Source organism: Lepisma saccharinum, chromosome 6 (assembly GCF_977018435.1).
Source record: "Lepisma saccharinum chromosome 6, izLepSacc3.1, whole genome shotgun sequence".
Lineage (NCBI taxonomy): Eukaryota > Metazoa > Arthropoda > Insecta > Zygentoma > Lepismatidae > Lepisma > Lepisma saccharinum.
Genome location: NC_139234.1, coordinates 8,958,858 through 9,535,573, shown reverse-complemented (window position 1 = coordinate 9,535,573; position 576,716 = coordinate 8,958,858). Strand labels below are relative to the sequence as shown.

The 576,716-nt window shown below is 38.8% G+C and overlaps 6 protein-coding genes across 25 annotated transcripts; 4 read left to right on the top strand and 2 right to left on the bottom strand.

Moving 5' to 3' along the window:
- Window positions 1-8,315: 8,315 nt before the first annotated feature.
- Window positions 8,316-141,755, top strand: LOC145988548 (uncharacterized). 9 transcript variants are annotated; one of them, XM_083123473.1, is made up of 25 exons: window positions 8,316-8,499; window positions 49,937-50,182; window positions 65,991-66,044; window positions 67,581-67,664; window positions 74,246-74,311; window positions 75,885-75,959; window positions 77,977-78,129; window positions 79,845-80,078; window positions 81,421-81,595; window positions 82,902-83,097; window positions 88,589-88,642; window positions 109,300-109,440; window positions 109,895-110,059; window positions 110,867-111,266; window positions 114,452-114,603; window positions 115,902-116,156; window positions 117,744-117,896; window positions 118,970-119,101; window positions 126,335-126,579; window positions 131,336-131,509; window positions 134,506-134,623; window positions 135,599-135,746; window positions 136,722-136,887; window positions 137,454-137,626; window positions 141,528-141,755. In XM_083123473.1, the coding sequence occupies exons 2-25, from the start codon at window positions 50,041-50,043 to the stop codon at window positions 141,572-141,574; spliced, it is 3,702 nt and encodes a 1,233-aa protein (XP_082979599.1). In that variant the 5' UTR covers window positions 8,316-8,499; window positions 49,937-50,040; the 3' UTR covers window positions 141,575-141,755. The 9 variants fall into 9 exon arrangements, with proteins under 9 accessions (XP_082979599.1, XP_082979598.1, XP_082979600.1 ...); XM_083123472.1 differs by having other exon boundaries at window positions 82,902-83,127; XM_083123474.1 differs by lacking the exon at window positions 74,246-74,311 and having other exon boundaries at window positions 82,902-83,127.
- Window positions 141,756-150,554: 8,799 nt separating this feature from the next.
- On the bottom strand, window positions 150,555-344,517 carry LOC145988546 (uncharacterized). Of its 6 annotated transcripts, none has more exons than XM_083123468.1 (8): window positions 344,436-344,517; window positions 282,290-282,332; window positions 233,007-239,401; window positions 223,129-223,345; window positions 211,210-211,517; window positions 171,335-171,421; window positions 157,431-159,667; window positions 150,555-151,246 (listed from the first exon to the last, which is right to left on the bottom strand). In XM_083123468.1, the coding sequence occupies exons 3-8, from the start codon at window positions 239,350-239,352 to the stop codon at window positions 151,184-151,186; spliced, it is 9,258 nt and encodes a 3,085-aa protein (XP_082979594.1). In that variant the 5' UTR covers window positions 239,353-239,401; window positions 282,290-282,332; window positions 344,436-344,517; the 3' UTR covers window positions 150,555-151,183. The 6 variants fall into 6 exon arrangements, with proteins under 6 accessions (XP_082979594.1, XP_082979592.1, XP_082979597.1 ...); XM_083123466.1 differs by lacking the exon at window positions 344,436-344,517 and adding an exon at window positions 321,012-321,368; XM_083123471.1 differs by lacking the exon at window positions 344,436-344,517 and adding an exon at window positions 321,012-321,368 and having other exon boundaries at window positions 223,129-223,339.
- A 17,764-nt stretch (window positions 344,518-362,281) lies between these two features.
- Window positions 362,282-429,143, top strand: LOC145988544 (double-stranded RNA-specific editase Adar-like). Of its 5 annotated transcripts, none has more exons than XM_083123463.1 (7): window positions 362,282-362,444; window positions 406,119-406,246; window positions 410,949-411,162; window positions 416,303-416,472; window positions 417,010-417,363; window positions 424,827-425,004; window positions 428,675-429,143. In XM_083123463.1, exons 1-7 carry the CDS (start codon window positions 362,306-362,308, stop codon window positions 428,749-428,751), a joined length of 1,260 nt encoding a protein of 419 aa, XP_082979589.1. In that variant the 5' UTR covers window positions 362,282-362,305; the 3' UTR covers window positions 428,752-429,143. The 5 variants fall into 5 exon arrangements, with proteins under 5 accessions (XP_082979589.1, XP_082979588.1, XP_082979587.1 ...); XM_083123462.1 differs by having other exon boundaries at window positions 406,068-406,246; window positions 424,830-425,004; XM_083123461.1 differs by having other exon boundaries at window positions 406,068-406,246.
- On the bottom strand, window positions 428,930-482,008 carry LOC145988543 (uncharacterized). The gene is made up of 12 exons (XM_083123460.1): window positions 481,968-482,008; window positions 473,769-473,939; window positions 467,427-467,966; window positions 463,108-463,227; window positions 462,125-462,262; window positions 461,096-461,443; window positions 456,720-456,929; window positions 456,389-456,616; window positions 455,014-455,232; window positions 440,212-440,393; window positions 436,458-436,904; window positions 428,930-429,045 (listed from the first exon to the last, which is right to left on the bottom strand). Exons 1-12 carry the CDS (start codon window positions 481,983-481,985, stop codon window positions 428,946-428,948), a joined length of 2,721 nt encoding a protein of 906 aa, XP_082979586.1. The 5' UTR covers window positions 481,986-482,008; the 3' UTR covers window positions 428,930-428,945.
- On the top strand, window positions 443,827-450,114 carry LOC145989227 (leupaxin-like). Its single transcript, XM_083124534.1, has 5 exons — window positions 443,827-443,888; window positions 446,051-446,200; window positions 448,078-448,251; window positions 448,727-448,957; window positions 449,860-450,114. The coding sequence occupies exons 1-5, from the start codon at window positions 443,886-443,888 to the stop codon at window positions 449,965-449,967; spliced, it is 666 nt and encodes a 221-aa protein (XP_082980660.1). The 5' UTR covers window positions 443,827-443,885; the 3' UTR covers window positions 449,968-450,114.
- Window positions 482,009-482,205: 197 nt separating the features above from the next.
- On the top strand, window positions 482,206-546,823 carry LOC145988542 (uncharacterized). Of its 3 annotated transcripts, none has more exons than XM_083123457.1 (9): window positions 482,206-482,349; window positions 490,015-490,359; window positions 510,444-510,624; window positions 515,508-515,608; window positions 518,975-519,109; window positions 525,548-525,690; window positions 528,625-528,814; window positions 538,030-538,214; window positions 543,838-546,823. In XM_083123457.1, the coding sequence occupies exons 2-9, from the start codon at window positions 490,159-490,161 to the stop codon at window positions 544,079-544,081; spliced, it is 1,380 nt and encodes a 459-aa protein (XP_082979583.1). In that variant the 5' UTR covers window positions 482,206-482,349; window positions 490,015-490,158; the 3' UTR covers window positions 544,082-546,823. The 3 variants fall into 3 exon arrangements, with proteins under 3 accessions (XP_082979583.1, XP_082979584.1, XP_082979585.1); XM_083123459.1 differs by lacking the exons at window positions 482,206-482,349; window positions 490,015-490,359 and adding exons at window positions 505,289-505,418; window positions 507,452-507,827; XM_083123458.1 differs by lacking the exon at window positions 518,975-519,109.
- Window positions 546,824-576,716: the final 29,893 nt, after the last annotated feature.

Below are 576,716 nucleotides of genomic sequence, written 5' to 3'. Positions count from 1 at the left end.
GGGAGGGGATCACGATGGTGTTAGCCCGGGCCAAATCTGGAGTGCTTCCGCACCCCTTAACCTTTTGACGCCCAAGACCTTTTTCACAAGTAAGCCTCTGGGTACTGAGCCGATTTTGAGCAAAATGCAGAGTTTCAATTAAATAACTGTAGATCGGAAGCTAATTGCCCTAGAGAGATGAGTGATATACCGTTGTACGCGGAATGAACCAGCGATTCAGACTATATGAAATTTTTGCAAATTCGGCGTATATGTGGCGAGGGGGAGGGGGCTAACTCTCAAAATTCCAAAATTTCGGGGAAAAAAATTGTTCCCCCACCCTCCCCTCAAGCAAAAAGTACATGACAGTGTCGACATGCATATGGAAATTATCGCTAACATGTAAGGAACACAAAAATTTTTGAATTATTATCATATGGCTAATGTAACTTGAGTTATAAACCCCAAAAGGAATTGTCGGCACGCCACTGATTCAAGCTTCAAAATGCAGCGGTACCTTGAAATAACTTTAGCTCAGAGACTATTTGCCCTGGAGATATGAACGATATACCGTTGTACGCAAAATGAATCACAGATTCAGACGATATATAATTTATTCACATTCGGTGCACATATGGAGGGTGAAAGGGGGAAAATCCCCTGAATTTTTTTTTTAAAAGGGGTTTCTCCCCCCCGCCCCCCGAAAAAAAAGGATATGAAAAGTTCAAAATGCACATAGAAATTATCGCTGGCATGTAAGAAACAGAAAAATATTTGCATCATTGCCGTATGACCAATGTAACAACAGAACAACAAAGCCGGTCTTCCTTTGTCGGCAAAAATTTGACGTTGAAAAGAGCCGCAAAAGAGAAGTACATTTTCCCACCTTTCCCCCTCCATTTTCATGAAGACAAACAAAAATGCAAAAAACAATTTCTGTTAAATAAATGCATGTGTTAGGATCAATTTAAAAAAATAAAATCGATATTTTAGCCAAAAATAGAAAAGTTATAACGTATAAACTACGACCTTGACACAGCGTCTCGATCGAGACGCTTGGTACCCCGAGAGTTACTTTTGGGTATCTCGTTCGAGACGCTTGGGCACCAAAAGGTTAATTCTCTACCGCACCCCCTTCAACATCCATTTTTCAAAACATATTTTCAACTGAAAACGCTAACTCTTAGAGTGTCATATGTCGGCGTGCTATCGAGAGCAGAATGTTGGATATTGAAGTAAGACCACTGTTTTTGTATACCACAGAAAAGCATTGATCCTACTCTGCAAGAGAAGCCGCATTTACTTTAGTGTACTGATGGCAGTCCCTATAAAGATCAGCAGAGATTTTTTTTCATTTCAGTTGCATTAATTTATGTTAATTATTGTAATAGAGTTACAGGAACATGATAACTTCAATCCGAAGGAGTGTTAGAGCAATACTATTAGCGGGAAAATATGCTTGTTTTGACCTTCCTCCCATGGAAAAATACCCTGCTTTCCTCTCCCTGGAAAGAAAATCCTTCGGACGGTCCATGTCATTGACCTCCCTTGAATAAGCTGTTCCTTTCAAATTCCCAAACATGTCGTTTTTGTGCTAATATCAAGCAAAAAATGAAGCAAGTCTATTATCATAGATGCCTACTAAAATTTGATTGGTATTTGATTTATTGGCTAAAACATACAAGCATGTTTCATGTTTTCTTTATTTTCAACATCGGACCCCCTAAACTTTATTCCGCACCCCCTCAACACCCCATGATTATTCCTGGCGTCGCCCCTGGTTACAGGTAAGTATAAACTTGATGTGGCTACAAAGACTGTTTCACCTCGGTGAAACGAGCAAGAAGATTTTTTTAGAACTATTTCTTTGCAAACTGATAATTAGATAGACCCCTGATTTTTATGTAATATCACAGTACAAAATATGTACATACGTAAATATGTAACAATAACTGAAAAATATGTACCTAAATTTGTATTATCAAAAGGATATGTAACTAAATAAGTACTATTAAAAAATATGTAATATTAATAATAATCGAGTATCCAAGCAATTTCAAGAATTCTGTTAGCTGTTTAAGGGCATAAGTTGTTCAAATTAAAATTTGTATCAAATTTATAAACTCAAAGAAGCAGAGCAACGTGTACTTATTTAAGAAACCAATATTGTCAACTATTTTTTGATTTGATTTGCTTTATTTTACTTCGCCTTTTGTACCACTTTTGGCTAATTTACGAAGATGGGGATGAGTGATGATATGGATGAATGGACACTCACAAATATCCATGCCCAGGCCAGGATTCGAACCCGGGACCCCTGGCGTCGTAGCGCGATCTGCTAACCACTCCGCCGGCCAGGGGCCGGCTATTGTCAACTATTAATTGAGGACTAAAAGTGGTAAACGTTGTAAGTGCCAAAAGCGAAAGTGTTGGGAAATCGCATCGTTCCGCACATCAGCCCGTAAGAACGTTCACACTAGTGACCTCTTTACACGCCCTTTGAACTACTTCGAGGGCTACCAACCTCTTTTCACGTTTACCACATTATAAAGCATGGCACATTTCACAGTTTAACATGGAAAACAGTGTCTGAATTATTTTGGCACTCATATCGTTTACCAATTTTAGTCTTCAATTACTTTTCACATCGCAAATTATTGTAGCATATACAGTAAATATGTAAGACAGCTCTTTGTAACTTTCGAAAGAAATTGTAAAATAAAAGCATCTACAGAAAGAACAATGGAATGAAAATACTAAACTATTTTGGTACTTTTTGTACAAGCGAACGTATTGTGTAACTCGGTACGTACAGGAAAGTAGTTTTCTTGTGCACAGATGTCAAGTTTAAGGGAAACGAAAATATGTAACCAGAAAGGAGGGGGAGGGGGAACTCCAGGATCTTTCGATAAATAACAGTTCCCGTATATTTTTTTTTTTGTCTTCAGCCTGTCTTTCGACTTGACAGTCAATTTTAGGTGACCGTAAGCACTATGCATCTCCTCATTGATTAGAAAATATGACATGAAATGAGCTACAAATTTTCTTCATCATGTTTCAGAGATCGAAAACATAGGAAAAAGGATCACTCCTCATTGATTAGAAAATATTACATCACATGAGCTAGAAATTTTCTTCATCATGCTTCAGAGATAGAAAACATAGGAAAAGGGATCAAGATAGGAAAAACAATCCCGAAATTTGTTGATTTATGTAGCCTAAAGTAAATGAGAAAATATGTAAAAATATGTAGTCCGAGCTCTACTGATGATAACATTCATTTCATAACCGACTTCGCTTACTCACAGTAGTCTCTTTTCCACTTTCCTTTGCCTTTGCTAGTTTTGCACATTTTTTGTTTTGCACTCTATAGAGCGATCGTCCCTCTCCTCTCCCCCATTATCTACGGCCAGTGGCGGCGATTGGGTCCAAAACTGGAAGGGGGAGGGGGCAAGGACAGTTTAATTTCCCTTGGTAGATAAGGTTTAGCATAGTTCGGGTGGTTCGGGCACAGAGGTTCGGGGGCAAAAGTGGCGTGGAGGAGGTCAACTGCCCCCTCCCCAGGGGCGGCGCCAGAAATTTTCGACCGGGTGGGCAGAAGGTGTATATTAATAGATTTGGGTGGGCAGTTATAAATGTAAGGCCAGATACGTGTGTGTGTGTGTGTGTGTATATATATATATATATATATATATGCATGTAAGACACATATATGTACTACATACATGCATATGTATACCCTTCTCTCTTACATTCCCGATTTCCCTTCACTTCTTTTCCCTTTGCTTTTCATCTTTTCTGTTTTACTCCCTAATGCCTTTTTATAGCTTTCTTTCTCAGCTTGTAACCTCTTTATCCCTTTCACTTTCTCTCGTTCCATTCTTCAAATGTTTCTTTTAACTGCCATGCACACACACACATGTGCGAGTTTGGTGTCTTCCCTCTTTCTTTACTAATCTATTCTCGCATCTTGTTCCACTACTTTGTCTCCTTCAAGGAAGTGTTTGTGTGTGCGCAGCCATACATTCTAATCACATTCTTTCCTTCACGTCAATGTAGTGAAATAAATTTGAATTGGTTGCATCTCATTTTGTCCTTCAAGTGCAAAACTACAAGGCACATATCTACTACACTTTATATATTAGGACCGCGACAGTGATAGAAATTGTGATGGTAGACAATGGTGAAGGATTAAATTACTTTTTCGTAATTTAAATGCATGTTCCTGATCATATTACTTTCATCATATGAGTTTTTTGACTGAAACTTGGCTTACAAAGTTACTGCAACTGACAAATGTATCTGAATGCAGTAACGGCTATCGGGTGCCAAAACTTGGGGGAAAGGACAGTTTACTTTTTCTGGTAGAAAAGTCTTAGCATTAAGAGGACAGTGCGGTTACAAAAAGTGGCAAAATGTGGTGGGGGAACTCCCCCCACGCTCCTCCTAATCGCTGCCACTGGATATTTGGATTAAAATTAATGTCTTATTGGGAATGTACACACATACATGGAAAAACCAATTCTTTGTTCATTCTGCATAAAGTATCCCCATGCTTATGAAAGGCTATTTTGACAAAATATTGCCCAAAAGTAATAATCAAGTAACATTGAAAAATCTGTTAGCTAAGTTGTTATTCCTTTTTCTGATAAGTCTTCGTTACTCATGCGGGAGAAGTGACACACATATGGTTAGATGAACACATGCACTGAGGTAACAAATAGTTTACATTTGGTAATATGTGATTTTGGACGCAAGGAATTCGTCGAAATTGATCACTATATACCCTGTAATTCATCTCCTTTTCACAGACGACTTGGATTGCTTGGCGTGACCTTTTCGAAAGCGCTCAAATGTCAACCTCTATCCTGCCCAGTATACCCTGGAAACTTTAATCCTGCAGGTGAACGAGTCTCTGGCGCCTGGGACTACAGTTAAAATAATAATTTGGGGGGTTGTATTTTCAATGTCTGTGTGTATTTGTCCCCCCCAAAATTTGGCCATTAGCCAAAATTAGCAGAAAAATGATTTCACACAGAAAAAATCAGTCGAATCAGCAACAACTTACTCTTCCAAAAGTGGAGTTTCATTAGTTCATACCACTTCGAAAGTTGAGGTGGTGCTTTCAATTTCACAGTGTTTCATTGTCGGTTCAAGGCAGTTAACTCCGTGAACAATAACGTTGTTTTCCGAAAGTCTCATAATATTTATCTCTGGCAATACACCCTATTGAACGAACGCATTTTTTATGGTGATAATATAACACGTTCCCTGTCAGTTCTTTCTGTATATTTTTTTTCTCAAATGGCATAACGTTGTCTCCTTATAATGAAGAGGTTCTGGTTTCTACTTCCCCCTCCCCTGGTGGAAGCATCTGCATATTGCACACTGATTCGGACTCCACATTAAACTGTAGGTTTAGTCCCGATTAGCCTATCGGAGCATAAAATTCGACTTAAAAACAAATAAACAAAATTTTCTTATGGATACTTCGTGATATACCTATTCTTCTTTACTTCATCGGCATCTACAGATTCTGTTGACCTTTTCGGCTAAACCTCTGATGCTTCTAAAGTTTAAACCATTCTCAAAACAAAGCCCTTAAAACAAAGCTTTCCTTCCAACCGCTTCTTCTAATTCTACGTAAGTTAATCACAAGAAAAATCGCATGATTACGTAACTGATAGGCAAAATTTATGTCTGGAACCAGGATTTCTAAATAGAATTAGCCACCCATTATCAATTCAATAATTCTGTTGCTTTTTCCAAACCCACATAACTGTTACATCAACATTAATATAACTCTGTATTGTAGTGGTTATTGTGACTGCTTCTTATTAGTATTTATTAGTAGAACGAATACAAAGTTGTTATTTTGTATACCATGAAGATATTTGAAAATTACAGGCTAATGTAAAATTTAAATATAAAAATTGTAATGAAATAAAGAAAGAAACACTTCTGGAATTTCAATGTAGACCCAGTGGCGGCGATCAGGGGGCACTTGCCCTTCACTTTTCGCCACTTTTGCCCCCGCTCTCTGCTAAGCCTTATCTACAAAGGGAAATATACTGTCTTTGCCCTCCTGGTTTTGGAACCCATTCGCCGCCACTGTGTAGACCTAATTAAAAAGTCGAAATAATTTATTGTGTTGCTGGAGGAAGCAACGCTGAGCTTTTTTATTTGTTTATTTAAATATTATTTTAATCATACGCAGGCCGGGATTTATATATGTGAAGTCCCGGAGCTTACATCACCAAGACCCCACCCCAATCCCTTCCACACTTTCAGTTATAACTTTTCGCCAAGCTACATGAGGTGGTTAGTTATACGTATTTCTACTTATTTTTCATCGCATCCGAAGTACCTAATTTTTTCTGTATGTGGTACTTTTCAAAGCAGTTTTACCCTCAATGAAGGTCCGGAGCTGCAGCTCTCAAGCTCACCCTAAACCCCGATCTCATTTTGACCATACCATGCATAATTTTGCCTCCTAAGCCCACTAGCTTCTTCTAATCATAGAAGTATTCAATTGGTCATAGTTGTCTTGTTTCAAGATCTCTAGTAATTCATTTTGCTTTCTAATGACAAAGTTAAATCAACTTTTTATGGGAGGATGATATGTGAACATTTCTAGTACGAGGGTCACTATTTATATTTTTAGCCTTGGCAACACTGATTGAAGTTAGGCGCGATTTGACGTTTGCACGGAATCGTCTGGCATTATTGACCATAACGTACTTCAAATGTTTTGTCAATAGCTTGATTTGTGTTGTTTATGTTGCCTTGGAGATTGCGCGACAACAATAAAATTGAATTAACTCGTGAACATTTTCGTGCGATGATTTTTTACGATTTTCGACGTGGATTATCAAGACGAGAGTGCATCGATCAACTTACTTCCACATTTGGCGATGAAGCCCCATCCTTTGCCACTGTGAAACGCTGGTATAACGAATTTAATCGTGGCCGCCATTCGCTCACCGACGAGATTCGCGAAGGTCGTCCAAAATCAGTTGTTGTTCAAGAAAACATTGATGCTGTGTAAAACCTAATACTGCAAGATCGTCATGTGACATACTGTGAGATTGAGGCAACCATAGGCATTAGTTCCACCAGCATATATAAAATATTACATGATCATTTAGCTGTGAGAAAGGTATGTTCTCGTTGGATCCCACACAATTTGACAAAAACTGAAAAAGACGCTCGCGTCAATTGGTGCAAACAAATGCTCAATAAATACAATCGTGGTGCTTCAAAAGACGTATATAAGATTGTAAGAGGTGACGAATCATGGATATATGCATATGAGCCGGAACGTAAACAGCAGTCGACTGTATGGGGGTTTTAAGATGAACCCAATCCAACAAAAGTTGTTCGCGCTCGAAGCACATCGAAACAAATGGTCGCCTGTTTTTTTCGGGAAAACTGGTCCTGTGGCAACTGTGCCTTTAGAGGAACGTAGAACGGTCAACTCTGAATGGTACACAACAATTTGTTTGCCAGAGGTCTTCGGTCAAATACGGAAAACAAACAAACGCCGTCGGATCATTCTTCATCAAGACAATGCCAGCTGTCACACATCTCGTCTAACAACCGACTTTATGAACAGTCAAAAAATCGAATTGATGGGTCATCCGCCGTACAGTCCTGATTTGGCACCCAATGATTTCTTCTTGTTCTCGAATGTAAAGAATAAATTGCGTGGACAACGATTTTCGTTGGCGGAAGACGCCGTTGATGCGTTCAAAAACCATATTATGGAGGTGTCTCAAGAAGATTGGAAAAACTGCTTTGACAAATAGTTCGAAGGAATGCAAAAGTGTATTGACCATAAAGGAAAATACTTCGAAAAACAATAAAGCAGTTTTCAATGCCAAATTCCTGTTTTTTTCATTGTTAGGAGCAAAATATAAATATTGACCCTCATATAGATAATATTCATTAGTAAAATATACATGTAATGAACACCAGAATACACTTATTTATTGCAACATTCACATATCTCTAAGTATATGTACTTAGTGAATTTGTTTGGGTGGGCAATCGGGTGGGCACAGGAATTTTTGGGTGGGCGCTTACCCACCCGCGCCCACCCCTGTCGCCGTCCCTGCCCCTCCCCCTAATCGTCGCCACTATGTACGGTATGACTATGCGGGAGAGAAAAGAGACTACTGAGAAAATGAGAGAGAGAGAGAGAGAGAGAAACAGAAACGAATGAACGAAAGACAGATAGATATGGGAAAAACTGCTTAGCGGTAATCCCAAGTAAAATGTAAATAAACAAAAAACAAACGAAACACAGATGGTGCATAGTTTCCGGCCAGAAACTTGCGACTGAATTTCTCATAGCTGGGATACAGGTGACTGAAGAGCAGTGAAAATAGCACCGTGCCGTGGTGTCGTAATGAATGGTGTCAAAGTACTCGTAATATCGGTTTGTTAATTATGTACTGTGTATATATAAAATTGCAAGGAATATGTGAGCTTTTGTGATCTCCGTAGAAATTAAAAACGGTAAGTTCTATTAATAACACATGTCATTTGATATTATAGTTATTGTTTTGCCGATTTAAAATGTGCCAAACTTGTCTTCAATGTAATCAATGTTTACGTGTATTTCCCAGCATTAGAGTACATATAATTATACCCACGAGTATATATTACTGATAGATGTGCAGTAAAAACCTCTGCTTTTGGTTTGGTTACTTGAAATGATTCATATGCTACTACAGCTTGCTTGAAAAGCAGCGTTTCCATTCAACCATATAATAATTATCTTCAAGTATTAATTTCTTAGCTATGTGCACAAACTCATTTACTAGCCACATAAGTGATGCATAATATAGATTATGGGTGCCGCACAGATAATGATCCAAAATAGTGGATGTTTAAACTGGTATAAATCAAGTCACTGAACAGAAAGCAATGGAAATATTCGGTAGAAATGCTCCCCGTCCCCAGTTCTTGTTCAACAAACAAAACATTTGAAGAAATGCTCAGCTCACTGTTATACATTTCAGTGAATTTAAGCCTGTAGTATGAGTAAGCTGTCTGAACTACTGTATGTTATATGATGATCTGATGTAGATTAGGCCAGTTAGGTTTGGGTGCCTGTCACGGTTTGACTTTCTTTCCTTCAAATGCAACTGCTTCTAACATAATAAAGACTCCAGACCAAGATCCGATTTTTTAATTCCAATTTCATGGTACAGAGGCATTTTTGGTACTAGTTATATATAGCGGAAAGACATTTAACTCGTTTATTTTGAAATAAAATTCATTTCTACTTACCTCATGTGAATAGCGGAACATTTTTCAACTAGGTATTACTTTTTTTTCATGAGAAAAGCGTTATTTTTAACATTATAAGTATTTATTGGTCGTTGCTAATTGGCGGCCAAATTTTGACTCACGTTGTCTATTGTCAGCTGATATGCAGTGTTTCCAAACTTATGAACCGATAAATGCCGCACAAACTATTCACAAAAGGTTTTAAGCGAAAATTGAGGAGCGATTTTACAATACCGGGGATTTCTCCATTTTGTTTGAAATTCGGCATACTCACTAAATTAGGGCTCCTAATCACGAATCTGAAGTTAAAATTTGGTGCTCACGTGTCAAACTTGCAAAATAAGAGGGTCAGTCATCGCAACCGACAATGCACAATTGCTCATTATTTATCGCAAGATTTTCAGTTTCAAATACTTAAAGAACGAAATATATATATTCCTGATATTACTACGACCCTAAAATTTAACTATGTTTCCTAACCTAGCCTAACCTAACCATGCGCCAATGGTTCATGGGGCTAGCGCCAATGGTTCGTGGGGCTAGCCATAATTCAGGAATTTGTAAACGTGAGTGCCAAATTTTAAGCGCAGATTCGTGATTAGGAGACCCAAGTTAGTAAGTATCCGAAATTTCAAACGAATTGGAGAAATTCCCTGTTTTGTTAAATTATACCAAAATGGATCCACAAACCATTCACGGAAGGTTAGGTTAGGCAAACATAGAAAATTGAATTGAAAAAAAAACCGCTCACACGTCATCTTGTAAAACTACCACGTGGTTGTTACGCTAACACTTATTAACCGAAAAATGATTGTTTTTAATCCACAAACCATTCACGGAAGGTTAGGTTAGGCAAACAGAAAATTAAATTGGAAAAAAAAAATCCCGCTCACACATCATCTTGTAAAACTACCGCGTGCTTGCTACACTGACAGGGGGTTACGTAATTGAACGCACGGAACATTTGATTCACGTAGTCAATGGTAATGGTGGCACGAGATATCGTGCAATGGAGATACATCAATGTTGAAAAATACTTTATTTATAGGCCAAATAACTTGCACATTTCGAAAAAACACTTTTCCCATCTTCAGAAAGTCCACAAGAACTAAATTCCGTAAGTACTTTCTCGTCTTTTCTCCTGTAAATTTCGGGGTGTAAGGGGTGCTTCTTCCACGTAGTGCACCCAATAGTCAACCTCACTTCCACTTAGTACACCCTGGACTGCAGACTAACAAGGCTCTGGCGACTGGCCCCATGGCCAGTATAATTTTGTTTGTTTTGTCCTTATTTGTGCTGAGTGCTCCTTTAGAGCCTCAGCTATTAACGAAAGTCAGAAGATTTTAATATTTTATGATTTTAGTTATGCAACATTAGAGTTATTATTTGTAACGATAAGGGGCTGGACCCCGCATAATGTGACGGGTGCAACATAGCCTTAGTGCTGATGCACCCAAAATTTCAAATTCGAATTCAAATCCTGTAAATTTCAAGAAACGTGTTTCCGCTATATGTAATCGTTACAGCATTTTTTCATGCTTCGATTTCTATTTTTGTCTGTTAACATACACTTTCAACTTTCAGTGATTACTTACTGCGTATTTATTTTAGAAGTTTTCCCCCCTCCATATACCCCTATATGATTCCTCTCTTTCATCCAACCATTTATTTACTGTCATCTTGGTTACAGACTACTGCTGCGATCTAAGTAACGTGTTTGGTGGAAAGGGATTTCGTAGTTAGGCGATTCAGGTTTAGGACTCTTAGTATTCAAATGAAGTCTCGGTAAAATTTAAGTATCCCCGAAACGCATTTCTTCAATTTTACAGAAGAAAGTACTTACCGAACTGACTTTCCGTACACTTTTGAAAGGTCGTGGAAGTGTTTTTTCCCATCGCTTAATTTATATCGCCGGTAAATCATGTATTTTAGAAGATTAATGTCTCTCCGATGCACGAAAGCTGTTGTCTCTATGTCCTTCTACTACGTGAACCAAATGCTGCATGCGCTCGATGATGTAACCCCCGGTCAGTGTTTCCAGCTACGCAGTTTTTTTTTACAAGAACATGACAATTTTAACTATGTTTGCCTAACCTAACCTTGCTGTTCATGGTTCGTGGGGCTATTTATGGATGTTTTTAACAATTTTGAAGACTACAATTTTAACTATGTTTGCCTAACCTAACCTAACCTTGCCGTGGATGGTTCGTGGGGTTTTCGAACCTGGAAAAAAATACAAAATCAGTAACACGAAAGTAGGTATTTTTCGATGAAGAAGGTAGCAACACTGCATAACCACTGATCATCGACAACACTAGTCAAGATTTCTCCGCAATATTGTGTGTAACGCAAGCGAAAACGAACAAACAAGAATTACTCGATATGTCGAAAATTGATATTATTTGCGTGAAAAAAGAACGAAATGGCACCTTCAAGATTCCCTAGGAATGCAGAATACGTAAGTACCAATGTCAAAAAGAAGAAAATAAAGGAATTTCAGACTTTTCGGGGATACTTAACATTTAATGAAGTCTCTAAATGCTTTCATGGTAAGTTAGGTGGACCAGGTTTAGGGCTCTCTGCATTACAATAATTTCCCTAATTGCTTTCAACATCTCATCATGTTGGTGCCAGTATCAAGTATAACGCCCATTCGAACCTCGTGTCGGCATTAGTCTGTGGAATGCCTTGTTAATGGGAAGCGGAGATATTTGCCTGATGTAGCTACCTTTTACATCTTATTTTTGTCTATAAATAGGAACTTTTATAGGAGAATTAGGAAGTCTTGCAGAACTGTGGAAATAATTATGAAAGCAAATTTGAACATTCAAGAAGGTAATGAGGGCAGTCTAGAATTTTGCAAAGATTTGATAATCAGCAAAAATAAGAAATAAAGAAAGTATAAGAAGTAACTTATAATCATCCACTCAGGCGCGTATATTCTAGGCTACCTAGGCTATCGCCGAAGCCCATATTAAAATACAGGAAATAATCGACTAGCAAATTTAACCGATGCTTCACTCTCAAGTAACGACCAAGGGGGAAAGCGCTAGTGTAAGGTCGTCTTTATTTATCGCCAGGCTTCTTCGTCTGAGGATAAAGTCTTTGAACCAGCAGGCGGTCCTTTCAACCTATGACGTATTTGTGCTGGCAGGGACGACCTTGGTGGTCCCTGGTGCTGGCTTCCAAACCCAAGCGCTGGAGAGTGAAGACTTCGCTGCATCCTGGCGATGTGGTAGTGTTGCCAACAATGGAAATACGAAATTCGCTAAATCGCTGGAAAAAAAATATAGACGGGGGTGCCAATGCAAATTATTCAAGCTAGGGGGGATGCCTCATGAAAATTACATCACCTCCCCCCTCTCCATCCCTTCGAGCATTGCCCGTCTCTCTTCCAGTTCCATGAATTTCGTCACATACAAGCACTATAAATCCGCCAAATTTAGTGATTTTCCCCTGAAGGTGGCACTCTGCTTCTCCATGAAATTCGACTGTGGTCGCAGCCGCTCGCAGCTATATGGGACATTCTGATGACGTCAGCCATGTTGCCATCCTGTTTACTTCTGTTTCAAGCAACCCCCCCCTCCCACCTCCTCCTGCTGTCAAAATGTCAAAACCTTTGCCCTCGCGGTGGGGATTTCGGCCCGAGTCATCCTATTGAAATACGTTTGGCAACATAAACAATCCATGTTGTCATAGCAACCATTCAAGCACGTGTTTTCAACCACGCGGGTCGGTGGTAGTTTCCGCAAAAGGAAGGGATATATGGTCAAACTTGTTGTGTCCGAGATCCGAGTTCTTTGTGTCGCCCGCGTATCGTGTTCATGGATGGAAATCCTTTTTAAAAAAAAATTCAGTGACCGAGGCCCTTTTGTTGTGCTGTGTTGTTCTGTGTTTTTGTTCCGTGGGCGTGTGAAAATGGATTTAATCACCGAACTTGTCTCCAAGACGACATTCTTACGGCTTCCTTACGAGGATAGGATGCAAATAATAGAGACAGGTAGGCGTCTTCCACCTCTTCCGGATCTTACAGTCGTGCAGAAAGACAAAAATAAGGTATTATATTTCACGAGACCAGTTACAAAAAGTATCTTTGGTTGACTGGGTCGAGTGCACTTAATAAGTCGTATTGCTGGGCATGTTTGCTTTTTTCTACCGACAAAAGTCCTTGGAATACAACAGGATTTAGTCATTTAAACTATTTGGTAACTGCTTGAGATAAACACCAAAAATCACTTAGTCATATACGTGCGTTCAGTAACTTACAGACATTCGGTTCTCAAAGAATTGATCATTTCTTGAATTTGCAAAAGAAGATTGCTGACAATTTGCATAATGAAAAAGTGAAGGAAAACAGAATTATTATAAGAAGATTAATTGATGCAAAAGCATTTCTGGGGAAGCAAGAATGTGCATTTAGGGGCCACAATGAGCAACACAGGGACAAGCGCGGCTTAGCAATTTAGCTATAATGTCTATTGAGATAGGGGTTCTAATCAACATCAGAAATTCATGTGAGGACACATTCTTCGATAAAGTGACAAAAAAATATTCACGGAAAAGGAGAGAAGAATGGAGTTTACCTTCAAGTAAGGTAAGAAGTTAATTATTATTTCATACTCGCATGTAGGTCCTACATATTGCATGTTATAGACCGCTCCTCTTTATAAATAAGCACGAAATAGTTTATATCCATTGCCTACTATTGTTGTATTTAATGGCAAGATATCGATGTAAACAATAATATCCAAAATGAATGAGGAAGAGCCCCCCCCCCTCTTTTTTGCCGGGCAGTTTTTCATTTAAAATTCAAACACTACTATATTTGGAGATAGCCCTGATCTTGGTCTCAGCATACGCCACTGCATCCACTGCATTGTCATCCTGCCTCATGTTCATGCAAGGCTCGAAGGAGTGATGTGATTGAGACTAGATATGAAAGCATTAAGAGACGTTATATTAATGCTGAGAGTTCTAAACATGACCTGCCTAACAAAAAAATGAAATGATTTCTCATTGTGCAGGAGCAGGTCTGAAGCAAAAAAAAAAAAAACCCTTTGCACCCACCTAACTACCAGCAGCAGTCTGTAACCAAGATGACAGTAAACAAATTGCTAATCACAAACAAAAATCACATAGGAGTATACAGATGAGAAAAATCATTCTCCAGTTGTGTAATGGTTTTTTACATGTTGTACACATGATCATGGAAGTAGTTTTGAAGTTCAGATAAAATAATGTTGTGATTTATAGATGCAGGAAGTGAGGACTTAAGTAATGAACAAGTATGTTGTGCCAGTGACCTTGATTGTATGTTTCTGCTGTCTACATTTTTCCCCCATGGAAAATGCGGTATACACATGCAAGAGATGGAGAAAAATGTGGAAATACTGAAGTCATCAAACTTAACGATTCTAACCAGTGACATTTGGGGTGATGGTTTAAATGATCTCATTTCACACAAATATGATAATAATAATGGGGTGATTCCATGGTGACTTTTGTATTAAAAATCTGATGGTAATTTGTTTCTAATTCATATATTTGCAAATAAAACTACTGGCTTTTTTTTTCCAAAATTATTTTGGAGTAAAGGCCATATATTTATTGACCAGGGAATATTCCAACTTTTGTTTTTAGAATGTGATTGTTTTGTGAAAAATCAGTGTGTAAAGCAGGGCCGGCGCTAGTCATTTTGCCACCCTGGGTGGTGGTAGCAGATGCCGCTCGCTCTCTATCAAACACCCCCCCCCTCCACCTCCCCGTCATTACACAGCAACAGGAAATTGAAAATCAATATATTCCTAAGTAATACATCAAACTATAAAATAAATTATGATATTTGTTGTGCTATTTCAATGCTATTAAGCACAAAAGGATATCTCGCTTGACCATACTTAGAATTTAAAAAATGCAACACTAATTTTATATTATTATATTTTATGAAAACTCTCTCTCTCTTAATCATATCTTAAGTGTAACAAATATTAGGAAAGAAATGAAGGCTTAACTTGATGTGTTTACCGTTGTAGGTCTGTGATATACTAGGGCAAATCAAAAAGTAAGTTACACCCCCCTGTATAAAACAAACAAAACACATTAGAAAGAAAATAATTATGGTACAAAAATGTATGAACATTTAACTTCTTTCGACATAGTCACCAAGGTATTCCAAGCACTTTTTGAATCGTGTGACCAGTTTTTCGATTTGTTGTGTGTAAAAATCCCGAATACGTTCCGGACAGTGTTGCCACCAAGCGTGATTATTTTCTCTTTTAGTACAGGAACGCGGCTCGGGTGTACAACTTACTTTTTGATTCACCCACGTATTATTGGATTTTTAAAAGAATTGCATGTAATATTCTCGGATCTCCCACGCGGGTGATATAAGGTCTGAATTCTTTCCTGCGTTGTCCCCGCATAAAGCGGCTCTGGTGTTCACCCAGCCTCAAATTAATGGGTACCCGGGGGCGACCCTGGGAGGTAAAGTTGGCCGGAGAATGGTGCTGATCGCATCATCTCCAAAATGGCCAAGATTGAGAATGTGTTTTGCCCTACCCCCACATCCCCTAATATGTACCTTCATGACATGGTGCTATATGCACAAGGAACTTTACCTTTGCATGTAATATTCTTTTTCGTATAATGCTATCTTGCATAAAATGGAAACAAGCATGTTTCAGACATGATTGACCGAAGATAGTATTTTTATTAGCCTTAATTTTTTTTAAAAAAACTTTGTTTGCCACTTGCTATGTTATCGACAAAGTTAATAAATTTTAAGTTTTACACTCACATTAGGTGCAAAATCTTGACCCTTTATCAGTTTAACGTCTCCTTTGGTGTAATTGTTTTATTATAGCAGAAAGCAATTTTCACTATGATGTTTAAGTTCCTCAAATCTTTCTCTTAGAGCTAAAATAACCGTTTAGGACCTGGTAATAAAAATCAACTTTGTATCGTTTTTGTAGATCTTCAACAGTTTCATCATACTGAAACTGCTGCTTCTTTCGATTTCGGCCCTGTACAGTGTTGCCTATCTTTGGATCATCTATATCTAAATTCGATGCCAATTTTTTCTCATCAACCGGGACTGACAGATTGCTGCCCCCAGACACCTCCACGGGTGGAGGGAGGAGGCCCCTGCAAGGCTGACAAGTGGTGTCTAAGAAACTTTGAAATTTTTCATTACTCCTGCTTTTTTCAAAGTGCTGATATATTTGCAAGAAATCTAACACATCGTAGATTAATGTTTTGAAGACATTTGCTCATTACATTACGTGGAGTAAAAAGTCATACCGGATAACTAGTGAGCAATGGAATGTAAAGCCACACAACTGGTTTGCAATACACTGAGCCTCATGTGCGACCATTTGGACAGTTTTATTGTCGCCAATTATTTGAAGGAGCGCATCATAGACCTCCCACACTTGATATCTCGACGAGTTAAGGCATCAAATCTGCTTTCCCACCTTTAGGCACTTGGTGGTTTTAAAGTGAGACTACTGATATGTTCCTTCAAAACGGTGGGTTGGCATATATTAACTTCCAAGTTATATAATATAATATTTGGTCTAGGAATTAATTTGTGCGCCTAGACAAGAGATGGCGTAACGAGCGTATCGTCCCACAGTTCCGTGTAGCCACACATGCATTGAAAACTCCTGTCAGCGCGCATCGTTCGTAGTATAGGGCAGTTGATTGACGCGTCAACAACAGCATTTTGTAGTCAACTGAACATGGCGCAGTTTGTGCCAGATAAAGTGTTTTTGCGGGGTGTTCTGCTTCATTACTTTAACATGCAGAAAAGTGCTACCGAAAGTCATCGTATTTTGGTGGAAGTGTATGGTGATGATGCGCTAGCTAAGCGAACGTGTCAGAAGTGGTTTGCACGGTTTAGAAGTGGTGATTTCGGCCTGGAAGACCAACAGCGACCTGGACAGCCAAAATAAATTTGAAGACGAAGAATTGAGAGCATTGCTCGATCAGGATTCGTGTCAAACGCAGGAAGAACTTGCAGAAGCATTAGGCGTTGATCAAACAACAGTTTCCAAACGCCTCAAAGCCATGGGAATGATTCAAAAGATGTCACATTGGGTTCCACATGAATTGAAAGACAGAGACGTTGAAAGACGAAAAACCATTTGCAAATTGCTGCTTCAAAGACAGAAAAGAAAGGGGTTTTTGCATCGCATTGTTACTGGCGATGAGAAGTGGATCCATTACGAGAACCCGAAACGAAAAAAGGCCTGGGTGAAGCCAGTTGAACCAGGTCCATCACAACCGAAAGGAGATATTCACTGTGCAAAGGTTATGCTGTGCATATGGTGGGATATGAAAGGTGTGGTGTACTATGAGCTGCTGCAACCGGGTGAAACTATTAATGGAGAACGTTATCGACGACAATTAATGTGTTTGAAGCAAGCTCTGGCCAGGAAACGACCAGAATGGGAGAACAGACATGATAAACTTATTTTTCAACTTGATAAAGCTCGCCCACATGTCGCAAAACCGGTCAAAACCTATTTAGAAAATGTCGGATGGGAAGTTTTACCCCACCCGCCGTATTCACCAGACGTTGCTCCTTCGAACTACTACTTGTTCGATTGCATGAATAACGATTTGATTGGACAGCGGTTCACTTCTTCAGAAGATATCGAAAAATGGGTCTCTGACTGGATCGCTTCAAAGGATGAGGACTTCTTTCGCCACGGAATCCGTAACTTGCCTGACAGATGGGCGAAAGTGGTGGCTCGCGATGGACAATATTTTTAAGGTAAGGTATATAAGGTATTTATGTATTTTGTGTTTGAACTACAGCTTCAATGTGTGCGTAACAACCGCACGAATTAATTCCTAGACCGAATATTATAACTTATATAAGCTTATTTTTTTCTTCTCTTCAAATTTTGCTGCTCTGGGCAGTGACATGGTCCCCCCTCTCTTTCCGCTGGCCCTGGTGTAATGCATGTGATGCCTTTCTGGTTTGACAAAACACCTTTTAGTCATTGACAAGCAAACTCTTATGAAGTGTCTGTTGGTAGCCTATTTTGCACATATTTTTGTCAAATTTACCAGACAAGTGCAGTTTCAATTTCATGCACGTTTGGTTTTGATACACTTTAGCTTCTTTTCTTGTGACAAAATCATGTTTTTCATGACGTATGTGACATAATTTTTGTGACGTGTGAGACTTTCAAATGTTGCCAACTCGATTAGGCAAAGTAATTAAAATACAGCATGTTCAACACAATGTTTTATTGACAAACTGAAAAACATAAAAGAGATACCTGCCGACCTCCTTGGCAGAGTTAGGATGGCGTGCTACTATGCCAGGGGTTTCAGGTTTGAATCCTGGCCTGGTCATGGGTGTTTTTTGTGGGTGTCCTTTCATCATATCATCCTCATCGTCACAATTAGCTGAAAGTGGAAGGAAAGCAAAATAAAATTAATTAATAAATAAATGAGGTGCCAACTTTTACATCTAACAAAATAATTTTGATGAGACATAGGGGAGACCGGGGTAATTAGAACAGTAAACAGCCTGTAGAAGTTCCACTGTAAATTACTCAGAAAGTTACTGATGGATTTTCTAAAAATTTCTACTATTTAAAAGGACATCTTTTGTATATTTTTGAAAAAAATAATGACCATACCTGCATTGCAAATACTCGTCCAAAAACTAAAAATTGTCATGACACCATAAAATTGTTCCAATTACCCCATTTGGGGTTAATGGAACATACGTTAGAAATTTCAACTGAATAACTTTAGATTGCTGTTGTGCTAATAAGAACATCATATATAAATGTCCCATTTACCCTGCAAATTTGAACATAATAGCTCTACTTCTTCTGGAGTTATCAATGCTTGTTTAAATAAAATCCCAAGTTAACGTATTTTTTCATAAAGTTCAATTTCCCAGCTGTGAAGCAAACATGTATGAATGAAAATCAGTGTTCTATGATTTATTTGAAAGGTTACAGGTCATTCTACAATGTAGTAAAGAAAAAACTTCTAATAGTTACATGTACAATCTAGTATACCCAAGCGAAATCAAGCAAATTACGCAATGTTCTAATAACCCCTTTGCAGAAATTTTTGGGTAATAAGAACTTTGCTTATAAAAACCAGGCAAATTGCCCATAGACAACCAAACTCACATGAAAAGATGTGTGCCCTTATGTTTTATTATAGAGGTGAAGAAAATTATGCAAGGGTTCTTTCATTCACATCCAGTATATGCAGAAGCAGAGAAACACCAAGCATGAGTCACATCATTTTTTGCAGGTGTATAATAAAAGTCATATAAAGCTTACTTTTGTGTAGTTATTCCAATAACAAATTTTCTGCGTGTAGGTTTAGTGTAGGTACATAGGTATGAAATGTTATTACACCAGTCTTTTCGTTTTAAATTATTCTACATTAACAAGTTCCAATAACCCCATGTTCTAATTACCCCGGTCTCCCCTAATACCTAAACTTATAATAAAACATAACACTTTTGCAATGTTTGTTTTTACTTAAATTTTACTTAATTTAAACTGGCCACGTGGATTTGCAACAGTAGGAGGAGACATTTTTTTTTACAATGTTAGAGACTGTGTACACAATTTTGCCCTCAGCAGCTGGCCACTTCCAATAGTTTCCAGATGGAATCATGGTGGATACCAATATCTCTTGCAGATCAGTGTCAATAGCTGTCACTTCACCTGGGTACACACTGTCTTCATAACACACTAATTACCAGTTGCCACCTGAATATTGTCAAGTAGAACATTTTGTGGGGTATCCTTATGATGATGAAACTCAAGAGTTGAATAAGAGAGATGTACAATTCCATCTGATGAGCTTGATACAACATGGACTTTTTTTTTTGTATTTCCGGCTAAAGTGGCACGTTACCTTTCCATCAATGGACATGAAGTAATCTCAGAAACATGCATGATTTTTTTTTTCATGATGATCCTAGTTGCACATGCAAAATCTACAGAAGACTGAACGATGACATCAGTATTTTTGTTCATGACTGCCTTTCTGATGAGAATTTTCTCTTCCAACATTCCTGTCTACTACTCCTTTTTCCATGGGCACCTAACTTTTGTTTCTTTACCAATCCGATTGGGTTCGAGATAAGTGGGCCATACTTGCAGTAGCTTCTTATCTCCTTCTGCCCTCCACAGTCCAACAGGTGAAATTCGGTTTGCGTTCACATGTGGGCAGGAAAGGTTGTATGTGGGTCACTGTGACCCACTGCGACCATTTATGTTTGTGCAAGTATACAATGCTGGACATACTATATTTTTTCCTTATTATATTACTATTCAAAAAGCTCTCATTCTTTGATTTTCCACTAAAGATATACGTATTATTTGAGACACATGCAGAAATGTTGCATTTATTCAACATGTATTTAGAAATACTACTAAGAACACAAAATGTTAGTAAAACTAAATATGTACATTTATTTATTTGCCTATTGATGTAAAATAAATAACAGAAGGACAAAACAAAACAAAATCTTGAAATATTGAAAAGAAGAAAGTTTACATTTGTGGGTCACAGGGACCGCATTAAATTGTGAAATGAGCTCGAACCTCTCCCAGGTTAAACTTATTTAGTAATTTTGCCATGAACTTATTTTTAAATTCTGAAGAAGGATCATCACTCCAGATGTATTTCATTCTGGATTTAATTGTATACATTTGGACTTGCACATAATAAAATCACTTGAAATCAACATGAACAGGAAAGCAAAACCAATTTATGGTGAAGATATTCAACCAGCTCCACCCTTTCACCATACTATAAATCTGTAACTCAAATACATGTGAATGGAAGAAACTGTATGTAAGGTAAAAACTTAATTCATTATGTACACTACCAATGTTAGTAGTCAATTGTATTGTAGTAAACCCTAGCAGTAGGATTTCTACTTCATAGGGTGTACTAATAGTTAATGGAATTCCAAGTTCTGAGGCCGGCCATTGCACATTGCACTACGATGCCAGGGATTCCAGGTTCAAATCCCAGCCTGGGCATGGATGTTTGTGAGAGTCCATTCATTAATTGCATACAAAATTCTCAAGAGTTGATTTTTGCCGACGACCTTAAGCATTTCCATGAAATAACTACCTCCGAAGACTGTTTGAAACTACAGGAAGATGTAGACAGAGTGATTTCTTGGTGTAAAAATAACAAATTAGATGTTAACCCAACAAAATGCAGCGTAGTCACTTGCTCAAAATGCAAAGCACCTCATGGTTTCCATACCATATTAAAAATATACAAATCACATGCAAAAATGGAATTAAAAACCTCAGACTGACCTTCAACTCCAAGCTCAAATTTAATAAGCACATTGAGACTTTTACTAACAATGCTTTCAGAAACTTAGGTTTTATAATCCAGTCAAGCCACGACTTCACGAGAATAGAACCAGTAAAAATACTTTATTATTCCCTCGTATGGTCAAAACTAGAATATGCGTCAGTAATCTGGAATCCCACTCAAATAGACTTAATTCATAGACTAGAATGTATTCAGTCAAAGTTCCTTATAATTTCTTTTAAAAAAATAACATTGAAAAATATATTTTTTAAGTACCTATATGCAAATTAACAAACAAAACAAATTCATATTCAGAAAATTCAGGCCTTTTATTATGAAATTTAAATGTTTGATATCTTGATAGGAAAATTTTACATTTGGTTGTGTGGGTTCATTGACTGTGGAATCCCCAATAATAATAATAATAATAATAATAATTACAACTACCTTTATGATATTACAATATGCATGCATGCTCAAGCCTGCAATAGGGACATTCCAGCATTACGTGTGTGACATTGGATTAAAATAATATTCATAATGAACTGATTTCATCGAATTATGAAGTACTTTGTGGTGTCTGCCAATAAATGAAAAGAAAAAAAACAACTTGAGTATGGAAATATAGTATGAATGCTTGAAAAGCATTAACAGAAATGTGTTATGTGTGTGACACTTTGGAAATGTAGCAAAGTTTGACTTAATTTGTCTGTGAAGCATATAGGCTAGAGATGCTAATAATATTTATTGCCTGGTTCCTGCCAGGAAGCACTTGCAGAGACGATTCCACAGGTAAAACACCACCAAAGAAATTTTGCACCTGTATATGTTGCTTGCAAATTTAACATTCACTTAAGGATGAATTTTATTAATTGACCAAAAACTGCTCCGAAGAAATTATGAGGATAGAATTTTTAGTACATTTTAGAAGCATTATGCTTTTCCACAGGAATTTATTGAGGGTTTTTGGATTGCTTATATTGAGGAAAGTTTTAGAATTATGCAGCGGTTAATTGTAAGGACTGAGGACAGAAGGTGTTATTAAGTTATAATTAAAACATTAATACCAACATACATAATATTTTATTTACAAGTGGGAGTTTCAAATTGTACAGATAATTTCTTTCCCATGGGAACACAGTTAAAATTTCTTATCAGTGAAGAGAGAAAAGGAAACCAAGTGATAAAACTTCCGTAACCATTGCCATTAAATCAACACTATATAATATTCTTATCAAATATTCGTTCTTGTGCCAATATTTACCATATTTATTATCAGCAGCTTATTTTTTTATTTCTACAAGGGAACTTAGGCCTGCGATACAATTGTTCATTGACGTAAAGTATGTGTTTCAGGTTTTTGAACAAAATAGTATTGTAAATAATTTTCTTTCTCTTTTTGTTGTTTACATTGTCCAAGGTAAGAGTCTCCCCATGTAATATTTGAGAAAATATAAAATATGATATTTTATCATTCCTAAAACAATATTGAGAGTTCTTAGAGCACAGTTTGGTGATTTCTTAATTGAAAAGAAATCTGCCAGATTTCATGCATTATCAGTAGACTGAGGATTTCTGAGCAGATTCATGTTTGTATTGGAAAGGCCACGTAATTGCTGTTATGTAAAGTAACAGTTATAAATCACGAAAGTTGGTTTAATTCCGATAATGATTTAAGAATGAAGATTTCCAGTCTTCCTCAGTTGGCAATATTGGGTGTAGTGTAGTACCCTGTCTCTCCTGAGAATAGATGGGGTTACAAGGCACTCGATTGATGACTTTGTACCCAACATAATATGGTAGGGAATGATACAGGACCTTTTTTTTTTTTTTTACCTCTAAACATGACCAGTACATCTCATGGAAATCCATCCCCAGATGTCCAAAGATGATGTGGTACACCGTAGTTTCATGTTCACAGTTTCATCTTGGTGGTATGTGTACTATAGTTGCACCACTGATCCTCAGTAATTATCCATCCTGTGGAGGAATGATAGAAAAAATTGTGACTGGAAAATGGTAAAAACTCATTTCGATCTTTCTTACAAACTTTACCACCATTTTATGTAATGTAATATGGAGCTAAAAGTACAGTGAAACTATTTTAGCTTATAATTTTGTGATATATATATAATTTCTCAGGTCTCTGTCATACAAAATACACAGAGTTTGCCAAGCAGATAACAATTTCCTCATGGATATAAGCAGTGTCACATTATTACTAGTATTAAAGTTATAACAAAAATTAATTAAATTATTAGCTTACCTATTAGAAATCTCTGACACAGAATACAATCCACCTTCTGATTTACATTCAGTTGTCATAAGTAAGGGTGCTGGGATCAGGGGCAGCTCGAGAAAATTTCCACCTCTAAGCAGAGCTGGATTGGCCCACTGGGCAAAATCCCAGTGTGCCCTCTGAATGCCCTTCCGAAAACACACATTTGATGCCCTTTTTTCTCCAACTGCTCACAATTGGGCACCTTGTTGAGGAAAATTGTCACCGTCCTCTTGGCAGTCCCAGTCCTGCCCTGCCTGGAAGAGGTGGATTTTTGGCACCCCCTCAATAATTTCTGCCCTGCCACCCACCTAACTGTCCATGCTGGTCCTCCTACTGGTAAGGCACCCAAAAGTCAACCTCACTTCCACGTAGTACATGCAGTCTTGCAGGCCAACGAGTCTCTGGCGTATACGGCCAGATTAATCTTCCGTTGGGCTGTGTTGTCCTGTGCGTCCCTTTGCAGCTCAGCTTTTAATAGGCAAGCATGTTTTAGCCCTCGAAGACAGTATAGTTTTTGCTCGTATTAAGCATTGAATGATTGAACTATTTTTTAAAAAAATGAATAGAGAAGCTTTAAACATATTTTATTTTCTTGTTAGAGGCTTGTCCTCCATTTGGTTTTAGTTATGTATGACAGTGACAGGGTGTCTACCAGTCAAGATAGTTAAAAAAAGTAAAGAAATGAACAATTAGGTCAAGAAGTGGATAAAAAAGTCAGGAAGTTATTCTTATGCTTAAGAATTTTTGGTATCACAATGATTACTTGATTTAGTTTATTTTACTTCACTTTTCTGCCTCATTGGCAAATCGCGAAGATGAGGATGAATGGTGGCAAGATAAGATAGATGATGGGACAATCACAAATACATAGCGACGTCAACATAAGCCCACACTGGTTGAAAGTTCAGACGCCAGAGGCTCACTGGTCTGGCAAATGTAGTCCAGGATGCATTTAGATAAAGCAAGTCTTGTCACAACCCCCTTAGGGTACGGTACTTAAATGTTTTTTTACCAGGGATATAGATATCTTAATCTCAGGGAATAGGTTCTTTATTCGAGAATCCCAAATAAGAAAGCGGTTTATAGCCAAGAGGATATAGCTAAATTCGGATCTATATTGTGAAAACTGGATACAATACAGAGAAAAATATATAGCAAAGCTTGTATGTACAATGAAATATACAGGGTGACTGGTAATTAGATGTATTCCCTGAAAGGGGTTAAAGTAGAGACAATTTGCAATAAATTTGACCATATGATACCCCGTCCGAAAATTAGTAGGTTTTAAAATAATCGAATTTCTATTGTTTTTTTAAAAAATGACAATTTTCCACATAAAAAGAAGAATTGAGAAAAAAGAGCTCATTGTATGGCACATATTTCAGCGTTTTCTGATAGCTAACAAATAAGTGGTTCGTTGAAGAAAAAAGTTTTTCCCAAATAACAATCACATGTAAGTAACGGGTGGGTCTAAACTTACAAGTGATGATAAAAAATGCACTCTTAGTTTACTTGGCAACGTGTTAATAACAAAACTGGTATGACACGAAGCGTACAAATAACTTAAATTACTTCCTTGTGTCATCTGCTATCCAACAAGGTACAAATGTTGCTGACATTCACATTTGTGTACAAGAAATAATACTTCATTCATCTTCATGTGAATGGACTCAATGAACAATACAATTAAAGAACATTACACGTCTTGCTCAAAGTGGGCACCTCCGTTACGTTGATGACGCCCATCCATACTACTGCCTGGGCGTGCGAGAGTGGCTGGATGAAAATTACCCAAAGAAATGGATTGGCCGAGGCAGCCCGATTCCCTGGCCGGCTCGATCCCCCGATTTGAAGCCTTGCGACTTTTGCATTTGGAGCCACATGACAAGACACCGGTAAACTCGTAAGAAGAGCTCAGGGAGAAGATCTTTACAGCTGGTCAACACATCAAGGACACCATCACATCACGAGTTACGAGACCATATGTCCGTAAAAACCTGCGTGCCTGCATTCGTAACGGAAGTGCCCACTTTGAGCAAGACATATAATGTTCTTTAATTGTATTGTTCATTGATTCCATTCACATGAAGATGAATGAAGTATTATTTCTTGTACACAAATGTGAATGTCAGCAACATTTGTACCTTGTTGGATAGCAGATGACACAAGGAAGTAATTTAAGTTATTTGTACGCTTCGTGTCATACCATTTTTGTTATTAATACATTGCCAAGTAAACTAAGAGTGCATTTTTAATCATCACTTGTAAGTTTAGACCCACCCGTTACTTACATGTGATTGTTATTTGGGAAAAAAACTTTTTTTTTTCAACGAACCACTTATTTGTTAGCTATCAGAAAACGCTGAAATATGTGCCATACAATGAGCTATTTTTCTCAATTCTTCTTTTTATGTGGAAAATTGTCATTTTTTTAAAAAAAAAACAATAGAAATTCGATTATCTCGAAAACTACTAATTTTCGGACGGGGTATCATGTGGTCAAATTTATTGCAAATTGTCCCTACTTTAACCCCTTTCAGGGAATACATCTAATTACCAGTCACCCTGGTAATTCAAAAATTACATCGGTTATATTCTTCTTATATATATATCATTGAAAGGAAATCTTCTTCTTTTCTTCCTTCTATTTTGGGAAAAGGAAAAGGCTTCTTCTTCCTTTCTTCTATTTTTTTAATGGAACGCTTCTTCTTCTAATTGGCTAATGGAAAGTTTCTTTATACCTTTATACGATTGGATTACTGGAAATTTCTTCTTGTAATCAGACTAACGAAAGGCTTCTTCTTCTTTCATCCTTCTACTAATTTATTAATGAAAGCTGCTGCTTCTTCTAATAAGCTAATGGAAATTTTCTTCTACTTTATACAATTGGATTACTGGAAACTACTTCTTCCAATAAGACTATGTACAAATCCCTTAATAACAATGTCAATTTAAGCCTTCTTTCCTACTGCGGAAGGATCTTTCTTATCTTTGCTCCTTGGATCATCATTGTTACTTGGTTTGCAGTTCTCGTAAATGTATCGCGACGATGGTGATTCTTCTATTGGCACCAGCTTAAATTCTTTCTCCTTCATTGATATATCGCGTTTCAGACCTAACGGGTTATGACTTATGGCGGGAGGTTGTACTCTCTCTCCTCCTTCTTGTTTCCTTCTTTCAAATATAAATTCTCGTACTCTTCTTCCCTCCCTCTTTCCCCTTTTCTTGGGCATGTCGGTGTATCGAAGATATACAAAACAAATGTTTAGGGGCGTCTAATTATGGAAAGACAGCGCCACCTCCTAGACCAATCGAGACAATAGAAGAAAAACCACAGATCGCTAACTGGAAGCGCTAGCCGTAGCCTAGTGCCGCTAACATGAAGCGCAACCAAGAATGTGCTTTGGAGCGACTAAATTATCACAGCGCAACCATAGACAGAAACAAACGAAAAAAAACTGACAACCTACTCCTTGTCAGTGGCAAGAAAAAATATTCCGATGGACACATTCTTGTAATTCCTTAAATTCTCACATATGAACATATACTTTACATTAGTAATTTACTATTTACAATATGTCTCTTGTTCTATTTATGCAATTTTATATTGTTAGAAACCACGTTTCTTTTCTAATTTTTCTCATGTATAGATCCATCTTTTTCTTCATCCAAAAATTACAGTTTGTCCTCTCATTCACGCTCGGGCGCACTGACATCTGTTATCGCTCTCGTGAAACTAATTCGTCTCGCGCATAGTTTGTTTTTTTGCCTATCAGGCACGTAGCAGTCTTAAAGTACAGCTTCCGTTTTCACCTTAACTGGCCTTGGTAGAGGTTTTTCATTAAATAAATATTTATTTTCTTAATAGCGAATTTCCAACTCTACGTAATTGGGCGTCGAATAAATGAAGATTAAGAAAAGTGAAGAGTCAAGAATTTTGGATTTGTTTTCGTAGACACCCTGATACAGCCTATGAGCTGAAGTGCCCATAATTTCAAAATAAAATCAGTTACTTTTCAAAAGTAAGTTTCAAAACACTGATTTTTTCTCTCCCCTCACGTTGCCTTTCTCTTTGTCAAACTCCGCATTTCTGCCTCCCCTCAATTTTTTTTACATTTTTCTTCACCCATGTAGCGTGAAATTTCTCCAAAAGGCATGTCCTAGATTATGCCAGCGTTGGCCATCCATGGAGGATGAAGAAGATCCTCTGTTATCCTAGTTTGGGCACACGATGAGCGACGCGAATTAACATTTTTTCCCCTGTGGACTAGGAAGGGACGTGTGGCCACTGCTAATGAGTTGACATTCCATATAGGAAGGGGGAAGGGCGCGGTTCGTCCTTCGCTATAAAAGGCCATGCTACACTTTTAGGTGTGTTCCCTTCCCGGCTGCTGAGTCACGAGTCTTTATTTGAGGTTGGGTGGAGTTCTGGAGGGTGAGGAAGAGTGGCTACTTCGCAATTTCAGGCAGCAAGGTCAGGGCGGGGAACTGCGCGCTTTTATAACACGCGATACGCACCATCGACACGCATTTCTTGCGAGGATAGGAAAATACGAAAACACATCATTTTTAGAGATTCGGTTCATGGGAATCGGTCCACTTGATTCCGTTCCTAAGTATCGATTAATTCGGTTTATATGAGCGATTCAGGTAATACGGTTATGTTGTGTCGATTAGTGATTCGGTTTATATGAATCGATTCAAGTGATTCTACTGTATTTCTACGCAGGTGTTTTCAAACTGCTTCGCAGTACCTGAAAGCGAGCTTCACTGTTGCGAAAAAACAGTGTGTTATTTAAGAAATTTAGTGGGGAGGGAAATTCTACTGACTGTCTAGGGACAGCATGAGGTAATGGCTTTATGCCATATAACATTCCCCCCCCCCATGGATAAAATTTATCAAGCAGAGATGGGGAGACAAGTACCCAGAGGGGGAATCCCCCAATCCCCCCTACAAATACCACCCTGCATAAAAAAAAGGTTACAGGTGCTATTCCTGAGATAACAGACTACTCGATTGTTGCCACGGGCCTAATTGACTTTCGGTTTTACATTTCCAACAAGGCAAATAGATAGGGTATGTTCAGAGCTCTCGTCATGTTTGGGAGCGAATTTGCTTTTAAAGGCTTTAACATTCACCTTGTTTATTAAAAACAAACGTGCTGGAATGAAGACTAATATGTTCTGGCAGTTAATTTTGTTGTAACATATTCCGAATAACATCCCCGCCGGAAGACAAGCAAATTCACTGCTTATCACAGGAAAGGATTCAATAATAATAATAAAAAGTAGTCTGTTCTAAATATTTTTTTTTGTGGAAATTACAATCACAAAACTGATGTATGTTCATTCGATTGTGCCTCAAAACGGACGATGATACTCTTGATTCCTCACACGTATGAACCTAGCAATTCCTGGAACACAGACATAAGCCAGACCTGCTAGATTACTACATTTCTCGTCTCCTTTCGTCAAAGCAGCTTCTCGTTAGTAGAAAACTACCGCCATATATGACAATATATAAATAAAGCATGTAAAAGCATTTAGTTGCTAATTTCATTTAGGGAACTTATATCTTCTGAACGCCCTTTTAATGCTCCCACCGAGTGACCTCACTAAACAAATAGAATTCTACGACTGACCTCCTTATAAAAAGCATTTTTTCTATCTTTCTGGAACCCGAGGTTCATGTTCTGCCCCCCAAAAGTTAGACCCCAAGTTACGCTGCTTCATATCATCATTATATTACACAAAACTAGAACCATTACGTTCAAGTTAAGCCAGTTTCCTTCCAATGAAACACACATTTGCCACTGTAATGTTGATATGTTGTGATCCGAAACCTACCATCGATGACGTGTGGGTAAACAGAGATTCTTCGCGAGCCTTGCTTGCATTGTACCTTGCTCTGTAATAAATATTCCTTAAATCGTACACACCTTTGCTTCTGTTATTGTAATAACTTCTCTAAATGTGAATATCTAAATTAGGAAAGATAAATTTCCGGTGACTTGCCCGCTGCATTTGTTCTGTTCGATGTGAGGCAAGGATCTCCAAGTGGTTGCGTTTCGGAAGATGGAAAACGTAGTTGCGCATCTGTTCTCAGCAAGGCCCAAGCCTCAAGGTAAATTAGCCTTTTCAATCACGGCAGCAGTGCGCTGGTGGCACATTACACGCTCCCAATGCTGCTGCTTCCACTTCTGAAGCCCCCGCGGAAGCTGAACCTGGCCTTGAGGGACGGTTGCGAACAAAAAGTTGGAGCTCAGCTCACGGCACAAAATCCATCTCTTTACGTCTGTAATTCCCAAACGTTTTCCGCTCGACATTTAAGAAAATACCTTTGTCAACATTGTGACTTTAGGATAGTGGACGGGACAATTGCCGATGTGATTATGGGGACGGAATTTTAACGTATTGAAGAAATAAGGCGCTACTTCAGTTGCGTTACTCGTGTACTCAACTCCCGTCTATCCAAAACAACTCTCCTGACAAGAGTAGTAACGCTCTAGCATTGCAATCAAGTGCTCCAGGAAATCAACAAAATTAAAATCAAATTATCAATATGATTATCAGTTTTTGCGAGTATAATAATATAGTCATTGATTTCCAGATTAGTGTTAATTGAAATTTTACGGTCACTTAACACATTAACAGGGCTCGAAAAATCCCGGTTGCCATGGCGACTAAAAATTTCAGCCTGGCGACTGTGATCTTTTGCTATAATACGAGTATGTATGAAATTTTGATGATTCTAAGTTCAAATTGCAGTACAGCGTAAGTTAGTAAATGATTATTTTTTTTATCAACGTTGTAAACATTCCATAGAGTCCCTAACAATTTCTTACCCTTTGTCCCCCAACACTCCATTTCCTGCTTTCTCAAATGATTTAGCGATGTTTTGAATACCGTGATGCTCAGCATCTTATACAGTGTGTTTCAAAAGACGCACAACCCAAACTTTGGAAATGTATATCATGAAAACCGTAAGAGATATTTACACCGGGTTTTTTGCATTATAGAGCCTCATCCATTGAGATACTTTTCAATGCTTAAAATTATCAGTTCACTCCGTACAAAAAATTATATAAATTAATAACTGACGGAAAGCAGCATTCAATTTTTTCCAGAAATAAACTTCTGAGTAAGAAAAATATGTAAGAAATTATGGAAGTTTCATAATTAGACATTTGATGACTGATGGCATGTCAGTCTGCCATTTGCGGCCAATATTGGTCATGTGCAACATTCGATGACTTTTTGATTGGCGATTTTATGAGTTGAGTGTGTGAAAGTCGTCGGCCCCTTATCCCTCGTTTCTATCCGGCCCTCTGGATTTCTTCCTACTTTAATCCCTCAATCTCTCCTTTCACCTCACCCTGGGTGCAAAGCGAGCAGATTATATTTGCGCCGGAATTACAAAAGGGGGGGTTTCACATAACAATTTATATTTGTATGTCCCTGGTTCGTTTACACATATACAGCAAGTGAATAGACAATTGGTTAAATGGACAGTACCGTAGTTCTTGAAATTATTACATTCTCGTAGGATATATTGGTTTATTATACGTAGTTATATATATACATATTTTACAGAGCGTTTCCATGAGTGCCTTGCATAGACCAAATTACCAAATCTCTAAATCAATATATTTTGCGCACCTATGGCATAACCATCGGCACTTCCCTTACCACCGAGTTAGCAAAACTATCTCGGTGGGCCTATCCTCAGCTTAAATGATATTCCGTTACAAATGCGTTTCCTTACGCCTTCACTCCTTCTTTTGGGCATCAATTAATCAAATACGGAAATATCCACATAATCAAAGCTTTTTCTAAAAGGGGACTTGGGACAGCTACAGGGGCTGGCATAACCAGATGCTACATTGTTATATCCAGTCTAGCCACCATAAGTGGACTAAACTTGAGGGGACGTTCCTCTTTCGTCGATCAATGGGGAAACACTGTTTTTCTTGCTAAAGGCCACTGGCTCTTTTTATAGTCGGGGTAAACGTCCGTGGACGTGGACCCCGTAGCGTTGGAAAATTCCACTGCCAACGGTCTTTGTAAGACAGCTAGCTCCCCCAACCGGGGAGATAAAAAACAGGGGAATCCAACATCCAGCAAAGCACAATCCAATAATATACACTTACATGCAATAATAACATAAAAGTACACTCATGGAAACATATTACTTAACCCTACCCTCGTAGCTGGCCAGCAATTAATTATTACAATATACCAAAACCAGTAATGGTCAATCCGACCGTTACATAGTTCCCCCCTTCAAGAGGAACAAGAAAAAACAATACACTCAAAACAAGATTACCATATTTACAAAATCATCCAACACAATTACACAATACCCACTAAAGTATTCAACTGTTCTCAGAGTAGCTGAAAAATGAAATAGTCACTAGTTCATTCACTTTATCACATTGTCCACAATGTTCACAGATTCACCAAGCTTCCTCTTCCTTGTGAAGTCCGCCACTGAAGTATCCTCTTTAGGATGAAGTCTTCCTGCCAGCACCTTCCTTGAAGTTGGTTTTCTCTGGTTCCTGGTTCGACTCTCCACCGAGTCCTTGGCTTCGACTCCTGACCGAGTCCTTGGCTTCGACTCCTGACCGAGTCCTTGGCTTTGACTCCTGACCGAGTCCTTGGTTCGACTCTTCACCGAGTCCTTGGTTTGACTCCCAACTGAGTCTTGGTTCGACTCTCAACCGAGTCCTTGTTCGACTCTCAACCGAGTCCTGGTTCGACTCTCGAACCTAAATCTGCAATGTGTCTTTCTGTTTACAACTAGGAGACACGCAAATAAATAAACAGTGTTGTGAAAATGAAGAAAATGGGGGTAAGTTATATACAAATGAAAACTAAATAAAAAAAAATAACAATAAAAGAAGATCGGCGGTCGGCTATTATGACAACTGGGATTGCTGTCTAGGCGGCCAGACGGTAGTCTTCCTAACCCTCATTAGGAGTTGTCGCGTGGCTCCCCTTGGCTGTTTTCTGTCCCTCCACATCACAGCAAAAGCTGGTGGTTTATGGCTGGACAACTGGCCTGGTTCACCTTCCACAATCGGACAATCCTTCCCATTCTTTGCCCTGAAAGTATCTTCTTTAATCCTTCCAGACATTAAACATGGACCTGAGTGTTCCGTTTCAAGTTCACCATTAACGCCACGCAATCTACCAGATGTAGTGTGCTCTTTCAGCCACACCTCGTCTCCAATGCGAAATTTACATGGCTTACGTTTGATCTCGTTCTCTTCATGCTGGAACACCTGAAGTAAGGCTGGGGTCGTTTTCTTATATTTCGGTCTCACTTCTTTCTTCATTTCGCTGGAAACAGTACAGGGAACGCAACTTCTGACGTAGCGAGCGATATCTCGTGTCATTCCAAGCCACGAATATTTCTCCTTGATTTTCGACAAAGTTTTCTGCTTCCCATTGTGTCCTGCAAATTCAGAATCGTGATGTGACGTCAATATTTGAGATTTCAAACTCAACGGGACCCATATCTTGGCTGTTCCCTTAGATTCTTGCTTGCAGTCTATCCTCCTGCACAAAACTCCCTCCTCATCCAAAAACGACTGATTGGCCAACTTAGCAACTTTCTCCTTATACTTCCTACTTCCAGAGAAATGCTTTCCCTTCAGTTGTTTCATTATATGAGATAACAAACTGTCTCTCATTTGCTCTGAAACAATCGATGAAGTTTTTTGTAGCCTCTCAGAAACCAGTAAGTCATCATTTTCATTGTCCTCTAAAGCAAAAGGCAAAAATGATAATGCATGGTTCTTCTTGTCCGTAGAAATGGAATTTTTTCGAGGAAATTTGCATTCCCTTTTTATTCCCTTCCTCCGTTTTCTCTTTACCTCTTTCGAGATTTTCAGAGAGCATAATGCACCAGCGTTTGCAGTCTTCTGAACTTCGAGTCCTTGGGAATCCACTAATTGGCCCGTATCCTCATTCGTAGACTTCCCGCTATTCTCATGTGCATGTGTGTTGCATCCATCAAGGCTCGAGGGATCTGACGAGTTATTCCTTTCCTGTACCACGTTATTTCTCTGCGTAACTGTAACAGCGAATTCTCGTTTACATGCACGCTTCGAGAATGTGTAAATCACGTCGCTATCCTTGAACGACCATCCGTTCTGCTCAATGTGCAAAATTATCCCACTCTGCTTCAAAAAATCCCTTCCAACGATTATGTCACGGAAACAATTCTCAAGGATGATAAATTTATGCCTAAATTTCATGTTATTAATACAAACAGTAGCATACATCTCGCCAACTGATGTAACGCTGCCCACAGCTAATGAAATGTTCCATTTTCTCGTCTTCATGAATTTATTTCCATCCCTCTCCAACAACTTGGCTGTTTCCAAACTTAGCGTAGAAGCTGAAGCTCCCGTATCTGCAAATAATACAAAGCGTTTCTTGTTAATCTTACATTGAATGAGAGGTTCGAGGTCTTGCTGAAAACAGCCTTCTCCATTCAAAAAACGGCCTTTGTTTCTGCGTTTTCTCCCGGCGGGCGACAGAAGGTTTATTTGGGGACGCTGCTGACTTCCCTTTCCAGGGGGTTGTCTCCTTTTATTGGCCTGTTGACATTCCTGAAGTTTATGGCCCTCACAACGGCAGCCCCAACAAATTAACTTTGCAGAATTTTTATTGGCCCCCGCTTGCCCAAAAGTTGCATCAAAAGAGGGTCTCTTGTGCCCTACGGTCGCATCACCGCCAATGCCCCTTCTTAGAAACGCGGTTGTTTCACAGCCCTTGATCCTTTTTCCTAAACCTGGATTGAGAGAGCATAACGGTAGCTGGTCACTCTCGGTTCCCCCTACGCTTGTCCTCGCGGACAAAGCTAAATGTTTTACCCCTGTTCTTCGCGAGGTGTCCTCTTCAGTGTTGCAAACTTCAGAAAATGATAATTCCGTCTCACCGGCGAGCGGTGAAAAATAAAGCCTTTCTGAATATAATCTTCTCTGAACAATGGCTGCTTCAGATTCCAATTCCTTCAAAGTCTGAAATTGCATTCCATACAAATGCCTCCGGAAACTAGGGTGTGCATGAGATAGAATATGTTCGATTACTTCACATTCGTCTGTCTCTTTTTGCCTCATAGAAAAGAGTTTTCTCATTCGACGAATAAACAAAACCAGAGATTCTTCGCTCATTTGGAAGCGATTCAGAATCAAACGGTCGATCTCATTCATATAATCTACAGAATAATATTCTTCTAAAAAAGCATTTTCAAAGCTCTTGAAATCTTCAAACGGGCGTGAAAATCTAAACCAATCCCCTGCAGCCCTCCTTAGCGAAAACGGAAGAATCTTGTCAAACAATGACTTCTCCGAAATGCCCATAACATCTTTATAATTCCGCAATTCCTGCAAATAATCATGCGGCGAAATCTTGTCATCGCTCCCTGTGAAGACTGGAATCGGTAAATTTGATTTTTCGAGAATTTTCTGAACTTTTTTCTCCTCTTCCTTAGCACTCTGCTGTTCCGTGCACGATAAAGCAAGATTATTTAATTCCCTAATAATTTCCTCCTGAGATTTATCGCTTATATCCTGATTCCCCAATAGCTGTCCAAGCAAATCTCTATCAATTTGTACTGCCATTTTTTCTACTTTACTTTTCCCACTTCGTAATAACATTCACTTCTGTACGATCTTCGTTGTAAAAATTTTAAAAAAATTTCCGTCCGTCAGTCCGTCTTATCTTTCAAACTTATAGACCTGACGACAATTTATACAACAAGATATATCCTGGACAATAGAGCCCCCATATGTGAAAGTCGTCGGCCCCTTATCCCTCGTTTCTATCCGGCCCTCTGGATTTCTTCCTACTTTAATCCCTCAATCTCTCCTTTCACCTCACCCTGGGTGCAAAGCGAGCAGATTATATTTGCGCCGGAATTACAAAAGGGGGGGTTTCACATAACAATTTATATTTGTATGTCCCTGGTTCGTTTACACATATACAGCAAGTGAATAGACAATTGGTTAAATGGACAGTACCGTAGTTCTTGAAATTATTACATTCTCGTAGGATATATTGGTTTATTATACGTAGTTATATATATACATATTTTACAGAGCGTTTCCATGAGTGTCTTGCATAGACCAAATTACCAAATCTCTAAATCAATATATTTTGCGCACCTATGGCATAACCATCGGCACTTCCCTTACCACCGAGTTAGCAAAACTATCTCGGTGGGCCTATCCTCAGCTTAAATGATATTCCGTTACAAATGCGTTTCCTTACGCCTTCACTCCTTCTTTTGGGCATCAATTAATCAAATACGGAAATATCCACATAATCAAAGCTTTTTCTAAAAGGGGACTTGGGACAGCAACAGGGGCTGGCATAACCAGATGCTACATTGTTATATCCAGTCTAGCCACCATAAGTGGACTAAACTTGAGGGGACGTTCCTCTTTCGTCGATCAATGGGGAAACACTGTTTTTCTTGCTAAAGCCCACTGGCTCTTTTTATAGTCGGGGTAAACGTCCGTGGACGTGGACCCCGTAGCGTTGGAAAATTCCACTGCCAACGGTCTTTGTAAGACAGCTAGCTCCCCCAACCGGGGAGATAAAAAACAGGGGAATCCAACATCCAGCAAAGCACAATCCAATAATATACACTTACATGCAATAATAACATAAAAGTACACTCATGGAAACATATTACTTAACCCTACCCTCGTAGCTGGCCAGCAATTAATTATTACAATATACCAAAACCAGTAATGGTCAATCCGACCGTTACATAGTTCCCCCCTTCAAGAGGAACAAGAAAAAACAATACACTCAAAACAAGATTACCATATTTACAAAATCATCCAACACAATTACACAATACCCACTAAAGTATTCAACTGTTCTCAGAGTAGCTGAAAAATGAAATAGTCACTAGTTCATTCACTTTATCACATTGTCCACAATGTTCACAGATTCACCAAGCTTCCTCTTCCTTGTGAAGTCCGCCACTGAAGTATCCTCTTTAGGATGAAGTCTTCCTGCCAGCACCTTCCTTGAAGTTGGTTTTCTCTGGTTCCTGGTTCGACTCTCCACCGAGTCCTTGGCTTCGACTCCTGACCGAGTCCTTGGCTTCGACTCCTGACCGAGTCCTTGGCTTTGACTCCTGACCGAGTCCTTGGTTCGACTCTTCACCGAGTCCTTGGTTTGACTCCCAACTGAGTCTTGGTTCGACTCTCAACCGAGTCCTTGTTCGACTCTCAACCGAGTCCTGGTTCGACTCTCGAACCTAAATCTGCAATGTGTCTTTCTGTTTACAACTAGGAGACACGCAAATAAATAAACAGTGTTGTGAAAATGAAGAAAATGGGGGTAAGTTATATACAAATGAAAACTAAATAAAAAAAAATAACAATAAAAGAAGATCGGCGGTCGGCTATTATGACAACTGGGATTGCTGTCTAGGCGGCCAGACGGTAGTCTTCCTAACCCTCATTAGGAGTTGTCGCGTGGCTCCCCTTGGCTGTTTTCTGTCCCTCCACATCACAGCAAAAGCTGGTGGTTTATGGCTGGACAACTGGCCTGGTTCACCTTCCACAATCGGACAATCCTTCCCATTCTTTGCCCTGAAAGTATCTTCTTTAATCCTTCCAGACATTAAACATGGACCTGAGTGTTCCGTTTCAAGTTCACCATTAACGCCACGCAATCTACCAGATGTAGTGTGCTCTTTCAGCCACACCTCGTCTCCAATGCGAAATTTACATGGCTTACGTTTGATCTCGTTCTCTTCATGCTGGAACACCTGAAGTAAGGCTGGGGTCGTTTTCTTATATTTCGGTCTCACTTCTTTCTTCATTTCGCTGGAAACAGTACAGGGAACGCAACTTCTGACGTAGCGAGCGATATCTCGTGTCATTCCAAGCCACGAATATTTCTCCTTGATTTTCGACAAAGTTTTCTGCTTCCCATTGTGTCCTGCAAATTCAGAATCGTGATGTGACGTCAATATTTGAGATTTCAAACTCAACGGGACCCATATCTTGGCTGTTCCCTTAGATTCTTGCTTGCAGTCTATCCTCCTGCACAAAACTCCCTCCTCATCCAAAAACGACTGATTGGCCAACTTAGCAACTTTCTCCTTATACTTCCTACTTCCAGAGAAATGCTTTCCCTTCAGTTGTTTCATTATATGAGATAACAAACTGTCTCTCATTTGCTCTGAAACAATCGATGAAGTTTTTTGTAGCCTCTCAGAAACCAGTAAGTCATCATTTTCATTGTCCTCTAAAGCAAAAGGCAAAAATGATAATGCATGGTTCTTCTTGTCCGTAGAAATGGAATTTTTTCGAGGAAATTTGCATTCCCTTTTTATTCCCTTCCTCCGTTTTCTCTTTACCTCTTTCGAGATTTTCAGAGAGCATAATGCACCAGCGTTTGCAGTCTTCTGAACTTCGAGTCCTTGGGAATCCACTAATTGGCCCGTATCCTCATTCGTAGACTTCCCGCTATTCTCATGTGCATGTGTGTTGCATCCATCAAGGCTCGAGGGATCTGACGAGTTATTCCTTTCCTGTACCACGTTATTTCTCTGCATAACTGTAACAGCGAATTCTCGTTTACATGCACGCTTCGAGAATGTGTAAATCACGTCGCTATCCTTGAACGACCATCCGTTCTGCTCAATGTGCAAAATTATCCCACTCTGCTTCAAAAAATCCCTTCCAACGATTATGTCACGGAAACAATTCTCAAGGATGATAAATTTATGCCTAAATTTCATGTTATTAATACAAACAGTAGCATACATCTCGCCAACTGATGTAACGCTGCCCACAGCTAATGAAATGTTCCATTTTCTCGTCTTCATGAATTTATTTCCATCCCTCTCCAACAACTTGGCTGTTTCCAAACTTAGCGTAGAAGCTGAAGCTCCCGTATCTGCAAATAATACAAAGCGTTTCTTGTTAATCTTACATTGAATGAGAGGTTCGAGGTCTTGCTGAAAACAGCCTTCTCCATTCAAAAAACGGCCTTTGTTTCTGCGTTTTCTCCCGGCGGGCGACAGAAGGTTTATTTGGGGACGCTGCTGACTTCCCTTTCCAGGGGGTTGTCTCCTTTTATTGGCCTGTTGACATTCCTGAAGTTTATGGCCCTCACAACGGCAGCCCCAACAAATTAACTTTGCAGAATTTTTATTGGCCCCCGCTTGCCCAAAAGTTGCATCAAAAGAGGGTCTCTTGTGCCCTACGGTCGCATCACCGCCAATGCCCCTTCTTAGAAACGCGGTTGTTTCACAGCCCTTGATCCTTTTTCCTAAACCTGGATTGAGAGAGCATAACGGTAGCTGGTCACTCTCGGTTCCCCCTACGCTTGTCCTCGCGGACAAAGCTAAATGTTTTACCCCTGTTCTTCGCGAGGTGTCCTCTTCAGTGTTGCAAACTTCAGAAAATGATAATTCCGTCTCACCGGCGAGCGGTGAAAAATAAAGCCTTTCTGAATATAATCTTCTCTGAACAATGGCTGCTTCAGATTCCAATTCCTTCAAAGTCTGAAATTGCATTCCATACAAATGCCTCCGGAAACTAGGGTGTGCATGAGATAGAATATGTTCGATTACTTCACATTCGTCTGTCTCTTTTTGCCTCATAGAAAAGAGTTTTCTCATTCGACGAATAAACAAAACCAGAGATTCTTCGCTCATTTGGAAGCGATTCAGAATCAAACGGTCGATCTCATTCATATAATCTACAGAATAATATTCTTCTAAAAAAGCATTTTCAAAGCTCTTGAAATCTTCAAACGGGCGTGAAAATCTAAACCAATCCCCTGCAGCCCTCCTTAGCGAAAACGGAAGAATCTTGTCAAACAATGACTTCTCCGAAATGCCCATAACATCTTTATAATTCCGCAATTCCTGCAAATAATCATGCGGCGAAATCTTGTCATCGCTCCCTGTGAAGACTGGAATCGGTAAATTTGATTTTTCGAGAATTTTCTGAACTTTTTTCTCCTCTTCCTTAGCACTCTGCTGTTCCGTGCACGATAAAGCAAGATTATTTAATTCCCTAATAATTTCCTCCTGAGATTTATCGCTTATATCCTGATTCCCCAATAGCTGTCCAAGCAAATCTCTATCAATTTGTACTGCCATTTTTTCTACTTTACTTTTCCCACTTCGTAATAACATTCACTTCTGTACGATCTTCGTTGTAAAAATTTTAAAAAAATTTCCGTCCGTCAGTCCGTCTTATCTTTCAAACTTATAGACCTGACGACAATTTATACAACAAGATATATCCTGGACAATAGAGCCCCCATATGTGAAAGTCGTCGGCCCCTTATCCCTCGTTTCTATCCGGCCCTCTGGATTTCTTCCTACTTTAATCCCTCAATCTCTCCTTTCACCTCACCCTGGGTGCAAAGCGAGCAGATTATATTTGCGCCGGAATTACAAAAGGGGGGGTTTCACATAACAATTTATATTTGTATGTCCCTGGTTCGTTTACACATATACAGCAAGTGAATAGACAATTGGTTAAATGGACAGTACCGTAGTTCTTGAAATTATTACATTCTCGTAGGATATATTGGTTTATTATACGTAGTTATATATATACATATTTTACAGAGCGTTTCCATGAGTGTCTTGCATAGACCAAATTACCAAATCTCTAAATCAATATATTTTGCGCACCTATGGCATAACCATCGGCACTTCCCTTACCACCGAGTTAGCAAAACTATCTCGGTGGGCCTATCCTCAGCTTAAATGATATTCCGTTACAAATGCGTTTCCTTACGCCTTCACTCCTTCTTTTGGGCATCAATTAATCAAATACGGAAATATCCACATAATCAAAGCTTTTTCTAAAAGGGGACTTGGGACAGCAACAGGGGCTGGCATAACCAGATGCTACATTGTTATATCCAGTCTAGCCACCATAAGTGGACTAAACTTGAGGGGACGTTCCTCTTTCGTCGATCAATGGGGAAACACTGTTTTTCTTGCTAAAGCCCACTGGCTCTTTTTATAGTCGGGGTAAACGTCCGTGGACGTGGACCCCGTAGCGTTGGAAAATTCCACTGCCAACGGTCTTTGTAAGACAGCTAGCTCCCCCAACCGGGGAGATAAAAAACAGGGGAATCCAACATCCAGCAAAGCACAATCCAATAATATACACTTACATGCAATAATAACATAAAAGTACACTCATGGAAACATATTACTTAACCCTACCCTCGTAGCTGGCCAGCAATTAATTATTACAATATACCAAAACCAGTAATGGTCAATCCGACCGTTACAAGTGAAAAGTGCCATTTTTGGGACATATCTCCGTATATGGCAACACTAGCAGGTCGAAATATTGCCAACAGTCGCATGCAACATGTGTCTAAGTATTGGCTATACATTTACGTGAAAAATCGTAAATCAAGATTTTGTGCCGAAATTGGACTCTTTTGAGAGAATCCGAGGCTGCCCCTGGTTACATTGAATTCTCTTCGCTCACTGTGCCTTTTTTAATTTATTTTTTTATTCATCATGGCGTATTCATTGGAGCAGTGCGTGTGCATCGCTGAAGACTATTTTACTACTCATTCTTACACTGATGTGCAAGAGGTTTTCCAATAAAAATGCCCTGCTTCTGCTGTACTTCACAAAGCAACTGTTTTACAACCAGTCAACACCAACAGATGATCCCACAAATTTTTTAAGAGTTGGTATTTATTGTTGAAAATCAGTTCTCAGATGTTTTCAGCAAATTAACAATGTTTTTTTAAATAATGTAATTGCTTTTATTTAGATAAATGCTAACATAAATTTATGAACCCAGTGATAGCCTACAGGATTAGCTTAGTGCAGAAACCCAGTGTGAATATCTCTTACGATTTGCATTATATACATTTTTAAAGTTTGGATTGCGCGACTTTTGAAACATACTGTAGTATGCTCAATTGCTAGTATGTGGTTTTCCTGGCGCCTGATATTCAGAGCTGGCGCATAGCTTTGAAGAAAATTTTATTAATATTTAATTTCAAGGATATATATCAATTAATGTATAGAGTTTAAGAAGATACAAAGTAATATTGTTGGATTCGGGGCATCGACTTTTTAAAACATAATCATTTACCAGGCGAAGGTTCTCACGAAGGTTGAGAACCACTGCTCTAGACCCTGTAAAAGCGTGTCGGCGTGTAATCAAAGGGAGGGGAGGGTGGTGTTTCGCATACTTCTTTTAGTAGCCAGCCATCATTTTGCCATCGTTTCCTGCCTTTGATGTTCTTTTTTAAGGGATACTGAACCAAAGGGGGATATGACCCCCCAGAAACCCACATTGGGCACGCCACTGCGTGTAATTTAGGTAAAATGAAAATATAATATACATACTGTTATGTTTTATTTAATTATTGAGATGAACATTGGGAGCGTTGGTGGGGGTGCTGACCCGAGAAACAAGGGGTGCGCAAGTACACTCTCCCCGGCGTCGCCAACGACTTCCTGGGACAATTAAAACTAAAGAGGACTCCAAGGCCCAGGGTCTGCCAAGCAGGTTTTCCACTGAGTGACACATAGTCAGCGCATCAAGTCGCCCCATTCCCACTGTTTTCAGATTTTCGAGACCGGAGACCGGTACTGCTTTTAAAGTAGCTATCCAATCAGTGGAGTAGCGCAATTTTCTGGGGCCCCCTGCAAGTAAAATATTGGGGCCAGAGTGGAACGGACGCACAATTGTTAGCAACCTCTCTCCCCCAAGTTGTTTCCATCAAATTTTTTGTCATCGACTTATGCTATACAGGGTGTTTCGTAAGTTCGTTTACAATGCTTGGGAGGTGATTGTACGAGTGAAAATAAGGTGGAAAGTTCATGTAACGAAATTCCGGAAACTGCTTTGTTGCCGAGTTATTGACGTTTGAAAACGTGGGGAAATGATTTTCCGAAGTGAATAATGGTAAAACGGGTGGAGAGAAGTCGTCGGTGTTGGGCGGTCCACTAAGAAATTGGGTACGCTCTTGTCAAAAAGTCACGCGGCAATGTCGGCGCAAGGGATTTCCCAAAGGACGCGAACGAAGATGTTGACGGGAGTGGGGTGGGTGTGCGTTCTGCGTGAGCTGGTATCGACGAAAATTGGCATGTGTTGAATGGCACCAAAAAACAAATAAAATTTCCTGAGCGAAGGATACCATGACGTAAAAATGAAAAAACATGAAATGTCATAGGTTCCATACCCTGAAGGGCAGATGGGTGTCCGTGTGATCTGACGTTAAGTACCACATTTCCCGCTAGGGGCGCCAACAGTGTAGGTTTCCTCATGAAGGAGCGCACGTGTCTGTGCCATTCGTGCTTCAGGTGCTGTGCCAGCAGCAGGTTGTTAAACATTCACGGTTGAATGGAAAGACGTGAGGTTCTTGGACAGTAGTGTTGGGCAAACATTTGACCTAGCAGTGTTACGTGTTAATTCTTAGCCACAGCCCATCGTGTTCTGTGAAGTTTACTAGTGTTAACGGCCATAAACACTAGTAGCCCGGTGTAAGGGATGGCTGCATACACGTCCCAAGAGCTGGCGGACATGCATCTGATTTATGGGGAGGCTGGAGGTAATAGCAGTGCTGCAAGGCGTCTGTATGGGGCACGTTTTCCAAATAGGGTGTTACCATAGCACACCTTATTTCAAACTAGACACTCGACTTCGGGAAACAGGATCAGTGTTGCCACCACGTCGAGAAGTTGGACGACCGCGAAGTGTGCGAACACGACGGTTTGTGGAAGATGTGCTAACTGCTGTGATGGATCATCCAGGCACCAGTACGCGCGCACTAGCCCACGAACGAAACACCTCCCATGTGAATGTGTGGCGAGTCCTGGCAGAAGAGGGGATGCACCCGTACAAATTGAAGAAAGTGCAAGATCTTTTACCTCGGGACTTTGGCCCACGTGAGGACTTTTGCCAATGGTTTGTTCATCAAATTGAAACTATCCCCAATTTTCAGAATACGGTACTATGGACTGATGAGGCTATCTTGACGAAAACTGGTGTGTTCAATAGTAAAAACAGTCATGTGTGGGGAACATGAAAATCCACATGCACTGCTAGTGGCACATCATCAGCACAGATTTGCAGTGAATGTGTGGTGCGAGATACTGCATGACCATTTGATTGGACCGTACATTCTCCCTGTTCGCCTATGTGGACCCACTTATCAAGCATTTCTCAGTGAGGTTTTGCCTGCACTACTAGAGGACGTGCCCTTGGCACTGAAACAAAGACTGTGGTTTCAACATGACGGTGCACCCCCACATTTCGATCGGAATGTGCGTCATTTCCTCAATACCGTATTCCACAACCAGTGCATTGGCAGGGGAAGGTCTGTGCCATGGCCACCTCGATCGCCTGATATTACGCCCCTGGATTTCTTCCTCTGGGGAGAGATGAAACGCCTCGTTTACGAAACACCTGTCGTGTCAGCCGAGGACCTCGTTGTCCGTATCAATGTAGGTGCAGCATCGATAGCAGAAACGCCGGGGTTGTTGGGTCGCACTAGACAATCGTTGATTCGCCGTTGTCGCCTCTGCTTGGAAGTACATGGTGGACACTTTGAAAACCGTCTGTGATGAGGTTCCCTTCACATCTCCATTAAGCATACTGTGTGCCCTTCAGGGTATGCACCTAAGGCAGTTCATTTTTTTTTCGTTTTTTTCCTCATGGTGACCTTTTCTTTGTTTTTTGGTGCCATTCAACACATGCCAATTTTCGTCGATACCAGCTCACGCAGAACGCACACCCACCCCACTCCCGTCAACATCTTCGTTCGCGTCCTTTGGGGAATCCCTTGCGCCGACATTGCACAACATTGCCGCGTGATTTTTTGACAAGAGTGTACCCAATTTCTTAGTAGACCGCCCAACACCGACGACTTCTCTCCACCCGTTTTGCCATTATTCACTTCGGAATATCATTTTCCCACGTTTTCAAACGTCAATAACTCGGCAACAAAGCCGTTTCCGAATTTCGTTACATGAACTTTCCACCTTATTTTCACTCGTACAATCACCTCCCAATCATTGTAAACGAACTTACGAAACACCCTGTATATCAGTTTAGTAGTTTGTCGAAACTAAATCAGGGTGGTCTGAATCTCTGATAAATAACTGGATAAAGAAATTAGTCATATTTTATCTTACTTAAACGCGGTGAGAACTTTATTTTCGTGAAATGAAAGAACAGCGTTATTATGAACCAGGATTCTTTTTTTTAAGGAGGGTGGAGGCTTCACACAGCCAACCATTGTGTTCGTGATCATTTGTATTTTTTGTTGGAAACGTCTTTTTTGAATGTAGGTTACATATATTACACATATATTTAAAAATACTGTTTGGGGAAATTGTTTAAAGGATAGTAAACATGCCAGGCCAAGATTCAACCTAAGAGCCGCTCACATTACGCTTCTAATACTAATAGTGAGTTATATACTCAAGCAAACTTATCATTTCAGTTACGGGGGTTGAACTGGACCTCTGTCGATCGTGACCTAATATCAAAGGGTCAATTGCAGTCTGCTGCGAAGTCTTGAGAGATAGAAAATTAAACAGCGACGGGACTTTATCCAGTGAAAATTTGTCACTCAATGAAATGCCTGGAAGGATTGGAGCACTTCGAGTACTGTATACGTTGTATACCCTGCGTGGCGGAATTGGCGCTACTGGACCTAAGGGCAAAGGGAAAATTGCCCCTGGGCTCAAAATCCTGAGTTTTTGGGTCCCTTTGAAGTAAAACGTAGTAGATGTGGACAATGTGGGAAATTTATCTCAGATCTTATTTCAATCTCATACTGAGGCTTTTGGGGGGGCTCTTGAAGATATTTGATGGGAAGTTACATTTTAAATATCACGTAATATTACTGGTATAATAAAAAAGGTCCTAAAGTATCAAGTTTGTTTGTTTTAGGTATTGTGTAACAATAAGGCATCGACCGGTTGAGCAACTGAATCTTTCTACTCGATTCACAACTGTACTACACTGCTATTACGAAAACCACGTAGCTATAAAGGTATGAGATGAGAGAAGTTCCCTATTGATTACCATATGTGAGCAAGTAACTTAATTCTGAATTTCGGAGGAAACTCATAATGTCAAGTGGCCCGGGCCCCTCTGGCTGAGACAACACACCACTGCTTATTATGGTAGACATCGTCATATGATATGTTACTGGGAACCAACTTTCTGCGTCGTAAATCCATTTTTTAAATAAGCGACAGTAACTGCTGAATTTCTGGGATAATATACAATTTCAGGATCACAGAGAGAGAACATAGCGGGGCCTCTACAACTCGTGCCCCCTTCCCCCGCATTGAGGGTTTGCTGGGGCGGCTGCTACGCCACTGTCTCCAATTATCCTCAGGGTGCATTTTGGGGGACTTCCTGCAGAACTCGAAACCGATATTACTCGCACCAAAGGCGGTAGCTCTAACTATTTGCCTTACTCGGGAGCCCTTCATGGGACAATTGCCCTACTTCAAGGTGAAACTTCACCTTGATCAGTTTCCAAATACGGCCTTGGAAGCAACTCGTCACTCGGAGAGCGTTGTCATATGCATCGCCTTGTTAAGAGCTTCGAGGAAATGTAGTCATTGGGCTGAGTGTTTCTTCCACGAAAGGCGAAGTCACCCACACGGGACAGGAATAGGAGTGACTCCCCCGAGGTGAGATATGAGGACGAAAGAACGTCCACCCATCGTCAAGTTGTTTGTGAAGAGTTGCCGGCGGAGGTAAAGGATTCGCGCTTCTGAACCTTATTTTGCTTCAGTGTTGCCAGGTCACTCATATTTACGCGTTAAACAAGTTATGGCCGTTGGGTCCTTAAGTCCTTGCGTGAAGATTCTGAAGTTCTTTATGGTGTTCCTTAAGTTGATTTTCGTGCGATGGTGGGGATCTGATGCCCCTGATAGGAAAACTTGCCCAATGAAGATTAAGACCTCCATCTAACTCCCCTTCCCCCTCCGTACCGGGGCACGCCACTGTGCTCAGACTGCAGATCTCATTCATGTGCGCATTGGAGATTTCAATACCTTCTTACCTACTATACGGCGTACGCTTTTAGAAGGAACATGAGTTCGGCCAATACCCAGCCAGTGCTACTGCGCTGTTGCCAAACTAACTGCTAGCGCAAGGATAGGACAGAAAATTCGCGATGTGTCCATTGTTTTTGATAATGCATGCACGGTATATATGACTATGAGTACAGTGAAATAATATAGTGAATATTTCTACACAGGATTATAATTTCATATCACTTTAGCATATACGAGAAACCCATACCTGAAAGAAGATTGAAGGTATTTATTCATCACCGATCTCGTCGTCTTCCTCGGTCTCCGTGTCACTGATTTCACTCATTTCCGAGTCACTCTCCTGGAAGTTAATGATTAGATTTTGCACTATGCTGTATCGGGCCACTTCGTTGTGAAAATGCTCTTCCTGAATCTTTCGACGTGCGAAGATTATCACCAGCCGCTCTCAGGTTGTGCATTGTTCTCAAAAATTTAATTCTCGCGGCAACTATATCACCTCTTTCTAACAGAAATTTAGGTCCATCGTTGTTTTTTTATATTTGAAGCCCAAGCGTTTTTGTATGAACCCCATAGAAGTAGAGGAACCGGTGTAAAGCATTCTTTCCCTCATGGCGAACAAGTTTCTTGATAGAAGGATATTCGCCGTTGTCATACATTTCAAATATTGTACGACGGAGTACATCTTTTTCGAAGTCACCTATCAAGGGATCCCGGGTTCGATTCCCGGTGGAGGCATATAGTGGTTCGGATTCCACTTTAAACTGTAGGTCCAGTCTCGATTAGCCTTACTGTGCATAAAGTCGACTAAAAACAACAAATCAATCCAATCCAATCCAATCGAAGTCATCTAAGCTAGTAACACTTTTGTTTTCTGGCATGTTTCCCAGGATAATTAAATAGGGGTTCACCGATTTCTGTGGTAGATGTTTTACCCTGTTTTACAATACGCGACACAGTATGAACTCTTACACCACACGCTTTAGCCGTAAGTTCTCTACTATGTGAAAACACTGTTTCAGCACGCACTTCTTCCGACGCCAATTCCTTGAAGTACGAATACACTTTAAAAATAATATTTCTCCCTTGTGAATGTATTATTGTACCCTTGGTGACTGTACTCCTGGTGCCAGGTTTCGAGAGTGGCATTATTTAAAATAAAAAAAACACACGGAACACACACTATTGCACGAAAGGGCTGTATTTAATCTTTTTCACAAACTGTTCTTTGTGGCGCACGAGTGAACGATAAGCGAATAAGTTTACACAGGCCTTGTTACGAAAACACTGAACTCAAAGTGACCCAGACTTTCAATGTTCGAGAACGCCCAGAACAATGAACGGTCATTGTTTATATCGAGACGAATTTAACACCCATAGTTTTCCCTAGACACAACAACTCAGCTGCGTCAACACTGTGGCAACGAAAAAACAGGCGGAAGGAAATGAAAGGTGATGTTTCCATTGTTTCTTCAAGGGACGATAACTCCGGCTGTAGGCGACGGAAATTCATGGGATTTGGACAGTCAGGTTCAAAATGTCTTTCGCCATCTTATGATGAACCTTAAAGTGATGAGTTTTATGAAAACTTCTTGCGCGCAAGAAAAATACAGAACACGACTTTCAACTTCCCCGCTGCAGTCTCCTAACCGTACAACGTTGCACTCCTGCCATTGGCTGATCGCCACGCACACCCTCTGCGTGGCCCCGCCCGATATCGCTTCTAAAAGCGTGCGTCGTATAGACACGGAAAGGTGATTAATTACTAACATTCTCGGAAGAGACACTATACATTTCTGAAAATCTTTGGGGGGAATTAGGATTTTCGCCACAAAAGGGGATTCATCCCTCCTCACCCTCCATGGCTAATGGACAAATTCTGCTGTCCTCGCACTTTGTCTGTATGTATTGCTCTACTAATGCCTCGAAAGGTATGACCTAGTTCTCATCTAAATTTTTAAACGACCTCCGTATAATCTACTTAGGGCTCTGACTTCCTTTTCCAGGAACAAAATAGTCCTTTCCTCAAACCTGTGTAAACTTTACGGACAACTGTTTGGTCGCGTTCCAGACGACCGAGAATTATGAAATTTTACGTGAGTACTGAGAATGGATCATATTTGAAATTCCATTTTTTTCCTAAATCGGGCAGTCTTGCTACCTATCCGCAATCTCGTTATCCGTCTTTTAAATATCTAGCTACGTATGTGTGTACACGCACACCTAGAGGTCCAGAAGAGCAAAATAAAACCAGTTCTTCAAGCTTTTCTTACTGTTCTTATAGCTTCGATTTCGGCCAGTTGAGCCACCCCTTCCCACGCTAGACAAGGGGTACTTGGAATGCATAGATAGTAATTTGTAGGGAAAGGATTTTAAGGTGCAAAATTATGAACGGGAAAGGGGAAAAAAGTTTCTGAAAATGTTTTTAAAATGGTGCTGATAAAATGCCTTTATTCAATGCTCTCTTTTTCTGCGCCTTCTGTATATAATACGCGCGGACCTCATAGAGAACTGAGGTTCTGCAGAATACGTTTCGTTGAAGTTTGTGTTTTCTCTCGCGGTTTTGCTACGTTATCTTGGGTACTATATGGGCTGCAATGATTATATTATACCATTTTATAGCTCTCGTTCTGCTCTACCAAATGAGACTACAGGATTTTATGTAGCTGCTCAAGAAGAGTGAAAATCATTTATTTTTCTGTTCAATTTTTTAACAAAACCTGAAAAAAAATGAAGGAAAGTGGTGCTGAAGCATCAAAGAGGAGGTAAAAAGGGGATAAATGTGCTAATCTCACGAAAAGGTGCAAAAAGGTGCAACAAAGTGTGTTCATTTTACTTGATTTCATGTCCTAAGATACATATCTCAAACGATCGGTATGAAAACAGGTATATTTTTGGAAAGATGCTGCACCTTAAAATCCGTTCCCTAGTAATTTGTAGTGCACACAAAGTAATATTAATTCCTTGTATTTGTCTTTTCGCAGGATTACCACAGTCCGAGACGGAGGCGAAACTATGGGAAGTGATTCGGTGAACAGTCGTGACGTAGTGCGAGTGCAATCGTGTCGTTTGTGAACTTTTTTTCGAGATGAGCGCGAACCTTCCGAGGCCGACGTCGCTGAAGCAGCCGTCGAAAATCGCAAAGCCCACTGGGCTCCCTAAGCCCGTGGTGCCCCACGTGGGAACGCCCATCACCCCGAACGCCGCCGCCCTGCCCGGAGCCAATGGAGGTGAGTGAGCATCAACTTCATTCTACTGTCTCTTGCGACGTTATACATTGTCGCTCCACTTTCAGTAACCTTTCCTTACAATAGAGGGCTTTTTGACTCACGATTTAGGATGCTACTGAGACGGCCTTGTAAAAAATCCAGCCGAGAAGGGGACTTCTTAGGTGAGCTTTAGACGAAAGCATTTCCTTTATTTTTGCTAGCATAAATGCTATGTAAATGCATCCAAAAATCTCATAGTAGATAGTACCGTGCGTTCATTTCGATCTTCAGCCGAGAGATCGAGAGAAGCGTGGCGGGCGGCGCTGACGGAGATGCCGACATTTGCTTCCTGTAATGTCCGCTTATTTTTATGGACGTGTGCAGACATTTATATAAATATTGCAAAATGAGCACTAACCTGTGTTATAACACGCAAAAGTTCTTCTGTAATTCATCCAAGTTTTATATACACAAATAAATACGCTTTAGAAACGATGTTAAGAGCCACATATAATAAAACATTTTAATCATAGTTTTGACCAGTAACGTTCTGCTTAAGTTTATATCCTTGAAAGAGTTTTGTGTCGATGGGGATCGTTTGGAGGTTTCGAATGTGCAACACTGTATCAAGGTTACGCTGCAGACGAAACCGTTTTTTTGTTCCTTCGCGACTAGATGAAGACAGAGCTGTGAATATAGTGGGGAGCAGATGTAAACCAAGAGCGTGTTAATTTCGTACTGTGCGCAAGAGTGTTATTCTTGGTTACTTGCCGTTACTTGTTTGTGTTATTGCAGTGTGTATGTGTGTTGTGTCAGTGAGACGATTGGATTGCCAGCCGCAAGGTTCACGTTAGAACAAAGAACTTTTACGTATGACATTTACGTGAGAAGAGACTCGTGTCGAGACGTGTGTAGGCAATTTGTACAGAAATTCCCAGGCCTTTCACCTCCACATAGAGATACGGTTAGACATCTTGTCCTTAAATTACGAGAAACTGGATCGTTAAATTTTAAAACACCTAAGCAAAAACGACGTATTCTAACCGAAGGAAAACTCGATGAAATTGGTGCAGCGTTAGAACGTTCTCCAAACAAACCTCTACGCCGTGTTTCACAGGAGATAGGCGTGTCAAAATCATCAGCACATACAGCCACTAAGCTACTAAAATTAAAACCGTACTCTTATAACAAAGGTTAGTGCTCGTTTTGCAATATTTATATAAATGTCTGCATACGTCCATAAAAATAAGCGGGCATTACAGGCCGCAAATGTCGGCATCTCCGTCAACGCCGCCCGCCAAGCTTCTCCCGATCTCTCGGCTGAAGATCGAAATGAACGCACGGTACTTTACACGGAAGCATTTCATGTAACTTTTCGGTTAGCTTTTGCGATTACAATGTATAACATATACAGCACGAAAGGCACGTTGAGTTACGCCATCTATGCTGAGTGCGCGGTGTTTGCAATTGAAACAACTAAAACATTCTTCCATACGTGTACAGTAAACGTTGTAAAGTATGTATTTAAGCAGCGCCATTGTTTTGTACCTAATAATGTTTTATGCGAAACATTATTCCTCTCGGTTGAATAGTTATTGGCTTTTAAAAATTTGAAGTGATACATTGTTTACATCTCACGCGGCCGCCATTACATTTTCGCTCGTGACTTAGAGATCGCTTCTGATTGGTTATGGTACGAAAAATGCTACTGAGATAGGACGGGTTCTATCCTTGATAGAATGCCATGGCATCTGAAAAACCATAAGCTTTTTCACTTTACACGGTAGCATTTTGGTCATGGCACAAATGTTAAGGACAATGCTTTCGTCTAAAGTGGGCGTTAGGATGGCGTAGTAGTAGCCATTGGCGTACGCAGAGGGGGGCTGATGGAGCTACAGGCCCCCCTCCGAAATTTTGGAAAAAATCTACATTTTTCAAATAAAAGCACATATAAATAAAATACCCCCGGTTGCCATTTTTGAGAGTAGAAAGTTCTAAATGTACGAAAAACCTTGTGTATACCTTCACCCTAGATAGCAGTCATGTTCGATCCACCTTTATAATTCCAGCCTCTCCCGAAAAAAAAAAAAAAAATCTGCGTACACAGTGGTGTTGGTAACGCTGTTGCATTGTAGCTAACGGATCCCGTGTTCGATTCCTGATGGAGCCACATGCTGGTTGGATTCAACTTTAACATATTGTATGTCCAGTCCCGATTAGCCTATGTATAAAGTGAACCTAAAACAAACTTTGACTCTTTTTTGAAAAGACTAGAATCCTGAGCAGAAAAAAACTTGGTGTCCGAGACTTTTGATTGGTATTTGAAAAATGTACAGCAACCGGCAATAGAAATGGCACGTCTGTATCCCGAAATATCTGCTTTCCTGTAATACATTGTGCGTGTTGCCTAACTATGCGACGATATCAGAACTTCCTATTGGGTCATTCCACGTCAAATCATCCAGGCCATGTCACCGACCATAGGTTACGCCTATGCTTACCTTCACACATAGTGAACGGAAATTTTGAATATTATATCTTAAAACAAGGTGCACTTCAGGCTTTGTGCTAAATACATACGAATTTTTAATAAGATTAACTTTTAATGTCATTTGATGCATTTTTTATCACCCTGTCTTTGAACCGCCCATCAGGCCTGAGCACACACTGAGCTACCTACATATAAAATTGGGGGGATATTGAAAGGGGGGCATTGCATGAAAGTCGCTCTTGAAGTTAGTCATTTATTTTTCTAAAAAAATACATAAAAATACATGTTTATTAATACACTCATCTGAAGCGTTATTTAAATAAAAACTTACACTATTGTGAACAAAAGAAAACAAACTTGAAGGTTCTACGGCAAACATGAGAGAAGATACGATCATTTATAACCTAATGCGTGTCATTCAAAGTGGAGCCGCATGTGGCGTACACGGAGATTTTAAAAGCGCGTAACTTCTGAACCCCTTGACCAATCTTACAAAGTTGCCATCTTTGTAATCAGCATCAAAAATTCTATAAGTATACCGAATTTCATCGAAATCGGAGATGGTGGGTGACGTTTTCACAAAATTCTGGATGATTTGACATAGAATATTGGAAAGTCGCTATTGAACTTGGCCCATCGCCGTAGAGTTAGGCAACACACAACGCAGTGCAGGGCACCCAGTATTTCATGATCTACTATCGGATTAAAAAAAAATATGAATGGCCGCGGTGGCTCAGTCGGTAACGCGCCTGACTACCATGCTAAAGGTCCCGGGTTCGATCCCCGGCCGGTTCAAATCCGGGAACTTTTCTAACGATGGAAGCGGCCCCGGCGCCCACCCAGCGTCGAATAACATGGGTACCTGGGGGAAACCCTGGGGGGTAAAGGCGGTCAGGGGCGTGATGCTGATCACATCACCCCCACTCACGACCGGATCAAGAAAGTGTGGGGCGTTACCCCCACACCCCCTATACGCCTTCATGGCGTGGTGCTATGCACAGGGGAGTACTTTACCTTTACTTTTTTTTTACCTTTACACTCAAGTTCGAGTTACATTAGCATTTACTTGACTTATTCAATTCTGCGTTAAATTGGTAACCAGAATTTTTTTCGAGTATCCCTTCGATTTTTTATCGTCGTGAAAATAAAAAAAACGCGGTATTTTGGCGTTTTCGCTCTCTTTGAAATTCTATAAATAAAAAACCTGTGGTCCGACCGTGATGAAATTTAAATACGGTGCAGGCAGAAAGGTTTTAAATACAATCTGATTTTCTTATGATTTTTGTGAAAGAACTTTTTCTTAGTATTGGGTAGTCTTACAAATGCAATCTTGGTCTTGCTTTGAAGCTCTTTGCAGCTGTTTTTAAAACCCATTATTATTGTCGATTCGCACTGCGATACCAATTTTATACAGATTTTTATTCAACGGAGTAAACATGTGTGTTGAACGTGGCAACACCGTACGTGCTGTCACTACTGTGAGACCCTTGAACCGTAGAAACTGCGGGCTGTCTCTGTCTCAAAAATCGGGAACAGTCTTGAAGATCAGCCTATGAAGAAGAAAAAGTCAGGGAAATTAGCCTAAAATGGAAGAATTCAAGTAATTTAACAAGAATATGTTCAAAAGCATGGAATCTGCCTACGACAAAATGAAATCGAAGAATTCAAGAAAATCAGCTCATGACGAAAGAAATCATTAAATTCATTTAAAAAGCAGGAACAATCAGCCTATGACGGAAGGAATCAGGGAGTTTGAAAATAAATATTCAAAATATTGTTTTTATTGTTGCCATGCTTACAGAATGGTAACTAAGTGCATATGTGTGGGAGTGGTCAGCGTATAGAATCCCGATTAAGGCAGGGATGCATCCATTTCATCATTCGTCCTCGTTGTCGCCGTTGATTCGAGGTTGAAAAGCGAGGTAAAATATCCAAAATACAAGCAGTGCATCCGCATTTCAACGTTAACGAGTTTTAGTGGGTGGATGAAGTGACGGCCTCGTATTGAGAAGGTCGCAGGGTCAAATCCTATGGCCGGCCATACCGGATACGCTAGTCGCTCCTTAAGTATCGTGCCTTTTATGATGGTTTTGCGTCAGGGTGACTTCTTCGGAGGAAACTCAGTGGTCTCTTTCATGTAGAACATCCCGCTACCGGTTCGAGTTACGGCCAGGCTTGAGGTTCCATCATCGATTTCGTCCAATCATCGTCGCGATTTGCCAAAAAAGCGACTAAAAAGTTACGCTAAGTAAAAATACGAGACGTGGTAGATCTAAACTGCAGGGTCACCAGGCTCTTTAGGATCGTCTCAGCCTCAGTTTCTTTATCCTAGGTGGGAGGTTTTGGTCCTTGTACATTTTAGTGCTTTTAGCCTTGATAAAGACAAAAAGAATTGGTCCCTGTACGTTTGAATGGATGGATTTTCAAAGGACATGCTTCATATGTAAAGCCGTGTAACTAAACTCTGGCCGCTGCTGTGTTTCCCGGATGCCGTTGAAATGTACCCTTTGCGTCAATAATGTGTTGCCCCACATCACCACGTCTCATACCCTTTTGGGAATGTAGCTCAATAATCATAATTTATCCTTGATGGTAAAGCACACTCTGCTCGTGGTGAGCTTGATGGTAAGGCGCTAGAATGGCATCACATGACACTTGAGTTTCACACCCCTAAAGACTGGATCAGCTTGGCTAATGTAAGGATATACGTCTCCATACTCCAACTGAAGATCTGCTGGGAGATGTTATGCTTGTGACTGTACGTCGAGTCTGACTTGCGACTAGCGTTAACACGCTCTCCCTACAACCTCCTCCTCTTTCTATTCAATCGTAACTTGCTCCTCAATAACTGAATTAGAACTGACCCCGAACTCTCTGCCTCCCAGACATTTATTGCAATTCAATTTACTAAACAAATGCACAGTCAGGACTGTAGCCTCTTCCTAGATTTCGTCCGTTTACATGTTTATACCGCTGATGACCCTGGAAGCGCTTCAGTGCGCTCTGACACTGCATTCCTGTGATGTTTCTGAATATTTCCTGATTGGAAAACGATGGTTGAATGACTTTTAAGTTGGAGTTCGTTGTCCATAATAATTAAAAGATACTACGGATCGTTATGATATGTAATAAGAGCCTGTCACCGTTTACTTTCTTTTTCTCTTCATGCCTTTTTCTTCATTTTCAATTTATTTATCTCTCTCCCCTTTCTCAGTTTATGTTGTGCTGTTTCTCTCCTATTTCCTCTTTCACTCTCTTTTCCCTCATTTTATCTTTTTCTCTCTCTTTCTATTTTCCTTGTTCACTCTTTTTTCTCCTTCACTCTCTCTCTGTATTTCTCTCTTTCCTCTTTCTCTCCAGCTTCTCCTTTCCCTATTTCTTTCTTTTTCTGTTAAGCCCCTATCACACGGAACTGGATTTCTAGTAGGAATGCCCTAGTTGGCGCTGAACTAACTTTCTAGGTAGCAATTATGGCCGCCTGGCTGACTGCTTGACTGGTTTGGAGGAATAGGACATGTTCTAATTGCTACTTGCTTTCCTCGACTGGATTCTGTGGAACAGCCAATCAGAGCAAAGTTTCGCCATGTGAAGATAATCTGTGAGTGTGCAAAGGAGCGTTTTTGTCTGGTTTCCGAGTGTTACTCCAGCAATGTATAACGTATACAGCATGAAAGGCGCGTTGAGTTACACCATCTATGCTGAGTGCACGGTGTTTACATTTGAAACAACTAAAACATTCTTCCATACGTGTACAGTAAACGTTGTAAAGTATGTATTTAAGCAGCGCCATTGTTTTGTACCTAATAACGTTTTATACGAAACGTTATTCATCTCGGTTGAATAGTTATCGGCTTTTAAAAATGTGAAGTGATACATTGTTTACATCTCAGGAGGCCGCCATTACAACTTCCCTCATATGGGAACAAAAGTCTATCGACAAGTACGCTGATAAATATCGTGTGAGGCGAAAACTATCAAATTGGTAGCCAGTCCAGCGCCAACTAGGGCATACCTACTGGAAATCCAGTTCCGTGTGATGCGGGCTTTAGTCGTACGACGCTTATCTACCTCTTGGGCTAATAATAGCGGCGATGAGAATGAACTGAGGAAATGCGCGATGGGACAAACACAGTGTCTTTCAAAGGGTTCGAACCTGGGTCCTGTGCCTGTGCCCACCCATAATTATAAAACGAAACAAGTCCAGTCCCCGTCGCTGCTAACCTAGTGAATGAAATAAGCGACTTCAAGGAAATAAACCAATCAGCATTTCCGTAGGTTTTTACTCTGCAGGGAGTACCGCAGTCCAACGACGAGTGTGTGTTTACAATCCTGTTGTTGACAAATGGACATTTTTTACGGCAACAAATCGAGGTAGGTCTAATTGTTTTCCACGTCACGTACATCTGAAGTGTGTGGCGAATGGAAGTAAAAAAAAATAAAAAGTGTCGTCATAATCTTGATGCCTGCGCAGTAACATCCCAACATAACCTTCCCCACTTGTGAAGACCGACTTTCTCCTCGTAAAGAATAAGAAAAGAAGGACCCCCTCCTCCCACCGGCGCCAGAGAATCTCTCCATCGTTGGATTTTGCAATCGTGAAGCCTTTTTTCGGTTCTTCTCTCGATCGGCTCCAAAAGATACGCCAACGCCGACTCTTGTGTTGAAAACCAGTTTCACCCACGTCCAGCTCTCGAAGACGTTTAGCAGGGCACCGGCCGTCAGCTGTTTCTCGCTGGCACGCGTCTTGGAAGGAGCTGCATACATGCCCGTGGCCAATTTGTCGATATACGTCACCTCAGGTTAGTGGATACGAGTGTTTCTCGGCGGCTACTGCAAGGGTCACCGGAGAAGAGCAGCGGGTAGCCTTTGGTTATTGTGCTTCTGGAGTTGAGTTCTTTGCGAGAAGTTGATGACTGAAGTAGTGTGTGTTTTCTGTGATGTGCAGAAGTGGTTGCTTTAGCATTTTCGTCGAAAGTACACTTCGCGCGTGTGTTCACATATTGTGTGTTTCAGGAAACAAATGAATGCATGGATTTTTGTACGAGGCAAGGGTCGCCTCGAGATCCCAGGTTCGAATCCCTGTGGTTAGACATTTCACAGTGTATTCCAGATTAGCCTGTGTGAGCGTAAAGTGCACTTAAGAAATGAAACTTCTTGTTTGTTTCTCTCTCTCTGGAGGATTCGACTAATTACCTCGCCATCGAAAATTCGTGGTTCGAGTCACGGATATGTTGCTTTGGAAGTGTCCATCCATAAATTTTATATGTAGTGTAAGGGGTGACCCTTTATCAAGACACCCAAATGTCAACCTCCTTTCCACGTAGTACACCCTGGACTGCATTTCGCAGACTAGCGAGGCTCTGGCGCCTGGACTAAGGCCAGTGGGGCTCGTGTTGTCTGCTGTCTTTGTGTGTTTGCAATTCTCCTTCATCCATTACATCTTATCACCATTCATCCCCATCTTCACGATTAGTCAAAGGTGGCAGAAATGCAAAAGTTTGATCTTCATTCATCCGCATCGTCGCGATGAAGCCAAAAAGCGACGGAAATCAAAAGTACAAATCTTCTCTTCTTCTATTGCACTACAGCCCTTGGTGGGCTCTGGCATCCTCCACCTCGTACTGTCTTGAGCTACATTCTCGAATTAAGTACATTCATCCTTTTCAAATCATTCTCAACCACATCGATCCATCTTCCCCTCGGTCTTCCTTTTGGCCTTGTTCCCCATAGTTAGGCCTCCCCGATGGCGCAGTGATAGCGTCGTCGCCTTGTAATCAAGAGGTCCCGGGTTCGATACCCGTTGAAGGCACATAGTGGTTCGGATCCCACTTTAAACTGTAGGTCTAGTCGCGATTAGCCTTACTGTGCATAGAGTGGACTTAAAACTCCAACTCAATCAATCAATGAATGTTCCTCATAGTTTCTGGTTTAATACCAAGCGTGGTAACCTGTCCTCCTCCATTCTCATCAGATGTCCTGCCCATTTGAACGTTGTGATTTGATGTATCTACCCATATGTTCATGTTGGATCAACTCTTCTAGTTCCATGTTATTCCTAATTCTATAGGATCCATCTTCATTCTTAATGGGGCCAAAAATCTTTCGTAAGATTTTTCTTTCAATACACACTACGTTGCTTTCTGCTTTGGATGCAAGTTTCCAGGATTCTGCACCATAAGCTATTACCGGTCTGATGAGTGTCCTATATAGTCTTAATTTTGTGTTCTTGGAGAGGCTTTTGGACTTCAATAATTCTATAGGTATGTGCATAATATTGTCAGTTTCCAGCTTGGATCCTGTACTTAACTACCTCTTCTATATTGTTATGTAGAAGGGCTTCAAGGTAGGTGAAAGTGGGAAAACTTCAAAACAGCATGTGCCTACATTCAGAGCCACGGGATTTCGTCTGGTACAAATCACGTAGTGCAATTTGCGTTTTAGAATTGAAAAAAAGTCGCAGAGAGTAAAGGGACTTCAGAACTCAGTCAATTCAAATTATTTCACTAGGAACAAACGTATAATGTATTTAAATCTAAAATTGTCTGCGTAGCCACATTCATCGTAAAATTAATACTGATATGAACTTTTGTTTCCTCCTGTCTGTTGAAAAAGTTGGATGTGCAGTTTATCGAAACGTTGAGCAAATTAGAGAATTATGACCATCGAAGAATCAGAAGTTCGTATTAATAATTAGAAGCTGTAATGCTTAATGTATCTATAAAAATCACCAGTCTAAATTTCGATCTAAAATAGAAAATATGTTTATTCAGCATAGTTTCCGGCATTGCAGTTGTATAATTATGACCAGTAACGGCGATTAAGAGTAAACCGATTGTCTTTCGTTCCTTAAAGTTCGCCACATGATTGGGAACAAAATTAAAAGTTTAGAACCTAGCAAGGAAATCATAGAATGGGGGAAATTCACTGGATACCCCCCCCCCCACATACACACATGAGCTTGAACAATGACCAGTTTCGTCGAAAGACACGTGACACAAAATCGTGGGGGAGAGATCAGTCGAAATGTTTTCCTGTATTTTCTACGCAGTTATTGATTCATTTCAAAGATGACTTAAAGTTGGATTTTGGTGGACTTTGAATGCCATTTTGATGATGTGTATATTGCAGTTTGATCGACAAATAACACTGATAAACAAGCCGTAGATATCTGACATGATGTTGACATTTTCTAATGCAGTTTTTCATGCTGATTTCAAATCTGAAAACCGTTTTGCACTATCACGTCAGGTTTTGAAGATATCGACAAAACTTTATTTTTCATGGAATACGGTTCCTCAAAAAAAAAAAAAAAAAAAAAAAAAACGTCGTTTTTAGTTATTTTTGGTGCAACACCGATTTTTTTTTCGTCGTTTGTGAACACAGTTATACTTAATGTAATACGTCGAAATATTTTCGAGATCGCATTACTATACTTTCATTTGTTTCTTTTTTATTTTGAGTGACAGTAGATTATGGCGTCCAGAGGTTGCATAAATTCGCCAGATCTGTTTTGCTACGTGTGTGGCTATCTAACAGAAATCCCATCGGAAGACTTTTCCACAGTTTCTGATGAAAGCATATGAACTATACTTTGATTCGAAGGTAGATAGTGGTAAGTCGTGGGCACCACAGTTCATATGTTTGACATGTGCCCGCAACTTGCGCGGTTGGATAAGGAAGGCGAAGAAGTACTGCTGCTTCATCTGCGAGTGGGATAGCAGAGATAGGAAGCGCCACTACATAAAGAATTGAATATGAATTTAAAATTTTGGGTGCGTCAGCACTAAGGCTATTTTGCACCCGTCACATTATTCGGGGTCCAGCCCCTTATCGTTACAAATAATAACTCTAACGTTGCGTAACTAAAAGCATGAAATATAAAATATTAAAATCATCTGACTTTCGTTAAAAGCTGAGGCTGTAAAGGAGCACTCAGCACAAATAAGGACAACACAAACAAAATTATACTGGCCATGCGGCCAATCGCCAGAGCCTCGTTAGTCTCCAGTCCAGGGTGTACTACGTGGAAGTGAGGTTGACTATTGGGTGCACTATGTGGAAGGAGCACCCCTTACACCCCACTACATAAAGAAGAATTGGCTGATCAGAGATAGAATGCAGCCATGAAGTAAAAACGTCCTTCGTGTGCCGTTGGTGGAGAGTGAAAAAGTTATCATGCCACCGCTTCATTTGAAGCTGGGACTCATGAAGAATTTCGTGAAGGCACTAGACAACGACTCGGAGGCTTTTCGGTACCTGTGCAACAAGTTTCCGGAGTTATGCGAAAGTGAAAGAAGGTGTGTTCATAGGTCCACAAATAAGGAAGATCATTGCTGACAGCCACTTCCAAGACTTAGTGGGTGGCATTCAAGTCAGTCATACCAATTTCCTTGGAAATTATAAATCTGCTAACTATGTGAATGTTGTGCAGAAGTGCATTAGTGCGTACAGAAGACAGCTGGGTTGCAACATGTTCCTCAAAATTCATCTCCTTGACTTCTTCCCCGAGAACCTAGGTTCAGTCAGCGACGAACATGGTGAACGTTTTCATCAGAACATCTTGGTGATGGAGTCACGCTATCAGGGTCGATGGAGTGCAGCAATGTAGGCTGACTAGTGTTGGACGCTTCAGCGCGACATGCCAAATGCTCAGCACAAACGCAACTCTACAGCCAAGAAATTCAAACCAAACACCTTAAAATAAGGAAGTATTTTCTATATGTATTTATTTTATATGTGTATTAAACCTTCAACTAGATGTTACTATATAGTATATGTGTCATGTGATGCATTTGCATTATTTTCTTAGCTAAAGCCATGTTCAATAGTACTCTATGTAGCAAAAAGTGCTCTAGTGAAACCTAAGTCTGTGAGTTGTTTGCTTTGATACAATGTTAAACATATATAAATGGTCGATGTCGTATATCTCAAGAATGGTGGGTGTTACAGACAAATGGTTTGCATATTTTAAATCAGCATGTTTCAATTGTCTTAGAATGCGTGTTGGATACCAAGATATCCGCCGAAATTATTTTTTTGTTAAACAGTGTAATTAATGGGGTGTAAGGTATGCTTTTTGGAAGGCAACCAAACATCACCCTCTCTTCCACGAAGTACACCCTACAACCTGCATTCTTGGAGGAAAACGAGGCCCTGGCGCCTTGGGGGCTTACCCGATGGCTCAGCGGTAGCGTCGTTGCCTTGTAATCAAGGAGTCCCGGGTTCGATACCCGTTGGAGGCACAGTGGTTCGGATTCTACTTTAAACTGAAGCTCCAGTCCCGATTAGCCTTACTGTGCATAAAGTGGACATAAAAACAGAAATCGATGGGACATCTCTAATCGTCATTCATCTTCATCGCAACGCTTCTTGATCTGGTAGAATTCAGATAATGTAGAACTTCATCTATGCACTACAAAATACTGACTAAGGATAATTGTGTACTTTCCAAGGAACGTATATTCATATAAGTAGCATGCAATGCCCTCCATTTTCTTTTCAAATTTTCCCCCCTTTATTTGGGGAAACTTACAACCTCTTCAGCAATGTTCGAATTTTAGGAGGAGGGGGTAGGGAGTCTGATCCACTGGATTTTCTTTCCCGGCCGTACTACTTTAAATTTCTTCCCAACCAAGCAAACTATAAATTTCCTCCTTTCTGAGAATTTATGTACTCATAGTTTTTATTATTATTATTGTGAGTACAATGGTAATAATTGTACTGCTGCTAGATCGTCTTTGCGAAAGAATGGAAATCCAATCCTATAACTGTAAGTTATACTAATATATTTTGTTTTTAATAAAACGGACTGCGTCTTTTGATAAATATTTGTTGTGTGGGTTTGTGTATTGCAAAGACACAATTTCAAGAGTCTTATATTACGTACGACATAAAACTTAAAAGCATATCTACATATGCGGGGAAATGTTTTGAAGTCCTATTCTTGGATACGCCGTTGATACAAAGACCACTTCGCTGGAATTTTCAACACTCCAGTATGTAAGAGAAACGCGCAGGCTAGGGACGTTGTTGTTCATAAAGCTCAGTAGGTCTTTGTATGTGCGCAATTAACAAATGGTCTGGTCTAATCCGAGTACTTGAGCACGTCTCTGGAATTCCAGCACCATTCGTTCGATCTCCAGAGATGTCCATAATAGGGCAAGGAATCTTGCATCGGAATTCCACTTTCCAGTAACTTCCCAGCCTGGAGTTACCTACTTTTATTCGTGTCTTTTCCCCCTACTGCGCCTTCAAAAGGTCGACACGGAAGGACGCCGAATATCGAGAATTAAGATGACGTGAGCGGATGCCAAATAAGCAGAAAGGCACGCAGCGAAGATACAAAGAAAGCAAGAATTACGTCAACGCGTGACGGAAAGAGAACAGCTCTCTTCCCCCGCCTCCTCTACACATATTCATCCATGGCGCTTTGATGACCCAGCGCTTTTGAGTGGCTGGCCGACCTAGCAGTCGTACATATCCGATGGATCCAGGTTCGAGTTCAGACCCGAACCCCTTTGTCCAGTTACATGAAGCCTAATCACCATTTCAATATTCGTATATATTTGGACTTTCCTACGTCGCCTTTATGTCCCATTTTGCCGATCGCGACGATAAGAATGAACGATGATTAGATGAAATTCATAGACATTCACAAACACACATGCCAAGTCTCGAACCAGCAATCTTTGGCTGCGAGATCGTGAGTCGCACACTCAACTCCCTCAGCTGCCGATTTGCTTCGTCGCGACTAGCCAGAAATGGTTGAAAAATCGACGCAAAAGAATCGGTAAAAAAATTGCCCACTGAGAATGCAAATGTCCTATCTCCAAATTGGAAGCAATTTGAGATATTTTTGTTTGTAGCACATTTACGATGCAGTTGTTTCATCTGCGCTATCAAGAGTATTTTTGGTTTATTTTCAAAATGTCGAATTGTAACTTGAAATTGTACTTTGAAAACTCACAAAAAGGAAATAGAACATTCTGAAGTTAATGAAATACTGATCTCTAGCCTACCTAGAAAAGCGACGTAAAAAACTAAATTTGAAACAGAACATATAACTAGAGGAAATGAACAGTAATTGTCGACAGATTCGTCGCCTGTGAAAAATTTAACTAATTGTAATAGGGAGTAGGGGGTGGAGGGCTTATTTCTCCTGCTTATCGCCCTTCTGACTCATTTAAGGTTTATTTGTAGTTTTAGACATCTGAAAAGAGTAGGCAATCCTTTACTTTTGACATCAAAGGAAATAGTCGGGAGGGGGGGGGGGGGCAAGAACAATTTACTGTTAAATATTAACCAATGACATATTGCTGGTTTTAGACATCTGGGGAAGCAGAACTCGTAATTTTAAATGTCAATTGGGGACCATCTCTTTTTCAAACCTGTCAGGCGATTGGCTCTTCACTCACGCTTAACATGGATGCACATAAAAAATTCTGCCCCCCCCCCCCAAATGTTATATGTTGGAAGGGGCGGCTTAAGGGTCGGGCGGCAAACCGAGGCCTCACCCTTGATTAGCGCCAAAACATTTTTTTCAGATTACATAAGCACGGATATTTCTTTTTTTTTTTTTAGTTTGAGTCCAATTTATGCACAAAAAGGCTAATTGGGACTGAACCTACAATTTAATGTGGGATCCGAACTAATATGTGCCTCCACTGGGTGCGTGGCTATTTGTTTTAAAAAGAGATGGTTTTATTGCTGACAAGATTTAATTGAAGTTCCTGTTGCATGACATAATAAGTATATTGCAAAACCATGTAGCAATTTAAGGTAAGAGATTACTGTTGTTTTGATACATACAATAAACGTGTTCTTGAAGAGTATCACTTAAAGTACAGTGCGTTCAACTGCTTGCGAGGCCGAGAGATCGGGAGCATGAGGCATGGTATTTTAAAAACAAATATTTATTTAAAAAATATATCGTCATTAAAACCGTAAATATATTACATGGTTATGTTTTTTTATTGGAGGAAGTTGAAAAAAAGGAGGACAAGGATAGAAAGGTGGCCAGGGTAGAAAGTAGGAGGGACGCCAAAAATCCACCTCACCCAGGTGAAAATTTTATCTTGAGCTGCCCCTGTATGTTGGCAACACCTCACAACAGCTAGAGGACAACTTCTAGCAATGTTTCTTATTGAAGATTTTCTGTCCAGGTTTTTTTAAATTTTTTTTTATCAAAACATGATAGGAAGGGGAAAGATGCTGAAGCATCAAAGAGGAGTAACAAGGGGATAAATGTGCTAATCTCATGAAAAGATGCAACAATTCATTTTACTTGATTTCATGTCCTAACATATGTATCTCAAATGATGGGTATGAACCCAGCTATATTTTTGGAAAGGTGCTGCACCTAAAATCCGTTCTCAAATTATATTAATTTTCATATTGTTACTACATTGGATTACATTTCATATTGTTGCTACATTGGAATGCACCTAAGAAAAGAGTTTTTTTTTTTTTTTTTTTTTTTTTGAAAAAGGGAAAAATCTCTTCTGGTGATCATTGGATTAGTTGGTGAAATATGAAAACGTGAAGATATCACCTGGTTCCTACATTTTACACCCAATATTCCTCGGCAAGTCATTTTCCCATTGGTTGTTTTGGTGGATGATATTAATTAATTGAACTTTGTTATCCACTTTCATAATAATACTACAGTGAAATCGCTGTATCTTCTGGTGCAGGACCCATCTTTCTGGCAGCCACCCTCTGTTGCCTTGTTGGAAGGAATTTGCGGTCAAACGGCCAATTAGGCCTACCGCTTGGGCAAGAAGCTACAACATTAAGACCCCTCCTCCCTGAAGCAGCCAGCAGGGAAACGAGATTTTGCCAAAATAACCTTGGAGACCGGTTCTTAGCCTGACTCTGCTATAAGTCTTACTTTTTTGTCATTCGAAATGAACACTGATAATTTCCAGGGAGGGTGGGTCAGTTAGACTGGTTGAACCTCCGTCCAACTGGTTCAACCTCCCTGCCCGGGCCCAACCTCAGATGCCCATTGTATTGTACATGTGCGAGACAAATAAAACTTATGAGAAAACAACCAAACACAAATTGACTGCTCGATATGTCGAATGGTGTTCCTTATTCAACATATGTATATAAAAAAACAATACTCCATCTTATTTATAGGCTTAAATATATATTAAGTGGCAACCAAATAGGTAAACCATACATTTCGATTTTATTGTGTGACTTGAGATTGCTAGTTTTGAACATTGTTAAAAAATTTTAACCTTAAAACATCTAGGAAAAACTGGAGCATTTGTAATGTACTTTTTATTTACATTTAATTCTGTATATTACATCGTTAACCTTTATTTGTTGCAGATGGAGGTGATGGAGTTCAAAGACTCAGTGAAGACTTAGCAAAAAAGAAATTAGGTGAGTTGACAATTTTTATTTATTTTAAAAATATCAAATGACAAGCATTTTGTCGTATGATTTTTTTATGATTTTGTTTCACTTTAAAGTTAATAATGTTTTAAACAAGTAACTAACAATTAATGCTGTACTTTTCTTCTTCATGTTCAGTAAATGTCTAAATTAGGACAATACTGTGAAAAGGATTAATTTTGCCCCAGAATACATACATATTATTTGATCGTAGATACATTTTGTGGCATTATTTTCAATAATTGTGTGTATTTTAGTTTCCAAATTTCCTGTTGCTGGATGCTCATCTATTCATTATACGTGTACATGTTCCAAGTCATATGAATTGGTTTCATGGCTAAAAATGCTTAGTAGATACTTATTGCATCTTTGTTGATTTTTATTCCTTACATGAGTAGGTCAGGGCAATTTAGTTATGTCAGTATTTGTGCAGTTTATATTTCTTTATGTGCATAAAACTTTTTTTTAACCGAAGAAATATCATTCCCCTTCACAAATCCCTGCCTGAGTAGTTTAGATTTTGTGGGTGCAGGGATGGTACATACAAATTACAATGTCTTGTCATAATTTTGCACACTTAAACCAAGGCAAGCCTTTGAAAGTTAAGGGAAAGTTTTAGCCAAATATCATTTTGGAATTTAAATATGTCATCGTGGACAATATATACTTTTGAATAGCAGATAGAATATGCCGACATGAAGTTTTGACCAGGTTTTTACTTTTCATCTGCTGCTTTCTGACCTAACTGTGTTTATTTTAGTTATTCTGCTGAACACTAAGCTACTATAATTTGTTTCTTTTATCGACTTGAATAACTTCTATAATGAAATCGAGGGGTGGGCCAGCCCGACTACACCCTGGAGATGTACATATCTGAACATTTTACTTTTTAATTGATTGAAATTGAACATTATGGATGTATCAGCAATGTGCACCCATCTTGTCACACAGGGCACCCTCACAGTTTCTCTTTTAAAACTGGAATAATGTGCCCCCATTACATTTTATTGCATTAGTATTTCTGCCCTTCCTGTTTCTTTATGTGCATGTAATACTTTTTATGATGTAGTAGTATGAAGAAACAATTCACTCAGTCAAAATTATAAATCACAGTAAATTTCTCATTACTTTTTGGTGCTAAATTTGTGCACAATTACCATTTCTCATGACTTACAAATTACAGATTGACGTTCTACAAATGTCACTAATATGTACCGTCCACCTTTGATAAATATCCAGTATATGGAAGTTGGACTAATTTAAGAATGTTAATTTTCTTTTGTAAAAGCCAATATTTGAAGATGTTTCATCTTGGATGTGTGGTAAGGACACTTATTTGGAAGTGTACAGACATGTATGTAGGTTTTAAAAAGTAGACTTCACAAAGTGAAGGGGTGGGGAGGATACCAAGATGTGCACTGGTGGTTGGTGGTTTAAAAAGTAGATATACACAGATCAAGAAATTGCTGAGGTTAGTGTGTAGAAGTGTTAGTGTAGTTAATTTCTGTCTGCATGTTTCTGTAGATGTAGATGAGGGTTCCCTTCCTGTAGGATCTGCTTCCCAGAATTCTAGACCCACCAGGGAAGACATGTCTCGTCGATCCTCAAGTAAGTTATTTTGGCTATGATTTTTTTTTTTATGTTACCTGGGAATACCTCAAAGCTGTTTCAGAACAAACAGTTCCCACATGTTAGATATTTCAGATATTTAATGTATTGTGGTGAGTGTAAACTCAAGTAACCAAAAGTGGTTAAACCGTACTGAAAATGGTTGGCCAAATGTAAAAACATACCATTGGGCAACGGTAATTTTGGCCGTGGTTCCAACATTGACCCAATGCATGCCAACGTACTGAAAACTTAAGTATAGATAGATTTGTATTAATTTATTGTGAGGCCGAATATAAACTCTTGTACAAATTATTTGTGAAATATAAGAAGAAAATTCAGAGCATTTTCTCATTCATATGGTATCATTGTTTTCAAGATACCTTCAAGTGGTAGCACAAAAAAATCTTTCTAAAGTTTACTTAGTTTTCCATCTTTCATGGAATTTAGTCTGCACATAACATTGTTTAACCATCTGCACAAGGATACTTGTAAGAATATCCTTGTTCTGCTACAGCTAAACAAACAAACAATAAGCCATTCCAAACAAATTTTTCATCCATGGGAGCTGACAAGTTAACTACAAGTTAATAGCTTTTACTTTCATTAACAAAATATTATATTGCCAGTATGTGCTGTGGCTGAAATATTCAAAAAGAAACACTGTTACATGTCACTTATTTTACACTAGAGTTTACAGCATACTCTTGAAAATTGTCTTAACACAAGAAAGTAGTTTTTAAAACTGATTTTGACTCTCCTTTCCATGGTTAAGCAACAACCGTTGGCCCAACGTAAGACCAACTTGAATTTGCCATCCAACGTTTTTCTCACGTAAGAACTGCAGTTGGCCTAATGGTTATGGATAGTGGGAAATTACTTTTATTTACTTTGCATTGTCCATTCATATTGAATATGAACTGGGGCCCACTAGTTATTTTCTATGTGCTTCCAAAATTTTCTCATGATGTTGGGTCAATACTGAAAATTCTTAGTGTCCCACTAGGGATCAAACCCTGGACCACATGTCCCAAAGGTGAGAGTGTTAAGACTTGGATGGACCCTTGGCCATTTTTTAAAATTTCTTCTCCTTTTGTACATCTGTTCTGATATTCCTAAATCCTAGAGCATTCACGGGAATCTTTTTTTGTGGTTTAGTTTCACTGTTTAGATAATCACAATAGTTTAATAGTTCGATACCCGGTGGAGGCACATAGTTGTTCGGATCCCACATTAAACTGTAAGCTCGATGAGCCTTACTGTACATAAAGTGGACTTAAGAAAAAAGATATAAAAAAAAATAGTTTAATAGGTTTACATAGCTACAAAACTATTGCAAATATCTAGATAACAACGAAAGCTAACCACACAATAATTCATGTGAATTGACTAGAAGGAATTCTAAGCACATGTCATTTTTCAGGTGTTGTATCATGGAGGCATGCATGTTTAGTTTTTAACAGAAACCCGAAATGTGAAATAACACACTGTAATGTTCATTTTTTCATGTTCTTGAAAGGTGTGAGATACATTTTCCTACCATGTTTTGTCACTAAATGTTGCAAACTGAACTGTAAATACACTCTTAAACATAAAATTTAATTTATTTACCAATGCGACACTTTTTGAAGTCTGAATTATCCTATGAGTTATGCAAAACACAGAAAATTTGTTAATTTTGCTGCTGTAAATATTTGAGAAGCAAAAATGGGCTTCTTTACACAGGAATGAATTTAATACTCTGACAACTACATAAATGTGCTCCTCGAAGTGAAGAGAAAAGTTTATTTTGTGCAATAAGTATAGTTTGTAAGTCAAATTTAGGAGTTTACTCATCATTTAAACACCAAAATGCTATTTTATGTACCGCTATTGATCCCAAAATGGGCCCAGTTTTTGTACCAAAATCTTTATCTTCTATTCACCATAAATATGGGCCTCTAATCAGAGCGTTTTTTTCTAAAGGAGAGAAAATTTTCCAAGCAACTTCCCCTGCTGCTGGGCAAAGGTCCAGCCAAACCTTAACAATTCAGATACACAGGAACTCACTCCTTTTATTATGTACATTTGCCAAATCCTATCAACACAGTGATGCTGATTGACATTTGGTTAGTTTGTAGGTTTTCTTTGTTCACTGCAGTCATTCTCCATCATTGTGATTTACCTATTGGCACAATAAATGGCATTATTTAAACCGACTGAACAATGTAATGCGTACTTTCAACAACAAAAAGCAAACTATTATATCAATAGCGTTACCAGAGAAAACTTGAAACAGCTTTGTACTTATTCCTCAGAAATGTCATAGTAGAAATATATTTGTATATCTTTACTATGTGCTATATTTTGGCAGGTATACGAAGTGACAAAAGGGTTTTGAGAAAAATATTAAAGAACGAGTTGCTTGAAATAAAATTTAAAAAAAAAAAAAAATGAAATTGATGCCTTGCCTTTAAGTGGGTAAGCCAAGACAGTGTTCAGAGTTTTTGTCAGTGTTGCTAGAAGTTTATTATAAAGAGGAGGTAAGTGTGAAGCAGTATAGAGAATTAGAATGTTCATGTAGAGAGAAAATGTAGTAAGTCTTGCATTAGAAGTAGTAATGTGCATTTCTTAAAATCAAGAAGCAACTCTGGCTTTCGTGTGTGTACATGTTCTTCAGTGAGTTGTATCCTACTTGTGTTGCTGTAATGTATGTGATTTGCACTTGAGTCAGACTGGCTTATCTTCTGTGATCATGGCTCTGTCTTTACCTAAGCATGTGGTTATTCTTTGTTACTATTACAAGGTGGTGATGTTCTTTCTTTGTTGCTGTTGGTGTTTGCATGAAGATGTGCAAACCTCTCTCACGTTTAGGTGGTTGAGGCATGATATTTTTTTTTAGGTGGAAATATTGCTAAAAATTGCACAAATTTTACAACAAGCAAAAGATGGCTATTGATGTATTTCATATAGATGGAGGAAATTAATCTGTTCCTTAACATCTGAGAAAATCATATTCAACTGAATTTATCAGTAAAATGGCCAATTATTGTATCAGTCCAATATTTCTATAAATAACCTATATTTTAGCGTAAAATTGGGTTTTGTTACCATTTGCAAGCCCTGTATAAATACAGGGTGATTCAAAAGTCGCGCGACATAGGACAACTCCGTTATTTGTGCAGATACCGAAAAAACGATAGAGGGCATAAGTGTAGGAAATACATTGTTGGAAATCATGAGCGTAATTGTTGCGACAGCCGATGGACCATTTATTAGTCTGCTTGAAATCACAAACAAAACAAAACAAAATGACTGTCAAAATGGCAAACGGAAAGAAACACAAACAAATGAATGTCATAGCCGTACTCCATTTACGACAGAATAACAAAATTGACAATCGCAATAGAAATAGCAACCGCACGGAGTGGCAAATACGGGACCGATGAGAACATCCCCGTGTATGCCACACCACACATTTAACCTTGGGTCAGTCTGATGATGGAGGATCTACAGCAATGTATGGGTTCTCGGTTGCCCAATACACAGCGTTATGTCTATTTACTGTTCCATTTAGATGGAAACAGGCCTCATCGCTGAAAAGAATATCAGCTTCAAGGTGTGGCTGCTGCGTTCGTCTTTCAGTAAACCACTCACAGAACTGCACCTGTCTATCTGTGTCATCTCCATGTAGATCCTGGACAAAATGCACACGATATGGATGGAAATGATTTCTGGATAGTATCGTGGACAGGGATGCTTGACTGATGACACATTCTTGAGCCACTTTTCGTGTTGACCGTGTTGAACTGACTGTCAGCTTAGCTAGTACGCTTGCTGAGGTTGCATGATCTGTTGCTGTACGTGGCCGCCCAGACCGTCTTTTGTCATGGATACTGCCTGTTGCCTTGAACCGCTCCAGTAAACGACCAATGGTTGCATGATGTGGCTGTGGTTGATCTGGATGCCGTCTGTGATATTCCACCGCAGCTTCCCGTAGACTCATCCCTGCAACATGGATAAGAACAATTTCCACCCTTTCCTGAATTGTGTACTAGGACATTGTTGTTGATTACTGGAAAAAAAGAAAAATTCAACATTACGGTCATGATTTAAAACTTATTTTCCAACAATTTTGTTCTTGTTTCCTGCACACAATGAAAATAATACAAATGCAACATCACGGTCATGATATCAAACATATGTCCAACAATTTTGCCCTCTATCGTTTTTTCGGTATTTGCATAAATAACGGAGTTGTCCTATGTCGCGCGACTTTTGAATCACCCTGTATATACAGTGCAATATGTAGTGTGTGTACCAATTTCAGTCGGCCGATATGAATTTGGGCAGTGGAGGCCATTCTAACAGTTTCCATTCAGGAGATTCATAGGTCATGTAACCTACAAATTGAAATACTAATTAAAACAGAATGAAAATTTTGCTAAAGCGAATTTTGGGGAAACATGTACCTCTGAAAAATTGAGAATCCTAATTTCTAGAACAAGGAAGAAAGAATGCCTCGTGGAGAGTTAATTGTTCTTATTTTCCTGTCTACAAGATTTTTGGGAGGAAGACAAGTGTATGAGTTTTGTTACTAAAATAAGCCACATTCGGGCAGAGTTTAAAAACACACCAAAGGTATAATTTTAGTTATATGTGGCAGAAAAATGTGATAAAGTAGCAATACGAATTTCGGGAGAAATGACTGAAAAGTGAAAAAATAACACCCTATTCATAACCAATTAAAACTGATATAAAAACGTGCAAAATAATCTAACACAGTTATTTTTAGTGGTTTTTATTGATTTTATCTGGGACATTTTGTTTTAGTTTCCCAGAACTTTCTCAAGTTACACTAAGATATACATACAAAAACACAACCTCACATGTCTAGTCACTCTACACTTCTAAGGAAAGAATGTGTGTCCTTATTTCCTCCTAGATAAACTGGTATTTCCTTGCAGGTGTTCCTTACAGCTGGCTGTTTCTCCCCCTCCCCTCCATCCTGTAACCTATTCATTCTTGTCTTCCCTCCCCTCCTCCTGATGGCACTGACCTTCTATTTCTCCTTTAACTCATCTGTTAAGATAAAATCTTCCATATTTGTGCAGAAAATTGAAGGTGGCTCAGGAAACTTAACTAACTTACTTTCCACATGCTTTTTATCAGTTCCATCCATTTCATACAAATTTCCCCTTCGTTCTTGTTTATTTTCTCTCCCCTGTTTATGCATGTGTGCTTTGTCTCTGCCACTTTTCTCTCTATTTCATTTTCCCTCTTCTCCTTCATTTGTACTTTATTGATCTTGTTCCCATTTGTCAACATATGCTCACTCAATGCTGTTTTTGGATCTTCCTCTTTAATGTCTCTCCTATGTTCTTTAATTCTTTCGTTGATGCTTCTCCCTGTCTCTCATATGAACTTGCTTGTACATCCACCACATTCTACTTCATATACCCCTGCCATTGCCAATTCATCACTCTCCTTCTCTCCTTTGTATTCATTAAACCATTTCTCGATGCTCTTTGGTGGCTTGAAGGCTGCTCTTAGTCCATACGTTGCAGTAGATGTTTCTTCTTTTTCTCCATCTTTCTTCTGAATGGCACACTGACATACTTCTTCTCTTCCTGTGCATTCTTATCCTCCTCTTCTTTTTCTTTATTGTTTGTCTCTTTTTTCACTTTCTTCTCTGTTGTTCTTATGATGTGAATTATATCCCCTGCTTTGTATCCAATTGGAAATTGGTATGAAATGGGTGGAACTGATAAAAAAGCATGTGCAAAGTAAATTAAGTTTCCTGAGCCACCTTAAATTTTCTGTGTAGCTTCTTAGTGTAGCTTGAGAAAGTTCTGGGAAACTAGAACAAAACGTCGCAGATAAAAGATATTAAAAACCACTAAAATGAACTGTGTTAGATTATTTTGCATGTACAGAAAGTGTTTATGCGAAACTTCAAGAAAAACACTGATATATAAACACAACACATACCTTTTTGTCCTCTGAATTTGAATTTTTGGACTGACCTCAATCCTTCTTCAGGGATGTGAGAGAAGAATAAACTGTGGAAGGGTTAAAACATGGTTATAATAGTTGAAATGAATTGAAAGTATACAAACTTGATGTCTTGAATTTGGCGCTACAATTTATGGCTGATCGCTGCAGTTACATGTTCAGGACATCAAGTTGTATACTTTTAAATCCACTGTAACTATCTTTTATTTTACTCTCCCACCCCTCAGGAAGAATTGAGGCAGTCTGAATATCTAGATGACAAAACAAGGTAGGCACTTATCTTAGTTTTTAATATGTGGATGACAGTGGCATGAAATATCACCTTTTTTAAATTAATAATCAACTGATTTTCATGTTGTAACTAAATATTTTTTCCCATTTATGTGTCATTTTGCCTCCAGTAAATGTAAACTAAAATATGCGTTAACGCTACAGTAATTACTAAAAACTTACACGTTAAATTGTACTAACTGAGTGGAGCTTCTCTTCATAATAATATTAATCACTACACCCAGCAGTCTGCACTTGAGTTATGTTTTTCTCCATAACTGTTCAGTGGAAGAAATGTTGATTGTGTGTTTGTGCAGGTTGTTCTGTTGGTGATGGCGGAAGCCGCCGTGGAAGCGAGGACCTCCAGCGGAAGAGAGGCTCAGGTATCCTCACTTTACAATATTTACTCCAGAAGAAATTCTAATGCAATTTTGAGTGTAAAATTAAATAAATTGGCTATGTGAAGATAATTAAAAGATTTATATTCTTAGCAACAGTTATGTTGATATAACATATGTTTGAAAAATTGATATTGCATACATTTTTAGAAGCCTTTGAGTGTCATAAAAATGTTCCAAGAATCATCACACATATGTAAATTTTACATGCACTGAGTAGTATTTAAATGGCAAAAAACCTAGTACAGGTGTAATGTAGAGCACATTTTATGAAGCGTGAGCCTGGGGAATGTGTCTGGTGCTACCTCCAGGTGGATATTCACTATAGTCTGCTGCAAGCAGTATTTTATGAGTTGATTTGGGTATAATATAAACAAGACATTAAACATTACATAAAAAAAAGAGAATTACTAGTTTGCCTATCCATTGAATGTTGGGATATTTCACCTGGTAGATCTGTATGCTTTAAAGTAGCCACCCTAAGTGGTGAACTGTTATACCTTTCTTCTTGCCTGTTGTTGTTAGAAGCAGATGCACCTTTTTTTTGCATGGAATTTGCATGTATTATGTGTATTGTATGTGGCATTGTTTATGTTTGTGTGCTATGCTGCTTGTCATGTTGCATCAGTGGTTCCCACTCTCTTGGAACTTGGTATGCCCTCAAAAATTTTTACACTGGTAAAATAGCTTTAAAATCACTACACTCTGTATTGAATGTGACTAGTATAAGCTACTTTATTAGACTTTTGAAAGCAAGAAATTTACTGTTTCCACACCAACCCTCATTTACTAATTTTAGCAAATATTCATGCATTGGCAATCTATTTCGTCCATATATGTATTATACGTACTAGTCTAGTCCCAAAAGTGCAATATAGATGCTTTCTGAATAAGAGCCATAATGGATCAGGTATTTCAAATGCTTGTGCAAGAAACATTCTAGATATAAAGGGAATATACATGCTTGTGCACTAGGGATTGATTAATCTTTTTTATTTATTTATTTTTGAATCCTGGTGGATGTATATAATGAAGCTTCAGATCTAGAATTTGGATAGTGGATCTAGGATTATAGATTTCAATATCAGATCCAGGATTTACATGTCAGACACTACATTTGGTTATCAAACTTTGGATTTCAGTATTGTGCACAGGATGTGTATCAGATCGACATCCAGGATTTGGAGTATCAGATTTGAATCCTTGCTTGATATAAATTGAAATACCCATCCCTGGTTTCTACCATAATTTTGGAAGTATATTATGTAATTTGTTTTAAATTAAACTTGAATTTCACCTCATTGCTAGAGCAGTCACTCTGAATGTACACATGGAATGAAGGGAGAAGCTATGTATGCAAGCTACAGGAGGTGGTAGTGGGTATAGGCTTGGGAACCACTGAGTGTGTGTTGGCATATGTCTAGTGGATTGTTAGAAATAGAAATAGTCGATGTTAGTGTAGCCTGTACTTTCATGTGTGTTTATTTCCTTTCCTCTACGTTTGCTCTTTGTGGCTGTGCACGCCTTTTTGTTCCCTCACTGTGTGCTTTGTGAGTAGATGCTTCCTTCACTCTCGATGCACTCTGGGAGCAAGCGAGGAGGCTTAGTGAAGCTGGTGTGCGTCGGATGTCTGGTAAGTGTTTCATTTGAGTTTTTGATGTTACACTATTTATCAAATCTTTTTCAGTTGCAAGCCATTAGGTAACATCAACTTTGCCAGTGGCCACTAAAGTATGTGGCTCGGTGGACATGCACTGGTGTCAAAACAAATGCAAGCCAAGAATTCCTGTCTGGTTTCCATACACTATGTGGCAATGTTCACCATGGACTCCAAAGGGAAATAGTTTGTCATCATCCCTGATCTTCCAATAAATATTGATGCTATTTTTGTATCACATGTATTACAGATATAGACTCCAAAATGAAAGCACACATTGTTGTAGACCTCTGAACAAGTTCAGTTGTGAGTAACAATGTGACAGTCACAAAAAATATAAGTGGTATTCCATTGTCATGGGTGGGACAACTAGACTACATTTTTGGCATTAAAGTAACTATTCTAAGGATAGTTAAGCAACATTTTTCTTACAGTTTCTAATGCAATGAATTATGAAACTAAATACTGTTCATTAAACATAACTACCCTTAAAAGACTTTCCCAGATTTATATCAATTTTGTGTCACGGGTGGGAGAGATAAATTTTAATTTATGTGAATTTTCAAATTATGAAAAGTAAATTATTTAAGACAAAGAGAGAAGGCAAGTGACCTTTTAGTATTCTGGTGGAGTAAAAAGAGAAATGTAACAGTTGAAGGGGAAATCAATTGTTTTTAGTGTCACGGGTGAGAGACAATATGAAACAAAGGTAAATCAAAAGTTAAAATAAACAAACAATATGTAAAATACCTTCTACCTTCTAGTTAATTATGTATATTACTTGAATTTTTATTCAAATGACAAGTCTAGATTGTTGACTCGCAAGGTAGAATAAAGTTACAGCATTTAATTTAATTTCAAATATCGAGATTCAGGCACACTTTCACATGGAATGCCCCATAATCATAGATATCACAACTGTGAACAGCTATAGCAATCACAGATTTACCTGTGATCGACAAATCACAGTTCTTTCTATCACTAATAATGATCTCACATCCATTAGAAATGCAACAACCTCTGAACAGATTCACTTGTGGCAATGCCAGTTGCCTAATTTTGTGTTTTCAAGTTATCTTTCTGTGTGAGGAGTGATGATATGGGATTTTCTAGAGATGTCTGAAAGGTGACTGCAACTTTTGTGGTCAACATCCCAAGAAAATTATTTCAACACTAGGGCATGCTTTTTCTTTTCACATTTCTTGAGCAAGTTACTCACAGAATTGGCGAAAGACATGTTAGGACAGTTTCATGTGGTACTGCATTATACAAGCTACCTTAAATGTCAAGAAGTACAAAATGTGATATTTGATTCAGATTTCAAATATCTGATGTGCATATTGCTAGCTGAATTCTAGTTTGTCATATGTCCATCTGCGCCAACTTCTCAGGAGAGCCAACCGAAGTTTGACTTATGTAGATTTGGAATACATTTCAAGATTTGCTACTTCACGCCATCTGACAACCAGATATGTCGCTTCAGAATGTGATGCATTATCTTGTACGGAACACGATAACGACATCCACTTTGACGAAAAGTTGAGATATGACAAAACAGCATTCAGCTGCTAATATGAAAGAAATGCGTATGTGCAGTATCAATATGGTTCAAAAGTGGCCTGCAATTTAGGAAATTTGGTATTAAAATAATATTTTGGTATTATTACAGTGAATAAAATCTCAAATTCAATTTAGAAACTTACCTACAAAACAATAGGTCTTCACCTTCTATTACTTATGTTGAAGACATGGAATATTATGAAGTTCATCACTAAGAATTTTTGACAGGAAATATTCAATGTTTTGATATTTTGTATAACAATTACAATGAGATATAGGCCAGTTTTAAAAAAAATGTGAAATTGTGTCAATGTTTCATCTATTGATTGTTTATATGTGACATTTTCAAACAAGTTACCTGGCTATGGGTGGAAAAAAATGACCTTGTGGTTATCATAATTTCATGTGTTAATAGATATTATTTGCTTTTCAGATAACAGCATAATCCTTACGGAGGATACGGACAGCTTCATAATAGGGGAGCGTGTGTGGGTCGGAGGAACAAAGTGTGGACAGATCGCCTACATTGGGGATACACAGTTTGCACCTGGGGAGTGGGCTGGAGTGGTGCTTGACGATTTCATTGGTAAGTTTTTGCATCGGTTTTGTTATATTTTGGAAATAGTGGCTGTTGTTGTTCACTTCATGGCCATAAAGTGTACTTAAAATTAATACTAGGAGTATACATAAATGTATGCAAAAAAGTTGTGATCAGTCTTAAATAAAAGGGATCATACAAATATTAGTAGAGTTATTTATTTGCATAGAACAAACACTGCAATAATTAATTTTCGTGTATAAAATAATTCTGTCGTGAAAAATATTTTTATCACCCGTAGTAGATGGATTTCATTTATTTTACTTTGCTTTTCTGCCACTTTTGACTACTTGCGAAGATGAGGATAAGTGACAATGTGATGAAATTAACGAAGGGACATCCACAAAGAACACCGGTGCCGGGATTCGAACCCAGGACCCCTGGCATCACAGTATGCTGTGCTACCACTCCACCACCCATAGTATGGTTACGTTGCAAAGTTGCTAATCATAATGGTTGAAATTTGTTCATTTTTCAGATAAGCACTGAGCATTTTGAGCAGTCGATTCATTATCCTGTCATGAAAGGTTCCATGTTCGAACCCTGGTGTAGGCGTGGGTGTTCCTTGTGAGTGTCTCTTCATGAGTTTAATCTAATCATCCTTCATCCTACCTTTGCAGTTAGTCAAAGGTGTTGGAAAAGAAATGTGGAATAAGAATGATGCATCTAAATGAGGATAACTATGTAGTTTCATGAAAAGAAGAAGTAGCACAGTATGTGGTATAGTAAGCAGGTAACAGCTTTGGTGAAGCTGGATGCACTGATCACTAAGGAGTGGATTTTTAGGTAAAACATATTTTTTTTCCTTACTTCAGAAGTTAGCCATACTCGGTAGTAGTACAATGCATTCTGCAAAATCTTATTTCACATGAAAATGCTTACTTTTACCTTTAGCACATATATTTCTAGGGGAAAACATAAAGTGTACATATTTTAGACATTCCAAACAAGATAATGTTTCCGAATTCTTTGTGTAAATGCATATTTTGGAGTTAATCCATAAAATAGATGAAGTACTTTTGCAATAATTCAAGATTTATTGAAATATGGATGTTTACAAAACTATTTGGGATTTCTGTCTGCAAATCATAGCTTTTTGAGTAGCATGATAGAAAAACTGGAAACTTTTACGCAACTGCTTTGCAAATTCCGAAATCTGTTAGAAAAAACATGGTGTACTGAAAACTGTGTAAAGTTGATCACACTTTGGAGAGTGAACATGTAGGTGAAATCGATGGTGTAAGTGTGCATGACATCCCGCATTTCAAATATGCACGTCTCACAACTTGTAATGTGGAAAGGTCATTTTCACAATATAAGTCATTGTTCAGAGTTAATCGAAGTACATTTTAAATGGATAATTTGGAAATGTGTTGGGTTGTTCATTGTAATCAACAGAATACAACAAGCAACTAACGTCCTGCTGTCACTAGTGAGTATCTATTTATTTGACAGAATTTTGAATGGAAATATTTTTTACTTCTATCCACAAATTTCCACTGTTTTTAGAACATAAAAAGTAAATATTTTTCAGTTTTTTAGCACCTAAAACATTCACTCCCTACTGATCACTCATGTGGTCTCTTCATAGACCTTGAACCCGAAATGACTGCACCACAGTGTTTGATAATGTCTCAGCATCTGAGCAACTACTGTACCTAATACCTGCATGTGTGTAAATGACCTCACTGTTTGGTTTCCAGGGAAAAACGATGGCTCTGTTGGAGGAGTCCGATACTTCCAATGTGAACCAAAGAGAGGGATCTTCTCCCGCCTTACGAGGCTCACTCGCTTTCCTATGGAGAGGGCACCCAACGAGGATGGAGATGCCCCACAGCCGAGTGCAGCAGCTACCCCTCCACGTAAACCCTCCGCTACACTTCCGGTGCCTTCTTCAGCAACCAAAGATGCTCGGAGATCCTCGATTCCTCCAGTTGGTGAGTATTTCTGTAACCTTTAAATAATGGAACAGATCCATCAAGACTCCGTCTGTATCGACTGATGTGAGAATATTGGTGCATTAGTAAGAAATGTCGATAATTTTACAGATCTGTTATTTCAAAAAGTAGTCTTTAATTTAGTTGCCATTTTGTTATTTTTATGAATATAACTTGGTTTTGCAAGGTAAATTTCAAAATACAGAGTTTGTTTTTCAAAGTCTTCATTGAACATTTTGCTTGTACATGGATCATTGGTTACTGTTATTAGGAAATTCTATGGCAGTATTTGATTTCCTTTGGCAAAAATGTTGTATTTTCTGTACCAACTGTACAATCACATTTACTTTCTGGTTTTTCATCCCTTCAATTTTATCCTTAATGAAAAGGCAACTTTTCTGCTTTGTGAACATGCCCGTTTGAGCATAAAAAACCACATTCCCAGCATTTTTCCCATGCCCACTCCCTCTTGTCAAGTGTGTAGGGAACATGCCATGATTTGATTTGCTTTTGCTATTCTGCCTTTTTGGGCTAATTGCAAAGGAACATTCCATGAGTGATAGCATGGTTGGGAGGCACATGGGAATAATTGAAGTACATTCTGTGAAATAAATACCTGGAATTGTTCAATAAACTCAAAATGTTGGTTTAATCATCCAAATTTATTTTGTCGCCTCCAAAACAGGTCCCATTTGATGTGATACACTTATGCCAACGAAAAATCCAGTCGTCGAAACCCTTCTTATGGGCACTTTCTGGTATGGCCTGCAGTTCCTTTTTGTAAATTTTGTTTTATGGCTTCAATTGACTCAAAATGTCTTCGTGAGACATGTGCAGATCCTGAGCCATCTTCCTTAAGCTTGAATGATGATTTTCCATCACCATTCCCTTCACTTTGTCGATGTTATCGTCAGTCGACTGAAATGAGGCAAGTCTTCAACTACTTCTTGTCCTTCTTTGAATGCTTTGTACCACTCGTGTGCTCATGTTTTCGATAAAGTTTACTCACCGTAAGCCTTCTCCAACATTTTCAATGATTCAGCACAAGAAATTTCGTTGGCAACTCAAAATTTGAAGCAAACTCTTTCTTCGATATTTTTATCCATTACATAATAGCAGAGCACACTTGAGATCGACTAACTTAACCAACAGCTGTAAACAAACTGGTCGACAGTTCGTATAATAATAATAATAATAATAATTATATATATATATATAATCACCTTTTACACGGGCTTTTTACAACAATCATCTATGAAAACCTGTGTCCTAGGCTTACAAACTTCCCAGAACTTATTTTCTAAATACCCCTTCTGTTTAATAATTTATTTTGTTTTCGCAGAAGTGACCTCAGTGGAACTGAAGCTCGGGGACCGAGTGATTGTGATGAGCAGCCAAGGATCGAAGACTGGCGTTCTCAGGTACATTGGAAGCGCAGAGTTTGCAGCAGGCGAGTGGGCAGGTGTCGAGTTGGATGACCCTCTGGGGAAGAATGATGGCTCCGTTGCAGGGAGAAGGTTGGTTCTCTAACAAATAGAACAGATCGAATAGCTTTTTTATCTGTCACTATTCTGATAAACAGATACCTTGTACTGGAAAATTACTTTTTGTTTGCTATTTAATATTATGGAGAAGAAAAACTATTTACCGTAGATAATTTTTTCATAGTTTTATAAAAGGAATCCAGCTCTTTTGGGAAGTGAAATTGTGGAATCCCCCTTCCATGAGGCCTTGCCAGCAAATAAAAATAGAAAATTTCCAAAATGTAGTAATGTGAACCTACAATTGTTCCAAGTTGTCTCATGTTGAAAATTGTTTGAGAGTTCTATTTTAAAATATGTTAAATGAACTACTACAAGAAGGGCTGGTGCTGAGAACTACTTGCAGTTCTACTTATATTTCATGCATAAGTCTTGTTTGATTGTAAGTACAGGTAGATGGACAGGCCGAAAAATGCAATTCTTAATAAAATGGTGTCACAAAAGTAATACATTATCAAAGCATGGTCCTGTGTGGTATTTACATTTCAGTACCTAGCTTACATAACCCTATTGCTAGAACTGATGTTTGGAAATATGTGGCAACACTGGTATTTGGTGTTGCATAATACATTTTTTTTATCCTGAACCATGATGCAATTGAAAACTACAACTTGCACAATTGTAGACACACAATAGCTTTAAATAATAGTATTTTTCTATACACTTTGTAAACTCCTTTTTTCCCCCGGGGGCCTCCCTGATGGTGCAGTGGTAGTGTTGTCATCTTGTAATGAAGGGGTCCCAGGTTTGATACCCGGTGGAGGCACATAGTGGTTCGGATCCCACTTTGAACTGTAGGTCCAGTCCCGATTAGCCTTACTGTGCATAAAGTGGACTTAAAACACCAAATCAATCAAACAATCCTTTTTCCCCCCCTTTCTAACCACCTATTGATGTGTGGGATGTTAAACTCTACTTTCTGGTAAAGCCCCAACACCAGCACCAAACAAAACAAACTTGAGCTCTCTACAACAAATAGCTTTCCTGCTCTGATCCATTTTTTTTTTTTTTTGTACATGAAGATTTGAAAGCCCCAAGCTTTAAAATCCAAAAGATACAATATTTCATGTATATCATACCTTCATATGTAATGTACACTTATCAGAAATGAAATGTCGAAAATTGTTTTGGAGAAAGCAAGAAAGGTTTAAATGTGTCGGGATGTATGTGCCTCATCTGCTGTTTATAGGATAGAGGATGTCAGTTAACATGTCTAATCACATCTCTTGCTCGTAAGCCCCACATATTCTTGTGACTGATGCATTGTTTTTTCCACCTCCAGGTATTTTGAGTGCAGACCAAAGTATGGCCTGTTCGCCCCCATTCACAAGGTGAGCAAGTCCCCTGGCAGCAGGAGGTCGTCCGCATGCGTGGTTCACCGAGGGTCCGTGAGTGCAGCCAGCGGGATGAAGCATCAGGGGTCGAAGGAGTCCCTTGCCTCCGTGTCCAGCACTTCCTCGGCTGCGAGGGGGGCCAGGGTAAGGCTAGGTGTTACGTCGCTAGGACAGGTAGGTTGGCTTTTTGCTCTGCTGGCAAAAATCCAACCAGCCAAAAGGAACGTGAGGGGAGGTTGCACATCTCACCAGTAAGATGGTCTGGTTTGAAAAGAGCAGAAATGTTATTTTAACAGCCGTCTCAGACTACCATTAATTTGTCCTGAAACTTCCAAACAATTTTCCATCCTCTTTACAGGGTATTGTGTTCACCTGATTTTTAAAATCAGTCTTAACTCAAAGACAAATTTAGAATATGTATCCCCCCGGTAACTCTATACTGCACTCTGTACGTTGGGTGTGACATCACTTTGATGCTACTGCTGTTGTATCTGTATCATCTGTGGTAACCTGTTTGTTTTTATTATGATTGTGTCAATATTCTTATACATTCAGCGAATATCTTCCTTGAATGTAACCTGCTACAATATGTAAACAAGCACAATATCAAAGTACGTAATAAAAGAGCATTTGCATTAACTTCTACACATTCTATTTCAGCAAGTAGCTCAAGTCCATAAATAACAAAGTATCACAACTATGATCAATGACTATGGTCGCAAGATGAACTCTTTTTTCCTGGACATGTCCTACATTATGGCAACATATAATTTACATCAAGAACATTTGAGACAGATATTTTCTGTTCCAAATTTTATTTATACATTTTCAGAAAGTTTTCTCCTTTGGTGAAGTATGCTTGAAAACACACGTAATAGTGTTCTTGATTGTAATGTTTTTGTACTCTATGATTAGTTTTTTTTTTTTTAAGTGGAAAAGTGTCATATCATTTTCTAACCTGGAATTACGTATTATTTTATTTACTTTTAATGGTTGTCCCAAATATTTTGATTTAATAGTGCTTCAGTGGGGACAGTGTCTTGTCCTTTTAAGACATGGTGAACTTGTCAGTGGATGGTTCAGTAAGATGTGGCAACTGTGGTGGCTGAGTGTTTCTGTTTCTGCAGACACCTCCCCCGTAAAGAGTCCTGCAGTTTGGTCATGAACAGCTCAGAATTAAGCTGTACAAACTTTGATAAGTTTTGAAGAGAGTTTACCACAAGCAAAAGAGAAAATTATTCCCCACAAATTTTTGTAAATGTGGCATTTAGTTCATACCAGTTTAGGTATGTACAGCATAAATTTCCATTCTATGCACAGAATTACAACAGAGTTAGGGATTTTCTCTTTTTGTAATTAGATGTAACATTAATGTATTTGTTCTTCAGCATAAACTAATTAGTTGAAGTTGTATGTAGATCAGTGAAGTCAAACATCTGTAGATCTCTGTGAAACATTTGCAATACTAAAAAATGCCTTCTCTCAACACATAGATTGGATAAATGTAAGTTAGTAACAGACTTGAAACTGAAACTGAATAAACACTAAGTTTTATTCATTTCTTCTTATTATATTATTAATTCAATTATTATAATACAAAAAATCAAAATCAATACTAAAACACCTATGACCAGTTAAACATAGGATCCATGTCCTTACTTACCTAATAAATAGGTTCTCCCCGATGGCGCAGTGGTAGAGTCATCGCCTTGTAATCAAGGTGTTCCGGGTTCGGTACCCGGCAGAGGCACATAGTGGTTCGGATCCCACTTTAAACTGTAGGTCCAGTCCCGATTAGCCTTACTGTGCATAAAGTGTACATAAAACTCAACTTACCTAATGAATACTATTCAGTTTTTTACACAATGTTTTAAATGTTTCAAAGTTGAAGTACCTTTTGTGTTAAAAATATAGCCAAAAGTACAATAAAAAGCAGAAAATGTTGTTATATTTATTATTTAAAGTAAACTTCACAAAGTTTGTGACGATTGAAGACAAATGCGTTTCATTTATGGACATCTCTGGCCACAGGTTACTTATTCTGTGATTTGCGTTAAAAGCTGTATTATTTGGTTTTGTGATTTGTAGTTTTAAAGAAAAAGCATCATTTTTATGGATATTAGAAATGTATGACCTACACTGCAACTTGACTGATGTCAAAAACATTATAAAAGGCATATATATTCTGTCATGGCACCATATTTATGGAATAGGGGAACTACAGGTCCTTCCTTTGTGACTGGTGGTTTTTCAGAAATTCTAGATGTTTTTGAAAGGAAGTTACTTGAAAGAAGACAACTGTTATGTTAATACACAAGTCAAACACAAGTAAGGAAGGTGAATTCAGGATCCAATTAAATGTCGTCTGAGACTGGCTATAGAATCATCAATGTGCACTAATGGTAGATCTGTGTAAAATACACTTTTACTGCAAAACTGAATACACCATAAAAGCAATGCACTTCAAATTGATAACTTCACTTTTGAGAGAAACCAATCACTGGTGAAGGTTTCCTGTTCTTGAATTTCTATTGGATTTGGAGACTTAATAACATATACTTCTTGTGTATATATATATTTTTTTCTGTTTTGCATGATTGTATATTAACTTTGGTTTCCCTTTACTTTACCTTTTGGTTGGTTATTCTTTTGTTTATAATATTTATTTGCTTCTAAGTGTAATTTCTCTTTATTTGGTTATCATTTTTGTATGCATATACATTTTCTATTTCTGTCACAATTAATTTTAGAATGCTTAAGCTTACAACATGCGAATGGAATATAGAATTATATTAATTTTAATTTACTAGTTATCCCTTTAGGCATTCAATTGACATGTAAAGGATGTTAATAGTAGTAATGTTGGTGGCAGAATGACCTCGGCCCTTTTTCTACTGTCTCTTCAGAGATGCGAGGATTTCCACTTCAATGTCCTTTCGAGACACGACCAGTTGCCATAAACTGATCACACCACTCTTGATAATCCTAAAGGGTGGTTTTTGGATAAACTGTTGGATTTTTGTTGACATGACAATTCTGTCAGATGGAGCTTCTGTGTAGCCAAACGGTTAAAACTCTCACCTGTGGTGCAACTGGTCTCACGTTCCATCTCTGGCGGGAGCTCCGAAATTGTGGTGTTGACCCAGCATCGTGACCACAATTGGGGAGCTACTGGAAAAAGTAGTAGTAGTCGGCTTTGGTCTAAAGAGGCCAGAAAACTCCATGCACAGATCATGCATCATTTTAGAAAATGATTAACTATGGTTCTGATAAGCTGCAACATTTCCACATGAAATTTGTGATTCTCAGCTTCTGTTCCATCGTGAACCATAGATGTATAACCTGAAATATAAAAATAATAGGCTTCCTTTCAGTTTCTTGGTGGACACCCTGTATTATTGGTTAGTATGTGATATGAAAGAGGTTCTCTCATCATCTCTATCTACTAGTATCCTTTACAAAGGAACAGCTAATGAACTTTATCCTTGTTAATCTAAATGCATATAAAAGTACCCACGAAGTTACCAAAATAAAGCAAAATCTTCCACTATTTTTCTCTGTCACTCTATGATAAGCATGTTGCTGATCACACAATTTCATCTGCATGGACTAAAATTCTGATAATTTTCGAAAAGCATTACTATTTGTAGCACTTAAGTTACATCAGTATTAATTTAATACATGGTCTACTATGTGAGTTATTCCCATAAGATTAGCTACAACAAATGCAAGTTAACAGGGTCATTATAAACTCACGATACATTTCTGCATGAACAGGATTTATTGCACAAAATACAATATGTACTGAAACATATCACAGTAGGACACAAAGTCAGTGTAACTCAATGTGACTACCCCTCAAGTCTAGGCACAGATGACAGCGATCCACCACAGCCCGAAACACTTCCTCCAACATACAGCTGATATAATCTTAGCAACCGTGGCCTTAATTTGTTGTTTCAACTGGGCAATGCTGTGGATCTTCACCTCGTACACCTTAGACATGATAAACCCCTAGATGAAAAAGTGTAAGGGGCCAGGCTGTGGGAGGAAGGGGGTACTTCCCTTTGCGAGCCATGGCCAATCCATCTACCAGGGAAAGCTTCGCTTAGGTGATCCTGAAGGATGATGGCAAAATGGGGTGGTGCCTCATCCTGTTGGTACACAGTAGGGAGCTTGGTGTTCCCTAATCAACCGTGCTATGAGCCACAGTTGGTAGTTAATGAGATTATGGATACTGAGTCTCCTGGTCGATGTGGTGGGGTACGTTTGATTGCATCCTGTACACTTTGCACAATGTGTGTTTTTATGGCTAGCCTAGCAGGACATTCTTCATCCACAACACTGCCAGTTCGCTTGAATTTGTTGACTATTTCTTGATAGCCAGCCTGGTGGGGCCTGGTGTTCTGAAATTGCCAGCTGAACTCCACCTGCACCTGTTCATATGCCATTCCATGCAGAAGAGCACAAACAATGGCTGTTCTATCTTCTACTGTTAGCATTTCGTCACATAACCTGCAAAAGAAATGTATTGTGTCACAATATCACTAAAATGTATAGAGACTTTATAATCACCCTGTATAAATGATACAGGTCCACAATCCCCTAGCTCGAATTCCAAATACTGGAAAACTTCAAAACATTTTACTGTTTGCAATATTATTGAACTATTTTCAATATTTTCCACACAAGACAACTGTATCCACAGTAGAATATTTGCTCCACTGTTTGTCTGGTTTCACTGTGTGCTCTGGTGTTAATTATATTTCTAAATTCTCAAAATTACCAAAAATCCAAGTACATGGGATCCAAGATATTTGGGAGTGTGGACATTTAATATACCCCAAATATCACATGGATGTTCACGTTTTGAGGTAAATGTTTACGTTAGGGATGGGACCGATTAATCGGTACTCTATCGGTATCGGCCGATATAGGCATATCGGTGTATCGGTAAAATTACCGATTATTTTACCGATCCGATATATCGATAAATATCTGATAGTTTAGTGCAAAATTCTGCCATTTTGGTGTAATTTTTATGGATAATCTCCATGCCCTACTTTTTAAAATAGTAAATGTCTAAATATGCAATTTCTCTTGCACTGCAGTCACTTTGAAACACACATTTTTTAAGGAGGTCAATGAACCTTTCAGGTACTTCTAGGACCATTTCTAATTTTATATCGGATCGGTAGAATATCGGTTATCGGTATCGGTAAATTTTATATCGGTACTTTATCGGTATCGGCCAAAATTTCATATCGTCCCATCCCTAGTTTACGTATATCACAATTTGTCAATTGGGGGAGAAGAGGTATGTGAAGGAGAGATACATTCATTCTAATTTTAGCATTTCTTATTAGAGTAGTAGTAGCCTCTAAAAGTTTTGGAACCATTCATAAATACAAATAAGAAGAGCTTAAAATAACACAATGGAACCCTTGTTTAGCACCTAATTCTGCAGATTCCAGTTCAGAAAATGTTACAATTTTCTCTCAGATGTTACATGTTTCCGCATTTAAGTAAAGCCTTAGAAAAAATGAACACTGAAAGTTTCTTTGCGGTAGTTTGATTTGCTGGTGTACACATCTTCACTTGAAGTTTTACATTAGTCTTCCTGTTGCTTTTTCAGAGGCCAAGTACCAAACTCACTCCAACCTCTCCATCAGCTCAGACGCTGCTTCAGGTAAGTCTTCATTTGCATGATTGATTTGTTCCTTCTGTCTTGTGTACTGTATGTTTGCCTTCTATTCAGTTGTCTAAGTCTATAGGCAAATTGCACTGACGAACAAGATTTTTATTTTTTTTATTTATTTTTGTTACTGATATTTATATATTTTTGCCCCCTGAGCCCAAGTCCTCTGTTAGATCTTGTTTGGCACCCGTAATGAAAATGGAGTGTAATAATTCCACATATACTGATAATGAACAAAGGGTTACATTTTAAGAAGTGATATTTTGAAATGAAATACCTAATATTTAATGCAACATGTTTGAAATACAGAATATGTTTTGAATGTGGCCCGAATGAAAGGAATTTACAATAAATAATCTTATTCCCTAATATGAAACAGTCTGGAATCCTGGAATTTACTTTTTCTGGAAAAGTCCAGGAAATTTACTCTTTCTGGAAAAATCAACAATTTTGGAGTAGGAGATACAGAATGTTTATGAGCAACATTGAATATATTTGCTACATCATTAGGAACATCTGAAAGGAGTGGCATTTTGTGTATCAGAAGCTTGTGGTTTCTGATCTCTATGTAGTCCACTGTATGGCTATTTTGATATTAATTGTACCTCTAACAATATCACACCCCCTTTTGATGGGAAATTCTGGATAACTTCTCTATCTTTTTTTTTTGCAACTACCTATTATAAAAAAGTTATTACAAGTGATTAGTTTCTTTTCTGTTTTGAACTCAAAATTCCATCAGTATTCTCGGCCATAAATATAGGCATTATACATAAAATAATATATATATATATATATATATATATATATTATACATAAAATAGAATAAGAAGACGTGAGTGAGTTACTAAATTATTTCCGCGAAACTTACTTGTAAATGTTCTATTAATTTTGGAGGCTGGATGGTGGCAGAGGCCACCGAAATTTATAGAACATTTACACGTAAGTTTCGTGGAAATAATTTAGTAACTCACTTATGTCTTCTTAATATCAACCATGTTTTTTATTTCCCCTAACATGAATAAAATAGAAAACAATAAATTGCTACAAAAAATTAGATCTCTGCTGGAGATAATGTTAGATTGGCTGGCAAGAAGGCAGCAACAAAATGAGCTACGAACATGTCATAGTTTTGTCACTTTGAAGGCATTTTGTTCAGTTAATTAGCTATAAACACTTCTTTGCTCTTTTTCTTTCTTTTTTTCTATTATCGAAAATTTTTCTGTTCTGAAACTTACTGTTCTAGGCCTGGGCCTGTATGAATTACTTATATTATTTAAATGTTTTTAAGGATAATTTTTTATAATTTTATCTTCTGTAATCTTTCTTATGGTGGCGTCGTGTAACTTTATTTTCTCATTTGTATTTCTCCGAATTGTTTTTTACATCTATATATTTCGTAATGTGTGTGTGTGGTGCATTGGGCTTTTTTTCAGCATACTTCATAAGCTTGTGCTTCTTTGAGAGAAAATAGCTTCACAAAGACCTTCCATGTATTTCTGTTCTGACCTCACTAGAGGCCTTATGTTCCCTGTCACAGCACTTTCTGAAATTAGTGTTTGGCTTAGTGTGCATTTGGACTCTTTGTTATTTTCATCTCGTCTGCTCTGAAGATATTCTTCCAGTATGTCTCCATCAGTAGTTGTAGCTGTGGTGTTTGGTTAACATGTAACGCATCAGTAACCTTGCACACTTTGTAGGAAGCGCACATGGACACACTGGAGGTGCTGGGGCCGTAACTCGGAATGTTGGATTGGTGTCACACAAAGCTCTGCTCAGGGACAACATGGATGGCTCCATTTGAGGCTGAACCATGCAAGGCAACATTTTCCATTATACATTGGTTGTGGACGAGGATAAACATATTATTTGAGATATGGAAAATGTTTCACACCACATGCTCACAACATAATGCTTACAATGCAATAAACAGTACAATAAAATAGAAATCAAAATTAGTTCCAAGTTTTCAACCCTTAGTCGGAGTTATCACAAGTTATTAGACTAAAGAATTGCTAGGATAGCACTGTTTCTAGGTTTTCAGAAGCCATTACTAGGTCTTCCATGTAAATCCCTCTGACATCGACCAGTATTACTAGACCTTTCACTACCTTAGTTGATTCTTATCATTGAACTGGTTTTCAGCTTTGTGTTATATTGTATTGATATGGTAGAACAGTTGTTCTACCACAAACCTGACCCCAGATGACGTATCCATCACATATTCCATGTTATTGTTTTGTTTCTGTGGTTTTTTTTATTAACTGTTAGAAGTATGGAAAAAAATTAGGGCTGAGACAGTACAACTCTGACCCAATACTGATACTAATGCCGATATTCTTATCGATTTCCATCGATGCCAATCTCGATATTTGGAAATTGAAACGATTTAAAGGGCTTCATAATATTTATATATTTTAAAATACAGTTTCTGATTGTAACTAAACCATGTCAGTCTACTTGAGTTTTGCTTCGAAATATTCATAATTTCACATAAATAATAAAAAAATAAATTTTTTACCCACAATGCTGTTACCAAAATAAAAATTTATGCACTTTGCACAATATACAGGATATTTGAAGTCTGCAATCTTGTCACGAGGCACTTTTGCAGACCCAGTGAAATCCCTGGACTCTGAAAAAGTGTTGGTTGGCATAGGTTATTGAATCCATGTGAGTGGTATTCAGCTTCAAACAACTGCATGAGCAATGCATAAACACATATTTTTTAAACTTTTTAAAAAATAAAAGTATATACCATGGAACCCTGATTTTACGTTTCCTGGTTTTATATTTTTCTGCATTATAGAGGGTGTATCAAAAAGAATCATTCGATTTCAAAAGGCTATATTTAGGAAACCAATGAACATAGAACCTTGCAGTAAGTTGTAAAATAAATGGAATGTAAAGTTTTACTTACACAATTTTTACAAATGCTCAATATGCCCACCTCAGGATGCACAGCATAAATCCATGCATACTTGAGCGAGCATGTCTGGTGCTACTGCAGTCACTGCTATTATTATGTGGTTTCGCAGCTCGTCCACAGTTCTTGGAAGGGGCCACATACATGGAGTCTTTCACAAACCCCTACAAGAAAAGATCACAGACAGTAATATCTGGTGACCTCAGTTGGCAATGGTGTAAAGCCAAATCGGTAGGCCCCCTATGGCCAATCCATCATTGAGGAAGCTAATTGTTAAGAAATGAACGAACATCCAGGTGCCAGTGCAGTGGTGCTCAAAGTAAAACCTATCCTAAGTAAATCTTTATATTCCAACATGTATTTTAAAACTTGCTGAAAGGTTCTATGTTCATTTGTTCCCTAAATATAGTCTTTTGAAATCAGATGATTATTTTTGTTACACGGTGCATATTCTATCTTTATGGTCCTCATAGAGCAAAATGCTATAAAATTTTCCCATTTTTCTGCATTTCACTTTGGTCCCCTGAAAAGATAAAATTAACGTTCCACAGTATTTAGCATGAACATTGAATCTGGTGCTTGTTCCCAAAGCTGCTCTCCATATGTTAAGGAAAACAACAGTTTTTCGGAATAAAAGAGTCTGAAAGTGCCATTCAAAATTGGACTACTATTACAATCGGTTCACATTAAGTTTTTGAATGTGACAAGCAAAGAGTTAACGCAATAATTAAATAAAAGATACCAAGTATAGAGGAAGAAGATTGCGGTTAGATTCAGTAAAATTGGTGATGGAAGCTACTTCTTCTCGCGCCCTTTCCTTCCTGTGTAAATTTAGCTGCTGTACCTGTGTAGTTCTATGTGAAGGGGTGTAGAAATGAGATGTCTACCTTCTATGTAGGATGAAGAAGAGGATAGATTCTATTAGATGCCTACATCCTCCAAGGATTATCCATCAGATGTATACCTGCAGAATGCCTACTGAAGTATTAACTGTAGTTTTAAGCAAACAGTTTTGTTTTAACTTAGGATATGGATGGAGTGCAACAATGGATTTCAACGAATGCCACAAGTTTTGTATTTGATGGTGCATCAGTTTAATAACGAGATTGTAATGCCAGCAAACTGGATTGTTGTATTGAAAGCGATTTTCGTAGGTAGGCACAATGCTTCTGTTATTCATGGCAAAAGATGCCATTTCATCTGTTTATGTGTTTGGTCTTTATTATGGATGGACCAATATGAAAATTTTGCAAATGTGGATATTTGATATTCCAATAATCCAATATAATTTACAAATATTCCTTTGTGAACATGAATGGTTCATTCAGCTCCTTAATGTATGTAAGCAAGTGTTCACATTAGAAAACAAAACTGTATATTTGGACATTTATCCCAAGAAGCAAAGGCATGTGAATTATAACTTTCTATTCATCAAAATAATAAAATGGCAAAATTTTGCACTAAATTACATGCTAATTATAGAAATATCAGATAGAGTTGCAGTTGATCTGCCCTTTCCTAATTTATCCATCATCCAGATATTTCAATTATCTAAACAAATATTTAGAATATTCCCCATATATCATCCAGATATGCATATATGGATATCTAGCGATCCTTTCTACCTATAGCATGCGTATGAGAATTTTTCTTTGTTGATCTGAACTGGTATTGTGCATGTTGTCTGTATTTTAGCATGGAAAGATGTAGTAAAATCACTGTAATGCACTGTAGAGTACTTGGGTGATATCACTATATGCTTAGAACACACTACTTGTAGGTCAAGCACAGGATTGTTGCATGTAAAACATTGTTGTACATTCTTGTGTAAGGTTAAGGGGTTAGTGTCATGTCAAAGTATTAGAATCCCTCAAAACAATGGGGGAATTGTTGTATTAATTTATACATATTAATATTTTTTTATAGATTGAAAAGGAAAATATTTTTGTAGTTTAAATTCTTAGTGAAATACTAAAGTTGTTTTGCATTTGTTTTTGTTATGTCACATATTTTTCTATGTATTTTATTTAAAGCCATAATATAAATAAATATAAACATTCAATAACTGTAAAATACTTATATCAAAATGGGTGATGGAGATAATGTAAATAAATTTGTTTGTGAAAGTAAGTTGTATTTTTTTAAGCAAGCTATGTTCATTTTAAACGCCGTAGTGTTCATTTTTTTAGTGAATGAAAAGAAAGCACCATGAAATTTTCTCTGCTGTTCCATGTCTACAAATGGCTATACGTATATGTGTTTCACTGCATCTGATCTATTCAGAATTTAAACCAAGCATGTTATGGAGTGTTTTGACTGATAAACTTTGCTTTGAAGGATTTGGTTGTTCCTGTATTTTTATTTTGTATCTCATCGCCATGATTAAGTGTTCGAGATACGAAAGTGATGTCAATAAACTAGGAAACAAACTAACTTTAGAACGTAAGGTTAATCCTTGCCACTTTAGTGGCTGGGTTATTTGAATGCTTGACTCGATCTTTCCACCCTTGAGTCCCAACGTGGAAATGGTTGTTCCTGTGTGAATGTCCCTTCATCAATTTCATCAAATAATCATTCCTCATGTGAAGATCATCCACAAGTGGCAGAAGATACAAATGTCTGAACCCCATGCCTACAATCCACGATTTTATAGCTAATACACTGTAAAAAAAAAAAAAAATAGCATCACTTCATTATTTTTGGTCGTCAGCATTTCGCTCTTGAATTATCAGTTGTTTTATTAATTTAATTCGACTTGTCGATTTGTTTTCCTAACAATTATATAAAATGCTATATCTATAAAATATATTTTTATTATTTAAGTCATAGTTACGTACATAATGCACTTTACAGAACTAATAACAAAATTTTTGCAAATATAGCTTGTGGAACGTTTTTGCACAAAGACAATTTTTATAAGTAAAGAGATTGAACAAAGGTTTTTAATGCATCATGATATGTCAATTTGTAATGATAGTAAGTAAATACATTGACTAGTAATTAGTGTGGCCACCCCTGACCTTCCTAAGTGCTTCCAACCTTTGAGGCATGCTATGAATGAGATTTTGACAATATTCGACCTCAATTTCATTCCAAACATGTACAATTGCTGCCATAAGTTCCTCTTTTGACCTGTACGTCTGATTACCAAGTTTCTTGCACATCATAGCCCACAGGTTTTCTATAGGATTCATGTCTGGAGAGTTTGGCAGCCACCAAAGTCTTTCAGTATTCATATCGTGAAACCAGTTATTCGCCACCTGAGCACGGTGACAGGTTGCATTATCGTCTTGAAAAATAAAGTAGTCCAAATTCTGTCCAGAAAAATGATATCCTGCAGTTTGTAGAACTTTCCGATTCAGGATTTCCAGATATTGATCAGCCTTAACGGTCCCTGTGCAAATATGCATCCTGCCAATCCCTTTTGCAGAGAAACGTGCCCAAATCATAACATTGCCACAAAACTTTTGAGTTTCTAAAATACAAGATTTTGTAAGTTCTTCTCCCTTCCGCATCCACTGTTTAACTGAGCTGTCATTCCCCAGCAATTTAAATCGTTTTTCATCAGAAAATATCACGTTCCCAATCTGTATCATTCCATGCGCCATAACGTGTGACAAACTCACGTCTAGATTTTGCATGTGCGTCAGTTAGTCTGGGTTTTTTACGTGGGACGTGTTTAGAAACACCCTGTTTCTTTAGTCGGGATACTTCAGTAGCATGAGTAAGATTAACTCCCACCTCATTTTGAAGTTTATGTGCAATTTGGCGTGAACTCATTCCTCTGTTCTTCAGTGCCATGTCCTTTATCATACGATCCAGTCGAGGTGATGTATTTTTCTTTCTGCCACAGTGACTTCTCAGTGATGATTTTCCATGTTCTTGTTGCTTTTGCAGGCAGCGGCTAACTGTGGATTGATGCATTTGAAGTTGTCGACCAATTTTTCTCTGAGAATGACCATCCATATGCAAAGCAAGAACCATTCCTTGCTTACGTGGTGAAATGTCACACTTTCTGCCCAATTTTTTTTTTTTCGAGAAAAAACGCTCAAATACACTACACACCACCAGAACACTTCACAAATATGATAAAGTATCCAAACTGTCAATAATGAACATGTAGTTTGCAACATAAAACACGTCACAAGTTGCACTACTAACAATCGTTTACAGATTCCTGACAATTCATTACAAAGCCTTGCAGCAATAACTGATTGCAACACCCTCTAGCGGACACTCTAAACACTAAATCAACAAAAGAATAACACCACACTACGCAGTGATACCATACCAATGCTTCAATCAATTGATCTCAAGTTGTGCAGGAAAGATGCATGCATGCGAAACTCAAAATTGTCAACATCCGTAATAAGAATACAGTGATGCTAATTTTTGTTTACAGAGTGTATAATGGCACTGACTTGAAGTATGAAATTATTATACTTAGATGGTGGTTGCATTTAATAGAGGTGATGAACAAAATTTGTAGGGATGTTAAAAAAAAAAAACTGTCTCAAGTGGGATACATAGGCTATTCTGAAAACAATATGTCATCAAATTTGTGGATCATCATAAGATAGAAATGTTATAATAGTCATAGAAAGGGAGAGAAATAGTAACAAAAATTAACAAATGGAAATTTGTGAGAGAGAAACAAAGGAAAATTAACGAAAGTGAAATAAAATTAACTCGATAGTGAGGGACATACAATGGAGAAAACTGATAGAAACTGTAGTAAAATAATAACACAGAGAGAGAGAGAGTAAGCAAGCAGATATCAAATCTGAGATGTAGGAAGGAAAGGGAAAATCTAGAGGGATAAATAAAGAAAAATAATAAAAAGTAAACATTTTATTTTTCATGAGGTGCCTTTTACGAGGGTCGCTATTTATATTTTGAGCCTAACAATGAAAAAACAGGAATTTGGTATTGAAAACTGCTTTATTGTTTTTCGAAGTTTTCTCCTTTATGGTCAATACACTTTTGCATTCGTTCGAACCATTTGTCAAAGCAGTTTTTCCAATCTTCTTGAGACACCTCCATAATATGGTTTTTGAACGCATCAACCGCGTCTTCCGCCGACGAAAATCGTTGTCCACGCAATTTATTCTTGACATTCGGGAACAAGAAGAAGTCATTGGGTGCCAAATCAGGACTGTGCGCCGGATGACCCATCAATTCGATTTTTTGACTGTTCATAAAGTCGGTTGTTAGACGAGATGTGTGACAGCTGGCATTGTCTTGATGAAGAATGATCCGACGGTGTTTGTTTGTTTTCCGTATTTGACCGAAGACCTCTGGCAAACAAAATGTTGTGTACCATTCAGAATTGACCATTCTACGTTCCTCTAAAGGCACAGTTGCCACATGACCAGTTTTCCCGAAAAAAACAGGCGACCATTTGTTTCAATGTGCTTCGAGCGTGAACAACTTTTGTTGGATTGGGTTCATCTTGAAACACCCATACAGTCGACTGCTGTTTACGTTCCGGCTCATATGCATATATCCATGATTCATCACCTGTTACAATCTTATATACGTCTTTTGAAGCACCACGATTGTATTTATTGAGCATTTGTTTGCACGAATTGACGCGAGCGTCTTTTTGAGTTTTTGTCAAATTGTGTGGGATCCAACGAGAACATACCTTTCTCACAGCTAAATGATCATGTAATATTTTATATATGCTGTTGGAACTAATGCCTATGGTTGCCTCTATGTCACATGACAATCTTGCAGTATTAGGTTTTGCACAGCATCAATGTTTTCTTGAACAACAACTGATTTTGGACGACCTTCGCGAATCTCGTCGGTGAGCGAATGGCGGCCACGATTAAATTCGTTACACAAGCATTTCACAGTGGCAAAGGATGGGGCTTCATCGCCAAATGTGGAAGTAAGTTGATCGATGCACTCTTGTCTTGATAATCCACGTCGAAAATGTTCACGAGTTAATTCTATTTTATTGTTGTCGCGCAATCTCCAAGGCAACATAAACAACACAAATCAAGCTATTGACAAAACATTTGAAGTATGTTATGGTCAATAATGCTAGACGATTCCGTGCAAACGTTAAATCGCGCCTAACTTCAATCAGTGTTGCCAAGGCTCAAAATATAAATAGTGGCCCTCGTAGCATGAAGAATGCTTTTTTGTTTGCTAATTTATGTGTGCTGCATATTTTAATTTGGGACTTGGTGGTATTATTTAATATTGGCATGTTATTGGTGTTATGAGAGAACTACAAGGTTCGTTCAATATATAACTGGAAATATGTTGTAACAAATATTTATTACCAAGCACCAAAAGAACTACAGTACTATGTTTCAACATAGTCCCCACCTAGTTCAATGCACCTATGCCAGCACTTGAGAAAGGGCACAATTTCACAGGGAAAGGAAACTTTTGGATGCATGCACCGCTGACTGGACTTCGTCGTCATTCTGGAACCTCGATCCACTTAGTGCATCTTTCAGTGGGCCAAAGGTCTGGAAATGTGAAGGTGCGAGATAGGCAGATGTGGAGAGTGGAGTAAGCACTCAAACTTTTGGTCCTCGATGGTAGACAATGTGACATTGGCAGTGTGTGGTCTCGCATTGTCATAGAGCAAAAGCACAGCAGTGGACACCAGACCGCTTCATCTCTGCAGAATGGCTGGTTTCAATTTTTTTTGCGGAAAAGGTTGGAGTAGGTGGTACTGTTTACATTATGACCTCTGGGCATGTAATGTTCAAGAATTGTCCCCTTGTGATCCCAAAACAAAGTTAACATGACCTTTCCTGCAGTGACGAGAGTGACCGCTATGCAGAGAATCTTCAACACTGGTTATGCCCTGTTTGAAGTTCTCAGCCCACTTGTACACTTGTGATAGACTCATACTGTTGTCACCGTACTGAACTGTCATGCGGCGATGAATTTCTATCGGTTTCATGCCTTCACTCAACAAAAACCTCATGACACTTCGCTGCTCCAGCTTGGAGCACTCCTGTAAGGCTGCCGCCACTCTGTATAACTGTTTCCCAGCATCCCGTGTATGAGGCAGGCGTGCCAGCCCCAGCTATGAATAGCTTACAGATGCCTTCACAAAATAACAAACGTATAACAATCACAGTCGTATTTTAGATATTTTATACTGCTTTTCCGGTTATTTATTCAATGTACCTTGTACTTTAGTTCTGTGTACATTAGTAATATGAGTTGAACCTTTCCTGGTAGTGGTTGGTGTGTCTATGACCTCGTGAGCCCTTAAAAAGAATCCAAGCTGTTAAGGTCACCTCCTCCTCTGGCCATCTTGTATGGGTCATTTATTTATTACCCTCCCCATTTGCAATGACCCACCTGCATGTTCTAACAACAATACACCAGCTCAGTTCGGCAGCTACGCTTGTAAAGTGCACTGTTAAGATGAAGGCAAGCTCTGAAAATAATACGTGTTGTATTATGCTGAATGTACGTATGAAGAAGAAAGGAAAGGTGCCAGAAGGGCAGATAGATAATTCTGGAAGGAAACAGTAAATGCTAACCACACACAATGAAAATTTCTATATGTTGCTGCTGTTCACTGGAGGGACAAAACATTGTACTGCACTGTAACCAAATGATGGGAGAAGATTGCAACAGGCCTTGGAAAAAAAAGGCACTTTCACTTTTCAAGGGGATCGAAGGAGTGGGTATAAGGTATTTGTTTCCGAGTGGGTAGGTTGAGCCTGGATACCATGGTAGCATACATAACTGGTGTTTAGTAGACGTGTTGGTTGATGAAGATACAAGAAAGAAACACCCATTGCACCATGTCATGAAGGCACATATGGAATGCGGATCTAGGGTACCACACATTCTCAATCTCTGACATTTTTGGAGATATTGTGACCGGCACTATGCTCCACCCACTTTTAACCCCGCCTGCCTGCAAAGTTGACCCCAGGTATACATTTATTTGAGGCTGGGTGAACCCCAGAGTCACATTATACAGGGACAAGGCTTGAAAAAATTAACTGCACCACCACAGCCCCATACATGCACGCACGCACCCACACACACAAAATAAATATGCTTATGTATAATATGCGTTACCAGTTAGAAAATGGTTACAACTTTCGAGTATGGTGCAAACAGTTTCAGTACCAGTCATCATCATTATTCTTTGCCATTTCCTATCTCTGGCTGGGTTGGCATAGAAGTCGAGCCTCTCCTTTTTTTTTCTTGTCTTCCACCACTCCTCTCTTTCCACGGTGTTTCACTCTTGTCCTCTTCTCCTAACATTCTCCACTATCTGCTCTTTCCACTGACACTCAGTACCAGTGTCGGTGCATAATTATGAGGGGAGATGAGGAGCTACTTGGAAAATAGTAGCAGCTATAAAACCAAGTAACAGCCGCTAATGGACTTTCTTAGGGCTGAACTGATACCGATAATTATTGTCACCCAATACCAGTGCTTAAAAATTACAAGGATTAAAAATTGATCAAAATGTCGATTAATATGCAAGTATTCTACTGCAATTACAAGCATCAATTTACTATGCTTTTGTCGCACTACGATGCCAGGGGTCCCGGGTTCGAATCCGGCCTGGGCATGGTTATTTGTGAGTGTCCATTCATCAATTTCATCATATCATTACTATACCCATCTTTGCAAATTAGCCAAAGGTGGCACAAAAAGCGATGTAAAATAAAACAAATTAAATTAAATTAAATTTAACCATTCTTTTTCTTTAATATTCAAGAATTACAATGGGACATTAAAATAGCTGCTGTTAATCACAAAATCATCCATTCTACACAATACTGATGTAAAATAAATTTAAACTTCAAATCTTGCATAATTTCCATAATTAGACTCCATGAAAGTGTTGTATGATACTTTTGTGAACCCCATAAAATCCCAAACTCGGGAAAAGTACTGGTCAATATTGGTGAGTAAATTCCAACTTATAGTTTCAAATACCAATATATTGGTTTTGGCCGCTCAGTTAAAAGCTAACTGGTACCACATAGTTGTTTTTTTTTAAATTATAATAATAATACAGTTACAACTGCTGCAGAGGAAATTCTCATAACTTTTAAAGTCTCTTCATGTGGGGGCTAGTGGTTTATCCAGAATTTTCCATCGGGGAGGGGGGGGGGAGTTCATATTTAGGGGTTTGAAAGGGTATATTTAGAGCCAAAATGATTATAAATTGGTCATTATTATATACTTTAGCTGCATGTTGAGGATATTGGGGGGGGGAGGATTTGTTTTGGAGATGTTGGGTATATGTGGATATATCACTGCATAGGGCCACATCATGCCACTATATAAGCATAAAATCGAAATTAGTTCATTTACTTACGTAAAGTGAGTATAGTTGTCGTAGACGACATTTCGGTGGCAACTGCTCCCTTCTTCAGGTCATGATCCTTTCTAAATGACGAAGCTTTACGTATGCATGTAATAGCCGACTTCATGGCCTGAAGAAGGGTGCAGTTGCCACCGAAACGTCGTCTACGACAACTATATACTCACTTTATGTAAGTAAATTAACTAATTTCGATTTTATGCTTATATATGATAGTGAGTAAGTCGCTCGGAACCAAAAAATGAAATCATGCCAGTAGGTGGAGCCAGTGTTCCATGTAAAAATATGTATTTTTTTTTTATAGTATCTAGCGTAAGATTGAAGGTGTGGAGTATGCAGAAGAAATTGTGATACTATTGTTCAAGGGAGGGAGGGAAACGACTGAAAAATAGTTGAGGCAATACCGATGATACAACCAGTACTGGCAGATACTTTACCAGAGTTGAGATGTGCTGGAAATTATGCAAAATAGGCAAATTTCAATAATTTTGTACTACATGTTTGTCTTGCCTATCAGAGAACAGGTGCACAAGAGGAAACCCAACACCCATAAAAATAAAACTTTAAAAAAGTTTTGGGTGTCATCTGTTTCATCTTGTGCTCCTGCTCTGGCAGGCAAGACCAACATGTTCTGCTCAGAATGCAGTGTTAGAAGCTATTTTCGTGGATTCTGTGCTAATAATATGTGGGATTCATAGATTCAGCGATGAATCTAATATTTTTATTATTTCGTGTGTGAATAACCTACTCATATTCTATAACTTATAACTAGGGAATGGAACTTTGTGCTAAAAAACTTGGAAATATTTTTTTTGTGTGTCATAAATGTTGAAAATATGTGATAAAAACAGGAAAATATGTGACAAAAATAAAAACCATTTGGTAACAAAAACAAAATATTACATGCATTTTTAACACCTGAAATTAGTTTCTAAATGCTTACCTCTTAGTGAGCTATTTTTTTAGAAAAGTTGCAGTGGATCACCATAGTTTTTTCCAAATTGTCCATTGTAAATCTGTGACGATTATCTCTAAAAAGCATCTTATATTGTGAGAAAGATCGCTCCACGTCACAAGAAACAATTCTTGCATATTTGAAGCACGAAATGTCACTAACGCTGAAGTTTTCCAAAGCTTCCTCTTCCTCTACTTCACCTTCCAAAACACGTGCAATTTGGTACAAAGTTTGAAAACCTTGGTTTTTCCGAAAAATTTCTGTATTTTTAAACATTAGCACTTGTGCGTTACATCCAGTGGGGGTAATTTTTTCCCCCAATAGGATTGTAGGCGAGGCACCAGAAGTCTGCCAGCGAGCGTGTTCAAAGACATAACAAACCTAGCACTCTCGATATGAAAGAGGTGCGGAGACTAAACATTTTTCCTTTGAGGATTTCGAGGTAGCTGAAGTCAATGGGCGATTTTATGTATTTAAAATGAAAATTTGCAAAATATGTATTTACATTCAGAAAACTGGAAAATGTGTTTTTATGTAAAATAAAATTTGCTGTGTTGACATATATCAGATCAGATCAGAATTTTGGCAAAAACGAGAGGGTCTATCTTATCGCAGAAAAAAAAAATATTTACCTGAAGTTCCGTTCCCTACTTATAACTATCCTGAATTACTAAATTCCTGCAATATTGGTATCATTATTAGCAGGAATTTTCATATGTGGCATTAGCTCATAATGCAAGGTAAAGTTAGTAAATAGGTCACAAAATGATATGGAGGAAACTAATAATGTTAGTTACTAGTTTCAAAAGATTGCAGTAGATGGCAGAGAAATTCAGCTTGATGCTCAGATAGCAGATGCCAAATATCCAGTGCAGTATCAAATGCTGACCATGTTTAAGGAATGTACAACCACATAGCAAAGGATATTCGTAAAGGAATGTTGCTTCCTGTTGATGGTGAGAATGAAGTATTTGTCATGAAAAGCGGTCCTCTAAAACTCACTGCGGAAGTTATTGTTGCAAATGACAAATTTGACTCTGACAACAAACTTCTATGCTGTGGGTATTGGGTCATGGATAAAGCATGAGATAAATGCATTAATAACAGCAGGAATTGAGAAAGAAGGGGATGTGTAAATGTAATAATGAATTGTTTTGAAGTTTGAATTTCACTTTTTTATGTGACCTATTTATTGACTTCCCTTCATAGCATCACGTCAGCAATAATTTAAAATGCCGAAAGGGAAAAAAAAAATTGATCAGCTTTTGTGCACAACATAAGCTGCACCCTCCAATTTGTCAGAGAAACAAACCAAGCCTAACTCACTCTACAACATAAAATTGTCAGGATTGGAACTGAGAACACATTTAACTTTTGCCTACCAACTGTTTTCTTTTGTGTTCATTTTTCATATTAAAAACAAAATATTATTTTCGCACAATTTTTCTCTAGCAATGTAGTATGAAGTATTTTGAATGGACATTCTCAGCCTTTTTACATTATTTTGAAAGTATTAATGTTGATAGTTTAACTGTTTCAATAAGTGTTTCACCATTACATTTATTGTTACTAAAATCTATCGTTACACTAAACAAAAAAACAAGGCATAACAGCCCTTTGAGAGTCTTGATTGGTGAAGCAACTTTTCATTGTGTGACATGTGGTCAGCAACTTATTGTCTTGTTTCCTGGGGCCACTTAATTTCTCTTTGCAAGTAGCCCTATATTGTCCTCATGATGCTATGTCAACACCAACATGCTTGAATCTCCCACCAGTGAAAAAATTTGACCGCTTTGCTCTTTCTAACAGCATTTCAATATTGCAAATGCTCTTAAATAATTCTAACCTAATAATTCTGTGAATGTTAATGACAGTGTTAATTCAACACTGTCCATTGTCTAGTGCTTTTACCCATACTTATTCGAACACTGTTTCTAGCACATCTATGATGCCAGGGGTCCTGGGTACGAATCCCAGCCTGAGCATGGATGTTTGTGAGTGTCCATCAATTTCATCACATGATCACTCATCCCCATCCTCGCAAATTAGCCAAAAGTGAAGTAAAATAAAGCAAATCAATCAATCAATGAATCGAACACTTGTTTCGAGATACTAACCTGTGTGAATGGCATTGTTGAATATTCACTAAAATCCTGACAGACTTTTTAAAGCAATTATCCTAAAATGCATTCAAATACAATACCAATCCAATCTGATTCATCACCTGGTGTGAGCATCTTTGGTGCTTGTGAGATACTGCTTTGCACAGTAACCGAAGGTTACATGAAACTGTCCCACATCCCAATTCCACGACTCAAGTTTTCTACAGGCAGCTTGGGAAAAAAGAGGAATGGGTTCAGTTGTGTGTGCATGTGCATGGTCACATCATTTACCTTCTCGTCTCAAGGAGCAGAACGCTGTTTGGAGGAGAAAGAAATTAACTGCATCATGCTGCCAAGCCTTCTGTAAGTGCATATTTTCTGTCCCAGTGAGGATAAAAAATTAATGAAGGCTGTGCATTCAAAAGCATTTTGTGAACAAACATTAATTGTTTGGTAACAAACGCAGAGCTCACAAGCACCCAAAGGCAGGATTACACTTGACAGTGTTGTCACAGGGAAGTCGATGTTACTCGTCCAGCATTCACTTCATAACTAAGGTTGCAGGTCCACCAGGATCCATGCCCACAAAGATGATTGGCACAAATAAAGAGCACTCAAGGTCATCTGCCAGTTGGAGTGGTGTTCATTATAAACATTACTCCCACAGTCAATTAGAGGCATTCCCTGATGCACACATGTTTTCACAGTCACATGTTCTGTTGATGGACAGTGGGAGTACTAGGAACAAGCATGGGTTTCGGAGCATTAAACCATGCCCATACCAGGAAACGGGTGGGACCAATGTTTTGGAAGTTTATTTTTAAAAGTAACACGATTATAGTTACAAGTAGCATTTTTTACACAAGTAGGTCAGTTTTTATAATTGTGTGGCCATTTTTGAAGTTTTTAATTTTTTTTCTTTTTAAGAATTTTCAAGCTATTAATGTTTAAGCCCTACTTAAGAATGTTGCCAGCTTATTAGCCAAACATGTTAGGTGGCAGACTTTTGATGGTGCTGCATCCCCCTTTGGATGCCCTTGAAGATAATATTCATGTTGTTCTTACTGCACATGTGACAGTTATTCAAAACTCATTAAGAAGCTGCACTAGATTGGTTGATTTATCAAACCAAGCCTCTGGTATTCCTAAACCTTAAGGCTTTTTGCTGCAGAAGCCCAAGCTTTTTGTCCTTATTGTGGACAAGATGAATCCACACTTTCAGGTTCAACTTCGTCGTGGCTTTGTTAGAAGTCTCTTACCATCAGGCTTCCCAACATCATGCATTTGTATTAGGTTAATCATGATGAAGTAAAGAAGGCATCCACAGCCTTCACTGAAGATATCATGTCATTATTCAGTTATATTGACTGAGGAAAATCTGGAGAATCGCACAGGGTATAAATTGTTTGTGTTTCAATTAGCCTGTAGGACATCATCTGCCACTTGGGTGGTCTGGGTTCGATTTTCAGGATGGGAAATCTTAGGTGAGAATTGTTCCAGCATTGTTCCTGCAGAAGCAGCTCCTCAAGCTCAAAGCCTCAAATTGATAGGCACTTGAGGGAAAAGGCAGTCAGACTACCGTGCTCATCACATCACTGGCAAGAATTGATTTGATTTTTGCTATTTAGAGTTGTTTTCGTTCACATTTAGCTAATTGAGATAATGAGGATGAGTGATGATGAAAGTGATGAAGGGACACTAACAAAGAACACCCATGTTCAGGCTGGAATCCCTGGCATCATAGTTTTCTTTGCTAACCACTCTGCCAGGGAGATTGTGCCAAGAATTCAAGACTGGGACCATACCTTCTGTATACCTACGTCGCATGGTGCTATTATAGAGGAAAGCGTTAATTCTTTAGAACAATTCAATATCACTTCCAACCAAGGTTGGCATGTTTATGACTCAACGGAGTATAAAGTGTGGTGCTGATAGCACCATCTTCACTGTGGCCAGGTTCAAGAGGGTTGAACTATGAATACTCGTGGAACTTTTTTTTTTACCTTGAATTGGCTAAACTCTTTTATGTGCTGGCTCTTCCAATGCAATTCACATGCATCATTCTCAACAAATGTGAGCAGAGAAAATTATATATTTCAAAGTAACCATAAAACACTTTTTCAACTGAATAGGTGTGTCCTTACAAAAACATCCCTATTTTGTACATAACTCTTTGATAATTTGTTACCGTTTGCCTTGTAATCTAGGTGTTCCAGATTAGGATCATCTCACTTTAAACTTCAAACTCTAAACTGTAGAGTGGACTTGGGACAATACGAAACAAAAATACCTTTTACTGATTATTGTGTTCACTCGAAGTGTAGTTTTTATTAATGTTCATAGTTGTATAATGAACATGCTTTACTAGAATATCTGCAATAACCCTGTCTCTTAGTTACTCCTTCTTCCAACATGGTTCCATGTAATTAGTAAATTACTCTTTAGTACAAATATGATTAAAACTTGCTTCTTATGTAAATGTTTATTAATTCTGTGGTACTTATGAAAATATAGTCTATTCATCTGTTGATTTTGGAGATTCACTTTCACCATTCCCAAACCCTGCGTCAAGTTGGAGAATATATATTTTCAATCGAGAATTAATAAATATTGCATGTTTAATTAGTGCAGGGATGGAAAATGGTCAGTGAAAGTAAAATTTTCCATCGTGGTCTGTAATTTGTCAGGTTTTTTTCAAGTCAGCAGTCGGAATTATTTATTTTTTATTACATTTTGTGATATGTACAATGAATTCCCAGTTGACAAATTTTATTTTTCTCTTCTATTAAAGGTGGGTATTCTTTTTAATATTTCGAAACTTAGTAATACTAATAACTAGAGCCCAGATTTCCATGCACAAACAAACAGCAAAATATGCACGAAAAATATAAAAAATATGCACTAAGATATGCATGAACAATATACAATTAATTTTTTTTTTCAAACATCTTACCTTAATGACCTCTGTTGCAATGAACTATGAACGTCTTCCTTAGGTTTTCTTCTGTGAACCCTCTGCGTTTATAAGTGAGAGACATTTTGTAGATCGAGAAGTTCCTTTCTACATCAGCAGAAGTCACTGGTGCATGTGAGAAACACCAAACTTCCTCCTGTGTAAGGTCCTCTTCCAAGTCCACATTTTCACCATTCATTACATTTGCAATGTCTCGGATTGTTCTGTGCTTTGTGATTTTTGTCTAATACTTGGCGAAGTTTGTCTGATGCTATTTTGGCAACACCTTGAATTTCACTGGACAAAGTTTGCGATACTTTGCCCAACAAGGACAGTGATTGCTGCAAAGGATTATTACGGGACTCTAACTGTGTAATAATTGCAGGTATACTCGAGAAGTAGTTGTGTATGTACTTAATTTCATACTCAATGCCACTTCTAGAGAAACATTTCTGTAACACACAAATAGTGGCTGTCTTTTCTGGTTTTAGTGAGTCTATGACTGCCTTCACTTCATTGACATTTTCTGCATAATACGACAGCTTCTAGCCACGAGCCCCATTGTGTTAATGCCAGTTGCGGAGGTAACTGAACATTTTTCGCCAGTTCGCGAAAGAGACGTACTCGCGAAGGAGCTATCACAAATACTTTCTTTACATTTGATACAAGTGCGTCTACTTCCGGGTATTGGTATCTGATTATTTCTGCTATGCGATGAAGACTGTGTGAAAGACAAGTCAGATGGACTAATTTAGGATACAACACTTCCAAACCAGATGCTGCTTTGACAATGTACGGGGCGAGGCCACTTCAGTAACAAACAGTAGCACATTGTCATACTGGATGTGATCTGGCCACAACAAAGTTAACGAATTGTTAAGGAATTTGGCAGTCGTGGAATGATTCACTTGCTCAACCACCTTAATATTCAGTAAGTAGGGTTTACCACTCTCCTTCATTGCACCAACAACAGCATTGCAAACACAACGTCCTGCCACGTCAATAGCCTCATCGATAGACACCCCTATTTTCTCGTGCTTCAACGCTTCCCAAATTTCTCCCATGACCTCATTAAAACAAACAGGCACATTGTTTTTACGTAGCGTTGATTCATCTGGCACCTTCTTTCCCCTGTACTTTTTAAGGAAACCTCGTAGATTGGCATTGTTCAGTTTCCACAAAGGAATATTAGCACTCACAAACACAGAACACAGATCTACATAGAATGTATCACTTACTGTGAATTCAGATGTTGAATTAGTGGACGAGGTAGTAAGCAGTTGTTGTTTACTGCGCGATCTTGTCTGAAGGGCTTCCCTGTGTCTTGCTGTATTGACATGTTGAGTAACTTGAAATTTCTTCTCTGCTGAAACTCTTTTTTCGCACACCACACAGAACAAAACTGACCCATCTTCTGTAAATTCACTACTTTCAAATTCTTGTACGTATTTACGCAACAATACCGCCTTACTTGATTTTTCAGGTGGGATGTTTAACAGAACACAAAATAACACTTAAATGTTCTTGAACTCCTTTGATACTGACAGCAGAAACCCTTTCCGCATAGTTGCCAAATTGCGAGAAAGGCTTCGCGCTAGTTGACAGTTGTAAAAGCATCAGAAGGTGCTAGATCTCTGTTGTTTAAAAAGCGCTATGTAAAATGTTAAAACAAAAACTTAAAAAATTATAGTGTATATTGTATATTAAATTGGTATGTTCACCATTCGGTTATCGCCATGCAGTCGAAAGTGAATTTACCAACAATTGTGGGTGACAAACTCAACGCTATTTTCTCTTGATAGACTATGAAATATGCTAGTATGTAGCAATAAAATTCGAAATATGCCTTATCCTGCAAAGTTTAAGAAATATGCATGCAAAACAAAATTCACTCAAAATATGCACTTATATGCGCTATCATATGCATCTCAAAAGACACTTTACAAGTTCGTCGGAAAGAAAAAAATATTTTTCATACGTTTTTGCATGCTACATGTAACATGCATTTTGCATATAAATCTGGGCTCTACTGCTAACTATTATAGTACTGAAAAGTAGCTAAGTTCAAAAAGCATATCTTTATCTTTGGTTTTCTGTATTTGCTGAAATATTTCATTACAGGTTGTGGGCAATGTTTTCTAACAATATTATGTGGACATACCAGCTTTACTTACAGTGTTTTAATCTTGATTATTTGTGGTAAAATTATGAAAACATCATCTTATCATAAGGATTAGTTGTATGTTGCAAAAGTGTACGATGGTACTTTTACTTTAAAAGTACTTATTAATCATCAGGGTATAGTCAGATTTTTTTCAGTTTGACTAGTTTTCATCCCTGTTAGCATATCTGAAAGGAATTTTTCCCCTTTGCAGGAGGCATTGCGAGAGAAGGAGCAGTACATAGACCAGCTTCTGAAGGAGAGGGACTTGGAGCGAGCGGAGGTAACGAGAGCAGCCAATCAGGCAGATGTTGCAGAGCAGAGGCTGGCCACTGAGAAGCAGGAACACGAGCAGGTTGGTCTCCTTATTTTATGCCTGGCTGTAGAAATTCAGAGTTTTGCCACATTATAATCAGGGCTGTGTGAGTACAGATTTGAGTCTATAATCACTGATACTTTTCTGGAGTTCACAAAGGGGCCTTGTGACATTTTCACACATAGGTTGCTGTGTGAAACTGAATATTGCTGAATCTACTAGTGGAAAATTCCTACATGTTTGGATGATTTTAGTATTGATACCATATTGTTTCCTATTTTTTAGACCTATTTATTCAGCAGTGTAATTTGGATGTTAAGTTATTTTGTACCTGAAATAACAAAAGCTTTTTTCAATTAAAAAAATGGTTGTGGTTTTGGATGATTGTGTTGGCCTGAAAGGGAAAATGTAATTTCGTGCAGCCAAAATGATTTGTCTCGAAAGAACCCAACATACTTTTGTTACTTACGTGTTTCTCATGTATACTTGACAGTACCATGAAGAAATGGAGGCCACTTTGCACGACCTTCGGGAGCATGAGATGCAGTTACAGAAGGAGCGAGAGTTCCTCATGTCTCAGCTGGAAGAGGAGAAGAGGAAGTTGGAAGACCTTCAGTTCAGGTTGGAGGAGGAAATGATCATCAAAGGAGAACTGGAGGTGAGTGCATTGAAGTAGAAAATCATTAGGTGATAGATCAGGGAATTCATTCAGTAGTATGTTAATGGTTGTGATGTTGGTTGAATAATGAATCACACTGGCCTACTTCTACATATCACAAGAGACATTATGCATTGTGTGAAGCATGATACACACCTGTATACTAAAAATTAGGGATGGGACCGATTAATCGGTACTCTATCGGTATCGGCCGATATAGGCATATTGGTGTATCGGTAAATTTTATATCTGTACTTTATCGGTATCGGCCCATCCCAACTAAAAATTGAAATTATGTATCATTTAGTTGTTCTGCTACAGAGTTGAAAGTGTAAACACGGATAATTTAATATCCAAATGTTTGTAAAATGAGGAGAAAAGTGAAAGAAACATTAAAAAGTAGTATTTCCCCCCTGAAAATTGAATATACTTTTAATTCATATTCATTTCAATAAGTTATTAAATAGAATGTAATAAGCAGTTCCCAGAGTTAATAAAATAAGCATTGGGTAACCAAATGAGAATCAAGCCCCGATCCTATGGCACATGAAACTGATACAATATACCATTTGACCACCGGGCCACTAAACTTTGAAGTGCCTTTTCCTGTAAATGGCTGGCTAGTGCATGCTAGTACCGTGGCATCCTACCCCTACACTAAGTTCCATCACAAACTCAATTTTCTAAGGCATGCCCTCTCCTTGTCAGATGAAAGGAATGTGTGTTCTACCAAAAGGCAACAACAAGAAGTGTGTATATCTGCCTGTAACAAGTAAAAATAATAATTTTGTGTTCCTCTCCATGCAGAGTACGAACGAGACGAGGGAAGAGAGCCTGAAGCAGCTTGAGCTGCAGCTCAAGGCAGAGCGGTCCAAAGCCGAGAAGCTGGAGGAAGAGTCAGACAAGATGTTCGAGACGGAGGAGCTCTTAGCCAAGTACAAGGACGAGATAGAGGTCCTGAAGAAGAAGCTGGAGGAGAAGGACCACACGCTCACCGAGAAGACGGAGATGCTGAATAAGGAGGTGGAGGAGGTGAAGAGGAGCAGCGCTGTGTTGGAGGAAAAGAGTGGCACCCTGCAACACTTGGAAGCACTAGTCTCGGAGAGGGATGAAGAGTTGTCGAAGCTGCGTAGCGAGGTCTCATCCCTGAGCAAAGACTTGGAGAAGAAGACTTCTGATGTCACACAACAGGAAGAGAATATCAAAGGTCAGTTGATGCAGGTAGTAACCAGTGCTCTGGTCTTGTGATTAAGAGGTCCTGGGTTCATTTCCTGGTAGAAGCACATTTCATGGTGGTTTCAGTTCCACTTAATCTCTAAACACCAGAGCTGTTGTGGTATGTAATTTGAAGTAAAGTGATGCTCTAAATCAAAGGCTCTCAAAGTTCTTTGTACCCAGGACCAGTCACTACTTTAGCATTTGGTGGCAGGCTATATTATTATTAAAATAAAACATGCAAGCAAGCATTAAAAGTACTAGGGTGACCATGTATTAAACCTTGGTGGGCTGTATGTTTTGCAGCCCTGCTCTAAATAAAAGTTGTATGGTGAGAGTAATAAGCAGGAGAGTTTAAATAAAGTCACAAATCGTAGCTTACGTTTTTCATCATAGATATGGTTCCAAGGTCATACCCACATAAAGTAAGCATGCATGTTTTACAAATTAGGAGGAGACAGAATTTTGAGAAAAGTATCCTTTCCATTTGTTTCATTGCATTTTTACATTCATGTGTTTTCTTTATACCATTCATCATCAATGTCATATTAATTGAACAATTAAAATGAAGGCTTCATTTTGAATGTTAGTGAAAATGGTTCTCTATTATTAGAAATTATCCTTTCTGTTTACCCAATATTACTACGTTTCAAGAGATCATTTATTCTCACATCTTTAGGTGAACAAATTTCTGTCTACTGGTGGTGGGGAATGAATCAACCTCTGATAGATATGTGATTTTGCTAGAAATCCGGTGCACGAACCAACTACTCCACAGCACCTCAGGAATTCTGTACTCCTTTTTGCGCTATTTAAGTTACTATTTCCTGAGAAGGTGGAAACCATATTTCATTTGGCAGTGCAGAATATATAGTATGTAAAAAGTAGGGAACAGATTTTAAGGTACAGCACCTTTCCAAAAATATAGCTGTTTTCATACAGATCATTTGAGATGTGTATTTTAGGACATGCACCTTTTTGCACCTTTACGGTAGATTAGCACATTTATCCCATTTTTACCCCCTCTTTGATTCTTCAGCACCTTTTTCCTTTCATTTGTTTCATATTTTGTTAAAAAATTGACAGAAAAATAAATGGTTTTCACTACTTGAGCATCTACATAAAATCCTATAGTTTCATTTTGTGTAGCAGAACGAGAGCTATAAAATGGTATAATACGAGGGTTATTTTTTAAGTAAGGTCCATTTTGCAATAAAAAGGAAGTAAGTAAATGTTTTTCAAAGAAACATTTATTTTCTGAATTTACATACACTTCTCTATTTTTCTACATAATTTCCTTGCCGGTTTAAACATTTATCGTAACGAACAACGAGTTTTTGGATACCCTCCTCATATAACTCTGCCGCCTGTGATGATAGCCAGTTACTCATGGCAGTTGAGTTAATTGTTATTCCTTGCGGCAAAAAGTCCACTAACAAAACACCCTACTTGTCCCAAAACACACTTGCCATGATCTTGTGCTTTGAAAGTGTCTGTTTTGCTTTCACTTTGACCGGCGATGATGTGTATCGCCACTCCATCGATTGTTGTTTTGACTCGGGAGTCACGTAGGACACCCATGTCTCTTCTCCTGTGACGGTATGACTTAAAACTCATCACCTTCCTCGTTGTAGAGGGTCAAAAATGTTAAAGCACTGGCTATCATCTCAGGCGGCAGAGTTCTATGAGGAGAGTATCCAAAAGCTCGTAGTTCATTACGATAAATGTTTAAACCGGCAAGGAATAAGCCGGTTTAAATAAGAATACACATCAACCTGAAGAAGGAGGCAGTCTTGACCTTTGAAACGTTGTTTTGATTGACAAATCGTACTCACACACATAAGTAATTGATCTTAGATCTTTTTAAATTTCTTCATTATTTAGCTGTGAGTAATAAGCACATCACAATATGTTATTTAAGGAAATTATGTAGAAAAATAAAGAAGTGTATGTAAATTCAGAAAATAAATGTTTTTGAAAAATGTTTACTTACTTCGTTTTTATTGCAAAATGGACCTTACTTAAGAAATAACTCTCGTATAATCATTGCAACTCCAATAGTTCCCAAAACAATGTAGCAAAACCCGTGAGAGAAAACCCTAACTTCAACAAAACCTATTTGGCAGAACCACAGTTCCCTATGCGGTCCGTGCAATTTATATACAGATGTATATTTTTATACAGAAGGTGTAGAAAAAGAGAGCATTGAATAAAAACATTTTTTGTCAGCACTTCTTTTTTTTTTTTTGCAACTTTTTGAAAAAAATTTGTGAACCTTGTTTTTCCCCTTTTTCCGACCATAATTTTGCACCTTAAAATCCTTTCCCTAGTAATAAAGTAGACAACAGTTAATGCCTAATTAGGAACTTAAATGCTTGCAGGTTCTCAGTGTGGCAGTTTAATAACTCTTGAAAAAGGACACATGTGAAATTGTGTCATGACATTGAGGAAAAAGTTGTCACACACAAAACAAAGTATAGTTTTAATTTTTATCCTATATGATTGAATGCTAATTAAAGCCTAAACTAGTGATATCAGTGTTGGAATTTCACCACCTCTACTGGTCCATACTTCTCTCGAGTTAAGAATGTCTGCAAAAATGTCACATTGCACTTTTGTGGAGTTTAAATACCATGGAAATCATGCAAAATGCCTAATTTTGATTATTTGTACAACAACATTATGGAAAGAAATGGATTTTGTGATTATATTATTTTCTCATGTGCAATTATGAATATTTTAAAGCAAAACTCTGGTAAATTGCTATAACATTTCCAGCAGAGAATGTATATATTAAGAGTTATAAATGTTTTGAAGCACTTCGAATTGTTGCAATTTTCAAGTATAAGCATCATGTCAGTGTCAGTTGGAATCTGTGAGAGTATCGCCAGTAGTACCAGTTCAAAGTGCTATTGCCTCAACTCTACTAATGAGGGTTAGTTTGTCTCAAATCAAATAATCTAATCCAAATCGTATGTTCAAATTAGGAATATAAAGTGAAGTTTTGATTTATTAGGTAGGTGATGTTAAAATTCATCTACTTGCAGTGACTAGAAAGTTATTATGTTACTGTTTCAATAACTTATAAAATTATAACTTTTGTACGAGTTGCAACTTTTGTGATTGATGCTTGGAGTTTTTCCAAAGCTTGTCTCACGCTTTTTTTGTTTAACGAAGGTCTGAATGAGAAGCTGGCTAGCAAAGAAGAATTGGCAAATGCACAATTAAGCGACATCCAGAAGTTGCAGCTGGAGGTCGGCGATCTCCAGCGGAAGTTGCAGTCGGCTGAGGAGAGGAGCTCGGAACTTATCCAGCAGAAGGAAAATTTGGTAAGAATTGCTGAATAGCTTGTTTGTTATTATGGGGCTTTAATAACCAGGGAATTACAGGAAGGTCATAGAATTCAGCTGGTGAGTAAATGAGTTGAAATTTTGTACAATCATTCAAAAACATGGAAATGCTGAAGCATATTTAGTGCACTTTCATACGCTTGAAATGAGTATGAACTTTTCACTGCAGTGAGTTTCATATGAAATAAGAATACTGAAGATTTCATTTCTTGGTGTTTGAGGGTATAGTATCCTACTTCTTCCTGTCTAAAAAGAGGTTACCTTGAGCCTTCATGGAGTAGCCATAGGAAATTACATACTACAGTAAACAGAAATTCCAAATTAATACTTTTATCACTTTTTTCTTTCTTAGAGAATTTTTAATAAATTAAAAATGGTCATGTTTTACATACATTTTCGAAAATAAATTATTCACTAAATTTTGGAAAATGTTCATGAGTTACTGTAGACTATTATTTGATATGGTAAACATTAAAGTTTGCATATTATTTTTAATTTTCCAAAAGTTCAGAAATATCTTTTTTTAAAAAAAAAATTACAAATGCCTCTTCTAATTTAGGTAGAAAATGTATTTGTAAGAAAAAAGTACTTTCTGTAGTGTAGTAGATATTTTAAGATGAAATGAAAATTTGAACCGAAAAATATTTTGCATTCTCTTTTGTTGTAAGATCTTCATTTGTCTATATCTGTCCTTATAACAAAAAAATTCCTGAGGGAAATTTGGTTATGCTTATGAAGACTGAAAAAGTATGCCTAAATTTAATCTCTTTAGAGCATATAAATGCACATTATTGTTGTTCTTATTAGTAATATGAACGATAAACTAGGGGAAAACATCAGGATGATAAATAACTGCATAACAAATCCTTGTCACACTAGTCTCTTTCTAAAGCACTCACTTACTTACATCACTTACTTACTGCTGGCAGAGTTGAGAACAATGGGATGCAAGTAATGTGTTACTTTATTGGTACTTCCTTGAGTAATGTGTTGCTGAAATCCCAAGAGTAAGGGAGATTTCACACTGAAGCAACAGGCAACAAGCTGCAAGCAACACATGTCACGTGGAAGCGAACCCTTCATAATCAATTGATCCTTTCGAACCAAAGTGACATGACAAGCTGCATGTGTTGCTTGTCGCTTGCTGAGCTGTTTTCTCAATACCATGCATCGTGTCGCCTCAGTTTGTTGTTCGTGCATGTGCAATGATTGCTTCACCCCAACAAGCTATATTTAAAGTCTAGAAGAGCTAAGCCCCTAATTTGTTCATTCCGCAGGAGGAGAAGGTGAAGGAGGCGATGAGCTCATCCAGCGACTCCTCCCTGCAGCTGATTAACCTTAACGAGGAGGTGCAAACGAAGCAGCGCGAGGTGGACCAGTTGAAGCAGCTGCACTCGGAGACCCAGCAGGAGAGCGAGCGGACGAAGCAGATGCTTGAGCAGACGAAAGAACAACATGAAAAGATGCTGGCTGACTTCAAGAGCAAGTATGAAGAGGAAATAGCCAGCACGGAAAAGAAGCTTGAAAAATCTGTAAGTCCACTGTTTGTGGAGCTGCTCTTACAGGGTTCCCACTCAAGTAGAAAAGCCAGGGAAGTTAATCAGTGCCTAAAAAAGTAAGGATAAGGGGGGGGGGGCTGAAAATATGGTGTCATTATTTTCATATTTCCACTTAGAAAATATCCTGTAATGAAGTTTAAACAAGTCAGAACAGTGAAGAAAAGTCTATTAATTTACTTGAAAATGCTTGAAAAAACTAGAAAAATCAGTCAATTAGTTGTGACCAAATGAGTAGCATCGTGCATAAAAGCAAAATTATTATGAATTTTTTGCTGCTACCAGTGAAGTATTGATATACAATTTACTGATGCCAGTAACTGGTATTCTACCAGTCTGATGTAAAATTACAAATGCTGCATGAAGAACACACTCACAGCCATGGTGGTTTAGGCAGTAGGGTGTCTGACTGCTATACAGAAGACCTGGGTTTGAATCCTCAAAGCGGAGTTTTTATGACAAGATCCCTGTATAAAACGCCCATAACAGTATAATTTTTATGAATGTACAAAGAGTAATTACATCCTAAGTCTACAAAATATAACTGTAAAATGAGCAGATAGATATAGGTCCCAAAATCAGAGTTTGGGTACAGTGGTGCTGATTGGGTGCAAAAACTGGGGGACAAGGTGCCAAAACTAGGGGGGGGGGGGCAAAAACAGTATATTTCTCTTTGTAGATAAGGTTTAGCATAGTGAGAGTGCAAAAGTGGCAAAAAGTGGGGGAGGGGAGGGGGGGGGGCTAATCGCCACCACTGTTTGGGAGTAATATGCTGCAGGTATCATGTTGTTTAGTAATGCATTACTTTTTTCAGTACTTGTAGCATTGGTATTTGTGTTAATAACACATTACCAAAATTAAATGAGTAATTGTAGTGGTACTTAGTTACTTTACATTACTTGTATTAGCTTGATAAATTGGTGAATTTATTTGACAGGTTGAAACATGTATTGTGTTGTTTTAAGCTTGTGCATTTAAAGTTACACTGGAAAAGCACAGGGAACAGATGTTATGCTTGTATAAACAGTTCAGTGTCATTACTGTGTAACAAAGTAACAGTAATGCCTTATTTTTGGAGGCAAAGTAATGGTAACTGGAATACGTTACTTTTCTTTAGAATAATATAATTAAGCCTTGTTTCCATATTAAAAACACTAAGTTGCTGATGAAGACAGTTTATTAAGATATAAAAACAATTGACAGGTAACGTTTCAACCTTGTATCAGGGTCTTCCTCAGACGAAGAACTAAACTAAAAATCTTTTAGTTCTTCGTCTGAGGAAGACCCTGATACAGGGTTGAAACGATACCTGTTAAGTGTTTTTATATCTTAATAAACTGCCTTGGTCAGCAACTTAGTGTTTTTCTTTAGAGTAACTTACCCAACTTGTCAAGTTTATGGAATTCAGTACACTGTCATTCAATAAAAAACTGGTTGACACAAATAACCAAGTAATATGTTATACCTGTCTGTGCACAGTTTTGTTTCTTTGTGAAAGGGTGATCTCTGTTACTGTTGTTAAAAGTTAAAATTCTCATCTCCTTTCATTGCGTGCTTTTCCAGCAACAACTCATGGAAGATCTGAATGCCAAGTCCCTCTCCCTGGAGAAGGCCCACCAGGAGGCTATAGAGGAGCTGAAGAGAAGCATCGATGCAGCTGCCAGTGAAAAAACAGCAGTCGTTGCAGCCAAACAGGAGGAGATATCAGTATTACAGGTGCTCTGAATTCTTTCTCAGTGAAATGCATTAACTAAGGCTGAGACAATACCAATTGGTATTAGGTGAAACCTTTGGTATTGGAAAGTATTGGTTTCAATTTAATCACCAATACTGGCGGATACTTTTCCAGAGTCCAGGTGACTTGTGGAGTCCATACAAATGTCACACAACACTTTCGCGAAGTCTGCATATCTTGGAAAAGTATGCACAAAGCATGATTATCAAAATTTTATCAACAAGATTGTGGGGAGATATTGAATTTGTGAGGTGTGACTAGAGAATTACTGGACTGATGCTCAAATATTCTTTATTGATCAAATTACACATTGGAAATGTTATCTCATTCAATATACTCCCCTTCCTGGTCTCTGCACCTCTCTATGCAAATTTTCCTCTGTTGGAAACCGTGCTGTAAGTCATTTTCTAAAAGAGTGTTCACAAGTCCATTGCTTGTGCTTTCACTGCACAAGCAATGGTTCCTTTTAGTGCAGATTAGACCTTTCAGAACAGAAAGAACTTACATGGTGAATACAGTGGATGTTCCATTACTGGAATCTGGTGCTTAGCCAAGAAAAGTGTCCTGACAGACTGTACGTTGTGTGCTGGCATGTTGTACTGGTGCAGAGGTGCCTAATTAATGTATATGATCCCTTGGATATTGAAAAAAAATCATGATTGTTTGAATTTTGAGTTTGTCATGCATGCTTTATTTTTTTGTGGGGAAGTGGAACTCTTCCAATCCATGAATTGTTGCTTAGTTTCAGGGTCATACTGAAAAACCAATGTTTTGTCACAAGTAATGGTATTTTCTAGGAAATTTGGGTTGTTTTCCATGTTTACAAGAATGTCAGTCAAAATGTTCATTTGATGTTCCTTTTGCTCAAGAATGAGTGTGCCACCACTTTTACATACACGCTTTTCTCATCCCAAGGTCCTCATGTATAATCTAACACTTTCTTCTTCCATGTTTGCTAATTCAGCAATTGCTTGAATGTTCGTCTAACTGGGGTGTGGATCATCTCTGACATCTTCACATCTACACATCCTCATTCTTTCACTTCTCATTGTAGGCATCCATGAAGCAGCTAGAGGGACAGGTGAAGGAGATGCAGCAGAACAGCTCGAAGACATCAGAAGAACTGCAGAAGCAGCTGGCAGACCTCCATGCAGAAAAGGAGAAGCTATCGAAAGACTATGAAGAGGTGAGGCTTTGCAGAATTTTTGCTTCAAAAATAAAATGATTGTGCAGTAGCATAGAGTGGGTGTTTGTGTTCATCCAGCAGCACCCTCTTTAGTTTGGAGAAATTGAAAGTGCAATGACATACAGGCAGTGACAATACCAAAGAGGCGTGTGCAGTGATTCAGCCACATACACTAACATCAACTAAGTTTTTATGACCGCCTACCTCAGAAAATTTTCAGTCATGCCTTTACATTTAAAGTATATTTCACACCCTGTGCCAACATCTGCAATCCTGGAACAGGGTGGCGACAGACCTGGAAAACCGGGAAAAGTCGGGGAATTTGAGGTGTCAAAAAAAGTCAGGGAAATGTCAGGGAATTTTGTCTTCATTCACTTTTTTCATTTTTTTTTATTTATTTATTTAAAGATATCGTTATGGAACTCTGCGCGGGAACAGGAAATCTCGTTCGTAAGTTTCGGCCTCAACTTTTAGGCCCCTTTTTTGCGCAACACAACCACGTCGCCAGAAACCAGTAATGCAGGAGGAGAGAGAGAGAGATAAATTTCTCTCGCCCTGGCTTCTCGGCGGGAATTTTAAATTAGAACACTCTTTGGAGGAAAATTGTTATAACACGGGCACTATGGGAGCAATCTATTTCAGATAACTTTTGATTTTCAGCTAAAACATCAGCACATGCAGCCGTGTACAATTCAGAACACCGAACCAAGGTAGGGGTTTGGGGGGCGCGACCCCCGGATTTCAATGGAAAAAAACATAAAAATCTGGAGTTTGCCCCCTCTTCTCCCACTATTTTGGAGAAAAGCCGCGAACTTTAGTATTCTTTTCAAAGAATGTATATTTCTCAAGAGAATGAAACATGTTTCATGTTCTTGACTGCCATACAAGTTGAATAATAAGCCAAAATGTGATTTTTTTTTGTTACGAAAAATAGGTAATTTTGCATTTTTGGAGGAAAATTGTTATAACTAGGGCACTATGGGAGCAATATACTTCGGATAAGTTTTGTTTTGCACCTAAAACATCATAGCATGCAACCGTGTACAATTCAGAATGCCGAACTGAGGAAGGGGGTTTGGGGCACGACACTGAATTTCAATGGAAAAAAAAACATTTTGGGGAGAGGGCGCGAACTTTAGTATTCTTTTCAAAGAATGGAAATTTCTTAAGAGAACTTAACATGTTTCATGTTCTTGGGTGCCATACAAGTTGAATAATAAGCCAAAATATGATTTTTTTAAAAATTTTTTTTTACGAAAAATAGTTTGCATTTTCGGAGGAAAATTGTTGTAACTCTGGCACTATGGGAGCAATCTACTTCGGATAAGTTTTGTTTTGCAGCTAGACCATCAGAGCATGCAACCGTGTACAATTCAGAACGCCGATCCGAGGAAGAGGGGCTTGGGGGCGCCACCCCCGAATTTCAATGAAAAGAATCTGTAGTTTGCTCCCTCTTCTCCTGCTTTTTTGGGGAGAAGGCGCGAACTTTATTATTCTTTTCAAAGAATAGACATTTCTCAAGAGATCGTAACATGTTTCATGTTCTTGGGTGCCATACAAGTTGAATAATAAGCCAAAATGTGATTATTATTATTATTATTTTAACGAAAAATAGGTAATTTGCATTTTTGGAGGAAAATTGTTATAACTCTGGCACTATGGGAGCAATCTACTTCGGATAAGTTTTGTTTTGCAGCTAAGACATCAGAGCATGCAACCGTGTACAATTCAGAACTCCGAACCGAGGAAGGGGGGTTTGGGGTGCGTGACCACCAAATTTCAATGAAGAAACCATAAAAATCTGTAATTTGCCCTCTCTTCTCAAGCTATTTGGGAAGAAGGCGCGAACTTTATTATTCTTTTCAAAGAATAGACATTTCTCAAGAGATCGTAACATGTTTCATGTTCTTGGGTGCCATACAAGTTGAATAATAAGCCAAAATGTGATTATTATTATTATTATTATTATTATTTTTTTACGAAAAATAGGTAATTTGCATTTTTGGAGGAAAATTGTTATAACTCTGGCACTATGGGAGCAATCTACTTCGGATAAATTTTGTTTTGCAGCTAAAACATCATAGCATGCAACCGTGTACAATTCAGAATGCCAAACTGAGGAATGTGGGTTTGGGGGCGCAACCACCGAATTTCAATGAAAAAAAACAAAAATCTGGAGTTTGCCCCCTCTTCTCCCGCTATTTTGGGGAGAATGCGCAAACCTTAGTATTCCTTTCAAAGAATGGACGTTTCCAAAAAGATTGAAACATGTTTCATGTTCCTGGGTGCCATACAAGTTGAATAATGAGCCAAAATGTGAAACTCTGTTCGGAAATGTGGCATGGATATGTTGCGGAGAGGGGGAGATTGGTCATCAATATGAATTTCCCAGGCTTGCTCCAGACCTGTGTCAGAGTTTTCACCCAAATATAAGAGTATGAAGGTCCAAAAAGCACATTCATTTTCTAATCAGCACCATGATACCATATGGTATCATTGGGGAGTAAAGGTAAAGCCTCTATTCTGTATTACGTGGAAAATGCATTGAATTATCATTTTTTTCTTGTCCGTATGGGAGTAGTAAGGGGACTTGTCAACAGATGGAGGGGATAAAAGTGGGTGGTGCCGTCCGATAGTTGTCGGAAGTCGTAGTAAGGCATTTTGTTGGGCAAACTAAAGGAACATGGAAACAAATAGGTTCCATTGATACATACGATTTTTGTCGAATATCGCCACCCGACAAAGTAACTCACTACAACATGCGACAGAAATTGCATGGACTGCAACATCCAACAAAAATCGCATGCATAAACGAGAAGAGCTTTAGACTGCAAATATGCTGCTGGAATTTTATTACTCTTCTGGCTCACTTCACCTTATTTAATGTAGCAGTGCTTACGAAGGTTTTTTTTTTCATCATCGTGACATATTACTGGTTTCGCACAAGTTAACATAAGTTTACAATGACATTGCACTATTCTTAGATATCAAGAAGAATCCAACCAAATGGGATATATATTGAATACTATCACGAAAAAGTGAAACACAAATCTGCATTGGTGAACGTTATAAAAATTGGCAAGTGCATGCTCCCAACCTCAAATTTACTGCAACACTAGTATTGCAATGAAAGTAACGCCACTCTCTGTCCTGTCTGTTTAAACTCATGATAGATGGTCATTAATCTCTCACTGAGTAAGGTTAATGTCCAATATTATGAAATAAAATACTAATAATAAATACGTAAATATGTTAATATCATATTTACTCAAATCATTCAATCATATAAGCAAATCACTTTCTTCAAGAATTGACTTTTTTCTGCCAGCCCTGCTAAATTTTCACTTTCCATCTACTGATTTATACGAGGGGTGGCCAGAAAGTAATTTCCAATTAGTAGGGACATTGATTTTTCACAAACGCCAAAACCGTGAAAAATTTTAATTGCTACGAAGTTATGTTTAGGAATGTGCAATGATGTCTGGATACATTTTTCGCCCGTTCGAAATATTGAAATTTGGCATAAAATGCAAATTGTTGGCGTTTTAGTGATTTTTTTAAAAGAAATGTGGCAGGGTTCTAACAGGAGATCGAGTGCGTATTTACCGTCACATGGGAGCCACATCTTCGTATTTGTCGCACGAGATATGTTTTGAATTACCAAGCTAAGTGCGCACCATCGGCATTTGTCGAGCGAGTAATAATGGATCTATGCGAGAGACCCGGGGTCGATCCCCTGCGGTGGAGAACCGGGATGTTTTCCACCTATTCAAACTGCTCCGCGCCCACCCAGCATCATATGAAGCTGGTACCTTGAGGAAACTTCGAGGAATAAAGGTAGCCAGGAGCATGGTGCTGATCCCATCACCCCTGTACACCTTCATGGAAGCACTTTACTTTTACTTCCTCAAAAATCTGTTCCAACATATCAGTCACGAAAATACATAGACCATGTGACCTACAATTTAAAATAATAGTTTAAAAGCACAATGGAGCATTACATTTCGGTATATTTGGCAGATAAATGTTCTAAAACAAAAACGCGAATTTTGGGAAACGTAACACTAACAAGTCAAAAAAAGATAATGCCAATTTTTGATGCCATAATATATCTGTGTCTGTCACGTGAGATTGATTGATTTTAATTTTTTGTGTGTGTCGCCACTTGTGATCATTATGCACCCTTCAGAATATACGAGGAAAATTCCATTATCTAAAATCCTTACATTAAAATTAAAAAAGGGGTATGGAAAATAACTTTCCCAAAAAAATTTCAAGATATCAAACTCTCACGAAGAGGCGTAAGCCGTGTGACTTACAATTTGAAACAGTAGTTTAAAAACACTACGAAGGTATAATTTCAGATATTTGCCAGAAAATGCGCTAAAATGAAAATGTGAATTTTGGGGAAAATAACACCCTATAGTAAGAAATAAAAAATAAGAAAATACACCAATTTTTTAAAAAAATAACAAAATATCAAGGTCCCTACCGATTAGGCATAAATAAAACAAGAATATCAGTTGTAATTTATTACATTAGTAACAGTGAGTCCTAACCTAATTTTCGGCATAATCACCACCATTGTTCTAGCATTTGTCGTAGCATGGCACATGCCCATGGTATATGTGTCTGACAGCAAAGACTGGAACTATCTCTACCGCAGTGTAGCTGTCAAATTCTTGCCCTGCCAGAAACCTCTTCAGTTAAAGAAAGAGATGAAAGTTGGTACATTCAAGGCCAGGAATTTGCATGGAGTGGTCCAAGATCTTTCACTTGAAGTGATGCAAAGGGCCCGTGTGTACTCAGCTGTATGGGGTTGTGCACATTCAATTGGCCTTCCGTGAATTGTTTGCACCATCGTCTGACCATACTATCACTCACGACGTCCGGTCTGCACACCTCACACGATTGCTGGTGGCTCTGTGCCAAATTCTGAGCATGCGATGTAGGCTACATCGCAGTCGGTGGGAGACTGTATGAGAGCTGCAATCTTTAACCTAGAACTGTCCTAAAATGGCTGCATTGCAACTGTACCAGATTACAGCTACATCCCACTTCTTCTTGCCTGCATGTGTGTGTATCGCTCTCCGACAACTAGTGCTGCGTATAGGCACATTGGAGCTTTTTTCAGGATGCCCCTCGTATGTGAACTTTCAGAAGCTTCTATTATTCGAGTGTTCCTGTTTTAATGTGTGGTTAGCTAAATCAGATACCTATACAATGTAATTCTATAAATGCCTTGCGTTAAATTTCTAATACCTACATATCCTTTTCGTCAGCAATAATGGTATAATGCATGTTGTCAGTTTCACAGTACTTCACTTGGATATACTGTACTGAAGCAGAAATCTCATTGATAATGTAAGGAAATATGACTCTTTATTTTGTTCGATTCAGTTGTTTCACTTATATGCAAGAGTTAAGTTGTTTTCTTTACAGAGAAGAGAGAAGTAGCTTTATGCATTGAAAAATGAGTCCGCACTGATGGTTCTTGCAAGCAGAGGGTTCCAAACCTCAGTGGAAATATCAACATATAATACCGAGAATGTATAAGGAGACTGATAAATTGCAAATTGTATTTCTTTAATCAATCACTCTTATCTCATTTAGTCTTAACGTTACAAATAATCAAGTATTTTATTTTAAACTTACTGCGTATGACAAAATTCCGTAATCCTTCCCTAGCTTGTGAATTGTAATAATTTTCCAAACACTATTTTGCAGTTTGAATTCAAATCATAGAGAATAGAGAAATTAAGTCAATTTCATAGAAGATAATATCGGTACTTAACAAAGCCATACGTGGATTTGTATGAGTTTATTATTTCCATTTGCAAAAACATCGATTTAGTTTAGTTTGTAATTGTCAGGGAAAAATGTAAATTTTGTCCTGGAAAACCTGGAAAAGTCAGGGAATTTTATTTTTGCTTGTTTGTAGCCACCCTGTGGAAATGTCAGACAAACATCAGAGAAATTTACACTTTTTATGGGAAAATCAATGTTTTGGATGAGTGCAGTAAAAGTAGTTTTTTGAACAAACAAATGAAAAATACAAGGAAATTTTTAATTTGTCGTGGACAAACTAGTTTGATATGCAGTGGACCTCAATTTTCTATTTTTCAGGGAACCAAAATCAGAAAACTTATAATGCGAGTAAATGTAAAATTGGGGAAAATTTTGTAACATTTTGAAATGTTGTGACCATAAAGATTGAATGTACTGTATAATGCAGGAAAATGTAAATCAGGGTTCCACTATAGTTATCTGTGGTAATATATTACTAAATTTTACTATAATTATATATTACTTGCACTATGTTATGAATTTTTAGAAAAGAATAATTATTTGATGATCATTAGTCAATACATTTCAAGTTATACATAGGAACTCACCCCTAATTGCTTCCGTCCCCCTACTCAACTGTCAATTACTCTTGAATTTTCTTCATATTATTACCGTTATATGTGAAGTTAAAATTAGGAACTTTGTTAAGTTAGAATCTAAGTGTGAGTGTTTAGCTAAAATATAGTGACTTTCTTCCAGACATGTTCGTGTACACTAATTGACCTGATGATTAGTCTGGAAAACGTGTGAAAGTGAGCCAATTTTGTTTTCACAAAATTGCAGACATCCTGTTGTTTGTATATACTGTAAGATCCTGAATAAGATACCAGATAATCTGGATAACAGATATCTGACTTCAAATTATCCAATATCTGTTTTGGATGCAACAGATACCTGAATGTCCGGAGAATTCAGATACAGTATCTGGCGAATTTGGATATACAGATAATTCAGATATTCAGAGAGAACAAATTTGATTTAAGTATTTGTAGAAAATCCCTACAGTGAAATACAAAAATGGCAAATAAAAGAATATGTGGACAGTCCATAAAATATGATAAAAATGTCCAGATAATGCACACATTTAGATCTCTGGATAATTCAAATATACAGATAATTTGGATAATCCGAATATCAGATATCCAGATAATTCATATACCCTGATAATACACACACTTCGGATATCTGTATAATCCATACATCTGGATATCAGAATATTCAGATAAGAAATTAACCAATATCCAGATAAAATTTTATCCGGAATTGGCCATTCCTAATCCTGAGTTTAATAACACACTCACTTTCATTCCACTGTATTCTTGGAGATAGATGTTACTCATGCCAGAAGAAGTTTCATAATAGTCCATTGTAAAATGTCTGTTTCAGCTTTTGAAATCCAAGTCCAGCCTGCAGTCCGACTTGGTAGGTGTAGAGTCCGAAGCAAGTGAGTTGAAGAAGGAGAAGGAGCGTCTGACGAGCATCCTGCAGGAGAAGGAGGAGCAGGTGGCGAACGTGAGGAAGGACATTGAGCAGCTGAAGTTGTTGGTGGACAATCAGCAGGAAGGCCTGACGAAGGAGCTCGAGAAGGCTCACGACCAGGAGAAGGCCGTGGAGGAAATGCAAAAGAGCCTGTGAGTTGGGTTGTTTTTTAAAGTGAAGTTGGTTACAGTGGTAATATAGCAATAGAAAAAATTTTGATTATTGCAGTAGTGGTTACAAGTTCTCATTGTTTTCCTGTAGTTTACAGATATTACAAGCATAAGAAAACAGTTTTTCTTTGTAACGTTTCAGGAGAACACACGCTACTTTCATCAGACATTTATTTTCATTTTGACTAAAGATACAGTTATAACAATGGTTAGTAATTTTTTTTAAACAAAAAGAATCTGTTATATAATGGATGTTGTCAATGTTACATTGTTGTAATATAGCAACTTAACTGTGAAAAAAGCAGTCTGTTTTATTTTTATTTCAGATTTTTTTAAAATTATGAATCCCAAATATCATCAGGTAATTTAAATTCATCATTGTTTTCACAAAGTCTCTTGATGTTTTCTGTTACATTAAATTTTAAAGATTGTGGCTTACTCCATTTGTGAAAAAAAAACAACTCCATACTGGATCTATGTTACCATTGTCATTATTTAATTTATTCCAGTGTTCTTCTGCAATGAACGAAGCTTCCCAGACATTCAACTCTGTGTTTCCCGTTCATCTTTTTAAAACCCTTCTCTTTTTAATCAAATGCTTCTCTTCGATGATATGAGTTGACAAACCTGTTCTTGGGTTTAGATTTATAATGTCCAAATCGTGTTCCTGCCATCTTATTGCCATTTTCCTTGCTGTTTGTCCCACATAATCTTTTGAACATGAACAACTTATATTATATATTCCTGTGGTTTCCACATCTGGTAGAGAGTTTCTCATTTTGAATTCATTAAATGTACATTCCAAACTTGTTGGTGGTTTAAAAACAATTTTGAAATTAAAACTTCTAAAAATTTTTGCAATTTTATGTGAGAATCCCTTGTGGAATGGAATGCACACAAATTTATTTTCAACAGATTTTTCATCTTTGTCTGTATTTATCTTTTCCTTTAGTTTTCTTGCGACTTGTTTTTGATTTGGTTTATTCTGTTAGTGTGAAACCCAAGAACAGATTTGTCAACTCATATCATCGAAGAGAAGCATTTGATTAAAAAGAGAAGGGTTTTAAAAAGATTAACGGGAAACACAGAGTTGAATGTCTGGAAAGCTTCGTTCATTGCAGAAGAACACTGGAATAAATTAAATAATGAAAATGGTAACATAGATCCAGTATGGAGTTTTCTTTTTCACAAATGGAGTAAGCCACCATCTTTAAAATTTAATGTAACAGAAAACATCAAGAGACTTTGTGAAAACAATGATGAATTTGAATTACCTGATGATATTTGGGATTCATAATTTTAAAAAAATCTGAAATAAAAATAAAACAGACTGCTTTTTTCACAGTTAAGTTGCTATATTACAACAATGTAACATTGACAACATCCATTATATAACAGATTCTTTTTGTTTAAAAAAATTACTAACCATTGTTATAACTGTATCTTTAGTCAAAATGAAAATAAATGTCTGATGAAAGGAGCGTGTGTTCTCCTGAAACGTCACAAAGAAAAACTGTTTTCTTATGCTTGTAATAACCGTAAACTACAGGAAAATAATTCTATAATGCAAGCAATGCGTACATACAAAAAAAAAAGTTCTCATTGACCAAGAATTCCTGTAAAAGTCTGAATTTCACAGAAATATTAAAAAATATGAAGAAATGAGGGAATAATAAATACGAGGGTGATTGGAAATCAATATCTGATGTTCAGTCAACGGCCAAGATAATAGGTAGTTTCATTATTTTTTTATTCTACATCCTGTGTTGTTTTAAGGAATGGAATTCTGTTGATTTTAAGCGGGTGTTGGCCTCTACTTTTTGACATTTTTATTCTAATTTATGATCATCACAGTGTGGAAAACAGACTGAATTAATATGGTGATCGACAATTCTATTATTTATTTTGCCATTGGGTGTACATGCATAGGTTATTTTTCAACAAAACTGTTGTAGGATTGCATTTGTTCTCACAGCTGTACGAGAGCATGCGTTTGTTTTAAGTCTGCTTTATACCCGAATAGGTTAATCAGAAGTGGTCCCACAATTTAATGTGGGATTGAAATCACTGTGCAGTGTAGCTCCACCAATGGTGCTGTGCTATCTTCTCTTATGTTAATGGATAATCTGTATTTTTCGACCATGTATGAAGTGGGGAAAGTGTTTGGTCAGCATTGAGCATAGACGAGGGGATACTCCCACAGGTAACATTGTTAACATTGAGATAAGAAGGGAGATTCTTTGCATAAATATAATTCTTAGCCAGAGGAGATTGCGTCTCTATACTTTGAGCAGTGGTATTAGATGTCTTGGTAGAAAATTATCCTGCTCAATCCTCTCTACATGAGGTATAGTTCCTATACTCAAACACGGAAACAAAACTCACGTTACTTCTTATCGTCCGATTTCCTTACTTCCTGCACTTGCACTACTAGCCGAAAAAATAATTTCCAATCGTATCCTTGCACATGCTACTCCATTCCTCTCTCCCACTCAACACGGTTTTCTTCCTCATGCTTCATGTGACACAAACCTTGCTTGTTTGCTCACCAACGCGGTTAACTGCCTGAGTGCCAAGCAAGACATGGATGTCGGTTACTTAGATTTTTCTAAAGCTTTTGACTCTGTCCCTCATACAAAACTCATCCATAAACTTTCAAACAGATTCAACATTCATGGTCCTCTTCTTAAATTACTCTCATCTTACTTGCACAATAGAGAGCAAAAGGTTATCATATCTAGTTGCTCTTTGTCATTGCTCCCTGTAGTTTCCGGTGTGCCTCAAGGAAGTTCTCTAGGGCCCCTGTGTTTCACTCTTTTCATGGACGATATTCATGAATATATTTCTCCAGAATGCTCAATTTTATTGTATGCTGATGACTGTAAGTTATTTAGTAGAAACGTCGCTTCAATTGAAGACACTTGTTCCATGCAAGACAATCTCACACACATTGAATGCTGGTGCCAAGACTGGAATCTGAAAATAAATCCCGAGAAATCTGTTTTCATGAGGTTTACCCTCAAATCCAATTTTACAGCACCATCCTATAGATTATACAACAAAATCATCCCGTTCATACAACAGCACAAAGATCTTGGAGTCATTTTCGACAGCAAACTCACTTTCAGCCACCACATATATTACATAACTTCGAGAGCCATGAAAACCCTTGGGCTAATTTACAGATTTACAGATATCACACATGTTTCTGCCCTCAAAACCTACTTTACTTCGTGTGTCGTACCTATTCTTGAATATAATTCCTGTATTTGGTCAATGGCCTGTGATAGCAGTATAAAGAGAACAAACAAAGTGGTAAATTTCTTTATCAGAATAGTCAAACATAGATGCCCAGCCCTTGCAAACTTTTCCAAACGTGAAATTCTATCCACTCTTCAAATTCACTATCCGTCCCTTCGCCGTCAAGTTTCAGATCTAACATTTCTTTTCAAAATCATGAATGGACAACTTTTCACTAACGAACTCTTGCCACATCTTCACATCCGGATCCCACGTACCAACAGCAAATGCAACAACTTCTTTTACACAAAAGCCTCAAGGCTATCCCTAGAACAAAGGTCATTTCTCTATAGGCTACAAACAAGGTACAATACACTAATTGATCCTCCAGGCTTCCATCTATCTAAGCAGGCTTTCAGAAATGCGTGCATCAAGCAGCTGAAGAGAAATTAATATTTGTTATACCCTTGTTATTGTTTTATTATTGTTTATTTCTTATTTTATTATTATTATTATTATTATTCTTGTTATATATGTGTGCGTTCTTCTCATTTGTTAATTTCTATTTTTCTCGCTGTTGATATCCTGATATAAAATGGATTCTCTCTATATTCAGGATTTCTCAAATAAATAAATAAATAAATAAATTTGGTAATACCACTACTAAAAGCAAAAATTGATCATTTGATTTTGTGACGAAAATCTCTCATTTAGAGCTATACAAAATAGTTCAGCGATCTTTTCGTCACAAGCTTATTTTACACTACAGACTCTTGCATTGCTCATGTCTTGCATCATCGATTTTGAAAGTGTTTCGCTTTTCTTCTGCTTGATGGCAGCACCCATCTTTTCATTTCGACGGCCTGCCTGAAAGAGAACAGAGTTCAACATTCCTGTAAGACGTGTACGCAAGCTTCCGATTATGTAAGCGCTTCGACTAGTGACGTGTGCACAGCTGGCCTGGCACAGTGACCCAGTTTCCGCATGGACGTGTGTATCGTGGTTAAAGATCAGCAATCCAGACGAATTTACGATTGTGCGAGTATTTGGAATGAACGTAGGTTTCAAACCAAGAACAGTGAAGGCTATTCCAGTTACAGTAATGTTCGTGATATTTGATTTGGTGCTATGTAATTAACTGGATTATCTTGAAGTGCTAGCTAAATAAGATGCAGTCAACTGTAATAAGAAATAATTACTATATGGGTTGACGTCTTCCCTTGCTATATTTGAATTCGATGTCAACTACGAAAGTTCTCCCTCTACCCCCAAAATCATCAAATTATGGTTGACCTCCTTTTTATTTTTGGAAGTGAAGCAAATAAGAAATACGTCTGCGAATAGCCAAGGATTCATCGACGATTCAGTGCTGAACTATTTCCAATTCCATTTCTGCTCAATGCTATAGGGAATGTTGAGCAGAACAAAGAGGTTTTCGTAATGACTGAGTATAATTATCTGCATCTCCAGTATTTAGACTGTCTTCTTTTGATTCCAGAGAGTCCGAGAGAGTGAAAACAGGGGAACTGGAGGGAAAAGTGAAGCAGGTGGAGAGAGAGAACCAGCTGTTGAAGGAGAAGTGCGAGAGGCTGGCGTCGCTGGAGCAGGATAATGCAGCTTTCAAACAACAGGTGGCAGCAGCAGAAAAGGACTTGGCTACAATAAAGCAAAGGTAAGCAACAAAAGTAAGATGGAACAGGTTAATTAATAGACTATTGGTCAATATAGGCATATCAGTGGGTGTGTTCCTTAAGTCATAACAAAATGCATGATTCAAATGAAAATATTTAATATTGCAAGCTTGGCAAAATCATAAGAAAAAGAAGTTGGTATTTGACACCGCGTGTCGTCAACATATTTAAAATTAGATAAAATCACAATCCATAGGTTTGTGACAGCGCAAGGTATGAGTTGTGATTTTAATTTGTTGAAATCAATTATGCAGTATTAACCTTTAGCCATCCGAGCCTCTTTCGCATGTAACCCACTTGCTGCCCGAGCCGATTTTCAGCAAAATGCAGAGTTTTATAAAAATGACTGTAAATCAGATGCTAATTGCCGTAGACAGACAAATGATATATCGTTTTACTCAGAATGAACCATAGATTTGGACTATATAAAAGTTATGCACATTCGGCGTATATATGGAGGGAGGGGGGATGAACCTGAAAATTCAAGATTTTTTTTGAAAAAATTGGGGGTTTCACCTTCCATTCTGACAAAAAGTACAAGACATTAAAACAATACACATGTAAATAATTGCTAGAGTTTTAGGAACACGAAAATAATTGCACTATTATCATATGACCAAAAGAACACGACTTGTACTCCCAAAATGACATGTCAGCGTGCCACTGACTCTTTCAGAATATACGTAGTGCACATTTGGTCCAAAAGTCATTGGAAAAGAAGTACAAATATGATGTCCTTTCTACTTACTTCTGCTGCTGCAGCTCCCATGCTTGGTCTGGAGCCATGACTCTCACTGATGGTACTCCAGACCCAGTGGCACATCACACGCAATGCAGCGACACCTGCTGCGTCGTTTGCTTCGTGGCCCGCACAATGCACATTGTCGCTGTTCTCATACCATTTTGGGAAAATGGCGGAAGCCACGAATCTCATACCACTTATCGTGTGTAGAAGATGGTGTTCTGGCCCCAAATGGTCCAGGCTGTGCTGCTGCTAGGGGAGCTGCAGGCCGGGAGCCTGGCCTGCCACTTGTCTCCAAAAGACTTATAGCCAACTGACGGCGGAACCCCAAGTGCCTCACTTTCGGATGGAAAGTCTTGAAGAGCAAGAAGACATTTCTGGGGCACCCCCTCCCCTTCCTCTTGTAACTACACGGGAAAAATTCCTTGTGACCTTGGGTACCGAGAAGCAAACTTTTCACCCATCTAGTTTCCAGTCGTGGAAGAAAAGAATTGCTAACAAATCTTGCCTTTGTTTGTCGGAATTCTTTTGCCTTTGTGAGGAAGCCGCACAAAAAAAGCTGCCATTTTCCCACCTTTTTTGTTCGACACCAAGACGTGCAAGAGTCATAATTGTTTAATATGTGTGTTAACAATAATGTAAAAGAAGAAAATCGCAAATCCAGCCAAAAATAGCGACATTATAATGTAAAAACTACGAGCATGCTAGAGGATCTCGATCGAGACGCTCGGGATGCAAAAGATCAAAAGCATCAGTTGCAGTGTTTTCTTTATGAGACATTTCCACATGGGCAACCAGAGGGAAACCTGTTCTTCTGGCAGAAATAAATTATTTTGCAGATGTTACAACCCATTTTAATCACATTTCAGTAACAGGTAGAGGCACAATTATCTTCTGCATGTTGCTTCATATTGCTTGCGGTTCAATTTATATTCTATTTTGCAAACTAGGTGGTGTGATGTAAGCATGCATCTGCAATCAGTAGACGATAAGCATGTAACAAATCTGTCTTTAAATCAGTGTGTTTAATGCAAGAATGAAATTCATAAGCATTATCTTAGGACTTAAAGAATCGCCACTTACCTAAACTCGTGCACATTTAGCAAGTCATCTAGTTTATCGTTAAAATTGCCAATAATTTTACTGATCCAATATTGCTACAAATAGCTAGTAACTTGGTACAAAATTCTGTCATTTTATTATTTTTAGGAACAAAATCATAATTCATGTACATACATTGGTTTTGTAAAGTAAAGATCCAGATAAGTATTTCCTATTGCTAAGGCAAAACCTATTTCAGACACTTGATTACGTACATTAATTAAGGAATCATTAATATTTTGAAGAGACATACAATTTTATATTGGTGCTTAGCGATATAGGCAGAAAATTCATAACACTCCATCCATAGACAAAAGTAATAATAATTTTACCATAAGCTCCTTCAAACATTAGTGAGGCATGGTTCATTCCAAACAGCTACCAAATCGATGCCTTGAGAATTCAAAGTGGATGTGATGTAGTGACATTTTGTTCTAGTCCCCTAGCACTTTTCCAGCCTGGTGCTACCAAGATATATATATATATACGGAGTGGTATTTTTAGAGGTTGAGGAAGAATTTATCTCTCAGGATTCTTTCGGTTTTTTGTTTTAAGTTATCTTTGTGCACAGATAGGCTAATTGGGAGGACTGGACCTACAGTTTAAAGTGGGACCTGAATCAGTATGTCTCTCCATCGGGTATGAAATTGTGAATTATCTCGTTGGAAACTTTTAAAAAATCACAGTGGATTGGAGGAGGAGGAAGAGAGAGAGAGAGAGAGGCAGATTGAGAGAGAAATAGATTGATTGTAATTAAGTGGTCCTGGGTTCAATACCCAGTGGAGGCATGTAGAAGTTCAGATCCCACTTTAAACTCTAGGTCCAGTCCCTATTAGCCCATCTGTGCATAAAGTGGACTTAAGACAAAAACTAAAACAAAGAATACTTACACACACTCAATAAGAACTTCCTTGGCTAGTTCCGTACAGAAATAAAACACGATTCGATTTGTATAGTAGTGTCAGATGGAGAAAGTTATTGGGAACTAGAACGAAATGTTCCAAATAAGATTTGTCATATCATTGTGAAGATATAATCTGTTTATTATTTTCCACACAAGTAACCCAACCAAATGGGGTTACCCCTGCACTCTTCCTGTGAAAAGTGATTCCATAAGTGATATTGAAATTCTAGGGAAGAGGAGACGAAGGCATCCCACCAGTCTGCCCTGGAGGCCCTGCAGAGGAAGGTGGAGGAAGGGGAGGCAGTGAGGGCTCAGCAGCAGAAGGAGATGGAGAAACTACAGGCTGAGGTAAGCCCTTTCTTCTTTATTTGCTCACAAGAGAAATGAAACACTTAACTTTTGTTGCTAAGGAAAGTCAAGGAGCAGCAATGCTTTAAGGTTGACTAAATGTTTCAAAATTATGTTTGTGAAATAAAATTAAAATTTTATTTGCGACATCTGAAAACCCTGTGAACTACCGTCAGTCAAAGGTGTGATGTATATATTCTTAACATTGTGGTTACACATAAGAGGTTTTAAGAATGTTGTAGAGCAAAGTGCATGAACATTGGAATAATATGCCTCCTATGAATACTGTTCCAATATTAACAACTATTTGAAATAATCCAAATTTGCTGTACTGTCCAAGTTCAATATTGGCATAAAAAAATATTACTGCATTATTATTATTTGAATATTTAATCAAATTTGAAATTTTAATTCAGAACGTTTAACCTTTTTTTTCTTATTTGTCATAAATATGTGGCTGTAGATATTGTAATGTAAGTAATAAATATTAGGGATGTGGGGTACTCTATTATTGTTGGTCAGCATAGGCACATTGGTGCATCGGCTTATTGCTAAGATTGTACTGATCTGATATTTCTATAAATATAAAAATTCTACCATACGTAAACACATAATTCTTAAACTATCTTATCGTAAAACACATTTACAAACAAGAGTTTGTAAGTATCTCAATGTGCAGTTTCCCTTTGTAGGTGAAACTCATTACAGTCACCCAGTTGCTTATGTTAATTAAGGAGGCTAATGCAGTTTTATTTGTTATGTTTCATGAATAAAATATGTTATCATTTTTTCATGGTTTTCAAGGAACATTTGCAATTTTATATCTGATCGGCGGAGTATTATGTAATTAAGTGGTCCTGGGTTCAATACCCAGTTAAATTTTGCATTGGTATGTATCAATATCGGCAAAAGTTTTTAATTGATTCATCCCTCATATTGATTTGATGTACTGAGTTCTTTTCTGAATACTCTCAGATTGTAAAGCTGAAAGCGGAGAAGGCAGAAGCGAGCCAGTACAAGAGCATCCTGGATGGCCTGGAGAGAGAGAAGAAGCAGCTGGAGACGAAGGTTGTCGAGCTTCAAGTCGCAGTCGCACAGTCTCAGTCAAATGCTAATGTAGAAGGTAGGTTACAGCTGATGCATAGGGCTTGGAAGTGGATCACGTAAAGAGTTACAAAATAAATTGCTTATAAAATTACAGAGGAACCCTAATTGTACTCTCCCACATTATACATTTAGTCTTCATGGTTCCAACAGAGCACAATTCTTTAAACTTTTCCCAAATATTACATATTCTCACATTTTTAAGTTTCTTTTGACGGAGAGAAACGCAAAGTTGAGGTTCCATTGCACTTTAGATATTACGGTGGAACCTCAAGATTACACTTTTCAGGGAACCCAGGAGACGAGAGAGAAAATTGCGGGGAACTATAAAACCCATATTGCCGTATTGGAATTGAAAGTGTAGAATCCAGAAACATGAAATCTGGCTTCTACTTGAACTGAAGTAAAATATTGATTTTCAGTTGTAGAATTTTGGAAGAAACAGGTATAACTACAGTGCACAAAACCACTTCGACAGTACAAACAGCAGTTAGGAAGTAGAGTGTAATTATCCTGGGAGTTTTGCAAAATTAAAGTTTCCATTTATTTTGCACCAAGTTTGTGTGGAAAAACTATTTTGTGATTTTAATTTTAATATTCTGCTGTAATTCTTGAATATTTTGAAGCAATACTGCTGTAAATTGACATACAAATTGGAGTCGAAAAATGACCCGCTAATGTTGATCAGTATTTTGAACAACTTTCAATTGCTACAATTCTCAAGCATTGGTATATGTGGGAATGTGTAAGAGTATCGGCATCAGAAGTGGTATTAATTCAAAGTTGTGTCAATTCAGCCCTAATTCTAAACAGATGTTGTAATTTTTGATATCGTAGACAGTTGTCCAAAAGCAGAGGAAATTTTGAAATAGTCTTTGCTAACTTAGGTCAAAGGTGCTGTGGAACCATAAGTAGGAAATAAAAGTTCCATGTTTTTGAGATGAAATCATAATATCCTACATCAGAGGAGTGAATTGCTCATTTCCTGTTGCAGACTCGACGTACAGCAAGCTTGTGGAGGATAAGGAGATGGCGCAAGGACAGATCGACTTCCTCAACTCCGTAATCGTGGACATGCAGAGGAAAAACGATGACTTGAAAGCTCGCATCGACATCCTCGAGACAGGAATCACAAACGTGGAACTTGAGGATCACAACATGTAAGTAATACCATTAAATCAACCATCGCATTTGCACATTTCATTACTAAATAATGTTATTTTCTTCAATAAGATAAATTTTCTTATGGGCCAAGCATGCTGTGTGATTGACTCATGTTCTCACTACTGACAGTTCCGGTCCGGTCTGGGCACGGGTGTTTTGTCAGTTTTATCTAATCATCATCATGATTAACCCACAGAGGCAGAAAAGGGATGTAAAACGAGAAAGATGCAAAAATGAGGTGCCAAGCCTAACATATTTCTGAATATCCATTGATTGTGATTGATTGCACGATTACATATGTTAAGGATACCTTTTTTGTGCTTAAAATTGAGAAATTTCCTTTACCTTATGAAATGTATCTGCAAATATAATTAATTGCATGTAGCCACTATGTGTACATGTTTGGGAAATATTTTATTACCTGTATTCTCCAGGGCACAAGACCAATGTAAAATAAAATCGTATTACATCAGAAATGCATGCAGGTGAAAGTTTTCTGGCTTATGATGAATGCACCTGTGTGTAGCACACTTTCTCCTAAAATCAAATCTGTTTCTTCCAGGAATGGCATAAAGCCCTGCATGGTGGCCCCTCGCCTTTTCTGTGATATCTGCGATGTGTTTGACCTCCACGACACGGAAGATTGCCCGAGGCAAGCGATGGACGAGTCGGAGAATGAATCGAAGCATCATGGGGAGAGGGGTCAGGAGAGGCCATACTGCGAGATCTGTGAAAGTAAGTGTCCACCTTTAAGAGTGTCTCTTGAACCTTAGTTTAGTTGTTTTGCTACGAGGGTTGCTATTTATGTATCCGGAATAACAAACAAAAAAATATATATATAATTGAAAATGAATTATTTTCCTGTAGTTTACGGTTATTACAAGCATAAGAAAACAGTTTTTCTTTGTGACGTTTCAGGAGAACACACGCTCCTTTCATCAGACATTTATTTTCATTTTGACTAAAGATACAGTTATAACAATGGTTAGTAATTTTTTAAACAAAAAGAATCTGTTATATAATGGATGTTGTCAATGTTACATTGTTGTAATATAGCAACTTAACTGTGAAAAAATAGTCTGTTTTATTTTTATTTCAGATTTTTTAAAATTATGAATCCAAAATATCATCAGGTAATTCAAATTCATCATTGTTTTCACAAAGTCTCTTGATGTTTTCTGTTACATTAAATTTTAAAGATGGTGGCTTACTCCATTTGTGAAAGAGAAAACTCCATACTGGATCTATGTTACCATATTCATTATTTAATTTATTCCAGTGTTCTTCTGCAATGAACGAAGCTTCCCAGACATTCAACTCTGTGTTTCCCGTTAATCTTTTTAAAACCCTTCTCTTTTTAATCAAATGCTTCTCTTCGATGATATGAGTTGACAAACCTGTTCTTGGGTTTAGATTTATAATGTCCAAATCGTGTTCGTGCCATCTTATTGCCATTTTCCTTGCTGTTTGTCCCACATAATCTTTTGAACATGAACAACTTATATTATATATTCCTGTGGTTTCCACATCTGGTAGAGAGTTTCTCATTTTGAATTCATTAAATGTACATTCCAAACTTCTTGGTGATTTAAAAACAATTTTGAAATTAAAACTTCTAAAAATTTTTGCAATTTTATGTGAGAATCCCTTGTGGAATGGGATGCACACAAATTTCTTTTCAACAGATTTTTCATCTTTGTCTGTATTTCTCTTTTCCGTTAGTTTTCTTGCAACTTGTTTTTTGATTTGGTTTATTCTGTTAGTGTGAAAGCCATTTTCTTTTGCTATATTAAAGAGCCTTTCTTCTTCATTTTTGATATCCTCATTATTAGAACATAGTCTTTGTGCTCTCAGGAAAAAATTTAAAAATATGTTATCCATTGTTATACGCGAATGTTCTGATTTGGCATGGATGTATTTTTCCCCCGCTAATTTTTTCCTATGGACTGATGTTTGAATTGTTGAGTCAGTTGTCTTAATTTGCAGATCAAGGAAAGAAATTACATTGTTATTCATGGGTTCGCAAGTGAATTTTATCCGAGGATGTGATTCATTTAACAATTTAAATACGTCCATGATGGTGTTCTCATTTTTAGCAATAATTAGCACATCATCTACATACCTGATGTAGAGTTTGATATCCGCACCTATCACATTAACAATTGGAGATTCTATGTAATGAAGGAAAATGCTGGAGATGATTCCGGATACTGGGTTTCCCATTGATAGACCATTACTTTGCTGATAGATTTTGCCATCAAATAAAAAGTAATTGTAATTTGCACATACAGTAAACCATCGAACCATTTCCCATGATTCTACTGGGTTAACCTTCATCTCAATAAGCCATCTGTGTAATGCATCTGTGGCACCTTCTATTGGGACACTAGGATATAAATTTTCAACATCAAAACTTGCAATACGATACTCATTATTCCAAACAATATTTTTTAGTTTCTGTTTCACTTCATATGCATTTTTAACATTCTTATGCTTGTAATAACCGTAAACTACAGGAAAATAATTCTATAATGCAAGCAATGCGTACATACAAGAAAAACTATAATTGAAAATGGTTTTATTGTTTTTCAAAATATTCTCCATGATGATTGATGCACTTTTGCATACGTTTGAACCAATTCTCATAGCACTTTGTCCATTCAGATTGAGGTATCTCGAAAACATGCATTTTGAACGCATCAATCGCTTCTTTTGGCATCGAAAATCGTTGACCACGTAGCTTATTCTTCACGTACGGGAACAAAAAGAAATCATTGGGTGCTAACTCAGGGCTATACGGCAGATGACCCATCAATTCAATGTTTTCACCGGTCAAATACTGAATTGTTTGCACTGATGTGTGACAACTCGCATTTTCATGGTGAAGAATGATCCTGCGTCGCTGGTTGTTTTTCTGATTTCCCCAAAGACTTCTGGCAAACAAATGGTTGTGTACCGTTCAGAATTGACGGTTCTACGATTCTCTAGTGGCACTGTAGCCTCATGTCCATTATTCCCAAAAGAAACGGGCGACCATTTGCTTCGAAGTGCTTCTAGCACGAACAACTTTAATTGGGTTTGGCTCATCTTGGAACACCCACGACAGCTGTTTGCTTTCGGGCTCATATGCATAGATATAAGATTCGTCACCTGTGTAGATCTTATACACGGCTTTTGAAGCACCATGATTGTATTTTGTGAGTATTTGTTTGCACCAATCGACACGAGCCTTTTTTTGAATGATTGTGAAATTATGCTGGATCCAACACGAACAAATCTTCTTCACGGCTAAATGTTCATGCAATATCTTATGTATGCTAGTCATACTAATGCCCAGGGATGCCTCAATCTCACGATATGTCACATGACGATCTTGCATTATCAGTTCTCGCACAGCATCAATGTTTTCTGGCAAACAACCGATTTTGGACGGCCTTCTTTAGATTCGTCCGTGAGTGAACGACGGCCACGATTGAATTCACTAAACCAGTGATATACAGTGCTCTTAGATGGTGCTTCATCGCCAGAAGTCGAAGTGAGTTGATTAATGCACTGTTGTTGAGATAATCTACGTCGAAAGTCTTAGAAAATCTTTGCTCGAAAATTTTCTCGAGTTAATTCCATTGTTGGCCTCCGATGAAATTTTCAAGTCCCTGTAACAAACAAAAGTAGCATCCGTAAGCACAACGTTCTGGGTACTTATACCATAGAAATGTCCAACTTTACGATGGATATATTAGATGTTACCTATCAACATCAGTGTTGCCAGTTCCGGATACATAAATAGCAACCCTCGTATTTGTATTGGCAACAGCGAGGCTTGCAGAGGGTGTACAAAAATCCATGCTAAAATTGCTTTACAACCTCTACCCAACTGTAGGAAAATATTCATTAAGGACGAACGTCTTTGAGGGGTAAAAGAGAAGGAGCAGAAAACTCAAGTCTCCCCCGAAGCCAAATAGTCTCGAGTTTGTTCCCCAGCATGAGCCCAAAATTTGTCTTGACCTAGCATTGGGGGAGCTACTTGAATTAATTAACCAATCTCTGGTCTAGAACTTTCTAGCTTTAGCTAGAAAACTCGATGTGATGATCATGGCAGAAAAACCTGAAAAAAACAATTCAATTCACAATGTGGAAACACGAAACTACTTATGCAACACAGTGATGATTCTTCTTTTATTATGATGAGAATGACAATATTACTGGAAAGTGAATGATGGTCTAATATTATCAAATGAAACTACTGGTGTCACACTTCACTTACAAGTCTTGTTATATGAGTTTATAATCTTTTGCTGTCTTGGGTTTGCAGCAACAAATGTAGATGGACTGTACTTGGCTTATTGACGATCTGGAAATGTGAATGTTAAGAAGTTTTGTATTATACACAAATACTAATAGTAATAAAATGGTTAACATGAGCATGATGGAACGTTAATGGAGTTTTTATCTTGGTTTATTTAAATATCAAGGGTTTTTTTGTAGAACCTTCGTGACAAGGATAAAAGTTTGTAAAATTTCTTCAAGCATTCACAGGTCTCCTGGGAGGGCACGACAGCCCCCTGGAGTAAGAATCACCTCTCTAAGCTGATTGTAGTATTTATTGACTGACACTTTTGCTTGTGGTATCTTTCAGTGTTTGGCCACACAACAGCAGACTGTGATGACGGGGAAACATTTTGAGTCAGGCTCCAACACTAGAAGTCTAAAGACACGTTGTTAATTTTAAAAGAAAAGGTCAATTATTTATTTTTATATTGTCTGTGTTAGAAAACGTGGCATTTTGCCATAATATTTTTCCTGTACAGATTTTTAAATTGTTAAGGTTACATGGCATAATGTATTATAAATGCTGCAATATGTACAGATGTCTTTTTATATTGTTGTTAGGAGCAATCAAAAGTTTTATAATGTGTTCAATGAACAATTGCTAACATGTTGAACTATAACAGGCACTTAAGCTGGCAGAACAATATTTTGGGCAGCCTTTTAAAGACAGGGCAGAAAAGGTGACGGCTGCAGAATGCACTTGGGTGGGTGGGACAATGAAGTGGTGAGTACAATAATGTAAACTTGGCATATTTTGTAGCATTTTTGCATGGTGAAGGAATTTCAGACTTAGATACAAAAGGTTCCATTAAGTGTGGGCATGTTCTTTGTAAGAGCAGGCTGTTCCAAGAGTCACAATCCATGATTCACACAAAATGCATAGACTTTGTTGTGTAATAGCTTCTTCTACTGATGGACACGCATGTAATGGAAATTTTAAAAAATAAGATGAAATTAAGACAATACGCACAAAGTGATAACTGATTTTATTATGTGGATAGATCAAACAATATTAGTACTTCAGTTTTGCATTCGTAGCCCTCCTGCTGGATGCCTGGAGCATTCCGAAAGTGATATAAAGCTCGTTTCACCAAATTCATGAGGCCTTTCAGTAGAATTGTGGGCTCCCACATAGCCAAATAGTTAGCAAGCATCGTCAGTAGGATCTCCATAATGTCGGTGTTGCAGGCAAAAGCTTATTGAGAAGAACAAGTTTCTCTGAACCAAAGTTGTGGTAAATGAAGCAATTGTATTGTTATATTTACTTCGAAAATAATGTATAAGTTCAGCTGAAACCTGAATCCTATCTTTATCCATCTTTAAGAGCAAACAAACCTCACATAACTTAAGTCAGTGGCCTCCTCGATAGAAAATTGCCTTGTATTCAAAGGATCCTGGGTGGGGTACCGTGCTATGGTTCAGATTAGGCATGTGTAGATTTGGATTTCTGATTTTAGGTTCAAGATTCGAACTTCAGTTCTGAGATTCGGATTTTGCACCTGGGATTGAAATTATACTGAATTCAGATTAAGATAATTATGGCTTCAGATATTTACCATTATGATTCAAATAACCCTTTCTAGTTCAGACCCCATGTAAACAAGACAATTTACGTCCACTTAACTATTTGCTGAACAAGCATACTTGTTCACAAGTTTTGTATGATACCACCATTCCTTCACATCCACAAAATACATGCCTAATCCTGCCTTATTCGCAGAATCAAGATTAGTAGATTACTGTGAAGATTAGCTATAAAGTGCATAAAAAAGTACCCAAGCGTTTGGGTAATATTCTGTGTGTTGTTTAGAAAACGGCAACACTGAACTTGTGTTCAAATATTTCTCTTGCTCTTTTTTACTCCGTGCATTGTAGCAAGGCAGGCAGCTTTTACAGTCTAGCAATTCCTTCACTGATGCAACGTTATAGCTTTAAGTGTTCTTTTATGATCTCAAGTGAGGTGCTCCAGTAAGGTATACTTAGGTAGGTGCATGTGGATCTAATACTTTGCATATTATGAAACAATAATACAAGCATTATGTTCTGTAATTCATGATTGTTAAAATATAGCATGCTATGTCAAGGGGAGAATTACAACACGGACAGCAGTTCTCATGGCTCTTTGATTTCATGCACCGGCAACAGCTTCGAACTAGCTGGGTCCTTCATCAGTACTGAAGAGTAAGCAGTTCCGCAGAATGTTTAGGAATTCTTCTCACACACACCACTCTCGATGTTGAAGACCAAGTTGATGTCACTTGTTGATTTGTTGATGGAATTTTGTACAGCTTCACAAGAGACTGGACCTTCCCCATTAACACTGACTGCAAAAGAACTGGAGTTTTAGTATTGTTGACGTTATAACACCATTAAGCCTTGTTTCCATGATTATGAAAAAATATAAATATGCTGACCAAGGCAGTAATTAATTTTATTAAAAACATAAACTAAACGTAACGTTTCAACCTTCTAGCAAGGTCTTCTTCAGACTCTGTATCAAGTACAAAAATAACAAGATACAAAAACAGGGCATTATATATGCACAAACATTACTCCCTCCAGACTATTAGAAAGTTGTTCTGGAACTTTCTAGCAGGTGGCTTTCCCTTGTCAGCTGTACTTTCACCTAAAAGGCTAAACATATTTACTTCTGTATATAATGTGGTTGCGCTTTATCCTTAATTTTTCTTCCTTCTTCTCTCCTCTTTCTCTCTTGTCCTTTCCACTCTTTCTAATACCTTCTTCCATTCTTTGTTTAACTTCAGTCCCCCATTCCAGTTCATTGTCTTCTTCACCTTTCTTCTCTATTTCCTTGGCTTCCTTCCATTTTCTCACTAGCATTCTCTTCTCCCTTCCTATCTGCTTAGCCTCATCCCACTCTATGTCATGTCCTGTTTCTCTCGTGTGTTTAAATATCGCATTTCTCTGTCTCTTAAGTTGTACATCACCCCTATGTTGTTTCAACCTGTCTTTCAGTCTCTTTTTCGTTTCACTCTGACATTCTTTACATTTCACTTCGTAGATAATCTCTTCCTCTTCCTCTTCTCTGTTTTCCTTTTTCTTGTTTGCATTCTTTGTTATTGCTAAGATGCTTCTCCCTCCCTTCCTGTAAGTTACGTTTAGTTTATGTTTTTAATAAAATAAATTACTGCCTTGGTCAGCATATTTATATTTTTTGTTGACATTGTTACTGTTTGATTGGTACTCATAGAAGTTGAGGCAGGAGCATGACTAGTATTTGGACCTGCAGATAGATCCAGTTCAATTAGAGTTGATGGTCTTATTAAGAGTTCCACTGCTATTGTCTAAGTTTGAAGAACTATTGGTGCGACTGGAATTACTGTCTACATTTATCTTTGCTGTAGATGTGCTATTCACATTTGAAGAGTCAGTCATGGGTTTGGGAAGATTCTTTAACTGTTGGGTTTTTATTATCTTTTGCAAGTCTTCTGGGAGATTAGAAATGCTTTTCCAAAATTATCACGTGCGGCATTGGAATAATTTTCCAAAAACCTGGTTGAGAAACTACACTAGAGAAGGGGAGATATGGTCTTTCGCTATCTGTCTGAAACATGCTGCCTTGTCTCCCGATATATTCATAGACGTGCTTTCACATGCTAGGTAAGAGCGCACAGTGATTTCTACCTTGCATTTGTTTCAACTTGTTTTTCACCAGGAGCAACAAGAGTTTTTGAATGTTTGTCAATTGTTTTTCAATTTCCAAGAAGAACAATTCACTGTTCTTATTGTCTTGAATGGAATTTAAAAGTTCATCACAGCTGAAGATTATCGAGAGTGGTGTGTGTGAGAAGAGAAGATTCCTAGGAACAAACTTGGGGAGGTGCTAGTGTGAGAGAGGAATTCTGAAATGCTCTGTGGGACTACTTACTCTTCAGTGCTGATGGAACTTCCTTAAGGAACCCGCTAGTTCGAAGCAGCTGCAAGTGCATGAAATCAAAGAGCCTTGACAGCATCTGCTGCCCGTGTTATAATTTTTCCCTTGACATACCTCATAGTACATGCAGTGAAAGTTTTTCAGTAAAAATAATAACTGAAAAGTTGTGTTACTTGGCATAATAAGTGGTTTTGCATCGTTTCACTGGCCCCAGTTCACAAGTAAAGAATATAGTTTATGTATTGTGTATTATACAGCATAATATATCTTGGGCATCGTTGGCTTGCTGCTTTTCGTGTGAAGTTTTGCTATGTGAATATCACTACCATGGGCATAGAGTGATAGATGAGGGTAACACCATACTCTGCTCAATCAATTGCAAGAAAAAGCCTGTAAATGTCACCGGTGTATAATAGGTTGAACTAATGCTATGATCAGGCCTGCATTTATACATGTCAATCGCAAATATAATAGTGGGCAAATATCCATCATTTTTTATTCTACTTCCTGTGTTGTTTTGAAACATGGAATTCTGTTGATGTGAAGCAGATGTTGGGCCTCCCCGATGGCATAGTTGGTAATGTTGTCGCCTTATAATCAAGGGGTCCCGGGTTTGATACTTAGTTGAGGCACACTGTTTCTCACTTTAAACTGTAGGTCCAGTCCCAATTAGTCTGTATGTGCATAAAGCAGACTCAAAACAACAACAATAATTTGTGAAGCAGATGTTATCCTCCGCTTATTGACATTTTTATTTCAATTAATGACTATCACATTGCGTAAAACAGACTGACTGAAAATGGTGATGGCCTGCTATTTCTTTTGCTTTTGTGTGTACACATAAGATTTATGTCCTAGTTGCAATTTCCTTAGGTTAGGTTAATAATATGAAAATCACAATTAGTACAAAACTCATTTAAACATCTGCTTTAATACATTGTACAAGTGACTTTTCTAAATAATGTTGTAACATTGGCTCCAGTAACAATTTCTCATAACTATTTTTTGCACTGCTGTGCACTACTTGGCTGTGTTGTAATACAAAGCTGAATTTCAGCATTAAAAAAATAAGAACTTTTATATTACTATTTTAGTAAATATATGTAATACAAATATAATATAATTAAAAATAACCTAACTTAAAACTAAAATTTGCAGTGCTCTTGTGAATTAACACAAATCTGTTGGTCACTAAACTGGAACGAATTTGTTTTGGAAGAGCCAATTTTAAGATAAACTGAAAAATAACTTCGGAAAAGTGATTCCATCCATGTATAAAAGAAACCAGATTCTCTCACTTTACAAAAATGGAATGTTTTTCAAGTTCAGCTTAAAACAAGACAGGGAATATATTCTCCATCCAAACTGCAGAAGCAGGTGTATTACTTTTGTAACGTTTGATAAAAGGTTTCGAAAATAAATGCTGGCTCCTCTTCTAACAAATTCTCATGTACTTATCACCTGGTTGTTTCGGAGCACCTCAAAACTGTTGTGGCAATTGACAACAGACATGGATGGAAATATCCTGAGACTTAAAGTGTCCTGATTCACCAGGTGTAATGGTGAGTAACCTTTAAAGAAGGTTAATTCTTGTGCATTCTGCAATCACTAGATGTTCATGCACTTTTGTGTTTCTTTGTTGTAAGCCAGCATTGATAGAATGAGCAGAATAAGTAAAATGAGACGTCCCTTCAATGGTTTGTTATAATCATTTAAAAGTATTATGCAAGATTTATTAAATGTGTTGAGTTGTTCCAAGAATGTAAACAAGATGGTTCCTTTTTTTTTTGTGGATTTGATGTTGCGGAACAGCTGTGTAGGCATGGTTAAATGTATGTAGAAGTAATAAGTTTACTCTTCCTGTTGAGATAATTATGCTAATTTTGTTATTAGTGAAACACACTAATCTACTAAATTAATTCAGTTTGTTGCTACTGAAACCTGAATTTGTTGCATTAACTACTGAGAAAGCTTAGTGCAAATGTTTGTCTTTCCTAAGACTTGAAGCGTAGGAAAGTTTGTTTGTCAATAGAGACTCTAAATGTAGTGTTTTTGATGTAGAAGTCTAAAGAGGAGTGTATATAAAAAAGGAAGGAATGTTTATGTCTACATGTTTGAATTTTATGGCAATGCCATTTGTTTAATCATGTCCGAGAGCTTTGTATATGGCAATGGTGGTGATATTTTTCTTTTCCATTTTTCACGTGTTGAAAATTCAAATTCAGTGGTCCATGCTACTTAATAAAAGTACTCCGATAATTTATCAAAATGTTCTTGAAATTCAGCCACAAAAGATTACTGTCTCTGCACAGATACACTTGTTCCAACTGCCTGGCATGCCAGAAGCAATCCACTCACTGTGGCATCTTCTATTATTGAGCTCCATCTTGAGAGTAGTGAACAGCCAAAAGTTTGAAGATGCAAGATCTGGCAAGTAAGATGGCTGACTGCAACCTAAGTGGGATGATTTCCTCTATCAGAAACTTGATGCAGCTTATCGGTTTAAATAGACATTCCACCACAAGTGTGGGGCAGGATTTGACAGCCCCCCCCTCTCTCTCTAAAATGAGGCATATTAAACCCACTTGTCACGATGTAAGCATTGTTTACGCCATATCAGCCTACCAGAGTTTTGCTTGAAAATATATTTTTCACTAATGAGATAATTGGAACCTATAAAACATAATTTTATAAGGAACACTTTTCATACTTAAAATTCATCCCACAATTGTTATACTCTTTGTTAACAATTAAAAGACAGGGTTGTAGAAATATTTGTTTAAAAGGCTGTGGATTTAAGCATAAAATATACATCTTTACAGTCAACTAAAAAAAAAACAATTCGAGGAGAAGATTGTTGTGTACCAGACCCATAGTTCTTTCATGAGGGAAGAATCTCAGTTCAACTAGTGTGTGCCATTGAGCTTCTATTTTCACCACGTTTTCCCCTTGACATGGAAAATTCAGTTGGTTTTTGTGCTGTTCTAGTATAGTAAGAGAAGAGGTGGAAACAAATGCTTGTACATAAAAAGGTTACTATTGTCTGTTGTATTTATTTGTAAGCAATGACTGTAATGAAAGGTGGCATGAAGATTCCTGAAATCATAGTAATTTAAGTAATAAATTTCTAGCAATATTGTTGGACTCTTGAATTACTTTTTTCCAGCTTCTAGTAATCAAGTTGCTGTACAAGGTGTGACACAAAAAAAACAAAAAACGGATTGATTGCATAAGTGAAAAACAAAAAGGATTTGGCAACAACAGTTTTGGTGACGTCATGCGACACCCCTAGTCTATCTGTGCTGCAAGTTTCGACTCACCCGATCTTGCCAGTTGGGAGTATTGCATCATTGAGTGAACACCTGCAACCGTGTTCTGCCGAAAAAATGTCTACAATACATACACAGTGCGGCAATTTGAAATCGAGACTGGTGCTGTAAAAATGAACACGTCTTCATAGAAAGTTACTTACCTTGGATCATTCAAAGTAGGACCCTTCTGCATCTACACATCGTAGCGCAATGCCTACCAGTGCATGAAAGGATTGCTGGAATTTGTTTTGTGTAACGCTGTTTAAAATCCATGTCGTAGCCTTCTTGATTGTTGGTACATCATAAAAGTAGGAATCTTTCAGCACATATTTTGGTTTAGGAAATAAAAAAACTATTCACACAGAGCCAGATCCGGTGAGTAGGCAGGGTGTGACAACACGGAGTCGATTTAGGGTCGAAAAGTTCTTCGCAATCACAGTCTTGTGACTTGGGGCACAGTCATGAAGCAGACGCCAGCTGCCATCATCCTGATACTTGGACCTTACACGTGTTATTCCTTGCATCAAATGTTTCGGTACCTCAAGATAAAATGCAGCAGTAACAGTCTGTCTGAAATTTCAGTCTTCAGTAATGATCGTCCTCACTTTCTCAACCAATTTTGGTCTTCTCACCGTCCCGCTACACCTGGATTCTCGTCGTGTTCAATTGGCTCCCGTCCTTCACTGACATGCCTGAGCCATTCAAATACACGCGTACTGGATAAACAATTGTCCCTATAGACTTGCTACAACATGTGAAACGTTTCCGCACAGTTTTACCCAAGAGTGCACAAAACTTGATGTTTGCTCTTTGTTCCATGTTGAAATCACGACTCGCTTTCACTACATGTGCCCACATTCAAACAATGCCACAAGCAGCAATGTCGCTCAAGGTCAAAGAGTTCTGCGTCGATTGTTTGTGAGATACCTGTTACTAGTTCACATCACAGAATGCTTACACAGTGGCACCACCTACCGAGAAATCAGTCTAGATTTCAAATTGCCGCACTGTGTATGTAACATATCCAGTTCCATGTTTCTGCCTTAAAGAAGACCTTCAGATATTCATACTCCATAACACAGGCCTTGCATTGATTGGTTACATAGTCTGTCCATAGTACGTAGATCTACATAAATCTACTAAATATGACTGTAAACTGGTTGCACACCCCTACTAGTAGTACTCCTGGCGCCCATGAAGTGAAATATCCTTCAAGGTGGGTCCCGGACTGAAAACGATTGAGAACCACTGATCTAGATGCAGTGCTGCCTCCTAGAGGAAGAAGAAGCAAGCTACTGTTGCTAGACTAGAGTCTGTGCAAACAGAACCTGGAATGGAGAATGTAGTTTCGTTGTAATGTACAGTGTTATGTTGTTTTATGAGTTTCATAATAATTATACTTGATTTGCTTCGGATCACAATGTATCTCTGAACGTGATGAAGCCCTTGTACGTTTCATGATTATAACTTGTTTCCACGTAGAAGGAATCTTGATATATATATACGCTATTTTTATAAGACGAACAGTTTATGCTTACCGTGTTATGCCAAATTGCGTCAAACAGACACGTTTATGATTGTTCTAACAGTTTGTTGAAGTGAAAAGTTCTATCCTACCGACTGTGCCATAATGTTGTGCGATGGAAAACACATATATTAACAAGAATAACTGAATTTATTATGAAACTCACAAAACAACATAACACTACATTACATCGAAACTACGTTCTCCATTCCAGGTTCTGTTTGCACAGACTCTTGTCTAGCAACAGTAGCTTGCTTCTTTTTCCTCTAGGAGGCAGCACTACACTAGATACATCTGAAAATATGGGAAACTTAAATAAGGTGTATGTTGGGACTTGGGGCAATGTTTTAGAAAGAGGGAAAAATCAACTTTTAAAAAGAGTGAGCAAGCTGTGTTGGACCACTCCATATGAATCGAGCCCAATATAAAAATCTCCTGCATTCGAATATTTTGGGTCCCAGTGCTACAGTTCTGGAACATGTAGTTCTGCACAACCAGCCCATACACCTGAAAAATCAGTAAAGCTAAATTTTCACCTTCTAATCATAAGGTTATGGGGAATGTAAATGATATCCTTCATTAACAAGCAATTGCGAACGTAATTTTAACTTGTTTAGTATCTTTAAAAGTTTAGAACATGTACTATATGTCATAACTTGTATTAATATGTCACTTGCCAATCACATTGTTGTATGGCAGCACCTGCACAGCACATCCAACGTATCAAATTACACAGCAATAAAAGTCATTTAGAAAAAATGCAAATATTTCTTTCAACATAACAGTTGAAACAATGAACGAACACCTTTGCTTGACACTGTGTTATTCTTGTTTCCACAACATAAGCTGCCTTAATACCTGCATCAGTGAGATCCAAACGGTTGCACTTGCTTCGTAAATCAGCATGCACGAACAACAGAAGCAAAATGCACATTAAAAATAATTGAAAATCTCTGTTAACAAGTGCACTCTAGTCTACTCTTTTGCGCATTAAGTAAACAAAAGAAAGAAAAAGAATGTATTGTTGAAAATGCACAAACACACTGAACAACATGAGTTTTCAATATTTTTTTTTTCCACGTTTGCAGTCACTAAAAAATGTTTTCAGTAATATGAGCAAAGTCAGCTTTCGCTCTGCAGTCTGAATACTGATTTCCTGTGTCGCACATTACATTAACATATCAATATCACAGTTGGTGGGGAAAAGTCTTTTATGTACATGACGTGGAACTCTAACTGGTCCCGCTGAGATGCATCCTGCGGCAAAGCTGCGAGTGAGAGTTCCACTGCCTTCCCTGGAAAGAAGCAAAAAAAATTGACATGTAATTATGCAAGAGTCTTCCATTAGATTTGTGACAGTTATATACCATCCCTAACACAATCTATTTCAATGAAAATGTTGTTTTATTCATAAATAAGTAGGGATGTGAAGTTTGTTTTATTTTTCCCTAAATTTGGATGATGTTTAGGGCAAAAATCTGCTTTATTAATTTTAAATCTTATATTTTCACCTGCGTTTTTACTGTTCCTTAAGATTTTCACATCAGGAAAATTGAGACAAAGTTTAGTTTTAATAACAAAACAATAAGGCTTTATCTTTGTGAGAATCAGTGGCGAAGCGTGCTGTCTCTGGAAGGGTAGGCACAGGATGGAGCAGGGTTTGGGGGGAGGGGAAGATGTGATTTTTTTTTAACAGTAGTATGTTAAAATATAGATCCCTAGAAAATAAAAGATAACATATTGCCTGAATCTCGTCTACTTAAGTCGGGATATTGATTGTAAAGGATAATGTAGTGACTAACGCTCTCGCCTTATAATCAAGAAGTAGAAGGTTCGATTCCCACTGGAGGCATTGGTTCAGATTCAACTTTAATCTAGTCTCGATTGGATATCTGAGAAAAAAAAGGCGCTTCTGTCTCAAAGGTCAGAACAGTGACAATGGGACTCGATGTTCTGACCACGCGTCACCCATTGGAAAAGCCGTTCTGTCAGGCCCTAGCCATCTTACATTTGTTAGATTAAAGCTGCTCGTAAAAATTATTTGCTGCTTCAATAACAGTATTGTAAATGTTTCTCACATTACAGAAATGATTGGTTCACTTGATCGTCACTTATCGTTTATTTCTTTTTAATGCTGACCTCCGCGGCGGATTGGTTATAACAGCATGCTACGACAAGGGCCTCAGGTTCGAATCCCCACCTGGGCATAGGTGTTCTTTGTGAGTGTCCCTTCGTCAATGTAATCATATTATCGCTCATTCTCATCTTCCCAATTAGCCAAAAATGGCAGAAAGCCAAGTAAAATAAACTAAATCTATCAATCAGTTATTTCTTTTTAACTCTTTTATGCATATAATTCTTCTTCAACAGGCGACTTTTTTAAAAAAAACTTATATGATTTAGAAAATGATGAAATGCTAAATGAGAACACGGACACCTTTCTGTGTAACACACAAACCAGAAAATTTCAGTAACATGGATTTTCTCTATACGTTTGCATTGTACGTACTGTGCCCCATTTTAAAAGTAGCGCGTTTTCAGTTGTCACTAATCATGAAAGGAAATTTTGCTTCAATATCCCTTTCCTCAAATAAATAAAATACTTTCCCTCTCTGAATCGAGATTGGTGTGGAGCACATCCAGCAGCTAACACTTTGCGAAAAGCGGTTGCTCAAAAGAGCTGAAAGCACCAAACGTAACACTGGTAACCAACTTGCATGCATTATTTGCAGTTAGAATTCTAATAATGCCTACTTTGATAGGTTAGGAGGCCAGGCTTAGAGGTGTTAGCAACACATTTTCGCTACATGTTAGCAGCTGGGTGTGCTCCGCTCCCGGCACAGCTCTGAATCTTCCATGGAAACGCTGCTTCTCAACAAGCTCTGTACGTCCACTGCCTGCTTCGTCACGCGCTCGTACACGATCGGCACTCTTCGGAAGTCAGGGAGAGAGGGTGAGAGAGAGAAAAGAGGCCGGCCTCTCAGGTTACATTACAGGCGTACGCGCCCCTGAAATTATGCTTTCCCGCACGAATCACATAGGCTGTTATGGGACCAGCTGAGGCACTCTCAGGCGGGCCTCGCTGAATGCGCAGATACGGTTCCAGGCAGGGTTGCAAACTTGCGGTAATTATCGGAAGACCTAGAATTTCAGTTTTCTTTTATTAAGCGTCGTTTAATTAAATTTATAAGTAATAAATTAATCCATAATAGGGTAGGCCCGGCCTCATAGGACGCTTCGCCACTGGTGAGAATGACCAAATTTCTTGCATTTGGAAAACTCTTTTATCTCATCAGCCACTAATTATACACTAAACCACCAAACTGCAATAAATGAAGGGTGACAATCTCTTTTGATCGAACTTTCACCCTACAAATAACAGTTCAGGTAACTAACTATCTTTTAACAGAAGAAGTGTTATCCTGAGTTTATATTCCATGTTTTGCAGAGTTTTTTTGTGTTAAAGTACAAAATTCGGTTTATTCTTTAAAAACTGCATTTTGAAATTTTGAAACACCGAAAATTTGCCTCTTTAAGCTACCCAAATACATTTTAAACACTTTATTGTGCTTTCCTCAACTTTTTGGTGTTCTCGTTAAAACAAAAACTTCACATCCCTATGAATAAGTAAACAATACTTTTCCCAAAGATGATGAAGAATGGAAAACCTCAATGACCAACCCCCTTTAGGCTTGTCATGGAGATTCATTACATATAAGGTTTACCAACATAAGGGAATGGCTTAATAGAGTTGCATAATCAGGGCGCAGCAGAGCTTGTCAGTCTACCACTGAATAATGGAGTGTGTTTTGACGGGTGAAGGTCAGAAGCATTGAACAAAGAAGCTTGTGGATGTTGAATGCCACATATCGAAGAGATTGGAAACATTTCAGTTCATCGGTTCATTATCTTGCATTTTCAGACTCTTGAAGTTTTTGTTTTTAGCAAATTTAAAGACACGCTAGTAGCATATTATGGACCATATGGAAGAGGTCAAGCCTCACAATCGGCAATTTCATTATTCCAAGTTAAAATTAGAGTTTGATGTGTAGGATCATAGAAATATCTGCAAATAATTTCTGATCAAATCATTGTATGCAACTTTCAATATATTTATGCATGAAACTAGGAAAATATATTGAATTTCCCTTATAATGGAACAATATTGCAAGTTGTTGTAATTTATATAATTTGCATTGGTTTGTATAGCCTAGAAGCAAAAATCACAGAATTATATATTTTGTGGGCCTCCTCGATAGCACAACAATAAAGTCGTCACCTTGTAATCGAGGGGTCCTGGGTTTGATACCTGGTGGAGGCAGGTTCGGATCCCACTTTAAACTGTAGGTCCAGTCCCAATTAGCCTATCTGTGCATAAAGTGAACTTAAAGCAACAATTGAAACAAAACATATTTTGTGACAAATGAAACAAGGAAATGAAACAGAAAAATAATTTTGACCAAAAATGACCTGAAAGTGAACTATAGTTGTAGGTATTAATATTAATAGTTGTTTCCTGCAGTTTTATGGAAGTAAGAATACATAATTTTGGTGTGGGAAGAGAGACTCTGCCTCTTATTGGTACAAGCACCAAGAATCAACATGTCATAATGACTTGTCGACATGACTCTGGCCCATGCGCAGAGTGCCGAAGAATATAGATAAGCAGCAGACTGACGTGCCCGAGCTCATTTGAGTGCAAACCAGTATGGCAGAAAGACGTGTGCTGGAAACGTGGTCACAAATGGAAGTGTGTGCTATGAATGGGCGCATGGGACTAGTGTTTAAGATATTCATCGATGCCTACAGAGTGTCTATGGAGACGACGTTGAGTGGATTTGTTTTTGGACGACAATGCAAGACCCCACACAGCAAGGGTCACTGCAGAACACATTCGTCGTCTGGGATGGGAGAGATTGAATCACCAGGCCTACAGCCCCGATCTCGCCCCATCAGACTTCCACCTTTTTTCTGCGTTGACGTCAGCACTCTCGGGACGTCACTTCGGAAGCAACGAAGAGGTGCAACAGGCTGTGAAGAACTTCCTTAAATCGCTGGGCACCGATTTTTACCAGGAGGGTTTCTTCAAATTGATTTCACGGTACGACAAATTTATCAATGTCGGTGGCTACTATGTGGAAAAATAGCCAAAAGATTGTATTTTGTTATGACATTGTATTCTTCTGTTTGTAATAAAGCTTCCCTGTGAAAAAAAATGATGAAACTTGCTTTCGGAACGTCCCTCGTAATACCATATGTTTCATTCTCCAAACATGAATAGAATAGTTCTTGGAACTTCTTGTATAAAAATTACAATTTTTAAAATTTAGTTTCAATAAAAAATACAAGGCTCGTTCAAGGTTGACCGGGACTTTCATTTCTGCAGAGGAAATAGGTAGCAGAAGAAACACCAAACTATGTCAGTTTTTCAAAGTATTCTCCGTGCGCGCCGAGGCACCGTTGCCATCGTTCTGGCAGCTCCCGAATTCCTTTGGCGTAGAAAGAACTTGGTTGTTGTCGTAGCCACTGGAGGACATCGCTCCGCAGTGCTTCGTCTGTCGTGAATTTCTTCCCTCCCAGATGGTCTTTAAGGGGTGCAAACAAATGATAATCACTGGGGGCTAAATCCGGACTGTAGGGGGCATGGGGCAGAACTTCCCAGCGCATGTCGGCCAGAGTTGTTGTTGTCACATTGGCCGTGTGAGGGCGGGCATTGTCATGGAGAAGAATGACATTTCCAGACAACATGCCAGGTCTTTTCTTGCGAATGGACTTTCGTACAGCACCACTCAACAATGTGGAGTAATACTGGGCATTAATCGTGCTCCCTTTGTCCAGAAAATCCACATGGATAACGCCCTTCATGTCCCAGAAGACACTTGCCATGATCTTTCCAGCGGACGGCTGCGTTTTGCTTTTCTTGGGGGACGGGGAACCTTTATGCCGCCACTCCATGCTGCGTCTTTTGGTCTCTGGGGTTGAATTGTGCAACCATGTTTCATCACACGTGATGATGGATTGCAACAATTCATCACCTTCTGCTTCTGCTCAAAACCGATTCAGAAGCTGTTCATAGACCGTCTTGCGTGTCCACTTCTGATCGAATGTCAGCTGGCGGGGAACCCACCTTGCACAGATTTTGCGGAAGCGTAAGTGGTCGTGAATGATTGTCTCAACACTCCCGACACTGATATTCACTTCGGCAGCAATATCCCGCACTGTTACTCGCCAGTTCTCAAGAATCATTTGCTCAACACGTGCGTTATTCACTGGTGGGACTGCAGTCGGGCGAATGTGTCCATGCGCTTCATTTGTCACCAGCTCCAGTCCTTCGCGAAACTTCTCACACCATTCGTACACTCTTGTCCGCGACATCGTTTGTTCACCATACTGTGCTTGCAATCGTCTGAAAATCTCAGCTGGTTTCACTTTCTCCTTCACGAGAAATTTGATTACAGCCACAGACACACTGCTTGCCGCCATGTTCGCTGCAACTGCTGCGCATGCGCGAAATACGTCATGCCGGGCGCTAGTTACTCGCGAAGGAATACATTACGTCACCCGCACGTTTCATCATGATCCGGCTATTCATCGATTTTTTACGTACGAAAAATCCCGGTCAACCTTGAACGACCCTTGTAGCTAATGTTTTGCAGTAGATGTATGCTGTTGATGAAATTTCATTTGGAAAATTTGAAATTGAAGGTGAAACGTATACTCTTCTGAAACAGATTTATATCATATTTTCTTATTGACTACTGCATAAGGAATGTGTACCCCCGTTTACTCAAAGTGACATCAGTTTCAGGATTACCTTTCTTAAATAGAATTGTATATTGTTCCATCGTTTTCCACTCATTTGAAACAGTCATCACTTAAAAAGTTCCCAAAGGGACAGATTTAGTGAGCTAACTACTATCACTGTGTAGTGTAATAGGTTTACGTGGTTTGAATTCTTTTGGATAGGAAGATAATTTAGACAAAAATGAAGCCTCGGACTTCCTATAGAACATGGAAGGAGTGGACAATCATGGGAACAAAACAACGGGTCGTGTGAGGTTTGGCATTTCATAATCGCTCGCAACAGGTGCAGAAAGTGGGGAATGTGCCTGCAAGTACCCTCTTGCATCTGTGAAATTATTTCATGGGGTTACAAGAGTTAGAATGTGGATCGAATAATAAAATGGGAGGACTCCATTCCCTACCAACCCCTTCCCTTGTGCCACTGGTGTCTAAGGGAAAGACAAATTTCACCACAGTTTCAAGTATCACATCTTCACAAACTGAACATGCTGAAGTGCCAGCAGCTGCAAGTGACTTTTCCGCTTTCCCCTTCAGCTTGTAAAGCGGGGCATTCACTTTTAATGTCACTCAGATGGTCAAGCAACGTGTTATGTGTCACTTGTTCCTTTCAATGTTAAATCTCACAAGATGTATTTTGGAAATAAAGATTCACAGTTAATGCTTTAAAAAACTCACCTGACATTCTTGGCTGCAGTACCAGGCCCGCTTGCAACCTGAGCACATGAACCTGGCTTCCCGGCTGCAGTTCCCACATAAGTAGCGTGATGGATCCAACGACCTCTGATGACTTTGTTGGCTCGGAACATGCACTGTAGTCTCCGGAGTGATGTACTGTAATGCAGAGGTCTCCGGAAATGGATGGTGCGGCCTCATGCCTGCCAGTGGCTGGTTCGTGTACTTCTGGTGGTGCTGTTGCTGCTGGTGGTGGATCTGGTGCCTGAGCTGGTTCAAATACATGTCGTTAGTCCTGTATGCAGCCATTGCGGCTTGAGCTTTCGTGGGGTACGGGGCGTACGGTTGCTTGTGGTAGGGGTAGTAGTGAGCGACCGAGGATGGATTCACTTGCGACTGGATGTATTCCACCGTGCTTGGCGGCGCCTCTGCATGTCTCGGTGTCGGTCTCACGGGAATCTGAGACGAAGGCGGTGGATCCGCAGAGGCCTTTTGACTGGACGTCGCAGGCTCTGCCACCATGCTGGCTTCCGTGCGGTGGGGTCCGGCAGAATGGTGAGCGACGCAGGGACGGCCGTCCACATATTCGGGTCCAAGTATCACCTTGCACTTCTCGCAGTGGTCGCCGGGGTTCTGTTTCGGAGAAGGCCTCTTCTCGATTGACGGCCGCCGCGCGTGGCTGACGCCCGGCGACGAGTGTTCATGATCCGAAGCCGTGGAGAGATCCATGGGAGATTCGTGACTGTGGGAGCTAGTGATCGTCGCCGATCTCGGAGAAGCGTTGCGAGAGATCTCCGTGTGGCCCACCGGGAGTTTTGGACTCGGTTGCGTGGGAGTGGATCCGGTCGGGGGACTTGCAGGCTTCAGGTTGCTGCCCAGATCTCTGAACCGGAAAGCCTGTGGGACGGTGAGCTTCGGCTTCTTGTACACTGGAGACTCGGGGAAGTGCAGGTTGTCGTTCGGCCTCTTGTCCGGAAACAGCCGGAGTTCTTGCGAAGAGACTGGCACGTTGCTCTGCAGCTCCACAACCTGCACGCCGTTTTGGTTGTGCCTCTGCCTCGTGGCTTCCTCCCTGTACGCCCTTCGCTCCTCCTCCAGTCTCCTCCGCTCCTCCTCGCGCTCCTTTTGCACTTCCAGAAGGGCCTTCTGCGCTTCCTCTTTCTCCTTCAGGAGCAAATGGAGCTGCTGCTCCGCGTCAGACTTCAACTTCTCCAGCTCTTCCAGTTGCTTGGCACTGGAGTTGGCAGCCTGTGGTGGCATCCTACCGAGACCTCCGGGCCACGCCTGGTTTCCCTCCAGGAGCGTCTGGGAGTACGGGAACGATCGAGGCTCCTGCGCCATCCTGTTTGACTGTTGGTTGACACTTTCTTTGAACTGGGTAGAGCTCACGCCCGGCGCCCTGGTCAGCGTGGGCTGGCACACGACGTTCGGCACCATACCGCTGCCAGTGCTGGTGCCAGGGTACGACAGCTTCTGGTGCATGACTGTGCCGCCGGAGCCGTGGCGGTACTGCGTCGGAGCTATCGAGTAGCTGGTGGCCGCCTTCGCGGGCTGGATGGGCTGCGGCCTCACCGGTATCTGGGCGTACGGCGGCTGAGGTTTCGGAGCCAGCGGGTGGTACGAGGTCGGGGTGCGGTGCTGGCCACCGGCGGACGAGTTAACGGGATACACGCTGGTGTCCAAGGGCAGCATGGGGAACGGCGGAGGGTAGTAGTTCCCCGCGGGAGGACGGATGGGGATCACCACCTGCCTCTGAGGGGGAGCACGCTGCACGTGGCATCTGGGGGAAAAGTGCTGCTGTTCCGACACCGCAGGCAACAGCAGCGGCTGTGCATCTCCCGGATGCCCGATCATCCTGCCGTCGCCCTGGTGGAACCCGTCGTCGAAGGCGCGCGAAGCGTTCTGGGCCATGGCGGAGATCTTCTCCGGATAGGTTGGCTCACCGACGGACGTTTTCGGCACGGGGTTGGACACCGTCGTGGTGGTGAGCTCCACATCCAGAGACTTGAGGACCGGGTGCGCCGCGATGGGGTCCCTGCTCGTCTCCTTCCGCGCCTCGTCGTCGTCCTTCAGCTCGATCACCTCCAGCTGGGAGGGCTTCTGGCCGCTCGGAGGAGCCTTCGACTGAAGCTTGCAGATCTGTACCGGCAATATCTGCAGGTCGGACTTGGCGATGATTGTCGGCGGGTTGTCCACGGACTCATCCAAGCGCATCTTCGTCACCTCCAATGAACTCTCCTCTGGAAAAATAAATAAAACCTTACATACTTTCTCCCCTCACAATATTGTTTACTGCAGTGGTGCAGCATATTGCTTCAAACATACCAGAACAATGAACACAGCGTTATTAGGTTAGGTTCCCTTCACGTACACTCACCCCACTTAGTGCTCCGGCAGTTTGTTTCTTTATACAGCATATTTGCAGATTGTAACGCCCTCCCTTGCCCGGGAAAACAAAAACTACCACTACCTAGATAGAGGCGGCAAAATCTCCCTCGGACAAGTGAAAGTGCTTAACGGTCCAGGTTGAGTTCATGTATAGGGACGGTGACCAACAGTGCATAGCGATTAGCCATATCAGAAAAACACATTTACTTTCAATTACCAGACTTTTACCTGTAGCCGGGAAGCGGCTAGCTTCATACCTGAAAATCACGGGTAGCGACATACGTATGAAATGATATTGCCCAAATTAACATAACAAATAAAAAGTATATTCTATTCATAACAAAAAAAAATCAGTTGAGTACAGGTCCCCCTCTTGCATTCACACATTCACTCACAGATCCAGCCTACGGGGTTTTTCAACAAAAATAATACATAAAATGCACAGGTTTTTGACGACGAGCCCTAATTATTGCATTGGCATTTACTTTTACATTGACTTTTGTTTAATCAGGTCATTTGTGAATTTGCTCCAGTGCTAGTTCAAATCCCTAGCCAGCCCTTACTTAAGTTTACCTTTAAAAATAGGTCGGTGCGGTGACAATACATTATTTGTCCAGAATAAACAAAGCGTCTCAACAGCAATTACGCTCACGTGGGCGGACGTTTTTATTTTTTACTTGACCTCACGTGGTCCTAAACATAATAATAACCTCCGTTGAGTGACGCAAACATATACTCTCTAGCGTGCGGGACTTCAACACTTCGCCGCGACGAGCAATTAATATTACCAGGCAAATACTTTAACAATAATCACATACGCGACCTGACGCAGCTAGCAGCGACACAGCGCTGACACATATTAAACTGAACAAACCTCAAATTGATTAAACAACTATGCGGGCGGCGCTTTATTCTAGCAGTACGCACTTCAATCGATACAAAAGGAGCACAAACAACAATGAACTTAAGAACATTAAAATCACAAGAAATGAGTAAAATTGACCTGAGACGATTAAATACAACTGTTAAGCGCAACGGGAGTATGAGTTGTGTGGGCCTTTTCAAAACATCGACGAATTTCTAGGGCATTCTCTAAATATCAATCGAGCCGGTACGTGTTGACATTCATACAGATGAATACGTTACCATCTCTCTGGTTCCACGGCGCATCCTGGTGTTTTCGCGGGCGATTGAAATCACTTAGTATGCACACGAAAGGTTTTCCTATTCTTCCTCGATCGCGACGACGAGAAGGTGAAGAGCGTTCATGCATCTGGTTCCTCGGCGGATCAGTGATCGGCGTCGCTCGGGGAACGTCAAGGGCCTCGGCGTCTCTTCCTCTCGGGGTCGGTGAGCATCTCTGTGGTCAGTCGTGATTCGGACGTCGCATCTGGGCGGTGGGCTGTCGTTCATGAGTCGTCGGCGTCTTCTCCAGCACCGTCGGACGATCTCAAGCGTCTGGACGTCGATATGGCAGCGTTCGACATCTCTCTCCCTCTCTGTGGCGGCTGGTAGGCATCAGGTGGCGTAGCTCGGGGTTTCAGCATGATGTAGGCATTCGTCATGGTGTCTCGTCTGGCATCGGGGCGGACCGAGGGTGGCCCCCCTCCTCTCTTCTACAGTCAACCGGCCATCCTTATGCGCGTTTCACTCCACAAAAAGGACAAAATCTCGCTTACAGCCACTTCTCACAAACTCGCTCGGACGACTACAGTAGGCTGGCGCACTTCCGCTCGTCCTCACACCAAAAAGGTAACAACACACGACGAGTCGGCACAATGGTAGTCTCAACGTTCGGAGCGCGTGGATGTGTTCTCCTTGGAACTCGCGGTAAAAGTGTGTGTCGAAATGGCAGGTCCTTTCGTTTTATGCGGATTTCGAAAAAGAACGCTTGACGGTCGTTGAAGGTATGCTTCCCAAGAGGTCATTCCTCTTCGCTCCATTGTCTCCCAGCCTGGACAGAGCGTGCTTCGGGTACGGTACGTTAGGATTAAGTGGCGGTCAGCCTGGCGCCGACAGCTCAACTGCAATCTGTGTCCATAAACTGATCGATTATAACCAATTCGATCTGGCATCCGTAATTCTTGCTTGATTGCGACGAATCTCCACACATCCGTCCTTGCATACATGTTGCTGCGCTGGTAAAAGTTTCATTTCAGTCCGGCTGCTGGAACCCGAGATATTTGAATGGCTGTCGTTAAGGTCGAATTTCCTAAGTTTCGGACGCAAAACGTGACCTTTCTGGTGCTCGCCCGTCAGACTCGCGACTTCCTCCCTTACTCCCGTTGGCTTGGCAGATCCAATATATATACATACAAATAAAAACACTCAACACCTTGATTAAACACATTTTTCACGGCTAAGGATTAGAATAATAATAATAATGAGGCAGGTCGACGATAAATCTGACTGTGACAAGATATAATTAAACCTAAAAGTGTATCAATATACGCTGCATAAAACACACCTTATTACTCGCTTCGTTGTCCGTACGGCCACTCTGTGGGAGTTTGTGGAGCATTTCGTGAGCATCATGCGGGTTGCTTGCTCCACGGCAAGTAGCGTTTCAGCTGGTGACAGAATGTCAAGTGAACCTAAGTCTACTACAGAGAGTATTATGTGAACATGACGAAAAAATACAGTAAAACCTGAGTTCACTTCTCGCTAGGAGATGTGATAAATATTTCAAGTTGGGACGGCTTACTAACCGGTGTGCAATCACATCGCAGAACGGTTATTTTGACAAAATCCTGTTTTCCTACTGGCTGCTTCGGGGAGGTAGGACGTAGGTAAATGCGGCAACAGAGGGTCACTGTCAGAAAGGCGGGTCCCGCGCCGGGAGTTAACGCGATTTCACTTTAGTGAGCTTTGCAATTATCCTTGATTAACAATTAACATTCAAAAGTAAATTAAACTTGGTCTGACCTAAGCCTGGTCTGCTTTCTCTGCTCGCGTTCTGAAAACGACACTAGAGGTAGATGCGACACTAGAGGTAGATGCGAGTGACCGACTGCAGAAACGCTGGTGAAGGAAATAGAAGACGAAGTGATGTGGGAACATGTAACGTTTTGAGGTCCCGGGTTCGATACCCGGTGGAGACACATAGTGGTTCGGATCCCACTTTAAACTGTAGGTCCAGCCCCGATTAACCTTACTGTGCATAAAGTGGACTTAAAACACCAAATCAACAACAATGTAACGTTTTGAAGTAGATGGCGTTCAATGAATAAGTATAATAACTGTATTACACAGTTATCTAGGTGTTCAAGTACGAATGTGCACCTCCACTGCAAGTTTTCCCGTAAGACACTTTTCTTGGACTCGGCAAGTCACAAAATTTCCTGCACGTGCTGAAACATTTGCCAGTAAGCAACACTGCAGGACGCTGTTTTCCGAGCTTTTACTTCGGGTATACCGAAACATTCGTTCACCTCTAAAGTTGAACCTGAACTCAAACGACTGTGCCAGATTATGTGAACAGAAATGAATCTAGAAAAGCTGTGTTATTCGATATAATAACATCAAACTGAATCGATTTCAGAAATAGCTAAGTGTAAAAGAGGGTTGTTTGGCTTGAACAAGTGAAAATATGCTGAATATGACAAAAATGGTTATAATAAGCTCTATCAAGTAGAAAATGGTAAATTAAGCACCTTTATTTAATTAGCTTTTCCATAACAAAAATTTCTATATATTTCAGGAACATGTCACCCTTGCCACACAAAAATATGTAATGCTTGTATCCCCCCCCCCTCCATTTTACCCCAGTCTGAAATTTTCTTGCCGTAGATACTGGTCAAGATACTAGCTCCCGAGATATTCGCCAGCAGTGGCGACAGGTTACAATAATGTGTAATACCATGGTCGTTTCGTTGCTGCTTCGCTAATTCATTCTCGGCGTCGCGATTAACCTAAACAACGACGTAAAACTACTAAAGAAAAGTCTTTAATTCTTAACCGCTACCCCAGAGATAAAATATTGATACGTCAAGTGCGCCGTTCTGAAACGCATCACTCGGTAAAACGATTGTAATGATACATGTGGAGTTTACTTCAAGATTGGAAACATGTAATACTTTTATGTTCACAGAATATTGTGGAACACAGAATAACAATCGATTTCTCATCTACAGTCACTGAAATTCGTGACATTATCTACTCATTTATTACATACAACGCGTTTGTTTACAATTTCCATGGCAACGCCGCAAACAATGGCCTTATAGATATTATTATAGTGGTTACTGTTATAAATATTTAACGAATCCTACTCTGTGAGCAGGAATGGCGGAGCATTTGACTTGCTCGAATGTCGCTCCGCGCATGCGCCGAAGGAAATGCTGCTGAGATTGTGCAATCGCCCACCAACACGTCACCAAAGTGCACCTCATCATTAATAGTGGTTAGTAACACTAACGAATAATGGACCTTTTTCGGGGCGGCATTCGATGTGCCACTGCAACTTCTGAATTGTTATTTTTCAGCCATTACATTATTGAATTTTGAAAATCTTGGTAGTCTAGAAGTCTCGTTAACAAAAAGTTCCTTGGATCATAGCTCAATGAACTTCCCAACACGATACTTGTACAGTCACGCAATCTTCTGGGTTGTAACAATTCGATTGAGAGTCCTCGTCTGCGTTGACTACTAAATATGTTGGTTGTTCTTTTGAAGGATTTTTGGGCATAAAGCTCCACTCCCACTTTTGTAAAGATTAACTATATTATCTTCTAAAATTTCTGATCCATCTGGCCGTTGTGTTATTGTTACAACCCAGAAGTGGCCGTGACTGTACAAGTGTTTGATGTATGAATAACTTAACGAGAAACCTTTTATTAAATCGATACATTATACTCCTTTTTAGACAATAGCAACAATACATAAAATATTGCTACATTTTCTGGTTATTTTGGTATATTGTCTTGGAGGGAGACATAAAATCATCCCTGGGAGCCATGTCTAGTAAGGGAATCCCTGCCCCCCTTAATTAGCAACCTGGATTTACTGTCGAATTGAAAATTATAGATACTCGAGTTTGGACTCCAGTTAAAAATTAACCAGTAGACCTACATAAAAACGAGTTACATCAAAATTTAGCTTATTCAATTCTGCGTTAATCTATGGCAGCCATTTTTTTCCGAGTGTGCCTTCTATTTTTGATCGTCGTCAGAACAAGAAAAGGGCCGTTTTTTTTTAGTTTTGCAAACGATCGCTATCTTTGAAATTCTATAAATAGAAATCGGGTTGCCCGATCGTGATGAAATTTCAGTACGGTGTAGGCAGAAAGGTTTTAAACACAATTATTAATTTTCAGAACTCTACAATTTGTCAAAAAACAGTTATCAACAATTTTGTGAAACAACTTTTTCTTAGTATTGGGTAGTCCTACAAATACGATATTGGTCTTGTTTTGAAGCCCTTTGCATCTGTTTTTAAAATCCATTGTCATTGTCAATTCACATTAAGAAACCGATTTTATACAGATTTTTATTTAGCGGAATAAAGATGTACGTGGAACGTGGCAACACTGCACAGAGCGATGTCCGTTAAACCGTGGAAACTGCGGACTGTTACTGCGAGTCTGTGCTTCCGGTGTTGCCACGTCCCACGTTCATCTTTACTCCTTGAAGCGATCTATATATATGTACGTTCACTGTAACATTGGAAATGAATGAAATGGTGAGGTTATGTGGAGGAAATTTTTCTCAGAATAGTTTCAAATTATATTCTAAATTAGTATAAAACTTTACATATGTATTTAATATATATCTTAAAATATATTTGATATGCCTACAGAAGGTAAATTCAAATTTATTCATTTAAATAAAGCTATTTAAGCCTTTGGAAGTAACAGTTACTTTCTTCGAGTAACTGTATCTAATTACTTTTACTTAATGTTTTCACATTGTGTGAAATTTATTTCACTTTGTTTCTTATCTTGAACCGAATGTTCGTCTATGACAATGGGAATTAACATTTCTTTATTTTCATTCAATTTCTTGCTTTGTTTCTATAGTTTTACTATAATTTTATACCTAAACACACACACATCTGGAAATTTTGGCCAAAGTAAGTTCAAGCTCACTTTGTGCACAGATAGGCTAATCGAGACTGGGCCTACAGTTTAAAGTGGGATCCGAAGCACTATGTACCTCCAGCGAGTTTCGAACCCGGGACCTATTTATTACAAGACGACGATGTTACCACAAAGCAATCAGGGGCCTCCCCTGAGACGTTTTTAAAGGCTGCTATACAGGTACTAGATACGTCTAATGACTGATTTCGTATTATCTCGTTAAATTGCATTAGTGATAGGAACTGGTGAACCTGTGCAGCGTTGCTGCATACATTCTGGAAAAGTCCTCTTTTTTCAGGGTTCGCACAGTCGAAATAAAGCATCCAAAATAAATATCAAAGAAAGTTGTTTTGCCTTGGCCTGTATACGCTGTGAAAGTTAAGCGTCGAGACACTTTGTACGATTGTACGTTATCTAGGCTATGTAGTTGAGACCAGACCAAGTCAGATCTCCTTACTTGGAAGGCAAATGTTTGGTTGCCGGAAACTATTGTTTGGTTATTCCAAACATTTTCCTCTGTGAGGAGTTAACAGTCGAAAATAGGTTTTGAAAAAGGGGTGCGGAAGAAAATTAAGCGGTGCTGTTGGAAGTAGCATGTATGCGGGTCAATCAGTGGAAGTCAACGAGCATTGATGACGTCAAAGAACATGCGAAATTTTCATGCAGTAGCTATGGCGATGGGAAGATTGAAGGTTTCACGGTCAGAAACAAAGAAATCCGAAATAAACCTAGGTCATGCATGGACGTAAAAAAAGTTAACTACAGGAATATGAAAAAATGTAGCACAAAACTATATATTTTAAGTAAGTTCATGACATAATGTAATTATGCACTTTACATAAATAATTGCATTGATCATTTTTTACTCCTTCGTGTTCAAGGTAAAAAGTAATACTGCCTTATGTAATGCCTTTCCCACAATTGTATCAATTTATTTTAATTACTTGTTTAAAGCAAATATTATACATATAAATAGCTGCACGACTTTTGTTTCTTCACACATGAAAACTGCGTCACAATGAAAGTGTCCGAAATAGCTATGAACTAACCTACGTATTCACCTTTAAACTAACAATGGAGCATGTCTCACGCGAACCAAAAGGACACAAAAAATTGAGATATGTACAGTGGCGGCGATTGGATTCCAAAACCGGAGGGGCAAGGTGCCAAAATTGTGGGGGAGGCAAAGACAGTATATTTCCCTTTGCAGATAAGGTTTAGCATGGTGCGGGGCCGGCAAAAGTAGCGAAAAGTAAGGGGGCAACTGCCCCTCCCTCGCCCGCCACTGAGCCAGTATATAAAAATAAATCTTTCGGAAATTCCGTAAGATAACTGTAAAATGTGACGTATGAGTAAAAGATGTGCCTGCACTAACAGGATGAATGGACTACAAACAACGTATCGTATATGATACTTATCTCCAGGTCAAAGGTGTACCGCAGAGAGGGGCACACACAGCCCACCTCAAAAGTAAAATTTTGAAATAAACATTTGAAGAAGTTGCATGCAATTTGTACGAATTGGAAAAGTATGGAATTAATAACGAAGATACTTTATTAAAAAAAAAAAAAAAAAAGATTATTCATGAAATATCTTGCTACTCCTTTGATGAATTTCGTGGGTGCCGTTTTTGCAGTCACAGTACATACATGAACGTTAATAACGTAGAAGCCACATTACCAGAAGGATGACAAAAGACGGTCGCCCCAATAACAGACAATGAACAATTCGATATTCGTGAAACATTTATCTCCAATGGAAATATATATAACAGTTACTTTGAGTAATAGTTACCGTAATTCAGTTACTAAGTCACTTTGAGATATATTTTCGTACGGAAGGAATTTTCTGTACTTGAATTCTCTTACCTTTATATTTTCATGTTCAAACATATGAGGTTATTTAAAATTTACTGAATATTAGTTTTAATTATACTATTATAATAACGGTAACTGTAACACAGCTACTTTGTAAAACAAGTAACTAACTACAACTGGGTTAATTTTTTAGTGTAGTAATCCAGATACTTTTAAAAACTAACTCTCCGAATACATAATATAGGGACATGGTTAATTTTTATTACAAACAATATTACGGAGCTACTTGAAAACAATGGTACCGGTCTCGCAGTGGCGTACACTGAGTCCAAGATCTGGGCTACCTCACTATGTCACTAGGCTATGAATAGAAACAAATTTACCAACTCCTAAGAAAACAGGTTGCCAACTCATAAGAAATCAGGTTGCCAACTCTCAAGAAATCAGGTTGCCAACTCTCAAGAAATCAGGTTGCCAACTCCAGAATCACCATCATCATCTCACTGATATTCACAATTTCTTATATATTTTTCTCCTGCATTTTATTCTTCTAGACTTCAGGCTTCGCAGATAGCCTAGCTAGCCTAGAATATACGCTCCTGCGGTCTCGAAAGCCAGAAAAAAAGCGGCAATGGGACTCGATGCGCTGACCACGCGTCACCCAATGGAAATCCGCCACGGAGTTTGGTTTCATTTAGTTTTAGATACAAAGATCAGATGCTTGCACAAGACCTGGAGCAGACCCGTTCGCGAGATATCGCTCCTGAAATGCCATGCAACCTGCGCAACACCCTCGCTTGAGCACCTTGACTGACCATCTGTCCAGATCGTTCTTGGCAGGTATCGAAAACCCGCCGGGTACCCGCAGTCGTAAGATACCTAGTAGGTCTCAGTGCGTTCATTCAATCAACTGCACGCCCCTCCCTCTGCATGACGTAGTTGCTTCGAGTAGAAACTGCACCGGGCCCACACCGTTCTGCAGTGTTGCCAACTGCAATAGATTTTCACTACTTAAAAAAAGGGAACTCAAAGCTTCGTAAGCCACATCACCAATGAAATGAGATTTACGAATGTTGCTACCCCCCACACACACATTGAAATAGGTTTTCCGTGACACAGGATCCATAAGTATATGTCGTAAACAACCAATATACGTATATATAGTGATATAGGGCAGGACTGAAACATGTCACGTTCGACGCTGAGGTCGCGAGACAAACAACACACTGTTCTACTGCGAACACCAGGGCCGTAGCCAGCCAGGGGCATTGCCGTTACCCTCGTTTGGGTGGGGGGGGGGGGGCAAGTACTTGGATAAACGTGCCAACAACAACAATCACAATAATAGTAATAAAGTAGCATGAAAGGCATTATTATCCTCATAAATCATGCAAAATTTTGTAGATGTCGGTTCTCACGCATTTGTGTTGAAACAGAGGATTAGAAATATTTCTTTTCAACACGTCAATTTCACAGTAGCTAATAATGGAAAACAAGCACACAAACTGTTTTTGAAAGAAAGAAAGTGCATGATAAATGCATTCCGAATGTACATACATATGGCATGTAAAATTTCCATCTGCAATATTTTCTTTTCACATGGAGCGACGTATTACATAATCAATTCATCCAACTCGTAACAAACCAACATTAATAGCAAATAATATCACGGGCCGCCATAGCATTCTCTGTTTTAAAACTTTTCTCACTTAGATCGTTCGGCGCTCAGGACCGACTCCCGCTACCCCTTTGCTACGGCATTGAACTTGATGAGACTGTATAATATTTTATAATATATTTCTACTTTCATAAAATTTGAAATCAAGGGGTTGCAATTACCCCTCCATTCCCCCTCTGCAGGTGCCCTTGGCCGTCTGGAAGGAAAATGTAAGAAAAATATGAAAATTAATTCCATCTTGAGTACCCTTTAGCCCTGCTACTCTTTAATTCTGCCAGCCTGTTTTTTCTTGTACTTTAATGTCTGACCCCCACCCTGACCTCTCCGCTAGACTTAATTTCCGTCCAAGGTTGTGAGCAATGCACCCTGCCCCCTCTGGTTGCGCCACTGCGTGCCTGGTTAAGGCACCATGCAATGAAAAACAATTCGTTTTCAGTGAGGAGATTTTTGTTTGCTCGATCATTCATTTAGATAAATGAAGCTGTAATATTGCGTGCATTTCCGGGCAATAAGATAAAACCTGCTTACGCTGAACTGAAATCGCTAAGTATATAAATTCTCCTTGGAGGAGAGAGCTCCTCCTAGGACTTCGTAGGATTTAGGAGCTACGTAAGTAGGCAACACTGGCTGCAGCCGTCCACGTGGTGATGAAACACCTGGAGCGACACGCTGCCGGAGGGCTGTTTCCTTCCAGCAGGTTTTGCAGGCGCCCGGGTCTTGTTGAATGCCCAGTTAGTTACCTTGTAAGCGCAGAGCGCCTTGAAGACCAAGAACCCGGGTAAAGACGCAAGTCGACTCGTTGCCGTGGGCAGGCGAGCAGGTATACCTGTCCTCGCGGGCAAGCGGGCAGTGGGTAGGTAAAAGGCAGACTATGCAGGCCTTTGACAAAGATATCAAACATGTAGGACTAATTCACTAATTAAAACTATATTTTATTTGTATTAACTAAACTTATTATTACTCAATGTTTCAACACAATTTCACATACATCTTTTTTTCAAGAGCCGCGGTGGTCTAGTCGGTAGGGCGTCTGACTGCCAAGCGGAAGACCCGGGTTCAATTCCCGGGGTCCTCGCATAAAGCGGCTCTGGGGCTCGCCCAGCCTCAAATCTGAAGGTAAAGGCGGCCGGCTCGTTGTGCTGATCACATCCAAAATAGGCGAGATCGAGAATGTGTGGGGCCCTAACCCCATATCCTTCAATGTGCCTTCATGGCACGGGGAACTTTTACTTTTATCTTATATTTTTCAAAAATTGTATAAAGGATTAAATATTATGTCAGTTACAGCAGATAATCAAAAATGAATGGTAAGATAATGAAATGCTAGTGCTTTGATTGATTTGTTGTTTCCAGTCTACTTTCTGCACCGATAGGCTAATCGGGACAGTACAGTTTAAAGTAAGTTCCGAACCACTGTGCAATGAGCCTCCACCGGATATCGATCTAGGGACCCCTTGATTACAAGGCGACAACGTTACCAATACAACATCCGGTAGGTCCTAAATGCTGGTTGCATTTGGAAGTTACTAATTAACAAAAAATGATCAAGAACTTTTGCATTGTTGCATTTGAATTTACATTTAAATAACTGAAAACTAAAATAACATTCCATAGTCTACCTCTCATTTCTACTTGTGAAGTGTTACTTGAAAGTGGCAATGCAAAAGTGGCTTTAATATTCTTTTTCTGTCGTGTCTTCATTCTATATTTAACTCTTGAAAGCAACATGTGCAATTGCGTCGAAAAGTTGAGTAATAAAGAAGTTCAGTCATTACAAGTAAAAAGAGCTTTTTATATTAATCAATTTCTACAAATTACAGAACTACTTCTCGTAAGACCTTAGGCGTACCTAACACTCACTCACCTTGCTGCCTTCGTGCACATCGCCATGACCTTAGCCTAAGAGATTCGACACTGCAGTCGACCACAAAGTGAAAGTATGACTTACCTATTCTGCAATTACCCCTCCTGGGGGTTTTACTTGACAGTTTTTCCAATATTTCCTGCGCTATTTCTGCTGCCGCACTCTTGGCCGCTGAAAAAAAAGGGGGGAACAATATTAAGCTTCGTCATTAAAGTCGAACCAATGAGAGAGAAGAGGAAAAGGTCATTATGATATCCTGCACGGATAAAGTGGTTTTCAGATACCAATTGCAGTCGATCTGGGAGGTTGCAAGGAGTACTGCGAAATAAAATTCCATCTATGCTGGATTCGGATATACAGTCTGTAACAAAATAACTGCACCACCGCTAAAAAATTAGGAGAATATTGAAATATGTTTAAATTGCCATTGTAATAATGTGCAAAACAATGGCAAATTCCACGTGGGATTGTTCCTTGGTGCATCTTGATTCTTTTTTGTTACTTTGCACGCACTGCTGCCTCTCATTCCAGTTTCTGCCAACAGGTGTCTCTGACGTCTGTGTGCAAATGGCTGACGTGCAGCCGTGTTTACTGGTGGAAATCATGTGAGTAGTGGGTGGAAAATCTGTGTAATGGATTTCACTCTATCGCTAGATTACTAAAGTGGGTTCCAGCCGTGTCTGAGAGGTAGTCTGGACTATTCTCAATTACTAAATTGCAGTAACTGTGACCAGTGTACAGGCATGGGGAAAATCACAAGTGACACTTCACCACGCAAGCAAGGCAAGATTATGGCCATGAAATCAGCTGGTTTTTCATATATAGACATATAAAATAAGGCCCAGGATTAATATAAAGTAAAATGTGAGCGGTATAATTGTCTAAATATCACCTAAAACACAGTTTGCGTTCCATTGTGTTAAGTGGTGCAGTTATTTTGTTACAGATCGTAACTCGATACGAACCCTTATCAAGTATAGTCACATGCACCAGGGGCGATTTCTCCATATAGGAAATGAGGAACTTCCTACACTTCATTTATACTAGCTTCCAGTTCTCTACTTTTTAGGAGTTTAATAATAATACCCGTTATAAAATTATGAGCTCAATGTACGTACAACTGACTAAGTTAGCTACTGTCAAGAGTTGACTGCTGTCGCTCGCTCCACGTGCAGCCCATCGGTGCCAAAGACGATGGACACACAGGCTTTGCTGCCCCGACTGGGGAACATCGCTGGTATCACTACAAACAGATGGGTGAGAAGTGGAAAAGGGGCAGGGGGGAGGTTGCGGTTTTAAAGCATCCAGCGAGGAAGCATCGAGGGTTTCCTCAATCAGTGATGCAAACCACAGCAAAATGGTACTAAACCTAGCACAGTTTGATCTTTGTTGGCACCTAGCACTCTGCTTTTGGCATAATGGTAAAATGAAAATCTAGCATAATTTGCAAACGTGAGTCTCTGGGAAAGGGAAATCTAATTCAAAGGAATGTGTTTTCAGGAAATAAAAGTAAAATTAGGTCCAAATCTTATTTTTACTTCAGCAGCGGAAATGTTTCAAACAAAGGGGAGTATGCTTACACAGCGACAAGCATTTTACAATCATGCCACGATCCACCCTCTATCTTTTCTTTATCCTGCCAGATTTTGTTCGAGAGGAAATTTTATGGCAGGAAATCGGTAGAAGGTTGGGGTTTCAAAAATAATTCTCTAAAACCGTTTCAAGTTTCTTGCTGAACCCATTTCATTTGTTGAGCCATCGTACACAATTTTTCAAACCTTCCTCGGTTTACCATTACGTCTTCGGACACAAAAAAAATAGCCACGAGTCGCCACTGACATGCACACCAAAATAAATCTATAATTATCTATAATCTGTTATTACATTATTCGTTGAATGGCGTCTCCTCAAACATCAAATGCTTCCATTCCACCTTTCACCTGCTCCCACGCTTCACCAACGTTTCTGCCTGCAGGAGATCTCTCGCGTGGACTGGGGCTCGCACTTTTCGAACTCCCTCTTAGAGTTCTCGCCAAGCGAGTCGAGGGCAGATAGGCTTCCATTCATTCTTGGGCCAGGGGGAGCTTCGTTCGCAAGCAAAGTTTGCGTGTGGTTCACACAGGATTGCAAATTGAGGGATTTGTTTTTCTTCCTCAGACAAGGAAGATTCCGCCCTGTTCCGAGCATGACAGACAGACAAATCTTGAATGTCAAGTTGAGTGGGCCTGAGGGTGGGGGGGCGGTTACCCCGAGCGCAGAGTTCAAAGGGCAAAAAGATACAAAAGTTGCCAAAGGGTAAACATGCCGCCATGTGAAAGTATTGGCGCCAGTGGATTAATACAGTGGACTCTCTTTAATTCCAATTACTCGGTAATTCGAACAGAAGTTTATTCCCCTAACAATCTTAATGACATGATTTTTTTTTTGTTAATTTGAATTTAGGATAATTCGAACATTTTTCGCGTCCCCTTGGAGTTCGAATTAAAGAGAGAGCACTGTATTATTATCAGTTTGCAAAGAAATAGTTCCAAAAAAAAAATCTTGTTCGATTAGTTTACATTACAACCATTTCTGTAAGAGGCACATCAAGGTTATGTTTTTTCTTGAAACTCAATTCTCTACACGATTTATTCATTCTGATCTGATATGCAAAGCAAGGGCGCCGACTTTCCAAAATTTCTGTGGGTGCACATCAATGGTGGTTAGATCTGTAATTATCAAGTATTGTATACTTTAAACAACTTACATGCACAATGATTGCAAGAGGCAATGATATTATCAACACGTTACTAAAAGAAAATACCACATTCATACAAATTAAAGTGAGAAAATCTTCATAAATGCAAATAATTCTAATTGTATTGCAGAAAGAACTATGCAAGGATTTTGTTGTGAACAGAAACTACAAAATGACTAAGGTTATGTACCAAATAATAATAATAATCATGACATGTTAATATAAAACACATTCCTTCTTACGTTATTTGCACTTTTGAATTTGTTTGCAATTTTGGTAATGTCAATATTTTTAGTCATTTCTTTATGAACATGCAAAATTGCCAAATAATTCAATCTTTTTTGGGTCATTGTTGACAGCAAAAACGTTTTCAATCGTCTAAGTGCTGAAAATGACCGCTCAGAGGTACAAGAAGTAACAGGTATAGTTAAAATCACCCGTACAAACTTCACAAATTCTGTGAGCATTTCACGCATGTGACCACTGTTTTCTCTACTTAAAATATTTGTAATGTCTGACAAGTTGGCCAATTTTTCTTTGTTCGTTCTGCACACATCTAGAAATATGTTCCTGTGAAATGTTAGCTTGTCTTTATCAAAGTCTGTCCCATCTCAATGTTTTAATTGCTTATTATTTTTTGATAATGGCAAGTGAGAAATATTTATTTTATTTTGTTTTTATCAAACTAAAAATCTTGTGGGTGCGGCGCACCCACAAGATTATTTATGTGGGTGCTTGAGCCCCGGAGCACCCACGTAGTCGGCGCGCATGATGCAAAGTGCCGAGTGGCAACATAGTACGTATTTGCGTATACTATCAGAAACGTAGCAAACGGAAATACGTATTTTGCGTTTAAATTAAGTGTGTACCGTAACTGTAGCGACAAAATATTATCACAGTATTCTTTAATAATTCGTGTTGGTGTTTATTTTGTTTAAAACACTTGCACCATTTTTACAATATTGTTCCCCCTTATTTTGCGAAAATATTTAATCTATTCGACCTTTCTCAGGTTGCTTTTCCTTAGCTCCGAAACATTCCCCAAAGTTTCACGAGAATCAATTTCATGTTAAGATCTGAATAAATGATAAACAGGCTTCAAGTTCTCATGCTGTGAACTTCACACAAACCTATGACGTCAAAATAGTAGGTAAGATTTCAACCGTGACGAATTAACACTGACAAACGACTTGTATTCCATTTCTTGCTCGCAATTTAGGAAAGCTGTCTGCCGCACGTAAGTTGCTCCTGCGCAATCAAGGTCTACAAGCACATCATGTTTGTCCTGAGGGACGTGATAAGAACGAGTTAATTACCCTTTAATCACGTGAATGTATAGTACAGTAAGATGCACAAGTATTACTCAGTAAATTGACCCTTTTTTCGTTAATTTTTCTTTTGCATCCTGCGTATTTTTAAGGACAGGATTTTTACTTAGGCTGGTGTAGAGGTTACCAGCAGATTGCCTGGCGTCTTTTTTCAATTCTTGAAACTCTCATTGCGTTAAACGAAGAGAATAAACATGGCGATGGACAATTTGTTCGGTAATACTTATGTATCCCGCTTTACACAAAAATGATACTCTTATTCTGTCAGATATTTATTTCTCTACAATGCCTATGTAAACTACATCTTGCCCGAGATATTTTGTAATGGGACAATCACTTACGTCTAGAAAAAGAGCTAGCTAGCATCGCTAGCGCCGCCAGGCGGATGATGTGAAAGGTTTGAGTGCAGTTGGCTGAACAAATATTATCAGGTATATTAAGCATCGCTTCTTACACTCACTTTCTCTTACAACTTGGGACGAGACCGACAGATTTATTTAGAACTCGAGATAAGGCCGAGAGAGAGAGTATGCCAAAATGGCATGTTCAAACAAGCATGCTAAATATTTCGTACTTTTTAAGGTTCTGGGTTAATTTTATGAAATTCCCTATCTTTACCATGTTTTTACACCTTCGGTCTAATTCTGTGGTCTTTTCAGGTCAGTTGGCATCCTAGGTTTTCTGTTTTTAATTTGATCATCAAAATTTGTTCCCGAATCTAACATTTCAAGCAATAATTATGGACAATATTAAACAGCATTACAGGACCAATCAAATATGATCAAATCCGGTCAAATGTCAAATATGCGTTTTTGCAGTATATGTATCATACTAATCAGTGATACTGCTTTCCGTTTATAAACGGGATAGGAAGCCTGAAAACGATTTTCATTTGAACGTGAAAAGACGCGGAAACGGATTCTATCCGTTCTTTGGAGACGAGAACCATTACCATTTCCTCTTATATTATGCTCTTATTTAAAGATATAATTTGACTTCCCTAACTAAAGTTATGGATTTCCAGTCTATTAACGTGTGCCCTTATTTTACGGAATCCATAGTCGTGGTCTCCATTACGTAACAGTGTCGTAATCCACACACAGGAAATATATGAGACAAAAACTAACGGGCTGTAAAAGGTCAAATCCAAGGTCATTAGAATTGTATAGTTAAATCAAAACTATATGATTCATCTTCCTCCATGGTGATTACATACAGGGAGGTCCATCAATCACTTCATACGTTGGTTTAGTCCGTTATCGTTTATGACGTAATTTGATAAGTATGTTTGATTGGCAAGAAACTCCTTCTGGAGACGACCGTGTATAAGGGTTAAACGGGTGTAGTCAAATTAGAATAATTGATATAGTAAACATTTGCATTAATTACGTAATAAATAAACTAGAACCAAGAATTGGGACAGTGTTTTCGAATGGTTTGGAAACCATTCTATTTGGAAAATTGTTCAGTTCAAGCAATTCATTCATAATCTTGCATGAACATTTCATTACTTCCTTATAATGTGTACAGTAGCATTTGTTGTCTTATAAATACCTACATTTGTAAAATTCTGGAGGAGTCATTGATATTTTGATCATTGGTTTATTTAGAGAAACAGACACTTATATTTGAATGTAAGGTAAATGTAGTATTTTTATGAACAATAAAATTAACATGTGTGAAACTAACATGTCGCGCTTTCAAACTGGGCGGATCTCTCGTCTCTTTTCTGGATTCGATACCCGGTGGAGGCACACAGTGGTTCGGATTCCACTTTAAACTGTAGGTTCAGTCCCGATTAGCCTTACAGTGCATAAAGTAGACTTGAAACACCAAATCAATCAATCAGAGATTTTCGTGTGCCATACGTTAGAGGCTCACAAATACCCTACAAAACAATTCGGGAGTCCATTTCAAATAAATCTCCATAAGGTTAATTCAACATAAATTAACACATGTGAGCGAAATTAATTACACGAAACTATTAAAATTAGAATCACTAAGTTTGTATTTCTCGTAGACACTGATGATTTTCACTTATTTAAAGATAATCCTTCCCGTTCCTGTCATAGTTTCACACCTGCCACAAACTTCACATGATAAAACGATAGTTTATTAAAGCTTTAGTTAGGCACTCTTGAAGGGTAATAAGAATTCGTTTGATTTGATTGACTGAGTTTATTTTACTTTGCTTTTCTGCCACTTTCGATTAATCGCGAAGATGAAGTTGGGTGATATGATGAAATTGTGAAGGGACGCTCACAAAAGAACACTCATACCCTGGCCGGAATTCGAACCAGGGACCCCTAGCGCTCTGTACGTAATAAGGATGTAAAATTGTATATAAATACAAAAATCTGACTGCCACCAAATCATCACAAGTACACACTTATCTCCTAATTTCACGAATTGACACTCTCTCTTTTTCACACACACACACACACGCGCGCGCTCGAATGCACGCGTGCGCGACCACACACAAACACACCCCCACGAGGAGTAATTTCTCCTACACTTCCATGTATTTCTGCCAGGGAATTCAAAACTGCCAGTTATTTGCAGGTGTCCGATAGGAAAAGTTCACTGCATTACAAAAATGTCCATGCAAGCATAGATCGTGAAGCTACAATAGAAGCTAAGGTTATTCTGAAATTAACGCGAACAGTTCCCGTTTTGCCCTATTTTTTCCTCACGTAAAGTACGAAGAATAACTTACCTTTGTTAATCACGTATAATTCATCGTAGTGTACGTTTCTTGTACAATTTCCGATCACCACCATATCCAAAATGGAACGCAACAATCCACAGTGTCCCAACATGAACAAAATCTTGGCCAACGCCGTGCCATTACAGTACAATTTCGTCACTGCACATCGTGGAAGTGAAGGCGGGGAAAAAATAGACAAAAAAGTTGAGGACGTAAAGAAATCGTTCCCATGTTTCACTAATGCCAAGGTCACACTTATTAAAAACAAGAGAGAAAAAGTTCCTCCTCGCTCGAATGCTAATTTGTAGCTAAAATAACAACACCCGTGCATGTTATCTTGTTAACCACACGCAACTAGTCTCCCATGTGAATACTAACACAGAAACAAACTTAAAATGTGTTCCTCTCTCTTCTGCAACGTTCGTACTTTTCGAGTGATTTATCAGAAGAATAAAAATATTCTGTGTATTCAAGTGACAGAAAGATAAATACTCTCTTTTGGGTTCACCCAGCTTTGTATACCAAAGCCTCCACCCCATGGTTGGCAGTGTGTATAGTTTTACCAGATTTCACGATAAGGTTTTCAGACAATTCAACCAGAGAAGATCGACGTAATGTGTGCATTATAAAGACCTCGTCGACATCTTTGATTGCCAGTTTATTCCATACAAAAATCTTCAAAAGTTAGTGAAACAAGAAAGAGCGAACTCCCCCCCCCCAAACTAATCTCCAATTTCAAAACGGTAAAGGCAATATAAAATTATCGCATGTGACTAATGCCATGTTAATAAGTGGTTTGCGACCAATTGCGTCACTTTATGCCTTTAGGATCGCGATCTGGTGGACGAAAGTGGAAAGGTAATATTTTAGAGGCACACAATCGTGACTGGTAATTGGCAGCCTAGCAATTTTTCCGCAGATGCCAGGAAAATCCTTATTTTTTTTTAAAAAAAAAATATTACTTTCAACTGTAAATATTGGACCTGGTAACACTGCTATAGTATGCATAAGACATGCATCTCACGCTACGTTGCACACTGTCTCTGGGATCTGTGGATTTGCTGTTGGTACACATACAGGCAATTAAAATATAATGTGTGTGATTAATGCAGGTGGTGTACAATTTTTTTTATATTTTCAAGCTGGTGTCATTTCGTCAGCGATACCATATTCATGAAATAAAAAGGATAAATGCATACAGATAATAGATTTTAAAAACAGGCATAAGCAATGTTTGGATTTCTTCATTTAATTGTAGTCCTGTTTCTTCTAACAACATCCTCACTGTAGGAAATCAATCACCAATGTTTTGATCTTTATTCCTTCTTTTACAAAGCAGTAACTTTCTTTTGAAGGCTGGCACCTTGTCTGATAGGTGCAGGATTTCCATGTACCTTGTAGAGATATATCCAGAACATTCAGTTTGTGGAAAATATCAGAAATATATGGCAACTTTTCTACAAAGGCACTATCAATGTAGATTAGATTCGATTCGATTTTATTTCATCCATGAATCACGTTTACATTTACATGCAGTGATATTGGACATGCCAATTTGTGTACACACTACATTTGTGTTCACACTACAATACACAACAAAATTAAATACAATAATATAATATAGGGAGTTGATGCAATGAAAGCTTTTGGCATGGGTACACTTTCCTTCTACAAGATACGATTACAGTTCTTGTCTCAGTTAAAAAACACGGGAGATGACATTGCCGTGGGACAACCAACGTGAGTTGCAATAATACAGACTACAAAGTACAAGTGGTAGAAGAAATTTCGAGTGTAAAAGCAATTTGTTTGCCCTTGAAAGTCTGTGTTCTCACAAGTACGAAAAATGTAACTTGACACCATCTCGTACCTATACTGATGGAATAATTGCAAGGCATGTGCTGAAACAATGTCGGGGGGTGGGGCGTACAACAATCTGTGATGCCATATTATTTTTCTTCATTTGCATTGCTATTCAGGATTTTTCCTGGCATCTGCGTTATATTATGATGTGTTCACTAACATTGTCGTCGCCAAAAAAATTACAGGGAGGTCAGGAAACTGATAGAACTTGAATAGTAGAAGTACTACTACTACTACTACTAATTATTATTATTATCATCATTATTATTATAAAATAATAACTATTATGAACTTATGAAAACGGTATTATTATATCCTTGGGGAGACTTCTCTACTCGATCCACCAATAGTGAATATCCAGCACAACTAACTGTCTTTCCTTTTTTTTTCTTTTTTTTTTACAGTTAGTGTGCCCAAATATATAGATATTATATTTTGTTATTAATTTTTAAACGCTAAGTTTTAAAAAAACTTGAAAAGGTTGGAGGAATTTTAGCCATAGTGGTTATGTTAACTAATTTTTTTGGAATATCTTGAAAACTGTGAAACCATACTGGTCCCTTTATTTTACACTTAATTGTTTCGATTTCAGGAATTTTTTACTTCGTTATTCTGTTCGAATAAATAAGTGAACTGTATTTCTGTTATTAACAATATAAGTAACAACCTTTTTTATTTTTTTTATTTTGGAACTTGAGAACAATGCCAATTTCCAAGGGGGTCGACCCTTCTTCTCAACACTCATGTTCAGTAACCATCTGTTCTAAATTTCCTCCACACTCGAGATCTTTTATCTGGGTCATTCCACCCTATCAGTACAATCAGTGCCAACTGATGGTCAAATGGTAATTTACAAGATCTTCGGCTGGAGTATAAGGTGAGATGAAAGCTAGCCAGGTACAGTTAAGTCCTATTTCCGGACACATTTACGACTTTTCTCATTGAAACGCACTGTAGATTGTCATAAACTTGTGCGCGAGGAGTTTGTTTTTGTGTCTACTTTGCGCTACGACGTGATAAAATAAATTGGGCTTGCAGTTTAAAGACAGAAAAGGGAAGATGGAAAATACCTCCACGTAAGAAGGCGTCATAATTATGAACAGCTACTACCTAAAGCTTTCTTTTTTCATAAACAAAATACACTACTATGAACTACTATCAACGTTGGTCTTAGCAATCGCCAATTAGTAATATAATGCTTTGGTGAAACCCTATGACCTTCAGAAAATCCACTTTTCCCCCCCATATCGACTTGGCAACCCTGCTCTTATCGGTAAGATGGCTCAAGTGGAATAACATAGTACATGTTCTGGGTGATATCTTCCCTTCTCTGTGTGGTGCTCTTATCAGCACAGCAAGGATCTTTTTTAAAAATAAATAAACAACGCCAGTGTACTCGCTGACTTCAAGTCTCATACGTGTCAAGTGAGGGCAACTCGGTGGTTCACGGCCTCTTGAGGTTATGAAGATACTTTCCCCGGTGCATAACTCAGGAAATACAAGCATGTCGGGACAGTAACTGCTATTCCAAGTAGATAGATGCCCCCGTAAATTGGCATCGTTCATCTCAAATTAGAAAAAAAAAAGGCAAAAAAGTTGATTATGGTCAGAATAAGTAAAGTAAAAAGTGCGTTAGATAATAATTTTAGTAAATAAAATGACCCAAACAGAACTTCATATTTTACCACTTAATCCAAGGAATAAATGTGTTTTCAAAATTCCAACAATGAGATTTTTATGTGAGAGATCGCACAATATAAAATTGTTCACGAGCCAACAGATGACGAGCAAGGAAAGAAGCACAAGAATGGCCACCCCCGCTGATTTATTTTGCTTTCACTTAAAGCGTGCCGTATCCATACACCCAATTTTGGATCCTCGTCCACAATAGTGGACTGGTCACAGTTCAACACATTTGACAATTCTCGAGTTGACTGACGTGGATCATAGTGGATTAAAGTATATCTTCGTCTAAGATTGTTTTGTGTTCCTGAACGTTGATATTCGCTCAAGTCAATATTGCCCTCTTTGAAACGACAGAACCATTTTCTTGGCGTGCTTTCCCCGATGGCATTCTCCCTGCACACGCCACAAATGTTTCCAGTCGCTGCTATTGCTCCTCTGTTAAACCATAGCCTGCTAAGATCGTAGCGGACTATGGTTAAACTCAAATAGAATAATGTGTCGGAATATGTGACACTTACTGCCCACAAATAGCACTAACTTCCTTCAAATATGCAAAATCAGAGCGTAATCACAAGCACAACAATGGTACTACAAATGACGAACTTCTAACACCGACGTGTTCCTATACCAAAAACAAAGGCTACGAACTTATGCATTAACCCAGGGACCTCTTCGATGGCGTAGTGGTAACGCTAACGGTTAGTGGTAATTTAACAGTTGGGCTGAAAAGTTCGTAGGCTAACATAGTAAAAAATATTTTTTTGACAAAATTCGATTTTATTATTCAATATAGTTGCCTTCGAGGGCGATACAACGATTATAGCGGTCATACAATTTTTTGATGCCATTTTTATAGTACGATTTCTCTTTAGCCTCAAAATAGGCCTCAGTTTCGGCGATTACCTCTTCATCAGTGCTAAATTTCTTTCCAGCGAGCATTCTTTTAAGGTCTGCAAACAGGAAAAAGTCACTGGGGGCCAGATCTGGAGAATATGGTGGATGGGGAAGCAATTTTATTACGGTTGAATATCGCTAAACATTGCTCCGAATCATCAAAACGTTGTTGCTTTTGATCGATTGTGAGCACGCGCGGCACCCATTTTGCACACAGCTTTCGCATGTTCAAATATTCATGCACAATATGTCCAACACGTTCCTTTGATATTTTTAAAGTCTCAGCTATCTCGATCAACTTCACTTTACGATCATTTAAAATTATTTTGTGGACTTTTTTGATGTTTTCGTCGGTAACAGCCTCTTTGGGGCGTCCACTGCGTGCATCGTCTTCGATGCTCATTTCGCCTCGTTTAAATTTAGCAAACCACTTCTCAACGGTTGATTTTCCTGGTGCAGAGTCCGAATAATGTTTATCAAGCCAAGCCTTGGCTTCAACAGTATTTTTTTTCGCCAAAAAGCAATGCTTTATTAACACACGAAATTGTTTTTTATCCATTTTTTCACAATAACAAAAGCTGCTTCACTCACAATGCTATATCTCACGAACTAATTATCCGGCAGCTGTGAAATTTATACACGTATCTTTTGAAGGTTAATACTAAGTAAAAATCACATGGATTTAATTCTAGTAACGCCATCTATAAGTCAGCCTACGAACTTTTCAGCCCAACTGTTAGCATGTAACATCGTCGCCTTGTAATCAGTGGCGGCCGGCGGCAACTATGATGGGTAGTGCCAACGTGATCAAGAAATCGAAAAAGAAACCTCCGCAATGTCCCCCCTCCCGCCCCCTCCTTGAGGTTGCGCCACTGGCCAAGATGTTTAACCTCGTTTGGTAACGTGGAAAACAACGTGTGTTTAAGTAATAACGTACTAATCCAATTCATCTTCACTCACTAAGCTATCTTTATACACTATAGGACAGTTCCCTAAAAATATAACAATTACAAGAGGAAAGGAAAAACAACTCCTATCACCTTCTCCTCCCCCATGCACACGTATTCTAACTGGATGTCGAAAATATCTTTTTTATGAAAAGAAATTGTCGAAATGCCAAAGGAAACTCGCATCATCATAGGATTTTTTACTTTTATATTTTTAAAAAAGTCTGGGTGGCCCTCTTGGTGCATCTATCTATTATCAAAAATGTTCATTTAACTTTGGAAAAATACTAGGTTCGTTTCTCCAATAGTAGGCAGAATTACTTCCCGTCTTACAAATCAGTCGTATTTTTTCTCTGAAGGTGGCAACTGTGTCGACACTGCGAAAGTTCCGTCGCCGTGCCAGGCGAAGACGGGCACGGTTTCTTATGGGCTAACCCCGCCCCCTGCCACTTTGCTCTCGGCTCATGGTGGAAATGTTCCTCGCGGAGACTTCTTCAACCCTCTGCACGTGTGTCAACTTGGTTAGGCCAACTCTTGGGCGGCACGGATTGTTGTCTCGCGAGGGTACGAACGAAACAGATGGCGATGCAGTGAGGAGGTTGGGGCGGTCGTCACGTCAGCTTGACCGATTGCAAGATTCGAATCTCCTTGCCTGTAAATTATCGATGTATTCATTTAACAATACTTAGCGAGGTATGCGTTTCTTTTGAGGGTAGTGTCATGGCACGGCGGCTCTACCCCTTGAGCCGCTGCTGTTGTAATCAAGGGTCCCGGGTTCGATACCCCCTGCATTCACATGGCACAGTGATTAGGATCCCACTTTAATCTAGTCGCAATTAGCCTTTCTGTGCAGAAGTGGACTCAAAATCAATCAATTCAATTATGCATTAACGCAATATATTAATTGTTTAAAACGTAAAAATCCAGAAAAACAACTAAACTGGATAGACACTCATCTGGTGAATCACACAGAAGAATTTTCCAAACAATATGATAATGCTGTTGACGATGATAAATTACTTGTAGCACTAAAGTGACACTTTATAATAATAATAATTTTTATTCAAATTATTGTATCGAATTTCTGGCGACACCTATGCTTGTTAACCTCAACATTGTCGAATGTAATTTAATGTGTATTATTATTTATTATTAGCAGTAGTGTTAGTTAAGCTTACAATTTACTTTAAAACAGCTTTTGCCCTTTGTACATAAAATTGTTATGTGCACAATTATACTATAAATTTATAAATATATGAAACATAAATATACAAAACATAAAAGTATGCAACGAAGAAAATCACAAATATAAAGAAAAAAGCAAATATATATATATGTATGTATGTATGTATATGTATATAAACTAATGTAATACGGTCATTGCATTGCTGTTAGCAATTTACACGTGCAAAGTGTAAATCGGGGAACATGTAAGAACAACAGTAATCTATGTGAGCAAATGACAGAAAGATCAGCTAAGGTGATAATACTTTACAGCGTGCACCGTCAGATATAGGTACCTTTCCTTATGATTCTTGAAGGAGGGCCTCCCCAACGGTGTAGTGGTAATCTTGTCGCCTTGTAATCAAGGGGTCCCGGGTTCAGTACTTTAAAGTACAGGTCCTGTCCCGATTAGTTCTGTGCATAAAGTGGACTCGAACTCAAGTTACATTGAAAAGGGTCAAGGATTGTGCTGTTCATTGAAGATACTTCGAAATAGCGTTAAATGATTATAGTTTTCCGAATTGCCACGTGGAGCTTGGCAGTGCCTGCGACAGTAGTGTTCCTGGATGTAGGACTATACCGTCACAGTTATACATCCATGGTAGGGTTACCAGACGTCCTATTTTTCCAGAAATCATAAATGTTCTACATTTTGAGCTTCGCGCAATTTGAATTAAGAAATACGCGTTTCAGTAGAATAAAGATACATCACAGGGAAATATCATGCAAGTTACAAGTCTATGGACGCCGGATAATAATAATAATAATAATAAAATCGCCTTTATTGGAGCGGGCGTGTTTCGGCCTCTAGGGCCGTTCTTACAACAGACCCTTGTCTGGAAGATTAGTACAATGGAATAAAGAGTACATTGAGAAAAAAAATACATTCAGAAAAAAAAAAAACATGAAAAGGATTACATATCAATACAAATAAGAATAATTAAATATATAGGTATATACGTTTAGGATATATGTATAGATAATGAAAAAGAAAAACAGATTTACCTATAAATTGTTGAACATAGGTATCTTTTTTTTTTTTTTTGCTTTTGTTTTAGTACACATTCATATATATTCAGTAATCTGGAAAAATAGAAAATATAATAGTAATAATGAAGTGAAATGAAATTATAAGATTTATGTGCACACAGTTGCCAAATGTTACAATGCGTATGTTTATGAATGAATGAAAAGTTGCTCGTGATTAGGTATTTCGCTGCCTTGCCAGTAGATACTGTTTGAGATTCTTTTTAAATAGCTTATGGCTGTTGATGGATGTTAGGGAGGTTGGGAGGGAATTCCATTCTTTAGTGGCAGTTACGGTAAATGATTTTCCATAGGTGGTCGTATTATGTACTGGGACTGACAATAATTTCTTTCGTCGTGTTACATGTTCATGTCTGCTCGAATTTGTCTTCAGTTTTTCAAAGAGATATGCAGGCTGTTTGTTGCCTAGTACTTTATGTGTTAAAGTTAATAATTGGTATTTCGCGAGATTCTTGGTGTTAAGCCAATTCAAATTGAATAAGTATCTTGAAATGTGGTCCCTTTTTTTCAGCTTGTAAATGAATCTTATGCATGCATTTTGTAGCTTTTGCAGCTTATTAGTTATGGAGCTACTTGCATTGTAAGCAACCGTGGCTCCGTAGATTAATCGTGATAAAACTAGACTCTCGCACATTTTTTTTTTAACCTCAATGCCTACAATATTTTTCAAGTGATGTAATGCTCGAAGAGATTTGTTGGCTTTTTTCATCTGCTCTGAAATATGACCTGACCATTCTATGTGGGAATCCATGACAACGCCAAGGTTATTTACAGTATTTTCTAAGTTTAACGGATGGCTATTCAATTTGGGGAGAATCATGTTATCTGTGTTTTGGCTAAGCTTTTTTACAAGAAATTTCGTTCCCATTATGACAAATTTTGACTTGGTTGGGTTTTAATTTTAGGAAGTTAGTTTGTGCCCATTCACTTATGGCGTTCAGGTCTTTCTGCAGTTGTGATGCTGCATTTGAGAACTCTTCTATCCTTGTATGTATGTATATCTGAGTATCATCAGCATATTGGTGATACTGCGCATGCGAGAGGTTCTTATGTAAATCCATTACATAAATGGAGAAAAGGAGAGGTCCAAGAATGCTTCCTTGGGGAACTCCATTTCGAATGTTTAACCACCCAGAGGAACAGTTATTTTTGCCTCTGATTTGTACACGCTGCTTCCTGCCAGAAAGGTACGATGCAAACCAATCATGGCTTATGCCGTTAACCCCAATGCTGTGTAATTTAGCGAGTAGAACTTCATGGTTTACGCAATCGAATGCTTTCGAGAAATCAAGGCATACAAGTAAGGTGATTTTGCTTTCATCGATAGCTTTTTGTACATCATCAGCAACTTTCAGAATGGCTGTTGTGGTGCTGTGATTTGGCCGAAAACCAGATTGATGCTTTGGAAAACTAGATGTAGCTGTTACGTGTGTGAATAGCTGCTCGTGTACAATACGCTCTACAATTTTCGACATTATGGGCAGTATACTTATTGGGCGCAAGTCATTCACATTTTTAACAGGCTTGCATTTTGCGAGCGGTAAAACGATTGCCTTTTTCCACGCTTCTGGGAAGATACCCTGTGCTAGGGAGTTATTTATTATGACGGTTATAGTATTTACGCAAAATGGAAGTAATAATTTTAAAATGGTTAAGTTTATGCCATCGTCTCCACATGCTTTACTACGTATCCTGCTGAATGCCTTCCGTATGTCTTGAGATGTCACTCTAGTAAAGGTAAATGAATTTAGGGGTTTGAGGGTCAAAAATGTTTTGCAAATTTTTTCCAGGCCATCCTGGTTCGCTTCACTTTGTGAAGCTTGTATAAAATAGTCATTAATGCTATTTGGATCTAGTATTTTTTCGGGAATATCTTGACTGACATATTTGCTACCTATTAGGCCATGTTTACGCAGGTTCGCCCACATTTCTTTCGCATTATTTATGTTCGTATCGATTGCAGATTTATAATAGTGAAACTTGCTATTTCGCACTATCTTTTTAGCTCTGTTTTTAAAGTATTTGTAGCTGAGAAGGCTATCGTTATCGCCGGTGTTTACGTATTTCAAATGATAGTAGTCCCTAAGCTTCCAAAATTCACGAACGGTATTGTTTATCCATGGCGCGGGAGGCTTTGTCACTCTGCGCGTTTTAACAGGGATGTGTTTGTTCGCCAGTAATAGTATTTTATCATTTATCATTTCGACCTGGCTGTTTACGTCCTCACATCCCTCTATATTCTCCCAGGCTGAATTTTTTGCATCCTCATTGAATTTGCTGATATCTAGTTGTTTGAAGTCACGGTAACGGACAAATTTCGTTTTCGATTTTTTTACACTATTATAAACTTCAAATACTGCATACACTGTATCATGATCAGATATACCTGGCAATGACTGTTGATTTACGTATAAAACCTTTGTCTTTTTAGAACAGATTATAACGTCTATTAGGGACTCCGACGTGGCAGTTTTCCGCGTTGGCTTTTTTACAATTTGAATGCCGTTTAGTTCTTTAATTATACCCGACAGTAATTTTGTATCTGGTTCTTTAGGTTTTAAAAAATCTGCGTTTACATCGCCGATACAAATATAATGGTCGTAGTTTACGAATGTAAATTGTAATACATCGTGCAAATTATTAAATGTGGTATAAGATATGTTTGGCGGCCTGTACACCAACACAACAGCTACTTTCTCTTTATTGCAACAAATTTCGACTACTAATATTTCGATTTGTTCGTCTAGTTTAAAAAAATTGTCAATTTCTATTATTTTCCATCGAATATTTTCTTTGATATAAAAGCAGATTCCACCCCTGTTGCATCGAGTTCGATCTTTCCTTACTATTTCGTAACCATGAAGTTCCACAACGTTATTACTTATCCCGGGCTTTAGCCACGATTCGGTGATACCTATTACATCGAAATTAGCAGGTGACATGATATGCTTAAATTCATCGAACGAGTTCAGTAACCCTTGAGTATTGAGGTGACATATTTGTAAACCTCTGCTGAAGGCGTGAATGTCGTCTGCGAAGCCATCTGTGCTGGCTGTAGAGGGGGCCAATTCTTGGAATGCGGCCTCAACTCTCCCACCCTCCTCCAGGTCACTCCTTTCCGCGTAACGGTAAGCCATTGTCATCGGGGGGGAGGGGGAGGAGTCTTCTCTGATGTGGATATGCACTGAGGAGTAGCGAACTTTGTACAACAGTTTTGATAAGCGTGACACTTATATATGAAGTATTATACCCTCCTCCCCCGCTGCAAAATACAGGGTGTCCCATTTGAAACATTCTAATTTCATTTGTACGTAACATATGAAAATGAACCTTACGCGCATTGAAAGCATCACTCAGGAAGTTTTGGTAAAAATTCCAGTAAACTTTAACATGCCCATGGCTCACACGGAGGATGCCAAGCCGAAACTATATTTCCCGCCAGTTGCATACTGTAACGTTGCGATGGCAACTACAATGCGCTTGCGCATTTGCTCCACTTTGGTCACAGGCACCGTGTCCTTGACATACCACCACAGGAGGAAATAAAGCGGGTTACGTCAGGTGACCTGGGTGGCCACGGAATTGTTTACCTCCTCTTCCACTGCACCTGAGTGGAAAACTTCTGGTCCTGCCTTCTCCATGACTCCAAGTGCCCATGCGGAGGGACGATCCTAGTGCTCCAACGTGCCAAGTCCATCACTGTGTTCTCCGCGAAGAAAAAAAAATGCCCTAGTAATGTAGTCCGCATGAGGCCATCACACGTCTGAGTAGGCTTCGAACCAAAAAGTCGCACACTGTAGCGACTGGCTCACCGATAAGTGAAAACTTGCCTCATCCTAAACCATCACACTGGAGAAAGAGTCAGAATTGTTGCCAATTCGACTCAGAATGCCTTTCGCGGAAATTTGTTGCTTCGGGTTAGCGGTTGGGCTGCGCAAGCGTCAATTGTGGAAAAAAAACGACAGCTTGCTCTGCGACGACATTAATGAGCATTTCTACATTCTAATTTCTTCATATAGAAGTATTTATTTTACACGAGAGCGCTCAACTAAGAATATATTACATTTCTTGGATCTGAGGTGACGCATGCGTCAATTGTGGGAAAATAATTATTACTTTCTTTCACTTCAGATCCAAGAAATGTAATATAAGCTTAGTTGAGCGCTCTCGTGTATAAATACTTCTCCTATATGAAGAAATTAGAATGTAGAAATGCTCATTAATGTCGTCGCAGAGCAAGCTATCCTTTTTCTCAGAATTGACGCATGCACAGCATGCACCGCATGCGTTCAGGAGACGCCTCTGGCGGTTGGGTTGCAATGCACGTAGTACCTCGGACTCCAACTGGAGGCAATGCTCTGTTGGCCACCAACGTGCTTAGGTCGCAAGCGAGAGCATCCAAAAGCACTTCCTGGAGTCGAGCTGGTCTTTATGGTACACTGTACGTTTCACCGTAATGACAGACAAGTCCCACAACCCACCACACATCTGGTGCCTTCTCCGCGTTGGACACTATTTCCACACTACACGCGGCAACCGTCACAAATTTCGACACTTGTCTAACTATCTGCCACCTGAGATGGCACAAAATACCACGACATTAATTGATCATCACAATTTGAAATTGTGGAATTTCAAATGGGACACCCTGCATTTAATTTAATGTGTTTACCAAAATTATATAGAATTTGCAAATATTAATTTTGGACCATTTTGAGATCACGTGTCTATTTCTATTGGCGCTAATATCCATTATTGTAACATGCCACTAACAAAAATTTGGGCATGTAAAATTTCTTTCTTTCAGCACAGTGCATGAGCCTAACATGATGAAAATAAGTAACAGCGCTCTGATTCTCTTAACCAGTTTACAAACGGATCGTTAAGTAAAGTTCTGTCATCCTACCCTCGTTAGCATAAAACCATCCAACACTTAAATCCTTACCATCTGCTCAGCGTGATCGTCGAACAATTGCACCAATACATTTCAATGTAGCCAGAACTACAATTTTGTGCCCTTACTCTCCAAGTTCCCACGATAAGACGAAACTCTCTAAAGAAATAATCCCTTTATCTGCAATAAACAAGTGTACACAATTGCTATCTGTGAAGATAGCACTCTTATCTATCGAAAAACAAAGATAATCAAGGTGAGTACTAGATTACTCTGTTATCAGCGAATGATAACCGAGTTTAAATCTAAACAAATCATATCTTTGATACAAAATTTCTGACGATTCGGACCCATCCCTAACAGGAAACTTTCATTACTGGAGAAAAAGACAATGGCCGTGTCCAAATCCACAGCCGCTACCGTCCAAAGTAGCGTTCCACCCGCGGAATCCCGTCGCGTCCGAATCCGGTGTGAGGGGAGAGACGTCGAGACGTTGCAGAGAAGAACATGGATGTGCGTAGGATTTCTTCCATGGAGGTGGTATTTTTTCAGGGGGCATATTTTCTCATATAATAGTGTTGCCTCCTCAAAAAAAACAAAAAAAAACACTCCTTTAGTTTGATTTAATCATGTTTCTGCAACATCCTTCCAATAATCACATAAAATACTGTCACTGAAATGAAATTATATGTACCTATATAATATACAATTTTTTGGTGACACTTTTGCAAGGGGGTCCTTGCCCCCCACCCTTTCCGGACGTCCACGAAGACAATATACAAATCAGTGGTGTTCTATTCAGAACAATATGTTAAGAATTTAGAATAAGTGTAAAGTAATAAATCGAATACTACATTTTCAATTAGGTTGTCGTCTGCATTCTGGTTCCGTATTGTGCGCCTGTGCCTTAGAACTGGAAACACAAAATTAGCCGCCATTTTACAACATGGTAGCAACATCTAAATTCTAACAATCAAATGGTCCCGTGATCGACACCCGGTAAAGGCACATTGCACAGTGATTCGGACCCCTTAAACTGTAGGTCGAGTCCCGATTAGCCTGTCTGGGCATAAAGTGGACTTAAAACAACAATTGAAACAAACAATTCTAATTGCTAAGAACGTTTCGTATTTTCTGGTTGCAGCGATACTGCTTAGCTACTGCACTATTGTATACGTTTATCGTTATCTTGCGTCATTGTTGTTGCGTCATTGTTGTTTGCGTATCTTCTGTAAGAAATCGTTCTGATGTAAGGGAATTCTGTTGTATGTTGTAATACTCCATACGGCGTGCCTAGTGTGCACGCGTAGTGGAGCGCTAGTGTGATGTAAAGGTTGCACGATCAAAGATACTACTTAGACTTTTCTTCTCCAGATGTGGGAGTCTCAAAGTGCAAAAAGCAGTGTTGCCACACGCCTGATTTTTGTCCCGTCGTTAATGACATCTTCTGCTGCCAAACACCTTTCGCTCGCAGTTTAGGCAGAGGCAGAGAATAGGCGACCCATTCATTTTCTAAACGGCGGCGACCGTTAGGCTGGGACTCCGAACTGTTGCTCTGAGGCGTGATTTTGACAATGCAGTATAGCACAATAATTTCTCGTCAACTCAACATGGCAACTGGACCCATGTGATTGGTTCAGATGTTCCGACGCAAAGGCAAATATAGAATTTCAAGAAGGTTCTTTGGTCTTTAGTTTCAGTGCAGTTCCGAGTTGATGGTGATTCTCGTGCCCCAACTCTGAAGCAGTTCGTGTAAATTGTCGCTAGAGGCTCTGGAGTTCTGCTGCCACAGTATGTAAAGTGGCAGACTGGCAAAGTGTTTATCTAAAAAAAGAAGCTAAGACATAAGTTCTACCACTTCGCTTTCCTTATTTCTAGTTACCATAGAGAATGCGCCCGGACATCAGCAAATCTTAAATCTTCAGGAACTGGATTTCTTTCGTATCAGCATCGCACGTTTTCAAAACACCCAGCCTCTACAGTATAGACGCTACTCCACCTTGTGTCAGATATGCAGGATCGCAAAGGATAGACTGTCCTAATAAGGACTCTAAGACCCCCCCCCCCCATAGTTGTTACTCGCGCTCTTCGGGAACATAATTCTTCTTGTGCAAGCGTTTAATGTGTGAAGAACGAAACGAGATGTCTTCCATTACATTCATGCCTTTTTTCCCTAATTTTTAACCAACAATAACACACACAAAATATTGTTACGTATTTCTTGATAATAAGCTGTCAGTTTTAATGTGATATCAGCGATTGTACTTACGGCATTTTAAAGCACGAACATTTATTTACTTCAGGAAGAACTTCTGTAACAAAAGTAACTGCCCACGCAAGGAAAAAAATAATCATATTTTTAACTACAAGCTCGATCTGCAAGTAAAAAGCAAGATTCATGACAACGCAAACAAATATCCAGCATAAGAAATTTTCAGAATCGGAGCAGAGCAAGGATTAAACAGAGAAGGGGAAGCGGCGAAAAAGAAGGAGAAATAGAAGAAAAAAGTCAATTAATAATATAAAAAGGAGCGAAGAGCAGAGGAAGAAATGAAGGGATATAGAGCGAGATGGGAAGAAAGGGAGGAACCTGAAGAAATGAAAAGAAAGTTGAATTAAAGAGAAAAGAAGAGAAAAGGAAAAAGAAAGGGGAAAACAGAGGTAGAAAGCGAGAATTCGAGGAAGAAATAAAAGGGAAGAGACTGAAACAAGAAAGAGAGATAGAAAACGATAAATAAATGAAAAGAAAGATAGATAAACAGAAAACAGGGAATGCGAGAGGGAAACAAGAAATAGACGGAAACAGAGGATGGAAATAAGCTAGAAACAAAGAGGGATAGATAAAGAGGAGCAAACAGAGGAAGAAAAGAGAAATGGAGGGATAAGGAAAGAAAGAAAAGATGGGGAAAAGATCACAAATAGAGGAAGAGAGATAAACGGGGAAAGAATTACAGAATAATAAAAAGAGAGAGTAGACAATTGCCAACCAAGGAAAGCCGAGTCCTGCCGAAAATATTCGTCTATCTTCGAGCCCACCTACACCAACAGGTGCGTACCGGGATTTTGTCCGGCCCTGATTTACATTACCTTAACAACACAGCAGTTGCACCTACCAACCGTCCACCTCACTTGGGCGACATAGAACAGCACTTCCTATGCGAGAAGTTTCGCGATGACAAACTTCGAAACGCCACAACCATTTAAGAAAAATGAGGTAAAGTTAACTCCCTTGGGCCTTCTCTTTACGTGTGGCCATTATGAAGGGAGCTTACGATTCGTCCACGTGTAGAGTGCGCTTAATGAAATGTGTTCTTTCACCAAGAATAGGTGTATAATATTTTCAAAACAAAAGGTGAGCGTGGAACAGGTTGGTTATTCCTGATCCCTGCGTGGGCGGGCACGTAGGTATGGAGGGGGGGGTCAAATAAACAACCTCGTGTTGCTCAAGACTGAAGAGTTCGCCTGTAAACATGGAAGGTGGAAGGGGTTGGGGGGAGGGTTGCCCACGTCATGAAAATAAAAAAACTTCATACTTGGTAATATGCTTACAAAAGCAAGCATAAATATGCTTCTCAGAGTATGTAATGGGGTGACCTGGAAGGACAACTCTCTTCCACGTGATCAGTGGCGCAGATTTCCAATATTTTGAGGAGTTGAGCAGGGGTGGCCCCGACACGTCCAAGATCAGACTGGCCCACTCGGTCAAAATGCAGCAGGGCAAATTTCACGATGAAGTAAAACTGTATAGATAATTATGAATACACACTTTTCTTTGAAACCTGCCCAAAACGTTCACGGTCACCCCACACCATAAAACCTGGCACCACCAGTAGTAGGGTGGGGGGAAGATTGGAAAACGTAATGTTTTGATTATGTTACGTCGTTCTTATACCTATTAGGTTAATCGTGACAGAGACAAATAAAATACCTTACACACTAACCAAAATACCTTAACCTAGGTTGTGAGCCTCCACGATGACACAGTGGTAGCGTCGTCACCTTGTAATCAATGGGTCCCGGGTTCGATACCCGGTGGAGGTACACAGTGGTTCGGATCCGACTTTAAAACTGTAGGTCCAGTCCCGATTAGCATTACTGTGCATAAAGTGGACTTAAAACACCAACTCAATCAATCACTGGCTTCGAAGTACAGTGGGATCCATAAGTATTGCTCGGCAAATTGTCCATAACAATTTTCATTAAATTTTCTTCTGCACCCTACGTGTTTTAAAGTCGAATGAATTTTTACGTATGCTAATGCAGAGGTTGTTTGGTGTTTTATTTCAACTCTTGAAGCCCGCATCGTGTAAAACAAGGCAATAAACATGATTATGGACAATTTGCTAGGTAATACTTCCCCTGTACAGGCAGGCGCGGATCCACAGGAGGAGGATAGGGACGATCCCCCTTCCCCGCAATTGCCTGGTCATGATTTTTTTGGGAAGCATAATAATAATTTATTTCACTAACCGTGGTGCGTGTAGTGAATGATGTGGGAATGTTCTTTGCATTGCATTTCCCTCATTAACAAAGTAAACGTGATTCTCTACATTAGGGTGGGGGGGGGGGGTGCGCGGACGGATATTACCGCGGGTCATACAATGCCCTGATCTTATTATCAAGGTGGGACGAGCTTCAAACAGAATCAAAAACCATTTTGTCGGCTATATATAATGTTCAATTTCTAACAACATTGATTATTTTGGATGATGTCTTCGACACAACGCTTCCAATGAGCAGGATTTGTCAAAAGAAAGCCGTGGACATGAACGAATCTTCAAATTTTGTTAGGCACGTACAGCATGTCAGGGACGTCTCAGATAAAATTTTGAACTATTGGTGTCCCTACTTTTTTCCTTCCTCCAATAAAAATGTGACAATATTTATGGTTTTCATGACAAAATAATAAAATAAAATATTACAAATATATTTTTAATACTGTTAAAGAACTTTTTGATTGTAAGTATGTTTTCTTTAAATACGTACAGTCTTGGACACAGCTGGGTTGTAACGACCCTATTGAAGAAGCAGTGAAGCAAGCCATCCATGTCTGACCACCAAGCGCCTTGTGACCGTGACTAGACAACCCAAACAGCATTGCAATTCTGCGGCTTGTATACCAGTCACGGGTATACATCTCTGTAAATTGAATAGTGATGACAAAGAGAAATACAAGATGAAGATTGTCGATCGTAATGTCTCGTGTTCTCGACATGCAATAATACTCGGTCCACGTTACGTTCCATTATTTTATGTTTGGGAAGGAACCTGACGGACTGGGTTTATAGCGTATTTTCACTCCTTGCATTACAGTAAATTCCATATTTTACAATTATATTAATGCTTTGAACGAAAATAATGCCCAGAAAACATCGAAAACACGTTCACATCATTCTTCTCACACACATGCACGTGAAAACAAACACACAAAGCTAAGTTTTAACTTCCAAGTAAATGTCCATGTAACAGTAAATAGAGAAGCAGGATGTGCGAAACATGGTACATGTATATTTCACAGAAAGAATGCGTCTATTTTTGACATACGTGGTTTCTATTAATAGACAATGAAACAATTAAGATGCATTTCCGTCTTCAGGTGGTGAGGAAGGAAACAGACTGACGGGGGAAAAAAACACGGTGTTATTGATAGCGTGTTGGTTAGCGTACAGAGCTTTCATCAGTGAGGTCTAGGTTCGATCCCCACCAAGGACAATTTTTTTATTCTTTTCTATTAGTGAAGAAGTATGTAATATTGTTTTCTAGGCATTTTGACGAAAGGATACACATCAATTTGTTCGTTTAATCTGTATTTTCATTATTCTAATAGGTTCTCTATCACAAGGGGATATAGAAATTCTCTATCTAGGCGATGGATATCTCTTCAATGGTTCCGTAGCTACGATTCTCCAGTCCCTTCCACCCACTTGTCTTATTTATTTACTTTATTCATATCAACTCACGAAATACCACGAATCTAACGTAAACACACAGATTAAAGTTAGAACAAGAAACACGCCTCGCGTTGAAGGTTTGAATACTTTGATACTTGCGTTTGCATGTTCGAATCTAAAGTAATACAAAACTTTTTTCCCCAGCAAATGACATTGAAACCATTAATAACTGTTTGCAATGTGATTTTGATATCATATATAGAAAGAATAAAAATGGAGAATTTCGCTTAAAACAACTTATAAATATTTTAAATTATGTGGATACCTGATGTGAAACGTACGATGCCGATCAGAGAGCCTGTATGTTGCATTGAAAACTGCAGAGAACAATGACTGAGTAATGAACAGTGAAAGGTTTTTCCATGCTCCAATGGGATTTTATTTATAACTATGAATCAACAAGGGAGAAGGACACAGGTTGGTATGATGAACTAAATTGTAAACTAAACGTTTTAATTGAAGAAACAAAACACGTTAAAGGTTAAAATTAGGGCATTCAATTTCAGGCACATTACACTAACTGAAAGACTATTTTCAAAGTAAATAATATTTGGATAACCGACAAATCCAAACTTTATGTTAACCACGTAAGGCACTTGATAATCACAGAAACATAATTTTTCTTGAGCATGCCCTTTATTTTGTGTCTTGATTGTTGAAATAATACGTTAAAACGAACAGTAGTATGTTTTAGAGTATGTTTAGAATCTCTTGTGTACTGCATGGGAATACTGAAATCATTTTTAGTTTTCTAATCAAATAACAATTATTCAGTGTAATCTTTAAAAAAGAAAGCCTTTGTTTCCTTGCAGCTGTTCATGACAGAAATTCAATTGCAAGATAAGTTACCAAATTAGCAATAGTTATCTTACAAATTTGTGGTATGTGCTCGTCTGCCTTATACCGGATGAGGCAGGAAGCAGATATAAAATATAGAAAATTACTGTTCTTGGGTAGCTCATCCTGCTTTTGTCAGAAAACCTGATCAGCATACTGAACCAAGCCATCACATGAGACGACTTCAATAATATAATCCGTGTCTGTGGTCAAATAACTCCAAAAAAAGGCAATAAAATTGTCAGTGTGAGGAGAAATAATTTCCTTTGATCTTATATTATACTCTGCCTGTATGCCTAGTGTGGTTTGTTTGTCCCAAAGCTGAAGACAAACCTCTGTCTGTTGTAACGCGTAGCATGTTTTGTTCCAGCTTACAAATCACGTAAAATACCTTCGTTCACTTCAGTGTGTTGGTTCTGCAGGCACAAGGTCATGTCGACTGATATGCAGATACCACGTGACTCCGGGGCCAACTGTCAGCACCCCAGAGAAGTTTCGGTAACTTTTGCGATGTTCCTCCTAGTCCGTGACAGAGCGCATGCTCCGTAATTATGTGCAGAAAACCCATGTTTCCTGTGTATAAAATTTACGTATGTTTGGATTGTGTGCTCAAATGTTGCAGTAAACATAACTCCGTGACACACAACAACAATTACAAGCGCTTCAAAGATTAGAAACTTAACAAGCGTTACTCACAAGACGATTAAATTGTCCGACTGATAGAAGATTAGGTGGTGGGGTGGTAGCGTGTTAGTTTGACACGTATGTTTGGATTGTGTGCTCAAATGTTGCAGTAAACATAACTCCGTGACACACAACAACAATTACAAGCGCTTCAAAGATTAGAAACTTAACAAGCGTTACTCACAAGACGATTATATTGTTCGACTGATAGAAGATTAGATGGTGGGGTGGTAGCGTGTTAGTTTGACACGTAGGAGACACTGGGTTTGATTCCCGTTTGATTGCATCCAATTTTTTTCTTAACTCGAGCGACTATATATTTCAATTTATTTATTACGAACATTCTTATTTTATTTGCTGTACGAATTGTTGAATATTGAATTGAATTTTGTTTTCCAAACGATTACGATAATTTCTTGTGAATAGTATTATATGTATTTCTGAATCATTTTCTCGAAAGAAATGTATACTTTTCGCCAGGCATAATATTTTATGGAGTATGTTTGTAAAATGATAGAAAATGTGAAAAAACTATCGTAAAAAATAATTTTCACAAATAAAATTTAAAACGGTATGCACTCAAAATATGCAATAATTAGTTGCTCGAGTTATTTTTAAAAAATAGGGCAATAGAACGGGAATCTAAAACAAAGCCTTCTTTACGTGGAACTTATCCGCTACCACGGGGCCACTTGACCACTTGAAAATCGTGTAATAGTTTCGCCTCATCAAGGCACTTGGAACTCATCGAAACCTTCAAGCGCTTTTCCTCGATTTTTTCTTCTTTTAAGTCCACTTTATGCACAGTAAGAAAACTGGATCTATAGTTTAAAGTGGGATTCGAACCACTTGTGCCTAAACCGCGTACCAAACTTTTCCTCGGGAATTGATGGCTAGCGTGCCATATTACCAATACTCGGTTCGGGCATGGATGTGAGTGTTTGTCCCAATGAGAATATAGAGAATATACAGGAAATTGACATGTGTGACAACTGAGAAAAAGGTGAAAACCGGGGATACTTTCAATTTTGAAAATACTCTTTCAGTTAGTGTAATGTGCCTGAAATTGAATGTCCTATTTTTGACCGTGAACGTGTTTTGTTTCTACAATTAAAACTTTTAGATTACAATTTAGTTCATCATACCAACCTGTGTCCTTCTCCCTTGTTGATTTATAGTTCTAAATAACATTCCATTGGAGCATGGAAAAACCTTTCACTGTTCATTAGTCAGTCATTGTTCTCTACAGTTTTCAATGCAACATTCAGGCTCTCTGATCGCGCATCGTACGTTTCACATCAGGTATCCACATAATTTAAAATATTTATAAGTTGTTTTAAGCGAAATTCTCCATTTTTATTCTTTCTATATATGATATCAAAATCATATTGCAAACAGTTATTAATGGTTTCAATGTCATTTGCTGGAGAAAAAAGTTTTGTATTACTTTATATTCGAACATGCAAACGCAAGTATCAAAGTATTGCTTTAGACAGCACTCACGATTTTGAAACATGGAAAGTTCGTGTGTGATGACAGAATGTAGCTACTGTCATATTCGCACTGACAACTAGGAAGCGTTCTCAATGATCACGTGGCTGCATGTTTTTCGCTAATAAATAACTGCGTTTTTTCAACACATACACAAATACATCGCCGCTACGGAACATCAAATTTTCATCTTTGCTGCTTTCAGATTACCAACATACGAAGTGGCATGCAATTGAAAAGGTTTTGCAGAAACTTCAGTTTTATAAATAAGGTTGGATGAAATTAGACAAAGGGAAAAAAACTTTCCTTCTGGTGGGCCTGAACTCGGGTTGCGCGCCTGCTAGACCGACACGATAACCAACACTCCAAACGAGATAACATAAAATACATGTATACTTCTTCACTAATAGAAAAGAATAAAAAAATTGTCCTTGGTGGGGATCGAACCTAGACCTCACTGATGAAAGCTCTGTACGCTAACCAACACGCTATCAATAACACCGTGTTTTTTTCCCCCGTCAGTCTGTTTCCTTCCACACCACCTGAAGACGGAAATGCATCTTAATTGTTTCATTGTCTATTAATAGAAACCACGTATGTCAAAAATAGACGCATTCTTTCTGTGAAATATACATGTACCATGTTTCGCACATCCTGCTTCTCTATTTACTGTTACATGGACATTTACTTGGAAGTTAAAACTTAGCTTTGTGTGTTTGTTTTCACGTGCATGTGTGTGAGAAGAGTGGCGTGCACGTGTTTTCGATGTTTTCTGGGTATTATTTTCGTTCAAAGCATTAATATAATTGTAAAATATGGAATTTACTGTAATGCAAGGAGTGAAAATACGCTATAAACCCAGTCCGTCAGGTTCCTTCCCAAACATAAAATAATGGAACGTAACGTGGACCGAGTATTATTGCATGTCGAGAACACGAGACATTACGATCGACAATCTTCATCTCGTATTTCTCTTTGTCATCACTATTCAATTTACAGAGATGTATACCCGTGACTGGTATACAAGCCGCAGAATTGCAATGCTGTTTGGGTTGTCTAGTCACGGTCACAAGGCGCTTGGTGGTCAGATATGGATGGCTTGCTTCACTGCTTCTTCAATAGGGTCATTACAACCCAGCTGTGTCCACGACTGTACATAATGACATGAAAATAACAGTCATCTCTAAGTTTAACATGGACGTCGGGAAGGGGGGCAAGGGTGGGCCACGGCCCCCCATGGAAAATGAAAGTCAATAAAAAATTATATATTTCTAATTTCATTTCAGACACAATAATATCTGTTAATTATTGCATAAACATGATAACTTCAAATTGAAGCAATGTTTTTTGAGGGGATAATACTATTATGGGGGGAAATGTGCCACGTTTGCCTCCCCCCTGGAAAAAGTCCTGCGGGCGCCCATGAAGTTTAATGATTGTTTCTTTATATACACAGTGTATTGCGGGCACACCAGCACATAGGCTATTTTTGCACGCCACACAATACAGGGATAAGCCCCTTATCTAAAACAATATTGAGGACAGGACCCTAACAATATATGTAACATTTTTTAAAAACTAATTCATTCATGTATTACTTAAGAAGTAAAACTATACTGTTTCCGAGCCTTAGTTATTAAAAGCTGAGGCTGTAAAGAGACTCTCAACATACACAAGGACAAAATATAATCCTGGCGAGGCGCCAGAGCCTCGTTGGCCTGCAAGAAGCAGTTACCGGGATGTACTACGGAGACGTGAGATCGACTTTTGCGTGCTTTACCAGAAGGTTACCTCTTACACTCTTCTTTCATCTTAAACTGCTACAAGATTTTGCATTATGGCTACTTATTATGTTGTACAGCAGTAACTTCACTTAATTCTTTTCTACGCAAATCCAACTCTTCTTAACTTCACGCTTATATGATCAGAAATAAGGTTTTGCCGCTACCCAAGGGGGACACTCCGGTTTGGCACCCCGCCCCTCAATGCGGTGTCCTGGTCTCAAGCTTTTATTTCTTTCGGATATGAACATGAAAGTCATAGTTCATCACTGTAGAGCCCGGATTTGTAAGCGAGATGCATATTCTTTTCCAGACTTCTAATGGTAAGGAGAAAGGTTATACTTCGTATTACATACCTTGATGAGCTATTTAACTAAGGTTGAAAGTGTTTATAAATGCTTATTTCTGCAGGAAAAGGTTATGCTTGCTTATTTTATGATTTTGGTTTAAAATAGCATATTTTACTCAAATCCGTCATATTTCAATCCTATTTCAATCACACGACGGCATCGGGATGACGAGATCAATGCTTCTAAATAGCCGCACGAGAGAATCGGCATCCTAGAAAAGATGCAGTGCATCCATAATCATTTTTTCCAAATTACCTGATATTATAACACAGTTGAAAGCTCGAAATAATACATTGCAACATTCGCTTTCTCTCATTGATGAAATTTCAGTAACGTTGGCTTCAGAAACTCACGGTGTTGCTAAAATTGTGTCCGACAAACTCAGTCAGGTATTACTGAAAAATCCCGGTTACAAAACACTATGTCAAATTTATAAAAATATTTCTGGTGAAGAAACAGACATTGAAGAGGATTTCACCGAAGAAGAACTGTGGTGTTTTTCACATGCGCCTGTGATGTCATGCTACGTGGAAAGAACATTTTCACTGTACAAATCATTCTTCACTGACAGACACAGGAGCTTCACACAAGAAAATCTCAGGATGACCTTCCTTACATACTGTAACAGCTTTGAATAAGGTAAGAGATCTAATAAACAAATGTTTTTTTCAGATTTTCCTGTATTTGTCTATGCTTATTTTGGTGCTTATTTTTCATGTTTTGTGCTTATTAACTTGCTTATTTTACTGTTTGATTGTGCTTATAAATCAGGGCCCTATTAATCAGTATGTCTTCATCTTCGAATTCGCCACTTTTGGCGAAGGTGAGAACGGGATACTCCCAAAAGATCACGCATGCCCAGGTCAGGACTCAAACACGGAATCTTCGATGGCGAGTCTGGAAGTTGACCATCTAAAGCACTAGGCCTGAGAGACGTCAGTAATCATAAGAATTCATAATACATTGGAAACATGCCTTCCCAAATTTATCCTAGTCCTTTTGGCGTCGTCTGTTACCTTGTGACACTGTTCTGTCTTTTTTTTCAACTTTTACAAGAGAAAAATGAATGTTTATTTACTGGTTGCATCAAAACTGAATCGGTGGCATTTACCATATGGGTGTGTATGCTGAAGTAAAGAGCAAAAATACATTTATATTCGACTCAAGGCCCCAGAGGGGCAACTATGTTTTCCATAACTACACATTTTTCATCTACGTGCTACATGGCCCATAATGTCGATTCAATGACAGAATCGTGCGAATATTATGAATACCCTAATTACATACGTACATTCGTATTTTTTTTATGGTACGTCGCTTTTTTTTTACCTATTTAGATAGTTCGTTACAATTGGGATGAATGATGAGTATTTTCTGTAATTTTCGCATTATCCTGCACCTTTTGTCCAATCGCGGGGACAAGGATGAATGTTGAGTAATTTTTGAACGATATCTTCTGATTTTACGTCGCTTTCTGTTTTACGAAGAACCCGATATCTATTAACCTGAAGAGGTAAATGAATGAACTTAAATAATCGAAATAATACTAACAAAAAGTATCTTATCCCGTGGAGAAAAAGGAGTATACCTAGCAGGCACGTATCTAGAAATATATATATTTTTGGAGGGGTCCGAACCAAGTGTCCCAGAAATAATAATAGTAATAATGATGTTTAAATGAAAACAATTAAATTATAATTAAATTAAATATTAATTAAAATATGTAAATTTATTAAAATTTCATTTTTATTATTGTAAGAATACTTTAAAAAATGGTATATTATCTAGTTTGGGTGTACTTAAGATCGCCAAATTTGTATAAAAACAAGGAAATTAATGTCAAGTAGATAAAGAATTGAATATTTATTGAATGATAAAAAATGATGTTCCTGATAATGTTTTATGCATATTTTCACAAGTAGTAGTGTGAATAAATATTCTTTGGTACTGTCCCTCAAAGCAGTATAATAGTCCTTGTCTTCCAAATTCGTAGGAAATAAATAATCATCGATTACAGTACAACTGCTAAAAAGTACATGTTCATTATTTTATTTGCATACTTGGTTAGTCTTTCGTGGGGGTCCGGACCCCCACTTAAATACGTCAATGATACATACCTACGTAATTTCTGTAAAACTGCAGTGGCGTTATATCTTCTGCAAAAATCAGCTATGGTAACATTACACTCCATTCAATTCTTTCCTTCTACCATTTAAACGCCCTTCACAATTCACATCGTCGTTATTATCTCGACAAATGCAGAATATTATCACTTTAGCAAAGTAGTTTACATTTTATTTTTCGTGCAATCGCGTTTAGTTTTTTGCAGTCTGCATTGGGAGATTCCTGATAAAATGTGCAAGGAAATAATGGCAACTTTAATCCATAATCTTGTACAGTGAGGTTGTGTTCCAACAACAAACCGTTACAAATTCCCCGCGTCACTCGACAAGTTCTCCGATTTATCTAATTCGAGTACGGCTGGAACTGTTAACTGACACTAAAGCCAAGCCAAGCACCCAGGCATTACTCTCTACGAAACAAGTGTGTTTTCCTCAAATAAATAAATCCCACCGAAGAGAAGAGCACAGGCGCATGAATATTAGGACTTCTTGTGATGAAAGAAGTGTTGAATTAAAAGTGTGTGCGCCGTAACATTTACATTAATTCACAGTGTCTAGGATGAAAACACTCATGTAACTTTATCGAAACGAAAAATGCATATACGAGACTAAAATTCACCACAAATAATGGAACTAGATTTATGAGAGGAGGTAGCAAGGAAGCGGTGTATGTGCGCCGAGATAAGAGGGTAGGGGTAGTTTTAAAAGTTGTTACAATCCAAGTAAATTTACAGCTGTATTACTCCAGGATTGAAGTGTATTTTTGTTGTGGTTTTGAGCTAAACATTCAGAGAATCTTTCGATCAATTAATACCTAATGTAGCTCGTCAGGCTTCGATTTGTACGTAATTAAAAACATCGAATGAAACTGACATTGTGTTTCGTATTCGTAAGTTAGTTTCATTAAAAGGCCTCGTAAATTGTAATATATCTTGGTGTTTAAAAATGATTAGTGTAAATTACAGTGAATAGCGTGTTTTAGTGTGCGTAAAGCGTGTAGTGATATGTTACAAGTGTTGGTCTTAGCGTATTTAGTGCTACTGTATTGGAAAACACAACGAAGCTTCACGTACTACAGTATGTAACATTCTTATTCGTACACACGGATTTTCAAAGAAAATGCTTTAATATCTGAAATTGTTTCTTTACAATTCAATAACTAATATCATTAGGAACATAAAATCTTACCCAAATTCTGTATAACCAATGACAATAATAAATTAAATGAAACTGAAAGAGAAACATGCCATTTTTTGTACAACTTTTCTATTCGTACACTTAATAATATAACAGAAAAAAGTATATTCAGAGCAAATTGGCTGACAGTTCTAATACTTTGATGCGTATCCTTTGGCTTTAATTACTGCTTGACACCTGTTCTTCATAGAAATAACCAGTTTCCAACATGTTTCAGAGCTTATTTTATTCCACTCGGCTTGCACAACAGTTTTCAACTCTCGTTTGGACTTGACGCCTGCTTTATGGAATCGCCTCTTCAAAATTGCCCATAAATGCTCAATGGGATTTAAGTCTGGACTTCCATATTAGCCAATTCATGTTAACTCGCGCCTTATGCTTACTCTTGTTGGAATCTGTAGATAGGCGGCATGTCCATTTTTTGGGCACTCTGCTTTACATTGTTCTTCAATATGTCCCAATAGACATATGCATCCATGATACCAACACCTTTGGACGACATACAGCCCCAAATCATTAATGACCCACCACCGTGTTTAACTGTTGGAACTGTGTTAATGTCATCATTGTCTTTATTTGATTTTCTCCAGACTCTATTTATCCAATCTGACCCGTATGGACTCGTCTGACCATATAACACTATCCCAAAATTCGTGGTCCTTGTGGATGTGATCTTTCGCGAATGAAAGTCTATTCCTGCGATTCACTTTATTTACATACGGTTTCTTTCGTGGTATTTTGCCATGATATCCATGCTTCCACAAGGCACGTCGGACAGTTTGATCGGACATCATCTTGCCAGCAATATTTTCTACTAACGGTCGTAACTGAGGAACACTTAGTCGGGGGTTTTATCGCATTCTTTTTAAAATAAAGCGTTCATTCAACAGTCTCTCTTTTGGTTTTCTCGTCACATTCTGTTTTGAACCTTCCTCTCTTAATTTGTTTACTAGGTATTGAACTGTGGAGTGTGATTTGTTGACGGTTTGTCCAATTTTTCTTAACGAATAATCTGTAAGGGCCAAATTTATAATAACATCCTTCAGATCGGAACTAAGTTCCTTCACCTTGCCCATTTAGAACACGCTGATAGATAGACGATAGGCCTACAACGATACCTACGCCAGCATTCTGCTTGACGGGGAGCGCGCCTGCATGTTCAAACTTGTTACGAAGTTGCAAACTGCACGAAATCGCCCGAATAGCGGTGGCGCTGTATGCGAGGAAGATTGAAACTCTTGCCTGTACGAATAACAATGTTGCATGAAACAGCGTGTTTTTATCTTTTTACACAAATTATATGCTCTGTTTATACACTTTGAACATACATTTTTATTGACATTTGTTGGTGAAACCTTCATTAACATTAATTTCCAGGTACATATGAAAATGATTAAATTTACTAGTAGATATGACATTTTTCCTTCGGAAATTCTATTTGTACGAATAACAATGTTACATACTGTATAACGGCGCACGCTTTTAGAAGGAACATGAGTTCGGCCAATACCCAGCCAGTGCTACTGCGCTGTTGCCAAACTAACTGCTAGCGCAAGGGAAGGACAGAAAATTCGCGATGTGTCCATTATTTTGATAATGCATGCACAGTATATATGAGTACAGTGAAATAATATAGTGAATATTTCTACACAGGATTATGATATCAAATCACTGTAGCATATACGAGAAACCCATACCTGAAAGAAGCTTGAAGGAATTTATTCATCACCGCTCTCGTCGTCTTCCTCGGTCTCCGTGTCACTCATTTCCGAGTCACTCTCCTGGAGGTTAATGATTAGATTTTGCACCCTTGGTGCCTGTACTCCTGGTGCTAGGTTTCGAGAGTGACGTTATTTAAAATAAAAAGAACACAGGGAACACACACTATCGCACGAAAGGGCTGTATTTAATCTTTTCACAAACTGTTCTTTGTGGCGCACGAGTGAACGATAAGCGAATAACTTTACACCGGCCTTGCTACGAAAACGCTGAACTCAAACTGACCCAGACTTTCAATGTTCGAGAACGCCGTGAACAATGAAGGGTCATTGTTTATATCGAGGCGAATTTAACACCCACAGTTTTCCCTAGACACAACAACTCAGCTGCGTCAACACGGTGGCAACGAATAAAACAGGCGGAAGGAAATGATAGGTGATGTTTCCCTTGTTTCTTCAAGGAACGATAACTCCGGCTGTAGGCGACGGAAATTCATGGGACTTGGACAGTCAGATTCAAAATGTATTTCCCCATCTTATGATGAACCTTAATGTGGCGAATTTTATGAAAAATTCTTGCGCGCAAGAAAAATACAGAACACGGCTTTTAACTTCCGCGCCGCAGTCTCCTAACTGTACGACGTTGCACTCCTGCCATTGGCTGATCGTTTCGCACACCCTCTGCGTGGCCCCGCCCGATATCGCTTCTAAAAGCGTGCGTCGTTATAGATCATAGTAGTTCGTCTGCAGGACGTAGACGGAACAAGGTAAGATTATTTTTAACATTTCTATTGCTCTAAATTTATAAATGAGAATATTCACAATGCTATAATATTTTCACAGATAATGTAAATTGAAGAGTATGATTTTTCGGAAAGAAAACAAGATTTTTCGAAAAAAAAACAAAGTTAAATATAAGGTCATGCAAAGGATCCATTACTTGTAATGCACCATGGGAATTAGTAGACGTGGATCAAACCATGAAGAAGATGATCTTATGTGGTGTTTTATTTCGTCCCTTGTTCTTAAACTTTGTTCCACTCTTGCATTTTTTCTCGTTCTATGTGTTAATATTATATTATATTGTATTGTGGCCAGTCAGTGCGTCATTTCCCCTCGTATACTGCGACTGAAACATGTAATTGATCACTTAGTCAACCATTACATACGTAATAAAACGTGAATCTTACACTAGGAAATGTACACAATAAATTACGTTCAATTTTGGTAAAAAATTGAAACGATATCAGATCAAATGACTGACGCCTTAGAGACAGCAGTGATTTTCTTATATTCTGTGCCTCCCCCATTGGTGTGGTGGTAACGTCGCGTCTTGTAATCAAGGTGTCCCAAGTTCGATAACCGGTGGGAGGCCAATTGCACAGTGGTTCGGATCACATTTTAAAATGAATGTTCAGACCGATTAGCCTATCTGAGCATAAAGTGGACTTAAAACAAACCCCGATGTCTGAGCTTATTCAGACCCGGATGTTTATATGTTGAGCTGTGGCTATCGAACACCGTGAGGCCTCCCTATATAATAATGACTTTTAGGGTTTAGTTTACCACATTTCAGATGTTGCTTGTTTTATTGCACAGCAGACCTGATTATATATATAATCATTGTTATTTTTTATTGTTTTGTTATTTCTTGCCTTTCTATTCTTTAACAACCAGTTATTCATCTTGGCTGTCTTTAAAAGTGTATCAGTGCAATACTTTCTCGTTTGCCATGCCTCTTGTTGTCATGTGTTAAACTGTTTTAGAGGCAGAATGTGTGGTGTGTGTGTAAGTGTGTATGTGTGTGTGTAGCATTCGCTAATCTTGTAACGAATTCTTACTTTTCTTTCTCATACTACTGAGATGCGACAATTCAGTTTCTTTTTTTTTTTTTTTTTTTGTTTTTACCGATAGGCTAATTGGGACTGGACCTACATTTTAACGTGTAATCCGAGCCACAACCCCGGACACCATGATAACAAGGCGAAGACATTACAACTAAGCCATCATCGGGGAGGCCCTGCTAGGCCTTTTTCCCTTTTCAAAGCAATATTTTCCCAAGTGTCCAGTCACGGTCTCCAAGCCGAAAACTTCGGTGACGAGATTGTGAGTGCAGTAAATTATGGTGACGATTCATTTTATATCCCTTCTATATCCACGAGATTCGGATGCGGTCCCGCAGTTCCCCACGTGCAACAGAACTTGCACTCCGATTTATCAAGCATCGGTGACTCAGTTTGTTTCCTACTAAGATATAACCCATCTCTGGCGGGTGCGACATGCAGTTACGCCTCTCGTGGAACACGGGGAGAGGGGGAGGAAGGAGGTTCGCATAATAAATATTTGCCAGTTCCCGTCTGCAGGAGAAGGGAGGAGGGGATGCAGTGTGGTTCTTCGAGAATTTCCAATAACTGCTCTTGTGGTATTCCCCTCAAATATTAAAAATTAGCAACCAGATGTCGTATATCCCTCCTAATCCCCCTTCAGTACCACACTGGAGTGATGTAAATGCAGTTGAAAATTCCTCCCACAAGTGCTAATCCTGGATCCATCATCCTCTATATTATTGGGTACCTAGGGCCCGTACCCAGGGGAGGGGCCATGCCCCCCTAGAACTATGAAATATTTCAGTATGAATTTATAAAAAGCTACGAAAATAACCGACGATTTTTTAATTTTGTCCTTGCATAAGGGAATGTGTTCGTTGTGTAGAGATGCAGGTTCCAGAAGTCTGGAGTTTGCAACATTGGGTACTTTTAGTTTTATAATCACTGATGCAAGGCTTCCAGTAGTGTCGGCGATTAGGACGGGGGGCGTGGAGGGCAGTTGCCCCAACCACTACCCCCCCACCCACTTTTGACTCTGCACTATGGCCTCTTGATGATAAAGGCAAATTTTCGCTACTGGCTACCAGACGAAAATGTCTCGTTCTTTTTTGTTAACTCACATTTAGATTTATTTATTATGATTATAACTGCTAATATGTATCAACACATTTTAATATATATACATTTTCGTATCTCGCCCCTCCCCCCAAAAAAATTCTGGTATGGGCCTGCTGGGGATTAAAGGCTGTGTCGTCCCAATAGTGCTGTGCTTGTTACACAGTCACTACATCTGTATGTTCTGTATTAACTAAGCTATCGTGTTATTTGCTATAACTTCTTTAACTCGGGAATTTATTTTATCAGTTCGATGATTTGAAATTGTAGAGAATGTTGCAATGTAATACGTGGTAAAGCCATTTCCCCAGTTTCTGTAAATAACTCATATCATATAATATCAGACAAATGCATCACAGCTGTCTTTTGGTTGGGTTCATAGTTCGTTGGTTGGGTACTAACTTCCAACAGCTAGCTTCTGCTGTGGAAAGACCTTCCTTGGATTTGCTCAAGCAGTCCCTTTCTCAGAGTCACCAAAGCGGGGGTAAATCTTGGTTGGGTTATGCCATACCAGTAGCGGCTATTAGCTCCTTCCCCTCAGTTTTGGAACCCAATCCCCGCCACTGGCGTTAGTATACCAGCCTAATCATAAAAGTCTAAAATATTTGAATCTTATGAAGATATAATAATATACCTAAATTTTCAATACAAAAGGCTTTTCGGTATCCTTGACCTATGTACCTCGGCTAGAAAATTAAAAACTTTGCTTGGTTTATGTGGCTTATGTAAGTTTTCTATTGAATTTGGCTGGCGTAGAGACTGGAGTTGTAGTGGAGTAACGTGTGGTTTTAACTGGTATTTTTTCCTTACTTGTGGTTTCCGCGTCTTGAAACATATTGCTATGGTACATAAAGAATTTTAAAAATCTATCTAAGATTAAAAATGAACATAATTCTGCAAGTGGTGCAGTCGGTAATGCATCCTGCCTTTTCCTTTCAGAAAGGCCAGTGGTAAGACAATTCAAAATAAACTTAGAATTGAAATAAAGTCACGCAAAACATTTGCTCATAACAAATGGAGGTTCTTATGAAGATTACATTTTTAAAAAAAATTGGTTTCGTAAATCATAATCTTGTCCATTACTGTTGAAACGCACAGAAATGTAACTTAATTTCGTTTGGTTACAGCTACCGGAACTCGAGAAAGTAACTTCTTCCAAACTCTGCTCGTTTTATTTTATTTGTTAGTTTCAGACGTGTCTGAGCTGCCCCCCCGTGGCGGAGTGGTTAGCATATCACGCTACGACGCCAAGGGTGCCGGGTTCGAATCCCGGCATGGGCATGGATGTTTATGAGTGTCCATTCATCAATTTCAATATATCATCACTCATCCCCATCTTCGCAAATTAGCCAAAAGTGGCACAAGAAGCGAAGTAAAATAAAGCAAGTCAATCAATCAATTAGACGTGTCTGAGGTGATGCGTAAATTTTAAAAGTCAAAAGTGGTAATTTCTGTGTTAATTGACGACTTGGTGTTACTTTTCTAAGTCCTGTTGATGAAGGGGAGAGGGGGGAATGCTAAATACCAGAAATGAAACCGAAAATAATAAACCACCTACCTTCCCTGCACCTGTCCTGACGGAAAAACACCGACTGTCCAATTTTCTCCGCTGAACTCTTCGACTGGCCATTCTGGAAGCTCTCCGCTCCCGACCGTGGAGCCTTGTTGACGTCCTGGTTCCTGAAGGCGCTCAGGGGAACGTTCCCCGGGAAAGCCGGAAGTAATCCTGGACCGAAAACTTCCTCGGACCTTGTGACACTGCGGTCGCTCTGCCTAGGTGGCGCTGACAAGATAGAGGGAGCCACCACGATTACAGGCTCCCGGGAGTCCGTCGGAGGGGATTCCTTTCTTCTTTCTGTCGACTCTCTGCAAGAAAACATTTGAAAATGAGTTTCTCAATAACAATTTGCACAAAAAAAATCAATGTTCCTAAAACCTTAGATACACTTCAAAACAATTACAAATATATAAATTGCGTTCAACGATTCCTTAATGCTATTCACAATGTACACACATCGGCAAAAGAAAAAGTCTGTAATAGTATGATGATAATGAATTGAAATAATAACGTCAATAAGCAGAGGGCACTGCCTGCTTCGAACCAACATAGTTTCAATCCAACAAAACAACACAGAATGTAAAATACAAAAGTAATGAAAATAGCTGTGGACAATTTGCCTACTATTATCTTTGCCGTTGACTGTACGAGGGGAAGGTCAGTAAATACTTCACAAACTGATGTGTGATAGCTGAAAATAGTAGTGGGTTGGGTAGTTTCTAAAGGCGTCGCTAGATAGCAGACACACGCATGGGCTGCTCAGTTTAAAAATGTAGACCATACTCGAGGGTACGTGGAGATGGTACCAGCGGAGGAGATGATTCGAGTTGACAGATAGCATAGCAACTGCAATGGGGTGTTCTCCCCATGTTTTAGCCAACAGCATAATGTCTGAGCGTTTGATGCGCACAATGGCGGCAAACGTTTCGCGGATGATGAAGATGTTGAACGTGTGGTGTGGTTCGGACAGCAGCCAAAATACTTTTATGCAGCAGGCTTTTGGGCACTGGTCAAGCGATTGGATCAGTGTATCAATGCTGGTGAATATTATGTTGAAAAATAAAAACGGTTTTCAAGTAACTATCTTACTTAGTATTTTTTTGTTGGCCGCGGTGGCTCAGTTGGTAACGCGTCTGACTACCATGCTAAAGGTCGGGGGTTCGATCCCCGGGCGGTTCAAATCCGGGAACTTTTCTAACGTTGGAAGCGGCCCCGGGCGCCCACCCAGTGTCGAATAACATGGGTACCTGCGGAAAACCCTGGGGGGTAAAGGCGGTCAGGGGCGTGATGCTGATCACATCACACCCACTAACGACCGGATCAAGAAAGTGTGGGGCGTTACCCCCTATACGCCTTCATGGCGTGGTGCTATTTTCATTACTTTTGTATTTTTTTTACCTTAGTATTTTTTTCATAAACATTTCTTTCTTACCTACTTACTGACTTACCTATGTCTTATATTAGGCATTTTTTATTTTCGTTCACTTCAAAATAATGACAATAAACATGAAATTGCGTTTAACTATTTCTATTTATGTTATTTTATCTTGCTTTTCTGCCACTCTATACTAGTCTTAACGATGAAGATTATAGCTGCATCAGGCCAAGGAAACAAATTAGTTTTCCATTTCTTATGTTTCTTTTTATTCTCTTTTTCACTTTCAGTGTCTATTTCTTAGTGCATTTCTCTCACTCTCTCTTTCTTTTTCCCTTTCCTTATCTATTTCTTTTTACTCTGTTTATCAGTTTCTGTAAAATTGTGTCTCATTCTTCCTCTCTTTGCATTTCTCCCTCTATATATATATCCCTCTGTGTATTCCTGTGATAATTCTCTATTATTTTGAAAATTTCGCAGGTGGTCTATTGGGGTGGGCAGGAGTATGAGTTCGAGCTAATACTGTTTCACGTGCTTGTTTGTTAAATTTTGAAGCATATTTGCATGCATATTTTGCTGTTTTCGGACATATTAATCCTCAGTGTAGAAATAGTAGTGAACAAGAAAAGCGTCACAGCCTGTTCGAAAGAATTAACTTTATTAAGATAAACTGATACAAAATCGTAGATCAGCATTATATACAACGTATTATCTAACATTCTTCTGACAAGATTAAGTGATTATCAGTTACAAACTTTCGGGCTGTAGTTGTATCACGGAATTTCGAAGAGCGGAAAAAGTACGTTTACGGCAGCGTTTGTTAATTTAATTTGAAATAAATGAAAAATTGCAAATGTAACTGAACCAACGGACACAGCAAGTATGCACAGAAATAAATGAACCTGGGTAAAACATTTGAATTTTCATGAAATTTTATGCAAGAAAATCTTCCCCACACACACATGAATTCGCAAAACTTCAAAATTCTTATTAGTGGCGCATTGCACTTGCATTCTTAATGTCAATATTTCTAAGATATAACTGTGATGCAACCGTGGACCGTGAGGATGATCAATAAACTTTAATAGGTATTATTCAGAAAACAATCCCCAACGAAATGAAATCATAAATTCGCCACGCACGTTGAGGTATCGAGCGGTGTATCTACTATTTACAAGTACTTGCTTAGTTAAAACAGCCAATTTGAATTCCCTTCCCCCTTCTTTGCGTTTACGAAAAGAGCAAGATCTGTATTTCTTCGATTTTTCAACTGAAATTTTTTATAAAAAATTGAAAATAAATTACACTTGGTTTTGATTCAATATGTGTAGGACTGAGCCGATATCACTTTCAACCGATACTCTTAACTATTCCCACCGATATCTATACCGATCCTTGAAAATTTTAACAATTAAAAGTTGTTCAAAATATTTTATTAATATTAGGGCCTCTTTCCCGGTGTCAAATGCTCCATAAATGCTCGAACGACATTTATTTCAGAAAAACTCAGTCAGTAAACACGTTCGCGGTTGAGCCCAGAGTGGGCATAGTATGAAAGGTTCACTCCAGTGTGAGTGGCGTATCTAGTTTCTTATTGAAAATCTTGGACTGTGGAGCGCAGTGGTTCCCAACCTTTTTTTGCTCACGGCGCACTGTACTATGTAGTGAGATCCCGCGGTACACTAACGTACTAGTTGGCCACAGTGGTGACTGACCTTCGACTTGGCAACAGCACAGCTTGCCTTCACAAGTCAGTTGTTTGTAGGCTGGCAGTCGTAACGTCTTTTTGACCGGGTTCTGGTGTTATTTAGCTTCAGTATGGATAAGTTTTTGATGGAAAGGAGGAAAGTTGAAGATGAGACAGTTACGGAATCATTGAGCAGTGACAAAAGTGCGAACGAACCAATTCTAAGTGCAAGTGACGTGAAAACAGCAAAGGGCGCCGTAGAACCTGCTGGAACAAGAAAGTTATTTAAACTTTGGATTTACGTTCAGCGGACCTGAAAACTGTCCTGTACCAGAATGTACCTAGTCTTACCATAAATACTGTCCCAAAGTTGTAAGTAAATAGACACAAAATGGTGAGTGATATTGTAATATCAGAATAACATGAGGTGCATGGGTGCATTATGAACCAAAATCACAAATAATTATTCGAAATGGCCACCTTTAGCACTGACACACTTCTGAAGTCTTTGTGGCCACGCATCAATTGAATTACGCAACACATCGACTGGAAAATGAGCAACTGCCTTCACAAGATACCGACCGCTTTAAACTTTCAATATTGGGATGTCTCTTCTTCCAAGCCATCTCCTGAAGCTTGGACCACAATTTGTAGTCCAAAGGGTATAGGTCCGGACTTGCAGAAGGCCAATCTGAAGTGGAAATGAAGTCTGGAACATTTGCTATGAGGGCACGCTCCATTTCTGTGAAAAAGGGGTAAAAACATCAGCCAAAGTGTACAAGCAGACAGTGCTTGAGAAACTATGCAAGAATCTTACCGACACCATCTTCCATGGAGAGAACTGGAGCTTCCAGCAGGACTCAGCCCCAGCACATAAAGCACGCACCACCCAGCAGTGGTTGGAGGCAAATGTTCCAGACTTCATTTCCACGTCAGATTGGCCCCCTGCCAGTCCAGACTTAAACCCTTCGGACTACAAATTGTGGTCCAAGCTTCAGGAGATGGCTTGCAAGAAGAGACATCCCAATATTGACAGTTTAAAGAGGTCTCTTCAGAAGGCAGCTGCGGAGTTTCCACTTGATGTGTTGCGTAATTCCATTGATGAGTGGCCACGAAGACTTCAGAAGTGTGTCAGTGCTAAAGGTGGCCATTTCGAATAATTATTTGTGATTTTGGTTCATAATGCATCCATGCATCTCATGTTATTCTGATATTACAATATCTCTCCTCATTTTGTGTCTATTTACTTACAACTTTGGGACAGTATTTATGATAAGACTAGGTATTGTGTGCGGAGTAAAACTAAGCAACGAATCCATGGTTCCTAGTAAAAACAAGATTTTCTCTTCAAAACTGAGTTATAAATTAATTTAAATGTAGTTAACTTTGTCTATGCAGAATGTACAAACTAAAAGCCAATGTAATCTACGCATATAATACGTGTAGAACTGTAGACAATGCATGTGGATCGAGTAAGTTACGACGACAAATCGACTGCGTAAAAAAAAAGATAAGAACTATTTTAGCCGATTGTTGACATCGGAAAAAAAGCAAGCAAAAGTTATGGTAAGTAGAGCAAGTATTGCTGAAAAAGCACTACTGGCCAGTTATAAAGTTGACGAAATAGTAGCGGAAAAAATGCAGCACCACACTATCGCAGAAGACGTAATTTTACCTGCCTGCAAAGAAATTGTGAAATAGATGTTAGGTGACAGCGCCGAGAAGGAAATATCCTTGGTTCCTTTGTCAAACAATACTATATCCCGGCGGATTGATATCATGTCTTCAGATATCCAGTGCCATGTACATGAAAAGCTAAGCGACGGTCGAGTATTTTCACTACAGATCGATGAGTCAACTGATATAAGTAAGAAATGTCAATTACTGAGTTAAATCAGATTTGTTGATGAGGATTCCATTACTGAACAATTTCTTTCATGTACTGAATTGCCATCAACGTCAACCGGAGCAGATGTGTATAATTGTATATCCAGTGTCTTGGAACAAAATGGGCTGTCCTGGAAAAATTGTCTTTCTGTTTGTACAGACGGTGCACCAGCAATGACTGGAAGATTCAAAGGATTTGTTTCAAGACTGAAACAAGATTTTCCGAATGTTGGTTCAACACATTACTTCATACATCTTGAGGCTCTAATGACAAAGACTATTCCAACCGAACTTCAAAGTGTTTTAGACTCAGTCGTTAGCATTGTGAATTTCGTTAAGTCTAGGCCTCTTAAGACAAGACTTCTGAAACAAATGTGCCACGAAGCGGGATCTCAACATGATACTTTGGTTCTCCATACTGAGATCCGCTGGTTGTCAAAAGGTAAAGTTCTGGAGGGATTTTATGAGCTGAGAGAAGAGCTATTAAATTTTGTTTACCGTCGAAAAGCCAGACTTCGCTGCTCTGTTGAATGACGAGGAGTGGTGTGCAAAGGTAGCCTACTTGTCTGATATTTCTCGCTATTTAAATTACCTAAATAAGAGTATGCAAGGAAAGCAAGAAAACGTGCTGACGTCAACTGATAAACTCAACGGGTTCTTCAAAATCTTGGAATATAGAAATAACATGTGGAGAAGAAAAATCTTCGAGGCAGATCCGCAGGGGAATATTACATCGCAACTAATTTAAAATCACCTCGTGTCTGTTCAGAATAACATGGCACAATATTTCCCCTCCATCAATGTCGACAATTATGATTGAGTGCGTAATCCTTATGATATGCCCCCAGAATCAACCACCGAATTACCGAGTACCCAGCAATAGCAGCGGAAGCAGTTAATACCCTGTTAGATTTTTCAACCACCTACTTGTGTGAACTGGGCTTTTCCGCACTAACAAACATCAAAAACAAGAAGCGAGAGAGACTTCTCTCAGTTGAACAGGAAATGCGTGTGTGTTTGTCTTCAAATCCACCACGAATTGAACTTTTTTGTAAGAAGTAACAACCTCAAGTGTCTCATTAATAATTCAAATGTTTTTCTTTGAAGCTTTAGCTTATCTGTTAGCAAATACATCACCTGTAAAATAAGTTAATTTCTTGAATATTATTTAAATGTATATTGAATATTATTCACTTGTTCTTTGCGTAACAATAAATATTGTGTTATTAAGCGAAATTATTTTAATAATTTTTACCAGCAATATCACAAAGTCTACGAAGTTTTGCGGCACACCTGGAGATTCTCGCGGAACAGTAGTGTGCCGCGGCACACACGTTGGGAACCACTGGTGTAGCGGAAAGGTGCTCCTAAACGGCACCGTGTGAAAATAAACATTTGCATCGATCATTTTGAAGTGCTGAGAGAGTATAAAAATGGCTGTTATGTTATCTACAATGTAATTGAACACAGAAGATTTGTTAATACTGACGATTACAGCAACAGAATAGTCCAAGGAGATTCCTTGAGAGGAAGCAATTACAACATTACATAAGATTTTCCTCTTTTTTCCGTTTTATCGTCATTAGAAGGAAGAACAGCACATTATCTCAAGTGGGGAGGGAAAGCTGCAGATGTGTAAACTGTTATAAGATATTCTATAAAAACTTACTTAAAGCATGGCACATCCTTTGTTCTTTCAAGCCCATCAGTGTAGCCATATGCTAAAAATACAACTGTCATTGTGAAACGTACGTCCGACACGATGAAATGCAACTTGCACTTACACACAACGTTGTTAGCTCGGAGGACTCAGACATAACACCTATCGTGATCAACTGACTCATTAACCAGCTTCTCAATCAAGTGTTCTCCACATGGGACTGGACGCTGATGTTGCGCTCTTCATTTCTATGTCACATCTTTATCCAGAATTCGCAGAAACTGCCATCTGCTTTTCAACCTCTCTGATCAACATACTGAAAGCAACCAGTGGAGGTTCTTGAGAACGTATGGATTCGAGGACAAACTAATATCCTGCGGTCTGTTATCGGTAAACAGGTTCAGCAAGTAAAATTCGTGCAGATGGGGGGTTCTTATCGCAAGCAAAGAAAGGCACACCTGGCCTGCTTAACCTGCTAGGAAAATGGCGGCGATAACTCCAACGTCTGCAACTTAAGTGTGACTAAATTGTTGGTAAGATGTAAAGAAATATGGGAACCAAACGGGTTTTTCTTGTACCTTGTATTAGACTTCAATTCAACCGAGTCATCGGTTAGGTCTTTTTTTTTTTTTTTTTTTTTTACGCAGTCGATTTGTCGTCGTAACTTACTCGATCCACATGCATTGTCTACAGTTCTACACGTATTATATGCGTATATTACATTGGCTTTTAGTTTGTATATTCTGCATAGACAAAGTTAACTACATTTAAATTAATTTATAACTCAGTTTTGAAGAGAAAATCTTGTTTTTTAACCATGCTAATTCAAATATCTTTTCAATTTACTAGGAACCATGGATTCGTTGCTTAGTTTTTCTCCGCACACAACACATTCTGGTACAGGACAGTTTTCAGGTCCGCTGAACGTAAATCCAAAGTTTAAATAACTTTCTTGGTACTTACGGATTGTTCAAGCAGGTTCTACGGCGCCCTTTGCTGTTTTCACGTCACTTGCCCTTAGAATTGGTTCGTTCGCACTTTTGTCACTGCTCAATGATTCTTCAACTTTCCTCCTTTCCACCAAAAACTTATCCATACTGAAGCTAAATAACACCAGAACCCGGTCAAAAAGTCGTTACGACTGCCAGCCTACAAACAACTGACTTGTGAAGGCAAGCTGTGCTGTTGCCAAGTCGAAGGTCAGTCACCACTGTGGCCAACTAGTACGTTAGTGTACCGCGGGATCTCACTACATAGTACAGTGCGCCGTGAGCAAAAAAAGGTTGGGAACCACTGACATAGACTACATTGTCTACGAGCTTTGCAGAGTCTACATTGCGTATACGTACATTTAGGAAATTGTCGTTTACTGTATCAAGTATGGCTGCTTCTATTGTACCTCTAAGTGTCTCCGATAACTTTGGCACTATCGATATTCCTTCGTTTAAACGTTCACACCTTTCGATATATCCTACACCTGTGTCGCCCTCGTCGATGCTTTCTAATCAGTCGTTGCATTTAATTGTACAATTTGATGAATCCAATAAACGAATATGATGATTAATAACTTAATCCTTTGATAATCCAGTCATGTGTGTAAACTGTATAACAATGAAAAACACTGAAACTGCGTTTAATGCTGTACATTTCAAAACAATGTTCGTAAAACCATAAGTCGGATTCTTTTTCCTGCGTGTTTCACATAAAAACAAGAGACAAGGGTCACACGAAATGTTTCATTATGTAAAAGCTTCACTGTGATAAGAAAGAAAACAAGCTATCTCGCGGACATGGAACTGCTTTGGTTCTAATTATTGAACATAAAATATACAGAAATATTTGTAAACCCACTAGGTTTTTCCAGAAAACCAGGCCCTGCTCTGATATACACTTTGGGGAATTTGAGTGCGTTGGGAACGAATTGCTGCATGTTGTACCTATTGCTCTATTCTTTTCTCCTGTAACAACCAGAATTCAGTGGCAGTCACGGAGAATGGAACAACTTTTGGAAGTAACGGGTACTTTACTTTTATCTGGAGACTAACTATTTGCTTTTTGAAACGAGTAATTCTCAAGTATTGTTCCTGTGTGTGATGTGGAATGTATTTGTAATCAACCGTATACTGACAGAAAGCATTAAAACCACCAAGCAAAGAATAAATAATCTCCTAAAAGTAGAAAAAGAAAGGACACCAGAATCAGGTCTCTTCCAAGGCATCATGATATTATCATCAGCATTAAGATTTTGCACATGTGACAGACAAACCCATTGTCTTTCTGAAGAAAGTTCTGAAATCCTTGACAACAGTTCAACAAACATAGGATAGCTCTATCACCTTTGCCAATCATTTATAAAGAAAATTACAAAATAATGACAAAATGAAAACTGACTAATTACTGATCAATTTAATTACAGCCTATCGATAAATCAGCATTTTATGAGAAAAACTGGGGTTTCATTGAAAAATATAATCTGGCATCCATATTCCCACAGCAGGCGTCGATCATTATTTTATTGAACACAAAATTTATGTTTTAATGAAGTTACAATAGGTTTTCATTATTGTAGCTAAACGTACCCGATGGAGGCAGATTGCACAGTGGTTTGGATCCCGCTATAGGCGATCCGTGCATAAAGTGAACTTAAAGCAGAAATTGAAACTCAAAAGCATTTACGGTAAGGTAAAATATTCCTTTTAAATAGTAATATATGTGAGAGCAAAATACAGGGTGGCTCAATAAGTCACTTAACACCCTCAGTACAAGGCCACTGCGGCATGGAATGTGAAAATGGCGATGACCAATCATTGCCTGGCCAAGGGGGAACCACATTGACGCCACCCACACGGTCGGTGGCCATCTTGATGTCCGCCATCTTGAATTCAACTTCAGAATTTTAAATGGGAAGGGGGTCGTGCGACATATCAAAATGGGCTAGAATTTTACGCGAAATGCAATGGTGAAGGTTTTTTCGACGTATCTTTAAGCAGTAAAAAGTTATGACTGAATTCTTGTACCAATTTCCTCCTTTTCGAGGTGTTAGAAAAATGCCTTAAAATTTGTTTAGCGCTTCGGTAATGCATCGAGATCAAAGTGACGTCTATGGAGAGAACTCCTTCTGAACATAAACATTAGCCTTGTCACTGTGAAGGACTTTTAATTCAATGGAAGCGTCATATTGTAAATTGTTCGCCACAACCATTCATAATGCGCAGCTCTTCGTGGATGTATCCGATTAAAATCGTGTGCAATGGCATGCGAACTTCTCTCCCTAGACGTCACTTTGATCTCGATGCATTAACGATGCGCTAAACAAATTTTAAGGCATTTTTCTAACACCTCGAAAAGGAGCAAATTGGTACAAGAATTCAGTCATAACTTTTTACTGGTTAAAGATACGTCGAGAAAACCTTCACCATTGCATTTCTAGTGAAATTCTAGCCCACTTTGATATGTCGCACGACCCCCTTCCCATTTAAAATTCTGAAGTTGAATTCAAGATGGCGAACATCAAGATGGCCGCCTACCGTGTGGGTGGCGTCAATGTGGTTCCCCCTTGGCCAGGCAATGATTGGTCATCGCCATTTTCACATTCCATGCCGCAGTGGCCTTGTACTGAGGGTGTTAAGTGACTTATTGAGCCACCCTGTATAGTTACTGTAAGGTAAAACATGATTTTATTTCACTTTCTTCTTTTGTAAGGAAAAAGAAAGTTATTAACAAACTCTTGCGTTTCTCAACAGTGGCGGCTGGTAGCTAGTATGTTGGGTAGTGCCAACGTGATCAAGAAATCGAACAATTTTCGCTAGCATATGCCACAGAAATCTAATCAAAGAGGTAATTTTAATGGAACTTTGTTTACTAAAATTGCAGACAAAAATTCAGAGTTCCTAAGATTGGTTTATTTTACTTCGCATTTGTACTACTTTTGGCTAATCGCGAAGATAAGGATGCGTGAACACTCACAAAGAACACCGATGCCCAGGCCGAGATTCGAACCCGCAATCCCTGGCGTCGTAGCATGAAGTGCGGAGGTCGGCCAGAGTTTCTAGGAAATAAATGCGACTATTAAAATCTCGACGCCTGTCACCTTTTCCATTTTTTGATATTTTTAAATATCTAAATATCTAAATGTTGGACAGCCAAGTTGTTTAACTTTTAATTTAATATCGTATAGTACCTTGGAAAACGGTGTATGTAATAACGTCATTTGCAACACGTGAGTGTCTGTGTGCGTGAGAGCAAGGGATATATCTTTTAAGGAAGAAATCGATAACAAAAAAGTCTGGATGGCTCTTTAGACGCATCTATATAAATGGTTATATAAATTTGGGGACATTACGTTCGTTCTTGCCAAGTATGCAGGAAAGTATCTTTCTCGCGTATTACTTCTTCAACGAGTATTACAAATCGGTCAGGATTAGTCACTTCTCTGTGAAGTTTGCAACTATGTCAACACAATGCGAAAGCTCTCGCGTCGTGCCAGCCGAAAAGGGGCACGGCTGGTTGTCATATGGCTACCACTGGTCTACCACCTCCTCGCTCGTTAACTGCGAATACTTTTTCATGCCTCCGCGCATGCCTCTGCGCACAGGCCAGATTATGATGGCCCAGAGCAAGTGAGAGAACAGCTGGGGATGCGGTGCAGGAATTGAGCCGGCCGTAAGCTCGAACGATTACGAGATTCGAATCTCCTCGTTCGTTAATGTATTAATTTAACTATATTTTGGCAAAGTGTTTTTTTCTTTTTCTGAGGGTAGAGCCATGGCACGACGGCTCTCCCCTTAGAGCCGCCGCTGTTTCTCAATATTTTTTTTTCTGCACGCATATGTCCAAATCTCTCCAATTGCTATCTCCACTTTCTGGCATCGATTGTGCCATGTTGACTTACATAATTTCATACATTATCTGCAATCAGGAAGTACAGTTACAGATGATAACTCCTGGAAGGAGTAGGAAGCTTGGGACCAATTTTAGTTTCTTTGTTTTACCATGATCTTTTTGTGTTGTGTACTGTTTGTCTGCGAACTAAATAATGTTATTTTCATCAGCAGCCTTTGTCAAATCTTTGGTCATCACTTGGATCACGTAACCCGCAAAATACACTCACAAAATCACAAAAATTACATCGGAGTCATAAAAACAAATGTTTACTGGCAAGAATTAAAAAAAACACCCTGATTGATTTTTTAGCCATTTGATTTACTGCAAAGGTATAAAAAAGGAAAAATAGTTTTAAAAAATGGCACCCTAATAGTTATATCTACAATTAGTATATATCTGATTCCCTCAGCGATGAATAGGGTGTACCTGGAATCCAACGTGATGACTTCACAGCTCTTAGACGCAATGATCTGCCGCAAGGCGGATTCTCCGCAGCTGCCGTCAGTGTCGCCATCTTTCCTCCTGGGTGTCCCGTGGCGTATCTTCTCCTCCAGCCAGTTGAAGCCCGGAATGTCCTGAGCTAGTCGCTTGCCTTTCTCCGCATCCTGGCTTTTCATCCGATCCTTGGAGTCGGTATCTGCCCCTTTAAGAGAAGAAACAGTGAACACAACAAGAATTCCCTCACGCTATGCAAGATTTCATTTTTCCACCAGAAAAGATGTTCCCAATTTCTAAAATCCCTCTTGAAAGTTATATTATTCCCCCAAAATCCCTCTTCAATATTTTCTTCACTAAAAAAACCGTCTAAATTTATATTTACTAAATAACCATTATTAAATCATCTTTCCCGTAGAAAATGCCTCTTGAAACGAATTTTTAGATAATTTCCACCGCTTTATCACGCGAGCATTCTTGAAATTTTCCCCTTTTCAAAAAATATTTCTCTTTCCTGTTTTCCAAAAATATATTTCCGAACACTTTTTAAGCCTGAAGATATAAATTTTCCCGTTTCAAAAACTAATGACTTACAATTTGCCTATTTCCAAATATAAAATTGTTTTTTAATTACCCCTTACTTAATCTTGTGAAAAAAATTCGGAACATTTTAGAAACATGATATAAACACAGCAGAACCTTTAGTTCCAGAACCTAACTTGACTGAAGTTAAAGATGCTATTAAAAGGCTAAAGAATAACAAAGCACCTGGCTTTGATTTAATACCGACTGAGTTAATTAAATATGGTTGGAATTCGTTAATATGTTAAATTCATAAATTAATTTGTTTAGTATGGAATAAAGAAGAAATCCCTCAACAGTGGAAAGAATCAATCATTGTTCCTCTGTTTAGGAAAAGTGATGAAATGAACTGCAATAATTACCGTAGAATTTCTCTACTCTCAACATCATATAAAATACTATCTAACATTATTTTAACAAGACTAACCCCATATGCTAATGAAATTATCGGAGATAATCATTGTGGATTTAAACGTAACAGATCAACTGTAGATCAAAGTTTTCACATAAGACACTTGAGAAAAAGTGGGAATATAATCAAAATGTCCATCAGCTATTCATTGATTTTAAAAAAGCATATGATTAGGTTAAAATAGATAAATTATATAATATATTAGTCGATTTGGAATACCTAAGAATCTTGTTAATATGATAAAAGTATGCAACAATGAAACAGAAAGTAAGATTCGTGTGGGTATTATTGTGTCTGACAAATTTACAATTCATGATGGGTTAAAAAAAGGAGGTGCATTATCTCCATTGCTCTTTAATTTTGCCTTAGAATATGATGCTAGGAAGGTACAAGAAACTAACGAAGGACTAAAATTAAACGGTGTGACTCAGATGTTAGCATATGCAGATGATGCAGACTTATATGCTTACAGGCCGAAACCAAGTGGTAGGTAATAATCAAAATCTAATTATCGATAACAACTCGTTTGAACCAGTTTCCAAATTCAATACTAATACTAACAAATGAAAAATAGATTAAAGAGGAAATAAAAGACAGGCTTAATTCAGGAAATGCATGTTACTTTTCTCTTCATAAACTTTCATCTTCTGGAATAATATCTAAAAAACTAAAAGTTGAAATATACAAAACAGTAATTTTGCCTGTAGTATTGTATGGGTGTGAAACTTGGTCCCTTACATTAAAAGAAGAACAGGAAAATATTTGGATCGAAAAAGGACGAGGAGAGTGAGTGGAGAATGTTGCATAATTTAGAACTACATAATTTGTATTTATCTCCAGATTTTATTAGAATAATTAAATCAAGATGACTTATGTGGGCAGGGCATGTGGCACGAATGGGAGAGGAAAGAAGAGTTTACAGGATTTTTGTTGGGAAACCTGATGGTAAGAGACCAGCAGGAAGGCCAAGACGAAGATGGAGAGTTGAGATGGACCTAAAGCAAGTCGGTAGGGATGGAAAAGAGTGGATAGATCTTGGAGGATAGAGACAAATGGAAGGCTTGTACTGCTGCAGCCATAAACCTTCGGCTTTAAGAAGGCTAGAGAGCTAGTTACATTTTAGAAACAGCATATATGAACAAAGATACAGTGGTAGGGTCTTCGCCTTGTAATCAAGGGGTCCCGGGTTCGATATCCGGTGGAGGTACATAGTGCTTCGGATCTAACCTTAAACTGTAGGTCCGGCCCCGATTAGCCTTACTGTGCATAAAGTAGACTTAAGACAAAACACCAAATCAATCAATCAATGAACAAAGATATACAGAACAGTAGAGATTATATCAATCCATGACCAAAGCTTTCATTACTGATGAGCGATGATGCCGGAGGAGGCAGGGCAGAGGAAGAAGAATGAATATAATATATGGGGGTAAAACTATTCAAATGGAAAAAGGAGTGACACAACAAGCTGCATGCGTTAATCGAATCGAACTGGGCCGTTTGTTTCTCCTTGGTCTGTTGGTCGCGCTTGCGCTGTGAATGCTCTTTTTACATACTGGAGAAGTGCCTATTCCTCTGTGTGCAGTTCGGGTTAATTTCAGCTTGTCACTTCGGTGTGAAACAGTGTCGCGTGTCCCTTTGTCATTTCGGTATGAAACCTCCTTATGAATAACTATTATCGCGGTGCAGTTTGAAATCGTAGAGTACGAACACGCTGAAAGGTTGTTCCAACCCTCTCATGGCAAGCGCCTGCAAACAGACGAGAATGTTTTTGAACTTTTATTTCTGGCGCTAGCAGATGACTCGACAAAGAAGTAATCGTTTTTCAGGGAGGCTTGGTCGCTGGTGCCCCAATTTCTTGTTTTTCTATCTTGTTGAAAATGTAATTGAAAGTGTCGATCCCATCCTCATACAGCGAAAAAGTAGTTTGTTGTGCATTTTTAACTGTGAGAAAAGACGATGGTATTAAAAACCTTGTTGAGAGCGATGAATTTAACCCTAAAAAGCTAACCCGTAGTCTGGCAGACTACGCATGTGAAGCCGTTTTCTTGTTTCACCCCCTTCCACTAAAATCTTTTACTCCCCATCCCGTACCTTCATTTGGATCAGAGAGACTGACAGGGAAGTATTGGTGTCCTTTTACAAGCATTCCTTGAGTGTATTTTTAACGGTTTTTAATTTTACATCGTCTGGCAGACGAAACGTTAGTGTCTACGTACACCAAAACTTCCACAAAACTTCCTAAGACCTTGCTATCATCCTGAATGTGGAAATGCAAAAAACTAATGTACGAGTAGATGCTCAACAACAACAAGGAAGGAAAATCTGTGCATTCTGCCCCTCAAGCAAGAGGAGGATGACCAGATTCTTTTGCTGCCATTGCCCCAAAGCTACGTGTGGTGAACACCAGTCAAAGTGTTATTTTGAGTGCCCACAAGACTTATAGAAATGAAATTTTGAATTCCTGCCATGCTATTCATATATTTTGAAAGAAAATACTAACTTTTGTAGTAAATAAAATAGTTTTTGCAAAATATAGGCTGCGTTTTAATACTGAAGAAATCAGTAGTCCAGCAGACGAATGGTTAGCTTTAACGTTTGGCACAGGACACGTTAGCTTTCACTCCTATTTCAAGATATGGATTTTATTACTGTATTTTCGACTAGAAATATTTCATCCTCACTTGCAGACGACATCTTTCCTCACGCGAAGCTATCTGCAAACTGCGCTTGTTTCCAGTTCAGCTTTCTGCGTGGTCACCATTTTGCGTTTCAAGCACTTGTTTCAAATTGCAAACTTTCTGCTAGTCCAGACCCATATACTTCAGGTCCAAAAGCTTCAAATACCGAAATTTCTGAGCTTACCCATCGAGCGCCCAGCTCGACTGGACAAATCCAGGGAAAGTCTGTAGAAACATGGACGCAACTACGTTGCGAGTTTTAGGTCAGTATTCCGCTGGTATGCGTTCGGTTGTTTACCACAGCTCGAGCTTTTATCCTGCTTGTGATTGATGACGTATGTTGCAACACTTCCCTTTTGAAGGGGTACAAAGACAATTTTTCGCGGAAACTGCTTTCCGTTGGCGTTCCACTTTGCCACTGGACTCGTCTTTAGCGTATGCGCGCTTGCATCGGTGGTCGTGGCAAACGTAGACCTACCATACAAGCAAAAACCACAGGATTTTTTAAAAAGAATCTTTCACAATGTGAATTATGAAATCGGGGCTTTTTTATAACGTGATCACAAACGTTGAATCGTACATAACCCCGCGATCGATGCATTTGTCAACCCGCTTCGCTGATCCCTTTCCGTGAAGTTTGTAGCTGCATTTATTTGCACCCTAAGATTCGTCACTATTGCGAGCTGATGCTAAATTTAAGATTTCTCCATATTATTCATCCTACAATACTAATCAGTTGTCCATCTTGCGTTTTCTCACTTGAATTGGCTTTTGACCATTTTTACTTGTTTGTTTTCATTCCAACCTTGTCAACTCATATTTCTCTATCTCTCGGAATAGGCTTCCCATTTGATGTATGTAGAAAGTACGTTGTGTATAGCATTTGCAAGCATATTATTTGTTACTTTTTAGTGTAAGTATTGTTATAATCTTTGACAAATTTGTTCAACCTTTGTACAGTGCCTTAATTCGGTTATTGTGACCTTCGAACGCGTGCCTGTGTGCGGATGGAACTATACCACTTGCCGGCGAAATCGGATGCGCGTATCTCCTCATCTCAAGCGTACCGTACATTTGGTAGCTTTCCTAGCCGAAGTTCAGGCCCATAGCACTCTCTCTATGAAGGCATGTAAATGCACAGAAAGCTATAAATGTAGCCCCATTAGAACTAATAAACAATAACTAATACCGTCCGTGGTCATATCCATATTGCGAATGTCAGTATAATGATCCATGTAAGGAAGGGTAAGAGATTATGACCTGTATTATTATTATTATTATTTTTCCAGACAATTATGGGCGCTATTCACCGGATGTTTACATTTCTGTGCTTCCTTGGCGCGGGCGGGGACTACACTTCCTGTTTTGAAAATAACATTGAATTGAAAGGTGTAAAAGTAGTGTCTTTGGAAAAGGCGACAATATTTGTGCGGCTTTTGGTTTCAACATGAGATAGGGAACAAATAATTGTTCTCAGATATCTATGCATCGTTCTCAGACAGACCCGATACGGTAAAATCAGTGGATTCATGAAGTAATGCGAAAAGATTAGACACAAACATGAGAGAGTAGACTCTGCAGTCGGCACTTCATCAAATAAAATGAAAATATTTTACGTGTTTCGGAAATTATAATTGTCTTACGCACATGTGTTGACTAAATTTTAAATTTGAAACTATTTATAATCATATTACAACGCATTTGCATTTTGGTTCTTGATAAGCGCTTGCTCCATGGGCGTCGGGAGGGGGTGTCGAACGGATCAGTCGACCTCCCCACCTCCGCCCTTGAAATAAGCATCGTTCATTTCAAGTTACAAAAAAGCAGGAAGTTAGTTGTTTTTATTGTTAATAACAGAAATGAAGTTCACTTGGTTAGTATTCGAACAGAGTAATCAATGTAAAATATGCATTACATCGAAAAAAATGAGTGAAAAATACAGGAACCAGGTTATAGTTTCATATTCTACCATTTAATCCAAAGAATAAATGGTTCCACTGTTTTCAGAATTCGAAAAATTATAATTTTAGATGAGGTCACACAATATAAACTTTGTGAGTATTCTTTTCTAACTTCTAAAATCCTTTCTTGAACGACACTTGCAAAACTTAATAACAAAATACAATAACTAAAAGTAAAGTGCTCCCCTGTGCATAGCACCACGTCATGAAGGCGTATAGGGATTGTGGGAGTAACGCCCCACACTTTCTTGATCCGGTCGTGAGTGGGGGTGATGTGATCAGCATCACGACCCTGACCGCCTTTACCACCCAGGGTTTCCCCCAGGTACCCATGTTATTCGACGCTGGGTGGGCGCCGGGGCCGCTTCCAACGTTAGAAATGTTCCCGGATTTGAACCGGCCGGGGATCGAACCCGGGACCTTTAGCATTGTAGTCAGACGCGTTACCGACTGAGCCACCACGGCCATACAATAACTATGAAATGTAAAAAAATAATGGAAAATAGTTGTGCTGGATATTCACTCGGCTTGTGGATCGAATAGCATGATAATAATAAACAATAATAATAAATTTCGAATAAAATTTATTGAATTAATAATAATAATAATTATAATCGTAGTAATTATTAATATTTTTTACTATTGTAATCGAAGTATTTCAATGTTTATAATTAATGTAAGCTTCATTTCAACCTGCAGAAGTCTTTTCAAAAACGAAACTGTTGGTAGAAGATCAACATTGCTGTGGAGAATATTAGCAGTGTGATGTTAGTATTGTCCCTTATAACTGGAACTTCCCAGTTTTTTCGAGGTAATTTTTCTCTCTATATCACTTAAATATTTTAAGTGATCCAATTTGTATCCGATCTTTTATAACAAAATAAACTCAAAGGCAATCTGTATTCCACTTGTTTACATTGGGAACTTGGCAAAACTGGAAGTTCCATCCCCGCCTTCGACAATCGAATTGTCAGATCGATCTTTTTTTTGTTTACTCAGGAACATCCCTCATAAAACAAGTCTTCGAGTTAAGTCCACCCAATGTTTTTCAAAGGTTGGCACCCCTGCACTTACTCACATAAATATGACGGTTTTAATTAGTTCTGTCCTGTAGTTATCCCAATTTAATCTGTGATTTCCAGCAATGGCACTAAAGCCTTTATTTTCTGCAATACATATGGTCAAAATTGTTAGAATTAAATCTCTTCTGTAACTCTCATTTTAACCTGTGATTGAAACATCACAGCGATTGCCATCACTGATTCTAACCGCTCAATTTTCTGCGATGCAATCCACAGTTAAAAAAATAATATGGTTGAAATTAGCTCTGTCCTGTAGCCCAGCAGAGTTAAACCTGTGATTGAAAAATCACAGTGATTGCCATCACACTGACTGTTTTCTGCAATGCAATCTTCGAGAAAGCTGTTAACCTCTGCAGCCATGGCATGACATTCTGAAGCAGAAAACTCACGCTGAGATTTTTCTAAGTCTTTGATGTAAAAAAAAGGGGGGTCGTAAACACGCCTTCCACAGCAGCATTCGATCACGTACTACAGAACAAGGGAGTGAGGGGCGCCGAGCATTTGGCACTTCCAAACCGACTGACTTCTTTTAGAAGAACGTAGAGGGCAGGAACAAAAGTAGACACGACAAACAAGGCGCCTTAACAGTGCAGTAAAGAAGGACGAACGTCATTTAAACGCAAAACCTGACAGCGTAGCTATCGAAAACCAGTCTTGAAATTTGAAGTTCGTAATTTATACGTTCTCCAAGCCCGGTTCATACAGGTGAGTCAAATGAGCGGCAGCAAATGTCCATTGGCGACGTCATCTTGCCATAACGTGCACTTTTGGAATGCATGAGAAAAAATGTACTATATAATGAAGCAGAGGTTCTATTTACAAACTGCTATCCTCTTGTTTATTGTCAAGGATCTAAACGCCAAAATATACAAAGTAGTATTTACATTATATGGCCCTCTGTACTGAAAGAGCAACATAAACTAAGAAATTTTTAGAATAAAATCCTTCGAAAAATCACACCTAAGAGAGGAAGAAACAGATGGGTAGGCAGTTTTGATATATTGGGTTGATGCATAAGTTCGTAGCGTTTGTTTTTTGATATGGCAACACTGCGGTGTTGGGAGTTTGTTTATCGTTTAATGTTCATCAATTGGAGTGGCATTGTTGTGCTTGCGAATACGGATTGAATTTTACAGATTTGAAGAAAGACGGTGTTATTTATGGGCTAAAGAACAATAGGTGCCCATTGGGGGAAAAAACATTTCCGACATATTCTTCTGTCTGAGTTTAACATAAGGACAAAGGCAGCGGAGGCGGCTGGAAACATTTGTCCCTTGTACGGGGAGAATGCCAACGGGGAAAGCAGGGCAAGAAAATGGTTTTGCCATTGCAAAGAGGGCATTTTTGAATTAGCGTTTCTCCACGTCCAGGAAGACCATCGGGCTATAATCAAGACAGTTTAAACGCTTTAATCCACGAGGATCCACATCAGTCGACTCGAGAATTAGCAAATGTGATGAACTGTGACCATTCAACCATCGTGCGACATTTGCATTCCATGGGTAAGGTTCAGGATACCGCATGCTTTAAATGAATTATAGGTTTTGTTACAAATGAAGCAACAAGCAATGTGGATGGGGACGGATATAAAACCGGATGTACGTACGTGCTGCGTGGATCGTTTTGACAGTCGTCTACGGAAGGTGACGAAAAGTAGTTTAAGGTGAACAGTTCACTTACGAATTCACACTTATATGAGTCTATGTGCTAACAACGATAGATACGTGTACTCTTTGTAATCAACACGGTGACAACGCAACAACTGGCGTTGTAGAAGTTTATTATCCTGTGTTTAAAATGTTTTAGTAGTGTGAGAAGTGCCTCGCCTCTTCTCTACTTTCTGCCCGAATACCAAACACAATGCACGAAGTATATTCGTGGATGGAAATACATCAGTTCTCTCTCGTGGTTGCTACATTTTACATTTTTTCAACACTTGTTGCTTGTAAAAGACTGCAACATTTTTTTTTGTTGGAAATAGGATTGCTTTCAGCTGAATAGGACTAACATTTTTGGAAAAAACTGCACTCTTCCTTCATAACAGAGTTGAAAATTAATTGTCAGAGTAAATTACGTTGTCTATGAAGATTATGTAAGCAATAAGCCAATGTAATATACATGTAGATAACACATATAGATGGAAGTCTACGGCACATTACTGGGAGCGACCAATAACATCGTTTAAATGTCTCTTTTTACAGCACGTTTGAATGTTTCCTCAAACACATCTATTTCTGTAATTTTCTTAACACAAGTTCTTTCACAACAATTTAAATTATGATAATTGCATATGTCATACAATTCAACAATAAGTGCTTTGAACTGAAAATACCACGAATTAACATAAATTGTCTATTTTGCGTTTATGACGTCACTTTCAATTTGATGATGAAACCAAGATTTTCAAGTTGGTGACTTAAAATAATAATAGTGTACATGCATGTATAAGCTCTTGTACTGAAGACATTAATGCATTACAAGCCAAAACAACATTTGAAGATGCTAAGACTTCATTTTAAGCCAAGATCTACTTAGCTACAAAACTGATTTTGCTATTGGAATAGCCTCCTATCACACAAAAAATTATTAAGTTACTGAAAAAAGTTAGTGAAAATTTTAGGCTCAACAGATATCGAATCTGGGTCTTATCCATGTCAATATTCTCTCACCGGCCCGTAAGCTATTCTAAGAGGTCAACTACTTTGATATAGTTACCCCAATTGCAGGGAGATGACACTAGTTATTCCATGTCTGAAGGTGGTTTTCTGAATTGCTGGTAGATAGCACTAGTTGTCCCAGTCCCAAGATGGCAGATAGTTGCCTCAAGTGCAAGAAAATGGCACTAGTTGTCCCATGTTCAAAGGTTGTCACAGGTAACTTAATATTGGAAAATACTTGGCATGGAAATAGCATAGACAGAGGGCAAAATAGTATAATTTAGGTGAAGCCAGAGGTTGGCTTCATAACTTAATTGCAGAGTACTGGTATGTCAAGGACACCCGTTCTATCCCTGGTTGAACCTAAAATTTTCGGTAAGTTGACATTTTTAACTTTTTTACTTATGGTCTCTTGTATCTCTACAAGACTGTTACTTCACACACTGAAATTAGTGTCTTATTGTTAGGGAAAAAAACGAATCATCTAGAAGTACCTGATTTTCGGCGCCTCCTTTTCTCGACTCCGTCATTGCTGGCATCGTTTTCGTCTTCTTCGTTAATACTTCTCCTCCACTTCCGTCTTGGCTTGTCGACCTCCAGGCGTTTCCTCCTTATTCTTCTCGAGAGTGGTGTGTTGGAATCTTGGGGTGATTGGGATTGATGCCTGAATCTGGGCTCGAACGGCACCGTGTCCTCGTCCTCTAAACAAGCCTCCAGGTCTATCTGCAACTCGTCAGAGTCTCGGGTGTCTGGTGTGTCGAATTCGTTTGTCTCTCCGTCGTAGTTGTCGTCATCTGAATTCTGATTCGTGAAACAGCCATTCGAGGTTTCCGACGCTTGAAGTTCCTCTTGAGCCTTCGCGTCACCCGGCTCTGGACCTTGATGTGCCTGAGAATCTTCACCTTTTATTGTACTGTCGCCATCACCCGTTCTGCTCGACAAATCTCGACACTCGCCCACACTTGCGTGCTCCACTTTGTATGTCTTCGTACTATCATTCGCGACTTCAACTGATTTCTCCGAGGTACTACAATCCATGACTTCATGACTTGCCTCACCTTCCTGTGTCTGCGATTTGCTCTTCTCCAGAATTGTTCCGCCTTTCCTTCCATTCATGTCTACACTCTCCTGCACTTTTGCCACTTTCTCTTCCCTTGTGGAACCCTCCACAATTGCTCTCAATTCTTCCTCAACTCTCATTAGTTCCCTATCTTTCTTCAACTTTTCATTCTGGATCCCTTCCGCTTCAAAGAACCTACTGCCTGCGTCTCGAAAACTGTCACTTTCGTTTTCATCGATGGTTCTCTTGTAATATTGTTGATAACTGTCCACACCTGTGACAGGTGCATTTGATTCTGACTGTTCTTTTGATTCGTCGCGTTCTTTCGAGTCATCGCCGAGATTTTCTACAACTTGTTTATCCACGTCCAATGTGTTATGATTCTCATTTACTTCTTTCTTATCCATCTCTTGCAAATGGTGTTCCTCCCAACATTTCTTCACTTTCTCACACTTCTCATTAACCTCTCTTGAAGAATAATTATATTTCGTTTCTGCTACTGATTTATCTGTGGTATGTTTTTTATGTTTCTTTCTTTTATTTTTATCCAAGTTTTTCGGATGGTGTTCTTTAGAAGATTTCGTCACTCCTTCGTGTTTCTCATGATCCGTTCCATTTCTGTAATCTTCTAATTTATCATCGCTGGATTTCTTACGTTTATTACGTACTTCTTGCTTGTCTGTGAATTTGAGATGAAGTTCTTCAGAATTTTTCTTCCTCTTGTTACTTTTCTCAGAATTTCCCCTTGATGCATAACTATCTTTCGTATCATTTTCACCTAGTGGCTTATAATGAATATATTTCTTATCTTTATTCTTTACTTCTTCTTTATCTGTTTCTTTAAGATTGCTATCTTCAGAAGACCATCTCCTCTCGGGTTTCTCGTCATGTTCATTTTTCAAATGATAAATCTTCATGTCCTTTTTACCTCTTTCTTCTCCTGCCGTGTCTTCTAGCAGTTTTCTTATTTCTTTTTTATTCGTGCTTTTCGCATGATGTTCATCTTTAGATTTCTTCTGTCTCTCGTCTCCCGAATTCTCGTGAAATTTTATATGAGTCCTGTTTACGTCTAGTATATCTGTGCTTTTCGTGTCGTGTTCCTTGGAATATTTGTTTATTCTTTCGTATTTTTCTTCAGTTTGGCGTGTATTGTCTCTACTGTAATTCTCTGTGGAAGATTTATTCTTCGGATATTCCATATGATCTTTTTTTCCGTCTTGTTTATTAATATCTTTCATATTGTGTTCGTCAGACGATTTTCTCTTTTCTTGTTTTTCACTATCTCTTCTTGACAATTGACAATCAGTCTTCCTCTTTCTATGCTTTTCCTCTTTTGGCTTATCTTGGAGTGATTTCTTTTCAGTTTCTGGTACTTGTTTATCAGTCTCTTTGGGATTGTGTTCACGCGTTTTTTTCTTATAGAATTTTTTATCAATATCTCTAGGTGCTTGAGAAACTTCTGAGTTCCTTATGTGTTTTTCACGTCCTGACTTATCTTCTAAATATTTCTTCTTTATTTCTTTCGTGTTTGTATGTCTCGCGTGGTGTTCATCGGCAGATTTCTTATATCTCTCTTTATTCTTACCAATTTCCTTGGGTGTATAGCTATCTCTTGTATCATTTCCGTGTTTATCGGCTACTAATTTATCATCCAAAGAATATCTATGTTTCCTATTCACGTCTTTCGGATGATATTCATCAGAATAGTTCTTTTCACATTTTTCATCGTGTGACTTTTGCTTACGACTCTCTCTTGTTACTTCCCTGTCTCCTACAGCTAACTTATCATCACGAGATTTTTTATGGGTCTCGTCTGAACCTTGTTTACTCGCGCCTTTCTTTTTCCTTTCGTATTTTTCTTCACCGAAGACTTTTGTCTCACTACTGCAATTCTCTGACGCTGATTTATCTTCGTATGATGTCTTACATTTCTTAACTTCGTCTTTTTCTATGCTCTTCAGATGTTTGTCCAAAGGCTTGTTTCTCTCGTGCTTCTGATTAGCTTCTGGCATTACAGGACTGTCCTCTGAGTCACGCTTGCGATTTTCTGAATCTCTTTTATGATCTCTTCTCAATTCATGCTCCTCCACCTCGTTATGTTTAGTATCATTCATTTTCCATTCATTTTTGGATTTCTTTCTATTGTCAAAAGTCTCTTCATTATGAGTAATTGTTAGTCCTTTTTCATGGTTTTCAGATTTTATCCCCACCTGATTATCATGTCTAGTGGATTCTGATAATTTAGAAGGAATTTGTGTTTGATTTGTGCAGTTTTCTCTAACAGGTGATTTTTCTCCAATATTTTGTGGCTCGTTATCCGTGTGAAATTTAGAATCCTTCACATGGAGTTTAATTTGAGTGCTATCACTTTTGCTATTCTCGTGTGTATATACCTCATCGTCACTTAGGTTTCTATCACTATTATCTTTTTCATCTTCCTTTACTTCAGATCTATTGCACTCCACAACATTATTCCTGCGTCCTTCATTGACTACTTCTATCTCTGATGACTGTGATTCATTTCTACGTTCTAACCTTTCTATCATTTTCTCCTTGTCCAGTTTCACCTCAAGAGGGAGAACAGTCTTATGAGAAAATGCTGCGAAGTTTTCTGTGCTCAGATGTCTCGCTGATTTCACCCTTCTTGGTTTAATATTTTCATTTCTTATTACTCGCCTAGATTTCGTTACAAGATGGAATTTTCTCAAGATACTTTGTCGGAAACTTTCGTTCTTGAGTTTTCGATAGATCATTTTGCCCCGCACGCTCGAGTTACTCTTCTTTGTGTACATTCGCCGAGGTGGTCGATTTTCAGTGGATTCGTAATGAACATTTTCTTGATCAAGAATATTTTCCCCAAATGTATATCCTTGAACGTTGTTCCCGTAGGTTGGTACTTCCAGCTGATCCTCTGTGTAGTTTGGTGAGACCTCGATTTCATTTTCATCCGGAACTTGGAGTGTGGCCTTCAACTGGGGACCTCTTCTTTTTCGTCGGTTTCCAACTGCAGATATGACTGGTGCATTTTCTTCTCCCGTCTTCGTCGCCAGTACAAGCTCGTTTGTGCCTTCGTCGCCAAGATTATCGACAACAGGGACCGTGGGTTGCTGCTTCTCCTCATTAGAGATAATGTTCTCATCTGGTGTTGGTGGTGGCTTGAGCGCTTCTATGGCTTGTAGCGCTAAACGCTGCTTCCAATGCAGTTTCTTCCTTCTTCCTCTACGAGCTGGTGGAGCTCTTTGCTTTGTTTCTTCTACGGTTGAAATATTCTTCGACACGTCTTCGTCGATCGTTTCTTCGTGATCGACTCCGCGGTCGAGTCCTGTCTCTTCGATATGAGCTTCCTCACTAGGCATACTTATTCTTGGTGAAGGCGATTCATGGGCTCCAACTGACTCGCGTTCTTCATTTCCGCTCTGTACCAGTACTATAACACCGACGTCACCTTCACTGCCTACCATTTTCTCATCGCTCTCTAGCAAGTGCGAGCTGTTATCTTTCTGCGTTTTCGTGCCTTCCGCTTTACCGTTTTTTCCTGAAGCGTCCAGTTCATAATTGGCAGCTCTGCTTTTCTCAACGGCAGTTTCAAATTGCACCACAAGGCTTACGGCTGGGGCATCCTCAATCACACTTACACCAACCTGCGTCTCTACCTTGTCCACCACTGTTGTCTTTTCAGAACTGTTTTCACCAGTGTCAACAGAGATTATCACACTCTCTGTGCTAGTCCTAAATGCACTTTGCGAGTCTGTGACTTCCAAAATAAAGTTGTTTTCATTTTCAAGACCTACGTGCAAAACGTTTTCACAAACTTCCTTTATAACATTTGTAGAGGAACTATCACATTGCTTGCTTAAATTATCATCTTCGGACACTACATGTGCGGAGTTATCGTTTCCATCGTAGTTCTGAACATTCGTGCAATCTACTGGAATTTCTGTTTTCACCAATTCTGGAAATATGACTTCATTGTTTTGGTGTAGGTCACATTTCACTTCAACTTCACTCCTTGTAGGTATAGTACTTACTAAATGTTTGTCGCTAATATGTGAATCAAGTGTCACCGAGTCTTCGTTAACTGACTGAACAGTCAAAGAAGGTTCATCTAGTGCTCTGTCTTGTCTTGCATTTTCTTCTACCAGTTGTTCTGCAACACAACTTTGCACTCCAGGTAATGATTTTGAGTTATCTTGGTTTTCCAGAAAGGTCTCAGAAACTTTCACCTCTTCCTCATTCCCTGGCATTTTCTCGACTATTTTCCACATTTTATTTTCGTTCCTCAGCATGAATTTACTTTGATAATGCTCACTTTTCTGTGCAGGTGGAGCCGCACTGTCAGACTTGCGAGAACGTACAGTATCTGCTGACCCCCTCCTCTTACTAACCTTCTTCAACTTGGCTGACGCTGTGCTAGGTATCGTTGGTTCGGACTTCCTTCTGTTGTCGGGACACACCGCTTTCTCTTTCACGGCTATCCTTCTCAAGCAGGAAAGCTTCTTCGGGTTACATTCTAGTTTGGGTGGGTCTTCTATCGTGGGAACGAACAGCTGAGACTCCGACTTTCTTCTCTTTCTTCTTTGTCCTGCGTTGTGTGTCGACTTCCTCGCCGCCTCCTCTTCTTCTTCTGACTGTTGACTGTAAAACGCCGGCGTTGTGATTGACGGTTCGGACAATCTACGAGTCACTTTGTATCCTTGCACGTACGGCGAACCGTCAAGGCTCCTCGCCTTTCGTCCTGCAGCACACGTTCCGCGGGCACTCTGAACCTCCGAGAGGTTGCAAGAGGAGAGGGGCGTTCCGCACATGTAAGCCATGCTCTTCTCCTTGTAGTTCCGTATGATGCGGAACTGCTCGCAAACGTTCGGCTCCTGACCGGTGTCCTTCCCGCACTGGCACACCGTCTCTATCAACTCCTCCTCGCATATATCCATTAGGTCTTCGAGGTTCACGTGCACAGACTGTCCCTCCTCGCTGTGATCGGACACTTCCTGCTCCTGTTTTATGCTCTGGTTCGGGTACAAGTAGTTCTCCTGGACCCCGTCTTCCGGATCGTCCTCGGATTCGCAAACGTCCACGTAGAGGCTCGATCGCCCCACGAGTTGGTCTTCGTTCACTTCACCGCGAATTTCTTTCCCTTCTAACACGTTGGGGATCCGGGATTTGAGGTACTCGTGTCCGTATAGAGATTCTGGCAGTGTCGCGTCCACCTGCATCCGATCGGGGAAGTAGAAGTAGTTTCCGAAGTACGGGTACCTCTCCGTCTGTTTGTCCAGGCCTAGGTGGTTGTCGCTCAAGGGGTAGTCGTCGAACGGTATGAGCTGCGGAGGGTCGTCCCTCCTGATCTGGTAGCTGCCGTCGCTGCACGGAACCACGGCGCCGGACTTCTTCACCATATCCTCCAGCCGCTCGAGGATGACCCGCGGTTGCTCCAGCGTCTCCCTTCGCTCCTTCTTCTTCCGATGCCTCCTGCAGAACTTCCAGGGCTCCGCCGGTAGAAACTGGCTGCGGATGTGCGACTCGCGGCTGGCCGCGCGCCGGCACGCCAGATCGCGCAGCAAATGGCGCTTCGCCTCTGTACATTTGGCACTCGTCTCCCTGAGACTCTGGTCGTCGCAGGATGACGTCACTCGTACGTCACCCTCGGCGGGGAGCGTCTGGACATCTGCTATGAGCGGCTCCCCGCTCCCCTCGCACGCTTTCCCGAGTTCGCCGGCGTCGGGGGAAAACTGCTTGCACTGCATCGCCTGCTCGTGAGGCGGGATGCTGGGTCCATGCATCATATCTCACGGGGTCGACTCGCTCTCAACATCCCGGCGCTGGCCAGCATCTCTGAAAGCAAGACAAATCGAGTATTAAATCAATGTAGTCACATCTTTATGTTGACATAGTCACAAACGCACGAGGGTGACCCGGGAATGTTTCCGGAGTGCGACCTTGCAATCGAAGGGCAATCTGGAGACAGACGCTGTTGTGTAGAGACGTGTTCATTGCAGTTGTCAAAGTGGGGGTATCATGTTTTCGAAAAAACATCTTTTCTTGCGTTTTGTGATGGCTTATCCTATCTTCCTATGCTATAAACAAAACCATTGTATCTTCTGTGTTCATATCTCCAGACGCCCTCAACACGTCTTCCCTCAAAAGCATCCAGCTCCGGACTGATCAGTTCGATCGTCAACTGCCATAAAAGACATCAGTGTTGCCAGATCGAAGCAAGGTTGCCACAACAGTGCGAATCCGCGAACTTTTTTTTTTAAATCACCACTTCACCGATAGACAGTTCATCTTCCTAGCATATGTTGTAAAAACAATTAGCCTTGAACTTCAGATGGCATTGTTATCTGTCAAGCAGCAACAAAAATACCATCTCTAACAAAAGGTTAGGTTAAGTTTGATCAGTTATTTTTCTACTCACTACTCCAAGAAGGCGTGGGCGTCAGCAGTGAAGTGTCTGTTGATTAAGCACCATGAAACCAAGCACAATAAATGCACAAGACAGTAAAGAGAAGCTTGTAAAGCATGAGTGATCCGTCACCCACCACTTCTGTAGTATCAAATACTAGATGAAGAACTACCGCTCGCCTCCTTCAGCTGTTTTGAAGATGAAAGACGAGCGCGAGGAAAAGAGAAACGCCGACTTTAAAATAAGAAAAATGACACGAAGTCAACCAAGAAGGAACATGAAATCGATCATGCTTATAAAATATGAATATCTTTCGTGACATGCCTGAACATTGCAGATTCCGTTTTGTCTCGCATAGTTTTTCGCACGTGAAGCAATTGATGGATTTAAATTATATCGCGAGAGATGAAAACAAAACTTCGAAACATTAAAACAAAAATCAGGTTGTGAGAGTAAAGCGGGCATGCACTGCAGCAGGGTACAGATTTTTCTTACTGAAAGATGTTAGAAATATTAAAATTCTTGCATGAAAAACTGAACCTGAAGCCCATACTTTTTTAAAAAAATGTAATGTGGATCATACCTACAATTTTCTGGTACTTACTTTGCGTCACTTTTTAGGTACGTGCGTTAGTAACGCGTTACCAAAATTACATAAATAATTGTAACAGGGTTACATTACTTTGAGTCAGAACTTAAGGATCTATCTATTTGGCAGTGACGAAACATGCTTTGCTGTCATTTTAAACTTGAGCGTCTAAAGTGACATTGGAAAAACATTCACTACAGGGAACTAAGTGACAATTGTGTAAACAACAGTTTCGACTTTCGATTTCGCCACCCATGTCCCAAGTTCGAGTCCCGCCCTGAGTCTGGGTGTTCCTTATGAGTATCCTTTCATCAATTTAAACATCACTCGTTCTCATCGTCGTGGTGGTAACGATCATGGAAACGTCGTCGCCTTGTAATCAAAATGTTTCGGGTTCGATACTCGGTGGAGGCAGATTCCACTCTAAACTGTACCTCCACTCCTGATTAGCCTATATGTGCATAATGTTGGCTTATAACTTACACTTTGGCCAAAAGTGCTAAAAAAAAAAACGGGTATGGGCGTCGCCAGAAAATTTTGCAGGGAGTTCGGGTCGTTGACTGTCATGTGTGATTATCCAATATTTTTTTTTCAATTCACACACTTGAAACACTGAAATGCATAGGTCCTCTGTTTTGTTATTAACCAATAATTACCTCAGGGGAACTTTTATTCATAAAGTTTACATTGCGCGAACTGTTATAAAAATCTCAATTTTTTATCCAACGTAATTTCTTACTTTCGTTATTGTGTCGGAATAGTTAGCTGAATTTGTTTTTTTATCGACAAAAAAAGTTGCTGTTATTTTTTCCCTAATTAAAAATTAACGAAGCAAATTTCCAAGGAATTCGCCTGACCTGTTCGATCCTTACTCCTCGCGGGAGAAGGATCGGGGGGCAGCGGAGGTGTTGGCCGTTTACTCCAGTTAAAAAAAATAATTAAAATAATGCTCTGAATTCTACGTTCATTACGACAAAAATCCCCATACTGCAATGTGCGAAACTCCATAATTACAGCGCGATAGTGTTGGCCACTACACTTGCATACAATGGTACAATTTGAGTTTACTTAAAAATATCTAAATGAAAAAGAAAAAAATCAGTAAGTTTCTCGCTTCCCTCTCTATTCTGTTCATTACGGACACTGGTGGCAATTTAGAAAAAATGAGCCGATTTGACCAGAATTACTAGAAATGGGGCACCTGCACTTAAGATCGTGCTTAAAGTTTGTCTTAAGAGCAGCAAAAGCCTTATCAATAGCTGCTTTGATCCTCTTTCGAAACTCGTGCTTCCTTTTGAGAATTGGTAAGTCGATTTCGCATTTCGGATCCTCTTTTAGGTTTCTTAGAAACCCACATACCTCCACTTGACGTTATATCCGATCCCATTCGTTCCTTTCGAGTGATTGACCCACAGTAATGTATTCTACTTTGAAGATCAAGTATATTATCTTGTTTACAGGAAGTGCGGAAATTTCGGCAAGAATTAAACAAACAAAATGCAAGTAATAATAAGAAGGGTACTATGTACGCGATATTTCAAAATATTTAACTTAAACACAGTCTCCAACGGTTACTAAAAGAGACGGTTTTGTAACAGCTACGTATTAAGCTGCAAATAACCTTGGATGCTTGTGAAAGGTAGTAAAAGAATAATAATCTTTACGCACTAAATATGCACGCAACTAAAGATTTTCACACGCATCGAAGTTCGTCTGCGTTATTTAGCATGTCACAAGGTTAATTACGTCTTTCTTTTTTGAACAAAAATTAAGGAATAATAACCTTATGTAATGCTTTTATTATAGCCTAACACTTCCATTATTCTTAACAAAATTTGGGAAAATTTCAAGGACGTAATCTATATAATTAGGTTGAATATTTCTCTTTTTTGAACCGAAATTCACAAAACTAGCACCCAGCCATTTTTTCACAGTAAATTCCCTGATTTTTCATTTTCTTGTATTAATGTACTAAGAACTAGACATTCCCCGCCCCCCCTTAAAGACTATGCTTTACTATTGGACAAGTTCATTTTGACGCTACACAAGAGAAGTACCTACTAATAGTGCCCTATATCTAACATTACAATTCACGCAAGATATGGAACTACATGCAAAAAAGAGATAATGATAATAAAAATAATACAATATAAAAAAAAAGTGACAAGAATTATTCACTTCATCTTACATTTCACCACCCATATAATGTGACCAAATATTGGTCTCATGTATGTGTGCTGCGTTGGCCTCAGCAAGATTGTATTTGTTAAGTTTATCTTCACCGTTATCTTATCCAATTGTTGTTTGCCTTTCTCTGGCACGCATCTTGTTCTTGGTACAAGGTGTATGCTCCATAAAGTTATCCTATCTTGAATACGTACTTCTCTTGTGTACTGCTATGGGTGCTGGTCTGATGTAGTTAAGCAGAACACTGAGTAGATGGCAACTCTCGTGCTCCAACTCCGACGTAGTAGGCGTCGAGTGGCACTTGAGGCGCTGAAGTGCTACAGTCAAGAGCATAAAAGCGCGGGAGACGGCCGGGATATCCAGGCCGGAGTCACTCCAGGCTCCACGCTAGCTCCGATAATGTACGCTCTGTACACGGCGGACTCACCATCCATCACGACGCCCTTCCCGGCACTGTTTGCAGACGATGCAGCATTCTTTGCATCAAGAAGATAGCCGGATGAATGCTGTACATTTGTGAACAAACAGCTACAACCAAACATGCGCCACCAGATTCCGCATCAGAACTAACGCCACCAAGAGCACAGCAGCGATATTAGCTCGCCGCAGAAGACGGGAGCAACAGCCCCTCGAGCTCTTCGGGCAACGAATTCCACATGCAGACACAGCGAAATACCTGGGACTCGCCTTGGACACAAGACTCGCGTTCAACAGCCGCGTCGCAGAACTTCAACACAGAGACTGGGCGATCTTTACGACATGTTCAAAAACGTCTAACTGTCAATGAATACGAGGATTAGTCTCTACAAGACAATGATCCGACCTTCACTGCTCTACGCCATCCCAGACGCCGCCAAGACGACACTGCAAAAACTTCAAGTAATCCACAACAAATCGGCAAAGAAAATCAGTGGCTACGGCCGTTATACAACAAATCTCCAGATTCATAATGATTTGGAACTCGACGGTCTAGAAGAAGTCATGCGAAAAGAGACTGCTAAGTTCTGGGCCATCCTCAGACAGCATACCAACACTGCAGTCAACTCCATTCGTACACCAGCCATACTAAAGCTCACACATCGGACCGCAGTGAGCACCACTGGGAACCAACACTTTCCAGCACACACCAGAAGAAGACAACCACCTCAAGCGACAGGAGCAGAGGTTGAGAATAACCAGATAACACCACAACGTCAAGGAAAGCGGCAAATCAAATAGGAGCCAAGAAAACGATGTCCACAACACCAAAAGTCAAGAAAACTGACTCCCGTCTCCAAGGTAAGGCTTCACGTTAATTGTACGCAATGACGTGTTAGCTGCCAAGTGGATGTATCACTTGAAGAATGTATCGACCAATCCTTTTTCCAGGTAATAAAGGAACAAAACAAAGTTTGGCATAAATACATTAATCGGGATTGTATTTATTAGAAACTTATATAAGTACACACCGAAAATCGAATCCAGGGCTTGTTGGTTGCAAGGCAATGAGTTAACTGATCGACACAAAGAGAAAGCATTCTAAGTCGTACATTTCCAACGTTAGTGATAGTTTCGCATGAGGAAACGAATTCTCAAGCTTACCCCTTTCTATATTCATTGTTGATATAAATAACTTAGAATTAATTATATTTCACAAAATCTACTAATAGTCATGTACCCTTATCTGTGCTATCACCTTATATTCAAAGGATCCTAGTTTTGTTCCCTAGTGAAAATATATTACAGTGCAGTGTTTCATCTCCCACTATGAAGGTCCAATCCCGATTACTTTATCTGACAACAAATTGGACCAGAGGGAACCCTTGTAATTGTCTTGCGAAAAATTTTCACTTAACATTTCCATATGCTTACAGCATCTTCTGTGCCTCTCCCAGAAAATAATTCTAGATCCGCGCATGGATCTGGATTTGCTTGTTTCACGTACACCAAAAGCAAGAGGATTCTCTGCCAGTCGATTACATCTTTATTGTATGTGCACCATAATTGCACCAGTACTTCTTGAGAATTATCTGCCCGCGGTGACACGAAACAGGGAAAACAATAATAATCAGGAAAATAGCTTTCATTACAAATACAACCACCATACCATATAATGCAATATACAGATACAGATATTTCTACCGCAGTAAAATTTTGTAACGTATAATTTCGTGATGATTATAATTAATTACTTGTTCAAATCTCGATCGTGAACAATTCGCAAAGCGGAGAACAAGTTTGATGTACATATAAATCATGTTTTATTTCTAGTATTACAATAGAGAATATAATCCCTCTCCAGAAATTGAAACTGGAATTTTGGTGAATTACATTCAGTCATGTTTGTTGATATCCATTTAGTCGTGAATTATTGTGTCCAACTACTCTTCAAGTCCCTATACTACTCACTACTACTAATCATAATAATACTAATACTACTATTACTAATAATAGAAATAACAAGGTTTGACTGCCATTGACAGGTAACACTTCCACGTCCGTAGTCAGACCGTTTATATTCATTTAAATAGTATAAATAATCACATGAAAATTATTAACGTAAACCAATACTAATAAACTTTTTTTGTCAATTTGTGGTTATTATTATATCCTTGGGGAGAATCTTTTACTCTCCATACCAGATGGGTGAATATCCCGCACAACTGTTTTTCTTTACTTTTCACATCTCATATAGCTAATATCGTAACGAACTCTGTGGTTCGAGGGATCGAACCAAGAACCTTTAACCATTCAGGTGGGTGATGTAACTCGCTAATCATTCATCCTCTCCATTTGAGCACTCGCCTAATGGTAATGAGCAAAAGGTACAAATATCTACACACTTGAATGGCAAACATAACACTTCAGTTTAAATCCCTACAGGCTGGATCAGCATGGCTAAGAAGAATGGTATACCTGTCTCTACACTGCAGTAGAAGTTCTGTGATGTTTGATTCTGATGGCCACTGTACAAGAGTCTGACTTGCGACTCGCTACTTAATACGTTCTTCCTTGAACCGTACTTCTCCCCTGCTCCATTTCAGGCTCGTTACTCACTGCCTGACGCTCCGTACTCAAATCGACTGCTCGACTGCCTGACCGTTTAGAATTGCTCGTTTGGAACTGACCACTGACCTCTCCTCTCCCAGACATTTATTCCAACTCAATTTACTCAATATCGCCGACTCAGCTATCTGACGACTCTTCCTTGATCGCGGTTGTTTGCACCTCTTTGCAACAATCGCGATCCAGGAAGCCCAAGGAAGCTCGGCAATGTCTGACAAGACATTCCTTAAATGTTTCGAGCTATTTCCTGACTGGAAAGGTGACGGCTAAATGTATGAGGTTCGGAGGTCTTTGTGCTTTACATTTCAACAATTCTACAGATTGTTACGATATTTGTATTTCTTTAATTTTTTTGTTGTTATTTTACGTCTTTTTTCTTCTACCTTCGGGATAAGTGATGATTAGATGAAACTGTTGAAGAGACACTCACAATTAACCCTTTGCTCAAGCCGGGATCGAACCCGAGAACTGCTTGGACAAAGTTGTAACCTGATTTCTGCATTTATACTCGTATGTTTCGAGCTTATTTGTATCCTTTGATTATTCTGACGGATTTCTAATTGAACTAAATTTATCCCTTCTATCGAACTATCAAAACAATAAACGTTTTCCTCTATCTCCTTTCACCTAAATTGATATGGACGATGCCAATTTCCAGGACGCCCATAAGTAGCAGAAAAAAGAGACGTGAAATAAGAAGAACGCAATTTCGAAGTGAGCACAGCTCTTTGTTTCCGTCCAGGACACACAACGGACTTTCGCAAGAAGATCTATTGATTGCCACAGTCAATAACACCTCATACATAATTTCTCATCATCGCTCGAATATGGCCATCGGGAGTAGCGACTTGGTCGGTCCTAAGTAGGGTACTGAACGGACAACCAACCTCCGTGGCGGAGTGCTTAGCACAGCAGGGAGGGGGGGCTGTACCTATAGCCCTGAATTTCTCTTAGCACACCCAACTGTAAGCTACGACGAGAAGATTTCCAAATCATCAACAGCACAGAAAGAATTCCAGATAGAGAGAGAGAGAGTGAGAGATAGCAGATATGCAAGAAAGAGAAGGAAAAAACAGACAGAAGAAAAAAGAACAGAGAAATGCAGGAAGAAAAAGAGAATATGCGAAAAAGAAATCAGAAGAACGAAAGGCAGAAACGGTGAGAAAAAGTGATAGGAAGAAATAGAGGCTACTTTGGCAAATATCAAATGAGCTTTATGCTTAAGACTGGCTAATCGGGACTGGGCCTCCGGTTTCAGAAATTAGATCGGAACAACTGTTCAATATGCACCCCCCGGGAATCGAAACAGAGGTCCCTTGATTACAAGGCAATCGAGTAACCACTATGCTATCGAGGAGGCCCTACAAGGAAATAGAGAATCACAGTAAGAATGAGGAAGGAAGAAAAAAAGAAGTGCAGACGCGGATGCAGGAAGAAAGAAAGAAATGTACAATATAGAGAACCAGAGGAAGAAATAGACATACAGGAACAGGGGAAGAAAGAAAGAGAAAATAAAGAGAGTTAGAAATATATACAGAAACAGAGATAAAAGAAAAATTTGAGAGATAAAAACAGAGAAAAGAGGAGAAAAACAAATTAAAAGAGGAAGAAAGACATGAAAAGGAAGAAAGAACCAGAAGAAAAAAAGAACAAAGAAAGAGCTAGAAGTCGAGAGGAAAAAAGAAGGAGAGGAGAAAGGCTAAATCTTAGCGTCCATGACAACCGAAGGAAAAAAACACCAGAATACAATTCATCTACCCTTGAGTCCTTCAATCAGCTAGGAAGCTACGCAGGACCAGCATCTTGTGCCATTACTACTATTGCTACTATATGTTGATAAGAAGCATACTCACATAGCCTATTACGCTACTTCTTTTACTCTGATGGGAATGGTATGGAGATGAGACGAGATGGACTTGTCATTGTTTTACAGAGGTCTGTCTCGATTTTCACTACCCTGTCTCGATCACAAGCAAATTTCATCCCTACCCCCTGAGGGTGAGGGCCTAAGCATTCAACTTCTTATCATGTATCAAATTTGTTTTACCTAAAAACTTCACAAACATGCATGCATTTATGATCTAAAATTACCAAAATATGACGTAAAAACTTAAAATATTGCTAGAAATTACAAGATATGCCTTTTAAAGCATTTCACAATATGATTACTTTCTTTTCGGATAGAGTATCCTTCAGAACATACTATTCAGCCTAGAGACGTAAAATATAAACAGAATTAAAACATTCAGAATAAAATTCCGTTTTTCGAGTGTTCGTAGCGTCAAAACAAAGTGTCAAACAGAAACACATTACTATTACTTTGTGAAAGTGTACGAATTCTATACGAAACACACCCAGAAACAACGTGCGGTAGCCGTTTCATGAAAGACCATTATTTTTTCCTTCGTTGTACATAAAACACTACAATAGTAATAGGAGCACAAACTTGGAGAGCCAAGGGCAAAATCAATTCATCATACCGGGGTGCTCACCGGGAATTCTGCCTGAATTATTGGCTCCGAAAATTATGCGTGCATCCTGCTTGAATTTTTCTTCGTAGACGTGAAAAATTGCAAATTTTTATTAATCCAAATCCAACTGAATTTATGCATATTTGTAAATGCTCTATGGCAAGCTTTTCACAGTGGAAAATAAAACAGGATTCAATCCGTTTACGTTATAACAGAACAATCTATTAGATAGACGGAAGATCATTGCAAGATATCTTGAAGTTCTTAGGTAAATTTGAGTTTGAAATTCTTATACAAGTAAGCATTTTTCGTAGATTAGCATATCTCATAACATTTGTGACTTGTGTTTGTTATATACGTATTGCCAGCCTGTATATGTGAAATGGCAAATGTATACTCCTCACCTTAAATTAAACACTTTAAATACATATATACCTAATTGAATTGAGTTACAGTTTTTTTAGTAGCTGTATTTGTCGGGGGAGGGAGGGGAAATAGAAATAAGGTTGAAGTAGAGACAACATCTGCGTTTGAATTTTTGGAAAGTTAGTCTTGAAAACCGGGGATTATACTTGAATTTTATCATGGTCCAAGGGTGCTCGCTCAGCCCACCCTGCATACACACTGTAGTTGTAGTTTGTAAATCACTTTATGACACCTTTTAATTCCCCAAGAGTTGCCACACATGTACTGGGGATTATTGCACAAGCGTGCTGAGTGTCGGAATCTGTTACATGGCCAGCAATCCATCGTCAGCGCTACGTAAAAAAGAAAAAAAATGAACATCAACTCTCACTTCCTGGTCATATTGTGTGACATCCGGCAATGACTGAAACGCGCTTCCCGCGTGGACATTCAACTCTCTTAGGCATCGCCACAGGCACGTGATTTCTCTGCAGAAATCCCAACGGCTAAACTCCAGGCAATCGAGGCCCGTCAGCATTTGGTGCGGGATTGGTTTGTGTCAACTTCTGGGGGAAGAAAAAATATTTTTTTCGCGCATCAACTTGGGGTATTCTCCGTGACAGGGTTTTTAGGTCTGTGCCCAAAACCTTTTCCCAGGAGAAAAACACTGCTTGATACGGTTGACGTCTGAACACGTTGCCACATCTCTATCTTCCCCTCTGCGTCTGCCTATAAGAGATCCACCAACATTCCTATGGTCTGAAGGTAGTAGCGTTATATACTAAAGGCCAGATCCACTGGTGTCTGACCTGGTCACCTGGAGACCTATGGTATTTCCATCAGCCAATCTCACTTGCGACGTGAACGTTCTTGGAACAATATCGTCTCCCCCGAGACAACGATTCCAGCTTTGCTTGTTGCTGTGTTTGTCCGTTAAAAACAAGTATAACGAGCCATGTCCCTGTACGGGCTTGTAATCGAGAGTTTGGTACGATAATGAAAAATTTACCTAAACTAAATTTACTTCACCGTGTATGATGCATAGTTGAGACTGTAGTTCGAGAAATGTTCCCAAGGATCAAAGACCTCACTACGTCACTAACCAATGCACACGAACTCTGTCCACGAAGATGATGCATTAAAGGGGTGGGGGGGGGAATCTACTTTATACATATATTTCAATAATACACACTGTAGCATGTACACACACACTACTACAATTATTTGATACTGATTTTAAAGGGGGCGGTGATTGAAGGATTTGGATAAACATCGAAATATTATACATAATTGTGAACTGCAAATGATAATTTTTAGGTGAGTTGCAATTGCTGTTGAGGACAAGCGAATAGCGATTCGCAACACTACCATGCCCTTCTTCGGTAGTAAAAATCGCCTCCCTACATACATTGCTGGGCAGGAGAAGCACTGGAAACAATGCCCACCGACCCCTTAGGTCCAAAGGGAAACCAAAAATATACATAAAGGACGGGCAGAGGCTAGCGCAGGAAGGGGGTCGATGTTGTAGTAAAACTCCGTGCGTAAGAATTCCCCCCATGAAATTGAACATGTAGGGGCTTCGACGACACCCGTCGCCGAGAATGCAAGAGTGAGAATCTACTCAGAAAAGTATAAGGCCGAAGTAAGAAATATATATATATATATATATATATATATATATATATATATATATATATATATATATAAAATATCATACATTATACGTGCGCCATCTTCGGACATAAGAAGCGGATATCTACCCCATTATTTATAGATAAGTCGTATATTTTATTTATAGTAACTGCAAAGTAAACCCATTAGTGGAAATTGTGAATCTGTCATGCATGGTTGCATGCATTCAGGATCAAATCACGTTTTTCGAGGGCTCGTAGCGTCGAAACGATACAATCCATTTTTGAACTCAAAAGCTCTAAATTTTCCGGCACTTATTGCGGTGGATGAGGACAATAAGATTATGTTAAAGCGAATAAACATCATGACAAACAATTAGCTTTGACAGTGATTGTGCAATATCAGAGAACCTTCCTTATCTTACTATTGCAACATTGAAATAAAACCTTCAACCAGCCAGGTGTTTCCTTCATTACATGGGGGACTGGGAAAACCTTCCCAGTGTGTAGGGGGCATCCAGACGAACAACAACATTTCGATCGTTGAGGACTCGTTTCGACAGAAATATTCATATCCTGTATATATGCAGCCATGCGACATAGACTCACGGTTGCCACTGTCATTTATTTCTTCTGCCGAAAAACGACAGAAATGATTACCTTGGGTTTGAGTTTTTGTTTGAAGTCCACTTTATGCACAGAAAGGCTAATCGGGACTGGACCTACAGTTTAAAGTGGGATCCGTGCTCAAGGCCGTATATAAAGCTAGTGTTTAACCGTTAACTTGAACGGCGCCAAACTCACCCCATTCGTTTAATACCCAATTTGCATTAATTAAACAATCGCACTAACATTTGATCAGATTACTATAATGTTTGAAATCATTACAACTTAATGTTCAGAGGTGGCGCACGCACATAATGAATGGTCTTACATAAATATTCTCCAGGTACAATAATTTTATTTGATTCCTATCTTCAGAATAACTATATCAGCATTAATTATGTTACAAATAAGGTGGAAAAGGGCAATAACCTGTATAAATTTAAGAAAACAATCAGCTAAATGTACACAACGAAAAATAATATTGTCATTCTTACTGTAATTAGTGCACGTAGATATGTACAGTGAGATATTAAGAAATGTTAATTCCAAACTCTTTAAATACAATAATAATGTACTTATTGACCAGTCTACCATTAGTGAATAAAATCCATAATCAATATTATAGGTTTTTAAATTTTACCATCGTCGAACCCTATAAATACGACCGTGGATATGCAATTTTATGCATTGACGGTGATATATACATGATTTTTTTTAAAAAGGGGTTAAGGTTCCACTGGACCTTTGGGCGACGTCAACGAAGCAGTTTTAGAAATATCCCTTTCTTTCGAAAAACCGCTATGGTATTCCAAAATTTGAAAAAAAGAAAAATACATCTGATCCATGGCTGCGTAAGCATATTAAACGATTGCGAATATCTAGACAACATGGAAAGCAAACACAATAAAATTCACGTAAATGCTCTAATCAGATGTAATTTTTCAGATTTTTTAATATTATGCTGTTTTTCCAACTTAGGTTTGGTTTGGTTTGAGTTGCTGTTTTAAGTCCACCTTATGCACAGTAAGGCTAATCGGGACTGGACCTACAGTTTAAAGTGGGATCCGAACCACTTGTGCCTCCACCGGGTATCGAACCCGGGACCCCTCGATTACAAGGCAATGACGCTACCACTGCGCCATGGGGGAGGCCCTTTCCAACTTATGGGAAGTTTCGAAAACTGCTTCGCTAGCGTCGGCTGAAAGTCCAGCTGAGGCTTAAATCCGACGACTTCACATCGATGGCCTCTCTGCTGAAATAACGTTCCCATGCAGTACTATCGTTTTGTGTTATGTTTTAAGACAGAAATGGTAAATGCCAGTAGCTACCGTGAATATGTGACGCATATGGCTGCATATATACAAGATACACTTGTCGGTTTTCGATGGCTTGTAGCTGTAAAACAAGGCCTCGTCCAGCTAAATATTACAAAGAAAAGTTGTTCGTCTTAATGTCCTCTACACGCGGTTCAAATTTGACGGTTTTGTATGGCAGCACCCTGTATGTATGTATATATGGCAATTTTGTACCACTGCTACCTCGTGCAGTTTGTTAAAGAACATTGTGTGAAAGATAGCGTTGGACAATTCGAATGCACATATCTTTGTCCGCGACTGTACAAAGAATGAAATATCGTGATTGCTGAATACTGCGTTCCAAAAAGGGTCAACGGAAGCGATGTATAAACAGGAAAAAAGTGCGCTTCCGGTTTGGCCACGGATAAAGGTTTTCTTAGAACCAGCCGTGGATGTGGAAATGTTTCTCGTATGAAGTCACGTCCAGGACAAAAAGAGACGATTAGGTGCGGTTAGGATGGTAACTATTTGTTATTCTCGGTGCTCGAAATGGTTGAGGATGTACGTGAACGTTCGTATCTGAATTATCCTTAATCCAAAATTATCCAAATCGTGTTTGATTCAAACCTTGATCTGTTATCCGAATTCATCAGGCAGTGGTGTGCACAGAATTTTCATGAGGGAGTGGGGTGCCTTATCTTTTTTAGCAGTCAACTATGTATTTTGCCATCTTTGATTGATTATTGATTTAGGGTAGTTGACTTAGTTTTTACGAAAGTGAAGAAAAGTAGTGCCCGGACAACTTACGTCTGTAACTATCTCTTTCTCTCCGAGTATTATCATCTCCCATCATCTCCCGCGAACCTTCCGGTCAAAAGACCTGCCTTCCGGCAGACAACTCATCATCATCATCATCATTTCCCGCGAGGCCGAAACACGCCCTCTCGATAAAGGCGATTAACTAGTGACCATTCAGTGCCTCTGATTAACTCGCTTTCTTTCATCCACCTTGTACAGGGTCAACTAAGTTAGTATTAAGGTGTGTTTTATACAGGGTATATTAATATACTTGTAGATTGAATTATATCTTCTTCTGCAAATATGCCGTATAAAGAAACAAACTGCCAAAAGGGAAAATAGCTGTAGGCAAGGCGAATCCGTTCGAGATATTCAACGAACTCGATTAGATTATGTAACTTTTAAGCCACCGACTTTCTGCAGAATAATATTATTATAGTTCTAACCTGATGCAATTAATGTCCCATACGTTATCTTGATTTGAATTATCCTTGGAACGTCTTAATTTGAAATAAAATCACTTCAGACCAAATTCCCGAGCAGAAAATTGCGTCAGACGAGCATGCTTGCACGTATCTCGCTTTGGATCATAGCAAGTAATGTGGTAAATATGTATCTGAATCCACACTTTGAACGAGTTAGAAAAGATGGAGTGGAAAACCTACCATCTGCACCATTTGCTGAGAAAAGTACTCCACCTCGATTTTGCAATACCGTACGTCTTCCAGAGCAATAAGAAATACAAAGATTGTACAATGAATTGAAACAGTATAATGCAACAAAGACGTAAATTTGAAATGAGGAAAGGTAAAATGCCTTTTCTAACACTGTCGGATTGCCGAAGTCCAACGCTAGGCGCCAAGATACGATGGTCATTGCTGGAAACCGTCCACCCACATCACCTATGGCTTGGTTTCCAGGCATCAATAGTGCATGTGCTCGTGACATGAGCGTTTGCATGTCTGCACATGACGAAGACAGATAAATTATTCCCAGCTAAGACTATGTCGACTCTCTACCCGCGTCATTCAGCTCATTTCGCAATGCTTCGACGAGTGGTCACGACGTCCATGGATTGAGAATAGCGGCAATCAAATGGCTTCAATCGCTGGCATATTCTGAAGCGTTTCGACAATAGTTTCGCCTTTCACGTGGCACCAGGGAAGTAGGGGAATACTAAGACAACCTAACCTACTTACAATGTACCACCACCTAACTGCTCTGGCTCCAAATTAAGAGGAATCTGCAGGCACTGCCATCATCTCTCTTAATGGAACCGTCTTGTTTTAGTTACTTACTGTTACTTTTGGTTGTAGCATCGACGACTAAGATAAAAGTAACCAAGTTGCCCATCTGTATTTCGCTGTTTCCTTTTCTTATCCTCATCTTCTTTATATCCTCATATCACACTTTTTTTTTAAAAAAAAAAATGGTATTGTGCTAATGATGGAACAGAGCTCGCTTTCTGCCAACTGATAATTTTCCTTCAAATCATGACCGTACAGAACAGAGTGACTGAACAATAGCCCCATCTAGTTGGCTGCACTTTTTGACTCTTTTTGCACCGAAGCGTCTAGTTGGTTGCAAGGTGCAACACCAAGTCGTCTAGTTCATTGATTTGGAGTCAAGTAGTGTTTTTGGTGTCTGCACTACCTTCCGGACCGGTGTATGTTTGGTATATGGTGCGTGCTAACTAATCAAATGACCTTTTAAAGCAGCAGACAGGCATTTGTTGAATATTCTGAACTGGAACACCGCTTTTCGTCTAGTTGGTTGAACGTCACTTCCTTGCACCACGCTGACACTGGATACACCTGCACTGCACCGAATGTCAAAAAGTGCAGCCAACTAGACGGGGCTATTGTGATGTACGATTCTCATACTATTGTATTGCTGTCGGCTGTACAGGTTTTGCCATTGCCCGACCCTGTGGCCGAGTGGTGGGCGGCCCCTGTGGCGGAGTGGTTAGCACATCGCGCTACGACGCCAGGGGTCCCGGGTTCGATTCCCGGCTCGGCCATGGATGTTTGTGATTGTCTGTCCTGAAAAGTCTTGAAATTGAAATATGAATAAAATGATATGAGTGAATGAAGTGTGATGGGGGAAGCTTCCGCATAGGGGCTTTCCTTTTTTAAAAAAAAAAAGTGGTTAGCACATCGCGCTGCGACGCCAAGGGTCCCGGATTCGAATCCCGGTCGGGCTTGGTTGTTTGTGAATGTCCATTCATCAATTTCATCATTTCATCACTCATCCCCATCTTCGCAAATTAGCCAAGAGGCACAAAACGCGAAGTAAAATAAACTAAATCAATCAATCAATCAATCAAGGTTTTGCCATTCATGGATGACCCTGCCTCATTCATCTCATTGCTGTTCCTCTTCTCTTAGCTAAATTTTCCTTCGGGTATTCTCACTGCAACGCCTCGCATCATGTCGAAGGGGAGGAAATGAAGAGAAAAAGATTGAAAAAGAACAAGGGAAGAACATCCGCCAGCTTCACCCTTCCCCTATGTAATGGAGAGAAAGCGGAAGGAGGAGTGGCAATTCCGCACTAGCTTTCTTTGTACGTGTACTGAACACCCAAGATTTGCGGTAGTAGTTTCTCCTGTGTTTGTGCGGGGGGTTGGGGGGACGAAGGCCAGAAGAGTACCACGAATCCTACCGAGGATAAGGGCCCTTCTGGTGGCAACAACACCTCTCACAACACGGATCATGTTGAGGATCAGCGTGGGAACAAAGTCAGGAAAAGGCTTCGGCGAAAACCTGAGGATAGGTCGTCAGGTGCTGCTAACCAAGGAGTGATGGGAAACCATAGCCCGGAGAAGCAGCAGACACGCTTTCGCCTATTTGACCCAGAAGACTCCTCCTCTCCTGTTATGGCACTACGGGTAGTATAAAAGGCCCATTAAAATGCACTAAGAGCAACAAATAACTGTGAACTTTTACAGTGATCATAAACGCTAATGCGAAATGTAATATTCTCATAATACAGATGGAAAATCGTGAAACTTTGTCCTCCCTTCAGATAAAATAAGTGGAGTATTCGGAATGTAAGTACCGTCAGGATGTTAAGAAAGACGACGAAGCATTTCTAAAGAATGTTATTTCTCTCTCTCTCTCTCTCTCTCTCTCTCTCTCTCTCTCTCTCTCTCTCTCTCTCTCTCTCTCTCTCTCTCTCTCTCTCTCTCTCTCTCTGTCTGTCTGTCTGCCTCTGCTTCTCTTATAAACATTTTTATATAAATAACCCGTAAACATGACGTCATACGACTTTCAGTATAGATACGAGGTGTGGCTAGAAAAAAAACGGACTGTTGCTACAAAATATTTTATTGGTTATTTTTAACAATACGAACATAAAAGTACTCCCCTGCACTATTGATACACCGCTCCATTTCTGGAAGCAGTGCTGGAAATAATTTTTCTGAAACCATGTTCATGACCTCTGTCGCTTTTGTTTTCACGGATTCTACGGGCGTAAATCTGGTTCCTTTCAGTGCTGATTTGACCTTTGGGAATAAAAAAAAGTCGCACGGAGTGATATCCGGCGAATAGGGTGGATGTTCTAACACTAGGATCCCATGCTTGGCCAAAAAAAGCCTTGACTGACAATGCCGTGTGGACAGAAGCATTGCCCTGATGAAGAATCCATGACTTGCTTTTTCACAAATCAGGTCGTCGTCTTCTTACTCGCTCACGAAGGGTCGTCAGCAGCGTAATTTAATAATGTTGGTTGTTTTGCAATAGCTCGAATACTCAAGCGACGATCTTTTCGAACCAATTCACCGACATTTGCAATGTTTGATTCCGTTTTTGACGTGCAAGGCCGTCCAGGACGCGAGTCGTCCGCGATCACTTCTCGTTCCTCTTTAAACCTTTGAAACCACTCAAACACTTGCGTGCGTGATAAACACTCATCTGCGTATACTTCCTTCAACAAACCATAAGTTTCTGTGGCGGATTTTCAGAGTTTCATAAGAAACTTCACATTGATATGCTGTTCCACTTTCACACTTAACATTTTTCCGACGAAGCAAAGATATACGGTTCACTTCGTCCACAAGCTACAGCGGAACTGAGCGCCGCGCACCCTGAGCAATCACACAGTCGATAGGCAGGATATCACGTTATACACTCATGCACCGCTTGACCTTGACGCGCTTGTCGTTTGTCGACAGCAACATCAATCCGGTTTTTTTCTAGCCACACCTCGTATATCTCACTTCAGAGAATAACTTTGATTTTGACCGCTACCACCTCCCATGTCCTTAATAATTTCGTTGTTCCTAGTGCAGGACAAAATGGTAGCCCACTTGCATAGTGTAATAACCATCTTTAGCCTGGCTTAACAATTGAGGAGAAAGGTTTTATAAATGAAAATAATAATAATGCTACTTACACTTTGGTAACCGAAAATTTCGTGCGCACGGTAAGAAAATAATGTAAGAGTTATATGCAGTAAAATGTTGCAATGGCTTATATTCCACATAGGCCACATGGCACGTAGATAACATATCACGCAAGGATAACAGATAAAAAATTATCTTGTGTGATATTTGATAAGAAATTATCTATGGTCCGATACTATAATGGGTGACTTTTCAAAACAAAGTCGCCTTTTTTTTACCTTAATCATGGTAGGATTTTTAGGAAGGTGAGATTTACAGAGGTTCGGACTATTCCTTGAACACTTAGGTGACGTCATCACATGTAGGCTCATGCTTCACGTGCAATTAATTTACTGCGTATGCCTTGTCCTACGTTGAATCATCATTAGGACACGGGCAGCTTGAGATGAATGGAGAAGGCCGAATAATATAAAACTAGCAACTAATCGTCAATTAAGAAAATGATAAGAACTCACCTCTTGACGTCAAATTATGTAACCGCCCCATAAAAATTAAGTTATCATTCACCAAGAGTATAAAACTGACAATAAATTGTTAATAAGAGAGTAAATAGCAATACCAGGATAGCTACTCTTTAACAGCGATAGAATTCAAGTATAATTCCAGATTTTCAGAGTGAATTTTCAAAAAATTCAAGGCGAAGAAAATAATAATAATTAATTTGCAGTACTAACACTTTATGATGCATATTAACGAACAGTTCCTTGCACATCTTACAAAGTACGTAAAAAATTTATAGAAATGAGAAACTGCACGCAATGTGCCTCCATCGATGCATTCCTTGATCTGTCTGCTAAATAGTGTAAAGTCACTGCTCTTCAAACGACCTTAACAAAATAGGGATGAGTTTTGTGTTCTGTTTTGTTTTTTCCACTAAAATTAACTCATGGATCTATATCGCAATCACTTTTTTTTACTTCCTAGGCAAATAAAATCAAAATATAACTGTGATAAAATGTACACTATAATATTTATGAATATTGAGATTTCATAGGGTTTAGTTTACTAAATCATATTTATGAAGAAAATTTACGGAATTTGAATTTGAATTCAAAATTTTGGGTGCGTCAGCACTTAGGCTATTTTGCACCCGTCACATTATACGGGGTCCAGCCACTTACCATTACAAATAACAACTCTAACGTTGCAGAACTAAAAATCTTAAAATATTCTGACAAAGGTTAAAAGCTGAGGCTGTAAATGGGCACTCAGCACACATAAGGACAAAAAGGAGGAGAACACACACATAATTATACTGGCCATAGTGCCAGTCGCCAGAACCTCGTTCGTCTGCAAAAACAGTCCAGTGTGTACTGCGTGGAAGTGAGGTTGACACGCCGAAAATTCACGGAGAATTCGGAAATAATATAATAAATAAATAACCCATGGCGCAACAGCCCGTGAGGACCATATAGTGCCAATAATTCTGGCATAATTCCAAGAATTTACCGATCGCCTGTGTAATCCCCACGACATTTATCATAGTATATCGCCTAAATCCAATCTCTACGTTATTTATCGCAATTATATTCACGATATTTAGCATTATAATCTGCATATAATCCACAATATTTACCGTATCGCCTGCACATATTCTATACGAAATTTACTGCACCACCACCATATAATCACCACGATATTTGCTGTATCGCCTGCATTCAGTCCCTATGATATTTGCTGTATAGCCTGCATTCAGTCCCTATGATATTTGCTGTATCGCCTGCATTCAGTCCCTATGATATTTACTGTATCTCATGCATTCAGTCCTTATGATATTTGCTGTATCGCCTCCATTCAGTCCCTATGATATTTGCTGTATCACCTGCATTCAGTACCAATGATATTTACTGTATCTCATGCATTCAGTCCCTATGATATTTGCTGTTTCGCCTGCATTCAGTCCCTATGATATTTGCTGTATCGCATGCATTCAGTCCCTATGATATTTGCTGTTTCGCCTGCATTCAGTCCCTATGATATTTGCTGTTTCGCCTGCATTCAGTCCCTATGATATTTGCTGTATCACCTGCATTCAGTACCAATGATATTTACTGTATCTCATGCATTCAGTCCCTATGATATTTGCTGTTTCGCCTGCATTCAGTCCCTATGATATTTGCTGTATAGCCTGCATTCAGTCCTTATGATATTTGCTGTTTCGCCTGCATTCAGTTCCTATGATATTTGCTGTATCGCCTCCATTCAGTCCCTATGATATTTGCTGTATCACCTGCATTCAGTACCAATGATATTTACTGTATCTCATGCATTCAGTCCCTATGATATTTGCTGTTTCGCCTGCATTCAGTCCCTATGATATTTGCTGTATAGCCTGCATTCAGTCCTTATGATATTTGCTGTTTCGCCTGCATTCAGTTCCTATGATATTTGCTGTATCGCCTCCATTCAGTCCCTATGATATTTGCTGTATCACCTGCATTCAGTACCAATGATATTTACTGTATCTCATGCATTCAGTCCCTATGATATTTGCTGTTTCGCCTGCATTCAGTCCCTATGATATTTGCTGTATCGCATGCATTCAGTCCCTATGATATTTACTGTATCTCATGCATTCAGTCCTTATGATATTTGCTGTTTCGCCTGCATTCAGTACCAATGATATTTACTGTATCTCATGCATTCAGTCCCTATGATATTTGCAGTATCACCTGCATTCAGTACCAATGATATTTGTTGTATCACCTGCATTCAGTCTCTATGATATTTGCTGTATCACCTGCATTCAGTACCAATGATATTTACTGTATCTCATGCATTCAGTCCCTATGATATTTGCTGTTTCGCCTGCATTCAGTCCCTATGATATTTGCTATATCGCATGCATTCAGTCCCTATGATATTTACTGTATCTCATGCATTCAGTCCTTATGATATTTGCTGTTTCGCCTGCATTCAGTACCAATGATATTTACTGTATCTCATGCATTCAGTCCCTATGATATTTGCAGTATCACCTGCATTCAGTACCAATGATATTTACTGTATCTCATGCATTCAGTCCTTATGATATTTGCTGTTTCGCCTGCATTCAGTCCCTATGATATTTGCTGTATCGCATGCATTCAGTCCCTATGATATTTACTGTATCTCATGCATTCAGTCCCTATGATATTTGCTGTTTCGCCTGCATTCAGTCCCTATGATATTTGCTGTATCGCCTGCATTCAGTCCCTATGATATTTGCTGTATAGCCTGCATTCAGTCCTTATGATATTTGCTGTTTCGCCTGCATTCAGTTCCTATGATATTTGCTGTATAGCCTGCATTCAGTCCCTATGATATTTGCTGTATCTCATGCATTCAGTACCAATGATATTTACTGTATCTCATGCATTCAGTCCCTATGATATTTGCTGTTTCGCCTGCATTCAGTCCCTATGATATTTGCTGTATCGCATGCATTCAGTCCCTATGATATTTACTGTATCTCATGCATTCAGTCCTTATGATATTTGCTGTTTCGCCTGCATTCAGTACCAATGATATTTACTGTATCTCATGCATTCAGTCCCTATGATATTTGCAGTATCACCTGCATTCAGTACCAATGATATTTACTGTATCTCATGCATTCAGTCCCTATGATATTTGCTGTTTCGCCTGCATTCAGTCCCTATGATATTTGCTGTATCGCCTGCATTCAGTCCCTATGATATTTACTGTATCTCATGCATTCAGTCCTTATGATATTTGCTGTTTCGCCTGCATTCAGTTCCTATGGTATTTGCTGTATCGCCTGCATTCAGTTCCTATGATATTTGCTGTATCACCTGCATTCAGTACCAATGATATTTTCTGTATCTCATGCATTCAGTCCCTATGATATTTGCTGTTTCGCCTGCATTCAGTCCCTATGATATTTGCTGTATCGCCTGCATTCAGTCCCTATGATATTTACTGTATCTCATGCATTCAGTCCTTATGATATTTGCTGTTTCGCCTGCATTCAGTTCCTATGATATTTGCTGTATCGCCTGCATTCAGTTCCTATGATATTTGCTGTATCACCTGCATTCAGTCTCTATGATATTTGCAGTATCACCTGCATTCAGTACCAATGATATTTACTGTATCTCATGCATTCAGTCCCTATGATATTTGCTGTTTCGCCTGCATTCAGTCCCTATGATATTTGCTGTATCGCATGCATTCAGTCCCTATGATATTTGCTGTATCGCATGCATATAATCTCCATGACATTTACCGAATCGCCTGCATACAATCTCCATGAGATTTACAAACACGAAAATGTTGTGACCATAATATACGTTGCCTGCACAATGAATATATATCGTCAAAATATCGTTACCTTATATCTTGTGACCAATATTTTCCAATATCGTGATGCTGCTCAGCCATAGTTTCTCGATATAAAACTGAACCTAAAGTCTGATTTATATTTCGCCAATATACGGGACAGTAACCGGAGCGAATTGCTAGACTATCCTATCGACTCGCCTTTTCTGTTTGTACGAATGAATTGAATGAAAATCGGGAACCTTTTTCCTTTACGATATTTCAACTCTGACGCGCTCTGTTTCATTTATTCATTTCTCCAATATGATTCTCAGTCACACTTATGTCCTTTAGAGATTCGCAGACTTTATGATGCGGATTCCGAGTTCATATGCAAGCACCAGCGAGTACCAGCACCAGATGCTGTCTCGAACCGTATACACGAGAAGAGTAGCAAGCCCGCTTTGCTCTTGTGGCTTCAGTTACTCGCACGTTTACTCAACCAAAGAAAATTTACTGTTTTAGCCGACCTCCCTGGCAGGCTGGTTATCACAGCGCGCTACGGCGACAGGGCTTCAGGGTTCGAATCCCGGCCTGGATATTTGGGTATTCTTTGTGAGTGTCCCTTCATCAACTTCATCACATCATCACTCATCGTCACGATGAGCGAAAAGAAGCCGAAAACGCGAAGTAAAATAAAGGAAATCAATTGTTCAAAAGTTACTTTTTAAAAGTAACTCAGTTAGTTACTGGTACAGGTACTTCTACAATTTCTGCTATAAATGTTCTTGCAAATAAATTACACACAATCAACGATAATTAATTGTAATAAAATAAATATATGAAGACTTACATGTGTTTTATTTATGTTCTTGGCACATAAGTCTTCATATATTTTCGTTCGTACTTTGCATATTCCGATTGCGCCTGTTTCTATCGATTACGTTCCGAGCTCAACAAGATCCACTCCGTCGCCTCGACAATGTCTTATTTCTACGAGGGCTATTTTTCTTTCAACCTCCGATAGGGCATGAAATCTAAACCACAGTGAATAGCTAAATGGGTTTATTGACAAAAGTTACGTACACGTATAATCTACTTTTCAACGTAATCACCAAGAAGATTCAGACATTTATCGTACCGATGCACCAGGTTTCCAATAACCTCTGCAAAAAGAGGTGCCGCCTGTCTGTTGAGCCAGGTCTGCACGGTGTCCCGAAGCTCCTCATTGGTGTGGAAGCGCCGTCCTCAACCACTTGTTCATTGACGGGAAAAGGTGGAAGTCACTCGGCGCCAGGTCTGGGATGTAGGCAGGATTCCCAGTGGAATCGTTGAAGAAGGCAGCAACATGCGGTCGGGCATTATCATGAAGCAAAACAATGCCTCTCCGTTTGTTCTGGATGGCTCTGCGTAGTCTCCTCAATGTCTCGCAGTATGCAGCCGCATTGATTGTGGTCCCCGGCTCCATAAAGTCAACCAGTAACACACCTCGATTATATACCAGACATGTCTACGCGCCCTTGGTGGCGGGGGGGGGGGGTGCTTATCACGCTGCGTGACGCCCCGCTTCCTTTCGCTTCACGGGCCAGCTGGCGGCGCAGCTAGAGGACTGACTAGTTCCAAATGAATGCACCAAACCACCCAAAACACTGAATTATTCTGCTCAATTAGAAATGACTAAATACAATTAAGCGAGGATGTTCTAAATTTAGCATGAAATGAAGCCAAGAGGGGATTCCATAAAAATCCTTTCACCTTAGTATCCAGAGCAGAGCATAATTTGAACCAGAGTTGATAAATTTATCTTTTCCCCACGTTACAAATTTTCAAGTTAATAAAATGTTATTTCTATTGCATAAAAGTAACTCTGTTACGGTTACAGCTACTTTATTTTGAAAGTAGCTACTTACAGTTAGAATTACTCAAAGTGTTACAAAAATTAATTACTTACAAGCAGTGACGAAATTCAGCCTGTAGACAAGGGCACCACTTGAAATGTACAGTAAATATGGAAATATGCTCACACCTAGCGAGTTTTAGTTTCTTCCGCCTCCGGGTGAAGTACGCACGAATCAAGGGCACCATAAAGGAGGGACGAGGGGGACATCGGTCCCCGTAATCCTTGAAATTGCCCTCAACTTTTATACCTTAGATTGTATCACAAAATTCACATTGTTGCGGCTCGGATTGTGTGGTTGGTTGCCTTCTGTGGGAAAGGAACGTTCTGCATCGCATATGTGTTCGATGCAGCCAGTAGCCACTCACAACAGACCTTCAACCACGTGAGTGTTGCCACAACTATGTAACTCTTTCTCATCTGCAAACTTTTACTTTTAGAGAAGTCCTGTCCGTGTGTGTTTGTGATTGTCCTTTAATCTATTTCATCTTTTCTCCAGTAGCGGCGATTGGATGCCAAAACTAGAGGAGCAAGGACACTTTACTTTTTCTTGGTGTACAAGGCTTGGCAATCGTTTGCTGTGTTGGCTTGCATATATACAGGCTGAACAAATGACAAACGAAGTTAATAACGCTGTTTTGGTCCCCAGAATAGTGAGATCAACCACAATTAATTATGTAAAAACTAACAATGTTTGTATTATTCTTTATATATCCTTTACTATGTATTGTATTATATTCTATTATACAGGGTGTATCAAAAGTCCCCACCCCTTGTAAAATCCGCAGTGATGTATTTTCATGGAATATGATATGGGCGATACATAATAGGCCTAGGGGGACACCTTTTGGAGTATGTTTCGCGGACGGCCGCTATCTTGGTTCCGCCATCTTTAAATCAACTTTTTTATTTAAAATGATAGGTGGATCATGTGATAGATGACCATAGGCTAGAAGTTCGTTAGGATTACAAATTTGAAATCAGATATCATGTAACTTCATTTGGTGAAAATTTATTTTCAACTGAAAGTGATGTTTAGTTTACCTGTTACAGAATGTGCTCCACATGTTGTCCGTGTTGAGCAATGCACGTGTACAGACGCTTCTCCCAATGTCTGTGGACGCCGAGTAAGGTATGTGGTGAAATTTGCTCAAAGGCAGCCATGATACGTTATTCCAGATGACGAAGATCACGAATTTTCACACCATACACCATAGCCTTAACGTGTCCCCAAATGAAGACCATTGGCGTTAGGTCTGGTGATCGGGCAGGCCATTCAACGGAACCACGTCGACCTATCCATGCCGCAGGAAATTGTTCATCCAGGTACTGACGCACCTGGACGCCATAATGGGGAGCGCACCATCTTGTTGAAAAAAACAGGGAACTGTACCATCTTCCGACATCAGAGCTCGCAGTATCTGTTCCTGTAGCATCCCCAGATATCGTTCCGCATTTAAATTTTCTTGAATGAAAAAAGGACCGATTATCCGTGTTCCCCATATGCCTGCCCACACCATAATCTTCCCTGCGCCGGTCATTTTGGAGGTATCTGTCCATGCGGGGTTGTCAGGCGACCAATAGCGCATGTTTTGTCTATTTACCTCCCCATTTACGTAGAAGTTCGCTTCACCGGAATGGAATATCTGCATAGCGACGTTTGGATTTAGCCGTACTTGCGCGATAGCCCACTCGCAAAACTGCACGCGGCGATCTGGATCGTCCTCGGAGAGGTGTTGCTGCATTTGCATCTCTTATACGAATGCCACTTGTGCCTCTGTAGCACCCGGTACACTGAACTGTGACTCATAGCACATTGCATTGCTAAACAACGTGTGCTTCGCTGCGGTGACATCAAGAAGGACGACAACACTGCCGTAGCTTGTGCTTCATCCGTGACTGTCCTCGGTCGCCCACTACGCGGTCTGACCAAGACCGTGCCCGTCTCCTCGAATTTGGTTAATAACTGTGCCACTGCAACATGTGACACAGGGTGACGTTATGGATGACGCAGATTGAAATCGGCAGCCACTGCACGGGCACTTCTCCCACCCCACAGTTTGACGATCTGGATACGTTCCTCAGTTGTTAACAGCATGGTTCAGCACCTGCAACAAACAGGTAAACATCACTTTCAGTTGCCAATAACTTTTCACCAAATGAAGTTACATAAAATCTGATTTCGGATTTGACATCCTGATGAAATTTTAGCCTATTGTCACATGACCCACCTACCACTTTAAATAAAAAAGTTGAATTGAAGATGGCGGCCGTCCGCTTGGCATACTCCAAAAAGTGTCCCCCTAGGCCTATTATGTATCGCCCATATCAAATTCCATGAAAATACATCACTGCGGATTTTACAGGGGTGGTAAGGGACTTCTGATACACCTTGTATATTGTAAAACTGAACCAATAAATAAGACATGTAAAGGCGGGCGAACCGTAAAAAATTTATGCAACTGACGTCCTGGCATATTTTAAGGAACCAAGACAATAAGCGCATACCCTCGAATGTATGCGGGAGGAGGCGGGCTTACTTCGGGGGGGCCCCTCCCCCCTTTATGTCGTATATACAGGTTAGATTTTCAGCGCTTATAGCGCAGAAAATAAACGCTTTTGAGTTAATGGTTATGAGGAAAAGTTACTGGTTTTTGTGATTTCTTCCAGCACCCAACCGTTGTTTTTTCAGGACACCCTGCGTATGTGGGTGGGTGTGTAGGTGTCCAGATCATAATCATATAAACTCAATTTAATAGTGATTTTACGGTAATAACACTATATAATAATAATAACTGTGACATGCTATGTGAGAGGCTAAATCAATAATCACTTTTTATCGATGAAGTACACCTCTCGCATTTCTCGTACTAAGGTCCGCATCCCATGCGCACCTCTTTCTTCGTTTGTTTCTCTCTAGCTTTGTATCTTTTTTTCTTCCTCTGAATCTTCATATTTATCACGTTCTCTTTATTTCCGCCTCTCTTTCTCCCCTTTTCTCTCTGTCCCTTGTTTTGTCTTGCTTTCTCTATATTTTTCTTCATTCTCGAGTTTCTTGCCACTGTTTTCTCTCTCTTCCTTCAATTTATTCTCTGCATCTATCTTTTCTTCCTCTGTTGCTCTACCTTATTGCGTCTTGCTATCTTTTTCCTCTCTTTCTCTAGTATCCTTTGCTTCTCTATCTCCTTCTATCACTCTCTCTATCTATTTCTAAATCTCACCGAAGTCTCCTTATCCCTATGCAGGGGCGTCCGGAAGGGGGGGGGTCACGGCTCCCTCTGGAAAATGAATGTACCTAAAAATTATATATTTCACACATAATTTCATTTCAGTCACAGTAATTTATGTTAATTATTATAAATTCGTTGAAGAAACATGATAATTTCAGACTGAAATAGTGTTTTTTGAGGGGGCATCACTATTTTGGAGGAAAATATGCGTCCTCTGCCTCCCCTGGAAAAAAATACCTTCCTTGCCTCTCCCTGGAAAAAAATCATGCGGACGTCCATGTCCCTATGTGCTCTAAATGGTTCTGAAAATGTCTCATGTAGCCTATTCAGGTGGTCAAAGATTATATCACAGTGAGCTTTTTCTATTGTTCCTAAAAAATACTAATTTTACATGTATTTTTTATGATACCGTTAGCTTTACATATGTAAATACACAAATTATCCCAGCGGCATTGTATGTGCATTCGTTTCAGAAAAAAATACAAGTTAATTAATGCATGGACGTTTCACAATATAAATGAAATGCTTTCTTTCCTGTATGGCGTTAGGTGTGTTGCCGAACTATACGGCGATGACCAAACCTCGAACTTCTATGCAGTCGAGTTATTCTCCCAGCCAGGGCCGGATTAAGACGAAATTGGGCATGATGCTTGAAATCTTTGGTGAACAACAAACACAACGACGTTATAGTTACGTCACAGCGCAAAGAATAATAGTAACTGTATAATAAATAACGCTGTGTCTAGGCGTTATCAGGTTAATATAGCAAAAGAAAACTGTTCACCTTTCGGAAAACTCTCGTCTGTTTTCATCTTGGCCTATTTCAGGAATCGGCCTAATGCTGCAGCATCAATAGCACCCACTTTAATCCGGCCCTGAGTGACAAGAGTTCCGTGATGTCAGTAAACATTTCTCCCTTTTGTAGACAGGTTCGTTACTGTGGAGACGGTTTGTTCTTGTTTTGTACTGCATTTGCCTAAATTAACAGAGGCAACAGAACAGGCAAAAGGGTGTACTTTATGGGATGCCTCAGCTCGCCCCTGTCTTCTTCGTTCAAATGGCGACAGAAGATGTTGACTGGCAGAAGCACTGGCGGAAGGGGCTGCAATTGTAAATGTAGATAGTACCGTATATAGCTTCCTTCTAGGGGAGGCGGAATACACAATAAAACATTTCGTCTATTTGGAGCTTTTCACTATTAAAACTGTACTCGAAGACAAAAATGATAGTCGGGGGGTTATTTTAAAAGGGATTTGTATTTGCACTTCCCGCATTTCTCGAGTTCTCTGATGATTTTCACTTCAAAATTTTGATTTTCTTATAATTTTGAGAGGGGCTGCAGTCTCATAAGCTCCCTTCAGGGTACGCCAGTGGGCAGAAGCGTGGTTTACGACTGAGGGTAAAGGAACAAAGTGACACCCGTCCGAGCTCTGTTCTTTCACGTAGGCACCATGCGTCCCACGTCTCATTTTTATTGCACATGACTGCACTACATGCAGTTTATATCCTCCACTGTTAAATCCATAATATTTATTTAAAAAGTATAGGTATATGTTGGAGACACATAACATAATGCACAAATAAAATATACCCAAGGTTGCCACTCATTTTTGGCAATAACGAAATCCCTGATTTTTCCAGGTTTTTAAGGAAATTCTAAAATAAATTTACAGAAAATTCTGCTGAGTTTGTACATCTTAATCACCAAGGTTTAAATGCTGATTGCACTTTTTACTAAAGTTTATTCAACACTGATCAAAATTTATGAACAAAATATGCTAAGAAAAACATTTTTGTATGGCATCTCTCCCATCAACAAGCCGTTGGAGAAAGAGTGGAATTTATTTTCATTTACAAATCCTCATTTTCCATTACAATCCTCTAATATATTTCAGGTTTTTGGATGTAATTTGCAAAGATCATTGTCCTTTCCATTATTTTCAACTCAGGCTGGTTTCTAAGAGTTTTTAAAGTTTTCCAACATGGCGACCATCCAGAAATTAACCACCTTCGAGTTAACTTCATTCTTGTTTTGTAAATAGAAAGACGGTCATGTGACATATCAAAATTGGCACGGTGCCATGTACAATTGCAACGTAACTTTAACTCTTACGCTGCTTGATCCTCAAACGTTTTTCGTTGCATATGACTCAGAATGGCTGCAGTTAATGTCATCTATCATACCGATCTGGAATTAACAAATCTGACATTCTCTATTCTTTTTTAGTTGGATCTACTATGTGGTGGCACATTGTAGATCGGATCCAGCTTTAAACTGAAGATCCATACATATTGCCTTATACATAAAATTATTACATGTGGCAAGCCGACGTATCTGGCAGACATGTTGATCCCTCGCACCAGTATTCACAGCCACCATACAAGAAATAATTTCAAATTTAACCTTCCACTCTGCAGCACACAGGCATCAGTCGTCGTTTTCATATTTTGCTGCAAAAATATGGAGTGCCCTACCTAAGACCATGTCGAGCATATCTAAAATAGAATCTTTCCGAAATGAAGCAAAGAATTTTCTTTTGGCAGAGCATAGATTATGTTCAAATACTATGATGTAACTTGTATGTTTATATTATGTATTTTGTCTACATCTTTTTTTTAAATTTCTTATTAATTTTACTTTATTTTTATGTTGTCTTTTCACAATTTTTGTATCATTTTATTCATACATTTATTACAATTACTTTATCAATAGATTTTGTAACTAAATTATACAGTTTATTGTACACTGTATTAATACTGTAATAACATATGTATAAGAAATGTAAATTTAAATGTAATCGAGACTCGGGTTAGGTGGCAGAACAGCCCCAGGCTGAACCTCGCCCACGCAAAAAAAAAACCAGTCACGGTTAGCCTATCTGTGCATAAAGTGGCATTGAAACAAAATCTCAAACAAACAAGCATCAACCTTCATTTGGTGTATTTCGAATATTAGCTGTCATCATTGACGGCGATTGGGTGCCAAAACTGGGGGGGAATAACAGTTACTTTTTTTTCTAGTGAGAGGGCAAAAAGTTGCAAAAAGTGAGGGGGTAAATGGTTCCCTTGCCCCTCCTAATCGCCGCCATTGGCTGTTATATATGATATACACTATCTTCCTACCTGTTGATGGCACAATAATAATAATAATTAATGGGCTTATTAGTGCTAATAATTATTATTGTCGTAATCTATCCGGAAACATATTTCTAGATACGTGCCTGTTTTCAGCTCACCTATTACTGACGTCCGTAAGTGCTGGACACTTATCCCACTGCCCGTGAACGAGCGTAGTATTACTCCAAACCACGTCACTCTTGATGTAATAACCTTGGACGTTTCATATCCACAAAAAAACAAAAACGAAAAAACACTGCATCACTTCTAACACAGACTATGTCACATGCACACTTTGCCAGCGTTAAAGAACAATGCTGCATTTGACAATAAGGAACAGGTTCGCGGGGTCGAAATCTCGATGTTGGATTGTTTGTTTTTTTACTACGAACCGCCTGCCATTGTGGCCTCGTACAGAGTATCGTGACTAAGAGTGCCACCGCGTGTATATATTGCCCCCTCCCCTTTCCCCCGCTGCGTCCTGCAACAAAACAAGCGAGATAAGTGCGATAACAGACAAGAAGTAAGGGTTGGACTATCGCTCCTCGCATGTGTAAAGTAGGCATATAGCCTTGGACACGCTTTTACACTCGGTTGCAGTCATCTGCGTTCAAAGTATGAACGCTGGCGTAGGCACATGGGCTCACTGGGCCCAGGAACTCCCGACATTTTCCCACAATGCATTGCTCTACAGCTAGAAGCTTTGTACAAAAATCAAAGTAGCCTTCGCTTAAAAACTTTGACATTAATTCTTGATTGGCTCATGTTTTCATGTTATGCGGAATTTAACCGAAACGACGTCCAAGTCAGGGATGCCCAAAGGGGGGGGGGGGGGTTAGGCGAGATTTTTGGGGGGGATTTTTTCCCTTCAAATAATATACAAATTCAACATTTATATATTTTTGTAAAATATATGAAGGGCTCGGGTATAAAATATAGTAAGTGACATTTTGGTCATTTCTGAGTTCATTAAGAAAAAAGATTATTAGAAACTATACTGTAAATAAATTGTTTTCGTGTTGTGTTTACCAATTTAAGGTTTCACTGAGTCCAATGCAAATTGTATGACATTTATTTCTCTTTTTTCCGTTGACCCTTTGTGAGAGGGCGTGGAAAGCGTCATATTACATCTTGTTACAAAGTATTACCCTGTATCCTTTACAGGTTTATATAATCTCGTACATTTACATGGCAATTTCACTCGAAAATTGAAGGAAGCACATTTTACTTTGTAACTCAAAAATGATCAAAATGTTACTTACCATGTTTTACACTCGAGCCCTTCATATGTCAAAATATTTACACCTTAAATGCACTACATTACATGATTTGGGGGGACGTGCCATTGGCCTTGGGAAGGGGGGGGGATGGGCACCCCTAATCCAAGTGCTGCATCTGCATGAAAAAACTGATTCGTTTGAATTAACAAACACGGTTGGCTTAGTTTTTTTGGTAACTGTAAACAAAAATGTTGTCGCTTTTACTACATTTGGAATTTCGGCCAGATTCTCTCGTACCTCTACATAAATGAACATGATTATTGAATGGTGAACATTCATATGTTTGTCGCCCATTTAACGAATATTTGCTCACCAGAAACTATTTCTTGGTTATTAGTGTGTGTATATGTGCGCCTTCTGCGTGTAAGAATCTTACTTTTTACAATAGCGAGAACGCCGAAGAACGTAAATCGTTGCCCGAAATCCGTTAGAAGTGGATAAAATTACATGTTACACACATTTTCATGCATACAATACAAGGTCATAAAAATATTGCAAATTCAGTATTTTACGTGGTGTTTCTCACAAATTTCAACACATTTGGCACATATATTGTAAAGCTCGCTACGAAATCGTAAACCTGGGGTGTGATTTTAATGTTTTCGATGGCATTTTGGCAAAAAGTAGTATTTTAGTACAATACATACATTTCACAGTTAGCATGCTCCATGACAAGTAGTAGATTGCAATTTGTTATTGCAGTATTATTTTCCCCTAACATTTTTCCAACGCACCGTATTTCTTTCATTAAAAGTTGAGACCAACCAGAAAAAAAAATACCCTGCGTATGAATGCATTGAAATTTTTCCGCTAGCATAGCCATATTCCTAATAAACGTCATTCAGCATGGAATGTTCCAGATTTTAATTCATTTTGACGTCATTTTCACTTCACCAGTCTGATCTACGCTTGTGAATTCTAATTGGTCCCTTATTCAGTTCTACAGAGGGCTCCGAAAGCATCATCGTATTCTTTTTCCAGATTACAGCCAAAGGTGTGGACAGTGCGTCCAAATGGAATCTAAAGTTGCCGTTGGCAACACTTGAGTGTCATATTTCAATAACCCTTCTCCCACCCAGGAAATTTACTGGTAATTCCATGTGAAGGCGAAGCAAGTCACAGTCAAATCGTGGAGATATGTGCACATACTTGCATGGCGCATGGAGTCATAAAAGCATTGTGTGACGCTGAAAAAAAAAAGCTCTTATCGACTGTTCCACAGCTGCATGTTTGCATTCTGGTTGCAATGTCACTACCAGAGTGTTCTGCGAACGCTGGGTGTTCAAAGTCACGTGCAATCAAACATTCCATCTGCCGGACCCTGTGGCCAAGTGGTTATCACATCGCGCTGAGACGCCAAGGGTCCCGGGTTCGAATCCCGTTCGGACTTGGTTGTTTGTGAATGTCCATTACCCAAGAGGCACAAAACGCGAAGTAAAATCAACTAAATCAATCAATTAATCAGAAAGTTGATCCTCGTACCACTTCCGCCAAGACATGGTCTGTCGCTGGTCGTTGTTGCCAAACGCATGTTTCGTCCAAGTATAGCAACTGACCGTGCTACGAGTCCTTTGAAAGGAAAACATCACCAGGCTATTCAAACCTTTAGAAGTCGTAATTAGAGTGCTGCCGGCCGGGAGAAGGTTTCGCTCGAGCGCCAAATACACCGCTGGACAAAAATAACCGGACACTTGCATTTTTTGTGATAACGAATAAATTCTGATTCGAAGGCTAACTAAATGTTGCAGAAATTATTGGAAATAAGAAAACCTGAATATATTCAACAGAAAGCAAATTAAAATTTATTGTTAATAAGTTAAATTAGAACATAGACGAAAGTTACAGAAAACTACCAAAAAAAAAAAATAGAAAAAATCTTAGCATTTTTTTTTAATATCGTTAACTGGTACTAGTGGGGTATACGTATAAGCTGTCTAGTAGCGGGTGTTACCTCCCCTGCCATCAATTACAGCTTGTAACCGCCGTGGCATACTTCGAATAAGGTTGGCAATCACTTCTTGGTCCAATTGCCCCCATTCTTCTTGAATAGCACGTCTTAGCTCTTCAATTGTTTCTGGAACTATTGCGCGGTTTCTGATATGTCGTTTCAGTTGATCCCAGACGTGCTCTATCGGATGTAGGTCCGGACTTTGTGGTGGCCTTTCTAATCGCGTAATCCCAACTTCGTCCAGGTACTCCGTGACAATATTCGCAATGTGAGGACGCGCATTGTCATGCATAAAAACAAAATCTAGGCCTATGAATGGTGCATATGGTACTACATGATCTGCCAAACATTCTGTAAGATACCTGCGAGCTGTCATTGCCCCATTCTCTACAAGAACCAACTCTGTACGTCCTTGTAAAGGAAACCTCCCCAGACCATGACACCACCGCCTCCAAACGGTGTTATTTCAACGAAACAACATTGTGCATAACGCTCATTAGGTCTTCTATACACATGTTCACGCCCGTCTGATGAACGTAGGTTGAATTTTGACTCATCTGAGAATAAAACCTTTTCCCACTGCTCCACATTCCAATGTAAGTGTTGTGTAACAAATTCCAGTCTTCGCTTCCGATGACGAGCTAACAACCTGGTACATGTAGCCGGCCTCCGAGATGATAAACCACTTTCATTCAGTCTTCTACGAACTGTTCGTGAAGAAACCACAGCTCTATGAACATTTCTCAAACGCCATGCCACAATATTTGAAGTCGTACGACGGTCTCTTAAGACTATGATACGCATGAAACGATCTTCCCGTGTTGTTGTGCATCGTTTCCGACCAGAACCCGGTCTTCTACCGTAGGAACCGGTTGCATCATACCGTCTGAGAGCTTCATGGATAGTACTTCGTGCTATATTTAGCACCCTAGCAGTATAGCGCACACTACGACCATCATCACGAAGAGCTACTGCTTTTATTACCTCTTCACGTCTCAGTTTCAAGCTAGCAAACTTACAATACACTTGCAAGAAAAACACCAGCAATGACAATGTCAATAATATCTGTTACTGTGGTTACTATGAACCAAAATTTATGCCGCTCTAGACATTAAACAAAATAACATCAACAGGAATTGAAAATCAATAAATTAAAACAAAATTGCATGAAATTAATTTTGAGCCTACTAGGTGTTCCAAATAAGTAAAAACGAGTAAATAAATAAATAAATAGATAAATAATAAACGGAAAAACTATGGAAAATGTTCAATTGTTCAATACTTAACTGAGAGCGTAATTCATAAGTAGTTGCAATTCAGATGTCAAATATGAAGGTGTCCGGTTTTTTTTGTCCAGCAGTATAGTTCACAAGGACGACGCTAGATATCATAAGGAATTGAGAGCTCCTTCACTCCTTCGAACAGGCGAAACGAGCGGAATACACTCGAAGTCCAGTAGTACACGAATAACCGTAATTTGTCTGAGGTAGTGGCCCTCAAATATGGATCGTGAAGTGAAAGATGCAGTGAAATTGGGATTTAAGTGAACATAGTCATCATCTCAATGTTGAAAAGTAGTTTAGTCCATCTTACCAATACTAAGTGACATATGAAAATGAAATACATTATTGTGGGCTGAAACTTCCAAGGTGGATAATTTACATGTATGTCTACGATTATATCGCATTAAAAAATGATATTCGATCGTATACGCTCGAGGGTGGGAGACTCAAAAGGGTACGAGCGAGCGAAAGTGGTTCCATGCAGGACTCTAGGTCAAATTCTTTTCCTTTTTCAATCTGAAATATCTGTTCCGTGTGTCTGTTACCTCCCCCCCTGTGTGAAATACTGATCTCAAACGGGAGAGGAAGGGAGTAAAAACGGCCCAGCCGCTCCTCTACTCCCATGATGAACAGTGGCATCCCCAGACCGAGAATTTAGTTTGGATTGGAGTGTACCGACAAGATAATTTCCAAAGAAAGTGGCTGTTCGGACCGGGGTGCTGTATGTCCGTCCACGGCGGTTCGAAGTGCCATAGCGAGCGACAAGCTTTACTTTACATTATGACAGCAAAATCTGCTTTATAAAAGTTCTTTTCCAAAGGGACTTTAAATTATTGCGGTTTGCTTCACCGTAAATGGCATTCAATATTTATTACAGGTACCTGCAAGAGCTTTAATTTGATGCAAGAGTGGGAGGGAGGGTAAGGGTTTGAAAGAAAAATAGTTGATGGGCGCATTTAAGAGAGGTGACATCAGTGCAGTACTCTAACAATGTACACCCGTGCAGATGATAGTACTTAATGAAAGCTTATTAAAGAGTTAAGCTGCTGTAAGAGGTTAATTACCCACTGGAGTGGTCCACAAAGCGACTTCTCAATTATGGAAGTGGTTCTCTGTCTGTTTCACCCGTGCTGGTTGCACGTCTGACATATTTATTACCCGCTATTTCTTACGTAGAAATGTTAATGTCAGTCCATAATTGGTGGGACATGTAGCAATTGATAGTTTGCTGTTCAATCGCGCACGCACCACGAAACAGCAGATGAAACGTCAAATGTAATTCTGTTGTGCGGATTGCCTACCCTGTAACCCATAAAACTTCCAAGTTGAAATTGAAGTATAAAGGACTCCCCCCTCTCTTCCTGTTATAAGTGAGCGGCACATTCCACCATTTCTTAACATCTTGTTGCCAGGGTCTCTCAAGAGGCATTGCTATCAAGGGGATGCGCGTTCGATTCCCGGTGGAGGCACTTTGCACTGTGGTTCAGGGTTGAGTTTGAGTTTTTGTTCTTAGGTCTACTTCATATACAGATAGGCTAATCGGGACTGGACCTACAGTTTAAAGTGGGATCCGAACCACTTTGTGCCTCCACGGGGTATCGAACCTGGGACACCTTGATTAAAATGCGATAATATTACCACTACGGCATCGGGGGGGGGGGGGCACACAGTGGTTCGGTTCCCACTTTAAACGGTAGGTTCAATTCCTATTAACAGGGTGGCTACTCACGGGGAATTCTCGGAGCCAATAATTCAAGCATAATTCCCTTAGTGAATTATTGGCTCCGGGAATTATACGTGAATTTTTCTCCATTGACGTGAAAAATTGTATTAATCCAACCAAATCCCATTGAATTTATACATATTTATTAATGTCCCGAGCTCGAGGCAAGTTTTTCACAGTTGAGGCTTTATTTGTATCGAGGAAGGAAGAGAAAATAAAGCTGCGTCGAAAAGAAAACATATTGTCTCAATCTGTTTACTTTGTTAGTGCCCCTTGCAGGACGGAACATTATTGCAAGATGAGATATCTTGAAGTTGATTAAGTAAATTTGAGTTCGAAAGTCTTAACAACTAACAATTTCTCGCAGATTAATATATCCCATAACATTTGTGACTTGTGTTTGTAGATGTATTTCGATTTTGAGTATGTGAAGTGGCAAATGTAAACTCGGCACCTTAAATTAAATATTTTAAATACATGTACCGCTTAATTAAATTAGAATTTTTGGATAAATTGGAATCCCACAGACCTTTTATATTGTTAATATATTTGTGTGTGTGTGACTGTATATATGTGGGTGGTGAGAGGAGGTAATACGTAAGGTTTGAATACAGGAAACAACTGTTTGTACCCTTGAATTTGTGGAAAGTTCGCCTTAAAAACCGGGAAATATACTTGAATTTTATAAAGGTCTTAGAGTAGCCACCCTGATTAAGGAACATTCTTTTCTTTAGGAAAGTTTGCCGGACCCTGTGGCCGAGTGGTTAGCACATCGCGCTGCGACGCCAAGGGTCCCGGGTTCGAATCCCACTCGGGCTTGGTTGTTTGTGAATGTCCATTCATCAATTTTATCATTTCATCACTCATCCCCATCTTCGCAAATTAGCCAAGAGGCACAAAACGCGAAGTAAAATAAACTAAATCAATCAATTAATATTTTAGGAAAGTTTGTAGTAACGAGTATTTGGAAGAGCGCTTTACTTGCGAACGACGCATTGAACTGCTGTTATGTCCCGATACAGAGCTGGCTACACTGGGGCCTGTGCTAGATAACAGTATCAATTGAGCACGATCCGTGGAACGATGAAGGTAAAAGTGACAGCTTTCTGGGAGGGGTTCATTTGTGGACTTTCCGCCGCCCATTATAGTCACTCGGCAATAGTGAAACTGTGCAAAGAAGAGGGTTTAATCGTCAGCAAAGCTGGTGTGGGTCTCATCATCCGACGATGTGCCCAACTGGCCCCTGCGGTACGTGGTCGGCCGGAAATTGTGAGGAGATCACGGCCCCAGCCTGCTCGAACTACCAATACAGTGCGCGCCATTAGGACATCGGTGACACACGACAATCCCCCAACGCAGAGAAGTTTGGCCATACGCCACGGTATCTCAAAAGGCACAGTTTCCAACATCATCCGGAAGAACCTCTCATTGGAAGCGCGTTACAAAGCGCGCGGACACCGCCTCACAGAGCGCCACATCCAGGAGAGGTTCACAAAAGCCAGAAAACTGTATAAAGCATACCTTGCAGGGGACAAGTGGAAATGGGTGTGTACCCTGGATGAGGGGTGGTTCTACCTAGATGAGACCAACAGAGTTCGATCCATTTTCTACCGTCCAACAGACCAGAAGAGCCTTTCTGACTTTGTGCTGCAGTGCAAGGAAAAGTTTTCCAAGGGATTTCTGGTGTTGCCCGGATATTGCAGTCTGGGAACGCTGCCACTCGTCAAAGTGCCTTCCAACACCAAAGTCAACGCAGCTTACTTCCAGGAGAACGTTATGGCCCCTCTGTATGACACACACATCCCCCACCTGTACGGTGACGAGACCACACATGTATGGATCCACGTGAACAAGGCCTCCAGCCATACCGCTCGAGCATCCCAGGCGTTCTATGCAAGGAAGGCAGAAGAGACAGGAATTCGAGTGAACCCATTTTCGTCCATCCCTGTGAAATCCCCGGACGCCTCACCAATGGACTACTGTGGGTTTGGACTCCTCAAACAGGCATTTGCTCGACGCCGTCCAAGTACCTTGCAGGGTCTTGAGGAAAGTTGCCAAAGGGGTATAGCGAGACATTCCCCTTCATATTCTACGCAGGAGTTTGCTACAGTGGAAACTACGCTGCCGGGTGATCGTCCCATCGAACACAATCGGTGGTGGCGCAAGGGGATTTACTAGCCAGTTGCAAGGTTCAAAGTCGACTATTTTTATCGTGGGTAGCCTTCTGTAACTCTGAATGCCATGAAGGCATATGGAGAACGTGGAGGCAGGGCTATACCACATTTTAATGTGATCACCACCACGCTCCGGCCGCTTTTCCCCCCGAGGGTTTATTTCTGGTATACATTTATTAGAGGCTGGGTGGACCCCAGAGCCGCAGGGGTATTGCTGGACATGTTCTCAACTAAAACAACCTAAAACGGGAATCGAAACAGGGTCTCCCGCAGGGTCTGGACTGACTGGTCAACTGTGGCTCTCATATATCTAGGTACGAGTATATTGTATTGCCTTGCTATATTGTGTAACTAGGAGTTGAAATTCAAGGAAAATGTTACACACGCGCGCGATTTATAATAAACAGTGTAAACTATTCAATTCAACTATGGTCAGCAGAGTGTAGTTCACTTTAATTATGCCCTACATACCCCAAAAAGATAAAACAAAAACGAATAACAGCATTTATTTTAGGTAGGAACTTTGAACAGGGTTTTAACCATTGGTGAACCATTGCTATCAAATATTTGTGGGGTAATTCCCATCAACCTCCAATGCTCCGTACGTCGAAATTCCAGGGCAAGGGAACGGTTAAGAATGCATACGGATCATATATTTTATGGCTAGTATACATTTCACATAAACTTCCCTCCAGTAAGGTACGATTATATTACATGTGGCGCAATCTTTCTTTTGTCATTTTCTTTCCCTTCTCTGAGCATGGCGAATCTTTAAAAATAGCACTGGCAGCTGACCGGAGCACGAGTCATGTTCCATGTCCCCCAATTATGCCCCAGTACGGTTTCACGTTACACGTCCCCCCTCCCCCTTCCTTCCGGCAGGAAACCGCTTAAATTCTCTCCATCTACGATCGCTAATTTTAGTTCCGTTTCCGCTCGCTTCGACACGCATTTCGATATTCCCTTTGCCATAAAAAATGAAGAAAAAAAATGAATGTAACAAGGTTGCCGACCAATTATTGCACATTCTTTGTACTGGTTGGTTGGCAACTGTGCTGGAACCTTCCCGAAATAGTATAGATCAGCCAGGCCCGTACCCAGGATTTTTTAGGGAGGGGCCAGATCCGAATATGTTGATATATATATATATATATATAATGTATGTATGTAAAGAGATTACAAAATTGTTTAAATGTTCTGTTGCTCTCATTAATATACGTATGTATGTAGATCTCTACTACTTACTAGTAGTAGTAGTAGTAGTAGCAGTGGTAGTAACAGCAGCAGCATTAGTAGTGATAGTAGTAGTAATTAAACTATAATAAAATACTGGTAATGTGAATTTGGATAAACAGCTTTTGAAAAAAACCTCTCCCTTGATATTCGCGTTCGCTACCGGTTTAACCTTTTCTAGTGGTCTGGAGAGGGGAGCTGGAATGCTCGTCTAAAGGTCAACGTTTTTATTTGTTTTCTTTGCCTTTAATGATGGTCATCAATTCTTAAGTTACCATTTTACTGTATGATATTGCAATGCCATACAATATTCCGGAAGCATTTTTGGTTAACAATTAGGGTCGTACCAGTGTACAGCCTGAACGGTGTATGATACGTTGAAAATTCAAACACTTTAGATTGAAACTCACCTACTTCCACCAACTTGACCCTCTTTTCATTTTTCTCTACATGTGCTCTAATAACGGAGTTACCTTTGGACACGGACTTTTGAGTCACCCTGTATTTCTAATAAACGGGAATGTAAACAACATATTCATGTACGTTAATTCAAACAATATTGTATTATTTGATTTCTGTTAGACTTTTACTTTTGAATAATAGGAATTTGTCTATCAATCTGTTATCACCCATTACCTAACCTACAATAGCCTGTCCTAACCTAACCTAAATCTAACATAACTCCGGATCCCATTGGCGTCCCTTTTTTAAAGGTTATACACTTATTGAGTAATAATGTACGTATGACATATTTTTTTAAAAAAAATTCGAAGACCCATTTTTGAGAAAATGGCTACCAAAGTTTTCTTTACACCACTTCAATTGTTTTTTTGTTTTTTTTAACCCTGACATAGGCATGCTATATCTCGTGTAAGAGAGCCCTTTAAGAACTTTCCAACGCCATCCGAATCGTTTCTATAGGTGCCCTGGTTGCCGAAATATTATAATTCAAAATTAACAAGATGCTGGAAAAAATGGTCAAAATCGCACAGCTTTCAACACTGTAATTTCGGAAATAAACAGGATATGGATCTGTAATGTCGTATATTTCAGTGTGCCAAATTTCAAATAAATCAAAATATGTGAGGTTGAAAGGTGTCTCTTCACTTGCTGATTTCACATGGAATGCCCCTATGCAATTTCGGAGAATACGTCCATAGATAAGGGTATATGGAACGAAGGCAGGAAAACCGGTGCACTGACCCCCGCTGAGAATCGCCATTCGCAAGAGGTTTTGTAATAATCCGCTGCGAGGCACCACTCACACTCTTGCTTCCACTTATTCTACCAAAAAGAATAAGAGATAACGCTGCTGCACTACACCGCTGTCGAGGTCAAAAACTGAAGTCACCGGACTCCCCTCTCCCCTTATATACCCTTATCTGTGATACGTCGAATACTTTACAGAGAGTAAGGAACCTAACAGGCAATAGGCGGCATCGCTGCGGTCACATGATACTCCTGGGATAGAGGGACGGAAAGGTTAAGATCGATTGTCTTTTGTTGAAGTAAATCGAATCCGAAGTCTTGCCTAACTATTCATATAACACATGTATTACATCAATGAGAGAAAAGCCTGTAGAGTGACAACCAGTGATGTGCCGTAGACTATAAGTTTACGTCTACATGCGTTGTCTACACGTAATCTACGCGTAGATTACATTGGGTTGTAGTTTACATAGACTACGTAGACAATCTAAAGTGCATTAAACTTAATTTTCAAGGGATTCATGAAAGGAAAGTGACATTTTCAACTGTATTTGTTCCTAACGAAATGAAAAGAATCCTATTTACAACAAAATTTATCTTCTCTTCTATTATCAACTATGGAGGAAGATAAGTAGTATGCAAAAAACAACAACAGATGGCAGTCGTGAGGCAAGAGTGGTCTTTTCCCATAAAACACTAGAATATTTTCTATATTAGGTTTCTTCCTAGGTGAGAAATTGTTCGAATTTGGAAGAAAGAGTATGAAAAGTTCTCCTCACACACCAGCAACTGATACGCAGTATAAATTTATTTTAATTCCAAGGCGCCCTTTGCTAAGTTATCACCTTTCGCCATGTTGTTTACATAGATTACGTAATCCACGTGTATAAAATAGTCTACGTGTAGAATGTAGACTATCGTTGTTTACGCGTAGACGCACATCACTGGTGACAACACAAGAGTTTCCATTTTACACTACGTTTTATGTTATTTTCTGGTTTGCAAGTAAGAACTTCTTAACAATGGGCGTCAGAATCGGTAGAACCAAAATAATATAAGGACAAAATATTGATTACTGTACACTATAATTTAAAGCTGAGGCACTTTTTTCTTCATTAAACGGACATTTTCCTTTTTATTTTCTCCCCTTTTTCTGTACCTTCAGCGCTTTCAAAAGTATATTCCCTTGTAAACATAAACACTATACAGGTTACAAGACCAGAAAGATGAGATGAAATGTTTCTTTTGAAACTATTTCTTATCAAGAAATGTTTATATTGAGAAAAAATAATCGTGGGAAAAAGCGCGATATCTTGCGAAAAAATGTATTAGCAGTAACATTTGAAAAAATTGCACAGACTTCTTGAATAATGATATACGTCATTATTTAACGCACTAACTCTTCAGTGACCATTAATTAAACTGTACCAAACCAGAGGTGATGCGGGGAAAGAGCACGCATTCTCTACTTGCATTGAAGAAAAATATAAAAGAAACGAAGACGTGTAATAATAAGTAAAAGTAAACTTACTTTGTGCATTTTCAGCCTAAGAATTCTCGTAGTAAGGCACAATCTGTGAACAAAAAGAAATAATTATCACAGGGTGTCCAAAAGTAATTGAGAATGATTAGATTATGCTATTATCAATCTGGAACCACCATAGCATTTATTTATACCTGTTTCAAAAATTTCATGGCTGGTTACTGAATTGGTGGTCGAGCGGTTTTACATGACACGGACAACTTAAATAAGAATATTTGAGCGGCTCGGACTAAAATTTCATAACCAACATTCCGTTCAAAATTGAGTTAACAGTTGCTGTACAATAGTGAATGAAGTTCCATCAGTGGTAACTGATAGCCAGAAACACACAGGAACAACTGGGTAAGCCACAATGTAATGGACGAACTTTCACCTGTGGTTTTTTTTCCCGGTTTCATACTTTTGTGGGTTATCAAGTTTTACTCCCGAGCCGCTCGTTTATGCAGTTTTGTTGTTCGCGTGAATCTAATCTGCAGTGTTACTGAAAGGGTTCACTAGAACGATGGCATTGCACAAGGGCTCAAAGCAATGTAGTCTCCCCTCTGAGCTTGATCTTAATTATAAACTATCACTTTCGTTTGTTTTTTGTTGTTGTTTATTTTACGTCATTTTTCTTCCTGTTTTGGCCAATCGCCACGACGGGGATGAATGGTGATAAGATGAGGTGGACATTCTCAACGTTTATACCCGTAGAGGCCAGAGCATCGTTAGCCCGCAAGAAATGAAGCGCAGGTGTACTACGTGGAAGAGAGATTGGCATTCGGGTGCCTTCAGAGAATGTCAAGTCTTACACCCCTCTGGTGTGCCCTTACAGGTACGAAGTTGCAGCGCTGATCACCAAACCTACCAAGAAAGTACTTATCAAGGTAACGTGCAATTTTTATTTCCACTTCATCCTACAGTCTGTTCCAGGAGTCTATGGAGCAACACCGCGCATAACGGTAGAGAAGGGGAGAAAGCGAGTGGGCGGAGCAAGGTATTACGCGCTGCTGTAAAAGGCCGGTAGCTGCATCCGCGTTTTGCCCTCCATTTCCGTCTCACGTGTTTATCGGTCGAGCCCTCTCCAGTCAATGCTTGTGTAGAACTTGTTCCGTTCGCTCTGTTCCACTCACTTCTGGAACAGAGTATAGCTAGATTTACATAGGCCTTTGGCCAACACGGAAGAAGAATCCTGGAACACCTTTGCTCCTCTGAGCGAGTGGAGGGAAGATGTTGAGTAGTCGACGCATCGTTTAGGACTGCGGGGAAATAACAAAGTGCCAATACCCTATTAACAGGGCTGTAGTCGAGTATACGCTGCAGTATACCGGTATGAATACGTTAGTTTATACATTCTGCTTCTTATTTCGCCTCGTTTATATTAATTTATGTAATTTGGATATCACTCCAGTGAGCTTACAATCCTCAAGCAACACGTGTCGCGTGTAACTTGTCGATTCGTTGTAAAATCTCACAAATGATGTTTTTCTTTTGCCAGAAACAATTTACGGCGGACTATAAACACTCTTATTGTTATAAATATAAACAATAAAATAAAGTAAAATAAGATCCTGTACTGTAGCCTACAAAATACTATTGTAGAGCCTTTAAGTTTAAATGCAATCATTAAAATACACGTTCATATATATATATTTTATTTTAAAATGCGTTATCTATTGCAAAATGCCTCTTTTATGCTTTTATGGGTACATCATCTGCATCAGTATTACGATGAATGGCAATACTTTTTTTCTGAAGTTAATAATGAAAGGTGAGGGGAAGAAACAGATAAGTCAACTTTCTGTTTTGAGCGAGATAGTGGTGTTCCTTCGATCCAAGATGAAGAGAGGCATGACTGAGAGGTAATGAATTGGGAAAAGAAGCATACAACAGAAAACTGACTTGCCTTTTTTTTCCCTTCTGATCCTTCAATTGACTTCATCCATATATTTAATGGAAACATGGTGTTCACTTAAGGTTTCACGAAACTTAGCGCATGCTCTGTAAAAAATTTACGCCTACGGCATTGCCTATTAATTCTTATGCGCCCAGAAAGTAATTAGTGAACCACTAAGAACGGTCTATCCGTCGAAAGTGGCAATTGTCTAGTCGCTAAGAGTGGCGACTTGGAAATCTAAAAAATTCTAATCACATTTTCTATAACCTGCTTGAGAGCGCCACTGCACTGGTGGAGGGTAAGTTTGTTCAAAACCTAGTAGACGTAAACTATCCAATTTACTAGCCTCCTTATCGTTTCACGCACAGATATAATAACCCCAGCAATTACGTAGTTCAGAATAAAGTTCTGGCGCAGCTCCCAAAGTTACAAAAAAACAAGATATGTTTCCCATTCCCTAACCTAACCACGACCATATTCCGAAACCAACCACCAATCAATCCCCTTCACGCACCCGCGGCCTTGGGAGATTGTAATTACAGTCGCAACCAAATCGACCCTTTTGCGTAAGATATGGCTTTACATTGTGCAACGTCACTACCTATGCTATCACTTCCCACACCTGGAGGTCAAGATTCCTGCTGCGGAAAAGTCATAAAGCCTTATAATACATGATACTATGGATGCAAAACAGGAATTCATATATTTTTACAGGAAATTTTTTCCATGTATCGAGATGAGACGAGATTTGCAGAGTCTCGATCTTATCATAAGTTGCAACTGTCTCGCTCACGGTCGTCTCGTCTTATATATACTCGTCTCGACATTACATAGTATAAACGACATACAAGGTGCAAATTTTCACAAAATATAGAAGTAATTAAGTTGAAAAACTTTCGTCAATAAAGTTATTTTGTTTGACGTCTCGTTCCACGAGCCTTCCACGAACGAAATTTTATCCCGAATATATGCAGCCACGCAGTACAGGCCCGTAACTGCCACTAAACTGTCCGGAAGGATGCAAATCGATGAATTCTGGAAAGCGACCCAGCTAACCACTCCAATTCGAGCACTGGCTGCAACACTGTGCACGATAAACATGGATATCAGCAAACACGTCAGTGGCGGATAGTGAGAATGCATCTATTCATTTGCGGGCCCATGTTCACTGATGACTTTTTTTTTCTTCTCCTAGGGCCGGTTGTATAAACATCGAACTGGAGACTCGACTTGATCTGCGATCATGGACTGAACTAAGTTCCCATTTCTATCAAATTTCCATTTATTGATCTTTGATCAAATCGTGATCATGTCAAAAAAATGTATTTGGGAACGTGACAAAACGATCAACAGCGTTACAGATGTTACCAACTTCCTCACACTCGTATTCGGAGCTGGGGCCTCCCCGATGGCGCAGTGGTAGCGTCGTCGCCTTGTAATCAAGGGGTCCCGGGTTCGATACCCGGTGGAGGCACAAGTGGTTCGGATCCCACTTTAAACTGTAGGTCCAGTCCCGATTAGCCTTACTGTGCATAAAGTGGACTTATAACAACAACTCAACTCAACTCGTATTCGGAGCTATTGTTCATGTGGGGAAAGGTTTATTGCATTTATTTTGTAATCAACACGATAACTTGCTGCAGATAGACCATTCCTTCCTGCGCAAGTAACACGAAATTTTCCTTGCATTTTATTTAATAATTTAAGTTTTGAGATGTAAAATGAGTCTACGTTTCCCCGAATGGATAACATATTGAAACAATAGTGTTCGTCCTCTCGAATTTAAATTATGCACAAAATATGATTTCCTTCTTGTGATAAAATATTGAAAACAAAAGATTTGTATAGCCTACGAGGAGAGGAAGTTTAACAAGTGAAAATAGCCTGACCCTGTGGCCGAGTGGTTATCAAATCGCGCTGGGACGCAAAGGGCCCCGGGTTCGAATCCCGGTCGGGCTTGGTTGTTTGTGAATGTCCATTCATCAATTTCATCATTTCATCACTCATCCCCATCTTCGCAAATTAGCCAAGAGGCACAAAACGCGAAGTAAAATAAACTAAATCAAAATCAAAAAACAAGTGAAAATACGTTCTCGGTTCACAACACAGTAGATACTCGTATATATATATCACAATTTAAATGTTCTGTTCCATTCTGCGAACAACACTGAATTGCAGTGCCATAGGTGTAAACAGCAAAGTGTAATAATAATACTTGTATACTCTCTCTTCATCCCAAAGTCAATTTCGAAATAATACCTACAAAAGACAACGTAAACGGGTCATATTTTGTGATCACGCCAACACTTGATTGCTCTCATTCGTTCATAGTGAAATAAAGCAAATACCTGTCATAAAAGGTAAATTTCAAGAGAAAATACATGCCACCCCGAAACAGTAAACACAGTAATTATATTCACTCATTTCAAGAAACAAAGAATATCATTGTTCCCCTTGTTTTGCATGTCAGTTCTTCTTTATTATTATTATTATTGAAACCGGATTTATGAACCGATTTCCTCCCGTCTTTGAATCATGTCTCATATGATCACTTCCAACACATATTATTTTTATGCTATCCAATAATTGTTAGTACAACAGCTTAAGTCTGCTGATCGATTGATCGGAGAAAATTTACGGGTTAGCTTTGACCTCAACATTTATCCAACATAAAGTCAGAGTTCAGGGTGATTGCGGGTAAATTTATTTCCTAATCGACGATCAACTGTTACATACGAGTACAATCGGCCCAGTGCCGGATCTACAAGCCACGAAAAGACAAATAAGTCACTAGGGGGCCCTCGGCCATCATGCTTCGAAGCAAGACCAATATCGTATTTGTAGGATTACTCAATACTAAGAAGAAGTTGTTTCGCAATATTGATGATAACGGTTTTTTGACACATTTTAAAAATCTGAAAATTCAGATTTGTGTTTAAAACCTTTCTGCCTGCACCATACTAAAGTTTCATCACGATTGGACAACCAGTTTTTGATTTACAGAATTTCAAAAAGAACGATCGTTTGCAAAACTAAAAAAAACGGCCTTTTTTGTTCTCACGACGATAAAAAATATAAGGCATACTCGAAAAAACTTTGATTAGCATGGATTACTGGTTACTTTTTAATTTCTGTCTAAACTCGATTATCTATATTTTTTAATCCGATAGTAGTGTACACTTGTCAAGTTGTCACCCTTTTACAGTTTGTAAAATAACTTCTGAATTACCCTGCAGTCTGAAACTAATAAAGAATTGAATACTCACAGAAACTCCGCAACAAAATGGCCACTCGGCTACGACTCGATCACAAATGAAACCTCGGACCATTGGGAGTTGGGTCACTCAGCAGACCCGAAGCATGATTCACATCCAACTATGCAACTTGCAACAAGCCTTTGACGAAAGAACAAAGCAATCAGTCAAAATATCCGCCCACAAGCGCTAATACACATTCCTGCATTGTTAATCAACTCTGCACGGGCCATTGTTTCGAACCAATGTTGAAAAAATCATTACAACAAACAACACTAAAAGCTAATCTCATTCGGCAATAACAACCGAACGGCCCCATTCAACTCCCCGCTGAATCACACACCTCAAACCGGCAACAAGGATGTTTTTCCACGTGAAAGGTGATACCAGAGAACATAGTGATAACACGCATGAGTCACTGCAACAATGCATGCCAAGATCCGCGATCTCGTTACAGATGTGTTATTTTTGGACAGAAAACTACGCCATTTCATCACATTGCTCTGTTCTTAAGATAAAGCCAGCAGATACTTAAAATATTGTTCGGAATTTGTTGATCTTGAGCTGGCAACATAAGTCATGGGCGTTCGGAAGGGAATGCAAACCAGGAACCAGGAGCGTCATCAGTGACCGCCTGCCCACCCAGAGAAATGCAACCAGTGGTGTAACAAAATCTTCAAGGATTCGTTCGCAAGAAACAAATTTTGCCCCCTCCATGTAGAGAGTCAGCAACAAAAGTTTCTTCCCCCCCCAAAAAAAAAGAAAATATGGCTGGTTGGGGTTACACTAAAATTAATAATACAAGTCGAACCTGTAGCTGTAGGCTTCCCGCCTTATGGAATAAAATTGCGGGAGATTTCTGTTCAGCCTTCAAACCCTTTACATTATGTCTGGAAGACTGAGTATCAGCGGTTATCTGTTTGTGGTCTTGCTACTTGAATACAAAATCGATTGAATTCGAACAAAACAACGTATTGTAACGAGTGCACTCACGGTTCCCGAAACGACGTGTCAATCATACCCCGGCACGGGGCCAAACGTCGTTATGTGTACGGGAAACCGGTCGTGACTCACGGTCCAGTTATCAAGTTCGGTACTGAGACGGTCGTTTATTGTCATACTATTGCGAGGCGGAGATTAATACCTTGAAATGTTACACTGTTTTGTTTACCTTCGATATGTAGATTTGAACAATCATAAACACTAATAGCATAATATCTGGTACCCGAAAAACGTCAAATAACAACACTGACGAACGGTAAAAAAAGTGAATATATATTGTAACAACAAAAAAATATTGCAATCAACAACTGTTTACAAAGCCTCCTCACTCTCACAACATTCACTCTATCTCTCTTTCACACACATGAGGTATTTTTACATGTGAAGTATGGATACAAATCATGGATCTCATTAACATATCATTCCTTTTAATTTTTTAAACCTTTATGTGAATTTAGGGCATGTGTCTGCCAGCTCCTGTGCTCTTTTAAATTAACTTAAGTGCCAGCCCTCGGAAAGCGGTTAACTAAGACAATGGGTCGGCGTGGTTAAATCTTTCGTTCGAATGAACGTGTGCATCGAGTCGTAAGGACGACATTATACAAGTTTCTCGGACGGGGGTCTTACACACAAGCCTCTCTCGTCCAATGAGAACAACTACTCAATTACATAGTGATGCAAAAACTTACTTGGCTCCAGCTGCCGGAATACACTAATCAATCGTCGGCGCGAGCAAAAATTACCTTAAAAACCACTATGCAACAAATAATACTATTTCACGCACACGACCTTGCAATAAAAACAACTATGCTTTCCACAATTAAAAAGGACTCATCAGTCAACTATTGACAAATTAAATGGCGCGACGGGGCGGTCGGTTACACAAGAAATGGAGCACACTTTGACAATTTACACTAAATATTAAAGAAATGAAATGGAGCTTCTAACGCTGAATGCAGACAATTAAATTAGCACATCTGAACATGAAATAACTCTTTTTATAACAATACCAAAAATTATCAGACGCGGGGTTAGGTTTAGGTTTTTCCTGAGTAACTTTGCGAATAAGTGAGACTTCGGCGTTAACTGTACGGTGTTGATACTAACGACGCACGTTTACATGTACATGAGACCCTCTGAAGTATACTGTACCAGACTCTGCTACATGGCGTGGTCATTCATCTCTCCTGGACGCGGGACTTGCACACGGTTCCTTTGTGGCGAAATTGCCCTCCAAGGTCGATCGCGACGAAGAATAATTGCGACGATCTGTTGTACTTGCACCTCCTTAGTACTTCGGGCTTTCCTCTTGTCACTAGCGTCGGGTGTACGTGGTCACGCGCCGGTCGGGATATCTCTAGTGTCGGGCATCAATTGGACGTCGTTCTGGAAGCGTCGTTCTGGAGTCGTCCTTCAATCTCTCCCTCTGGCTTCGATCGGCGTCGTTCTGGAGTCGTCCTTCAATCTCTCCCTCGGGCTTCGATCGGCGTCGTTCTGAAGACGTCCTTCGGGCTTTGGTTGGGACGTCGATCTGAAAGCGTCCCTCGGGCTTTGGGCAGTGGTTGGTTTTGGCGTCGTCTGGCTGGCTTCTGCATCGTTGCGGGCGTCAGGGGGAGCGACGGCCCCCTTCTCTATCTTCTTTAGCCCTCCATTCTTATTTAGTCCACGCTTGGCAAAAACAAATCACCGCGTAATCTTCACCAAAATAAGGCGCACACTGGTAACTCTATCTGCAATTCGCTCACGGTACGTAAGGAAACAAAGTCCACGGACACAAAACAATGATCACGCGAGAGTGTAGCGCGGAGATGCTCTCTCTGTGAAATCCGGGTAAAAACTGTGTCTGGAATCGTAGCACCGCGTATTTAAGAGAGATTCAAATTCGTCCGTTGGGAATGACGCTAAGGTGGCTTCGCTTCCCTTTCTGAGGGGGTGGAAATGACCTCTCTCCATTGTCTTGAAACGCGGTCGGCGACGCGTCCTGGATCCTTTCAGGCTTGAGCTCCAGCTGGTGTTCCTGGTCATCCGTGAACATGGGTTCGACCGCCCGCTGACTTGAAGCCCGGTCTCGACGAAAATATTCCTTTCGTATCTCCGTGTCGGTGCAAATATGTCATGTTCTAAGCCGAAAAGACAGTTCCGCTGTCACTCAAGAAAAACCCCATCCCCAGCTCCCGACGTCTGCCTCGGATACAAATTTATCCACAAAATAAAAGAACCTCACACTTTTATATTTGAACATAAATGAATCAATAAACAAAAATAATTTATATCGAACTGCGTTTCACATGTCACTAGATACCGTGACATCTCGCCCTCCTTCCGATCAAAAAATTCTGTAGGCGAATAAAATTTTTCACTACTCAGGGGCATGAAATTTTGACTACAAATTTTTTAACACCCTGTACAAGAAAAGTAAACCAGTTCGATAACACAAAACACATGATATAAATGATACCTCCAATTTTCCTAATAAATATACATTTTATACACTCTGGGTATGGCACAATGTTATTTTATACTTCTAAAATGGCGCGATGTCGCTTAACCATGTTTCGCCATCCCATTCCTCCCTTCGGCGCTGACGACCTGACGGGCCCGGCTGTGGAGATGTGTTGCTGGGATTCGGCCCGTTCGCGTTTCGCGTCGGGCTCCTTTGAACCCTCGGCGGGCTGCGCCTCGTGTGCCCATTGTCAGAACGCGGGCTCTCTGGTCTACTGTCGGGGTGACGCTGATAATAACCATTGTTCACTCGACCGTTGGAAAAGTTGTTGTCGTTGCTGTGGTTATAGTGGCCCGGGGAACTGCGAGTCTGACCACCTCGACGTCTCTGTCCCCGATAGTGGCGTCTCTGTCGTGGCGAAGGCGGATCATCTCGAAACTGGCGAACTTCGGCTCCTGGAGCGCGTTGCTGCCCATCGTACCTCCTCTGGACGAAATGGACGCGTGGGTGCTTGTTTCCTCGGTTTCCTTCATCCTCCGGTCGCCTCCTTTTGGTCCATCTTTCGTTTCGCGTCCTCTCGCGTTCCTCTTCGCACTGGTTTAGGTTCTCGAGTGTGAGCGACATGGCTTCTGCGTCGAAAACGCACGCCCCGTTGAGATGCCGTCTTATCTCTTGCGGGTAATGATAAATTAGGGCCGCAATTATCTCCGACGTGGTCATCTGTGGCTGGAGAGCTTGGAACTCATTGAACTTACGCCAGAAATATTGCGAAAAAGTAAGTCCCCCGTTCCTGTCGTACCTCTCGTTCCTCAGCTGGATGAGCATCCTTTCCACTTGCATAGGGCGCTGAAAGTGTGTCAGGAACGCTTCCCTAAACGCCGAGTATGAATGAAAGTGTCTTTCATTCCGATCCAGCCAGTTCTTTGCCCGATCTTGCATTAGGCCTTTCAGCACGAGTAATCGCTCCCCATCCGCAAGTCCTAACTCCCGCGCTGTTGCTTCGAATTCCTCGATGAAGGCAGAGGGCAAAATCCTGTCGGCCCCGGAGAACTTCTTGAAATGTTTCTTATATTCCGGCGGGAACAGAGCCCTCCTCGCCGGTGCTAGTTCAGATCGTATATCTTCCCGGGTTCAAGTTTGGGCTTCGAACGGTCGCGGCGATGGAAGATGTATTCCAGGTTCCACTTCGCTTCCTCCGTTGACAAGCGTAGCCGGCCTTGCGTCACTCGCGCGCCTTGAAGACGAGGGGACCGCAGCTGGCTGTGGTGACGTCATAGCTGCCGGCTATCGCGATGGTCCCGGGACGTCAGCTACGTTCAATTGTTGAAGTTTATCCTCGATTTCCTTTATCTTGTCGGAATTCCCTTCCGCTATGCTCGCTGCTCGCCGCACTTGTCGCTCGAGGGCATCGTTGCTCCGATTGCAGGCCGTCTCCAGCTGTGCACACTGCTGGCCGATGTGTTGCAAAGCTCCTTCCTGTTCACGAACGCTCTGCGCCAGTGTTGCCACCTTGGTTTCCTGTTCATTGAGGCGAACGTCAGTCCTGGCGATCCTGGATTCGATTCGAGCCTCGGATTCTTGGATCGTCTGAAGGAGCTGTTGTGTCACTTCTTCTCCGGAGGCGCGTACCGTCCCTTGGAGGCGTTCTTCCATCCATCGTACGTCGGTCTGCATCCCTTGCACCTCAGCCTGCAATCCCTGGATGTTGGTTTGGACCCCTTGCATTTCAGCCTGCAACCCCTGGATGTTGGTTTGCATCCTGGTTTCCATTCCTTGGAGCATCTGGAGGACTAGCTGTAATTGGTTGGCACCACTGCCACTTCCCACGTCATTTCCTCGTTCCTTGCTGTGGTCATCGTCCCCACGTGGTGTACCCGCTTGGGCACTTGGTATCTCCCTTTCCATTTCCAACGGGCCCTTGCACTGAAGACAAACCGGTCTGGCCCCCTCGCTGTCGATTTCGAAATCAGCAAATTCCTTTCCACAAGCCTCGCAAACCATCATGACGTCACTCGTGTTCAAACAGTCTATACGGCGATTTCTTAATCTCATGAAGGCCTTTCGCTAAATATCTGCTCGATCTTCTGTCGCACTTAGGAACAGTTACGCAAACTTACGCGAGCTCACACAAAATGTGAATTACAAAGCGATACATAAAAAGAAAAGGAGGTCCGTCGGGAATCCCTTATCCCGCAACTCAGCCTGATGCCATAAATTACGCCAACAACAAAAAAAAATGCACAAAAAGTACATAAAAATGCCCTATGCAGCTGCCCTTGCTGCTTTCGCTGAAAAAAAATATCTGCCCTATTGTTACCAATTACGCCCAAAAACGTGTCCTTACACGTGAACATACGACAAATACATGAAAATAACCCTCGAAATACAATATGAAAAACACACAAATAACCAGGAACCTAACAAGAATTTTATGCGTGACGTATGCAACAATGAAATTTCTACCGCTCTCGCAACCTGGCTTTCCTGGAAAGACATGACAGAAGTTGCCGTCCCATGTTCGTGGCGCCAAATGTAACGTGTGCACTCACGGTTCCCGAAACGACGTGTCAATCATACCCCGGCACGGGGCCAAACGTCGTTATGTGTACGGGAAACCGGTCGTGACTCACGGTCCAGTTATCAAGTTCGGTACTGAGACGGTCGTTTATTGTCATACTATTGCGAGGCGGAGATTAATACCTTGAAATGTTACACTGTTTTGTTTACCTTCGATATGTAGATTCGAACAATCATAAACACTAATAGCATAATATCTGGTACCCGAAAAATGTCAAATAACAACACTGACGAACGGTAAAAAAAAGTGGATATATATTGTAACAACAAAAAAATATTGCAATCAACAACTGTTTACAAAGCCTCCTCACTCTCACAACATTCACTCTATCTCTCTTTCACACACATGAGGTATTTTTACATGTGAAGTATGGATACAAATCATGGATCTCATTAACATATCATTCCTTTTAATTTTTTAAACCTTTATGTGAATTTAGGGCATGTGTCTGCCAGCTCCTGTGCTCTTTTAAATTAACTTAAGTGCCAGCCCTCGGAAAGCGGTTAACTAAGACAATGGGTCGGCGTGGTTAAATCTTTCGTTCGAATGAACGTGTGCATCGAGTCGTAAGGACGACATTATACAAGTTTCTCGGACGGGGGTCTTACACACAAGCCTCTCTCGTCCAATGAGAACAACTACTCAATTACATAGTGATGCAAAAACTTACTTGGCTCCAGCTGCCGGAATACACTAATCAATCGTCGGCGCGAGCAAAAATTACCTTAAAAACCACTATGCAACAAATAATACTATTTCACGCACACGACCTTGCAATAAAAACAACTATGCTTTCCACAATTAAAAAGGACTCATCAATCAACTATTGACAAATTAAATGGCGCGACGGGGCGGTCGGTTACACAAGAAATGGAGCACACTTTGACAATTTACACTAAATATTAAAGAAATGAAATGGAGCTTCTAACGCTGAATGCAGACAATTAAATTAGCACATCTGAACATGAAATAACTCTTTTTATAACAATACCAAAAATTATCAGACGCGGAGTTAGGTTTAGGTTTTTCCTGAGTAACTTTGCGAATAAGTGAGACTTCGGCGTTAACTGTACGGTGTTGATACTAACGACGCACGTTTACATGTACATGAGACCCTCTGAAGTATACTGTACCAGACTCTGCTACATGGCGTGGTCATTCATCTCTCCTGGACGCGGGACTTGCACACGGTTCCTTTGTGGCGAAATTGCCCTCCAAGGTCGATCGCGACGAAGAATAATTGCGACGATCTGTTGTACTTGCACCTCCTTAGTACTTCGGGCTTTCCTCTTGTCACTAGCGTCGGGTGTACGTGGTCACGCGCCGGTCGGGATATCTCTAGTGTCGGGCATCAATTGGACGTCGTTCTGGAAGCGTCGTTCTGGAGTCGTCCTTCAATCTCTCCCTCTGGCTTCGATCGGCGTCGTTCTGGAGTCGTCCTTCAATCTCTCCCTCGGGCTTCGATCGGCGTCGTTCTGAAGACGTCCTTCGGGCTTTGGTTGGGACGTCGATCTGAAAGCGTCCCTCGGGCTTTGGGCAGTGGTTGGTTTTGGCGTCGTCTGGCTGGCTTCTGCATCGTTGCGGGCGTCAGGGGGAGCGACGGCCCCCTTCTCTATCTTCTTTAGCCCTCCATCCTTATGTAGTCCACGCTTGGCAAAAACAAATCACCGCGTAATCTTCACCAAAATAAGGCGCACACTGGTAACTCTATCTGCAATTCGCTCACGGTACGTAAGGAAACAAAGTCCACGGACACAAAACAATGATCACGCGAGAGTGTAGCGCGGAGATGCTCTCTCTGTGAAATCCGGGTAAAAACTGTGTCTGGAATCGTAGCACCGCGTATTTAAGAGAGATTCAAATTCGTCCGTTGGGAATGACGCTAAGGTGGCTTCGCTTCCCTTTCTGAGGGGGTGGAAATGACCTCTCTCCATTGTCTTGAAACGCGGTCGGCGACGCGTCCTGGATCCTTTCAGGCTTGAGCTCCAGCTGGTGTTCCTGGTCATCCGTGAACATGGGTTCGACCGCCCGCTGACTTGAAGCCCGGTCTCGACGAAAATATTCCTTTCGTATCTCCGTGTCGGTGCAAATATGTCATGTTCTAAGCCGAAAAGACAGTTCCGCTGTCACTCAAGAAAAACCCCATCCCCAGCTCCCGACGTCTGCCTCGGATACAAATTTATCCACAAAATAAAAGAACCTCACACTTTTATATTTGAACATAAATGAATCAATAAACAAAAATAATTTATATCGAACTGCGTTTCACATGTCACTAGATACCGTGACAGTATCAACCATAACTTGTAAGTAAACAAACTGACTCTTCTGAAGTCGTAATACCTACCAGGGGGTGCTCGTTCGGCGGCGCAGATCGTATGCACAGTTGCCCGTGGATGCATTACGTCATCGTCGAAACCCTCGGCACGGAAAAGGCTGGTTCCTTATGCAAATATTGTGATATTTGACAACGAATATCTTCTAATATATAGTAGCAGGGGAAAAGTTACAACTTTTACTGTTAAGATTTATCCTTTCTAATCAATTTATCACAAAGTTGATTCAAATGTGCAAAATGGTTTTCAAGAAATCGTTTTACGAAGGAACCCCTGTTTTGTTCTCTCCAGGCTTCCAATGTAAGGGAGTTTTAACTTAAGCGCGTTGGATTTATTTTTGCTCTATGTTTTGAAATAAGATTATTTTGTTCTTGTCAACTGAAATCATGCCTAAATGCTATGGAAAGCTGTGAAAACTATTATCAGAAAACTAACGGAAGAAATCTAAAATATCACAGCTTGATTGATATAAAAAATGCGGGATTGCACATTTTTGTGAAAAAGGCATTGTGCGAGATCTAAAAGCAGAACTTTTTAACATTGTATGTAAATGTATGGGTATAATAAACGTGACTGCTTCCCGTAAAATATCACTGCACTCTCCACGTTTCTCTTCTGTCTTTTCTTTGGCGCCGTCAATAGCAGAGGAAATTATAAAACAACGACTAAACGAATATATTTTTCATTATTGAATTTTAGTACTTGTTAAATCTTTCGGGGGGTACGGCCCCCTGTACCCCCCTTAATACGTCCTTGACTGAAGCGGTGTTCTCTGGAGGTAGCGACACTGTTTTGAGGGAAAATGCCTTGCTTGCCTCTTTGTAACCTCACCTAACCTAATAGCACCAACAATCAAGAAAAGACAAAGTGTTTTCGTCAGGCATGTTTTATGCCGTTCAATCCTAAATTCAGCACGTGTGTGCGTGGTATGTAGACAGTAAATGGCAACGGCAAGTAAGATTTTTTTTGGCATTAATACTACTCAAGGTTTTTCCTCCCCCACGAGGGACGATCTCTGTGCAAAGTCAGTGTAAAAGACATACATCTTGCTACGCTTTAAAGCCTCCGAGTTTAATTTTTTTTAGAAGACAATAAATTGTTGAAAATATGTAATAAACGTCAAGGATTGGGAATCTTAAGGTGAGAAGGTGTTCAGCCCGGAGAATTTTGGTATGATTGCTATGAATTAATTTCGACGTGAATGATGTAGTGTTTATTAGGGCTATGTCCGAATCAGCACCTGCTGTCGCTTAAAGCTTAAAGCGCCGTTCCACTCTCGGAATCGTCTGAATCTGCGTAATAAGAAGAGTTGGAGGTGGAAGACTTGACAAGTGCACGGCTTCAGCTCACTGTAGGGGCCACGGTTGGCACCCATATTGCAACTTTCACTTTGGAGAGGCAACGTTTACTGAATAGACGATGTAATCTGTGGGGTACTTGGACATTTTATCAATAACACTGTATTTAGAAGAAAGAAATATGGGAAAAAATCACAAATAGGTGGAAAGCATTATGTTTGGTTGGCGCGCGTCGCGCCCCAAAGCGAGGTCGTTGACGTTCGAACTGCCACCTGGCGGGAAAAGTGGCAACTCTACTACTCGAGAGCTTTTCGATTCGGACGACTACGACGACACAGGAAAGTGACTGGAAAAACGTACCGATGCGGACATGGCCTAGATCTTTGAGTCCAAGAGATTCGTCTGACGTCAGGACCGTGAGGTTTGCAACGCTCACTCCTTCCCCCCAGCAGACGATTCGTGAAGCTTCCTTTCACGGAGGCCGCATATCCCGCGATAGTTTCTTCCGCAATGATACGTCTCTTCCTTCCTCCGTTTCTTCCTTCCGTTTCTGAACAAGGAAGAAGAAAACAAGCCACAGTGGACCGACTAAAGCGCAAATTAATTCAAATCCTCGAATACGAAAAACAATTTTTACATTCATATTCTAATTTAGGGCAATTTCCTGATAAATTGCTCAACGCGAACTTACCCCTTCCCAAATTGAATATTATGAATCAATTCCTGTTCTCAACTGATCTCCGAATCGCTTTTATAATTAACTAAAAACTTTTTCGTGTTTATACTGCGTGCTTCAAAATGGTTTGAACGATAAGAAACCGTTCCAGGAGCGATAAAACTTTATCAACAATTAAAGTTCTATCTAAATACTTTCAATCATATCCTCGAGTTTTGTTTGCAATGGTCGTAGTAGTTTCAAATTTCTCCACTAGGTGGCAGGGTGACAAGTTCCAAGATGGCTGCCTGTGGTGCAGAGAAAGCTATTTGCATCCTAGTTTCACGTTTGTCGGTCTGTTGTTAGTGTTCAGCATGAGTTCGTACGAAACCACCATCCAAGAACTCCATACGTAAGTGGTATGATAAATACAACGGGATGCATTTGCAAAGGAAAATCGTCCGGCACATGTCGAGAGAGTTCGAACTAGTTTTCAACGCAGCCCCCAAAAGTCTACAAGGAAAGTGAGTCAAGAGCTACACAATGCCTCGAGCAACTGTTTGGAACGTAGTGCGTAGGCGTTTAAAGATGTATCCCTATCGAGTGCAGTTGTTACAACATTTAACACCTAATGATCACACGTCCCGCAAAATTTTTGTGAGTCATTTCTAGAGTTAAGCAGTGGTGATGATGATTTTATTGACAAACTTTGTTTCAGTGATGAGGCTACGTTCCATGTGACAGGAAGAGTGAACAAGCAAAATGTTCGCATCTGGGGGACTGAGAATCCTCGTCAAATCGTTGAAGTTGTGCGTGATGTGTTTTGCGCCATTATATCTACTAAAGTGTACGGTCTGTACTTCTTTCACGAAGAAACTGTGACTGGACAAACATTCCTACACATGCTTACTACAAATTACCTTAATAACAGACTGCCAGGCCGCTGGATTGGGCGATCTACTCAAAATGATCAACAGTTACTATGTTGGCCACCAAGATCCCCGGATTTTACCCCCTGTGATTTTTTTTTCTGTGGGGACATCTAAAAGACATCGCGTACAAACTTCCTCTACCCGCAGATTTCAATTAACTGAAAAAGCGCATTACTGCTGCAGTGCAAACTGTTGATGCATACATGTTGAAACGGATCTGGGCAGAATTGGATTATCGAATTGATGTATGCAGGGTAACAAAGGGGACTCACATAGAACATTTGTGAGATACTGTGTTCAAAATTTTATCAAAAAAACTTGGACAGTTTTAGGAATTACATGTTAAATTTAAAGCAATTTGGACGAAAAATAAAAAATATATAAGGAGTTGAAATCGTTCACATCATTTTGAAGCAGCCCGTATTTGTCGTGTTTTAATTTACTAATTGAAAAGTAGTGTACAAACTTAAAGAAACTCAGACCTCATCTCCCTCACAATCTTGACGAGGCGCGTACCCACCACGTGTCTCTTCGATGTTGCCAATTCTTGTAAGAAGGACACCCACGTGGACATGTGGTGGCCACATAAGGCTTGAGTTTCTATACGTTTTTCTGGAACTATATATACAGGGTGTCCGGATTGTAACTGACAGTTTAAATAGATATAACATTTAAAAAATCGAGCTTTTTTTTAACAAAGCATTGCAAAAGCGATAGTACACTTGTGAGTTTGGTTCAGCAAATTTTCATACATGTACAGCTAGCGATGGTTGCGATAGTGTTGCTCAAACAAAAGAAAAAGTTTAATGTGCGTGGTGGTATCCAGAGACAAAAATTGTTGTGTAAGTGCAACGATACTTTCGCCGTGTGTTTATCAAGGATCACAAGACAGTCCAAAATTGAATGTTTGGTGTGCTTTGACGTATGATGAAGTCATAGGCCCATTCTTTTTCGAGGAACAAACGGTAACAGGAAAGACATTCTTAAACTTGCTGAAAAACTTTGCAGTTCCCAATTACGCCATTTACAGCCGAGAGTAATATTGCAACTGGATGGGGCCCGCCACATTGGAGCCGACAGGTGAGGGAGTATCTTACTGGGGAATTTCCTGAGCGTTGGATCGGACGTGATGGGCCAATTTCCTAGTCACCCCGCTCTCCAGATGTTACCCCTCTAGATATCTTTCTTTGGGGGTACATCAAAGACATGCATTCTGAATGCTCTTGCTTCTGCAGCCCCTCAGATGCTACAGAACACGTGGAGGAGATTGAATGCAGACTGGACATTCTCCGTGCAACAAACGAAACTCATGTGGAACTATATTAAGCTATACTGAGCTGTAACTCCATCCAATAAAACTTTGCGAGTTTACCGTCAAAATGTATGTTTTGCTTCTAGCTACTCCTTACCATATTAAAAAAAAAAGAAATTTGAAAACTGTCAGTCCTGCTCTGGACACCCTGTATGTCAGCACCGTAACCGTGCGGTCAAAGGCTTCAGGCTTTGGGCTCGGGCTACGGGACGCGCGCTGGTTCGAGTCTCCTGGGGGAAAGCGTAACCACTTTTCTCCTGAGAGTTCGGCCAGTATGTGGGGCCGGTGGCCACCCATCATCGTGAGGAAATTGTGGCCTTACGAATGAATAGCGTAACCCGGTCATGGAAGCCATCAACGACTGAGGGTTCGTCGTGCTGACCACACGTTACCCTGTAACTTGTTGGCTGATCGCCCACCTCTGCTGAGGCATGTGGGAGCGAGACTGGCAGTCGGTAGGTAGGCCTCAAGGAGGGCTGTTACGACAAGGAAATCGAAGAGTTATTGACACATCTCTTCCTCCCCCTTTCATTTTCTACAAATTACAATTTATGGTCATTTCAGCTTTGCATTTGCCTTTTCATAGCTTCACTATGAAAGCAATAGTCGTTGAGGGCCAAAGCCTGTCAGACTTGGCGCATCGAGTTGAATCGCTTCTGTAGAGCTCCAACGCCGAAAAATACGAGCGGGATCAAGAATCGAGCCTGCGATCGTTCGCTACGAAGGCGAGAATTATCACCAATCGGTTACACGGAAACCAGAAAAACAAACCACACTGTTATACAGTGCTGGGCACATTTGCTGGTAGAGGTATGCAGATCAATCTATAGTATTGGCGGATATTTTTGCCAGGAAACATTGACGTTGACGCAAGCGAGATAACGGGAAGGGCAGGGGGCAAGAAATGCTATGCTTCGGTGGTCATGGCAGCTAAAGTTTTCTCTTATACTCTTTCTTCCTTTCTTCCCATTTCACTATACTTCTCTCTTGCTAGCTCTGTTCCTCTGTGTCTGTTTCTCTTTCGTCATCTGTGTTTCGCTATGCCCTTCTCTCTTTCTTTCATTGTTTCTGCAAGTCCTTTGCTTTTCCTGTGTTCTCTATGTCCTCTCTTCCTTCCTCTGTTTCTCTGACCTTCCCTCTTCTTTCCTCTGTTTCACTGACCTTCTCTCTTCTTTCCTGATTCTCTATGTTCTTTTATTGTTCCTCCTCTGTTTCTCTATGTTCTTTTCTCTTCCCTAATCTGTTTCCATATATCCTTCTCTCTTTCTTCGTCTGTTTTCATATTTCCTTCTCTCTCCTTTGTGAGCGTCCCTTCATCGTTTCATCAATCATCACTGATTCTCATTATCATATTTAGAATTAGCAAAAAGTAGCAGAAAAGCGACGCTAAATAACAAAAATTAAATTGAAATCGAATCTGCTCTTCTTTCTTCCTGTGTTCATCTGTATTCCTCCTTTCTTTTCATCTTACTCTTCGTTTCTAAATTCTTTATTTGCTCCTCCATTTTTCATTTTTCCGCTGCTCCTCTATTTTTCTTCATCTCTTTCTTTTTTCTACCTTCTTATCTTCCTTTGTTTCTACCTTCTTTTCTTTATTTGCCTTCTCTGTCTTCTTCTTTCGGTTTCTTTTACTTCTTCCATTCTGTCTCTCTCTCTTTTTCACCTAGGTGCGTCTCCTAAATTCTGTTATGAATGATTTTGAAAAATTTTGACGTGGGTCGGCAAAGGTTATTTTACGGTAGGCTAGTGCCCCCTTGTTGGCGACGCATCTCCCATGGAAATATAGTTAGCTACCAGGCACATAGAATTAAGAATTGTAAATACATAGTTTCTATAAATTAGTTATACAAAAGTAACCGTTAATTGTGAAGAAAGTGTATTTGTAACAGAAATGTTTTATACATCAATGAATACAGCATATCTTCAAGTTTTCTCTACAAGTGTTCAATATGTGATCCTTTCGTCACACGGCAAATGTCTCAGCGGTATTCGATTTCCTGCCAAACCCTTTGAAGCATGTCTGCATCGATGGTCGCAGCTGCCTGCGTTATCCGGACCCGCAGCTCGTCGACGTTGCTGGGAAGAGGGGGAACAAACACACGTTCTTTAATGTAGCCCCCGGATAGAGAAATCCATGGGGACAAATCAGGCGAACGAGGTGGCCACGGAATCGTTCCACCACGACCAATCCAAGTCGGTACTTCACGATTGAGGTAGGCGGTTACTTCTTTATGAAAATGCGGAGGAAAATGAAATCAGCACCCATATCTTCACGCAACTGTGGCATTAGATAATTCTCAAGCATGTCCACGTATGATATGCCTCTGACAGTGGGCTCGGCAAAAAATATGACTGGCGCAATACTAGAGAAGATAAGCAAACGCTCACGCCTCCAGTGGCGCCGTCTGAAACTAACAACTGGAAGCAAATGACGTGGGACAATAAAATTGAAGATATACTGTATTCATTCATGTATAAACCATTTCTGTTACACATACACTTTCTTCACAATTAACTGTTACTTTTGTATATCTAATTTATAGAAACCCTGTATTTGAGTATATCATTGACGTCGTCATAGTAACAAAATAATAACAGTTCGGGATATAGTGATAAAATGTTTCTATGAAAACGTAATTTGCAAATGTGTTTTCTTTCCTAGAAATATCCAGGTGATTGTAAATCTAGTTATATAACCAGCCCACGGAAATGTACCTTCTCATTCGCCAATTGTCCAAAATACTTTTCAGTTTAATATCAGTACACACATAATTAATCAACAATGTGATGAATATTATCAACATATATTCAATAGTATATAATTTATAACCCGTATTAGTTTTATTTATATACATACAGTAGAATGCACAAATATTGCTCGGCAAATTGTTTATGACTATTTTCATAAATTTTTCTCTTGTATCCTACGTGTTTTTAAGGAATATATTTTTACATAAGCTGGTGCAGAGATTGTCAGCAGCTTGTTTGACATTTTATTTCAATTCTTGAAACTCTCATTGGATAAACTAAAGATCATGAACAAGGTGATGGACAATTTCGTTTGGTAATACGTAAGCATCCACTGTATGTACATATATATTTAAATCCCCCCTCTAAAAGAAACAACACATCAGCATGGTGGGATGATATTGCCACTTACTTGGTGGTAGGATAGGTGCCTCACTTCACTTCTCTGTGAAGCTGCACAGGTTTGGCGACGTTTTCGCGGATGCACTGTTCATTGTTCATTTCTCGGGTTCCGCTGGAAGAGGTTGTCAAATAGTCCCGCCGCTCCTGACGAGAGCACGCACACACTGTTTCTGCTTGAGGGCGTGTGTGGGTGGGGTAAAGGGTAAAGGGGGCCTTCCTTCGGTTCGCTCCAAGAACACGTGCTTCAAACAAGAAGCAGTGTTGCAAACACATTGGTTCGGGAAATCCCTGTACGTAGCTGTCTATTGGCCTTTTTTTTTACTCAGGTTAGTAGGGACTGAACCTGCAGGTTTTAAAAAGAGATCCGAACCAGTGCGCAATGTGCTTGCGCTGGGGTCAGACCCGCAACCCACTACGTCATCGGAGAGACCTGAAATTTACGAAGACTGTACACACCAGTCCGTGGAAATGATAGTGTACGACCAAGCTAATTCCCGGCGTGGGGACCGTCTCTATGGCAGTGACCCGCTGTTGCCGCGATCAGCTACGAACAAACTTGCGGTCAAACAGCCAATTAGACAGCGTTGTTAAAGGTCCAGGAATTTTGAGTAACTTCAATTTCGGTCCAGGAGAGAAAATCAGCAAGCGTAAATGGGTTCTGAACCGCAATTAACGTTTTTATCTGCAAAGTATTTCAATTTGGTCCACGAACCTTTTTTCCCGGATCAATTTAAATTCGGTCCAGGAACTTTTTTCCCGGATCAATTTAAATTCGGTCCAGGAACTTTTTTCCCGGATCAATTTAAATTCGGTCCAGGAACTTTTTTTCCCGGATCAATTTAAATTCGGTCCAGGAACTTTTTTCCCGGATCAATTTAAATTCGGTCCAGGAACTTTTTCCCGGATCAATTTAAATTCGGTCCAGGAACTTTTTTTCCCGGATCAATTTAAATTCGGTCCAGGAACTTTTTTCCCGGATCAATTTAAATTCGGTCCAGGAACTTTTTCCCGGATCAATTTAAATTCGGTCCAGGAACTTTTTTCCCGGATCAATTTAAATTCGGTCCAGGAACTTTTTTCCCGGATCAATTTAAATTCGGTCCAGGAACTTTTTTCCCAGATCAATTTAAATTCGGTCCAGGAACTTTTTTCCCGGATCAATTTAAATAGCGTCCAGGAACCTTTTTTTCCGAGTGAATTTAAATACTGTCCAGGAACAATTTTTCCATAAAACTAGGCGCAACTTGGACCGAAATTAAATTGTGCGAGGAAGAAGGTTCCGGTCCTGTTGCAGAACCTGATAGAACCCATTAGAATTTATCGGTTCCTGGACCCTTTCACAACCCTGCAATTAGGCCTACCGCTGCCCCCTGTTTCGGCAACAAGCAGCAACATTAAAATGCTTCCCTCCCGAAGCAACCAGCAGGGAAACAGTATCTTGTCAAAATAACCGCTCTGCGCTGTGAATGGGGGCCGGAAGATAGCTTAGCCGAGGCATAGTAGGAAACATGCATACGGCTCTACCGAGAAGAGAAGAACTCTGAAAACTCTCGTACCAAAGTGGACAGTCATTTGTTTTCTCCTTTCGTTCCCGCTTCGCTCGTGCCTATGTGCTCTGCGTTGCCACATTCAAATGACTCGAACGTGTCGAGGAATGGAATATCATCTTCTGTTTTGCATGCAAGTGTAAGGAACATTTATGCTTATTCATTGTACAGTCACCGGTAACATAAATGTGACACTTAGATCCTGATATACTCGCTTTCCTGCAAGGTGTTATGTGTGTTGCCTAACTCTAAGACGTTGGTAGAAGTTGCCATTGGAAATTTGTTAATAAAATCCACTTATCACTGTAGAGTTAGGCAACACACATGACGCCTTGCAGGCAAGTGAGTATATCAGGATCTAAGTATCACATTTATGTTACCGGTGACTATAAGGCAACGAACAACTTAGCAACTCAGGAGCAAGGTAACAATGCAATCAGCGGATTGCATCGTTCAATCTCCTGCTGTTCAGATTTGAAGTCTCGGCAGCACCATAGGCGTAACTTTGGACCTAACTTTTTTTTTTTGGGGGGGGGCAAAATCGAATTACTTGGGGCTTAACTTTGGGACAGAATCAAAAAGTTTTGTATCCCATAAAATAGCGTCCAGGACTATTTTGCCAAATAACTGTTACATTTGCGAAATCATGAAAATTACTCATTAGTCCCAGAAGGTTAACAAAAATACAATTAACTTGTACATTTTAATGAAGTTGAAAATGATTGATTGATTTGGTTTATTTTACTTCGCGTTTTGTGCCTCTTGGCTAATTTGCGAAGATGGGGATGAGTGATGAAATGATAAAATTGATGAATGGACATTCACAAACAACCAAGTCCGAGCGGGATTCGAACCCGGGACCCTTGGCGTCGCAGCGTGATGTGCTGACCACTTTTTTTTATATATATAAAAGGAAATACCCCCTACACGGAGGTATCCCCCACCATTCACACTTTTTCTCTCTTTTACACTTTTCAATTGTTGCAGTTTTTCAGTTTCTTATCATCCGGACAAACACACAAATACTCATGCCTTACCCGGGACTCGAACCCGGAACCCCTGGCTTTGTAGCGCGCTATGCTAACCACTCCGTCACGGAGGTCGACACTCGGCCACAGGGTCCGGCTAATGAAGTTGAAAATTTGGAGGGCACGTACCCCCCTTGTCTCTGCCAAGTTGCGCCTATGTACGGCGCGACAGTGTTTTCTCTCTTTGTGCTACAATTGTACAGAGGTTTTAGAATGACAGAAACATCGCTGATGACGTAGTGGTAATGCTGTCGCCTTGTAATCAAAGAGGTCCCGGATTCGATCACCAGTGGAGGCACGTAGTGGTTCGAATACTACTTTTAACCTTTCTAAGAGGCCTAAAACTTTGTTGTTATAAAATGAAAAATGACAAAATATTGAATTTAATATAGGGGTATTCCACGGAAAATGGTCTTACTCTATATAACGATTGATTCATTTGGTGTTTTAAGTCCGCTTTATGCACAGTAAGGCTAATCGGAACTGGACCTACAGTTTAAAGCGGGATCCGAACCACTATGTGCCTCCACCGGGTATCGAACCCGGGACCCCTCGATTACAAGACGACGACGCTATCCCTGCACCATCAGGGAGTCCCTAATACACCATGTAAGTAACAAAATATATTAATCTGGAAATCATTATTGTTGTAATTGCGTTAAGGTTAAAATATTTGTGAATGCATATAATTTGCAACACATTTTTGTTAATGCTTTCATGTTCAGGCTGTCATCATACTAATTTTTTTTCATTTGTTGGCAGATACCACCGAGTACATAATTCTATAAAATGAGTTCGTTATGAATATTATAACCGAATCATATGTCTGGAATCTTACATTTTTTGTGTGAATGTCACGCTGGAATGCTCATATAGGTTCCTCACACATTTCGAAAACCACATCACATCGGATCCCACCACGAAAATTTGCTAAGAAAATTGAAATAGCTTATATCGAATTTTTGCTCCCGCGCTGACAAGATAGTTATTTTAAAAATATATGTGAGAGTGGTGACATAGATCATGGGTTGGCAAACCTGATGGGAATTTGCTTGCTGAAAACTTCCACGCTTTTAATTTCCTGAAGAATAACCTTGACGTAGGGCTATGGGGTGCGTGCGAACAGTACAGCCTCTTGTTTCAATAGCTGATAAACACGCTTGCAATGGAAAACGAGTAAGAATAAATGTTGTGCTTTGAACAGTATTGCCAACCCAACGAACGAAGAAGACCATTTCAAGTGTGCAGTCAAGTCGGGATGTTTCGTGTGGTTATATGGCCATTGGTCAGTACTTTTATAACTCTTAGTATCATGCTATCTGTGTCTGCTGACAAAATTCCGGATTGTCAGTGTGGCAACCGAGGTTACATGCCACTATAATATCACTCTTTCTCACTTCTCCCATAAAACCGCTCTTTACGAGGCTTATTCGTCGCAAACCCCTGATTAGCATGGTGCCAGTCATGATCCTTAAATAGTTTCTTACTCCCTTTTCTCCCTTGAAATTAGCAATCTGGAAAAATTCCCCCTGACTTGAACCTTTCATTAATGTCTACAATCCGTATAAAGTGAACTGGCGATCAGGGTGCGAAAGCATTGAAGATTATTTGGGGGGAGGGAAGATCTTAATCTACACACACACACACAAACATATACACAAATATATAAATATTTATACGTATAATACATATACTTTTATACATAAAGAAAACTAATTCCTTTAGTGACTGGTTAAGGATGTCAATAAAGGCAAAATAGTTGAAATATTTTTAATATGTTTTAAGTTTTTGTTTAGTTATTGCTTTCTATTACTATAAATCAATTAGATTTCATAGTTATATTTGTCTTGCATTGTTCTTTTACCTTTATTATGAATATATTAGAACATTTGTTATTGGTGTAAGATCTGTGAAAGGTCTCTTGAATGAGAGAGTGAAAGTATGCAACACTCACACATTACCTTGTGTGTGTTTTCGATACTATCCTTAGTAAAGCATATTTGAAGTAAAAAATAATTGCTCGCCTCTTGTTTTTATAACACTCTCCCCCGGAAATTTTTGGTGGGGTCTTTTGAAGCCAAGATTGTTGGTGGGGGGATATCTCCCCTGTCCCCCCAGGATTTCGCAACTTATGGACACTCACAACGATCAACTATGATCAGGCCGGACTCGAACCCGGGACCCTTGGTGTCGTATCGCGCTGTGCTAACCACTGCGGGCGATCAAAAGCATTTCAAAATATCTAATTAGATTGGGCTTCATGATGAAGAAAACCCGGTGTAGGTATCTCAACGAATGAATGAATGAATTATTTTGGAGGGGTTCGTCGGCACATATGGCCCATTTTACACCCTTCAAAGTATGCGAGGAATGGTATAAGCCAAGAGTGTCCAAACTTTTTCACATGCAGGGCCGGTGATGATTAAACAGTTGGTCGCTGTCATATTGCATTTCATTTATGCTGAAAATTTTGCCTCAAAATTGTGTATAGAATTTTATACCGAGCTGGTCGCACGAAACAACTTGACGGGATGATGTAGCCCGTAAACTGTTCTTTGAGCGACCCTGTTGTAAGCTATAGAGGTTAGGGTTACAAACCATTGAAGCACTCTGTATATGGTTGCCAGTATATTTCACGAATATTCTAATGCTTGATAAAAAAAATTCCTTTAACATAAATGAAAATTTTCGTTTTTAATTGTGTTTCCTTCCTTGTAATTTAGAAATGAAAGTTTAATGTTACATTAATGTGCACATTCCTTGCATCCACCTCGCATAACAATATAATGCCAAACTGTCCAGTGTTTCCATAAAACTTGTTTCTGTGGAAGGTCCCGAGTTCGATACCCGGTGGAGAGGTACACTTCACTGGTTCTGATCCCACTTTAAATTGTATGCCCAGTCCCGATTAGCATATCTGTGCATAAAGAGAACTTAAAACCCAGAACCAGATATTTATCCAGAATTTTCCATTCGGAGGTGTAAGGCTGATTTTGGGGAATATAAAGGTAAATTTGGTGACAAATGACCATAAATTCTACTGTATTGAAATACAATTATCGGGTGTTAGAAGCAGGGACCTGTAACGTAACCCAACTTGTAACGCTGTCAAGTTACGAACGGAACTATCGATATGCGTTACAATGGCATTGGCGTTCCACACAGTACCGGACAGATTGGACCTACCTACAACCTGGGTAAATTAGGCGTACCGTTACTCAACGACCCATTCGCTTCAGGTACTGAGTGGAACGGGTCTCGGATGGAACGGGTACGATCGTACCCGTACATACTGTACCTGAACGGTGGCTACCGGGTACGAAATGGAACCACAAGTTGGTAACCGGTACTGAAGCACAATGACCAGCTCTTGTTATTAAAATACCGGTACGTGGATAGAAATGGATGAAGCGGGTAACATTTGTAACAGGAACTTACAGTACGTATCATAACAGTTTACTGTCAATCAACATTCCACAGCAGCAAATGGAATACCGATAAATATACACTTCTTTGTTTAAAACTAATTATAATAACTTTAGAAAAAAGTAATTCGTGATCTTTCTGGATTTTATTTATCCGAAAAATATGTATAAATGCTATCTAGTTTATCTTTCATTAATTTGTTAATAATGGTATCAGCTATGCAAAAATTTTGAAGACCGTCACTCTGGCAAATTATTAACAATAGAAACAATTAGTTTCAACAAGCTCATGTATATTATACTAATTACAACGACCTGCGCAGAAGGTCGATATTCGTCATTCAGGCAACCTGTTACTAGGAGGCATGTGCAGTAGGCCCCATTACTTTTAAAATAGGTAGAGAAGTGAAATTGAGTTTGAAGGTAGATTATGCTAATTAGAGCACGGCTAAATCAACATGATTGTGGAAAACCGGAAGTTGATGGACGCCATATTGAAAAATGTTACTTCTTAAGATAGAGGAGTGAAACTCGGTTCAACGATAGCTTATACTAATTAAAGCATGGCAAATAAACATGATTGTGGAAAACCGGAAGTTGATGGACGCCATATTGAAAAATGTTACTTCTTAAGATAGAGAAGTGAAATTCGGCTTGAAGGTAGCTTATGGAAACTAGAGCATGGCAAATCAACGTGATTCCGGAAAACCGGAAGTTGGTGGACGCCATATTGAAAAATGTTACTTCTTAAGATAGAGAAGTAAAATTAGGCTTGAGGGTAGCTTATGGGAATTAGAGCATGGCAAATCAACATGATTGTGGAAAACCGGAAGTTGGTGGACGTCATATTGAAAAATGTTACTTCTTAAGATAGAGAAGTGAAATTCGGCTTGAGGGTAGCTTATGGGAATTAGAGCATGGCAAATCAACATGATTGTGGAAAACCGGAAGTTGATGGACGCCATATTGAAAAATGTTGCTTCTTAAGATAGAGAAGTGAAATTCGGCTTGAGGGTAGCTTATGGGAATTAGAGCATGTCAAATCAACGTGATTCCGGAAAACCGGAAGTTGGTGGACGCCATATTGAAATACGTTAATTCTTAAGATAGAGGAGTGAAATTCGGTTTTATGATATTATGGATATTACTGCATTGGAAATCAACATGATTAGGGAAAACCGGACGTTAACGGAAAAATTTACTTTAATATTCCTCTTTCCTTTGGTGATTGCTTATGTTAATTAGAACATGGTCAATTTATATGATATTATATAACCGAAAGTCGATGGACGGCATAATGAAAAATGCAATTTATTAAGATGAAGAAGTGAAATTCGGTTAGATTATTGCGCTTACTAATTCGAACATGGACAATGCATATGCTGTCTGTAAAACTGGAAGTTGATAGATGCCATGTTGAAAAAGAAATACATTTGAGTGTCGATTTAGTTTTCATTTATTAAAAATTAAATATGAATTCCATCAAACTCAGGTTTTCCAGAATCATGTTCATTTGTCATGCTCTAATTCCCATAAGCTACCATGAAACCAAATTTCACTCCTCTTTCTTAAGAAGTAACGTCTTTCAATATGGCGTCCACCAAATTCCGGTTTTCCACAATCATGTTGATTTTCCATGCTGTAATTTCCATAATCTACCATCAAACCAAATTTCACATTTTTCAATATGGCGTCCACCAACTTCCGGTTTTCCACAATCATGTTTATTTGCCATGCACTAATTACCATAAGTTACCATTAAACCGAATTTCACTCGTATATCTTAAGGAATAGCATTTTTCAATATGACGTCCATCAACTTCCGGTTTTCCACAATCATGTTGATTTAACATGCACTAATTAGCAAGATCTACCACCAAATCGAATTTCTCTTTTCTATCTTAAGAAGTAACGTTTTTCAATATGGCGTCCATGAACTTCCGGTTTTCCACAATCATGTCAATTTGCCATGCTCTAATTCACATAAGCTACCGTCAAACCGAATTTCACTTCTCTATCTTAAGAAGTAACATTTTTCAATATGGTGTTCATCAACTTCCGGTTTTCCACAATCATGTTGATTTAACATGCACTAATTAGCAAGATCTACCACCAAACCGAATTTCACTTCTCTATCATAAGAAGTAATATTTTTCAATATGGCGTCCATGAACTTCCGGTTTTCCACAATCATGTTGATTTGCCATACACGAATTAGCATATGCTACCACCAAATCGAATTTCTCTTCTCTATCTTAAGAAGTAACGTTTTTCAATATGGCGTCCATCAACTTCCGGTTTTCCACAATCATGTTGATTTAACATGTACTAATTAGCAAGATCTACCACCAAACCGAATTTCACTTCTTTATCATAAGAAGTAACATTTTTCAATATGGCGTCCACCAACTTCCGGTTTTCCACAATCTTGTTGATTTGCCATACACGAATTAGCATATGCTACCGTCAAACCGAATTTCACGTCTCTTTCTTAAGAAGTAACATATTTCAATATGGCGTCCATCAACTTCCGGTTATCCACAATCATGTTGATTTAACATGCACTAATTAGCAAGATCTACCACCAAATCGAATTTCTCTTCTCTATCTTAAGAAGTAACGTTTTTCAATATGGCGTCCATGAACTTCCGGTTTTCCACAATCATGTCAATTTGCCATGCTCTAATTCACATAAGCAAGCTACCGTCAAACCGAATTTCACTTCTATATCTTAAGAAGTAACATTTTCAATATGGCGTCCATCAACTTCCGGTTTTCAACAATAATGTTGATTTAACATGCACTAATTAGCAAGATCTACCACCAAACCGAATTTCACTTCTCTATCTTAAGAAGTGACATTTTTCAATATGGCGTCTAATTTCCAGTTTTACCAAAATAATTTTGATTGGCAATGCCAGGTCAACCCGAATTTCAGATCTGTAGCTTAGATGGCAACATTTCTCAATATGGCGTACATTAACTTTCCCTTCTTTCCACATGTATTATTAGTCGGTAATATTCTAATTACATAAACTATCATCATGTCGAACTTTCAATATCTTGCTTGAAAATATATTTTTAAATATGTTCACCTTGCACCCAATATTACGTGTATTGGTTATCTAAAAGTAACATTATTAATAACAAATCTCACGATTCCATATTTATTTATATATATACAATTTATATTTTATTGCCTACAACCTCAATTAATATTAGTTCTTATCGATTTTTCAAGAATTCAACAATGAAAGTTTTAAAGTGAAGAGTTACGTGACATATATTTTCTGATCCATTCAATACCCATTTGATTTGCTGAAAATAGGTTTTGTTACAATTGTACCCGATCCTAAAGTTCAGATATACCCATCATGAATTTGTACCGGTATCATTCTAAGGAGCGGTACGTACCGTAACGGAACCGGCATTCAGATAAGGAACAAGTTCCATGCTTTCTGGTACGGGTATTTTAACGTTCCACTCTGTTTATCCAAAGCTGTCGTCCCCGAAGCACTCTCGGGTACGAACGGAACGGTATAGCAGAAGCGTTACTGTTCGCCTTACCAATAGGTTCTGGTATTTTCCTTGGAACGGTCCACAGCACTTGGGCCGGTACGCGGTACCCGGTACGGAAATAACGCGGAACGGTGACAAATACCAATGAATTGCGTTACGTTACAGGTCCCTGGTTAGAAGCGCTTTGGGGGGGGGGGGGTTGACTGACATGTTCGACTCTTCCTCCTTAGCAACATCCATGCAATTGGGTCAGGTCAGGTGGGTTCAAGGAAGTTTCTCTGGGAATAAAAAGTCGTATTCTATTGGTCTCCTATCATTTGCTTAACTTTTAGAATATACCCAACCGCACGGAGATAAAATGTAATGTTAGACGTTAAAAACCACAAAGCTGTAGCATTTGACGACGACTTCTTCTTCTTTTTTTTGTAGCGTGAATGCAATGTAGCATAAGATATCCGAATCCCGAACCCTTGTTACATCCTTGAACATTTGATTCAGATTTTTACATTCAAAGAAATATATATATATTCAGAAATTTCCACATGTCTGCTGACGCCATAATAACAGTCGAAAAGTCCTAATGTAATCACCTGCACGTAATTCACTAATAATACTTTTTCTCGTTACATAGAAATTTGTTAGTGATGAAATGAAAGATAATGTCATGGTGATTAAATCACAGAAGCAAGAGGTTCACGCTGGAATATACTAGATGTCCCAACGGGATTAAAGAAGGCGAATACAGCTCATACTCGAGTTACATTGTTGAAGAAAGAAAGTAAACTGTGTGACGGACTTCTATGTTCGAGTTTTCTTTAGCCCTACTCTGAGAAGGTTTCAGTGCAGGTCATTCAGAGTCGTCATTCTCCCGACAGCAGGAGGATCAGGTAGGTAACTGAACTGATTACTCAACAAGGAACGTAACACCCTGGCTAAGATATCCGTATCCAGAACCCTGAATCAGATATCCAAAACCCGAACCGTGTATCAAATTTCCGAATTCCGAACCCCATATCAGATATCCGTATCCCGAGCCCTCATCAGATAACCGAATCCCGAACCCTGGATAGGATATTCCAAACCGGAATCCTGGATCCGTTATTCGATTCCCGGATCTCATATACCAATCTATTAGCATCCGATGTAGTTTAAGGTTAAAGGTTAAGATACGGGATCAAGTTATGCTCGGGAGGGAGACCGCAATCGGAAGCACCATCGAAGCTTTATCGCGAAAACCGTGGATAACGCAAGTAGATACTCTATGATTGGATTGAAAATGAGGCGTAAGAACCAGAACCAAACAAGGCGAAACACAGCCATTGTGAACGTCTCTCAGACGCTGGAGCACAGGAGCTTGTTTTGAAACGGACGATGGCTGACCGATTCTACGCTACAGAATTAGAGACCGTTTCATGGTTGTAAAACATCATCTTTTGGGGCAACGGAATTCAATGTCACTTGTATCTATCTGTCTACTCTCTTTACGTGATACCTTCCTTGCGAATTCTTTACCTTACACGCCCAGTAAGAGCATTAAGTTCGTTAGTTGGTCTTTGAACATACAAATATTAATTTAGTAAAACAAATCGAAGCAAATAAAAATATGTGGTGCGTGCATGTGTTTATGTACACTTGCACACGTAAATTCATCTTTATTTGGTTCTGTAGTACCTCTGAGAAATAATTTTATTTTAAACAAGCTTCTCTTGCCCCAGCGTGGTATCATGCGAGTCCTGCATAGTTACATTGTCTACGCGTAATTTTGTTCACAATCTAAATTGATTATGTGTAAATATAAACTGTAGTTGTCTGGATATAGATGCGTACCATCATTGTTTACAGAGATTACATTGTCTACGAGTAGATGTTGACTATTCGTTGTTTCCAAGATTATGATGTACACAGGTATTAGATAGTACACATTGACTATGTCTGTATGTAGTCCATCGTTGCCTATGAGTAGATTCCGAACATCGTTATCTGCGCATAGATTTAGATTCGGACCATTGTTGTTCACGCTCAGATGCGGACCATTATTCACGCGGTCCACCTTTGTCTCTGCGTAAACGTGGACTATTCGTCTTTGCAAATTTTAGGTACGCTTATCAGTCGTTGTCTATGGGTAAATACAAGCCATCGTTGTCTACGCGTTGACTGTCACTGTCAGTCTTTATAACATTCACAATTTTATTGTCGCGATAATAATCTTTGATAAGAAGAAGGAGAATTCATTATTACTGTTACTGTTCTAAGAAATGTATTATGGGATATGATGTAACACACGAAACTCGGTAAGTTGATTTCTGTATTTTATTTATAACAATAATTTATATACGGTATTTTGTGCTTGTTGCTAATTCAAAACCAAACAGCAACAATTATGGTGACCCAGCCAGGATTCTTGAATGTAATATATAGTGTGGAAGTTATCTTCTGAATACTTTAAATAAGACATGGATCGGAAGCAACCAATACAATCTAAGAACGAGAGTTTTCTTAAGATCTGATTTCGTCGATAGTTTCAGGGAAAATGAAACTAATGAAGAAAAGGCTGACCCAATGAAGGATATTATTTGTTGCAGTAACATTGAAGCAGATTCCCGTCTTGTGAAGTGCAATGACTGCAATAAATGGGAACATTTGGAATATAGAGGTTTGACTGTAATGCACTGGGTATTATTTAGTTGTACCAGTGAACACTATTTTTGTAAATCTTGTAAACCAGACTTTGATACATTTTTGTTAAAATCGTTTACAAGCACAGTGAATCCAAACTTGGACAAGGTTATTGTTGCTGTTTGCTTTGAATTAGCAAGAAGCACAATATACTGTATATAAATTCTTGTTATAAATAAAATACAGAAATCAACTTACCGAGTTTCGTGTATTACATCATATCCCATAATACATTTCTTAAAACAGTAACAGTGATAATGAATTCTCCTTCTTCTTATCAAAGATTATTATCGTGACAATAAAATTGTGAATGTTATAAAGAATATCAGTCACATTACGAATATTATTATATCCCTGTTTACAGGCACTTGGGACAGATTCTAACCCTAGGCCAAGATTTCTACATCCCGGCTACACATCATACGCTCTGCTGAATCTGGGAGCCACAACGCCATCACAATGGGAAATAGTCATTAGTGAACTATTTCGCGTAAAGGAGAAGGCTGTTGTGCAAAAACTATACCATCCTGTACAACTCTTACACAACAACGAGGAGCAAAAAAATAATAAAATGTTGTCCACAATGAATGCTTGAAATAAACGTTCTCATGGTAGCGGATATAGAAGAGACGACGAGCGCAATCTGCTTATTACGTCACTATAATTATTGAAAGCACGAATGTGCATGAAGAGCAGAGATACCCGGTGGTGGCACATTGCACAGTGGTTCGCATGGGCGTCGGGAGAGGGGGTAGAACGGGTCGGTGGACCCCTCTGGAAATTAACATCGTTCATTTAAAGATACAAGAAAGCCGAAAGTTTGTTACTCTTATTGTTAAGAACAGAAATGAAGTTCCTTTAGTTAGTATTCGAACAGAAAAATCAAAGTAAAATTGCATTGGATCGAAAACATTGAGTGAAAATGCAGGAAAAAGATTACAATCTACCATTCCATCCAAAGAACAAATGGTACCACAGTTTTCAAAATTCTAATAATTACAGTTGTAGGTGAGAGGTCACACAACAAACTTTATGAAAAAAAATTCTCCATAACATTTAAAGCCTTTTCTTGAACGAGACGTGCAAAGGTTAATATCAAAATGTATTTCAGATACTAACTGCATAAAATGCAAAATAAATAATAGAAAATAGTTGTGCTGGTATTCACTCGTTTGGTGGATCGAGTCTTCCCATTTATATAATAATAATAATAATAATATTATTATTATTTTTTCGAATAAAATTTATTTTTGTTAGTTTATAATAATTGTATTTTTATAATCACATTTATAACCGTGGTAATAATAATAATATTTATCTCCTGTCCAACTTTTATAATTTGCCCGACCCCCCCCCCCCCCTGCAAAAATTTCTGGCGACGCCCATGGTGGTTCGGATCTCACTTTAGTCCCGAATAGCAGAATATCGATGCATAAAGTGGACTTAAAACAAGAATTCAAACTAAGAGCGGAGAACATTATTTAGAACTGGGGACGTGAATTTTACATTAATTTATCCTCGAATTCCATGTTGCTCTTTTTACTTCTCAATCTGTGCCTTGTGTGTTGCACTTATTGTTGTGCACAACCTTGCATTTAATATGTAGCTTCCCGAACGATTGAGGAGTTATACTAAATGTAAAATCTACTGGTGTCCGACTCTGGGAAGTTATTTCTATCTGCCAATCGTCTTCGAGGGGCGTATGCTGGACCGAGTGGCAATCTCTCTTGCCACCTGACATTTGCCAAGCTTTGCTTGTTGCTATGTTTAGCGCAATTAAATGAAGTACAATGAGCCAACTTTTTCTCCCGCGCTCACTCGCAACAACCCCTCTCGTCTGCAACCGTGAGAGGGAGGACACTACACACTTACAATAGGTTTGGCAACATGGGGTGTCTCCGATTCTCCTTTAATAGGGGTGATCAATGAAAAGTAACTAATGTAGGTGTCAGCACGATAGTTGTATCATCACGCTTTTGTTGGGCAATTGTTCTCCCATTTAAATACATGGGGAATTGGATCCCGAACGTGCTGTTATTATGTTGGACCATCATCAGTGCTGTAAAACTAGGATAAAAGAAGAAAAGGTGACCGCCAACAACAGAAAATATATCGGAACTCAAGAAAACCTCAACATTTGCTCAGTTTTTGTTTACGTCACTTGCAATTTTCACAATTAGGTGCTTCACTATTGTGAGTCCGTTAAAGAATAATACTTAAAAATTCCTTAAGACTGTGTTTTTATTTTTATAGTTGTTATAATAACTTCAACTTACTCTTTTTTATTAGATGATATCTCACATCTTTTGACATGGCTAGTAAATATGATCCTCTGTTTTATATATACGCATTTTATCGAGAAGAATAGTAATAAAAAATATCTTATATTGCATGTTTCGTGACCTCTAAGGTGTTCTTATTTACAGCAATTATAATTTTGAAAGTGTTGTAACTAAAAAAAAACAGAGGACGTAAGTACGAGGGGAAAATGTCTGCTTAATAGAAGGAAAACATAGGTTAATACCGTATTAAATTATCGGATGGAGATACTCGTAATAATGTATATCATACGCACACACACACACTTAATACATTTTTTGTGGATAATTTAGGGAGTTTATTCGATTCCTATCCGCGCCATTAAATTACGCATACTTTCAACAACAAACAAAAAAGTGTGTAGTTCCTAAATGTTTGTGTTATTAACCCATGGCAGTTAAGGTCGATCCAAATGGCGTATAAACGTACAATATTTAGCACGTTCAAACTATCCTGCTGTTGCGCTTTAATACGTATATTAATTATTAGGTTCAGAAGTATGTAATTTTCGGAAGCTTATAACTTGCTACATAATCTTAAAGCTTTACATGAGAAACTCTTACCTTCGGTGAAAATAACTTTTGAATAGCCATTCCATCCCGTTCGAATGTAAAGCTAAGGGCAATCAAATGAAGAACAAAATTCTCTTGGAACACAATGAGGGTGGCGCCGCCACCGGAAAATTTGACAGTGATCAGCCCCATTGTTGCGTTAATGCCTCTGCATCAGGCTCTTTGGCTAAATGAGATTAAAATCAGACGGTATTAAATCAAATTAAATTAATTATTAAATTAAGCGGCATCCCCGTTGGCGTAGTGGTAACGTCGTTTCTTCGTAATCAAAGGGTTTGATACCCAGTGGCAATGCGTAGTGGTTCCGATCCAACTTTAAACTGTAGATCCAGTCCCGATTAGCCTATCTGTGCATAAAGTGGGCTTAAAACAAGAATTAAAAATAAAGGGAACTCCATAAAAAGCCATAAAGTAATCGACGAGAGCCGAGAACAATTAAACCGATCGCTGGTTCGTTGCTTTCCATCCGCCACTTCAGAAAGCGCCTGGTTCAATTACGCATTTGCATTTTCGTGTTTGTAACTTGTCATGTGGTGTATGTGCTCAGATGCGGGTTCACAGAGAGGCGGTGGAGGCGATCACCCCTTCTAACTTCCCAGAGGCATTTTACATACAGTTTTGACGCACTATTTTCAATCCATATTTATTACTATTTGTATGCCAGTATAGTTCGTTTCATTGCTGTGCTACTTATATTAAAGTATTTTAATTCTGTGATTGTCCATTATCATTATTTATTGTTTCTTCTTTTTTTTGTAATTCTGTATTGAGCATTCATACTGTTCACAGTATAATTCTAGACAAAGGTTTCTTTGTTAAGTTTATAGCGACAGGGCGGAGACATGATAATGATTTAAGAAAGCAATAAACTTCCATTACTTCATGGATTCTAACCTATGATTCTTCTTCTTATGATGTGTTAAGCTAACTCTCTAGACCATTCTGTCTGTAAATGTTGACCTTAAATTCATGTAAGTTTAGTTTCTAGGTTCCACAAATGTAGTCTAAACAGAGTTTTGAAAAAAAATGTATAACATTGCATAGCGAGTCTAACATAGAGAAATCAGTTTTTCGCCCGCCATCTTGAAACGTGCGTTGATAGATTTTGCTCAACTATATTACAAGACCTGTCCTCGAAGGTATCTAATGGCTGTAACTGATTGATTTGGTTTACTTTCCTTCGCTTTTCTGCCACTGTTGGCTAATCTTGAAGATGAGAATGAAATTGATGAAGAGACACTCATTAAAAATACCCAATCCCAGGCCGGGATTCGAACCCACGAACTCTGGTGTTGTAGCATAGCGCTACGGAGGTCGGCTAACTAATGGCTGTAAGAATTTAACCTTGGGATCTCTCCGTATACGGAAGTTATCTTGGTGAGGAAGCTTGTGAGTTTCGCCCTTGGCCCTCTTAAACAATGTCCTATATTTTAAAGATGTTGTTTCAAATTGTAACGCAAGCTATGCTTAACACTACTATGCGTTTTGTTCCCTAATCTCCAATATAATTAAGTCTACACAGGATTTTGAAAATGTAAAAAATGACGTCAATTTTCGATGCCATCCAACTACCGTATAAAAATGACCGAGACTGTTTTTAAGGTATTAAAATGCTATTACATATTTATCCTAATTAATGCAATTTTGTGACTCAGTTTTAAGAAACATATTTATTGTTCACATGATTGAAATTTTTAATTAGTATAATATTTTGATGCAGAATGAAATATTCAAATTTAAATTTGAAATATTTTCTTATGTCTCAATACTGTACTGTAGGCCTATGTCATAACACTTAATCATATATCTTGTATCAGTGTGCGTCTGTTTTTAATATACTGACGCCATGTTTACTTCTCCTATGAAAAATACACTAAAATATAGTTACATTCACTGTTACCAGTTGCCATAAAATTTACAAAATTCTACCGTTAAAATTAGCAGCCTGCCTGTTAATTTACAAAATAGGGACACGATCGTCTTCTATTTAAAATTGAATATTTTATCATGCACAAAGGAAGGTTATAATTAGAGTCATAAGCATATTTTTTAAAAAAAAACAATCATTAAAATTACATTAATGGCCGTTAATACTTTAAAAGCGGTCATAGTCATTTTATTTTACGGTTCTTGGATGACAGTGGAAATTCACGGCCTTAAAACTTCATTTCTCCATTTAAAGTTTTGCAGTGAACTTTGGATCTTCAGTTTCTTTAATTATTCAGCTTTCGGAAGTGACAAAAACAAAACAAATATCACATTATTAGAATATTTTTGCTAATATCATGAATCGAAATAACTGAAGGTGATCACAAATCGAGAATTGGGAGCACAGAACTGACAGCATACCATTTTCGAATTGTATATTGCCGCCAGTTAGTTAAACGTGTTTGAAAGCGTAAAGTTGGCGCACAAGCGGAACGCTGTATATTGTGGCAAGAGATTTATAGGAGCGAAAAGAATGGCGGACCAATTATAAAGAAATAGGTATTTTGCAAGTCATTTTAAACAATTTTATCTAATACGCAATTTGTTAAATGGTTACACTTAATCAAGGTTTCTTATATATTCCATCTAAATTATAAACAATTTAGTTAATTTGTACGTCATTCGATATCTGCTGCATAATTATTAAACTACTAATTCTTGCAACTTAGCTGTTCTTCATTATTTGTTTCGCGCACTATTTGATGATGATTTAGGAGCAATTGTAACAAAGTAGATTATTAAAAAGAACTTAATGTTACAGAACATCGATTTTACAGGTTAGAGTGAGAGGTTATCTTACCTCTATTTATTGTAGACCGCCAATACGTCTTGAATCAGCAAGTATCTTCATCAAAATGTAAAAATCCTACCTTCTGTGGCTGTCACAAACAAAATATGTGGGTAAACATTCGTATATCAAACATTAACACGTAAAAGGTTCACTAATTTCAAGATTCACTATAAAGGAATATACAATGCTTTATAAACATGAAAACGGTTCACCACACTTCTCACAAAACTGAATATACTTGTGTGTTTTGTTGCTACAATCATATTTTGTCGGTAACTTTTACACACGGCTTTGCAGACGAGTCTAAATAAACTGGGAGGAAAAGGAAATTTATGTAATAGAAGTTGTGGTAAGAATTCAATGACATTTCCCGCTACGCTAGCGCCACGCGGCTGAAGGGGGAAACACCAGCAACTGGCTGTTTTGTCAAAAGAGACGGCGCACGGCGATTAAATCCGTCGATATAAATGACGTCACGCCCAGGTAAAGCCTGGAAGGGTATGTAACGTCCAATAGTACTGAGTTACGTGTTTCAATCGTGACCATCAATGCATCAAGTAGTAGCTCTTTCGTCTAATACTTGCATGGCAAATTGGCAAAAAACACGTCTTTCTGACCTGCAATCCCAAGACACGACAAGAATTGTGCATAATCTATTGACAAGTCAAACAAAGAGCTGTCACGAAATCTGTAAGGGGGCATCCTCCACCACAATGGAATTATCTGCGAAGTTAAACCATGAGACGAAATTTACGATCCGATCTCCGCAAACGTTTCGTGTCATAAAAATGACGCTCCTGTCACCATGAAGCTCTGAGCATAAACCGTCACAGAACACGTTATCAATCGATCAGAAAATGAAACACACGGTTGTTACAATGCAGACGGCTACAGAACAATGGCCTCTCCCGCTTGCAAACAGCAGGACGCGATTATTATTGCTTATTCCAGGCTCGCACATTATTAATGGTATTGGGAAATCAATTCCTATCAATAGAATGATTAAGTCTCTCTGGCAACCCATCCCCCCAAAAAAGAAACTCATAATTCTATTAGCCAATCAAAAATTATCTTTTCCATTTCGGACTTGTGTAGGTCTGATCAACGCGCTGTATTTGTGAAAGAAATACAGCGAATAATATTACTAATAAAAAATAAAAAAATGTAAAAATATTTGCCCATCTTATATTGCACACACACTCTCACACGTATGGGCCATTAAATTTGTCAACCACTAAGAGGTTCACGACTACAGTGGTTCAACCAAACTCACTTTGCATTTTGAGGTTTTGGTGAGATACGAAACGATTGATTTTTTTTTAACCATAACTACAGCCAATGAATTATCCTGCAAAGGAAACTACTAAAACATTCAAGATAACTGTGTAAGTTGACAAGTCCTTTACGGAACAACCCCAAGATTGAGGGTAAAATTATCTTTTTTCATTTCGGACATGTGCAAAACTGATCAACGCACTGTATTTGTGAAAGAACGCTTTCGTACCACGCCTGGCCTGCAGAGCGTCAGCGTTATTATGGCATAGAAAGAGACGGATTGGAACTGGTGAGCGATGCAGGAGGCTTCGCCGGTCGCGTTCGTCCAGTGGGGAACCTCTCATCATCTGATTCGTGAGTAACTGTGCAGTATGGGATTGTGATAATGGCAGAAGAATCTGATGGTTCCGTTCCCCTGCAGTATTTTTACCTCGCAAATGGCTTCACCTGTCCTACTCCTCTCCCATAAACAGAAAATTTAAAACAGAAATGATTATTAAAAATACATATACAAGAGATAGTTCTGTAAAATTACTCTTTTAGTCCTGGCAATTTACACTTTGACCTGGGCAAATTGCTTCAGAAGGTTTTTAAAGAGTTTCTCGCTCAGAAATCATTGCTGAATAACATATCCAAAATCAGACAAAATCGGACCACGGGAAAACCCCACAAAACGGAAACGGATTTCAAAATGGCGGACTGGCTGTTTTCTACTAAAGGAAAAAATAAAGTAATTTACGCATTTTAGAGAGAGGTAATGATTTTATTAATAATACTTAAACTAAAACTATCTTTCAACAATATACCATTTCTTATGCAATTTTGATATTAAAAGTTATTTATAGATGTTAGAAACCGAAAAAATAACAATTACTTCAAATAAAATTCTCTTAATTATAAAGTAAACTTCTAAGGAAGGACAAAGTCTTCATCACTATAAACACTGGCTCTCACATGGGGGGGGGGGGGGGGCTTCAGTCTCTCCCGAAATTTTGATAAATATTAAAATTTTTAAGTGGAAACAGCAAATAACTTGGGAATAACGAAAGTGCCAAATGCAAATCCCTCTTTAATTAATCCTTAGATTTCAATGTTGAGTGAAAGTTCCAAATATACGAAATCAGTAGAACGCAGGTAATGCCCATTTTTACAATTCCAGTCCCCACCCTCCTTCCAAAAAAGGAAACCTGGGTACGCTAGTAACTGTCATCATATTATTGCAACCACTCCTCACGAGCTGTTGAAGAGGACAATTGATTACGCTTGCATCCACATCGTAAAGTATCATCAAGGTTCGACGTGCAAGAACAGCGGAAATCTAGATTTAGTGGGTGTACAGCATAGCAGGAATTATTCTTTACGTACCAACCCCATCCTTCTACCTCAATCGTCTCTTCTCTATAATTCCAGATCCTTATTTGAAAGTGTGTGCGAAATTTAAGGTACTTTGTGGACGAATCGGTAGGTGACAAACACTCAGGTGTAACAAACGATATGCCTGCAGCTAATGTTTTCAATTAACATTCGACGACATACTTCGTTTGTGGTTTCCGACGACTCGCAGTCATACAACAGTGTATATATATAGCATTGCTTTTCTTCCAACGGCTTCAATATCTGAATGTTGGCAGGAATGGAAACAAAATGAATTTGTAGCTGATCGGAGTTCAGTTACGTTCATCAGTTTGTCTAATGCTAAGGATTTCCCAATTGAGCACATTGTAGATGTGGTTTCGAGTTTTTGTTTCAGGTCTGCTTTATTCACAAATACGATAAATCAGTACTGGACATGCAATTTAAGGTGAGATCCTAATCACTACATGCCTCCACCAGACATCGAACCCTGAGCCCACTAAATACAAGGCGACGGACGTTATCACTACGCCATCGGGGAGGCCAGATAAATTCTGTGTGTGGTATTAGAGCCAGTGAAAACACAGAAAGAGGAGCAGCTTGCGGATGTGTGGACCCAACAATGATTGAATTTCGAGGATATTGTACACAGTATTGAGAGATGGTCCCTGTCTTATGTCACTGCGATAGTACGACTTGAAACCATTGTCCTTGGCATGGTACAGAAGCAATTCGGCCTCTTCCCTCTATTACTGTTGTACAAATACTTGCATTTTGTAAGGAGACTACAGCACGAACGATGCCCACACGAGCATCCTCATCTGCATTGTACACAGCACACCGTCGCTTCTACATCATCTCACCTGTAAGGGAAATAATTGCTTGGTTAATTTCTTCATTAGCTAGGGTGTTCTTTCTTGCCGGCGCTGAAAATTATGATTCCTACTAGTCTTGATGCAGAATCTCCTGAGAATTAAGCCCTTTCTCGCAGGAAAGCCTCTGTAGCCATCATCAAAACGATAGCCCTTCCATCTGTTTTCAAAGTGAAATCTACACAAGGGATTGCAATGTTCTTGTGTGTTTCATTGTTATGACATGGAACGGAATGTTGGAGAGATCCATCATCCAAAACACACTGGCTTGTGCACTGGATTTCTTCAACTTCCATTCGAAAGTTGTTGGTGTATTTGATTATTGCATGACCTAACGGAGAATTCTGGGCTGCTCTCAACATACTTTATCATTCGAATAATGCACGAGGATATACACGAAGCTCGTAATTCTCTGAAAGAGTGCTGCATCTACTTGCATATTGTATCCGACAGGACCCACAACGCAGCAGAACCAGAAAATCCTATGGTTTTCACTTTGTCAATCTTTTGGCAGAATATTTGAGAACAATTTTTCTCAATTATTTTGAAGATGATATCCGTACCAATAGAATGCAATTCATCAAAATTAACTGTTGTACTGGTATTGCAGAAACTTGAGTCAAAAGGAATGGGGGTATGGATTCCAGTCGTTCTATTCCTTTTTTAATAACATTACAGTTTTCCGTTCGTCTGCTTTCTCGCATTTCATTGTGTTGCTCAGTACCCTTCTTCAAAACTCTGGTATATTCTTGCATTACTAAGTTGTAAGTGGAACACAAGTGTATGGAAAACAGCCATGGTGCCTTCTGGATTTCTGTAAATCCGTTTCCTCCTGTCAGCCCTCGGCTGCTTTGCAGGGAATACCACGAGGTCTGATTCGAGTCGCAAAACAGGGTCCCGAATTCGATACCCGTTGGAGGCACATAGTGGTTCCTACCCCACTTTAAACTTTAGGTCCAGCACCAATAGCCTTTCTGTGTATATAGTGGACTTCAAACAAAAATTCAATCCGAGTCCGGTCCGGTCCATAATCTGGCACTTCATCTTGTCACAAATTTACCTCCCAGAAACATTTTTTGCACGGTCGGATTTTCAGACGACAAACAACGATTTCTGCAAGTACAGGTATAGGGGCTTGAGGTAATTGTGATATATGGCTGCTGCAATGATGGAGAGAATCTTCAGCATAGCTTGCAACTGCTAATCATCCCCGAGCCGGCTCTATCAGCATTTATCAAGTTACATGTAATGCTGGTCATTTGTGATGATCATATTTTAACTACCTCTTGTCCATTGTCCAATTTTCTCTCACAAATCGGGCACAATTCAGATATTTTCATTCTTAAAAGGCAAAATATAATTTGACACAACAAGAAAACACAAATTTTAAGTAATACTACACAAAATATTAAAAATAATTCACAAATTAACATACAATGTGTGAAAGTTCGGCCCCCCTATCCCTAGTTTCTATCCGGCCCTCTGGATTTCTTCCTACTTTAATACCTCAATCTCTCCTTACACCTCACCCTGGGTGCCAAGCGAGCAGATTATCTTAGCGCCGGAATTACAAAAAGGGGGGGTTTCACACAATAATTTATATTTTTATCTCCCTGGTTCGTTTACACATGTACAGAAAGTGAATATACAACTTGTTAAATGGACAGTACCGTATTTCTTTGAATCATAACATTCTAGTAGGATATATTGGTTTATTATACGTAGTTATATATATATATACATATTTTACATAGCGTTTCCATGTGTGTCTTGCATAGACCAAATTAACCATTCTCTAAATCAATATAATTGCGCACCTATGGCATAACCATCGACACTTCCTTTACCACAGAGTTAGCATAACTATCTCTGTGGGCCTATCCTCAGCTTAAATGATATTCCGTTCATTACAAATGCGTTTCCTTACGCTTTCACTCCTTCTTTTGGGCATTAATTAATCAATACGGAAATATCCACATAATCAAAGCTTTTTTCTAAAAGGGGACTTGGGACAGCAACAGGGGCTGGCATAACCAGATGCTACATTATTATATCCAGTTTAGCCACCATAAGTGGACAAAACTTGAGGAGACGTTCCTCTTTCGTCGATCAATGGGGAAACACTGTTTTTTTGCTAAAGCCCACTGGCCTTTTTTATAGTCGGGGTAAACGTCCGTGGAGGTGGACCCCGTAGCGTTGGAAAATTCCACTGCAACGGTCTTTTGAAAGACAGCTAGCTCCCCCAACCGGGGAGGTAAAAAACAGGGGAATCTTACATCCAGCAAAGCACAATCTAATAAGCACATACACTTACATACAATAATAACATAAAAGTACACTCATGGAAACATATTACTTAACCCTACACCTTGTACCTGGCCAGCAATTAATTAACATACAGTGCGTTCAATTTAAAAGCGGTATGGAGAACAAATATACAATATACAAAATATACAAGTAAGATTTTTAAAGCAAATGTTGAAAATGATGACCTTTTCTTGAATACACATGTTAACACGTTTCTCCATATTTCTTGCAACATTATGGAGGACATCTACAGTTATACTCCTAATTTCATGAGTGATGTGGTGCCTCAGCTCTTCTGGTGCGTGGATTCTGCCTGTATACTTTTTGCTTCAAAACCCCCCACAAGAAGTAGTCCGGACTTGAAAGATCTGGGGATCTGGCGGACTACAGTCCCTTTGAAATAATCCTGAGTCCAAAGAAATCTCTTAACATAACCATAGTCTCATTGGAAGTATGCGGAGTTGCAACGTCCTGCTGAAACCAGCTCCGACGTTCCTCTGGTTCCAACATTGCAACAAACTGCATTATAATGTTTTGGTAAATTTCACTATCTATTGTGTTTTTTTAAAAAAATGGGCCCTACCACTCACCGCCTGGATATGGCACACCAGACTCCAACTTTCTGAGGGTGGAGGGGGAAGTCCACGAAAAGATGGGGATTTTCAGAGCTCAATTTACAATAGCCAATCCGCCATTTTGAAATCTGTTTTTGGTTTTTTTTCCCGTAGTCCGATTTTGTCTGATTTTGGATATGTTATTCAGCAATGATTTCTGAGCTAGAAACTCTTTAAAAACCTTCTCAAGCAATTTTGCCCAGGTTTGATGGAAAATTGCTTTAGATTGCCTACACTATTTAAAACATTACAACGTACAAATATATATTTCAATACATTTTATAAAAATATAAAATAAAATGTTCGCGCACGCACACGCACACACACACAAACACCTCGCGTTCTGTGATGGGTTTGACCAACTTCTGTCGCTCTCAAAGCTTTTGTTTAATTCATTCACTGTAATTCAGAACAGTATGTTCTATGCAAGTTAGAGACACACATTCTCTTACATATTTAATCTTATTTAGTACGCATACTTTCAAAAACATATCAATGAATCCAGCCTTGAATACAAAATCAACGGAACTTGCTTTAGATTATGTTGTTTTTCTTCACTATATTGTTCATTCTACGAGGACAGGAACTTAAGTTACAACCAATTTCAATTTCCGGAATTGTATTGCCTCGTGGGTGTAATCTATTTCCTTGCAATTTGTTATTTGTTAACCTTCAACGGTGACTCGTAGCAGGATCTTTTGATGAAGGAAAGACAGCAGGCTGGAAAGGGGAAACTCATTCGGAAATAACAAAATTCAATATAACTGTCGCTGTGTATATTAATTGTGACCACTGTATTCACAAAATATTACTTTTTGTTATCGAAAGCATTAAACTTACAAAGGGCCGCCCCGATGGCGCAGTGGTAGTGTCGTCGCCTTGTAATCAAGGAGTCCCAGATTCGATTCCCGGTGGAGGCACATAGTGGTTCAGAACCCACTTTAAACTGTAGGCCCAGTCCCAATTAGCCTTACTGTGCATAATGTAGACTTGAATCACCAACTCAATCAATCAATCAATTAAGCTTACATGGTAGACAATTTACGATGTTTATTGTTCTTTACAGAATATGTGCCAAATTTAGTGAAATCTATTAAAAACATTAAGAAAATCGCGAAAGTAATTCGAGGATTGTCGCAGAAGTAATGAACCTGACTTAGTCTCAATCCGATCTAAGATTATTTGGGAAATCTATACTGCATTTCTCTGTGTATGTAAGAGCCAATTTTCATCACTTATGAGCAGCGTGGAAGATGATCCTCGCCCAGACGATGACACAGAAAAATGTGGGCAAAGTGAGCAAGTTGATTATGGCAGCCACGTGTGACTATCAGACACATCGGCGAGGAGCTGCAGATGTCGAAATCAACTGCAGAGCCCTTTGTCCATGACCATTTGCAGATGAAGAAGCTCGTTGGGTTCCAACGTTGTGCTGACCAACGACCAAAAGTTGAACCGCTGTTGTCAGAACAAAATCTGGTGCTGATTGAGGCCGATCCAGAAAACTTTAGAACAATTTCTGAACGCTGACGAAACCTGGGCTCATCATTACACTCCTGAGACGGAACAGCAGTGGAAGCATGACGGTTCTCCCGTCCCACAAAAGGTAAAGTCCATTCTATCATCTGGGAAACTGGTGAACACAGCGTTGTGGGATGCAGAGGTGAACAATCTTCCGAAGAGCCAACCCTCACCGGACAATAGTATGCTCCACTGTTGAGGAATTATGAGAGGCTTTGAAGGACAAGCGCCAAGGAAAGGTCTCTAGAGGGTTGATCTCCATCAGGACAATGTCTCAGTCCACATGTACAGTCAACGGCAAAGATAATGGCAAGCAAATTGTCCACCGCTATTTTCATTACTTTCTTATTTTACATCCTGTGTTGTTTTAAGGAATGAAACTATTTTGGTTAGAAGCAGGCCTAATTCTCTGCTTATTCACGTCTTTATTTCAATTCATTGTCATCACATTGTGTAATTCAGACCGAATGAAAGTGGTGGTGGACAATTCGCCTACTGTTTCTTTAGCCGTTGCGTGTACCTTGTGCCAACCTCCGTGGTGGAGTGATTAGGACAGCGCGCTACGACGTCAGGTGGGTCGCGAGTTCGAATCCCGGCCTAGGACTGAGTGTTTATTGTGAGTGTCCCTTCATCAATTTCATCATATCATCACTCATCCACATCTTCGCGATTAGCCAAAAGTTGCAGAAAGCGAAGTTAAATAAACCAAATCAATCAATCACATGCTCCTTGTTGCCTTGGCTGCAATCCATGGATGTGGATTCCAATTACTTGAACACCTTCCGCATTCCCTCGACCTTCCCCAAGGTGAAAATGGGGAGCATTTTGACTGTGATGATGACGTCATTGGCGCTGTGGGTGACTATTTTGACAACCTTCAGAAAAGCTTCTACGAGATCATTCTGGCCTTTTCAAAGTTTAAAAATACTATTTTCTTAGCAACAGTTCTGTCGTACGTACGCTATCACAAACATCCTGTTAATTAGTGTACTTTGTTACGCCCTTGCTTTATTTGATAAAGTTTGATATATCAATTTGAAAAAGATAAAATGTATAAGGTGCAAAGTTTAAAACTTGCAAACGTAAAAATTTGTCATGACCAAACGAGAGGAGTTGATTGTTCCGATGTACTAAAAATTATGACGTAAATGAATGAACGCCAATTAAAAATTAGAAAGATGTTAATGCACTAACATTTATGTATGTAATTGATGGCGGAATGTTTAACATTTATACTTTTTAATTAACAAATATTTGTTAACTCAGAAAGATGTGTCAGAACATTTTAGATAATTTGTCAAAGCTTACTTATGTACAAACTACACATTTTATTTTAACCCGCAGTTGTTTGAACGTAACAACTTTCCTAAGCACAACGCATAGTATGCAGAAGAGTACCATGTTTGTTACAATACACGAATGGTGTCAAAAGGGGGATATGTGTTACAACACACGAATCAACTTGTGAGAATGTTTGTTTCAAGTGTCAACTTCACGTCACAATTACTTGGGAACCACTTGACGTACTACAATGTAACAAACGCCATTCTTAATGATTTTTTCCGTACTTTAAAATGAGCTGAAAATAAAATGGGGTTTCCATTTTTTTTAAAAACTAAGTTTATGTTGAAAACCATATTTCCTTTCGTAGTTGAACGTATTGTGTCCACTAATTTCATGAGCCCCTTTCATACCTATATATCTGCGAAAGCAGTTTTTCTTTATTGTTGTTCACGAAATACTATTTCCGGTGGTAATTTTAGGTGACTCACCCTGTATAAACGAATTCATTTGTTACTTTTTTATATCAGATATAATATTTATAAACCAGCAAAGTAATTCCTTTACCAACTAGTCAAATACCAATAGCATCATGGGATAATACTAAAAATAAATATAAAATACATGAAGATAAACAATTGTCTGTTCTTGATGTTGAAACTGGTGACCAAATATGTATTTGAAGTCAAACAATTGTATCCTGAGGATAATATCTTTTATGTAATCTTCTCTTAGCAGACTCAATGTCTAGACAAGATATAGTCAATGACCAGCTCGTCGTAACTACAAACGACTATCTGTGATAACAAAAGGAATTGATGATCTGTGGCAAGCAGATCTGATTGAAATGAACACAGGAAATTTGAAAAATTTGCATAAAATAAATCATGGTTTTAAGTATTTGCTTACTGTAATAGATACTTTCAGTAAATATGCTTGGGCTGTTCCTCTTAAATCTAAAACAGGAGCTTGTGTTACTGAGGTCTTCAAGTCTATTTTCGAGCAAGGTAGAATACTTACAGACAAACAGAGGAAAATAATTTTACAATTACACATTCACCAAATTAATGTTCCAGCATGATATTAGACATTATTCTACATACAGTGATTTGAAAGCTAGTATAATTAAAAGATTCAACAGAACATTAAAAATCATATGTGGAAGCAGTTCAGTTTGCAGGGTAACTATAGGTGGGTAACAAATGTATCTGATCTTGTTCATAATTACAATAATTCTATACATAGAACCATACGTATGAAGCCTGCTGAGGTAACCAAATGTAATGAGGCACACTTGATTTCCACTGTTTATTGTCCCAAATATCAACATACAACCAAGAAACCCAAGTACAAAATAGGATATCAAGTAAGGGTTAGCAAATTTAAACACCATTTTGAAAAGGGTTTTACTAAAAATTGGAGCACAGAGTTGTTCACTGTGGTTCAAGTTTTACCAGGGAACAGGCATACATATATAATAAAGGACAATTGCAATGAAATATTGAAAGGAAGATTTTATGAAGAGGAACTTAGCAAAACTAAATACCCAGATACATATCTTATTGAGGAAGTATTACGTAGAAAAAACAAAAAGTTATTAGTGAAATGGCGGGGACTTCCAGAAAAAAGTTGGATTACCAAAGACCAAGTAATTCTATGACAACAACATGGAATGTGGTAAGACATTTGCCTAATTTACTAGAAACAAGAAAGAAAAATGGTGAGGTGCTCCCTGACAATCTCAGATGCCTCATTGTAGGTCCATCTGATTGTGGAAAAACTACACTACTTGTAGATAATTTTCTGCTTGCTCCCAATTGGTTAGACTGGAAGAACAGACACCTGTATATATTTTCAAAAAGTTTGGAGCAACCCAAATACCAGCAGCTTATGAAACTGTATGAGGGACTGGGCATAGCTACCTTTAAATCAGAAATATTATAAAACCACTTGACAATTGGTATGAAAACTCACTTGTAGTCTTTGATGATGTAATTTTAGAAAATCAAAATGAAATTCGTAATTTTTTTACTCAGGGTCGTCACAGGGGAATAGACTGTTTTTACCTGGCTCAGACTTATTCTTAGATTCCCAAACAGTTACTTTGTGATAATACAAATCTAGTTTGTCTGTTTCGTCAGGACCACACTAATCTTAAAAAATGTATATAATGACTATGTAGGAGGAGATTTAAACTACAGTCAATTTTCAAAATTCTGCTCTTTCTGTTGGAACAAAGATGATTTTGGATTTGCTACAATTAATATGACTCAAAAACCAAACAATCGAAATTTTCAAACAAAATTAACAATTTTATAAATGTTGAGTCATTATAAGATACGTTGTGACGTTATAAATAACCCCTAAACAAAAATTACAAAACATAAAATTGAAGACAATTTGAATTTACGTGACTATCTGGTCAAAAGATTTAAAGGCTGGAAATCTGAAAATAGGGGATACTATGAACAACACAAGCGTCAGGATCAACCAATTATTGACCCTATCAATGGTCTTGGTAGATAAATTAAGGGTGTTACAGAACAAAATAAGAATCTCATGAATGAGCTAGTGCTTCTCGCTGCTAGAAATTATGCAGATTTTCCTCCCACACCACTATCCAGTATTCATACTCCTCTAGTACTCCAACAACCACCTACTAGGGCCATAGGAGAATCAGGAAAAAATGGGTTAGGTTCCTTGGAAAAAGATTACCTGAGTACTGGGAAATTTGACAAAGATGAAGTGTTTGGATTGTATCCAACCATGGAGCCTAACGAGGGAGTAGTCTGGAAAATTGGAAAATCTAGATTCACATTTCAAGGGGATGATGTGCAAATCAATTTGGGTGAAAATAATAGCTGGTCCAGATATCCTGGCACTGTGGGACTGTGAGAACTCATCACCAAGAAACACCCCCAGAGATTATACAGATGAAAATTATAAAATTACTCAGAAATTTTGATACTGTCTGATGCTCTATACCAAAACAATGATGCTACTCAGAACAGAGTTAAATCTAGCAGTGGGGATAAATACAAAAATCTGATTAAACCTATATGGAACCAACTCAAAACTGGTAGTGGCATCAAACACTACAATACTCTACCCAAAGAGTTTGTGTGGGTGGATGATGTAAGAAAACTCATAGATAGATTGTTGGTCATAGCAGGAGAGGAAAATGCTGGCAACAATAATTTTCATAATGAAAAAATAGGCATTGTGGTTATGATTAGTGCTAAACTTGCGAATTATATTGTAAATGACAGTAAAGGCATAGGATACTTAATTGAAATTATTAATACTCTACCTCCCAAATTCTGGAAGGGTCAGGGTTTAGTTAATGACATTATTAACAAACTTCCTTTCGAAATGCACTTACCTGGTTACCAATACTGTGGTCCAGGGACTAAACTAGAACAGCGACTGGAGAAAGGAGACAGGAGTTAATCCTTTGGATACAGCTTGTAAAGATCATGATAGTGCCTACAATACTCACACTAATCTTGGTGCTCGTCATGAGGCTGATCAAAAATTGGAGAAAGCAGCATTTGGATGACTAATCAGCAAAGATGCTTCATAAGGTGAAAAAATAGCAGCATTAGGTACAACCATTGCTATGAATACAAAACAATAATTTGGGTGTGGACTATTATATATATATATATATACCCATCATCACATCATCATGAAACCTAAAGGTATTGTATACCAAGTACCTTATTGAGATCTGAAATCTCTGGGATCCTTAGACAGTCACCTTACCAAAAAAAAAACAACACGAGAAGAAGAAATCTTGTTTGAATAAGGGTAATGGAATGAAATTGAATCTCAGTACACCCCAGTTAAAAATATTGCAGAGTTCCAGAAAAAAGACACACACTGGTGGTTTGGTGGTTTCATATTTAGTATTCCAGCCATCCTAGCAGCTCTGGGAGCTGTGGGGAGTCTAGCAGGGGGTAGTGCTGCTATAGCAAAAACAGTTCTTGATGCTAAAAAGAACAAAGCTGAACTGGAAGAGCAAAAACTTCATAATTTAGCAATAGAGAAAAAGGGCAAGGGCATTAATGCTTTGAGAAAATATAAGAAAAAGAACCATTATCCAACTATGATATTGAAAATTTAATTAAGTTACTGAAAATTAAACACTTTAAAGGTGTTTTGATGTCAGATTCCCTACCCTTCAAGGGACCATATAAAAAGAGTGTGGTGTAGTAAATTTGGATAGTTTAAAAAACCAAGGCACTCACTGGATCTGTTATTACAAACAAGCTAATATTGCTTTTCTTTTTGATTCTTTTGGTGGAATACCTCCATTGGGTTTAATCAGTTATCTCAATACTCCTAATCTCTATTATAGTGACGAGCGTATCCAGGGTTTTGAGGATGTAAATTGTGGCCACCTATGTGTTTCAATGCTGGCCTTCCTGTCTGGAATAAATAAACCTTCAATTGAAGATTTCCAGAAAGCACTGTGGCATCTAAAGCATCATGGGAGTATTTCATCTTACCAGTGAGACTTCAGTATTGAAACACAGCTTACACAAGGATATTATCTATCCTAAATCTATAGCTCTTCGTGCTTTCTATAGTATGTATCTTATTCCCAATATCACAGAACACAATTATAGGGTTGCAGTAGGAAATGAAAAAAATATTATCACTCCTGATCAGTATAATCTATCAACATTACAAGCTCATCTGCCTAGAGGTGTGTTACTATCACAAAACTCTGTTACACACAGGGTGGAATTAGTTTCTGCAACTGAAACAGTTGATCTGGGTACACTTGGTAAACTACTGGGTTTTGAGAATAATACAAAACTTGAGCCTGCCATCAAACACATAGGTAGCAATATTCCTAAATTCTTGGCCATAGAGACTCTGAATATACATTGTAATGTAGCAGAAGTAATGATTACTAATTCTGATGGCAACATAGGCAGTCACAAACAAACTGGAATTATAGCAACTTTCAAACCAAATTCTGAGTTTATGGAGCCAATTATCTACACACCCTCCTCACAATCTATTTTCCAGTATCTCACAATCGTATAGACCACATAGAGTTGGTAGTAACCAATGAAAAAGGTGAAGTAGTAGATTTTGCAGGTGCCTTCACAACAGCAATCCTAGAAATTAATATATAAAATAACCATTAACATGGAGGATATTGAGAGTTACAAATTACTGTCTTTCCCTCCCAATCGTCGTACTCTTGCTAATCTCAATGAGCCAAATAGTGAGATTGAGATATATTTGGACGTTGGGGACAGTTTTGTACACCCTCACAGGGCTGATTTGTATATTAAATTTGAAGTAGTAAAAAATGAGAATGGTGAGGCATTTCCCTCTGGTGCAAATATAAAACTAGTAGATAATTTTGTGCCACACTTGTTCTCTCAGGTGGAAATCAGAAAACATGGTACAGTGATAGATAGAGTAGACTATCCAGGCATTACTTCTACTGCCATAGGAACACTGAAATTCTCCAAAGTAGATGCATCCTATTACCAGGCAGGGGGATTTGAATCAGGAACCAAAATCCTGACAAAAAGCCACTCAGTACTGTTCCCCATGCGTCTGCTGCCAGGTTTCTTCTCACACTGCAAGGACATCATATGGAAAGGTGGTTTGTGGGTCACTTTTCGGAGGGCAGCCAATGATAATGAAGCTCTTATGCGTTACAGTACCTTGTATGCAGATGGTACAGTACTTCCCACTTCCCAACACCTTACCTGAAGCAGCCAAGTGAATTATCAAGACCCTGGAGCTGAGGATACCAGTAGTGGAATACGAAACTAATTATGCTCTCAAATACAAAGCAAATATTCTGAAAAATCCACAAGTTCCCATTGGATTTTACACTTACCAGTGTGTCCAAAAACCAGCCTCTGGTGGACATTATGAATTTGATGCTACTAATCAATTCAGTAGTATACAGTATGATATGCCAGATTTTGTAATTGTGTTGTTCCAGATTGGGAGAGAAAACACACAGGAAAAAGTTTCCAGGAAATTTCATAATTGCAAGATTAAAAATATTTATCTGAAAAATGGACGTAATGAGATTTTCCCCCGTGAAAATTATAATCTGGACATAGCACAAGATGACTATCTCAAATTATATGAAGCATACACTCCTTACAAAAGAGTGACTGACGGAAACATAGATGTATACTATACTCCCAGTGAATTCAAGGGGCACAGGCCAATGTTTGTCATCAACACATCAAAGAGAAAACAAGTAGTAGTCAATGATAGAACAAATATCAAATTGTATGTGAATTCCATGAGCCTCTGCCTGACAACACTTTATGTAATGTTATTCTTAATGCAGAAAGAACTTTTGTTTATGATGTGAAGAATGAGAGAGTTACAGAACAATTTTAGTTGTTAAAACTCTCTTGATCGTTAATATTATTTACATCCAAATATTATAAAATTGAACTCTTAAATAAGAGTATACTATATAATAATTAACATACTTGTAGTATTAACTAGATCTGAGCAAATATGAGTAAAAATTATATTTTATTTTTTATGCATATCTAAAAGACTACCTTAGGTAGACGCAAAGTAGAGTATCTAAAAGATAACTAGTAATCAAGTAGTTAGTAGTTTTTCATATCTAGAAAAACACCTTAGTACCATTTTCAAACAAGACTAGTCACCTGTTTGGAGCATAAGTTAAGTACACTCTCAACCAATCAACAGAGTGTCACTTGACCCTGAGAGTAGAATATTCCCATGTTAGATATTCAAGAATTTGAGCTCATGTTAATCACCCTTGTACGAGGGTTTAGAATTCATATCATGGTTAGACAATTTGTTACACCTATAAATTAGCTAAATCCACCAGAAGATATAAAAATATAGCTTAATTTTTGCCAAAATAGACCATAGTATCAATTGGCCTTGGACAAGGTTCTTGCCAGAAAGAATCAACTCCTTATATTAACCCAGAACCACTTGACTGAAACATCAGCTTTAACCATTTTATATTTAAACTATTATATATATCGCGGGCGGAAAACACCTTAAAGTTTAGCTTTACCAATTTATATTTAAAACATTAGATATTTCGCGGATAATAACATCATCCGCGCCGCCGCCGCCGCACACAAAAACGCGGCCGCCATATTGTTTTTATTCAAGGACTATTAATGCACAGATGGGCTAATCGGGATTTGTAATGGGGAACAAAAACAATTGACTCCATTTAACTACATACTGAATCGAACCCGGAACTTCTTCATTGCAAGGAGACAACTTTAACCACTAACCCAACTCGTTTTTCGAACACCGCCATCTTGTTTGGTTTATGTACGCCAAGGCTAATCGAGACATTTCGATATTGACTTCGGTGCCTTGTAATCATAGGGTCCCATGTTCGATACCCGGTGGAGGCACATAGTGGTTCGGATCCTTATAAACTGAAGGTCCAGCCCCGATTAGCCTTGCTATGCATAAACGGACTTACAACACTAACTCAATCAATCAATCAATGTTGACTACCAGGAATCGAACCCTCGACACCCCTTGTTTACAGAGCAATAACCTTAGCCGCTAAGCTTTCGGGTTACGACACCCTCGGCGCCATCTTTAAATCACGTTCCTTCATGTCTTTGCATCTTACACAATGGTTGCGCGCGAATTTCCTCCACTCACACACACACACACACACACACACACACCAGCATACGCACGTGTTAGGTTAGCATACATCAAGAAACAATGTCACAGGTCAATTACCCCCTCCCTCTTCCACATCGCCACCGGACGTCTTCAAGGTCAACAGGCACGTCAACTTTCTGCTGACTCAGCGTAGCGATGACGTCATAGCGTGGGAAAATATTCGATGACGTCATAGTGTGGGAAAAACCTCATTATTTTCCCACGGTGTAAGCAAAAAATGCTGACTATAAGCCCCGGTCCACACGGGCGGAAAGAGTACTTAAAGAGTGCTTAGCGTTTCAGCACTCTTTAAGCATTGGTTGTTATGGCTGAAGGAAGTAATAGGATCGGCCAAACGGACTGACTAGCTTGCGGATGCTGAACGTCAGCATCGCCCATAGCGGACAAAGTGCGGAACGACGACTGGGCTGACTGCTATTTCTATTGCGTCTTATGGTATCGTCCACACGAGCGGAACGTCTGCTGGGCTGAATGATCACGTCACGCGCTTTGTGCATTGTTTCACAGCACGTCGTGCTGAGTTCTATAGGCTGACAAGTTAAGTCCCGATATGCGCAGATCGCTGCGGAGCACTTCCTATTACGTCATCCTCCCCACCACTCTTCTACTCACTGGTCTGGCGTTAAGAGTACCAGTGGTGCCAACTCAGCAAAATTAAGTTAAAACAAATATGACAAACGATTTTCACTGTTTTGCGTGACGGTGCATGCAGGCTCCTATTATATCAGCGGTTCATTTTATTTAATCCGGCCTTTAAAAATGCGTGCAATCTGATAACACGCTTGGCTGTGTTCTTTTCTAAAGCATTGAAATGTTCATGCTCTTTACTCTTGGCTGCAAGATTCTTACTTTGAAAGAGATAGATGGACGAGCGTGTAGATGAACTGATAATAATTAGACTTGGTAAAGCCGATTCAGACACAGGACACAGATTCATTGGTAGACACAGACTCGGATGAGTGGGAGAGTGAAACTGAAGAAGGAAAACTGGAAAGCATTTAGAAGGTGAGCTCAGTTCTATCGTTTATATATTTTTCATTTCTCTGTCGTTTTATTTCATACATCTCTTATGCTGGTAAGAAATATCCCTAATATAACTTAATTCATTTAAGGTTTAAAGGGAAGATATCAAAATGTATTTAGAATTTAGCGTAATTAATAGGTAGCGTAGGTGAGGGGATACTAATTCATGCCTTTCACATTCAAATTTCGTTGAAAATTCTCCTACGATTCCGCTCCCTTCAGGTTGCAACACTGCGAACAAAAGCCGCCGCAGACAATGGAGTGGGGAAATGTGATGTGAGGTGCGCAAACAATGGATTGCAGCGTCTTGTTTTTAATCTTGTCAAGTTATAGCGTTGTGTTTCTGATAAACATTGTTTTTGTAAGTGAAGATGGGTGATCTAGATATAGAAAAAATAGACACAGAAGTATTTATTATGGAAGTGGAAAAGAGGCCATGTACTTGGGATATTCGGTGTGAGGAATATAAAGACAGAAACAGAAAAGATTCGGCGTGGAATGAAATTTGCTGTTCTTTGTTACCAAAATTTCGCAGAGCTTTCAGTAGTTGTAGTACAACGAACCACTCATCTTTGGTTTATTCACACGTACATGCTTCCCGTCTATTGCTCATATGCAGTGTGGAAAATTAGTATGATTTTCGAAGCCGTTTGCAACATTGTTCCTCCTGTCATCCGTTGGTTGAGGTGAGGAAAGCACTGGCTCTGTAGAGTGTCCCATATTGCACGACAAACTGCTCTGACAACCTCACCGGCCGTAGATTTGCCAATTCTGTAGGTATAGTGCAGCTCAATAAGGTATCAACCAGTTTCGGTCCAGGAACCTTTTTTCCCCGCATCAATTTTAATACGGTCCAGGAACCTTTTTTGAGCTTTCAGATGCAGAGAGGAAATCTGTTTGTTGGTATTTAAGTCATGACTCATGTACGAGAGCTTTATTCATAACACACGACATGCAAACACTTTAATCCGGATGTGTAATTAAAAAAAGGTTACTAGTAAATATCTCAAAATACACTGACATAAAAGCCATACCATCTCCCAAAAAGGGAAGGGGCTCAACTTTTTTGTTTTGGTGAAAATATAATTTTTTAAATGTTTACATTCCTCACCAAAATATAATTTGCTGTCACTTGAATAAAAGTTACGTATTTTTAGTTTCCGCTGAGCTGAGTGTTAGCATTTTCTCTGCATTACCTTACGGACACAATGCGGAATGGATGCTTAGACGTTAAGCACTTTTTAAGCATTCTTTCCGCCCGTGTGGACCGGGTGTAAGTGTGATAAAGCTACTAGTTAACTACTCCCGGATATTTTTGGTGAGGGAGATTTTTAGCCCAAAATGGTTGGTGGAGAAAATCCCCCTGTCGCCCCCCAGGATTTCGCACCCCACTTTCACCTTCTCTTTAGTCACTACAAAGAAGAAATATATGTTTAATTGATGCTACACGCGCTTGTATTGTTATTATGTAAAATGTTCTATTTTGAAATGAAAATTAGGACCAATGGCAATTCGACTTTAGTCCTTAAACCTCTCCCATCACCCAGTCGGCGGTAATCAAGAGTAGCTGGCAGGCCCGTAGCCAGGATTTTATTTCGGAAGGGGCTCAGCCCTTCTCAGCACAGGCGTCGACAGAAATATTTGTAAAAGGGGCAGGCCATTGATAATACTTGATCAGTAGAAATAATAATGACAATAATAATTATTACCATAGTTATAATTGACATAACTATGATAAGTTATTAATAATAAACACATTTTAATTAAATCAACACAAGTGTTGTCCATTATTATTTTTCTTATGCAGTTAGTGTACGGAAATTCATGGTTATTGTATTTTGTTATTAATTCCGTTAAAAAAAAGGCGTTAAAAGTTAGGGGCAAATTTTACTCATAAAGTTTATTACCTCTCACAAAGAAAACTATATATTTTGGAAGCTGTGGATCTATTTTTTATTTGGATTAAATGGTAGAATATAAAAATATAATCTGGTTCCACTATAATACACAAAACTTTTTTCGATGTAAAGTGTAATCCTGCAAAGGAAGTAAAATTAATTACCAATATATACTATTTAAATTTGATATTTGAAGGATTTCGGGGGGCTTTAGGCCCCTCAGCCCATCCCCTGGTGACGTGCCTGAGTGGCTCCGTACACCACCAACAACTTTTCACAGCGAGTAAAGACTTCAAGACGAACAACTTGTACTACGCTTCTGACAGACAGTGTGACCTACAGAGGCGTGGCGTGCATGTTGCCGCTGTTACCGCAGGTAATACCAAAATATAAAAAATTGAAGAACCTGTCTTAATATATTATTACGTACATAAACTGGTAATATTGTCGTAAAGTAAACATTGCAGACTGACATTTTTTCTGACACCGGCAAAAGCGAAGAGGAGGACTGATCCGGTACCCTCCACAGGCAACATGAGGAAAGGGCCCTGAGCCCACGCAAGAAAGACTTCGCATTGCGGCAAAGACTGACCGCGGGAGGAGGAGGCGGGTTTATGGTATGCCTGTTTAGCCGGCGCAGTTGCCGGTGATCCTTACCGGAAACTTACCAGTGTTGCCATATTCAATTTACAGAAAAGAGCTAACTCGCCTAGTCGGGTCTATCTTACTCTGAAGGTGTCCAGTCACACTGGGGAACGATGGCGCAGTGGTAGCGTCGCCGCCTTATAATCAAGGGATTCCGGGTTCGATACCCGGTGGAGGCACAAGTGGGCGAGAAGGAGAGAAGAGGGATGGGTATGGTCAAGGGGTCCGCTGTCCTTCTAAAAATGTCAACCTAAAATTCTATATTTCACACATATAATATTATTTCGGTTACAGGAATTTGTGATAATTGTTGATAATACTGATTGAGATTGACATACGTTGTCGCAGGAATGCAATAATTTCGGATTGAAGCAATGTTTTTGAGGTGGTAGAACTGTTTTTGGGTGAAAACAATACTTACAAGCATAATTTCCTGATTGTTATCTTAGCACGCTCTGAAGTGTCAAGTGTCGCAGGTTCGAATCCTCAGCAAGAAATGGTTATTTCAATGTTCGTTGTTATTATTTTACTTACATAATTATAAAAATTAATAATTACATACACAAAGAAATAATAATTTTATTTCAGTAATTCACCATGCATCCTCATCGTCACGATTATCCTATAAAGCGAAAGCCTTAAAGGTAGCAAAGGACGTAAAATATACGAAATAGTAGTGGTGTCAGAAATGAGATTTCAGTGGATTTAGCGAAACATGGGAGTGGGAGTAGTTAGGAAACAGATGAAGATGGTAGAACTGGACTTCTTGCAGGTTCCGATGGAAATATTGGGGAAGGGCCGATGCTGAGAGGGAAGGGGGCAAGGAGGGTGCTTCACGTGTTACAAAAGTAAACAACGATTTGTGGGAGGGACTGTGCAGTGGGAGTTTTGTCACTGGTGTCTTTCGTCTTTATGTTGATTTCGGGCATTGTCAATTAATTAATGAAGCTTGCTCCGAGTTCCGAGGTGGCGGGTTCAACCTATCTGGACAGTGTGTGTAATCGTGCGATAGAAGATATTTTGAAGCAATCTTTCGGTTCGTTATTTTGCAGAAAAAATCGAAATTGTGGCGAAAGGGAGGCCAAAGCCTATTTTGAACGATTTAAAAACCAAGTCGTCTGATGGATATGACCGACATTTCAATGTTTCGTGGTATAACGACTATCCGTGGTTATATGGATGTGTGCAGTTGTCGAAACTCTTTTGTTAGCCATGTACTCTATTTTCGGGTGAAAAAAAAAAAACGTGTCGAATTCAGATGTGGATAACATGGACCATGACGCACCCAAAAATTCAAATTCAAATGAAAAACTTAGCTTTATGACAGCATCATAGAAGTTTTTTGATTTGATTTGATTGATTTTGCTTCGCTTGTGCCACTTTTGGCTAATTTGCGAAGATGGGAATGAGTGATGATATGATTAAATTGATGAATAGACATCACAAACGCCCATGCCCAAGCTAGGTTTCGAACCCGGGATCCCAGCATCATATAACTATTTTCAAAGTCGGATTGATCTGTTCTATAAGTAGCCTTCGAAGTTTCTGTAAGTATCAAATTACGTATTATTGTGTCAACAACCAATGTTTGCAATTTCACTTTAGTCCTTATGTCAACATTTTTTTTCCTGATTAATAACTTTACCAAAATCTAGTATTGAATTGCATACGTGCCAGATTAATATTATATGAACTACTTGGAAGACATTGGGGGGAGGGGTCATGAGGTGGGGAGGCGCCCAAGTCTCCCTTAAATGTCCTACTGATAACCGGTAACACTTTTAAAAATCCACGCCACGCCACTGGTGACCTATCATATCAAGACAATGGCCAACCTATGGAGAGCGAAAACTTCTAGTCAAAACGTATGGAAGCCTAATTTAATTCAAAAGCATAAAATAGGGAATGCAACATAATGCATGGATAGTGAGAGCATGATTTAACCCTATGACTTCACTTTGTTGGTGTGTCTGCTGCCATGATGGTGTCTCTGCAGCACATTATCACTTTCAGTATATTTTCCCGCAGAAAAATAAATGCCGGTTACGATCGAGAGCCTGTATCGCGTGGTTGCATACACACAATATAGATATCGTGTTTTCCAAGGGCTGCTAGAGTTGAAACGAGGCCTCAACGAGCAAACCGTTTGTGAGAAAACTTCTTATTGATGCCCTCTATACACTGTGAAAGTGTGTGTTTATAGTTAGTTTTGGGACAGGAAACATTTACATCATATACTTGTGCGAAGACTACCATACTTGAGATCACACAGAACCATCTATCAAGCAGGAGGAGGAAGACAACTCACTCGACAAGTGAGGAACGTATCGCATAATTGGTGTATCGATATTTTAGCTCGATAATCGAAATCGACTGTTAAATTCGAATGTTAAAAAAAATATAGAGTAAAAAACAAATATTAGTCTTATCTTAAACTGTGCAAAAAGAAAAGTGAAGAAAATATCCCAACATATTGTGTTTATCTTGAGCTTTCGTAACATGACCAAGTCTCACACGTAAAATTAAAACTATTACTTTTCTTCTTCAAGTATTGAAATAAAATCTCCAATAAGCGGACAACAACCTTTGCTCTTGCATAGTAAGTACAATTTCATTCCGTAAGTATGATGAAGAGAAAAGAGCGAATACAGTGATGGACAATAGTTATCTTTGGGGATGATTGTACCTTGTAACACCTCAATAAACGACATCATCCTGAGTAGGAAGTCAAAATGTCCACAAGGAATTAACCATTACAAGAAACTCATAAACATGGGCGATTGACATCACGTAACTCCATTCGAATACACATGATCAACTTTTCACATGTAACAGATGTTCTACGTAGCTAAAAAACACAGAAGAATACTCACAAGACAAATTACTCTCCCGAGCTTCTTTTTTGTCGAGAGTACGCAATTCTCGAACACACTTGACGTTACTTACCTCGGATGATAGTGTCCAATAATTATAGTTTTGAGGAACATGATTAATTGCACAGGAAAAGGAAAACTTGTTTGCCTTTACATGTTCAAGAGAAAAGTTGCATATTTCGTGGCTAATATTGTTTATGTTTGTATACGTTGCCGTTAGAAACGCATCGATTGATAGATATTATCGCGGATCACATTAGGTGTTCGTGTTTAATAGCATTTACGTAAACTCTGCAAGGACCTATATTGTGATAATGTCTTTTTTTTCTCGCTTTATTGTCTCTCAATATAATAGGATTCTGGACAGAGAGCGGAAGAAATGTTAATAGCATTTTGACTGTTATCTCAGCATTCCTAGGAGAGCAAATAACTCATATATAATGTACCCTTAGAGATCCATAAGAAAGATTGGCACGGAATCCGTGGTGGAGTCACGAATATACAACGTCTGGCATTCAATGAAGCTTCATGTACAATTGATACTTCTCATTACACTTTTTTGCGCGAATGTTACAAACTAATGGTTCCTCAAATTAATCATCTATTTTTAATTTATTCCATTATTTACACATGTACCAGGCCACCCTGTGTGTGACTTTTAACTTTCTGTAGACAGTTATTTAATTTGTTTTAACAACTGTAATATAATTTTTGTGATCATATCTTCGGTTTCATTAAAGTCGAGTTGCGTAATATATAGTTACAGACAAATTCAAGCTTAAATTGTGGATTTAATCATCGTTTTTATTGTAAAAGTGTTCTGTGTTATTACAAGACAATACTTTTATTGAAACGTAAGTTAATATTAAATAATCTTGTGATTTAGAAGATAAATCAGTGTTAAATCTAGATAGCATGGAAGGCTCTGGGCCATCCAGATAAAGTTTCCTGCTTGTAAGAAATTCAACAAATTTCATTCAAGTGAGGGAAAATGTCTAGCGAGGAAATTATTAATCAAAGCAGAGAGGACGTCCAAATGGAGATGAATGAAGTAGTGGAAGTAAAAAAGGACATGTCTTCAAATAAAGACGGAGAAAATATGGATGTTGAATTGGTTGCTAAGCAACCAAAAAGTCAGAACACAAAACGAAATCGAGCAAAAGTTAGTGGAAAAGAGGAATCTATAAATGCTCCAAAAATTTTCAAAGCAAACGTATTAAAGCGTACAATGCAATCAAAGGACAATGTGAATAAAAATGACTTATTCTATCCTGTTCACGATGGCCCATATATTGTGCTTGTTGAAGGAGTGGAACACAACGTTGGTAGCTTTAGTGCTATTATGTTAGGTAGTCACTTAAGAGAAGCTAGAATTAAGGTGAATTATGTTAAGGCATCGGGTCCTAATCGTGCAAAGGTTTACTTTTTAACATCCAATGATGCAAATGACTTTTACTTGAACAAAGAGTTTCAGAAGAAGTATAAAGTAAATGTCAAGATCCCGAAGAGTCTTTTACACAGAATGGGACTAATATATGGGTTACCGTTACATATAAATTTAGAAGAAGTACAAGATGAAGCAGAGGCTGAGAGAAATATTCCAATAATCAAAATGGAAAGAATGAAGAAGAAGATTTATCAAGAAAATGGGGAATTTGTGTTCAAACCGACCAAATTGATCAGCGTAACGTTTCAATCACAAAGGTTGCCCTCGCATGTAAAGCTACTCAGTAACATATTTCAGGTACAACCTAAAATAAAATCTGTGATGCAATGCAGGAATTATTTCCGTTTCTCTCACACAAAGGATGTTTGTAAGTCCAAAGCGATATGTCCAAGGTGCGGTGATTATGAACATGATGATATATGTGCTGCAGTACCTAAATGCATAAATTGCTCAGGAAATCATCTTGCAACTGAGAGGTCGTGCAGTAAGTGGGAAGAGGAAAGAGAAATTCAGAAGGTGATAGCATATGAGGGCTGTTCATATCAAGAAGCAAAGAGAAAAGTTAGTTCTAGTAGTTCATTTATGACCGAAAGGGACGATTATTCTTATGCAAACATACTACAAGATTTCCCAGAGTTAAAAACAACTAACGCAGAGTCTTCCTTTGTACAAGCTCCAAGTTCAGCAATTACAACAGGTAACAGATATGAGGTGCTGGCCACTCTAAGAGATGAGGAATCAGGGACATCAAGAAACTTATATTCGTGGAAATCTTCTCAACCTCATTTTTACAACATGAACAATAGTTATGCTGATCGAAGAATTGGGAAGATATTTAAAAGTAAAGAAGTTATGAAAAATAAAGGTATGCAAAATCTAAAGTCGTGTGACAATCCTCAAACCCAAAACGAACAAGAAAGACCAGATTATGTATTACTAAATTCCCAAAGCAGTCCAACGTCAGTGACAACAACGGAAAAACGAAAATTAAGAACTAGCATCCCACAATATGACTCTCAAAAGCAAATAATGATTAGTTTGTTACAAGTTATGGGAAAACTAACGTCGAACATAACTGTGGATGATAATCTTCAGAGAATTAAAAATATTCTAGTCGATTGTGCAAATATTACTTCACAGTTATTGAAACTTATTGAAGAGCTTGAATTATATGAAGGTGCTCAACATTAAATATAATAATCAGTAAGTAATCAAATGCAAAATTATGTTTTTGTTTGTTCAATGGAATTTATGCTCGTTTCCTTCAAGAAAACTTGAACTCATGAAACTGATAGAAGAGCATCATCCTCTCATTATATGTGTGTGTGAAGTATGGGGGGATGGGAGAGTTTCAATTGAAATAAAAAAATATCACGCAGTAATTAATCAAAAAGGCGGAAAAGGAGTGGGTATATTTGTACATGAAAGTCTGGCATTCCAACCCATATCATTTAATCCCAATTTAGTGATTCTTCGAGAATATCGGGTGGAAGTAGTGGGAATACAAGTGCAAATTTTGAATAAAATATTTACTGTTATCTCGATCTATATACCATCTTCCTATACATCGCAAAAATCGCAGTGAAACATTTAAGGTCTATGATTAGTTCATTCAAGACTCCATTAATCATAACTGGAGATTTCAATTGCCACCACCCATTGTGGGGTCGACAGGCAGCAGATAAGTTGGGTCGAACTCTTGTTGAATGGATGGAGGCGGAACAGTTAACTATAATAAATGATGGTTCACCTACTCATATGCCTAGAAATGGAAGTAATCCATCATCTATAGACTTAACATTAATTTCAGAAAAGTATTGTGCAGACTTTACATGGGAAGCCGATGTGGACTTGAGAACAAGCGATCATTATCCATGTTATTTTTATCTGGCTTATTGCCATGCAACAAATGAAAGAATATTAACTATTCGTAAATGGAAAGTATTCAAAGCTAATTGGTCTAATTATACTAAACTTTTAAATATTTATTTCTCAGAGGATGATGGATTAAAACCTGATAATATTACATACGAGGAGTTTGTAAAAATCATTTCGGCTGCGATGGACTTGAGCTGTCCCAGGGTGATAAAAAGTAGTCAGCAACACTTCCCAAAGATATACTGGTGGACAGAAGAGTGTGCTGAAGCAAAACTACATAGAGTCGAATTAGCAAGAATATACTCACGTCAACCAAATCCGGAGAACTGGATAGCATTCAGACGCTCTGTGGCCAAATCAAAGAGATTATGCATAAAAGCAAAAAGAAAATCATGGAAATTATTTTGTGAAAATTTACACCCAAGCATGAAATTAGGATATGTGTGGAATAAGTTTAGGTCGCTCAAAAATCCTCGTACAGCAAATGTGGTCCCTTTGAAATCAAATTGGAAGACTGAATTTATTCAGAAACTCATACCTACAGTGCCAGACGGAGTAATTGAAACACCAAATGAATTATGTAGTTACACATCAAAACTACGTTCGGCGAAAGGTTTTGCAACTCCAATTTCAAAAGAGGAAATCTATGAAATCATCGGTAACAGTAAAGAATCTGCTCCAGGGATGGATGGAATTACTTATTCTATGATTAATCACCTTCCAGATGTAGCGTTAACGGCGATGTGAACAAATTTTTAATAAATTCTTAAATAATGGAAAAGTACCAAGAGATTGGTCCAAACAGTTGATTATTCCAATTTTAAAAACAGGCAAGGACCCTCAAGTAGGTAAATCATATAGACCTATAGCTTTGACGTCAGTTATAGGAAAGATATTTGAGAAACTGATACAAAAAAGAATAGAATGGTTTTTAGAAAGCCAAAATATATTTCAGTTCGAACAAATAGGATTTCGAAAGGGATTAGGATGCCAAGACGGATTAATCACTCTTTCCTCGTATATTTTTGACTCACTGAAAAGAAACAGAATTGTATTACCTGCATTCTTAGATGTAAGCGCAGCTTATGATAATGTAGATATTAATATCCTAATCCAAACAATACAACAGCTAAAAATACCTCACAACTATGTTTTGATATTATGGAAGTTACTCAGTAAAAGATCTGTATATTTCCACTTTTTCAGTGAAAGTAGAGGACCGTATTCAGCCTGCAAAGGCTTACCTCAAGGAAGTCCTTTAAGTCCTTTGTTATTCAACATATATATGATCGGGATGAAAAGGAAATTATTTCCAACAGTCAATTATCTTCAATATGCAGATGATATCTGTATCTATATGTCCACGACACAAATTCATACTGATTTTCCTGTTTTAGAGGAACAAATATTTGAAGTGCAAAAGTGGCTTGAAAGTAAAAAACTCTCCATTTCAATGGAAAAATCTAATATTACAATTTTTAGTAAAAAGGGAACACCTTCAATAGTTCACTCAATGTCCCGAAAAACAAGAATTCCCATTACATCCAGAGTAAAATATTTAGGTGTCATCTTGGATGAAAAACTAACTTGGAAGGACCAAATTAAAGCAATACAAGTCAAATCAGAAAAAGTGTTTAATTTGTTCAAAGCAATAGCAAATACTCAGTGGGGATGTCATCCTCGAGTTATGCTTTTATTTTACAAGAATTATTTTCGGCCTATGATAGATTATTCTCTATTGGCAATGTGTAACTTGACAGAAGGAAAATTGAATTCCATTGATGTCATACAGAGGAAATTCTTGAGAAGATGCTTAGGCGTTATGAACAGCACTCCAAACGTAGTAGCACACATGGAAGCGGGTGAATGTTCCATTTCATGTAGACAGAAGATGTTAGCAGCAAATATGCTCTTCAAAGTGAATTCATATCGTGAGCATCCTTTCAACAATGTACTAACAAATATGATACACTTACATGAAACAGGAAAAATAACAAACAAAAAATCTGCTATGTGGATAGAATTGTATAATTCGTTTTGTCAAGAATATCAGGATGTTCTACAGATGCGTTCACGGCCTGTTTTTTCATTAGATTATCCTCAACAGTCTCTGGATAATATTCATTTCCCTCGTTATTCGCACATATCGGAATATTTTACTCAATGGCCAAGTTTTTATTTCATATACACAGATGGATCTAAAAGTGAGTCAGGAGTTGGATGTGCAGTGTACGATCCACAACACAAAACAGACCTATTATTTCGGCTTCCACAAGACTGTTCAATATTTACAGCAGAATCTTACGCAATTTACCAAGCTTTAATATATGTCCAAAAATTAAATTTACGAAAGTTCCTAATACTTACTGACTCGCAAAGTGTATTACAGGCTCTTAAATCGTCTTACAAGAGTCTTTACAAATTATCCCCTTATATTATAAATTGCATACAATTAGTTCAAACAATACAAAAATCTGGAAAAACCATTGAGTTTTCTTGGGTTAAAGCTCATAGCAATATTACAGGTAATTCTCATGTAGATGAATGTGCAAAGAAAGCAGTGCGTCTTCCAAATATTACGAACTTATCATTATACTATACGGATCTTCTCCCTAGAGTAAAGAAGAAAATTCTGAATGAATGGTTTGATTGGTGTCGAAATGAACTTACAACAGTTGGAGAATCATACAGGCCATTTGCTGAATTCAAAATACAAAAACCATGGTTTCATCATGTAAGTGCTACAAGAAATGTAATTGTATTAATTAATAGACTGAGAACGGGCCATTTGTGTACTAGGCAACATTTATGCAAAATTGGAATAACGAACAATAAGAAATGTGAATGTGGCTGGGAAAGTGCAGATGCACAACATATAATACTGGAATGCTCAAAATATAATAGAGAGAGAAATATCTTGTATAAAACTTTAAATAATATAAAGGTTCAGTTTCCAACAAATTTGTTAAGTTTAGTTGTTAATCCAGATGTGAGAATTGGTTATAGTTTGTTATCATTTTTAAGGAAGTGTAACATACAATTGTAAAAAGCAAAATGTTCTTAAAAAAAAAAAATCTAATATGTGTAAAATAGGGGGGATGGACTGATAATTTTATTGTAAAACAATTGTGTGTGTATTGTTATGGACAAAAAACGGCATAAAAGCTGTTAGGTTCCAAATAAAGGAATGAATGAATGAATTCATTAAAGTCATATATGCTATTATATTTGAATCGTATTTACACTGCATTACTGCTATTGATACAAATTATCTTATAACCAAAATTTGACATTAATTCTCCTTTTTAAAAGAGCATGTGTGCGTGCATGCGTGTGTGTGTGTGTGCGTGTGCATATAATAAGGACAGGAGCTCGATTATCTGATAGTGCCCGAATATCGGATCCCACTGTTCTCACCAACCAAATGTTGCACTAGAGCAGCAGTAAGCGTAAAGAATAGGTCTTATGTCACCATAGCGTCATAGTCTTTGTGTGAGGCGACTGGGTGCTATTGCAGTGTTTCTTTTGCGAGAAATATTGAATTTACTAGTTGGGAATTTTGCAGTCTCATTTTCGCCTGCATTTCTGACTGATAAGGGTAGTAAGAGTTCAGTATTTTAAATGCACAATGTAAAGTCAGGGTGGCGACAGACCTGGAAAATCTGGAAAACCGGGAAACGTCAGGGAATTTGAGGTGTCAAAAAAAGTCAGGGAAATGTCAGGGAATTTTGTCTTGATTGACTTAACTTTTTTTAAAAGAGATATCGTTATGGAACTCTGCACGGGAACAGGAAATCTTGTTGCTAAGTTTCGGCCTCAACTTTTAGGCCCCTTTTATGAACAACACAACCACGGCGCCAGAAACCAGTGATGACAGGGGGGAGAGGGAGGGAGGGAGGGAGAGAGAGAGAGAGAGAGAGAGAGAGAGAGAGAGAGAGAGAGAGAGAGAGAGATTTCCCGAGGGGCAGAAAAATGTGTTAAGTTTTTAAATATTACTTGGATAATGCATTGAATTATCATTTTTTCTTGTCCGTATGGAGGTAGTAAGGGGACAGAACTGTCATCTGTTCGTTGGCAGAGTGGTGGCATTATCAACTGTGATGCAATAACCCCATGGCAACATCTGGAATCCGTGGTTGTGCAAGTCACACAAGTGCATTATTTTATATGTGTGGGAAGTTCACACCGAAATCACACGAGGAACTTAATTTTACGGAGAGGTCCTAACTAATTTTCGTCATCATGAAGAACTAAGAATTCGGAACAAAATGTAAATATGTCTCCAATGTGGATATTCAGAATGACAGTATGGTGCGCTAGAATCTGGCTGCGGAGAACCGGGAACAGTTGTCCGATGCGCTGTGTTCCTTTTTGTGCTGTATCTTTCAGGTGTTTTCCGAAAGTGAGGCCGTGGTCCAGTGTGATGCCCAGATATTTGGCTGAATCTGCCTGGGGTACGTTACGTTAATGAAGTGTGAGTTGTGAGTTGAAGCGTGTCGTGTTCTTAGTGAAGACCACCACTGAACTTTTCTGGGTTGGCCTTTATTCGCCACTTCGTTGTCCATCGTTCGTAGAGGCGAAGGTATCTTTGCATTAAGATTTCACTGTAGATCCTGTTAACACTGGAGGAAAATATTGCCGTGTCGTCTGCAAATACTGCGAGGGTGACCGAGGGCGGTGCTGGCATGTCAGCAGTGTACAGGGCGTATAATAAGGGTGAAATATCCCTGTGGAACACCTGCGGTGATCGGTTTCGGGCTTGAAGTGGTTTCGTTGAATCGAAGGCACGTTCACAATTAGTGTGATTTATTCTTTGATCCAGTTGGTCAAAAATTCGAATTTACAGTGAAAACGTAGCTTTTCGGGGTCTAGGAATTCGAAAAAGCCATCTAATTTTGAATCTAAATACTCTGTTTGCCACTTTGGAAAATAGCGCATTCACGTAATGACTTTGCCTTATATTTGGTTCCAGCTGGTCTTAAAACTTGATTTTAGGGTCAAAATTTAGATTTTCTGGGCCTATAAATTTGAAGAAGACATCCAAGTTTGAAATCCATCATTTTGAAAATGCACCAAAAAAATGACGCACTAATATCTACACAAGTTTTTCTGTAACTCGCATGGGTCTGTGCCAGGGGTCCCGGGTTCGAATCCTGGCCTGGGCATTGATGTTTGTGAGTGTCCATTCATCAGTTTCATCATATCATCACTAATCCTCATCTTCGCAAATTAGCCAAAAGTGGCACAAAAAGCGAAGTAAAATAAAACAATCAATCAATCAATCGTATGGGTCTGAAACATGGATACGCAAAGATATTCTCTGGATTTCAAAATTTCTATGTGAATAGAGTGTGATCTGAATGCTAGTCTTAAATTAGACAGCAGATAATTGGTAGTTATGTTCTCTTGTAAGTTCAATTATCAATTATAAATAATTGATAATTGAGGGGGAAATTACGCGTTTGAAACTGTGTTGTATGTACGAGGTTATGTAGGATATCAAAAATGCTGTATCTAGAAAACGTGACGTGATTATTCTGCGAACTGCATCATAGGCATGCACAGACTATTTCGGTGGAAGACTGGGTATCGTGTGTTCTATATAAGAAGGGGTCACACAATTCGTGTGCTGGTATAGACAGTGATGACGACGAAGCTGTACTAAAGGCCGAATCACACGAACTGAATTTCCAGTTAGTTGGCGCTGAACTAGCTACCTGACCTGAAGCGATGGCTGCCTGGCTGACTCCTTGATTGTTTTTGAGCAATATGCAGTGACGTGCACTGAGGAGTAGCTAGTCTAGCAGAGATAGATCAATCAATCTCAAATCTCTAATTATTTTCAAATCACAATCTTTATTGTTTTGTTGAAGCCACAGTTTATATGCAACACTTTTTTCACGCGCTTCTCGTCCCTCGGTGCGTTCAGCGGCCTAGCTCGCTCTTTCTCCGCCTCACAGTTCCAGGTAGAAACGGGTTTTCGAAGGGAAAGGGAAGATTTCTGCCTCTACCTCCCATGCCCCCTCGCCCCCGCTCCCATGGTTGAAAGCCCGTGCTTTCAGGTCCTCCAGTCTATCTCCTATAGGACAGATAGGGGATTGGATTCCCTTCGCTTCCTTTGTAAATCCTCTAAAGAACTAAGAGGAAATTTTTCTGCAGTACTTCTGTCTTCTGTATTTACACTACTTTTTACACGTTGTACAATATGTATGTATAATATGGGATGTGCTTTTATCATTTATGAAATTGGAACGTCTTATGTGCAGACAAAATTTTATGCTTTTTTTTAAAATATGGAATATATAATGGTTAAATAACAAATATGTGCTCACACTCTCTCTTGCTCTCGTTTTAGTAGTGTTTTATTAAAATATACTAATCTCTTGGCCTCCAATAAAAAAATGGATAAGCTAAACAATCATAAATACGGATTTATTTATTTGGGAAAGTGAACGCTCGTTCTAATTCTTGTTGTTGGTTTGGTTTATTTTACTTCGCTTTTCTGCCACATTTGGTTATCGCGAAAATGAGGATGGGTGATGGATGATATAATGAAATTGATGAAGGGACCTCGCAAAGAACAATTCAGGCTGGGATTCGTGACGAGCGTGCATTCTTGTTCTTATGTGTTGTACTCTGCCTGCAGTGAATAATGAGAAAATTTGAAATGAAAAATGTATCCCAGAACTCAAAAAGTCAAATGAATATCATTGAAGAAAAAGGTGTGTTTAAAGTTGTGTTTTATTACCCATCGCTTTTTCTAGCTGTATAGATTTAATCGGAATAAGTAGCTAAGAGCTTGGAAAGTCGTGAGGGACAATCATAAACAGAGAATTCTAGGCTCCTGATTTCACAGTGCCCTGCAGATGCACTGGGAGGAAATTATTTGTATTTTCTTCTCTCTTCCATTGCTTTTCCTAATTTCTGCCATGACGATGAACGTTGATTAAATTAAACGGGCGAAGAGTGGTTGCAAATAAACACTCATGCAAAGGCCAGGGCTCGAGCCCGGATCCTTCAGTAACGAGATCATGAAATGGGGAAATTAGGGAAATCAAGCAATGCAAAATTTTTGAAAAAACGAAAGATGGTATTTCAAAAATTCAACTGAAAGTTACTACTCAGGAAAAATGCAGTTTGCTTTACCGATACCCACGTATCCGAATGGTTAGCGCCTTCCTCACATGTTTGTTGTCGGCCGACCGGATCTGTACCCGATGGAGGCATATAGTGGTTCGTATCCCACATTAAACTAGGTCTAGTCCCGATTAGGCTTTCTGTGTATAAAGTGGACTTAAAACGTCAAATCAACCATCAAATCAACCATCCGTGGGGGAGTGGTTACCACAGCGCGCTACAACACCAGGAGTTCCTGGTTCGAACCCCTACCTGGACATGGGTGTCATTAATTTTGTCGCATCATCTGCGCGATTAAACAAATGTATAAAAAAGCTAATCAAATCAAAACATTCATTGATTGATTGTTTGATTTAGTTTATTTTACTTCGCTTTCCGCCATTTTTGGCTAATCGCGAAGACGATATGATAAAATTGATGAAGGGCAACGGACACACAAAGATCACCCATTGCCAAGCCAAGATTCTAACCCGGCATCTCTGGCTCAGTAGTCAAATCAAATCGTTTTTGATTTTCGAAAGTGGGTGGAAGTTATGTGTACAATTTTTTGTAGTCATTCCTAACTTTGCAATTTTTCCTGTATTTGACGTTCTTCTTTTAGGAATACCGGGCCCTAAAAGGGGGGGGGGGGGATTATGACCCGTTGGGCACGCCACTCATTGCTACCCCAAGTGTCGACGTCACCGCACGTCACTGGCAATATGCCATGTTCTAATTGTAACTGGCTTTCCTGGACTGGATTCTGTGGAGCAGCCAATCAGAGAGAAGTTTGACCATATGAAGATAATCTGTGAGTTTGCCGAAGGAAAGCTTTTGTCTGTGGTTTCCGAGTATTGGTTTGTTTTGTTCGCATCTCGACAAAAGAAAAAGTAACGGAGATGATTCGTGTTCGTGTATGAATGAATATTCATACCAGCGTTCGTTAAAAAACTTGTTCAGTACGCATTGATTACCATATTTTCTATCGAGCCAATTTCTAGTCCATACTTTTTTTTTTTATATCAACATCCAAACATGTCGGTCTGTAAAGAAACTGAAACGTTAGTACCGGAGGATGAACATCACCCCCAACTTAGCATCGAATTCTTTGTTTCGAAACATGTTAAAACAAATAAAGAGAAAACAATTAGCATGCGTAATTTCCAAAAAGCAAACTTTGAAGTAATGTACCGTGAAATTGCTACCATCAACTGGGAAGAAATATCCAATCAAAAGAATGTAAATGACGCGCTTGATATCTTTTACGAAAATCTTGATAAAGTTTTCGAAGTCACGGTCCCGTACAGAAAGAAATCCATAACATCACGATATCCTAGTTGGTTCACCAGTGGCATAATTAAAAACATTAAAAGCAAATCCCACCACCAGAAGAAATGGAAACGTGGAATTGGTAATACCAACTTTCATCGTGCACAGTTTGAAACTCTCCGCAAAATAACCAAAAGGCAAATTGAAAAAGCTTACAGGAATTACATATCAGAAACAGAAAATTATATAAAACTCGATTTTAGACACTTTTGGTCCTTCATCCAAAATAAAGGGAGGAAAAATACGTCCATGCCCCTCAAATACAATGACACTACACTAGACGATGACGTGGCAATTGCGAACGCCTTCGTCCAGCATTTCCTTTCCACCTATAAGAGCACGCCCGCGAATTACGACTGCAATTTAATCGAAGACCACGAAAAGATAGACGTAGGTGAAGCATTTGTACTAAACGCAGTCAGTATTGATGATGTTGAAAAGGCAATAAAGAAGTTAAAACCAAAGAAATCCTGTGGCCCTGACGGCATTCCGCCCTACGTGTTAAAAGGTTGTGCAAGCTTATTAGCCCTACCCTTAATGAAAATATTCAATCTTTCCCTAGCTACGTCTGTATTTCCCAGGAAATGGAAAACATCTACAGTGCGTCCCGTACCCAAAAATAGTGGCACCGGTAACATTGAAGAGCATAGGCCCATATCTTTATTGTCTGCGCCCGCAAAAGTTTTCGAAATTATTATTTATCAAAGATTGTTGTCACACATATCCCCAGTAATATCTGCAAACCAACACGGCTTCGTCCCGGATAGATCCACTGTTACGAACCTATCCCTCCTAAGTCATTTCGTTGCAACTAATCTAGAAGAAAGAAAGCAAGTAGATGTCATCTATACAGATATATCCAAAGCCTTCGATAGAGTAAACCACGATATTTTGTTGAGTAAACTCTCGAGTTACGACCTCTCCAAACCCGCACTAAATTTCTTTGCTTCTTATCTAAAAGACCGTAAGCAGAACATATCTTATAATGGAATTTTAACAGAAGAGTTCGCAGTTTTCTGAGGAGTCCCCAAGGGTTCGAATCTTGGACCTCTGTTGTTTTTAATTCTAATCAATGACTTACCAAAGTACCTGTGTGACTCATTCAGACTCTTATACGCGGATGACTTAAAATTCGGTAGGACTATTTCTAATATTGATGACTGCAAATCCTTACAAAATGAAATCAATACAGTAACAAAAAGGTGCGAAATAAATGATATAATCTGAACATAGAAAAATGCTGCACGATGACATACTCGCGCAACAGAAAGCAAATTGAATTCAATTACAAAATAAATAACACAAAAATTGAAAGGGTTAACGAGATGAGAGATCTAGGAGTTACATTTGATTCAAAACTTACATTTGCAACACATGTTGAAAGGGTCGTAAATGAGGCACACAGGAACCTAGGGTACGCAATTAGAATGAGTAAAGAGTTTATGAACAAAGAAATAATGAAAATAATATTTAACGCTTTAGTCCGAAGCAAAGTAGAATATGCAGCAGAAATATGGGCTCCTCAGGACAAAAAGTACACGCATAAAATAGAAATGCTACAGTCTAAATTCGTAAGGTACGCCACTTATAAAGAAACAGGCATATATCCCCGATACGAATCATACACTTCCCTCTGTAAACACCACAACCTGCCTTCTCTCAGCAAAAGAAGGAAGATGCAATTGCTCTGTTTCTTATACAAAATCATGAACAATAATATTCAAGTGCAACATCTTCCAGAACAAATACACATACGTGTTCCTATCTCCAAGACACGATCCAAAGGGGGCCTCTTTTACTGTAGTAACAGAAGATCGAACATTATAAATAAATCACCTATCAGGAGAATGTGTGAACTGTACAACAGATGTTCCGAAAGGGAACCAAAATTAGACATATTTCACATGCCTATTGGGACATTCAAAAAAGTTATTCAAGGAATGGAAGAATAAATGTCAACAATGTAAACATAAACGCAATTTTTGTAAATATATATTTCTTTCGTAGTTTATACTCAATTACATATATGTACGTACTTTCTAGTGTGTCAATTATTTACAGGTCATTTATTACACACATAATTAATATATTTCTTTAATGTAAATAACTTCTATCCTTGATTTATACTGTGTTTATTTTATTTCCATATTTTATGTAATTTATAATATATTATATCAGTATCTTATATATATTGTACATGGTGGTAAAGATCTGAAATACTGAGTGTAAAGATAAATACGTTGTGCATTGTACTTAATTAGTGTTGCCCACGAGACGAGACTTTGGCCTGTCTCGTCTCGTGGAAGTCTGGTGGAAATGCTGTCTCGTCTCGAAAATATTCGTTTGACTCATGACACATGGCCAATCTCGTCTCGTCTCGAATTTTTAAAAGCCTGTCCCGTCTCGTCCCGTGGACAACACTACTTAATAATTGAAATAATGTATTCATGTAGGCTATTTTTGTAGATAATAGTTAGATATTTTATTCCACTCTCTTCAATTAACATGTATTATTATAACTCGGTTTGTTAACTGTTGTATACACATATAATTTAGCGTTGACATGTTTTATGTTTATTTACATTTCCGCACAATAATATTTCTTATCAAACTGTAAATTTACAAACTCAAAGCAAGAAATGTAGAACACTGTAATTGGGCATTCGCCTGTTGTGTTTAATAATAAATAAATAAATAAATGTACAGCAGTAAATCTCCTACAACGTTCTTCAAATTGCCTGGCATCTTTTTAGATTGCCTGCTGTGCGCAATGTCTTACTGGAACAAAAGTACACCGACAAGTACGGTAACAAGTATCGTGTGAGGCGAAAACTAGCTGATGAGTAGCCAGTCCAGCGCCAAATAGGACATTCCTACTGTTAATCCAGTTCTGTGTTTTTCGGGCTTTTCTTGTGAATTGTGTGCAAAACTGACTTTTTTGCCATCTTTTCCTGCCTTTCCTTTCTTCTTTTTTTCAAAGAATATTGAGCCTAAGCAGAATTATGATCCTCACCACCCCTCCTTGAGCACGCCACTGAGCACTCGGAAGAATCTTGATGACTCCAGACAAACCCTGCCGTGGCTGTAAACATGGGGATGGGGGCTGAAAAAAATGGCCTGTTATGACCCAGACCTTCAAGAGTGGAGGAAAGTACAGGTCGTTGGACCTGTCTGCCTGTTCGGAAGCGTTCGGCTGTTCTCGGCACCGGCAGAGACCAGAGATATTCGCACCATTCTGCGATGAGCTGAGCCGACGAACACCATTGCCTTCAATAGGAAACTTGGCGGGAGGGTTCGGCGCGAGGGGTAGTACTGGGGCCTCATTTCGATGCGCTAAGATTAGCGAATCTCTTCCGTATTTCGAGCTGTTTCATGCTGTCGCTTGGCTTATTTCGCACAAATATGCGAGTATTCTGACTTATTATTTTAACTGCTTCACTAAAATATATAAAATGCAATATTTTTATTATTTTGCTTGGTCATCGCCGCATCTCCCGATGACCGGACGCCTCGCTTCTGGTATCCCGTTCTACCCCGCTCAAAAAGCAGACACAATTTGCATCGTTTGTTGTATGTTTTAAAAAAAATAATTACATTTATTTAATACATTTAAAGTTTGTCAATGTATTATGGTTAGGGCTCGGAAGTTGAGGAAAAATCCATTTTTTTTCCTAGTGTCCGAAAACGATGCCTAACATAATATATGTTCATTTTGGGTCATTGTAGGCCAGAAAAAGGTGGGTTTTATTTGTCCTTTTTTCCCTATTTCGGCTTTTTTTTTGGCTTATTGGTCCTTTTTTAGCCCTTTTAAAGGTCTTAACAGCTTTTTTTTTGGAACTTCACCTTCATTCGACTACGTTTTTACTGCCCATTCTCAATTCGAATCATCATCAGTTCATCACCCCTTAAACATCCTTTCTGTAGTAAAGAAATAAAATAAATAAATATATTTGAACCATCCCTGAAACGAGAGAAAAACATTTTTGGACGACTGAAGCAGGTACGGTACAAGGTCCTTTAACCGTAACTTGTCTGGAAGGTCGCGCTGTAAGTGGCAACTTTATCTTGTTTTGAAGCTTTCAGTTTTTTCGCACTGTGAGTTCCATACCACCAGAATGTTTTATTTTTTTATTCATTAAATATGTAATTAAAACTGAAGTTATTAATTAATTTGGATCACATTTATACGTCCTTTTTTCCGTTTTTAGGGCCTTTTTTGATATTTTTAGGTCTTTTTATGTCTTTTTTTTGGCAATTTATAGGTCTTCAACTTCCGAGCCCTATTTATGGTTATTAAAGGTTTGTGCCAGAAATCTACTAGTTTTTTATAGTTTCAAATTTAATAGGGTAATTTTTATTAACATTGAAAGATACGTACCCCGTTCTGCCCAGGTATCCTCTAAGTATGATAGTAAGTAGTTACTTGTTTTAACGTACTTACAGAAAGTACAAGAAAGTGAATGTTCATTCAAACAAACATGACCCCTTGTTCCATCATTGTATTTGTTGTAATAATATAAATGTTTGAAGTCTTATATTATGTGCCAGAAGAATAAATAAAGCAAGTGCAAGTCTTCATACAAGTATATTTATTGTATTACAATTAATCATATTTGTTTGCAAAACAATTATCAGCGGAAAGTAACTGTTAAATTAACTTAGTTACTTTTCAAGCACCAGTGACTGTAACACAGTTACTTTTAAAAAGTAATTTTCCGAATACTGACCATTTTATACTTGATAAACCATTTATCATTAGCCGACAGATGCAGAAAACAAGGCTTAAAATAAGAAGGAAAAAAAGTGTCATAGACACGGAACTCCCAGGTGTGTGCTCTTGCACAGACAAATTGCATGATCGACCGAAAAGACGAAGGGGTGGCAACCCTAATGACAAGCTGGCTCCCACCATTCGTCACGAGCGGAAGCAGTGTTGCAGCGGCAAGTGGGAAAAATCGTTTCTGGAGTAGCGAAATTCATCCAGAATTTGAATTGGCGACTGATAAATCTTATTGCAAAATTTCATTATTAAATTCTAACCCCCCCCCCTTAATTTGCTGAGTGATTAATCCACAACAGCAATAACAACCGCCAACATCTTGGTCCACAAGGGCGTGCCCAATGGGGAGTGATGCTTGGGAATGGGCTGCACATGGCCGCGTGAAAGGTGAGAAGGTTGAGTTCCCCGCGCATATAGCACCGTGCCAAGAAGGCACATTCGGGGATATGTAGGGAGGGGTAGGGCCCGATCTCTGTCACTTTGGAGGTGATGTGATCAGCACCACGCTCCGGCCGCCTTTACCCCCCTCCCTACAGGGTTGCCCCAGGAACCCATTGATTTGAGGTTGGGTGAGCCTAGAGTCGCTTTAGGAGGGAACAAGACCGGAAAAATTCCGATAGTTGCCACTGGTAGCAATATTAATAACAATACCGCCACCACCACTAATAATAATAATAATAATGCGCATTTATCTCTTCCAAATAAAGAGCGAAATTCTTAGAATCCCCAAAGCAAAATATTGAATTAGCTCACTGGGTAACCATAACTTTTTGAAATTAGTGTTTCGTAGTTACTTTTTCTCAGGTAACTAGGAAAGAAATTAAGTTATGTACGTTTTAACAGTTAAACGACTTTCCTCTCTCTCTCTCTCTCTCTCTCTCTTCCTCTCTCTCTTTAAATTACGGTTAAGACAGCCTCTGAAACATGATTAATTGATTTAGTGTTTTAAGTCCACTTTATGCACAGTAAGGCTACAGTTTAAAGTGGGATCCGAACCACTTGTGCCTCCACCGGGTATCGAACCCGGGACCCCTTGATTACAAGGCGACGACGCGACCACTGCGCCATCTGGGAGCCCCTACCCTCTGAAACAGTAAACGTACTAATACATTCCTTAAAATACGTAGGGTGCAAGAGAAAAGTTAAAGAAAAGTCACTGGCAATTTGCGAACAATACTTGTGCATTCCACTGTACAACCTTCTTCGCCTTCGCGTTAGAAATATATTTTTCGAGTGGTATAATTTGCTTGTGAAGTGATCGGTGCGAAGGGAATAATTAGGCAATCGAGGGGAATTGTCCATCTGTCGAAGGGATTCTTTTTGGAACAGAGGATGGAAACACTTATTAACCCACAATCGTTTTGCAGCTTGCATCTTCGCCAGCACGTGGACAATGCTTAGGACCGTTCTGCTTTTCGTCGTGGTAGCTTTACAAACGTGCACTTTAATTCTCATCCTTTCTAGTGAAGATGACCATGAACCTAGTGAAGAGTCGGACGTTCAGAGGACCCACAGGTGCGCAGATAACTCAGGTAAGTTGATGTTTTGTTTCATAAAATGCCCGACCTTTCTGCGATCTTCGCGAAGCCGGCTTTCTGCGCGCAAGGCGCATGAGTATGGAGCGGAATCTGCGGGATTTTCCCGATGCGAAGGCGTGCTGGTGCAGTGTATCCAATCCTCGACACCCACCTTACTGCGGTCGTCGTTACCATAGCCAAAAGAGCGTTCACTGCCTCAGGTATATTATGTCATACCCGTGGGAGAGGTTTTTGTTATTCAGCGAGTCCAAGCAAGACATTTTCCCTCAAACCGTGATGCAACCTGGAAAAAGAACACTTCAATTTGAGTACATCACGTTCCTGAATTCAGGGTGCGAAATCACTGAAGACTGTTGGGGGGGGGGGGGGAAGAATGATCCTTAATCTACAAACCTCCCTCCGCTCACAAACATGTATATATAAATTATGCGAATGTAAGGGTATATTTTAAGCAAACTTTACCATAAATTAGGCCTTTGTGAAAAATATTTGGGGTTGTTGAGGTCATTTTGGAGAGATGTTAGGGACCTGTTGGAGGGGGGGGGGTGAATGATTCATTGCACTGACGTACATGGTGCGTTTACTCGTAAATAACGTTCGGATCCGTTTTTAAATGTATGTATTCTTTTCTATTTATTAAGATTCCGAGAGAAGTCTAAATATTATTTTTTATTTCATACGGTGTATCCTCTTTTTGCCCATTGGGCCCACATTTCAACAAGATGCAACATGAACAGCGAAGTGTCAAGTTATAGGTAAATTTTTATGAAATAGAAATAAATACACGTTGACTCTTTTCTTCGAATACTTGCAAGAGGCATATTATTTTACTTTACTCTTTAAAAAATATTGTGATGTTCATGCAGTTTTCTAATTAAATAATTCGTAGTCTTATTTCCTCCATGTCACTGAAAATTTAGAGAGATCACATGGAATTTTTTAACCCCCTTAACGTCACTGACAACAATAGTATACATCCTAGACAATGTAAACCATGCAATATAAGAAGTGAATACATGGCGGCAGGCACTGGTTTTTCTGGAAAGAGAACAGGTCTGTAGTACGACCTACAGCTGCTGGGTTATCGTGAGGTAAGCGTCGGGTGGGGCGACCCACACTGCTCTGGATGTCATGCCTCTCTGTTTTTCTCCTTCACTCTTTCTCATTCTTTTATCTCTTTCACGTTTGCACCTTTCCCAATTTTTTCTTTCTTCCTTTCTTTATCTCTCCCTTTTTCTTCCATTGTTTCGGTCTCCTTTTGTTCTGCTTCTCTTTCTCTCTCTCTCTCTCTGCTTCTTACTCTGTTCCTCTCTTTCTTTATATGTTTTCAACTTTCTCTCTGCCTCTTTCTGACTCTTTTCCTCTGTTTCATCTTCTTTATTTTCTTCTTTCTCCACATTCAAATGGTCCCTGGAGGTCCACAACAACACTGAGGTTAACCAACACCATTTTAAAGACTGGCCAAAATGTGGTGACGCAAAATACTTGTCTATTGTTGTCAGGACGTTTATTGGTACAGAAGTTACATGAAAGTAAGGATGAGATTGCGTTGCAATTACATAGCTTGCGTTCACAGTGTCTGCAAAACTGCTGCTAAAAATAAGAAACATAAAAACAATGATCAGTGGCTTTATTTTTCATCAGCTGGACGTAACAGCCTTTTTTGGTATTTAATAAATAATTCATACTAAAATTATGGAATTTAGTTTCTTTCATAGGACAGCAATTTTTATACAAATGTTAGTGATTTTACCTAGAGATAAGCTGGATAATGAATTCTTATTGTTTTATACCACCCTTTTATCTGTTCATGTGAATATCAATAATGATGATGATTATTATTAAACATAATCTCGTCTACCTGTTAATTCAGAGTGGTTACTCACCGGGAATTCCTTGAACTCCGGAATTATGCATGAATTATTGGCTCTGGGAATTCTGCGTGGATTCTGCTTGAATGTTGTTCTATAGACGTGAAAAATTGCAACTTTTGTTAATCCAAATTCAATTGAATAGATACATATTTATTAATGCCTGAGGCACGTTTTTCACAGTTTAGCTTTTATTTTTATCGAGGAAGGGACAGAAAAGAAAGCTGCTTGGAAAATGAAACCGAATTCTCTCAATCCTATTGCTATGTTAGTGTCCCTTGCAGAACAAACTATCCGACAGACGGAAGATTATTGCAAGATCAAATATCTTGAAGTTGATTAGGTAAATTTGAAATTCTTATACAATTAACAATTTTTCATGGATTCCTACAGTCCATACCAGCTAACTGTAGACCAGGCGAACGAGAACAAGTCTCTGCGCAAGTAGTGACGCGAGACGGCTCCACCAATGAACAGTGAGAGAGAAAGGATTGCGTAATGGGCGACGGGAGTTACCCGATTTCCCGCTTCACTCTGCAAGCGTTGCAAACTTTTGAAAGCCACAATACCGTACGCACGTGGCGAACGGGCCGTATTTTTGTCTCCAGGTCCGCACGCTTGGTTTAAGAATTTCCTTCTTAGGGAAATATTAGGGATAAAACGGCAAGTGCAAATTTTAACAAGAAGTGCTTTTAGCGTACGGACTAAGGTCTGGACCGTACGTCCGTACATGCCATGAAATTTTCCCTGTGGCAATTTGCTTGCATGGGATTGCTTGTTGTGTTTAGTACTGCTTGCTGGCTTGCTGTGTTGTATTTGTGATGTCTCTTACGATTCGTAACAAACCGTTTGGAAGTAGAACCAAGAAAACTGTGACGTTTTGGTCCCTGTTGCTCATTCTACAAAATGCCCTCGATATAATACACAATGTCACAAACCAGTCAGTAACTACATTTTCTTTATTATATATATAATAATACTATTATTAGTGAATACTATCCTGATTACTGCTGTGTACATTTGTGCTAATTATAATATTTACTAAGGAGATCAATTTAATTGAATGATCCAAAATAAAGTTACTGGCTTACAAACAAGTTTATCTACAAATGTGACGTGATGAATACTTTCCTGATATATTTACGTATTCTGTTTGCTTATATAGTATATGGATGGCTATTTTTTTTAGTTCTGTACCCTTACATAATTCGAAAACATCTGTACATATCTTGGCGGCGATATCACTACGTTTCCACAGCAGACCATTTTTACGGAACCCGCCTCCTGACCAAAAGTGACGTCACCCCTATTTTGCCAATGAACACGTCCAGTTTGTCCAAGGCAACGACCTATTTCTAATCTGTGGCACTGCGCCATCGGGAGGCCCCATCCTGGAGTGGCGACCCTGAAATTATAAACATTATTATTATTAGCTATTATTCTTGTTGTTCGGACCCCTCCTGAAATACATTTCTAGATAAATGCCCGACCGCTGCGTGTGTCGTTTTAACACTAGTGTTTTTTTCAGTGCACCTCTTTTCTTACTCCCGCCGGACCCTGTGGCCGAGTGGTTAGCACATCGCGCTGCGACGCCAAGAGTCCCGGGTTCGAATTCCGCTCGGGCTTGGTTGTTTGTGAATGTTCATTCATCAATTTCATCTTCGCAAATTAGCCAAGAGGCACAAAACGCGAAGTAAAATAAACTAAATCAATCAATCATTTCTTTCTCCCAATAATTTTCTTTATTTATCTTTCTATCCCTTTCTCTCTATCTCTCTCCCTGTGTGATTATGAAACTTCATATAGAAGCTATTTGAGTTGGCTAGAGCCTTCCCTAGCTCTTTCGGTGGCTACGCCTCTGACAGCCCAAAGCAGGGGTACCCACAGGGGGAATTTTTTTGGGGGGGGGGCAAAATTTTATACCAATTTTATATAGCTTCTCACAAAAATGGGGGGGGATTGTATCGTTTGATTGACTTTTTATTGATTTTCAGTTTTGGTTATTATGTATAGTTTTTCTACTTACGTGGGGGTGATCGCGGCGATAGGGTTGAAATGAAACACCCCCTCTTATGCCTTTAGAATCGTTTTGGATGGAAGGGGGGACGTGCTGTTCGCATTAATACAAGGTTAGTCGAGCAGACAAACTGTGCAGAATAAGGTTGACTAAGAATGGCAGTGAGCCTAAAGTATCTAAAGTAAACATATATTGCTTAAATATGTCTGTATTACATAGTGACGCAACCACAGGGGGCAGGGTGGTCATTGCCCCCCCCCCCCCAGTCTTCAACGGAAGTCAATTCTAGGATGGACAAACATTGACGGCCAAGGGCACCTGCGGGGGGGGGCACAGAGGAACAATTACCCCCTTCGATTTCAAATTTTATGCAAATAAAAATACATTGTAAAATTTTCTTGATTGCTTCGCTCGCATTATCTGCTTTTCTCGTTTTCGTCAAGTTTAGAGCTGTAGCTAGGGGCAGCGGGAGTCGGCCATGGGCGCCGAATGATCTAAAAAAAATTGTAAAAGAGAGAATGCCATGGCGTGCAGTGAAATTGTTTGCTCCCTATTAAATATATATTGTTTTCAATTGCAAAAATTGGATCTAAAAATGTTCTTGCTTCGCTCGCAATCTCCTTCTTTTCTGTAATGTAATGTATTTAAATAATATGTGTTGTATATTTGTATTGAATAAGCTTTGAATACCTACACAATTTAGTGTTAGCTTGTTGCATATGTATTTTCTTATTAAATGTCGCTCCATGTTGCATATGTGTAAAATATATGTTGTACATAAATGTTACACATGTATCTTCGGAATGCATTTATCATTCATTTTCTGCCATTCAAAAGTACACTTTGTGTCCTGATTTCCATTATTAGCTAATGTGAAATTGACGGTGTTGAAAAAAATATTTCAAAATAGTTTGTTCCAAAGAAATGTTTCAGCACAGACTTGTACTCCCTTTTTGCGTAATTTATGAGGATAATAACTACTACTACTACTATCCTAATAATAATAACAATAATAATAATAATGTCATTATTGTTATTATTGGCACGTTTATCCTGGTACTTGCCTCCCAGACAAAAAATCGTGGTTGCACCTCTGGTATTATATTTTTCCGCAAATTTTCTCTGACAAAAATAATTTGAGTAATTATGTTCTACCTTTTGGGGGGAGCTCGTCATGGGCCTTGGGGGGTAACGGGCACCCCTGGTCCAAAGTTCTCACCAATAGGGCAAAGTTGGGGGGGGGGGGGAGGCAGAGGTATCAAGACGATTGATTGATTGATTTTATTTTACTTCGCGTTTTGTGCCTCCTGGCTAATTTGCGAAGATGGGGATGAGTGGTGAAATGATGACATTCACAAACAACCATGCCCGAGCGGGATTCGAACCCGGGACCCCCTGGCGTCGCAGCGCGGTGTGCTAACTCAGCCACAGTGTCCGGCAGATATCAAGACGAGAATTGGCATTCCTCGTCTCGTCTCGTGAGTGCGGAGAAGTCCCTCGTTCTTGGTCTTTTTTCCAGTCATAAATTGCTGTTTAGCCCATTCCGTGGTGGAATGGTTAGCACAGCGCTCTACGACCCGATAGGTCCCGGGTTCAAATCCCAGCCTGGGCATTGATGTTCTTTGCGAGTGACCCTTTATCAATTTCTTCGTATCGTCACTGATCCTCATCGTCGCGATCAGCCAAAATTGGAAGAAAAGCGACTTTTTTTTCTGTCTCGTACTAAAACAGCGCCTGTCCAGTTCTCTACTCGGTCTCGATTTTACAGAGGTCTGCCTCGTTCTTGTTCTCGTTTCGAAAAGTCTTGAGGAATCGTCGTCTCGATTTCGTCTCGAATTTTTCCACTTCGAACTTTTTTTTTCCCGAGAGTGCTCAAGCTCACGCTGCGTTCCCTCGTTGATCGGAGCACTTGCGCCCATGCAATGTAGTTGGATATAAAAAGGGAGCAATTTAATACCAAGCTGTCATCTGCTCCCCCCGCCCATCGCCCACTCCCCCGAGGTACTGTTACACGCGAGCGCACCTGTACAAAACCGGGCAGACTTCAAAGCAGAACATGCCAAAGAAGCAGCCAATTCCTACGGAGATAATTCCTCGTTGCATTTTATTTGCAGAGACCTGACTGCGATTCTTATCTGCTTATGGATGTTTGAGATTTGTTTTAAATTCACTTTGTGCATAGATAAGCTAATCGGGACAAGGATTTTCGAAAGGGTTTATGTGTACTTTTTTAGTAGCCAGTCCTCATTTTGCCGTCTTTTCCTTCCTTTGATGTTCTTTTTTTTATGAATCCTGGGCCAAATTAGGGGTATGACCCCCAATCCCCCTCCCTTGGGCACGCCACAGAATCGAGACCATTATGTGACTACTACTACTACACCACCGGGGAGACATGGATATTTGTGACACATATTTCTTGCTGTTGGCGAAAACTTGAGTTCGCTTTCATTTAACTAGTTCAAAATCATTTTTCCAAATTTTCTTTATAACCAAAGATAAGTTGGGAAAGGCATAGGACAACAGGAGAGGGAGCAAAAAGACTATCTCCCTCCTCCACGATGAACGTTTCTTGTTCGCAGTACAGGTACTCTCATGCTTACAAATGTTATTTTTGCATCGTTTATTAAGTACACACCAGTGCTCTAAGTGGAAATTCGTAGGTGGGGGACGCTTACGCAAATTATATTTGTTTTGTTTGAAATGATAACAGAAGTATAAAGATGTGTGTGTGTGTGGATATGAGTGCAGATGGAATTCACGATTCGTGAGATGAAGATGAAAATTATAATACATTAGCTGATTATCCGGCGTTGCCCGGGTATTAATGTATCCCAATCTTGTATTAGACAGGAAAATAATGAATTCTAACTATAGTGTAAAATGTAACTAATTTTAAATGTGATCGTGAATGTCACCAATTAGCTTAGCGACTCCGAAAACTGTGGATTCGACACTAATCTAGGTCCTTTGTGGCATTTTATTTTTCACCCCCTATCACCCCAATGCCGATAGGCGATGAAGTTGAACCGCATTGAGAGTGCCACGAAAACTATTGATTCCATTCGCAACACAGCCTGAATGTTAGACATCCCGAGAAACACTATCGTTATGCGGATTGCATAGAGTCACGGATGTCTGTTTGTGCGGATTTTAATATTGGTGGTTCTCGATTATTTTTACATGTCACTCCTTGCCTCCCCACCCCTAGAGGTGTCGGGGGTGTCTTACCCCAAAATATAATTTCCAGATTGCAAGTGATACGTGTACCAAGTTTGGTTGAAATTGCTCCAGGCGTTCGAGATTTATGCCGGAACAAACAAATACACACACTCACACACACACTCATACATCCATTTTTATATAGGGTATACAGATATAGACAGCGAGAGGGAGAAACAATATTAATGGTTTGCAAGTTCAGAATTTATATACATGTGAACGTAGAAGACGGCAGTTATGTCTGTCGCCATCGAGAATAGAACCAACCTTCGTGGCGGAGTGGTTAGCGCAGCGCGCTACGACGGCAGGGGTCGAGGGTTAGAATCTTGGCATGGGTATAGTTGTTCTTCATCAATTTCATGATATCGTCACCAAACCCCCTCGTCGCGACTGGCCAAAAGTGGAAGGAAAGCGACGTAAAGTATCCTAATTCAATCAATAAAAAACATCGAAAATAGAGCAGGCATTTCTTTATTGTAGTATGTACCGGAATGAACTTGGTATCACATGTTTTATTATTTATTATTATTGAAATGAAAATTGGGTGGTGGGGACCCGAGTACCTATGCTGCTAAGAGTCCTGCTCTGTGCGTCGTGAATCGCAACAGGTTATCCTTATCAACTTTCACAGTCACACGACCTCACCACAATGCGATTACTACGCTGGGAATACTCCGTTCAAACAACTGTGTCAGTTCAATTTTCCGTCTACTCACCATAACATACTGCGATAGGATATGGTATCTTGGAGCTATCCATGACCTAAGCTGACGTTGCGTGTAAACAGTCTTTGTTTTGAGACCTTGTTTTGATGTCAGAAATGACGTCATCAACGGTGGAGTCCACATTTGGCGCAGATTTTCGGGGGAGTCAGAGATGGGCTTGAATAGAATTGGCAAGAGGGGCAATCATCAATTTTGTCATTTAGATAAAATTTTCTCCTCAAGATAGCTTGAAAGACTGGAGAGAGTTATTCGGAAAGAAAGTAAGTGATAACGCGTGATATGACGTATCGAGAACCCGTTGGTCACATTCGTTATAAACCTAATGGACGTTTTGATAAAAAAAGAAGAAGAAGAAGAAGAAGAAGAAGAAGTATGGCATGGATGAGGAGGCTATACGGTCTTTTGGGCAGAATGCGGATGGATCACATCTTACACTAAAACGAAATCTACAAGACAGGTTTGCTTCGAGTTCAGCCTAGAGGAAGAAGGAGAAATGAAAGTGAAAAAGGAAAAGACAGAAATATGAAGAAAAAGAGAGTAACAAGAAAATAAAGAAAGAAGAAAAAGAAAGAAAAAAATTGGGGATTGAGAGCCTGAGGAAGAAAGAGAGAAAGGAAACAGAAACGGGAAGGAAAAGAGGGGAAGAGATAAATAAAAAGAAAACAGGAAGATAGAGAATTAAGAAAGGAAAAAGAATGAAGTAAAATAGAGAGACAGAAAGAAAGGGGTGAATGAGGAAAAAGGAAGAAATAGAAAGAAAGAGAGGAGAAAAAGGAAGATGGATGTAGGAAGACAGAAACATGGTAGAAATGGAAGGAAAAAGGAAATATAAAGGTGGAGAAGGAGAGGAAGGAGTAAAACCTAGAAAGGGAAAAGCAAGAAAGAGAGCCGGCACTGGATGACGTTATGCTTTGTTGGCGCTCTTGAAAAATGACTCATCGTACCAAACTCTTAAACACCTTTGTGGTCATGTGCCGTATTTCATCTTCTGACGTAAGCGCGGAATGCTTTTGTGGTTAAGTTACGCTTGTTAGGTTTAAATCTCATATCATACAGGGGTGCCCAATGCCCATCCCCCCAAGGCTGAGGACGCACCCCCCCCAAAAAAAGAAATGTTCATCACAACCCCCACCACCACCCCCCCACACACAAATATAGTTTCGATAAACATGCAGTAACTGATTTTTGTTTGAATGTCGATAATTTGATTTCATTTTTTAAAAAAAATAATTTTCAAAGCTTTTCTTAAGCTTTAGGCCGCAAACTGACAGTATTTTACAATTATCCAGTCAGTCGTAGCACAGGAATACAAGCCAAACAAATCGTGCCTGAAATCATCCAACCCTAAAAATGAAGTTCCGAACCGACTCTGAACTACACATAGAAAACACCAGACATTGTTAACCACTGGCCGAGATGCCAAAAATCGAAAGAGGCATGACATTCGAAACCTTTCAGTGCAGTTGAAATTAAAAGACGAAAGAAAGGAAAAGCACGGTTCACTTTCATGTTTGCTAACATAAAACTTACAAAACTGCGCAGGTGCACTGAACCTTATTCTTAACATTTTGTCTGCTTGACTAAAGCCCGCATCACACGGAACTGGATTTCCAGTAGGTATGCCCTAGTTGACGCTGGACTGACTACCAATTTGCTAGTTTTCGCCTCACACGATACTTATCAGCGTACTTGTCGATAGACTTTTGTTCCCATACGAGGGAAGTTGTAATGGCGGCCGCGTGAGATGTAAACAATGTATCACTTCACATTTTTAAAAGCCGATAACTATTCAAGCGTTTCGTGTAAAACGATATTAGATACAAAACAATGGCGCTGCTTAAATACATATTTTACAACGTTTACTGTACACGTATGGAAGAATATTTTAGTTGTTTCAAATGTAAACACCGTGCAATCAGCATAGATGGTCTAACTCAACGCGCCTTTCATGTTGTATACGTTATACATTGCTCGAGTAACACTCGGAAACCACAGACAAAAGTGCTCCTTTGCACACTCACAGATTATCTTCACATGGCGAAACTTTGCTCTGATTGGCTGTTCCACAGAATCCAGTCGAAGAAAGCAAGAAGCAATTAGAACATGTCCTATTCCTCCAAACCAGTCAAGCAGTCAGCCAGGCGGCCACGATTGCTATCTAGAAAGTTAGTTCAGCGCCAACTAGGGCATTCCTACTAGAAATCCAGTTCCGTGTGATAGGGGCTTAACCTTGTATTAATGCGAATAACACATCCACCCCCTCTCCATCCAAACAGATTCTAAAGGCATAAGAGGTGGTGTTTCATTTCAACCCCATCGCCGCGATCACCCACAGGTAGGTAGAGACACTGTACGTAATAACCATAACTAAAAATCAATAACAAGTCAATCAAACGAAACGATCCCCCCTATTTTTGTGTGAAGATAAATATAATTGGTAGCTAAACTATAAAATTTTGCCCCCCCCCCAATTCTCCCGTCATGAATCCCCCCTTTGGGCACCCCTGAACATAAATACCTTACATTTAGTGTATTTTACAATGTGTTTTACACACTGAATAGCTGAAAGAATGTCCATGCTCCAAGAATACAGGAACAATTATTTTTCCTTTACTTGATGCCTACCTCGCATTGAGGGAAGGCAAATGACGATGTTGTGTTGACTCCTTTAATCACACTGAATCACGTCTTGCCCCTCTCAGTAAATTTTATTAACCTAATGTCAGTTTGAGAGATATCGAAGCTGCAAATTTCGCTCTCCCCCTACCTCTAATTTTTTGTTGTTGCTTTTTCTCTGCTTCTCTCTCCCTTTCACTCACACACAAACACCCGAAGGGGGTATGAAAAAGTTCGTGCAATCACATGGAAAGAAACAAGTTTAGACTACGACACCATGGCAGAATTAGTTCTCGACATAGTCGCCATGCATAAGCCCATGTATAGAACACAACACTTTGGGCCTGAAAACAACTTTTCCACCTCAGAAATGACGTCATCCCTGGAGTCAAAGTGACTTCCTTTGGGTGGGCGCTTCATTTCCGGCAAGAGGAAATAGTCACTGGGTTCCAATCAAGGGCGCCCGCAGCGGGGAGGGGGGACTTGCCCCCCCTTGAGATTTCTGGAAAGACATAATGTAATTCGAATGGTGAAATTGTAGCGATATTGTACGTACACCCAACGGCTGAAGAAACAGTAGGCGAATTGTCCACCACCATTTTAATTCGGTCAGTATTACACATTGTGATGACAATGAATTGAAATAATGACGTCAATAAACAGAGAACAATGCCTGATTCGAACCAACATAGTTTCATTCCTTAAAACAACACAGGATGTAGAATAAAAAGTAATTAAAATAGAGGTGGACAATTTGCCTACCATTATCTTTGCTGTTGACTGTACAACAAACAGTATTGTTTTCTGTGACTTACAGGCCATAAGTTACAGCAACTATTATTATTATTATTATTGAAGTACGGTTACATTTAAGCTTACAGTCTATTATCTAACTATAAAAACAGTTTTTTGTCCTACGTGAATTAATATGTTAAGTGTACGGTTATGCCAAGTATATAGCTATATAGATATACAGAATATCGAAATTAAAAATGTATGTAATTTAAAGAAAACATAAGAAGGTAATAATAATAACAACAAAATAGAGCAATAATAATAGCAGTAATAATAGCAATAATAATAATAAAAGTGTAAATGACTCTCCGCCCCCTCCCGGAGAAAAAATCCTGCAGGCGCCCTTGGTTCCAAGTCTGGGGATTATGGAGGATGGTGCAAGATTTTAAATCCCAGTTGAACTGCTTTCAAAATTGATGCACTGGCAATTCTGGTGCGTTGTCTGCCAACAGCTATACCCCTTTTGTGAGCATTCCTCGCTGTTTCACGTTCAATTCCTCAGGTAACCGAGCTAAATTTATAGTGATTAACTCTGTACATCACCTTAGCGGCTGACCTTTAAACTATTGCCTTTTGGGGGAGGGGGAGGAGATGTCTTTTCACTGTTTGCTCGTCTCTTTCGTTTCTGGGTCATAAAGGTACACCCCATGTCAAAGGATCTCGTCTCATTCAAAACAAAACTTTAGTAGATTAGAATGTAGATCATTTTAACGTTGCGCCTAATCACAATTGTTTTCGTTCGTGCTTTAGCTTACATATACGAAGGGGTTGGCATTGGCGGATTTAGTCGGAGGGGCATGCGTACACGTGCCCCTCTCAAACTGCACAGTGAACAGCATCCTCCTGCTGATTTCGCTGTCTTACGCTTCCAAACGGTCATGCACGATGCCTGAGCGAATATTGAATAATGCCGTACTGACATAAACTAAAAATAAAGCATTTCATTTCCGATTTCTGGTTGTTATTTCTGCGTCACGTTTCCACCTCGTGGTGAAATAGCCTCTATAGCGTCTCAATCCGACGATTCGAACGTAGTGGAACTTTGATTCTGACTATTCGGTGTCTGTATTGTAGAAAAAGTCTCACATCCTATTAAATGCTTCCAGTACATCTCTCTCTCTCTCTCTCTCTCTCTCTCTCTCTCTCTCTCTCTCTCTCTCTCTGTGTGTGTGTGTAAATGCAAAAACAATAATATTGGTAATACGAAACGCGTTTCACACGTTGATACACACAATGATTCAATCAAGGGATCTCGGGTTCGATACCTGGTGGAGGTACATTGTACGTACAGTGGGATCCATGAGTATTACCGTGCAAATTGTCCATGACTATTTTCATTATTTTCTTTCTTACATCCTGTGTGTTCTTAAGCGATGGAGCTTGTTTTGAGTTTTCTTTTCATTCTTGAACCTCTTATTGGGTCAAATAAAGTGCAAGAACATGGTGATGGACAATTTGCGCGGTACTACTCATGGATCCCACTGGACAATGGTTCGGATCCGACTTTAAACTGTAGGTCCGCACCTAATTAGCCTATCTGTACGTAAAGTGGACAAAACATTAATTCCATTCAATGCAGGCTCAAATCAGAATGCGCATCTCCGCCATATTTCTACCCCCCCCCCCTGCGCGAGCGAAGATGCGCGGCTTCAAACAAAAGAGCAGCGTTTAGCAGACTTCGCATTCAATTTTCCTCAACAAAAGACGATCGAATGCAAGCTTTTCACCGCTCTACTAGTTTTCTACTTAATATGAAAGTGGCAGTGCACAAAGCAAGAGAAGAATGTTGAGACTACAATGTCACAATCAATGCGTAATTATTTAAAGGGTCTCTTAGTCTTGTCAGTACAATAGTGAAGAGCATTGGCCTTAAATTAATTCCTTATGCAGTTACAGTCATCACGTGATATAACGAGTTCAATATTCTACTGTGTATGAGATATTGATGTTTATTGTTCCGACCTTTTAGAGTGGGAATATCGATTGTGTAACGAGATAAAGAAAAGAGGTTATTCTCACTAGTTGACATTCTTCTTGTCACTATTAGTACGACAAATGATTAAGCGAATGTTGATACATTTTTTTTTGTTAGTTTTGCTACCAGAAAGAAAGTCAATTTGTAGTTAAGGCTTTGGTGGAACTTTGGCAGACGCCCTCTCCTTTCGAGAAACCACATCGATATTAAAATTGTACACGATGCCAGGGCATGGGTGTTATTTGTGAGTGTCCCATCGTCAATTTCATCATATCATCACTCCTTCTCATTTTCGCGATTAGCGAAACGTGGCGGGAAAAGAGAAAGTAAAATAAACCAAACCAATCAATCAATATTCCAAATTTTGCTGAAGTGCTGTGTTGTCAAATTTACGAATCGTGGATTTAGATTTTTTCCAGGTCAGTCAAGTAAGTTGAGAAGTGTACGTGTTGCCGAGATATTAACCACAATGGTTGAGTTTGATGTAACGACTGGAAATTGCATGCATGTAGAGTTCGACCAAGAAGAGAAAACCCTGTTGTCGGATTTTTAACCGTAAGCGTGCCTGGGCAATGCAATCAGCTGCTTGCAATGCCAAAATGTACTAATAAAAATAATATAAAAATGTTCTTGAATTTTTCGACAACGAAGCAAGTGAGGAAAATTATAAATATGGCAACACCGGGGGCACTCGGGCACAAGCAAAGGAAGAGAAAACAAATGACTTCCACTTTAGTTCACGAGTTTGCCGGTATTTTCCTCATCTTGGTCGAGGTACACCTTCTTTACATAATTGCATAATCTGTTTCAAGAAAGACTTTTGCACGCATATGTTCAATTCCATTTTATAATTCACATTCGAAGCCACCCACGGTTGACCTACAAAGAAATGGAATTGGATCGGACTCAAAGGGATTAATAACATAATAATAGATACTTCACGATCCCTCACGATCCCGCACAGAAGATTGTAAAGGTTAAAGGTAGGAATATTCATTGTCTTCTCGAAAGTGTAATGCACTATTGCAGAGACTTTCATGGTGGAAACTGAGTCACGAGTCATGTTTTATGCATTGTCCTCAAAGTGTAGAACGCGAATATATGCGTCGTTCAAAATCTCCTGAAGAATGGCACGTACCAGGCCCGTACCCAGGATTTTTTTGAGGGAGGGGGGGGGGGCAGACCCATAGGCGAATTTTAAATAAATTTTCTCTCATATTATACACTGTATATAAATGTGTGTGTGTGTGTGGGAGGGGTTGTATAGGAGAGGGTGGGTAAAGAAATTTGCTCATTTTGTTACGAAATGTTGAAGAATAGCATTTTCTAACCTATATGTATCAGGCGCGGCTCGTGCATTATTTTCCTGGGGGTTCACCGAAATCATATGACACATATTCAGTTTCCACAAATAGACTTTCTTCGGGAAACAAAGGGATGGGGGGGGGGCTTAAAAGATTAGTACATAATTTTTTCATAGAAATTTCGGGTTTTATGGACGTCCTCAGGATTTGTTTCAGGGATGGGAAGCAAGATCATTTTTTTTCCATTGGGGACAAACAAGGCACATTTTCCCTTGTAATAGTGCTGTTCTCTCAAAAACACTCCTTCAGTCCCTGCAACGTCTTTATAATAATCATCATAAATTACTGTGACTGAAATGAAATTATATGTGTGTAATAAATAGTTTTAGGTTGACATTAATTTTCCAGGCGGGTGTGGCCCCTTTTCCCCTTCCAGACGTCCATGCCTGCAATTATAAAACGACTAATCACAATGGTCCTACAATTATTAAACGGAAATGGCAACCAATGGCATGTAGTACGTTCTAGAAACCTGAGACCCTTTCATTGGAACGCTACAGCTTTTTTTTCCTTCAAATTTGGAGTTGGTCGACCAGCACACGCTTTATCTCTAATTCTATTTCAACAGACGAGAAGGTATGTTTCCGTTAATTGTATGCATTTTAGCGGTCATTTCTTACCTGCGCTGCGCAGACAGCAACACCTACACTGCATCAAATGACGTAACATAGTCCATCCTTTGGAGCATCAATACTTTGCAACAACTATCCAAGCACTTTGAAAACTTACAACCTTGAAACATTGACACCGACAGGGTTTGTCGCGTCTTCCTTTCTTGTCTAATATCGCGCCATTCTTTTACTTTCACATATCCGAAGTGTTTCCATCTTTAAGGAAAAAGTCTGAATGCATGCACGAGTTATTTTAGTAATGTATTTCTTTTATTTTAATTCATCGTGTCTAATTCCAGCTTTCATTATTTCTATAGAATATGTAATGAATGCGCTTCAAAGTTGAACCTCACAGGGCAACACTGGAAGGAAGGAACCAATTGGGTCTCACTCGCAGCGAGGACGGTGCCTTCTGGCTTCTGCTGCGGCTTCTGAAAGAGCACGAACTGCGCATGACCGTTGGTTGGAGATCGAGGTTCCTCAGTATCCTTTGCCATGTATTTTGCCCATATAGCTACCCCGAGCTTCTGCCTGCCGCCCGAACCTTCACTATGGCAGGAGCCCTCCTGTGGGGGTTCAGCTGAGGGTCTGCACGAGTGTGGCCGATTCGCGGTTTCTCTTTCTCAGAAAAAGAATTTGCCGTGTTACGGACACAAATACATGGCTTCTTGTGTAGAAATTTTAGCGAAAAATTGTCAAAAGTTAAATACATTGTTTATTGTCCATTCTCGAGGTAAATGACGTATATTACTGGGGGTTCACTGATCCTGTGCGCTATAAGGCCAACCGCGCCTGATATGTATGCAACAACGTGACAAATATTTGCAGTTGACACTGACATTTGTTTCTGTCAGAGAGCGAAAAATAAATTGTATGATAGGGGTAGACTACATGTATGCATAATGCAAACAATTCAAATAGCCTACGAAAGCAACATATGTGTGTGGGGTTGATAGATGAGGGTTCACACCCATTTTACAAAGTCCCTGACTTTTCCAGGTATTTTACATAACTGTGTAATGATTTAACATGCTAAAAAATAAGAGTTACACTTCAACTTTGTAAGTTAATCAAATGAATCACGTTCGTTGAATATTTTTGAAAGAACCTTTTTATAAGCAATATTACTTAAAAAGGAAGATTGTTGGGAAGATAAAATGAAACGTGTTTCCGGTTACAAACTTTGACTTTTCCAGGCTTCTAAGCTTTTTTAAAATAATTTGTTTCCAATGACCTCAGTCTTGGCCTTGTTTTCCTGACTCCTCCAGTTGTCCAGGACTTTGGAGTCAGTACGAACCCTGTAAATAAATTATCTGAAGGGAACGGCTAATTGACTTCACCCTAGCAGTGTGTCTGCTGTCTGCTGGCATAATATTGTTTCTATAGTGAATTTTCGCTGTTAGAATCTTATTTGACAGAAAAAATAAATGCCAGTGGCAACCAAAAAGCTATTAAGTGGGGATGCATTCATGTAGGATAGAATATGCTATTATCAACGGCTCGTAGCATCAATTTTTTTGGTCTTGATGTTCTCTGCACACTGTGAAAGTTGTCTGTTGTACGGTCGCACCACAAATAACAATATATGTTAAAAGTACTTCAGTGGCAGAATGGACATCAGTTGAAGAAAAGCTCTGATGTCGGAGAAAGAGAACAAAGTTTTTTGTATTCTTCTGCTCAGTGGTGGCGAGAAGGGATCACAGACCTTGCGGTGCGGATGGAGAGCCAAATGCCCTTTATATGGTTGGTTTTGTATTGCAGTCATTGAGGAACTATTCTTCCATAACGTAAAGAGTATAGAAAATTCCCCTCTATTCTAATTATGTGAAACATTTCTGACCGAGCCGTGGCGAAAAGATTGGGATATGGATTAAAAGGAATGGACTGTCCCGACTAAATCGAACGTCTGATAGCCTTGCATCAATGGTTATAGAACTAAAATAGCCCAATATTGCAGACTGCAGACTACTAGAGCCTGCCTCTGTCCAGAAACAACCTATTCATTTGTGCAAGGACAAAATCGAAATTCATGCAAAGTTTGATAAAAACCTCTACGTAATTTTTGTAGGTTTTTATACGTTCAAATTAAATTTTTTCGTGGCTCGAGGGGGAGGCCATGGCTCCCCTGCCCCCCCCCTTGGGTACGGGCCAATTTATGAATATGTTCTATATTATGAAATTTTGTATGTGGTTGAGTGTAAGAAAAGGCATGAGCCTTAATCTCCGCCACAAATAAATAAGAGACAAATAAATAAATACACACACACACACACACACACACACAGAGAGAGAGAGAGAGAGAGAGAGAGAGAGAGAGAGAGAGAGAGAGAGATAGGAAGGGTGTGGGGAGAGATTTTGTGAAAAGAATGAAAATTGTGGAATTTGAAGTTACATACTGTGAATACAAAACTGTTTTCTAAAAGCAACATTGTCTGAGGCTGTAATAACTATTCCTTAAATTGTACACGTTGTTTCTATTGTAACAATTTTCATTTACCTCGATTTAAAACTTTTAAACAAAAATATCTAAATGTGGGGAGAATATTTCTGAAGTCCCTATCTACACTGATTGTAGTAAACTTATGTTGTTCCATACATCACATTCCTCAATACTTTATTCGTACAAATATTACACTTATCCGAGTGAAACATCTGCCCTGCATGTGGCTCCTAGAAGTCATTAACCCCTCAGCTTGAATTACGATCTATTATTGTAGCTACTGTACACATCTCCGGGCAACGTATTGTACCTTTGGCGTCCCTTTGTGAGGTCTTCCGGGAAATGCATATAACAAGCATGATGAGAAGGAAGGAGAGAGAGAGAGAAAAAAAACAACTTGTTTTCCTGCTGCTATAGCAACGCACACAAACAAAATGAATGGGTGAGTTACCAAGTCTGTGCTTTTCAATTGGATCGATGCACTTCGTAAACACGTAAACAGTGTATGAAAAGCCTATCGTAAGATCTCTTTTCGTTGGATTACAATTAGGCATTTACTCCAGTAGAGGCGCTGAGATAGTTGGTTCCTTCTTCATTTTTGTTGCGAAGTAGTGCGTCCGTATTTTCAGGAGGAATTGTAGGCTTTTTGGCAAAAATCTTGTAAACAAACACTTGGCGAGATGGTCCGTAATCCATTGCACTCTAGATGGCGTACAAATGAAGGACATAAACGTAAAGAACACAGGCTAAGGCGTTGGTAAAATTTGTGAGGGCAATGAATTGTGCAATTCCATGCAATTGCTGGAAAATAAAAATATGATCATTCAAGTATGGAGGAAAATTGCACACACAAGGTTAACCTGGATCCCATCCAGTTCCGGATCTACAAGCCGCAAAACCCCGCAGTGCTTGGGGGGGGGAGGCGGAGAGAAGTAAGCCTTTTGGGGGGGCTCAGCCATTGAGCAGAGGGTTCGTATATACGTATAAACGTAGTTACTCAGGGGTACAGAAACGAATACAATATATAGAGGTTAAGGTAAAGTCATTGCCGGATCTACAAGCTACAAAACCCCACAATGCGGAGACAAGTAAGCCTTTATGGGGTCCTCAGCCATTGACATAGTAGAGGGTTCCTATGTGAGTGTGTTAAAAATAAACTTAGTTATTCAGGGGTACAGAAACGAATACAGTATATATAGGTAAAGATAAAGTTGGATGTTCGCATATAGCACCGTGCTATGAAGGCACATTTAGGGTATGTGGGCCGCACATATTTTTAATGTCGGCAATTTTTTAGGTGATGTGATCAGCACCACGCTGCGGCCGCCTTAACCCCTGCCGGGTATAATTTGATTTGAGGCTGGGTTGGCCCTAGAGCCGCCTTATGCGGGGACAAAGCCGGAAAAATTCGGACCTTAGATCACCCACCCCGGGTCTCCCGTGTGCTAGTCAAACTAGAATCAGATCAGGCTAGAATTTCACGAGAATGCAATGGTGAACGTTTCTTCAACCCATCTTTTACCAGGAATTGTAATAAATGCATCATTTTCCAGGTGTGAGAAAACAGTGTGTGTATATATATCACATCACCCCCTTCGAATTTAAAAATTTTGAGTTGAATTCAATATGGCGGACGTCCGCTTGGAACACACCAATGTGGTTCCTTCTCCCTAACCCTAACTGTTTCAATCATGACCAATTGTACCCAGCCCAACTCCTTTACTTTTTTGGGGGTGTTAAGGGACTTTTGAATCACCCTCTAGGTCCTTATATGTGACTTTGTCAACATGAGATCGAGAATTACACCCCCCCCACACACATATATATATAATGTATTTGTGTGTGTGTAAAGATAGGTAGGTAATATTTTGCGGGGGCCCAAGACTTGTAGATCCGGCACTAATCCCATATTATACAATATAATGAATTTGGATTATAACATAATGCTAATGAACAAAAAATAATACGATCATTATGTTCCCGTTTAGAGTACTGGAATAATTGACGTGTAGCTAAACCGTTCGTACACGATTCAGTTGTCATGGAAACAGAGCACTCATGACTCAACAATCTCGACGATTGAAACGTTGAAAGGCCTGGACCTCGTTCTTACTGTAAATCTTGAAAGGTGTGAAATTACACTCGTATATGGTCTTCTTCTTCTTCGTGACCCTCACCGCCGGGAATGTGGCTGTCTTGGTCAAATAAAGATTTGACAACGATTTCATATTTTACCGAAAGGTGACAGTGTGCACGGCAAAAAAAAAGTAACAAAATAATTGTTTCCAAAGGAAGATGTACATGAGAAATTCGAGAAAAGTTTCATGCATTATGTAGGAGTTATAAATGTAATGTGAGGCACCAGAGAAACTGTGATCTTAATGAAATAAAATAATTTCACAAATTGTCATTGCCACAGATATAGATAGTTGTTTTGATTTTGTTTGTTATCTAAAATACAATTTAAAATGAGAAACACAAAAATATTATGCAGGGTGGGGCAGAAACAATTAGGCGATTAGTAACTTGAAAATGAACACTTTAATTGAAAATTGAATCATAACTAGCTACGCAATGGTAAACAACATGTAAAAGCCTCACTTTTTTAAGATAATATCACTCAGGTGAGCTCCATTGGAGATAAGGCACAACTCTGCACGTTGTTCCACTTTTCTCAGCACGTTCAGTGGATTTCCTTCCAGTTCTTCTTGGATGCAATCCTTCATTTCCTGTATAATGTGAGGTCCGTGAGCATAGACCTTCTTCAAATAGCTCCGCAGGCAAAAATCGCATCCTGATAAATCAGGCGACCGTGAAATCCGAAACGAGACATTACATGTTGCGGAAACATTACTCGGACGACTGCCTTTGAATTTCGTGCTGTGTGGGTGGTAGCACTATCATGTTGGAACCAAACCAGCCGCATGTCAACACGTCGATGCAGTTCGTAATTGAGAAATTCTCCTAACAGCATCACACAACGATCCGACGTTACCGTAACTGACTGACCATTATCTTCTTAAAAGAAGTAGGATTCAAGAACTCCAAATGCACTAACACCGCACCGAACTGTCACTTTTGCACCGTGTAGTGGTTTTTGAGTGTGGATTCCGTGGTGCCCAGTATCTGAAGTTCTGTTTTTGACATATCCATTTAAATGAAAATTCGGCTCGTCGGACATTATCAGGTAATCTAGGAATTGCGGCGTTCACTCCATTGATTCAAATCCGGGGAAGAAGTTATTGCACCATTTGAATTTTAAAAGGAGATGCGTCGAACGGTTCTACGGGTTAAGTGTGGTGCGATTGAATGGCGACGAGCAGAACGCTGAGGAATACGGTGAAATGCTTCTGCTACTCGGTGCACATTTTCCGGTGTTTGTACAGTTCGAGGGCGACCAGGAGCCCTCTTGCTGACAATGGGTGCAGTAGTCCTGAATTGTGTAACCGAATTCAATATTGTTTGACGTGTCGGAACCTTACAATTCCTTCCGATGTCGAAATGTCGTCGAAAAACACGCTGCGTTACAGTAGCGGAGTCATTCATTATTTCTTAGAGTTGCAAAAATGCCGGCTTTTTTGATGGAAAGAAATACTTCCTCCATAACACTATTGGTATTAAGGCTGTATGGGGGAAGTACTTTTTTCCATTACTACAGTCACTCTCAAATCTCTGGATATAAGTATAAATGCTACATGTAACACTATTTCTATGTGAAGAGTGTGAATATTTTTTGCTGAAATGAGAAAATTTATCACAGCAAGAAACTACAATAAGTTATGAGCATAAAGGCTGATCAGAATTGATGAATAGTGCTTCAAAGATTGATTCTCTTCTATGAAATCGTAATTGGCCACTGTGACGGTACAGCAGAAGATATTTTCTAGCATCACAAATGATAATTAATTAATATATAGAACTAGGGCTGCGAGGAATAAAATTACCCAAGCGTGCTGATTTTCGCATCGTATTACAATGATTAGTTAATTGGATATGTATTAAGGCCCATTATATGCCCAGTGGCTAATCGAGACGAGAGCTACTAGTGGAATCCGAAGCACTTAATGAAATGTTACCTCCACCGGGTATTGAACCCGGGACCGATTTTATCGATAGACTATCGAGGCTCGGAGCCAAATTTTAATATTTCCATTATTTCATATTATTTAAGAATTAGGTAGTTTATGTACTCTTTGATTCTTTAACATCGTATTTCTCCGTCTCGAATATTTCCAGAAAGATAAATATACGGACGAAACCAATGAAAGAACATTGCTAACACTCGTGTAATTGTCGGTACTCGAACGAGAAACTAACAAACAGAAAGGAAATATAACGCTTCTTTAGATTTTGAACGTCGTCCTACTTATAAAAAATCATTTATCACACCTGTTAAACCTATTCCGAAATATAGTGATACGATTTATAGATGGTAATAATTGTACATAACTGTATATGCCAACAATGAAAGAACTATCTGACAGCCACTCAGACAGGCAGCAGATTTCGTAGCAAGTTTGGTGACTCATGATTGGCTAATTACTTAGTATCAAATGATCAGTGGGCACTGTTAGCTGATGATCTGCAGCTGACCCTCTTGATTTTAGAACACATCGTAATAAAGTACCCAGGTTGCGATCTAACCGAACTAGAAAATGTACTTGAACATTGTACTTGCCCCAATACAATGGAAGATATAAATGGAAAGGTAGTGATTGCTGCTACAACCTTTTCAAGTATTCCCATTTGCTGGTAGGTTTTTGGGGTAGGAAATAATCTAGGGTGGTTAGGTTAGGCTAGTTGACTTTGGCTCTCTTAGAAGAAGAAGAAGACGAAAATAGTTGTAGCAGCAATATCGACCAAATGGAAAATGTAAACTTCTAATTTTTAAGTTCTTTGTCGAAATGCGTGTACCGTACTACAAAAATCTAGGGGGCTACAGGGGGGCTACAGGGGGGCTGAGAACTGTTTTGGGGGGGCTTCAGCTTCAGTAGGAAGCTCTTGATAAAGTGTTAAATCTTAGATTGTCAAGGGATTTCTGTAGTGGAAGGAGCGTTCGAACATTAAATTTTGGAGACTATATTTAGGGATATGGTATCCACACGTTTTCGACCCCTAACGTGCCAAATTAATATTCTTGAAAGCCTGCAAAGAAATGGATGTAGAAATTTTCTTTGCTCGCTTCGCTCGCAATGGTGTGTTTCAAGAGTGCGTGTTTGGCGCTTTACTGAGCCGCATTACAAAACGTAAGCGATATTCTCGATATTCATCAATAACATAACTTCTTAAAATATAATGCTTAGTGTTGGAATACTGCTTAATGGACATTTCCACTTTGACATGAAAAACGTTTTAAATCCATTCATTTTACAGATATTGACACAAACATGAGATATGCAAAATATCTCGGCGATATTTGTTTCGGTTCTCGAGAAACACGCCTTCAAACACCGCTGAAATTCACCTACTACGTCACGGATTTCAAAACGTTCTCTCCACAGACAGGAGGTTCTCTGACGTCATCCCTTAGAAATGCGTGCAGGCGGGGCTTCTGCTCGTCCCGTCATTTACCATGAGCCGCGGAAGCGACAGAAAATGCACTTGTTACTGTGTAAAACAAGCATCTTACAACTCCCAGTGCAAAAATCTGTGCTCCATTTCTTGGAGATGAATTATGCCCTAGCAGTATAATAGTATTTACTATAATTCAGTCACTGGGTAGAGGGTTTTCCGATTAGGGTGACAAAGCAAACCTTGAAACAGTCAGTGGCTGAACACGTGAACAGCCTTGTTCAATGCGAATACATAGGTTGGTTCTGACTGGTAAGAACTTAATGTTATAGGAATGCCTTTTTTGGAATTACAGTTATTTTCGTCATAATATTTTCTTCACAAATTTTAAGATAATACTTTTTGAACACACTGGTTTACACGCCAATTTCTGCAATATAAGAGGTGATACGGTATAAAAAAGTACGGTGAGTTTTTAAATTTCCTGCAGGAAATGAGAGTTTTCTTCAGTTAATATATATATATATATATATATATATATATATATATATATATATATATATTGCAAATTTTTGTATTTAGCCTACTTTTACGTCGCTTTTCCGTTCACTTTGTTTAACTGCAACGATGAGAACGCATGGTTAATTTATTATGTATCATCTCTAACATCACATTTCTTCCCACTTTTGGCTAATCGCTACAATGAAAATGAATAACTACAAGCTGTATTCGAAGTCGGGGTGCAGGAGTACACCCCCCCCCCACACACACTACTACCAATTAAACAATCTTAAGTATCACCCAACCTGCCATGATAAGAGACGAACTTTTTCTTCTGTCCCATCTCCTTTTATGAGACGAGACGGAACATGCCTCGTCTCGTGAGCAACACTAACATTAACAATAGAAGCATCCCCCTAGCTGTCCCCAAAGTCTCGAGCAAACATCCTCCCATGTAACAATTTCCAGTTCAATGAAATGTCACTCACAAGGAAACAGTCATGCCCAGGTCGAGAGTCAAACCTGGAACATGCGACTTCCTCAGATAAATCATGAATTTTGTGTATAGGAATTACAACGCCAGTTCATTCCTGGTAATTCTCAATCTGCAGTTTGGTTTGCATATATAAGCAGGATAATATTTAATTTTCGAGGGCTCGTACCGTCGAAACGAGGAGTCAAAAAAAAGAAAGAATAAAAAAAAATATTAAGAAAGGTTTTTATTGTATTTATAATGATAAGCCTCTGCATACGTTGTTAATTCATATTTTTCTAGGCTTGAGACGAGAACGAGAATTGCCCTCCCAAACCGAGACGGATGTTTATAAATTGAGACGAGACTGTCAATGAGACATTTACAAATAAAAACGAGACAGACATTTACAACTCTCAACGAGAACGAGACCAAGACTGCTCGATAGGATCCTTAGTGGTGAAGTTGCGAACCAACCAATTAATGCGTTCGGGGTAAGGAGATGAGGCGGCTTTTTTCGCAGTACAAAATTCAAAATAATTATATCGTACCATTTCAGTATGGGATACTGTTATACACATGGGCGTGTGTATATATAGTTCACGCGGGGGGGGGGGGATGGATCAACTTTTGGTATGATTAGGGTTGCTTTATTTCGTAAGTGAAAATCCAGGACACTGCTGGCCGGAAACTTGTTGGGGAGCAGGGGAGGGGATGTTGGACCCGACAAAGTTGTGTGTTTGTAGTCACGAAGTATTGATACTTTTCTGTTCATCTTGTGTCACTACATTTTAAGAACCAAATTTCTTTAATATGATTCGAGGGGGGAAAAATAACTGATTTGATAGTCTCAATGCAGTTTCTTATCGCAGAAATTCCGAAACTATCAGGAAATTGCAGATATTGGTCTGCAGTCCCATCTGGTGTGTGGAATTACGAAATTTCCTTCCCATCCATATCCCGTCCTATACGTCTCTAATTTAAGAGAATGAATTAAGTCCGAAGGAATTTTTTATGAACAAGCGGATAGAACAAGGAAATTGGTAATTTTAGTGAACCAAAAAGAGAGGGGGTGTTGGACCCGTTGAATCCCCCCTTAAATACGCCCATGGTTATACACATTATTTCCTTGTAATAATTATACATAAACTAAGTATAGATATGTACTGTGCAACTAATGTAATCTTCTCAGTGTATTTTCTCTTATCTGCACAAAAATATTTGATCATAATTTGCGCAACAGAAATGGAACACAAACTCAAATTGCTTTATGGAAAAGAAAGTTAAATAGGCTTTATAAATAAAGTTAAGAATGTGAAAATTCCTATTTTGCACTACATAGGTTACGGTAAATATCGATAAATATAAGTTTAAAAAATATTTTTGAGTGTCTGGTCAGCAACCAATTTTATAAGCAATATTTTTCGCATGGCCTGAGAACACACACGCAGCTGAACCCTTTCATTTATCTTGCACGTGAGCAGCACGGATATTTCATAGAAGAATGATCATTACAAAGCATAGCTTTCCTTTCTCCTATCGCTCCTTCTTCCATTATTTAAATCGGTACAGATTTGTAAAACTGCTGCACGAGTTCGCTCACCGTGGGCTACCCATCCGGAACTGGACGCTCGAAGCAGACGACAAACGAGCTCTCCCTAAGGAGTGACGTAGTAACATGGCGGCGGCGTGTTTTCAGCGCAACGCTAGCCTCGCAACTTTTGAAGTCTCTTTTCTGCCTTAAACTGGACGCAGAGAAACGCGAGAACTTGCAGGGGTCATTTTTCCAGGGTGTAGTTTTTAAAATTGTTGTAAAAGAAATTGAGTGGAAATGTCCATTTAAAGCAGGTGCATCATTTGTAACAAAAATACCGCATTTCTAATTTCTTGTCAGGAAGATTTTACCACCTTTGTCTGTGATTTTACTTTAACAAGTTAAATTTGCACTGAAGATAATATCCACGTAATAGTCCAGGGGCAATATTTCTATAGTCCGTGGGGTTTTGAATGAAGGGAATATATGACTAACGGTAATACGTTGATAGTATGGTACACAATCATGTACTATACGGAACGCAACTCCAACTGGCGGCTGACCTTGACGGCTATTTCTGGCCCTTTCTGTCCCCCAATCATCTTCGGGGGGGTGTGGCTCGATGGGCGTCAACAAACTCAGTTGCGAACATGTGGTGGACCCAACGCTCATTTGTTTCTGTCCCGCGAACAACGTTCGGTACCTTGTGACTTGAAAATGCTTGATTTCAGTCGAAGAAAATTCAACTGATTGGTGATTCGCTGTTTCCCAGCCGCCAGTTGGAGTTGCGTTCAGTATACCAGGTGTTTTACCAGCAATTGTGGCAGACGGCCTGTGTGACGTCATAAATCCAAGATGGCTACCGCTTAATGCACTAACTAAGAAAATCCATAATAACTCCTTTAATAGTGGTTTTGGAAAATTTTTTAGATGCATGTTTTGTTCAGAATTGAAAAGGGAATAAAATTGATTCTTACATTTTTTTTCATATCCCGCACTGTTATGGGGATATATCCAGTGAAACTATTTCGTGCCCTTTTCTGCAAGGATTCTATGCATATTGTACACTTTACTTGACATTCTGGCATATAAAGGGGGAAATTACTGCCTCTGTTATTTTGTTGATGCCTACTATTGTGACGTATTGCCTGTGTGACATCATTCATCCAAGATGGCTGCCTCTGCAGACATTAACAAACAAAAACGACCCTATCTCCTAAACTCCTTTAGGAGTAATTTTGACCATTTGTAAGTTTGTTGGTTTTTTTCACGAAGGGAAGACATGTGTATGGAGGATGCTTTCAATTGGAGGCATGCAATCATACATTACAATGTGTCAGAGACCATACATGAAGTCCGAAATCCAAGATGGCCGCCTTGGAGGTTCTGCACATGATATACTGTCCATATCCTGATTTAGAGTTCGATTATCAGATTATCCAGAGGCATTTTCTGTTAATAATTAAAAAGTGAAAAATATTATTATATTTTTTATAACTACAGTAGTGTCCCAAAGTTAAGCATAACTAAGATATGAGAAAATGTATTATTAATAAAGTGATAGAACTGCATAAAACATAGTGAAAATTAATCAAAATGTTATATGGTATACAATAGAGTAGAATGCATGAAATTAACAGTAGTCTTTTTAGTGCAAAGACCTTACCCTTACCCCCTTACCATCCGGCGCTACAGCTCCTGTCGGGCCATGGCCTCCTCCACTATGTTCCTCCATTTCTGTCTATCCTGGCATTTCTGTTTCCATCTTGTTACTCCTATCTTGTTTAGGTCCGTGCATACTTCTTCCTTCCACCTGCTTCTAGGTCTTCCTTTCCTTTTAGTTGAATATAGCTTACTCTTTATTATTCTTCTCGGCATGGCATCTTTTGGTAGGCGATATACATGTCCTATCCAGCTGATTCTCCTGGCTTTAATGAAGCGAACTATATTTTTATGTTTTATTAGTTCCTCTAGTTCGTGGTTGTATTTTATTCTCCATCCTGTTTCTTCTCTAGTTGGTCCAAATATTTTTCTTAATATTGCTCTTTCAAATACCATTAGCCTTCTTTCTGTATCTTTGGTCAACGTCCAAGTTTCGGCTCCATATGTTACTACTGGCCTGTATTGTATATTTTCATTTTTGTTGTTCTTGTTATTATCTTACTTTTCAGCAGATTTCTATTTGCATAATATGCTCTATTTCCTGCTCTGATCCTTCCTTCTACACATCTTCCTATGTTATTTATTTCATTTATTTGATTTCCCAGGTATTTGAATTCATGTACTACCTCGAACTTCTTATTACCTATCTCTATTTCTTTTCTTCTTTCTGGTTTTCGTGCTATTTTCATATATTTTGTTTTATTTATATTTACTTCTAGGCCCATTTCCTTAGTATAGTTCTCCATGTCGTTAAATACTTGTATTAACTTATTCATAGATCTTGCAATGATTGCTATATCATCTGCATAAGCGCAGATTTGTGAGCTTTTATTAGAGATGGTACCTCTTTGGTCAATCTGTTTTATAGCATCATTCAATGCTATATTAAATAGTGTAGTCGACAATCCGTCCCCTTGTTTTACACCTTTGTCAAATGTAAACTCTTCACTGAGTGTCCTTTTACTTTTACTCTTGCTGAGGTGTCCATCAGAGTCATCTGTACAAGTTGTCTTAATTTTTTGGGTATACCAATTCTTTCCATTGCTTTAATTAGTTCTTCTCTTTGTACACTATCAAAGGCCTGTTTGAAATCTACAAATAGCATATGTAGTTCGCTCCCATGTTCATAATGTTTCTCTAATATTTGTCTAATTACAAATATTTGGTCTATAGTGCTCTTATTTTCCCGGAATCCTGCTTGATACTCTCCAAGGATGGGTTCAATTATTTCCTGTATCCTTTTATTTAATATGCTCGAGAATATTTTATATCCAACATTTAACAATGTTATTCCTCTATAATTGCTACAATTATATTTATCTCCTTTCTTATAAATGGCACATATAGTTCCTTGTCTCCATTCGTCCGGTAGTTCCTCCTTTCTCCATATTTTACTAATCAGCTCGTGTATTTTCTGGTATAGTTGTGCGCCTCCATGTTTAATCATTTCGGCTACCATATTATCACTTCCTGGTGCTTTATTGTTTTTTAATCTCCTGATTGCTTTTGTTACTTCATCTAACGTTGGTGGTTCTATTGTTTCTTCTTCCTCTTCTTCTGTTTCCCGTTCTGTATTTCCGGCTTCTATTCCATTTTCTCTTCTTGACAGTTTTTCTTTGAAACTTTCTGCCCACCGTTTTCTGATCTGACTTTCTTCATACAGCATTTCTCCATTTTTATCTTTACATCCTTCAATTTCTGGTTTATATTCTTTTGTAAGACTGAACATGGCTTGATAGAATTTTCTTCTCTCATTTTTTTTATCTAGTTCCTCTACTTCCACTAATCTTTGTTTTAAATATTGTCTTTTCTTTTGGGTACATATTCTTTTAGCGGCTCTTCTTAATTCTGTGTATCTTGCACAGTTGCTTCTAGTTTCTCTCTGTAACTTCTTATTTCTTGCTTCATTCTTCTTCTGGATGACCTCTTCGCATTCTTCATCAAACCATGGTTTTCCATATTCTCTTTTCTTTTCTCCTATTTTCTCTTCAGCTGTTTTTAGTATTATTGATTTTATATTTTTCCATTCTTCATTACTATTCCTCTCTTCTATCTCTTCTGTTTGCTCAGTAATTTTTTCATTAATGGTGGCTCTAAAGGTTTCACGCACCTCTCTATCTTTAAATTTCTCTGTGTCCCATCTTTTTCCTAACATTCTTTGTTTTCTTCTGTCCACTTTAACAATTTTTAATCTTATTTTTGCTCGCACCATGTAATGATCCGAATCGATGTTAGGTCCTCTCAGGCTCCTGACATCCATTATCGATGACCTATATCTTTTATTGGTGAGAACATGATCAATTTGGTTTACTTCTTGGGTTCCTGGAATCTTCCAAGTTCCTAAATGAATGTTTTTATGAGGGAAAGTGGTGCTACTTATTATCAAATTGTTTCTTAAAGCAAATTGTATTAGATATGCTCCGTTTTCATTGCTTATGTTGTGGAGAGTATGTTCTCCGCTAGCCTTATATGTGGCTTCCTCCTTCCCAATTTTAGCATTAAAATCACCAATAATTAAGATCTGGTCATTTTTGGATATTTTCTCATATGTACTTTCTAATAATTCATAAAATATCTCTTTTTCTCTATCTTCTTTTTCTTCAGTTGGTGCATGTATTGACAGCAGAGTTAGATTTCTAAACTTTCCTTTTATTCTCAATCTACAGATTCTCTCATTTATTGTTTCTATCTCCAATATTTTCTTGCTGGTTTCTTTCTGAATCATAAAACCAGTTCCAAATAATCCAGTTCTTTCTCTGGTTCCACTATATATCATGGTAAACTCTGGTTTTCTTATAATTCCACTTCCCTGCCACCTTATCTCCTGTAATGTCATTACATCTATCTTATATTTCATCATTTCTTGTGCCATTTCCATCATCTTTCCTGCTTGTAGCATAGTTTGAGTATTCCATGTTCCAATCCTTATCTCGTAGTCCTTTAAAAGTTTGCCAGGTTCATTTCCTTTATATCTTCCTTTCCGAGGCATAGTGTTTGGTTTCTGAACCATTTTTTGTTTTATGGGGCCGGGTTGTTAGCCCTGCGCCCAACCCCCAACCTGGAGGACCAGGTAATTTTCTGTTGGGGTGTTCTTCCCCTAGCCTTTGCCAGTCCCCTGGCTACTGCAAGGCAGCAGTGCTGATTTTGGTCCGCCCTGGCTATGCCAGTACTATATATATCTATATAGCATCCCCCTATCCGCCACCTGGGGAGGCGCCCGGTTGGAGATCAGCAACTCCTAGCCGGGTTAGTGCAAAGACACACATGCAAAAAATAAGAAAATAGAAGTTACTTCCTTGACGAAAAAAAGAGACTTATATGGGTGAAGTTACCCCTAACAGCTACAGAAACGATGTCGCATGCTTTTTACAAAGTGGTTCAGGAGTTCTACAGGCAGCTGGTTCCGTTTCCCATGAAGACTGCGGAGCTAATGTCTTTGGTGGAGGATCGCGAGTTAACTCGTCTCCTTAAGACACTACAGGATTTATGTCTGGGGACCTTGGTGACCAGTCCATGCGTTGGATTTATTCACCTTCAAGAAAGTCATCCACCAATTTGATTCGATGCGCACATGCGCACATCATCCTTGAAGTTGAAGACTGAGCCGACTACGCCTCTGAAAAGTCGGACATGTTGTTGGAGTACCTGGTTTCTGTGCCTCTGGGCAGTAAGAGTACCTCCAGCAGAGACGTGCAGCTCCGTACGTCCATTGAGCATGATGTCTTCCCATACCAGTATTCCATCTCGACCAAACTGAACCCTTTCCACGATATTCCTTGGATTAAATCGTGATCGAGGTTCTCTCCAGATGAATGTGCGACGGGAATCATTTTGCAAACTGAATCTGAACTGATCTGTGAAAGAGCACCTTTCTCCGTTCGTTCAGGGTCCAATTTCGATGATGCGGACTCCACTGTAAGCGGGCCCTTCTGTGCACTGGATCAAGCAGGACACATATTACTGGACATCTGGCATAGAGACCAGCTGTCCTGAGTGTGGCGAGAGACCAACCCCCTGAGGTGTGTGCAAGCTTTGAGGACAGTTGTCTTGCAGGCATCGTCCGGCTTCGTCTTGCAGTTAAAGCCAGACATCGGCCCTGTTGCGGCTTTGCTACTCGTTGACAACCTTGTTCTGACCTACCATGAACATCTACTGTGTCTTGGAACCGTCGCCAAAGCCTGGAAATAAATGACTGTGGCACAGTCAACGCTGCCGTGACTTCAGACTGTGTTTGTCCTGCTTCCAGACATTCGATGATTCTTCAACGACGTCTTTGTGCCATGTTCATACTGTACATTGAACACTTTAGCAAGAGATTGTCCTCCGATCACAATGAGCGTTCGATACAGAATGAGACACTCTTGCTCTGATATGTTGTGTTTTGTTTACCTTTCAATCACGGGCCTATTTGACATAGTAGCAGTGCTATTGCCTATGCGCGTAAGGTGAGTTACACTCCTTGATGATTATTTATGGTGATCGTGCAGATCTCCCCCTTCCAATTTTCTAGTTTTTGGACACTACCGTATTATGGTAAAGGAGTAATAACGTCGTCTGTGACTTCCTCATTCAATATTCTCTGGAGATCTAGGTAGATTGAATATGACAGGAATCATCTTCTTGTCATCCTCATTTTCAATTCTCCCATGCTTGGATTATCCTTTTCTGATTTTATTTGACTCCTATACTTGGAAATAACTCCTTGTGAAAAATAGTGTGAGGGGAACTTTGGTTGGAGCCTTGAACATCCCTTTTCGCGAACACATACCAATTCATGAACGTCCGCAGGATTTTTTTCAGGGAGGGGCAAGCTAGGTTTTTTTTTCCCAGGGGGACAAAGGACGCATATTTTCCTCCAAAATAGTGATCCCCTCTCAAAAAACACTATTTCAGTCTGAAATTATCATGTTTCTTTAACGAATTTATAACAATTACATAAATTATTGTTACTGAAATGAAATTATGTGTGAAATATATAATTTTTAGGTACACATTCATTTTCCAGAGGGGGCGTGCCCCCCCCCCTCCGGACGTCCATAGCATACCATCGTAATTTGCCGAAATATTTGATTTTGGTGTCAGGCAAAATCCTGTCATCATATTCGGGGTGTACGAGACACCCAAATATCAACCTCACGTCCACTAAGTACACCCTGGACTGCATTTTGCAGACTAACATTGCTCTGACGTCTAGGGCCTCCCCGATGGCACAGTGGTATCGTCGTCGCCTTGTAATCAAGGGGTTCCGAGTTTGTTACCCGGTGGAGGCACATATAGCGGTTCAGATCCCACTTTCAACTGTGCATAAAGTGGACTTCAATAAAACACGAACTCAATCAATCAATCAATACTCTGGCGTCTGGACCCATGGGACTTGAGTTGTGTGCTGCCCATATGTGTTTGTGATTGTCCTTTTATCTATTTCATCTTATAATTCATTTTTATATTTGAAATTATCCAAAAGTAGCAGAAACGAGAAGTAAAATAAATCAATTCATTCTTTCATTCTTTCATCTTGTTCATCGAAGTCAGGAGAACCAAGATTTGCAAGAGATTCAAGCACATCATCTTCTGCGCCATCAAATGCGTTCATCAACCACTATTTTCCCTTCTTTGCAAGTACAAACATAAACTGGGATACCATTAATAGATAGTGTAAACGCTGCCGCCAAAGTGCCCCTAACACCTTTCACCAGGAGGAGTTACTTCCAAGTATTGGAGTGAAATAAAAGCAGAAAAGAAACATAGAAATCTACCCAGCCTAATAGGCTGTTGAATGGAGAAAGAAGAAAATGAGGATGACAAAAAGATCATTCTTGTCATATTCACACTACCTAGAACTTCAGAGAAGGTTACAGTTGACATGTGGTTGCGGAAAGAGGAAATGTTCATGCATATGCCGGGATCAGTCCCTGCGATGTACTGAACTGTGTCTTTGTAGTGCAGATGAAGAAAAGTGTGAAAACAATGAATTACACGACAGAGACTCAGATCAGAGTGACGAGGAATTTGAATAAAGTGGCTGTATTGATGACATGATATTTCCCCAATAATTGCAACCACTCTCAATCTTGATAACAAGTGAATTGCTTAAATTTCAAAAGACTGCGAAATTTACAGGCGATGTTATTAATCCTTTTCTGTAATATTTATAATACAAAAGGTAAAGTGCTCCCCTGTGCTTAGCACCACGCCATGAAGGCGTATAAGGAGTGCAGTGGTAACGCCCCACACTTTCTTGATCCGGTCGTGAGTGGGGTGATGTGATCAGCATCACGCCCCTGACCGCCTACTTCCATGATAACCTTCCTGTTGGTTACTTGAAACAAGTATTACCTCCAGAAGAATGAATCTATCCGAAGACTCCAAGACATAGCTGAGATTCCAAGTATCCCTATGATTCACCAGGAGAGTTGAACACAACTTTTAACTGCACCGCCTTCGTGCAATGAAAAATCCAAATAAACCCGGCACATCTGCATACATATTGCATATTGCTGATGCGGTGCAACGCACATTGTTCACCGCTATTTTCACTACTTTTCTATTCTACGTCCTGTGTTGTTTTAAGGAATGAAACTAAGTTGGTTCGAAACAGACATAGTACTCTGCTTATTGACGTCTTTATTTCAATTCATTGTCATCACATTGTGTAATTCAGACCAAATGAAAATGGTGGTGTACAATTCGCCTACTGTTTCTTTCGCCGTTGGGGTACAGGATCGCGACATTTAGGCATACATCTTTAAATGTCCCCCTCGCAATACAAACCCACAGAATCTAAATTCACTTCTTTGAACTGACGCCTTTGCCCTATAAAACTACTTTTCTGTTAAGTCTCCACAATGACGGCTTTTCTTTTTCATGTTCCAAAAATAACACAATCGTAGGAACTCATTGTTGAAAGGCTACTAAATACTTGATACAACGCCGATATTGTTTGAATGTAACAATGTCTACCTAGCGCTCCAAGGTGAAAGATTAAAAGAAATAACGGTGATATATTTTCGGAACATATGGTCGCCGTAAAGGCACATGCACTTAAACTTTCATTGTGTTCTACATCAGAACAATTTGAAATTCTTTCCTTATCTGTGACTGGCACATCACAAGAGTAACACATCAAAGTTTATCTTTCCTTAATTATTTTATGCATATATCACATGCGTTTTGAATGGGTTAATTGCTGGTTTGGGGGGGATTATGTTATGCATATATCACATGCATTTATGTGGGGGGCTAATGGCTGGTTCTGGGGCTTAGCCCCCCAACCTCCTACCTAACTACGCGCGACTACTTTTTTTTTTTTAGATATATACGTATTTTTTTTACATGGTATATTTTTCGGGCAGTGAACAACTCCATTAGCTTTGCCCTGACCAGCCAGCCACATTTCAGACCTTTTCAAGTTTTATAATAACATTGTTCAAAGCCTTTGTTGAACAACTGATTTTGTTGAATGTTGAACGCCAATGTTCGAAGCGCATTGAATACTTACATTCTGTGCCTTCGGGGACAGCACGAAGTCATCCTACACGAGTATTTCTCTGTCTTTTGTGAGGGAATCGATAAACGTGGGATCGTTTTGCGGCAAAAGGTTTTCTGTGACATTTTAAATATACAAACGACAAATAATAGGTATTGATAATGCCGTACCAAACACGACCAAGGCAAGGTAAGTCGAGGTGTACATCCATTACTTTTCGACATAATAATTTCTTGTTCTATGGCTAATATCACGAAGAGCTTTTTTTATTTTTTGTACCAATTGTCAGTGCCCGATGCAACCGTAATGCATGCAACTTTGCGCAATGATAAATATAATTTAACTGCAAATATTTACGTAACTCGGGTAGATTGTTTAATAGAAAAAGTCAAAGGGTAGTTCAATTATTTATATAAATTTTCCGATGTCCTACTAGAATGCCGGGTCCACCCACTCGGTGCCGCAATCCAACATGGTGGGTTTTTATATTTTCATACCTAATTTTTTTGTTCTAGAATTCATTGGGGAATAGGAATAGGAAAGCGTAGGACAAATTCCATCGATATATATCTACATGAATTGAATTTATACTTTTTCTTGGTTAAATGTGGGTACCCTTGACCCTCTGTACCCCTTGAAATGTTTGCATGGTTTATGAAGATTTTATTGTTTATGAACGGTTTCAGTTATTTTTAGCTCGCGGAAGTGTGTTATTGTGAAGTAAAGTATGTTGTGTTACCTTAGCGTGTTACTTTACCGTGAAGCAGAACAGCCTGTAAGCTTCAAGCTTCACACAAGTGAATATAACACCCAAAACGATATTCCACATCGGCAGCTGTAATTTTACGTGGTTATGTTAGGACAGCTAGGTTTGAAACTGATAGTTATTTTCGACGTGGGTAACAGTAGTATAAGCCGGAGACACATTAAACTCGTTTGTTTTCAAATAAAAATCATTGCTACTTACCTCATATGCATAGCGGAAGATTTTTCAAGCTGGAAATCACTTTTTTTTTCATGAAAAAAGCGTTATTTTTAACATTAGAATCATTTATTGGTCGTTGCTAATTCGGCAGTCAAATTTTGACTCTCGTTGTCTATCATCAGCTGATATGCAGTATCGTCAGCTGATGTGCAGTGATTCAAAACTTATGAACCGATAAATGCCGCACAAACTATTCACAAAAGGTTTTTAAGCGAAAATTGAGGCTGGACTCTACTTTACGTCCTTATCTGCATGGTGATTGCTTCTTTGCGTTCGCGATCGTGGTGCGGCACCCGGCATCTCTTCGGGTAAGTACCTTTTTATTTTTACACTTTCTGTTCACGATAGCCCCACTATCCATTCACGGGGTCGAGGTATACCTACGAGGTTAGGTTAGGCCTGTTAGGTTAGGTTCCATTAGCACTCATTTCACCCCTAAATATGTGCTTCATCATCTAAAAAATTCCTCAGTGCGTTCAATTGCGCATATCCGGACAACATCGGTTTTTCTCGATTTACTCCTTCAGGAAATTTTTGCTCGCTTTGAGATTTACGTTGTTGAATTCCTTATAAAATAAGCTTTCCAACGATATATGACACGTATTCCTTACGAAAAGGACGTAAACTAGAGTCTAAGCTTACATTGGGGGAAAAAAAAACGCTCACACGTCATCTTGTCAAACTTCCGCGTGGTTGCTACACTGTGAGGGGGTTACATAACCGAACGCATGGAACATTTGAATCACGTAGCCGATGGTAATGGCGGCACGAACTATCGTACAACGGAGATGCATGATTGACGAAAAATACCTTATTTACAGGCAAAATACGTTGCACGATTCTAAAAAAACAATTTCACCGGCTTCAGAAAGTCCTCAAGAACGCAATTCCGTAAGTACCTTCTCGTCTTTTCTCCTGTAAATTTTAAGAAATCCGTCTCCGGCTTATACTACTGTTACCTCGACGTGTTCTCTTCGCTAATTTTGTGTACATACAAACAATTTTTACTAACATAAGCATGTTTTTTACTTACGTGGGCCTCCCGTTATTTGTGCTTTCCTAACGTGGGAAACTGCTTTGGGGTAACGTTCATTCTTGCTTGAGTTAATATTGATAAGATGTTTTGTCTTCTAGTATATTTTTGGATGATGGATCAGTTAAATAAAGTTATATATAGAGAAATTTGTTAGTAGAGAAATTTTGGAGAACTAATTTTCCAGCGCAGGGCAAAGGTCAAACAAGGGCCGTTTAAACACTTTACCGGTACTTAAGCATAAAATCAAAATTGTTATTTACTTACGTACAGTGAGTATATACTAGTCAAAGACAACGTTCGGTGCAACTGTCCCCTTCTTCAGGTCAAGAAGTCTGCTTTATGGAAATCTACAAAGCTTCGTCATTTCGAAAGGATATAGGTTTTTACGTGGACAGGTTGAATGCTAGGACAACAAATGATAAAAACTGTTGAAACCCGTGTTACTATCCAACCCCAATTCACATGTTCACTGGAACGGTTCATTTGTTTCATATTTTATGACAACCTTTAACTCCTTTTGATGTAAAAAGGCACAAACATGTGGAATTTAGTTCGGTACTAGTTTACTATCCTTCGGACACATTTATTTATTTTTACAGAAGAAACTACTTACCGTAATAAGTTCCTGTAGCATTGTCGAACATCGGGAAGGTGTTTTGTGTGATGTGGGAATGTTTCATAGCTGATATTCATGTTGTTTGTTGAAAATTAATTCTCCGACGGAGAATAGCGTTTGGCGTATACACCTTCGTACACCATCACGCGTCGTGACTGTATCATGACGTGTCGTGATTGTGTTTTGTTCATGTTCATTGGGTATCCAGTGTTTCAAACTGTCTGTGTTTGCAACGAGAGTTAGAAGGATGGGGTGTTGCTAGCCCCACGAACTATTGGCACATGGTTAGGTTAGGCAAACATAGTTAAAATTTGGTGTCGTGTTAGTATCAGGGTCTAGAAATTGGAAATAATTGCGAACCATTGGGGCTAGCCCCACGAACCATTGGTGCGTGGTTAGGTTAGGCAAACATAGTTAAAATTTGGTGTCGTGGTAGTATCAGGAATATATATATTTGGTTGTGAAACAAAAAAATTCGTGAAAATCGACAGTTTCCATTCCGAAAACTAACGCCTTATTTTTGCTTATTTTGCAATTTCTAGATGTTTCCCACTTATTCCAGGAAGGATAACGCCACGAAAGATTACAATTTTCTTCATAAAACAACGCAAGAAGAAAAAAATGAAAAAGAAATTGATCTGATGAACTTTGTTCACAGGCATTTGAAAATTGAGAAAAGACAAGCCCAACGCTTCATTATGTAGGAAGGTGTACGCGCCATATTATGTGTGAGGCAAGCGGAAAGTCTAGGAGAAAGAAGTACTGGTAATGTGAAAAATTGCTCTTACTTTCATCAGAACAACGTCAATACACCTTCTGGAATGTTCCGCGAAGCAGATAAGTAAGCACGAATGTCAAAAATTGACGAAACGAAAAAATTAGAGGTGTCCGAAGGATAGTAAATTTTTACCGAACCAAACAAATATTGCCAGAATGCCTAGCACATCCCATTTCAGCATCATTATCCGTAAAATGAATGGATTGAAAATATATTTGTAGTGGAAATATCTATTTTAAAATGGGTGAAAATCTATATCTAGATATCTTTGAATTTTTTTATCTGACATTTGGATTTTCCATATGGACTATTGGAACTGGATTTCAGAATTATTCAGACACTAATGAAGTAAATTATGTGGCTATCTATTATCTGGGATATCAGAATATCTACCACCTAGAGTCGTTTTCACATTCAGAAGAGACAACGGCGCTTATGGAGAAACCGCACAGTGTTGCCAATACAGCGCTAGCTCATGTCGCAGGGAAATGATGACCTTCCTTCACAATGAAGGTGTTACATATTTTGTATATATAATGATAATTATATGTAATTATTAACATTAATATTATATGGTGAACGTTACAGTTACCCTTTTTACTTTGATCCATTGGTGTCACTACACATGCGAGTGTAATGCACGAATATGACACTTCAGAAATCACTTTAAAAAGTAAAAATCACTGAGAGCTCACACAACTGAAAACACTTTTTCGGGAGAGGGGAAAAGTCTAAACAGACCAAAGCAGATCTCTCACTCAAGTAAGGGGACCCTGGCACATGGGTTAGATTCAAGTTGCAACCCAAACAAACAAATGAGTTATGGCCCACGTGAACTGATAAGACGTGAATGACTCAAGCAAGGCATGTCATATTTCTATCTTGAAGCCCCATATTTTGTCACGTGTTGGAAAGCCTTTCAAAGGTTAATATGGTGTCTATGAATTTATGTGTACTTGGAAACTGAAAGGTGATCTTCATTTCAGCATTAATGTCGACAGTAATGTAAACGAAAACAACGTGTATTTGCTACATAATGTTGCTCACAACAGCAGCATTGGAAATAATTGTCAATTATTAAATTTAAGTAATTTCAATTCTATTATAACAAACTGCATGAAGTTCATATTTTTACTGAATGGAAATAAAATAACTAGAAAACTTGGTGGTGATTAGCCGGAATGCTGCGGTGAGTCAGCTCAAGATGGCCAGACAACGTCTCCTTACTTCGCGCGCGGTTCGGGTTAAAAAGAAACTCCAAATGCATGGAAGTAATATTTCTGGGAACCTTTGAGTGGTTATAAAAAATAATTTCATTATTTTCCCCACAACTTTGTCGCTGGAAGTTTTTACTTGGAATTACAGAAAAAAAAATGGCCAGCGACGACATTTTCTACTGCCCGAATATAAAAAATCTCCACATACTTTATTTGAATATTTTTTAATGCAAATATGCTTTAAAGTATTGATAAATTCTGAGTACCACCGTCACCTATAACAATTAAATAACAGTGTAAATTTTTTTAATAATGAATGCTTCAATTTTACGGCATGTTTCAACGTTAGGAATGAAAACAATGTAAAAATTGTGTTTTCACAGAAAATTTGAGTTTTTAATTTATCTAAAATTATGTAAGCAAGTTACCAGTTTTTTGTGTTCACCATCGTATTCTCTACAAAATTTCCTGCAAAACTGCAGGTACCGATTTGACTTAAGCTAAATTTGTAAATCCAGAAATTTGACAACAGCGTGCTCGTATTTCCCATAAGAAAAGCATTGCCCATAAGAGCCCATTGTGTCTTCTGAACGTGAAAACGACTCTAGATTATCTGGGTTGTCGTTATTTTATAATAGCCTTGCTCATTATCAATATCCAGCATAATTAACCATTATTGTTGACAATTTTTTAACACTGTTGTCACACAAAAGTTGCCTCAAAATACCAAGAAGAAATGTAGCTGTAGCGAAATTTTCACTATAAGCTACAGGAATATTGTAGCTTCACTACAGCTACAATTTTAAAAACTTAGCGTGGTTACACCTACAAATTTTGTAGCTAGCTACAGTAGCAATGCTACAATAAGCATTCTACTTTGAACCACTGGTAACTTGCACTTTTACATAGCTTTCACAGGCAAAGTTTATTGCATTTGTAGCTTATCATTCATGTCATCATGCAAATCACACCCAAGCAAGTCATTTTTTTTCATTCATGAGCACATTGAGGAATATCATATTGGGGCGTCTGGTACTCGTATATGTGCATGATGGTAAAATGCACGCTTATAATTCTTTATTTTCCATCAGAAAATAAAACATCCATTCATAAAGAGCTGTCTATTTTTGCAGCTCTACCGATTAAACCTGTAATCATCTTGTGAATCAGTTTCCTACTAATTTGGCATTTTCCTCTCTAATTTCCATTTCTTGCTTAGTGCAGTTGAGATCAGGAGACAGGAGTGTCGCTTGCAGAACCATAGTGGTAATTAAGGGTTCCCAGGGAGACTCATAGTGGTTTGGATCCCATTTTAAACTGTAGGTCCAGTTCCCAATTAACCTATCTGTGCATAAAGTGGATTTAAGAACTCTACAATTCTAGAACCGTAGAATTGTTATAGAGCATCTGCTCCCTCTTTAAATAGTTATGCAAGTGGCACATGCCTCACCTCTCCTTAGCATGTTTTACTTTTTGTTTGTAGTCAGCATCCTTCAAGTGCTGTCTTCTTCGACATCCTAAGATATTCAGTACAAATCAATTAGTATGGGATTTCAACACTAAATAATGAATGCAACTTTAATAGATAGGTACAAATATTCCACCCCTCTTTACATTTATGTACATGTTGTTAATTTTGAAATATGAAGAGATGCTGAACATGTGCTGTGTCCAAATATGAATGCGAATCACTTTACACTTAAGATCTTCGGAAGTAACACATGTTGATAAACGTGTACATTTTGAATAGGAAGCACACAGTAAGTAGGTGTACTTGCATGCTTTTCTTTGTTAGAGAGAATCATTTTCATACAGGAAATAATAGTAATTAAGCTGCTAATGATTCAAATACTTCATTGTGTCTTTAAATGTAGGTACCAGTTTAAATATACCACATCTAGTGTTCATATTGTGCATGATTCTGACCTAAGATACATATAAGCTAGTTGTTGGTAATAGTTATAGATTGCTACATGGTTCAAAGTATAATAAGGTTTTTATTTAAAAAAAAAAAGTTTTGCAGTACTTCTTTGGAAACTAATAATTTTCAAGTGTTTAGTGTATCATATTTTTTATAATAAAGTGAAATGATAACTGTATGCATGATGCAGTAGTAGGATTTAAGGTTTAAATACTACTATGAATAAAACATTACTCCAGGGATCATAAATCTGAGTGTGTAATGGGTCCATAATCTGAGTGTGTAATTCCAGTTTGAGGCCAGCCTCCGTGGCATGTCAGGCTACAATGCCAGGGGTTCAAATCCCGTTCTGGGCATGGATGTTTGCGAGTGTCCATTCCTCAATTTCATCATACTATCCATCATTCTCATCTTCGCAAATTAGCCAAAAGTGGCACAAAAAGCAAAGTAAAATAAAGCAAATCAATCAATCAATCAATTCCAGTTTTGCCATGATTGAGGTATTTTTTCTACAATAAACAAATTCTGTGCATGTCCATAAGTACATCTTGAGCAAACGTTTTGATTACTCGTTGCATTTTCTGTGCAGAATGATTTTTTCTCTGTTGCTTCTGTATGCTTATGAGTAGTTTGGCAGGTAATGCTCTGTCTGTCGGGTGTGAGCTGTCCTGAGTTTGATTCCTGGTGGATGTCCACAAAATTCTGCTACTGACCCAGCATCATGAGGACAATAAATTGAGTTTTTTTTTTAAAAAAAAAAGTAGCAGGCTCTCTGGCCTATAAAATCAGAAAACAGTGGGACTGGATGCACTGGCCAAGTCTTAACCAGTGAAAAAAGCTGCTTTATAAGGGGAGACCCTGAGAGGGCAGTAGTGGCATGGAGTTTAGTTTATAGCTTATGTTTTGTCAGGTTTGGTGCCCTTAGCAGTATTTAGGATTCAACATGCTTACTCTGTTACTATTGATATATTTTAAGTAGGCTAATTTTTGTTTGACTCATTATGTTCATACTTCCCTTCCTAAGTGTATGCAACGGTTTCCCCATGAAAAAAGAAACCTGAACGTAGTGGCTTGCAACAACCTTTTTTTCGTGTCACTATCCTCACAAAATAATACTTTCTCCATCTCTAAAACACGTTACTTTCTCTGAACTCCAAACTTGCTTCCACAGTCATTTCCAGTGTTAAAATGCATTTTTCACCCATGTGCACAACTTCTAAAAATCATTGCACAATTGGAACTGTGACTGTGTAATGATTTTTTTACATGATGGGGAATGTGTTTAGTGAAACTGATTGTGGAAATAAAAGAAGCATTCTTTTTCACATGGAGGAGTTGGAAGGAGAGTGCTGAAACAGTAAGCCAATCAATTCTAATGCATTAAAAGGTATGAATAGTTACACAGACCAGTGACAACGAAGGTGGTAGAGTCTTTTGCCATGCAATTGGAAGACAAACTGACTATCGCCAGAATGAACTTTATGGGAAGCACCAAATTATCTCACCTGCTCTCTTGTGTATTTCGAAGGCCATGTTGAAATCTCCTCTCCCCCACTCTCCCTTGCAACAAGCAAATTGGGAGAGTTGACAACAGGATTTTCATGCCCATCTTCCTAGTTACTGGTACCTCTAATGATGTAAGAACAATGGAAATTGAATTTTTATTCAAACAGCACCAAATCTGACCTGCTCTACCTAACCTACACGTAAGCATGTAGAAACACTATGAAAAAATCATTCACAGTAAAATACGTTGAGTACTCAACCTTGTACTCCTTGATTACAAGGCAACGACGTTACTACTGCATCATCGAGGAGCCTAAATATTTATTTAGAGCAATCTCAAATTGCATGCCAAAAATGACTCCAGCATTGAGGACGAACACTGAAAAACCTCAGTGTCTTGAGGGGAAATCCTTGAATATGGAATGAATATGGACCTTACACACATTTATACACCCTAATTTGATACAACAAGTGTTCATAGTCAAAAGTAATACCTAAAATGCAGTGTTTGTGTAACTGGAGCCTTTGCTTTCATATTTTCCTCTAAAATATCCTGAAAAACAAGTTGAAGTAAGTTAGAACATTACACAATGATCTGGAAATTTGTTTGAAATCACCTGGAAAAGACAAGGAATTTGTTTTGGCTAAATGAGTGAGAAACTTGCAAGTAACGTTATAAGCAACAGACAATGGGCAAACTGCTCAAATGCCACAGTTTGTATTGTGAACCATGTAGCCAATCGTAACTATTGTCCCTAGATATTGCTCCAAGAAGCTCCTACAGAGGTGGACCAATGTTTCTTCCTCCAGGGACGGGGATCGGTCGAGGCCAGCCACAGACGCAAATCCTCTATCATCAGCAGGGTGGTCGGCAGCAGCAGGGGCCACAGCTAAGGCAACAGAATCAGGCTCCTATGCCTGGCTACTCAACGCAGCAGGTAACAGGATGGAGCATATCTTGTAGGGGTTTTCTGGGAATGAATGCTGAGGTTTGATGTTGTATGCTCAGGTTGTATTATTACATGCATGACTAACACTAGATGCATTTGTGCATATTTTATGTCAAAATTGATGGAACTTTTGATGGCTGATTACATGGAATAAAAAAAAATATGTATACTTTAATGTGGAGGATAAACTCTTTATCATCTATCCTTGTCATCATGCGACAAGAGACTTAAAATAACTAAAGTACAACAATAATGCAAAATGTGTTCTGATTCTCAAGGAACCATATTGACTCCCAGAAACTAAACTTTGAAAATCAAGCAACTCCTATATTTATACTATTTTTGCGAGAACCGCAACATGCAGAGGTAGGAGATAGGAGTTAGTCAGTAATAGTCTGTTTTTAAAGTCTTGATCAGTAATTTGCCATATATATTTGAGAAATGTTAGTGGTAAAGTCTGTATTTTGCTGCTTTTGTAACTGCAATTTGTTTTCTTTATTGCATTATAGGGATTCCCATTGTTTTTTTCAGTTCGGTTAAGGATAAGGCATTCTCTTATCAATTTTACTAATCTAGTCACAATCAGACAAACCATTTTTGGGGCATTATTTCCACAATAAAAAAGAAGTTATTACAATTTGGAGACCAGGTGCTTGTTTTTTAGGTATTCACATGTTACGTTAGCAGCATATCACCTTTGTGCATTAATCTTGACTTCTGTACAAAATTAATATACAGTGCAATAATGAAAACCATGCCTGATCATAAAAATATTAGCCTTGTGTTCAATAAAAATGCGTGTGTTGATTGCCCATGGGGTTGTTGGATGTCATGCATAAATAAGTAAATATATGTATGTGTTTTAATGAAATCCCATTTTTTACTTTTACAATGCAAATTTATTGATAGACTAAATTGGCCTGTTAAACCAGTTGTTTTGAGGTGAGGGAGGTTCGTAAGTAATTGAACCTGTACTTGGCAATAACATTTTTTTGAAACTTACCAGTAAACTTTGAAGTGAAAAAGTAAAAAAGGACAATTTGTCTCTCGGCACTCGGTACAACATACAATGGCAGAGGTGAAAATGGACAGTAAAGTCAATATGTATGGTCTTCATGACTGTGATTTAGGATTTTTTCTTTTGTTACTACATTTTCAGATGCAGAATGGCTCCTCAGTGAAAACAAAACATGACAGAGGCTGCTGAGGAAAATAACACTTACTTTGTTCAAAAACAATACGCAACACACACACACAATATATGTATATATTTTTGGGAACCTCACTGGTCTAGTCTGTCGGGTGTCGGACTCCCCCATGGGAGACCCAGATTCGATTTCAGGGTTGGGTGTTTGAATTTTTCCGGCGTTGTCCCTGAATAAAGTGGCTCAGGGTCTCACCCAGCCTCAGCTAAATGGAAATGGGCAATGAAGAGATGGAGTGTGCTGCTGGCACATCCAAACATGGCCAAGATTGAAAATGTAAGGGGCCCTACCTACCTACACCCCTCCCCATATGTACCTTCATTGCATGGGGAACTTTATTTTCTTGTATTTTTGTGTTAGTCAAGTGGGCAATTTTTTTACCCTGTGACTTGTTTCCACTCTTGCAATGTAGAGAATAAAATAAGAAAAATACATTAGACCATGTCTTGTAGGATTCTGCTAGAAAAGAAGCAAATCAAAAAATCAACTTCAGATTGTAGCATATGTAACGGATTTTACAATAATCATGCAAAACCTCACCATTAATTCTTAAAAACCTTTTGTTTTGTATATTTCGTATGGTTTAAATATTATTTTACAAATGTATGTCTTCTAAGGTTATGTGATGATGTGTTAGGTTAAATGTTGGGATTGTTTTTACATGTACAGCATAGCATGCACCAAATGTGAGATAGCATACAATGGTAAGTGTGGAAAAAGTACAAGTACTAATGCAGCATTCTACACAATGCAGCGACAGAGGTGTTGAGAACAAATAATAAACAGATTATCTTTACAAATTATTGGTATAATCACCTATTTTATAAGAAACACGTAAAATTTACTTTTTTATTTATTTGCTCCATGTTTTAACACAGCTACACATATTTTTGATAAGAGCAAAGAATGAATGATTCAGAAATGTAACAATGTTTAAGAAATCGTAAGTGTCTATATTATTTCGTATTGAAATAAATTAGAAAGGCCTTCACATTTTATGTAAAACTACAAATATTGGAAGGGCTTTGGTGTGTAGTAAAATGCTTATTTTAGAATAACTATTCCAACTGTACCGCTACACCAAATTAGGAGAAAACGATTATTATATATTGTAGGGCTAATTATGCTAAACCTGTTACTAAATCTCAAGTGAAGTCTTATCTGCTCGACATACTTATGGATGCATTATTTCTAATTGTAATTAATGACTATTAGGGAATAGAATGTTAATGTGAATACATATAAAACCATAGTTTTACACAGGTTTTGAAGGATAACTAGTGCAATGTAGTAATGTTTATTACATGAAATTGTATTGCTGATGTTTTAGGGCATATGTTAGTAGTCTTGAGATTATTGCAAGAAGTTTAAAGGGCTGTTTCAAGAGCCCTATTACGAGTTTATACCCAACTTTTAGGAGGAAAAGCACATTTTCGGTACCTAAATCTGATTTTAGGTGCCCAAAAATCTGAAGTCTGCTAATAGCATACAAGAAGCTTGCATCTTTCTCAGGCGAAGAGTTAAGTGTTCTTGTAGCATGGCGACTAAAGAGAGAATGATTTTTTTCATCCCCCAGGATGGAGATAGCATGCATGGTGCTTAGGAGTTGCGCTCCGGCAACCGTCTGGTGCTGTACGAGTTCTCGTCCACAGCGAGAGTGTGTGAGGAGTTTTCTTCACGGTTGTTAAGAGTGCTCGGGGAGGGCGGCGGCTGTAGAACAAACAGGGCTGATCAATTGGGGGGTTGTCTCCAAGTTACTCACATGCATAATAATAAGTGTTTGAATTGCAGGTTGGAAGTTGTGTTATGTTTTGTGTTGCTTGACGTACAGTGGATCCTTGATATGTAGTTTTCGTATGTGTTTCGCATTTACATTGTTCATTATTTAGGTACTGCAGATTACAATACCTTGTTTGAACATGAATGACATATATATTCTGCAATCGCCATATTTAAATCCTTATCTGCACAAAAATATTAATGATTTGATGCATCAAATAAATTCTACATGTGAGTAGAATCCTGCAAGATTTCTAGCACGAATCATATGAAGTTAGTAATTCTTGAAGCAATATAAAAAGTAAAATAAAAAAATCACTTTTTTTATGTCAAGATTGCCACATTATGAACTTGCACTACTAAAAAATGAACTTTTCCAAGATATATTTTATTCACAACTAAATATCATAAATTCATTCCACACATTATGTAATTAATTTAACTTATTTCTTCCTTCAGCAACATACAATGTTATGAAATATGAGCCATTTCTTATTGTTCCAAATATTTGTACAGGTGGGAAGGAGCAGAAAGTGCCAATGAACAAGCTATTTTGTAGCCATGTACTTGCTAAATTTGGATTCTTTAAATATATTTCACCCCTTCCCACCCCCACCCCTGGAGCATAGACTATTTAATGTATGAGGAGCGTCCAGAAAGTAAGGGCTGGGTAGGTGTAGAAAAGTATACTTTGTAGTCCTTCGTGGAAGAAAACCATGAATAGAACCAACCTAAAAAGAACTAACCATTTTTAGAAACTGTTTGTGGAATTCATAAAATGTGAACTGCCCTTTTTGCAATTACATTTGCCTTCAAATAATCAATCCCTCACCAAAGAGGAGCAGAGCGACTCATTTAATCTATTGTAGACTTGTAGCCTGTGCGCATCTTCTCTCATAGACTTTGCAGCCTGTGGTTTTATTTCCTTAAGGATATAAGGACATTTTCAGACATTTTAAAGCCTGGCCTAGATTCTAGTTACAGGAATTTCTACCACATTCTTACTTTTTGCATCACATCACTGGCATTGGATTGCTGACATCAACGGCAGAGCTGTCAGTGTAATTCATTACGAAGCAAGAGGTCACAGGATCAAACCATGAGTAAGGTATTGAGGGTATCATCCTTATCACCACGATGTAAAATAATTGAAATTGAAAGAAACATACCACAGATTGTATATTTTCATGTGCAGTGTAAATAAACTTAGCAAAACTACAGATTTTTTTGGAACTGCACCACACATTTGTGTTCCACATGACTGACAAGCAGCAGCTGCCCTTGCAGTTTGTTCTTACTTTCTGGACATGGCTCCTATCTTGCATAGTAGTTCTGTTAGAGAAATGCCAAACAGAAGATGAACGTATGTCAAGGATCTGTTGTATTGATGCTACTTTTATTGTTTTTCCAGTTGCAAGACACTATTCACCAGGGAAGTTTTGTAGTTTTCCGTAGGTTAAGTGATCTTTTATTATTTGAATACACATGTTCAATTAGGGCTTTTGTATTGGGGGGAGGGTTGGAGGGGGGTCTTAAAGACCAATGACTTCAGCCCTGTTTTGTGCGAACATCCTCCTCGCATAACTAATTAACAACTTGGAGACAAATCTCTTGCACTCGGCTCAACGTGAGTTACGCAGATGCCTGCCTGAGTGCATTTCCAGTTAAGTGTTTGTGTGGGTATATCCCCTGGACTGTCGTTTCAGCCTCCGCCACCACAGCAGCAGGTGCCTCCACCGCAGCAACAGGCACCTCCACCCCAGCAGCAGGCACCACCCCCTCAGCAACCGCAGCCACAGTCACAGCCTAAGCTCGAGCCACCACCAACGCCTCCAATTCTGTCCATGGATGCAGAAGATAGCAAGGAAGAGGTCGGGGATGAGCTGAGGCCCAAGTGGGCAAAAAAGCGAGGAGGTGTCAGTAAGTATCGTTCTTTGGAGGTGTTAGTTTAATCCCAACTCTACTTCCTTGGTATAATGTTTTTCACACCATCCTTTGTTCTCTAAAATCAATTTCCAATTGCCATGAAAAACAGCATAATTTTCTTCCTGTTTGTGAAGAATTGTAATCTAGTAAGAAACTAGAACATATTGGGACACGAGAATAAATTTCTGCCTGATTGTGTACTAATAAGAAAGAATTTGGATATTTTCACTGATTGCGTGACTATGCTACCACCTAATGGTCTAGCACAAAAGTTTTAAAAGTAAAATAATGTACCTGGATTCAGTCGCACAAATAATATTAATAAACAAACTGTTTTGTATGGCTGAATTTCTATTTTTCTGTTGACTGTTCCACTTGTGAGCTCTGTAAAGGAGTCTGTTACATAAATAATGCTCTATGGTAACTTCTGTGAATTGGACTTACCGGTGGGTTCAGGCTAGAAACAGGAGTATCCCCCTTTAGCCTATCTACTGTGCCTTCAGGATATGTAGCTAGAAAGAAAACCAAGCTTCCTTCCTTACAAAATTATTGTCATAGGGTAACAGCTTTCAAGTTAGATATTATTAGAGGCACATATTTTTGGTAAATAAAAAAGCAAAATTTCGGTACATAAACAGTCTATTTCGGGTTCAAAAGTGGTAAATAAAATAAAATTTCGGTGTTATAACGGTGAATAATCACATCAAAAGTGTTAAATAAGATGACATTTTGGTTTTAAAATTGTGAATATAATCCTAAATTTGATTAAAAGACTGCACTTATTACACAAAATGAACGTATTCCTTCTAATAGCACATTTATGTCGTTACCAGAGTATTAAGTTTATGCCTGTGTAAAGCGGTCCATTTTTGCTTCTCAAATATTTACAGCAGAATTAATCAATTTTCCGTAAATTGCATAACTCCCAGGATACTTTAGACTTCAGAAAGTGTCGCGTCGGTATATAAACGGTGCATTTTGTAATGCAGAAATATGATACATCACTTGTACGAGTACCTTAGAGTTCTGGACCTTGTTATAGTCCTCATAGTTTATCAGGTTCCCAGGCAGAAGGCACATTTTCATCTATAATCTTCAAAATAACATATTCTTCCTTAATAACAACTGTAGCAAATAGGATACAGAGCAAGGAATACAATAATATTGACCACTTCCATTACGTGAAATAAATGGCATTGCTTTCCTTGTTAATCACAAGCACACGACGACTAACAACTAAATGATAAGATTATTGCAACGAATGAATGTGAAGCGTTGTCAGCTTGATCAGCACATCCAAGTCCCACTGGTGCATTGATGTGGCTTTCAAGACCAAAGTCTGCTACTTCTTTTCAAGTACATCCCCATTTGTCCTTGTAATGCTGTCCATCAGACGAAAATGCTACCCATTCAGCTTCATGGATACTCTCCATACACTGCATATGCATCTCTTAAGATCTAAAAATACAATGAAATGTGTAATACAGCTAAATCGAAGTACAACAATGCAACAGTTCTAAATATATATATATATATATATATATATATATATACACACACACACACACACACACACACACACACACTCTTCTGTACTTTAATCTGTAGTGGACAGTCTCTTTCTACTCTGTAAACCCTCTCCACACAGGAGATATTTCAGAGATGCCTTTTGAAATGTTCAGTGTTGTACCAAAAATGGAAACTACTTATTGTGGAGAGTTGAAGTTTTTGTTTTTTTGGGAAATGCCAGCTTTTTATGCCAAGTGAAATTCATGAAATATTTTCATCCTCCCTCTCAGCAATCATAGTTTAAAGAAGATTGACAATTTACTTGAACATATTAACTTGCAAGTCAGCATCATTGTAGTAAATCTAATTTGGCTTGTATGAAGGGGGTTGTGAAAATTTTACTTCCTGTGAAAGTCCTTTCCAAACTGTCCAGATTAAATGAAACATCAACCCTCTATGACAAAACAGTTCTCATTTGATGATATATTGAAGTTAAATTCAAACTAATTTCTTTAGAAAAAAGATCTTTCGACAAAGAATATTTGGGTAAATGAAAACATGAATGAAAGATGAAGACTTGTTCCAGAGAAATGATATAAAGGGTGTCTCAGAAATATCTTAGTTTTTAAAACTATTAAAATAAATACTTAAATTTTTTGTATAAAGTTAAATTTATTACCAAAAGAAAGCTTAAACATTAAATTTTTAATTGTGGAAAAGAGTATTGGACAAATGATGACCGTTCATGCTTTCACATTCAATTCTTCTTCTAAAGTTTTTGATCACTCGCCGAAGCATTGCACGAGGAAAAGCAGACTGGCGCACATGGTGAACGTTTTGGTTCAATCTTGATGACCTTGAACGTTCTGTCCCGGCAGTTTACTTGTCATAGTGCTTGCGTGTTTTCAAACTTTCTTACCCAATATTTAATTAAATTTGTGCTTGGGACGTCTCTCATTCCTGCCAGTACAAACTACGCACAACAACATAAGAATCATTAGTTTTATAAAACTCGCAAACACAAAAGGCACGTTGCTGCCCCGTACAGCGCTCCATGGCAACTAAATACTGACAATGTTGCCAAGCCTTTGCGATCAATCTCATTTCTCCGTAACGTGCGAATTGCCCCAGAGGGCGGATTCAAAAACGAAAATATTTCTAAGACACCCCTTACTTAGTCACATATGGGACTTAACAGGTACTCGTTCCAAATAGGACCAGCTAGTTTTTAAAGGTTAATTGTTAAAACATAAGTTTCCAATTAATGTTTTGTAACTTATATTGAAGCATGTAGCAGTTAAAACTACAAAACCAGTTATTAATTGTATGATGTTGGAATCTGATTCTAATGCCTATTTGATTTGGTTATTTCTGTATGTAGGTCTCTCTACTTTGGCTTTTATGCCAAAGCATAAAAGCTTTTGCAATTGATTATCCGCAGCTAGTGGTCTGTGGGGAGATGAGCCAAAGTCAGCCAGGATCTCTCTTCTGGCCAGTCACCTGGAATCAGTTGAAGCTAGCCGTCAATAAGTTTTGCAACCTGTCCTCGTAATATGCAAGCTAATTGGCAGGCAGCCTAGAATTGTCTCGTTGCAAAACCAGCCCTTTTCATACTGTTGTCTTATTTACACACCTCCATGATATGTACATGAGAATTAAAACAAGGCTTCATTAAAATTAATTTCTATAACAACAGATCTATAGTTGAGAAATTGTAATTGTTGAGGAACTCCACACACATTTCAGTTTGTTCACTAGAACTAGTGACTCCCAAGAAGAGACACATGGTTTTCAATTGTGCAGGAAAGAGGCAAAATGTGGCAACTCTGTTTTTATGAGCTGTACCTGACAATATGCATCATAATTACTAGACTGGATTTTAAAGGGAAAAATGTTCCTCTAAAAAGGACAAAAAACTGAAAATTATTGCCAAAAAAAGGGAAGAAAAGGGACTATAGTTTTCTTGCACTCCACTAAAAATACTATTTGAAATGAAAGTGCAATATTCCATTCATATATTAAGAGGGATACATTAAATTTCATATTAATGTATCCCTTTTTATATATGAATGGTATATATTGTGCTTTCATTTAAAATAGTATTTTTAGTGGAATGCAAAAATATAGCCCTTTTTCATTTCTGTTCTTGGTAAAATACAGCGAATAATCTTACCATCAATTTCGATGTAATCTTCCTTGCAACAGCTTACCGCATGCCACAGCTGCCACTTGTACCTGGCTTCGCCATTTCACGGACACTGAATACTGTCGTCACTGTCACACAGTTAAGTTATAACTACTCTAAAAAACTTCACAATATAAATCTAAGTCTAAATATAGCAGATAAATACACTTTCAACCCGACAGGAGTGTGCCGCTAACAATGCATTTCTTGCTGCGTAAGCTCAGATTGTATTATTTCAACAATCGCTGTAACATACTCCCAACAACACTCATTGGGGGGAAGGTAAGGTAGAAGGTGCTTGTTCTTTCTTTCCTGTAAGCTGCACCAAATAGACAATAATTGAATGTTTTGTTTAGGGAAAATACAGTCGTGCAAATATTTGATATCTTGTGAATAATGGGACAAGGAAGATGTTTTTTAAAAAAGCAGAAAAAGGGAATGTTGTCTGAAAAACTAGGCAGTAAAGAGACCAGAAAGGAAAATGTTTTAGAAAAGGGAATGTGGGCTGAATAAGGGAAAAAAGGGGAAGTCAAAACCATGTAATCTTGTTGGTGGAAGATAATTATCAACACTGTTGTTATTTATTCCGTGATCCGTGTTGAAAAATAGAAAAGGACTTCCCTTTAGAATATGGTGTCTATTGATTACATTCACAGCAATTAGGGGGGTAGGTGCCCCCACGCTATGGCCTTTTAATGCTAAGTCGTGTCTACCAACAAAGTAAACTGTCCTTCCCTGACCCTAGTTTCGGCACTCAATAGCCACTACTGCACTCACATTAGACACAGTGTTGAATGGGTGTTTTCTATCCCCAGCAAGAGCAGAAAATCCATGACATTGCTAAGAATACTGCTAAATGCTCATTCCAGCTTCAAGAACCACTGAAAACAAGAAAGCAGACAATAAATCATTTGACACCCACAAAAGCCTATAGACAAATTTTTGCCTGGACTCCCCATTCCTTCCTTCTTCCCAACACGTTTGCAGACAGCAGGCTGATTCAGCACCCAAATCATGGAAAACACAAGAAATTTATACATTATTGTAACATGATAGATTGATTCCCTGTGCTTAATGCATATTCATATTTTTCTCTTCCAGTCCCTAATTAAATTTTTCTCTTCCAATGTTGATCTTCCTTTCTGACAAAAGCAGTCTTACTTGTGGGTGGTAATCGTAAAAGTAAAAACCCACAAGGTGTCATACTGAACTCTTGGGATTACCTATACATCACAAAAATACCATCATGATGATGGATAAAGCAGGACACACATAAATTATATGTTTCTAAAAATAACAATGGCAAACTTGCACTAAATTGCAGGCTATTGATAGATAAATTGGATTGGTAATTTTATTACTAGACCTCTATTTCACTTGAATGCATTGCCATTTCCAAAATTACTGATGTGTGTAGTAACTGAGAACTTGTTTTTGCAGCCAAAGTTAGTAAAAAGATCAAGAAGAGGAGGCAGAATGCTCGTCTGCGGAAGATCCTACAGCCAAAGAATGCAATTATGATTCTCAATGAACTTAGGTCTGGCGTAAAGTTCTCATTCCAGGAGCAGATGAATGCTCTCCAGCAAGTTGTGTATATTGTCACCGTTGAGGTGAGTTAGTCATTGTTCAGTATAAAACCTAGGGATAGATTGATTTTAACGGTTTCAGATATTAATATTGGGATTGGAACATGATTGCCTTATCTGCAATTTGAACCTGTCTTAACATTCCACTGTTCTGTTTTCCATAAAAGTGAGCAGTTGAAGACTTTTTGTAAGAATTTAATTCCTACTTATATTTATTCAGTGGTTGCCAAACACATTTAGTATTATGAAAATTTAGAATGTACAGTGAAACCCTGATTTTATGTTCCAGATTTTACATTTTCCTGCATTATTCAATCTTAATGGTTCCAACGGAGAAAATTGTATTAAAATTTTTTCTTGGATTTTACATTTTAGTGCATTTTAATTTTTTTCAGCTTGGTCCCCCTGAAAAACATAAAATCAAGGTTACACTGTAATTGGAAATGTGGATTAAATTTGCTTTTTGGAGGTTACATAGTTTATCTTATTGTTGGTACATATTTTAAAGAGTTAATGCTACATTTAATGTCAACACTTACAATAATAGTTGTTTCTTCACAGGTGGAAGGGAAGATGTATGTAGGCCAAGGCTTGTCGAAAGCCATAGCGAAACAGAATGCAGCAGAGAATGCCCTCAAAGGGCTGCTGATAGAGCAGATGGCAAGTACCACCATTAAAGAGGATGTTGAGATGGCAACTGAGGAAAACAATGTGGAAGCCAACGGAGAGAATGCCAAACCCAAGCAGCCACCACCAGAGGATGAAGTTCCATGGGGAAGCCTGGCTTCCTTTGCCCTCTTCAAACTCTTCTCTGAATGGCAGAGCCAGGGGACACAGGTTCCGCTCACAAAGCAGGGACAACCAATTCCTGGAGCTGTGGTAGCAGCAGCAGCGGCAGCTGCTGCAGCTGCTGAGGTGAGTGACTTTCTACTGTTTCTCAGTAAAACGTGTGATAAAAAGTCCCAACAAATTATGGCAGTCTATACAGCTAAAATGTATGTAAGGTACAGCCGTAATTTATAGAACTTCTTCAAGGTTGTGATTGTGCCACACAACTCTAAATCATGTTAAGTCCAACCTGGCACCTTTCCTATTGTAGCAGTTCATTGACAGTCCCTGTGTCAATTCGAAAGCAGGAAAATGCCATCTGGTAGACAGGGGCAAATGGAAACCAGAGAAGCACTTATGTCCTGTCGGGTGGATTGCACTTGGGACGAGACACACACACACACACACATATATTTAGCCCTTTTGGCACTACTTTTATACATCTGTGTGTATATATATATATATACACACAGATGGTGATCAAAATAATGGAAATGCCTATGGTCAGCAACACGGCATCTGTGTGGGGTGTAAACACTGAACATTCGTGTGCTGCGACCGTCATTTGGTATTGCAGTAAGGGATGTAAGGCAGCAGTATGATAGGTGGTGTAGTACGTATTTGTGCGTGCAATTGGCCAGACGTATATGAAGTTCAATGAAGGCAGATTGTAGGAGTGCAGTTAATTGGCACAAGTATAACGAAGGCTGCCAGTGTGTTAGGTGTATCGAGAGCAACAGTGTCGAAGGTGATGACGGCACACACAACTCATGGCAAGATATCATCAGCGAAGTGTAATACTAGATGGAAACCCAACCTCCGTGATCGGGACCACCAAACATTGAAGATGATTGTCTCAAAGAACTGTTGATCTAATTTGACACAAGTCCGAACTCAATCAGCATCTCGAACAACCTGTTTCTATAATCACAGTCCAACGCAAGCTGCACAACCTGAACATTCGTGGCCAGATGGTAATCGCCAAACCTCTGCGTTAGCACGACACAAATGGTGCCTGGACCAACAATGATTGGAAGAGAGTAATTTGGTCCAATGACTCATCAGTCACCTTGTTTTCCACATTAGGTAGGGTTTATGCATGGTGGATGCCCAAAGAAGTTTATGCGGCAGGCTGCCTCTATCCTACTGTTAAACATGGAGGTGGCTCTGTGATGGTGTAAGCTGCAATTTACTGGTATTCCGTTGGTCCTATTATTACTCTCAACGGACGATGTACGGCCAAGGTTATGTAGACATTTTTGGTGACCAAGTCATCCTATGGTACATATGTAGTTCTCTAACAAAAAAGCCATCTTTCAAGATGACAAGGTTCCAATTCACACTGCTGGCTGTGTTGAGGTGTGGTTTGACAAACATGCGGATGAACTCCCAACACCTCCCCTGGCCCACCCAGTCTCCTGACCTGAATGTTATTGAACATCTGTGGTCCGTTTTAGAGCAGCGACTCTGGTGCAGGTATCCTACCCCCATCACTGGTGGAACCGAGTACTGCACTGCATGATGAATTGTACAAAATTCCTCTGGAAACAATTCACGAGTTGTGGTGCATCCATTCCACGATGACTTGCGGCTGTATGATGGGCTAAAGGTGGTTCCACGCCATATTAAGCATGGTCGGTAAGGGGTTTCCATTATTTTGATCACCATCTGTATATAATATACACACACATATACAGGAATAGAATAAGGGAAAGTGCCTGGATGTGGATGTGCACATGAAGGAAGGTTATTTGGAAACATATCCACATCAAATGTAACAACCATATGCAATACCTACACTTCTCCAGCTCCCATCCATTCCACACCAAGAAAGCCATCCTATTCTCCCTGGCCCTCATAGGTCAACACCTCACCCACCTCCCGACAGAACTACAACCTCCGCCTACACCAAGCCTTGGTCAGCCGTGGATATCCTTTCACCCAGGTCACCAAACATCGAGCTGCTTCATACACCTCCACCAAGAAACCTACCACCAGTCCCCCTGTACTTTGACACCCAATATCACCCCCACCCAGGCGCGGCTCGTGCATTATTTACCCGGGGGTTCACTGAAGTCATGTGACATATATTCAGTTTCCGCAAAATAAACTTCCTTCGACTAACAAAAGGATGGGGGGCGGGCTTAAAAGATTTGTCCAGAATTTTTTTTATCTGGGAGTATAAGGTTTTGTATTAGGGGTGTGCGAATAAATTTAGGGCTGAAACTACAATAAATTGTGCCTTTATGAAAAAGTTGAGTTTTGTTGGAATGGACGTCCTCAAGTAGGGGCAAGTAATATATTTTTTCCTCAGGAGGAGCAAAAAACACTCCTTCAGTCTGAAGTTACTGCAACGCTTTTATAATAATTACCAAAAATTACTGTGACTGAAATTAAATTATATGCGTGTAATATATAATTTTTGGTTTACATTCAATTTCCATGGGGGGCTGCCCCCTTTTCCCCTTCCGGACGTCCATGCCGACTAATCAGAACTGGTCCTACATTTATTAAAGGGAAATGGCAACTAATGGCATGTGCATACTAGAAATCGAACCTGAGACCCTTTCATTGATACAAGATAGCTTTGTTCAAATTTGGGGCTGGTCGACCAGCACACGCTTTTTTTCAGTGGACAAGGAAGTTTGTTTAAGTTAATTATGTGCATTTCTATCGGTCATTTCTTACCTGCGCGGACAGCAACGCCTACACTGCATTAAATGACATAACCTAGGTAAAGTCCATCCCTCGCTTCACTCGCAGCTTCACTTAATACTTTCCAACAAGTATCCAAGCACTTCAAAAACTAACAGGCTTGAGACGATTGACACCGAGCGACAGCGAGTCACGTCTTCGCGCCATTCTTTCTCTTTCGCGAACCCGAAGTGTTTCCACCTTTAAGGAAAAACCTCTGAATGCATGCACGAGCTATTTTGGTAATGTATCTCCTTTATTTTAATTCATCGCATCTAATTCCAGCTTTTATTTGTTTCCACTCATCCATCTCTGCCACAATCTTGCATTTATTCCAAGAAGTTCGGTACAAAAATGATACAAAGAGAATATTGAATATGTAATGTGTGCGCTTCAAACTTGAACCGCGCACAGCAACACTGGAAGGGAGGAAGCAGCTAGATCGGAGCCTTGTCCCGCGCCTTCTGCGAGAGAACGAACTGCGCATGACCGTTGGGTGGCACATAGGTTCTTCAAATCTCACCTTCCATGTATTTTGTCCTATACCCTCCTCGAGCTTCTGCTCCCGCACGAAGCTTTCACAATGGCAAGAGCTGTCCTGTGGGGGTTCAACTGAGGGTCTGTATCAGGGCGGCCGAATCGCGGTTTCTTCTTCTCAGCAAAAGAGTTCACTGTATTACGGGCACAAATACATGACTTATTGTGTAGAATTTTTAGCGAAATAATGTGAAAATGTAAAGACATTGTTTATTGTTCATTCTCGAGGTGATTATCGTATATTACTGGGGGTTCACTGATCCTGTGCGCTATAGGGCCAACCGCGCCTGCCCCCACCTGAACAAATTCAGACACACACTACCTTCCCTCCTTCCCATCCTGCACAGTGATCCTGACACCAGAAGTATCTTCCCTGACAAGCCCAGAGTTGTTTTCAAACGCACCCAAAACCTCCAAAACATTCTTGTCCGCCACACCCCACCAACGTACAATCAACTTCCCCCGACCACAAATGCAACTGCCCAAGGTGCAAAACCTGTCCCATATTTGTCACTTCCTGCACCCTCCAAATCCACACTGCCACTGGCAAGTTCATCCTCTATCCCAAAGGAACCTGACACAACTCTACCTCATTTATATCCTCACCTGCAATATCTGTGGGAGCTTCTACCTAGGGGAAACATCCACAGCTCCCGAGCTCTGCATCAACAATCACCGCTCCTCCACCCAAAACCTGGACTTTGCTGTTGCCCTTCATCCCAAACACCATAATATTCCCTTAAGTGACTGCTTTCGGGTAGCTTGTCTCAATCCACCAACGCCTCAGTACGTAGAAGATGGGAGAGGGCCTACATCCCCATACCTGAACAAGGCTACCCAGTAATGTCCCCCATACCCACCCCTCACCTTCAGCAACACCCTTTGCCTCCCCCTACACCCTTCACCACTTTCAGTTTTCGACAGCCTGGCGAAAACATTTTTTTTTTTGTGGCACTGTCAACACTTTTTTCTGGACCTGGCAACACTGCAGGCCACACTATAATCTTCTGCAGTAGCTGTCGTGAAAATTTGAAGTATTCCTGTGTCTGGTGAGTTGTTTCCTCTCTCCTCCTTCACTATATCACACACACATACCTGTAGAAAATTTTACCTTGGTGAAACCTCTACCCCCCTGAACCTCTGCATCAATAACCACCGAGCCTCTAGCCAAAACGCCAACCTCACTGTCGCCACCCACACCAACAGCCACAACACCACCTTCAACAATTGTTTCCCTGTAGCCATAATACATCTATTACACCTCCACCTGCAGGCGATGGAAAAGGGCTTACATATCAGGCATGCACGCCACCATACCTCCCAGACTCAACCTAGCCACCCAATAAGCATTTCTCCATTCCCTCCCAAACCCACCACCCACCCTGCAGTAAACTGGTGAAAGGATCTGCTTGTCTGAACCTGGCAACACTGTATGGATGCCAGCGTCAGTATTCTGGGACTTTGTTCTTTCAATCTACAGTGACAATGAGGTACTAGCCTTGAAATATAAGACTTTCTGTTCATTGTGGTAAGTGTTTATTGTCTCCTACACCATATGCCACCACTAGATAACAGTAATTAACTTGCCATTTCTTCAAAACTACGTATGATATTTTCAGTTCTGTCTTTTTTCTTCATTTGTATACAGATTAAAGTAAGGCATACTCGAATTACAAAACAATATATTCTTTGTTACTATTATTAACATGTGGAGTTTGAAAAAGTACTTTGTTTCTCTGAATATTGTTGGGTAGATATCATAGAATGGGCTATAACTCAACCACTGTTTTTTTACTGATATATTTCACTTTTACACATACATGGAATTATGAGAACAAAAGAACAAGTTTGTTTACAATGTGAAGTTGGGAAATGCCCAATTTTCAAAATTTCCCCAAAATTAACTCAAAATGTTTCTTTTTAAAAGAAAGTTGGGGGTGGGTATTACATATCGTTATAAAGTGGTATTTTGTCATGCTTCTCTCCAAATTTGATATTGTGGTAGCCATGGGGACATGCCAAATGAGAATTTGTTAAATTTCGATATTTAACTCATTATTTCACCTCATCTAAAATCCCTGTCATGAAAAAAAAAATCCACCTGGAACGTGCTTGTCGGTAGAGGCTCTTGCTGCTGAAAGTTTATCCCACTTTTTATGTTTTACCAAAGAAGATAGCCGATATCTTAACATACAAACGAAACATGTGTGTCTGTTTATTAAGTTTGATTAATTTTGGTGTGGATGGTGGCAGAGATTACCAAAATTAATCAAATCAAATAAACAGGTACACGGATACATAAGCACATTTCATGTACGTTAAAAGGACTTAACCTTGCACAGTTTTTGTGACTGTTTGGTGTGCTGGACATACATTTCTACATTCTTGTTTAGATTATCCGTAGCATGGCTTTCCCTCAACATGGAGGTAACAGTAGATAGGGACAAAAAAACCTGTGTGTTTTTGCTAGAAAGGTCAACATTCAGCAAGAGCAGGAAGAACAGCAGTTTCAGCCAAATGCTGTTTATTTTCCTTACCATTACAGGGGTGGAGCACATGCAATGTTACCTTGTCAAACCTCGAGCTACACGATCTTTTAGCAAACCTACCTCCGAACTTGTTAGTCTATGTGCATTGTGTAAAGTTGATACCTCCAGCATGGAGTTTAAGCAATATTGTTATGAATTTCTTTGTCGTGTTTATGGTGGCTGTACTTTTGTTGTCTTATAACAAACAGTATAATTTTAAGCCTTCATGCAGTTTAGTGCCAAACTGTATGGTATTTTACAAGCTCTCGACTCACTAAACATCTTCATGTACAGCTGCTCTAATTTTAAGTTTCACAGTGCCCTTCTCAGCCTAGATTGTCAAAATACCAACCACCCTTTTTTGAATGATGTTCTATTCAAATTCAAAGACTTACATGTACACAATTTCTATGTTGTATCCACATGTGTACCACCAGATAATGGTGTGCCTAGCAACGTGCTGGTGGACTCGTCATTAAATCTTGGAAGTCATCTTCACATCCATTCCAGCTGGGGGAACTTACTCATACACTCTTATCTGATGTGGGTTTGATCCTCTCTTGTATTGCTGTTGTGAGCATTCAACACATTCAAATTTCTAGATTTAACTGATACCCCAGCCACGCAAGGCTACTATCAGTTGGTGGTGATGATAAAATAGTTTATTTCCCTTTTCCTGTAGATGGCGCTCAACAATTTCCATTACCATTCTTGAATAGCACGTCTTAGCTCTTCAATTGTTTCTGGAACTATTGCACGGTTTCTGATATGTCGTTTCAGTTGATCCCAGACGTGCTCTATCGGATTTAGGTCCAGACTTTGTGGTGGCCATTCTAATCGCGTAATCCCAACTTCGTCCAGGTACTCCGTTACAATATTCGCAATGCGAGGACGCGCATTGTCATGCATAAAAACAAAATCTGGGCCTATGAATGGTGCATATGGTACTACATGATCTGCCAAACATTCTGTAATATACCTGCGAGCTGTCATTGTCCCATTCTCTACAAGAAGCAACTCTGTACGTCCTTGTAAAGAAATACCTCTCCGGATCATGACACCACCGCCTCCAAAGGGTGTTATTTCAACGAAACAACATTGTGCATAACGCTCATTAGGTCTTCTACTACTACTACTGCTTTTACTACCTCTTCACGTCTCATTTTCAAGCTAGCAAACAATACACTTGCAAGAAAAACACCAGCAATGACAATGTCAATAATATCTGTTACTATGAGCCAAAATTCATGCCTCTAGACATTAAACAAAATAACAATTGCATGAAATTAATTTTGAGCCTACTAGGTGTTCCAAATAAGTAAATAAATAGATAAATAATAAACAGGAAAACTATGGAAAATGTTCAATAATGAATGTTCAATTCTTCAATACTTAACTGAGAGCGTAATTCATAAGTAATTGCAATTCAGATGTCAAATATTAAGGTGTCTGGTTTTTTGTTGTCCAGCAGTATATTATAAAGAAAGGGAAAAGTTTTTATAAGTGTACATTTTTTCCTCTGCAATTTATTGGTTTATTCTGGACATGGTTGTAACAAACAGTTTAAATATCCCTAAAACTATGGGTCCTTTTAAATTTAACAACAAAACTTGCCAGAATAATTAGGAATTTACATTTGTATTTAACTTTTGAGTTAGGAGAGTTGTTTTTTTTTTTCCCCATTAATTTTGATTTAGTGGCATCATAGCAGATGAGTGGAATTTTATTGAGTTCAAAATTTCAGTAGTTTCCAAGACTGTTTCTAATGCTGGTATTGTCATTCCTTCCAAGAAGGGTCAATCCCCCATGAAGAAGATACCTGAGAACCCAACAGACAGACATCCTGTGATGTTGCTGAACCAGATGAAGCCGGGGATCCAGTTCACGGAGGTTGGTGTGGATGGAACCCTCCCAAACCTAACATTTACAATGTCTGTGAATGTTAACAATGAAGTATTTAGAGGATCGGGTAAGATACAAAGCAGTTTACAATATTGATGTTTTATAGTGTATAATATTGTGAGCCATTGTGATGGAACTGTTAGTGGAGTAGCTGGGTTCTGGGTATAACGAGTGGAAAATACTCAGTATTTTTTGTGGTTGTCACTGGAATTTGTGTTATTACAGTTAGAGAATGCATGATAACTTTCCAGTGAGTTGGCAATTTGTATTTCAGTTCAATTAAAGACCAATAACAAGATGCAAAAATATACACACTCACTAAATGTGATCATGAAAGTTCGATCACATTCGTTAAAATACAGGAAAGTATAAAATCAGGGAAAATTTTATGGAACACTTTGCTTTATTGGGAGCCCAAAAATTAAATCAAGATGCAGGAAATTTGGGTTTCCAGTATGTTACTACTGTATACTGACATTGTGGGCCAGTTATGAAAGCATTTGTGGAACATTGGCTTGCTGTAAATAAAAAGAACGAGTAAATTGGGTTTTGAGGGCTATGTTTCCTTTTCTGTTTCCTACTATGTTATGGTACCATGCAACCTTTGTTTACATTGCATTAATCATGATCTTTTTTTTTTCTACTAGTACATAACAAAAAACACTTATCTTCAGATCTTAAGTTTTATATTGAGTAAAAGTATGTCATGACTCGTAGCAATGTTGGATGCCAGAGAATATATTTATATTTTTAAAATTAGATTGCAGTTTCACTTTTAAAGTGCTCTAATTAAAAAAAGGTAAAGATAAAGTGCTCCCCTGTGCTTAGCACCACGCCATGAAGGCGTATAGGGGGTGTCGGTGTAACGCCCCACACTTTCTTGATCTGGTCGTGAGTGGGGGTGATGTGATCAGCATCATGCCCCTGACCGCCTTTACCCCCAAGGGTTTCCCCCAGGTACCCATGTTATTCGACGCTGGGTGGGCGCCGGGGCCGCTTCCAACGTTAGAAAAGTTTCCAGATTTGAACCGGCCGGGGATCGGACCCTGAACCTTGAGCATGGTAGTCAGATGCATTACCGACAGCCACCGCGGCCAGTTAATTAAATCAGTTTTTATTTATTTGGTCAGTGAAGTCTTTATCGGTTTGACTAGTTAAATGGTCAGTAAAAGTCGTTTTTTCTCATTTCGGTCAGTAGTAACAAGGTACCTCAGTAATGAAAGTGTTTCTTGAACATTGGCTTTCTGTAATTGCTGAAAAAATTTAGTATTGTCTAAGGGGCTCATCTGCTTCCTACTATGGATGAACCCTGATCTTACATTTTCCCCATATAATGAAATGTCATCCAGGTCCCAGCAAAAGGCCACCTTTACCTCAATTTTACATTTGTATTAACTGGATTTTAAGGTGCAGCACCTTTCCAAAAATATAGCTGTTTTCATACAGATCATTTGAAATATGTATTTTAGGACATGAAATCAAGTAAAATGGAACATTTTTTTTTGCACTTTTGTGAGATTAGCACATTTATCCCCTTCTTACCCTTTCTTTGATGCTTCAGCAACTTTTTCCTTCCTTTTCTTTCTGTTTTGGTAAAAAATTGGACAGAAAAATAAAAGGTTTTCACTTTTCTTGAATAGCTACATAAAATCCTATAGTCTCAATTTGAAGAGCAGAACGAGAGCTACAAAATGATATTGCAGCCCCAATAGTTCCCAAGGTAATGTAGTAAAACCCATGAGAGAAAATGCAAACATCAACAAAACCTATTCAGCAGAAACACAATTCTCTATGCGGTCAGCGCACATTATATACAGAAGGTGCAGAAAAAGAGAGCATTCAATAATGGCATTTTATCAGCACTTTATTTTTATTTATTTATGAAAACAAATTTTCAGAACCTTTATTTTTCTTTCGTGACCATACTTTTGCACCTTAAAATTAGGACAGCCAATACCACTTTGAACCAATGCCGATACTCTTACCGATTGCCACCGATCTCGACTTGAAAATTACAATAATTAAAATTTGTTCAAAATATTCACCATTATTGTTGTGTAAATATTCTTCTCCAGTTATATGCATCAATATACAAAGAAATTTGCTTTAAAATATTCCAGAATGACTTCAGAATATTAAAATAATTTCCAGCCTAATTAGCTCTGCGAAAGTGTCACATGGCATTTTTGCTGACACCGTGAAAGACCAAAATGCTGGAAAAGTGGCTGGTATCAGTATATGAATTCCAACAAAGACATCGGCTCAGCCCTACTTAAAATCCTTTCCCTTGTAATAACTTTAGTTTCTCACTTTTGGCCACATGACTTCTCCCTCCTCTTTTCCTTGCCTTTGCAGCAGTTCAATTCATGAACTTGCAACAGGAAGGTTTTTCATGCAGGGATGCAAAAGTTACATTTGCACTGTTGCCAATCAATAGTTGCTAAATGCTAAGAATGTGACAGGTCTGTGTTTGCTCATCCCCATCCACAAAGATCATATGTGAAAAATTGACAACAGGGCCCAATCTCTATTGACAGAATTCTTCCTGGTTGATCAGAGGGGTTGAAACTTTTTGACAGTTAACTATGGAAAATAAAGTGCTTATGAAGAATTTGCCAACTTCGGTTATCTGATACTCTTACTTTTAATGGGCAGTTGTTTATATTCCTCAGGAAACAAGATAGGATTTATGGAATTATTTTAAATCCAAACCAGTAAAAATATTACTCTGAAAGTGCACAGGCACATCAATTTTTGTGGGCAAATGGGTGATATATATATAAGGTAAAAAGTAAAGTGCTCCCCTGTGCTCTTAGCACCATGCCATGAAGGTGTATAGGGGGTGTGGGGGTAACGCCCCACCCTTTCTTGATCCGGTCGTGAGTGGGGGTGATGTAATCAGCATCATGCCTCTGACTGCCTTTACCCCCCAGGGTTTCCCCCAGGTACCCATGTCATGATATGTATATTACAGAAAAATGGAAAAATTATGTTCAGGCCACATCAAGGGTGACTGAAGATGGAACAGGTGTATTATCATTATGCATCAGGTGGGGAATTTTTTTTTCTATGCAGTTAAAAATGAGAGGGGCAGCAGTCAAATTTAGTATGCATTATTTTCATGCACACATGGGCAGATTAAGTGTGAGGGTGGAAGTGGAGTTCCCTATACAGAGATAACTGACAATTAGCTTGAGTAAAATACTATTTTCTTACCTTCCTTTGATATCTAAAATTAATCATTTTGTTTAAAAGTAACAATGAACATAGCATGTAGCAAATAAAAATAAAATAAAAGTCCTTTCCTCATAAGAACTCATTCATCCACCACTGGTGTGCATGTCTATGCAATAATTGCATGATTCAGGCTTTTTTAAAATGCAGCAATCTGCAGAAATATTAAGCATGTCTGTTGCATTGACAACATGTAAAATGTAAAACAGGTATCAGTTTTCTTACTTTTGCACATTGCTGATAAAAATTCTGTCTTCAACAACTGTGTTACCTTTAACATGTTAACATTCTCTTCTTTCACCTGCTTGTCTAACTTTATTTACAATGTGCTAATCATTTTTGTTTATCAGTAGCCTGTAAATTGTCCTGTAAATAGTCAGCATTGTGCAACTTTTTGTTAATTTCATTTATCATTGTTTATTTTAGATCATTTAGTGTTCATCTTTTGGACACCAGCTTCAATTCAGGGTGCTAGTTTTTGATGTTGCTTTTTCTTCTTTCAGGAAAAAACAAGAAAGAAGCAAAGAAGGAAGCTGCTAAAGCAGCCCTGGCAGCAGTATTTGGGATCAACTACAATTGAGATGTCTGATCCTTGAGTGTTTCTACAAGCTGATTTGATCAGCTTAACGTATATTACAATGGACTTATTTTAGTGATGACTCGAAGATACAAGAAACTGTGCTAATTTTAGACTAATGTGAGATCACCTATTCCTCATGTGTTACAATCTATTGTCATTTTTGAAACATACCTTGTATGTTGAAGTGTTTTTATTTATTGGAACTCTAGATCATACAATTTTTTTACAACCATATTGTCATCAGCTTCCTTGGCTATGTCCTGTACAATTTCTTCGATCAGTTTGTCTGCTACTCTGCAACAAGTAAGTGAGAAATGTAGTCATTTTCATGCAATAAATGATTAAAATCAACTAATATTTGACTGGTAGCTTTCAATAAAGCCAACTACATACATATTGAATTTTTTCTTTTTTTAAACAGTGCATTACTAAAACCTTCAAAAAGGTTCTTGGACTGAGGATGAGAATTTTTCTATCCTCTTGGGTACCTGGGGCGTTATAAAAAAAAGTGACCAGATCATGATACTGATCACATCACCTCAATTACTGACGACATGGAGGTGTGTGGCTCCACAAATTCTCAATGTCCTGGGAATGAACCAATAACCATTTTCTACAGGAAATCATAAGCTATGAATTTGCTCCAGTGACTTTAGGACGTAAATTAAGTAAATATGTAATTGGAGCTTTCTAATTAAATTAGGTTTCAAGGTAGCTCTATCAAACAAACCATAATTTGTCAAATTTTCTGCTTTTTCATTTTGGTTATCTACTTTGTGTTCAATTCACAGTTTGAGATATCAATTCTTTTTAAGTTTTAAGGTGAATTTTGGTGCAATTTTTTATAATAGAGGCAGTTGGTTTAATTTCTGTTGCAATTAGTTCCCACACGGCCAAACTTGACTAGACTGTAAGGTATTTCACTGAATGTAGCACATACTGCTGTCAGATTTCTTTTTTATTCCTGTTCCCAAAGTCATCCCAAAATGAAACTTACACCAACAGAGATTACATTTAACTGTAAAACATTATTTCCACAAAAATTTAAGATACACTTTTTTAGGTACAGTGGAACCCTGATTTTACATAAATAAAAAACTTAAAAAGCAGGAAAGCATAGGGGAGGGGTGAAACTCAAGTGTCTGTAAGAAAATACTTCATAATCTACTTTTAAGGGGTATATTGTGTCAAAAAAAATTCAACAAGGGTAAAGAAGTATGATTATGAAAAAGCAAGACCTGCTGTGAAAATCAGTGGCATATTAACGTGACCCACTTTCCGAGTTTAGGGATGGTTGCTTCTATCTGCCGCCTATTAGGTTCAATTTATGCTTCCGATTGTGTGGGAGTTCACAGTGGAGACATGTAGAATGCTTCAGGTCCCACTTTAGCTGCATGTGTGTCCAGTCCCAATCAGCCCAACTGCATAAAGTGATCTGAAAACAAGCTTTGTCAAAGTTATGCATTTTTTGACATCACAATAAGGGGGAATTGTTATCAGTGATGTGCCTAGGATTTTCGAAAGGATGGGGGAAGAGTGTTACCTATACTTTTTTAATAGCCCTCATTTTACATCTTTTTCTGCCCTTTGCTTTTTTATATATATATATATATATATATATATATATATATATATAGAAATACTGGGCCAAAGAGGGGTTATGACACCCATCAACCCCTTCCCTGGGAATGCCACTTATTGTTATTTACATCCATATTAATCCATGATTTATTGTTGGATTTAGCAGTGTTGCGGAGTGCAAACACCCCTTCCACCAATAGTTTTACCGTAAATAAAATGTTTTTTCTTTGTATCCCCTCCACGTTTAATATTTCCCGATTTATTATTAGAATGTTCTTCCTGCACTGTTCTGTGTGTTCAAGATGTTTATCAGAAGGCAAAACAAGAAAAAATACACTTGTCTTTTAACACGTACCTTTGTGTCTGGTGCTGGTGTTTCGTAATATTCAAAAGCAAAACAACCTTCTGAGGTGAGATTCAAAACAACGCCGTTTTTCTTCCCTTTATGATGGAAAACACTGGAGTTGGCTGCCCGAAAACCACTCGGACCAGGGATAATGGGAGGGAGGAGAAGTGAAGACGAACAGGTGGTGGAGCAGCGCCAATGCAGTTGTTGAACAAAAGTCTTATCAGATGTGTGCTCATTCCTGACCAAGTTGCAGAAAGAAGGGGGAATCACTGCTTTACGCTCTCGCCTCAATGCAAAAAAAGACACGGGCTGGGGTGAATCATGCACACCAGTGGCAGATTAATGAGCTCGTGTGAGAAATACTTGGTACTTTTTACTAATTACATACCATATCATGCTGATACCTTAAGGGACATGAGTGCAAATGCCCCCCCCCCTGGAAATGAGAAAAAGTGAAGGTAAAGTTCACCCTGCACTTTGCATCATGCCGGGACAAGCATATAGGGGTATGTGGGAGGTGATGTGATCAGCACCAGGGTTGCCCCAAGGTACCCATTTAGGTGAGCTCCAGAGTCACTTTATGAAGCAGGTTAGATCACCACCCTGGGAATCAAACCCGGGTTTTGAGTGTGGCAGTCAAGATGCTCTATCGACTAGGCTACCACGGCTCCCCAGCGAATGAAAAAAAGTAAAGAAATATATGCTGTTTTGGCCCAAATAAGCATTTTAAGCACTAAATTTTACTGCTCCTAGAGAATATTGACACACTCCTCGTTTATCCACTCATTTTTCCCCAACTCCGTCACTGTACAACATGCAAGTCGCATAATCTGCATAAAAGAATCCATTTTCTGCCCCCCACAGATTAATACGTGTCCGAACTTCATCCCCCCCCCCCCAAACAATGATTTGACAAGAATACTTTTTCGTCAGTGAGTAAAATATCGCTCACCTACCCATAGAAAAAGAGAATCACATTAGCTTCAGCCTGATGACCAAATAACATAGCATTCGTGAAAAAACTTCAGATTAAAAATAATTTGCAGTGAAATATAGACTAGATGCAATCATATTTCCTTAGGAATCTAAACGGCTTCCCATTAAGGAAGTGCAGTTCTTATTCAGTATCGGATAGCAGAGGTTGGGAAACCCTCCTTATTTTTTTTCAATTCGTTGGCTGCAGACAAGAAAGGAAAAGTTTTCACAAACAAGCCCCCTTCTCACTTTTCTTTTTGGTTCCCGTCAACTAGGAAGGATTCCGTAAATCTGTGTGAGCAAAGAAGCGAGTGGTGATCAAGTCCTGTTGTCAATTTTCCACTCGGGAGTGAGGAGGGCAACTTTTGTTGTCCAAATTCTAAGGCAGGCACCATTTAGTGAGAATTGGTTTGACAACAGTGCGCTTGTTGTCTGATCCTGAGGCAGAAGAATCGGCCCATTGTATCTTTACCGGGAATGCAAGAAGTGCCGTTTTCCCTTCCTGTCCTCAAGGAAGGTGAGACAAATGCAAGCAAGTTGTACCCTGCCTCTCCCCCCCCCCCACACCTTTCACCGAACCATGCCTTTTCGCTCCATCCTCTCACATGAAAGCCTAACATCTGGAAGTTCAAGGTTGCGTGGTGAATGAAACAGCTTCGAAAGCAAGAAAAAGGAGGGAGAACACGCGTGGTCAACAGAACAGGTTTCTGCCAAATTTTAAGACATCGTCATGGCTCGGAAAACGTATAAAGCGAGAAACGAGATTTAGAATGAACGTAAGATCGAGGTGAACATCCTATTATTTAACATGGCCTTCTGACTGGATGAACGTATTAAGCGGGAAAACGTATAATGAGGGAATGTAAAATCGGGGTTTCACTGTATTAAAGGTCACCCTTCATAACCTTGAAATGAAAATTTCAATGTTTTCATAGACTATTTTTTATGAAAACTATGCTCCCTTAGCTTCAAAACAAGCACAATATGATTTCTTTTTTGTTGACCTGGTAAGCATAAATTACATTTTTCATGAAGTTGGCAACCCTGCTGTAAGAACACCGCACCGTGTGTCACTGAGGGCTAAAATTTCACACATGTAATTTACTTTGTCCTCTACTATCCTACCAAATTTCATGAAAACCTGAGATGGTCGGGTTGGGAGCTGTGATGATTTAGCATGGAATGACCCTATAGTGTTTCAATGAGTGTTTTTCGCTTGAGCGCCGAAGAGTTAACACAGACGATGCTAGATAGCGTATGGAATTGACAGCTTCTTCGCTCGAGCGAATAACTCTTGAACAGGCAAAATGAGAGGTATACACTCGGAAGTCCATTAGTACACGCACATATAACCGTAATTTGTCTGTGGTTGTGGACCGTTGAATATCAATCGTGAACTGAAAGACACAGCGAAATTGAAACTTAATTAAACATTCATTATCTCCATTTTAAAATTTAGTTTATTCTATTTTATTAATCCAATGATATATGGAAATGCAATAAATTAATATGGGCTGAAACTGCCAGAACAGATATTTTACATATATGTGTCTGATTATTGTCACATTTGAATATAAAATGCTCGAGTGTGGGAGACTTGAATGAGTACGACCGAGCGTAAGTGATCCCACGCGGTACTCTACCAGTCTTGTCCATTTGCATCAACATTGTACTAACTCGCGAGTAAAAAGATCTGTGGGTCAGGATAATCCTCAAGTAACGATCATCTTCTGTTGCACCAACGTATAAGGTGCGATGAACATTGCGAGTCACGAAACTATGGATTAATCCTAGGAGGATAGCTAGCCTCAAAGCAAGTGCCTAAACGTCATACAAATGGAAGTGCGTAATTGGCTACTCCTTTTGGGAAGGCGTTCTACAGTTGGTGTCGTAGGAAACAAGGAAAGGTTGTAAGTAACGGTAGCTGGACTGGACATTGGTATCCTGACAGTGACAAGCAACGGGCATGAGAAAATTTCAAGCATGGAATAAAGATGGGGAAAAACATATTTACGTGAATAATTTTTTATATATTAGTCTAGCTTGCAATCGTAGTAAGTAGTGCTACAGTTATATTTGTAGTAGATTTTTATATATGTACATCTATCTTGACGTAGCATTCACGATAGTTTTTTTATAGTTAATGTTTACATTGCTACGGGTTTCTGTGTGTATGTGTATGCTTGTATTGCACGTTCAATTTTGCAAACTATGTACTGCAGAATATGTACAGTAAACATCTCCCAAAGTATATACATAGTAACATACTATATATGTCTCACTTTTGAGATGCACAGTTTGAATCTATTACTTCCTATTTAACATTTATTTAGTTTTGAAATTCTGAAGTGATGCATTGCTGGTTGCAGATGGCAGCCATTATTACCCTATGTGTGGGTTAACTCCGCTTTTACTCGCCGATCTTGAAAGGTAAAGTTGACCCTCCTTTTAGTCCCAGATTACCCGGTGTTTCCGTTGGTGCAACAAATAATCAGCCGATTCGTGGGTTAACTCTGAGTTTACTCTTACTCGCGAGTAAATCGACGTTGGTGCAAATGGGCATCACAGTTTTTGACGAGCCTGGCAAGAGAACCATGTTTTTCTGTACCATCTATAACATTGTTTTCTCAACAGCCAGGCTACAGCACAGTACCAGGCGCCACATATTTTGGTCCACGAGAGGTTCTCCTGAGCTTTGCGACTTGCAGCCCAAGCTGGCAATCACGTGGAAAGATTGCCTTTCATTCAGGATTCGAGTTTTACTGTAACAGAAATGCCTTCCTGAACGTGGTGGTGATGGACCAAATGATCTAACTGGGGATCACGTTGCTTCCCATCTCCAAATTTAAGTTTGATGGACTGGCCTTTCTCAAGGTAAAGCCGGAAGGGAAAGCGACTTGCAGCCGAAGCTGGCAACCACCTGGATACACGGTCTTTCGTTCAGGTTTCGAGTTCAACTGCAATAACAGAAATGCTTCCATGACAGTGACGGTGATCGATTGATTAAAAAATCTAACCAGGGGATGCGTTGCGTCCTGCCCTTAAATTTGGATGGGCACCATGGTTAATTTAGTTTGCGCAGCAATTTTCATTAACAAATATAGTGGAAATATTCTGATTAATTGGAATTTTTTGGTATCCAAAATGGAACGTGTCAATGAAAATCAACACTTACCAAATCAATATAATGATATTGGCCAGAGGACTAAAAGATTTCATTAGATGTATTCGCTGTCAACTAAGTTGAAATAAATTTTATATTTGTCAACAAGTTACAGATTTTCATAATTGGGAAAAGCGAGACGTCCATAACTTCGATCTGAACCTGGCAATTATGCAGGTCGAACTCCACTTCCATTTCTGCCATCTTTCTTTTCTCTACAGCTGAAGATGTGTCTCCTGACCATGTACATTTAATTTTTTCCAGTGTCTGGTGAGTGTTTCCTCTTTCCTTTTTACTTGTTATTTAGACCTTGTGGCCTTCCTTCCTTTGATTCACTGCCCCCTCTCGACAGAAGAGAGAGCAAAAAGGAAATATATATATTTATTTGTATTTGTAAAGTAAGGACCGTTTGCAAATATTGCCGCTGTAGCGATGCAGTCGCGACCGTGCGAGTTCTCGCTGACGTCCTTCATCCATTAGCTAGCCACAGGCACGCGTGGGAGCAGATCATGTTTTTTCTTTGTAGTTTTCTGAAGGTTTGAAATGTTCAAGAAAATCAATCGGCCCGCCGACTGTGAAATCCGGTCTGTGATTTCTTTTCTCAATGCAAGAATGGTTGAAATCTTGCCTAGAGGACAGCCCACCAACAAAGATGCCTGCTGTGACATATTAATCTGGCTGCGTCGTGCAATTCAAAACAAAAGACACGGAATGCTTAGCGAAGGCATTGTGTTGCTTCACGATAATGCTTGTCCGCATACGGCTCAACAAACTCAAAATGTCATCACGTTATTCGGCTGGGAACAATTTATTCATCCGCCAACAGCCCTGAGTTGGCACCAAGTGACTACCATCTCTTTCTTCATCTGAAGAAGAAGTTTCTTGCTGGTCAGCGTTTCGACGAGGATGACGACGTCAAAGCAGCAGTGCATGGATGGCTTTCGTCACAGGCGGGAACATTCTATGATGATGGGATACAAAAACTAGTGCCACGCTACGACAAATTCTTGAAGAATGGTGGAAACTACGTAGAAAAGTAGTTTAGGGCCTAGTTTATTTTAGTTTATTTTTTGGATGCTTATTTGAAAACTGTGGATCAAACCAAACATTATCACCTTGATGGCCAAATGTGTTGTGCAGGACTCAATGTTGATAATACTAGTCTGATTCAAATCCTGGTGGAGATTTGGATCTCATTACGCTAATCACGATAGCATGATTAGATGAAATTGACAAAGGGACACTGGCAAAGAAATGCCCACATCTACACCAGGACTCAAACCTGGGACCACTGGTGATATGTTCGGAAGTCCAGCACTCTACCACCAATTGCAAGTGTCCTTCGTCAGTTTCATCTACTCATCATTCATCCATATCATCACAATTCGCATAAAGAGGCACAAAAGCGATGTAAAAACGATACAAACCAAACGTTTGAGGTTAAGACACACATCAAATGAGGTGTCACCCCTCTTTTGAGGCACCACATATTCAGAATAAAAACTTTTTGACTTGCCACTTGGGTTTTAGCAAAGTGACATTGATTGTGCAAATCATTATTTGTTGTGAAACTATTGGTCTGTGATGCATTTACAGACACCCGACACCCGTTCATTCATAAATATTCCTAACATTTACCTGCCAATTATATTCCATGGTTTGTTCTTCACATTTCTATACAGGGGATTTCTCTTGGTGTGATCTAGGAACCGCTTCTGACCTTCCAGAATAGATGAAGCCTCCATAGAACTCAAATGTAATGTTAAAGGTGTAGCTCTTGCTTGATGTTTCTGCTGGAGAGGACTTGTAGTTTTGTCATGCTTCTTCCGAGTACTTGTTCTTCTTTCTTCAACTATTGCACTTTTAGAAGCTCCACTGTGGCTTCGAACTACAGTTAGTGGATCACACAAAGTTATTCCATGTTGGTCTGCTTTGGAAGTGCCACCAAGACCTACATTGTCTCCAAAAGTGGTCCTTCCTTCACTTTCAACACTAATATTCGATGCATTGCGTTCTGTCTCTGCGTGGCACTTCCTGGCATTTAATATGGACTCTGAGCTTGTAGTGCTTGTATAACTACAGTTCCTGGAATGGATAAAAGAGTAGTATTAGAGTTGTACCTTTTTTCTTTTTGCATGTCAAGATTCATTAATTGTGCTCTTAATCCAAGGTCTGTTCATTAATATTTGGTTAAATCTATTACAAGAATATTCTAATTAGTAATTATTAAGGACGATTTATTCAAACAACTCAGTTTTTTTGTTTTCCTTGATGGATGTAAAGGTTAACCTGCATGAGAATCATTGGGTGCGTTACGGAAGTTGAACAAATGTAACGAATTATGGCAACTGGCCATTCCAAAAGTTGTGCCAGAATGAATTTCAACAAACGCACAGGCTCTGAGGCAAGTTTGTTGTATTAAAATTGCTGGACTGTTAGGATGATGAGTGTATGAGTGAAATGTGTGTGATGCATAAGTGTGGAAATTGCAATATGGAGAGAAAAGGGAAATTATGCAGCCTGCAACTTCTTTGAGCAAGTATTGCAGTGTTTTTTTTTTTTTGGAGAAGTAGAAAAGGATAATAGATGAGTACGAGTATACCATAGGAGGAAATTTTGTGGCAAAACGTACATTCTCGGTGAAAGCACTGTTTATCTTATTTGTCAACAAATCTTGTGGCAAAATTATTAAATTACTAACAGCTTGTGCAATAAACAATAATTTTTGATGATTTATGTATGTGGACATGCAGGCAGGTGTTGGGCCACAGCAAATTATCTGAAACATGTCATGTGCTAGTGAAATTTGCACGAGTACAGCCCACTGCTCAGGAGAAGATCCCTGCCAGAAGTCAAGTGACGTAGCGGGAAGCGACTCCACTATTAGGGTTGGGGGAGTGCACCCTGGGTCAGAAACAAGTGCTGTGGTCTCGCTGTAAGCTGTAAGGCTTGATTCACATCTATGCTCAAATCACTGTCCATGCATGGTCAGGGAATATCCACATTAGCGGTAAAGGTATGATCATCGTCAATCTGGTGTTGATTTCTTGACAGAGTACACACATTGTTCTATTTTTTAAAAAATAAAGAGCCTGCCGATTGTACTAACTACAATAGTTAAGATATTTTCAACGACGGAATTGGCCGTTACAGTACTGGTGTTCGAAGCAAATGGCAAAGAGAAAAAGATAAAAGAGTTGTTTATTTGCACTTACAATATGCAAAGCTACAAATGTCAACAATGGTAAACATTACTTTGTCGGTCTAGGTTTGGCATGAAAATTCTCGGGATGATGGTTTCATATCGACACTGTTGATCATTTATTTTATTCGAACGTTTCCGACACAACACGGCTAAATAATGTACAACTACCATAACTCTTACAACACCACGAAAACCATGAGAAATCACAATTAAACACCCACGCAGAAGCACTTCCACAATGACAATGACCCTGTCCCTCTGCATGCCCTCTCCCCTCATTTGGCGATCTTCTCATGAGCGGTGAGCTGTATTCAAGTTAATGATGTTTAGATTTTTTAAAAAAGAAATGTACTTAAGAGTTGGTCGAGATCTGGATGTACAGAGATGAACAGCTTATATATTATTTGTGTAGAGGTATACGTTGTGGTGTAGATTTGAGTGTTTTATTTTAAAAGCAAACTTCAATGCAGCTGCCGATTCTTTTTCTTCTCGAAGTTCATTTTATTGACACTGATATCTGTAGCACATTTTATTTCAGCTAATATAGCAGCCCTTCTATTGTCCCCCATTCCTAAATATTCGAAACAAAACACAGTCGATGCCCTTCCGAAAGTCACAATAATAACTGGTTTCACCAGGTTCACGAGGCCAGTTACTTTCCTTCGATTTGTGTGTTCCATTATGACTTTCGGAACGAAACCATTGACATCTTAGATCTGGTATGAATCTTAACAAGGTATGCAGAACACTGTTCCTACTCTTTTTGCAAAACCAGGACGACTCTACAGTGCATTCGGTTTAGTCCGAGCTCTGGCATGTACAAAGCAGGAAAAGTTTGTTGTCTGCAGAAGACGTCATGTGACTCATAGGAGCAGTGTTGCAATACGCGGAAGTTACAATTCTACTAGACATGAAACTTGCAAAGCTATGTGCTGTTGTCTCATTAAAAAAATTACTTACGAATCTAAAGTAGCATGTTGTCCTTCAGAATCGTGAAAATCGTTCTACGAATAACACACTTGTCAAATTCGTCCACATCACTTTTAAATTTCTTTCTTCTCCGTTGTTTGTTAGGCGTTACTAATCCCTTCCCAGTTACTTTGTAGAGATCATTTTCATTTCAAAGCACTTACTGACATATCAGGTGGTGCGGAAACACGCTTTTGCGCTTGTTTCACGTTCAAAAGCTTCTTTCTTCATAAACTTATGAACGTTAAGTTTATTTCTCTACTCTGACTATGAATCAATCACTTTGCTTTCTCCAATATTCTTTCCTGTTTTCACCTCAGCTTCCGTTGAATAAAACACCCTAAGCAACACAGGTGGACAATCACCTTACTCGTGGTAACATGATCTCCCCCCCCCCCTGCCCCCAGAGAGGAAGAGAGGGAGGATGCCTCTTTCACCGAGGGGCTTAATCAATGGGGGTTTCACCTACAAAAAGAATCTGTCATTCTTTTCCTTGAACTATCACCTTCTCAAACTGTCGCTTTTTGAATATATATATATATAAATATAAATGCAGTAAGTACTGAGCCCACCTACCAATAAGCTCTGAAGTCAGATTATGGGTAATTATTAAGACAGTTAGCAACTCTGCTCTCAGGGGAACTCTCGCGTCGTCTCGTTGACGGCAGGCTTCTGCGCAGCTGAAGGCCAGAGCTCAAGCTAAACCGAATGGCCTGTACTTTTCCAGGTAATTTAAAATAACTTTCCAGATTACTCCATAATGATTTAACATACTAATAAATATTATGTGTTCAACTTTGCATGCAATCAGATTAAATTACAAATAAGGTAAAGGCTCTTTTATAGAAAATACTGTATTCCCAAACAAGAAACCAGCTATGAAGAATGATTGTTTCCCCCCCCCCTTCTTTTCTTTTTGATTCTGGCAAGCTTTAAAAAAATCTGAATTTTCCAGTTTTTGAACATTTTTTACAAAATCCCTATCACTTTTTCATCATTAAGTTGATTTTCGGACTTTTCCTGGTTTTTCAATATTTCTGGGTCAATGAGAACCCTGATAGAATTAGTGCCTGTCAAAAAAAAAAAAAGGCCCGAACAATAATTGTGGCATACACAGCTCTAATTATACCAACAATAAGAAATTGCAATAAACTAAATTTACACATGTACAAGGAATAACTACATTTCTATACTCTTCAGTTTAATCACATTACCTACCTAGGACTTCTGCGATGTACAACAATAGGCACGGGAATACTACATTTCGTTGCATTGTTAAGAACTTGATTCGACTCGCTGTTCTGAGCTGCAATGGCATGTATTTGACGTAACAATGTTTTCAGCTCTTGAGCAGTCACTTTCGAACTAATGTCAGATTTGTCTTCTTTGTCCTCAGGAACCTGAAATGAGAGTAAAAGAATATATGAGGCCAATTATAAGTCTTTCCTTGGATATCAATGCTGTTTTTCACTGAATTAACAACAATGCTGGGGCTAGTTTCAACATGGAATTTGAAATTATACACGGCTTTAACTGAAACACAATTTATACACTACCGACAAAAAGTTTAAGACCACCAGGAAAAAGTGCCAAAAATCTGTGGAAATGAATGTATTTCGTAATTAATGTACAAGAAACAGATGTAAGAATCTGCTTGGCAATGTACAAACATAGGTACATCCACTATACATACTAATATCACCTCATATTTTGCTTTCATCAATACGTCGGCCATGTACCTTAATGACAGCAGCGCAAACACGTGGCATGCGCTCCAATAGTTTTTCCAGATAGGATGGTTGAATGTTACGCCAGGCATCGTTGATCAATTCCCATAGCTGTTGAGTGTTGCTGGGTACCTTCTTTCTGATGTCCCTTTCGATTTGGTCCCATACCAGTTCAATTGGTGGAAGATCAGCAGACTGTGGTGACCACGTCATGAGAACTAATGACCCTTCTATTGCCTTGCGTTCCAAATACCGCATGCACAATTTGGATGTATGTTTGGGATCATTATCTTGTTGAAAAATAAACCCATTACCAACAAGACGACGACCAGAGGGGATGGCATGGTGCACCAATATCTGATGATACCCTTCTTTTACCAATATTCCCTGAATTTTATGAAGGTCCCCCATCTGGTTTCCGGCAAAACATTCCCACACCATTACACTTCCACCCCCATGTTTCACTGTGGGAACAAGACACTCTTCTTTCATTCTCTCTCTGACCTTTCGATGCACTAAGGTTCGCCTATTGATGCCAAATAATTCGTATTTGGATTCATGGGTCCAGAGTACCCGTTTCCAGTTATCCACAGTCCAACCTTGGTACGTTTTAGCCCAGGCCAATCATGTAGTCTTGTTCACACATCGTAACAATGGCTTTCTAGCAGCTACTCTGCCATGCAGCCCTTCTTCACGCAACCTATTCTTCACCGTTGACACAGACACACGCGTCACTCTGTTGTTATTCAGGGAAGCAGCGATGACTGGTGCTGTTAGGCGCCTGTTCCGTTTGCTAGTTACTGTAATATATCTATCGTCAGCTGCAGACGTTACACGAGCTCTTCCACTACGTGCACGGTCAGCATGACTGTTGGTTTTACGGTATCTGTCCAATGCACAATGAACACCAGTCTTGGAAATATTAAGTTTTCTTGCTATTTCGCGTTCCGAATAACCTTCATTTTTCAGTGCACATATCACAGCACGCTTTTCAACCGAAATCGCCTGTTCCCCACGATGACGAGCCATTTCACACAACTCCACTTACCTTGCACACCTCACACACAATAATGGGCTCGCAATGTCGCCTGCAAGAACAGCAACTGACCCTGAGCCACTGATAAGGACGCCCATGAGGCTGGCTACCGTACTAACCGGTTTCACACACACAGCTGCAATGTTGCCAGCTTCAGCAACGTTTATGTCACTTACCATTTTGCCAACCACATACTACACGTTCGTCAAAAAATTGGTTTCGCGTCTTGCGAGGTTCAAACTAGACTACATTGCATTTTCCATGTGTATCATCGTCATGTCTTTCTTGGACAGGACCCGTTGGCCATTTTTCATGGTGGTCTTAAACTTTTTGTCGGTAGTGTCTATTTTTTTAAAATTCTTTTCTTATTTTCCTCTCTGAATGTAGCTAAAAATGAAAAATAGAAAATATTTGGGACATCCTGAATAATGGACAGAAAAGAGGGAAATTTGCAATATTTTGTTTTGTTGTTAGAGGCACTGCTGGTTGGACTACCCAGCTCTGCAAAAAATTGATATTACTCAGGGACAATAAAGAAAACTTGAAAGAGGGTGAAGAAATAATGAAAAACGCAGATGAAAGCAGAACATACGAGGTGCGGCTACAAAAAAAAAAAAAAAAAAACATAAAAAAATGGATTGATGTTGCTGTCGACAAACGGCAAGCGTGCCAAGGATAAGCGGTGCATGGGTGTATAACGTGATATCTTGCCTACCGGCTGTTTGATTGCCCAGGGTGCACGGTGCTCAGTTCTTCTGTAGTTTGTGGACGAAGTGAACCGTACATCTGTGCTCCATTGGAAAAGAAATTAAGTGTGAAAGTGGAACAGAGTATCAATCTGAAGTTTTTTATCAAACTCAGAAAATCTGCCACAGAAACTTATTGTTTGTTGAAGGAAGTGTACGAAGATGTGTGTTTATCACGCACTCAAGTATTTAAGTGGTTTCAAAGGTTTAGAGAGGGACGAGAAGTGATTGCGAACGACAAGCGTCCTGGATGGTCTTGCACGTCAAAAACGGAATCAAACATTGCAAATGTCGGTGAATTTATTCGAATTGTGTACCCGAAGGTCAAACTGTCAACCAACAATATTTCATTACGATGCTGACGATCCTTCATAGGCGAGTAAGAAGACGACGACCTAATTTGTGGAAAAGCAAGTCATGGATACTTCATCAGGACAATGTTTCTGACCACACGGCATTGTCAGTCAAGGCTTTATTGGCCAAGTATGGGATCCCAGTGTTAGAACATCCACCCTATTCACTGGATCTTGCTCCGTGCGATTTTTTATATTCACAAAGGTCAAATCAGCACTGAAAGGAACCAGATTTAAGACCGTAGAATGTGTGAAAACAAAAGCGACGGAGGTCATGAACATGGTTTCGGAAAGTGATTTCCAGCACTGTCTCCAGCAATGGAAAATTCGTATGGAGCAGTGTATCAATAGTGCAGTGGAGTGCTTTGAAGGGGATACTGTTCATATTGTACAAAATAACCAATAAAAAGATTTTGTAGCAATAGTCCGGTTTTTTTCTAGCCACACCTCGTACATTAACATTCAGACCTCATCTCATAATGGAAAAAGAAAATTTTGTGTCGGAAACTATGAACAGTACAGATGCAAAACATACGACATTTTTTTCACCATAGAGCAGACCAAAAAGAGATCATGGAAAATGAAGTCTGTCCCTGCCCCAGATAGGGTTGAGGGATTAAAATGGTACATATATATTGGCTGTTATATGTTTGAAAAAAATGTTACACTGAACATGGTGCATTTACAGTGGCAAAACTTTTGATTTGGATAAGAACAGCTCTGTACTTTAAAAACATGTAAAGAACTGTCCACTGAACAGACTAGGCCTCACCAAACCCCATTTAGCCATGGCTAAAACACCTTTTTACAAATTTTCAATTCAGGGAATTCTATGGCCACATTTTAGAATCACTGCATTAGAGTATACAAATTATATGAAACAAAGGCAATTGTTGCCGATAATAAGTCATGCACAACAATACTTGCATCTCTGTGGAAATCTGCACCCTGCCAACACCCAGGAGTTACAAAATCACAACTCACATAATTTGAGGAAAAATTCTTGCATAACTAATCTCACAAACACACAATGGTAAGTAGGTATCTCTTTGCTATGAAGAATGCACAGCAGTGAAGGTTCAGCTGTTATTTTCGATCACACTTCGCAACACTTGCCAATCAAAACTGATTTCAAATCCACTCACTGCACAGAATATTCTGGCATCCTTTTTTTGTGTTGACATTAAAGTAAAATAGTCAGAAAGAGTTAGTATTTTTGAAACTGATTTTTATTTCATTATACTTATGTCGAGCTTTCAATAATCCTACTACTGCAATTACTTGCACAAGCTTCAAAAAGCTATTTGTTGGAAAGCTGTTAGTATTTATCAAATATGAACAGGAGAAACAGAAAGAAAACTGCATAACTGAAACATATATAGAAACATGGGGTGGGGGCATGTATATTTTACACATATAAAATTTCATTTCAGTCAGAGTAATTTGCATTGCGTTCGTAATAATGAGGGACTGATAATTACAAGACTGGTACAGGCCATCACAGGAACATGATAACTTTGAACTGAAGCAGTGTTTTTTTTTGAGAGGGTAGCATTGTTTTGGGGAAAAGGGCCTTGCTTGCTACCTGCCTAGAAACATTCCTGTGGATGTCCTTGTATACAAAGGCAAAATAAAAACATTTCAGGTAAGCCAAAAAGCAAATAAATCAGGTGATAAAGAGGATTGTGACATGTAATGATAACCCTATCCTGATAGGTAAATAAGTTCCAACTACCATTCTTCCGCAATTAATATCAGGAAAGTTAAAACATACACCTGTTTTATTATTATCATCTGCTTATTTCATGTCCTTTTGTTAACAAGTTAAGAAGTTTGGTACATTTGGATCAGAGGCATGGACACTTCTACAAAATTTTCCTGCTCGTTTTCCCACAAGAATGTGTACAGCAAACAAAAAACCTGCACCAACATGGGCTAGGTGGATCAGGATGAAGGCTTTGCATGGGCTTTAATTTTTGTGTAGGCATTCTGGCCTTTCCACTCATGCGCAAGCTAAAGCAACTAACAATGAAAGGTTAACAGCACAAGAATCCTGATTGACCTCTAGGATTGAGCAATCATCTTCAAGATGATATCCGAAACTAACACTAAACCTCCATTGAAAGTAGAAGGAAACGTTCGAAAAATGACTATGACCTCTGCCTCCTGTCCCCATGAGAAAGTTGATAATCTTACACTGAAAAGGATGAAGAGATGAACACAAAAAAATGCCTACATACACACTGGGAATCCAAAACCTGAGTCTTTCAAGGCAAGATCGTGAGCTTAATGCTAACTACCTCAGCCACCAAGGTGGTCAAAAACACAGTTCCAAGATAGCAAAATTAACTATAGAAACAAGTCTAATATAACAGCATAAACATTATATAATCACATCACACAATTGGAGCCACGGTCTTCTAGTCGGTAGGGTGTCTGACAGCCACGTGGGAGACCTGGGTTTGATTCCCAGGATAGGTGATCTAAGCTCTGGGGCTCAGCCAGCCTCAAATCAATGGGTATCTTGGGGTAAAGGCAGCTGGGGCATGGTGCTGATCACATCATTTCCAAAAATGGCCAAGATCGAGAATATATGGGGTCCTACCCCATCTCCTAAACGTGTCCTCATGGAACTATATGCACAGGGAACTTCATCTTACCTTAACATCACACAATTATCACAGTGCTAATTCTAACCTGTCATTATAAACGGATTTTCATACTTTTACTCAAAATACATGTTTTACTAACAAGCATTTTGTTTGAAGGAGGGTGAAGTAAAATTAATTTTGAAACAGTGTTACCACTTTAGTACAGAAAGAACTAAGGGCAAGAATGTCATTAATCTCTTATTACATATTTAGAAAAATGAGATCTCCTGCTTAACTGAATATTTAGTACTCTTTCATTTGTTGCGAGCAGTCCTGGGTTCAATCCTTGGTGCAAGCTTTAAAATTTCATTGTTGATCCATCAACTAAGGAGCTATTCGTAGGAGACTCTTGTCTTAAAAGCTAGAAAACGGCAAGCAATGAGACTTGATGCACTGATATGTCACTCCCAAAAAACACTGCTTTGACAGGCCCTGGTCCCCAAAGTGCAGTTGCACCATGGAGTTTGGAAAAAAAAAAAAAAAAGGTTTAAGTACAAGCAATGCAAACTTTTATTTGTTTATAGATACTCTTTCCTTTTTTCAGTCTGTCACAAACCCCACTGAAATCCCCCGAAAGTCCACCCAGAGCTCAAAAATGGATGATGACACAGGAGTCAGAGGCAAGACCGACCACATGGGCAGTTCGTACGGGCCAGGTCTATGTGCCTCCTGCAACCGCCCAGTGATGGGCAGGGTAAGTACTCTTCAGTTTTGCCACCTTAGCTCTTTGGAGCCAGATTTGATGCTTTTGCACTTGTAGTTAGTTAGCACCTAAAAATCATGAAATGCTCCAGGAAGAATTCTAGTCTGACAAGTGAAAATCAAGCACTATAATACGACCATTTTATTGTCAGCCTTTTCTCCTGTTGTGCGTTTCATGTACTATGTTATAAAGCATCATTCTGCCACTTGTTCACTCGCCAGTTTGTCCATGTCCGTATGTATCACCTTCATTAAGTTGCATTAAAATGAAGGTGCCTGGTTTAATTTTCTTCAGATTTCTTTGTTGCTAAAAATGTGTGGAAAAAAAAATTAAGTGCTAAAAATTTCAAAAATATTTGGCAGCATTTCTCAAATTATATTACCCATGTTTATATATTTACACACAGGAGTAAATTTTCATGTACGCTTACTGATTTTTTCAATACATGGAATGTTGAACAGATTTTCTCAGGATGTCGACCAGGTGAGTTCTGGAAAAGTTTCCAAGCTTTCCAGAGCTAACTTCACTCTCGTCTTCAGGGTAGAAGTGCAGTGCTGAGTGTCAACTTGGTTTTTATGCATTTGGAGTGGGAGGTTTGAACAATTAGCAGCCATTTCTGCTGGAATGTATTTGTAGGAGAATTTGTTCGTAAACTTGTGAATATTACTGTAGTTTGTCTAGTTTATATTATAATGTATTAGGCATGGGACAGATTAAGCAGTACTCTATCGGTATTGGTTGATATAGGCATATCGGTGTATGGGTAAAATTACATATTATTTTACGAATCCAATATATCTATAATCTCTCTATATATAAAAATGGATGTATGTGTGTGGGTGTGTATGTTTGTTTGTTCCGGCATAACTCTCGAACGCCTGGAGCAATTTCAAACAAACCTGGTTCACGTATCACTTGCAATCTGGAAATAATATTTTGGGGGTAAGGTACCCCTGGCACCCCTAGGAGTAGGGTGGGAAGGGGCGACATGTAAAAATATTCCAAAACAACCGATATTAAATTCCGCACAAACAGACATCCGTGACTCTATGCAATCCCGCACAACGATAGTGTTTCTCGGGTTGTCTACCATTCAGGCTGTGATGTGAAAACGTAGTGTGGAATCTATAGTTTTCGTGACACTCCCAATGCAGTTCAACTTCAAGTACATCACCTATCGGCATGGGGGGGGGGGGGGGTGAAAAATAAAATGCCACAAATGACCTAGATTAGTGTCGAATTCATAGTTTTCAGTCTCTAAGCTAATTTGTGACATTCACGATGAAATAAAATTAGTTACATTTTACACTATGGTTAGAATTCATTATTTTCCTGTCTAATAGAAGACTGGAATAAATAAATACCCGGACAACACCAGTATCTTATAATTTAGGTAAAATTCTGCCATTTTGTTGTAATTTGTATGGACAATCTACATACCCTGCTTTTTGAAAAAGTAATCGTCTAATATGACTCTTCTTTTGCACTGAAGTCACCTTGAAACATACATTTATTAAAGATGCTAATGATCCTTTCAGGTTCTTCAAGGATCATTTGGAATTTTATATTGGTACTTTATTGGTATCAGCCAAAAACTTCATATCGGCGCACCACTATATTGTATTGTGATTTACATTAATTGCTCATTGGGTGATAGTAAGATGCTGCCATGTTACAGTTTATTAATACATATGATATGAGAGAGAGCTCAAATGGTTCTAACACTTGTGATCCTAGGTTCCATGCATGGCAGCAGCTCCAAAATTTTGGTGTTGTTGCAGCATGCCTTGGGACTTGCGGAAATTACGCCACATGTAGGTCTTTGTTCACTAGTTAAAGTTGAATGCAGTCTTGTTTTCCACTTGTAGATAATCTCGGCCCTAGGCAAGAGCTGGCACCCAGAGCACTTTGTGTGCACTCACTGCAAGACACCAATTCTGACGGAGAAGTTCTTGCAGAACGATGGCCTGCCATACTGCGAGGAGGACTACCACAAGCTCTTTGCCAAGAGATGTGCAGCTTGTCAGCAGCCAATTACCGACGTAAGTGAACATCAACATTTATTAGGATACAGTTTCTTCTGGTATACATATTACAGGTGTGATATGATTTTTTTTTTCTGCTGATATCAACATAAGATTTAGTATGCAGAAATCTAAATGAAAAATGCAAGCTTGACCAGAACTGGAACATGGGTGTGGCATACTCTACGAACTGACCTAGTCCTGATCTTTCGCTTCAGCTGTTTTACTAGAGTGAGAATTCTTGTTTTTAGCTTTAATTCCTACGTAGTGCATCTTGTACAGCATGTCCCGAGAAGTCCCCGTATCTCTACTTTACTTATGTATCCTGTTGCAACTTTATTGAAAATTGGCTGGTATTCAGGTGCTTGGGAATGATTTGTTTTCGTGGTTGGTCGCGGAACAAATTGGGAGGCTGCAAAATAGTAACAATGCAATCAGAATTTTTAATTTGTTCACTGTTTCATTCGACTAATGCTTTTTTTAAATATTGCAGAAATGCATCCTTGCACTCAACAAGAGTTGGCACCAGGAGCACTTCCGCTGCAAGACTTGCAACAAGCCACTGGTGGGCGAGAACTTCTTTGAGAAGGACGACCAGCCATACTGCCAGACAGACTACCAAAATCAGTTCTCGCCAAAGTGTGCTGGTTGCTCGAAACCCATCATCAACACATGCATCGTCGCTCTCAACCAGAAATGGCATCCTGACTGCTTTGTCTGCAAGGTACGTGCACAGACATTACAACAAAATCTCCCTTGACCTCCTTGACTTTATATAAACATTTTATGTGATTAATCTTAAATAATATAGGATGGGTCTGACTTTTCACACATCACAAAAACACTAACTTCACCAAGCCAAATCTACCTGTTATGAACTAATATGACCAGAAGTAATTTTTCACATGAAAAGTAGAAATGTGAGAATGTTATCCAAGTCAGGCATGATACTTTTGGCATTTGTTTCTGCCTTCCTATTTCATTTATTTTTTATCTTTGTAAATTGTCCATTAAAAAAGTTTTCTTTCAAGTCAACTTTATGCTTAATTGGCCTAATTGGTACTATCTACAGTTTAAAATATTATATGAAGCACTGTGCAATGTGTCTCCATTGGGAATTGAACCTGAGACCTTTTAATTACAAGGCAACAGTGTAACCGCTATGCCATCAAGGGTAAATTGTCTGTGTATTATAAAAAAAATTAATAATAACTTTTTGTTTCTTTAGTTTACTGAATGTTTCAGTGTACTATTACACATATATATTTCTCAAGAGCCAAGAATATAATGGAATATAATGGCAGTTACAAAATATAATTGCCAACAATGTTATAACAAATAAAAGTACAAGATAGTGTGAGAACAAACCATTTTTAATTAACTACTGAATTATTTTACTTCATTTTATCTACATCAAAATGTAGAGCGTGTTGAAGAAGTTTAGCCACTAAAGGAAAAGTTCTTACTAATTCATTGATTATGAATTAGTAAATATTGATTATTTACATGTACTAGGAGCACTTTTTGTGGAATGCCCTGCAATTTAAAACAACATAGTCAATAAATTGTGTTAATTATCATAAAGTAACACGACAGTAATACACTGTCTTCTGCTCTTGCTTACAGCGCTGCCGGCAACCTGTGCACGGTAAGACCTTCGAGGTCCAGGACGACCAACCTATCTGCTCCATATGCTCCGGGATCGTGGAATATGATGCCCGGCCAAAGGCCTGAACACACCCTGCCTCTTACGCAAGCATACCACCAGCCACCTACAAAAGCTAAAGCTTACCCTGCATTGATTAGCTGAAATCCACACGAAATCCACCCAAGCACGATTTGAGATAAAGTTTCAACATTCCTAAACACCAATAAAGTTACCTGCACATTTATATCATGGTGCCTTATTTTCAGTTACAAAATGCCGACTTTTGGTTTCTTTTGTTTAGTATTTTAATCGGGTAGCTACTCCCATGTAGCCTAATGATTAGTGCTCTCACCTTTGGATTGAGCAGTACTGGGTTCAAATCAAGGTGGTGATGGGACTTGGCATGTAAACCATGCGTGACCCAGTGAAAAGCTGCTTGGTCACCAAGATGATAATTTCCTCAATGAAGATAATTCTTTCACAAGTAATGAATCCTTGACAATACTTTCACTTATTTCACCTGTCATTTGTGTTACCTCTACCTGTACCTGACTTCACTGTGTGTGCTTTGCTGTAATGCAAAGTAGATTGATAGTTTTGTAAAAGAAAAGAAACAGTACACTTCTATCCAGCCAACCTCTTTAATATAAGGAGCCATGGCTAAGTCTCTTGAATTTCAGGAGTGTCTCCATGTTATTTGTGGCATTTGTGCACACTGCCTCCACCAGACTGCTACCTACATCTAAGGTAACCATATCCTTTCTTTCCACCCCACCCCAGGCCCGGATTTCTAACTGTTCAGATGAGGTCCCTCCTCAGAAAAGTGCCCTTTATTTATCTTGTCTCAAAAAATAGACAGGGTGGTTGTTCCCATGTGCAGCTCTGGATTCAGTCAAATATGGGGGGCATTTCCAAGTCTTCCTGCACCGAACTTGAGAAACTGCAGGCCATAACCTAGAGTGTTACAATACAAGGCTATTCATGGTATAGAGTGATAAACACAGTGGAAGTACTGCACGGTAAAGTTTCATATTTCCACATTGCTCTTTTTGTTGATGCCCAATTAATTTGAAAGGACCTCTGCCTTTGTTAGCACAGGTTTCCGGCACCTAGGCTGGAGATGGTAGTGCACCGTCACTTTGCTTCCACAGTAATAAATCTCCACAGCCAGGGCTGAAGGATGTTGAGTATCAGATTTTGTCGTGCAATGTAGTTCGTTGCACCTCTACTTCCATTTTATTGTATTATTCTGTATCTTATATGATACAACTTTCAACCTTACAACCACCCTTTTGTGTCCAGACAACCAACAAGAAACTGACAGTCTTCAAAAACCAAAATGAATTGTGAATTTTGGGAACTATGCTGGCAAGCCTTACCTAGGCAACAGAACTGTCAAGTACACAGTAAGCAACTCCTTTTGCAGTGATAAGAACACTCATGTCCAACTTGACAAAGTTTGTGTTGTGACATGTGAGCCTAACACCACGATGTCAAGCACTTATATGGAGGTGAATGCTGTTGATACGAGGCTAGCAACGGATTCTATCCAAGCAACCAGACATTGCAGTCAGGTTGGTCCAGAAAGAGGAGTGAGCGGGGATGATGGCCGGAACAACAGATGGGTACCATATCAAGTCTGCACTGAAGGATAGCATCGCATTGTTCTCCCCTCTTGATGGACTTCACTCAATTAAGTTTCTTCAATTTGCCAACTGTAAATATTACACCACACAATTACAGTTAATTAAGTTAAATCCTTCGTTGGCATAATTTCATATCCAATCCCTAGAGGCACATATTTTTGGTAAATAAAAAAAAGCAAAATTTCGGTACAAAAACAGAGTCAATTTCGGGTTTAAAAGCAGTAAATAAAATGAAATTTCGCTGTTATAGCGGTGAAAAAGCGACATATAAAATGACATTTTGGTTTTAAAAATGTGAATGTAATCCAAAATTTGATTTAAAAACTGCACTATTACATAAAATAAACATATCCCTTCTAATAGCACATTAAATCATTACCAGAATATTAAGTTTCTTCCTGTATAAAGGGGTCCATTTTTGCTTCTCAAATGTTTGCAGCAGAATTAATCAATTCTCAGTGAATTGCATAACTCTCAGGATAATTCTGACTTCAGAAAGTGTCGCGTCGGTATATAAACGGTAAATTTCGTGTTTAAGAGTCTAGTTCGCATTTTGCAGTTATTTCGCATAATTGTGTGACAAAACAGGGTAGGAAAATGCACCTCACACCTTTCAGAAACATGAACAATTAGTATTATAATGTGTTATTTCACATTTCGTGTTTTCGTCAAAAACGAAATATGCGTGCCTCTACCAATCCCCCTTTCCACATACTCATAACACTTTTCATTCATTTGTTAATGTATGACATGCAGGTACAGCCATGCATCCATCCCCCTTTTAGTTTGTTCCAGATAAACCACCCAGAGAAGAACTAGCCATTCAGTTGGGGGTCAGTGTGATGTGGTGGGTCTCCATTTCTTTGTCTTGTTTGGGATCTCTTGAAGCCCAGGGTGCCACATCCAGGTGTCTAAAATCACTGCCTGTTTCTGTTGAGTCATGGCATGGGTATCTTTGATAATATTCTCAGTGAGGGGCCTGTTGGGTGGAGTGCTTAGAATGAAATCATAGGTTGTTCTTATTTCTGATGATAGAAATAAATAACGATTGGGTTAGAGACTTATTCCATTTTCTGTGAAGTAGTGAATATTTTCACAAATTCTCATAACGTAAGAACTAATAATAAATTTGGAGAAACTAGTACTCACTTTATCCGCGAAACTGTTTTTTTCTTGTTTGTTCTATTAATTTCAGTGGCCACTGCCACCATCCTCGTTGGAACTCGCTGTACTGTTGCTTGGTGTGTGTCTTTTGTTTGTAGTTCTCCGGCCGCCACTAGGTGCGTTGTTGTTAACTGTACGTCTGTGCCTGTGTCATCTGCTATTTCCTGGTGTTAACTGTTGTAGTAGGGGAATCCAAGTGTGGTGTGCCTGTCCGCTATCCATGTTTCAGCTCGTACGAGAAGTGCATTAGGGCATGCGTTGCATTGATCTGTTGTGATGTGTTTGGCAAGACCAGTAGTGGGTTGGACTTTTTTTTGCATCCGTTAGGTGCTGTTGGATTCTTTCATTGACAGATCTGATGGATCTGCTAATGTAATGTGCCTTGCACTCGCACTCTGCATCGTATACACCTGGGTTATCAAGGGGGGAGAGGAAGTAACGTTTGTGTTTGTTTAGTTTATCAGCTATTTTGGCATTGGGTTTGTGCGCTACTTTGCCATATGGGAGAAGGGCTTTGGATATGTGGTTGGATGTGGTGGGATGGTAGGGGAAGGCAAACCATTTATATTGGTTGTTTGGAGGTTGATTGTGGCTGGTTAGGGTGCCTGACCTGTATTTCCGCTTTACTGCACCAAGTGGAAATTTGTGGTTCTGTGTAGCCATGTTTCAGGGCTATTTCAGTGATGGTGGGTAGATCCTCTTCTCTGCAACAGTAGGAGAAGGCTCTTTGATAAAAGTTCAGCCACGCGTTAGTTTTTTGTTTGGGGGGGGGGGGCTGGCTAGAGAGAGTGTGTATGTACTGGTTGCCTGCATTTGGTTTTCTGTAGACAGTGGTTATGAATTTGTGAAGTGCACGGCTGATTGTGATGTTCAGGAAGTTGATCTTACCATGTTCCTCTTGTTCTACAGTGAAGTTGAGCCTGGGATGGATGCTATTTAGTTTGTTCACTAGAAGGTAGAAGCTAACGTGTGGCTGAACTTTTATCAAAGAGACTTCTCCTACTGTTGCAGAGAAGAGGATCTACGAGAAGAGATACCCACCATCACTGAAATAGCCCTGAAACATGGCTACACAGAACCACAAATTTCCACTTGGTGCAGTAAAGCGGAAATACAGGTCAGGCACCCTAACCAGCCACAAGCAACCCAGCCACAATCAACCTCCAACAACCAATATAAATGGTTTGCTTTCCCCTACCATCCCACCACATCTAACCACATATCCAAAGCCCTTCTCCCATATGGCAAAGTAGCGCACAAACCCAACGCCAAAATAGCTGATAAACTAAACAAACACAAACGGTACTTCCTCTCCCCCCTTGATAACCCAGGTGTATACGATGCAGAGTGCGAGTGCAAGGCACATTACATCCAACAGCACCTAACGGATGCAAAAAAAATTCCAACCAAACTACTGGTCTTGCCAAACATCACAACAAATCAAGGAAACGCATGCCATAATGCACTTCTCGCACGAGCTGAAACATGAATAGCGGACAGGCACACCACACTTGGATTCCCCTACTACAACAGTTAACACCAGGAAATAGCAGATGACACAGGCGCAGACGTACAGTTAACAACAGCGCACCTATCAGCGGCCAGAGAACTACAAACAAAAGACACAGTACAGTGAGTTCCAACGAGGATGGTGGCAGTGGCCACTGAAATTAGTAGAACAAAGAAGAAAAAACAGTTTCACGGATAAAGTGAGTACTAGTTTCTCCATATTTATATACTACCACATCTCTTTTCCCAATTATGAATAAGAACTATGTACAAGTTCATTGTACTGTTACACTTTAGACAATGTAGAATGTAATACTGTCAAGTCGCCAGCAAGAACATGGATCTAGGATGAGTTAAAATTTCCTTCATGAAGTGCAAGAGGCCAAGCAAGGGAAGATCTACAAGGTTGGAATTTTACATGAGTGCTTATGGAAGTATTCTTCTTTTAGTACTCAATAGAACTGCACAAAACACTTGAACGGAAAGAAGAAAGGTTGAAGAACTTGCTGTTATGGAAAATGCCAAAGCATTCTCTAATGTGAAAACTTGAAGAGTGAACATTTTCATTTCCTGAAAGAACTACAAGGGAGTCAAGGCACGTTTATTAATATTTCTAACAAGCTTTAGCTAGCTTCAGAATTGACGCAAAGATCAACTCCAAAACAGATCATCATCTTTTTGCTATTATATGTGAGCAATTGGACAGAAGTTTTATCCCCTTCAGCTGTAAATTGAAATTTTCATGTCCTACTGTGTTGTCAGCACTCTACAAGGTAACACTCCACCACTGCTATGACTACTAAAATAGCTTACCCTTGTTTTCTTGTCATTATCAAGGCTCATGATCTTGCGGATCTCATCCAACAAGGGATCCAGTCTTGTGTTTATTACCTCCCTGGCTGCATCCGCCAACTTATTGGAGATTTCTCTCACGTTGATCGTCTCAAGCACGTTGTCCCCATGGTCTCTGTTGTTCCTCGTAGTTTCTGAAGTGACCGATGCACTGCTTGTATCTTGAGAATCTTGGTGCTCCTGAGGGATAGTAAAAGCATTAACTTTTCTTCTAGATAGATATTTTTTGCATTAGCATAATTTGTTGCAATTTAACTGATATGATAATATGCCAATTCAAATAATTTCTCACAGTGCAATTAGCTTGAAAATCACATGTGATTACTTTGGGATTAAGCACTTTTTGCATCCTAAATTTCCTCAAGAAAATAGATATATTTATATACGTACAATATTTATGTAAATTACACAACATTTATGTCAATGTTTTTCCCAAAATATGCTGGGAATTATGTAAAATGTAAAAAAAAAAATAATCTAACATAATATTACATTGCAAGTTTGTTTCATGAATATGTGGTAGCCGAATATGAAATATGAACATGGCAGAGTCAAATGGTCAATGTTTTTTTTTCTTTTTTCCCAGCAGTCCCCCCAAGTTTGACCCCAGTGGGAGGCCAAAGTTTCAATGTTGATCCAGAATCAATGGGACAATTTACTTTAGATTATCTCATTAACAAATATATTAATGCATGTAAGTGAAACTACAGTAGATAAATACAGTATAAAACAATGGAATATTTACAGATATCAGTCATCACATCAGTATCAGCTCAAACTGAAAAAGTTTTAAGATGCAAAAACAAGCAAACAAACACACACACACACATGCAAAAGAATACTCTAATACAAAGTGCAGGAGCAAATGCCTTACTATGTCACACTGTAATGACATGAGGGTGTGAATTTTGTTTGTTGTAAAGATGTACTTCAAAACTGCAGCATGTTCCCGCAACTCAGTGCAAAATAGACCCTTACTTTTTAGAGGAGGATGGGAAAACAAGTCATAGTCAGTTGGAGGCACCTGAAAGCTGTCTACAAATGGAGGTAAATGACATAAGATGAAGTGAAAACTGCTACCCAACATGAAACAGCGACAATACCACTGGAAATTACCACACAAGCAAAATAACAGCGTAGTGAACCTGCAATTGTGTATGGAAAATAAGGTTGTCATTTAGACAACATAATTTTTCAAAAGAGGCACAAAAAGATAAACTTTCATTTTCTAAGATTGTCAAATAAAAGTTTATTAATGTTTAAAAACCAATAAGTATTTCTGCTGCAGCCTGTACTTTACCCTGTTGTCAGGATTTTCAACACAAAATTAAGTTACCTGAATCGAAATGACTTCCTGCGGTATAGTAACATAACCAACTGAGGTTTGTTTCAGCTGTGTGCTCTTGTGGCTTCCTTTAACTCTATGCTTCCTCCAAGATGCCTGATCCTTCTCCAAATCCACCTTTGGGGCTGTTTCCGTGAATACGGACCTTGGCATAAACTTCTGCCTGGTGTCCGAGACAACAGATGACGTTAATCCTGATGAAGCAATTTTGGGTTCTACCTGCATGTTCAAAACGAGAGGAAAAATAATTAACGTGTAAATAGCTTTTTCACAAATTTTAACACACAGGTTTTTTATTATTGCTACACTTGTCACATCTTACCTGTACAGAAATTATATCCTTGGCTACAATATCGGAATCACTTTGTACGCCATCGTCGGTTGTTCCAATGTTTGACCTGTCGCTTGTGCTCTGTTGGTCTGGCTCCGTTTTCTTCTGGGGTGACTTTGGGAGGAAAGACTGTGAATAAACGACCTGCCTAGGCCTATACCTCAGTCCTACTTGCATAGGGTGACTTCTATTGCTCCTCCCCTGGAAATATTAAGCAAGGGATTCCAAATCACACTTACTCCATCACAAATAATAACAAAATCAAACAATGCATCTATTTCTTGATTTGCTAAATAATGAACATGTTCTACTACATTGTCTTTTGGTAACTTATACACTAAATTGTTTCTCCATGGGTAATAGGCTGCTTTAACAGATTATTAAAGTACCCTCCTTAGCAATCAGGATAATATAAACGACTTAAATATATGTATGTTCTTAATTAAAAATTTTCTTTAAATTGGTCTTTCTGGACATTAATTTTGGATTATCTAATTTGTGAACTCACAAGATTTTCTAGTTAACTGTTAATGTCACTGCCAACAATAACCCACGGATTGGCCAGGTGGAAACCTTTTTGCCATATCCACAATAGATCTATGGAAGGCATAAAAAAAAAAAGCTAACTGATCACTTGTCTCTTTGAGACACCCCATACAGGTTCAATTTTCACTAATTTCAAAATAGTTAGTAATTCGCAATGGATGTTTCCCTTCCAGCTTCATTCTTTTCACAACAACAGTAAAAAAGCCCTTTCTCCTCCCCAACCAGTGTTTAGATCGGTGGCGTATTCTGAAAATTTGACTTGGTTTATTGCATCAATTCTTATGTATGGTATATATTTATTACATATTAATTAGATATAATATAAATAAATATAAAAAATTACTAACCATTGTTATAACTGTATCTTTAGTCAAAATGAAAATAAATGTCTGATGAAAGGAGCGTGTGTTCTCCTGAATCGTCACAAAGAAAAACTGTTTTCTTATGCTTGTAATAACCGTAAACTACCGTGCGTTCATTTCGATCTGCAGCCGAGAGATCGGGAGAAGCGTGGTGGGCGGCGCTGACGGAGATGCCGACATTTGCGGCCTGTAATGCCCGCTTATTTTTATAGACATATGCAGACATTTATATAAATATTGCAAAACGATCACTAACCTGTGTTATAACACGCAAAAGTTCTTCTGTAATTCATCCAAGTTCTGCTCTTATATACACAAATAAATACGCTATAGAAACTATGTTAAGAGCCACAGATAATAAAGCATTTTAATCATAGTTTTGACCAGTAACGTCCTGCTTAAGTTTATATCCTTGAAAGAGTTTTGTGGCGATGGGAATCGTTTGGAGGTTTCGAATGTGCAACCCTGTATCAGAATTACACTACAGACGAAACCGATAAAAGTGAATGGTTTTCGTGAGCTTCCTTGCAATCCGAAATATCCGAGCTCGAGTTTTTTGTTCCTTCGCGACTAGATGAAGACAGAGTTGTAAATATAGTGGCGAGCAATGTAAACCAAGAGCGTGTTAATTTCGTACTGTGCGCAAGAGTGTTATTCTTGGTTACTTGCAGTTACTTGTTTGTGTTATTGTAGTGTGTATGTGTGACGTGTCAGTGAGACGATTGGAATGCCAGCCGCAAGATTCACGTTAGGACAAAGATTTTTTTATGTATGACACGTACCTACGTGAAAACAAACTCGTGTCGAGATGTGTGTAGGTAATTTGTACAGAAATTCCCATGCATTTCAACTCCACACAGAGATACGGTTAGACATCTTGTCCTTAAATTACGAGAAACTGTATCGTTAAATTTTAAAACACCTAAGCAAAAACGACGGATTCTAACCGAACCAAAACTCGATGATATTGGTGCAGCGTTAGAACGTTCTCCAAACAAACCTCTACGCCGTGTTTCCCAAGAGGTGGGCATGTCAAAATCATCAGCACATACAGTCACTAAGCTACTAAAATTAAAACCATACTCTTATAACACAGGTTAGTGCTCGTTTTGCAATATTTATATAAATGTCTGCATATGTCCATAAAAATAAGCGGGGCATTTCAGGCCGCAAATGTCGGCATCTCCGTCAGTGCCGCCTGCCACGCTTCTCCCGATCTCTCGGCTGCAGATCGAAATGGACGCACGGTACAAGAAAATAATTCTATAATGCAAGCAATGCGTACATACAAGAAAAACTATAAATAAAAGACCTATCCAGGCATGCAAGTAAAACAAAAACAGAAGTCCGACAACTTCAAATTTTACGGCAGATTCCATAAGTAGGAAAAAGTTGGTTTACCACCAATGGGAGAATATGCCTCTGCCTTATATACTGTAGCACATAGTATCTGTGCCCTTGGAAAATATGGGAACTATATGCTTCTGAGTGATTTAACCTTTACACCGTCGAGCAAGTTTTCGAAAGTAACCCCTATCTGGCCATGGCCTTTGCACACGATTTTTAAATTTTTACACCTATTTCAGAAAAACGTTATATCTCCGAGACTATTTGAGCAATCTACTTCGGCTAACTTTTGTTTGGAAGAAAAAACATCGGAGCACATGACCGTATACAATTCAGAGTGCCCAAGTGAGAAAAACGGGGTCAGGGGGCTAAGTCCCCAAATTTCAATGAAGAAAAAATAAAAATCTGGCGTTCGCCCCCTCTTCTCTTGCTATTTTGGGAAAAGGGCACAAACTTTTGCATTGTTTTAAAAGAATAGACCTTTTGCAACAAAGAACCTTTTTTCAAGTCCGTAGTCCTCATACAGGCTGAAACGATGCAATATGTACAATTCTGCATTCTGGCAAAAAAAAAAAATGGCTAATTTGCATATTAGAGAATAAATTATTATTACTCGGAGACTCACAAAGATGTTATTGGGTACGCTATTGGTTACACAGGAGGGGTGGGGGGGGGGGAGGCAGGCAGAATTTCATCAACAAAGACAGCAGAGGCGCCACATTTCCTTCGCAGCATGCTGTGACCAACATATTTCCTTTTGTTCAAGTCAGGCATGACAGTGCATTTTGGCTTCCCTTGTTCTATTTTTAGACTCTCGTCACCAACTTCAGCATTGGAACACACAACCCAACATGTTGACAAAAGATAACTCGAGTTTCCCAAGCTGGGAGGTAGAAAACAAGCTCGTAAATCTCATATATTGCATGGCATTCATTTCCCAGCTGTCAAACGAAAAGGTGATGGGAAAGGAGGAGCAGAGGGGAGGGGGTCATGGGTAAGTGGGTTTTCTTCAACAGGACATTTCAAAGTCTTATCTGAACATCTGTCAGCGTTTACAACCTCACATACAAGTATGAAGGTGCTAAAAGCACATGAACCATTTAATCAGCACGATGGGTCACCAGTGACCCATCAGCCGACTACGCCTATATTTTCTATGGGTCACATGTGACTCATTGGCCGAGTAAAGGTTAAGCATGCAACTTTAGCACCACTGCTCCTAGGTGAGAGGTACAAGTAAGGAAAGTGGAACAGTAGATTCGGGGAAAACAATTCCTAAGAATCAGAAAATAAAGGGTTAGAATTTTTAGAAGTTGTACGTTGGCCCTAGGCAAGAAAGAAATACATGGAAGCCATTATTAGCATTAGATTAATGGCTTAATTGTAACCCTATTAAGATGATGATAATAATACTAAACACCTTAAAACTACAAGTATCTGGCTGGATTTTCACATACATGACAAATTTTCCCTCTTTCAATTTCTCGCTATCTGTACTAATAACAGCATGTACATTTGTTTTAATTTTTTTGCCACCTAAAATCATCCGTTCAAATAAGGAGTAAAATACTGCAACCCAAATAATTCAAACCAGGATACAAACCAAAAATTTGGTGCCACTTTAGGAGCTGTGTTCCAGTTTCTCACTTGCCACAGTGGAGGGGTCAAAAAGTGTAGTTTTCTTTCTCCACATTTTCCGTTATGATTTTGGCCTTGTTAAGATAAATATACTTGTATTAATTAAGCTATGACTTCAGCAATTTTCATCCATTATCAAATGGAGCTCATGGTGAAAAACTACTTTGAAAACAAACCTCTAATTTTTTTTAAAATTTGTCTTAGCCCTACAGAGAATTTTTGGGGGTTAAAAATGTCAAAAAATTGTATGTTTCTATGCAAGTTTGTACATACAATGTTTGAAAGCATGAAAAATTAATTACTTCATGAACCTGTTTACATTTGAAAAATATCTGTGTAACAAATGTTGTTATAATATTGTTATGGAGGGGATAAAAGCAAACTCCACCAGGGATGCTCTTGTCTCCTCATACACTGATTAAGAACAACATCCAGTCGTTATAAACTGAGATTTTTTTTAAAATGATAACCTACCATGTAGAGCCTGTCCCTCCGATCTGCAGATGCACTTTTACACCTTGGAAGCCCTGTCCGAGGTGGAGGTCCAAACCTCTCCCTTGCCAGCTCTGATATCATGCCAGGAGTCGATGCTTGCTTGTTGACAACAGCTTTATGCTCAACTCTTCCACCAGATGCTCCTAAAACGCTTGGCGCGCTATACACAGATACAGTGCGCTGCAGGCGTGTCTTCCATCCCTCGTTTCCTGTGAAGTTTTTCTTCTGCGTTCTTCCTGAAGATGGAGGCCTGTCTTCCGCATGCTTCTCCTCCTCGCCAATTTTGTGCAGCACTTCCATAAAGCTCCTGCACTGCGGTGCAATCTCCTGAAATAAGTGTCATTTGACCCACAACTGAACCCGTACAAATATGACAGAAAACTGGTTCAAACTTAATTATTACTACTAGCTGTTCCTGCGACTCCTGGTTAGTGCTCTCGCCTTTGGTGCAAACAGTTCTGTATTCGATCCCTGCAGGAGCCCTAAAAACGTCATCGTTGACCCAGGATCACAAGGACAATTGGCAAATGACTTGAACAAGTAATGGGCTCTAGTTCTGAAAGCCAGAAAACAGTGGTGACGGGGCTCAATGCACTGATCATGCACAACTCAATAAAAAAGCTGCTTCGGAACCCTGGAGTTGATTTTTTTTAGCTATTACTATAATACTGAACTGCAGAACCTATTATTATTCACTATGTACTTATCAACGTCACATTGATTATTTTATAACAGGTATTGTTTCACAAACTTCATGGCTGCTTCATCAGACCCAAGGAAATTAGAACAAAAGCACTTATACTGTGTATTACAAAGTTTGTTGAAACACTTTCAATATGGTTAATTGTTGTTAAAGACAACACAAAACACCCACAGCACTTCATCATCAGGGCTGGTCAAGAGATGGCAAAGAAGACACAGTCGAGGTTCTGATGTCTGCTGTCTCAAACAGCCCTGATGATGACTCCAAGATGGAGTTGAAAGCTCGGACAAACTTTTGATACTTACATCTTCATATTCAGCAATTACTTGAAAGAGGCCGACTTTAGAAGAGATCTCGGTAAGCTGTATCAGAAGCTTCAAAAGGTTGCTCAACTTCTCCGGAACACCTCCCTGAACAGAATTTGGTATGTGTTTTGAATATAGCTGAAAGGAAAAGAACAATTACAATTTTAATAAGGACTGGCCCAATACTGGTTTCAGAATCTGTTTGAATTCAAGCCCCTATATCAGCTAATACTTGGCGAGGATTTGGGTATCTTGTGGCATCCTCATAATGCTGCTTTGAACCAGGGAAAGTCCGCGATTTTTACAGGAAGAGAAGCATGTCCCACAATAAATAAAATCATAATAATTTAAAATCTTAATAGCAACAACTGAAATTTCTTGGTCTCACTTGAAAGTTAATTCCATCTGCCCTTTCTTGATGAACTATATACAATGTAGAATTCTTCATTTTCCATGGATTTCAGTTTCAGTAATTTCATCTCACCCACAACTTTGAGGAGTATTTGTTGTTTGGTGTTTCTGCACTAAGTGCGAATTTGGTGAAGTATTAAAGTATTTGTACCATTTTTCTACTTTTCACTGAGTAACATGCACACATTTATGGTGCAAATAATCAGAGTATGATTACTCCAAAAACTTGGTAATTTTTATCTGATTGTGGCGAACTCAGTAAAAAGTAATTATATTAATTTAATTCTCAATATATTTTTAGGAAACTGTTTGTCTGGCTAAATATAAAATGTACAATTCAAGCAAATTTCAACATTATTAAATAAATAAAAAGTGAAGCTGTTGTATTGTCTGTACTATATATATATATATACGTATATGTGCTGTAAATGAAAAATACCTCAAAATATATAACATGAAATTCGTGTACATTATTCCTATCATCATCATTTGCCATTTTTGCTTGGCTATATTGAAAGGAAAAAAATATATGGAATTACATACATTACTAATAATGATGCACAACCACTAACCTGCAGAGCTTCGCAAACTGTCTGGTGGGCCGTAGCAAGTTTCTGGCACATCAACAACTGGAAACTGCATTTGCTGTCGAGACTAAAGCTCCGGAGAATATGATGCTCAAGTGCATTCACCTGTAAAGTGCAAGGTCATAAGTAGGAATTGGTGCCCTAATTCAAACAGATCTTCTTGGATGATGAACCAGATTATATTGTCTGTAAAAACTAAATATGCTGACCAAGGCAGTAATTTATTTTATTAAAGACATAAAGTAAACATATGAAATGTATAAGTACTTTGTACTTGATACAGAGTCTGAAGAAGACCTTGCTAGAAGGTTGAAACGTTACGTTTAGTTTATGTTTTTAATATAATAAATTACTGCCTTGGTCAGCATATTTAGTTTCTTCATATCATGGAAACAAGGCTTAATGGTGTTATATTGTCTGTTTTTGTGAAGTGATGTAGTTCTCATCTTCAGGTAATTAGGTAAAATGTTAAAGTTACCCCAGGCTCATTGAACCATGCCATAAAAGTGTAGGGGAGGGCATAGGCATGCGCACGGGGTGGGGGCAAATGCCCCCCCCCAATCATGGGCATCCACAGATTTTTCCACTGAGGGACAAGCAAGGTAATTTTCCATGGGGCATATTACCCCGACAATAGTGAAATTGAAATTATCGCATTCCTGCATCCCCATTATAATAATTCATGTAAATTATTATGACTGAAATCAAATTATACGTGTGAAAATGTACTTTTGGGTTGACATTCGGTTTCTAAGGGAAGATGTGGCCATCCTTGCCCCCCCCCCCCTTCCAGACGTCCATGGTCCTATATTATTATATTTTCAACTAGAAATTTAGGATAGAGGAATCTTATCGCAGTTATTAAACGATATTATACTCTTAAAAGAAAATGCCGTATTTGCAAGCCAATGAAAGTTCAAAGCAACTACGGGGAAAGGGGTTCAGTGGCGCAACCACAGGGGGGCAGGTGGCATTGGCCCCCATCCTTGGATGGAAATCAATTTTAGGGGAGGCAAACAAGGAAGTAAAGGAAAGCAAGACTAGCAAAATCTAAGAGCAGCAGGACAAAGGGATATTCAATATGGAATTAGTTTTCTCGTCTTTCTTGCATTATTTCTTCCAGACGGCCAAGAGCACCTGCAGGGGGCACAGAGCTGCAATTGCCCCCTCAATTTCAAATTTTATACAAATAAAAATAAGTTTCGTAAATGTTTCTTGCTCACTTCACTCGCAATGGCTGCTTTTCTTGCAGTCTTGTCAAGTTCAGAGCTGTAGCTAAGGGTCGGTGGGAGTTGGCTATGGACGGCAAACAATCTAAATGAAAAAAAATGTAAAAGAGAATGCCATGGTGCTCCATGAAATTCCTTCGCCATATTAAATCAATATTGTTTTCATTATGCAAAAATTTGGATCTGAAAATTTTCTTGCTCTCTTCGCTCGCATTTTGTTTTCTTTAATGCATTTTAAATTACCAGGGAGAGAAGTACTACTGCTAAACAGATTTCTCTTAAAAGCATGAACAATCGTTTGGAGGAAAAGGAGTGCGCACATTTCAGAGACATTTATATGATTTTTGCTGTTGGTTTGATATGAGACGGATGAATTGATTATGTATGTATTGTGTGTATGTATTATGTCGCATTTTCAAGTTGAAGAAGAAAGATCTTAACGCCGATCTTTCTTCTTCAACTTGAAAATGCGACATAGATCGCGAAATATAGAATAATTTCTCTTCGTGTGGTAAGTGTTTACTGTCTCCTTCATCATTAGTATATATATATATATATATACACATACATACATACATATACATATATGGGGATGTGTATAGATACACACACCCATCGATGCAAGAAAACTTAAACAGTGAGATAAAATTAGGTTTTTCTTTCCAGACTCAACTTTCATCAAGGCTTTTGCCCCCCCCCCCCTAATCAGAGGTTCTGCGCATGCCTATGGGGGAGGGGTGTGCACAGGTAGGGTACTCCACATTTATTATATTGATCATTACAGAAGTGAAGTGATCGACACCATGCTCCAGCTGCATTTTCCCCTCTCCCCTAGGCATCCATTTACTTGAGGCCGGGTGAAACCCAGAGTAGCTTTTTACAAGGACATTGTCCAAAATATTCCAACCTGAGATCATTCACTCCAGGGGTAACCTAGGTCTCCCTTGTGGTAGTCGGATACCTTACCAACTGAACCACTAAGTCATCATAAAAAAACACCATTTTTAATGTGATTAAATCATAAGTATAGCTCGACCACAAGGGAAAAAACCTTCCGTCAAAAGCGTTCGCGCATCTTCCCTGCCGTTATAGGTGCTCGGGGCAGTGTTGCCAGGTTAGACTTATAAAAATCGTGAGATTGTTCTTTGGGACAGATCTGCTACAAAATCCGATGATCTAATAGTAGCAGATGAACAACGTTCTCGGTGGGGGTAGGGGGGGCGGCATAGGCGTTCGCACTGAGGGGGGCAAGGGGACGTCCACAGACTTTTCCAGCGAGGGGGGAAACAATGTATTTTTATCAGGCAGGTAAACGAGTCATATTATCCCGTAATAATGTTGCCCTCTCAGAAAACACCACTTGAGTTTGAAATTATCAAGTTTCTACATCCCTATTATAATAATTGATGTTAATTACTGTGACTGAAATCAACTCATACGTCTGAAATAATAGCTACTCTTATGTTAACATTTATTTTCCACAATATTTCAAGTCGAATGCTAACACTAACAAATTAATTTGCCTTCTGCTTATGTTCGGTGTACAGCTATCGTTAGGGGTGGGCACGCATCCTGCACCAATGAGAAAATGCATTACGTATGTGAAATATATTTGGTGAATTAGACAGCATGTCTTCCTCAATAATTCAAGATAGCAACGCTTATGCTAGGGTGCCACCTATCCTCCCCATCTGCTAGAAATACACACACATACATGGATAAAATAATTTGCCCACGCTACGAAGTCAGTGCAAGGACGTTTCACTGTGTTTGTGTCACTTCATCCATTTCATCAGTTTTTCATTCATCCATATTGTCGTACTTACCTGTAGAGGCACAAAAGCGACGTAAAATAACTAAAATAGAAATAGATTTTCGGGTGGGATAAAATACAACCATCTAAAAATAGTAATGTAGTAATAGTAATAAAATAATAATAATGTCCTAGCACAATTGAGTATCGTTTGGCATAATTTCACAGTTCTACTCTCCCCTCCATGTTCAAGTAAGATGAGCAGGAAACGTGTTTTTGAGCAGGCCGTTGGAGGTTTCATAGCAATAGTTTATTAAGGAATTCTCCCGAGAAATCAATAGGTCTGGCAACATTGACGTGAGCCGTGTTGAAGCCTCCTTCCCCCTGTCCTTTCCCCCACCCTCCAGCGTGATGAGGTTCTGTGCAGGTTTCTTTCCTTGTGGTTCCACTATAGGATGTGGATATTTGACTACCTTGCCTTTTTAAAATTTACTTTGATGAATTCTTGCATTTCTCAATAGTTTTCTGCACTGCTTCCTCATGCATTTTTCTTCTCTTTTTCCAATGCTATTTCCAATCACAAACTGTAGCCACAAGTGTTACTGGGAAGGAGTTTAAAGCTCAGGGTTAATTTAGTGTATTTTATCATGTTGTTTTTGGTTGTGTATTGCTCTTTAACAAAATAATGTTATTTCAGCAGCTTGCATCATGTGTTTGCTTCTCACTGTGAAGTCATCATGTATCCCCCAAAAATGAAAACTAAAACAAAACAAACTAAATATATATATATATATATATATATATATATTTAAAAAAAAGGTAAAGTTCCTCATGCATATAGCACCGTGTCATGAAGGCACATTTAGATGTGGAGGTACGTCCCCACACATTCTCGATCTTGGCCATTTTGAAGGTGATGTGATCAGCACCATGCTCCCACCATCTGTACCCCCTCCCCCATGTAGCTATTGATTTGAGGCTGGGTAAGCCCCAGAGCTGCTTTATGCAGGGATAAGGACCAAAAAATTCCAACTTTAGTTCACTCACCCCGGGAATTGAACCTGGGTATCCCATAGACCACAGCAGCTTAAAATCACAAATTGCACTAAAAAAACAACAAAAAAAAACAAAACAACTGACTTTACTGACCTAACAAAAAACTGACAAAAATGGAAATCTAAAACTTTTTACTGGCCATTTTCCACAGCCTGTATTGAACAAACTCTGAAACAATTTTATGAACTTTTTGATATTACCTCACACATTTAATTCCATAAAATATTAATAAAAAAACGAACAAAAGTATAAGAAAAAATACTCACTTGCCTTCTTAATTGATACAAGTAATTCCTCTCAAATCGTGTAGCAAATTCAGCAGCTCGTGTTTTTCTCCTTTCAAAATCCAAAATATCAGCAGCTTGCGGTATCTGGAACGTGAGGGCTCGTATTTCTCCAATCAGGGATTCGATTTTAGTCCTTGCAACCTTAATCCTTCTTGTGTACACATTCCCCACAAATCCAGCGAGCACTTTCTTACTTGTCGCACGAACCGATGGCATGTCCCCACCGTCCCTTCTGTAAGAACTCGATGTATCATTCTTCGTCAGCACGGAAATCTGGCTCCCTTCCTCAGCTATGGGTTCCAAGACGGAGACCCCGTAGTTGTGCCACTCAGAAGTCTGTGGCTCAGTTGAAGGGTTTGGCATATCCTCAGCGGAACACTGGTGCTGCCATTTTTCTGATGTTCTGTACTTTCCTTCTCTTCCCGCGATAAATTTTTCCCATTCTCTCTTCTCTTCCTTCTTCTTCTTCTCACGTTGCACTTTCTTTACAGCTCTGTTTATTTCCTCTTCGGGAATGTACTGTAAAGAAACAGTATCCATTAACAGTTTTCAGACCAAGGTGACAAGCAGCACGAACATTTCCAGTCTTGGAAAAAAAAAAATCATTGCACATGCACGACCAACAGATCGAGGTGACATGATGCAACCTATCGAGGAAATACCCTATCCAAGTGACACACACGCAACAAGTGGCTCATGTATCTTGTGTCATTTAAGTACAAAAGGTTGCATTTATTTCTGAAGGCTTCTTTCCAATTGTCATGTGTTACTTTTCACTTTCGTCTGAAAGCTGCAGCCATACTCGACAAAGTGGGACGGTAAGAGCAGAGTTGCTCGTGCATCCCTGTTTTAAATGCTGTAACAAAAATCTCATGAACTTAAAATAATCTCAAAAATAGATCATTCAATTACAAACATAGTTGCCAACTGCAGCAAGAAGTTGCCAACTGCAGCAAGAAGTTGCCAAAACTGGTGGAAATGCAATGCAGGTGTATGATGAGCAACTTTTCTGGCTGTTCCTTAGTGGTCCACCTGGAGAATACTTATAATATCTAACCAAATTCATATTATCACTTGCGTACACATGGGTCATGCACCATGTGCAATGTTTCTGGATAACTGCAGAGGCACATGCTAGTGTCAATTTCTTTCACACACAGGAAAACCTCACACTAAGTTAAATTATAAAGAAAAATGAAAACAATTTACATTAATGTGAACTTTCTTTGTGTGAAAAGTAATCCATAATTTTTACTGTTCTCTACATAGATCATGTTGATTTAAAATAACCAACAATACATATTTTTAAAAAAATGAAATATATAATAGCTATATTTAACATTTTTTTTATTTAGGCTAAACTTGAAACTAAGTATGCAGAAAATTTATTGTAGTTCAAAATATAGGTAGTGAATTTTTAAAAAAACTTACTTATTTAATCATGGTGCACTGGAATTTAAGTTAATGGTTGGAATTAACTACATTTTTATATCGAGATTTAATTGATTGAGCGACTTCTAAGTTTCAGCTGTTGCCAACATTGAATGCAAGGCAGCATTCCTACTCAATAAGTACTTTTCTTGCAGTTGAGACTGGATTATCTTGTGTTACTTCTTCATACTTTTAGATAATCACAACGAGGGTGAATGATTAGATGAACATTGAGAAAAGGAGCCATCACAAACACTGCAGAGGATTGTGTGGGTTGCATGTGTAGGCACCAACAGCCTTGTTGGCCTGCATCTTCGACATTTAAGTGAATTCCAAGAAGCTCACACCTTACTCCCCCCACCCTTTTTTTCAATTATTGGTATCTCCATGAAACTGCAAGAGGTTGCAAGGAGCTACATTTTTTTTTGCAGGAGGAGTGGGGGCCAGAACTAAAATGAAGTATGGATAACTTACGGTGCATCCTTTTGTTAAGCTGAATGTAGAAGTCCTTACATACCTAATATTTTTCTTACAGATGCATGGTCTATTTCAGTTTGAAACAGGAACACAGAGGGATATAAAAAGTGATACTTCATTTTTTCCCAATTAAAAAAAAAGATATCTCTCATTCTTCAAACTGGGCAGTTGCACTTAACACACAACAGAATATATATTTCTGCATCAGAATGTCATGAAATTATGTATTTGAATTCATCTGAATTTTTTAACGAATTAATGAAAACAGTTTTTTACACAAACACAAAAATTGTTAGTAAATTATGCATAATTTAAGTACAGAGCATTCCCTGACATTTGCTACAAGACTTGGCGGCAAGTGGCCCGGCATCAGCGCTTGTCTTTCCCAGTGAACGGGTCTGCGAGCGGTCGCTCGCTAGTCTGTTTTTTTTTGGCTCTCCCTGCCTTCGCTCTCTTTCCCCTTCTGTTGACATTGCAGACTGACGCCAGTATAATCCTCCCTCGGAAGTTGTGTTGTGTCGTGTCCATGTGTTGAAGATTGTGGCTTAATATGGCACCACAAAAGTTTACATTACAACAAAGGATTTATCTTGTCGAGTGTTACTTCGGAAAGAGGAATTGTGGAGAAGTGCGACGACGTTTTGCAACGAAATTTCCTGGTGTTCCCGTTCCACATAGGACCACTATATTAAACCTCGTAAAAAGTTCAAAGTATACAAAGACAATCCGCACACCATCCGTGATTTAAAAGAGAGTATTGTACGAGAAATTGGGAGAATTACAGTAGACGAACTTGCACGTGTCAGTGCCAATTTCCTTCGGAGATGCCAGGAATGTGTTGCAGCAGAGGGGCAACATTTTCAACACCTTCTGTAGTCAAGGTTAGTACACAATATGAAAACTGTAATTTTAATAGCCAACTCTACCGACTGTCGTTGACCCGTTCACCGGGAAAGACAAGCGCCGATGCCGGGCAGATTGCCGCTGAGTCTTGTAGCGAATGTCAGGGAATGCTCTGTAAAATACATATCAAGTAAATTAAATTGCTTGTCTCACCCTGGTTTGTGTTGCCACAATCCATTAGCAACATAAAATCTAACTGGCCTAACATAGCATCCAGCAATTGGATGTTGAGTCTATTTTTTTTTTAAAAAAATAACCTAAGATGATTTGATTTTTGTTATTTAGTGTCACTTTTCTGCCCCTTTTGGCTAATCGTAACGATGAGGATGAGTGATGATATGATGAAGGGACAATTACAAAGAATACCTATACCCAGGCCGGGATTTGAACCTGGGACCCCTGGCATCGTAGCACAATGTGCTAACCACTCCACCACAGAGGTCAGCATTAAATAAGCTACAAAACAAAGCTTTAAGGTTTTCATCAAACATTAAAATTAACATATTACAATGACATCACTTGACAACAAATTATTAAATAAACAAAGCAAATAAACAAATATTACATTTATTACTTTCTATAACATTGCTCTCTTCACTTGAAACATATCACCCTATACATTTCGCAAGCATTCAGTATAACTGGTCTTTCATGCGCATAATATTATCCTCAACACTTTCCTCCAATATAGACATTGGATATCCTGAACTGACAAGAATGTGGGATGTTTGACAATTTGCAACAAATCTCTCAACAATAAACTCAAACGTAACGCATTAACTCTGAAACTGAACCTCAATGCAAAGTCAATTATGGATATGCAATTGGAAACAAAACAAAATGAACGAAAGTAACTGAAACGATTAGTTATTTGTTTACACAGAAATATCCTGTTCTTCAGCTCCGAGACCATATCTCGAGTGTTCTTCTGCAATTGTCACCCTGTTGATATTTGCCAAGCTGCCGAGGACCATCTGCGTAATGTCTTTAATCTCATTGTACTGGTGCAACAGCTCCATGCATTTTTTCAGATCATTTTCACTCGGTCTGTCCTTCTGAAGGCTCTCAAGTTCAGCATCTAGCGAGCGCTCTTTCGCCTCAAACCTTATAATTTCATCAATTAGAGACTTTTTGTCTGATCCACTACACTTCTTCACGTCAGAATCTTGAGTAACTTCCTTAATACCAGTGTTGGGATTTTGACTTGCTCTGGAGTTTTTAACCTTAGATATTTTCTTAGTAGACATTTTGCACTCAACTTCTATGTAGTAGCCTAAGAAGTGTAGCCGCTGGAAAAAAAAATTAACACTACCATTAACAGTTTATGATGCTACACTGAACAAACACATCTCTACAGCAATATACATATGGCTGCAGCACAACACCAACAAAACTTTCACACACACTGGCATAATGAGGTATGAACTTATTGGGCCCCATCAAAATTTTGCCAAGTTAACCAAAGCAGCTGTCGGGTGACAAATTGAAAATGACATTAATCCTTGTTCATTGGCTTTTTTTTTCACATTATCCACAGAAATTTAACTGAAACCCTTCACAAACGTTGTGTGCTCCTTAATTTTAATGGTAAACTTTCTGTATCCGGAAAACGGATTTCTTAAAGTTTACAGGATAAATTTCCTTCCAGCGGGATGTTCCCTGTGTGTAATGACGGAATCCCAGCCAGTGTTTCCAAACACGCATTTTTGTAACTGAAGAAGGTACGTTTCCGCAAATGGTTTGTGGGGCTATGCGAGAATGGTGTGTGGGGCTACGCATTTTTTTCTAAACCAATTTTTAACTATTCTAACCTAAATGTGACCCAACCTAACCTAACCTTACTGGAAATGGTTCGTGGGGCTACGTAGGTATTTTTGGGTGGAAAGAGGTGGAAACACTGCATGCCGACTATGGTAGTGAAACTGTGACCGCCATTTAGCATGTTACCGAAGGGAAAAAGAACGAACAAAACTTACTTCATACGTTGAAAATATAGATCATTTCCATGAAAAAAGTGAAATGTCACCTTCAGCAATGTTTCTCAATGCAGAATACGTAAGTAGGAATATGGCAAGTGACATAAATAGAGAGTTTCAGGCGTTTTCTGGATACGGAAAGTTTAACATTTAACAAATACAAAATAATGTAAAAGTAGTGTTTTATGTGATTTCTAGGGTATTGCAACATATTTTGTGCACGCTTCGTTAAAACACTGCAAAAGTGTTAAATTTTCTGATGCAAAAGTATGTTCTGTTAACATAGCGGTCTCGATTTATGTACATAGTGATAGGTACATTGGAAATTCTTTTTGCAGTACTATTTTTCCTTAACAAAATACCAACAGGTTTTTTTAAATCACAGCTTACTTTCACAGCAGGTAGAGGACCTTAAGGCAGACTATTTTTCTTGGCAATGTATTTCTTCTTAAGGAGCTGTTTCAATGCTAGTCCTTCAGGGCTATTGCTACCTGGTTCTTAAATTGTCAAATTATATTTTTCCTACTGTTACTATACACAGAAACACTCTGGTTATGCCGATAGTTTTTACAAATTATTTAGTATTAATTAAATGTAAATTGTTTTAAGGTTAAGTAATACTTTTAGTTATTTTGAATATAAGCCACACACCTCTTTTCTTTCATATTTTTTTTTGTAAAAAATACAGTGCATGTACTGGGTTGAAGCCAGGGGTATATATTTTAGGCTATCTGTGAAGTTTGAGGCTCATAGATTAAAATACGGAAGAAAAAACAATTAGAAAATCTGAATAAAATTGTTCTTCAAGAGTTGGCAATCTTGCATGTCTTCCTTGATGAATTCTCAAGGTAATGCACAGAAGAATGTGCATGCATCGAATTTTTCCAGGAATGGGGAACTTTGGAGCCTAAAAATCACCAGAAAGGAAAAAGGTGGTTGGATATGACAGATATTCCCCTCTGCACCATGAATATTACTGTTTCAATGAACACTTGCAGAGGAGTAAAAATAGGGTCATTAACCTCGTCAAACAGCAAGGGTAGACAATGAATTTTTGCATTAACATGGTGACAATAAATTTTTGACGTTGGGGACAGATGTTGGATGAACAGGGATGGTTTATTACTGCAGCCAAAATATAACAAAATACGTAGTTATAGCAAATAGCTGCTATGACTGACTTTCTTTCTGTACTGCCAATGTTGTCTACATACACGCATATAAAACAATATGTTTTAAATAATTTGTTTGGCACTTCACTCCCAATACCTGGTACACAAGACCTGCATTGTTCACACATAGTTCAGTTCCATGCAGTGTCCTCTTCCATTCGTATATTTCGAATTTTTGTGCCAGTCCTGCATTCTCGAGAAAAATATAGTTGTTATGACTTATAACCCTTGTATATAATATCAATGTTATCAAATTCCTGACAACCTTTGAACAATACATTGGATTGCAAATTTATCAGTACTTAATACACCATTATTAATGCAAAGTATGTAGTATGTGCAATTGCATTTGTTCCACATACCTTAAAACTGAAGAATGCATTTTGCTCTGGATTAGAGTAGTGCCTGATTCTTGGACCCTCTTCTGGTGTTTCCCTTTGTACAACAATTGCCTTGGGAACTGATGGAGAATAAGCCAGATTCCTTGAATGAATTTTGTGATTCTCAGAAAACCAAAGTTGAGTTTTTGGTTCCTGTGGAAACAAAAAATCAGTTAACAAATGCACATTAAATTTTAGCATTCTGAGTAAATTATGTTCAATTAAGATTTAGTTTCAGGAATATAGCAGTGTCGGTCCTCCATTCATATTGGGGGTTAGGCGTAGAGCTGACAACTCTGCACTGTAAAAAGACATGTCAAGAAACAGCAATATAAGGCCATGGATGTTCCCAAGGTAAAATATTCCGGAGGTAAAATAGTCCCCCGTTCGGATCTCCGGGTGGGGACTACTTTGGGAGGTCCCTGGACTAAGGATAAGATCTACATTAGGAATAAGGATATTAAATTAGGCACCTGGAATGTTCTGAGCCTTTACCGGCCTGGGGCATTTCAGTGTACAGTTAATGAGATAGTTAAGTATAAATTAGATGTAGTAGCTGTCCAGGAAGTTAGGTGGCCAGGAGAAGGGAATTGTAAAACTAAAAATTATACTTTTTTCTATGGTGGTACTGAAAACCATAATTTTGGAACAGGCTTTTTCATAAATAATAGAATTATCTCGGCTCTTAAAACAGTAGAATTTATTAATGATAGGATATCATATGCAGTTTTACAGGGTAGGTGGTGTAAAATTATTTTAATAAACATACATGCACCAACGGAAGATAAAGATGATAATACTAAAGATGATTTTTATACAGATTTGGAACAGGTCTTTGATAAATTTTCTCAGTATGATATGAAAATTCTGTTAGGTGACTGTAATGCACAGATTGGCAAAGAAGAGACATTTAAACCCACGATTGGTAAAGAAAGTCTTCATGAATTAAGTAATGATAATGGTATAATATTGATTACTTTTGCAACCTCAAATAATTTAATTGTGAAAAGTACCACTTTTAACCTCTTAACTGGGTATGACGTAATACTCCGTTCTGGCTCTACTGATTTATAATGGGCATGACGGGATACTACGTTCTCATGTTCTTACTGCTGATATCTGTTGTGTATGACGAGATACTTCGTAAAATTACTTTCTTCTTTGTTTCACCAGATGGCTCTGACTTCCAGACTGTTGTAACCGTTAGAGTTAGCGGGAAGCAACGAACACAGCCCGACGTTCAGTTCTATCGCGTATGCAATAATGGCTCAGGCAAATCGGAAACGACGGCGTGTTTTTCCTGCTGAGGAAATCCGAGATATATTGTAGTTGTAAATCTCGCATATTGTAAAAAGTACAACAAGGACCAATAAAAGAATAAACAATACCTAAATGGTATGCCATGGAGCACAGAAATATTAACTAAAATATTGGTTTACGAAATTCATCAATTTATCAACAAAAATTCCCAGGGCAGATTGGGCTTTCGACGAGGAAATTACCCAGTTAAGAGGTTAAACATAAAGATATCCGTAAAAATACCTGGTCTTCTCCAGATGGTAAAACTCATAATCAGATAGATCATATTCTCATTGATAAGAGAAGGCATACTAGTATAATTGACGTTCGTACACATAGAGGTGCTGACTGTGCCAGTGACCATTATTTAGTAATTGCTAAATTAAGAGAAAGACTCACAGTGATAAATCATAATCAACAAAATCTAAAAGTTCTAAAATATAATACAGGAAAAGTTGCTGATGAAAGAATTAAGAAAGATTGCCAAATTAAACTGTCAAATAGATTTGATGTTTTGCAGGATTTACATGATGATGAAAATATAAATGAAACAGACGTAAATATGAATTGGGAGCACATACGTAATGCAATAGAATCAGCAGCTAAAGAAAGTATAGGATACCATAAACCAAGAAAAAGTAAGCCATGGTTTGATAATGAATGTCATAATCTAATAGAAATAAGAAATCAGACTAGACTTCGGTGGTTAAATAACTCTGATGATAAAAACCTAAGCAATTATAATAGAATAAAACGAGAAGTTAACCGCATGTTTAGAAGTAAAAAAAGAGATTACTTCAAAAGCAAAATTAACGAAATTGAAACAAACAGCAAAAACAAAAATATCAGAGATTTATATAAAGGTGTAAATGAATTTAGAAAGGGGTGGCAACCTAAAGTAAACTTTATAAAAGATAAAGACGGTGATTTTCTAGCTGACCCAAGTGATATTCTAAATAGATGGAAGAACTACTTTAATGACCTTTTAAATGTCCATGTAGGAGATAAATCAGAAGTAAATGAAGTACACACAGCAGAACCTTTAGTTCCAGAACCTAACTTGACTGAAGTTAAAGATGCTATTAAAAGGATAAAGAATAACAAAGCACCTGGCATTGATTTAATACCAGCTGAGTTAATTAAATATGGTGGAAATTCGTTAATATGTCAAATTCATAAATGAATTTGTTTAATATGGAATAAAGAAGAGATTCCTCAACAGTGGAAAGAATCCATAATTGTTCCTGTGTTTAAAAAAAGTGATAAAATGAACTGCAATAATTACCGTGGAATTTCTCTACTCTCAACAACATATAAAATATTATCTAACATTCTTTTAACAAGACTAACCCCATATGCTAATGAAATTATAGGTGATTATCAATGTGGATTTAAACGTAACAGATCAACTACAGATCAAATTTTTCACATTAGACAGACACTTGAAAAAAAGTGGGAATATAATCAAAATGTCCATCAGCTATTCATTGATTTCAAAAAGCATATGATTTGGTCAAAAGAGAGAAATTATATAATATATTAGTAGAGTTTGGAATACCTAAGAAGCTTGTTAGTATGATAAAAGTATGCACCAGTGAAACAGAAAGTAAAATTCGTGTGGGTATTAATGTGTCTCACAAATTTACAATTCATGATGGGTTAAAACAAGGAGATGCATTATCTCCATTGCTCTTTAATTTTGCCTTAGAATATGCTGTTAGGAAGGTAAAAGAAACTAACGAAGGACTAAAATTAAATGGTGTGACTCAGATGTTAGCATATGCAGATGATGCAGATTTATTAGGGAATGATATAAATACAATTAAGAATAATGCTGAAATATTTTTCAAAACTGCTAAAGAGATAGGTTTGGAAGTTAACAAAGAGAAAACTAAATATATGCTTACAGGTCGAAACCAAGTGTTAGGTAATAATCAAAATCTAATTATTGATAACAACTCGTTTGAACCAGTTTCCAAATTCAAATACTTAGGAGTAATATTAACAAGTGAAAATTATATTAAAGACTAAATAAAAAGTAGGCTTAATTCAGGAAATGCATGTTACTTCTCTATTCATAAACTTTTGTCTTCTCGTTTAATATCTAAGAAACTAAAAGTTAAAATATACAAAACAGTAATTTTGCCTGTAGTATTATATGGGTGTGAAACTTGGTCCCTTACATTAAAAGAGGAACATAAATTGAGAGTATTTGAAAATAAGATCCTTAGGAAAATATTTGGACCTAAAAGGGATGAGGAGACAGGTGAGTGGAGAAGGTTACATAATTTAGAACTACATAATTTGTATTCATGTCCAGATATTATTAGAATAATTACATCAAGAAGACTTAGGTGGGCAGGCCATGTGGCACGAATGGGAGAGGAAAGAGGAGTTTACAGGATTCTTGTTGTGAAACCTGATGGTAAGAGACCTGTAGGAAGGCCAAGACGAAGATGGTGGGACAATGTTGAGATGGACCTAAAGGAAATCGGTAGGGATGGAAAAGAGTATACAAGATAGGGACAGATGGAAGGCCTGTGTTGCTGCAGCCATGAACCTTTGGGTTTAAGAAGGCTAGAGAGTTAGTTAGTTAGTTAGTCATATTCTTCTACGTTATCTGGTTTACCACCAGTAAACCAACTTTTTTCATATATAATGAATTTGAAATTGTTGAACTTAGTTTTTTATTTACTTCCATGCCTGCATTGGTGTTTTATTTATATTTTATCTAATTAATACACAATAAATATGAATTGTTGTGGAAAACCAGATCAACGTTTCAGCATATGCCACTGGTGTTCATGTGTCAATAAGTTTAAATAATATATGTATGGAAAATCTAACCTCTCAAAGAGGAGTGTTGGATTCAAATCTCACCACCGATGGGCATAGGTTCGAGCGCTGACCTGGGTATAGATGCTCCTTTGTGAGTGTCCTTTTGCCATCCTCATCATTGCTATTACCCCAAATCACCAGCAAAGTGACGTAAAATGATACAATTACAGGCCCAAGTTCTTCTTGTTTTATTGTGATTACATCATACCACGAATGCAATTTTAACATGGCTCAATTTCAACTTCTGTTAACACATACTGTGGAGTTTTAGCGATTACTTAATTTTCTTCAATATATGCTTTGGTAGTTAGGTTAGGCAGGCCAGGTTTGGTTCTCTTAGCATTAAAATAAAGTCCCTAAATGCATTCTACTAAGGTTCTGATTTACTTCTACATCCATTCCCACTAGTCTACGATACTTACAGTCGCTTGTCAACGGAAATACATTGTCCATGGGAAGCACGCATGCTTACGCAAGGTAATTTATAAGTTGTATTTCTTTTCAGCATAAATAACTTTTTTCGAAATGCAAACAGTGTTCATTACTTTAACCCACGATCGCTCGCGCTATTAGATAAAATCTAACAATTGCAAAACTTTTGTTATTTCTAGATTGTTACTGGAGGTAACAACGCGTTAAGGCTAAAATGCCTCCTTCCATGTCTCTACTTGTCAACACTGTAGCAAATGTTATTGAAATTGAAAGCGAAACCTTATACTAGCGGCTTTGATCCTAGCCGAGTGCATTGTTAGATTTTTTCTAACATGCGAGTTATCGCGTCACATTTCCAGCGAATGATTGTACAACAGTTTTCCTTTGGGAAATACCACTTTCATTTATTATTCCGTCTGTGTACAGTGTAGTGGAAAGGTGCATTGGTTCTTCCAATCTGATGATTGTTGTTTTTGGCATTGTGTTATTGAAGAGAATAGCAGTAAAATGTCTGACAAACAAACTAAACAGTACATGATGTGGCTGAAAGAAGAAGACACAGATGAAGTGGACATTGGACCTCAAGACACAGGTTGGGAAACCGATACAGACGGTCCATCAGAACATGAGGAAGTGCATACCGAGACAGAACAGTCAGTTAGTGATTCTGATGATTCTGTGACAGTTTCAAGACATGTGAATCGTGATATGTATCAAGGCAAAGATGGTTCAACAATATGGTTCAAGCAAAAAGCCCCACCAAGTAAAATCGCCAGACAGAATATTGTCACACAGTTACCAGGTGTGATAGGTGGGGCCAAGAATTTGAAGTCAATTCTAGACTGTTGGAAACTGTTCTTTCCGGATTCTCTAATCACACGTATTGTCCAATACACAAACGTAAAGCTCAAGGAAATGGCACCTTCCTACTCACGTAATACACGGGACTGCCCTCTAACTGATTTTGAAGAAATTTCAGCATTCCTAGGAGTACTATATCTTGCTGGAGTAAAGAAGTCACAGCACCTAAATACAGATGAGTTGTGGGCCACAGATGGAACTGCACCAGACTTTTTTATCGCGTCAATGAGCAAACGAAGATTTCACACTCTTCTCCAAGCTGTTAGGTTTGATGATATCACTACACGAGCACAAAGGAAGCAAGAAGACAAACTATCTCCAATTAGAGAAATATTCGATGACTTTGTTAGTGTCTGCATGAATAGTTACAGGCCAAGTGCTTACACTACCACTGATGAGATGTTAGAAGCATTCAAAGGACGATGCAAGTTCAGACAATACATTGCAAATAAACCTGCAAAATATGGCATAAAAATATATGCACTCTGTGATGCTAGAACATTCTACACTCTAAATATGGAAATTTATGCAGGAAAACAACCATCTGGGCCTTACCAATTTCCCAATGATGCACAAAACGTGGTCTTGCGATTAATACGTCCAATTGACAACAGCGGAAGGAATGTGACCATGGACAATTATTTTACCTCCATACCTCTAGCTAATGAACTGTACACCAACCACAGGTTGACACTAGTAGGAACTCTTCGATTGAATAAAAGAGAAATTCCACCAGAATTTTTATCTGTCAAGGAAAGGCTTGGAAAAAGCAGCATGTTTGCGTTTGGAGAGAAACCATCTAATTATTGTCTCCTCTGCTCTTATGTGCCAAAGAAGAAACAGAAAAAAATGTTATGATGATTTCCACCATGCATAATGACGACGGCATTGATCCTGACTCTGGAGAGGCAAAAAAGCCAGAAGTGATTACTTTCTACAATCTCACAAAAGGAGGAGTGGATGTTGTAGATCGTCTGAAATCTGAATATTCTGTTTCAAGAATAAGCAATCGCTGGCCTCTCACAATATTTTTCAGCCTTCTCAACATTGGAGTAATAAATGCTCAGATAATTTACAAAACAAATACAGGCGACTTGTTTGCTCGTAGAAAATTTGTTAAGCAACTTAGTATGATGCTTACAAAACCACATATGATGAGACGGATGTCAGTTCCAAATGTATCACTTCGTCTGAAGGAGAAAATAAAAAGTATTGCAAGCATTGAAAGTCTGCCGAAAACTGAGAGAACTCGTGAATCAGAGGAAAAGTCCCAATGTGCCTATTGTCCCAAAAGAAAGAATCGATTCACATATCATTCATGTAGTAAGTGTTCCTCCCCAATATGTAAAGAACATACAGAAACAACTGTGGAGCGATTTTACAATACAGGGAATTTCTCCATTTTGTTTGAAATTCGGCATACTCACTAATTTTGGCCCCCTAATCACGAATCTGCAGTCAAAATTTGGCGCTCACACGTGGAAATAGCAAAATAATCGAAATTAAGTTCTTATTTCCACACCCTCGATTTCCGAATTTCCCGCCGGTTCCGGGCTCCGCCCCTGGGGTAATCGACCTACCGCCCCCAACCGCTATCGCGGCCCCGCCTCCGCTCCGCTCCGCTCCGGCTTCCCGCCTATATCTATAGACTCCCTGTTAAGGGCATGTTAGAAAGTGGCCGGATTCACCTGCCCCCAAATAAGCGCCAAATTTATACGTGAGCGCCAAATTTTAAGTGCAGATTCGTGATTAGGAGACCCAAATTAGTAAGTAACCGAAAATTCAAACAAATTGGAGAAATTCCCTGTATTGTTAAATTATACCACAACGGTTTATGTTTGCCGTGAATGTGCTGCAAAAGAAGTTGACTCTGAATCTGATTAGAAACATCCTCAATTATAAAACATTTTGAATTTATATCAATAATAAATTGTATTTTAATGTGCTTATTTGCATTAATGTTTTAAATATTCATAAAGAAGAATGCTGTAACAATGTAAAATGATTTCAATGTTTAATAAAACATGTTTGATAAAATATATTTTGCAAATATTAACTGATAACCGAAAAAAAAACAAGTTGTTAGAAAAAATCTAACACGCGAGTTATCGCGTGACACATGAAGGCGCGAGCGATCGCGGGTTACGGAAGGTTTAAATTTCGTGTGACAATGATTGCCAAAATTATACGATAATTAGTCTTCCTGCTAGGAGAATTTGAAAAAAATCATAAAACAATCGGAACCGTTATTACCGAATTACAAGTACATTCTAATAAATAGGACTAGGACTGTAACAGTGTTACTTCATCCACTTCGTTTCTTCATTGAATCACTAATTAAAATGCGATTGAATGTCAATGAATGACTTCTACATCATATTCCTCTCCAGTACAAGGAAGATTCTCCGAATTAATAAAATAAAAAAATATCTAGACATTGAAAAATACTTCTGGTCAAGCTAATTTATTGACAGATACCTAGCCACCTCATGATCTGAAATTTTCATATACTTCAAAGGTAAACATTTTGTGCTGTAAAATTCCAATTTTCTACTATTGTCCGCTACTCTGGTGATTTTTATTTTCAATTTTGAATTAAGGTGCATGTAGATTTCATTCTTCTCGTATTAATGTTATTTTCCATTGTAAAAGAAATGTGATTTATTCATTTTAGTTTTCGAAACACATGAGCATGAAATATATGCTTGAAAAATAACGTAAAGTTATAAAATTAAGTTAGCTAAAATTTACCTTTCCCGCAGGAACCATTCTACACACTAAACAAATGAACGTTAAATTTCTATCGAGTCAGGTTCATAATTGTATTGTACATATTTTACTAGTATTGTATATTGTGCTTGTACATTTCTCACATGTAACCAAATAAATTTATAAATTTCTTGATATGAAATAAAAAGGAAAGAAAAAATCAATTTTATAACCTAGTTGGAAATTAACATTTGTATTGATTGAGTGGGATTTCCGCCGATGCCCATCCCCTGAGTGACAAGTGCATTCTGCAACGATGTGAAGGGTTTGGGTTGATTTTGATAATTTGTTGAATGTACACTACATGACATTATTTATTTTGTTCCTCTGACCACCTAATACTTTCTACGAAGTTTCAAAATAGGTAAGATTTTTTTTTATTACTGTGCATATCAAGAAAAGCACTAGTATTCAAAATAGACAACTAGATTAAAATGTCTCGACATTGGATTTTCCGATTCACCGTAAAATTTATGTTGACTACTTTTAATACGATTACTCAAGTTCATTAACCAGAGCGGACATTTGGTTTGAATAATAGTTGTTATAACGCATAGTTACAAATTAATGAAACCACATTATTCATCTTCCCAGTGTCGTGTACATTAGAGTATGTTTTTCATGTGACGCATTGTGACATCGGATATGTTCTGCTTGTAGGTGTGCAATGAAGACGTTTTGGTATAATAAGTGAACTTGCACGTACATACTTCAACAAATTTTTAGTTTAAACGAATAATGACTTTTTTCTAGAATAATACTATTGATCCAAGTTTCGTGTAGTACACACATTTTCAATCTAATCGTTTACTACGAGGGTGAACCAAATATAAACGGGAATTTATTTTTCATAATTTATTGAAACAATATACGGTACTATTATCGTATGGGTGAAACACCTGCGAATCATATATTTCGGACTTCTTTACATTGCTAACGCGTTGCGGAACATTTCTTAAGGCGAAATAATGCATTTCTAACTAAGATAATGTTTATTTTCTCTATTTACGAGTACTTACTGTTACTTGTTGTTTCGAATCTGTAACACATTATGGCCGTGATAGCATACTGGTTTAGGGGGCGTTCTGAGAGTGTTTTGTCGATTTATGCAGTGGTGCAACCTCGTTCACCGGAAAATATCTACTTTCGTGCCCCTATTTGAAATTATGCTAATACGTCGCATTTACGTGTAGAACTTGTAAAATAACCTTGCGATTTACCACGTTCATTGTCCATACACAGCAATTCGGAACCATCTTTCTTTCGCAATTTGGAACCATCTTTCTTTCGCAATTCGTTAATGGTCTTCCTTTACGCACAACTCTCTTGCAACCTTGAATATTGACGTCAGACGAGGAATGCCTACGTGGTTAGGTTAGGCCTGTTAGGTTAGGTTCCATTAGCATAAATACAATGAAAAATTGTAAAAACAGCTCTCTCCTGTGACGTCGGAACACAATGTTGCTACAGTGTTGTGCGATAAGTGACACCCATTCGGGAAAAATGGCTTGTTCCGAACTCGACAGGTGGTTCTAGTGAAAACACGGCGAGGCTGAAACACTGGCTACGGGGTTGCATCGTCTTAACACACGAAACATTGCACTCTCATGCAAAAAGCAAATGGCGTGAGCAGAAACAGCGTGTCGGACAGAGATTTTCGCAGAAAACAACACGCATTCACATTAAAATGGATCAAATCTACATTCAGGAACTTCCAAAACGCTCAAGAAAATGATTTCCGTAAGTACTTTCTCCTGTAAATTTGAAGGAATCCGTTTTACCCATACGATAATGTTACCCAATATACAAATAAAATGCATTAATTTTCTACATAGCTCCCTGAAACTGAAATGCACTTTTGCCAGCGGGTAGGGAGTTTGGCAATCCCATTTTCCTAGAAAGTCGACGGACGTGTGCGCAACCAGTTGCACACGAACTCCTCCACTCCTGCATCATCCTCAAATAGCTTACCTCCCAGTGCTTCTTTCAGTGGCCCAAACAAACCAGGGACGTCCGAACTTATTCAAGAGGGGGGGGGGGGGCAGGTATTCAAATTGGTAACACTTGACTATACCGGAGACGGATTTTTTCAAATTTACAGGAGAAAGTACTTATGCAAATCATTTTCTGTAGCGTTGTTGATGTTCAGGAATGTAGTTTTGATCCATTATAATGCAAACGCATGTGGTTTTCTATGAAAATCTATTTGCGACGTGCTATTGCTGCTGCCGCCATTTGCTTTCTGCAAGTCATCTTGAAAAACCGATGTTGTCCGTATATACTAAATTGAACGAGAGGAGTGCTAATGGAACCTAACCTAGTAGGCATACCTCGTCCCCGTGATGGTTCGTGGGGTTATCGTGAAGTTTTGGGCTAACGTCAGTGGTTTTTGGGGCTACCTGTGGATAATTTGTGGGGCTAACGTCAATGGTTTATTAATTACTTTTTATGTCAAAAATTCAACTTTTTTTGGTTAAAAAATTTCGTGAAATGTTTTTTTTTATTTTTTTAATTTAGGTATTTTTCATTAGAAATTTATTATTTCACCTAAAGAAATGTTCCGGAATGCAGAATAGTACGTTAGCAATGTAAAAAATTGCGAAATAAATCATTGATAGGTGTCTCCGGTAAAGTAAAGTAGTACCGTTTCGTAGATTGGAGACACATAAAAATTGGATATTTTGTGTTTCGCATGGTTTGTACTTACCAATTGTGTATTGCGGAACATAGTTGAAGATGCCATTATGCTTTTTACACGAAGACGAACACAATTTTTCACATTCTGAGTGCTTTTTTTTATTCCTTTCTTCGCTTCCGGAACACATAATATGCACGGGTAGCTGACGGATAGCCCCACAAACCATTCACGGATAGCCCCAGGAACTACTATGCATGGTAGCTGACCGATAGCCCCACGAACCATTCACAGATAGCCCCACGAAGAAAATTGTAATGTTTTGTGCCGCTATCCGTGAATGGTTTTTGGGGCTATCTGTCCCGGAATCTGTGGGAAATTTAAAGTAAAAAAATATTTTCGTTTGAAATTTTTGAGTCCAAATTTCCCACCGATTCCGGGCTCCGCCCCTGGGATAATTGACCTACCGTGGCTACGTTACGCTCCGCAAATAACTGAGATATTTGATCGCAAGGTATAACCTGCATAAGCACAAGAAACTCCTATTCCGGACTACTATCGCTACTTTAGTCCGTAAAAAAATCCCAAACAGCAGCTAAACTAACACTCCTGGGGTAACAAAAACGTGAAATCACTATCGGTACCAAATATGGCTTTCCTAACCTAACAACCATTTCTAATACGAACGAGAATACATAATTTTTGAAAGTACTAAGAAAACAACGTGAAATGACTATTGTGACTATACCTGGCCCTCCTGACCTAACAACTATTTCCAATACGAACAAATAGCTATATATAATTTTATGAAGTACTAACCTTAAAACAATGCACTTTCTGCTACTTGGTTGCAGGGGCGAAATGTGTCTATTGGCAGACGAATCACACATTTTCATTGATAGCACTTACCACACTAAAAACGCACGCCCACCTTCCTACCATGGCACACGACGGTCTTGCTTATTGCACAACAATTTAGCAACCTTCTGTTCTGACGTCACGGGGCCTACGTTGTTAGGTTAGGCTAGATAGGTTTAGTACTCTTAGCCTAAATAATAATTTCTCATTGTATTTATGCTATATTTATGCTAATGCTGCCTAACCTAACCTCATAGGCATTCCTAGTTTACCAAAACATCGTCTGCAGTAAATCTCGTGCTCCCTGATGTAACACCAGGATTGCCAACCTTCAGTCTCCGATATTTCCAACTTAGCTCCAAGTTACAAAACACAATCAACGTAACAACATGTTCCTTCATATCACATGCAGATGCCAACAAGGAAAATAACATCATAAATAGTCCCATCAAAAAACTCTAATTACTCCACTATAATACATATCCTAAAGCTAAAAATAACACAAATCATTCGTATAGAACATAATCTTCATAAATTACACAAAAATCATCACCTTAACGCAGGGGTACGGAGGGTACCCAGCTGATGACTGCAATATGTGGATTCTCTTGTAAGCTACTTTTCACATCGTAATTTCTCCTGTAAATAATACTGAGGGAAGCTTTTAACTGTGCTAATTAAAAAGGTAAAAAAAAAGAAGGTAAAGTGCTCCCCTGTGCTTAGCACCACGGCATAAAGGCGTATAGGGGTGTGGGGGTAAAGCCCCACACTTTCTTGATCCGGTCATGAGTGGGGGTGATGTGATCAGCATCATGCCCCTGACTGCCTTTACCCCCCAGGGTTTCCCCCAGGTACCCATGTCATTCGACGCTGGGTGGGCGCCGGGGCCGCTTCCAACGATAGAAAAGTTCCCGGGTTTGAACCGGCTAACTAATAACTGTGCTAATTAGTTTCTCAAACTTCAAATTTACTTCCATAATCTTTTTCAGTATTCTCAAACACTTCCCAATACTCCTTTAAAGTTTGCAAAAATCATTAAACTTTCTGGCATCCAGGGAATAGATGAAAAGTTCTTCAGTGTATGTTACAGTTAATGAAAATGTATATATAAATGCTGCCAAAGTGTTTAGATGATGGTTTTTCCCATATCTTTGTCTCATATATTTAATCATTAGGCCCAAGTTCCAATTGTTTAATTTATTTATTTAGCATTTTTTTTCATGGTTCGATTTCTATTTATACCTGTTTACACATTCTTCGGAGTTTTAGCAATAACTGCAGGTTTGCTCGAGAATGGTTTTTCACTTCCGTTTACTCCTATAGGATTCTTCTGTTGCAACCAACCGTTCGTTTACTGTCATCTTTGTTATGGACTGCTGCTGCCATCTATGTCACGTGTGTGGTGCGATGGTCTTTCAAAGTTAGGTAAGGCAGGCCAGTTTTAGGTCTCTCAGCATGACAATAATTTCCCTAAATGCTTTTAACATCTGATAGTGTTGATGCTGGTCTCAAGAACGACACCCATTTCAGTCTCGTGTCTGCAGCAGCCTGTGGAATGCCTTGACAATGGGATGCAGGGATATTTGTGTAATGTGCCTTTTACATTTTCTTTTTGCCTATAAACATACTTTTCAGAACTACAAACAATGCTAATTACTTTCCGAAAGCTTCAAATTTACTTTCAAAATCATTCCACTATTCCGTGAAATTTCTCTTTTCTTACATGAATGAAAAATGCCTTGTCGATGGGAAGTGTATTACATTTTTTTCTGCCGATAAATTGCAATTTTTGCAACTTCAAACAGTGGTAATTACTTTCACCAAGGTTCAAATTTACCGGAACAATCATTTCTACAATTCTTCAATACTCCGTCTTTCTCCTATGAAACTTTGAAAAAAAATTATTAAACATTCACTATACATATATATATATATATATATATATATGAAAGTCAATGTATTGATTACAAGCCGGCAGTGTCCGTGACTGTACATATCTTGAATACTGAATATTTAGTGTATCTTGTGTGTAGAAAATTCTTTTCCTAACTGATATTGAGCAGTATATATACTAGCTAGTCGAAATCTCAACATATTGTTACTATGGATTGTTTGTATACAGTTCCACCACTTATGTACAGAACTAATCTGTGTAGTAGTTGGGGCTCCATGTGTGCTTGTTCTCTGCTATAGTGGAGATGATTCAACTCACCATTCTCTGTCCACCTATTCCCTGGCCCCTGTATCCATTGATGAGAGGTTGGTGAGTCTCAGAATAAATTTTCTCACCAGGAAAATTCCTGCCTTAGAACACCTATACTGGGAATGTTCATGTGGATCTTCCACATGACACACGCACACGCTGCGCACATGCTGCGCACTATGCAACTTCTGTCATGCTGTATGATTGTGTAGAAGTGTTATTTTGTACTAGCTGGAAGTTGAACCTTAGCATAAGTTAGACCAGTTGCCTTAGCATTAATAATTCGGGGCCGTCGACCCACTGTACCCCCTCGAGAATTATGTCTATTTTTTTTTATCAACAGATTTCAATGTTTTACGTAATATAAAAGTGGTTCCAGCGTTAGGAAATAACAAATAACAGAGATATTTGATCCAAGTATGGCCCGTGTAAGGAAAAGAAACTCCTATTTGGAACTACTTTCACTCCCTTTTCCCATAAAAAATTCCCAAACAGCAGCAACACTAACACTCCTGGTGTAACAAAAACGTCAAATCACTATTGATACCAAACCTCCCCTCCTAACCTAACAACCATTTCCAATACGAATGAGAATATATAAGTTTTGAAAGTACTAACAAAACAGCGTGAAATTACTATTGGGACCAAACCTTGCTCACCTAACCTAGCAACTATTTCCAATGCGAACAAAAATATATTATTTTAAAAAGTACTAACCTGAAAATAATGCACTTTCTGCTACGTGGTTGCAGGGGCGAAATATGTCAAATGGCAGACGAATCACACCCTACGAACACTAAACACGTTCAGGGTATATTTCAGCAATATGCTACAAGATATTCCTGAACATGTCAGTGTCCATAGGTCCATACAGTTGTTTCCACATAAAATTCATCTGCATGCTCCTCCACAAGCTTCAAACTCATAACCCCTCTCTGCCTCAAGTATCCCTTCACACTGGACCAAAAACCTTCCACCTGGTTTGTAAAAACTCCAGTTACTGGATTGCGGAAGTGCTTCTCATGCCTAATGTAAGGGGAAACATTCTCAAGGCTTGGTAGGCATTTATAAGACGCCCATTCATCTGCCCAGATTTCTGTTCCTGGTAGTACATACATCTCAATCAACGGGATCAGAGTTTTGGATGTTCGATCGACAACGAACAAAAGCAAGCCCCTTTTTGTGTTGCAATCTAACAATCTGAGAACCCATCTTTCCCTAACAAGCCTCCCTCTGTTGTACTTCCTCCTCACAAACATGCTCTCGTCAGTCTGTACAACAGAACCAACTCCTTCAAATTTGAAGCAGTCAGGTGACTCAAGTAACTTCCAGGAACAAATATCTCGAACATAGTGAAATAACTGGCACACCGCATTCTTGCTTACATTCACGACACTGGAGACAGGATGAAGGGAAACTTCGCAAGCCGACAGAAATATAATTGAAAAAAAAAGTGTGCCAGAGACAGTTTCATATTTTCAAAAGATGTTTCGGTCATAGCAGAGCAATCCAACTTACATTTGGAATTCCACCAAACCACTCTCTGCTTGCTGCCGTATTTTTAACTTCATCCATACATTCCTGCGATATCGTCCACTGCATTTCTTTTTTCCGGTCACTAAACCATCCTCCTGCAACTCACGGAAATACACCTCCGACTCCCAGCCGATGAATGCTACGATACTGAAAATATTGATGCACTCCCCAATATGCATTTTCAATCAATAGCACTTACCACACTAAAAATGCACGCCCACCTTCGAAACGAAATCCCAGTACCATGTGACATGAACCGAAATATCGTCTGCAGTAAATCTTGCGCTTCCTGACGTAACACCAGGATTGTTAACCTTCAATCTCCGATATTTCCAACAAGGCTCCAAGTTACAAAACCCAAATAACGTAACGACATGTTCTTTCATATCACATGCAGATGGCAACAATGAAAATGGCATCATAAATAGTACCATCAAAAAACTCTCATTACTCCACTATAATACATCATCTAGAGCTAAAAACAACACAAATTGTTCATATAGAACATAATCTTCATAAATGACACAAAAAGCATCACCTTCTCATGGGGTTACGGAGGGTTAAGGGTACCAATAATTCCAGGTCTCCAGCAACACTCCATTGCTTCTTTGTTCAACAGTGTGTAAGTTATATCTGATCTTGAATAGAGTAAATGTAAAAGTAACTCCGTTACTTTTTCAATTAATGGTAAATGTAACTGAGTTATGTTCACGGTAAGGTATCTTTCACTCATTTATTAAAAAGTGATTTTCAATCACTGAACTATGTATTATACTGATTCTCATTGTCTTTCACAGGTCTTAAAAGGAAATTTGATACTTTGTGCAGCTGAAAATTCTCAGAGATGTGTAGAAACTAGCATGCAAACAGTGTAAAGAGGTTCTTACAGAGGAAGTTCACGCCTGTGCTTCTGTAGGGTCACGGCCAGTGCATTGTTCAGTATGAGTGCATCAGATACTCGTGCTGCCCCAGTTCCTTCCGCAGTACTTCCAGGGCAAGATCCTCATCACAAGAGCACAATCTTGCCTCCACTTACCTCGCAGTATCCGCAGTGGAGCAGGGCCGGGAAGCTGGAGATGACTCGCTATCCACCGCATCTTCCAAGTGGCGATGGGTTTTCATTGGAGAATGCTGGGGAGTTGGTAAGTACAGCCTCTTTCTGTTCTTTGTTGACTCAACTTCTCACAGATACTTTATCGAGGTTACCCATTTACAGGGTGTCCAAAAAGTCATTCAACAGAGATTTTGAACATACGTAACTTTTGTACAAAAAGTGGTAGAGACATAAAACTTTGTCTATGTGGATATTTTTAAAACATTAAACAATAAAGTCATACTCCACATGAATGATCAGCATGTGGAAAAGTTACCAAGGTGTAAAAGAGTTTTTGTACAAAATAAAAACACAACCATGACTAAAAACAGCTGTGGAGTTGCCTGCAAAAAATTTCAATGTGTGTCGATGTTCTGTGTGGGTATTTATCAAATTGATAAAAGAACAATAAATGTGTACGCATTTTATGCATTAACTTTGATATGAGCAGTGTTTCCAGTACACCTCATAATTTTGAAAAACATACTTTTTTATGTATATGCCATAATTAACTCCATAAAATCTCCTGTAAAGCATTAAATTTGTAAAAAAATATTGTTCTTTTATCAGTTCGATAAATACCCACACACAAACATCGAAAAATTTGCCAGCGGATCCACAGCTGTCTTTTATCCATGTTTGTTTTTACTTTGTACAAAAACTTTTTTTCACCTTAGTAACTTATTCCACATGCTGAACATTCATGTAGAACATGATTTTATTGTATAATGTTTTAAAAATATCCACATAGACAAAGTAAGAACTCTGTGTAAGTTTCACTTCTCTATCGCTTTTTGTACAAAAGTTACGTACATTCAAAATCTCAGTTGCATGACTTTGTAAACACCCTGTACATATACACAAACTACACGTTGCAAGAGCTCTTTGAGGGCCAGTGCTTGCCATACAGCTTTTCATTGATTGATATGTGATCATTGCATCGAATCCCATTGCACTTGGTATCTGGTCTCAAGACTGGATTCTGCTACTATTGTTCCCAAGTAGATCCCCAGTTGCACTCATAATTGCTGGATCAGCACCAAAATTTTAGAGCTCCCACCGAGGATGAATTCCTGGATTACAATTCAGACATTACTCTGAACTGAGAACTTGCTAGCCTTTTTTTTTTTATTATTATTATGTCAGCACAGAGTCGATGAACAGTGTTGCATAAGCTCTGGAATAATCATATGAAACAAGTTTCCTATTCACACCTTATGTCACTGCAGATCTCTCAATAGTCATCCTGGATGCAGTGAAGCTTTCTCTTCACTTATCTTTGTTTCGTATGTTTTGAAATAAAATACTCGTTCGAAATCTATAATAGACTAAATTTGGAGCCGAATCTCCTCTTGAAAGTTTCAAATGCATAACGAGACATCAAGAAACTGTTTCAGGCTATGCAGGCACATCCTTCTCACTAGAAACTGGCGATTTATAGAGGCACATATTTTTGGTAAATAAAAAAGCAAAATTTCGGTACATAAACAGAGTCTATTTCGGGTTCAAAAGCGGTAAATAAAATGAAATTTCGGTGTTATAGTGGTGAATAATCACGTCAAAAGTGCTATATAAAATGACATTTTGCTTTTAAAATTGTGAATATAATACTACATTTGATTTAAAAACTGCAATTATTACACAAAATAAACTTATCTCTTCTAATAGCACATTTATGTAGTTATCAGAGTATTAAGTTTATTCCTGTGTAAAGGGGTCCATTTTTGCTTCTCAAATATTTACAGCAGAATTAATCAATTTTCTGCGAATTGCATAACCCACAGGATACTTCAGACTTCAGAAAGTGTCGGGTCTGTATATAAATGGTAAATTTCGTTTATAAGAGTATATTTCGCATTTTGCAGTTCATTTCGCTTTATTTCGTGACAAAACAGGGTAGGAAAATGCACCTCACACCTTTCACAAACATGAAAAATGAACGTTACAGCATGTTATTTCATATTTCGTGTTTTCATCAAAAACTAAATTTGCATGCCTCTAGCGATTTACAATGAAAACTCCAAAATTGTGCTTGACAGTTTTTTTACAAACTTATTTTTGTTGTAATCATAAAGATTGCAAACGTAGTAACACCCAATAAAATGAACATAGGATTCTAATGTTTATTTGTTTACCATCTTTCCACATACAGCCCGAATGCCATTTTTCTCTGTTGCAGATACACGCCTCCAACATATCAAGAACCAATCAGGCAACCAAAAAAATCCCCAAAACCCACTATGCAGAGAAAACCTATTGGCTAAAGGGTACAATGAGAAAAAAGTTTGAGAACCGCGGGTGGTATATGGCCACGTGGCCCATGCTAACCAATGAATGAACATTGAAAGCAGCAGGCAGGCATTGGTTGAATCTTGGTTTGTGTTTTAAAATATTCATTGTGCTGAAGCCTCATTCACAGGATGAGGTTGACGCAGGAATTGTTGCTATCATACTGTTGAGCTTGCCTAAAATTGAAAATCATTCTTTTGGAGTAATGATATTTCCAGCAGCTCATTTAATGGAAGACCTTTGACAAATACTCTGCGCTTGTACCACTTACTCGGTACATCATTTTTGTTGTCTCCTTCAGAACTTCTGTTTCATTATTACCATAATTTTCCGACAATTTCCCAGATTGCCAGGAACATGTCATAAATTCTTATAGCACATTGTATAATAGGCCTTTGCAAGGGGAGGGGGCAGTTGCGCTCCCCTCCCCTAATCTTTCACTTAGAAATTTAGTGTAGAGGAATCTTATCACCCGTTATTAAGCAATACTATTCTTTTAAAGAAAATTACATATTTTCAAGCCGATGAATGTTCAAATTAGCTACAGGGAAGGAGGGGGTGTAGGAACTGCACTATTTGCTACGTAATTGGACAATTCCTCTTCGTTCTCTAGCAAATTTCTTGGTATTAAAACTCCAACATACTTTATTTGTTACCTGTATGGCTTCTATGTGGATGCAGAATAAATTGCTCATTGAAAATTAATAAATCATATGTAGTTGTTTTGAATCTGCTGTAAGCAGTGGTGGTGAATGGGGGGGGGGGCATTTGCCTCCCTCACTTTTTTGCCACCCGCACCATGGCCTCTTCATGCTAAGCCTTGTCTACCAAGAAAAAGTAAACTTTCTTGCCCCCAACTCCCCACTACTGGATGTAAGAAATCATGTTTATATGTAAATTAGTGTGAACCACAGAAGCTAATTTAAACAATGTTACATTTGACTTTTTTTTTTTTTTTTTTTTTTTTGGGAATAATTCAATACATATAGGCCTACAGCCTCATCGAAAATTGCCCAAGTATGCATGGTATTTTCGAAAGCATTTTAAAAGAATTGGACAGAGACTTATTTCTTTAAAATTTACTATGTGGATTCTGTGATCATTATAAAATCATTACATAAATATGTTACTGCATCTATTGAATTATTATTCTCAAATACAAAAGTATTAAAGCTGAAGTGAAGGTGGAAGGAAATACATTCTTTCGAAGATGAAAACATTTCAATTCATGATATTTTTAGAGATATCACATCTTTTTATAATGTCCGATTGCAATAGTTAGCAGATGCGTAACTTGGCGGGGACAAGGTGGGCATTTTCCACCACCCCACAATTTTCAGCTTGAAAGGCTGTCGGGGGTGTGGTGCTGATCACATCACCCCCACATTTGACCGTGATCAAGAAAGTGTTGGGCCTAACTCCACACCCCTATACACCTTCATGGCATGGTGCAAAGCATGGGGGAGCACTTTACTTTTACTTTACAAGTTTTTCAGACATATTTGTTACCAAACCATTATGGACATCAATCATACTAGCTGCTCCATTGGTCCCTATCCCTACTAGTTTTGTACCTAAATATCTTTCCTAGCCCTAACGGCAGCAGTTCAGTCTCTAGAGCTTTCATGTAACCATAACTTGTTGGAGCTTCTCATCATCTGATTTGTCTGTTGATCCTTCAACTAAGATACTGAGGTATGAGCTTCCTCCCCATCCACCCCCCTATCTATCAAATGTTTATGAAAACATGAGGCTCTGCATAAAATATATTCTTTATGCTATTTTTTGTTCACGTTCACATACATGAATCAGTCATTTACTCAACACATTACAGCAAGGAGAAAATACTAAATACAGTAAATTACATTTGAATGTGATGAAACCAAACAAAAATACATTCAGGAAATCTTAGAATCTTACTTTTATTATTCTCTTTCCACACACGATTCACAAACAGGTTTCTTGTGCACTTCATACATTTGTAACAGATTTTTAGTAACACACATGAAAATACTGTATGTCCGAAATTATGCATACTACTATTTTTCTCCACAGAAATGTGAGCTCTATAACAATGGAACGATGGATCTTTTTCATAAATTCTGAATGAACAGAGTTCCTGTACTGTTCCAGGAAGGTACATTGAGAGCAAAGGTCAACAATGTTGCCAAACAGCAGTAGTATGCAAATATAAACAAGTGGATTAGTGTTGTGATTCGCATGACCACTGCAGTGTTAACAATTCAGCCAAACCATTGAAGTCAGTGTAGGGTCTGTTATTTTTGGCAATATATGATGTCATGGAAAGTGCATTCATATGTTGCAGCATATTAGCTTCAATTTTTTTAAATGCATTTTGCTAAAGGAGCACAGGCAGGATTCTTCTTTGTTACTGTCAGCCTTCTAACACTTTGTGTGGATAGGATTTTTCATGTTCTTCCAAAGTTTCCAGTTTAAATGTACACTCCTGTTCCAATAAAGTGGCACATACTTTTAACGTCAAACATAAAATATTCCCCTTTATGTGAACAGGAGTGTATCTGAAAATCCAGAGACAGCTTTCGAATTTTGGCTGCAATGTTTGGAAACTGGCACTGTGTCTTATGTGTGCATTGAAAAGCTGCAAATCCACACTTCCAAAATCTTGCTCATGTGTGCAGGGGTTAAATTGTTTGCTTTACAGAGAAAAGAGAAGTAGGATACAAACGTTATTGCATCGAAAAATGAGTGGAGTTATGGTTTTTTTCAATTAGAGGGTTTCAATAACACAAACTTAGAAATCTCAAACCTCATTGGAAATATCAATATATAATAACAACAAAGGCTATGAAGATTGAGAATTTACAAAATTTCTTTTTTTTGTTAATGACGCTTCTTAAAAACAACTAATTTACTCTAAACTCACTTAGTTGTAACTTTAGAAATAATCATATTGTTGCAAATATTTAATTTAGAACTCCCTGCGTATGTAACAATCTGTCTCCAGTTTGTGAATTGTAATAATTTTTAAATTCACTATTTTCCAGTTTGAATATAAATCATTGAGAAATGAAGTCAATTTCTTGTAAACTAAGATAGGTACGTAATGCAATCTATACCTGGAAGCTATGTGATTTTGTTGTTTCCATTTAGTGTATAATTGTAAGGATAAAATGCAAAATTTGTCTTAGAAAATGTGGAAAAGTTATGAAATTTCATTTCTGCTCATCTGTAGCCACCCTGACAAGGATAACTCTAATATTTGGAAGATACGCTGCTTTCTTTGCACATGCATCATCATGTGAATTGCCTGCAATATCAATACATGCTTTTACCCTAGTAAATTGGATGGCTCTTTTTCTTTGACCCTGTCAAACAAAAGGCTGTCGACTTTGGCCAATGTTCTTGTTCCTTGTATAAAATCACTGAAATTAGTTTTCACTCTTCTTGTGTAAAGTCAATGAATTCATGAGAGATACTACACTATTTTGGAAATAAAATATGATTCTTGCACTTTTGCACAATATGTTCTCTTTATATTACAAGTTGACATACGTGCATATCCATATAAAATCCAAATAAGTGACTGTGATAAATCAGATTAAAGGGAAGGTAGTGAAATAGGAAATGGAATTTTTAAGCGTATTAAACATTTGTGTAATAAATATCTCTTTGTTGTGAAAATTGTACGCATTCCAAAATTAAGTGTACGGCATCGGGGTGGTCATGTACAGTTTTGATGTTGTGTAATGCCTATTTTTGCTAAGTGCGTAATCCAGTACGTAATCTATTAATAGAAACTACAACCAGTCTTGGAAGGATGTATTTGTGGAACCATGGATTTCTTGTATTAAATTCCGCAAGCCATCTGTATGTATGGCCTATTATCATAATTGTTCCTTGCACCAATGATGCAACTTTCCAATGATCCTTGATTCTATTTTTTACTCTAGGTAGTAGATCTGTATAAGGAAGTATGTTTAATGATATTTGCGGTAAATCCCTAGCATGTTTATCATACATATCTACCATTTTATTACTTTGGTTAATGTGATTGAAATTGAAATGTATTTATTTAAGTGTTGTTAACAGATTCACCCTTATACAACACCATGTGTTTAACATATATGCATAAAACTATTTTACAGAGTTAGTTACATAAAAGTGGGTTGTAATAATATACATTCAATATATCAATCAGACATTAAAAAAAGTGATGTATAAAAGTTAAAACATAATTGTTCTTAAAATAGCCTACATTATTGTTGAATTTCATTTCCATAGATTGGGACATTTGTGTGTACTAACGATACCAATTTGTCCATCCAAGTGTTGAATTTCAAGACTGTAGTTGCAATTACATTATGATGTCTTCTGGTGTCATAATGCACTTTCACGCATAATTTTTCCAGATTTGTTTTACCTGCTAAGATACTTTCTATAAACCGATGACAGAATATATTTCTATTACATTCAAGGTTACATAATTTAAGTTTTTTACTTAGATTACTGTATTCATAATATACATGATACATTTTAAAATTATTATACATAAATCCAGTGGTCAGAAGTAGGGAGCTACTTGTAGCTAGCTACAAAATTTGTAGCGGTAGCGAAGCTACAAAATTCCTGTAGTTGTAGCGAAAATTTCACTGCAGCTACATTTTTTCTCTGCATTTTGAGGTGAATTTTGAACGTGGCAACAGCGTCAGAAAAAATCGACAATCACCCTTAATTTTGCAGGAGGTTCATAAAGACAGTCTATTACATGGAGATACACATTATCTAGATTTTAGATTATAGATATCTGCGTAATTTATTAATTAGTATCTGAAGAATGCAGGTATCCAGATAACTAACTGACACATATGAATATATTCCTGCTAACAGCTATTTTGCCTTGTTTGCTGCACCACTGGAAAAAAGTGCCTCGTTTGCGTCACACCAAAATGTCATTAATTGCTGTGTAAGACACAACTTGCAGTGCAAAAACGAGCAATGGAATATCCACTGCACTGACAAGGGAATAGTGCCAGCAATAAATGGCTCGGTACGTTAACAGCATTGATCATCGTCAGTATATAGGATCTCACCAGCAATAAATTATTGTTACAAGACTGATAGAGTTTCTGGGATTACAATTATTTTTGCGATAGTATTTGTTCACAAATTTTAAAATTACAATACGTTTAGAACACTCAGGTTTATACGACAGTTTCCTCAATAATTTTATCATATTGCAAAAAGTATGTACAAGTTATTGACTTTCCTGCAGAAACGACAATTTTCTTTACTTAATATACATAGTTTTCAAATTTATGCATTTCTCCTACTTTTGCGTTACTTTTCTGTAACTTTTGCTAATCATGACATCATCATCATCATCCTTTGCCGTTTCCTGCCTCTGGCTGGGTCGGCATAGAAGTCAAGCCTCTCCATTTGTTCCTGATCTTTCACAACTCCTCTCTTTCCAAGGTGTTCCAATCTTGTCTCCTAACACTCTCCACTATCTGCTCTTTCCACCGACATCTTGGTCTCCCCCTTGGCCTTATTCCCACTCCTTGTGCATTGTAAGCTCTTACTGGCAGTCTTTCTGCATCCATCCTCTTCATGTGTCCGAAACATCTCATCTGTGCCTGATCTATTCTGTCCTGAAGCTTCACTACACCCACTGTCTGTCGGATCTCCTCATTCCTTATTCTATCCCTTCTAGTCTTCCTCAAAAGACTCCTTAGAAATTTAATCTCCACTGCCTGCATCTTTTCTTTGTCTCTCTATGTCATTGTCCAAGTCTCTGCTCCATACGTAATTATTGGCACATAGTATGTTACATATTACCTTCTTGCATTTCATAGGTACATCCCTATTCCATATTATTCTTCGAACGCTTTGATATAGTCCACCACCATTCATTTGTCCTCTTCTGTTTACCTCCACATCTATTCTTCCACTTCTCTCAATCATGACAATGAGGATAAATGGTTTATTTAATTATTCTCTTACCTATAGTCGCTTTCTGCCACTTTCGGCTAATTGTGAGAACGAGGAAGAATGATGAATGATGAGCAGTGTGGGGAATGGAGGAGCAGGAGGACCTCATCCTCCCAACTTGGCATCTTTCCTAGTTTTTGTTTTGAGTCCATTTTATGCATAGATAAGCTGATCGAGACTGGATCCTAAGAACTATGTGCCTCCACTGGGTATCAAACCTGGGGCCCTTTTGTAGTCAAAGGGCTCCAGGTACTTTTCATTCAAAATGCTGACTTCATATCAGTCTATAAAAAATGAAATATTTATTCTCAAGAAAACTATGTTGATGTGAACATAAATACGTAATCCTACCAAATTTTATTTGTGTATAGTTGTAATAATTAATTTGGGTAACACCCTAATTGCAATATTCATATATCAAAATTTGAATTGATATGCCACTTGCATAGGTATGGTATTCTCAAAAACTATTGTAAAAATAAGTAACTGAAGTAACATTGCTATCAAAATTATTGAATGACTGGAATCATGATAATAAATACCAGAATCTATTTACCAGTAGTAGGGGATTTTTTTAATACCCATATTGTTGTTTTCATTTTTTTTATGCAGAAGTAGCGCAAAAAGTAGCGAAGTAGCGAGTAGCGAACAGGAGTAGCGTAGCGAGCTACTTTTTGGTAAATGTAGCTGTAGCTAAGCTACTTTTTGGTAAATGTAGCTGTAGCTAAGCTACATTTTGGAAGAGTAGCTGTAGCTGTAGCGAAGCTACTTTTAAAATGTAGCGTTCCGATCACTGCATAAATCTACAAAACGTACATTGAACATTTTCAATTAGCGATGTATCTGTCACTTTTGAAATTTAACGGATGCCATATTTGACAAGCATATTCTAAGGACGGCCTAACCATGATGGAATACATGAAGATGAAATGTTCCAAATTACTGCCTGCTTTCCATTTTCGTATTAGGTTTCCCATAATTGATCTTGCTTTTTTAATATTTATATCATATTTATGTGTGGCTTAAATGTAAGCTTAGTGTCATATATAACACCTAAATCTTTGATATTGTCTACATTCTGTTCATACATTGTTAACCTTGTAATTATAGACTGTGTATTGCGTTTCCCTAGTATACCTTACAAATTTACAAATAACAATCATTAATAGTATTTATTTCTTTGTACACCTTGGTATCGTATGCATATAAATAGGAGATTGCTACTTGAGACAGAATGTTCTGTATCATTTATGATGAGCAAGAACAATAGTGGTCCTAGGAATGACCCTTGCGGCACACCACTCTTCATGTTGGCAATTTCTGAATAACAATTGTTAATTTTAACTTTAAATGTTCTGTCCAAGAGGTAGTTTTTAAACCATTTGCAATAACTATCAGAAAATCCCAGTTTATCAAGTTTATATAATAATATCTCATGATGTACAGAGTCGAAGGCCTTTCCTATATCCAAATACAAGACATTAACCTGACTCCTGTTCAAAAATGACGTGAGTTATGAAATCTGTGATATCACTTAAATTGGTTGTTGTGGACTTGTTCTTTATAAAACCATGTTGATGTTCATTTATTAGAAATTTGGCTTGAAAACTGCTATACTTATGTATTATATTTTCGAATATCTTCCCTAAAGAGTAAATTATGGCAATGGGCCTGTAATTTTCAATACCTTTCAGACCTTGAACTTTGGGAACAGATGTGCTTTGACATATGTAAATTGAACAGGTACATTTTTGGATTGTGCTTGTTGGGTTAATTCTAAAATCAATATAATGAAAATAGGTTGATGGCATTGTTGGGGGTAGGATGTTAAGGCCTGTAAAACACTCAATGCATCTGTAAGGATGAATATTTTATTGTAGTTATGTGGCATTGCATAAATTAAGGCACGGTAGATCACATAGCATTCTGCTGTAAATATGGTAGTGTCTGATGCTAGTCTAAATAGTGCATGATGTTTCACTTCCGGGACATAGAATGCACAACCCACATCCTGAATATTTTTGGAGCCATCGGTATAAATAAAAATTGACTCTGGCCATATTTCTGTATATTGAGCATGATGACCATGATCTGAAAGATGGACATTAGCCTAGGCAAATATAGGGAAATATAATTTGTATACTGGAGGTAAATGATATGTGAAAGATTGTTGGTAAGCATCAGGATCTATGCAATAACAATGGAGGAAATAAACACTAACATTTGGGCTCGAATTCATTAATCCTGGGCAGACTCTTAATGCTTTACGTTGTAGTACATCTATTTTTTGTAACAATTTTGGGGATGCTCCACCATAACTGAAAGACGCATAATCAAACAAGGAGCGAAAGCAGTTTCTAAAATAGTAATATGATAGTGGGATGACTGCCCCATTTAATGGTTGCCAAACCATGAAGGATATCTTAAGATAAATTCTCCTTTATTTATTAAATAATTTATATGTGGGGTCCAATTGTTTCTACGATCAAAATGTATTCCTAGATATTTACATGTAGGGTGTTGGAAATATGGTTAATATTGTTTGGAAACACATTTTGAATTAAAAACGATAACTTGAGATTTGCTAAGGTTGAACGACAATCCTACTTGATAAAATCATTCCTGTAGCTTATTTATTAATCGTGTCATGGCTATTATTCCCTGTGTTGCTTCTGGGATAATTTTATAAAAACAGAAATCGTCTGCATATTGAATAATTTCAAAATCCTCTAGTTGTTCATTGTGTATGGCCTGTGTATATATATTAAAAAACATAGGACTTTTCTTCCAGGCTATTTTGTTTGTAATTGTGGGTCTGCAAGCAAATATTTTCTCAGTACATTTGCGATTTTGTGTAGCTGTTTCACATTCTGGTGACCACCAATATAATTGGGGGAATATACATTTTGAATTAAAAACGATAACTTGAGATTTGCTAAGGTTGAACGACAATCCTACTTGATAAAATCATTCCTGTAGCTTATTTATTAATCGTGTCATGGCTATTATTCCCTGTGTTGCTTCTGTTATAATTTTATAAAAACAGAAATCGTCTGCATATTGAATAATTTCAAAATCCTTTAGTTGTTCATTGTGTATGGCCTGTGTATATATATTAAATAACATAGGACTGAGTGGAGCTCCTTGTGAAAGACCTGTAGTAGTTTGTCTAGGTTCCTGGATAGAATTATGAAACCAGACAAAATTTTTGTGATCTGCATATAGATTCCAGATTATTCTGGGAATCATAGGAGACGAATTTAATTTTTCTAACAAATGTCAAAGTTGCATCAGTGGAACAAAGTCTTAGGCTTTTTCCACATCGATAACTAGACTATAACAGTAGGAACTAGTAACAAAATTATTTTGTGTTCCAGCATTGAGAATTGCAATATCATCTTGACTACTAACGTCCACATGAGGCTTTTTTGTAAGGAGTTATGTTCGGCTTTAAAATAGGAAAAATTATTTGTGTTTTCCATTCTGAAGGTATTCTACCCCAAGTATATGGATAATAAAATTTCTAATCCCCTTTTAGGCAAGTTCTTTATTGCTTGGTATGGAATGTCATCCATACCTGGTGCTGAATATTTTACTCCTAAGAGTATATTATGTAATTCTGTGGCTGTCACGGCTGGAAAATCTTTTGTAAATGCATCCTGTGGAATCCGAGGAGGTTGCTTGACTTTTCTTCCAGGCTATTTTGTTTGTAATTGTGGGTCTGCAAGCAAATATTTTCTCAGTACATTTGCGATTTTGTTTAGCTGTTTCACATTCTGGTAACCACCAATATAATTGGGGGAATATACATGGATTTTGTCCTTTTGCACATGTACCAACAATATTCAGTATGAGTATGTGATGTCAGTATTATGCAGCAAATTTTCTGATAAAATTAAGGAATTCAGGATTGTGGAATAAAGTGACCAGTCAACAAGATTTGTTTTCCATCGTTGAAGTAGTGGGGTGTTGCGAAAGACAGGTGAATTGTACATAAAGCTTCCTTGGACATGTATCGGAAAGTGATCACTTTCCAGCATGTCCTCATCAACAGACCAGGTAAGTTGGGTTGGTTGGTTGATTTAGTGTTTTAAGTCCACTTTATGCACAGTAAGGCTAATCGGGACTGGACCTACAGTTTAAAGTGGGATCCGAACCACTATGTGCCTCCACCGGATATCGAACCCGGGACCCCTTGATTACAAGGCGACGACGCTATCACTGCGCCATCGGGGATGCCACAGGTAAGTTGGGGAAAAATTATATCAGACACTAAGGATAGATCTATCACCGAAAGATTATTCCTGGATCAGGAATATGTGTTGTCAGTTATGTTTATATGTTATGTTATGATTATGTTCTATCCAATCCACTAAATTATTACCTAACCGATCCGAACGTGTATTGCCCCACATTCGATGATGTCCGTTAAAATCTCCTACACAAATATAGGGACCTGGAATATTGTTTAAAATATCTTGAAAGTCTTGCATTTGTATTTTTTGAGATGAGGGATGTGAGGGTATGTAAAAATGTATGACACTGAAATAAATATTTTTTTTATTTTTATGCGAACTCCTATTATTGCAAGATGGTATTTATTTGCTATATTTATTATTGGATATGAAAAGAGTATTTGGTGAGCTACACTCTCATGTAAGTGGATGCTCACACCTCTTATCTTTATCTTGAAATGGGTTATTATTATATTTCATATTGTAATTTTCATGTTGTGTCCCTTTAGTCTCTTGCAGGCAGAGAATTAAAGGATGGGATTCCTCAATAAATTTGTTTATGTGTATTTTACGTGCAGAGAAGCTGTTTTACATTCCATTGAATTAAAAATTCCATTTCCTATAACAAAGGATTTTTATGTATCTGGATTTAAGAAGTTAGGAGTACTTTTTAGTTCTGGTATATTTAATCAGTGTTGACCACGACTCTGGTAAAGTTTGCATTAGGGATTTATACAATGCCTGAAGGTTTTCCGGTGGTTGTGAAATTATTTGTGTATTTCATGAACAGTGTTCTTGCAATTGTTGCTCATTGTTATATCCTGACTGGGGGTGCATTTCTTTCAATAGGGGGTGATTGTGTATTCACTTCGTTGTCAGAAATACTGCTAATTGAGGAAGAATCTTAGTATAATTCTTTGATTGGTTTTGGCGTATCTTGTGTCAATGTTTTCCTTCTATGAGAATGCAATCAATCCATGATAGCACTCACTTGTGTGTTTTTTCTGTTGTTTTTTTTACTAAGGGTTGCGAGCACGGGACTATTTTTTTGAGTTGTTAATTCTATCTTTGTCGCAGGCAATGTTGATCATACTATTGGGCGTTGGATGACTTCAGCGTGTGAGGGAAGTGGTAGGATATTTTTTGCTATTAATAAAGGTGCTAACATATCTCGTCCGGTCAAAGGTGGTTTGCATGTACCCAGATTTTTTGCCTTTGCTTCAAAGTATATTCTTCTCTGCCATCCGCCTCTGTATTTGCTGTTCTGTTTTTCTTTGTGGGCAATCACAGGATGTCGCTATATGACTACCTCGACAGAGGACACAAGAAGGGTCTTCAGTGCACGAATCACTGTGTTTTTCTTTGCCACAAGTGACACAAATTGGTTCTTACTCTGGTGTGCAAATCTGACATTGTATATCTGATCTCGTGCATGGACGGACTTCATAGATGACACTATTGCCTATTATTTTCTGCCCTGAAAGGTTATGCAGATACGTTTTGTGTCTCTCAAATCAAAAGTATCCTTATTGTTCCAGGTTTTCTTTTGCATTTTTCTTTCGCGCTGATAACTTGAATTGCAGATTGAACACCATTCATGATATCCTGAATACTGATTTCTAAATCAATTCCGAATATGAGGCCGTCACGCTGCACTAGAGATTGAGGGATTCTTGCACACACCTATAGATCTTTAGGATACATTTCCTTTTGAGTGAATGCATTTGCAGCTGTTGCACTTGGGAAAGTCACCCGTGTTCGATTTTTCCACATTGTTCACTCAATTCAACGTCTATTCCCCGATTTGCAAAATTTGTTTGCAAGACTGCCCTCAAATAACTTTCCTATGTTTCCTCCTATGCCTTCTAATAGAACTATATATGGTCCTGCTTGTGAGGTGTCATACATGTATTGATGCGATTGGGAACTTTCGTGATCGTCCGATGGGATCACCTTGCCTGGTTGGGTAGTTTCATAATCATCCGCCGATCTCTTTTGTGCACGTTCTTCCCTCACATCTGTCATGTTGGCATCCTGATCAAATATTAATGATGTATTGTTGTGGAGGAACACCGAAGGTTCACTAGAACTTAAAGCTATTAGGGTGTCAGCAGCACAGTGTGTTGCTTCTTTCCCCATTGTATTGGTTCGAGTCATTCAGATAAGTCAGTTTGTTGTATGCAACACTATGTCCTTCTTTTTACAAAACTATACACTAAATTGATAAAGCCAAATGTCAAATCACTTCGAATAACTTTCAAGAGCCGGATGCTAAATAACTACAAAATTAACCCGGATTACACAATCAACATCCGAAAACTTTTGCAGCTGAACACAGTCCAAGATTGCAAACTTCCGACATAGCACACAAACTGAAGTTGTATGGTTTTTGGCACTTGTAACAATCTCTTACATTGACCAAGAAAACATTGTTGAATATTTGTCCCCAAGCAACATAATACTTATTATAATAATACTTGTATATTTTGCAACAATCAAAATGTAAAAACCCGTCTATATTCAGGAACTGTGTATCCTTCTTCCTATGAGGCCATGGATATTATCTAAATCATATGGCGGAGGAATTTACAATTTTCCTTCAACATGCACAATGGTACAGCTAATAGTAAATGCTATTTATAGGCAGTGTGTTCCATATACAGTATATAGAAATAAATTATAACATTCAGTTGTCAGGTCAGTTATAAAACCGTGGGATAATAGTACAAAATAACTCTGTACATAGTGCACAGTTTCCATTAATGTATATTTTATTATTTGTCTTACTTTCTGCATGAGTGATTGGTTTAGTAAAGAATAAATTTGCTGTCTAATCTTGGTTCCCACTGACCAAGAAGAAAAGCTGAAAAAGTCAGGGAATTTCTTTAAATTTCTCAAATCTGGAAAAGTGTGTGAATTACATATGATCAGTGCTCGAAGTGAGGGGGTGTAGGGGAATAGTATTATCTCAGCTAGCAAAATTTTGACAAAGCATCCCCCCAGCTGTCTCACTGTGAGCATCCCTCCAGCTAACATTTTTCACTTCAGGCGCTGCTTGATTTTCAAACTTGTAGTGGATATGGATTTTTAACTTTTTTTGTAAACCCTAATTTGATAGAACAGGTGTATGTAAGAAGAAAAACATTAAGATGGCATTTCTTTAAATTGGAGCCATTGCTTTGAAGATTTTTTTAGTTATTTGAAAACACTTCAAACAACCATTTATGTATGTCTTGCCTCCGAAAAACCTTCTCTACCCCTGATCTAAAGCCTATATAATAACCACCTGAAGACCCTAACAGCACATAGGGTCACATAATAGCACAAACAATATTTATATTGCCAATAAAGGGACTAAATTCTATGTAACAAAAAAATTGTAATGTTACATTTAAGTTATGCCCTCTAAAATAACAGTTAAAGCCCTCATTTTAAAATATAGGCTGAGTACAATCACAGACACTTCTGGGTTGTAACAACCCTCGTGACTTGCAATGGGATCATTACAAACTAGAAGTGTGTGTGTGTGAAATTGAAAGGAGAATAATTCGCCTTAAACCACAGCCACAATCACTGGCTCCTGTACACCAGCAAATATAGATACCTTCCCTCCCACCTACAACATGTGGAAAAATGAGATGAACTATAATAAGTTTACCCAGCTAAGTAATAATTAAAGTGATAACGGTAAGATATACTTGTATAGTTTACTGCTTTAAGTGACTTGCCAATGTTCACCCACCTTGGAAAATACATAAAAGCTGTTCTTTTCAGTCACTCAGCTGCAGTAACCAAGACTTGTAAGTTAACCAAAAAGCCATCTTCTTTTTGGATATCTGAGGATGGTGTTAAAAATAATAATTTATTTCCTTTCAGTTATAACAAGAAACCTTTTTTTATTTTGCATTTTGTGCATTACCATAATTTTACATAAAAACTATCGAACTGCAATTTGCTGCTTCATTGTGCATTTTAGTCATATTTGCATCTCTCAGAATTCTACAGTGTGTTTCAAAAGTCATGCCACACATCATGTCAGGCTGACACTAGGATGCTAGCAGCACCAGCAAGTAACAATATGACCACAGTATGAGAGAAAAATGAGTAAAACTAGCATGAATAATTTGTGTAGTAATAATTTTCCATTCCACTGTACTGCAAGAGTTACATAAGGACTCATTCATATTGCCAAAATTCGATGACACCAGCAATTTTTTTTTTAAAAAAATCCACCATTTTCTATGTAGACAGACAATAAATAATTTCAGGATGACCCACTTTGATTAGCAAAGACTGCTTTGAATTAATCAGCAGTTTGCATAAGAATGCCTCTTTGTTTTGTAAGGCTTAAATAAGTCATATTTATTTAATAATAGTCTTGCATATAACCGCCACTTCCCTTTCAGTTAAGCATCAGGAAACAGCTTTTTTTTTTAGGGCATTCCTTAGAATTAGAACTGTGCAGTGAACCCTTGCAAATAATCAATACCAATGTGAGCCAGTCATGCGAGCATTGAAAAGAGCTCCAATTGTGAGATTGAGGGCTCAAGAGCCAAGAGGGGGAAGGGGGAGGTTCCACGTTACGTTGAACCCTCAGAAACACTCAGGCATTCTGAATGACACCCCTTTTGTTTCTTGTTTTTCAAGGAGCGACGTGAAATAGCAACGACGCCTCATTGGATCTCACCGGTTCGGCAGGTTGCATGTCAGAGCATCGCATGATTGCATGTCTTGCCATGCTAATGATGGAGTCTGTGTGCTCGGGGAGTGAGAGGCCTGAGACCGGTGGTAGCGAGGAACTGGTCTGTGCAGACGAAACTGTGTCATTTTTTTGCTCTTGGGATACTTCTTAGTGATGGTTCTTCAACAGTTTTCACTTGCCAGTTTACTTCCTTTTTTAAATTCGTTAATGTTTTTTTCATCTTTTTGAATAATGAAACAGAATTGAAGGTTTCGTGCAGCTAGGAGTAATACAATCATGGCTTCACAAGTTGTTATTAAGATTCCTGTGAGCTATACAGAGGTAAGTGTGCTTGTACAGAAAGAAATATTTGTGTATTGATGTAATCAGGGTGTCGCAGGTTTGATTCCTACTGAAGCACATTTCAGTGCCTGAGATCCCACTTTAACAGTTGTTAGTAGTCTATCTGGGACTCTGCAATAGTAGAGTGGTAATGCTGTCAGCCTTTAATGAAGGGGTTTCAGAGTTCAATCTCCAGTAGTGGCACAGGGGCCTCCCCGATGGCGCAGTGGTAGCGTCGTTGTCTTGTAATCAAGGGGTCCCGGGTTCGATACCCGGTGGAGGCACATAGTGGTTCGGATCCCACTCTAAACTGTAGGTCCAGTCCCGATTAGCCTTACTGTGCATAAAGTGGACTTAAAACACCAATCCAATCCAATCCAATCCAGTAGAGGCACACTTTAAACCGTAAACCTGGTCCCTATTAACCTACCTGTGCACCGAGTGAACCCAAGAGAAAGTCTGAGTTTCATGTGCAAGTGTGTAATTGCAGTGTGCTTCATTGCATTCGGAGGACAAATGTTCATATCTCACAGTTTACCTTTTCCTGAAAGGTGTTTCCCACAGTTTGTGTCGGGCATTTCAGGAAAATGCTGGGATGATACATTTAACAATGACCATGGGTGTTCACACTTCATTGTAACTTTCCCTTTTTCTCAATGGTCTTTCCACTGAAGTAACTGCATTTGAATCCTGACCAGGGCAGGGGGTTTCTGTGTAGGTCACCTAACCATCATTCATCCTCATAGTGGTGATTTTCAAACAGTAATGGAAAAAGTAAAACTTTCCTCCTGAGCGTTGCACGCACTATATCAGTCTTGATCAGAGCACCACACTCTGGCTGCTGTTAACCCCCAGGTGCCCAATGATTAGAGGCTGAGTAAGCCCTAGAGTCACTGTATGTAGCGACATTGTTAGGAAAATCCCCACTTATGGAATACACCTCAGGGAATGTACAGTTTGCATTATTTTTGCAACATTTGCACTGTGATCGAGATTGCCAAAAAAATTAAAAAATCACACTGCCACTTTCCTGCCCCATTTAGTTGTTTGGAGATTCTGATCATATTTTATCCTCTTCCCAAAAAGTAAACATTTCTATTTTTGCCATATTTTTATATCTACTTTGATTATCTCATACATTAACTTATGAATATCTTAATGTATAACTCTGGTAGATTGATATACAGTATTGTTCCAATGGGGTGCCTACTCTTAATGTTCAGCCCAAAGATAAAAAATGAGCAAAAGGGTAAAAATGTCCAGAACGAGTTGTGGCTTTAGAGAAACAGCCAGGGAACAGAATTTTACATTCTAGGTGCTTTTAAAGAGCTGCAACATATTTTTCCATACTGAAAATGACATGATGCTTTCTGGCTTTATGAAAACATCAGAAAGTGTTGTTGTTATTCCCACTTGCAGCCAGGATGTCATGAGACAGGTTGGAACCTGTTGGAAGGTTAGTTTAGGTTTGGATAACTACAACAGACTAACGTAACCCAAACTTGAAATATCACCTCTCTGATGGCTTAGTAGTAATACTTTTGCCTTATAATCAAGGCATCCTGGGTTTGATTCTCAGGGGAGGTACATTGCACAGTGATTCAGATTCCACTTTAAAACTGTAGGTCTAGTCCTGATTAGCCTATTTTTGCATAAAGTGAACTTTAAACAAACTTTTTGGGAAACCTGAAATTATTGTTTGACAGATTCTAAACTTGTTTCACACTGCATTGTGGCCATAAAGGAAAACAACCAGATCTCTAATATTGCATTAAGAATATTATGAAAATGATTTTGTCATGGCTGGCCTCTGTCTATGAAACCAGAAATCCCAGGTTAGAATCCTGTTCGTAATATGGATGATATCTTGTCCCATCATCCATTTCATCATTCATCCTTGTTATCGATATTAACCCAAGAAGTAAAATGATGGAAAAAGAACCAATCTAGAAAGAAAAGAGGAATGCTCTGTGGCTCTAAAAGTTGTCAGCACATAAAATACGAAACGTTGAGCCTCACGTTAACAGTTATAAATGGAGGCATGCAGATTTTGTTTTTGACGAAAACACGAAATTTGAAATAACACATTGTAGTGTTAATTTTTCATGTTTTTGAAGTGTGAGAGGTGCATTTTGCTACCATGTTTTGTCACGAAATGAAGTGAAATGAACTGCAAAATGCGAAATAAACTCTTAAAAACAAAATTTAGGGTTTATTTACCGACGTGACACCTTCCAAGGTCTGAATTATCCTGTGAGGTATGCAAATCACAGAAAATTAATTAATTCTGCTGTAAATATTTGAGAAGCAAAAATAAACTCCTTTATGCAGGAACAAACTCTGATAACTAAGTAAATGTGCTATTAAAAGTGAAATGTTAATTTTGTGTAATAAGTGTAATTTTTAAAGCCAGTTTACAGATTTATTTGCCATTTTAACACCGATGTGTCATTTTATATACTGCTTTTGATCCCGAAATATGCCCAGTTTTTGTACTGATACGTTGATCTTTAATTTACCATAAATATGTGGCTCTAGTTATAAATATTCTGAACAACTGTGAAACCATTACAGTATTCAAGTGGTATTAATGTGTGATTGCCACGCTTCTTCCAGGGAAAGAAGGGAAAGCACCCCACGCTCATTTCTAAGTCTGAGGAAATAGTGAAGCCATCTGTGAACCCTAAGCAGCGAGTGGTGCAGCTGGAGCAGAACATCCGCTTCCTGCAGGAGCAGCACAAGCAGATGCTGGCCAGCCTCCACAAGGAGATCGAGGACCTCAGCCAGAAGAACAAAGGTAACTAGCATTAGTAGCCTTTTGTTTATTTTTAAGAACACAGAGTGCAACCAGTGTGGTATTTGTATGGGGGATGAGGGGGAATTCCCCCCTCTGGATACTTGCATCCCCCTCGCTGCTTGATAAATTTTATCCCTGGGGGGGAATTGTGTTTGGGGTGGAAACAAGAAATTTAGTTACTTTTTCCTACTTCGCCATTCAATTGCAATATTTTCTGTCAGACAACTGGAAGCTCCATTTGGCAAACACAGATGTGGCCTCAAACAGCTGCTCTAGTCCTGGAACAGTCAAACAAGTGGCCAGGGTTGAAGATCACCTCCCCTCTTTCCTCTTCTTTGTCCACAGAATTTGGCAGGAAAATGCATGTGAAAGTTACAATTTGGTTGTCACTTGACTCGAACTTGTCACCTCAGAATGTCTTTCTTTGTATTAGTGAAACAATAGTACACGAAGATAGCCTACATGGAATTTTTGACGCAAGCGCGATAGCCCTTTATGAAGTATTTTTTTAAAGAACAGTGTGCTCTTTTCTAATCATGAGTTAGATTTCTTTGTGAAGCTAGAATGTTAGTGGAAAAATGAGCATTATGAGTTCCAGACTCTACTATATCAGGAATCTGCCTTCAAAATGAAATAAATCTGATAAAGCTGGTGGCAGTGAAGGCTGTGTTGATCAAAGGATCGGTTTTGAAAATTTGCAAGTTCATCTACATAAGAAGGAGATACTAGTAAAGTGTTGAGTTTCTTTGTTTGTTGCCCATGAAAGATTTAACAAATGCAAATTTATGTGGCCATGGATGGCTTGAATTATCTAGTGCTGAAGTTACATATACTCGTACATTACCTTTCATTGCCCACCTAACAAATTTTCAGAATTAACAAGCTAATAGAACTTGGGTTAATCTTCCTGGGTCCTGAGATGTAAGTAATGAGTAATTTTTATGATTTCGCAAATGGAACAGTTATGTGGTAGAAAACTTTTTGATTCTGCCTCCCCCCAAAAGTTATGCCCAAGTTTGATTCAGATCCCCAACAGTTAGGTCCCAGACTAGATTTCTGGTGGTGCATGTCAAAATCTCACTTTATAAACTGTAGGCAAAGTGCCGATTAGCCTTACTGTGCATAAATGTGGACTTAAAACACCAAATCAACCATATATATTATTTTTGGAGCCGTGGTGATCTTCTGCTTGGTCACAATCCTACCCAATGTGTGTCTGTCTCTGTTACGCAACACACACTTGCGTCCACGCTGGTGCTCATAGGCAGTCATGATCTTCGAGACTGTACCTCTTATACACCAAACATTTCCGCTACTTTCATCACGGAAGCTCCCACCATATGCGCACCCACAATTTGTCCTCTTTGAAACTCGGTCAGCTCAGACATGATTCACGATAACCTGCATGGACCGGTTGCTGAACTGTAACTGGCTCATCTGTCAGGTTGGCCAGGGTGTATACCTCGCAGGAAGTGCCAGTGACCACAGCGCCACCTACCATTCAGATGCAAATGTGTTTGAAATGGCTACCTGTTTTATACCAGGTGTTTCCACATTTTTGTCCGTCCCCTGTAGTTTAACCATACTTTGCAACGTCAGAAATTAAGTGACATACGTTACCTCATATTGACCAAAATGAGTTGAATCTAAAAGTTGAGATTTTTAGTGAGAGTTAGATTCATGCAGGGCTTCCTTTGTGCCAAATGAGGTCCAAATGAGATATTTTACCCCGAAAACTGTCAAAATTCAATGAACGGCCATGTTTGAGCCCATGCTGTTAAAAAGGGTTGCATTTCTAAGCACTGATATTTTATTTACAGACACCCTGCATGCAGGTCTACTACATATGAAAAAAAAAATCAAGCCTTAGACTAAACCCCTTCATTGAAAAAATTGGGCTTACAAATCCAATTTTTTAACTATTGTTACCCCAATTTCCACAATAATTTTCATGCTTATGATGCAATTTTAAGCAAAACATACTTGAATATCATAAAATGTATACTTCATTAGCTCCAAATTGAATTCTGTTTCAGGTCTCTAGCTCTAATGGTTTTTGAGGTACTAAGATTTCTGAAAAGTGCTACATGAGCAAAAAAAGCCACGTGCCATGTTGGAAAAATGGCTACCCCAGGAGAACTAAAGACAATATATTTTTTTTTTGAACATTGGTTTTGATATCTAGAAACATGTACAAGTGTATGTACTAAAGATGAAAATTTTCTAAAATGGTCATGCAACCACCATTGGATGGTTTGGCATGGAATGACCCAATAACAAATGCAGAGCATTTTACGCTGAGGCATAGCAGACTTGTTACGTATTTTGCAGCGAACAAACGATAAAATCATCGTAATGATCACAAAGCAAGAAATATGTTACAACCTTTCAGACCAAAGTGACAAGCCACAAGCGACACTTTTCACTTGGAAACAAACCTTCAGAAATAAATGGAACCTTTCACACTGAAGTGACATGGCAGGCTGTATATTTCACTTGTCACTTGCATGTTACTCGCACTGGGCTGTTTTCTCATTGTGTTGGCTCGGTTTGTTGGTTGTGCATGAACACTTTTCTACAGACTGAATGGGATCTGTGTTGCTTGTCACTTGGGTGTGAGACCCACATGTCACTTATCATTTTGCTGTGTGAGAACGAGAGAGACATAACTCCAATTTATCAAATTTTTGGGGAGAGAAAATAATGTGGTGTTAGGAATATGTCGGACTATTAAGAACAGTCAGTAAATTGGAGAGAAGGTGACTCCACCTTACTGCTAAGGATTGGAAGTGACTTCAAAGAGAGCTATTCAGAGGAGATACACAAAACTGAAAACTGCATTGTCGGTGTTTTCTCTGGTTCTGGTATGATAATTTGTAGCTTGTCACTTTGGTCTGGTCTGAAAGCTTCCTAAAAGACAGCTTATAAAGGGAAGATTTATAGGCAAATTGAGTTACAGTGGGACCCCAAGCAAAAAAATCTGCGCTAAGCCACGTATCATACTCATGCATGGAGGAGGGGGTTTACAGTGCAGCAACCCTCCCTAAGCAATGCAGGACTTCAGGTTATTTGGGCAATGTATCATATGTGTGTTGTAGATATTGCCTTTGTAGTTTTTAATGGAATTCTACTACACAATTAGGTATATCTGTCATAAGCAAGGTGGATTGATTTAAACAGGTTGATTAATTCTCGATTTAAATCATTTTAAATAAATAATTTATAGTAATGTACATAAAGATTTTGTAGATATCAGAATTACTTTTTGTGAAAGTACATTAATCTCATAATCATTTTATAGTGTTTATTAGGCTCCAAGAAAGGAAACAATATATATATATATATATATATATATATATATATTCTGATGGGGTGAAGCTTATACGAAAGGAAATATAATATGTACGCTGTAAACACACTTATATACTGATAATGTGCAAATTGCTCACAATCGAATATCAACTAAAGGAAGATTAAAAATCCGTAACTTACGTGTTAATCACTTTCTCGACGAGGCACCATGTCAGGTGTCTGAAAACATCGCTTCAACCTGAAGGAGGTAGTATAACCTTCGAAATGTAGTTCGACAAATCTCATGCTCACACACGTTAAGTTACTGGTTTTTAATAAACACACTTAAATTCTCTTGATTTAAATATCAATAATTTTTGTAAGCAAAAATAGCAAACATTTTGCGTAGAAAAATATACAAGATATTATTCATGTTAAAACTTAAATAGTGTCATTATCATTAAACTGTTAATAAACATGGCAGCTGATATTATGCAAACTATCATTAAGAAAATCGCCCGAATTCAACTACAATGATTTTACAAAATATTTGAAGTTGCAAATTATAGAGTATATCCAGAATGTTTTATTTTCACTGGAAGAAAAGGTACTGAAATTATTGTAGGTGTGTTTCACGTACATCACAAACTGTTGCATTTTGGTAAAATTTGCCGCACATCCTGATGTCACATGAAACCCACCTATAGTTTCATTAACACACTCAACAAATATTTCCATAGTAGGTTCATAGTATCAGAATCAGTGAAATCTCTATTTTTTTTATTTGCTTTAATAAAACTGTTCAAATATTTTACAGTCATAAGTGATGTTGAAATTAACAACTTACAAATACAGCAACGAAAATAATGCAATCATTGGAGTGTGGCCACATAGGTGTGCAGGGAGACAAGGTAATGGCAGTCTGTGTGCCAGTCTGGTGTTGGGGTAGCAGGTGGCCGGATCTGAACAAAAGATGCACGAAGGGTTCTTGCCAAATGCTCTTTTGTTTGTGGCCCCTTTATATAACCATGTATAAGTGCTAGTTCTTGAAAATTAGCTGGCCTCCATGGCAGAGTGGTTAGTACAGCACACTACAATGCCAGGGGTCCCGGGTTCAAATCCTGTCCTGGGCATGGGTGTTCTTTGTGAGTGTCCCTTCATCAAATTTTCATATCATCATCACTCATCTTCGTGATTAGCCAAGATTGGTAGACATGCAAAGTAAAATAAACCAAATCAATCAGTCAATCTTGAAAATTAGTTACTCTTCAATTTTGACAAATATATGTAAACAAAAGAATTAAAGTTATTAATAAATAATAAAGAGGAGATAATACAAGTAAATTCAATAATTGTATTAGCAACAATCTATTAAAGTCAATGCTCATCACTTACAGTTATGTATATATATATATATATATATATATAGTTATTTAATTATAGCAATACAGTTTATGTAGACAATAATACTAGCTTACATTTCATTGATTTATTGTGCGTGGTTCACAACAGAATGCATTGACAGTGGTTCTACAATGCCATACATATGTACATAATTGTATTACGTTGTAACATGTTTGCGATTTCCACAGAACTGCAGTACCAGTTAATAATAGGTAATGGAGGGAGCAGTGCTGCCATGTCGCTCCTGCAGAGCATTCCACCCTCTCCAGATGACGACACTAAGCCAAAGGTAAGAAGAGTCACCTTCATTATTTGAATCAGACCTTGCATTACTCGTTACATTACAAAGGATTGAAACCCTCAGTTTTTTTTTCACCATGCCTACCACCATAAACTGGCCTTATAATTTTTAAATCACTATGGTGGTAGAGGAGGATGGGCCAGGCCCTCAGAACCCACAATCCATCACTGATCAGAATTTATTTACATATTGAAGTTTGCTGGTGTCTGGGATATTCCTTTTCAAAGTTAATGCATAGCAAAATGAAGATAATGATCAGGAAACTGTTCTTGCTGAAGATAATGATGATGATGGCATTGATCAACGTCCCAGAACATGTGATTGAAGAATCTGATTATGTATCATGTTTTGATGCTTAGAGAAGGTTCATAATGAAAAATAGTCCACAAAACTTAGTACACTGGACTCTTTTTAATTTGAACTTTAATAATTCGAATAATTCAGTAATTCGAACACAAGTTATTCCCCTTGACATCATATTTAATTTGAATTTTGGATAGGTCGATTTTTTTTTCGTGTCCCCTTGAAGTGTGAATTAAAAAGAGTCCACTTTATTTTGCAAGTAATCTGTATGATTTCTGATTTTGATCTTTAAAAAGTGAAGGAAAATTTGGTGTCAGTATGTGACTTATTTTCATGGAAAAAGTATTTTTTTTATCCTTAAATTAGTTATCATTTTAGTCATCATGTATGTTTTTGTAAACATTATTAATACATTTATATGCTCAAAATAAACATTTTTTCAAAAGATGAAAATTTTAAAATGATTTTTTAACAGGAAATTTTGAAGCCTTATGCTTTATAACGGTCAAATATTGAGTGACAAGTAATTAATCTAATTGCCCGTTAGTATGAATTAATTGCAATTGGTAATATTAATATCCGTCGCGAATACAGGTGTCTAGCGAACTGCCTTAGCCAGCACTAGCTTGCTCAACCACCGTTTTCCGCCCGAATTCGGATTTACATGCATTCTTATGGGAATATCAAGAAAAATGCAACTTCTAAACCAATGGACCGAATTGGATGAGATTTTCACCAGCGGAAGACCACATCTTGAAAGTACTGATTCCAAGATTTGAGCCTAATCAGAACAGAACTACGGGAGTTATGAATTATTAAAGATTCATCGCCGGATTGAAAGGGAGAAGCTACCCTGCCGAGTTGTCTTTGGTTTTCGTGACTGAATACAAAAGAGGAAGAGTTAGCCTAATCTCTGCGCGAGGAGCTGCTGCCAGAGGTTAAGGACCTGAGTGAGCATTGGCCAAGATAGGAGGACAACGGTCAAAGCACCAGAAACAATAAACAAGCACCTGATCATAGAGGGTAGCGCGTCACTACGTTCAAATCTGGAATAAAAGGGATGATTTGGAACAGTTTGCCACAGTTTTGCCTACAATCGCCACCGGAGTGTGAGCTCCGCGCGACCGAGCTGCGAGTTGCAAGCAGACTCGAGGTCTGGATTTGTTTTCCTCGAGTGAGTGTTTCAGAGCCATGGAGTAGAGCAGAATATAGAACAAGGGGGTCCTTCTCCCCCTCGCCGTCAACGCATCCGTGCACATACGTGTGGTTATGTGAGAATAACGCCAGACACGTCCACCTGTGTCAATCGTCCGAAACAACGTCCAAAGTAGTGAAAGTTAATAACATTTGATGTCCATGTGAAACCGCGAATGGCTCATCGCGTACGTTCGTCTCATCGCCCAAGTCACGTATCTGTACTTACGAGTGACCGCGAAGAACTGACCTATTATTGCGCAAGTTGTCGTATGGAGTCGACAGTGAACGAGTGAAGCCAGGATCCGATGAGGCCAGATGGAGCCGCCGACCGATCCACTTTCGCCAACCAGGATAACCGCGAAGTGCAACACTGGAGTGCAGATGTCTTCCAGAACTGTAGGACCACTTCCGCCCAACCCAGGTCAGAGGGAATGCAGCTAAGGTAAGATCCAACCATGTGCGTGTGTGAGAAAGATGACGACTATCTACCGCGAATCTGCGTGAAGCAAATCATTGCATAACTTAAATCAGTGCTATGGCATCCCTAGACATCTGTTTTCCGGCGGAGTAATCAAATGTTAAAGATGAGAGTTTATGTTAGCCGCAAACGATAGTTCATGAAATATATTTATACCTTCAGAAAAGATAGAAGGGGTTCGCACAAGGAACAATTATTCACTTTATGATTAAAATCCTAAACGATAAATTGTAAAAGGCAATGTAGCCAAGACATAGCAAGAGTATGGTCAAAGTAGTAAATAATCTAACCTTTGTATTTGTCATATTGTCGCAATATGCCATAGAATGAGAGTATGAATGTGAGATCGAGTGAAAGAGGGCAAGATGTAATGTGTATTTATCTGTGCTTTAATATATGTGTATATTCAGAAACACCGTAGTATTATGTAACGTCATTTCAGGTATTTAAAATCAAATCCTCCTAGGTTTATTCTTGGTAACTCCGACTGTTAGGCACTTATCCTGACCGTATTATATTTCATGTGATGTTTAATTCGCCCAGCAGGTGAGGCGAGCGATTCTTCGATGTTGCGTTGCTAAGCTCAGTTCAGTTGAGTTAATTGAGTTAATTAGTTATTATTAAATTAGCAGCCCGTGACAGCTTTGGCAATTTTAGTGACTGTAAATTTGACAAAAATATCTCATTTTTTTGGTATTAAATATGCATAAATACAAAATATTCTTCGAATTTATCAAAAGCTGTTCACAAATCACAAAAAATATTCCATAAAGAAAAAGAATTATGATTCATGATGGTGGGCTACAGGAGTAAATTGCATAAGTGCCAGTGTTACAAAAACTATGCTAATAGCCTATTGCTTGCTTAAGAGGTATGTATTGCCGCGAGCAAATGTATTTTATCGCCATAAGAAATTAATACTTTCTCAGCTAATACCTAAGACTCCTGTGCAACATTACATTGGCAAATCAATCAGATCCGTTAATGAAATATTCCAGGATCACTTAACAGAGGGAAATAAAAAAAGCAGACTTCCCAGACATATCAAATACAATGACTATAAAATCAGAAAAATATATACCAGGCATATTACTCATTCTGATAGACACAATAATCATAGAAACGCATGCCATTATACACTTCCCACGTAAATTAAACATCGACCGCAGACAGGCACACCACATGTGGATCCCTCTACTACAGTAGGTGGTACCAAGGAGAAAGGAGAGAGAGAGAAGACTTCCTTTCAGTATATTAATTTTGCTGTCGTATCTTTAATTTTCCGAAACATAAACGTGAAAAATGTAGGCTTAACACACACTAAAGTTAATTTTGTAAAGTTTAGAATAAAAGTTCTATGATTTTGAATATTTCAGACATCTGGTGTGACCTTTCTTTCGAGCAAGAAGAGTTATCAGGCAATGATGTTGCCAAAGATCAATATTGTAGAACAAATTGACTTCAAGCAAAGACCGGATGAAGCTCCAAGCAGCTTCGCTAACTCAAAAGATGTAAGTGAACTCAACGTAATAGTAAACCTGGGGGAAAAAAAGGCACATTACATTTACTTATGTTTTTAGGTTCAGTTAAATGTATTGGGGGTGTGATGTACAAACAGGTTATTGATAGGTTTCTGAATAAAGTATTGGCAACAGTCTTCCACCTAGTATGAAGCAACTGCATTAAGAAGAAAAGATACAACTGGGGAAGCTGCATTTTTTGCAAGTTAATGTTCAGCCAAGATCGTAATCTCTGGTGGTCTGTGTACATTGTGTTGTCCTGTTAGTCCTCTTTATGTGTAGAGCCCCATCTATCATCATAGGATTGGCTACTTTTGTGAGTGTCCCTTCATCAGTGTTGGTGGTTACCATGTAAGAGACATTGGGTGAGTGATCTCAGGTGGGAATTGTCTTACAATGTCTGTCCATAAAGAGGCTCAAGGGCTAAGTCAGCCTCTAACAATGGGTCCCAGGGTGTAACGGTGTCTGGGGGAGTGGTGCTGATTGCTTTGCCTCCAGTGCAGATCAGTTCGAGAATATGTGTGGAGCAGTGGCGGAGCGTGACCTTCCAACAGTGTAAGCGTATGAAGGCTACTTCCCGTTGTGCTTATTTTTGGGCTAGGTCAGTGATTTATCCACACACATTGATCCCTCCCCCCATTTTTTCTGAACACTTCCCTAATTTTGGCACTAATTTAACTTTACACCCCTTAAAAACGAAGTTACACTACATCAGATTAAATATTCTTGATAAATCCCTGAGCCTGGTGTTTTCTTTGCTAGGCTATGTATCCTACATTTCAACTGATAATTACGTCAGTTTTATTCCTTTCACAATGAGTAACGTAACCATAAAAAAAAGCTAAAAAAGAAACTAAAACAAAATATTCAGTGCTGAATACTTTTTACAACCGCATAACCAGGTATCAGCTCGTACCATGAATCACAAAATCTGCGCACTTCATTTTTCATTTCTGTTACCGTGTCTGCTAGAGAAGTAGTGGGCCTACCTACATCCACAAGTTGTTCTTGGCAGCAAAATCCTTGCTGGAAAATGGCATCTTCAACAAGTTCTCCACCCCACCGCACAATCACACTCGTTTTCTTCCGTAATGCAGTCGTTGTTGTTCACTATCACACCACAGCAGAGGGACGACATCCCTCTTTGCAATGGATGGAAGTCGCAAAGAAATTCCACAAGAGTTTAACCACGCACACAACACAAGAAAGGGGAAACAAAAACAAACCAAATCCAAAAGCGGTCACTGCTCAAAGCAGTGATGTTTCTGACTCTGAGGGGAACATCCCTTTCAGACATAAATAAATTCCCTCTCTTGCCTTAAAATTTCCTTATATTTCGTAAAAAAAGAATGACAAAATAAAATATAAAACAAATGCTCGCTAATTCTAATAATTTATCCTGAAATTTCTGTGAAAGGAGATGTAAGTGCTTTTTTAGGGTAGTGTAAAAGAAAATCTGGCACCTGAAAGACCATAAACAGGCTTTTCGTACGTTGTTTGAAGAGTGTTCAAACCACGGACTATGTAATTAAATGTAATTAATAATATTTTGTTCACATTTGACATGAGATTTGTAAAACTGGTTCAATATTCAGTTTTAATTAAACACTTTAATTTTTTAAAAAGTTATTGCACTTTTTAGCTCAATCACTACCAGCTGAGTTCAAATATAAACAAAAAACAGATCTTAATATTTCCAATGTTTGTGCTCTCCTACAAGCAAAAAACAGAAACAAGCATTTAGCACATTAATGTATATCTAAAGTAAGAATCACGAACCTTCTGACCTTCTGTAAACAACCGTCTCACTTCAAGTAACGTATCACTCTGCGCCAGCTGTTCGTGAATGGTGCGGCCATCACATGCTGCTCACTCGCAACCTTTAATTTTATGTAACATGGAAAAACGTATTCTTATTTTAAATGATAATCTACACATTGAAGTATAATACATTTTCTACAAGTGATTAAATACGTGTTCTTGTTCAAGAATGAACATATTTTTCTACGCCAAAAGTTCAATTTATTTGACACTGGGTTAACAGATCCCCTTTCCCCCCCTCCTCTCTCAGTATGACAGCGCCAAAGTTATAAAAGAGAGAGAGAGAGAGATTCATTTCAGTAATTCAAGCCTTTTGGTTTTATTTCCACCAAATTATTGCCCAACATTGTTGACATGTGGAGTATTGTTTTCTCCTTTGTGCAACAAATACACCGCCAGTTTTAGCAGAAGTTAAACAAAGATAAGCCGGGGAATAAAAAAAGATTGTATATCTTTCTCTCGGTTTCTCGTGCACTAGAAAAGAAGAAGACGATAATAAGCACATTATTTACGCACGTCTCATGCAAGTAATGTATTTTCTTACCTTGATTCAGTACTTCCTTTTTGAACTTGAGGCATTTTCGGCGCTAGATATCATCCTGTCAGAGTACGGTCTGTCAAATTTGCTTGCCAAAAAGGAACTCAACGTGGCACAAGAGGCGATTTAATGTCGACTGTTAAAATTGTGGAGATCGTCATCAATCATTACTATCAACATCTTCCCCACAGTGGACAGGACGGCTCTTTGATTGAAAGAATACGAAAGCACCTCGCATTGTATTGCGCTTATCTCAAAATCGGTGTACTTGTTTATACGAGCAACAACGTGTTTTTTTTCGCGGGACTCACAACTTGACCGGTCGTTTTCCTTTCTTTCACGACACCGGAAACACAAAGACGCAGACACACAATTACACTTGGACACCAACTTCACTGCTTGCTCAGGATAGCACCGACACAACGTCACATAAACGTTAAGAACAACCTGCTTCTTGCCACTTTTCAAACGGCTGTATTTCCGAAAGACTACTCTGAAAACACGGGAGACCTTCCTGCATGCATGGAAGTCGCCATGTTCGAAACTGGCGCTATTTTCTTGCTGTTCACGTGATCGATTGTAATTTATACAATAATCACGTATTATTATTATAAACAGAAACCTTTAATGAAAATATATTTTAAAATGTATAATCCAATGTAATTTACACGTTTTTCTTCCATTAGCGTACTTTCATAGAACGGACTACATGATGCGGAAGAAATCCGTTATTAGGCTGTTGCCAACCACAATTCTTCTCACTAAGTCAAGTACAGAAACGGAAGTGGTATGTCGATTGTCGGCATATGATCGATAGTGTGATTTCACATTGTCAGTGACGGTCCTCCGGGGATGGGGGGGGGGGACGCAGGAGTGGATGTATAATCCAGAGGTGTTCACCATCCGGATGGTGACATCCTCACACCCCGGAATACTTTTGCGGGTGAAGGAGGGCAAGGCCGTAGGGTGAGGGAGATTTATTTAAAATGAACACCTCACAACAAGAGAGAAGAAAAATGTGACAATATTTAAAAATTCACCCCCAAATATGCATTTTATTTTATATGTAGCTTACAATAAAATGTGACTTCCTCAACATATTTCTGTATTCTATAGTCTTCTTTCCCCACTTTTATGCTTCTCTAAGATGCCGTTTTAGTTTCCCTTGGTGTCTTTGCTGCATAATTATTAATTTAGTCAATCAAATCATATGTATTAGCTTACTTTCATTATCTATAATAATAAATCATAACACTTTCAAACATCAAATAAATTTAATGAAGAAACCCCGGTTTCAAAACGTAATTTATCTCAATGTGTCACATTCTTCTAGCAAGGTTTTTTTAGTAAAATATGAGAGAAAATTAATCCTTTGGTACGGAACCGTCTTACTTCTGGAGGATAAGATGTACATTTTGTATTTCATTTTTTAATTTAGCGTTGCTTTTCTTCCACTTTTGGCTAATCCCGACGATGAGAATGAGTGATCCTCAGATGAAATTGATGAAGGGACACTTACAAATAACACACATGCCGGGATTCGAGCCAGGGAACTTCGGTGATGAGTCTGAAAATCGGCCACCATGCAAGATGTACATTTTTTAAACTTTTTTTTTAAACATACATTCAATAACTTTCAACAAGTCATCACTCAGTGATACGCTGCTTATTCCGCATCTGTTGACAAATGGAATGTTTTTACACCTTGTAGGCTATGTGGATTATTTTTTTTCCATAAGTTTGCAACACTGTTAGGGTACACGTGCTTTTGTTTACAGAAGGTCTTAAGTTCTATCATTCTCACTTTAATTTTCCCGTTTCTCGCTCATTTTTAGGTGTCTCAGAATTCCCTGTTGCTGGGGAAAAAAAACCCATCTTGAAACACCACTGGCTCAAATTTCCTTTGCAGACAACAACCATTCATTCATACCTGACAACACTGAATGCTGGAGAACCCTCCTCTTGCAGGACCTGGGTCTTGCTGGCACGTATTCACGGTTAGCCCATGAAGCCAACCCAAACATAATGCTGCTAAATCTCACACAAGTTTAAAAAGTTGTTTGGAAGTTGGGGATATAAATAAAACAAGAGTACTGCTGTTCGTGGTAGTTGAATTTTCTCAAACTTTTCACGTATAACGTCAAACTCATCCCGTTGGTTGAACCATTCTAATTTATATTTATGTTTTGTTACAAATTAATATTAATAATATGTAGATCGCAGAACAATTTAGTAGTATGTAGCATAATTACGAAGTTTAAACGACACCATGGATGTCCACAAGGGGCAAGGGGAGGAAGCTCTTCCTGGTAAATGAACGTCAACCATAAAATAATGAATATATTTCACACACATAATTTTATTTCAGTCACATCAAATTATGTTAATTATTGTAAGAGCATTTCAGAAAAATGTTGAATTTGTATATTTTGAGGAGGCAACTTTATTATGGGGGAAATATACCTAGTTTACCCCCACCCCTGGAAAAAATACTATGCTTAATCCTCCCTCGTGGAAAGAAATACTGCGGACATCCATGGACAACACTTTTTCTAAACATGAGGTTTGCAATGCTGCTGTAAACCTCTGGTCGTAGGTTTACACGCGTAGGGTATTGACTGCTCTTCTCTCTATATTTCTTGCTCTTCTCCATCCAGATACGGTAGGCACTGCTCGTTCGCGGTCAGAAATTTGTAAGGCAAAATCCAGAAGGCTTACAGCTTTCCACAAGCAGAAGGCGGGAGATTCCATGTGCCGCCTGGCGCTGAAGTGTTGCAATCTAATAAACAGGATCTTGAACACTGGTGTCGACCCGATTTGAACTTTGAAGTAAAAGGTAAAGGTAAAGTGTTCCCCTGTGCATAGCACCACGCCATGAAGGCGTATAGGGGGTGTGGGGGTAACGCCCCACACTTTCTTGATCCGGTCGTGAGTGGGGGTGATGTGATCAGCATCACGCCCCTGACCGCCTTTACCCCCCAGGGTTTCCCCCAGGTACCCATGTTATTCGACGCTGGGTAGGCGCCGGGGCCGCTTCCACCGTTAGAAAAAAATTCCCGGATTTGAACCGGCCGGGGATCGAACCCGGGACCTTGAGCATGGTAGTCAGACGCGTTACCGACTGAGCCACCGCGGCCACCCAACTTTGAAGTTGTTTACGAATTTTTGCCAGATAATTACATACATTTTACTAGAACTAATGAAGTGTAAGCCCGACTTACACGGCTTACATTGACGCTCCGTGCCTGGTGTGGAGCCATACCTTCACATGTCATCGGGATCCGGCAAAATGTACAGGAGGGAACTTTATGAAGTTTATCGAAGTTTGTTCCAAGTCCTCTTTATCCTCTGATAAACTAGTACAATTGAAAGTTTGATCTGAACCACTGTGCAGTGTGCCTCCACAGGATCGAACCTTGGACCCCTTGATTACACTGCGACAGTGTTACCATTATACCATCACGGAGTCCTGCGAGAGCTTTATCTACGTATGTCCTTATAGTTTACTGGACAAATTTTGTTACCTTGTAATCCAGGGATCCCAGGTTCACTGCACTTCTGTTTGGATACCACTTGAAAATGTGGATTCACTAATTATTAGCCTCTCAACATAAAATTGCACTGACAAAATTTGCTGCAACTCACTCGTTCAGGAACTCCACTCGTGCATCTCTATTTACACAACATACAATACTAACTCCTTTATACCTGTAAGCTATGACTTGAAATCGAAAAACAATCTTTTCCTCAGGTTATGCCTTTTGGCCATACAACAGAATAACTTCTCCTAAATAATACTGATCATGCCATTTCAGACTTATTGTTGTTTTTGTTATTAACAACATAAAAAATGGACACTCTGTGTGGTATCTGAAAATTTCGAAAAGGTTAACCACAACATGGCGACATTGAGCACACGAGCCCTATTCTACTGGTTTCCATGCAGCCTCTGTCATTTCCAGTAGCCCACAAACCATTGCTACTGTGGTTTGGACCAAGTGCTGCTTTTCAATGTTCCTTCTTTACAGAACCATTCACTGCACTGAAATGCTCTTTTCCCTTAATTCCAGATAGTGCTAAGTCCCAAGCAGATCAACGTGACTCCTCTTCAAGTGGAAATCCTCGAGAAGGAGTTGGTGGAGCTCCGTGCATCACTCCATGAAGCCAAGAGCAAAAATGTCTATCTGGATAAGGTTATTCAGGATCAAAAAGAGTAAGTACCAGAGTTAGCATAGTGTTCGTTAATTCAGTCGTTAGGTTTGGATAATGCATTATTACAAAAACCCTCATGGTTGAATGTCAGGGAATTTTGCAGATCATCTGGAATTTACAAACATTTTGTAGTCTGCAAGAGAAAAAGTTGCAAAATGAACAAGTGGTTCATTTTCTCTTCCGAATTCAGTTCTTGTGTTTCCACTCCCCAAAAAGATTCAGTTCGTAAACTTGTTCCTCTCTCCTTATGATTCTCAGTCCGATACAAAATTATGGTTCCTTTTAATTTCGGTTCTACATAGATTCGTAGGTAATATATTTAGTATTCACCTTTTTATACTAGTTTTAGAAAGAATATGAAAGTAAAAGTTGTAGTCTAGCTATACTGATCTATAACTAAAATAAGTTGACAACATGATCATAGTTAACGGAAAAGTTGGTGAAGAAGAGGTTATCGTCTATTATTTTATACTTCCTGGTCTTTTTAACATTTACATTTTGGTGTAGCAAGACAAGAAATTTTGGTAGCAAGATTATAACACTAGCAAATTTTTACATAATGAACATTATCCTGAACATTATCTGTTGATTCTGCATGATAGTAGTAAGTACGTGATACTGTAGAAAGTGAATACTAGAGTGCTGCATCGAAGCTTTTTTGCTCGATCGTCTAATAGTTTGCACGTATGACACTAGATGGCTTACGGAATCTACAGTCTTCTTCGCTCGAGCGAATAAGGCTCGAACAGATAAATGATCAGTATATGCTTGAAGCCCAGTAGCTCACGTACAACCATAATTTGTCTATGGTAGTGGGCCTTCAAATATGCTTCGTGAAATTGAAATTAAATTGAACATAGTCATCATCTCCATCTTAAAATGTAATTTTGTCTCTTACCAATACACAGCGATATATGAAAATGAATAGATGATTATGGGCTGAAACTACCAGCATGAATTTTACACATATATTTCTACGATTACTGTCACATTGAAATGATATTTGATATACAAGGTAGAATCAAAAGGTGAGGTAACAAGTTTTTTTCCACAGAAAACTTTGTCGTGGTTGCCTAAACTGTGACAGGGTATACATGACACTGCACACTAACATTCCACACAGTCACCATATTTGTGTAAGCACGTGTTCCAGCGGGTGACCAATGCATCAATGCCACGAGTAAAGAAATCAGTGTCAAGGCTGTCCAACCAGGTTTTCACTGCATCCTGTGCCTCTTGCACTGTGTTGAAGCGTCGTCCTCGAAGATGCTTCTGCATTGGTCCGAACAGATGGAAATCGCTGGGTGCAAGATCAGGGTTGTATGTGGGGAGTTCCAAAACCTCCCAGTGGAAACGTGTGACATGGTCACGGGTGAGCTGCGCTGTGTGGGGTCGAGCGTTGTCGTGTAACAACAATACACCCTCCCTGAGTGCTCCAGGTCGTTTCCGACGTATGGCCTCTCTCAATCTGTCCAATGTCTGGCAGTAGGTCACAGCATTGACAGTGGTACCACGTGGAAGGAATTCCAGGTGAATCACACCAAGGTGGTCCCAAAAGATCGTGGCCATTGTTTTCCTTGCACATGTTACTCTTTTAAAATTTTTGGATGGGGGCGATGATGGATGTTTCCACATCATGGAGGAACGTTTGGATTCCGGTGTCCACAATGGCACAGGTGTCTCATCACCCGTAATGATGCGATACAGAAATGATGACCCTTCTTGTTGATAACGGAGCAGGTGGTTCAGACTCATGCCCATTCGTCTGCCTTTGTCATAATCAGTGAGATTTCTTGGTACCCAATGTGCACACACTTTGCGGTAGCCAAGCGTGTTGTGCACAATACTGTGCACGGAACCATACGAAATGTTCAGTGCATCTGCAATGTGTGACAGTGTGATTCGCCTATCCTCCCCAATCATTCCCTCCACCTGACAAATGTTCTGGTCGGTAGCTGAAGTTGACGGTCTGCCACTTCGCTGATCATCATTAATGTCAGTCCTACCATTTTCAAACTCCGTACACCAACACCACACTTGTTTCCTGGATAACACGTTGTTTCCATACACCTCCACAAGTTCCCGATGGATCTCGGCTGGTTTCTTCCCCTTCGCATGCAAAAACCTGATCACACTTCGCACTTCCACATTTGACCATGTTTCCAGTAACCCTGCCATCTTCGAACTGCGATTCTCTGCAACTGTATCACCGTGCTGCTCTCTAGCGGTCACCAGGGATACTATCCATCAATACCTACAACACACTAAAATAAACAGTTACTATCATATGGTTGTACATTTTCAGGGCACTTGTTACCTTACTTTTTGATTCTACCTTGTATATTCGAGCGAATCACACACTAGTGTGGGAGATTCCATCGAGTTTGAGCAAGCAAAAGTGGTCCAATGCAGTACTCTAGTGAATACAGTGTGTCGTAGAAAAATGCTGCTATTTTGTTTTCACTTTCAAGTGTGCAGCATCTGAAGAAATTTTTGGTGCATATAGGAATTGTATAGCAAATCTGCTAGAAAGTGAAAATTTTGTATGGTTTTTGAACATTATGTTGTTTATGAACATTTTCTTTTGCTTTTAGATCACGGAGATGTGTTATGGTGAAATAATGTACCTCTGTTACCTTAGCCTGAAGGCTAGACACAAGTGATTATAGCACGTGACATGTTTGATGCTGATTGTAATTTTGTTATTCTTCGAATTTTCCCATGTTTTTGTGGGTATAGAATGAAATTTGCTTTAAAAAAAAGTATTGAAAATGAATATTCATAATAATTAACAGTCCTTTATATTAAATTGAAAATCACAAGGTTCACAAACAAAATTTATGATAATAAACATCATCATCATCATCCTTTGCCATTTCCTGCTTCTGGCTGTGAAAAATTTTCAATTTTGGACTGTAAATTTCTTTCTTTGTAGAAAACTTGAAAAGTGCCAATGCTGCGAAGCCAGAAGTGATTCTGACAGCCCACCAGATTCACCTCCTCAGACTTCTGATGCGCAGAACCAGACCACTTCCCGTGACAGTGATGCAGTGTCCGGGAAACTACAAGAAGCCAATAGGTTAATTCACCATCTGCGGAGGGAGAATGACGACCAGAAACGAGAGGTGAGCATACTCGCACTCCCACTATAAAGTATTAACAACACACTTAAGTAGGGATTGTCTGTGAAGTCATGTTTATTTTGAGTTTGTCGACACTTTGAATATTGGAAAACTTTAGGTACTACAGGAAAGCTTTGGTTTTATTTCGTGCTAGGAACTTGATATATAGGTATACGTAGTAGGGCTGAGTTGATGCCAAAGTGATTGATGCATTGGTTTTGGAAAGTATCAGTTCAAATTTAGTCAGTGATACTGGCCTAATACTTTTCTGTGTCCTCCTATCTTGTGGGTACTGTATAAATGCTTCGCGACATTTTCGTAGTGTGTGGTTTTCCTGTACAATATGTTAAATTTACATTTATTAATTCGACATGAACATTGTGCGAGAGAAAATGAATTTAATAATTAAATTATAGCTATTTTAATATTTTGATTATCTGTTTTGTAATTATTTGGATATTTTAAGTAAGTAGTGAGATGTGGCATAATGACAGTGGAATGCTTATATATTAATATTTGTAAATATTGTGAATGCAAGTTTAAATTGTAACAGTGTTTGAGCATCGGTGTCAATATCAGAGTATTATGGTATCCTCCCCAACAGTGTAGTGGCAGTACTGTGGCCTTGGAATGAAGGAGGCCAGGGTTCAGTTCCCAGTGGAGGCACATTGCATAGTTATTCGGATCTGACTTTAAACTAACATATCTGAACATAGAGTGCTCTTGAAACAAAACTTGGAAATATAAATAATTTTATTAAAAATAACTTTTTTCAGTGATCAAAATATATTAGGGATGGGCCAATATGAAATTTTGGCCGATACCAATACAGTACCGATATAAAATTTACCGATACCGATATTCTACCGATCCGATATAAAATTAGAAATGGTCCTTGAAGACCCTGAAATTTTCATTGATCTCCGTAATAAATACGTGTTTCGAGCTGATTGCAATGCAAAAGAAGTTGGATATTTAGACATTTACTTTTTTAGAAAGTAGGGCATGGAGATTATCCATAAAAATTACAACAAAATGGCAGAATTTTGCACTAAATTATAAGATATTTATCGATATATCGGATCGGTAAAATAATCGGTAAATTTACCGATAAACTGATACACCGATATGCCTATATCGGCCAATACCAATAGAGTACCGTTTAATCGGTCCCATCCCTAATATGTATCAATCTTTTAAGTTCTAATTCATAATATTATTGATAAGATGACCGATGTGGCTCAGTCGGTAATGCGTCTGACTACCATGCTAAAGGTCCTGGGTTCAATCCCCGGCCGGTTCAAATCCAGGAACTTTTCTATCGGAAGCGGCCCTGGCACCCACCCAGCGTGGAATGACATGGGTACCTGGGGGAAACCCTGGGGGGTAAAGGCAGTCAGGGGCGTGATGCTGATACATCACCCCCACTCATGACCGGATCAAGAAAGTGTGGGGCGTTACCCCCACACCCCCTATACGTTTTCATGGCATGGTGCTATGCACAGGGGAGCACTTTACCTTTTTTTTGATAAGATGAATGTAGCTACATGAACCATTTGCAAAGATTTAAGTAGAGACTTGAATTTTTCTGTTATTTCTGTTTTCACTTATACATAGTTTCCCTAATATTAGAGTTAATCACGGTGATGTGGATGAATGATAAAATGGATGTTGAGACAAATATAGGAGTACATTCATTCCTTGACTAAGGCTTGAACCTGGGATCTCTGGTTTCAAAGTATGTTATGTTGACTTCTCCATCATGGAGGCCTGAAAAATTACTCGCTACAGGAATTATGTGACAGAGAATTCCTAAATTATCAGTAGACTTCAAAAAACCTGGTTAATCACAAAAAGAGATTGTCTAGAGAACCTTTTCTCTACTTACGTAACATCCTGCAAGAAACATGTGAGGCAGTTTATTGCAAGACTGGTGCCTAGGAAAGGGAACTGAAAATTTCAAATTACTGTTGCCATTGAAAATATTGAGCCCTCTGTTTATGTACTTATGAAATTTTACTCCTCGTTTGAAAGCCTGAAGTATCAACTTTGTGTCTGTCTAAAAGTGTAGTTTGTCTATTGTTACATTTTTTTTTTTGCTACAACTTCTTATCCCCATTTCTCCCTGAAATTGGATTCCGGGAAAAGGTTCACTCTTACTTGAGACATTAATTAATGTGTAGAATTTCCTGTAGAAGGGAAACTTGCAACCAAAGATATTCTAAAATATATGAATAGGTATGAATATATCTCCCAGTTTTCTTGTTACAAGTAATTAAAGTTTGGCTTGTGAAATTTTTGAAACTCGCTGTATCCAGAATATTTTGGGGTAGCAGCAACAGGTACAAGTAGTAGTTACTAGAGCATTCCCCAAAACAGGTAAAGAATCAATCTTTCAGTTTGCATTCAGATTCTTAATATCATTTGAATTTATTGCTTAAGCTTTTTGTTAAGCATGAGGTAATGTAGCATGTGCCATGCATGCCTTTATCCTCTGTACGTGGTATTTTCAAAAAGTTCTTGGAATGGTACTGGTGTGCTAATGCAAGAAATAGATGTGGAGCAGTGCTTTCCTGGATGGCATCTGGCAACTTTGCATGCCATCATTGCAAGTAAGGCGACTGGGAGGGTGTGACTAGACAGCCAATGGAAAAGCTTCAACTAAATATGTTTTGTGGTTGGATTCGGGGAACTTTTTGACAATACCTCATATATATGAAATTTAACATTTCAGAAACATTACAGCATGTCATTAGCATTTTCAGCATAAATGTGAGAGAATCACAGATATTTCTTATAGTTGCTGCTAGAGTAAGGGCATGTCAGTGGAAAATGTCAAAGCTGATACTGTATGTCATGTTTTTTTTTAACTGATTTGATTCAAGACACATCTGTAGATTCCTGCGTAACTTTTAAATTTCCAGCAAAATTAACTGAAAACATGTTGATTGAATTACAAACCTTTAAGTACAGGAAGAAATCACACAGGCAAAGTCTGAGGAATAGGATAAATCAATTAAACACCCAACATGTGCAATTTTGCCATTGTGGTGGTCGATTTGTGAGTGATTTATCCTGGTGAAAGAGCATGTTTTTGTGTTCGAATCTTACCCCATGCGAAAATGGTTAATTCAGATGAGTGTCAAACAGTAACTATGCATTGCATCAAGCTGAAACTTTCCCAGTTCATTTGAAGAAGGATGCTTGCCAACAGCGATGAATTGTTGTATCATCTCGTGGAAATTTACTGCACTTTTGAATTGAGCCTCGTATTTACTCAGAGCAGTATATCAGCCATGCATGAAAACATATCCCTATACTCTACCTAGTCATGTGTGTTCATTTTGATCACTGACTATACTGTATTCCAACACTATTTTTCAGTGTCTGTTGAAAACACAACCCTACCACAAAATATCAACCATTTCTGTTTCTTTGATGAGTGTTTCCTATATCCTTGAATGGAAAGATAATTGAACTTAGATATTGTGATTTATTGTTAGCAAACTGTCACTACTGATGATACAGTTCAGTATTTTTATGATATTGCTTATGATATACACTACACTAGCTGTTCTTATTTATATTTCTACTGCTGAAGCTGAAGTTTTGCAAGTAGACACACATTATGTTCTTTGAAGCATGCACCTGCTGTTTCCAACCATGAATTCTGACATTATCTATGAGAGGAATGATTCATTTTTCATAGGGATGGAGCATATTAATCAGTACTCTATCAGTATTGGCCGATATGGGCATATCAGTGTATCGCTTTATCAGTAAAATTACCGATTATTTTACTGATCAGACATATCTATAAATATCTTATAATTTGCTGCAAAATTCTACCATTTAGTTATGATTTTAATGGATAATCTCCAAACCCCTACTTTTTAAAAAAGTAAATGCTGGAACATGCAACTTCTTTTGCACTACAGTTACCTTGAAACATATATTTATTAAGGCCAATGATCCATTCAGTTTCTTCAAGGACCATTTGGAGCATTATATCGGATTGGTAGAATATCAGTATCGGTAAATTTTATATCTGTACTTTATTGCTATCGGCCAAAATTACATATCCCTATTTTTTCCTGAAAAACAAGCTTCTTGTAAATATCTTCTTCTAATTTTTAAATTGTATGTGCCTTTATGATCAGAGCCTTAGAGCAAGATTTATGTTGAATAATAGGAGGTATGAATTGTAGTTTCCATTCTTAGTTTCTGAGATATTAAAGTTTATTTAGAATTAGTTAATTTCAAATTTTGTTCTGTAAACGGCCCATGCTGAGACTAACACCACGTAAGCAGCTTTCTAAAGTTTTAAGTTTTAGTGAGGTCTAATACTGATTTCCCTTTTTCTTTCTTTCTTTTCTTTCTTTCTTTCTTCTTTTTTTAATAATAATAATAATAATAATAATAATAGCAAACCACATATTAATTCAATCTTTGTCTGCATACAATCTAAACTTGATTTTTTGTAATAGCATTTGCTTACTTGGGGTGTAAGGTGTGTCCCTTCCATGTAGTACACCCTGGACTGCATTTTGCAGACTAACGAGGCTCGGACATCTGGACATACAGTCAGTATAATCCTTATAGGGCTGTGTGTGTGTGTGTTGTCTTTATGTGTGCTGAGTACCCCTTCACAGCCTCAACTTTTAACCCAAGTCAGAATATTTTAATCCGACGTTACCGTAATTGTTATGTTAGTTTTATTTTAGTTATGGTAAGGGCTGGACCCCGTATAATGTGACAGGTGCAAAATAGCCTAAGTGCTGATGCACCAAAAATTATAAATTCAATCAATCAGATCATCTGCTTACTTATGGAATAAGAATTTTGCGTATAGAGTTAATGTGGATGTCTCAAAAGTAAGTAAAGTTTTGACACTTGGTTTGAAGCAAGAATCAGCCATTACAATAAAGACAAGCAAGGATACTTGTTAGTGTTAATAATAGTAATGGAAATAGTATACATTTAGGACTGCAATGCACTTTTCTCATTGTTTCAATAACTTTCACAGATACTTTATTTGGCAAGAAATATGAATTGTAGATCATAAATTAAGGTTACATGTAAAAAGTATAATTTAAAACCACTTAGGTGTTGTGTGGGTACTTTTCCTGTAAGCGTGCTTAAGGATCGATTAAAATATTTTAACTCTTTAAAATATTTTAACTCTAACAGGGAATAGTGTGGAGATAAGAAGTATGATGGCTATACTACATCCATCAAATATTTGCATTTGTATATGTGATTATTTTTACATTACTTTTGTGTTCCACCAGTGCAATTGTAATGAAGAGATGAATGATGAAGTGAAGTAGATGAAGAAACACACATAATGACATACATGCTTTACCCAGGATTCATAAATAGGAGGGCCTCCCCGATGGCACAGTGATAGCGTTCTCGCCTTGTAATCAAGGGGTCCAGGGTTCAGTACCCGGTGGAGGCACATAGTGGTTCGGATCCCACTTTAAACTGTAGGTCCAGTCCCGATTAGCCTTACTGTGCATAAAGTGGACTCAAAACACAAACTCAATCCAATCATAAATAGGACACCTGTCTGCAATGCTTGCTGCATTTAACACTACAGGCTGTCCAGTCAGAGATCCAACTTGGACAAACCTGACTTTTCATCACCAGATGGAGGTTCGAACTGCAAAAAGCGGTGTTTCCAAATGCCTGATTTTTGCTCAATCAAATGACACTTTCTGCTGTCAGTCAACATGCATGCTTCACTCGCATTTCAGGGGAGTGAGAGAGAGAAAATTGGAGACTATTTTTTTGCTACCCGGCAGCAACCGTTAGGTTTAGCCGTGCCTTCACATTGCTGGGGATGTCTTTGCCACCTATTTTGCTTTCAGGCATAAGTTTGGCAAAGCACAATACCTCAAGAATTTCCACTCCCCATGGCAACTAGATCAAGTCGATTGGTTCAAGTGACCCTCCCTGCCTTTGGACGGAAAAGGCAAAAATATAATTTGAAGTTTGTTCTTTGGCTGGATGGGGAATAGATTGTATTAATAAACCCGTACTCACATATATAATTTCTTCCTCACATACTTTCCAATCTAGTGGCTTCCCATGCACAGGAGTATGCATGTATATAAACACCCTCTCAGTTTCCGAGAATGTGCTGCTGTTATTCATATCTAATGCCAACTAGGAAGGCACTTAGCAGAAAGGTTCTGGCTAGGCATTGCAAATAGCCAATGAATAACAGTCATGCCTTTGTTGTCAATTCTTCAACTTGGTTATTGCAAGAGAGGAGGAAAGGGGAAGAAGAAAGACCCCACACTAGGTCAGTGACATATAAGGAATTTAGTAGACCATATGATTCGATCATTCTCATGACATTTTTGGTTTGACAACAGTCCTGTTTTCCAGTCGTTTGGTAGAATGCTCTCTTGCCTTCCCAGTTGGCATTCCATATAGTGCAGTGTAGTATAGAGCAAGGTATCCTCAGTTCGAATCCTGTGTAAGGCTTGGAACTTTCATTGTCTTTGTTCCTTCATTATTCATCCTTCCGAAACGGTGAGTGAGTGAAAAGCATCATGAAGTAATCAAACATACAAAGACAGAGGCTGTCTTCAAGGTAATAATGTTGCATCTTTCCTACCAGCATCTCTCTAATACAAAATGCATAAATTTATGATTGCATTTAGTGTGTAGTTTGCATATCTTGCTGCATGCAGTAATGTGGAGCACACAACTGCAAAGATTAGGACACGTTATCTATCAAACTACATAGGCATGTTGGTTTTATCAGTAAAATTGGTGATAATTTTATGGATCCAGTATTTTAAAAAAATGTCCTAATCATGTGTGCATTTTGTAATATGCAATTCATGATAGTTACTTTTTGTAAGCAAAACCCAAAGAAGGTAACCTAGTGAAATGAACTTATTCAGTGTCCTCAAGGATCATTTGCCATTAGTTTTGGCTAAAATTTCACATTGGTTCATCCCTAAAATATATCGCCTGCATTTAGTCTCCTTTGGGGATCACAAAAAATACTGTCTTGATAGCTTCATATTGGTAAACTTTACTTATCCAATACTTATATAAATAAGCTAAAGGTGTGTGTATTGCACTGGAATAAGTGTTAAATGTCATAGTTGGGGAGTAACACATTATTTTTCTGGTACTTAAGTTACTAACACATTACCAAAGTAAGCCATTATTTTACTTGCATTGCCTAGATAAATTCAGAACTGGAGGGTTTATTTGCCAGATCAAAACATGCTTTGTTGTACCAGGTGTGCAGGTTAATAATTCTTAATTGATCCGAAAGAAAACAAGTGTATCTGGGGAGAAAGGTAACAAATGCTTTATTCAAAGTATGCGCCATTGCTAGCTATACATTGTGCCCATCTGTCCGTCAAATTGTGGATGCCCTTCCAGAAAAATCATTCACATTTTGAGGTGATCCAGTCAGCAAGCCATTGTTCGACATCTTCGTAATTGTTGAAGTGTTGCTGGGAAAGTGAGTGAGAGACCGATGAAAACAAGTGGTAGTCCGAAGGGGCTAAGTCTGGTGAGTATGGTGGGTGGGGCAAGAATTCCCAGCCAAGTGCAGAAATGGTGTGTGTGATGCCTTTCGCTGTGTGTGATGAGCTGTTGTCGTGCTGCAAAATGACTTTTCAGTGTCTTGTTGCCCAATCTGGGCACTTTTCGATCAATGCATGGTTCAAATTGATGAGTTGTTGACGGTAGCGAACGGCATTCATTGTTTCACCTGGTGTCAGAAGCTCATGGTACACCACACCCTTCTGATCCCACCAAATGCACAGCATTGTCTTCCTTCCGAAGTGATTCGGTTTTGCGGTTGATGTTGAAGGTTGTCGTAGGTCAACCCATGACTTTTTGCATTTTGGGTTCTCGAAGTAGATCCATTTTTCGTCCCCAGTCACTATCCGATGCAAGAAAGACATTCTTCCATGCCGAGAAATCAACACTTCACACACCGTTTTTCGCTTTTCCATTTGTCTGTCGTTCAGATGATGTGGGACCCATTTCCTGCCTTCTGGATCTTTCCCATGGCATGAAGACGATCAGATATGGTTTGGTGACCAACGTTTAACTTCTCTGCCAGTTGTTGTTGGGTTTGTTTATCGTCTTCGTCCAACAGTGTTTGCAATTTGGCATCTTGGAATTTTTTCGGCTGGCCCGGGCAATCTTTATCTTTCAAGTCGAAATCATCACTTTTGAATCGTCGAAACAAACGCACACACGTGTCTTGCGTTAGGACATTGTCACCATACGTTTCCACAAGGATACAATTGCTTTCATTCGCGTTTTTATTTTGATTGAACAAGAAAAGCAGGACGTGCCGCACTTGCTCCTTATTTGGTTTGAAGGTCGACGTGTTTACCACACAAACCCAATATCACGGTCACTCGCACTCGGGTGCACATCCACAGCGTTTTGACAGGTACTGTCCTGGCAACACACTGACGTAACAGTTGAGACTGCACCAACCCTTGCTTCCAGCGCCATCCAGCGACGAAATTAAGAATTATTAACCGGCACACCTGGTATTTTCTTCTAGTTTATGGTTGTTACAAGCAAGTAAACATGTTTTTTAGTATAACATTTTGGGAGAACATATGTTGCCTTTATCAGACATTTATTTGTAAAAGAAAGAATGGCGGTATTTGCTGCTTGTAACAACTGTAAGTTAGAAGAAAACTACAAGCAATTAGTACATTTATGAATAATGCTTCTTTGCGCTTCTTCACATGCGAAGTTACAATAGAAAAACTTCACTATGGAGAACATAACGTGATGCTTGTGTAAACAGTTAAATGTCCTTATTGTATGTCAAAGCAATGATAACGGGTTACTTTTGAAAATAAAGTACAGTGGAGCATCGATTTTACGTTCTTCAGGAGACCAAGCTGGAAAAACTTAAAATGCGGGAAAATGTAAAATCGAGGAATGTAAAATCGGGGTTCCACTGTAACTGTTATGTGTTACTTGTTTTAGTGACAGGCTCAAATTCTGTTAAATATGCACTGCAGTGGATGGGCACTGGTTGTAATCAGGTCAGACAGACATCCTTGTGCCAATAACTTGAAAAGTATTACAAATTTTATTGGTACAGAACTCAAAGTGACAAGAGTGAACATATTTTAATGATTTTTTCAAAGGCAACCAACAGCCAATCCTGAAGGAAATTTTGCTTTTTTCTTTTCTTCCATGTTCAGCTTATAAATATTAAGGCCAATCTAAACAAGGCATTGAGTAACAATAGCCGTCAGCTTGGGAACAATAGCCGTGGGTTGATGGGACCACGCCTTCCCCCGCCCGATGGAGGGGGACAGCACCGCAACCAGCAGCGGTTCCCACCGCTCCACAATAACTACTGGCAGCACGGACCACACAGAGGAGGGTAAGTATCGACAAGTACATGGCAGTTTCTATGTTTCTAAGTTGAGGTAAATGCTTGGAAGTGCATTTTGGCATGTTTTCGCATGAGAATGAATTTTCGTTCAGCACAGAAAGTTTTTCTTTATTATTCACTATTTGTACTTGTCTTTATTTGCTTGGCTTTTGCTTTCAGTATTAGGGAGATTTCGGACCAAAGCTACAATGTGACGTGTCACCTGGTGGTAGAGTGGCGTGTCACTTGGAAACAGACTTTAAAGTGCTGCTGGACCTTTGACTTGTGTCCGCAAACACTTCCTTTTTTTAAAAAAATAGCTGAGGCATTCCATGCTCTGAAATACTATTTCTCTTAAGAATTCCTTCTAGAGCAGGTCCAACCAAACTACAGCCTGCAGCCCACACCCGGCCACCTTAGTATTTAGAGTGCTTATCACAGCATACTACGATGCAAGGTGTCCTGCGTTCAAATCACAGTCTGCATGTGGATGTTCTTTGTGAGTGTTCCTTCATCAATTTCAATATATCTCACTCATCCTCATTGTCGCAGTTAGCCAAAAGTGGCAGAAAAGTGATAATAAATAACAAAAATCAAATGAAATGAACCTCAGTATTTATAAAACCTCCAAGTTAATTTTGGGCATCGCCTTAAGCACAAGCAGTCCTTTTTTTTCCGGGGAAAAAGGTTCCAGTACTCTCCTTCAGTCAGTTTGCTTTTGTGATACAAGTGGTTCCAAACCCCTGGTGGTGTGAAATCTCCTTAAGAGCAATTCAAAAATCTACATGTACAGTAAGGTAGGAACCACTTCAATATTTATCATCCTTTACTTATGGCATAAGTAAAGGATGTCCGGTAAAGACATCAAAAATGAAAACATCACATCTTGGAAACTATTGCATTTTTTACTTCAGAATTTACAAAGTGTATGTTCCATCCACTGGAAGCAAGCCTGGAGCATGCACGTGTGTATGGTGAAGCAGCAAATGCAGCTGTTTTGCATTGGTGCCCCCCCCCCCCCCACACACACACACACGCGTGAACAGAGAGAGAGTGTTTAAGTATGTGGTCAGTGGTAGATGGCACAGTGCATTTTGTAACCAGCTAAAATACAGCCAGTGTTATTTTCAGATAGAACAAGGCTGCACTGGTCTAGGAATTTCATGGGATGGAAAGTCTTGAGCCACAAATTAGGAGGAAAAAGTTTACATCAATCAAGAGTGGATTTGTATGAATTGATAATAAAAAGTTCTTGAATTTCTTATCCCAATTATGTAAATTTCAAAGCAATACGTAACTGTAGTTTCTCAGACTTGTAATGATTTCTTTTCCACTAGTTTTTGGCTTGAACACTCTGTAATACTAGCTTATAATTGTTTGTATTTCGTAACTAACTTACATGCTTTTATTACATGGAATCGTACCCTCTCTTCTTCTGACTTACATAGAAATTGCAATTGCAACAATGTAAAGTGTAGCAGTCCCACTGAAAGGAACTCTCAAATAATAAATTTGATAACTGAAAACTTAGTGAAATTTTGAGTCTCAATCTGTTTCACTCATGCTTATAGTTAGATATAGGCAGCGTAATGCTTGCAAAGTACCATGAAGAGACACAAACCTAAGTAGCAATGGCATGTTCTCCCATGTTACCTGGTTTGCTGCCGGTGAACCAACTTTTTCATATTTATGGAAATTGCCAGAAAATTTGAAGTTGTTGGACTTCTGTGTTTGTTTTACTTGCATGCCATCTTTGCTGTTTTATTTCTATTATATATAATAAATATATACAATAAATAAGTATTGTTGCAGAAAACCAAGTCAAATTTTCAGAATATGCTACTGCTAAGTAGTAGATGTGAAGCCACAGTTTAGTTTGGGAGCAGTGGTAGAACATGGTAAAGACCCAGGTTTGCTCCCGGTTCATCCTCAAATTTTCAGTAAATTAGTATCAATCTTGTGTGTGCCAGGATGCTGCTTCTTGAATCCTTGATCAGATATTTGCATCACAGATTGTGGATTCACTATTTAAATCTTGCATCCTGCCTGTATATCATCATCCATCCTTTGCCGTTTCCTGCCTCTGGCTGGGTCGGCATAGAAGTCAAGCCTCTCCAATTTTTCCTGGTCTTCCACCACTCCTCTCTTTCCATGGTGTCCAATCTCGTCCTCTTCTGACACACTCCACTATCTACTCTTTCCACCGACATCTTGTCTCTATATATAAATCCCCAATTCTTAATCTGATTCCTGAATTCTGGATCTGACATCTGAACCTCAAATTGTGGATCCAATATCCAAGTCCTGAATCTGCAGTCTTTGCCAATTTGGGAGCCTGCCTTTCATCTTTAACCTTTTAAGGACCTTTAATGTTGAAATTCCTGGCTATCTTGAGAAATAAATCCAGAACAGTTTTGTAATGTTGGATGAATAAAGATATACTTACACAAGTTCATTTTTTTTTTTTTTTTACACAAAGCTGTTTTTAACCTTCCTAATGCCTTGGAATTTATGTAAACTAACAATGGGAGTTCAGGTGGACCCATGCAAAACTATAATAATAGTTATTTATTTTTTTCATCATGGAATAAGCAATAGGAAAGATATTCTATGCCTCTGCTGCTACAGTCCCTGACCAAATTATTAGATGCACCTCCAAATTTTATGCAAAATTTTAAGGATGTTATTATCTCGTCTAATTTTTTTGTTATTCTCATTTTCTTTTATTTATATTTTATTACATGAAATATTACATTGATTACATGTGAACCTTAACAAAAAACAACAATTACTTGATACATTAATAGTTACAAATATAATTTCTTACTGTGTTTCTTGAATATTAGCTATATAATATGTACATATGACTGGAAGTCAATTTTAATATTTTGTTGAGCCGCCTTTGGTCTTTATCAGTGCGTGGATTCGTCTTGGCATACTATCAATGCATGCTTGTACTGTCTCTTTCATATGAGGATGGAATTATTGAATAATTTTTTCAATTAGGGCAATTATGGCATGAGGCTCCATCCTGCAAGAATACGAACTGTTCTCCATTTGGGAACCATTCTCTTACTTGAGGTAGCAACTTTCTTCTAAGCACTTCCCTATACTGTTCTTGCCTCATTGTTTCTTGAACCAAATACAGACGTCCTGTACCTTTGCCACTTACGACTGACCAAATGTCAGATGTTTGATAGTCTGCACAACACAATCAGGATTGTATTTTTCACCTGGACGTCTTCTCACAAACTGAGATTTATTCCCCAAGATTTCAAACGTGCACTCGTCACTCAAGCAAACAGATCTCCAAAAGTTCAAATCTTTTTCTTTGTGAGCTTTTGCCCAACGAAAACGTTTACGAATCATAGCAGGGGTTAATTTTGGCTTCTTAGCAGGTCTGAGTGCCTTCAGGTTCATATCAGAGAGCCTACGCCTTACTGTTCTTTCAGATGCCCGAACACCACTCTTTTCAAGTTTATCTTTAAGTTCCTTTGTACTCGCAAATCTATTCGTGAGGCAAATGTTCTTCAAACAGCGTAAGGATCTTGGAGTAAAAATTGTTTTACGTCCACATCTGTCATTCTTTTGTGGCTCACACTGTCCACCATATTCAATTTTCTTCTTTATTCACCTCACCGATGCTTCAGACACGTCAGATCGTCGAGAAATCTCACGATTAGAGAACATTTTTCTCTTTATTAGTGTCTTAATTTCAGCCATCTTTCTCGGTGTCAAGTCACTTTTTTTTACCCATGACTCCCTAATGTTAATAATTAAATTCAAAAATATACTGACAGTGTACAACAATAATTTCACTGCAAAATTTAGCACAAATACGATTCACTATTTGCAAGACGTCCTCCTCTCAACTCAGCTTGAATTGAACTGCGGCATGTTCGTTCAACAATAATTTCAGCCATCTTTCTCGGTGTCAAGTCACTTTTTTTTTACCCATGACTCCCTAATGTTAATAATTAAATTCAAAAATATACTGACAGTGTACAACAACAATTTCACTGCAAAATTTAGCACAAATACGATTCACTATTTGCAAGACGTCCTCCTCTCAACTCAGCTTGAATTGAACTGCGACATGTTCGTTCAACAACAAAGACGTTTGGTGTTGGCGGTATTGTTTGAAACAACAGTACCTCCTCTTTTCATATTGTTCATTACAATAATCAAAGTTCAGCCACAAAGAACCCTATTGCAACATTTTAAATGTGAAAAGTAAGCGAACTGTTAAAATTGTCCACTGTGTCGAATTACATTACTATGTATTATTATTACTATTACAATTATTGTTATCAATGTTGTGCAAGAAAGTGCATTTGTACATATTACTTGTATTTGCCAGGTTTCAGATAACTAATGGTGAATTTTGTATAATTTTCCCCTTCAAAATAATTATTTTTTAAAAAAATTGTGGTGCGTTGAATAATATGGCCAGGGGCTGTATTAGCATTTATCAATTTAATTTAAAAAGAAAACCTTACTTCTTAGTGCTGACATTTAAGACAACTTTGTACCCAACAATGGAATACAATATAAACAAAATGACAGGAGCTAACATACTGCTTTATTTTGCTTTATCAACTTCAGAGAAGGTGTAGGTGACACCAAAGACTATTAAGACATTTAAGTGGACTACAACAGTACATGTATTAATTGCATATTGCATTAAAACTCTTCAAGCAGAATTCAATTATGAGACATTAAAAAATTGGCACCTTTCAAACATACTGTTTTCTCATATATTTTACGAGGGTTGTTCAATAAATAAGTGTCCCTGTGCCATAAAATGTGTGACAAAAATAATTGAGTAACACTATGCACATGGTTTACGAGCGCTATCTCTTGCCTTCAAGAAACGATAGGCATTTCTCCCGCAGACATGAAGGCGCATGCGTAGAGGGGAAGGAAACGACGGAACATTGTGAAACGCCAGGCTCACGCCATTAGAGAGGAGGGCAGCATGGCGGGTGCATGTGTATTGGACAGCTGGTGTCAGGAAGAAGTGCGTGCAGTGATTCAGTACAAATGGGCAAATGGCTTGACATCCCCAGGAAGCTGGTTGCTGTGTACGGTGACTCTGTAATGTCTGTGCAGATGGTCAGAAGGTGGTGCGACATGTTCACCAAAGGCAGAGTAGGGATTTTTGTAGAAGTTCGATCCGGTCGTTCGTCAACTGGCTCCACTGATGAGAAGAACATCGTGAAAGTTGATGAACTGATCAGGGGTGACAGAAGAATCAAGGTTTGTGTGGTGGCCAACACGTTGAACATTTCCCTTGGTACCGCTCACAGTTGACGAATGTTGCAAGACCTGAGCCTGGACTTCGATAAGCTGGTGCAGCATTTGGACAAATGCCTCAATGTGCAAGGTGATTATGTTGAAAAATAGTACAGGTTTGTACTTATCTAGACATGTAGAGTTTGCATGTACATATTACGAAATTACATTAAATTACATTACAACATGGGGAAACTTATTTTTTGAACGACCCTCATAGTAAAAATAAGAGGACCCCACTTAGCATTAGGAAGGTTAAGCAAACATTTGAGAAAGTGCTAAACTGTGTTTCTAAGACATGCATTATTAAAATCACTTCTTGTATTGGTTCATTTAGGATGGAGTACGGGGCACACCGGAACTGTAAGGGAGGTCATCACGTGGAGAAGGAACAAGCGATGGGTAGCCACCTTGCGCCAACCCTTCCCGTGCTCCGGAACACGAACTATGCGTACGGACGCAGGAACTACAACTCGATGCGCAACAATAACCATTACCATAGAGACCGAGAGAACCGCAACAAGGATGAAGGGGAGAGAAAGTACCGAGGGCACGGGCGAGACAAAGACAGTACACAATGAGCTACATAGGGAACCAAATAAATATAACTAAAAAAAAGAAAATGACTGACTGATAACCAAAAGGAAGAATGTAGCGTGCAGTTTTTTTTTGTAGCCATTTTTAGGGTATGCTGAGAGATATTTGTGCACAGTTTGAATTTCCTGGGTACTTTTTTATATCTGCTCCAACGCGCATACATGTATTGTACGCTCCAGTTCTACTCGGCTTGACGTTCTATTGGGCGTGTATTCATTGTCTGAACTGAGAATGAGTTAGAGGAACCTTTACACTGATGACAAGGTTCTCTTGGGTTAACAGTTTAAGCTCTGAAAGTGTTTCAGAGTTTTTGAAACTTAATCACTCCTCTCTTCTGGAACTGAAAAGTTTCTTATGGAGCACTAAAGAGTAGACTGTAACCCATAGTCCTACCAGTACCCATCTGATATCTGAACTTTGTAACAATTTAAATCCATTCCTCAATTTTAATTTCTGGGTTTTATATTTTCGCCACCTTATACACTCTCATGGACCCAATAGAGCAACTATATTTTAAGTTTTCTTATCTTAGTCTCCTGAAAAAACATAGGGAACCTTAAGTTTTAGCAATTGCAATAGCATTGGAAAACATTGCTGTCAAGGAGTGACTGTATCAAGAAATATCCCAAAAATCTGAAATTTATTTTGTGAGTATTTGGTAACTTGGTAATATTCTAGCAAAGATGCCGAATGCTTCTTTTGGCAGTTTTACTTTAGTAATTAACAAGGCTCCTTTTTGAAGCTCAAGGCTGTTTATCCACTGCTAATGACTGGGACCATACAGATCTTGCACAATTTCCAGGTTATTTAGAAGTTGTTGCGTGGCGAGTTTGTTGATCCCATGAGAAGCCTAGATACCGGAAAAGTATTGATTGGTATCAGTGATTGAATTCAAACCAATACTCTCTAATAGTAATACAACTAGCATCAGTACCATACTAAAGTTACTTGTAAAAGCATGGTGTGTTGCCATTCCATTGGCTGCTACGAGTGAAATCTACTTTCAGAAGCTCTGAACTTTCACCAAAAAACATCTGATCGAAAACCCAAGAGAACTCCTCACTATTCATCGCCAGAAAAGCTTCAGGACGAACCTTTGCATTGTTCCGTACTTTATTTTCAGTTTTTATTATTTTACGTCCCACCGTGTAGGTGCTAAAAATCAGACTATGTATGTGATAAAGGCTGACAAGATGAAACGCTTACATGTAGATCAAACATTCCACTCTTGAACCAATCTCTATGATCTGCTGTTGCTTTTGAATCATTATATGTAGAATGTGTTCATTCCTACGGTACTATGAGCTTAAGGAAGTTGTATACACTCACATTTTTCCATTGTTTAATCTTATCGTAAATGATATTTAAAACTAATACTGTTGTACATTTCGGAATATGGGCATTTGTTTATATTTTAAAGTTCTTTTTATATTATTTGTATAACGTTAATGTAGAAGCTAGTCACAATTTGTTTCTGTTTGAATCTGTTTTGTTTGTTATTAGTGTATATTAGTGTTTGCTTCAACCTGTAAAGTATGGGTATGCTCCAGAACTCTCGTGCATGTAATCTGTTGAACAATCTCTCTTGCACATTAAGCGAAATATGTCTATGGAAAAATGTGCAATGATTACATACCTCTGTACCTCATGCTTAATGCTGAAATTTACTAAAACTGCCAATTGTCATTTTTTTTTTTTAAAAAGAAAGAAACCTGATCTTTCGAGTTTTTGTTGTTGTTGTTGGGGGGGGAGGGGTATGTAAGGGTTCTGCAATTTGTCTCTTGGGGAGACATGAATGAGTAAGAACTACAGACTTGATCACAGGTGTATCACACACAAGGTACTAAATTTGCCTCTTCTTCATTTATTCCAAAGTTTTTGAAGTCATTGTCTTTAATTCACTTCTTACACAAATATTTAATAATGCCATGTAAGTTTTGCATAACTGTCATTCAGATTCCACTTTAATCCTTTGTCCAACACCGATAGTTTATCCGAGCATAAATTGGACTTAAAATAAACTCTTCGGACAAAAAGCAATTGTGAAGCAAAAGTAACACGTTTCTCCAACAGTCAGGATATTTCCATATGAAGTATTTGATATGTAGCAGAAAATTGTTAGTAATTGTAAAGAAAAGTGCAGAGTATCCAAAAATGTGTGGAATTGTATGGAGTTTTGTGGAATCTATGACCGACCCCCAGATCCACTTAGTTCTTCCATTCTACTAACACTTATTGATGATGATGGAATCAATTTACTAACAAGCATGCCTGATTCTGTATGCCAGTTTTGTATTGGCAGGTCTGCTCCAAGGGAAAGCAGGGTAACGCATCAACCGTCAGTCCCTCCACTTCTTGCGTAGTGAATCGACTTCTTAGGGCTCTTAACATATGATGTCTGTTCATCAACGACACTCATTGGCTGAACACTTCAAAATGTGTCATGCACGCTTGGAACTTTTTCACAAGTTTGCTCTCACAGGCTTGGGTGCTTGGTTGCCTGTTAGGTTTTATATGGTTGAACACCTCACCAACAGCTCACTGACTTTGGCCACCAACCAGTAGAATGACCTCGATACATTCTTCCTGACTATTGGGTTAAGAAGAAAATGAAGGAACTTATGATTCCAGACTTTTGTGACACAGTGTACATATGAAACCATATAAAACATGCATTCTCAATACTTGGCTCGTTGCCATGCTGTAACTTTAGCCACCTTGACCTAGACTAAATCTCAAGAACGTACTATTCAGTTTTACAGTTCCGTATTTGGTATCTTCATACAATGCAAGTTAAGGATGCACCGTGTCAATTAGGCAGAAAACAATTTAAACCAGCCTCCATAAGAATGCTAAACCTGTAACTGTTTTTCTTCTGTTAAAATAAGATAGATTCTGCTGTACATTCTACTTCTGTGAGAAGTTACCCCACTGGTCTTCAACTTTCATAAACAACACACTGCTGGCTCGGTGGCCGAATGCATTAAGTGGCCGACTTTCTATCCTGCCATAGAAGTTCCCAACTTAGCCTGGGAATTAGCGTTCTTTGTGAGTGTCTGTTCATCAATTCCATCACTCGTCCTTATCGTTGCAATTAGCCAAATGTGGTAGAAATGCGACATAAAATAACAAAGAGGAAACAAACCAAACACTGCAACTTAATACCAACTGTAGTTTAGCAAGAGGGGCACAAAACTAGGCTTGCTATTTTTCATGCTTTCCATTCAGAGTTTTGGAACATGCCCTTTACATACATAATTTAGAGTATTCTTACTTTAGTCCGTTATTTAGTGAAATGTTCAAAACCACATATATGTATGTATATATTTTAACTATGTTTAGTATTACCATGATCTCATTTCCTGTGCATTTAGTTTTTATTAAAAGTTAATACAAAAGATAACCTATTATAGAGGATATTGTAAAAGAATGATATTTCCAGATAGTATTTCTGATGTTGACTGCTTTACATTATTCAATCTTTAAGATCTCTGTAGGATTTTATTGTATGTTGAATTGTTGATTTAGACAGTGCACAAGGTTGCTGTTATTTTGGGGTGCATATGTGGCATTCGCTGCCATATGTAGGCACATTTTGTATTGGTTCATGGCAAGAGCCATAGTATTGATTGTTGCTGGGTATGGTACTTCTTATCAATGTTTGTAGGCATTGTAGAGGCAACTGTCTCATATTTTCAATAGAGTGAATGCTAGTGATTGCTATATGTATATTTTGTTCGACCCTTATGGAACAAACATGGTCACCCTGTTAATATATACAGGATGTTGCATTTAAGGCTTCCTGATTTTAAATAGTACTGGAAATTAAACGAGTCAAGAAATATTTTTTTCAAAGCACTACATACTAAAAATGGCAATGATAATACATTGTGTCCCAAATTGTGTTTACATTCATTGTTCATTAATAACAAGAACACTAATAGGAGCAAGTATCAACTCTTTTTTTGGTATCACATACCTTAAAGTTATAGATGTTCAAAATGGCCACCATTGACAGCAATCGTCTGCAGTGCTGAACAGATCTAAAAACAACAGATATGGTTTCCACAAGAAGGGAAACACAGATAATCTCTGTCGCATGTCTCAAGTCGTCCAGTGTACGTGGTTTTGTGGAATGAATTTTCTTCACAGTTTCTCACAGGCAGAAAACTAAGTGTGTTAAATTGGGAAATCTGGGTGAATATTCGACACTTCTTAAGTTCCTCTGCCATTTTGTGAACAATAATGCCTATCGCCTGGCAGGCTGTGACAGAACTAAAAACAACAGAATGCCTACACACGCCGCACACATTCAACTTACACATTATTGCTTCAAATCCGAAACGAAGTTATCTGGACATTTGCTGCATGAATAATCTTACAATTATTTATGGAGTTTTAATTAATGTAATTCTTACCTTAAATGATCTGTAAGATTAAATATTAGATGCCTTGCAACTCATCTTTTCTTAAGCGGCCCTTACACGATCAATAATATTGACAATATCAGTATTGACAATACAGCCATCAATCCACGTGCCAACCAGTCTCAATACTGCCCTACCTTACACGATCAATATTATTGACAATACTTTTGTCAATAAATTTGCACAGTACCTCTCTTTCTGCCTAACGAGCAGGGTGAATCTGTGTGTTTGTGTGGTTGTATTCGGTTATTTCTGGGTTTTGTCCTTCCAAAACATGGATAATCGTAAAAACGGTGAATAGCCATTATTTTAGCGCTTGGAACTACTCGTCGAGTGCAACGCAAACGCTGGATGAATGAATGGTTGACTTTAACTCAACAACTTTAAAAGTTGAGTCGTAATATGTTTATTTCTTTTATCTTGCTTCACAAAGAATAGAATTTATAATTTACAAGTTACAGTAATCCGTTGATCCAAAAGGTTATGTACAGGTTAAATGCTCTCTTCATCTGAGCACTGATTGGCGGAACATTAAATGCGTAATACAGCCACGTTACATTTTTCAACATTTGGCATAAGAATAAAGACGTAACAAATAAAATCGTAACATACTTGTTACCTTCACCGGAGTGCGACGTGACCTGAACTGAGTATTGATGGAAATATTGACGCTCGCCCCTACACGGTCAATAATATTGACAATATCTCCTCCACTTTCCAGTATTGATGCCTGAAAAACAGAAAATCCAGATTTTCTTCAATACTCCATCAATATCGACCGTCAATCCATTTTTCACCTTACACGGTCAATATTATTGTCAATGTGATAAGGTATTGTCAATATTATTGATCGTGTAAGGTCCGTATTACAGAAAATTAATTCAAGTAGATGTTAATTGATTTATACTTTTAAGGGGTGTCCAGTAAGGGGTCACAGTTATACATTTGTATCATCTTAAACTTCACTGTCAGAACTAAGTAATTTATGAAAATCAGAATGTTCATTACCTGACTTGTCTGTAGTTATTAATTCTGACGTTTTTGCTTTCATAAGGTACAGGGGGTGGACAAAAATATGGAAACACCACGACATAGGAACGGGTGATATCGATGCAATTTTTCCACTTGAAATCTGATGCGGTGCGACATTCTTTTGTTTTGCGCCGTGAGATAGGACCCTGTCGGACTGGTAGTGGTAGGAGTCGACAGTTGCACTGTAGGTAGCGTGCAGTGCAGTTGATACTAAATCATGTCCAAGCTGACAGTGTTTCAAAGAGGGCAAATTGTTGGTGCCCTCATTGCAGGCGCCTCTGTTACCAAAGTAGCCATGTTATTTGGCATATCGAGAGAGAGACTATCCAAGATCATGATGACATAATAGTGTGTACGGAAAGACATCATCAGATAAACACCTGCGTGGACGAAAATGTACACTGAGTGACAGAGACAGAAGGACACTGAGGAGGATTGTGACCATGTTTTGCATGAAGAATAGTGCGAGATCCCAATATCCACCATCCAGGACTTGTATTTGTCCATTCCTCGGAGATTGCAGGCCGTTTTTGAAGCTAAAGGCTGTCCTCCACATTATTAGCTACAGTATTCCGGCTTTTCTTCGCAGGTGTTTCCATACTTTTGTCCATCCCCTGTAGCACGGATAATGAAACTTAGTGGTAGGTCCATCTTCAACATCTATCTCTAACATAGGTACGGCAGCAATCTAGAAATCTAAATAAGAAGTTCATAGTGCAGTGAAAAAATTTGTTGCCGCTGCGACGGGGATCGATCTTTGGACCTCTGGAACATGGAGCAAGTGCGCAACCACTGTACCACAATCTCCTTATTTTCCGTTTTCAGCCGTCAGCCTGTAAATTAAAATAAAATAATATTAGCGTGTCCTTGAAAAGCACTTCCACTCCCAGCTGGGATCGATCCTTGGACCTCTCGAATACTGATCATCTGCTCTAACCACCGTACCACGAGATCATTCACTTCAGACATCTGTTCCCCAGACGCTTTAATTTCACAGCAGACTGGAAAGTGTAAAAACAAAATGAACCAAGTTCTTGAAAGAGTTTCATACTTTGCAGGAAATGCGATCCTTGGACGGTCCCAATGCCACTCATTCATGCAAACCACTACACCACTCTGGGATTAACTTCAAGCTTCGCTTCCTGCTAGAGGCTTTGGGGCGAAAGACTGTTCCATCTCCACGTTGTAATCTTTCGAATGGACAGAACCGAAAATCTGCTATTTCTTCTTCTCTTGAGTTTGTTCCTATACATTAACATGGGAATGCGATCTGCATCCACGCATAAAGAACAATACTATGCAAGTAGAGTATGTAATACACGTATACGATGCAATCTACGTAAACATCATGGTGACAAGTTTGGGCTTCTGTGATCCTCAAGTAGCATGGGAAAAGAACTTGAAAGTAAAATAAAGCGTAGCGCAGTGTTTAGGGCTCGTGCTCCATATTCCAGAGGTCCAAGGATCGAATCCACGAAGAGGCGAGAACTTTTTCAAGAACCTTCAATCATCCTCAAAATTCGACTGGTTCAATCAGCAGACTACTGTGATAGACAAGTCCTCGGGAGAAGCCAGCCTATCTCTAACATAGGTACGGCAGCAATCTAGAAATTGAAATAAGACGTTCATGGTGCAGTGAAAAAATTTGTTGCCGCTGCGATGGGGATCGATCTTTGGACCTCTGGAACATGGAGCAAGTGCGCAACCACTGTACCACGATCTCCTTATTTTCCGTTTTCAGCCGTCAGCCTGTAAATTAAAATAAAATAATAATAATAATAATCCTATAGCACAACAGTCCAATATTGGGCCAAGGCTTACCTACAAATTGCTGGCCTCCCTCCCACGTGAGCCACCAAGGGGGCGTGGAGATCTGCAGCCAGACTAGGGGAACGGGTGGATGGCCAGCCGTTGTAGGACTTCGAGACCGGATTACGCTCACTCACTCGGAGCTCCCTAATTTCCTCACGATGGTGGGTTGCCACCGGCTCTATACGTAGGCCGAATAAATTCCTACCAGAACCGGATTCGAACCTACGCCGTCCCGAAGCGAACTATCTCAAGACGAGTGAACGCCTTAACCCGCTCGGAAAATAATATTAGCGTGTCCTTGAAAAGCACTTCCACTACCAGCTGGGATCGATCCTTGGACCTCTCGAATACTGATCATCTGCTCTAACTACCGTACCACGAGATTATTCACTTCAGACACCTGTTCCCCAGATGCTTTAATTTCACAGCAGACTGGAAAGTGTAAAAACAAAATGAACCAAGTTCTTGAAGGAATTTCATACTTTGCAGGAAATGCGATCCTTGGACCGTCCCAATGCCACTCATTCATGCAAACCACTACACCACTCTGGGATTAACTTCAAGCTTCGCTTCCTGCTCGAGGCATTTGCCCTTCATTGTGAGGTTTGAGGGGGGAAACTTTCTCTACCTGCAATATTTTCAGTTAGTCAATAAGTACATATGTCTAGCGATGAAGACTACCTTAATGTTTGATGGCTGTGACCATTTGGCAAGAAATAGGACGGACATTCCTACTTGAGGAAAGCTGTAGGCGTTTTGGTACGAATGACTGCTTCGTCTCCATGTTGTAATCTTTCGAAAGGACAGAGAATAAATTCTGCTATTTCCTCTGCCCTTGAGTGGTTCCTATACATTAACATGGGAATAGCAATCTGCTTCTACGCATGAATAACAATAGTATGCAAGTATAGTATGTAATATGCGTACACGATGCAATCTACGTAAACAACATGGTGTCGAATTTGGACTTCACAACTGGTGCTGTAGACCATCGTGAGGAAATTGGGAAGCTACGAGTGAGTAGCGTAACCCGGTCTCTGAAATCTCCTACAACGGCTGGGGGTTCGACATGCTGACCCCACTTTACACCATTACGGGTTGAAGATCTCCATACATCTAGGTAGGATTGTGGGGGTAGACTGGCAGCCGGGAGTTATGCCCAGTTCCTTTTCGCGGGCTGTCGAGCCATGGGTTATTATTATTATAACTGGTGAAATTAAATTAACCAGCACCTGGTCCATGATAAAGATTTTCAACGATCGGATCCCCGCAGGAACGAAACCTTTTTTCAAGGACTTGCAGTCATCCTAAAGCCCTCCAACTCTATTATTACCACATGCTGACTACTGTGATCCTCAAGTAGCAAGAGAAGAGAAGTGGAAAGTAAAATATAGCGTAGCGCAGTTGTTAGGGCTCGTGCTCCATAGTCCAGAGGGTCAAGGATCGAATCCAGGAATCGGCGAGAACGTTTCAAGAACCTTCAATCATCATCAAAATTCGACTTGTTCAATCAGCAGACTACTGTGATCGACAAGTCCTCGGAGAAACCGCCCAATCTCTAACTTAGTTACGGCAGCAATCTAGAAATCGAAAGTTCATGATGCAGTGAAAAAATTTATTGCCGCTGCTACGGGGATCGATCTTTGGACCTCTGGAACATAGAGGAAGTGCGCAACCACTGTACCACAATATCTCTATTTTCCGCTTTCAGCCGTCAGCCTTTAAATTAAAATAAAACAATAGTGGATGTCCTTGAAAAGTACTTTTACTCCCGGCTGGGATCGATCCTTGGACCTCTCGAATACTGATCACCTGCGCTAATCGCCGCACCACAAGATCATTCACTTCAGACATCACTTCCCCAGACGCTTTAATTTCACAGCAGTCTGGAAAGTGTAAGGACAAAATTATCCAAGTTATTGAAAAGGTTTCTAACGTTGCAGGAAATACGATCCTCGGACCATTCCAATGCCACTCATTCATGCAAAAAACTACCCCACTCTGGGTTTAACTTCAAGCTTTGCTTCCTGCTCGAGGCATTTCCCCTTCGTTGTGTGAGGTGGTGTGTGGCGAACTGATCTCTTACAGAGACCTGTTCCACCCTTTGGGTGTGAGGTTTGAGGGGGAGGGAAGTTTCTCTACCTGCAATATTTTCAGTTGGTCAATTCGTACACATGTCTAGCGATTAAGACTACCTTAATGTTTGACGGCTGTGGCCATTTGGCAAGGAATGGAAAATTGAACAATGACTGTTCCGTCTCCACGTTGTAATCTTTCGAAGGGACAGAACAGAAAATCTGCTATTTCCTCTGCCCTTGAGTTGGTACCTATACAACTCCCGAGAGTTAAAGAAAGCAAAGTATACTCAAATTTGGACCCTTTTAGCTTTTTCATCTTGATCAACATTGTCATTTATGATAGCGCGAAGTTTCATGACGGTCATGTAACTAACGAAAGATATTGGACTGTGTAAGGCCTCGCACCTGAACTCTCTCGAACCTGTGATAACCACTATGCTATGCTTACAAGTTAGCAATACTGGTCATTTGCTGTTGAAAGTAGAAACTATGTAGATGAAATGGTGGGTGGACATATTAAGGAACAATTATGCATGTTTAGTAAAGAGCAAGATCAAACTAAATTGAGGGGTATGGTCCATAGCAGTCATGTGTTTCACATAGGAGAAAATGGTGAAGAATTGAATATTTATTGACTAACCAAAAATGATGTCAGACCCAGTTAGAGAAAAGTAAAGTTCCTGATTAATATTTTATTCCCATAATAATAATAATAATAATAGTAATCCATGGCTCGACAGCCCTGGAAGGGCCTTAGCCTATCTCCCGACTGCCAGTCTCCCTCCCACAATTCTACCTACGGTAGAGGTCTGGAGTTCTTCAACCGGTAATGGGGTGACGTGGGGTAAGCACGTCGAACCCCTAGCCGTTAATAGGAGATTTCCGAGACCGGATTACGTTACTCACTCATAGCTCCCCAATTTCCTCACGATGGTGGTTTGCCACCGGTCCTATACATAGGCCGAGAACCCAGAGACCGAAACCAGTCGGACTCGAACCCATACTGTCCCGCAGTCGGAGTCCAAAGCACAGCGACTTTAAACAGCACGGCCACGGAGGAGGACAATTTATTATTTTATATTTATTTATTTTATAGCGACCATCAGCACGCAGATGGCGATTGGCTATTCGACTGAACATGTCTTAAGTGGTATAACAATTGATTCTACCAAGTCTCATGCTTTTATCGAAAAGTCAATGATTCCGGACTTAACCGCCGGTCTGTGATAAAGACGCACTTTTTTGGTGCTGTCCTCCATTTGGAGACACATTTTATGGCACATCTTTCATTAAAATATATTGAAACTGATATCGTTTTAAAGCTTATAAATTAGGCTACAACTTTTATTCGAAACAATGTTTTGTCATTTAATTTGTTCAAAAGTTACAAGGCAAAAACTTCAGAAAGTACTAGAAAAAAATCACTTTTTGAAGATTATTTTTTAAATTGCGGTAAAATCACCAACATTATCGAAAAATTAAACATAATCTTTTTTGTAGCCCATGTAATGAGGATTAAGACTAAAAAATGATTACCTGCCTACGAACATTGGTTACGGAGATATAGGTCAATAACTTAGAGTCTGCGAAATTGATGTTTGGGGGGGGCACTGGGGGAAGCACCGTGAGGAGGGGCGGGAACTTTTGGGGATTTTGTACTACTAGTAGTGTTCTAACAACTGACCAAAATTCAGCTTTTACGGAATTATTCCCGACATGAAACCTTTATTGACTGAGCTATTTCGTGGGCCATACAAGTCCCATCTCTGGCTCTACGGAGCCCAGGCAGGGGCCAGGGGGGGGCTGCTATATTAGCGTCAACATAATCTGTAAACTGAAATAATACTACTTGTGGATGAATACGTGCCTCTGAAAAAGTTCTCGCCGATATGGGAGGATTTGATCCTTCGACCTCATGATTGCGAACCACTAGACCAAACTGTCACTTGCTTTCAACCCACCTATTTATGTTATATTAGCTTCATCATAATCTATAAACTGAAATAATTCTACTTGTGGACGAACACATTCTAAAAAAGTTCTCGCCAATGGGAAGATTCGGTCCTTCGAAGGGGATCTTCCCCGCATTCATTGAAGGGTGCAAAATGACTTGATGTGCCGACGCACCCAAAAATTTTAAATCAATCAATTAATCAATCCTTCGATCTAATGATTGCAGAGTAGCTGCCTTAACCACTAGACCCACTGTGCGAATTAAGCTTTTTTCATTTGGGGGGATGTCAACTCAGTGGTTTTTTTGGAGTATGTAAGTTTGTATGTGTTACCAATGAGTAGACTTGCTGTCCGAAGTAACTTACAACATTATTCCTAACCTACGATCGGTTGCTGGTGAGCGGCCGCGCTCACTTTAATTAATTGCCATTTTAACAGTATTTAAAGTAATGCCCTGTGGTGCTCTCTAAGCCTCGCGACAGGTTAAGTTTGCAGCACGTTTTATGTATTAATCCGCGCGAAAACGGCGCTCAGCTTCTCCCGCGCCAATCTTACCTCAACCGTCGAGCTGTTCATGTCACAGGCAGCGAGAAAATCGACAGTATTGCAGCGGAACTATATTCTGCGCGCACGTTTGAGTCTACATGTGTGAAATGTTGCTGCAAACTTAACTTGTCGCGGGGCATAGTTGACTTTTAGGATGTCACGAGTTATAATAATATAATGGGCGTAACAGCCCATGAAGGCCCTTAGCTTACCTACCGGCTGCCGGTCTCCCTCCCACGCTTTCCTTCGTCACCTCTAAGCGTGGAGATCTTCAACCAGGATTGGAATAGTGGGGGAGGGGGTCACACCAACGCATCCCCAGCCGTTATAGTAGGCCTACGCGACCGGATTACGCTTACTCATTCGAAACTCCCCAATTTCCTCAAGATGGTGGGTTGCCACCGGCCCTATACACAGGCCGAGAACCCAGAGACTGAACCCAGGCGTACTCGAACCCATGCCGTTCCGTAGTCGGAGTCCAAAGCACAATGCCTTAGCCCGCACGGCCACGGAGGAGGACTATCGCCATCATCATCACTATTATTAATATTATATGCTAGGGGAGACTTTTGAACTCGATCCACCACATGAAAGATTATCGAACACAACTGTTCTTTTTTAAATATTTTTTCGGACATTTCCATCATCGGGAAATGACAGAACTACAGATTACTTACCTTCATCTCAAAAGCGTGATTTCATATATTGATTTCAGCGCCATCATCATAAAATGGCTGAAGTACATATTATTGACCTCCCTTTGGAAAAGATTGATTACTTCATGTTAAAAGCGTGATTTTAATTTATTTGATTGCAGCGCCATCATCGGGAAATAGCTGAACTCTAGATTATTTACGTCCAATATGCAAATAATGGATACCTCCATGTTAAAAGCAAAATTTTAATATATTTGATTCCAGCGCCATCATCGTGAAACTGCTGAACTACACATTATTTACCTCCCTTGAGAAAAGATTGGATGCTTCCATGTTAAAGACCATGATTTTAATACTTTCAGCGCAATCATCGGGAAATGGTTGAACTACAGATTTACGTCCGATGGGGAAACATTGGATACCTCCATGTTAAAAGCATAATTTTAAATTTGATTCCAGCGCCATCATCGGGAAATTGTTGAACTAGAGATAATTTACCTCCCTATGGAAAAGATTGGACACTTCATATTAAAACCGTTATTTTAATATATGTGATTCCAGCGCCATCATCGGGAAATGGCTGAACTACAGATTATTTACCTCATCTGGGAAAGATTGGATTTTAGTATATTTGATTTCAGCGCCATCATCGGGAAATAGCAGAACTACTAATCATATACCTCCCTTTGGAGGTATGTATCCTTTCCCAGAGGGAAGTAAATCTGTAATTCAGCCATTTCCCGATGATGGCGCTGGAATCAAATATAATAAAATTACGCTTTTCACATGGAGGTGTCCCATCTTTTCCCATGGGACGTAAATCTCTAGTTCAACCATTTCCCGATGATGGCGTTAAAATCACAAATATGAAAATCATGGTTTTAACATGGAGATATGGTATCCAATATTTTCCCAAGGGAGGTAAGTAATGCGTAGTTAAGCAATTTCATGATGTTGGCGATGGAATCAACTATATTAAAATCACTGTTTTAACAAAGAGTATCCAATATTTTCCAAAGGGAGGTAAATAATATGTAGTTCAACAATTTCCCGGTGATGCGCTGGAATCAAATATATTAAAATTTTGCTTTTAACATGGGGATATCCAATTTTTCCCATGGGAGGTAAATCTATAGTTCAACAAATGGAACTGCCCGGAAGTTCTTCAATACAGCTTTGAGGAGCATGCACATTTTGATAGGGCTAAATATTGTTGTTTGGACTATGAATTATGTAATAAAGAACAAGGTATATAATAAACAGATAATTAGTCGTGCAAAAAATAAATTTTTAAAAACTACGGCGGTAGAATATGCCTGAAAGCAAGGGTGAGCGCCGCGCTGAACCGAAATCGACGGCATGACTCAAGCAAGCGCGACCGACCCCAGGTTAAAACTTAGAATAAAATTTACACGTAATTTAGAAATCCTTGGTATTTGTATTCTAAGAAAACCTAAACCCGTACACAAAAAGAGCTATCGAACTAGTATCACCTACAATGTGACCAAATTTCTATTTCTACGGGTTTCTCGTGACACTTTAGGGCCAGTTTTTCAATGTCCTGTTAATCTTTCTGTTAACTAACTGCCAGTTGGAGGTAACAGCCAGTCTTAACCAGCACCGGGTTTTTCAATGTGAAAGTAACTACCAGTTAATTAAACCATGGTTCGTTCTCCGAAACAGTGTGTTGGCAATTCTGAATCACGGAAATTACAGGAAATCGACCTGCGCGCCATCTGTTAGTATAGTTTCAAACCGCGTCGCCTGGCACACAGCCTGGCGTTTAAATGTAGAACTACAAGCACGGCGCGCTCGGAAGCACATTATTGCATTATGAAACGATATGAACAATGGCAGCGCATCCATTTTGTATGCTTAGGAAATAAATTAACGAAAGACAGCACTACAAAATTGGGTTTTCTTCTAATAAAGGCCAATTCCACGTGGGGGAAATGATGTTATGAGGCGCAAGCCCAGATACTTTCTTGTAGAAGAAACGTGAAGAACTCGAAAGTCGAGACATTAATAATAACTGTTTGTTGACATAAACACTATTATTATTATTAATATGTAAATATTGTACATTTGACTGCATGCTTTGTACCTCTCTATGCATGTTGTTAAGCGAAAAAACAACATGTTAATAGTAAGCATGCTTTCTAAACATCTAAAAATATGAAAGTACGAGTAAAAATAATTTTAAAATTTACTGTAATATTTATCAGAGAAGATCATTCAACAATGAAGCGTGAACTGAATGCAACACACGTAATAAATAATTGACAAGAAAAAAAATACCCTTGACCAAGACTCGAACTCGTATTACAAAACACAACACGCTCCGAAAGCTGGTGCCGCTAACAACTACACCAAATTACCGATTGGAGATTATCACGCCTAGTAGACCAGATATGCTGGCCACAAATTCTCTAACACAACCTTGCCCGCGAATTCTAGCAACTACGCTGCTTAATTTCCATATTTGCATGGACGTTGGTAAGCTCTGCCAAACAAAACAAGTCTTTTTCTGTACCAATTTGAAAGTTTTATGAATCATATCTTGTTTATTCTGACAGTGAAGTTGCGAGTGTGGAACTTCGATAGCTGCACGCGGCATCCATGTTGCTGCTTCGCAACTTCCAGTTAGGCTGGTAACTGCAAGAAGAAGTACCAGTAAAGATAATCGCCACCAGAGTTCCAGTTACGAGCTAACTGTACATTGAAAAACCGAAATTTTCACTAACTTCCAGTTACGTGCTAACATGAACCTTAACTGGACATTGAAAAACCGGCCCTTAATACAGCACTTAGCCAAGTGGAAAACAGCCTGCTGTTGTCTCGGCTCGGTGAGGTTGATCAGTTGAAAAATGGTGCCAAAAGGCTGCATATTTTTCGGCAGGGAAATCTTGGATGACTGGACAAGAATGATTTTCAATTGAGCGGCTCGGGAGTTAAACTTGATAACCCACACTCCGTTCAAAATTGTGTTAACATTGTATCAGGTTGCTGCACAGTTTAAAGTTTGCTGTACAAGTGAATGAAGTTCCTTCAGTATAGCCGTTTTTAGCCAGAAACACACGGGAACAGCTGGGTAACACATAAGCCACAATATAATGGACAATTTTTCACTTGCATTTTTCTTGGTTTCATAATTTTTTGGGTTATCAAGTTTTCCTCCTGGGTCGCCGCTCAATTGTTTTTGTTACATTGTTAAGAAATGGTATACTGTATGATTTCAGTTGAGTTTTCTTTGAGGGGGATAAAAATAATTTTATGGGATAAAACTTTCTGTGAGGGGAAAATCCCTGGCATTCCCCCTCGTTAATTCGCACAGTGGTCCTTGGTTTGCAACTCAACTGCAAAAGTATCACTTGAAATACCCATCGTACACTGTTTATGCAAAATGGCACCAATCGAACATATGCTTTTTGAGGTAACATAATCAAAAGATGTCTGTTGTCACAGAGCAATGTATTCTTGGCAACAGTTTGGGTTAACCTGCCTAATGAGACTCCCACTAACCATTGGTATAAAATAACTGGAGAAAGGTAACCTACACAAAAGATAAAAGCACTGGTCACTGTTGTGGGAAGCATGCTGATTCGTGTATGGAAAGAAATGGACGATAAACTAGATATCTGTGAGTATAAACCTATGTAAGGTTATAATCCCACTGAAAGTCAATAGAATCGGTACAACCCAAATGTGTCCGAGACTGTGTGCCACACACAACAAATACAGGTGTGTGCAAAATTGACAAGCATATTATCCATCAGAAAAAACTCTTTTGATTGTTAATTTTATTATTCTGAAGTGATTGCAATAGCCTTGATTTCAAAAAGCAATATTCAGTTCTCCCAATTAGTACTTTTATCAACATTTCCAGAATTTATTTGCCCTTAATCATTATTAAATTGGATTATATTGAACTGTTGTTTTCATAATTCTTTCTATTTGAGTTAAACATATATTTACAATTACACTAAACATATCTTCTCTTGGAAGCTGTTATATTATGTTTTTCATTGATCAGGTATGGTAACAAGTGCAGTCAGTTTCATGTACGTAGTACATACCTCCCAATCCAGTCACTAAGTTCGTTGTCTAGATTCAGATATGCACTCACATAATCTGGTAGTGAAAATTAATGTATTACACAGTTTCTGTTAGTGATGGCTAGTTCCACTGAGCTTCTAGTGTTCCATCAACTGTGCAAGGTGGTTACAGTTGTTGATGTTTTCACCGCGGAACAGACAAATTACCTGTTGCAACTGATCGACAATAAGGTAGGTGAACCAAAGGTTGCCATTGTTTAGGTTCTATGGCAATTTACGGACCTCTAATGAGAGATAAATTTCTGAAATTAAAAGAAATAACTCCTATAAATAATTAACAACGTGTATCAAATGGATATTTTGTGAAATTTCTTGTAACTTAAAAAATAAAAGTTATATATGGGCCACTTTGGGATCAGGGGTTTCCAAGGCTTATAGTTGCTTAGAAAATCTTCCCAAGATAACATATTTATTCATGATTATTCACGTTTCTACAATTCATTAGAGAAAATTGTTAGTCTCAAACTTTTGATTGTTGACATGCATTATATGCAGCAACGACGAATAGCCAACCTCCGTGGAGGAGTGGTTACCACAGCCCCTACGACGCCAGGGGTCCCGAGTTCGAATCCCGGCCTGGATGCTCTTTATGAGTGTCCATTCATCAATTTCATCGTATAATCACTCATTCTCTTCTTCGCGATTAACCCAAACTGCCAGAAAAGCGAAGTTATATAAACTAAATCAGCCATGGGCCACCTTGGGAACTCGCTTCTGGACCACATTTTTAAACAAACATAGGTATCGTTGCTTTGACACAAAAAAACATTTTTACAATGTAACTATATAATCTAAAAGATAATTAAATGAACAATATATGAACATTCGTTAATTTCAAGGTACAAACACATATTTGTTACCTGAAAACAGGCGCGGCTCGTGCATTATTTACCCGGGGGTTCACTGAAGTCATGTGACATATATTCAGTTTCCGCAAAATAGACTTCCTTCGCCTAACAAAAGGATGAGGGGAGGGAGGGCTTAAAAGAATTGTCCAGAAATTTTTTTTATCTGGGAGTATAAGGTTTTGTATTAGGGGTGTGCGAATAAATTTAGGGCTGAAACTACAATAAATTGTGCCTTTATGAAAAAAGTTGAGTTTTGTTGGAATATCATGGACGTCCTCAAGTAGGGGCAAGTAATATATTTTTTCCCCAGGAGGAGCAAAAAACACTCCTTCAGTCTGAAGTTACTGCAACGCTTTTATAATGATTACCAAAAATTACTGTGACTGAAATTAAATTATATGCCTGTAATATATAATTTTTGGTTTACATTCAATTTCCATGGGGGCGGCCCCCTTTTCCCCTTCCGGACGTCCATGCCGACTAATCAGAACTGGTCCTACATTTATTAAAGGGAAATGGCAACTAATGGCATGTGCATACTAGAAATCGAACCTGAGACCCTTTCATTGATACGCGACAGGTTTGTTCAAATTTGGGGCTGGTCGACCAGCACACGCTTTTTTTCAGTGGACAAGGAAGTTTGTTTACGTTAATTATGTGCATTTCTATCGGTCATTTCTTACCTGCGCGGACAGCAACGCCTACACTGCATCAAATGACATAACCTAGTTAAAGTCCATCCCTCGCTTCACTCGCAGCATCACTTAATACTTTCCAACAAGTATCCAAGCACTTCAAAAACTAACGAACTTGAGACTTTGACACCGAGCGACAGCGAGTCTCGTCTTCGCGCCATTCTTTCTCTTTCGCGAACCCGAAGTGTTTCCACCTTTAAGGAAAAACCTCTGAATGCATGCACGAGCTGTTTTGGTAGTGTATATCCTTTATTTTAATTCATTGCATCTAATTCCAGCTTTTATTTGTTTCCACTCATCCATCTCTGCCACAATCTTGCATTTATTCCAAGAAGTTCGGTACAAAAATGATACAAAGAGAAGATTGAATATGTAATGTGTGCGCTTCAAACTTGAACCGCACACAGCAACACTGGAAGGGAGGAAGCAGCGAGAACGGAGCCTTGTCCCGCGGCTTCTGCGAGAGAACGAACTGCGCATGACCGTTGGGTTGAACATAGGTTCTGCAAATCTCACCTTCCATGTATTTTGTCCTATACCCTCCTCGAGCTTCTGCTCCCGCACGAAGCTTTCACAATGGCAAGAGCTGTCCTGTGGGGGTTCAACTGAGGGTCTGTATCAGGGCGGCCGATTCGCGGTTTCTTCTTCTCAGCAAAAGAGTTCGCCGTATTACGGACACAAATACATGACTTATTGTGTAGAATTTTTATTGAAATAATGTGAAAATGTAAAGACGTTGTTTAATGTTCATTCTCGAGTTGATTATCGTATATTACTGGGGGTTCACTGATCCTATGCGCTATAGGGCCAACCGCGCCTGCCTGAAAATAACAACGACGACTACTCTACTCGCTTCCCAACACAATAACTTACATAAAATGGTTACTGGCAGCCGGATACAGTTGGTTTTCTGCATAGTGTGCCAGAGTGAAACTGGGTACAATAATGCAATGACATTTGTTAGCTATGTTAAATACAAATATGATTTTCGTAAAGTGGGCCACCTTGGGAACACGGGCTACCATTGCCTCACCTACCTTATTTAACATTTGTGCAATTTCCCTATATCAGCACCGTTTTACATAAATAAAAATACTGTTGCCCGAAGGTTGTAATTTTATTTTTGTGCCCATTTCTCTCGTAGTACCTCAGGAGGCAGTGCAGAAACTCTTTACGGCTGTGAGTGACCTGTGATAGAAAGTATCACGGGTTGTTCTTAGCCCCGCATCCTAGCGGACAGAGAGCAACGTAACAGGAAATGAAGGTATTCACTATGTTTCCGAATATTAAAGAGGTCTATTTTTTGGACACCCAAACAAAAAAACCTTTAAATGAAAATAAAGTACTTATTTTGAGATTTGACAGTTTAACAGAGAATACAACTTTGAATAGGTACGTGGCACCTCTTCTCCTCGATGGCGTGGTGGTAACGTCGTCGCCTTGTAATCAAGGGGTCCCGGGTTCGATACCCGGTATAGGAACATGGTACAGTGGCTCGGATCACACTTTAAACTGTAGGTTCAGTTCCGATTAACCTTTCTGAGCATAAAGTGGACTTAAAGCAACAATTCAATTCAATTTTAATAGATACGTGCATATATCTTGCCACCTTTTACGTTGATATACATGTTAGTTTGAAATATTGCAAAGGTATGCTGAAAATGTGTCCTCCTCCGTAGTCGAGCGGGTTAAGGCTTGAGATCGTTCGCTGCGGGACGACGTAGGTTCGAATCCGGCTCTGGTCGGAATTTATTCGGCCTACGTATAGGGCCGGTGGCAACCCACCATCGTGAGGAAATTGGGAAGCTCCGAGTGAGTGAGCATAACCCGGTCAAGAAGACCTACAATAATGGCTGGGGGTTCGTCGGGCTGATCACCCGTCACCCCAACACTGGTCTGAGACCTCCACGCTATAACAGGTGACGGAGGAACAGTGTGGGAGGGAGACCAGCAGTCGGTAGGTAAGCCAAGGCCCTCCGAGGGCTGTAGCGCTGTGGGTTATGTTATGCTGAAAATGTACCGTGTTCGTATATTAATGTGAGGGAATCCCCAACCCTTTCCGCCACCCATATTTTACATCTCAATAATACCATAATTAGAAAGGGATGAAGGGTAGATCTGAATTTATTTGTATGTACTTACAAATTGTTACTTACTTGTACGTACACATTCTTGTACAGTTTAAACATATTATAGGGGCATTCCATGTCTAAGTACCCATCAATGTCATTTTTTAAAGTAAATGCAATGCTGTAACTTCATTCTATCTTGTGAGTGAACAATCTAATATTGTCATTTGGATAAAAATTCAAATAGTATACATAATCAAGATAAAAGGCATTTGACATATTCGTTTATTTTAACTTTTTTATTTACTTTTGTTATTTATTGTGTCACACCCGTGACACCAAGCAACAATTAATTTCATCTTCAATTGTTACATTTCCCCTTCAACTCTACTAGAATATTCAAAGACCTTCTCTCTTTATCCTAAATAGCTTATTTTACATAATTTTAAATTTCTCTGAAATTATTAAGTAAATTTCTGTCCAACCCGTGCCACAAAATTGTTCACTTATAGCTATAAATCTGGGCAAGTATTCTAAGGGTAGTTATATTAATCAGCAGTGCTTAGTTCCATAATTTAATGCACAGAAACTGTAAGATAAATGTTGCTTAAGTATCAGTAGATTGGCTACATTAATATAAAAAATGTAGTCTCTGCGTCCCGCCCGTAACAATGGAATCCCCAAATATTTACTAATAACCAGGGCCAGGATTTTGATGACTTGTCATATTTTCTTCCGTAGTATGCAATGCTCTTAAGTATTAAGATCCTGAATATGAACCTCTGATTATAAAAATGTGAATTTTATTGTGCTTTTTTGTCATATTTTCTATTTTTTAAGTTTTAAGTCATTTTTAGCGTTTTACTCCTTTTTCTGGTCTTTTTTGGCGTAATTACAAAAAAAGTAATGTGCTTGCATTCCGTTTCACTCACTCACTTTTAGTCAGGAACTGACATTTATCGCCTTGATTTCTGTAACAATGAAAACAAAAATTGAAGGAACAAAGCAACATGCTGCTCGACATTACATACTGCAATAATTTTGAATAAGTTAAGATTTTTATACTTAACATTCACATACACCTTTAAATTTCAGTTCTAACGTTACAGAAATAAGAACTATGGCCGTACTGCCATACCCTGAAATAAAGACAAAATTTTAGTCATTTTTTGAGGTCATTTTATTGATATTTTTAGGTCATTTATAGATCATTTTTCAAATATTTTTAGGTCATCAAAATCCGATCCCTGCTGATAACATATTAAATATAATGGTTATTATCTAAAAATACTAATTAGAAATAAAAATAGTAATGAATAGGATATTATCTACTTATTTTTTTGATATATCTAATTCTTTTGTAAAAATCTTCGATAGATAAAACTCACAAAATCTCACGTTGTCTTAGAAACTCTGTAACCAATTTGTGAAACGATTTCCGTATCTCTTATATTATTATTATTATTCACTATATACAAAATCTGAATATTTGATTTAGCCTACTGTGAGAAACAGCAAATCTTATTTATGATTACATAAGTGTGGCTATTTGTTTTAAATAGAGTTGGATTATTCTAGACAAATATTTATTTATTGATTGATTTGCTTTATTTGATGTCATTATGTCTACAATGAAAGTGTTTTTTTAGCAGTGAACGCCAAGTATTTTTTTAAAAGGCTATTTATTATTAGTCATTAAAACCTTAAATATATAATGTAGTCATGTTTATTATTGTCGGAAGGTGGAAAGTATGGGGTGGGGAGCAAAAATCCACCTCGACCGGGTGAAATTTTTTATCTTGAGCCAATGACAGTCCACTAGCTATAAATGACTCACTTGTACGCGACCGCCTGTGATGCTAAAAGGAATCGCTGCTATTGATGCATGGGACCCGTATCTACCCTTCACTCAGTTAATCGTTCAACGTACGACAAGAATCCAAAAGGAACGTGTAAATGACTTTGACAGAGATCTCGAACTTCTCAAGACTTCAAAGCAAAAGCAAACATTCCAAGCCACTTGGACAATCATGGGGCAGTGGTAGCCATCCCAGCGATTCTTCATCCGTCTTGGCGAAGAAAAGATCGATCCTTTCTGTATTTTAAGAATGTGCTTCGGCACCAAATTGAATGTGTGCTACCCACCAGATCCTTAAGAGATGTACAGCTTGACTAGAAGAACACGTACAGGAGCCACTTTTATCACCAAGATATTATTTTCCCTTTAATTGCCCATCGTTATAATAATTTAAATGTCATTAATTTTCATCCAAGGTGTCGCTCAAATACGTACATATGAACCGCTTGATGCAGTAGCCAGGAAGATCCTTTTTATTTTTCTTCCTCCTTTTCTAAAATTGTATCTTTCTTTAATTAATTTTCTTTTTCTCGATCTCTCTCTCGCTCGCTCTCTTTCTCCCGTGCCTTTTTCTGTCTTCTCGCTTGTTCTCTATCTGCTTCAATCACGTCCTTAGTTTCCTTCTTTCATTCCATTTCTTTCTTTCTTGTCTCTAGACCTCGGATTTTAAGGTTCCTAAAAAAAAGTTCTAAAACCTTAAATTAGGCTCAAAAATCCTGAAGTGGGTTCCAAAAAACTATAAATGGTTCAGAATTCATGAGCAGGTACAATCGCTAAACACAAAACGGCAAGACATTTTAATAGGAATGTATAACAACCAAAATTTTATTTGCATGCATCATTTTCAAAATCATCCATTGTCACGTACACAAACTGCATTGTTGTTCTTTGAGGTATAGGATCATAGATGGCAGCATGCAAAAAGAACGACGTTTATATTTGATGATACATAAAGCAGCTTAGAAAGTGGGCCAGAGATGGCAGCACCCAAGAAAACTTATAAAATTGTAAATAGAGAAAAAGGAAAGCGCTGATGTGGTGAAATAATGATTGTAGATATTAATACTAATTATAATGAAATAAATAAATAAACTTAATACAATAACAGGATATAAATAAGGTGGAAAGGGTGATTAATATTCAGTAATAGCATAAGTGATCATGACATAAAAGTAAAGAAGTCGAATTGTAATTGCGATTCTGGGTCTTTTTCGGTTCCCACGAACTGAGAGTTTCGTCCGGCTTTTGGGTTGTTTTGTCCCAGGTGTAGCGCCATCTCACGGCAGGCACCCAAGCACTTTTGGTAGGCGCATTTATTGCAGCTCAAAGTTAAGGTTAGCGCCGGCCAGGCTGCGATCTTTAACTAACTCCTTTCTCTTTGTTTGTCTGGGAGATCGATTTTCTTAATATTTACGTCAATTTGGATAAGATCGACAAAGAAGCCCAGAGAAGAAATAATACACAATATGTAATAATTACAAGAAGAAGAAGCCTTAGTAATTACAAGAAGAAGATGACCTAGTAATTACAAGAAGAAGAAGCCTTAGTAATTACAAGAAGAAGAAGCCTTAGTAATTACAAGAAGAAGATGACCTAGTAATTACAAGAAGAAGAAGCCTTAGTAATTACAAGAAGAAGAAGCCTTAGTAATTACAAGAATATGAAGCCTTAGCAATAATAAGAAGAAGCCTTAGCCAATACAAGAAGAAGAAGCCCAAAGAAGATTGGCTACAATTAATAAGAAATAAAAATAGAAGAAAAAATATTATATGAAAAGATTTCAAAAGTTATCTAGTATTTGTACATATTATTCAAGAATATATTACGAATTGTACCCTCCGTACTGGGTTAAATCTATTGTTTCTTTCCATATATTCGTAGTGTTAGTCACCCTGATCTGTGCCCAGAGGTATCTCATTGTTTCTACCCTGTGCTAAGCTGGCAGATGCTTACGTGAGAGGACGTGGCACCATAAATTATTGTAATACTCCCTACTTGTACTGTTAGCAAAAGTTACTTGTTGATATGGAGAATGAATTACGTATGTATAATTTGCTGCACAATACCATGGTGGTAACTCACCGGAAATTCCTTAAGTTCTGGGAATTATGTGTGAATTATTGACTCTGGGAATTTTGCGTGAATTTTTCTCCGTAGACGTGCAAAAAATTGCATCTTTTATTAATCCATTTCCCATTGAATTTATACATATGCCATGAGGAAAGTTTCAAAATTTAGCTTAGAATGAAAGAAAACTGCGTGGAAAATAAAACAAAATTCTCTGTCTCTTTAGTTTGTTAGTGTCATTTGCATAACAATCTGTCACATAGAAGATTATTGCAAGATAAGATATCTTCAAATTGATTAGGTAAATTTCAGTTTGAAATTCCTATACAATTAACAATTTTTCTTAAATCCCGTAACATTTGTGATTTGTGTTTGTAGGTGCATTTCAAGTATGAGTATGTGAAATGGCAAATGTAAATTGAATCGTCTCTTTTCAAGAACCTGTCCGTCCTTCTAGGGATCTCGGTAGATGGCGTACCGGACGCTCTACTATCAAGGTTTCAGTTCGCCTTGTGGGTGATCTGCTACTCGTGATCAGCCCAGACTTGTTGCAAAGTTGACCTCGTTTCAGAACATAGCTTCGACTTGATCGTCAATTACGAGCGCGCGTATTTTTCACGTTTTTGTCTCAAATTATAAATTTCATTTGTTGCGACATTGAGATTCTATTCTTACTCTATTTCATCTTCGTGTCTTCCTATTTGTATTTTTCTTTCCACGTTTCTATTTTTGTATCTTTCTTTCTCAGCTTCTCCCTCATGTTATCTCTCTTTTTCCCCACACAGTTTCAATATCTCTATTCCTCTGTCACGTTCTCCAGCTTTTCATCTTTCTTTCTCTCTCTTTCTCCTTGTACACAGGCACATAGCTAGAAGGTTGATCAGTTTCGGAGGCCCAAATGTCAGAGTTTTCTCTATCAAACCATTAAGAAAATTAACAACATGATGTTTAGCTTTTTAGAATCCTGCATGACTTTCAAAACATGCTGTATATGATTATATTATGTAGAGAGTAGGTGGTGCAAGGAGTCAGAGGCGCAACCACAATTTTTTGTCTGGGGTTAAGTATTTAGAACCATTGGCATTGCCAGAAATTTTTAATTGGAGGTTAGCTCAATGATAAACTTTATTAATAACAATAAAAGTAATAATAATAATAATAATAATAACAATTAGTAATAGTAGTCAGGGGTACCCACAGGGGAGATTCATGACGCGCTAGCGTCAGGGGAATTTTTTGGGGGGACAAAATTTTATAGTTTAGATACCATATCTTCACACAAAAATGGGGTGATCGTTTCGTTTGACTTGTTATTTATTTTTAGTTATGGTTATTAGATGTTCAGCACCTACTTCATGATTTAACAACTTCCACAAGAACACTATTTCCTGTAGCAAACATGAAAGTGAGCCGTGCTCTTTTAGTCTCTTAATTTCAACTTCAATGAATGGTTTCGAATATCATGCACCTTTCGATTGTTGGCAGTGGTACACAATGTCTGGTGTTTTCTTTGTAGTTGTTTCGAGTTGGCTCGGAACTTCCGACATGTGGACTTCTGGATGATTTCAGACAAGATTTGTTTCTTGTAAGTGTTCATGTGCTACGATTGACTGGATAGTTGTAAAATACTGTCAGTTTTCGTTGCATTCGGGGGGAAGGCACTTTCTGCCCCCCCCCCAAAATTACCGAGAGGGACAGATATTATGTATAGAAGATAAAAATATTGTTTATGTCAACCTTGACCCTCAAATTTATTTCAAGTTGCCGCCTCTGGTGTAAAGCTTACGAATTTTGAAAATTTAATTTAAAAAATAATCAAAATTATCGACATTCAAACAAAAATCAATTACTGCGTTTTTATCCAGACTATATTTGTGTGTGTTTGGAGGGGGGATGAACAATTATTTTGGGGGGGATTTTGATGAACGACTTTGGGGGGCGGATGCGTCCACAGCCTTGGGGGGGATGGGCACCCCTGGTAGTAGTAGTACTGCTGCTGCTACCACTACTGCTAGTAGTAGTAGTAGTATTAGCATTAGTATGCTTATAATTATTGTTATAAACTAATAACCTAATTTATTATAGATTTATTATCATTATCATTATTATTATATATTATATGCTAGGGAAGACTTTACAACTCGATGCACCACATGAATGATTATCCACTACAACTGCATTTTAAAACTATTTTTGGGAACATTTCCATCATCGGGAAATGGCAGAACTACAGATGATTTACCTTCCTTGGGAAAAAAAATTGGATATCTCCATCTTAAAAGCGTAATTTTAATATAGTTGATTTCAGCGCCATTATCGTAAAATGGCTGAACTACAAATTATTTACCTCACTTTGGAAATATTGGATACCTCCATGTTAAAAGCGTAATTTTAATATATTTGATGCCAGCGCCATCCACGGAAAATTACTGAACTACAGAATACTTACCTCCCTTGGGAAAAGATTGGATCCCTCCATGTAAAAAAACGATGATTTTAATATATTTGATTTCAGCGCCATCATCGGGAAATGGTTGTACTACAGATTTACGTCCCATGGGAAAAGATTGGATACCTCCATGTTAAAAGCGTAATTCTAATATATTTGATTCCAGCGTCATAATCGGGAAACTGTTGAATTACAGAACATTTACCTCCCTTTGGAAAAGACTGGTTACCTCCATTTTAAAAGTATGATTTTAATACGTTTGAATTTAGCGCCATCATCGGAAAGGGCTGAACTAAAGATTATTTACCTGCTATGGGAAAGATTGGATACTTCATCTTAAAAGCGGAAGTTTAGTATATTTGATTTCAGCGCCATTATCGGGAAGTAGCAGAACTACAAACCATGTACCTCCCTTTCGAGGTATGTATCCTTTCCCAGAGGGAAGTAAATCTGTAATTTAGCTATTTCCCGATGATGGCGCTGGAATCAAATATCTTAAAATTACGCTTTTAACATGGAGGTATCTAATCTTTTCCCATGTGACGTAAATAATCTATAGTTCAGCCATTTACCGATGATGGCGCTGGAATCAAATATATTAAAATCACGCTTTTAATATGGGGTATCCAATATTTTCCAGAGGGTTGTAAATTATCTGTAGTTCACCAATTTTCCGATGATGGCGCTGGAATCAAATATATTAAAATCACGCTTTTAACATGGAGGTATCTAATCTTTTCCCATGTGACGTAAATAATCTATAGTTCAGCCATTTACCGATGATGGCGCTGGAATCAAATATATTAAAATCACGCTTTTAACGTGGTGTATCCAATCTCTTCCCATGGTAAGTAAATAATCTATAGTTCAGTCATTTTCCGATGATGGCGCTGGAATCAACTATATAAAAATCACTGTTTTAACATGGAGTATCCAATCTTTTCCAAAGGGAGGTAAATAATATGTAGTTCAACAATTTCCCGGCGATGGTGCTGGAAACAAATATATTAAAATTATGCGTTTAACATGTAGGTATCCAATCTTTTCTTATGGGAGGTAAATCAGTAGTGTACACTTACATTTTTCTTTCCTTCTGTCTTTCTTTCAACGTTTCTATCTTTGTTTCTCTCTTTCTCTATTTCTCTTGCAATCTTTCTCTGTCGTTCTCTTTCTTTGTTTCAACCTTTATATATTTCATTCTATTTCTTTAAACGTTTCTATCTATCTGCCTCTCTCTCTCTCTCTTTCTTTATCCCTCAGCTTCCTTCTTTTTCTTTTTGTCTCACTCTTTTTTCATGGTTTGTCCACTCTCTCCTTCCTTCTTTATCTCTGTCTCTTCTTTATAACAATCCGTACCAAATACAACAACAAAACAGTTCTCGTTCAAGATGATTTAGTAGGACGTCCGTGAACATAAACTCACCTGGTCGATTGTCCAAGAGAATCGTTTCATCATTCGTTGCCAGGAAAGCTTCAAGACTTACATCAATATAAACCCAATTTTGTAATTTGTACTGTTTAGAAGCGTCTCAAGATGGCTGCCAAATTCAATATGGAGGGAGGGGAGGAGAATGTAACATGACGCCACCCCAGGAGTTCTTGGCACCCGTCTAACGTCCAACCCAATACCCAGGACTCGCTTCTTGGGAAAAGAGGGAATTAAAAAGAGGCAGTTGGCAGGTTGATGCCACGACTTCTCACACACAAGTGGCTTCTCTCAGCATCTCCTCCAACTTAGTGTCGGACACGAAGTGACAACTGTTTCAAAAGCAGCGTTGCCAAACTAGTTACGCAATATTCCTACGAAATCACGTATAAGGACCGTCAAAATACACACCTTCGGCAAGACGTCTAGTCCAGTCAGTCCGTGCCGAATTTAAGGAGACTTTTTCATGAATAAAATCGAAAATTCAGGTCCTAAGAATAAAATTAAGTCCACGAGTATTTATTTTTTTAAATTGGTTGCTTTGGACGCCATGTTGAAATGTGGAATGTGTTTTAGATAATTATCTGACGAAAAATATACACCTAGCTCTAGTTCTTTTTGCCTCATTGTGTTGCAGAAAAATAATATTTAATGAATGCCAAGACACAACTAGGTAGGAGAAAGTGGGCTAGGTAAAGTTTGCTGGGTTGCCGAAGCCATGATTGTTTACAAAATTTAATGAAAACCAGTATAATTACTCTCAATTTAATATTCTTTAATGCTGTAACTAAACAATGTCATCCACAGGTGTTTTCATTTCTTTTTTAATTTTTTTTTTTGACAAAGTCCAATCACCCATGAGGTAAAACCGGGTACACATGTCAATGTTATGGAAAATGCATGAATCCCAAACTTTTTCGCAAAACAACCAAAATTGTAAATTTATATTGTTAAATAAAATGCTTATTTACAAACATCACATGTAAAATAATTGACTTCTTCTTCCGCACGACTGCAGTCTTCATGCAGCCGTGTCAATCTATACACTGGATTCTACGCCCGGTTCTGGCCCACCTGACGCTCGCGGTTCCACCCCACAAGTATAGGTTATAAAAAAACACGCCGTTGCTAAACTTACAAAGTGCCAGGTACAATCATTTACTGTAAAATAAATCCTCATGAAATACGCAACACACAGTAATATTTGCCTGTTCAGTTACTGCAGCAGTGCTTCTGTTAGAATCGGTACAAAAGAAACAAACATTGGAAAGAAAACTCAGGTAAACACATCATCAGACGCTAAACTGTCGTAACCGCTCCTTCTTCTTCACTAGTTGAACTTAGTTCACTCGTCACCAGCAAGAGAGCAGCACTAAACAAGCGAAAAATAAGGTACCCGGTTTGACCAGACCTCCCGGTTCTGTCCCACTCTCCCCTTTGTACATTAGCGTTCTTTCCCACATGAACTGGATGAGACCACATACAGGCAAAAATGAAACCGCGCCCCCTTTTTGCTGGTTTTGAAAGAAGAAAAAAAATGTCATCTATATTTTTGCTGAACATGTAACACGAAATACTGACATGTAAGAACGTCCGTTTTTCATGAAATGATTGATTGAATTAAAATTGTTGGATGCATCCGCACATATAGCATCAATGTATACGAGGAAATATCCCATTATCTAAACTTCTTACGTTTAAAACAAGGGGTGTCAGAAGCCCCCTGAGAAAGGTTGAAGTGCAGAAATATATTTTACAGTTTCACCATCACTGACTCTTTTTAAGAAAATGGTGGTAGATCAGCATTTGCTGAACCTCGCCCCAGAATAAAGACCATTGAATTGAAAGTATAAACGTCTTTTAAATTCAGCATCAAGCGTTTCAAGTTTCAGCAAGTTTTGACGTCATTTTTGCTTGTCCAGTCTGATTCATGCAGATTTATTTTCTCTTTTGCTTAACATGTTCAATCTAAACCAACATTACTATCCAGCAGTGTAAATTCTAAATGTAGTAGTTTAACCCACACAATTCGCAAAGTTCTCATTTCCAAATGAACTCACTTTCTTTCAATGCAGGGATGCGGAAATGTTACTCCGGTTCTATATAAAAGTAAAACAGCCAGAGAAGATATTTTTGATCCAGCAGAAACATATTTCCTACTATTTATGGCTCCATTTTCAGTTTTGAGAAAGTCCGCCCCCTGGGATTGTGAACGAACATACAATTAGGCACATGCCTCTGCGGTTGGAAACACTGATTTCTAAAAGCCGCTTCAATGGTTCTAAAATTACTCGCAAGACACCTGTGCCCCATCAAGAAATCTCTTTTATGTTCCCTTCTGTTTCTGGGCCAAACGTTTCCACTCCCACTGCTTTTTCAAAACGGCACTAGATGTCTCTGCGCTTCACCATATGCTAAGCCTGTGCGTTCCCAAAGTTATCTATCAACTCCAATAGCTGGGGCTCGGACCTGGAGGACCTAAAAAAATATTTTTTTAGAAAAATGACATAGAATGACCTAAAATTATTTAAAAAAATGACCTAAGAATAATTTTACGATATTAAAATAAAAGCTTGGTTTCTTTCATGAATTACAAGAGAGTAGTTGAATAATTCAATAAAATCCTTTGTTTGGTGGTTTAAACTGCCGAAGGGGAATAAAGCAATTAAGTTATAATGTAGTTCTCTTCATTTTTACTTCAAGGTTACATAAAATACACCTCAAAGTTGTTTTTTTCTGCGTAAGTCCTTCAACTCCTTTCAGTGTCCCTTGCACGATACAGTGGGCGGTCTGCATCTGAAAATATACTTGTGTGACGAGTGCACTCACGGTCCCCGAAATGACGTGTCAGTCATACCCCGGCACGGGACCAAACGTCGTTATGTGTACGGGAAACCGGTCGTGACTCTTACGGTCCAGGTTTTTAAGTTCGGTACTGAGACGGTCGTTTATTGTCGTACTAATGCGAGGCGGAGATAAATACCTTGAAATGTTACACTGTTTTGTTTACCTTGGATATGTAGATTCGAACAATCATAACACACTAATAGCATGATATCAGATACCTGAAACACATCAAATAACAACGCTGACGAACGGAAAAATGTGAATATATATTGTTTCAACAAAAAAATATTGCAATCAACAACTGTTTACATCGCCTCCTCAATCACTCTCTCATTCTCTCTCTCTCTCATTCACACATCTGAGGTATTTTTACATGTGAAGTATAGATACAAATCATGGATCTCATTAACATATCATTCCTTTTTAGTTTTAAACCTTTATGTGAATTTAGGTCATTTGTCTGCCAGCTCCTGTGCTCTTTTAAATTAAATTATGTGCCAGCCCTCGGAAAGCGGTTATCTAAAACATTTGGGTCGGCGTGGTTAAATCTTTCGTTCGAATGAATGTATGCATCCAGTCGTAAGCACGACATTTAATAAGTTTCTCGGACGGGGGTAATACACATAAGCCTCTCTCGTCCATTGAGAACAAATACACCATTACATAGTGATGCAATACTTAATCGGCTCCAGCTGCCGGAATACACAAATCAATCGTCGGCGCGAGCAAAAATTACATCAAAAACCACTATGGAATAAATAATACTACTTCACGCGCACGACCTTGCAATATAAAAAATTCGCTTTCCACAATTAAAAAGGACTCATCAGTCAACTATTGACAAATTAAATGGCGCGACGGGGCGGACGGTTACACAAAAATGGAGCACACTTTGACAATTTACACTAAAAATTAAAGTAATGGAATGGAGCTTGTAACTCTAAATGCAGAGAATTAAATTAGAACATCTGAACATGAAATGACCCTTTTTTTTTATAACAATACCAAAAATTATCAGACACGGAAGTTAGGTTCGGGGTTCCTGAGTCACTTTGCTAATAAGTGAGACTTCGGCGTTAACAGTACGGTGTTGATACTAACAATGCACATATACATGGACATAGACCATCTGAAGAATACTCTACCGGACTCTGCTACGTCGTGTGCTCATTCATCTCTCCTGGATGCGGGACTTGCACACGGTTCCTTTGCGGCGAAATTGTTCTCCGAGGTCGATCGCGACGAAGGATGATTGCGACGATATTGTGCACTTCCACCTCCTTAGAACTTCGGGTGTTCCTCTCGTCACTAGCGTCGGGTGTACGTGGTCACGCGCCGGTCCGAAATATCTCTAGTGTCGGGCATCAATCAAGCGTCGTCCTGGAATCATCTCTCTCTGGTAACGAGCTTCGATTGGAACGTCGAACTGGAAACGTCCTTCTGAGGGTCGGGCAATGGTCGGAACGTCGAACTGGAAACGTCCTTCGGGCTTTGGGCAGTGGTTGGCTTTGGTGTCGTCTTTGGCACTGGCTGGCTGGCTTTACCGGATGATGGCGATGCATCGTTGCGGGCGTCAGGGAAGGCGGCGGCCTCCCTTCTCTATCTCCTTTAGCCCCCCATTATTATGTAGTCCACGCTTGGCAAAAACAAATCACCGCGTAATGCTACACCAAATAAGGCGCAGACTGGTAACTCTCTATCTGCAATTCGCTCACGGTACGTAAGAAAACAAAGTCCACGG

Coding starts and splice junctions, on each gene's coding strand:
- LOC145988548 (XM_083123472.1), top strand. CDS start 50,041: ATGAGCGCGAACCTTCCGAGGCCGACGTCGCTGAAGCAGCCGTCGAAA. Junction 88,643..109,299: donor CAGCTCAGACGCTGCTTCAG/GTAAGTCTTCAT, acceptor TCCCCTTTGCAG/GAGGCATTGCGAGAGAAGGA. Junction 114,604..115,901: donor TCCAGCAGAAGGAAAATTTG/GTAAGAATTGCT, acceptor TTCATTCCGCAG/GAGGAGAAGGTGAAGGAGGC.
- LOC145988546 (XM_083123468.1), bottom strand. CDS start 239,352: ATGATGCATGGACCCAGCATCCCGCCTCACGAGCAGGCGATGCAGTGC. Junction 223,346..233,006: donor AAGGAGGCGCCGAAAATCAG/GTACTTCTAGAT, acceptor CTTCTCTTAAAG/GGGCAGATACCGACTCCAAG. Junction 171,422..211,209: donor TCAGGACAGGTGCAGGGAAG/GTAGGTGGTTTA, acceptor CTTTTTTTTCAG/CGGCCAAGAGTGCGGCAGCA.
- LOC145988544 (XM_083123461.1), top strand. CDS start 362,306: ATGCTTAGGACCGTTCTGCTTTTCGTCGTGGTAGCTTTACAAACGTGC. Junction 416,473..417,009: donor TGTATATTGTCACCGTTGAG/GTGAGTTAGTCA, acceptor GTTTCTTCACAG/GTGGAAGGGAAGATGTATGT. Junction 425,005..428,674: donor TGAAGTATTTAGAGGATCGG/GTAAGATACAAA, acceptor TTCTTCTTTCAG/GAAAAAACAAGAAAGAAGCA.
- LOC145989227 (XM_083124534.1), top strand. Junction 446,201..448,077: donor ACCGCCCAGTGATGGGCAGG/GTAAGTACTCTT, acceptor TTCCACTTGTAG/ATAATCTCGGCCCTAGGCAA. Junction 448,958..449,859: donor CTGACTGCTTTGTCTGCAAG/GTACGTGCACAG, acceptor TCTTGCTTACAG/CGCTGCCGGCAACCTGTGCA.
- LOC145988543 (XM_083123460.1), bottom strand. Junction 456,930..461,095: donor GGAGGGACAGGCTCTACATG/GTAGGTTATCAT, acceptor TAATATTTCCAG/GGGAGGAGCAATAGAAGTCA. Junction 456,617..456,719: donor AGGATATAATTTCTGTACAG/GTAAGATGTGAC, acceptor TTGAACATGCAG/GTAGAACCCAAAATTGCTTC.
- LOC145988542 (XM_083123457.1), top strand. CDS start 490,159: ATGAGTGCATCAGATACTCGTGCTGCCCCAGTTCCTTCCGCAGTACTT. Junction 515,609..518,974: donor ATGACGACACTAAGCCAAAG/GTAAGAAGAGTC, acceptor TGAATATTTCAG/ACATCTGGTGTGACCTTTCT. Junction 525,691..528,624: donor GTTATTCAGGATCAAAAAGA/GTAAGTACCAGA, acceptor CTTTCTTTGTAG/AAAACTTGAAAAGTGCCAAT.